This window comes from Motacilla alba, chromosome 1A, assembly GCF_015832195.1.
Source record: "Motacilla alba alba isolate MOTALB_02 chromosome 1A, Motacilla_alba_V1.0_pri, whole genome shotgun sequence".
NCBI classification, from domain to species: domain Eukaryota; kingdom Metazoa; phylum Chordata; class Aves; order Passeriformes; family Motacillidae; genus Motacilla; species Motacilla alba.
Window position 1 is genome coordinate 31,655,043 of NC_052031.1, and position 576,716 is coordinate 32,231,758.

Below are 576,716 nucleotides of genomic sequence, written 5' to 3' on the forward strand. Positions count from 1 at the left end.
CTCACCAGGACTTTTGACTTTTTAAATGAATGTAAGTAGGTAGAGTAGCAGATCTAGTGAAGGCAATTAGACACTCAAAGATTCCTTTTTTTTTTTTTTTTTTTTAATCAGGAAGGTATTTTGGTATATATAGACAAGTGTTTAGGTATATACAGACATCAATTTTTTCCTGCATCAACAACAACAAAAAAAAAAGTTTAAGCTCACTAGAAACTAGTTCTATTGACTTTGTGTAGCACACAGTATTCTACTTTCTCCTGCCACATTCCTGAAAAGAAATTGCACTTTCATACACATGCAAAATTCTTTTCACCACGTTTGAGTTCCATTTATTCTGCCTACACATCATACCTTTCTGAAAAATAGTACACTCACAGAGCACTTTATCAAGTAAGAGTATAGGCCCTTCAGCAGCTGAACAGGCCTGCCCACACAGCATTATAGAATTCAGCCAATGTTATCTCATCCTAACTGATTCAGCTCTTTCATCCATTTTATCCTTTAGCTAAAATTATCACAGGAGAAAAACAGAATTTACACATAGTACTGTGTCAAAGAAAAGACTGCAGATTTGGGGAGAACTGTTCATGATCTTCTAGGAACTTTAACTGGTGTAAGCACTAATGGAATCAGGAGTCTAAATAACAGCTTTTGAATTGACTTAGGAACACTTAATGGACAATCTCTTTCCTACAATAAATAACACAGAGACAAAAAGGCTTCACAAACATCAGAGGAAGCAAGGACTGGAAACATTCACTTACATCAAGAAAGATTGATTTTTATCATGTGACTTTATATACCTAATATGCACTCAGAAACATTAGGCATTAATATGTAAAGAGCACATTGAAATAAATGAGGGTACACAAACACTGAAAATTTCAAATCTTTCAAAAGGTTTGAAATCTTTTCTTACCTAGAATCAGAGAATGGTTTGAGTTGGAAGGGACCTTAATTATCATCTAGTTCCTACCCCCTGCCATGGGCAGGGACACCTTCCAATAGGCCAGGTTTGTCAAACTCCCATTCAAGCTACCTATTCAAAAAATTAACAAACAGGTCTTGGTATGACAGGAACCTGACTTGTCACTAAACTCCCCAAGCTACAGTATACCTTTTCCTCACCTTCCTTACATGTCTCCATACCTGGGCACTTCTTCCCCACACAGAGTCACACAGTGCTCCCAGCAGAGAGACAAGGAGTGCAGTGAGCACTGTGCAGAGGTAATGAGGATACAGACACCATTGCAATTCAATTCATGCCTAATTAAGTGTGAAGGACTGTATGGAGAACTAGGCTGTGTCACTTTATAGAAGCTGATGGATGCTTTTATTGACTTCTAAGGCTCTGACTCAGCACACAATCAGGTCCTGGATTTTTAACTCAAATGATGTACTCAAGAATATGTACTACTGCAGCAGGGCCTTTTCCCTTATGCCTGCACATCAGCATAACACTGAAGCTCTCCATAAATCTGTGGGTTTTTGATGTGCATGAAAAACCTGATATCATGAATGAGCAATTTTGGTGAATGGAAATATTAGCTTAATGATAGATCTCCATTACATGGTTTCATTATGTAGTAGGACTCAGTTTTTAAAGGGTATATGTTTCACTGATTTCAGTGTAGAAACACAGGCTTTAGTGCATCTGGGATTCTACAAGATTTGAGCAAATTAATTACAATCTCCTTTTATAGTCTCTTCTTTTAAGAACAATTACAAGTACAGCAAGCTACTGTCCATGCCTCCTTATAACTGTAATAGCAGGTGTATTTTGAAAGTCGACAATTTGCATTAATATTAGGTTTTGAGAAGCCAAGTATATTTAGATATTTTCATTATGAGTGTATTATAGCAAATATCAAGAAGGGACATACACAAGAAGTGCAGAGTGCTTGAAAATTTGTTCCTTTCATATGAATGTGCAGTATCAGGGCTCAGGTCTTGTAGCTGAATACATTATCATATATTACACTGCTCACATGCACACTCCTAGTTTATGGCAAATGCAACATAATTCAGTTCAGCCTTCTTTCATTGCAGACTCCTGTATTTATTGTGTTTTAAGATATGTGCACTCAGTCCTACTAAGGTCACTTGACTAGTTCTTTTGCCTCTAATGGTGAGTAAGAAACCCTGGCACAGGAATCTTTGCAGTAGCCCCTGCCTATGAAGGATCTCCATTTTCCTCTCCTCCCTCCCCTACTATGACCTCACTACAGCAAATGTCCTCCATATTCTCCTTTGGGGTCTCAGTAATCCAGATTTTATAGGAGTGTATTTAGAATTAGTCCATATTTTAAATTTCTTACAGAATGCTATACAAATCAATGAAAGGTGGCAACATGACTCATCAACAAGAATATAGATGAGTATGAGAGTTCTCTGCAATACTAGAGGTTAGATTTAAACTTCAGTTTGAAAACATCAGTTTATTACTAAAATCACTGAGTAGAATTCTTCAAGAAGTATTTGTATCGCTCTCAATATTAACCATTAAAAAAATTGTCACAGACTATGGGAATAGAAAAGACAAAAAGTGAAAGGAGAAAAGAGGAAAGAGAAAAGATAGCGGAACAGGATAATTTGAATCACTTCATACAGACAATGAGTCCTTTATCTGAAAAACAAAAAAAAATAATCAATGGATATCTCCAGTCATCTTATTTGGTACTTAAACAGAAAACCCAAACTTTTTCAGATTCTATTGCCATGCAGATTTTAAGAGCCTAAATAGCAACTTCAGATGGATTTCGAAAGGATTTTGAAATGTCAGTAAAAATTTTCTTGGACTGAAAAAACAAGACTACAAAAATCCCTGATGAGCACTTGTAAATTCAAATATTTATTTTGTTTTTAAAACACTAAAGACACTAAGAGAGACAGAATAACCTGGCAGCATTTTTCATGCAACTGCTTTACATTTAAACATATTAAGGAGGCCTCAAAAAAAGAAAGCATTATCAGCACTTTAGGGATTAAGTGCTAAGTGTCATTCACTAGGGAAACTGGCTTGAATTTTCCCCTCCCCATCCTCCTCCAATTCAAGATTTCTTTCACATGATCAGATTGAGATTGATCAAGGCAGAAGACAGAACTGCTTGCATGCACATCTGATCCCAAATTCCAGTGACTCACAAGAGTCTCACTCACAGTAAAATGAAATTCATTAAATACATTTAACATATCTTTTGCCTTTCTGACCAATCTTTATCCCACAGTATTCATGCATTTTAATATTAAGCAAAAGGTATGCAAGGAGGACACCAAAAAAATCCATTTCTGCAGCTGTCCAGTTACTTTCTATAGCCAGTCATTGAAGAGCTGCCATGGAAACTGATTATGAACAGTAATTTATTATTTATGAGCAGCAGTTCATTTCCCATGAGCTTTTCACAGGAGGGCATAGCTCTTGGTGGAACATAATAGTGCAGCTCATATAGATCTCTTCCACTAGCTTTGGGTACAATCCACAAGTGAGGGCAATTGTCTCATATTATCTCTTCCATCAAAACTCCATTCAAACATAAGTTAAGGTCTTGTTTATGTTGAGATCTCTGGCCTCTTCAGGTTTTTCAGTATAGCATATTTATTAATCCAAGAGTGAGTATGCTTTGATGACTGCATTGGCTCAATCACCTAGTTATAGTCTGAATTCAAACTCCTTTTTTAATTTAAGGCAGAAATTAAGTGTTGTATCGTAACTGTCTTGCCAAGCTGAGACAAAATCCATTTATAACAGCTGAATCAGCAGGGTCATTACAAAATCCAAAACTATGGCAAAGTTAAAGTGGAGTAATTAGCTTAATTTCTGCCTCCTGAGCTAACATTACCATCTTCATTGTCTCATACCTGCATCCATGCCACGTATTCACAGCAGGCGCAATCTGTCACCAATACAAACAGAAGTGCTAATGTTACTAGAAAGAATGTCCACACTTAGTCACAATCTATTGCACATTTTATATGCAAGAAAATCCCCAGCACCATCTTTTTTTACCCTCTTCCTTAAGTCAGAAATGCTTTTTCCTTCAATTACTTTTTGACACTTCATACACTATTTTATGGTAGGACAGACTATACATAGTCACCTGGAGTATTAATTCAGATGAATACTCTAGAGAAAATTCACTGCTAAAGAATTTTTATTGTGGTTACAAACTTAAATGATGGGGGGGGGGGGGGGAGGGAGGGGGAGGGCATGGAGGAGGGAGAAGGAATTTTTTCTATAGTTTAGTTACTTTTGAGAGTAAGAACTCATGGGTGACTTCCACTTTGTAATCTCTGTACACTAGAACAGACCTGCCACTGACTGGAAAGTTTTCTCCCTTGAAACAAGAATCCAGGCATACAAAGTAAATAATTTTTGTAGAACTAAAGAAAATTATGTTCTGTTTTTTACTCACCATACATTTTCCCTTATGAGATTTTCTCCTAGGTTACTAAAACACTACAAACATATACCTGATTTTTTAGAGAGATTAATCACAATTCACTTAGTTTTATTTTGAAAAATTCTCAGAATTCTTAGAATTTTTAATAAGAATAACAAAAATTAATTTTGGATATGACTATGTTTTAATATTTAGATGTGTCTAAGTCGAAAGTTAGTGAAAGACACTAATGGATATTCAAGAGTATCTTAACAGACATGTTGTTTAACTCAACACATCTTTCTAAACCCCTGTCTAAGCATAATAAATTGGAAGTTAATTTTAATATCATTCCATATCCTCAAGATTTTAGCCAAATATTAACTTTGAGGTTCTATTCTACATGCCCCAATTGCAACTGCATATAAACAGATGTTAGCAGGGGTTTTTTTTTACAAAAGAAAATTAGTTACAGATGGTTGGAGAGTTAAAAATGGCTATAAAATATTAAAATGCTAATGTGGGGAAAAAAAAAGTAGCATCAAATATCAAAATCTTACAAACTGACCAAAGAGACTACCATCATCCTACCATCAAGTAACCCTAGCTCAAAAATGAGGGGAAAATGCTTTTAACTTTCTGCTGAAAAGATATATTTATAATAATTTTCTGGAAGACTATTTACAATATGTTAAAAAATGACATGAATGCACCATTCAGACAGTATTCTTTCTTATCAGAGTCAAGTAAATCTTTGTACCAAGTGATACATATTTCCTCTATTCAATGAAGTTACCTACCCCAACAAAAATGAATGCTACTGTTGACAGATTAGTATTATTTCCACTAGGAAACATCCCACTATGACAAGACTGGTTTACAATTCATTTAAAGTTTCTTTGTTGGAAAATCTTGCCCAAAGAAGAAAAGATCAAAGAGTTTTTTTAAAAAAATTGTTTTCACCCAGAGGGTGGTTGGGCACTGGAACAGGCTCCCCAGAGAAGTGGTCACAGTGCTAGCCTGACAGAGTTCAGGAATTTTGACAATGCTCTCAGACACATAATGTCACTCTTGGTGCTCTCTGCACAGGGCCAGGAGTTGGTCTCTCTGATCCTTGTGGGTCCCTTCCAGCTCAGCATATCCTATGATTCTCTGATACACTTCCTCACCAAGTCTTGCATCTTTGTTCGTTCCTACTGGTGGCTTTAACTCATTTGAGCCTAAGGACATTGATTTTATGGCTGGCAAGCCATTTCTATGTAAAAGGTTTTTTCCATTTCTCTCGAAAAGAAGAAATAAACCTAGATTATGCTTCTATTAGGCTTCTACTCAAATAATATTTTATTTTCTCTTTTTTTTTTCCACATATATGCATGAGCTCTGCGACACAAGTTTTATCTTTCCAGAGAAGTGTTACAAACACTTTCTCAAATTGCTACCACTATAATGCTCTTGGTGCTTGAACTCCAGTGAAAGTTAAAGTTCCAGCTTCTAAACAATCTTACTGACTCTTAAAATTAAATAAACAAAAAAGGTTGTGCTTTTAGTGCAAATTTACCTGTGTTTTGAAAGTGCTGGTTAATGTGCTCTGGGAAGAGCTTGTATCATAGCTGCAGTAGAATGGGGTCCTCCATGGGCTGCAAGGGAAGCTCTGCTCTGACACCTGCAGCACCCCCTCCTTTTTCTCTGACCTTTCTGCCTACAAGGCTGTTTCTCTCACATTTCCTCTATAGCAGCCACTGCAAAGTAATTTTTACTCTTTCCTTTCCTAAATATTATCACAGATATGCAACCAGCATCACTGGTGGACTCAGCCCATGCCAACAATGAGTCCATTTTGGAACCAACCATAACTGGCTTTGCCCTACTTGGGGGCAGCTCCTAGCATCTTCCAACAGAAGGCAGAAACCCATAAAACTATCCTACTACCCCAAAGTACTTCACAAAAACAAAACACATTCAGTTTAGTAGTGATTATATTTGTCTTTTTTTAAGCAAATGGTCACCTGTTCCCTATAATTCCAAGGGGGATAGATGTACGTTTTTACAAGGGCATGTAGTGATAGGACAAGAGGGAACATTTTAAACTGAAAAAGGGCGGGTTTATATTAGGTATTCTGAAGAAATTCTTTACTGTGAGGATGGTGAGACACTGAAACAGGCTACCCAGAGTACCTGGGGATGCTCCACCCCTGGGAGTGTTCAAGGCCAGGTTGGATGGAGCTCTGAACAACTCTAGTGGAGGATGTCCCTGACCACTGCAGCAAGATTGAAACCAGGTAATCCTTAAGGTCCCTTCCAACCCAAACTGTTCTGTGATTCTGTGCTTGAAACAGTGTTTGAGAGTAGAAGCACATCACACATGGACTTCTGTTTAACACCTAGTCTGAATAACAGAAGTAATCATAATGCATTGTCTTTCTACATTTAAGATTATATACGCTTCAGTGACTAGCAAAAAGTTATTTTAATTTCCCATCTCTATACAGTGAGACAGCCGTAATAGTGTTTTCTCTACAAAATTACAGAAATTTCAAATTTGTATTAACTTTTCCAAATAGTACTGTATTCTATAGGCTGGGTCATCCTTGTCCTCTCAGAGGAACCTACTGAAGTTGTGTTTCAAGTACTGCAAATTTACGTGATGAAAGTACCACAAGGTCTAACCATTATTTGCTCAATACCAAGCAGATCTCTAACAGGTGTTTTCTTGTGCATAAGGATAGCGCAATTATCTCCTTACTTTTTATATAAATATATATCATTCTTGAATTTCCAATGCTTCATTTAAAACTCATAAAAGACACATGATATATTTTTCTGCAATCTTCCTGAGATTACTCTTTCCATATTTTAGATTTTGAGAACTAGAAATAAAAATAAAATCCATTCATTCAGAACTAGAATTTTTGCATTTATTTTATTATAGTTGTCACTCATAGAATCATATTTTAGAAAACCTTCCATACTTGTAAGTCCTTGCAGCCTTGAAAACCACCTTTACAGCATACTAGCAAAAAAAGTGCAGAAACTACAATCTCTGCCCCTAAACAGCTTATAACCTGAAGTACTGTCAACATTAACAAAAAGGATTCAAAAGCACGGCAGAAGAAGAGAGAGGATAGCAAGCTTCTAACAAGAGAAATAATGATGTAGGGTGGATTTTAACAAGAACAGGGTCTTAATTAGGGAGGGATTTGGGGAGAGAGAGAAAGAAAAAAAAAATTCTTGTAATAAGATAATTAGTGGCGGTAGTGTACATCAGCACAAATTAGGACAGGCAGTTGGCAATTAGAAAATACTGCTTCCTTGGTGGTGTCAGTCAAGTGGCACATAGCAGCAAACATTTCTAAACCAAATAAAGTGCCAGATATCAGCTGGAAACACAATCATCTTCTTTATTTTTGTCACCATAGTTTTGAAACCTTGTTGTAGTCCTTTATTTAAGTACTTTGAAAATTAAATTGAATATTTGAAAACAAAATACTAGATACTGCCTAAAACAAAGACAAAAGTACGAATAGGCAGAGAGGAGGGTAAAAGGAATCTGCCATATTTTCATTTTGGACATCATATGTGAACACATCATATGTGTTCAGATAAGAACAATTTTATGCCCAGGAAGGGGTTAAGTCAGAAATAAGACAGTTGAAAACTGATTAGTTAGATTATGCATAAAAGGCTTGCTATCTTTGATCTTAGAAGAATTTAGGCAGCTCCTGCATTTTTCTCTTACTGAGACATATACTAACATATTTGCCAAAGAAATGAAAATATAATTTACAACCAGCTAAGCATACCCTGCCTGTCCTCTGGCTCTGTTCTAAAATGGCTTTAGAGACTCGGAAGCTACAGCAAAGCAACCTCTTTTCTAACCTGTCAGAGGAAGCAGAAATATTCACTATGGACTGTACTGTTTACTCTCTATTCTTGGCACTTGTTAAATATAATTTTCTTTAAATTTTTTTTCAACATGTGCCTGTGTTTTTTCTCTGACACAGTGACTATCTTGCATCACAGTGATTCTATTTTGGATGAGTGGTCTGGTTGCTCTGAGGTGTGTGCTGACTGACATACAGCACTTTGGCAGACCTTTCTAGAAGGCAGTGCCCCGAGCATCTTGTGGTACATCCCACACCAGCCCTACAAATGTTGTTACCAGTATTGTGTTTAGTTGCAAAAGAAGCATTTACAATTTCTTGCTCCTGATGAAAACCATGCATTAGTTCTAAGCTGGTGGAGGAAATCTCCAAGTATTAAACCAACAGCTTCAATTGCTCCAGCCCTCCGTTACCTGATTGCATTTCTCTGATATGTCCCTTTCACCACCATATCCTTTTCCTCTTTCCTCTCTCTGCTGGGACCTCTCCAGAGAAATTCCAAAGTGACCTTTCTCACTACCACTCGTATATCCGTCCCACCTGCAGCCATGTACTTCTACAGACCACGAATCTTGTCTGAGCAGGAAGAACTCAAGCAGGGCCCGTGTGGAACTGTTGGGCCAAGTTTGCTAGTGAGGACCTTCATCTGCATGGTGCCAGTTACAGCTCTCGGGTCTAAGGAAGAACTGGCATAAATACTGTCAAATATTGTCATACTCCTAGTCAGGCATCTGCACAGAGTGTGCTTTACTGATTGGCACTACATATTTTGGGGCTTTTCAAATGCTGGGACATTACAGCTGTTGAGGACGAATGAGGACAAAAATGGCAGAGAAATCATTCCTACATTTACAGTAATGGGCTAATATAGAAAAGAAATAATCAGTGGCATAGTTTGTGTTTCTAAGTGGTTAAATGGGATAGTTCAAGGGCAAAGGGACAACCAAAGATTATAAACATCAGGGAATTTCTTGAACATTGTGTTAATTGCATCCCTCAGTGATTTTGTTGCTCAGTTGTCTGGTTTTGTTGTATAGTGATCCTGAGGCAGAAAACATACTCCAAAAAAAGGGCATCTAAAACTCCTGCTCCCAGAAGAGTTCCATTTAAAAGGAATTCCATGTTAGTGAAAGCCAATATCACACACTGAAGGGAAGGAAGGTACTCTTACAGAAAAACACCCTGTTCTGGGTAGTAGCAGTTGTTCCCCTGAAAGTAAATCATCAATTTCCTAATAACTTCTGAAATTTAGGCCACTGCCTTTAAATTACTCTTCAAAGGCAGCCAAAGATTCTGGGAGCAGCAGAAAGAATAACAAAAGAAATTTGTTTTAATCTGAAAATGGCACAAGGGTTTTATCTTAAAACCATTTCTGTTTGCAGTTTCTATTCACAAGGGGATCTGCTGCAGTGTTTAGCATATTTGATACCAGTGGCACTGATGATTCCAGGAGCTGAGTCAAAGGACGTGGTGAACTGCCACCACAGCACCTTGCTGGAATGAGGAAAGCTTCTGAGGCTCAGATATCTGATGAGCCTTACTTATGACAACAGTAAGACTTTACTGTGCATTAATGTTTCAAATACTCAGTCTACTAAGCTTTTGAAAGCTAAAGGCACACAGAAAATCATTTATTCTGGCCTAGCAAGAAAATCTTTGAGACACATAAATCCTCACACTCTCTTCCATTCTTGTCTCCTGTCTTTCTCTTGAACTATGCCAAGCTTACACAAGAGGGGAAAAAAAAGGCAAAAATTTATTTAGAACTATTTTTTCCAGTAGGCAGGAAGAAGCAACACTCACCTGCAAAGTCTGCATACGTGCATGAAAGTAGTGTAAAACAAATGAGATGTTACATGTCTGTTAAAATTTCCTTTCACTGTAATGACTGTTTTCAACTGTAATAACCAAAAGTTAGATTTTTTTCTTAAAATTACAGCCAACTGACTGTATTAGAATAGAGAAAATTTGTCTTACTGTGGAAATAGAGGTGCCTGGGAACTTCAAAGGAGAATAATTTTATATAAATATTGTGTCCATCAAGCCCAAAATTTCGTTTCATAAATGTCTCTGCAACAAGTAATTTTCATTGCACTGAAGGCAAGGTTTCAAGGCAACATGGTCTCTATTTACCATCCATGTGCTTCCACAAGCAATGTGGAAGTGGTGGCTTTCTGACCCTGTAATAAAAAAAGTAATAGTATAGAAAGAGCCTCAAAACTTTAGCTTAGTGAATACATGCTCTGTTCCAAGCCAGAAGGCTCTAATACCTCCCATATTACTTTGACAAAAAATCAAAAAATTTCAAAATATGCAGAGTACACCAGTGGCTCCTCAGACCACCAAACCTTCCTGGGAAAACAGCATGACATTGGCCTTGATACTGAATAATCACTCTACTTTCCCAGAAGACAAGAGAACTTAAAAGATTTGGAGGAGTTTGAAAATTTTTCTTATTTGCTCTAATTCAGAGTGAATACAAAACAAAAAGAACAAAAGAAAATTCCGTTGAAAACTAAATGTTACTTACTGACTAACTGCGTAGGGAAAAAGACATATAGGATAGTGTAGCAGGCAGTGGACATGGGGACAATGACGGAGGTGTGCAGAGGCTTTGGTCACCTTGGGCCATTTCTAATGACTTTATATCTAGGCAACATATCTATATGCTGAAATAACTCCAAATTAAAAGATATACATGTTAATCTCTACAAATTTAATGTCTAAACTCCCACTTCAATGGATACAAGTTGAACACTTCAGCTTATCATAAAGTTCTTTTTTAGCATATGGTGACCTAATTATCTCTCTAGACTCCACTGGTTGGCTTGACTGGATACTTGTTTGCCATGGCAGAACTTTGGACCTCACTGGCCTGTGTACCCATGATTTTAAGTGTCTTAATCTCTAATTTTAATCTCACACTGCTGATTAACCCCTGGTCCCTTCAGAGAAGCAATTCCAATTCTTCCAGTTGAAAGCACCTGTTCACACAGATGCAGGTCTCTCCTACTACTTTAAAAGTTAGGGACCCACAGGATCCATACCAAAGGTTGACCAGAACCTGATTTATTTCTCAGTCCTGTTGAGAACATGTGGATTCGACATCCTCGGTTTATTAGGATGGAAAAAATTGCAGGAAATTAAAATAATCAGGGTCAGTTAGAAACAGTTTGTATAAAGCAGAAAAAAAAAAGCAGATTAAGGTTCAGGAGACATCTCAGAAACCACAGGGAAGTTTGCAAAATTAACTCAGGAGCAAAGGCAGTCTGCATATTTCAAGGTGAGCTTGTACATAACAATTTGGTGTTCAGAGAAAGATATGTCTACATGGTGGTGACAAAGATTCATGTTGAAGGGCACACTAGTCCTCTGTTACAGCAAGACTATGTTTCATATTAAAGGTCAGCACTTTCAAATGTTCCACTTACTTTGTTACACAAACCTCATTCTGAGAAAGCTGAGAAACACTATCTTTAGAGCTTTTCATATATAGATTATACCTGTTTGTCTATTAAAAAAAAAGGCACACAGTCTAGTAAATAAATATAGTAAATCTAGTAAATAAAATCTCTCTTGCAGCATGGAAGGAACTACCATGAGAACTCAGCTCACAATGAAGGCCTGTACCTCAAGCAGGCCAACAAACATCAAGTAGAGTGCCCAGCACTTTTCAAGGTGAGCAAAAAAATTAGAATTTGAGCTACAGGAGTGGGAAAGAGTAGAAATAGACAGAGGGAAAGAAAGAAACAGAAATCACATATTTGAAAGCACTTTACCTGCACCTGTATCAGATTCTATGCACCTGAAAACGCTGAAATAAATCCTTTCTCAAAAAGCACCTAAGAATAATAAATCCACATTTTAATGGGGCATATGAGTGACTCTGCTAATGAAAACTAGTGTTAAATTTAAAAAATAAAATTTACTTTTTGGTATGCACCACTTGCAATGAAAAATCCATCTTTGGAAGTCTAAATGCAAATCCCTAAAAGAGTGAAAGTAAACAAGCAAAGTCCTCATGTAACAGGTCTATAAATAACTCTTCAGACCAATCTTTGGACAGGGGAACATCACAGTTGGGCATGTGCTTTATAATTTGATTTTTAAAAAAGTTTCCCACATGAATAATGCATATCTGGTTTACCTTTTCCTCCTCTACACTCCCTTTAACATCAGGTAGCTCTTGTGGTAGTTTGACCCTGGCTGGATGCCAGGTACCCACCAAAGCTACTCTATCATTCCCCTCCTCAACTGAGCAGGGGCGGGAAAATATCACAAAAGCTTCATGAATTAGGGGCAGGGAGAGAACACTCACTGATTACCATCGGGGCAAAATAGTCTCCACTTAGGGAAACTGGTTGAGTTTATTACTAATTAAGATCAGAGCAGGAGAGCAAGAAGCGAAACAAATCCTAAAAACACCTTTGCCATGCCTCTCCCTCCTTCCCAGGGCTAATTTTATTCCCAACTCCCTACCTTCTTCACCCCACTGGTGCAGGGAGATATGGAATAGGCATTGCAGTTAGTTCATCACACATTGTTTCTATACCTGTTTTCCTTTCAGAGAGAGGAGTCCTTCTCCTGCTCCAGCATGGCGCTTCTCCCTCAGGAGACAGTCCTCCACACACTTCTCGAATAAGTCACTCCCACAGGCTGCAGTTCTTTCAGAGTGGCTCCCTTTCCATTCCTTCAGGAACAGGATGCCCCAGTGTGGCTCCCCCACAGGGTCACAAATCCTATCAACCAATTTGCTGCAGTGTGGGCTCCTCTGTCCCTGGGTCCACAGGTCCCTTGGAGGAGCCTGCTTCGCTGTGGGCTCCCCACAGTGTCACAGGGGCCTGTCAGGCAACCACCTGCTCCAGAATGAGTCTCCTCCACAGCCAGCAGGTGAATGTCTACTCCCCCATGGCCCTCAAGGGGCTGCACAGGCACAGCTGCCTCACCATGGTCTGCACCATGGGCTACAGGGGAATCTCAGCTCCAGTATATGGAGCACCTCCTCCCCCTCCTTCTTCACTTGGTGTCTGCAGAGCTGTTTCTCTCACAAATTCTCACTCCTCTCTTCTCTGGCTGCAAATGTGTATGCAAAATAATTTGGGTTAGCTGGGGTTTTCCTCCCTTTTCTCAAATATTTTATCACAAATGCATTTGGGTGATCTGGCTATCCAGTTTCTGCTCAGTTTTCATCAGCAGCCACCTGTGGGACTCATTATAGTGATCTGCCCCAGTCTGACTTTGCTGACTTCAGGGTTTAGTGTTTATTTTTTGTGTCTTAGAGCTGTTGGTCTGTTAAGTTTGCAAAGACATCAGAGAGCTATCTAAGGTTAACCTACAATTATTTTGCTGCTATCTCTATATTTGAAGTGCTGTGACTGTAGTTTTATACAGTCATAGAAACAGTATTTCCTATTTGAGGACAATGAAAACTGCCCAGAAACAAGTTAAAAACAATTTAGACAGTGAAATTGGAAAATACACCAGACACATATGCTGCAATTACCCAATTGCCAAGAGGAGATAGTAATAATTGACTTATCCAATGGAGATTGAATAAATACATCCTTACACTTCACAGCTTCCCCAAGAGGTTACTGTAGCAGAGAAGAGTAGCATGGGCTGGAATAAAATGGGCTTTTTAAGAAGCCACAGAAGACTCTTGGTGTTATACAACAGTAGATACTGGTTACTTAGCTAGTATTGTTTTGGTAGACATGGAATTACTTGCAAAACACAGGAAGTTCTATTATAAAAGAAAGCTGAGAATTTGTTTTTTTCTTTTGTGCTCATTACATCCTCTTGTTTTGACATTGACAGAACAACAAAGACAACCTGTGCCTTCTTTGCACAACTGAGTTCATAAAGGTATTTCTTGCATGCTCTAAGAATAAAATTGGTTATATCTTTGAGTTCATACATGACTTTAGACTTAGGCCATTTGAAACGAGATCCCCTTATCATTGCTCCTATCTAAATATCTTTATCAGATGTCTCAATTCTCTCTGTGTTACCACCCATCCCCTCCGTGTCTGTTCTTCTCCTAAAAACAAAATGAAAACCCACCCACAATGCAGAGGCACCAGGCTGTGCTTCAAGATAATGGTTTTTTAGACCATGTAAAGTAACATGCCCTTCAGTCCTGAACCTGCCACCTGTGTTTGATCTCTGAGGTGAAAATGTGTTTCACTTGCTCAATACAGACTAGTGACACCAGGAGAGTAAAAGACAAATTTTCCTGTGCTGAGACCAACAGGGACCATTCACAAGCCTGATTGTCTGTTCTCACCAACAGCAAAGGAAATGCATGAAAATATCTAAATTCCAGATCAGTATTTTTACACAGATTGATTTTAACAGAGCTCAGACAAATGAAATGAATCAGTTGCAGTTTTCAGAACTAGATCTGTGCTGAAAAACAGTAGAGACAAAGTGCATGATGGAATAGTTTGAGACCTGTTGGTGAGGCAGGAGGAACCCTAGCATGTTTCTTTAGCCATTTGCTATTTACAAGCATTATTAGGAACTAAGTCAGAATGACATTTTCAATGTTATTGCAGCTTGCTCTCTGTTATGATTTGACCCCAGGTAGCAGCTAAGCATGCATTCAGCTATTCATGCCCCCAGCAAGACCAGGAGTAAACAGGAAGGACAAGAGCAACAAAACGTATTAGTTGAGACAAAGATAGTTTAATAAGTGAAGAAAGGAGGAGAAAAAGCAAGTGATGCAAAGGCGACTCTCGACAACCCACGAGCAGATCAATGTCCAGACAGTTTCTGAGCAACAATTGTAAGATAAATCCCACGATTTTTCTTCCTACCCATTTTACTGCTGAGCCTGAAATCTTATGGAAAGGAGTATCTATTCAGTAGTTGGGACCCTCTGTTCCAGCTGCGTCTCCTCCCAATTTCTTGCCCACCCCCAGCTACTCACTGGGATAGGAGGGAACCAAGAGGAAAAAAGAAAAACCCCCAATGCTCTGCCGGTACTGTTCAGCAGCAGCCAAACACCAGGTGGTTTAATGACAAATCCAAACCAGCACTGTATGAAGAAATTTGACTCCATCACAGACAGGCACAGTGCACGATCTGTGTGGATTAGAGATGAAGGACAGAAATGTGTGTTCCCCCTCCCCTGTGTGGGGAGGGGACTTCCACACTGGAGAAGGAGTGATTTGCTCTTCACTCTCTCATTTCTTTCACTGTTCACCAGCTACACTCTGTTTTTAGACTACTCTACACCAGTGTGTGATTAACCATCAAACTGGCACAATCCTTCCAAGGTTTCAGCCCAGGAGAGGACAACTAGTCTTTACTTTCTCTAATGTTGGATTATTAAAGTACATATAACTTCTGGTCCCACATTCAGTTGCAATTCATCCAGTTCACTCTTTAGTATCTATGATCAATTGGAAGGCTTCTCAAAATAAAAAATAAATTACTTTACAGTTCTTAACTTCGTTACGCCATTTGCAAATGAAGTGGCTAAAAGTAACTCTAAAAAATCCCGCTGAAGTGCAAGGGACAGGAAGAAAAATATTTTTCTTCTATATCTTTTTATGAGTTTTTTTACTATTCTTACAATACTTATATTCTTTCCTTACAATTTGAAATGACTGAACAAACTTTGAAAAGGTAATTGCATTCCATGTTTTAATCTGAACCTGTGTGCAGAGAAGGGCAAATTATAGCTCTCATCTTCATATAATTCCAAAACTTTTTGAAAACTGAGGTATTCCTTTGGTTACCTATTGAAAGTAGTGAATGTAAGGTTAGATATTGTGTAGGACAATACTGTGGGGAAACCTTAAAAATGAGTTCTGAATGTTTCACTGTGTGGACCCTTTTACTGCAACACACTTTTAGGATTCTATGAACTGCACTGGACTTTGAATGAATTTGCAGTCAGTGAATCTCTGCTAATTTACAACAACTGGGAAGCTGGACCATTGCTTTCTGTTGCTGAATACCAGAGTAACTGCTTCTGTAGGAAGAAGTGTTCAGCAGCAGAAGTGAATGTGAAATCACCCCACCTCATACTATTAATTGTATTTTTTTATCTCTTGAAATAGAGAATAAGCTACCACACTATGTGATCCTTTGTGGAAAAGCTTTGTGATGGATCCTCCCAAGCATGCCACTAAATCTTAGGAAAACCATTTCAATGAATTGAATTGGGAATATTTTACAAGTGCTGACAAACACTTTTAAGCTGAAACATTTATTAGCATATCCAAGTCTGTTCAAAAGGAATATCTTGTGAGATGTTTGAAGGGGAAGCTTTAACAGAACAGTCAGGCATGTAGTTTCAGTGGCACTTGATAGTGCCTCAAAATGACCTAATTTCTTTTAATTGACTATCAGATTGTGTTTTCAATCCCACTTTAGCATTTGGAAAAATCTGTTCTTAATCCTTACCCACTATTCCAAACAGAAATGTAATTGACATTTCTCTAATATACAAGTAATCCCTGCTTTTCATATTCTATTAAATGCTTCTATGCTTGCAAAAACTGATGTTGAGGATGCTTTTGGAAAATAGATGGTGCATCTGCTAAATCATCTAAATAGATACATACATTTTGAAAATTAAAGCTGCCGTAACTTTACTCCCTAATCTCTGCAACATTGCAGGTGAATTAAAGAACAAGACTTGAAAATGATCCAGCATCCTCCTACTATAGAATGCCGTTTTTTCCACTTAGGTTCAGAATCATCTGCAGGACTGTTATCCTTATATGTGTCTTGGGTGTTAATGAACCAAGCTTCACTTCCAAAACCTAATAAGTCATAAACCTCAGACAACAGATACTGTTCTCACTGAATGGCACTGTTTAACTTCCCATAGTCCATCTAAAATTTCACCAGACCAAAGGTACTAATAAGAGTGGAGATGCCCAAGAACAACCTGCAGCAGACGCAATGTCCTCTTTTAATATTTGATTCCACTGATCTTCTATGACTTTTATCCTCATAAATGAAGCTCTGTAAGGCATTTCAATAACAATCTTTATTGCCAGCATCAATGTGACATTTGATTAAACCAGTCCTTCTGGGCTTTATCTTTGAAGTTACTGGATTTTCCAGTGTTAAGAACTTAATCACTTTGTTTCTAATGAGAATCCATTTGTAGATTCAACTATCATTTTCTGTTCTCTGGACTACTTTAACTGAAAGCCTTCCCACAGCTACTTAATGCTCATACTTTTTCATAAGCTGAACCTGCTTATGACACTGAATCTGAGAGCTCATCTTATATTGCACTTTTTAAATCTCATTAATTTATTGTGAGCCTAGGTATATTGTAAAATCCAGTGTTTGCTAGAGGTATAGTGCAATTTATACACTATTTACTATAGCTGCTAGACTTTGTACCCATTATTTTTTAAAAAATGGGCTTTTTAAAGATAGCATCTTAGATAGGATCCAGTTTTGAATAGCACTGTGAAAAACCTTCTTGATTTTCTGTGCTAAGACTAAAAGTGCCTTGGGTAGACACAGAAACCTAGAAAATATATGTAATGACCTGTATCCCTTCACAATAACAAAAACAAGAACAAGAGGCATTCAGCTCAGGAACCTTGACTGGTAAGTATCTGCAGGAAATGGCCATGATCTCAAATCTCAGAGTGGGCCAGATGAATTTGGAAAAGCATTCAAAGCATTTTTTTATCAGCTTCTCTTTTCTCAGATTGTCAGAAAGACAGCAAACTCTTTACATTTATCCTTCCTCTCTAGGTTTACTGTGTGCAGCAGGCTGCTTAGGAAGAGAGTCTTCTAATTTCTCATATTCTATGTCCAACAGAGAGCTTAGGCTAGCAGTTCCTCATATTTTTTGGCACATATAATTAGTACACTGGTTTTCTTGTGAAAGAAATCTTCAAGGGGGAAGCTTCACAGGAGAGAGGATAAAGATGTAAAGGAAACACTCCAGAGCAGTGGTTTGTTACTGCAAGAGAACTCACAGTGCCATGGACTGACATCACCAAAATACTATAAAGGCATGTCATGGTGAGGGAATCAAAAACTGAGCTTCGGAACAGAAAAGCTGAACTTCCTTCTAAGCATCCTCCTTGACTTATTAAGAGAAAACTGACAATGGCAAAATAACTATTTAGACAAATAAGGAACAGGAATATAAGATAATAGGAAGGTGGTCAATCAGCAAATCCATGAGTTACCCAGTTAGCAAATGAATACTCTCTCCTACTAGCAGGTATTGGGGGACATATGTAGAAAACTACAGGTGCTGCAAAATCTGAGAACCAGTGTTCAAAAATATACATATGAACCCAACAGTAACTGCCTAGCAAACTTCACAGCAGGTTGAGAAAATGAAGTAGGTAACCTAAAAAATGCCTGTGTTCCAGATATTAATTGAACTTAATAAACTCCTGCTTTATTAAAAGTCTATCATATTGGATTAAAATAGTATTTTATGGGAATACAAACACATGGAGGCAATTTTCAATTTTAAAAAAAGGTTTGCAAGTATTTTGGGGCTATCTGTTGATGTTCAACCAATCTGTCCGGTAAATAAACAGGTCATCATCAGAAAATCAAATGAAGAAAACACAAGCAATAAAGTAATAATATATCAATAAATAGCAGTAAAATGAACTAGGGGTTTTTTTGCAAGATCTGTAAGTGTCGGATTTGTACTCTTTTAACATACCATTTTTCACCAGCATTGAAAATGGAAAAAATATCACACATTCATCTTCATTAGCAACCAAGAAGAGGTTAAACAGCACAATAATTAAATTAGCAGATGATAATAAATTGGGAAGTGTAGTAAATGACCTTTCTACAGCAAAGGCATAGAAATGCAGTATAGAATTTCTTTAGGTTCTACTAAATATGTAGAAGATGAAGAAACTAGATGAAGTTGTTTTTCATACATGAGAAAAGAAACTGAACCACCAATGCTACTTCAGTACAGTAAAGAGTGAATTACACAATAGCATATTGCCCATAAAGGACAGTGTGACTTTGAACAGCCCGTACAGAACTACCTTTAATTATAGGAAAGAAAAAAATACCTCATTCTACAAAGTTAGTAGAATTTAGACTAATGTATTCAATTCTAAGCACAGCCCAATAGACATTGAAAAGCTGAGGGAACCAAAAGCATGAAGGCAATAAGAGTGTGTGGAGAGAACAATTTAAGAGAAAATACTTAGAGCATGAAATATCTATAGATTGATTAAGGGAAAATGCCTAAATAAGTTAAATTAGTTGAGAACTTATTGAGGTCAAACTAAGCAAAATAAGTAGGTTGACTTGCAAGTGTTTAAGGGAATTTTTGGAAGAAATGAGACCTTTCAAGTTGGGTTTTGTTGGAAACCCTTTCTGAAGTTTTGAAAATCAATTGTTGGAGACCATCTTACCTTTGCCAAGATGTTAATTGCTTGTTACCTCATACCTAAATCCACCTGCACTGAGCATTTTCTCCATAGCCTTCAAAAAAACCCAAGGAAAGGCAGACAAGCAGAAAACCCTGAGGGAAAGAAGTGGAAGTAACTGAATGTCTAGCTAAAGTACTAGATTTGCAAAGATCTAGTAATGCCCATTGAGTTCAAAGGCCTTTAGCTTACTTGCTATAAAAAGTAATTTAAGTAGCCTCTTTGGGTCCTTATATGTATCTTGAAAAGTATTACCATAAAAAGCTGCATTGGTTTGGTTTTCTTTAAATATGAAACTTCACCTCTTTTATCACTTTTTTGTAACACTATTTGACATCAAAGTGCAGACGCCCATACTACAGACTTATAGACTGACTTGACAAAAAGACCACAAACTCATCATGCTGATCCAAGATTGATCTTCCAGCAGTAGCAATGAAAACCTTCTTAATTATCCATGAGCTAGTCTATGGGGCCAATTCCAGAAATTCCCTATTCTTTCAATTTTCCATAATATCTTGCAATTTTAAAACTTACAGAACATGTTTTTGTTAGATTGTTTCTGTTTCTCATACTATGTCAGAAATGGTACTTTGACCAATAAACCTATGGCATGTCTACTGCAATAAGCAAGAGTTTCAGATAGGAACATAATATATAGGTACATTAAAATTATAAAATATGCATCTTATTATGTTTTAAGAGAATTATTAATATCGTGCAATTAGTACATTTGAAGCTCAATGTAAATTAAGATATTTTATGTTTAGAAACAAGCAAAACCACATTTTTCTGAAAACATTCAAGATAAAGCTAAGACATTTACACCCATTACATTGCATGGTTAAGCCCCTCAAAATTTTCATTGCAGTTTAGGATGCAAACAAAGTTAGCAGGAGTTCATTATACTATAACAACTAAACATTCATACTCTAAATAAGGAAATATTCAACGAAAATACACACAGTAAAATGCCAAAGTCAAACAAATTTCTAAAAAGTTAAGCACATTTCAATCCTTCCTTTTCTTCTGGTCTTAATCATGTCCACCAAAAAGATGTCTGAACTTAGCAGGTTTTATTTTACGAGCCCAGCAGGTGCCTGTAACAACAGGCTCACCATCAGCTCCATGGGCTCAGCTGACTCACTAAGCCACACTAATTCAATCACCTTCAGTCATGGTCAGCCTCGTTCAGACGAGGGCTCAGAAACAAGCACAGTGATTTTCATATCTGTACAAAGAGGCACAAGAGAGCACAATTAAAGGAGGTTCATTATATGGTATTTTTAGGGTAAAGTCTCCGTAATTTTGAAAAGATATTTAGTTTATTTGATTTAAACTAAAGTGTATGGGGGGTTTTCCAATGGAGAATCAATTGAAATTCACATTCCTTTTTTAAATTTATTTCTATGTTTCCTCTGCTTTGTATTGCTTAAGAGCCACCTTTGAGAAGAACAGCCTCACCCAGCCTACCCTGCTGGCCAGGCTGAGGCATTCTGGCTTTTGTTGCCCTCCATACAGGAAGGACTGGCATGTTGGAGTGCTCCTGTCTGTTTCCAACTACCAAGCCTTCATTAAATATGTTCACAATGAGGTTGGCTGGAATGATTTGATCTCCAATTGGTGTCTTTATTTCTTTCCAGTGATCCATCAAAGGTAAGGGAATTACCATTGCCCAGGGCCACACACTTTTTGGCAAGAAGCCCCATAGTTACATAGGTCCTTTACCAATTGGGAGCCACATTCAACAGCTTATAGCCTTCCAAGATGGAGTTAGCTTGCTACAAAACCCTAATAGACCAGAGTCACTACAGGCTTTATTGACTTTTGTACAGCTGACAAGCAATACTCTCATAAATGTCTTTTCCCACCCAAAAAAAGGATGAATTTTTACATCATATCAACCTTAACAATACTAGGGTAAGAATTCCTCCCTTCTCCTACAACAAGGACCTTTTGCTGTACAATGAAAGATTTTATATTTGAGAAGAAAAGTTTCTGACCTTCATGCTCGCTGAGAAAACAGCAAACACACGGATGAACTGCCCCATTTTTTCCAGCTCTGAAATCTGAAGATGACAATTTAAAATGTCAGCATTGTTAGCTACTCTAGTGCACAAAGTTCTATAGATTCAAGGGTATTAAAGCCAACAGGCATTAATGGGCTAACATAATCTGACCCGCATAATATATGTCACTGAATTCCACCCGTCCTTCCCTGCATCAAATCAGAAACCCCAGGCAAGCTGGTTCCTGTACCTTTACAGCTGGTGTCTTTACCTTTGGAAAGATGTTGAATTTTGATCCGAAAATTTTCCACAATAAACAAGCCATCCAGAAAAAGTTGACCTTACCACTAAATAAAAATAAGCCCTTTTGTGTTTCTATTATTTTCCTGCCTCTATCCCTTAATTAGTACTTTATTTTCTGACAGATTTAAATTACTTTCTCTATAAAGATTTTTCGCCACCCAGCAAGCTACAGGATGTGTGTGCACCACACAGCAGAACTCAGTACAAATATTCCCAAGTTAATGGATGGTCAGCAAATCCACCAGGTTCAGCTTCTCAGTAGGGCTTTTAAAATGCAGATGAAGAGCCATATGAACACAGCATAAAGGCCAGAAACATTCTCTTGCCTCACACATATTTCATGAGTCTTTGGATCTGTCAAGTCACCCTACAGCTACAGAATTCCAGTGAAAAAAAGCCACTGTCTCAGTTATTACATCAATTTCCTCTATTCTTTATGAAGTTGCTGCAACACTGGGAGAATAAAATTAAAGCGAGTTTATATCCCATTATCCTGGCAATAGCATTCCTCTTTGCTCCTTTCATGAAAAACTGCAGTAATAACATTATCCCAGTCTTTCCCTGCTCTGATTCCAAGGTTTCTTTCAAGAGATCCAGGGATCTCCACTCCTGGCTATCATTGCCCTAATCCTTTCACCGAGCAGTTCAAAAATCTACTTGGAGTCAGTTCCTCAGGTTTAGCTGAACACCTTTATGTAGTTTTCCACAAGTGAGCCTCTTTCTAATTAGAGAATTACAGAGTAGGAGGTTTCAGAGCAGTTAGAGAGTCCTTAGTTCTCTAATGCATTCATTCATTATTCTACTTCCCGGTTTCAGATTAAAATAAATGAAAATCAAAGTAACCTCCCTTTCTCTCCAGTCTCATTCCAATACACACACACTGCTATCAGCCTTTCCCACAGCAACAGCATTGTCTCTGCCTAAATAATTTGCTATTTCTTCTCCTTTATTTTCAATGGTCAGTTCTGAAAATTGATGGGTTTTGCTTCCATCGTTTTAATAATTTATGTGGGACTTTCTGTCCAGAAATCTGTCTTTTCCAAAGTATTATTCCTCCATTGATGCAGGCTTGTTCTGTTTGTAGCTGCTGTTTTCTCTCACACCTCTCTCTCCTCTGCTATGAGTCTCCTTTGACTGACTGTTGCTCCATTTCATACACATGCAGACTAATCAAGGAAAAGGTCTCCTAATCTAAACTGACTCCCTAGTATGAGAATGATTTGCTGTAATTGCAGACAGTATTCAACCTGTGCATGAACATACTAGCTTTATCTTCCTTTTCCAAAATCTACCTTCTAGAGATATTTTTCCTGCTTTAAGTCACCATTAAGTACAAAAGAGATTTATTTCTAGTCCCACTCTTGCTAGAAATTAAGACTACAAAGGCAAAAATAAAGTGGGTTTTGTCTCCAAAGAAATGTTATGTTAGAATTTACGTACCAAGCTGAGCTAAATGATATTATGCCACCACCAAGAGCCTGTCATTCATAGTTTAAGAGTAATGCATCTTGAACAGTCATTTACTATAAAAAGATAGTGCTGTGAATGAAACTCAAGCCAGTGGAAAGGAAAATTAGATCAGACAACAGCAGTTTTAATAAATCTCATATTCACTGTGGTCTAAGTCTCCTTCTTTCAGCAAATCTTTTTTATAATATCCAAATGACATTGGACCATGTGACAGGACTCCAATGGAGCCAAAGCTTCAAGATGAATTTCCTACATGTTATTGTAAAAACACTTCGGTCTCACAAATCTCAGTCTTAAAAGATGCATTTTACTTAAACTCATATTATAAAAATCTGACATTTAAAGTAGAAAAACTGATCTGTTAATTGAAAAAAAAAAAAGAAAGAAAAAAAAAACTAAATCCCTTTAGTTTTGTGTACTTCCTAGATCAGTTTTGTTCTCAGTTCAGCTTGCAAAAGCTTTCTACAACACATTGTCCTATCCCCAGTAACATTCAAGGCCAGTCTGGAGAGGGCTCTGAGCAACCTGTTTTAGCTGAAGATGTCTCTGTTCACTGCAGAGGTTTGGACTAGGTGACCCTTAGAGATCCATTCCTACCCAAAACATCCCATCATTCTAGGATCTTTCTCTGGTCTATGTGAACAAGCTACTTTCCATCACAGCTTTGGCTGTGCTTCAGTCTACTTTGCTTTTCAGTAACCTTCCAGTCTGGCTGTCACTGGAGCATCCTGCAGATTATGCCTTTCTCTCTGCCAGCTCCCTCTGCTCTCCTTCATACCCGTCTGCCCAGATAAAGGCTCTCATCTTCTATCTTGAAAGGACTCCACCTGTCAAAGCAAAAAGGCAGCCTTCCTCTCTTCTCCTAAATCACTGCCTTTAAAGCAATGTATTCAATATTATATACAGCAAATGGTGAAGGAGGATGTTTAAACATAGGATGTCACAAGCCAGGTAAACATTATCCCCTCACAAAAGACCTGGAGGACACATCTGTTTCCAGTGTTGGAGGACTGTATTTGAAGATTTTATTTCAGGGCAAATCAAGATTAATGCTCAGTCCTTTGTAACATAAGGGCATAAAAATTGCCAAACTAGGTCAGTCCTGCTTCCAATAGTAGTTTTCTTATAGATGCTTTGGGAAAGATTATATCAGGAAGAGTAGGAATAGTATCCAAGCATAGCCTTACAGCTTCCAGCAATGTGTGTTTAGGGATTTCATGAGCTGGACATTGTATCTGTCCATCACATTTAATAGCTACCAGGAGAACTGCCTTCCATGAGTTTATCTTACCTGTCTTTGAATCCGTTTTTACTCCTGGCCTTCACAGATTCTTGTGACAACAAATACAATAATTTCATCATGAATTATATGACAGAAGTCAAGACAGACACCTGTCTTCACCAAGCTTCTTGTTTCTGTGATGAAGGTATCAGCTCCCATTCACCTTCTCTAAACCATGCATGGGTTTATAATCCTCCACAATATACCTTTTCCAAGCTGGAATGCTCCTATATTTTTCTCTTATTTAGAAGCTTTTTTGGTGGTTCTTATTAAGGAATATTAGGAGCAACTACTCTCTCCAGAAACTGCGGACCAGGACTCTTCCTGCTTGACCACTGGACCCCAGCCTGGTATGTCTGCGGACCCAGGATTTCCACTTTGGTTTTCAGGTTCAACAGGTAGTGAAGGTGAGCACATACCCCAGGCACACCCACCCACCCACCCACACACATACACATGAAGGCACACACAGGGCACTCACTGGAGTTACACACACACACAAACACACACACACACACACACACAGATTGGAGCAAAAAATGTCCTACATGTTATAGTAAACACAATTAGGTCTCAAAACTCTCAGTCTCAAAAGATGCATTGTACTTGTATTTTCTAATATGAGTACATATGTGCTCATATTATAAAAATCTGACATTTAAAGTAGAAAAACTGATCTATTAATTGAAAAAAAAAAGGGAAAAAAAAACTAAATCCCTTTAGTTTTGTGTACTTCCTAGATCAGTTTTGTTCTCAGTTCAGCTTGCAAAAGCTTTCTACAATACATTGCCCCATCCCCATCTCCTGAATACATGCAGAGACCCCCCAGCAGCCTGATCCCCTGCCTAACCCCAGGCCCCCATGATTGCTGGCTGCTCCAGCCTGAGGTTTGCTGGCAAATGACACAGTCACACCACACCCATCCCAGGCTGGGGATGATGCAGACACTGGCTCCCCTAAAACTGGCATGAGGCACATGGGCTGTCCCACTCCAGCTGCCAGCACTGAGCCCCTCAGTGACCTCATATATAGTGGTGACCCCAGTAGCTGGGTTTTTTTGGAACACATAATGGAGAGAGGCAGAGATTCCCCACCCACTGAGGCAGCTGATGCTGAGCTCCTACTTGCTCCAGTAGTTGACACCACAGACTGTGGAGTATCCAGCCACAGTCTGGCTCCTGCTGGCACCAAATCTGGTCACAGTGACTGCCCCAATAATTGGCACCGAGTATTTGCAGAACACGTGGGGTAGAGAGTGAGATGACTCAGAGAGATAGTTAAGAAAGGATTAATAATGTGTCGATCAATATGTGTCTGAAGAGGTGTGTTCTGCTCCTTGCCTCCTTTATTTTCATCTCTCAGGTTTGTGTCTTTTTTATGGCTTATTCCTTTTCCTATTAGTCCTTTTTTATTGAAAAAGTCCTTGACCAGATACCCTTAAGGGAGCATCTACTCTCTCACAAAAGAAGAGAAAATGAAATTTATATATTATTTTTAAGTTTTAAATGGCATTGTTTGAGAGACCCATATATGACTGCCTAAATTAGGCAACATGATGGCATTTCCAGTTACACTATTTCTACCAATTTGTGTTTGTTTTAATTTGATGCTTGCGGGTAGAAGTCTTGTCTATCCTTTTTGTGACTTGAGAAGAGCCATATATTGATGAATGAGATACTGAGGAATTTCAGTCACATGGGCTCGTCTTACAAAAATTTTTGGAGTCTGGCAAAGGAGAGATTGCTGCAGTATTAAAATTTAGTTTCTTTTCCATATTTTCAATGGTGAAATTTCAAGATAACTATTTAAGCAGCATGATGGCAAACAACTAGACCAAGAAAGAGGTCAGAGGTAGTTTTGGTCATGCATGACAGAATTAGGAAGCAAAGGCATTATGAGATCAATTCAGGGCAGTCAGAAACATCGGTGTTATTTCTACATTAATATTAATATTATTAACTTTTATCATTAGAGAACGATGATATTAGGTCAAAGATTTTTACAAACAAAGATCACGTGAAGTCCTCCCTGAAAGATCTTCTGGTTCATGCAAAACACGGTGCTTCAGAGAATGGAAGGTGTGGGAAAACAAATAAGCACAGAGGCCAATGTGTTGATTTGCAAACACCACAAGTATTTTCTGCACTGGTTTCGGGAGTGTGTTACAGACATATCAAGTCTCACACTTCCTGTGATAAGTGCAGTTGTTCACACTTGCATTCTCCTATTACACACTGATATTCCGTGTTTGGTACTAAGGCACAACAATGCTTCACTCAGCATCTGTAGCTTGTAGAACAGTAGAGAAGATTTGGTGCTATACAGCATTTGGGAAAATTTCCTAGCAGGGCTACCAATCTGAGAAAAGCTCTGATGAAAGATGCATTACCCATCAGCGGTTTTGGTTTTTGTGGGTTTTTTTGTCATGAGAAATGAAGAGCATAGACTGGTGCCTGTACAATCTGACAAGTAGTGTTCCCTACACTGGGAATCAGAGATCTAGATGCTAAAAAAAGAGAGAAAGGGTGAAGGAAACATCCCAAAGGGGGATGTTTTGTGGATGGAGTGAGAGGGAAATACCCCTGCTCTTTCTTAAGCAGAAGCAGGACAAAATTAAAACCAGTAGAAAAGGCTGTTAAAGGAAATTCTAGTTTAATGCAATCTGGAAAGCACTTCACCAGTCTCATCATCTGTCATCAATGTAACCAAATACACATTTTTGGAAGCTATATAAAATGCTAACTATTTTTAAAAATCAGAATTCGCAAGCATAAATCATTTGGCCAGTTTGAACAAAATGCTTTTATAGAGCAGCTTTAGCATAAAAAATAAAGTGAAAATAGTAAATTATTCTAAAGGCAAAATGACTAAAAGGCACAACAAACTTACATGCATAATAGCAAAGTACATTCTAATTAAAGTTGTCATATTTTCATTCAACATTATGTGAAGATTATTATTCATAGAATCAGAATCCCAGGTTTGAAGGGACCTCAAACATTTTCTGGTCAAATTTTTTTCGGTAAATTTGTATTCTAGATAACATTAAATTGTGCCCATTACTCTTGCTCTTTTCCATGTGACTCTACTTCAGTCTCTATTTTCTTTATAGTCATCCTTTAAACACTGGAATATGGTGATAAGGTCTCCCTTAAGCCTTCGTTTCTCAAGCTGAACAAATCCTTTTTTCTCAGCCTTTCCTCATATGGCAGGATTTCTAGTCCATTGATCATATTTGTATCCTATGCCTGGACCCTCTCCAGCCAGTCCACACCTTTTTAGCATAGCAAAAACCAAAACTAAACATTGTGTGGCCTGATAGTTGCTGAATGGGGCAACATCTTTATCTCTTGGTGATATCCTTATTAATGCAACCTGTCATCCCATTGGGTTCTGTGCTGCAGAGCACACTGTGCACTCATACCTTGAAGCTTGTCATCCACAAAGTTCCCTAGGTCCCTTCCCACAGAGCTGCACCTCAGCCAGGTAGATCCCAGTCTATGCTTCACTCCTGGATTATGGTTCCTGTATTGAAAGCCTTGGGGAAATCCAGGTAGATATTGTCCATCCTCACCCAACATCAACTGAGCAGGTTATTTGTCCTAGAAGATGATCATGTTTGTCAAGCATGATTTGCCCTTGATGAATCCATGCTGGCTTTTCCCAGTCGTGCTCTTCATCTGAACTGTGATAGCCCTTAGGAAGGTTCATCCCACAACTTAATTCAGTGTTAGGTAACATAAAACTAACAGGCCAGTAATGAATGTAACTGAAAAACCAGCAGTCTGGAAAAGCTGGTATTAATATTGACTGTAAAAGCTTTGTTTCCTTCTAGAAGAGTGTCTTATTTACAGTACACTTTCCTGATATTGATACTTACACAGGTGCACCTATAAAGTTGTAATATTTGTTTTCATTGTAGTAAACACAAAGAGAAGAGCAAGAATGAAAAAAACTGTTTAGTAATATATTAAAGGAGAAAATTGCTTCCTCTTAATAATTAGTGTTTTCCATTTCAAATAGAAATATATTTTTTTTGTTAGAACAAATAGTTACAGAATTTCATTCTTTCTTGTAATTTAGTTAAGTTATTCTATTTACATTTTTAGAACAGCACAGGAGAATGACAGCATGATATCTTCCCATGACATTTTTGAGCTTAGCAACATGTAATATGGTCTGTTCACTTACACAAACTGACAAAGTTTAAGCTTCATTCAAACAAGAATGTTTTTTTCCACATAAAGGCAGAAAAAAACATTAAAGTGTCTGATGTGGATTGAAGTAACAAAAACCTGCTACCTGAGTTTGTAACTATTTAAGCGACATAAAATGTTGACATTCACAGAGAAATATACTCAAACAAATGATAGGTATACACCAAACAATCATTTCATTACTGTCCTTTAGGGAACAGCTTTAAATAGTTTATTAATATGTCAGTCATTGGAAAACAGCAGACTGCTGTAGACAGGCAGCAGAGGGAGTTCAGGTTTATGCTGCTTCTCAAAAGAACAGTACTTGGAGTTTCATAAGGGAGGGGGAACGCAAACAGGCAGTTTCTAAATAAATTGCACTTTTAAAAAATGTTACAGCTGACTTTCAGGATTTACACTTACAATATTCCAGATTCTTAGCTTCTTGTGCAGGAAGATTTCCTACATGATGGTAATGCTGAAGCTGTAATGCCACCTATTTTGCTCTCCTGAGGGAGCACGTGGTGGACATGTGGCTAACCAGTTTCGGTAGCAGAAGTCCTTCTGTCCTGGCCCACCTCCTCTTCCTTTTGTTAGTCCCCTTCCCATGGTGGTAACTGTTTCACTCACAAGCCTTTAGAAATGGCCACAACTTTCACAGCGCAACTTTGGGGCAAAAAAAAAAACAACAACAAAACAAAGGTTCACAGTCTCTAATAAGTTTCTATCTTTGATCCTGGTTTAGTAAAAAACATGCTAAGTCATTTTAAAAAACACAATATGAATAGTAAGCTCAGAGCAAACTTACCTTCACCCTGTTAAACATGGGGGGGTTTTTGCCAACTATGTCCATATTATATCCATTTGCTGAACACAGAGGCTTTCCCACAGCCTTTTTGAGTTTAATGACTTTTCTGGAGATACTGCTGTGTGTCAATTTGAAAAGCCCTCTGCTATGTTACCATTTTAGCTTTTTGACTAGCTGTGTGGCTTTGTTTCCACCAGAAGATAGAATAGTTAATTTGAGTTCTACATCACCCCGTTCATTGTCTCCTTGGGTAAGCTTGGTTTCAGTTTTGACCAGCTGAGGGTAGGCCCTTTGAGCCATAATCCAGGAGACACTTCAATTAACTCAATTAATTTGTCTGAAGCTATGTTGGTCCTTATCTCTATATCATGTGGTTACACCTGCAGTGAAAAAAAACAAACAGGGAGAGCAATAGGCATCATTCCTCCAGCATTTCTGAAAAGTTGAAAGGTTTCCCCTTTCTTCTTCTTGTAGGAAACAACATCATCTGCATCTGTATAATCTAAATTTCCCTTCTCCATTTTTATTCTTCAGTTTCAGAAATTTGAGAGGAAAAGCAGAGTGAAACACAATTTCTTTCAAACTTAAAAGAGGGAATGTGGGCCTTCTAGTCCATTTGGGCAGCTTTGTCATGTTCCAGCAACCAGTCTAGGGAGCCACAGAGTAATGGCATTTATAAACTAGAGTCTTCTAAAAGCAAGAAAAGGAAAGAATATGTGGGGGAAAAGGCTCTTTCTGGAAAATTATTTCATGAGAAGAAACCAGCAGAAATTACTTTACCTGGACTGTGACTTGAGTACAAAGGCTAGTGACAACAATGAAACATGAAAGAGAGCAGTTAATACATACACAATTTATCAAGAAACTTAACGAGATGGCTTCTTTCACCAGTTGTTATGCAGTGATTTCCAGTTTTCAAAAACTTGAGTCTCAATTCTTCAAGGACTGAGGCTCTTTCTTGGAGCTCTGAAGGAGAAGGAAGAAATTTTCTTACCTACTTTTTCACTGAAATCAGGCCTCTGCACTGGGAAGTGACAAGACATGCGCATTGCTGAATGATGAAATATGAAGCATTTCATCAGTCATTCAGCACAGGGAGGAACAACACAGGCTGGTGGATCACAATCCTTTCCAAAGATGCAGGCACTGTCACAATTGTTTTGAGGCCAGTGGAGGAATATTTTTCAGACAAGACGCTGTTAGTGACTGACTCAGATTAACTTCGTCAATATCAGTTCAAGTGCTGCATTTATTGTCTCCCAGTGCCCTTGCACACCATCAGGCACTTACTGAGCACATGACTTAGTTCAACAGAGACCACACACTGCAAGACACACATTCATATCCAATGAATTTCTCTTTTATGAATTCATAATATTCCAGCAAAACCCACATGCAAGGGTGGACATCCAACCCAGCAAAGCCCAAACACAAGGTGGGCACAAGGGGGAACACCATCAGCTGAGAGTTTGAAAATTTTGAGGCTATGTAAAAGAAGGAAAGGAAAATTACTTTCCCCCCACTTCTTTTCCTTCCTGTCTTTCTTCAACACTATTTAGTCCAGTCAGTTTGTCTAAAATAATGAAGATTACTCTCCACTATATAATAAAAACTTCTGCTGTTCTCCTTTTAGCAGAGGACTTCTTGCTATTTCAAACCACATTCTTCTGCTTTTTCTCATTCTTTCCTACAATATCAATCTTGGTGATTCTGAAATAATGTAGCAAAGGTACCTTTTATTTTTTTATTGATTTGTCAATTCTTCAAAGCATACACTGTGCTACTTCTACATCTAAGGAGGCAACTTTCAGAGAAAATTGTTTTAAAAGGATCAAAAATCACTAAACACAGATCTTGATATTGCATTACAAAGAAAATATATCTCCTGGGATGGTTTTCTCACTTCTGGAGATAGTATAATGGTCAACGAGTTTCTCAGTGTACCACTTATCTTCCAAGAATTTTTCAAATGGTTTTTTGCTCCCATTTTTCAGAAAAAACCTTCTTTACAGATATTCGATTTCAAATAATAGAGGATAGTAATTTATTTATTTGGTTTAAATGACTCAGAGTTGTCATAACCACTGTAGTTGTATGTTCTGCGAATTCACCTGCTCAGAAGGGAAGATAGTATTAGACTAATTGCATATGAGGAAGAGGCATAGGTCTTCCTTCTTTACCTTTTCCCCATAAACAAATAAAGCAATCTTGGCTGCTTCTTATCCTATGGGACTCATTTCACTAAAAAGTCTTCATCTAGATTTCATCGTAACTCTCTCCCAATTAGTCAGGACTAAGAGAGAATCTCCCCTATTCTATTCTAGGTACAAAGGCAGAATTCACAGAGGACATGAAGAAAGCATATGAAGTGTAGGAATTAAGGATGAATGTTATATTTTATGTTACAAAACCAGATCCAAGATGTTGTCTAATAGCTGGTAGTAAAAATTCCAAGTGAGGAAACGCAGAAAAGTAAATTAGCATAACATACAACATAATAACATATAAACTTTTGGGGGTATTTATTTATATATATATATATATGTATATATATATATATAGTGTATCTATACCATATATATCTATATATATTATGGAAAGAGAGACATGTGACTCTACTGTTAAGTGTTCTCAAGTTCACTGTTCATAAGAACAAGCACTTTTCTGGGCCTAACCCCATCATGTCTATAACACAGTTGTCCAGCTCCCTTTTTCCTCATTTAAACAGTCATTGTCCATCCCAGACAAGGTTTAGAATATAAATTTATTCATAACAAGAGTTTCGTCTTCATTTCACCACTCAGCTATGTCACCATGGTGCAATAAAATTACAGCAAATATTACCAAAAGACACCATCCTAGTTTAGGTCAGAAAAAGTCAAATGTTTTTATCCCACAGTGTGAGTATGATGTGATAGAAAGCACAGTTTTGATTTAAGCCATTAAGCCATAAGTTAACACCATTCCAAAACATGGGGCTCCTCTTTTTTCATCTGCAATTTCCAAGTTTCAAGGTATATAACGTTATTAAAAAATAAAGATTTCCCTTTTTTATCCAGAAGACAATATATTTAAAAACAAAAATCTTTATTAATGAGGTAGATTTATCAGTTATATAAATATTTCAATAGACACAGCAACTTAGAGTATCAGGAGCTAAGGGCCATTGAGTACTTAAGCTGACACCATTTTGAGATATCACAGAGCAAATTCTTGGAGCTTCCTGAAGAAAATATCTCTAAGATCTGTTGCTCAGGCTGCATTATCTAAATTTTTGAGGACTCCAAATTATTACCTGGTAGAAGATTAGATCTATTGAGCCAGTTAAACTTTAATTAGGGAAACTAAATTAAAATAGAAATCTGGATTCTCAGTATAATTGTAATCAGTCATGCTTAAGAAAAATACTCTCAAACTAGAACTGTTGCAGAGCATGATACTATGATGATGAGAGGAAAGGAGACTTGTTTAGCCCAACAAAGTTTATATTGATATTCATTAGCAGAACAGAGGGACAACAAATTAGCACAAAGCGACTGAGACAAAATTTAGGGTGGAAAGAAAAAATAGAAAAAGTCTGTCAAAAAGTACAGGGCTATGGCAGAAAACTCTAGAGTTAATTAAATCTATTACATGATGGATCACACTAGCAGTAACTTCTGAATTAATTTGCCTACATCCAGATACAAATCCTCCTTTTCTTTTTCTAAAGCAAAATTCACCTGGCACTCGAAAGGAACTCTTAAACTTTCAAATCTTCACTGACTGGATTACATGAATGCAAAGGGCTTTTTTGGTCATACATATTCAGATTTTTTCTGTATTCACAGGACTAGGAAATGCATTCAACATAATTGTTTGTGATGCAATTTGGTATCATTCCTGAACCCTTTGGACGATTTTGATTATGTAGGTGAATTCATATAATCCTGAGATTGAGATGCATTCCTTGGTCAAAAGAGGCAGTTGTGGGGAGTCATGGAAAAATCATGGGAAAAAATCATTTAATTAAGCCTAATTTAGTTTCTGCTTCAAAACTCTTAATACTGAGCTTCCTTTATGACTCCTCTGTTACTTAAATATATTGCTTGTTACTATAAATATGACAACATTTCAAAAAGCATTCTTTTATGGCTGACTGCTTTAGTGGCTTAGTGAAAGTCAAGTGGATTATTTTTGCAATATGTTCCCCACAATTAAAACTTCTGTCCCAACCTGACAAGAACCAAGAGTGTCCCAGAAGAACTCTAAACTGTCATTTGGGGAAACCAGTAATGCTGCTGCGCTTGTTTTTATTAACCATCTTCACTAGATAGTAACATTGGCAAAGAACTAGATTTTTGTTCTTGGCTGCAATTGTGACAATTGTTTCCAGTCTAGGGCATTAATTTTTGACCTGTTAAACCACAAGGTTTCCCCGGTGGCAAAAGGGCAAATTCAGCCTGCCATTTGTGAAGTTTCATTTAGTTCTCTCCTAAATGTTGTCCAGAAAGGAGGTGGAAAGGTCAAGAGAAACCCAGAAAACAAAGTGTGTTCTTCCCTCAATTAAAATGTGTATGGTGAGTTTAAAAAGCAGCAGTAGTCCTTCCTCTGCACTCTGGTTTTAATCAAGGGTTGTCAGTGATCCTGGTTTTAGTGTAGTCCAGGGTGTAACTGGTAGCTGTTAAGGAGTGAATCTACCACCTGTGACCATCTGCTTTAGTCTTCAGGCTAACATGGATAAATATGGTGGTAACTCTGACTTTTGCTAGAAATCATCCTGGCACCTGCAGATACCACAGAGCTCGCTAAGGTATTGCAGCCCCATGAGAGTTAACTCCCTGTGCACCGAATTAGTGCTTCTTATTAACTCTGTGCTGATTGATAGGAGCTTTGCATGACCTGGCATGGGATACAATTCATTTGTAAAAGAATTATAGTAGAAATATATAGAATTGGAAATGGCAAAGTAGCTATCTTATTCATGGATGATTTTCATGGCCAAAGGCAAAATGAGAAGTCATGAGAAACTCCTCAGTAAATTAGGATTCAGGGTTTCTCATCATATTCTCTTTAGTGAATATTTCAGAAATGTATTTTGCTGCCACAAAAACTGCAGCATGAGCTAAAATTTTCAGCTTTATTGCTGCAGCAAGTAGAGAATAAAATAGAAAATATGCTTAAAAATTGCCCATGACATGACACAATATTTACTTCTCACCCTGAGTCAGCATGTGTAGGTATATGGCAAGCAGTCAGACTTTTGGGGGGGTTTCCATATCCATGCATATAGCTGCTAATAACATTCTAACCTCTGACTTTTTAATTATTACCTTCTACTTACATCATTCAGCAACTCGGTGTTAAGATCCTGTTAACATATTATAGGACACTAATAGATTTTTTTTTATTACCAATTATATTTCAGGATAGCTTTTCGTATAAATGCCCCCCTGCTAAGTGCATGTTATCCCCTTGATTCTACTCTGATGTACTGATGCTGTAGTTAAAAATGGCAAATAACTCACTTCGTGACATTACAGGTACATTTGGTACCTTTCTCTCCTCTGATTATAGACATATCAGCTCATTAAACACCAGTATAAGAACACTAGCTGAGCCCTTCCTTTTAACAAACTTCCATTGTGAAACTAAAAGCAAAGCCCTTCTCTTTTAATGAATAAGTAGCACTACCTCCATAACGGGGGGGCTAGGAAGTGGTGCAAGGAGACCACATCATGTTTCAGCCAGCATTTATTGCTACAGAGGTGGTATTTTTTTCATGTCTCATTTCAAGCATATTTTTAAAGGTCTTCATGTGCCCTTTTCAGGTTGCTTCTTTTATTAAAAATGTTGATGTTCACTGTCAGAAAGGTTACTGTACTTTTGTGTGGGTGACACTGAAGAGGATTGTTCCATGCAACCATTTAGAAGCTGTATAGTACTGCATGTACAATGAAAAACTAGTATAACTCATAAACATATGTATACTAAATAACGTAAGTATGTACAACAATATATATTGAAACACTAAGTCAGACTCTAATTTGGAACCTTTAGAAGTACCCAACAAAAAAAACCTCATTTGTTTCTACAGAGAATATGAAAGTATTTCGTGTGATTGCTTTAATAAATAAAATCAGTCATTTTTTGCTCCCAGTCCAATTGCATACTAACTGTAAATTGTATCATGGCTCTCACTGGTTTCCTCTCCTGAAAATTTAAAAGCATAAAAAGGCTTTACCTTCATCCAGAATTGAGTCTGTAGCCTCAGGAAGGTCCTCTACCCTTACCATTGGAAACAGCTTTCTAGCTATTGACATGGAAGTCCTTCCTTTCTGGGTTTGTCAGTGATCAGAAGGAAAAACAGATGCAGAAATAAACACAAAGGGAAACACTCTTCCCTTAGAAATTTTTGTTTTAGATATTACAAGGACATGCAGTGATAGGACGAGGAGGAATAGCTTAAAACAAAAGGAGGGAAGGTTAGATTAGATATTAGGAAGAAGGTGAGGGTGGTGAGACATTGGGATAGGTTGACCAGAGAAATTGTGGACATGCCATCCCTGGAAGTGTTCAAGGCCAGGCTGGATGGGGCTTTGAACAAACTGGTCTAGTGGAAGCTGTCCTTGCCCATGGCAGAGGGATTAGAAACAGATGATATTTAAGGTCCCTTCAAACCCAAATTATTCTATAATTTTGTGATATTTGCTGGTGAAACATTCCACCCAAGACATGGATCAGGTCACAGAGCCTCTCCTCTATCTGCAGGAGCTCACAAGAAAAGAGTCACCGCACACACAGTTGTACACAGTCCTCCCTAGGCACAGCAAACTCTCCCAACAGCCTATGCCCTCCCATTTTACACTTGCTCATGATTTCTGTGTTCCTTTTCCTTCCTTCAAGTCTGATTTTCATACTGGTATGTTGAGGTAGAACTCAGTGATCTCAGCACAGCCCGTGAACCCCTTTTTGGCAGTAGCATGCGTGCATAACGGTTCAAATGGTACCATTGGAAGGTATAAAAGACATTTCATCAGAAATATATGCTGCAGCAATATAACAGTGCCCATTGAACTCTTGGCTCATTTTCATGGCCAAAGGCAAGATGAGAAGCAGTAACTAATTCTACAGAAGATGAGGATTTAACGTTTCTCATCTTTTCTTTGCTGAATATTTAGATAAAACACATTTTATAGCTGCCAAAAAATTAGAGCACAAACCACAATTTGTAGTTCCATTACCCAAGATAAATTAATACAGTATGACAAAGTGATTCAACAGACTTGCTCTGTTATTATTACCTGTTTCAGAACTCCCAAATAAAATCAGTCGTTTGCAATGTATGCTGTGATTCCCAGAGCTAGTAGTTAGTAGCTAGTAGTAAAATTAGTAGTTTTGTACTTTAAACATGAGTAGCTGCTGGAAAGGAAAAGGTTATATTAATGCCTCTAAATACTGTACCAAATAATTAAGTGGTCAAAAACAGAGGTAACAAACTTATTTTAGGACTTTCCCTATACTAAAAATTTGGTAATATTAGTAGTTAATGAGACGCACATCCTCAAGGGCTATTAAATTACTTTACAAATGACAGTCCAGGAAATAACATTATTTGCATTTTAAACTGAGGAACAAAAATGCTATTTGACAAAACATAAATGGTGAATCACATTGAATCCATAAAAAAAAAAAAAAAAAAAAAAAAAAAAAAAAAAAACAGAAATGGTGACACAAATTCATTTATCTGCATTTAACCGGGTCAAGTTAGGAGTATAGTCACACCACTCTCCCTTTGTTGAGATAGAGGGTGCCCAGAAAATACATTTTTGCTGTTATTAACAAAAGGCTTCATATTGCCCTTACAGTGCAAGGGCCTGAGTACTTACCAGTGATTGTCTTGGCATGGCTTAGCCATGATATCAATTGTCTAGAAAGGAGGCAACTATTGTCATAAGTTTCTTCATCTTAGTTTTATTTTATATTTGTATTTTTACTTTTATTTTTAACAAGTGAGTTAAATAATCTAGAACTCTAGAGCAAAAATTGAAAAGTTTATCAGAGGTACCAGACTGCAAATGCCAATGGCAATGAACAAGAATCCAACAGGTGGTCACTACACAAGTTCAGCCTCATTAGTAATGTGGCACTAGTTGTAAAGGAAAAAGCAAACAAAAAAGCTGAATAAGCTGAAAACTATTAAAATAAGCAGCATATAATAAGTCAGTGTGAAGAAAACATATAAAAGTAAATACAAGCAGATGCAAGACTGAAAGGGTGAGGACAACACCACTGAACAAAGGGAGAAATATTAGGAAGGTTTAGTATAAATATGTTAATACTATTGATGAAGATGCTCTGTGTTAGTTTGCATTATTAGCCTGTTAAAACATTAACTGGGCTAGCAACAAATTCTTATCTCCATATATATGACAGCATTTGCTCATAAGTGTATTTTGAGCATAGTGAGACACAAGGCCTGGTCAGATCCTAAGGCACACAGACTAACATAAGGTACACAGGCCTTTCCTTCCCAGAGTGAAGCACTGTAAGTTCTCCAGGAGCTCATACATTCCTATCCAGCAATAATACCCTATTTATAGACTCAGCAATGAATTCTTCTATATTTAGAGGAAGTGACACTACTTTCAACATATAATAATTATGGAAGATACCAATGCAAAACTAGTTTTCTGATATGAATTATAAGTAAACAATATCCATTTTCAGAAGGAACAACTGAACTCCTGGCCAGTTTCAAAGATAGTAATCTGTGAATTTCAAATAATGCTTTTTCTCAAAAAGGATTTCATTCTTCCTGATAATGGCTCCACTCCTTTCAGTCTTATAATATGTGATATTGTTGTATTCTGCCTGCACTGGAATGGTTGCATTTCAATAGGAGTTGAAATAACATTCTTCCTAATTCATATGCCAAAAAAACCCTAGCATATAAATAAAATGTCATTTTTATTATTAGTTCTTTTCCAGTCCATTCTTTATGATGCAAAATTAGTACTTTTCAGCAGACTATCACATTGTGAAATATCTTCTCTATCTCTTATATTTGGTATCACAAAATACCATGGCAGATTTGTCCTATTCAGCAACATGATGCCCCAGCAGGAACATAGGAAAAAAGATATCCCATCTTTTTCAAAACCAGAGTTCCTGCAACAGGACCTTTAGCTTTCATTTCTTTAGAATTCCTGATTTCTCAGTGGACAAGAATAAGAGTAGGAAATTATTGCTGATGAGCCTAGAACAAAAACAAACAAATAAAATCAGTATTTGATAAAATCCTGGGCAAGGGAATAATGGGGAAATTTTTGGTACTGCAACCAATGAAAAAACAAATATCGAAGTTAAACAATTCTGCATGTGGAATGTGAAATGTGGTAAGACTAATTTGGGCTTGCGTGGAGCTTTCTGAGTATTTCAGAATCAAATAAGGATTGCCCAAAAGTATAAATGGGGGAAAATTACTTAGGATGATTGAGAAAGCAGTGCAGAAGTACACAGAGACAAAACAAGGAGTGATAAGCATAAATATGCAAAATCTACCAATGGGTAATAAGCTTGTGAATGATAGCCCCCCTCAAAAAAAATAGACACAGTATATAAAAGATTTAGAGGGCATGGCAAAATGAAGTAATGTCTTGAGCCTCATGGAGGAGATGAGATTTTAACAGATAACATATCAGAGGCAGAAATGTGCCAGGGTTTTACACTTCCTTTTTCCCAAAAGGTTAATAGTGATCAGATGATTCATAAGATTGCTGTCAACAACAAAGAGATGTGAATATAAAATAGAATAAAATAAATCAAAGAATATTTATGTATTCAGGAAAGTTATCTACATTCAAGTCACAAGGCTTGAGAAAATTTATTGTAGAACAAATCCATCTTTGACTTTTTAGTGATTATCTTCTAGGCTTCATGGAGAATAGATGAAATCTGAAAGGGATGGAGAAGGATAAATATTGATCTTAACTTTAGGAAAAGGAAAAATAAACACCTGGGGAATTAGAAATCAGTAAACATAACTTTATCTCTGCAGAATGATGCTAAAGTAAATGATTAAATAATCAATTTATAAGCTCCTAAAAGCAATGAAGTAGCTTTAAGCATCCACTACCCATTTCTTGAAATAAAACCTTTTCAATGACCAACCTGTTTGTCTTTACTGGCTGTCTCTCCCTCAGTAAACAGAGTAGAAGCACAGGTCAAACTGTGATGAAACTGGGAAATCTCTTTGGCACAGTCACTCTCAGGAGAAAAATCTGTGTCTGGTATTTTGGTACTGGCTGAACACAGCTGCCTTACGGGTAACAGAGCCAGTTTTAACATGATTATCACTGGGTTGCATCACACTGAAAGATCATACTTGGTGGGAACAAGGTAAGGCTGCACTACACATTATTCTAGTCAGTGTTTTCATGAACAATATCAATAGCAGAAAAGCTCCTCATATTTGTAGATAATAGAGCTGAGGGGAGCTGCAAGCACTTTGGAGTGTAGGTTTAGAATTCAAAATAATTTTGATAAATTGGTGAAATGGGCTCAGATCAGTACAACAAAATTCAATAACTGCACCTATGAAGTACTGCAGGAAACTCATGTGCATACACATAACAAGGCAAACAAGTTTCTAGATAGCTACCCTGCAAAAAAAGGGTCTGAGTTATATGAAGGCTTTAAAACTGGATATAAGTCAACAGTGTGCTGTCCTTGCAAAGAAGGGTTATATTATTAAGAGTTTAGCATACAAGAAATAGAAGGCAACCATCCTGCTGTCCAAGGCACTAGAGTGGCAGGCACTTGAGTCCAGTATTCAGCAGCAAACTTTCAGGAAGATATAAGTAAATAAAAGAACAGGGTATTTTGAGGTGGAAAAAATCAAAAGGAAAGTCAAGATCCAATCTGTCATTGCTACTCCATGGTCTGTCACAATCTTCATGCCTCAGCTGACTCGTCCTGAGTAGATATTTTCCTTGACAGTTGGTTAAATATAAAAAAAATTAGACTAAGTTCTTTCATATTAACAGCAAAATAATAGCTGGGGCAATTAAAACTGTAACAGCCTACTTCTCCACCTAAATCCTGATTTCTTACAGTGTTTCTTAATAATTCTGTGACTGTAGTATGTAAATTAATCTGCCTTTGAAAAAGTGCAACTAGACATTACTGACTAGATTTAGTTCAGTGCATGACTTATTCACTGATACATTTATGAGCATAAATTGATCTGCCACTTTTAGGACCTGATACTTGATAATATGCATAATCCTTAAAATATGCAAGATACAGATAAAAATGCAGTCTGTTATAATGAAGCTATTCTAAATCAGCTCTAAAATCATATCAGTTTAAATCATACTCCTCAGCTGATTTCTGCTTTTTTTGCTACTTCACTCCCAGAGTACCATAAACAAGGGATGCATTCTCGCAGAAGAAACTTAGCTCATTTGTGGCACTTGAGTAGAGTGAAGTTTCTTACAAGACTTCAGGTAGATGGCAATAACAGATTTTATCAGCTGGCTCAGTCTGTAAAGAATTTCAGCTGGAAGATCATACACCCTTGTTTACATTGGAAGATGAAGCTGGAGGGATGGTATCCATCACATCACCCTGTATGCCACATGCTACATGAAGCACTGAACTTTATTTGAGTGCAGAGAATGTCAAAAGAATGTCAATTTCTTTTTCAGGTGAGAATCAAATAAATGTTGAACATTTTTCAGCCCAAACACCACCAGATACAGACAACCTGCTAAGCTGACTGTTCAGTCAAATAAAAGAGTGTATTTTCAGAGACTCTAAGGTAAGCTTGTACTTCCTCCTCTATTTCAGTTTTCCATTGCTGCTGGAGACAGTATTTCCACATTTCATAGCATATTTCTGTTTCAGAAAAGCATTACATAGCATATCTCTGTTTCAGAAAAGCATTATTTCTACTTTTAATTTTATATATATATATATATACATATATATATATTCTCTCCAAACATCTGACCAAGACAGAGTGATGATCCACTAAAACTCATTACTAAGAACTAGAATGTTTCTTAGGAGTTTTAGCAGTGAATTTACCTTTTCTACTGTTTTTTTTTTTTCTCCTTTGGGCTGCAGTCTGACATGACATAACAAGGTCTTAATTACTTGCTAAGGATTCACAGATAGATGGATAGATAAATAGAGAGAGAAAAGCAGTAAGGTAATTGCCTCTAATGGAGGGGGTGGGAGTGGTGGCAGAGAAGGCAGAGATTACAAATGCTCCTAAATCAGACAGTTTCTTTCCATATATCAGGGCCTGTTCTATTTATAGTTACCAATGGATAACAACCCACATTTTAAAGAATTTTAAACACATCATCACAATGAAGGAATGAGAAAGATCTCAGAGAAATACACAGTTATCAGCTCCCAAGTTAAGCCCAGAGTAAAAGGCAGTATGTCAGGAGAAATCAGGCCAGATTCAGCAGACCAAGGACTGTAAGGATGCTGCATGAGCAAAACCCAGGTTCAGCCAGTAACAAGGCTGAGCGTGGGTTCTTAGCAGGCATTAACAGAGCACACGTGCGCATTGAGCGTATTGTGGGATGCATGCAACATACACAAACACATGCAGCACAACAGCCTTGTCCTGCTCCCACCTCCGACTGAGCAGAATGGAATACCAAGAGTGAAAGTGTTCATATACCTCTCTATCTCAGACAGAAGAGGGGAGAGAGAGAGAGAGAGAGAGAGAGAGAGAAAGAGAGAGATTCATGCCTCCCATCATCTTCAACTGCACAGTTTAGCAAGGACAAGGCAGTCAGTGACTGTATATTACATTCAGAGATGGGAAGGAGGTAGTTAATTAGGCAGGAGAGAAGCCCATTCAGGATTGTAAGAGGGGAAATCTACAGAAAACTGAGGCAAATCCTGAAATTGTGGGAGAGGGTTCTTCAATAACACCGTAAGACAACAAATGAACATGTAGGGACTTGGTTTGGTTCTGAAATATGTATCTCACTGAGAACAGTTATAGAATCATAGAAAAGAATGTTTAGTGTTAAAAAGGACCTAAAAGGTCACCTAATTCCAACTCCACTGCCATAAGCAGAGATATGTTCCAGCAGTAGACCAGATTGTTCTAAGCCCATTCCAACAGAAAGGGAATCCTGGAAGTCAAAGGCCTTGAACCTTTCCAGGAATGGAACATCCACAGACTCTCTGGAAAATCTGTTCCCGTGTCTCACCACCCTCATAGTAAAAATTGTCATCCTCATATCTAAAAGAATATCTAATAGAACATTGACAAAACACAGAGTGGGCAGAAGCTCAAACTAGTGTTTAGAAGTGTCACTTACTCATCACATATTTGATTTGGATTGGCAAAACAACTTTAGGTAAAATAAAATTTTTCAACCTTGCAAAGAAACCAAAAGGCTGTGATATCTGTACAACAAGGGAGATGTCCTACAGTTCATAACAAAGAAAGCCTGTCAGATGTTTGCCACTATATGCATGTCTCATGCCAGGGCCCTTCACAGAATTTCGTATGTAATAGAAGAGAAGGAATGCACAAGAGGAAGACAAACAAAAGGAAGGAGTAATAGAAATGGACATTTTGAGCAACAGAATAGGGAAAAGATGTCAAGTCCATTTTGTCAAACACTTTCCCAATACTAATCTTCCCTGCACTAAGATACCCCTTTTTTTTCTAATTAGATTCCTTATGAAAACATCACTGAAAGATTTATTTAAACAATTGTGCAGTCTCCATCCTTTGAGATTTTTTAAACTAATCTGGATGAAGCCCTGAATAACCTGGTCTGATCTGAGAAACAGCCTTGCTTTGCGCCAGAGGTTGCACTAGAGACCTCCTGAAGTTTCTTTCAGCCTGAATTTTTCTGTGATTCTGCAATCCTAAGAAACTTTGTACATCAAAAAGTTCATTTGCATATCTGAAAGCAGTCAAGGCAGTGGGCATGTTCTGATGAGTTTGTAAACATGTCATATCTGCAGATGTCTCTTTCTGCAGGCTATCAGTTTCAAGTGCAGATAAATGCATGGCATAGAAGTTTGAGATGGTTTTACCTCAAAAACTTTGGAGTTCAAACCAAGCATTCCATTGAGCTTGAGCCCAAATCATCTTAGAATGTCATTTTGTGACAGCTGCCAGCATAAATATCATCAAACTATGACACAAGAAGAGGGTGAGTTTCAGGGAGGAGTCATCCACTCAGAGGAGCTGTCAGCCTCTTTAGCCTGCAGGGATGAGACAACAGATCTTGGAATTGTACCAGTAACTCCTTTCTTGACAATTGTCTCTAAGCAGACTCTTGATGTGCTTGGTTTTTATAGGTAGCCATAACAGAGTTGCTGCAGGATGATGCTCGCATTATTCTTTTTTAAATTCATTGTGACTTTCTGAGATGGATTTTTCTGTCAGCAAAACCCACTTTCCCATTTGCTCGCTGCATGAAGGGTATAACTGATAACTGATGAGAATTATGCCTCTGCCAAGGAGTTTTACATTGGCAGAAAGATGTGAAGATGGAACTATCACCCCTCACGGTGCCCTGTTTCATTTAATGGATAGAAAGGAAGGTTCACAATAATGGTTCTCAAACAGTGCATAAAGTCAGCTGATAAATACCAACTGGACATGTGCTTGGAAGCACAGAACCAAGCCAGCAATAGAACACAAAAATTAAATGTTGTAAACATCTCATTTCACCTGAATAAAGCTCAAATATAGTTTAAACTCTCTTCCCACTGTCCCTGTTTAATTTGGTTAACTGCCTGTGAGAGGTTCATATTCTCATTCCAAGTTCCTTCACCCCTCCCTTAAAATTTTCTGTAAATATGCAACAGAATGCAAAAGGTACAAAATAATGCAAGAATTGGGAGAAAACAAAATAATTACTAAAAAAATGTCACTTTCATAAATTGAGTGTTAAAGATGTTGACATGAAGAACAAGAAAGCTTAACTCTGAACAATATTTTGATTTCCATTCAGGCGAGTAACTGGTGCCCTTTAGAAGTGGTCATTCATAACACTGGGGGAAATTCTTACTATGCTGAGCATGCAGCAACTGGTGGGATGTTCAAATGTCATGCTTGCTCTGTGAAGGCAGGAAACTATTGAAGAGTAAACACGTTCAAAGTGAAATAGTGTTAAGCAGGGTTTTATGGGTGTGGGAGATTTGTCTTTAGAACAAGGTTGTTCTTTCCATTTAAGTTATGCCCATGGCAATCAAGAACTATGAAACATTTTTTACTGTATGGCAGACATGCATGAACCAAGAAAAGCTAAAAATACTACCTTACTTGAAAAGTCATATGAAAATTTGTATAAACTCTTCTGTGTAATCTTAGTCGCCATCTCAGCACGGTGGTTATAGTAGTAAAGAATTTTCTCATTATGGTATGGAATGTTATTGTGGTATTAACACTCATGTTTTTATATCAATGATTCTTATTTCTCTTCCTCTGAGCATATTATATATTTATACACATCATATATTACTACAGTTTTGTTTTCAAAAACAACTACAGACTAGAGATCTAAAAATATTAGAACACACACATTGAACACTAAATACAGGGGGATGTTGATCATGAGCCTATTTTCTGCACTGTTTTCTGGACTTTGTATGCTAATATCCAATCACAATGCACATATCTCAAATACTGTGAAATTAAACAACTTCTCACCTTTCTGGAAGTTAATCTTCAGCTAATGTAAAATTTGTATTTATTAAAAGTGGATAAAATAATGGCACTTTTTTTTTTCTCAGATGTGCTAATTGTTAATATCTTTCACTAGTATTTTCCATTTCTAGCATATATTAGATTACATTGGTTAATTCCCTTTTGTAGACTGAGGAGACTAAATATTGCAGGGGCAAATGAACCTACTTTGAGCCTCATTTCTCATGGTTCCATGAAGAATAGATTTACCATCACCATGTGAGGATGTAACAAAAAAAAAAAGACAATTTTTTAATGAACATTTTAAGCAATTCTGCCTTCATACTTTTATTTACACAGCTGATTATTAACAGTTCTGGAATCTAAAAAGGTCTACCAATTCACTAAGGAGCTAAGTGAAATTAATTGCTTGAAAGATAGTGTCCACAGATTATGCATACTCCTCTCCTACAATAAAGGGCCATCTTGAAAGTAAGGATTGAATACCTTGTGATCATTCTACCCTTATCCTTTTTGATAAAGCTGCCTACACAGCTTGTTGAATGATGATGACTTTGAAATACAAATATTCATCCAATAGAAATGAGTGAAAGGCTGAATCGATTTGTAAGATCCACTGGGGGAAAAAATCCCCATGAAAAGGAAACTCTTCCTGATTCAGTGCCAAACTAAAAAGAATTAGTCTAATTTGTATTGGTGACTAGCTCTATGGTAGTAGAGCTCTACTAGCTCTAGGATTTTCTCTGGCCCAGGAAAGGCTTACTGGAACTACATCCAGTGCACAGACAGTGAGCAAAATACTTCTATCGCCTCCTCATAAATTTGTCTAAAAAAACCATAGCGCTGGGTACCTGCATCCAAATATCCCTCCTGATTCTCACCAGAGTCTTGTGCAGGAATGCCTTCAGAACCATCTCAGATTTGCCAACAATTTATAGAACTGTGCAAAAAATAGTTACATAATGCACAGTGGGGAAGGACTCCTGTTAGTGTGATAGGGATTTTATGTTGGCTAACCACACCCATCAATTCTGTGTGTCTGCTGTCAAAAGCAGGATCCGAAGCAGGAGGAGCTTTCTGTAAGCTCCAGTGTTAATCCTGTCCAAACACCTTTCAGAGGATCTGCACCTGTTCTTAGGCACCAAAGAAGCACCTGCATCACCAAGGACAGCAATTTTTCTTGTGGAGGGGGCTTCACATAATTCAGTGTACTCCACAGCAAATTCACAGCCCCTACAATGAATCCTGGAAGCAGTACAGACCCAGAATGAATGCAGGCAAGAAAACTCTGGCACTCTTCCGAACGCTGATATCTATGGCACACATGGTGCAATCATTGATTGCAAATGTATATGTTTTAATGGAAATAAATTAAAACCTGTAGTATTGATATCAAGTCTTTAAAGAATTGTGGGTTTAATTTTTTTTATTGCTGTGATAAAAGGACTGCTAATCTGCACTTAGTATATTGCATCTGATAAATTTTATGGGTTTGACTCTATAAGGGTTGATTTCTTTGTCAAAGAAAGTATTAATTTAAGTGCAAGCATCTATGCCTTCTACTTTAGGGACATAGAGTGCTACTTAATTGGCTTGTGTATATTGCTTGCTGATTTTTGATAGTTTAATAAAACCCCTTGGCATTGCTGTGGTTTCTCATTTCCTTACAATTAAGCAGAAAACAAGTTCTTAATAAAAATGCAGAACTTTATTAGACTTAGATTTACATACAATAAAAAAATTCCAGAAAAGTGCAGTCCAACTTGTGACTGCTAACAAAGTATGAAAATCCTTTTTTTAATATCAAACAATTCTTAATCTAAAAATAAATAAGAAAAAATAAAATAAAATAAAATAAAATAAAATAAAATAAAATAAAATAAAATAAAATAAAATAAAATAAAACTAAAGCACCAAACCACCGCCTGTAAATAACATTGTAAAACATTCTACAGGCAAATTGAATGGCACTAATCTCTATTCTTCCCTACACCTACCTTTTCTGTTATGCATGGTAGAGCTGCAGCACAGCTGAACAAGTAGGGAGTATTTGTTCTGTTCTTCCTACAATTACTCCAGCTGTGCATCCCCTAAAATCTGTGAATGTAGCTAGTAAGTCTCACATTTGGGTACTTGCTTGTTCCCTACCTGATGGATTGCCAATATCATGTTTCCTGCTTCTCTCAGCTCTTATTTTGAAATTGTGAGGAGCCCAGATCTGCGGAACATCCAATGGGTCTGCATTTCGTGATGTCACGAGGAGAAAAAGACCATAGCAGAATCTCAGTGTGAAGCAGAAATTAACTGCATTTTGTTGCACATTTCAGCTGCAGCAAACAGTGTTGGTGCACAGGTTTTAATCCTGAGTAGCCAGAGGAGAGGAGGCGATTGTGTGGTCTGTGGTGCTCGTGGCCCCATGCAAGCTTTGTGTGCTTCAGTGCCAGTCTCTCACCTGTGATCGTCTGGTTTGCATTGTGTGTACATCTACATCTTCGAAGTACATGCCCAGCCTTACTATAGCCTGGACCTTAGATTGAGACCATTAGTGGCCGTGTCCGGCAGAGTAGGAGCACCTTTTGTGTGTTATAGCCCTCAGGATCCAGCTTCCCTTGTTCTTACTAGAGGCTCAGCTTCAACATGCAAGTTCATCCAGAGGCCAGCTTTTTATGTATACACCAGTGTGACGCCGTGGTAAGGAGAAACCTGGTACAGCTGGGAATGCTTTAGCATGAACTTGATAAGAGAAGTTCCCAATCCATGGGAAAGCTATTGTGTACTGGCTTGTCTGTGTGTGGTGAGAAATGTTCTTCACTGACAGCTGGTCACCTATTCCTGTAGTGATTGGCTCATAATAAGGAACATCCATGCTGCTGCAATTCAACCCCAGCCAGCAGCTGAGCACCATGCAGCTGCTCACTTGCCTCCCTGTGAATTGGGATGAGAGTCAATAAAAGGTGGGTTAAGATAAGAACAGTTGAATATTTGAAACAAATATAGATTATTGTAATGATGATAATGAGAATAATTTCAACAATATTAATTAAAAATAAATTTAAAAAAAAAGAGAGAGAGGGAAATAAAGACCAAGAGAAATCAGTGGCCCAAAATACAATTGCTCACCACCCACTTGCCAATGCTCATCCTGGTGATCATCCCTGCCAACCAACTTCCCCTAGTTTATATACTGAGCTTGATGTTCTGTGGTATGGAATAAACCCTTTGCCCAGTTAGGGTCTGCTGTCCTGGCCATGCTCCCTCCCAGCTCCGCACTGGCAGAGCATGGGGCACTGACAAGTCTTTGACTTACAAACCACTCATACACAAGCGAAGTACCAGTGCATTTTCCATATTATTCTCATACTAAATACAAAACACAGCACCGTACCAGCTACCCAGAGGAAAATGAACTCTATCCCAGGACAGATGTGAACAGATGTCCTTTAAATTCTGCTAGTAACATCAGGTCTCCTTTCCTTTCTCACAGAAGAAAAAGCAGCAGAGTCTAGATTTATTAAAACTGCAAAGCATTCATAAGTCAGTGAAAGTTTTACTGAAATGAAAATATGATTCTTCTGTTAAAAAAAAATAAAAACCCAAAACAAAACACAACAAAAACAATCAAAAGTGGATGAAAAACTAAGCATAGAGGCAGATCTCAGGCTGGATTTCAAAGAAAGTGGGCTTGCACATTACTGTATTGTTGATAGAAGTAGAGCATCACATGGCACTGCAGCTCCCCATCCTGCAGTCTGGACCACAAACCCCATTACACTTATTCCAGTTCAAATCTCTGAAAAGTGAGTCAGCTCATGCTGCTGGGCAGATTATTGCTCCTGCTCACACCAGCTCACTAGGAGCTGGCTCAGGCACCTCTTCAGTCTGCCATGTGGATGCCCCACAGTGCCACAGATCAGCACACTCTGCACCATTACACTCCTCAGATCAGACACTTAGGCATTCACACAGCATTTTTTGTTGTAACTGTGAATGAAGCATGTTGAAATTCTAAGCAAGCACCATTCTACAAGCACCGATATTTCAACCAAACCCATTTGTGCACTTACTGGTTGATCCACAGCCCACTAGAGACAATGGGAAGACTGCCATTAACTTCACATCAGGCTCATAAAAAATGAGGCAGATAACTTCCATTAATGTTAATGAGAGTCACGTATATAAATCACCTAACCACTGACGGAAAAAGAAACCATCTTCTGTTCTGCTTTTTACACAGCTCCCACAGTCTGTGATGTTCATCCTGCTCCATTAGCATTGTGAAGACAAAAGGTTTTTCAACAGCCAAATCTTTCTGATGATTTTGCTTTCTGTCAACAACAGTCAAGCTTCATGTAGACAGAATGCATCTAATCATAAAGTCATGAAACAATTACATTTTAACATTGTAATGGACAGATTTTTACTATTGTTACTATTTTTTTCTAGTTACTTCTATTTGTATAAATATGTATATAAAAATTTTAAAACAAACAAAAATTAATTTTGTCCTTTTAAAATAGAAGGTAATAATATGGAATGGCATTTATCTCATTAATATTTAAATTTGAGCAGAGTTTTAAAAGCAATCCAGAAGCTGTATTTTTCATATACATTTCAACAGTGGATGGTTGAGATGCCAGCATCAAAAACTAGGATTCTAGAAAGCATTGCAAATGAATTTTTAGTTTTCAAGACTAGACTGCAGCTGCTTTGCTCAACGAGGTTTAGTCTTTCTTCGGCTGCTTATCCTTAACTCCTTAATGTGGCACATTAATTACAGCCTCTCAATGGCTCCATTCCTTCAGGTCTTCATGTCTAGAAATTTTGCCACTCAAATAGCAAAGTGCAAGCTTTCCATCATTCTAATAGTTAAATAATGGTGAGGCTATGCAATTGAAACAGCATGAAAGGTCACCTTGACAGTATTCTGACTAGTTAAAAGTAGCTTAAGGCATCACATTTCTTTATTGTGAATGAGTTGACTGAGTTTATTACTGTTTGTGATATTTGAATCATTTACAAGTTTTAAATAAAGTAAGAAATACCATTTTGGAATTGCTGCAAATTATCAGATACATCAAATTCAAAGACTATTTATAAAGCATTTTACTATATTGATCAACAAAAAAAGTGGGAAGACACAGGAGTGTGAACCAATGACACAGCTTTTGGAACAGCTTGCATAGGTAGTCACTATGAAATGTAAACCTCAGCAGAAGTCCATAAGAAGATTTAGTCATTAGCAAAGTTCCCAGAAAGCTCTATTTTCAGGATGCAAGGTGCACAGGCATGGAACAGAGACCTCACACTGAGGTTTTGAGAAAAAACTTTTGTGCCAAATGACACTCATAAACTGCCTTTGGTATGTATTTATGGCAGGAATAAGACCAGGACTGAATTTCACATATTTCTCTGTTGGAGGTGGGACCAGAACCATAATTCCCACAATTATATAACAATATGATAACTGGTGAAGCAGTAAAAGAAACCTAAATTTTCTGTCATCTTTATTTTGTTCTTACCCGAGCCCTTGAAGTTTCATGTTCCCTTTAATGTAGATCTTCAAAGTAACTGCAGCTTAATTTTCTGAACTATTATTTATCTAGAAAGTTAAGATTAGATTTAACTATAGAATAACTTCAGTAAAGACAGTGGAGTTAAGCCAGGCATAAACAGCCTTGAACTTGCTTTTGTGTTTCCTTTCAGAACTGCTAATTGCAGAAATTGATCAGTTTAAGGTCCTTATGTTACATGCTTTAACAAAAGGTGAGGTAAGAGCCAAGCTATATGGACTTGAGCAACAAATACATCATTAACTGAAGTACTGTGAGCACTTCTGCTGCCAGTCCTCTGGTATGTCTGCATTTCCTTCCAAGGACATAAAAATGTGAAAAATACCTGCTACTTTCCTTATCCATTAGGAGCATTAGGTAAAGCCCAGGATTTAAAATGTGCTTGATACTTGATCGCATACATCAATACTTAAGGATTCATCTTTCAAGTTGCTATTAATCTTTTATATTGATACTACTGCTGCCCAAATTTCTTATAATCAAATTTGAATCAAAGCAGAGGGCTGGATATTCTGAATGATGGAACACAATCTTACACAGAGGAGCTATAACTTTCTTCACTAATCAAGGTCTATTTGCCTGAAATTAATTAAATCAGTACGTCCTCAAGGCCCTTTCACTACTTCATCATCTAGTTTCTCATGCACATACTGAGAGAATGGAAAAACCACAAAATGTTGATGAAAGACTTACCACCCAATGACCATTTTTCTGCATTGATTAAAAAAATCAGAAATGGATGACACTATTTCAAAAGGTGCCACCAGTAGCTGACAGAGAGACTAATACATATATGGCACAAATTAATAAATCATAATAGGATATATTAGAAACTGCAAAATATACCTTTTAAGTGTGATGTTCAGACTGGTACAAAATAAAAAAATTACATTTTTGCCTAATAATAAACATTTTTCCTGTAGTTGTCAGGAAAAACATTCAAAATTAGAGAACAATCAAGGTTGTCAGTATAAGACAAAGCATTTGTGGTAATGCATGTTTTGCTTCCTACTGAGGCTTGTCAGAGTAACTGTTTTGCTCTGAAAGGTGCAGGGCACTTGCCAGCAGTGTACTGTGTACTAAGTGTACTGTGTGACTCCGGTTTAGAAGAACAGTATAATAACACAGTCCATTTCCAGCAGCAAAGGAGGAGGTGTGTTGTGATGCACTGTATAGGTATTTAGATGTTCTGCACTGGGTGTTATGTTATACAAATGTTTCCCCCCTTTTCTCAGATGGCGTATCCCTCAGATACACCTGAGGTCTTGTACCTGTGGTCTTGTCCCTTGAAGCCCCTCCCTTTGCCCCTCCCCACTGGTGTGGCCTTCCGCCCCCGCCTCCCATTCTGCGGGTATAAATGTCCCTTGAGTTGGGCTTCGTCCTCTCTTCTTCACCTGGAAACCCTACGATGCAGATGTCCCCTTCCAGCTAATAAACAGGACATCAGAACCACGTGGAGAAAGAGCGCTTCTCGTCCTTTACTTCGTCCATGTAGGATCCGTGCGGGCTTAAATCCCAAGCTAGCCGGGGGGATTTACAGCCCGAAACCCACGGGTTCCTTCAGAGGTGTGGATCTGAACTTCTGTCTCTCATAACATGACACCAAATCTTGGCTTTAGGAAGGTGCATTGGCCAGCAAATACACGCACAACTCTACTGCAGATAAAATTAGATCTAAATCTACTATTTAGATACTGCAGATACTATTTAAAGAGCTATGTTCTGTTTTCTTTTAAAGAGGCAGTGACCTAAATGGACATCCTGTGGACATATCAGACATTTTTAAGGCCTATAGAGCCACAGATGCCCTACAGTTTCCCTGTGTCCTTCTCTATTGATTTAGGTATAATATTTGATTCGGTTCCTTGTAATGAGAGATGCCCTGTCAGAATTGTTCCTTTAGGAGCTGGGCAGATGTGTTTCTCTAGAAACACTTTCTACACTTTCTCTTGGTGATAGGCCATATTTTACCAGCCACTGCAGCAAGGTCATAGACATCAGTCTGTCCTCCTCCCACCTGTCTAAAAAGTAGCTCCTGCTAGTGCCCACCTCTACTACAGGGAGGGACACTTTATAGTATCCCAAGTGCTCCCTATTGAAATCAGTTTCATGGTCAGTCTTGAGTAAAAAATAACAGAAAATAAATTACCTGAAAACAGGAAAGAGTCCTAAGTGTAACCAAAAAAGCATCACAAAAAACTATGTATAATACTTTGAATAAATATATGATTAGTTTATTTTTTGCTGTATTTAACTGCTATAGAGGATAAATAATTATCTAATAGTAATCATTAAAACATCTCTGCACTGGATACAATCCCCATCCATTAGTCAGCTGAACTGGATGAAAGAAATATTAACAACTTTTTTGTGAAGCAGAAACATGGTATTCATCAAAGATATTATGTTGACACTGAAATCATAAACTCACAGCCAAAGGCATGATCCTGCCAACAGATTTGTATGGGTGAATATTCTGGTCATTCCTATTAGTGAAAAGATCTTAATTGTAGTTTAAGTAAATATTTGGAAAAATGTAGGAATTACAGAGCTGGCCTCAAATTAGCAGCAAAATTACCACTATCACCCATAAAGCCAGGTTTTAACTCACCATCTTGAAGTGGATTTGAATGCACTAACAGCTCCATAAATGTCAATTTCCTTATGAAGTGAAAAGAAAGAGTTTGAACTTTCTCTGCTAAGTTTGCCTGTGCACAGAGGTCTTTTATAATATAAATTTAAATACACAATCTGTTTTATAATGTTTTCCATCAACTCTCTTCTCCATATGTTCTCCCACTAGGAATCTAATGAGTTCTACATATGAGGAATGACAAGGGGATATGCCTGAGAAATAATTCCAGCAATTATGGCATATGGAGGCATTGTTTTTGAGTCACTTTTGCCATGAACATTAGGCAGAGCATCTGGGACCAAATTATGTCTACCTGCCCATGGACATTAGCAAAATCATCATCTTCCATTTGTAAATTCTGCTGAGGTAATCTGACATACAGAGAGGACCATTTCATCAGCTTTATGATCAGAGAGCATATTGAAACACAGTCCATTTATAGTTAGAAAAAATGCTTCCCTTCAGAAAGAATAGTTCAAACTGGAAGCTAAGATAAAATTATACAAACACATCATCTCTCTCTCTTCTCTCCTGTGTTCAGTTCCAGGCCATTATTTACTAAAAACTTTTCTCATCATTACTGGAGTTTTGAAAGAGCCGACTGGATTGCAGGACATGAGAAAATTACCAATGAAAAATAAAAGTAACACAAAGATGCACAAACTCTAAATCAGTAATAGTAGGGATTATATTCTCTGGGCCCAAATACGACAAGGCATCAGTAATTAATCATAAGGAGGACAGAGACCAAAAAAAAAACTACTTTACGTGTAGACATAGTCACTAAAGTACTGTGCCTTTTGCAATGTCTGATTTAAATACTAAGACATAAGGCTAAAGTACAGTTTTCAAGTACAGTTTCTGTCATGTTTGTTATGGCAGTAAGAAGAAAAGGGTTCAAGACATTCAATCACTATGCTTATATGGAGTAAACTTGCAACTCTACATATTCCTCATACTCAAGAAAAATGTCTCAGCAATGTGAGTAACGTAAGTACTTTTACGTGTTGTTTTCCCAGTTGTGCAGTTGAAGCAGTGAAAGCCATAAATAAGCCATAAATCCCAAACTGCAGTGTCCTTAGGTTACCTCAGTGTTTTATCAGAAAAAAAAGAATGTCCCTGCTGTTATAGAGGATCTAAACCAAATTTTACATTTCACAGTTATGAACATAAATATAATTTGAAGAGCTGATATAGAAGCTTTACTGTTAGGGTAACGTACCTGAATAATATTTCTGTTACACAGACTATTTAGTTGGACAATAAACTGGTTTTCAGAACTGAAAGCCAGATATATTTCAAGTCTTTCAGTCACAGCTAATATTGAAGTGATTAGGGACATTTAATCAAGAGAATCTATTATCGAGGAATAACTGGATTTCACGTCCAATTGCTACCTGTATACTTGCAAGAAAAGAGTGAAAATAGAGGGTAGTTTCTTTAACCATTAACCTGAATGGAGAGAGATAGGTGAACTTAAGGAATTTGCTCAATCAGAATTTTCTAAATAAAATGCTAAACATTCATCTGCATCTGACGGCCTTATACAAACCACACTGAAATCACCAAGGTGACCTGTCATTTCCATCATCTGGCTGTGGAGAAAATCCCAGAGACAAGAGTCAGACCTTTCCTACAGCCCAGAGAACAGGTCTAAGGTCCTAGTGCCACTCCCACAGCCACAGTTCAGGATGCTGACTGTAGCCCTGTGCTCACATGCTGGATCCACTTCCCCAGACCCTGCATCTCTGGTGATGAAACCATACTTCAATTGTGTGACTCTCCCAGCATCCTATTCACAGCAGTCTGAGAAAGAACTGTCACTCCCTTACACAAGAGTTTCCAGTGTCACCATCAGTGGCCCTCCTGCCAGATCATCTTAAATTAGTTTTGGATAACGAGACATTGACAACACTTGTAATCTCAACTGTTAAAGACAAGTTGTAGGAAATTCAACTTTTTCATGTACTACCTCTGCTGTAGTACAGAAGAACACAGAACATACAAAAAACCCAGTCATATTTTTGCTAAAATATTTGCAATGACTGTCTGTGAAGTAGTGTCCAAAAGTTAAATAAACTTACAGAAACAAGACCAAAGATTTTATCTGGAAATATTCACTCATTCTGTGAAAGAATAAACAGAACCATTTTTCAGGATACAAACTGTGTTATAAAGACAAAGTGATTAGGAAATTCTTATTTTCAATTTAAGACCACTGAATTAGTGAGAGATCATTTAATGGCATCAGATTGTTCAGGTGTGACTGGTTTGATGCAGAGCTATCTAACTTTTGGCAAAAAACCCTAGAAATTAGGGCAACGGTTATCTTGCAAGTCAAAACTGTGCTCCTTTTCTTTGCCAATAGATTGGTTAACAACAGATGTTAAAATTTGAGGCATGAAGGAGGAGGCAGTAAATCAAGAGAAAAGGATGCCAATCACATATTTGTGTTTTGTTGTTACAGACTTTCATGCATTACCTAGAAATTATAAAAGCCAGCTGTACAATTATAATGAGCAAAAAAATCCCTGCATGTATTTTTATGAAAACTAACAAATTAAAATACTTTATATCAGATTCTTTACCTTCAAAATAAATGCATCTGATGCACTCCTAAAGCATATAGACTCTTAACAAAGCAGAACTGCATTGGTTTGGTGAAGTATTGAAATGCTACACCAGTAAGATTTTTAGGCAGAGCTGAAGGAGTCAAGATCTAAAAGATAAAGGATGAATACAGGAACTGAAAATATATAGCACAATAGGTGTATTTATAGGTAGTAACAGTGTTATCTGCAGCAGTGCTCTTTCAAAAGGTTAACATTCTTTATGACCAATAAACCACATACAACCAAGATCTAGACTTGAATGGTTTTTTTAAGCTTTATTTTAGATTTGATCCTATATGAATTTTTTTCATTAAGATTCATATCAGGACTTCCTTTTGTGCTTTGCTGAACTGATCCAATACATCTAACTGTGGAGGTATCTCAAAGCAGTGATTTTTCTTCCACTCTCAATGCACTGCTACTTGGAACTGCAGAACTTCATATTCTTAAGCAGTTCTTGATTACTTAATTCAAAGAGTAACATGGAATTCCCTCTGATCCTAATGCCTGATCATTTTTGCAATCAGACAAAACAATCTAGAAAATAGCATATAAATTAATAAATTATTAATTGAAGCAATTCACATTCTTATATGAATGCACATAGCTGACCATGTCACCTGTACTTCATTTTTAAAGAAGCATTAAACCTGCACTATGGACACCTGAACTGTGGCTCCCGGCCTGCTTCAAGGTGCACAAGCAGATCTGAGTAACTGGCTTTCTGTTTTTCTTTTCTTTTAAACAGTTCCACAAATTAACCTGAAACATTACTTTTTCACGATTGTCTACCGTGTCTCGTTGCTACTTAAAGTATCTAAATGATAATTTTTCAGGATTCACATTTTGTGAAGAAAAAAAATTATTCAATCTGAACTGAAAACAGCAGTAGACCCACCAGAATTTCCCACAGGTATCAGTTCCTTTCAAAAAGGACATTTCAAAGTGGTAGAAAATATAAAGTTAATAAAACTTTTGAGATTCTTATTCACCAAAAAATTATTTTGTTCCATGAGTAAACAGATCTCAAATGCACACATCCATACAAGCAACTCAATTTTATATTACAATTTTATTCACTTGCTATGAATAGTCACAACATTAATCTGCTGCAGAGAATCTATTCAGTATATTTGAAAATCCATTTATTTTCATTTATTGGTATGCATGTGTTACACTTGTATATAATACATTATTTTCAGCGCTGTTTAAGAACAAGGAAACAAAGAAAACAAGTATTGAGAAGCATGATGTAGATTTCCGACCAAATAGAGGTCATATTTAAATTTTACAAAACAGCACATTTACGCTTTGCACTGTCCCAGACAACCTCTTTAAGATGCTACCTTCCGTCCCGAACCTCTTAGCACAAATCCATATAATACTAATCCATCCCAAAATACCAAGAGACTTAGTTTCTGCTACAAATGGTTTATTCTAATCAAATTTTAATCAGAAAATAAGATGTTTTTTTGTCAACATATTTCTTATTATTTCCCAGCAAAATGATAGAATGTACTTCTCAGTTTTATTCCTAACAGTCATTTATTTTATTTAAGCTCTCCTGTGCAATAATACAGCAGAGGTAATGAAATGGTTTTGGAACAGCAGGGGCTACAGTGACAGGCAGAGCTCACCAGGATGTTCATCCATCACAGAACTTCATATATACCTAAACTAGCCATATCAATGGCTTGTAAGGATTAAATCATTTCTTTCTATTATTTTTTTTTTCTTTTGGGGAGTTTTTATTGTTTTGCTTTGTTTTTTTTTTAGTTCTGGGGTTTTTTTGCTGAGTTTGGTAGCCACACAGGACTTAAACAAGCTTACCTCTATGTATTTTTGACTACCATTAGGGGCGTGTGGCTTTCATTTCAATTCAACAAAGCATACAGTCAGAACTCCCTCTAGTCAGTGTGTTTATGCAGTGACACTAAAAGGAATTGCCAAATTTATTTTGTATCAACATTACAGATGGTCCAATATACATTAAATGGAGTATAAAATTATACATTCTGTAATAACTTAGAAAAAAGCTCAAAGATGCTTAAGGCCTTCAAATATTGAGGATTTTTTTCATGTAACAACGCATTGCAAAGTTCAAAAATTTCTAACAAAACAAATCAGATCTGAATTGGATGACTGTACACAAGCAAAATACCCATGAAATGTAAAACTGGGAGAGCGCTAGGACTTTTTTCCTTTATGGCAAACAGACTGAGCAGACATCTACATAAGCATCCATCAGTATTTAGGTTCAAGCAAGATATTTCATTTTTTAATAAAAAGACAAAAATTCTGAATGATTACCATCCAAGATCATAACTGCAAAACTCATTTACATCCCTGCCTACCTTTGTAAAAAAGGGATGAAATAGTGTAAATGACTGCTTACCATCAATTTAAATGAATTAAAGTTTAGGGAAGTAAAGTACATATTGGGAACACCCATTTCCTTCAAACTAAATGGAAATGCATATATTAAAGATATAAAATGCCTAATGATGGAAGTGGTAATTGAGTTTTGACCACTACTTTCTTTAACTGTTAAGCTGCAGTAGTTGGTTAGCCTTAGGGAAACATGTCAACCTGACTATACATTCTAATATGACTGATGTATTCAGATAACTATTACTTGTCAACAATAATTATTAACAATGGATATATAATTCCATTCCTATAACAAAGCAACTTCAAGATGTTGAAATATGTACCTTTGAGAGCTGCAAGATTAGAACACAAATAAAAATGTCTAAAACTGCGCCATGCTTGAGGACAATTTCTGCAACAGAAATTTAATTAAAGCAGTGTGCAGTCCCACCAGCAATCTGAACAGTGGACCAAGGACTGTTTAAGAGTGAAGGATCCAATACATTTCAGAGTTTGACTTCAAGATGAAAAGCCACTGATCTGCAACGGAGAACCCAAAAGTTTGCTGCTTTTCTGCACCTTTAGAATATTAGCTCATGATTACAGCTACAAATTCCTCAGCAAGTGCAATTTTACAAGTGTACACAGTTCAATCAGCTGAAATATTTGTGACACAGAAGTTCAAAATAACTTTCCAGTAGTTTTGATCTCAAGGCTGTTGCTGATTGCAAGCCAGGTTCTCATTGAAACAATTGATTCTGAAGGATACACCCCAGCACTATAAAATTTCACTTCAAGGATTGCCTGGAGGAATGAAATTCCTATGTGTTGTATTTAATGTTATCAGCCTTGAGACTGGCTTGATTTGTCTTTAGCTACCGGGTTACCTGTAAAGAAAAAGAAAATGAGAAAATCAAAAATTTGGCATAGTCAATCTGCTTCCAAAGTACTGGAAACTGAGACTGAAGTGTAAGATCTCTGTCCAGCAAATGTCTTTCAATTGTTTTTAAATAAAGGAATAAACCCCAATGATATTAAAGGGCATTGCTCCCCAACTTAAATTGTGTTTTTAAGTGCTTAGTGAGAATAGAATTTGACAAGGAGAAATTGAAATGTGACCATGCTTAAAAATATAATAAAATCGCCAACCCACAAATTTCTGTTTTCTGTTATTCTTTGTTTGTTGTTAAAATTCTGTATGGTAACAACTGTGCTTTTTTAATGTTAGCTATTGAGTGTACAGTGACTGATACTGGAGCTGTATTCTTCCATTTTTTGCATATGTCTTTACAAAGCAATCATAACATCATAAAATCATTTAGTTTGGAAAAGACAACGTCCTTTTAAAGGCTTTGTGTATCTTAGCAAGCAATAATCACTTAGTGGAGAAACAGGACAAAATTCATGCAGAAGTTAACTAGAGATAGAGATCCTGTTATTCACAAAGTGAAAAATTACAGAGGATTTAATTTAGAGTGGTTTCACCCAGCCTAACATGAAACAAGAAGGAAACAGAAGGACTATAGAGAAAGAGTGGGGGACAAAGTGTTTCACAATAATTGGACTTTCCCCTCTAAGTGATTTGGATTTTAAACTTTAAAAGAAAAAAAATTGTGATATCAAAGAAACATAACATTGAGGAATATTTCTGCAGTGTCAGTGGATACAATTAATCATCACGTAATCTTTTAATATCAAACTGTGTCAGGGGGAAACATCCCAAGGCTTGAGGAACAACTCATTGGAATGGTCACAACACTTTATGACATCAAGGGGCATATGCTTTTCATTTTGATCACAGAGAGAAGGGTCATGCTTCTTAATGATGAAACATTCTTTTGCCCTCAGCAAAACTGTTTGCGCACAGCTCTTGTCAGCTCTGCAGAGCATAAACGTAGAACAAACAGAATATTAAACAGACTGTTCAAGGAGTTCATTACTTCAGTTTGCTTCTCCACAGAGTTGTTTCTAGGAACTGCACTTGAGGCAATAATAAAATTGTGCTTTGTGATTTTTATGATACACGGGTTTATTTATTACACTGCTTTTATTTTGCTTTGGTCTTGCTGTTGGAAACTGGCTCATGTGGTCCCTTCTAAAGTGGAAGATTGCCCGAAAAAATAATAAAGAATTAATTTAACTGTCAGGCAACATATTTCTGTGCCCTGCACCAAAGCTCAAAAAGCTGATGCACCATCGTATTGTTATTTATTATTTTGCTTTATTGTAGCAAGCTGGAATTCTACTCATGGAACCAGGTGCCACTGAGCTACACAATGTAAAATGCACATCTTCTGAAACTATCCGCAGGTGGAATTTTATTGGCTTCATTTGTGATACATGTCTCTATAACTATATCTATGTCTACCTATCTGTCTATCCAGTAAAGAGCCAGTAAGGCAAATAAGACACAGGAGCATCTCATATGAGGAAAGGGTGAGAGCACTGGAACTGTTCAACCTGAAAAAGAGAAGGCTCAGGGGGAAACACATCAATGTGTGCAAATATGTGAAGAAAGGGTGGCAAGAAAATGGAGCCAGAAAGTGATGCCCAGCAGCAAGACAAGAAACTGAGAACAAGAAAACACAGGCAGTTCCCTCTCAGGAAAAAGTTTTTAGTGTGAGGGTGACTGAGCACTAGAACATATTGCCCAGGGAGATTGTGGGCTCCATTCTTGAAGATATTCAAAAGCTATCTTGTTCTTACTGGCTTTAGATGTCTCTGCTTGAGCCAGGGGGTGGCACTTCCAGAGTTGTCTTCCAACCTCAGCTATCCTGTGATGTCTTACACCCAGATCTATGGGTGGGCTAAGGTGATAAACTTCAGGGAAGAAAAATGGTGTTTTTGCACATACATGAACTCATGCACATACACTGCTCAGTTACATGGCTATTTTGAAGTGCAAATGTACTTTCAGTCACAAGAAAAGTCAGTAAAATCATAAACTGCAGGCCTATCTTCTCCCCCCACCTAGCGCTACAACCCTTTGGTGAAAATATCCCCATGAAAGCAACATACACAATCATGTGGATTAGATAGGTGATAAAAATAAGAAAAAAAAAAAGCAGATAGCCACTCAAATTTCTGCTCTATATCAGGTCACTCACCTACATCACACACACACACACACACACACACACATATATATATATATATATATACACATTAGTGGTCCATATTTGCCTCTACATATGATGTTAATACTTCTTATGTTCAAGCATAGTTTGCACTTCAACATTAATGGAATAAATATATCCATACACCATACACATCAGGGAGTGAATAAACCTCTTGGTTATTAAAGGCAATGAAATTTTAGCTAATACCTTGCTACAGACATATTTTATAAAAATCCTTTTGCCAGGATTTTCTTCTCCTGAGAAGCTGAGGAGTTTCAAGAATAAAATTTAAACAATGACTATCTGCTGCTGTGGAAGCAACAAGTAGTCTGTGATTGGTCTCATGTAGTTGTTTTTAGTTAATAACCAATCACAGTCCGGCTGTCCAGACTGTCTCAATCAGTCACAAGCCTTTATTGTTCATTCCATTCTATTCCTGTCTCATCTTCTGATGATTCCTTTCTCTCTATTCTTTTAGTATAGTTTTAGTTTAGCATTTTTAATATAATATATATCATAATATAATAAACCAAACTTCTGAAAAATGGAGTCAAATTTCTCATCTCTTCCCTCATCCTGGCTACCCTGAAAAGCTACAATACCTAGTGATGGTAATCCCAGAAATGTTTAATTTTGGATATAGTAAATGCTATTTGATTCAAGTGTCTGGGAGGTAAGGTATTAAGGTATTGTGCCAAAGACCTCCATAGGAAAAGAGGGACCAATAACAATATGTGCCTGATCTTTAAAATCCTTAGAGAACAGTAACACCCTGAAGCATGCAAATCAAATTTTCAGCTAATAATTAATATGTATGGAAACTAACAATACAAATTTTAAAAGTACATGAAACCTTTAGCAACCTAGGTGTTGATTTGAATTAATTTGTTCATTCTTGGAATGCAATTATTCTCTTTTTACTAATAAATTTTCTCACATCGTTGTTATATCATAAATACACTACATTAGATTATCTTCATTTTTTTGTCCTAAATATGCAATTAAAGCATAATTACTCTGCAGTTGCAGACTTTTAAATTTAAATTAGTGAGTGACTGCTGTAGATTTGCTGTAATTTTATGTGGACTCACTTGTTTTATTTTAACACAACAATATATAATTAAATTCACCTGAAGATTTCCACGTTATTCTGCTTACTAAATGTTCAGAACAAACTCAGTCTTTGGGTAAAATCTTTTTGCCAGTATAATGCAGAATGGATCAGAGATTAAAAGATCTCATGACATCACTTTAGAAAAGCTACCAGCCTCAAGAGATTTTTCTGGACAACCACAAGGGGTGAAAAATATTCTTATTTGTGAAACCCACAAAGTGGATGAATAGAGCAGATAATATTGCTTATTTCATTAGAATAGATTTTCTATAAAAAATAAGTCTGATCCTTTTACTCAGGACTTTCTTCTGCCTTAGAAGAGAAAGGAAGAAACATCAATACTTTAAGATGTAAAGAATGGCTGAGAGAATATTCCCTGAATAGTAAAGCACTTCTCCCTAAATTCAAGCACCTGAGCATCAAAGTTACAGAACCCCAATTAAGTATAGTAAAAGTCTTGTGTTTCTTCAGAGAAACAAATATATCACAAATCATTAGCTTGCTACAGAAGAGCTACATCCAAAATTAGGCACATAATTAATTACTATATAATAATGTTAGAATAAAATAGATAAAAATATATAGTATGTTGAAATTAGGTGTGTGCTGAAAAGTTTGGATTTTTTTCTGTGTTTATCATAAACCATACACAAACTCTATACTGAAAACTGACTCTAAAGTTTGCAAAGTCAAGCACTTGAAAGTTAGCAACTTGCCTTTTTATACGTCCCCTTGCAATTTAATTCTCTGTCTTTTCCTTCATGCACAGTAAAGAAGAGACTTTAGTGCATGGGGAGAGCTGGAGGGAAGACAGGACTCTGCATCAATGCAAATGCAGAAAAGGTAAATTTTTTAATCCAATGTTTTTTGCCTTGACAGATGATACCATATGGAATGGATGGACACTCTGTTCTGGGTTTTCTCCAAAGAAACAGAAAGTACATAATAGATTTTTTCTTTTTAATTAGAACTGTTCCATCAACCATGTAGGATTGTGTGTGATCATAGGTCATGTCATCTAAGCATACTCAGGCTGTCTTTTTCTTTCCTTTTCTCTTCTTTTTTTTCTTGAGATACATAAGACACAGAAAGGAAATTATTTTTTGTGAAAGCAATTAATAGCTCACCCTGAGCTAAGCATAATTTCATGAGACAAAGTTGACTTGGCACCCCTTCAATTTTTCTCTAAAATATTAAAAGCCTCTGAGAAACAAAAATGGAATGGGGATTTCCAGCAAAAAATAAAAGGGGTCTCACAAATTTATTTAATAAGCAACATGAGATATGTTAAATACAGGGAATGAAAAATGGCTTGAATAAATGCCTACAATGGATTGTCCTCCAAGTCCTGGAGAAAAGACAGAGATCCCATACCAAAACAGCCCTTGTTTTTATGCAGTATATTCCTGTCCCTTTTGTGTCATTATTGTGGTACCCTTTCTCATACCATATGCAAAACACCACAAAAAATTAATAAAGTTATGAACAAAGTGATTCTTTAGCAAACCTTTTCTAAAAAGTAATGAACTCAGGAGGGCTATATGTCTTTTTTTTTTTTTCTATAACATAAATAATTTTGTTGTGGTAGTAAGAACTTAATATAAATACTACACTGTAGACACAGAAGGGTCCATATAACCAGAAACAAACACCTGCCAATGCATTTTCTCTACTCATGCCCTCTGAGAATGAGGCTGAGGTTGGAAATGGATCTTTTGAACAGATGGAAGCACACTATTTCCTGGAACTTTAAAATCCATACAGTGTGTTTGCCATGCACTATCATTCATACATCGCTTGTCAAAGCAAATGACAGCTTGCATTGCCACTTGTGCCTGTTCATTCACTGAAACAGCTCCACTTGTAAGCTTGGAAAATGCTTCTGTTCTAGTACTACTACCTAGTACCAGTGATAATCCAAAGTACTTCAGAAATGTTAACAAAAGACAGGTTTACAATTTCCTCACGGATAATCATGTCGCTTATGTTCCAGTGAATTGGGGATAGTGGACAAAATGATGTTAAGGACCTTTCTGGAATAGGGCTCATATATGTATTGACCCTTTACAGTAGGTAGATGTGGATTTGGGTCTTCATTGCTAGATAACTGGGTTTCTGGAGGCAGGAGGAACCATTTCAAAAGCCTGAGAAATGAAGGTGACTCAAGCACATTTCAAGGAAACTGCAAGAGAAAACCATTTAAGAGGACACAGGCCCTTATTTTAGTATTACAGATAGCCCTTTGACTGCGATAATGACAAAAGGCAAAATTTGAGTTACTTTTGAGCAGTCTGGAAAACAGATATTTAATGATAACTACACAGATTCACTTACTTTCAGAGAAGGTTATGTACTGGAAGACACTTTTTCAAGTCTTCAAATTTTTCATTCCTGTTTATAAATTTTGATCCTACCTAACTTTTTATTTAAGGACTCAAGAGCTTCAAATTGTTCCCATAGTTTTATTTTAGGCACTGCAGTATGAAAAGTATTAATCTAAACATGTTCCCAAGACTATTGAGTGATTTACAATTCTAGATCCTCACGCTTGTCCTTCAGGAGCTGTGAGTAGCTCCTTTTATTAATTAAAAAGAGTATTTCTCAGGACATGACAGAAAAGGCTCCCAGTTCTTGGATAACCATGAGACTCTAAAACCTTATCATTCTTTTATATTTTTATTGCATAGTGACTAATCAGAACTGCACTTTTGATAGTTCCTGTGCTTAGGACTTCCATTATAGAGAGAGAAATATTCTGAAAATTCATTTCATGCAATGCCATTTGAAATATATCTGTACTTCTTTATTTCCCACTGCTCTTAAGGATTACAGCAGGAAATTTTTTGGTGTTAAAGTGAAGATCTAGACAACCAGTGTTAAAAATTTAAATTGAAACTAAAAGTCTTTGGAAATCTTTCCCATGTAAAGTGATCTTTCCACTTGCTTCAAATAGTCTGAAAGGTAGGACTAGCAAAGTGGGTAATGGAAAAATACTTCAGAGCATGGCATATGTTCCTGTAAATGATCAAGGTCTTCATCTTTAACACAGTTTTAAGATAGATAAATAACTTCTAGCCTGTCTTAGGAATATAATGGAAATACCCAATTCTTATTTTTTAATGAGATTTAAGTAATTCAGTATGTGATACTGAGCTTTCAACTACAGATGCCACAGCTGACTGGATGTATTAAGATGGACTTCTCTTCCAAGTGCTGTTCTCCAGAGCATCTGCTGTTTTCCCATGAGAGCGAGTAACTTAAGCTTACCAACTGGGTCCATCTTTGAAAGTCAAGATTGTGAAGATATTTGAGGGCTCCCAGAAGCATCCAAGTAACACTCTGAGGCTGCTTAGTAGCACAGTCAGAATCTCTCCAACCACCCTCCAGAAACTCTGCCCAAATGAGCCACAAGTCTTGATGTCTACAGTAAACTAAGCAACTGCAATGAGGAGTAAGATACAACAATTCCTGTTAATATTGTGTAAACCTGTATTTGTACACACCTGCTGCTCTGTGAGTAATAAACCGGGGCTGGAACACATTTTCTGGAGTGGTTTGACTCTTTATTCCTCAACGAACGTTCTGGCCCTTCCTTAGAATCCGACCAAGACTAGGATTCATCACAACTAGAGCTCCAACGTGGAGCCAGAATATTTTTTGTGTGTGGAAAAAACAAAAATTGTCATCAGGCACAGCAGAAACCTCCTTTCTCTACTTCTCCATTCGGACTTGAGGAGTTTTACACGTTTGCCTAAGAAACAAACACATGTCAAGTACTACACTGTTATGAAATTAGTTACAGAGAACAAAACTGGGATAGTTGGAATATTTTAAACTTACAAGGAAAAATACAAAATGACAGGTTAAAATATTACAGAATCAGAGAAAATTCTCTTAGGAAAAGTGCATGGTCTTTAAAACACCCAAACATACTCAAATTCAAACCAAAAAGCAATAGAAACTGATTGATTACACTCATTTCTGGAAGCATATCAGCAAAATTTAAGAATGACAAAACAGTAATTGAAAAGTTCTTTGAGAATAAGTTCATACATAGACCTGTGTACAGAAAGGAGTCATGAAGTCAGAAGACAGTTCCTTCAAAATGAAAGATTTGAGTGCGTTCTCCTCATATATGTTTAAAGTAGAAAAAAAATAAATTAGAATGTTACAGGAAACACTATAAAATAACAGAGGACACATTACATATTTCAAAAGACAAAATTCAGACAGATAGTTCTTTATCTAGATATTTGAGATCGATTTTAAACCTGCCAATAATAATTGCTTCTGAAGTGATACACAGCATCTCAAAAGATCAAAATTTCTTTACGTTTTCTTCTTTTATTTTCTTAACCCTTTTAACTTAAATATCATATTGCAGATCATTGAAAATATACAAGATTAAACCCAAAGCTTCAAAAATAAATGTCTTGCTTAAATACAATCTCTACATATTTGAATAATATGGAACCAATTAATATGGTCCTGTGTTCATATTTCCTTGAACTGGATAGTTTACAAAATAAAATTAATTGGTACAACTCACTAGGACAATTATGATAGTGAACAGCTGATGAAGATATATGAGTTACATCAAGGCTAAATCCAATTCATTAGTCCTTTCTATGTACTTGTTATTACTGTCTTCCAAAAGGTTATGCCACTGTATTGAACATACCCTAATTTTCTCAATGTTTCCGTAACTTGGTAGAGAGCAGAGTTTATGGTAGAATTATTTTAACGTAACACAATGTTTCATTCACAGACAACAATTTTAAATTAAAAGAAAACTTAAACAAAAAATTTATTTTACTTTCTGTATCAGATAATAACTGCAGCAATTCAGACAAGGATATATCGTCTTGAGGTTTTTATGGCACTCACAACTCCATAGTGGGACTGCAGCATAGCGGCATAAAAGACTGCAAGACAATTAATTACATAAATGTAATTTTTTTTCTCTTCTACACCACTTATCCTGCCTAATCATCCCAACTGGGAGATAAAAACAACCTCTTTCCTTTCAACATATGAGGAAACTGAAGCATAATAAACAGTCATGTTACTCTGTCAGGAAGTAAGTGGAATGGAGAGATGGACACAGAGTCCTTCTGTCTTTGGCTTTATCTGACTTCACTTACCTATAGAAAAGGCTACACTTGTTTTTTACTGGAAAAAAAACCTATAACAAGCAGTTTCCTGTGTTTACATTCTAAATATAAAAAAGAAAAAAAAAAAAGTTAAAATCCCAAATTCAGCCTTATTTTAAAACTAGACTGAAGTTCTAAACCGTCTAATAGGCATAAAGGATTTTCGTCTCTTAAAATATTTTTCCAGAAATGGGGTCAGACTGAACTTCCAATTATCCTCACTAAAAAATCAGATAGTCTAAGTTTAAAAATTTGAGATCTATTTCTTCTTCAAATTCTATGCTGTAGGGTGTTCCTGGTATTTTGAATGGAGAGTAACAAGCCATTTGGACAAGTTCAAAATAGAAATGTAAATTATTTCCTTACCTGTAATTTTATCTTCTCTATAAGAGTACCTGCTGTTCTGTTAGTGCAGTACTGATGTGTTTTCTGCCTTTGTTCAGAGATTCCTCTGGTGATTTTTCCCCACTTGCTTACCAGCTTCCACTGCTGGCATTTTGAGGAAGTGCACTCACATTTGGCTCCAGGAATACTGCCATAGCTGAGGGAATATAAGATAACTAAAAAACAAGTTAGAAAACAACAAAACCAATATCCAGGAAGGAAAAATTATTTAAAAACAATGAATCAGTCATCAACTTGAATCCCTTCGATCTTTTTCCTTTCTATTTTCATCCATTTAGAATTTCCACATGAAGAAAAGACTTTTCTGTGCTTGGAGAAATTTTGGCTTTAAAAAATTGGTAGTGACAGAGTAGTGGGTACCCTTTCAGAGAATATAAAATTAATTTCAGGAAATCTAATTTTAATCTTCTCCCGTATGAGTACCCATCATGCCACCACTCCAATACAGATAAGAAAGAGAAGAAAGAGAAGAAAGGTGGCAGATTTGGAGGATTTCAGAAAAATCTCTGATATCTTTTCTCAAGTCCTAATAGAATTGTGAAAAAGGAAGACTTGGCTTTTCACTCAGAGGCTGAACAACAAGAAGGATTTCTCATTGCCCAGAAAAACAATACATAAAGTCTGTTTCATTAAGACATAGTCAAGATCATGGTTTCTGATAGTTTCTTTCCCAATAGTTGTAGTCATCTTGGTCAAAGATGAAAAGAATAACTACTGTCAGTTTAATAAGTAAATGTTTTCTTGCTTGAGCATTATGGAGACATCCAGGTGAAAGTTACAACACCTTATAACATCTCTGTATTCAGGACAATCTGGATACTATTTTTGAACTTCACAGGACACAGAAAAGAAGTATTCTGTCAAAGCTAAAAATGAATGCTAGGAGTTTCAGCTAAGAACCTACTGTGGTATCCAATTTAAATTGTCTTTCTTATAGAACCCATCCAGTTGTCTTCATATATGCATTTTCTCATTATCTTATGTAAATAGAATGTGACCTAAGACAAAGTATGAATGAATCAAAGTAGCTAATTGCAATTAGACTCTGGAATTCTAAAATCTCATGTAATGAAGACCAAAAGGCTTGGAAGAGATTGTTGCCTTCAAATTTCAGGAATGTAATTACCAAGGATGTGCTTTAAGGTTCCAAGAAAGAAAAAGGATTCTGGAAATTTCCTGATTGACCTTCAAGAAAGTAATTGTCTTTCCAAGAAATAAGCTTCAAATTTGTCAAGTTGCATTCTAGAAGAAAGTCTCCTGCTCCTTTTTTGTTTTTTGTGGATGAGGAATAATAATTATTAGCAAGTGGAATTGGAATGATGCCTTGAAGATGAGAAATTTGCATTTTCCAAGGTGACTCTGAAAAGGTGACAAGGAATCAGGACAGACATATATCAAATTTCTAGAACAACTAATCTGATTTTGGAGTGCATTTGCCTGAATTAGAAACAGCATGAGCAGAGATACAGTCCTTTGGTCTTCCTTTGGCAGGAACATGTTCCTAAACCACAAAGTTTGAATTAAGGTGAAGTAACAAGTTCTTCTAGCTGGCATCAGTAATTTATCCTCTGACATTCTTCAATGTGAAGAGACAAAACTGCAGCTCTATTAAAATTCTCAGATCTATTACTACTGAATTTGTAGATACATGTTGATTACACACAATGCATTGTTTCCTTGGGAACCCATTGATCTTCATACACTGGAGACAAACTTTTGTCTGGTCTTGCCACATAGTTTTACAGATTTCATCATACAAATAAGCCCTAGTGGACTGGGTATTTTGTAGCTTCACCCAGAATCTGCACTTCAGAGTTCTATGGCATTTATCACTGCAGATATGGAAGGAGATTAATGATAACGAGGACTGTAAGATCTAAGAAGGGATCATCTGTATATTCTAATAATGCAGTAGAAGAAAGCTGCAAGTCTGTTTTATAGAACACGGAAAGTCCTTTGGAGTCTTTTCTCTATACACAGCAGTAGTGTCTTTCCTGAAATTGACTTGGTGTTCACCAGGGGGGTAGAAGAGTAAACTAAAAGTCATGAAAAAAGTGAGCAATTTTGAAATTCTCATGGAAGTTAACTCTGTATTGGTTGTTTTCTTTATTAATTTAGTCATAGGCAGCAATCTTCCATTTATTCCTGCCTGAAACTTTTCTTCTTTTAGAAGTTTTCACCAAGGATAGGACTATCTTCACTATTCTTAGGGAGAAATAGTTAAGATTTACAACCATGCTCACTTTGCTGTGCAATGGAATAATGTCTGAGTAATCTGATTTCAATTGGTTTGAGAGTTGTTTGCTCCGCCAGCTCTGTGACTGTAGGCTCAGAATGCTCTGTATGTCTGATTCTCCACTTCATAGTGATTATTGTTTCCTTCCCTATAAGGAGGCAGAAAAGCAGAGCTGCACCAAGGGGGTGTTTCTGATGTTTTCTATAATTACTCTTAATGAGCAAAGAAATACCCCAAGAAAACTATGTTATTTTGAAGAAATGAAAGCATTACCTTTTGAACAATTGAGGGCCAGCCTCATACATTTCTGAAACTAAGCAGTGATGCAAAGTTTCTGAAGCCTGTGCCAAATACCCAGAGGAAGAGAATAAAATTCTGCCTGCAGCTATTTAGGCAGCAGATCGTATGAGGTTTCAGAATATCCCGGTCTCTCTGACCAGAAATTTATCATTTCTGACTTGCAGAAATGATCCAAAGAAGCCCCTGAAGACTAAAAAGGAGGGCGAGACAAAAAAGAAGCACTAGTTTTAGAGCATGCCAGCATGACTCACATGATACTGGCATTTGAATATCATCTTGTTCAATAATTTCTGAGATATTAAAAGCTGACAAAAATTTTTCAAGAAAATTTTAAAGGACTACTAGATATTCAAAGAGCCCTTTTTGCACAGCTGTGAATGGCAAAGAGACTGGCAGAAATGAAGCTGCAAATGGAAGTGGAAACACCTTTGATTTTGGTGTCAGGACATTGGAAAAGTGGAAATTCATGGGGTGAATGAATTTAACAAGACCAGTCATTAACAAACAGCCTTAAGAACTTGTTCTTATTTTCCATCACAGAGGCAGAAAATTATTTTTCAGACATGAGGTCAATATCTCAAACATGCCAGCAAAGGACAAGGCAGAAGAATAAAAAAAAGTAAATCACAAGTTGAATCTTTTGGGACAAAGGCAGAAAACATCTTGGCTGGACAGATGAATTGGAGGATTTGCACATGGAAGAAAGTAATGGTTGCAAAAATCACTGATTAGTAATTAATGACACGCAATTGAAATCTATTAGCATTTTTTTCTTTAAATATTAAATAGTTTGTTTTGATTGCAGCATAATTCTGTCAATGTTCAGGTTCTGGAGAAGCTAAAATGGTGCCTTACAATGCATCCTACCTGCAGGCTTACCTCAGAAAAACTATTCCCTGACAAAAATGCATAAACTACAGCATATACTACTGTAGTATATGCTGTGAGTGTGATGAAGGGATCGCAAAACATTTCATTTCTCATTATTTCTACACTGTGTCTACTCACAAAAAAAATTATATTGCCCCTTCTGAATAGCTTGAGACCATACTCAGTGTATTCACAGGGAGATATAGCAAGGTAATGTACAATCAGGTTCCTTCTTTTCAAAAGATCTGTACCTGTGAATATTGCCTTTAATCCATTTTCTTTTTTGATGTTACTCACTTTCATTCTTCGTTTCAGTATTCATAGGACTCAAACTCAGAACAGAACTAAACAAAATCTGAAACTGAAAATGTCTTGGGATTCAAATGCTTGGATTATCCTCACCTGCCCAACAAGTTTTACTGACCTTTCAGTCTATTACTTTGCCTATAGCATTTCACACCACAACAGTTCTTCCTTTAATCCTTTATTCCATAATTGCTCTTTTGCAGATATTTCAGAGTACATTTGCTTCTGGAGAAAGGACCACGACATGTCTAGATTTCTGTGACCACAAAGGAACATCAGCAAGCTGTAGGCCTAGACTCCTGCCAAATGGAGACTCACAACTTTACTTAGGGTAGAACTAGGCACACCAACTTCACATTAAAGAAGCAAATTTGGTATATAAAAGCGATTTTTAGGAAAATCAGTAAATTGCATAGCCCTGAATACTGACGGCTCCTTTTAACATGTGTTGGCTGGCATGCTAACTATTTCCATCAAAATGTCCAAGTGTCCCAAAAGATTAGTGTTTAGGTGTCATACAAAAACCACAAAGCTTTAAAATTAAAGAACTGTGGTGCTAGATCAAAACAATAATCACTGATTAATACAAAAGTCCAGCTTGACCCTAGGAAATGTCATCCTATTTCCATTACCAGCTTATTTGTCCCCTAAAACTTGTATTTATTCTTAGAAAATATGTGCATGCCACTTACTGCTATTTTAATGACAGATTAGATACAGTGGCCTCTGAGTTAGCAATGAGAAACATGCTGAGACAGCTGCAAATTTCTCCTAGTGACAGATTAGCCAAAGGCATGGAAAGAGATACCATAGCAACAAAGAGGCTGTCACAAGTGCAATCACTCTTTTCCATGGGTAATATTTTGCTACAGTTTGTGCACTCACTTATATTGTAATCACATCAGTTTTATGAACCTCCAGGTATTGCTGGTCACTGTATATATTTACATTATTCCAATAAATCTTCATTTTAAATTAAAGTAGGAGCTGAGGAGCCTATACAGAGGCTCTGAAGTGAGGCAGAGGAACAAAGTAGTTTTACAGTGAGGTGGTTTCTTCAATTATAAAACCCCTTACATAATAGTTGGAAAAGTACTTCCTGTACCTGACTCATGGCAGATCATTGATCCATCCTACAATTATTTCACATTTCTCAGTGGTCAATTTTTTTTTATGTCATGTAAGTTAGTAGCAGTTTTACACTGTAAAACATGTTATGTGAGATATACACTGCTTTCTTAGCACTCACTGACCACAACTACTATACATTCTGCCTATCAGAAACATCCTGGAACAGCCTATGCATTGTATTTAGATGATGAATTTCTGCTTTTTCTAATTCCATATCATAACTACTGCTGTTTCTGAAAAGCCTGGAGGAGGAAGAGGAACAAAGACATGAAGAAGCTACCACATATTTAACTCTGGCAGAAAAAACAGTAACACTTAAAGAACCTGTGGATATATTGCTTCTGTGAAGTACAGACCAACAACTAATGTTGCTGCTGCATTGCTAACTCTAGGTAAGGCTCAGTTACAAGAAAAATGCCATTCTCCTTTCATATCCAGGGACACATTTTAGCTCTCTTGTATTATTATTATTATTATTATTATTATTATTATTGTTGTTGTTGTTGTTGTTGTTGTTGTTGTTGTTGTTGTTGTTATTGTTGTTGTTGTTATTATTGGGTTGTCTTACTCAAGCAGCGGTTATGACAGCACTGGTAGCAGTTGAGTCGCCACTTTATGCTGCCTCTTGATACTGGGTATCTGAGTAGATCACCAAAATGTAAAGGTACCAAACAAGGGTCCTTCCATTCCTTATGCTGAAAGGGTTATGAACAGCATATTTTATAAATTGAAACATAAATAAAATTACTGTCTCTCCTTCCACCAGCTGTAAGTCAGCATCTGCAAGTGAGAAAGAGGACATAGAGTAAAAATGTAAGCAGTATTTACAGATAGCCACAAAACTGCATTGATTGAGAGCAGTGGGATGCACATAGTGAACACAATTTGGCTTCAAATGAACCCAGTTGGTATGTTCAGACAGTACATATTCTATTTTTCCAAGGATCTTATTCAATTTTGAGTTTCCTTTAAATTCTGGAAACCATAATGTGTAATTAGATAAATGGGAATATTTCAAATAACTGAGTTCAGGCTCTCTCCTATATTGTTTTGGAAGGTATAGATGCCCTCAGTATGAGTATGGATTTCTCACCATCCTGGCAATATTTCTGTTCTTTTCACACTAGTCATCTGTCTCTGGTATTGATTTGGAATGTAGATTTGGATTTGGAATGTAGATAAATATACTCACTATGGATTTATTTTTGGCTCTGTAATAATTCTCTTTTATTTCTCTCTACCCTTGTAATATTTATTTTATTTTATTGCAGTACTCTATTTCTGCTATTGGTTTGGCATATAGTTACATAGTAATGTAGTAGGTATTGATTTCCTTCTGTTCTGCAGTTTGCTTTCCTCCACATTGCAGTTTCTTCAGCCTTTCTTGAAAGTGTAGGTGCTCAGCTATTCCAGAAGCTGAATGCTCATTTCCAAACCATAGCCCTTTATAACCTGGCTGAAAATACTTCTTTCTCTTGTTTATAGGAAAACATTACTCACTTTCAATTTCTAGAGATTTTCAGGGGTTAATAATCAATATCTACTATGTATCTGATTTTTCTGTTGTTGTTAATTTATATTATTAATATTAGTATTACACCAACAATTCTAAAACATGCACTGTTGCCAATTTTTAGTAAATAGTAGATACTGGACATGTTGCTCATCATAGTATGAGTCACTAATTTAGCTCATAGCTGTGTACCTTCAAAATATGAGCACTTTTTAAAGTTTTATTATATTATATTGCATTTGATAGGGGTCAAAGTCCAAAGCTTCCCAAACTGACAAAGAATGAATGAGCCTTTATGGTCATTTTCCTGCTGAAGACCACATCAAAGTGACTAAATTATCTAAGCTAGCTGCTTTCTATTCAACATTAAATATCTAAACATTAGGGGCTAAGTTAGTCATGGTAGTTTTCCTCTCGATTATTTGAGAAACATAAGCATCTCCAGAAGACAATTCATCAGACTTACCTTAGAACAAAATCATTTGTCCTCTGGAACTGAACTCTATCTAAAAGTAAAAAGACAGTCTAGAGCTTGGGTTAGTTATCTCACTCTGGAGGGTCCTGCCCAAGCAAAGTCCAATAAATTCTACCCCACATAATTTAACCCCAATTTAGTGTTAAACTATGCCTCATTTCACAGGCAGTTCTACCAAATAAAACTAAAAGACTGAGGACAAGGTACCATTTAATTACTGTGCAATGATTCAACGCTGCACCAGGGAGGGTTTAGACTGAACACTAGGAAGCTTTCCTTGACCAAGATGGTGGTCAAACTTTGGAACAGGCTTCCTAGAGAGGTGTCCAAGCCTGTCAGTGTTTAAGAGACATTTAGACAATGCTGTTATTTACATGTTTTAATTTGATCAGCCCTGAATTGGTCTGGTCGCCAGATGTGATGATCATTGTATGTCCCTTTCAACTGAAATAGCCTTTTTTTTTTCCTTTACTTTTTTCTCATTAAAAATACCAGTACATATTTCTCTACATGTTCATAAAATATCAGCCCAGGAACACTCTCTCACTGCTTGGAGCAAGTACACACTTCTTCAGTCATGTTCCACTTCCAGAATCTCAAGATGAGACCCAGGATACACCACTTTACCTTGTTCTTTTTCTCTAAATTCTGCAGGAAAGGCACTCAATTTTATGAGCTGCCCAGGAGGCATGACATGTTCCAAGCTAGTCCCAGGGTGGATGCCTGGAAACCTGGGACTCCAGGAGGCACTGGGGCACTTTAGGTAAAGCCTGCCTGTATCACAAAGATAGCAGGCAATGTACTCTTTTTTAAAATACAAATAAAGCCTGGCATCTAGATCTGCCCAGGGAAAAGCCCTACCCAGAAAGAGACCTCTGATGAGGAATATACCCCATGACTAAGAGAAATATTTAATTCTTTCTCTTCAGCTTTTATCTGACTGCAAAACATTAGTTTTCAGTGTTTGTAAAGGGCTTGTCTGCTTGATATAAAGTCCGAGAATTTTTTAAATGTCATTCTCAGTTTTTTACGTAATAACAATATATTTTTCAACTGATGGGAAAATTACTTTTTTAAATACAGACCCTTTCCTATATTGGAAGAAGAGAAAGGAAACACAAAATAAAATAAAAGAAAGAAAACAAGAAGGAGAACTTCTGGAAATAGAATAATTATATTAGAAAGAGGTTGTAGAAGAAAGAGTATTTCAAATATATAAAAAAGGGGGATTTTTCCCTTTTTTTAAACACTTTTATCATCATTTAAAGAGGACAATGTGACAAAATTTTTGTGTTTACGTATCAAAAATTGAGACTAGCCATGTGGGGAAAAAATACAATTGTTTCCTTCCACAACAGTTTCTTAGCCTGGAGGAGAATGCCCAAGCGTGCCTGGTAAAATTGCAGCTATGCTCATAATCCTCTCATAATTCTCCTAATGTATTCATGAACATCCTCTTTTGTTCTGGTATTATGACTGGGAACACAAGCCCATATTTCTTTATATGGAGTCAAAAAATTTACTGATTTACCTAAGTTGTCAGTGGCTTTTCTCCCTTCCTCTCCTGCAGGCTACATAGACCCAAAATAGTCAGTACTCATCTTATTCATACACATTTTTCCCCCATATTCATATCCCCCCATATGGTTAATTCTTAATATCAGCCTTTTCCCACCAATATGCAAACAAATTAGGAAAATAATACTTGGTTTTGTATTCTAAAGGTAAATAATTTCCAAGTTAGATTTCTTAACATTTGAATTCTGAATACTTCTAATTCATTATTCATGTATGGCCTTATTAAATCTATATAAATGAACAAAATACAAAACCTCAAGTAGACCACATTTTAAAAAATCAATTAGTTTTCTGCCATTTTTTATCTGGCCTTTTTTTGCTTAGTGACTAATAGTGACCATAACTATTAGGAAGTCAGTATCATAATTTTTTACAATAGTGAGATTATATATGCAAACGAAGGTGGACAAGCAAAAGACCTCCTTCCTCCACTGTTTTTATTTCTAACATAGAGCTTAATTATTAACAGCTCAAGATGTGTAAATGTAAGTGCTACTTTTCAACTGAGTATCCTGTAGAAGACAGTACTTCAACAGGTAATTGGGTTAGGATTTTGGCACATGAAGAAGGCAAACTTACAGAAAATGCTTGGAGGTAAAAACAAACTTTTTTTTGGCCTTTCAGGAAAGCCTTGAGAAGGTTTTTCTGTAATCTACTTAAATCAACCAAGATGTTTTGTTCACTTTGTTTCTTCTCACTTTTACATAATACATGATAATCACATATGGGTTATTTAATTTGACAATCAAAAAATTATTATTAATAACTTCTTAATACTGGCTCTCTGTACAGTTATTTTTTACTTTTCTCCAAAAAAAGGGGGTGAATTTTGGGAAAAAAGAGCAATTTAGAATTTTTTCCTTCTATTTATATAGACCTTGGGGAGCAGAAAGAGGAGCTACAAAAATATGGTAGTGACTACATATAGGGAAAAGCAATGCCCTTTGATAATAAGCTACTCTGTTAACACAAAGAACCACACATATTTCCAATAGCCATATGTATTTTACTGGCCATGATGTCTCTTAAAATCACAGGTCATTGATCCTGAAAGAGAGACCTTCATTCACCTGCCACTGACCTGGTTTCAATGACTTAGGTCAACTTGCAGTCAGAATTTGAATTGAAGTTTGCTATTGCCTCAGAATAGCCTTGCATCTCTGTGGGAAATGAAAGGAGGAAAACATACAGCATCTGGACAAGCTGGAAGGCAGAACAAATAGTGGGGATTTAAGGTGAGTAGTATTTCCCTTTCAGTGGTGCTAGGTCTGTGAGCAGGTTATGGTAGCCATTGTACTGAATCAGTATTTATGACAGCAAATATAGTAATGGACTGGCTTTTCAAAGCATCATTATGGAAGAGGTATGAAATGAGTCCTGAGGATTTCCCCCACCATGGAGAACAAGAAAACTCCAGCTGCTGCAAAGAGACAAACCTAAAAGTCTAACAACAAAGGCATAAGCTCCTGGGGACAGGAGCCTTGGGCTTCTATAGATCCCTAACAGCGGAAAAAAAAACTTCATCGATCCCTAACAGCGGAAAAAAAACTTCATCACCTCAACCAATGCAGAGAAACCTATATTCTGACAAACTTTGAAGAAGAAATCTCATCAAAGCAATCATAATTGATTTTCCCCTTTTTGTGACATCTTTTTAACCAGCAGAAATATAATCCAGGTCCATATTTTCACTTGCAGTTTGTTAAACTCTCTCAATACATATGAAACGGCAAGTATTATGTAACACTAATAGTGTCATCTAATAGTAACCAGGAAAAATTTCAAAACACACACAATTCTATTTCTATTTCTATTTCTATTTCTATTTCTATTTCTATTTCTATTTCTATTTCTACTTCTATTATTATTAAACATTTATCTGGTTTCTTTTGATTATATTCTATATGCACATACATTTTACATGCATGTAATCAGATTTGCATTGGCATGTATAAAGCTACGTGTGGGCATTCCAGCAAGATTGTCTTCAGAAGAAACCATCTAAAAGTGGATTCAGGAAGGGAACTTTAAAGCAAACATTTAGGAAGCATCCTTCCTTCAAAGAATGTCAAAATGTTTTGGAGACTTATGAATAAAGAAACTGAGACATACAGAGCTCTCTGCGGAACAGCAGAAATATAATTCAGTCAGTGCATGCTGTGTTTCACGACAACCAATGTGTACCAGAAATTTAGTGTCTATGAAAGGAATATTTCAGTAAAATTACATGGATGCTCAAACACCTGTTAGAGTAAACACCAGTCTAGCATATTATGGCCTGACACTACAAACTATTAAATACACAAAAGAAAAATCAGTCATGAGTACATGTCCTGGGGTGCAGAGGGGAAGGTGTTTATACTTAAACACATGCACATGTGTTTTCAGAGTACATTTTCATTTTTTGTATGTTGATGAAGAATTGTGTTGACTCTGACAAGACATAATGTCATAATTTTAGGAAGTTTGTGGGTTTAATGCTTATCTGAAGAATTTGCTTTTCTTCTGTTTCTGTTAGCCACTAAAATGCAAAGTCGACAGCATGTTTACTTTTTTGTCAGGCATTGTATATGATGACCTTTAAATATATCTCTGTTAATATAAATGTTAACCAATAATATGAAAAGTGTCAAGTGGAGGAAAGGAACTCCCTGAAACTCTGTCAAATTTTTTTTAATAAATCACAGTTATACACGATGGAAAGAACCAGATCATCCTGTAATGACACATCAAATGCTTACCATGCTCAGTGGTTTCTATGTAGAAATGTGGTAATTGCATGCAACGGAAAAAAATGCTGGTTTGCTATCCTTTGAATGAAGAGGTTAGCAAAGTGTACAGAAATAGTGCAACTGATTTCAGAGAGAAATACATATTAGATTATAATCCATTTGATCATTACTGTTACTTGAAGGGATCAACTCTACTATCCCCAGTGCTTACCTGAGAAGGTCTGGCACACAGCTTACTACGTTCAAACAATTGAAAAGTATGCTGAGAAAAGTGTGAGGGACCAGGAAGTCCAATCCCAGTATAACTCTCTTCCCATGCTTCTTTAGTCTTCTCAACTTAGATCTTCTTTGTGCACCCAGTTTCCTGTGCACCTTTCTTTTTTTTTACTTGTTGGTAACATGTCAGGTTGGTATCATACCTACCCTAGTTGTTTTCACTTTATTCCCAGAGGAACAGCTCCATCCCTTACGATCTGGAAGAACTTTACATTCCTCCCCTTCAAGACATGGTTGCATGTGGCACCACCATTTCTGCTCCACTATCGAAGCTACAAAAGAAAACAAATGCATTTGTATTTTGTTGAAATGGGACACTTTAAGATGTCATTACGCTGCAACATTTCTTTTATTTTCCAGGAAAATATAGGAAACATGTTGACTGACAGCTAGTCTGTGATTTTCAGCCACCTCAGAACCTTCAGAAGAAATTAGGTTTCCAATTTGCAAAAGGTGCTATGTGGTTCAAAGTCAATCTCTTCACAACACTTCTTCCCAACTTCATTTTTATCTTGCTCAGCCAGATTTCAAAGTTTTAAGTAGAATTTCTTCTTTTGCTCGGTCTATAATATAGCCTAGCATAGCTTAATTAAATTTATTCCCCAATGATGACATATTTACAGCTTCTCTGACAGCCAACAACACATCAACATTAAAAAGATCATGTAAAGGGTGAATCCTGCCACTCTTTCAGAGAAAGAGGTGTGAAAAATCAGCCAGTATTTTCCCAAATAAAACATATGAGCCTATACCAGAATTGCTAAGTAAGACACTAATATTGCACCATGAATAGGAATAATAGTGTAGGTCTAAAAAGATTAAAAACCAGACAGAACTGTGTTCTGTTTGTTTGGTTGTTTCTTTCCAGTGAGATAAATATATAAATAAGATGTAAGACTGTAGCACATGAAAATTATATGCTTATGTAGGTTTTGCATAAATACTTTTAATTAAGTGAATTTCATACAAGTCCAAGAGTCCTCTTTTTAGTTAGATCAAATTTAGCCTCCCAAGAGGCCTCTTTCGCTGGCATCTAATAATTTTGTTTAGCATTTCCACAGAGCAATAGCAAATAATTAATTTTTCCATGTTTCTCCCATTCACCTTGGACACCCCCTTCAAAATGCAGAAGCTTTCCTACTGTTATTTTAAATAGTTAACTTTAATGGAGTGGGTCTCATTAATAACCTTAAGCCAGCAAAACCTCCCAGGAACACAAAGAAAGGAAGCAATAGAAGGAGTCGCACCATCAACACAAGAAGGAGCTGCCCGGGTGGTACCTGCTACCTGCCCAGGGAAGCAGGAACACTTCACTGTCTGTGATCTTTCTTCTATCTTATTCTTATTGCAGCATCTGTGAAGCGCCACCACTTCACAGGTCCCAGTTTTAACATGGTGAGCTGTGAAAATAAGATGAACAATTTGATATCTTTGAGAAGTAACATCATACTGTTTCGTTTGGATTTTTTTTTAATTAGAAATGCATTAAACTTGGCTCTGTAAGGCAATCTGCCACACATGAAATGAGAGTTGCAATGATATTAACACTAGAATGGAGAGTTGATCTCTTTTCCAAACGTAGCATAACTATCTCAGGCAGAAAACACTGACTAAAGAAGAACACTTGGGCAAGGCTGCATATGGGCCTGTATCAATGAAGTGGGAAGCAGAAACATAAAACTAACCTAGAAACTACATTAATTTCTGGACTCCCATAAACAGCTGTGTACCTCTACCAATATTTTTTTTCTTTTTCCCTGTGGTAGAAAATTTGAAATGAAAGTATATCAATGCTAAAATACCCATACATGCGTATGTTTTCACAATCCATGTCTCCAGACTTTATGCCCAGAAGAGACTTTGACAAGGTATTCCAAAACCTTCCAACAGGCAGACAGAGAACAACTGGCAGGATACAGGGAAAACACTCAAACGAAATCCAGAAATAAAATCTACTAAGGAATCACACTTTAAATTTTTCTGCCTGGAACTGCTAAGTTAGTTTGGGAACATGGGGACCCAAATCTTTCAAACAAGGGAGGCAACAGGACAATCCTCATTATTCCATATCTATACCTATCACTTCCATTCATGCTGCTCCAACTGATTACCAGAATCACACTGCTAGAGTCCAATGAGAGGACCAATTTGGTAAGAGGAGAGCTACCAAAATACCCTTTCTGGTTCAGCAGCCAGTTACCAAAGGATCTGGAGTTTAAAAAAATGTTTTAACTGAACTTTTAGCAGTTGCTTATACAAGACCAGATATTCCTGGGGGTAGCTCATTACCATCAGAAGAAAGAGAGAAAAAAATCTGAACTTTAGCTGATATTGACCTACAACCTTGTATGGGCAGGAATGCTAATTATGTGAAGCAATATGTGCCCCTTAGTTATCCTGCTATTTAATTTTTTGTGTGCTTTATGCAAAAGTTGTGTACTGAATACTTCAGCTATCTTTAATATCACTAATGTCAAACAATAAACAAGAGCTTCTACAAGGAAAAAGCCCTAGGTACAGGAGCACAACACTGATGTCTGGATTCACTCCATTGTTCTTTCACAGTATCAGCTCCTAAAAGACCTGAGGAAGGAACAAAACTTGATGTAGGCTATGGACCCCATGAATTTCCTAGAGGCAAAACCCACAGATAGCAATTACACTCTGGGTCTTCATCAACAAAACATAAACTGCTAAACATTTCATTGGGGAATTATGTATTTTTCAGTATAACAAATTCCAGTGAACAGTCTGTGGTCTTTATCACTCAATGTATTGTACCATGTCAGGTTTGATTATACTGGACCACATCATGCTGTGCTACAGCTGAAATTATATAACACAATGCAAGCAATTAACCCATGATCCATAATATTTTGATATGCTGAAATGTTACATTTAAATCAAAAAATCTAGGAGGAAAAAAAATCTCTTTATGCACAAATACTGATTTTCGTCACTTTATAACTGTAATTTTTAATTCAATAGAGGATGAGGAAAGTAATTCATACTATCTGCTTGAAATTTGCAATTGCTATTATTTTATACCTTTAATGACATTGAGCAAATATTTTTACAGCTACTAGCACAAGCTGCCCCAAAAATTACTTTTAATTCTTTTCCAAACAATTCCGCTGGTATACATGCCAATGAAGCAATTTAAATAAATACATTCATTTTTTTTCTTAATGAAACACTTGTAAAGTTCTTTATTTGTGAATAGGAAAAAAAAATTATCCTAGGTTATATTGGGTATGTATAATACATAGTAAAACAAACACTTCCTGCTCTTGCAGGTTCACATTAACTTTAATTTTGATAGGAATTACATACCTTATATCCACTTAACCTAACACAAATTCACTAAATTTCATTTTATGAAAGGTACATAAAAACCCTACACACTGAATCTACAAAAGAAAGTAAATTTAGTGGTAGAATAAGAACTTCAAACCACTTACTTTTCCACTATATTAGTTTTAATTTGTACTCTTTATATCCTGATCCTGAAATTTTGTGTCTGAACTCTCTTATCATATAACTTTATATTGCTTTACTGTGTCTACACAAATGCCATAATACAACCACTAAGGGAAAAAAAAGTACAATGTACAAAAGTAGCCATCAGGAATGGAAGCCAGTTAAAAGAACTATTGTAAAATTCTGTGGGGGGAAACTTTCACACTGAGACAAAAATTTTGAATGCCTCCTTTGTAGTAAATAGGAGGAGAAAATCAGGCATTGTAAGAATTACGTAAAAAAGAGTGCAATGAAATGAAACAATCATATTCATGTACAACACAGAAAAGCATTTCAAAGGGTTAAAATACATATTAAAAATGGAAGAGAACAAAAAATAACCACATACTATCCATAGGATTTGGGGAATCTTTACTAAAGATGCTTTGAAATTTTCTGGGTATAAAGCAAAAACACCTTAGAAAAATATACAAAGATATTTCGAACATTGAGAAATCTAGGCTAACCATCCTCTATTTTCCATTTGCCATCTAGAAAATTCCTTGAGAGGAAAAGTAGGGATTTCAGGTCCTTATGCTATCAAATAATTAAGTTCCAGTGCAGCAAGTACAGGATCTGTCACATTTGTGTGAAATTAAAGCTTCTATACAGTATATAAAGAATTCCCCACAACCTAAAACAAATTAACCTCATTAAGCCACTGGATCATTCCACAAGAGGAGGATAATACTTTGGGAGATTCACAGTTTGGTTTGTTTCTTTTCATCCTAGCACAGATTTCAAAGTAGGCTGCTTACTTTGCAGAAATTGTTTGAAGAACCGAATGTCATTTCTGTAATCCCACAGAAATTAGTTATTCAAAACCACTGCAAACAGTATTTCATTTGCTGCTAATGTAAGCAGTCCTTCCTGCAGTGTGGAGAAGGACTGAAGAAAGAGACTCAGAGATTTCTATGTGTACAGGTTGCAAATTTTTCCTGATGATTGTACATAACATAATATACATATAAATTATGTTCCAGAAGATCTAACACTGTATCATGAGAGTGGAGCTTGGAAAACAGGAATAACCCTATCTCACCTATTAATGGCATATGCTGTAATTAACCTGCCACTTTTACAAATTTTTTTCATGTAGCGAAATCATCAATACCTATCTTATAAATCAGAACTGGAAACTTCAGTGATCAGTATCACGTTCCTGAAAAAAATAAAACTATACAATTACTAATCTTCATTTTAGATAAAACTTTTCTTGTTCCTTCATGGTAGCTTTATACTTCTTTCCTTCAGGTGAAAAAAATTTCAGTTACATTGGCAAAGTGCATGTGGCCTTAAGTTGTGACCCTTACTCCTCTACTTCTGTGGGAAGATTACTCCAGAGAAGAATGGAAGTTATTACTCAAGATTGTTATTTTGTAATTCAAATCAAAGATATGAATATAAGGTATTTAGCGTAGGAATGCAAACTTTGCATTAAATCAAGAAAATCTTCCGAATAGCATCGTTCATCATGATCACCTTTCCCAGCCTCTACACTGAAACATTGATGTTCATTTCTGTCACCCAACTGCTCAGTCATTTGGATCTTTTCTTCCATGAAAGTTGCACAGGTCATGCATCAACACATACACTGGCCATTAACAAAGAAGAATAAATCATGTTGCCAAGAACCAAAAAAATAAAGTTACAGTTTTATTATGTTTCTATCTTCAGGATCCCCATCATTGCAGTAGGCACATATAAATAGCAGGTGAAAAAATAAAAAAGGCTCTATTATACGCTATCTGACAAGACACTGGCACAGCTGGGTGATACAGTTAAATCCATCTAATGACAAAGAGCTACTGGAAGCAAAATATCCCTTGCCTCTTGTCCAGCATTCTTTCATCCCCTGCTTCACGAACACTGTCATTTGATAATGAAGACGGTGAGCCAGGGATTTGGACTGGAAGAAAAATTTCCCTTCTTTTAGGGTTAGTTCTCTACCAGTTCAACTCCCACAACTGGGCGCAGAGACCAGTGAGAAGCATTTTCAGCCTAAGGGAAGAGGAAGGAGATGGCAACCACAGATATCTGATTAACTCCTGCAGAAACCAGTTCCTGTATCAGCTTGCAAGAACTGCAGCTCTGGAATCTTACATGAAATAAATTTATCTTATTTTATTCTATTTCAGGTAATTTTTCTGAAGTCACAGAGACTAAAATCTGCAAAGCTTTGTTTGTTTGAGTCTATGCTATTTGTAAGAAAAGAAATACCAACAATAAATAGAAAAATGGAAATTCCACTTAGCCATGAGTCTCAATCCACATTGCATCTAATATTTTATATGCTTTAGACTTTTTATCATCTTGGATATGATCAGGAAGATTTCCCATATGAAGAACTACAGTAACCCAGTCTTTCAAAGGAGGTACATATACTTTTTATTCATGTATAGCATATCCACATTAATGATTATAATGGAATGACTCTTTTAAATTTTCATCTGTAAGGAAAAATAGACAGTATTTCAGGATATTGTCAACTTACTTCATCCATTTTCCTAAGTGATTAGTCATTATTTTATACCACAATATTCAAATAAATGTGTGATTGGATGTTATCGGTAAAATAAATAAAATTAGTGGTTATAATATACCATTTTTCCAGAACGGGCTCTAGATCACTGCCCTACCCTTAAATGAACAGAGAAAAGAAAGAAGATTTTCTTGTTCAGGTAGTTTATTTGCTTTGTTTATACTGATTGACAAGGAAAACAAATGTAGGTTATTTTTCTGCTACACTTCAGCAATTTCAGTATGTCATATCAGTCTCAATGTGTCACTGTAGAGAGGAAGGATACAAACAAACTTCCAAAATCTCCTTCACACACACAAAACACTCTCACACAATATTGTTGCTTTTTTACAATATTTTAATAAGTATTGGTAGCTGCCATTTCTAAGCAATCAAAATCTTATATAACCACTGCCAAGTCAGGATTTCCATCTAACTTGCTCTTTAAATGTCAGAATAAGATATATGAAAGCAAATACACTATCTAATTTCTTCATTCAATTAATTTTAACATTCTGCAATATTTTCTATAATATCCGTGCAACAGCTGTTAGGGAAAAACTTGAATGTAGTTTATTTCTACTCTACTAGCAATGGTTCTGATATTACTGGAGTTCTGTGAGGACACAAGCAATGTGACACTTTGTTAGGGATGAAATCTTTGATTTGACCAGCCATTAGTGCAGTTTGGAAAAAAGGCAGCCAAGATTTTGGGAACACAAGCTTCAGCTTGCTTTTCTGAACACAAAACAAAGCACAACTCCATTTCAGCTTCATGGGCTGAAGAGAGACCTGGCAGCACAGACATTGGGAAAAGACACATAACTCCAAAGCAGCACAGGTAGATGTACATCAACAGCAACCTTAGTGAACATTACTTTTAAAGATCAAGTTCAAAACCCTTTGAACTCAATGTTTTTGGTTTGATAGGTGGTTTTTGGATCAGAATGTCAATTAAAGAGTAATTTTTTTTTTTTTACCAATACAGGTGGCATCTGGATTTGCAACTAAGATATTTATTCTGATGATTGAATATGCAGCACCTCTTGCAATGATTGAACAAATGATGATATAAAGTCTGGTGAAAATTATGGTGAATTAAGATTACTAAATAAAACAAAATCAACGAGAAATGTATCCACAAGGGTTTTTTTTTAATTTTATTTTGCACATTTTTAATGGATTTGAAAATCTTATGATATTTTTTAAATTGGGAAAATTATCAAAAACAAAGCTTTTTTATTTTTTAAAAACTTACTTGGTGTTCTTCTTTTTCTTTGCTGTTTTTTTTTTTTCCTTGTTTGGCCAGTGAACAGAAAAATCAATTACAGACACAGCAGTAATTCCTGTGTCCTCAGTGGTGACAATGAGGCATGACACAGTTGTGGCACATCTCAGGAAAGGCACTCATGTTGCTTTATTTTCAGATGACATGTGGGGTTGTGCTATAGTAACAGCAGGACAAAAATGCTAATTTTGTGCTATCCTATTCTACACTATCACAGAATCATGGAATGGGTAAGGTTGGAAGGGACCGCAGTGGGGCTCTGTCCTTTTGACAACCTCCCTCCAGATACTTATATACATTGTGTATATACAAGCTGTCAGGAGCCAGCTGTGTTTCCTTGTGGCCAGGAAGGCCAATGGTATCCTGGGGTGCATTGCCAGGCCTCTCTACTCCACCCTAGTGAGGCACATCTAGGGTGCTATGTCCATTTCTGGGCTCCTCAGTGCAAGAGCTCCTGGAGTGGGTCATACAGCTGGAGGGATTAAGGGACTGGAGCATCTCTCTTACAAGGAAAAGCTGGAGGAGCTGAGCCTGTTCAGCTTGAGAAGAGCAACTGAGAGGCAGCCCTCATCGGTGTATATATTATATATTCCCATAAATATATCATGTATTATATAATTCCATTATAGATTCCCATAAATATTCCCATATATTCCCATAAAATTATTTCTGAAAACCCTCCAAACACACGTTATTGACAGGTCCTATTTACTGTATTCACATTTCCATGCTTTGTACCTCAGCTACAGTTATTAAAATCACTTGTTCACTTTGGGCACTGAAAATTCCAGACAGAGTATGCTCTACTTACACCAGTGGAAAATCAATTTTAGGTTAAAAGTACAGCATTGTTTTTCATTTTTCTTTTCCTCTGATATCTCTTGAGTCTTGGGATAGGTTCTCAGGTGAATTGCTAAAAAACCATAGCTGATTGCTTGGAATATTTTGCAGTGCCACTTGTAGGCAACACACACAGAAAATACTGCTAACTGCAGCTCCTCGCAGGCTTCTTGGATTCAACATGATTTTTTCTCTCCTGAGAGAATCATTTTAAAACAACAAGAGTCATTCTTGATAAGTGCTTATTCTGCAGATGCTGGCCCAGCTCCTCTACCCCTCAATTAACCCAATTAGTCCACTTGGGTGAAGGATGATGAGCAGAGTTCATATGACAAGGCTATGCGCACAGCAGCTCCAGTAGCCTTTAAAGCCTGAACTAATGAATGGTTTGCCACGGTCACATTGCCAAGCATAATCTTCTGCATGGTGCCAAAGAAAAATCTCATCCATCAGTTTGTCTGCCAGCCGTCATTTACAGCCATCTGTATGGGAAGACATTTTTCCTTTTGGAAAAACATCAAGGAAAAACTACAATATAAGCATTCCCCTGAGAAGAGCTCACTAATGAATCTGTGAGATTTAGCCTCAGATATTCCCACAGCAAAATCTATGCACTGAAATGGACTGCTGAGATATCTCCACTACGAGAGGAAAAGACTTACTGGAATAAAGTAGCAAGCTGGCATAGTCCCAGCTGTTCTCACAAACAAAAACTACAGATGGAGCACCTCATGTAGGATCTCTTGGACCTGGAGAGCCCACACCCATCTCCCAGCCTTTCTGAGGCTAATTGTATTCAATCAGTCCTCTGGCAGGAGTGAGCCAGTCTTAAATAATCTTACCTCTTCTCTCTCAGAAAAGTCAGTGCCTTTTTATGGCAATGGCCACAAATTATTACTTCCTACCAAACTTTTAGCCAAAGAAATAGGAATTCAAAACAGAACCGATTTTCAGGTAGCCTGAAGGATAATTTCCTCTTCTCCATATGACCCCCCCTCAGCCTAGAGTGTTGCCCTCCCTAGGTCCAACTTTTTAATTTTGAAATTGGGTAATCTCTAGGTTCACAAAACTGCAAAGCATTCAGAGACAAGATCACAAGCAGCAATCATTTTGGGGGTTTCTAGCTCTGGACATGTCCACCCACTAGAAGAGGAGCAGAAGAAGCTTCTGCACATTACTCCAGTCTTCCCCTCAAGATGGGCTCCCTGAGTGCAGCCTGCCACTGCAGATCCCCAGAGAGGAGCTGCTCCACCACAGCCACCCCATTTGCCAGGCAGTGGATGAGAAGATGATGACAGCAGCAAAGGCTGCATGTTTCCTTATGGGACAGAAATGGAGCCACTTTGCTTTTTGCAGATGAGATGCTTCCCACATTTCCTCTCTAGCAGCTGTGAGATGACACAATCCGTGAGAAAGTTTTGTAGAACCAGTAGCAAAACACTCAGGGTGAGGTGCAGTTTATAAATACTACAAGTCAAAAGCCCCAGTATCTCTGAGGTTGTTATCAAACATGTTAAGCAAACGATATATTAAATTGTGCAGACATTTTGCAAATTACCAGGCTGATGCTTGAGATTACTAATTATATGATTTCACAGAGAAAAAAGACTAATCCAGCTCTCAGGCACTCAAAAGAACATTTGGCATAAAGACTTTTTATTCTCTCATACTCTCTCTTTGGGCCTTCTGCCAAATACCTCGACTCAGCAAGAAGCAGTAGCACATGTCTCAGTGCAGCCTTCAGCCTTTGGCAGAATAAAAAAAAAAAACACATTTTCTCCTCAGTCTCAGAGAGTCAGAAGCCTGTCATTTACACAGTTATGGGGAAAACATTTCCTGTTCCCCTAGATGACTCTCATTATTGAATTTCTTTTCTTTCTAGCTGACCCAAATGGTCATATCATATAGATGAAAAATTAACATGTTCCCAGGGACACATCAGAAGAAAAAAAAAAAAAAAAAAAAAAAGGTGTTTCTACCTCCCCGTATTTGCATGACCCTCTGGCACAACACCTTTGCCCTAAGTAGTGCCTTAAGAGAAATATTGTGTGTGGAAGTTTCTATGGAATAGGATTTGTGCAACAAGGTGGAGAGGTATATTCAGAGGTATATTCAGCTTTTGAACTGCCTGCTTGCAGCTTTCTCATGCTTATTAAAAGTATCTCAAGCACTTAGAGGTGCCTCTGTGGAGACAGCAGCCAAAGCCCAGGGAAGATGAACCGTGATTTCCCCAAAGAAAGGTGCAGCTGTGTCCCTGCATTATAGTTCCATTACAACACACATCCAACTGCTTATGTGTGATCTTTCTTCTGCAATTAAGACCTTCATATATTAAGGTCCAGAAGCTACTTTCACAGAATCTTAAAATGGCCTGGGTTGAAAGGGACCTTAAAGATCATTTAGTTCCAACCTCTCTGCTGTGGACAGAGACAACTTCTACTAGACCAGGCTGCTCAGAGATCCATCCAAACTGGCCTTAAACACTTCCAGAGATGGGGCACCCACAGCTTCTCTGGACAACCCCTTCCAGTGCCTCATCACCCTCACGGTAAAGAATATATCTAAATCTATTCTCTTTCAGTTTGAAGCTATCCTCCCCTTGTCACTACATCCTCTTGTAAAAAGACCCTCCCCACTTTTCTTGTAGGTAAAAGACCTCAGTTATACGATGGTCAATTCATATTTAAGCATGTCAACAAGAATTTCATTATCAAATTATTAATGTTTTATTTCACTTTTCAAAAAATTATGCTTAGCACCCCTTACTCAGCCCATGCTAAGATTTTTCAAGCTTTGCAAAGCAACAGCCCCCCAAATTTATGTTGAAAATCTAATAAATCCCATCAAATAAAGAAGAGTAAAGAGAAAGCCATGATTTCCAAACTAAGGAGCCCAAATTTTTTTCCCAGAAGGCAAATATGAACATCACTTTTTTAATATCTATATTGAAGATCTATTAATCTGATGAAACTTGCTATAACAGAAGCACTCCAGGATTTCAGTGATGACCCGATGGACCCAGTCAGTGAAGTCAAGATGAAAATTCTGAAATGTAAAGATTCCAATTGTGCAAAATCTTTACAAAGACAATAATCAGAATACTGAGTCCCTCACTATCCCTCTTCTATACAGAAGGTGTTTACGTAAAGCTCTGCACTCACTATTTGCATGAAAACATACCACAAGGTACTGAAAATACCTTTTAACACTTATATGTGTGTATACAGTCATCACATAAATATGTGATGAGATTTAACACAGTATCTATAAAAAGCATTTAATTTTTGAAATTCCACCTTTTAAAAGCTCTGAAAGATTTTTGCTAGCTTGCTTGCCTGCCTTCTTGCCTGCCTTGATCATTGTCTGGTTGGCTCATTTTATTTTACACATAGTTTTAGATGGTGTGTTAATTTTTTTTTTTTGTTGTTGGTTTGGTTTTGTTTTTCATCACCTTATCTATTTTTGTGACTGGACAGAATGCACTAATTTAAAGTTTCTTTAATTCTCTAATGTATTTTTATGATATATTGCATTCCACTTTGCAGCTCTGTAATGCATTTTTACTTAATCAGTCAGCTAAAGAAAATTATCAAATACACTTTGAAAACTCCTCCCACAAACCATAGGCACATGTATGCCCATTCACCTTCCTGACAACTATATAACTGCTTCTTTATTTTTTCATTTTTCCTTTTTACACCCCTGCCTTCTAGGACTTCACCACCGTCCTTCAGACTCCTCCATATGTGTTAAGAGAAACTCCATAGGATGTCCCAGTACACAGTTCACTGTCTGAAAGAAATATCTTAATTTTAAGTTTCAGCTTGCTTCTTTACAGCCCCAGGCAAGCTCTTTGAAGTGTAGAGTCAAGAGGGAAACTTAACTCAGGCCTTTAGAAAAAAACTGCTAACAAGGCACATGTCTAGTACTGTGAAATGCCTTCCTTTGGAGTGATCTCCCCTGCTACAACCTTCCCTCTACATTGTTGATTCCATATAAATAGCAAGTCTCTGAGCCATGGGTATGATTAATCAATAAGGATCTAGACAGAGTCTATGAACTGAAACGGGATGGCCTGGGAAGAGGCTGGCTATTCTTCAAGACAGAGGAAAAGAAAGCACATTCCAACAAGCCAAGTAAAAGAGGAGAAACTGCCAGGAGAGCCATTCAGAGTAGTGCAATGAAGAATATTTTTGCCCAAGGATTGCCAGTAGATAATACTTTCAGATATGCCTTCTTGCTGAAAACATACCTTTTAAGATGCTCCTTGCAGACTCCCTGGCATTTGTTTCTGAAGGAACTCTGGTTAACGATGCTGTTGATAGGAAACATACACACCACCCTCATAGCTGCCCAAAGTCAGAAGCTGCAAAAATATCACAGAATCCAGAACTCCAGAAGTGTGTTTTTTAACTACCGTGTAACAAAAGCAGCTGAAATAATTCACACCTTAAAGAAAAACTATTCAAAACAACAATATGGACCAAAAAAAATCATAATCATTCAGGGACATTTTCAGACGATGAAGATTTGGCTTCATGTTTGGCATCTTAATCCTGTATCTTTATGGAAGCTCATTCATTGCACATAGGGATGTAAGAGGCCACACCAGGCCAGCTCAGGATCCTTTTTCCTGCCTATCCACAAAATGAGCCAGGCACCTTGTGGAGCTAGACCACTGCTGGGACACAAGTACAAAGCACAGCAGAGCTTGCTGGGCAGCTCTTGGACACGAGTTTTTTTGGGACTGCACACCAGGAACAAACTAAAAGCAAATTATTAGTAAACTAATTTTCTATTACCCCAGAGAAGTCAAGCCTCCTGCATTGAATATGAGATTCACAGACCAGCCAAGCAACTCTGTCTCCAGCCGTGGAGCAGAGAGAAGCCCATGGTGCTGTGCTGCTCCTGCTGAAAGGGCTGGTGAAGGGGCTGCTGCTCAAGGCAATCTTCCAAAAAGGTCCAGCTCCCACAGTTCCTCCTTCCCCATGTTACCCAACACATTCTCCCACAAGAGCCAGAGCATTGCTTCTGCAGGGGCCAGGAATGAGGCCCTGTCCAAGATGTTATGTCAGTGCCAGAGACTGCTCATGCCAAAAGGAGAGTCCAAAGAAGCATCCATAGCATTCACATTTTTCTCACCATAGTGAAAGTGCAAAGGGGGAAAAGGAGAGTGGTTGTCTCTCAGGGAGATATGAAATCTTAAAAAAATCAAAATTAATGCTTGAATTTTAATGCAACTCTTGCCAATAGGAACTTGCAAGGAAGACAAACAGACAAATTACCTACTGCACATAAAATTATAGCATCAGCTTCTGGCTTCATACATTTTTATGACTGCATATTCTTTTATCCTTTTGCTACTTTAATGTAGGATTTTCCTCACAGAGGTCAACATTAGAACCTCTAACCTCATTAGAACCCACAACCTGAAGTGTGGTTTTTAGTCAAATAACTGAGAGATTGGGTAGCAGTTGTTATCCGTGGGCTGGTTTGAGTCTTTAAAAGTCCCAAGTGCAAAGCTGAATGCCACATACAATACATTGTAGTGCAGTGTATTTGTCTGCCAGGGTCTAAAAATGTGTCAGAAATGACAGCAGACTGTTTATAAATATCCATAGGGCTGTGCCTCTTTCCAAGGTTAGATGAAATTGTAATGGGGAAATAACCAACTACCCACAATTCCTTAAAAATATCTACACAGCCTCACAACAGCCTCACAAAATATTTTTACTGCTTTAGTTCTAAAATGCACATCAGAAAAAAATACACGACTGTTAAATAACTGTCCAGGTCCACATCACTGATATGCTGTGAAGGGAGCCAAGTGTAATCTTCTTTAGCCTGTGGAACACTGTCACAAAACTCGAAAAAATTGCCTTCCCCTTCAATTCACCACCTTAAAAGCTGAACAGCAAGGGGATACACCAGAGGATTTGACAAAATGCCATTCATGAGACACCTTGTCTGATCACATACACAAATCTAGCAGGAGTTTTATCTTTACAGGGCTCACAAGTCAGGGAAATCTTCAGAATAATCCTAGCACATATCCTTCAGGTGCAGCTGTAGTAAGCAGATCCTTGTAAAACAAAATAAAAATATGAAGAAATCAGAAACTGAAGATGCAGCAGAATGAGCCAGCATTTCCCAACTCCAGTGGGACAGCCTTGCTTTAACACTTAATTCTTAATTTACATGGAAGTGGTGACTTGTCTAGGAATTCTATGTTGACTGGGCACCTATAATTTCTAAGGAACAACAAAAAAGTAAACATGGGTACTGTGAATCTTTTATTTCACACACAACCACTCTGATATTTGTTTTGCTCTTCACGTGGATTCTTACTTTAATGAACATGCTGCATAACACAGATGTAATCTGGTTATTTCTGATCCTCTGCCTCATCTCTACAAGGGAGCCACATGTTCTCATCCACCTTTCCTTTCTCATGCAGTTGTTTCTAGAGTCCAGCAGCAGCACTCCTACTTCTATTACATTAATATATTGTCATCTGAGAGAACAGAAACCAAATTTCTGCAGTTCATGCATGGTTCAGAGTCCCAAAAGCAGTGCACAGCAGTGTCCAAAGCTGCAAACTGGAAAGATTTGCTGGAATTTTGTCCCTGATTATTTTTTCTCAAGTACTATACATAAGCATACTGACATGAACTCACATACAATCCAGGACATACCAGGGTCTCCAGGTAGAAGCATCCAATGTTTTAGTGCAGCAATGTATCTTGACATTTTAATTCACTTGCTGAATCTTTATAGCATCATTTACTAAATTATTATTATTACAATAATGACAGTGGGGTTTCAACTGTTCTCTACAAAACCAATACATCACCATACACTAGATGTCTACAGTGCCTAATCTAAGCTGGACATCCCTGTATAATCAATGCAGCTGGAGAAAGAAGCACCTTCAGAAGGTATCACCCAAATCTTAAGAGTGCAAGATTAGATCCCTCCTTAAGGGAAACAGCTACATCAGGAAAGATATTACTTGATCCCTGGTTAGTCATTTCATATGTGAGACTGCCTTCATTGGAATCTGACATTGCCACAATACTGAAACAGGCCTAGAAGAGCTCAGTAATGACCATGTCTGCTCTATCATAATATATATATATATTATATAACTAAACCAAGCCAAAATATACCCACTGATTTATCCATTGTCCTCTGTAAAGTTGGGTTTTAAGATCTATGATATTTGCCAGGATGCAGCAGAGGAGTCACGTGCAGATCAAAACAGAACACTTGAGTCAGAGGAAGAAACATGCTCCCTAGTTTTTATTTTAGGAGCTTTTAAAACTTTAATAGTTATGGTAGTAGCAAATCAAAACTGATTTTCAAAGTTCTGTTTAAAGAGCGAACTTTCTCCTTCCAAGGAAAAAAAAAAGAGAGATAAACTTAGAGGACTCAGACATCCTGGACTTTAAAACACATCACTGATTTATTTCTTCATTGCATTAATAAAGGGACACAAAAAGACATAAAATCTAGAGCTTTTAAATCCCAGCTCTAAAGTAACATTTCTGCATTTTTCTCCAGGTTGTCTATAAGAAAGAAATCTCATTTTTCCATCTATCTTCCCTTTAATTATTCATAATTTCTAGGAGATTTTTCAATAAAATAAAGTAAAAAATAAATGCCAAAAAAAGCATAAAAACTCCATTAAAAATATTGAAACTGTTACTCCCTAATGACCATTGTTATGAAAAATTGAGTGATATTTTATAGTTTAACACCTCTCACTTACAATGACTCTATTAGGATAAGGCATAATTTGGCATTTTCCTACATTTTTAGTGTGGGTCATAATGCTGCTTAATGTAGACTGTTGTATTCCTAGCACCCAGCAGAAAAGCAAATTAGTTTATAATCACTCCTACAGATCTGTTCTAAAGATAGACTTTTAGGAGAGCTTTTCTGGCAGGCAAAAATAGTCTGATTAGTGGGACCTTTTTTTTTTTTTTTCCATACACCATTTTTTAGCATGACAGTTTTAAATGGGTGCTCTTGACAGCATTTATTGCATATCTAGGTTAAAAATGTTCATTAAGCTAATTCATATTTGAAAATAAAAACAAAAATTACATCAGAAAAATACATTTCCTTCAGCAAAATCATTATTTTTAAAAATACTTGCAGTAATTATTGTCAATAGCGTCCTATTGTCTAAACAGAGCAGCACTGGTTATTTCACAAAGATGAAGAAATAATGAGGGTAAAATATTGCCTGTGATGAAATAAATCACATGTATGCAAAAGTAAGAGTATGATTTTCATAGGCCATTCAGAGTATTTTAATTTAGTTTTGCTCTCACTTTCAGAAAAAATAGAAAGCATTTAAGTTCTAAAGGCCTTTAACACAAACAAAAATTGTTTATATTCTATCAGAGCCAAAATATGTTTCTGCTTTGCTGTTTCCAATAATAGCTGACTTATTCTGAACATTTTTTGATACTTCTACAACTAAGAAACAGCTGTTCTAGAGAATGGCATTTTTATAGTCAACAATATGCAGTGATCCTTTTAGTTTGCCTTTTTGATATTTTTTTGAAAGAAAATTTAAAATTACATCAGTTTAAAAATTATTTCTTTTTCTCTTTTACTTGGAGAAAAGTACTAAAAAATTTACTATATTGCACACTTGTCAAAGAGAATATACAAACCCCCCTACCCTGCCCAGTGGCTGTGCTCTTTTCTTCAGTCATGTTCCTCTTTACAAGCTGTTTTTCAGAGCAAACCCAGGAAAATCTAACCACAAAATAAAATCTAGTGATGTTGTGACAGAAGAAGGATGGAAAATGTGTGTTCTGTCCTTAAATCTGTTTGAAAAAAAATGCATCTTGCAATTTGCAGGGCAAAAACTGAAAAGTCATGAAAGTCATGAGCTAAGACCACTGAGCCCTGTGTAATGGGTTCATCCTATTTCCCCACTTTTTATGTTTGTATCAGATCTCATCTTCTTCCCTAACATTAGGCAGAGGGCCTGAGTGCACTTCATTCCTGCAATCCCCCAGGAGACACTCCCAGGATGGCGATCATCTAAACTATACTATGAACAGGAGTGGCCTAAGGAGGATTAATTAAATGGTTAATTCTTTTCTCAGATGCTTCCAGGGCACAACCTCTGCAGGATGCCCTTTGTCTTCTGCAACACACCTTTCTAACATACAATGTTTTGTTACAATAAAGGAGAAAATATGCATCATTTACTTTTCATAACTGAGATTTTCTGGATTTTCACAGGTTTTTAAAACATAAACACAGACAGAGGAAACAGTATTTCAACTCTCCTAAGACTATTTTAAACCAAAACTAGTAGGAAAAAAAAATATATTTAAACAGCTTTCATATGCACAGTGTGCAGCAGTGTAACAAGATGGCACAAAATTTCTCTTCCTCCTTCCTTATTTAAACTTTTATCTTCTCTCAGATATAGTCATTTTTGCTCTTAATATCTCTGGCAGATGTTCTGGGGTGAATGAGGCAATTAAGAATCTTAAATTCCCATTTCTTCCAGATGCTTCTTCTCTCAATATTCACTCACTGGATATATATTTACTTTCCACTCTGCGGTGTGTAGCAGTTAGCACACCTTCTGGGTTCCTTTTCACAAAATTTCCACAGTTAATCCAACACATGCCAATGCATCTTAGATGAAAGTTTAGCACTAGTAATATTTTTTCTATCAGTAGCATATTTACATAATAGAACAAAATTGAACAAAGTTTTAAATACATTGTTTACTTAAGAAATATCTTCCTTGTGTTTTTCACAGGTAGAATACTTTCTGCTATCTGTCTGATTTTTAAAACTTAGGTTTTTCCTCAGTCTTTCAGCTCACTGAAGGAATCTAATGAGGGTTTTGGTCTTTCTATGATCAGTTCTATTCACTGAGATAGAACTACAGGGTGAAGTGGTTCATGCTTGTTCCCCACTCATCAGACACATACATAGCCTTAGGCTCAAAACCTGGATCCAGAACAATTCTGACCTTCTCAGTAATTCAGACAGCTCTCCTCTCACACAGCGCCAGATAGACTCAGCTGAAGCAAGTCTAATGACTTGCACCTAAAAATACAATGGCACAATGCACCCAAGATTTGTGTTGGTCTTAACACAATACTTTTATTGTGTATATCCTTTCTGCAGCTCTACATTCACCCAAAATAACACACACATTCAGGTTTATACTTTAGTCATTCAAGGGCAATTGATATTGAAGCCAGAAGTATTTTGCAAAAAGGAATTCTAAGACTACTGCATTTACTTGAGAACAATTTGAGTACAAGAGTTATACAAATCTAGGGGGAAAAAAGAACAAGACAGACTTGGCAGCTCCTGCCTCAGCCTCCTCATCATTACAGACAGAATTCTTGCTCAGCCTGGTAAAAGAGAGCTGCACAAGGAAGACTGCCCTTTTATGATTTTCCTGCTTTCTGTCATCTGAACCCCCAAGCCAGCCTCCATCCCTCAGTAAGCATGTCATGGTTTTGCTTCCATCTAAGTAGAGAAGTGGGTTTTTCTTGGCCACAGTTAAATGGTACTTTCACACTCCCAAAGGGATGGTCAGAATTTCACTACTATTTCTTTGCAAATTTAACAGTTCTTCCAGACTTTCTCTGCATGCACACAAATATCTTAAGGGCTGCTGTCAAGAGGATGGGGCCAGACTGTTCCGTGGTGCCCAGTGACAAGACAAGAGACAACAAACAGAAACTGAAACAGGAAATTCAGTGAGAGACTGAAATGTTTCAGTTAATGGCTCTAAACATTGTTATAAAGGAATTTTTTTGCACCAGGGGTCTACATATGATCAAAGTGGCCCAACAGATCCAGAGTCTGTTGCAGGAGACAGTGGCAAACTTGTCTCCCCCAGGAGAGTCATCTGGGGGTTCCCACTTCACCTGAACATGTATTAATCCACTAAACTCTGTTTTAGAGGACCCAAGAAAACCAAAGAGGATTAATGAGAAATCATCAGGTAACATGGAATGGTGACATTTTCTATTTAATCTGTCCCTCTGTCACTATTTTTCTCTCCAACCCCTCTCACCCTCCCACCTTTTTCTATTTCCTTCTATCTCTCTGTCTCTACCTCATATTTACTGTTAAATAAAATCCATAGTATTGACTTCAATGTATGATCTCATTTGCACCTTAAATCAGGCAGAAGCATCTCTCTAAAAGTTTTAATTGAATCAGATCATAGCAGGGTAACAGACCCTTGGCTGTGCAGAGGAATTGTGGAGCCTCCTTCTCTGGAGGTATTCAAGACCTGCCTGAACATGATCCTGTGCAACCTGTTCCAGGTGAACCTAGATGATCTCCAGAGGTCCCTTCCCACATCAACAATTCTCTGATTCTGTGTATTTTTGCTCAACAAGGAGAAATTTAACAATAATAAAATCCAGGTTTAAGAGCTAAAACTTTTTTTTAAACGACAGAATGACATTGGCAGAATGACACACAGATACTAATAAATCTGTCACAGACCAGATTACACTGGTTTCGGAACTGCAAAAGGAGACTCTACTTGAAAATTAGAAATAAAATAAGACCTTTACAATTTTATTCAGACATTATGAGCCTGATACTGGAGAAGAGCTTTTAGGAAGATGAAGAAACAACATCCAAACTGAGTCCTCCTGCTAAGAGAATTTCCAAAAGTTCCAGAAGCTGTCCAACAGTTTGTAAATTATTTCATATAGGAATTCAGGGAAGAATTCACACTTACACTTAAAGCTCAAGTTTTCACTTTTTGAAAGGAATGAGCTCTGAAGGCTGTTTCAGAGAATCTAGATGAAATGTCTAAAACTAGATGTTGTGGAGAATTCCCTGAGTTTTCAGTTAGTTTTGAAAATCACCACTGTTTTGTGAAATTCCCATAAATAAATTATAAGCACTTAAAAAAACATGTAAGCTATTTCAGCAGTGATGACCTTGCATTTTCCTCTTTCCTCCAAGTCTCTCATACCTCTTACTCACATATGCGTACATATATATATATTGCCTTCTAAAATGATTACAAATGTTACAAATTTGCATTGAGTCTTTTATGGCTGGACTCACAACCTCAAAGGCCTTTTCCCACCTAAAAAATTCTATCTTTCTATGATTCTAACTCTATTGCAGAGGAAGACTGCCCCAGTGAGCCTTAAAACAGTAAATTCCCTCAGCCCCGCCAGTGAACACAACTCAATTTTTTGTTCAGAAAGAAACTTTATAAACCACAAACCAAAACAAGGAAAATATTTTTATACGGATACTTCCCAGAACAACTGACTGCTTCTGAATGTTTCTTTGGCACCTGTATGACTGAAGAACAGCTGTTCTAAAATATGACATTGTACAAGCAATTACTAACACTGTTGTTGAGTAAATTCAGTGAAGAGTGTCAAGAGAGAAGGGCACAGTCTTCATACATCGGCAGCAGAAAATTAATACAGATGAAAATCAGATTAACATATGCCCTGAATGTTATAGAAATAATCTCTACATGGGATGTGCTTTTTCAGGCACAAACCAAACAATTTGAGTATGGGAAGTCCTTTGAGTTGGATTATGGGTATGCAGTAGGCACCAGCACACATTTGGGACAGTCATTGTTGATTGTATGGAATGTATATTGGAAAGTCTAAGGGACAATGCAGAAAACTTAATACTGGCATTACAACATAGATGTCCTCCACACAGGAAAGCAGATGTTGACTTTAAAGATAGAATTGCTTCCAATTCTGCCATTACAGTAATTTTACAGATGTGGTTTGTGGTGTAAGGGACACTAAAGATCATCTAGTTCCACACACATACTGTTAAAGATCAGACTGTAATTATAGCATGATATTGACTCATTATATCTGATTTATAAAAATTATATGATCTTAAAATGTTAAATTTCAAGAAAATATAATGCAAAGGAATATAATGTAATCTAATCAGATTTTCTTTTCAATTATATTCTTGTTGGATAGTCCCAGATGTATTTCTTCAAGGAAAAAAGACAGGAAAAAATTTAATTGTCATACTAGTGGAGAAAAATCTGCTTGATTTCTCTACCACAAAAAGCTGATTTCAGGGTTTTGGATATAAACTTGTCATGACCATCCAATACATCTTAAGATAATCCAACCATTGGCTCCAAAGCCATCAGAAGATCCAAACACTGCCTTTTCTACATTTCATGTCCAATTCCAAGGCTGGAAACTTCAACCATAAGTACATGCAGAGCTTTCCTGCACATAAGATCCACATTCTCAGAGTAACTCAGTAGACTTTTGTTACCAGAATTAAGTATTTATATAGAGACAGAAAATGACATTTCTTTAAAAGATTTACTTGAGCAAACTCATATTTAAAATTTTGTAACAATTGTCCTGTTCACACCTCCTATATTACATATCTGTATTGGAAGGACGCTCTTAAAAGACAGCGTAGCCAGTACGCTCAATGAGTAAAATTGTTTTCAGAAAGAGTGGGCACAGGCAACTGCAGCAATTCCATGGTTTGCTGTGCCACAGCATCCTGCTCCATGATGTATGATAGGTGTCTCCAGGTCACTAAACAGTCCTTCTCTTTCTTCCTGATCACAGCTGCATCTAACATCTTTATTTAAGACATTCTCTATCACATGATATACATTAAGTCAAATGAAAAATTCAGAATATAACTGCAAGCCCAGAAAATAGTATTTTAAATATGGAAAGGCTAACAAAAATATACATTACTATGTGCTACATTAATTGAGCACTTAAAAAGTTAACATAAAAATAAAAATTTTGACAAACAGATCCAAGAGACTACACAGCGTAACAATTTATTTCATACTATTTTTATGATTTTAGTAAAAACTGTGGCATGCAAATGTAATCACTCTGTTTTCCTAAGTATAAGAATAAAGAAATCTAGCAGAATGTGTTACTCGGTACACATAACAACTCTTCTGGAGGAATTTGAGACCAAGAATATAAAACTGGAAAAGTGGGTCTGATTCCAGTATTAGGGAAATGCCAACATTTACTCATGATAGGAACAATTAACAGAAGAATAAGCCTATTATCAGTGTTTTTTTCAGTCCTAAGACCTTACAATATTTTCCTAACAAAGAAGTATAGGAAAGTTTAATCTTCTGAAACAGAAACTGGCTAAAGAAACATTTGATCTGTAGGACAGTTATCTAAAGGAAGACAGTATTACTATAAATGAAAATATAAAAGTTTGGAATTTGAAACTATAAAATCAACTATATAACTTTTACAAGAATATAACGTTTTTTGCAATCATCTTCTTTACTCCACAATATAAAAATCTGAATGTATTTAAGAAAATTACCCTGGGTACTTACTTGTGGCATGTTAATAAAAATTTGGCATAGGGATTACAAGACTAGGCCCAAAAAAAACCCTGTCCTTTTCTTTTTCTCAGAAAAACCTCAAGAAGCCATACTACTTGCCAAATATAAATAGAAATATTTTTAAGTGATCAGTATAAGGGAAAATGCATGATGCATCATTGCAATGCTGGAACTTGTCCCTCCACGGCTGCTTCAAGGACAGACAAAATTCACAGCCAAGGTGATGGTGGGAATGGGGTAAAAATGAAGGCAGACATTTGCTGTGATGGACTTGGCAGCATGGGGAAGAAATAGGCACAACTCTGCTATTGCAATGATTTCTGCACCCATGTCCTAGTGAAACATCAGAACTACTAGCACCTTAGCAATAAGAGATTCTTTTTCCCTTTAGATCCTGGCAGAAGGCCAAGGAATGTTATCTCCTGAATTCTAACAGATATGGTATTAACATTTTAGATTGCAGTGACAGATACTGATACAAAAGTTTTTGACTGTTCTATTTTATCTTCGAGGAAATGGCAATTTTTGGATAAGGTTCTGATCCTAATGACGGAAACTTTCAAATCAGGCTCAAGCTAGATAAGAACATCTAATATCTTTCTTCCCTATGCCTGCTAACATAACTATCATCTTCCTTTGTTTCTATATTTAAACATTAATTACCCTTAGAATTAGGTTAGTGAAAGCTGCACACAAAGAACTCTCATTTCAAAAAACTTATCTCTGGGCCAAACTTCTACAAGAGATAAGATGGTCTATGTTTGAGACAGCAAATATGACAAAAGAGTTTTTGAATGAAGTAGGACTGACAGAAAAATAATACATGAGTGAGTGTGTCCATCTAATATTTTGACAGGCCCTATCCACCAGTTTCCAGCCTCACCTGGCAGCTCCTAAGGCATCCACACACATTCCTCTTCATGCCTGCAACTTCCCTCATTTAAATATTGGACATTTTATTTTCTAATTCCAGTAAAGAACCTGGGAATATGCAGAACAACTCTTCTGTCCTTTGACAGGTCCACACAACCAGAAAGTGAATTTATCAGCAGGGTCAGATCCCTCAACAAATGTTACAGTACAGGTACTTCAAAAGAGTGCGAACTGAGGAAAAAACAGTACTGCATCTGCTTACCCCTTATATTAGAGCCCCCAGAGTAGAACTGGGAGACCTGAATTTGGTGCCCTCTGTAGCTCAAACCACATATCTTATGTCCCCAAAGAATGGCATCACCTCCAATAGGGTTCACAGAGCCCACTCGAAGGAAAACAAGAGGGAGCATGCAGCTCTCTAGTGGTTACTTAGGTGGAAGAAGAAATGTCTTATATCTGGCTTCTGTACTCTGCACTGAGGCTGCTTTCTGTTTTTAAATTGAATACAAATGCCCTCTATTTCTATGTTATGAATGCTGTCTTCTACACAGTGGAAAATCCTCAACAGAAAGGACAAATGTAAACCCATACTAAACCACTATAACCTCATGATGAAAGTATTTCTACAGAAAGTTTGAATACTTCAGAGGTTTCCTATGTAAACATTAGGCTTATTCTCTAGTCTTACCTAGACAGAGTCTCAAAACATTAGCAATGTAGTTTCTTGGTTCTCATAGTCATACCCATTCCCAAACTGCAGGCACGAGTGGCACAAGCTACATCACAACACCGGAGCCAGCAGTGTTCCTGCCTCAGCAAGGCAGCTGAGAAAGGCAGACCCACCCAAGAAGGGTGACCCAACCACCAGCTTTAGGGTCTCCTTCATTCAGCTGGATTTTGGAACAGCTCCTCCTCTGCAAGGAGAAACCAAAATTCATTATCTCCTTGTGAATAGAAAGACATTCCCTCAGACAACTAGGAGCAGCAATTCTGCATCTTGTATGATAGTTTAGTTTGTCTATATAATAAGCATCAGATGAATAAGTTCAGCTTCTGAGTGACTTTTTTAAAATGAAAATAAATTATCATAACTTTTCATGATAAGTCAAAAAATACTTAATTACTTATCTAGAGTGTTTTCCGGTTCTGTAACAAATTCCTTCTGGCACGTAAGCATTCATCATTATCCATATTTTTAAGTTACTTATTATTTTTTTCCAGGAATTAAAACTAATGTTAAACTTATTGTTTTGCATTTTGAGAAATATTAAACTATACTTAGATTCAAATGTGCTCTTCATTTAATTAGAATATTTTATTGCATTATCAATTTAAAAAACCCTTAGCGATCAAAAAGTTCACAGATTTACGAATTTTGAAAGAGTTTTTAATTTTAGGGTAAAAATTTTATGCCACAGTAGTCTCTTCTCTAGAAAGGAGTGCTCATAAGTGGGTATCAGTACATTTTTTTTCTCAAAAGGACCAGTTTATCACTCGACACCTTAAACACAGGCTGTGATACAATGGTCATCAAATCAATTCATGCTCCCTATGATAGAAATAGCAAAAAGGCTATTTCTGCTGAACTGATGCCGGCCTGCCGTATCTGCCAGCAAACACTGTATGTTTGTACAGGTTTGTTTGTTTTCCAAGGGCTAGCAACATGTAGGAGGATCAGGATTAGTCTTTATCAGTTTTTCGACTCATACACTTGACAACATCCTTTTGGAGATTGATATGCCTCTGTCCTCACATGTAGCTACTGCAGCACAAATGCTTCTGGTACTGCAAGCTGATTCTCAGGTGCATGTGCTTGGGTAAGGCACCGTCACCATGGTATCAGGTTCCACAGCAAAATGAAAAAAAAAGCAAAGTTACTGGGTTTTTTTTACAGAAGACAGGATAAATGGAATACAAGCATGTGCACAGCCAGGAATCACGCTGAAGAACTTGTAATCCTGTGTGCAGTAAAAAAAAGGAGAGCAAGATTTGTGTTGTTTTAAACACTGTTTAACATTTTTAGCTCTTGGACTTTCTGTCCAGAATGATGAAACTCCAACCATCAGTCAAGATAATGGGAGCAGAAGCGTCTTCAAACCAGACTTCTCAAGAGAAAGAGGGGTGGATTTGGCACCCACACACATCACACTGAAAAGATGTAATCTGAAATCCCAGCTTGTAACCCTGTTGCTCAATTGGTCCTCAGAGCCTTGTTTCCCATGCCCTGCCTTGGCCTCTATTTTTCTTGCAGCTGACTTGGGAGTTTTCATTTGAGCCATATCCCAGAAATAAGTACAACAAGCCTACTCATAACCTGTCAGAGTCATCTGTTTATATTCCTCCTGAAGTCTGCCTGGAGAGCAGAATGCTCATTAAACAATTTTTCACACACTGATGATCCTTTTCTTCTTGTACTTTTTCTTTTCTTTAACAATAGCTTTCTGAAAAAGAGATGGGTTTGAAAGTTAGTGCAACTAGTGAATAATATAAGTCAATAGGAAAATAAAGATTTTTTTTAAATGCAGATTATTGATTTTTGGAATTGTAGGGGCTCCTTCAAAGTCATTAAGGTTTTGTCATGTCAATATGTTAGTAAGGACTTCTATAAATGAAGATTAATGATGCTAGGGATAATTAGTGCTGAAAAAACTCACATGTTTCTCAGTATTTGGAAACTCCATGCAAAGGTGAACAGCATCAAGTTCTCCTTCAATGTACCTCAGCTCCATTTTTGCCATGAGAGCAGGTGGAAGATTTTCTACGACACAATGGGAATTCAAACTCCCAGTACCTTTGGAAATCAATGGTAATTGAGCTGCATAACTCTGAGTTTTGCTTTTTTTAAAAATCCCCAATATAGTGAGTGCAGCTGATTTACTCAATCCACAAGCCAAAATATTTCTGAATATTTTTTCTTTCCAAAAGAAATCGAACAGGTAAAGTATCTGCTTTTCCAAATTAAATACTCAAGTCATGCTTCTTGTTATTATTTTTTCCTGCAAAACTTCATATATTTTGTTAAAGGCATGAAAAAATACAAATTAAAGAAAAAGGAGCTTTTTGATAGCTTGCAGGAATATAAAGACCCTACAGCTAATAATCTCATTTTTAAGACGGGGGCATGCATTTTTTTATCTAAAAAAATTAAATTAAATATTCCTTCAGTTATTTATGCTCTAAGGCTGAGGTTTAAACAACAAACACTCTTCAGAAAATCAATGTATAGCTCTGCTGGGATTCCCCTCACACAGCTAAGCTACAATTGGTGGTGGATGTTTTTTTTCTCAATTATGAAGCACTAAATCCCAAAATAGTCCTTCTGGTTATAATTTGTTTCTATGAAATACATGGTGATAGGTTTTAGTCATCAGTTTTCCAAAAAGTACAGCAAGCATATTTTGTCAAAGTCTGAATTCCACAGAAGCAAACACAGCTTGGCCAGCCCTTGTGCATGGAATCAAAATGGTCTGGACATCAGTTTTTTGGATGGTTAAAGAGTAAAAATCAAAGCAAAAGAACTCTGAATGCAAGCTAGGATATCTTGGCTCTTTTCCAATAGACAACTAAACTGGGAAGCCACGGCAGAAATCTGTGTTCTGGTTTGGAGGGAGAACAAGGCTGAGAAAAGGGGATCAGCACACTTCTTCTCTGGCATGACAGCCGCCTCGTGGCCTGCTGGACCACATCAGATTCTGTTTTGTCTGCAGTCAAATTGCAACTTGTATAAGACTTTGCATAAGTGTCTCTGCATCCTGAAGTCCTTAATCAGAGGGTCATTTTAAAGAACGGTATCTTCACACAACAGAAAAATATCTAGCAGCTTGATATATAAAAATACCTACTCATAAAATCCTATCATCAGACTGAACATTGTAAAATGTACATGGAACCAGAGAAATGAACTAACTGGGGTTTTTTTTTGGAATCCTTCCTCTGGGTTTAACTCCTTAGCTTGTGGTAATGTTCATGGCCCACCCTTGCTTTATCCAGGTTGTTAGAGTTTATTCTGATCTTGTATAAGCAGATAAACAGCCAACAGACACTATATGATGATGAGAAATGAAGTTCAAAATCCTGTTATACTGGAGATCACATTTGAAGTCCTATTAGCCTATAAGAAGGCATTTGTTTGTGCATCTGGACAGCTTGTTCCTTGTGTTAGGGTTAACAGAAACACACATGCAAAAGAAAGACCTTTTTACAATATTAAATAATCCGTCACAGCTTGTGCTAGTATGTATACGTATATATTAAGGGCTGGAATGACCAAGAGGAAACAAATCTCACATTGTCACAAAAAGCTCCTGCTCGGGTGTTAGGAGTAAAGCATAGAAATCAGATTATACTGCAAAGTGGCAGTCTTTTTTTGATGATGAAACAATCTCATTCAATACACATTATCCATGAAGTTAATCTTGGTAGAAAAGTGCACACAGAAGCATCATATAAGCTACTAAAAATTGTTTCTTTCTAGGGTTCATTCCAGGAATTAACTTGCACCATATATATCTGCTGATAACTATTTTTATGCGACAAAATGTACTCCCTTTTTAAAATTTTATTTCATTAGCCGTTTTTAGCATTTAGTGAAATGCTAATTTACTGATTAGTAAACCAGTATCAAGAGACAAAAATATGCATGAGGAGAAAAGGTTGCATAGACCAGACCCTTCTGAATTTGTTGATGGAGGCCACAGACACAACAGTATGATAGAACAGAACAGAATTTCTTACCTTTATGATGATTTGCCCCAGATGCTAATTTCCCCCACAGTGTTACAACAAATATTATTATTAGCAGTTTTCCTTTTGTTGCTTTCTGTAAGTATCTCTTATTCATCCTGAAAACAAAAATACACAAAATTAAATATTTATCTTAAGATTTCTTAAAAAATACTTCTTTTTTTTATAATTTAAGGAGAATTGACTAAGTTTTTTATAAGTGTCCAGCTCACAATCTCAAAAGTCTTAAATTCTGCTGAGCTCTAAATGAGGTACAAAGTAGTAACATAACCTCCCACCCTGGTCTGACAGGGTACTGTACTCCTCCACCCTAGTCAGTACTACACCATCATCAAGGGCACAAATAGTGTTCATAACCACAGCAGACTCCAAAGCTGGCAAGAAGGATGAACCTGTGCATCTCTGAGCAGGTTTTGATAAACTGAGCAGTTCCACTACTGTGTCTGCAGCCAGTCATGGTCGTGCAATTGTCTCAGATCATACAGTGGTGTTTTTAACTTTTGGGATTGCAGCTCTTTTTGGATTGTGCTCATGAGTCCTAAGGCAACAACAGATCTGAACAGACCTTCAGTTCATGTCTCAATCCTCCTGCAGAGAAATCCTTTAGGAAGACTTGAGGAGTTTGGAAACATGAAGTAGAGCAGGGCAGATTCACTACCCTCTCCCTCACTACCTCTGGGTAATGAAAAGATCTGATTTACTGCACCAAGGGAAATTGCACAGAGCTCCTGTCATCTTCTCAGTGATGTTTTCACTGTGACAGCAAGCCACCAGAGTGGTTCAAGAACAAGATAGCACATGACTTATTTCCCAGTAACCTCCTCCAAAGACAAAGTACCCCTCCACCTGCCAAAAAGACAAGTTCAGGCATGTAGGCTCTAGTGCTTAAGGATTGCTGTTGTGCAGAGAGTGGCAAGAGGTACAGTAATGAGTCCTTCTCTCACTTCTTCCCTGATGAAGAACCCTAGGGAGCTGGCTATGAAACAGCTCTACAAAATGGTCATGTTTCTGCTGATAGGTCAAGAGAACAATGATAACTATTTCAAACCATTTACACTAGAAAAGCTGAAATTTTGATCACTTGAACAAAATTGTTACTGTATTGTAATGCCTGGAACTAGATTGTTTTTTATGAGCAGACGAAAATGCATTACTTCATTATGGTTGCCCATTTGTCTCCTATTGTGTTCATAAGAAACCCAAAGGAATTCAAGTGCATGTCTTCTCCTCTGCTTGTGTACAGTGCTATCTTGGGAAACCACAACTCCGAAATGCAGACGGCTCTAATACAGATTTAACCAGTAATATGTTGAAAGTCCTAAATAATTTTCCACTTCTTCAAAACAATTCCTCTCTTTTCAGCGTATTTGTTTCCAATATAACAACACAGGCTGAAAAGGCAACACACACCTCACAACTCCACTTATGACTTCCAGACTTGAAACCAGACCACTTCCCCCAGAACTGCTAATCTTGCTCTCCAGGAGATTGATGAACAGGCTGTGTGTAGGAAAACAAGACTGAAACTAACAACCCACTGAAGAGTGCACCATGCCCTTTTAAACATGAATTCATAGCAAACAGCACTCAGCATTCTTTTACAGAAGTCACACATTTATTATGTGTTTCCCAGAGGTTTAGATATCACGTTTATCAAGCAAAAGGAGAGAGGAGTAAGCAAGTGCTGTAGCCAGGATGGTGCATGTGCCCCTGAAAGCCAGACTGATTAATAATCACAGCAGAGATCCCAGTGTGCTGTGAACCACTCTAAGGTCTGCCTTCTTGCACTGATTCCAGTGCCTTTGGAGTGCAAACTGCATATTCATCATCAGCTCCAGGTTTATGAAGCACTCAAAGCTAAAGGGAAATACATTATTTGTCACTGTAAATAAGAACCAAAAAAATGAGACTAGAATGCACATTCAGCATATGTTCTTTCACAGCTATCTCTGTGAAAAGAATATGAATTAACTCTTTCACTCTGGATTCTCATACTGCACCTGTTATACTGCTGGTGCCAAGTCATCTCTCATTAAAATCAAATCTTTCTTCCTCACCTACATAACATTGCTCAAAACCCAGTGGGACTTGCACCATTAAAGCAAGGTTGAATCTAATACAGTTTCTTCCTGTATTCTGCTGATGCCAGATTCCCTCACTGTGCTGTGAGACTGGCAGCAAATGCACATCAGAAAATGCAAATGCCTCAGGAAAAACAGTAGTGGCAAGGGAAAGGAAGAAAACCAACCTCTCTGCCTGAGAACAGCAGCCCTCAGGATGCATGGCAGAGTGAAGATGCAAACCCCTGCACACAGCTGAGCACACCAAAAAGGAGTAAGCTAGCACTGAGACTGTTTTCTGCAAAGTCAGGGAAGGATTTCAGCTTTGACACAGAAAATCTGGGCTCATTGCCATTGCTAGGTTTCCCAATCATGAGAAAAACTATTCACCACTTTCTGCACCACAAGCCTATCACATTTTTCTGCACTACTTATTAGTGGTATTCACCTTTATAAGGACAAAAATCTGAACTGCGTCTAATAATAGTCTCATAATAAACATAATTAACAGAAAAATCAGCGCAAGGAACAGAGGCCACCAGAAGAACTACAGAAAAAGCCCTGATGAGTTAAAACATTCATAACATACAGCTGTTCAAATAGAAAAAGCTGGAAGATGATGTTAACCTTCAAAGTAATTACACTATACAACCTTAGACCCAGACCTGTGATTGTGTGCACTGTCACTCCCAGTGGTCAGTCCAAGGACAGACAAGAGGCTGCATAAGCACAAACAAGATGTGAAGTTCTCTGCTAGGACAAGTCCTGCTACACACAAGGACCACATTGTAGCAACACAGCCCTAGAAACAAAAAGTGAAGGGCTTGTAGTCCAAGAAGCTGAGGTTGGGATGGATGCACATTGTTGACAAAGTGAGTCAGGAGCCAGAAAAGAAGGAGAGGACAGAGAGGCCATGAGAGAGGCCAGTATCTTACTGCATGCATTATCACCTGGACTCAGAAAGCCTGATGCTGGTTATTTTGTTATAGATTTGCAAAACAGCCCATGGTAGGGCACTGAGAAGACACTGGGACTAGGTAGCATTTGACCTCAGCTCTGAAATAACCATTAGCCTTGCAACCCTGATCTATGTTGGGTAAGCGCATCCAGGAAATAAAATTGACTCCATTTCAGTACTGTTATTACACTAACATAACTGGCTGTGATAAGTAGGACAAATAAACTCTGAAATGATGTCTGCTTTTACTAGAGGTGATGCAGAGCTCCAAAGACAAACTATCGATGTTAACCGGAATAGTCTCTTTTTGAGACATTTATTCTTTTATTTACTTTCTTTTCATCAGAACCTCTCCCTCACTGTGATCCATCCAGCCTCCAATAACGCCACATAAGCCAAAGCTGATCAAAACAGAGAATAGCCATGCTATAGGAAACACCTACATGTGAAAATCAATTTTACACATGAGCTTTTTGTGTAACAAAGAATTTCCTTCAGTTTCTAACCTAACATATTGGAAATAAATCCAAGGAATTCTCTGCATTTTCACACAAAAGAGGACATGAAAGTCTGCCATGTTTGAGTTCATTTTTCAATGTGCTTTGAAGCAAGAAAAAAGAAAGATAGCTCCTTTTGTGGTTAAGGAACGCATTCAAAATATAACAAAAAAATGTGACCCATATAATTCAAACAGGCAGTGGCTGAGTATGAGATGGCTCTGTTGTGCCCAGCTCTTCACTGACACCATAACACAAGGATTCATTCATAGGATTTGTTACTTTTGCTCCCTAATATTTCTTTTGCCTGAAGCACACTCCACGAGAGCAACACTAGTCTGGTATCATGAACTCAAGAATAGACTGTTTTAGTGATTAGTGACAAAAAACTGCAGGACTTTTTTTTTTTTCCTCAGGGAGAAACCATATCTGATGCTGCAGAGGAGTTTCACAAGCTGCCACGTCAGCAGAAATCCCTCCCCCTGCCCTCTGTGGCTCAACAACAGCAAACTGTGACCACACTCCAGTGTTGCACAGGCTCTCTCCTTGTCACTGCTCCACCTCGCTGTCAGCCCACTTTCAACAACAGATGGGGTCCCACCATTCAGCTGTACTGAAAATGCAATGCACAGATGTGTATTTTCAATGTAGCATCCATAAGCTTTTGTGTTTCTACTTTCTTCCTTCTTTGTTTCTGGACTTGAGATCAGCCACCTTGCCAACAGTTCAGAATTAGAGAATCATAAGGGAATTACCTTATATTGTATGATCAGTGGTAAACTGCCTTGCTTTCTGATTTTAGGTGAAGTTTTTACTCCTCTGTTGTTGAGGAGTAAAAACTGAAAGGAAAAAATAGCTTTTATTATTCCTTTAAAAGCTCATACTCAAATAAAATTTTCATGTTTCCTATGAGTAACAGCATTCTTCTCTGTTTCTCCTTATTTTTCTTTTCTTTACATAAAACAGATTCTCTGAAGTTGTTCAAAATTTATTTGTTCCTGCTTTATATATGTGGGAAGTTTCACTGTCAGTAAGGTCCATTTGCCTTCTGCAAATACACAGACCCTGTGAATTCAAGTGTTCACAAAGAGATGCATAAACCTATTTCTCTACTGAATCCTGACAAAATGCTTAAGAGACAAAAATCTGGTAGAAAATTAGTCCCACAACCTCTTAGTTTTCTTTTTATGACAAATATTTTATTTGCTACTTCAGAAAAAGCCTAAATGAGTTGTAGAAATCACTTGAGACCCCAAGTCTCTTGTACAGAAATAATGCAGCTATTTAAGTTATCTTCTCTACTGTTGAATCGTACATTATTTATTAGTTGTGTTAGTTGCTACATCCCACACAATGCAGGTATCAGCAGTTTTATTCAGCCTTTCCAGTGTAGACTAATTCAGATTTAAGAATGCCCCGATGGTGAATAAGGTCACTTTGTAAAAATAACACCAATGCGACCCCTGTGCATTTGCATATATAAAAATTCCCTCTATGACATTCCTGTCATGTTTGCTCAGGGAACAAGTAATTTGGCACTTTCATTACTTCAGGTACAACGTAGCTTGTGAAAATCAATCTTCCTTCTGCTTCACACAACACAGCCTGTAACAGACACAAAGTGCACTCTGATTCCAAAAGGAAGCTGGGGACAGACACAGACACGTTCTCACAAGCTACTTTCTCTGATCCAGGAGGGCAATGAAAGAAAAGGAAGAGGCATTTAGCCCAGCAATGCACACTAGTATCACACAGGAGATGTGAGAAATCCCTGCATACAAAGCAAAAGGGGTGGGTTTGTTGGGTTTTTTCTAAAAAATGTTGTTTAACAGCACGGATATTTCAATAGCCAGAATAAGTAATCATAGAGAGCTTAGCCCCTCTACTAAGAAACATTCAGAAATAGTTAAAGCACTCTAGGCAGATGGATATACCAGTCTTGTCACTGTTACTTTGTTAAGTGTTGCAGTGGAAGCAGACTAAAGATTTTATGGCTTTAATGCCATAAAGAGGGCTTTTGAAAGGCTATTGTGCTAAAACTTAGGACTCGGAGGCAAATGAAATCTTGACAAAAGTCCTTTAACATATGATTGACATGTATGCTCATATTTTTCTTTTATTTAAATCAATGTAACTTAAGCACATACTTAAATCTGAGCACATGCAGAAATGTATGTACACAACATGAGTTCTTCGAAACAGATCAGCAAGTGAGCTTTTATAAGAGACAGTTTCAGGAAAAGAAAATATCTCAAATATCTGAAAAATAAAAAGTTATGGAATATATGAAAACATGCAATAAACAAAAAAAATTATTCTTTGCATACTTCAATTAGTTTCCCAGCAGAGGGAAACTGTAGACAGATGCACATACAGGTAATTACATTTGCCAACAGTCTCATAGCACTTGGATGAGAAATTTACATATATATTATTGTTTCCAAAATCTGATAAGCATGAATGCTCAAATTGCCAGAGGTATAAAATGCTTTAGGCACATAGCTGCATTCCATCTCCCCGTTAGAAACACTGAGAGATGATGGAAAGAACTTATTTCTTCCAAAAGCTTGTGTATGGTTGTGATAATGGTCTCCCTTCTGAACTGCTATCAATGATAATGTCCCCTGATTCCAGATTAACCCCAGTTCTCTGTACACACAGTTGATAGTAATTTTCATCCTCATTAATTTTCCAATACAACACCTAATTGAAAGCAATAAGGAAAGCTAAGAAATTGTAATCAAGAAATGCATGGCCTTTCTAGCCAGCTTCAACTCAAATACAGATGTATTTAACTGACTAATTTTTTTTCTTGGTTATTTCATGAGAACCAGCAAAAGAATGTTCACCTGACAAATGTTAATGCTGACATGTTACTCAGTATGGAGAAACAAAATTCCATGCATTTTTGGGAGGTTAGGTTCTATACTTCTCCATATTTACAAAAATATAAAACTTAAAGTAATAATCTATCATTAAACCTACACATTCTATTCACTGTCTTTTTAAGTACTAGAATAAACATTATGGAATATTTAAACATCCAAAGTATTAAAATATCTTTAAGCTGCCCAATGATGTCCAGCAGCTTTGTGAAATAATCTCCAACCATGAAATGTTCAGTATTAGAGGGTACTTAGGCTCCAGTTCTCATCATTTTCTCTGATATTATCATGGCACTTTAAACTATTTCTCTCCCAGTTTCTATGCTTAAGGGAGCTTTAAGTTGCAGGAGGTACAAGCTATTCACTTAATCATCAAGGCACCAGTATTTGCTTATATCTTACATGTGATGCTCCTGCAGATGGTTATTTAAATTTTCTTTATTCGTATCTCACTAACCAATCAAAAGCTTAACTGTGAAAAAAAAAAAGATAACTGTGCAATGAGCTTTGAATCAAATGTCTCACTAAGATCTGAATCACTAGGTGTACTGTGATTTCATAAAGGCCATTGCAGTGGCAGAGATAAGCCTCCAAATCTAAGGCAAAGAAAGCATCAAATGTTAGTGAAGAATGGGAACTGAAGTGCCCATATTTAAAAGCAAGGACAAAAATGATCTGGGCAAGTGTAAGCCTATTAGTCTGACCTCTTCAGTTTGCAAGAGCTTTGAAAGCTTTGAAGAAAAAGATAAATTAAAGACAGGGAAGTAAATAGCACATAGGATAAAATGAAGCTGTGTTACCAAAGGTAGCTCATACCAGAATAATTTGACAGCTCTTTTTGATAACTCATTTTCCAGACAAAGAAATGAGGTAGATATAATTTGTCTGGTTTTAGATAAAGCATTTTCTACAGTGTCACTACAGAACTACTACATTAAGCAGAAGATGCTGTGGATTACAAGGATTGAAAGGTGGATTGAATCCAGGTGCAGTACCAGCATGTAGTACTGAAAGGGAATATCAGGGATTAATAGCATTAGTGCTACTAGTTGGGAACTTATCATCTGAAACAACATGTGTAAAACCAATTTGTTTCTTTAAGCTGATCATCAAGGGCAGATCAGTATTAATATGACACAAGATGGCTGTGAAAAAGGCAAATACTATAAATTACTAAATGATATATTTCTAATAAAGACACAGAAGGATAAGAAGGGTAAGTATGAAGTTTCTTAAACTATCATTCAGAATTATCTATACAATTCTGGCCAGTCATCTTTATGAAAGTCAAACTGAACCCACAAAAAATATGGGGACAGTCTTCCAGCCAGAAGAATAAAGTCTCTACCACAGGAGGAGTTTTAAAGAGCTTGGCTTGCAAAGCAAAGGAAAGGCTGAAGGGAAACAGAGAAATCAAAAGGAAATAAACACATTGCAGGCAAGAAAAACATATCCATGAGAAGTGCATCAGATGGTATCTTGCCAGCAGGCAGGATCAGGAGACTTAGCTCAGTGATTCCAGGGTCTTGTCTCTATATCAATACCACGATTCCTTTCTTGTACTCTAGTACAGGAACACAAGAACTAACTTTTTTTCATGTAGAAAACTATAAGAAAGTTCTTTGCAAGTTCATTAGTGAAGCAATTTCTTCCATGTCATTTCATTCTCCTCAGAAAAACTCCTTAAGTAACAGCATTTCACAGTAAAAAAACCTGCGAATCTTCTCACTAATTTCCTGAACCCACATTATGCTCCACTCAAAAACTAACCATACTGATGAATATTTGATTAAGACAAATATTCCTTTTTATTGTTTTACGCATAATTGCCATCTCGGTGTCATAACATTTAGGTGACCCAAAAAGTCACAGTACTATACAGGTGGATTATTCAGTACCAAAACTGCTTTTTTACTAACTTCAGTGAGTGAAAGTCAAACTGTTGAGCATGAGTGAGTATTCCATAATTAAGGCTTCCTCACATTATTTAAAACTCACTCTCTTTTCTATCACTTATGTTTTAAATTTAAAATCTTTGTATTGTCATCCTGTTTTTAACAATGAACATGGAAATGTAAAACAATTTAAATTTAAATGTAAAACAATGTAAAACAAAGCAAGCATAACAATGGTCGAGATATGAAGTCTTGTTTCCCGCAAAAGCAGAAACAAAGAAAATATAGAAAATATGTAGAAAATGTAGAGATGTAGAACCTAAAAAATTATCTACTTTCAAGTGCAAATATTTTTAGTTACAGAAAAAACTATACTATATATATATATTAGAAGTATTTTGAAAGTGTGGATACAGGAATTTAAAAATCTCTGTTGTTATGAGATCTATTTAAAGTGACTACTGTCTTAAACATAATATCTTTCAATCAATCGTGGAGGACTAATTCTGGGATTCTTACATGGATATGAGTATGGATGAAGGCCATCATTATATTACACGATCTTGTCAGACCTGAAATTTTTATGTTCCGGTTCTATTGCATGAATATCCAAGTTTTTTTTGTTTTGTTTTGTTTTTTTTTTCTGAAGAACTCTTCTGGCAAATAACACTATGAGAGACCTCTGCGGATGAACAGGGAAGCAGGACTCAGACGAAGCTCTACCCTGCTATTTTCATGACAATTATATCTGTCAATAGGCATAGTAGCACTTCTGACAAATAATTGCAGGTCTAAGCCTAATCTATGTTTTATACCTGACTCCTACACATTTTGGGCCACACTTGAAAGTAAGGGTTCAAGTGTAAAATAAAATGACAGGCTGCCCAAATCACAGAAAAATATGAAGCTTGCTTGTGCAATGACCAAAAATAGCTCTAACAGCAAACATAACACACTAAGAAGACAGGAGAGCTGTCAACTGGGAGTAAACCTAGTTGAAACACAGCTGGAACATGTTCCTCCACTCTTTTAATGTCAAGTCCTAACCCATGCTCATTTGTCACAGCCACCACAGGCACAACCTTCAGAGAAAAAAAGTGATATCAAAGTTAGACCAGACTTTTCCAAAATATGGATCTGTTACATAATGCAAATCTCTGTTCCTGAGGATATGCATAGAAAAAGACTTTTTTCACTCTGACTGATGTTAAAGGAAGGCATCCAGGCTGCACAAACAACCTTCAGCCACCAGCTGGGAAGTAGAACATGAAGTCCAGCAGGTAATCCAGATACAGTGTCTTGTACTCAGCAGAGGTATGCCTGCATAGAAGAAAATATGAATTTTCTACTCATACAAATGAAAAATGGCTTTTTTTTTCTTTCCACACAGGGCTTTATCAAATATTAGTGGGGTTTTGGCCCTGGCATTTCATCTAATCTGCTTCACAGACTATAATAATTAATGTTATCTTTAGAATCACCTAATATGCCAGACAATTTTGACTCTTGGTCTCTACTTTCTTGTCAATATTCTAAAACAATAAGATATTATTAATACCAGCTCATACTGAAAACAGGAATTTCAGGGTATTCTTGTGATGAGGTGCTAGGAATTAATTCAAGCTAGGTCATTGCTTAATCACAGCTGAGGTATCTAAATGGCACCCAGTTTTCCTTGAAAAATAAAATCTATTTCCCACTCCCTTTTCAAATATCCCCTTTTGAAGGGTAACAGCAGTTATGTAAGAGTCATATGGAGCTTCAACCCTGATTTTCATCCAAGTGAGTCTACCTCAAGAAATAATGCACTCTCTTTGGCATGTACTATGCCTGCCTTGCAATGGCATTTCAATATGGCCAGGAGCTCATTAAGTAATCAGTCATTATGAGCACCTCTTAAAAGTTCTATACCCAGCTTCCTGCTGCATGATATGTAGTTTGAGACTTGTAGGTAATGTACAACAGGTGAATTACTGACAAAACAGATCAATAAATAGTGCTTTGTTCCTCTAGTTCCTTGGACTCTTACAAGGTGCACTTATATCTGCATTTCAATTTGGAGCTGGACTTCAATTTTCAAACAAATTTTCAAATTTTCTCAATTTACTATGGTCAGTATCATATCATGGAATGATTCTGAAATGTTTCACAGCAAATTAATCCATTTTAGATGAAAATTAAGCAAAAAATTAGCCCGAGAGTGCATCTAATGCATTTCTACAGTTTAGGGGTGTTCCCTTCAGGACACAAGGGCTTGTCAAAAAAAACCTCCTCCACTAAATTAATATAATGTGGACATCATGCCCACAGCAACAACAGTTTGGGTCTAAAAAATCAGTTCTGCAGGGATAAGCTGTTTGCTAATGTAGATGCAACCCTATAATCTCATGAGGAAGGAGATAATTATTATAATTATTTTATACTTGTACGAGATGCCCTTTAGGTTGTGATTAATCTGAAAAGCTTTTTCAGATCCTCAGAAAACTGCAATGGCATGTTGAAAGGGATCTGTCACTCAGGAGGCCCTCAGACAAGTTCTGATCTGCATTTTAGGGCCATTATTCCTACTGTGACACCATAGCATAGGGAAAAGACAGCTTGTGTACCAAAGTCAGGGAACAGTTACCTGCAGTACATCCCCCTAATTCAGAGCATAGAATACAGAATAAATTACTTCAAATTACCCAGTGAATTGTTCCCTTTTGTGAAACAGTAAAACCCTTATCTTTTAATGCAATTAACAACAAGAGCCTTTCTGTCTTTTTTTTTTCCACAGGGAGTATTCTACAAGCAGCTCTACTGTTAGAGAAAAGCACAACTCATTGTAAAACTGCCAAACTGGATGCTTTACTGGCTCCGTACCTGCCATTTTCAGCCATCAGAATATTGACAGTTTCTCCCTGAGTCTGGTAGCCAAGCTACCAGGAGTGACACTGCTGAGTATGTTGACACTTTTAGGTAAATAACATACAGAAAATGACATGCTAAAATGGAAAGCCTAAGAAATTACTGACTGGCAGTGGGACAGACACTGGCCAGCAATGACCTGCCCTGCTCACCACCTACATCTTCCAGCCCAGAGGGAAGGCACTGGCTTCATGTTGCCCTGGAAGACAGGACCAGAGTAAAGAACCGAGCCTAAGAACACTTCAGTTGACTTCATCAATAAAATATAAAGGTCATTATTCATAATTAGATCAAAATCCTTTTATTCCAGCCTAGCAAGGTGAAATGTCCTTGAATTAGAAGTTTATAAGAATGAACTAAATTGCAATAAAGATGATTTTTCTTCCTAATACAGACTTGGCTCAGAAAATACTCTGATATTACCATATTTACAGCAGGCTTAAATGTTTCTAACAAATTCTGCATTTGCATTCTTATGCATGCTTAGTGAACAACAAAAAATTATTTACTTTTATTTGCATATTATTATTAAAGAGAGCTCTGTCATTATACTTTCATAACAACTACATTAGCAGCCCCAGTATTAGAGACAAGGATATGCAGAATTTCATGCAACTTGTTCCAAAACAAGAGGTTACAGTCAGTGTTTGTAGTATTCATGATTAAAGAGAGAGTTAGTTTTTTCCTTTTCATTCTTCATTTTATAATAATTAGTTGGAACTGTATAGTAACTCAACCAAGTAATGTCTAATTTGCTGCCAGTAATAATCTAAATTTGGTAACATACAAGAGCAGTACAGTCAACTAGGATTCTTTTAGTGCTGTCTTAGAAAGGCATTTTACGTGAGTCCATTAATAAGAGAGTCTTACTCTCTAAATGTGCAAGACCAGAAAAGGGTCTTTAGGTAAGAAATAGAATTAGCTAGTGCGACGTAGGTATGGCCATAAATGAAAGATGTCAGAAAATTACCAAAACTTCTAAAGATAAATGGTGAGCTAGAAAGATTTAGAATGCTGTTTCAATGAAATGATGACTGAATTTTAATAAGGGAATGTTATATTTTGAAAAAGCACAGTTATAATACTGTTCATACATTACTTACTAAGAAAAATGGTATAATAATATTTCCATATCATTTCAGTCACAAATATAGCTCTTGCAGTGCCATCACCATTAAAGGAAATGATTATGAGTTTGCCAGACTTGCAGGAGACTATATGTACAATACTGAGATCAGCAGTTCATAATATATTCTTTTAATTTTGGAAAATCACCACAGCTTTCAAAATGTAAAGAGAAACAAAATACAATCTATACCAAAGTGTATTTCCTTCTGCATCAGTTAATTTTACTTCATTTTAACAACTATCTGCCTTGCTCTTCCCAAAATCCTTGCCAGTTAAAGGTGAAAGCTCTTACAGCACTGACTCAAGAAAGGACATTCTCTGGTTTTGTGTTGCTCCTTGAATAATTTGCAGTTGCAGCTGCTAAAAATGGGCCTCCATTTCAGCTGCACAGTGAAGGAAACACAGTTTCCTCAGTGTTTCTCTGGAGTCTTTGATATTTAGTGTTTCTCTGAAAGCCCCCAAAGTTCAAAAATTAGACAAGAACTTCAGTTGTAATTATTCTTTGCAGTTTCACAAAAAATGGAATTTCTAAAGGCAATGAAACAAAAGGATCCATTTTCATGTCTTAAAACCTTAAGAACTTGAAAAAGATGAACCTAAATTTCCAGACAATCAGATTTGGCAAGTATTGCTGAATTTTTGGTTTGGAAATAATCAGTAGAGTCACATGCTTTTTATGCTTCTTTTTCCAAATTATCTACAGATGCTGTATGGAAATTTATTCTGGATAGCTATATTAAGTATAATAATTTCACTTATATCACTATTGTTCATGTTTCATTAATATAAGTGCTGAGCCAGGAATATAAACAATTTGCATAAAATAAGTCACAAATTCTGGAAAGGGGAATTTTCCCATCATTTCCTTATGTAAGCTTTGAAATTTCAGAGAAAAATGAAATTGAAATTTCAAGGTCAAGATGTGTTAGCAGTTTAAAAAATGCTACCTAAATGATGAAAATTACTTACCACAGAAATGCATATATTTAATAAAAAGCTACTAAGTTAAGTGGAAGTAAAAGTCTGATTAAACTGATCCTTCTGTTTTTGATTTTTTTTTCTGTGTCTTATAATAGTTAATAGTATGTGCACCTTCCTCTTTTACTGGTATCACAGCAATGCACATTTGGTTTTCACTGGCTAACCCAAATACTGCTAAATCTCCTGGGAATGGCAGGAATGAGGATGAATTCACATCTTAAAAATAAATCTGGAAACGGGCCATGAATGTGTAAAGATATTGTCTTCAGGTATTTCCAGACTTTCTCCTGAATGTCCAGTCTAATATATTTTATTTGATGGTGGCAATTCATGTTTCTTCAACAGAAAAGGGAGGATTAAAATCCAGGTGGAAGAAAGCATCTAGAGGACCCTTCTCTGCACACTGAGAGCAGTGTCCTTTTCCAATCCTATGTTCCCATTGTATTTTACCTAAGATAGCATAGAGCTGATGATCCTAAACTGTATGCTATGACCTCAAAGTCCAGCAGTCATCTCAAACTATTTGTCATCTCATTAACTGCAAGATGTGCAAAGTATTTACATGAGCAAACAATGGAATGAAGTGAGAAAGCAATTCCCCAATATGTATTGTTCCCATAAATATAAACCACTATATATTTCCAGTGCACTGTCAACCAGATTAAGCTCATCAAATACCAATTCTTTGCTCAGCTATAATGAAAATCTTTTACGTGAGGTAAAAGATAAATGGGACATTTGTCATGATGGCTGTAATTCAGAAATACTCATCTACAGGCAGTATAAGAAAAAAAAAGTTAGTCTTTGAGCCTCACCATAATTTTTCTATTGTGGCCTGTAATTTAAAGTGTCAAACACTAATTAAAAATGAAAATGCTATGTTTTATAATTGCTTGAGTGATGCCAGTAGGTATATATGAACTAATAATTTGAAAAGCAGGGATGGATGACATGAAGCCCTCTCAATGGAGTCTTTTACTTATCCAGCAAGAATATATTAAACTGCTGCAATTTCCTCTTTTAACACAGTTATGACAACTATCTCGTCCTGGTAGGAGCAGCACCAATTGCACACTTATGCCAGATACTGAAGTATGCTTGTTTGAGAGCATTTTGTTCACTCTAATCTTCTGTCATGCAGAGTTCTCCAGTTATTGTTTCATAGAATACTCCAGGGCACTCATCCTGGAAACTGAACACCCAAACAAGATTTAGAAACAGGCTTATTCTTCAACAAAATTTTCCAGGATATCTGAAGTCCTGACATACACTTAAAAGGTATCCTGTGTTTGTTAGCTTTCTTTATTACTGAAAAGAGCAGAAATTATATTTCACCCAGAAAAAGCTGTGATTTCATTATTTCAGATAATGGAACAGTAGTCTAATATGTTCTTCCGCTGGTCTTAATCTCTCTAATATTAGAGAACTGATAAAATTTCTGCATTTTTTGCTGTCCTCTAAAAATAATTTTAAAAAAACTGAAAGCAAAATTCAGAAAAATAATCTGAATATAAGACCCCATAATTTATAGACTTATATGCTTACAGCTTTTTAAACCCTTGAAATAAGAACTCTGCTTTTCTAATCAGAATTTCACTCCTGTTGCTTTAAAATTAATCACTAAAAGTGTATTTCAATTGAGAGTGTTTGATGAGTATCAAGAGTTTTGATTAACCTGGTAGCCAGATGGCGACTCTTGGTCTGAGGTTTGGTGTTACTTAGCTGGATTTTAGCTTTTGTTCTTAATAGGTATGGCAAATACTGTATTCTGCCACTACTATATTTTAGCATATTTAATTGCCAAGTTCACAAGAAACCAACCCACTGCTTTTCCCAAACAGATGGTGGAAGTTGATTTTAACACTGTAGTGAGACTTGTTTTCCAAAATGCTTGCATAGCTTTATGAAGTCTAATTGCTGTTTGGTATGCACATGGAATATCAGCTCATGAGCGTGTCCGCAGTTAGAGGCCAAGTATGCAAGGTGTTGAGCTCTCTAGCCTGGAACTCTGCACTGGGAAAAGTTTTTGTATTTACAACTCAGCACATGTTCCAGTTTCTGTGGAGCTGGGGCTACACCTTCAGTTCCTGGGAGACACAAGATCTTAATTAACACAGGTGTTCATTCTGGACATTATTTACCCTTTCATTATATATCTACTCTTTTATGAGTTTTAAATGTGGGTAATTTACAGCTGTACAAGTCAAAGAGGCATATAGTAAAAACTAATTTTTAAATAACTTCTACTTTAACTTCCAAGCTAAATCTGTGGGTGCTGCAAAATCAAAAGTGATCTAGAACAATGGTCTAACAACGAAGAGTTTACATTCGTTCTTCTTGGCAAATAGAAAGTATTAGAATAGTAATAGAAAAACAACAGTAGATAACATGAGTCAGAAATGTCGGTCCTAATATCTCCCAGCAGCCTTTGAAGTTCAAATCTGGATCTGAACCCAAAGCCTATGCCTCCCCAGTTATAAGAACAGTAATCTTTGAGAATAACTCATGTGCAAATAAGAAAAAAAAGAAACTAGAGAACAGTAAAACCACCTCTTGACATCGCCCACAAAGCACAGGAATACAGCTAGGGACATGATTTGGAGCAGCCTGTCTGCCTCGGTGAGACCTCAGAGCTCTGTCCTGCATCAAGGGGTGCTCGTGTCCCCACCCAGTCATGGCAGCCCTCGGCCACAGCAACAGAGGCAGCCACAGCCCGAGAACTGCACTCTGCTGGAAAACAACTGTCAGAAGCAAAGAGCACTGCAACAGCCCCCTGAACCTCCCTTGCCTCAAGGGACCTGGCCCATATATTTTATAAGAGAAAGTATTAAATACAATTGTTTCACATAAGTACAGTCCTATTCACGCTGAAGCCACATATAAATGGCCGCAGCTCTCACACCACGCGCAGCCCAGTACTAACTCCAGCAGCAGATGTCCAGAAAAATAAGAGCTACAACAAATAATGTCCAACTAACACAAAATCCTACCAACAAGTGAACCATCAAATTAGCAGGTCACTGATATTAATTGGGATCTTTGAATACTGCAAAATATTATTCATTTGTACAGTGAAAGTCTGATTCCTTACATTGTTACACAAAGACTGGGATAGAATAAATATAATGGATTAATGAATAATAGGAGAGAATGAATAGTATGCATTATGCTGCGGGAAGATAATGATGTGGCATTAAATAGATCAGCTATTATGCTTCCTAGATTTCAATAATGTAGTTAAGGAAGAGCAAATAGGGCAAAAAGAAAGAATGAAAGAAATGCAATGTTGTTATTAAAAATGTGTGCCTAAGGACCTTACGTGTATATTCCCTCACAATTTAATCTGATTAACAAAATGTAATAATTTTCAGCTCAGTACTACTTAAGGGGAAAACAAGTTTTCATCTTATATAAGATTTTTGTATAAAATACTTCTCAGCTCAAGATAGCTAACAAGTTAGCTATTAGAGATCCTGCATAATTTTATGATACAAAGTAGGGCTTATCACACATTTCACATCTAGACTGTAATGTAAAAAATTGGATCCAGTCATTGCAGGGTTTGACTGACTGGAACTAAACATGGTGGGAATAAAATGTACATTCTTTTCCAAATGCAAGAAGAAAGGATGTTCTCATTAAAATGATTTGCTGATATGACTTAAAACAATTTATTTAATCTTCACCTTTTTATGTAAATATCCTTCAACTGAGAATTTAAAAAGTATAATTTAAAATAGATTTTGTAAGTATAATGAGATGCTCTGTCAGATGGGAAGACAAATTAAAAGTGCAATTCACACTGTTATAGCAGCACAGCCACCACAGAGCTACTAATCTTTTGCACAATGCTCACAGTAGAATGTACTCCAGTCTCTGTGGGGCACGTGATTATAGACTCGCAGGGAGACAGGGATTTAAATTATTCATCAATGCGGATTTCCTTTTGCAGAAAAATTAGTGTGCCACATAAATAGCAAAACTGTTAATTCTTGGCCTTTTGCAAATTAACTGCCTGGTAACAGCATCTGCTATTACGGGCTAGCTTCCCTTGCAGTTACAATAGCAATATTCTTTCAAACTGAAAGCTGTATACAAAATAATGTAGAATATCCTCACAGCCAATTACATGTCCAGAATGCATTAGGTCCTTTAAGTGCAAATAGCCATGCATAAGCCTGTCAAAGACCTGATGACTGCCAGAATATGGCCACAATCTCTATGTCCAGAGAACAATTCCATCATAGCTATGGCATGCCTTTAGATATGAACATCCAGAGGGAATAGGATATCAAAATAATTTGCCTGAGAAAGACTAGCAGTTTTCAAAACCAATGGGTATGGATTTCCAGTGAAGTGATATGTACTTCCATCCATCTATTAACCTCAAGAACAGTATAAGTTCATTATCTACAATGTCAAACTTCATCAACATCTAGTATTTATTAAACTTTCACAAACTGGTACTTGCTCCATTTGGGCAGCAGAGTTTGGCAACGTTTGTGACATGTCAAATCCATCGGCATTTCAGTGGAGCAATACCAGAAGTTGGCTTCTTCTACATTTGAGGGAACTGTCATAAAACTTTCAACCTATGAGATAGATTTAAATAACTTATTCCTAACAGCTTCACTGAAAGTATTCATTGGGCACAAAGATAAGCAGATGCATAAAGTTTGGCCATTATAAAAAAAAGGCATAACAAATTAGTGAAAGGAGTTTCTTGTCTCCTTTCTTCATGCCTAGAATGGTACTTTGGACTTGTGGTTGAAAAATTGTAACCAACTAGAAGTTATAAAAAATGAAAGATTTCACAGAAAAACACTTTTGACAGTTACTTCAAAAAAAGCAAATATCCTTGATTTTAATACATAATTTAATTCACTGCTTCTGCTTTAGGAATGATACAGTCAAAAGTGAGAACTAGTATCAAAAAGGAAAGTACCAAACTCAGTAAAATCTGGGTGAAATGGCAACATCAAAATTACAGGAAAGAAATAATCAAAGACACTACCTACATAAGTGGAAAGAAATGCATACAGGTTGATACTGGCCCAAAGCACACCATCTCCAGTTCAAAATGTGAAATGTTTACCTTTGAAGCCTGAAAAGTAAACAAAAATATAACTTCTGCCTAGACTTCAGTTACACAGAAATCAAAGCTGTCCATAATGAGACACAACATGGAAATTTCTCCATTATGTCAGATTTCAGTTTACAGTTCTGAGAACTCTTATGACAATATTTTGGTCTTACAGGACAAATTGCACTCTCATTTTAACGTAGTTTTTTAGGTACCACAGTAACCCCGCAATGGAACTTTAATGGATGTGGACCAGTCCTAGGTCTGGCCAGTAAATCCAATCACTTCAGTTATTCTTGACCATTCTTGCCCGGAAGGCCAAAACCACTACATACAAAAAACATTGGGAACACAATCCAGTACCCCCAGAAATGCAGTTATATCTAGTCAGTCTCCTCTCCTGCTATCTGAAGGACACTCAGAGAATATGCAGACCAGCCAAGACTCTTATCTTCCTCTCATGGCTATCAATGGAGGCAACCTGGCACATAATACTGTATTTCCCACAATAATGATCCCAATGCAAATGCTCACAGTTCAAGGAGATCTGTCTACAGAAGCTGAAAATATAATTTGGGACATAAAGCAGACATTTCTAGAGGAAGACTTTGCTGACTTGCTCATTGCTTTTCTTAAATGCTGACTTTTTAATTTTTGCAAATGTGTTCAGGATAATGAAAAAGGATGTATTTTTCTCTGTAAGAACATAGTCGATCTTAATCCCTAAACTAGTAACTATTACTGATTCTTCTGTGACAAAGTCCATGAGGAGTAAATTGCCACCACCAGTAAGTTCTAGAGACTGAGACACTCCACCCGGGAATATACACCTGAACCTAACCCAATTGGAAAAATGCACTGTAATACTCTTCCCAGTTTTTAGTTCAGATAACACTATAACTTAAAAATACATCCGGTTTCATTATCTAGAAGAGGCTTATTTGTTACTATGAACACTTCTGTTTTTTTCAAGAACAGTATTCCATTAATTGACCTTCCCTCTCACTCCACGACAAAAGCAAAGCAAAATAGCACCCATGTGGAAATCAGTCCTGGTTCCTGGTTATTCTATAACAGTTTGTAACACCGACAGATGCAGATGCAGTTATTATTTCAGTTAGCTTTCAGATACTAAGCATCTTTTTTCACCAATGTGTATGAATTAAAAAATTGATTCTGAAATTATTATTAGGAAAATACAATCCACAGAAACATAGAATGGTCTGGATCGGAAGGGACCTTCAAGATCATCTAGTTCCAATCCCCTGACCTGGGCATAGACAACTTCCATACATCAGTTTGCTCCAAGCCCCATCCAACCTGACCTTGAACACTTATAGGAAGGAACACTAAAAGCACTTCTCTGGACACCTATTGCATAGTCTCATCACCTTCAGAGTAAAGGATTTCTCTCTAATATCCAATCTAAACCTATTCTCTATCAGTTTAAAGCCATTCCTCCTTGTTCTATCACTATATGCCCTCATATAAAAAGTACCTGCAGTGACAGGACAAAAATAGTCACTCTAAATAATATTCAGGGAAGTCTTTTTCACACAATCTTCCTTACAAAATTTCTATTCAAATTATTCTAACTACCTGCACATAGATACATACAGCATATTTGACTTCTAATGGACAGAACACCACATAGTGGTGATGACCTGAAGCATTTCTCCTGCAAATTTAGATATCTTTCCAGGAGAGCTCCAGAATGCCAATACTTTAGTCACATGTAAGGACAAAAGAAGTACATCCTTTCATTTGAATACAATTGGTTTTAAACATAATCTTTCCTTTTTAAATGCCATTTATTTTCAAATATGTACTTCAGTCTTCATTCCTCTAATTAAAAAGGAACATAGTGAAAGCCTGGCACTGCTGAAGGAGCACTCAGGAAAAGATAATTACCTTTCCTACTGTCTTACTGATATAACTGAAACTAAAAATCCCAGTACTTGTGATAGACCTGAACATTTTTGGTAATGGAGCAGCCAGCCTAAATACAGCTCCATGACACTGCAGCTGGATTATTTCTGTTACTCCATTTAGTTCATTTACCAGGAGATTAAAAACCTCAGCATTGCACAAAGAAGACTGAAGGCCAAGTCCCTTGGTAACTTTAAAGAATGTCCAAGCACGGAGGAAATTCCTTGTAGATAAAGTACAGCCTATAAACTTTTCAATTTTTCTATTCCATTCCTTTCCTCAAAGGGAGAAGAGGGCTGAGCCTGGATAATAACATTGTCCTTTCAGCATAATTACCCAGCTTTGTCACTGCTTCACACATAATTAAGTATTAATATTACCCTATAAGTAAACAATACGTACATGATATCTCTGCAATGGGCAAGAAAGCATTGCCTTGTACACATGCTGTTCACTAGAGTAAAATTACAAATTGCATGCTGAATCAGGAGCCATACTATACTGTCAGATATTTTTTATTAAAATGAATTTGTTCACTCTTCAGTACAATGAACCATTAAAAAATAATTTGCACAATGCTAGAAGTTTTCATTATTGCAGGGATTCCTATACCATGATCAGTGTGTGTAAATACATGAATCATCACATAAAAGAAGAAACTGGACACAAGACTGCTGTTAGTGATGGCTTAACCCCAGCCAGCAGCTCAGCACCACCCAGGTCACTCTCTCCCTCCAGAAGGATGGATAAGAGAATCAGGTGGCTAAAAGGGAGAAAACTCATGGGCTGAGATTAAAAAAAAAAAAAAAATTAATAGGTAAAGTCATGCATTCAAGCAAATAAAACAAGGAACTAATTCCAGTACTTCCCTTGGTCAGGCACGTGTTCAGCCATCTTCAGGCAAGCAGAGCTCCATCACATAATGGTGACTTAGGAAGAGTCACCTGCTTAGGAAAGCAGTCACCTGCTTTCACTCTGAATGTTCCCCCTTGTTCTCTCTTTCCCCCAGCTTTTATTGTTGAACAAAATGCTGGTCTGCATTATCCCTTTGGTCAGTTGGAGTAGGCTGTCTGTGTCCCCTCCCAGCTTCCTGTGCATCCCAGCCAACTCACTGACAGAGCAGCAGCAGGAGAGGCCCAAAGCCTTGATGCTGTGACAGTGCTGTTCAGCAGTACCTAAAATATCCCTGTTTCCAGCACAAAGAAAAAAACCTTTCCAAGGAATAGGGGCTCTATATTGGATGTTCTTTGCCTAAGTGCTAATGACTGGAATGGGGAAGGATGCGCAAAAGGCTGTTTAGAATGAGATCTTCCATGTTCATTTGCAAACTTTGAGCCAAGTCAACTTTAGAACTGTTCAGTCTGACATCTGCGCTATATTTTAAAATCACCAACCCAGGACAGAGTTCAAACAGCATGACTCCTCATACAGCGCATGGACTCATGGGTCTTATGCTGTACAAAGACCATGGAAATAATAACAATGAATGCTTTATTTTCCATAATTTGGTTTCATCACTTTCAGAAACTCTCTGTGTTTGCCTTTCAAAATATCCTATAGTGATAAATTTTAGACATTACTATTCAGTTGTAGGAAAAAGCACTTCCATTTATTTGTTTTAGACTGCTTAAGATGCTGCTCCTTAGTTATAGTGTAACCAGAAAGAATGAGCATTATGATTTTGTACATTTTTTCACATTTCATCACAGCTGTTTTTCAAAGGAAAGAGTCCTAGATTACATTGTCTTTTCTAATAGCATAGGTGCTCTATGCCTCTGGTTCATATCCAGTTAAATTTCCTGTACTCTTCCTAGTTCTTCTACACCTTTCTGTGATAGAATGAGTTAATCTTGCATGTAGTATTCAAAAATGGAATATGGAATGTATTGTATGGAATTGTATTAGTTTAATCAAGTTCCAGTGTTTGTTCTCAAAGCTTTACTTTTACATTTTCAACACCCACTTCTCCTTTTCAGACTTTACCATTGAAGCGACATTCTGTATTAAATATATGCCATGATTCTAATATTGCTAAATGATAATAACAATGGAAATTTTGAGGTCATTATTCTGTATGTGCAGTTAAGACCATCTCCTCTGCATGCATCACTTGGTATTTATTGACATTGAGTTTCATTTGCCACTTTATTACCCAGTAACCCAGTATTGTACCATCAGAATCTCATCACAGACTGTTTTAAATACTAGGCATTGCTTTGTTTTGTCTGCAAACTTTGTTGCTATAATGCTCATCTCATTTTCTGAATAATTTATGAATCTGTGATATTCAAATTTATGGACATGTAGAGCAGCCCACACTCAGCACAGACTTCTGCAGGATTTTTTTGTAACTACACTACATTATGAGAACAAACCATTGATTTCTATCTAGCAGTCTTTTAATAAGGTGGCAATATGGGTCTTTTTTACAGGAATTTGATATAATCTCTTTCTCAGCACTAACTAGATTATATCATCTGCATCATCTTTAGCCAATATTTACTGGCACATTCAAAGAACTCTAGATTTTTGAATCATGACATCCTTCTAGTTTCCAAGCCACATTAGTGCTGACTGCATCTATCTATCTATGCATCCACCAATTTTACTCTTTATAATAATGCCTATCAAATTGTTTAATGCAAACTTCAAATTTACTGGCATGTAATTCTCATCCTGAGAATCCCCATTTTAAACACAAGTATCATATTTTCCACCTCCTACTCATTCAAAATTGTAGGTTGCTTATTGCTATTAGCAGGCCACCAGCTATATATTTAAATTCCTTAGAACATCTGGATGAAAACTAGCAGATAATGGTGAACTGACTATTAATTTTATTGACCTGTTAGAAAATGCCTTTTATTGACACATTAATTTGAGAAAGTCCCTCAGATATATCATCCATAAACAATGACTTTGAAGAAGGTATTTTCCTAGCCTTCTCTGCATAATACATAAATGCACACAACTAATCAGATTTTCTGCAGAATGGCCTTATTACACTCAATAGCTTTGATTATCTCCCTGTTTCAGTATTTTCTTGCAAATTTCCCATTTCTGTTGGGGGGGTGAGGAGAGGTGTCTTTTAATTGTAGGTTTCCCTTAGCAAGTTGTCCATCAAAACATTTTTCTCTCATTTCATTGCAATTTTACATTTGAGCTACCAAGTTTACATTTATTTCCTCTTTTGAATGCTAGTCTGTGAGTTCTAACAGCTTCTCTCTGATTCTTATTTAACATGATTTCAGTATTTTGAAAGTATTGTACAATTAGCCCTTAAGTTTATAGTTTATTTAAATGTATCAAATTTACCTGCAAGCATTTTTATCTATGTTGCTGCTTCCTTCAATTAGTTTCTTTAGGTTTCATCTTTCTCACAATCCACTTTTTTAGTGTTAAAAGGTACACTGGAGCTTTTTAGATTTCTTTTGTACAACATATTTGCAGGCAATGGAAATATCTAAACATTATGTGTTTTCTTCTTTAGTCTCTGATTATCCATCTGGGGAATCTTCATTTACTATCTCTTTCAGTAAAGGAATTACAGATATCTATGTGAAGTTTTAAAATAGAAACTTGACAACAAGCAACGGAAAGGACACTTTTCATCCAGTATTTCTTCAGACTATGGAATTCATTGCCAGATTTAGGCCAGGTGTTCAACAAAACAGTATCATAAATATTTCCCTACTTAGGCATTCCATGGCAACCTCCAAAAAAATCTGTGATTTATTTTAACAGATACCATATAAGAATTAATACTCCCACTAATCTCCATTTCGTCTTACCGTGTAATTTCTATTTACTTTCCATTCCACCAATGCATGTCTCCCTCATCTTCTCTCCATATTATTCCAGAGATGCCTTTTATACCAATAAAATTTAAAACTCTCCATTCTCATTTCTAAATTTGGGGTTTAGACTTAAAATGCTGAGATGGAGCTGGACATGGAAGACATACACATCAAATTAAGTGCAGGATTATTTAACAGTTACTCCAAAAGCTAGAAACAAACATTAACTAGGAAAATGTGTTTATTTACAAGATACTAACTATGTCATACTAATTCCATGTGTGGATCTTCTCATTGTAAAACAAGAAAGATTTATTACAAAACAGTTTATTTCCAAAAAGGTATGTACATATATATAACATTAATCAGAAGACTCTACTGCAAACAACTTTTCAGAAATCTCTCATCAACGAAATTGTTCATTTTCCTAAGTCTTATTCAGTGACAGGTGGTCTTACTTTTCTCTAAAAATTTATACAAAATAAACACAATGTTGTTCATGTCATATGACTCTCTGCCAACACTAAAATAGACCGCTGTGTGCTTTCAAAAAAATTAAGTCTGACTTCTCTTCCCAAGTCAAATTCTACAATAATATTTTATTTTTAATTTTCCAATTGAATGGAAATCTCAAATGTAAATTGCAATGATAACTGTGAAGTGGTCAAACCAAAACTAATGATACAAAACAGTGAAATGGAAGGCAAATAAAATGGAAGGGCAGATGTGGCACTTAGGGATGTGGTTGAGTGGAGGACTTTGTAGTGCTGGGTTAATGTTAGACTTGGTGATCCTAGATGTCTTTTCCAACCTAAACAATCTATTATTTCAAACTGTCTTCCGGAAGTTGAATAAAATATAAAATTATATACGCACTTCACTGGCTTTCAGTTTCTAGTATGTGATACTACCACGTCATACTTGTGCAGACATGTAAGACAGACAGACAGAAAGGCCTAGAACCTTTCTTCAGTCCCAAAATTCTAGTCTACCATTAGTTAACAAGTGAACATGAAATCACAAGAAAATATTTCATCTTCTTTCTCTCCATAGGAAAAAGGCAGAATAAAAGGATGTCAGATCAAACATTTGTATAACTCAATATCCTGTCCTTGGCAATAGTGAATTAAGACACCCAAGGAATGAAACAAAATAAAGCACATAGTGGCAATAGCATTATGCACTCTGCTTTACCCATAGAATACTCCAAGACAGAGTGGGTCAAAGCCTCTTTTTCAGGTTGAAGTACACTGGCACAGAAAGTCACTCTTCATTTAAAGAAGCCATTACAGATCTTTCAAGAGTCACATCCTCCTTATCTTTTCTAATTCCACTATATATGCTTTATCGTTTTCAGGACTAGAACCCTAAAGTGTGCGAATTCTCAAGGATGAAGACAGGTACAACACAGGCACAGCAAGTGATAAGAACTGTGTTTTTCTTTCTCTGATGTTCAGAGAACGTGAGTCCCAGCTATATTCCTGGGAAAAGCTGTGCCTTGCTTTTCTCCATGAGGAGAAATGTGGTAACAGTGGATGTTGCTAGAAGTCAAGCCTGGTAAAGTTTAAATATACCTATTATCTGCTAAAAATGGCAATTTTGCTATACTGGAAATCTGTCATTAACTATTATTGGCTTATGGGTCACTTAGCTGTTGAAAACATATAATTTATAGGTCTCTCTTCCCTGTCCCAAAATGTCATGTGTACTTCTTGTGTTAGATATTTAGAATGTTATCAAGGTGCTACCAGTCAGTTTCCAAATCACCTCTCCATAATGAGATTATCATCTTCTTCAATACTCATCCAAAAGACTATTTACTATCTATCTTAACATTTCAGATTCTCACAGCAGCGGTACTCAATTTTTTTCTTCTTGTTTGAAATGAGCTGAAGTAAGCCTTAACAATAGATAAATTGTTTCTGAAATGCAAGAAATCTGCTTAATGAAATCTTCTTAAAGAAATCTGTTCAGTAATCTGCTGAAACAATCTGAAGCACAGGTTAATGTTAGTTTCCATGACTTATCTTCAGCATGTTCTATGCTGATTTGACTTTAATTTAGTGCAGTTTTTATAGGAGTATGCTGGCACAATATGAACATGCATGCCACAACACTGAAGAATTTATATCAAAAGATTTAGCTGAACTTTCTATGACCATTATTCTTCTAGAGTTTTTTTTAATTGTTTAGTTCTTCCATTTTGTACTAGTCAGATGATTTCTACGTCTTGTGCTTTTATATTAACCACCTCAAAATTGCCAAGCAGATACCAAACATGGATGATCTGTGAATGTTATACTTCTTTGTGCTTTTTTACTTTTCAGATAAAGCACTGAAGAAGGCTGGAAATTGTAATGCTACATTTCATTAACAAGGTATCAATATTATTTGTAAAACAAGAGGCAGAGATTTCTCTTGTTTCAGTCACTGAAGCACCAGAAAAGAAGGACAAATTGGAAGTACAACTTTATATCTCTGCTTGGTCACAGCCTTTATAATCCCAATCAATAAACAAATTGAGCTCAGTCAGCTTGCTCTCTTGCCCTCTTCATGATGAGGCAAATATCTCACTTCAGCGCTTCTTACAAGACTCTTCCTTCATAGTAAATTCAGGAGTTTTAGCAATAGAAATTATTCTGTAGTGCTCAAACAACTACAGGGCAAACTAACCCTGTCACTCAGTCTGGAACAGATAGTCTTTCCAACTAAAAAGGGAATCTGGAAGAACTGTTTGGTTTAACAGCAACAATGCCCAAGCTTCCTTTTGCTTTCCTATGGTTGTGCCTTCTTTGCTGCTTTCAGACCACAGGAGCTACACATTGTCCAAAATATAAACCAAACCCTTCAAATCAGCAATTACTTTGACTGTTCCATTTCCTCAATATAAAAATGAAACATGCACCCCAGGGTACTTTTGTTCAGAAAGAAATAGTAGTAACTCACATGAGCTACATCCAAATTTATGTAAACAGTGGAGACTGGGGGCGTATACTCAAATAAAAATAAAAAAAAAGAAGGGGGAAATATTTTTTATGACATGGAACAGAACAGGGAGGAGACTTGTTTCCTTTCTGTTTCTCTTTTTTTCCACAAGTACTGCAGCAAAGTTAGCCAGAACTCCCAGTATCTGGGCAATTTTAGGAAAGAAAGAGAAAAATAAGGAATGAAAATAGGAGAACTCCTCAAATACCCAGATAAACAAGGCTAGACTACATTGAAGCACAGAGAGGCAAGCGTGAGGGGGACAGGGTCTCAAGGATGAGGAAGCAAAAGCAGGTAATGAAGTAAGGAAAATTCAGAAAGTTTCGTCATGGATTGAAGGAAACTGTATGACTATATTTCAATGTTCTGCTTTGTCCCAGTACTGCTTTCAGATCCTGCACTGCTGAATGCAGGGAACTTTCCAAAATGTAGTCAGTAACCTGAGCAGACCCCTCCAAGCAACAAGCCCCAGCATAAGCAACAGCTCAACTTAAATGCGTTTTGGACATTCCCTTTCTCCAGGGGCAGTCAAGCATGGAGCATGTGACAGCACCTTGCTGTTAGCTGAAAGTCTTCAGCCCTGTACTTTCAATTCTGCCTCTGAGTGTCCAACTGCTAATTTCAAACTTTTTAGTAGGTATTTGTTGTTTAAGTTGTAATTCTTACCACAATTTTTTTTCTTTATATTCTAAGGCATAGGTTTCTAAGGCAATAAAGTATTTTCAATTTTGCTTTTGGTTTAAATCTGAATTTAAAGAATAAAAACCTGGTAAAGTTTTCATAAAATCTGTTAAAAGTGCCGTAAAAAATCCCCAGGAAAGAAAATAAAATCCCACGTAAAATAATTTTCATTTAAAATTATTTAAAGGTATGTGAAATCTCCCCTGATTATTTTCATTTAATATTCATGATTAAAGTAATAAAATTATACAAAACGTTCTAAAAATAAGCAGAGTTGCAAGTAGAAAGATTATCTCTTATCCCAAACTGTGCAACATGGCGTGATCATCTTTGGCTCTTTCTCAACTCCTGTAAAGGGTGAAGAGAATTGTATGAATAGAGCCAAGTGTCAACTACGCCATCTCTCATTCTATCATTGCGCTGTAACTTAAATATTTCACTGAAAATTGAACATTTTCAAAAAACCATAGCATCCTTTATGTTGGAAAAGACATTTAAGATCACAGAGTCCAGTCACAGAATGGACAAATTCCAATACGCATGATGAGGAGGGAATTACTGTGTAACATTTTAAAAGTGGTAAGATTCAATGAGACTAGATGTATATTGAGTTTAAAAACCAAGTAGGCATAATTAGTCTTTTTTAAAAAAGAAAGGTAAGGTGATGATTCTCATCTACTTGCAGATCAGTATAGTGGAATGGCAAAAAGGACTAAAAAGACACTTGCATTCCTGAAAAAGCATTTAGAAGTTCAAATAAAAAGCAAGATGAAAAGTTTTATATTTAAATATATTTCCATCATACAAATTTGAATAGGTGATTTAGGGAGAAAATCCTTCAGGCTTTAAATTATCACATTGTGCATAACAGCAGAAGAAACTTTGAATTCCCCTTTACAAAGAAAAAAAATTATTTTGAGTTTCCCTTAAGAATTTTGTGGGTTTATTTTGCCCTAAAGCACATTCAAATATTTAACACAGCTTTATATCTCTCAAATTACAAAATATTTCCTTCAGTTGATTTCAAGATGTAATTTTAAAAATAGTAATTATTTTCACTGTTATTGTTGTTGTTACCCTGCCCTGCAGACTCTCTTTCATTTATGACCTAGTCTTCACTGTATTAATATTGGGACTAAAAGTGATAGTCAATAAAAGGAAAGAAAATAAATATTCAGATTTGTAGCATATTGCAATCTTATTTGGGTGACATTAAGGAATGGCCTCTAGTGATTACATAAGACAACTGCATCTATTTATGTGCGTTATAAGTTTATGATGGAGTCCAGGACTACACTTATAAACTCATGGACTCATTCATTAATCTTTCAATAATCTGAAATATAAATGAAATAAATTTTACTTAATTTTTTAATCATCTTATTTTTTCCAAAACAAGAATACAAAATATGTATGATGAGATATCCCTGGAGACTGTAATTTTGGATCAGTATCTCATTGGCCATTTGTAAATGTGTAAATTTGGAAAGTCTCCAAATACAATTTTTTGAAAATGCAGTTAGGCTTTCTCTGCAAACTGTTTGCTTTCAGCAATCATCAGACACCTATAATTCCAAGAAATATTGTTCAATAAATTCCTTCTTTGTCAAGAGAGAGCACCACTTCCTTGCAGTCTCCAAAGTGTACAGCTGCCCCCAACACAGGTAGTAGCTACATGACTCTGCCCCAATCAACTGTGTAACAATAAAGCCACTCATTAAGATAGTGAAAGATCAACTGAGTTTCCCAGGACAGCAGCAATAATCACACAACTTCAATATCCACAAAGCAAAGAACTGAATTCCTTAAAAAACAAAACAAAACAAAAAAAAAAAACCCCAAAAAAAAAGGAAGAAAAAAAATCAGACTGCTCAGTCTTCTGCTGTGATCAGCTGGACTTTGTAGTCCAATGGAAAATTATTTCTTTGTGTTAACAAACTCAGACATCTAGGGAAGAAGCAAAAATAAGTATTAATTTTGTCAGCACCTTTATAATTCTGCACTCCCACATTATCAGATCTCCAAATTCCTGAGCCAGAGGCTGATTACTAGGTTCTCTATCAGTATACAAATATCCATTCCAGGAGATTAAAGTCTATCTACCTGTACTTTAGCAGCTATCTAGAGATGGGAGCAATTCCAGACAGTGTTAGAACATACTGCTAAGTATTGTAAGGATGCTCATAGTGGAATCTCACTTCATGATGAGATCCATAAACCTCAGAGTAGACTTTATAGACTGCTAATCATTCCAGATCTAGACCATTATTGTAAATCATCAGTCTGGGCTTGCCTCCATACGTTTCTGTCATGAGTAAAAGTCATGTAACAGACAGTATTTCAGATATTGTTCTGTGTGCTCCTCTTCTTCATGCCGTCCATGCTCTCCAACACTCTCGTGCTGCTTCACTCACTACAAGCAGCTGCCAAAACTACTGGAAAATCTGTTCAATACTGGCAGCAGACATTGTACTTGAAGCATTTGCAGATGAACAGCAAATGCATCACACAGATAGTTTCAAAGTTGCAATAGACATTTTTCCATGCTGAACAGATACAAGCAATGTTTGCTAGAAAAAATACATACCCGGAATAGCAATGATAAAAAATTATAAAATGTGTAATTTAGCCCCAAATTGCAGAATTTTTACAGATCCTTGCAGATTTCCAGTTTTGCTAAGCCTCTACCATAGCAGAGTGTCTGTGGCAGGGCAAAGAGACTGAGATCTGGTTTTTTGTTTTCAGTATACAAACTTATGTAATTATGGAAATTGCATAGCAAATTATGAATAATCTATAGAATGAAAACTGTTCACCTAAAAAGGCTGTGCAACATCAAATGAATTCATTTAGGGAAATAAATTATTCTAAGTCATAAGTAATTTGCCAAATAAATTATTCACTGTGAATTGTTCACCCCCCAGTAATCAAGGGCTAATCTGCTGTTCCTCCAAAGACCAAGTCAGTGGAAGCATGCAAATAAATCTGGAAATCATCATAACCATTGATCCATCATCTCATATATAACAATGCAACTTGGTATTTCCTATTTCTTTATAAAGCCTATAATAATTCATTGTACAAAGATCAAATCTAGAAAGCTGAAATACTCAAAAGAAAATAAAAAGCAGAAAGAATAAAAAGTTTTTCTCTTGCAACAGAGAGTAATATTCTGCTGGAGCAGAAACCATTCTAAACAGTTTAGGTGCCTACACTTACACTGTTTTATTATAATCCTCTTTGCTCTCTCAGTTATTTGCTCAGATCACATACACAGCTTAAATTCTCCAGGTACTACATTGAACAAGTATTTTTTTCTCAAGATTTTCAGTAAAGGAATTTGATATCTCTTTGATTTAATTTCACTTTCACTTGGAGAGATAATTTAGGAGGCTGCTGCAAGACAAGCAAAAGCCAGTGTCTGAAGGTAGTTTTTTTCATGCTTCCTCAAGGAGAAAAATCCCTGAGGCAATAGCATACTTGCTAAAATGATGCTAAATGATTCTCATGAAAACCTACCAGAAATAAAGTAGCGTAAATGATTTAAGTATGCATGGTTAAGTAGTGACCTTTTCACTGGAGCTGCGGTTTGGATTAGAAGGCTTCTTTTGGTTCTTATTTTCAGTTACTATGTAATTAAGTAAGTAGAGGCCTCTACACTACCTACAATACCTGTATTTCTCATTTCTCATCTCTCTTCACAACTACAGTGTCTTCATCTCCTCTACGTTCCTTACTTTTATATGCAATACATTTGTCTCCTGGCATATCCTCTAGCTTACTCCACTTGATGATTCCTAACTTTCTGCATTTCTGTCCCTTCCTATCTCACTAACTACATCGATTTATCACAAGTTCATATTTTGTTTTCCTCTCTACTATCAGAGTACTTTTTATTCCCTAGAAGGGCCAGCCTGTGGTCAAACCACTTCCCACAGTACGCCAGGTCACATGGAGCAAATCTTCTGAAGGCAGTGGGCAGAGACATGTTATTTGTGACACAGTTCATTGATCCCTGATTCATGTGCCTTCACTAGTGAAAGCAACATATGTACCCAAGAGCTCCAGGTCACCATTCCCTTTTCAGATCCTCCAGGTTCTCTTGCTGATACTCTGGATACATAGTTTTCCTCATCTCTTCCATATGTGTTCTTTTTGAGGCCCCACAATCTCATTATACCACCTTGTCCTCCTGGATCTGGCTTCCATCAACACAAGCAGAACGAAGAAAATAATGATAAGGATCCTGTTTCGGCACCCTTCTCTGAGCAAATTACCGGCAGATGTTTCAGAAAGCAGTGGGCTATCTCAGACATGCTCTGCTCCATGCCTTTTTCCTCAACTCACTCAAACCATTTCTGAGCCCTTGACCCTCTAAACCTTTCTTTTTATTTTTCTTTTTCTTTCCTTGGTTGTTACCCATCATCAGTTGACTATTCCCTCTATGCTTGCTCAAGAGATAAGTTAGAAACATTAACAAAGGAAGGCTCAAGCAGGGTGGGAAGGCCATCTCCCTTGACAGATATTCCTCAAGCTCTACTCTTGTGTCCTCAGAAGATTCCTTAGGGTAGATACAGCCTATTCCTTTCCATATGCTGGAACAGATCTCAACAGGACAGTAACTTCCCAGCACAAAAAAATATTCAACCACTTCGCTTTCCCACTGAGAGGAAAACAAGGATCAAATCTGCCAAACTTTTGCAGCCTGAAAATGTCAACAGAAGACATTTAGTTTAAAATTCCCACTCCATTGCTAATGTTACCATAAAACAAATACATGTTTCAAAGCAATTGTTTCAATTAAGAAAAACTAAAATCTTCATTTGGAAAATAGCAAAGTGGGTTGTTTCCACAACTTTAAACCTTTTCAAAACTAATTTAAGCCAGGAAACTAATCAAAAAGGATATCCCACAAGCAGTTAAAGTTCAGTTCTGTCAATGTTTTCCAACTAAAAATGGTTTAATCAAAAGTTACTTTGATCTACTCTATCTTGTACATTATTGATGTTGTATTCATAATTAATTTTTCCTAAGTATTTTTTTAGTTTGGTTGTTCTAAAAACTTTATTATTTATTTATTAAATTTTTATTATTATTTATTAAAACTTCATATTAAAAATGCATTATTAAACAATATGGATCTTATATTAGGTTTTTCATTGCATCATTCCACCAAGATCAGGTGATGTTCAAATAGCTCCAACATTTTCAAACCTTACCTCTTACATAAAAACTGTGAGCTCTATACTTAAAAAATTCTGAGAAAGAGTTGGTTCATTCTTTATTATAGTTCACATCCCAAGTTTGGTGAAAGCTTGACAGGTTAACACTGGTACTTTGGAGAACTAAGACATAAATTAAAATGTAGCTTTTTAACCTCTGTTCTTCTGAAAATCAAATCCGACAAAGGAATCAACTTCAAATACAGACAATTCAGAAAGGCAGGACCATTCCATATCACATCTTCAGATTGTAAAATCTTTCAAGGAGAGTCTGACAGAATATATGAACTGTGTATGTGTGAACATGTGAAAATCTTTCTGACTAAGCAAGCAGCAATTCCAACAAACCCTTTCATTGCTGAAATTTCATTTAATTAAAAATAGCACTTTTGCTGAGATAAGGGAATATGGTTGTTGATTTAATAATGAATCCTAGGTTTTCTCACATTAAGAACAGACTAATTTATCTTTGATTGGGGAGATTAAAAATTCACCAACATATAATAATTTACAATAATTTACAAAATTATGCAATCTTTAATATAAATAAAATTTACTTAAATTCAGTAAAAAAATTGTAAGTATGCAGAACCAGTTGCACTTAACATGATGTCTATTGAGAAAACATTTTTCAAATTAAGTTAATTTCAAACAGTGTGAAAGCAATCTGAAGGAAATACAGCTACAGTACATAGCTAGATATTGCTGGTTGCTTATGAGTTAATCTGGTCAATTGATCTCTAAAAAATTGCATCAGTCTCTACACTAGGTTCAATGAACATTGAGATGCAATCTTAACATTTTAACTGGTTTTCTCCTCTGCTCTGTACGTGGAGCATTAAAATTAGAGAATACTATCTACGGGCTAGACATCTGGAACACGAGCAAATAAACTCAGTATCCTCTAGTGCAAATCCATGTGACGGCATAACCTGTTTCCTAAGATTGTTGAAAAACATTACTAAATTAAACCCCCCCCAAATAAATTTAACCTATCACTTTGTTTTCTGAATTTCAGAACTGCAATCTACACGTGATGAGATTTCCTTTTATTAAAACCAAAAGGCTCCTGAACAGACAAATTATATGTAATAAAAAATAAAGCCACCTCCTCTGCTAGCCTCTTGGTTTTCATCCTGGCCTTTAGCAACAGCAGCTGAGGTTTCATAAGGATACAGGTGCCAAAGCCTTGTACTTACATCTCCCTGCAGAAAGAGCTGCAGTTGTTCACATAGTCCATAACACCTGTGACACAGCTGCAAGGATCTCCTCAAGTGCCCTACTGATGTCTTTAAGCAGCAAAAACCAGTGCCCATTGTGCTATATTGTTTTCCTTCTTTTATGACAGTGATAAGTGAGGTCTTGCAGGAGGAGGACTGTTCATTCTGCACTATTAGATACAGCCCTTATTTGGTGCCTAATGTTCCATGACCCATAAGCATTAAAGGAACTGCTAAGAAGTATTTGATCAGGTAAAAGGAGGCATGCAAAAGAACATACGGGAGAATAAAAATGTTTCTTATTATTAATAGAATACAAGACATTCAGGTTCTCCCTTCAATGACAAAGCAAAAGCATAGTCTGAGTTGGAGGTGAATTCTTGCACAGAAAAGCTGCCACATTCTTTGGTGGTTTCAAAGCTGCAGAGACTGTCATTGTCAGGCATGAGAACAACAGCCTCTGCCAGACATGTTGTTTGACCTGAGTGCTGCAACACACGCTGATAAAGATACAAGAAAAAAAATCACGTCATGTTTTATATTAGTCCATTAGTGCCTGGTTTCCTCTGGATTGTCAATAATCCTCTGAGAAATGGACTTTCACAAAACCAGCCACAGGGTTAATCCCTCAGGAATGCATTGGTCTGGCAGACTACAGGATAGGACAAGCCAGAAGCAATAGCAATACTATGTCAAAGCCCTACTTGGTGGTCTGCACAAAAAAATGGGATATACAAGGACAGTTTCTCTCTTCATCTTCCTTTGTTCACTTCTTTTCCACCAGCAAAGGAAAGGTTATTTTAGTCAGGCAAGGCTGGAAGCAGCATCAGGGGGCAGGAGGTCTCTACTGCAGCCACCTGCTCAAGCAGGGTCACCTTTGAGCTCTGACCAGGCTGCTCAGGGCTTTTTCCTGTTGAGTCTTATAAACCCCCAAGGACAGAGAGCACAACTGTCCTAGACAGTCTTATGGTTAAAAAAAAAAAAAAAAAAAAGTTTTCCTTCTGTTCAGTCTGTACCTCTCCTCTTTCAGCTTACAGTCATTGCTGCTCTGTCTCCCAAAAAACACATCTCCATCTCCTCATTAACCACAACATAAGCATCAATAAACTGTAGTTAGGACCCCAGGAGGCAGTAAGTCCTTCAGATTCCCCTCGTTGGGCAAATGCTCAAATCTTCAGCCCTTGCTGCGCATGCTCCAGTTTGTGTCTTTCTTTTGGGGGACCACAACTGAGCTCAGTGAGACAAGGTGTAATGACTGCTGAGCAGGGGAGAATGATCCCTTCTTTCAATCTACCCCTAGTGCCTCTATTAGTGCAGAAGCCCACTGGCCATCCTTGGGGCCAGGGCACGGGGCTGCCCATGCTCAGCTGCCCAGCAGAACCCCAGAGTGCTGCTCCCCAGCCAGCAACAATCCCACAGCCTGGGCTGCTGCAGGGGACCTCCCTCCTAGGGCCAGTGATGGCATTTCTCCTCCTTGAATTAAAACATTTCTAAACACTTTATTGAAATGGATAACTGACACTACCAGCAAGAGAAGGAACTGAAGCTCTTACAGTAGCTGTCTGCCTAACAAAACCACTCCTTTTCAGCCTGAGCAGGGCCAGAGCAGCACGAGCAGCCACGGTGCCTGTCAGAGTATCACTGGCTCTGCTGCAGGCATAGCAGCAGCTGCCACAGAATCAGGTCCGATTGCCACCCCTATGCCTGCTGGCCCAGGAAACCGAAGATGACTACAGACAGCAACTCAAAGGCTTGCTTAAGGATATCAAATGAAGTGGCAGTCACAGTCTCAATGAGCCAACTCCAATGAGCTGCTAAGGGAAAAAGCAATCTTCTTGTTAGCCCTTAATCTGACAAAAGCAGTACAGAGCTCATCCTGAGAGCTGAACATGATTACCAGTTATTCTAAGGTACCCCTGTGTAATCAGGAAGTGCTCTGACAACAACTCCAGAAGGAGATTAAGGTCTTTTCTCTACCTGAAAAATAGGTAAGTCTCCCTTCAATAAGCTCAGTAAAGAAAACACCTGTTTTGCAAAGAGGCAAGAGCTGGCCCTGCTTATGCTCTGTACTGGCTCTGCAGCCAGAAGCTGTGCTTGGAGTTGTTCTAGTGATAAATCTCCCAACTTGCCCTATGAAGAAATGAACATGCTGGTTCAGATCTAGTGCTACACCCATCACATACCCACACAGAACAGCTCGTGTCTGCTCAGCAAGCAACAGGTAGGCAGCTGATAGGCAGCTTTTATTTAGCCATAGGTCTGCCACCCTGAGCCTTCCCTTCCTCCACTGCTCCCTCCCAGCACATTCCAGGGCAGCCCAGACCATGGGTGGAAAAAAGGACACAGCCCCATAAGGAGGCACCTGCACAAGAGCGCAGCAGCACGAGTGTGCAGCAGCACTGAGCCCAAGGAGCTGCCTCCCACCTCTGCAAACCAGAGCCCTGGGGAGCTCACCCAGCCCAGCTGCCTCTGAAACACAATTTTACAGCAGCTTCAGGTGCCTGGCCAAATTGATTTTGTTGCTGCAGCAACCATTTTTTCTGGCCCCACTTGGCCTTGCCACCTCCTCCATTGGCTCTAAAAAGAGATTTCTTGGTAGGGGAGAATGGGAAGAGAAAAGCTCCTACAGAAAAGGAAATCTGTGGGGGGAAAATCCATTTAGATCTATACAAACTGTATAGCCAAAAAGATCATAAAGACATTTTTCAATGAACAACCGCTTCAGCATTCCACATTGAACCTGGAAGAAACCAGAAAGAAAAAGAAAACCAAGGGTTTTTTCACAAACCATAGAACATTCCCCCCTTTCAGCTTTTTTTTTCCCCAGAAGATAATGCCATGTACTTTATCACTGCACTATTCCAAAAGAATTAGTTTCTTTTCTTTCTATATATTGCTGTTCCAGCTGACAAAGCTAGTAACAGATTTCAGTAGAAAAATTTTGCATGTGTTTTACTCACTAAAGGTTTAAACTACACTGCATAACTCTCTACAACTGCAGTAATGATTTAATGTCTTTTATTTAATGATACCAACAAACCAGTCTATGCTAAAAACTGGCTTTCATAAAAATTAGGCAATTGGTTGACTTGGCAAATTAAAAACATGAAGAAAAAGTACACAAATGAGGTAATAAACAATTGCTTTCAAAGAACTAATCATGAATTTAGTAGCTTACATAATAAAGAGATGGTGACACGAATATTGTGTAGATGCATCAAGAAATTTGATTTAATTGGTAGAATGAATCAACTAGAGAAATGACTGTAAAAAATTCAGGATTTTGTAAGTTTGTGGAGAAGGTCTCCTTACTGGTTTAATGCAAAATATTGTTGCTCTTCTGCTTCCATTCTCGTGACAAAATGTCAGCAATGTGTACTGAAAGTCAAGTCCCAAATATGTAATCAATTCACCTTGCAGAGCGCTAAGTTTTTTGATCCAGACATGTACTCAGTAAATGCTCACTATTCATAGTTAAGAATTCCTCTCCACATACAACAGGCTCATAAAAAATTTCAAGTTAGACCTATCAAAACTGCATTTTCCAATCTTTTCCTCTATTTTCCCTTCTTGCCTGACAAAACTGATATGCCCTGAACTGAAATATTATATTGAAGATGCCTTCTAATGCAAAACATTCTGTGATTCTATGAATTAAATCATTGCTTGGAATAAACCTATTTTCTTTTTCCATGGGATCTCACACTGAGTCTTACTAATTTTCCACTAACAGAAAAGGGGACCGTGCAGCTACATGGCTGCAGGCTGGCATCTAATTTACTAGAAAGTATTAAGGAAGGACTTGAGCAACCATGCTTTAGTCCTTAAAAAAGAAATAAAATAAAATAAAATAAAATAAAATAAAATAAAATAAAATAAAATAAAATAAAATAAAATAAAATAAAATAAAATAAAATAAAATAAAATAATTGGCCTTTAATTATCTAGAGTGTTCTGGGTTTGTTAGATGATGCTTTAGGAATCCAAAGTCAAGGGGTCTCCTCTCTGATTTAATGTATTTCAAAGGATCTTCCTGACTTACTCTTGCTCCTGAAAGAGATGTTTGTCATTCCTAAGCCCTCAAATACAAGATCTGAACTATGTTCTCCCATGGAGACATTCCCTTTTGGATATCCTCAGGCTGCACATCCTGGGGACCTGGATGCTTCCTACTCTTATAGCAGCTGGGCTTTAAGAGTCATACATATAAGGATCATATACATAAGGATCCTTTTGTTTGAGAATGCCCTGGCATTTGAAATCACCCATTGCTCAGGTACCTGTTGCACTGTTTGACCATACTTCTGGGGAAAAAAATACAACAAAATAAATCTCCTATCAAGTCAAATTTCTCCCCAACCTTGTTCATCCACAGCAAATCTAGAAAAAAGTTTCAATATTCCTTCCACTAAATTAGGTCCTAGGTAGCATAGGACTCACACACTTATTCAGCAGGCAGGTACTGTTCTTGTATTTAATACCATGCTTGGCCAATTAGGAGTAGAACTTTCCCCATTTCAGCATGAATTGCTTCTATTCAGTGAAAATACTATTCTGCATCAGTCTGTAGTGCAGTAGATATAAAAATAAAAATGGCATTCATGCATGCAGCTTTTCCCTGTTTCTTCACAGAAATTAGACACATGATAATCAACCATTTCAGATGACTGAGAGTTTGAGATTGCTAGACTCCAAGTCTTTGAGAAATAAGAGTTTTCTAAACAGTAGAAATTCTCATTCTGAACATTTTCTATGGCTTTTTAAGGTAGTGTTGGAGTTTTTCTGTTCTTGAAGGTTTTTACATTACTGATTAAATGGGTATTTGGCATGGTGACAGCAGCACCTGACTGTCAAGGATAACCTGACAAAGTGCCTTAACAAAGATTACTCACCAGGGATATGAGGGAAGTTTTAATGTCTACTTAATCCTTGTCTCTTTATTGAAACGTGAAAGGCCGTAATTAGTACAAAAACAAGAGGGTAATTTCATGATTTGGATCTATCCACTATGAATTTAAGCTTTTCATTTCACATAAGCCAAACAAAAGCTCTCAAGTGACAACTACACTCAGTCAGTGCCAACCTAGCCTGGGACATAAATCAATGTCCTAGAGGTGAAACACTTCAAATCCTGTTAGTGCGTTACTAAACAATCTATTCTCCCACCTTAAGGACCCTGGGGAGTTGTATAAACCAAGGCAATAACACAACCTAGACCGAAGAACACATTTTCACACATCCCTTAGTATCCTGTACTGGTCAGCTTATTAAGATGGTTCGCACGTGTTGAGACAGAAATAAATATTTGGCCATTCAACCAGAAAAAGAGTTCACAAAAATTAATGGCAGCTATAAAACCTCATCACTTTATTTAGACTGAGTCTATCCTTACCATGAGCTTTGGAATGTGACAGCTATATGCACTGTACAGAGGATAAAAAATGTGTTGTAGCAGAGCTGCAGCTCCGTGAAACTTCACAGGAATGTTGTTTGGGGTTTTTTTGCAGAGAAATCAATAAGCAAAAACCCAACCAATTAATGAATTCACCTCGAATAAATCAAAATATTTTAAATAAATACCTCCTTCAAAACCCAATTTTTTAAGACTTTTGATTCAAAAGCCTTCTTAAGTTTAAAACATTCAAAATCAACTTATTTCCTTTTGATTCAAAACATAGTAGTTTCTAATTTTTAGTTAAAACCCACATCTTCCAACATATTTTATATTTTCAGTAGCCCTGGACAATCAAGAACACACCTCATGCAAGCATTGCCCATTCTCTGCATAGTACAAATTAGGCACCACCTCCTTACTTGTTAAAAAACTTCTGCTTTGATAAGCTCAAGGAACCATAGCCATCCAATCAAAGGCAGGGAACACTGAATAATTTGTATGCCTTTAAAAAAAATTCAAGTTATTCTTTCTCTTTACAGTTTGTGCATAGTATTTTAAAATATAGTTAATTTTTTAAAAAAAGAAATGTTAAAGTGTTGCAAAATAAATCCAGAATTAGAATGTCATACCAAATTGAATGTGTCACAGCTAGGCCCTTTTACTTATCAATATAAACAATTATTACAGATTGCACTTCAGATAATTTGCATTTTCAAACCTCAGCTGTGCCAATAGACACTTGTGTGCTGCTGGCAGGGCATGGTCATATAAGAGCTCAGAACTGACCAACAGCCTTTCCAGCTTCCAGTTTGTTCCTCCCTGGTTCTCAGGTCATGTCAAAAGCAAACTGCTCTGCAGGGTCATGGAAGCAGCAGCCAGGTGGTGCCACCACTGTGCTTGCAGGAGCTGCACTTTCCAATTTTACTCCACAACTTTTAATACTGCTTGGAGAGATAGCAGTGTTCTCGAACCAGTTAATCAAAATTTACATATAAATAAATGGCTTTTATATATAAATAACTCCCTTGAATATTTAGATGTTTATTAGGATAATGTCCTGGAAGACATTAAGATAGATAGGGTAGGATACATATTAGCATAAATTGATACCATTTTAAAAGGGAGGATGAAGAAGCCCTAGAGAAAACAAGTGAATTTCAGTGGTATCTACGTGCACTTGTGAATGTGATACTACTGCTATCACATTACCTTTATATTGTGAATGCAGAAATATATTTTTAACAACAAATGCCTCTTCCTTGATCAGTTTGAAGTGTGATACAAATATTTTTAACAACAGAATGTCGACATAACAAAAGAAAAATAAAAAATCCCTGGTTCTAGATATGAAGCTCAGATCTGAAAATCTCTTACTTTGTTTAGAATTTTATCACAAAGCAGGCAATTTCCATACTTTTTTTTTCCAGATTAATACCACCCAAGTATTTTCAAACAACAGGAAACAAAAAAAGTTGCAGTACCCTGGATATTTTTTTTCAAATACTTCATTTTGACAGCCATCCATTTAAACCCCATATTAAACAGCACAGAAGATATGGATTTGGGAAAATTACATGAAAATAATATTACTAGGTAACTGTGCTTCTGCAGTAATCTTATCCCTGATGTTATCCTTTCCAAGTCATACAACCTCATTTTATAAATTGTTTCCAGCATAATGCTATTCCAAGTATTTTAACTAAGTATATTACAAAAATTTGAATTGTGTTCTTCATAGTCCTCAGAATTTGTTACCATGGCTCTGTATACTGCTGTCAGTTGACTTGTCCCAGATGGGGAACTTTTTCTTGCCACTGTTTTTGTCAAACAAAAACATTTGAGGACCAAAAGATCAGGAGATCTTTGGAGGGTATCTTTCCAATCCATTTGTGGCAATATGTTCCTCTTCATCAGAGCACTGGCATGTCCCATTAGCGTGACAGTCCCAGAGATGGATCAAGCAGCAATCTCTAGTGCATTCTTGAGCATGGCTTTATGAAACTGACTAATAGAAGTTGTCTTTTATTTTTTAAGTGTGGAAAAGCTAAGTCAGCATTAACATTTCTTCTTTTACATAGGAGAAAAGAGAAAAAGCAGCAAAAGGGCAACTAAATGTAGCCCTCATTATTTTGGGATCACGTTTTGGGACCAATCTCCTCTGGCACTGACTAGCTGAACTCTGCTGAATGAATTAATTTAAAAGTACTTTTTGTTAGATAGGCATGAAAAACTTTTATGCTGCAATAAAACAGAATCATAGAAAAAGGTGTGGTTTATACACCTAAAAAAACCCCTGAGATGCTACCATTAGTCTACATTCACAGATTTTCAAACATCTACATAAATATATACCCATGTATACCTGCCTATATATATCTATCTAGATAGATAGATAGATAAATATTCTGTCTATTTGATGCCTTCAGGAAATTCAGAATCAGTTAAAATTAGGGCAGTTGATATGGTGTTTCCGGCTTTATAGATATGGGAAAAAAACCCAAAATTTAAAGAAATAAGCTTTAATTTATTCCTTACCCTTTAAACTGCTTTGCTGTGTAGACCCATCAAGATGATTCATTTGGATAGCTCTCAAACCAGTGACTACAGCTTTTTCTGGACCAAAATCAATGACAGCCTTGTTTTTATTTTTCCTTTCCAAAACACTGCTGATATATTCTTGTCTAAACACCAAAGAAGTCAAAACCTCAAGCATTACAAACACAAATCTTGACCCAGATCCCATTGGGAAATGTTCAATTTTTCACAGAAAAGACCAGAACAGAAAGTCACTATATGTTCTCCCTGCCCAAAGCAGAAACCAGCTGAATTTATGTCTTTCTTCAATGGCTCTACATCAGCCCCTTATTTTTCAGCCTCCCTTTGATTAAATGTCTTACCACGGACCATGAGAGATCCCCCAAACAGTGAAAAATAAACACCCTGAGTTCTGTTTTAGAAAGATATTTTAAAAATTTCTCTTCATCACCTCCTGGAGAGTCTGAAAAAAATTTCAAATCTTTCAGATCTGTACTCTGAGGAGAGGACTGCACCTTCACTGCAGAATGCATCTGCAAGTATACTGCTGCAGACAGACACTGCAGTAAAAATTTCCCAGTTAACAAAAGAGCTGCATAGCCTTGACACACACACACACACACACACAGACAGAGGTGCTTTTTTGTTCCAATGTTGCAAATTAATCCTTTGCCCAAGAGGCTTTCGTGGCCCTGCCATTAAAGTTCTGCATATTGTGAAAGGAAATGTATAGATTATCTGAAGATCCTGTCAAATAAATTAAGGCTATTGTTGGATGTTTACACGTCCATGTCAGACACCAATCTTCTTCACTTGGACTATCTGCTACAAACAGCAACGAAAACGCAGGACAGTAAATTATCCAAAATCACAATTTATAAGAAAATACTGAATAAATTTAAATGTTTAAAACTTGAGAAAGACACATTGATCTCTGAATGCACTGAAAGAAATCAAAATCCATACTTCCACACATCTTTAATTATATCCTCGCAGGTCAGCTTAGTAGTGGAATAAGAAATTTTTGTGTCAAGGCTATAATAGTGGAATAAGAAATTTTCATGGTAAAACATTTCTTAAGATATAATTTAAATAAATATAAAGACTTAAGATTAAAAAAAAATTAAAGACATACCACACCACTTTAATGCACAAGAATAGTAAAGTTAATGAAGAAAAAGTCAAGTCTCTTAATTTTTCAGGCAAGGAACTACAGGTTGACATTTATCTGAGAGAGGTATCATCCCAAGAAGATCACAGTCTGTTATACCTTATGGTTTTAAAAAAAGTTATGACCCTCAATTTTATCTCAGTTCAGATAAGACCATCTCCTTTCACACCATCAATTTTAAAATAGAACAGAGCAAAGGAATCAGTAAGGAGTCTACTTAATAATTAATATGGCCAACCAAAATTCAAGCACTAGCCATTATAGAGCAGTTCTAAGACATGCAATAAATGGTGACTATTATCAATCACATTAATTAGATTTCTGCGGCAAAACCATACATTGAGCTGTATAAAAAACCCTATTTGGTGTGTATTGTGACTTGTTTTAGAGAATTTTCACGACATATCCATAGTAAGCACAACAGAAGACACAGCTTCTGCTATTTGTTTTCATTAGTACTACAAGAGAACATGCAATTTATTTCAGTCTTTAGTGCAAAATAACTACATGTGTTAGTAAAATATGATGATTATAGATATTTCATTTTCCTTAAATAGCTAAAAGTTGGTATCTCTGCTAATTCAACATGGAGTAGATTTTAAAGATGAAATTGAGAGTTTTATTCATATGTTCACTTTGGAAAAGTTGTTCATGAGAAGATAGGTGACACAGAGGGTTAAGTGCAAAAGCTCTTTGGCACTGAGTTTAAGTCAGGACTGGAAATGAGATTTACTGTTCTCATACACCTAATCCAAAGGAAGTCAGTGAGCTTCAGAAGAAAACATCAATTTGTCACAACTGATAGCCTGTTCTACAGATATATCTTAGTGAAATAAAAGGTTATTCCAGGGAAAAACTGTCAGTTACATGGTGAAACTTCTACAGAAAAACACCTCTCAAATGCCAGTAGGGTCTGTTAATGAGTTACAAAAGGAAGTAAAACATGTTTTAAGGAACCTAGGATCAACTGAACATGTCTAACACTTTTTACATATTCCTTTTAAAATGTGACAAAAATTAAGATGTTTCTGTCCCTTCTATATTTAGATCCTGTCATTATATAAAAGCAAAGCTTATTAACATGGATATTGAATTTTTTTAGTTCAAGATATAAGTCTTGATTATTCTTCAAAAGCAAATTGTTTGATAAGAAAGCACAGGAATTTCAAGGATCATTTTTTTCACATTGGACTACATTTTTAAATCAGCGCAACTGGTTCCTAATCAAATTTAAAAAATAATTTGATCAAATAAAAGAAAAATATAGTTAAACAATGCTAGTGCATACTATAGGGAGAGAAGGAGTAGCACAAATACTTTTCTGCAACTTACTGTCATACCACAAAACCGTGAGATTAAACAGAAAACTACTAAAAAATTTTGAATCATTTTGATATTTATTGAAGCTAGTTTAATTTCAGGTATGTATTTGGGACTTTTTCAATATGCCACCAGCTTTACCAAGTGGAATATAATGTTTATTGTCTGCCAGTGCCAACTGGCAGGGTGTTATCCAGAAATTTTTTTGTCCTCTGCTAAACCAGTAACTGATTTCCCGTTTTGGAATTTTTTAGGTTTTTATATTTCATTTCATGAACTACAACATCATGTTTACGGAAAGCAAGGAGTGATCTGTTGTGCAATGGTCTTGCTTCTCAATAACTGCATTGAGCTGGCTGATATTTTACACATACCTTCATGCATAAACACAAACATCAAGCTGAAATAAAATCTCAAGACAGTAAACATTCATCAAAGCTATAAGAAAGTGAAAATGGGGCCCTATGACAGGACTTATTAGGGATTCTGACAATAGGCAGGAGTAGTAATCCCTTTAATAAAATATACACATACACATTGTATGACACATTCATTGTTTATGATGACTAAAACGAGTTCATGGCAGCAGAGAATCAAGCTTTGCAACTTGAAGAGCACTTTTCTGTATTCTTCCTTTAGCCTTCATAGAAATGTACAACTCTGCATGAGATACGATGTGAAATTGCACAGGTAATGGCTTGTTTTGGGGATAAGTGGTTGATGGGAGTTGTAGATCAGGCTTGTAATGGAAGCAAACTTCAACCTTAACTGTACAATAGCTATAACTGTTCCATAATAAGAAAAAAGATTAAGTCTAGGGACATTGTTTTGTCACTCTGGCACCCTGGAGTTGGTAAGAACCATTTGCACAATCCACTCAGGACGAGGCATGCTAAGAAAACTGAACAAATACATGTTTCTAACCTTTCTCGGGGAAAGATTTGTTAGATGCCTCCTTTTCCAGTTTTGTTCTGGAAAAGGTGTTTCAAACAACTGGGGTGCAAAAGCATATACAGTATTGCAAAAGTGTCTAGCAACCTCCACAGACAACAGACAGCCATTTATTTACACAGAGGTCACGGTGCAGAGTTAACTCGAAGAAACACTGAATATTGAATTACACTGCATATTAAGTAGAAGAAATACTGAATATTGAATTACACTGCATATTCACCAAATGGATTATGATACATCTATATCTTAGTCATACTTCAGCAATGATTAAAAACTATTTTGTTAGATATTTGATATTTTGAAGGAATTCTAACTTGAATATGCTTCTGTGTAATAAAAATAAAGTCAACAGAAATAAACAACTCGAGACATGCAGTGTTTAATGTATAATTATACACTGTATAATTATGCACTCTGCATAAATATTGCTTCTGAGCAATTATTTTTCAGAAGCAATTCCTTTTTCAGCAGACCAAAGCATTAATCCCACTCTACTACCAAGGGCATTTTTTTAAAGTTTGCTTCAGTGGGATGACACGATACCAAATTGCCAGCTATCGCTACTACACCTCCAGAAGAATGAGAGAAACAATTAACTGCTCTGAGAACTGCTCTCAAATCACAGAATATGCTGAGCTGGAAGGGACCCACAAGGATCATCAAGTCCAAATCCCTGGCCCTGCACAGGACTTGTTCACATGCTTCTTGAACTCTGTCAGGCTCGGGGCTGTTCCAGTGCCCAACCATCCTCTGGGTGAAGAATTGCTTCCTAATATCCAACCTCAACCGCCCCTGACACAGCTTCAAAATGTGCAGGAAGGCACTATTAACATGCAAGAATTACCATTTTACTGATAAAAAACTACCCTTACTAAGGGTCTTCAAAGTATTCTGGTCATATAAATTTTACATGTGCATAGCACAAGTCATCATGCTTTAGATCTCTTCCTCTTGAGTCGTGCCTAATGTCCTGTCAAAGTCATTTCAAGATCCTGAAAAAAGTCCTACATAGTCTTACAGCAACAGTAAAAATATTTTTAGGAACAGCTTCTGCTATAATTATTTTTACGTGGCATAAAATGAATAAGTAACTCAGAAATTAGGGAGATGGTTTATATTCATCAGTAAAAGCTAGGCTGTTACCAGCTCACAGAGTTTACAAAACATTTGGCTTTTGTAGCATTTCAAACCAAGTGTGACAAATGTGGCCTTTATTTTTTGGTTGCAGAAAGAAATCTGAATACAAACTGGATTTCTCATGTCTCTAACTGCTAGGTTACATCCTTTTCATTTCTGACTAGTTTTCTTGTGCCATAAGAATTAGGAGACCAGATAGTTCATTATCTCCTTTGCATGTCTTAAGCACACTTAAAAAGCAATCAGAAGTAGAGCTGCTTTTAGATTTGGCAAAACTGTTTCTGACTATAAATAAACGAGTCTACACAAAAATTACTTTCTTCATTTCACAAAATACTAATGTTTCCAGAAATTCTTTTGACACATTTTACTCAGTTGTGATTTTAAAAAATTAATCTTATTTACAGTACTTTATAAACAACAACCCCAGAAAAGTTCATAAGGAGCTTATTTTAGTAATTCAAATGAGTTCAATAAAAATGAACAGCTAAAAGATGGAGTAGCAAAATTCAATTTTGAGTGAAAATAAAGATTTTGAGTGAAGTGTTTTGCTTTGGAGTTAGGAGTTACAATACTGACCTCAACAAGTATAAAGGTGCCCTGGGTACTTTGAAAGACATTTTTGTAAGCACCATATAATTTATTTCCAGAAATGCAGGCTGGCTGACCTTGAGATGTCATGTCTGGACACACGGTCCTCCTGTTCTAAGACCAAGTCAATGATTAGATGATAGAATTGCAACTTTTATTGTACCAGTCAGAAAGTATTTGTAGAAAAATAGGTACATGTAGCTTAATCTTGTTTTAGAAAATGTCTTTTGAATATACATCCACAACCGGATCAGAAAAAGATGTATCATATCACACACTAAATTCCTTATGAATTGTAACATAGGCACATAAGATTTGAGAAGATTAATCACCTACAAATGCAGACAGCTTGCAGAAAATGCCTGTTTGAATCTCCCAGCAAGGCTGGTAGCTATGTCAATGATAGGACTTAGGCACCATTTAATCAACTCAGAAAAAATAGGCCACTTACAAAATGTCTACATCCAAAGTCCTGCCCAGCCCTTAGTGAACAAATGATCAGCAGGTAAAAATTCCATGTTCCAGTGTCAGCTTCCAGTGCATATTATTCAGCAGTAGTTGTAGGTGTAAACTTTATTAGTGGACTGGATCTGACAGTACCTTTCCTCTACTCCGGTGGGCTTCATTGTTGGGCTACTCCCTGAATCCTTGTCCCTGGAAAAGAAGACTTAGATCATGTAAAATACCTAAAAGACTGGACAGAGGAAAAGGTCAGTAATGGACAGCAGATGTAATCAAAATACAACTGACTAATCCAGTTAATGGAGAAAAATAGCCAAGTCAAGAGAAAAAATACTTTTAAAAAAGGACCAGATGACTAATCATTCTCTGGGGATGCCTGTTGTCAGTTTCACCACTGACTAAAGGTAGGCTGGGATTACTGGCTTAGACTAGCTTTAAAACCCAAAAGCTGGACTCTCCCAAGCCCAGGGCTGCAGAACAGCAAGATGCTTGCTCAGCAAGGCAGCAGCCACCCCACTACAGAAGAGGATGGGGCAGAACTTTTGCATATTCCTCAGTGGAGGATTCACTTTATCCTTTGGAGGTTCACAAGACAATATTTGTTAATTTCCTTTTTCCCTCTAGGAAATAAAACGCTAGTTGTACAAGCCTGTTTAATTTGGTATGTAGGGAAGTATTTGGCACCTAACAGAGTTTTCCCGGGTCTCAGCATAGATCCAGTGCCTTGCACTGTAGAGAGGAAGGCAGTGCAAAGCTTTAACAACCCCTTGAATCTGGTCTTTGCTATGGCATATCAGAACCTAGCAAAGCCATCATATAAATAAATATGATAACAGTGTTAAGTTTATCAATTGTGCTGGGCATTTCATTTCATATAGTTTCTTACAACTTCTGGGATTATCAAACAGCAAACCATAACAGAATAGTGGCATTAATTGGTCAAACACTACTTAGCCCAAATTTTTCTTCAGGGAAGCTGGTTGGTGCAATACTTCTAGGTATCACACGTCTACCATATCAGTACTGATGTTTGTTTTGAAGGGACCAAAATTTTCCGCCATAAACAGTAAAAAGCTGAGCTCTCTCCCATTAGTCTCCAAATTATCTCTAGTATTACAGAAAGAAGGAATTTATTAAGGATTTACCACTAAACCTACTCTGTTTCATCAAAGTCCCTGCAGACAAAAGAACTTCAATGAAACCATGTCAATAAGCACTATAATTATTAGAGGTTCAGAAACATCATAAATATCAACAAAATAAGAAAGAATATCTTAAAACCTTTGTAGCTTTGGTGGCAAAAATATTTACACAGTAATTTTTTTTAAAGAAAGAAAGTAGAATGCGCTAGAGTCATCTATCTACCTACTGCTACTTGGAAAATCAAACAAAAATAAAATTATTTCTAAAATTCTTTATGCATTCTGTTGAACAGAATATTATAGAAACTTCAAGCATTTCAGTAAGAAAACAGCACTACCCTAGGGACACCATAAATTCAGACAGAAGAATGAATCTCCATTGCTAAAAGTTAAGTGTTTATTTGAGTTTAGACTTAAAATAACAAGTAACCTGCCTTTTAACACATTTTACTTTTTTTTTACATTTTTTTACATATAATTATCTCTGGTGATCTTATTAAAACACTTTATTCTTTGCTGTGATTTTCACATTTTATCATTTTATCTCCAATACATTTTTAAAAAATCTTATTTCCAGAGAGATCCAGCATATAGATATCCTTGTATAACCTCTTTCAAATTCACCATCCACTGTTTGCACTCTACTAACACTACCCTCATAAAATCCCTAATGATTTACTCAAAGCCTATGCTTAAAACCCATTGAATCCCCATCCTCCTTGATTTATCCAACAACTTCAAAGCATATTCTTCTTTTTAAAACACTTAATTAAAAATTTGACTGAGGAAAAGGTTGGCACTTGCATCAGAGAGATGAAGACCAAAAGTTGGCCCTTTTATTTTTAATCTTTTTCTCTGTGACTTGACAGAAGCTTGATACTGCACAGCTCAAGTGGATCCACTTACTTGGGATGCCCTTACTCCTTTGTAAGACAGTGAAATCAAAGAATGATTAAAATAGTGAAAGTTCTGAACTCTTCAGACTAAATTATTGTATTTGCAGGGACCCCCATGGCAGGAAGGAATGATGAATCTGACTCCGTGTTCTCAGAAAGCTAATTTATTACTTTATGATACTATATTAAAGAATACTAAATTAAACTATACTAAAGAATACAGAAAGGATACTTACAGAATGCTAAAAAAGATAATCATGAAAACCCATGACTGTTTCCAGAGTCTGGACACAGCTTGGCTCTGATTGGCCAATGGGTCAAACAACTCACACCAGAATCCAATGAAACAATCACCCATGGGTAAACAATTTCCAAACACATTCCACATGAGAAAAACAGAGGAGAAGCAAATGAGATAAGGATTGTTTTCCTTTTTCTCTGAGGCTTCTCAGCTTCCCAGGAGAAAAATCCTGGGTGAAGAGATTTTTTTTCAGAGAATGTGAATGCTACACTAAATAATAAGAAACAGTTTTGACAAACAAGATACACAGTATTTCCTTGATATCCCTTTGAAAAACACAGAGGGAAAGGATAAAAATCGAACAACCTACAGAGAAGTCCTCTCCCAAAAGACTTGTTGTTCAGGGGGGATATGACCAAAGTCAAAACCACTGCAGTGACAGCATATCAACACTGTTTGTAAAGGGCCTCGAAACCGGGAGCCCTGCTGTGCCCTCCACTGAAGGCCTCTCCCCTTCACAGCCCCAAGTCTGAAGAGAATGGAGTTAGAAACTGCTCCTTAGGCTGACAGGACAAGGACAAGTCAACATCTAGGTTTCTCACATGCCCTGCTTACTGTTAACTCATTCAAGCTGGGCCTTTTCTTTGGATGATTAAAGAATTGTATATGGATTATGCCTTTTTAAATTGAGTTTCTCTACACTAGTAGAACTTGAGGGCACATCAAACGTGTTTGAAAGCACCGATTACTTTGTTTGTGGACTGAGGGAGCAAGGAAAAAGCTAGACTTTAGTAATTAAATATATATAAATATATATAAATAAATATATAGTACCTCTGAGGGGACGTGGTCAAAGGATGTATCTCTGTATTTCAAGCATATCCATTTTTCTTTTGTCAGTCTTCCATTATTACTAAAGACTGTGAAAACTATAAGAGGATATTTAAAATCTGAAGTGAAAAGCCAGAAATAGGACAGAAACTGCTCAGTATTTTCCTCTTCATAACAAAGAGATAAAATTCATAAATACCCACACAAGTCGGGGAGGCTGTGTGATTTACAGAAAGAACCACTGACCATTGCTGGTTGATCAATATTCCTAGAGAACAAAGCATTACTGTGTTCATAGCAGGCAGGACAGAAACACTGTGCCCATCCATGCCATCCAAATCAGGTTTCTGTACTCCTTAACAGAGTTTTGTAACCAAAATCAATGGTTGGCTCTTTATAGTCCTTGGCAGCAAGGGATGAAGCCTGAGACCAAAGAATGAAGCCTGAGGGCGGCCAGCATCAGTGCTTTCCACTCACCTCATAAACTGCTCAACTCTGCTCACCCTCTATACATGAAGCCTGACATGTCAAAAGCACAGCAACACAAATGAATTACTTTTTAACCTCATTCAACCCAATCTCCTTCATACAGTCAGGTACAAAGGCTATATGTGCAGGACACAGAAGAGGGCTATGCAGACTAGTTACTCTATTTATAAAGCTGCTGTTCCAGTCAAAGTGTGAACAGTCAGTCACCATCTCATTGCTAGAAATTTCTTATTTACTTATGAGCCAATGACCAAAATTGATAAATGGTAATTTATGATACTACCTATTGACACTAATGAGAATATGTCAGTCAACTTCTGCTAAGGAATGTTATTTTTGAGTCTGTTCTCTAAAAGCCAGGCTGATGTAGTTTCATGCTGTGGTATCTCCCTCCATACATACTCTGCAAGGAATTATGTTTTACACAAAATCACTTCTCCCTCGAGCCATCAGAATCCCCATAATACAATCCAGCATCTGTTTTCTTTTGAAGTGCAGCCAAAACCACTGAAAATCCAGTGCATCCAGCCTGGACCATTAATGGAAGGAAATTTTCCACAGACACTCTTAGAGGGAGTAGGAAGCAGTGGGGTTTAATGCTGTACAGGTTTTAGCTCCAGACAGTTCTAATGTCTCTCTGCATCTAAGGAAGCTGTCTTTACTAACCAAACACATCTGTGCAGCTGTGAGCAGCCCCATATAGAGATGCTCAGATCAGTGTGGACAAAACTAGCCTAATTACTAGAAGGGACATAACTCTCTTGGCACGGTACTCCATGAGTAGTTATACCAAATTTCTCAGTAAAGCTGGCTGGATGGGCAGTGAAATGCACTCACTGTATGTCTGCTGGCACCTCTTGGGCAGTGATCACCTTTACAGACATGTCTTTACAATTTGCTAGCTTGGAGAATTAGTATTTTTTCTCTGAACAGCACTAACATTTTTTTCCCATTTTTAGACCCCTGCTAGAGTTTCAGAAGACTCTTCATACGTCAGGGTTGAAAACACCGCTATTTATCTTATGTCCAGAAAATGAATCAACAGATCTTCAGTATAAATGCTTGCATCTTCCCCTATTAAATCCTTTAAGATGACCTTGCAAGGTTCTCTCCAGTTGTTTTAAATCATAAGCTGTTAGATGGAAGATACAAACCCATGCTGTGATTCCTTCAAAAAGAAACCTCTCTGTTTCTGTCAGCATCAATGTTTCCTTCAAAAGCAAGACAAACCTTCACTTTCTTTGTCTTCTGACAGGACGTAGAAGCTCCATGAAAAAAATTTTCCATAGACCAGAAAAAGAAAGGCTCCTTTTCAAAAGTGTTAAAAATTTATATTTAATTTTTTTTAATCAAAGATCAATCAGGACACTGATGTTATCAACAAAAATGGTATGACTTCAATATTTAAAAAAACCAACCAAGACCATTTATAAAATTCAAGAAACAGAAGAATGACAAGCTAGAAGAGTAAATTTCAACGGGCTTCTGGAAGAAACAGGCCAGTTCATGGAAAGAGAGAAAAACTAAATGTATATTTTTTTCCTTTAATCCAATAAGAACAACAAAAAACATTAATAACTTCCTAGTTATTTCCTCTGACTTTTGACGAGACTCTCAACTCCTACAGCAGAACTCCATAGAAAAATTGTCATGAGGATTGTTTATTTTATTTAGCACTAAATAGAGCATTACCACACTATGGTGATAGAATTATTTATTTAGGGCTTTTAAAATTCCTATATATCTCTTTTTACAAAATTAGTTATACACAGTAAATAACCTTGCAATTTCTCAGGGTTAGGTTGTTTTTGGTTTTTTTTAATAAGCTAGAATTTAAATATATGGAAACATAAAACTTTGAGGAAAAAAAATAGTCAATTCTAAAAAAATTTGAATTTAAATGCTCAGCCTGGCTTCACTTTTGAGACAATCTCTAGCAGCAGGAGATAAATCAGAGCACAGCAGTAAATTATAGTCTTAATTCATCTGATTATGTAATTTTATTCTTCTCTTTCTCTCTCTTTTTAAATCAGTGCTTGAAGGAATGAATTTATTGCTGAAGCTTCTCTTCCTGTTCCGAATGATGGATTCTGCATTATTCTTGGAATTACATATATACGTAATTTAGTACTTCAAGAATAATTTTCTTTATTTTATAACTTAGCTAAAAATATCTGCCTCATACTTATTACTGAAATATTAGAAAATTGGAGAACTGAGAGAATAATATAAAATATGTAAATGTTCTGCAAAAATGAGTTTTCATCATATTTTTTCATTTTTTCTTATCAGATCTTATTTATTGAATGAAACTTTTCCAAAAATCTCTGACGTGAAAATCTGAAAGTATAGAATAGCCCAGTTACTTTATTATGATGAAAGACTCAATTGAGCTAAAAGTGAAAAGTTTAGAGTAAACAGATCCCCAGATAATAAAATTACCCAAGAGCTGAAGTCTATAACACACTGGTATTAGATTAAACCACTGCAGACACAACCTAATTGCGGCATTGGTGGGAAGCAGGTAAATGTAAAGCGTGTGACAAGTGGACACAGCTCAGGGAAAGAAGCAGGTGGGTGAAACCTTGCTGGGAGCATTCTTCCCTTTACTCTTTCCAGAAAAGAGTAGCAAGGCTTTCTTTGTGCCCACCCTTTTTGAAGATGATGCACAACAAAAATGCTGTTGAAGGACTTAGAACCAAGTCCTGCCAAGAGGCAGGCACTCAGCACTAGCAGGACCTGCAGACTGGTGAGCTTGGCAGGCTGCCCTTCTTACCAAAGGGGCTTTTAAATCCCTCTCTTTGGATTAACAAACTCTGGGGTTAAAATCTCCAGCCACTTTGCCCTACTCATTTTCTCTAGCTTTGTCTTGCTGGTTTTTTTAGATAGATCATTGCCTCTTTCCTTCACTAACTCCCAATACAACATCATTCAACCAAAAAAAAACCTTTCTATTTTAACTAGGTTTGAGAGGTACTTCTTGTATAAGAGAATAATGGGGAAGCAGCCAATTCCTGTAAAATATTTGCTGTTTGTCCTCACAGTTTACACATTAGGAGAGGCTGAAATAATTTGTGTAATAACCAGCTGGATCTCAATATTTTTCCCTCAAGCTGTTGATTCGTTCAGTTCTCTCCCTCTTTTCAATACAGCAGTTTCCCCACTGAACTTGCTGTTCCTTAAATTCCATCTGCACTTTCAAACTATTACCCATCTGTGCAGCATGAACTGCAAATAAACCTCCAACCATGTGCTGAGCGAGCTTATTCTGGTTTTGTTATACTCTGTAGCCTCTTTCATGAGCTAGTGAATAATCATTAAACAAGACCAACATTAGTTCAAATCACACAACATGACTACTTCTCTGTTGTAAGAAAAGGGAAAACTAATTTTTATTCCTATTTAAAAATAGTGGTATTTTTTAATGGAAAAATAAGATTTCATCCTAACCACACTAAAGCCCTTGCTACTGTGTCCTCTGTGTAGCTGGCTGTCATTTTGAGAAGATAGTTATCGCCACTGTGCTGGGTTTGCATGCAGCAGAGTTGATTTTCTTCATAGTAGCCAGCATGGGGCTATGAACTGTATCAGTGCCCAGGAGTAGCAGCCAAAGGGACTCTCAGAACTTCCTTTCCTTGGCACCAAGCTCAGCTCTGCAGTGCCTCCCACCCCACTTCAAGCTGAGCTTCAGGCTCAGCTCTGCAGTGCCTACCACACTTGCTACTCCAGCCCCGTTGCACACCATGAAGCCGCAGTAAACGTCTGCCCACGGGATGTGGGACTTGGCACATCTCAGCTTCTGGTTTGTCACTAGCAAACAAGACCAACAGCTGCACTTCTCAGCAATGCAGTGCGAGGGTTTAAGGCAGCTTTTAAACACCAAGCAATGCAGTGATATCTCCACTCTACAGATGTTTTCTTTCTGATAACACAGTTTCCCTTTCGAGTAGAAATGAAAAATAAAAAAAAAATAAAATAAAAAAAAAAACCAGCAGAGATTACATATTTGACCTACATGTATCAAGAACTTTTGCATTTAACATATATAGCTAAAATCACAGTGAATGACAGCACCACCCTTAAAGATACAATCTTGCAGTCAGGTCATGTGTCAGCCCAGGCTTTCACAGAACAGTATAAAAGAAAGCTACAACAAAGAACAGTCACTTGGATCACAGAACACGACAAACATGTTTTGCAGGATTATATAGGATTTGATTTCTACTGCTTCCTTAACAGGCCTACTCTACTAGCTGCAGTGACGATTCCTCAGCAAAAATGGGATATGATATTTGCAAGTGCAAAGCTATTAACAAAGCAAATGGGTTATAATACTAATTAAGAAACCACTAAGCAACCATGCATGACCTATTCTTGATTTGTGCCATGAGACTCTGCACTGAAAGCAAATGATAAAACTCAGCAAAGAGGATGACCATGCTGAGTTAAATGAATTCGTCATTCTTTATTAAATTAGCATTTATATTCTAAAGTGTTGTTAATAACATTTGGTTCAATTAATACTGACTCTGAATTACAGCTAATTATGTCAATAAAGTAGAGCTCTGCAAATCCATACTATGAATTCTGTGAACTTCTACATTAAAAATTGTAATTATATATTCCACTCATCTCTACAACCACTGTATTCAGAATTCTATTTAAAACTGTTTATCAGTGTTTGAATTTAAAGTACATCTTTACACAAATATAGACTGATTCCTTTTAAATTTTTGATTTTAAAAAGCATGCTTATGTCTAAAATCACATACTATGTAATTTTTCTTTTCTTTTATTTATCCTTCTTCTGAATTTGTAAAGAAAAGATCTTGTAGTATTTCTAATATCTCAAAATAGCACAAAAATTGCTAAGGTTTAGGAATGAATCCTTTGGGAGCAGACTGGAGACTTTTGTCCAATTATGTTGTAAGACATAGAATTTTTTATGTACTACTAAAAAATACTATTCTAGTATTCTCTGAATGCACAAGTGTCACATCCACTGTGTGCACTTCATCTTGTGTCCCTTCACAAAAGTTCCTACCTCCCTAAGAGTAACAGCTGCAACACCAGAAATACAAGCTGGTGTCTGGAAGGGCCAAACATTTGGTGAGAAGTATTTTTCAACCATCCCTCCCATACATACCTGAAAATTAAAGTATCCCGAGTACTTTCCAGAGGTTTGAAAGAGATGAAAGATACTTCTCTTGAACTAATTTTCATACATGTGGTATATTCATATGGGGTGGTATATTCATATGGGGAGGTATATTAACCAGGTGCAAGATAGGTTTTCCCTTAAAATCCTTCACACTGAAATTCAATCTTTAATTTCTATGATTTACGTATGCAAGTCCTTAATTATACTAAAGATTCTGAGATGAACCACCATTCAAAGAACAGGCTGTTCTATACAAATACGTAACATAACTTTATTAGGGACTTGCAATCTAAATTAAATCCATCTAGGAAATATTTTACCATTCAATATTCATGCAAGCTGTGTTTAGCCAGTGGCTATTTGAATTCATACAATTCTACATACAATTCTAATTTGGTTCATACATATGCACTGGGATTTGATCTACTTGTTTTCCCCACAGAATTTTTTTTGTCAATAATAGTTATGGAAAGTGTGGAACAGGTGAGAGGTTGACAAGTTCTCAAATAACTGGGAGCAGTTAAGATAAAGGCAGCAGTAGTGCACATGTGGCCTGCTAACAGCACCTTTATCACCAGGCATAAAAAATAGCTGGCTACACTGTAAAATGTCTGTTATTAAGTAGTGCAAAGCAAGTTCTACATTACAAATCTCCTTCAAGAACCCAAAGAAGTACACAGAGATATTGTCTAAGGATAAGTCTTTTGGGATATGTGAAAAATTATTTCTTTAAGCAACAATGAAAACTTTAGTTTAAAAAGTCAATGTTTGAAAAATAAATGTGCATCTTCCATTGAAAGCAAAAAGGCTCTTTGGGAATTCTCATGATGTCACAGCTTGGCTGTGAGGGAGGTTGATTAACAACAAAACAGTTTGCATGTCACTGGAACTTTAGTAGACAGCTCTACTGAGAATTGCAAAAGTTCCTTTGAAAGTTATAAATAAATAGAGAAAAAAAGACTACTGACATTACAGCAGGACTTACATTAACTGAAACTGTTACATATCAATGCAAATGTAGGTAACCTTTCTTATAAAAAGAAACCAATATTTCAGAACATAGAGCATATATACTCTACGGACTTGATAAAGTTTCCTGCCACCACCAGGAATTTTACTATGGGCCAGTGGAATTCACATTACACACATTATTTATTATACATTAAATTCATTTGCAGTTAGGAAGAATGAAACTATGATAGTGATACTTCACACTGAAGGTGAAAGAGATTAGTAGCCATTCTGTATTTTTATGCAGTGTCTACCTCCAATGCATTTCTAAAAGATCTAAATGCGTGAGGTCAAATCAAAGTACTACACACTGAACAACCAACTCATGCTCCAGTAGTGCACTGGAACTGCAACAACTTGTCTGGGAAATGCATACAAACAGCAAGTTTTCTTCCTAGCGAAAAATAACCTACCTTATTTGAAAAGTTCTCTGTCTGTTTTTGCCTGTGATCCAAGTCCTATACTCATTGAATCACTGTAGACACACATCGGACAAACCTTTTATCCTGGAAGCCTTCTCTGCTAGCGATGATGGCTACCAACCAAGTCACAAGTTTTCATAACATTTTTTAATACATCGGTACTACAATATTTTTCTAATTCTTTTGACTATTATATCAAATCAATAGCTTTTATGTCTAGCTTTAGGTTTCAACTACTGTATTTAAGCTCTCTGTTGTCACTGTTAAATATGCTAAACATTTTAAAAGTCATAGTGAAAGTACAAGGATTTTATCACAAATAAAACTGTCATGGGAAGTTTAAATAAAGTAGAATAAACACAAATAAGAGGCTAACAGGGAACTGGTAGCTAGTATTAGCATGGTCCATCCAGGATTTATTACTAATCCTGATAAAAATAATATTAATATTCTAAAAACAGTTATAAATTACTTTGGAAAATAGTAAGAAAAAAGAGAAGCATAGAAGTTGATCCCTTTTGTTGGAATAATGCTACTACAATCATTTTGTTAATCCACCATCCTAGCAGTATAAAATCCAATGAGTAGTATGTTACTCATATGCAAAGTATTATGCAAATTATATTCAAATCACAATTACTGATAGCAGGTCAAAGCAGTGTGCATTAATATTCTCCTAGTTGTACTACAATTACTGTAAAGTACTGCCTGCACACCACCAAGACAATTTTCTACACATTAAACTACATTAAATTTTTTCTTAATGTTTTTTATTTCAGTCCCAACGAAAAGAAACCTTCTCACTACTTCAGCATTTTCCCTTTCAGCAGGACATACAGAATATTTCCAGCTAATAAGCACTAACCCTTCTAGCATACAAGTTTCCAAATGCCACTATCACATTACCCAGAGGATATACATTTTGATCCCACTCTTAACCTGTCTCCATCCCAGAGAGCCAGAATTTCACAGCAGGCTAACTAAGCAGGAGTGTAACTTTTTGTTTCATTTTCCCTTTCAAACCACATTACCTGTGATAAAATTAAGATATCATTACATGTAACAATGCACAGTCATCTGTGAAGAGTAACACAAGAACCAAGTATTTAGCAAAGTGTGGCAAAGACCACATTCTCCAAGCAGAGTCACTGCTCTTTAACAACCACCTCACACCACTTTGGGAGAGCATTTATACATAAAAACTGACATTTTGAATGGAAAACTCATATTAAGCCAGGAAATCAGCATCATGTGACAAAAACAGCACAGAGAAAAAAAAATTATGCCTAATAATAGAGGACTGGGCACAACTTTGAGGAAATCTCAAATATTTTCCCAATGTAGCATGAAGTTATATATATTGGCACTAAGGCAGCACTGCTGTTCACTAAGCAGAGATGTCCAAGTTCCAATGCTATAAACCAGACACCTTTCACAAGTCACTTTTCTCTTCTTATCCTGTTCCAATTCATGTAATTATCATCCATTTTCTTCCTCAAATAGAAGGGTAAAAAGAGAAATCATTCCTTACTTCTTTCAGCCACAACCTAGGTCAATCATCAGCTACAATCCCTTCCTTCAGATTACTCCCTTTCATGTTATTTTTAAGAATCTGCACAGGTTCAATATCATATCATTTGGAGTCAGATTACTGTATTTTTAATAGATCCTGTTTTGGAAGGATTTAATATTTTGGGAAGTGTTCAATAGTTCACTTTTTCTGGTAAGAAAACTCTTGGTACAGAACAAAAGCCATCTTTGAAATCCCAACATAATGTGGCACAGACAATGTTACACAATGACTACTTTTTTATTTAAAATAAATCCATGTTCTACTTAAAATTTCTATATCCTATTTTCTAGAAGTGCAAAAATCCAGGAAAGATATTATTTTACTTGGTTTTAATATAATAACTTTTTTTAAAGTTGGGGTTACTCCTGCAAGTTATCTCCTCCAGCATATGCCAAGAGAATTGATTTGATATCAGTTGCTACTAAAAATCACACCAGCCAGAGTCAAGCTACTCAGCTGCAGATTATGTCTGGTTTATGATGATCCCAGTAGTCTTGTAGCAAATCAGTCTCCTAAGTGCGTGTTCTCTCTATTCTACCATAACTTCAGTAGTTTTACAATCCAATTCACAGCTTTAAAAGGTTGCAATGCTGCTCCTGGGTCTTCTGCACATACATGCACTAAACATATTCTTTGGCCATTCCCAACATTAATATTGGCTTCAACAGGGTAACAAGACTCAGCAGAATGAGTTAATATTCGCACAACCCTTAAGCTTATATTTTTAACGTCTGCACTACGGTTAAGTACATATGGAAGTTCTGTGTGCTGTTACCACAGGTGGTTTCTCCAGGTGAGCTGAAGCAGACAGACAACAGAACTCACTGGACTGTTGGCAAAAGGAGCTGCCCTTCACTGTGTTCTCTCTGCTTCTGGCCTCTCTCTGTCCAGCTGTGCATACTAACTCCATCATAGCTTTGTTTTCCAATTAAAATTCCATGGAGAATGAAGAAAATATAACTAAAGAAAAATATCTGCATGGAGAGCATTGGATGTCATTTACCTCAACTTTAGGAAGGCCTTCAACATTGTTTGCCACAGTGTTCCTTTATAAACATTAGGACATTACGTTCTGGAGGGGTGGACGTCCAGACGTGTAAAAGATTGCTGAGATGATAGGCCTCTGACAGGAATGGCTCATGGGTCATACTTTGTCTGCAGGCCAGTAAGAAGTGATGTTGGACTTGTCTTGCTGAACGCCTTTATTAGGAACTTGGAGGATGTACTGGCATGCACTCTCTTCAAGTCTGCAGATGCCACCAAGATGCAGGGCCAGCTGATACGCTGGGGGTAGGCCTGCCCTGCAGTAAGACCCAGGTGTGACTGTGTTCAAGGGGTCCCAGGATGAGGGAAGAGATGAGAATCTTGAGTCCATATTTCAGAGGGCTGGTTTATTATATTATTATATATATTATATTAAAAATGCTATATTAAAATTTTACTTAAAAAATAGAGAGAAAGGATTCATCAGAAGGCTGGACAAGAATAGAAAGGAATTAATAACAAATGCTCGTGACTCTTAGAGAGTCTGACTCAGCTGCATCCTTGATTGGTCATTAATTAGAAACAACCAGCGTGGACCAATCAAAGATGCACCTGTCGCATTCCACAGCAGCAGATAGTTATTGTTTACATTTCTTTCCTGAGGCTCTTCAGTTTCTCAGGAGAAAAATATTAGCAAAGGATTTTCATAAAAATATCATGGTGACACCCAGGTGGGCTGGAGAAATTGGCTGACAGGAGTTTCAAGGATCTTCTTCACATTCAATGAGGAGAAATGCAAAGCACTCTCCTGGGAAAGAAGAACCTTTGCAGCCACCCAGGCTGGAGAGGCTGATGACTTCAGGACTCTTCCAACCTGAATTACCTGTGACTCTATGATCCTAAGAGCCATAAACTTTCTTCAAAATAGGTATTATATAATTTAGTCATATCTGACAGAGCAGCTGTGATGTTTTATTTAAGTGTACTGCTGCACCTAACAATCTGTCTCTCTCTATCACACATTACTGCACACACACTTTTCTCAGCCTCTCCATCTTTGCTGTGAAAGCCTGAAGGGCACTACCCCCTTCTAATCACTAGTCTTCACAGAAATACAGATCTTTCAAAGAATTTCCATTTCCTCTATCCAAGGATTGCTTAGTAACCCTTCAGCAAGAGATTTCTGAAATCCAGTTCCAGTCACTTGGATTCTAAGCTTATGAGATGTCCTATTCCTTCGGATAATGCCCTATTTGAGTATTTTCAGAAGTACTGGATACCTGATATTAGTTTGCATGCTTGAAAAGAAGCAGTTCTGTATTTTTGTCTCTGAAATTTTTTATCAAAAGCAAAAATATTTGCATCCTTGTGAACAAGAGATATAGAAATCTTTTGTGTCACATATTATGAATCCTTCCCTGTAAGTTAATTTCAGTACAGCAGAGTAGTCTGGAACAGCTACATTTCCTTTGTCTTGAGCATCAAAGATGTCAGACAGTAAGAAATGGGAGTCCAGTAAATGGACTAGAAAAGTCTGCCTCTGTTCTCCGAACTTCTAAAGGTTTCCTACAGGACTTTAGTGGACCCAGTCAATCTTCTTAGATGGAGACCACGTCCATAAAACTGGAAGGCATAGCAAGACAAGTAATCACCTTACAGTATAAAGTAAAATGTTTAAACACTCAATATGATGTCAACAAAGGTGGATTATATACCTACCATCAATACCTAATCTTCCAATTGTGTTATGATACAAATGTGATGCACTGTAAATTTATTGAGAAACCAAGTAAAGAAAATCAAACCCATTTATAGGGCAAAATTAAGTCTGCTGCAAAGAGATTTCTATGACATTAAAAATTGTGTATGTGCTTGTTTTCAACATTAGAAATATCAGACGCTGGCTTCCCTGCAGTACTTGTGTTCAGAGAGGTTTCCTGACGGAGTAGTGGTGTCTAAAGAACTCAAGAAAACAAGGACAGCATACTGGGCGGTACCTTGCTTAGAGCTTGTCTATGCTTGACACTGTACAAAAACTTCTCACCATTTTCATCAGCCACATCCTAGAGATGTGAAGTAACATTTAGCGGCAAAAACCAGGCAGGTGCCAACAAAATAATGATTATGTAATGGACATGGCATCTTAGTTAAATCCTAGAGATTTTAGCTAAACTTTGGGTGACCATGTCCTTGTACTATTTAAAAGAGACTACCACTCAAATATCACACTTATACTGGTAGTACCATTCTTACACACCCCTGGTGGGTACCTACCTGAAAGCAAAACAAAACCTGTGCTATTTTCCCAACAGCACTTTCTTAACACTCATGATTATTTCTCCAGCAGTTATTTCCTGTTTGGAGTTTAGAAGCGGTAGGGCATGAATTTGTTGGCTGCTAGGCTGTGAAGTCTTCTGCGTGACCATATTTCAAGGATGCTTCTCACAAGTTCCATACAGAATATCAGATCCTTTAAAGAGATCTGTCCATCCCCACATCTTACTTTTGTTTTTACAGAGGTGTTCCCAGAGGATTAGAAAGTCATTCAGCATAGTTCTCCATCTAGAGGATAAATATAAATATAATCTCAAATCAAAGACTGCAATCATCTCCCAGCTATTTTAATAACAAGTATTTCTTTTTCATAAAAGAACTTTCAAGTATCTGTCCTATTTATTTTAGTAAAGAAGAGCTCATTATTTGAGCACTTCACTGTCTGTGAAAGGAAGAACAAATGTCCATCAACGGTTAAGTGCCAGAAACAATGTGATTGGGATGGGGATTTACTTGATTCCCTCTTTACCATGACCTGCAGCCAAATGACGAGAAGATTTTTAAGATTATTTACAGAAAACAGCTGCTCTTCACAAAAAGGCATGTCTTCTCAGCATGAGTAACTGGGAAGACAGGAAGCCACTTAAGTGTCCCCTCAGAGCCTACTAGGAAGGTTCTACGCAGGCCATGATCTCCACAGCAAGGAAGACCTCATCCAGGGCCTCAGTGAGCAGCAGGCAGATTTCAGTACCTCTGTTCCTCTCTCATGAATTGCAGAATACTTAGCCTCAACATTTTCAAGGCAGGCTATTTTCTCGTGTTCTTACAGCACGCAGAACAATTATACCTGAGCAGAGCTGTGTCTATAAGATGGAATCCAGCTGAACACTTTCATTCCTTCTTTGTACCTCAGGCGTGTGTAACAGTAAGTCCATTGCTTGCACTCTACAGATAACCATTCTTTATTGGGGCACAGAAAAAGGTAGTACTCTTTTGTAGTACTCTTTTCTTCATTACACAACCATGTCATGTAAATACAAATTTTGACAAATACAAAAGTTCTGTTTCCTGAATTCTACTCCCTTCTTCTAAAAAAAAAAAAAACCTTCCCACTAATCTATTTTAATTTCCTACAAAGAGTGAATAAATGAATATAAAAACACAGTACTGATTACCAGCATCTGTTAGATAGCCTCTGTTATGGTCCTTTGCTCTACAAGATGTTCTTTAAAAATCATCAATCATTCTTTCAGCTGAGTCCTTTCACCAAAAGGACTCTCTTATTTTCTCATGAGGGCTTATAACTGGAGTTTTTAACAGCCATCCTTGCAACCCCAAAAAGTCATTTTATTTTATAAAGGAATCCACATCAAAGATTTCATGCACTGTCAACACATTCTCATCATTGTTTGCCTACACTCTTTGAACTACCTCCTTTCAGCTACTGAAATATTAAAATTGCATTTTCCTCTGTTCTGTCAAAAAGTTGTGCAGCAGTATTCTATAGTTCTTGAAAATTCTGTTCTCTCTTGAGAAACTGAAATTGGGAATTAAATGCATTATTTTATGAAAAATAATCATCAGAATATAAGAATTATGAGCTTGCAGTAGCATGGAAAAGTGAGGAAGAAATCATTATCCATTGGTTTTTCATAATAAAAAATGAATGCTCCTTATACTAAGTATAAGATGAAATCAGACAAAGTTAGAAACAAATACAAATAGAAATGTTTGGACAGATAATTTAGCAATCAATGTTGCAGGATACATTGGTATCTAAAGTTTATATGGGTTCAGTTAGATGAGCTCATGTGAGAAAATTATTACTGTCTATCCAACACAAAGATGCAACCTCTGATTCAAAAGGTTCCCTGATGCAGAGAAGCTGAAGGGGTGCTACCAAGCAGGTAGGACCTCTGAAATTCTGTCTTGTTTCTGCAGTTCCACATTAAACTACACCAAGGAAGCCCAGGCTGAACTGACCCAGTGCAGCTGATCCTCTATAAAGCAGTGCTCATGGATGAATTTTAAATGACCACCCAAATCCAATAGCTCAATCCAATGCACAGAGAGCAGAGCTGTGACAGTCACACACGGGATTACGCATTTCAAATGTTTGACTATAGCTTTAATGAATAGGTCTTACTAATGTGCTGATTAGTATGATTACATCACTTTTTTGTTAAGCATTATGCTGCAATTAATAATGATGTGCTCTCACATCCCTTCTTCTGACAAGGAAGGAAAATGTTCCTGTTTTACAGCTGAGTAGTCAAAGAACAGGGAAATCAGGCATTGCCCCATTGGTCCAATTTCAAGGATATATTTGGCCAAAGATTTAAGTGTTCCAAGACAAGTATTAAGAACTCTAAATTACTAAAGATCAGTCAGAACTGTATTTGGAACACAATTATTATTCTATACAAGAAAGCTAAATATAAGATAACCACTTAGTAAATACCACCAACACACTGTGACTATTCCTATACCCTCTGCTCAGATGACAACTTTGCTAATAAGTCAAAACTTCTTCCACATGAGCCTCATACTCTCACAGAAAGATAAGGCAAATGAAGGATTTCAGGGGTTACAAAGACTCCAAACATAGGATTCAGATTTTTAAATGAGTAGTACATGAGTTCCTTAGAAAATAAAATCACAAATAAATAATGCAATCCTGAAATTTTCTCACACCACGTGTATTTCATGCATATTTTAGTATATGCTTGGAAAATTTATTTTATCCATTGGATTACAGTTATTTGCTTCACAAAGTGCAGTAAGTACTTAGAAGATAACAATTTTCATGGAATCTTCCAAACAAATATTTTGAACAGGTGTCTTTTTTTGATAGTAGAACTTTTCTAATCATTAGATCTCTAGACTTTTATGAGGCATCAGACATTTAATGACATAAGATTTAAGAATTATGCACAAGTTATAGCCGCAATCCCAAAAATATTTCAAACAAAATAAAGTCACTGGATGCTGCTGGTCCCAGGAGAGTCAATGAAAAGCTGGAAGTGATTTCACACTCACAATATGATTTAGAGTGATTTCTACAGAAACAACTTCAGAGCTCTCATTGGGTTTGAGCCAAAGTCTTATTAAGTTAGTGGTAAGGCTTATCTGTCTTCCTTGTCTTGGATTTTTCATCTGTTCAAACAGCAGTATGCTATATTGCTCTGTTTAAAACCTGTTTCTTTGAATTCCCTTTATTCATTTTAAGGTATTTATAGAAACATCATCACAAATTATTGTACAACTGCTAATAATGGACAAATAACTCAGAAACTCTTTGCCCTCCTAATGTTTCCCACATTGCAGTTTTGATATCTGTTATATGACTAATCAATGAATTACTGAACAGTTAGAAGAGCTGATGCACAAGTCACTTTTTAGAAGTGTTTATTTTAAAAAATAGAGTACTAGTGAACCCAAGAAAATTGATAGAATTAACCCTCCTGTGTTCCAAAATGCTTTCTTGTAGATAAACAGAGACACAAGTATTCATCAAAGTCTTTTCTAGAAAGAAAACCTAGTAGGAGGTTCTGACATTATGTCTGATCTAAACCCCAAAATATTAGTTTATAATTATTAGCTTATAATTAGCTTACTAGTTAATTAGCTTATAATTAGCTTTTAATTTTCCCCAGGAACACTCTGAGACACTCCTGTATACATCTTCTAAAATAAACCTTAAAAATAGATAAATACAGATCTGATAGCACTGGGATCATCTTAGAAAAGGTATGTGAGAAATTTTGAAGCTCTGGTCCTATGCATTGCTTCAAGGACACTGACGTACAAGTGATAGTTTTGTACAGTACAAAACACTACAAAGTTTTTCAACACTTTAGTAGCTTTTATTTCATACTTCAATAGCAATGAAATGTTATGTTTAACTTTGAAGACATTTCAAAACTGTATATTCTTGATACAGGAATATTTGAAAAGCATTAAAAAAACAATAAGTTTATTTACTATAAAAAGGTGTTTTATATCAATTAAAATATAATATTGCAATAAACAGAACAGTACAGCATTATTATCCCAAATCCAAGACAAAAATAAATAAAATAAACCATGCTGTCATAGAAACAGGGACTGCTTCTGTCATGTTTTACCCTTAATATACCTGCAAAAGCAGCTGTACTACCTGCATACCCCAACATTCAACAGTTTCAAGTGAAGTGGAAAACATCAGATCTCCTCCTTGAAGAATGGTGTTCCAACACTGGAAGGAGGAGAGATCCAGCTTGTCTGCTTTTGCCAGTCCCTAAGAGGTGACCTACTTTTTCACAAGGATTAAAAACCAATTATTTTAGAATAAAATGCTGTCTCACACAGAGAACTAAGAGCTGAATATTGTCAATCTCATATAGCATATGTGGGAAGTGCCTCTGTTTAAGAAGCCCACTGCTGCATGTTGCATATTTCTAGATGTCTGAATATGCTCTAAATTAATTTAAACACAACAGTGTGAGTGAAAAAACCAAACTCCTATCAGATCTACAAAGGCACCAATGACTACACAACAATTACTCTGTATTAAGAGGATGAAAGAACGATCTCTTAGTGAAACAGAGGACTGTGGAAAAGAAAACAGGCCCCACTTGCTCCTTCAGCTTAGAGAACCAGCCCTCATCAACTGGGTTCTCCACAAGAAGGGACAGTTACACGTTATCTACTATACTGACTCTTTTTCCCACTGGGAAACATCATCTTTATCAGTACAGAACTGACTTCTCAGCATCACTGATGCTGTGGAAACTGAAGAGGGATTTTATAGAAGTTATGCATAGCATACCTCTTTTGTGACTGTAATTCCCTACGTGTTTTTTCCAATATTTAGAGCAGTGAGATTCAGCATATCAAAGCAAAGTCCCATCTCCTTCATTCAACACTATAAGCTGCAGCACAGGAGCTCTACCAGGACTAAACAGTATAAAGTTAGATCTGCTCCAGGATGGTTAATGGCCACAATCCTCTGCAGCTGCCTCGCTTACGCAAGCAGCGACAGCGGCACGTCCTGATCCGCCACCGCTGTCAGCAGGAGTCAAGCCCACAGCTTTTGGCACTGCAAACACACATTGCTGCCTAATGAACTGAAGTGCAGCTTAAGAAGCTTAGCAAGTCAGCCAGTAGAGAAAAATATCACTTGAAAGAAGAGTTTATTTAAACAGACCGTCAAATTGTCTGTTTAAGGAGACAAGTTTCAACTAGTTCAATTATTGTCTTGTATATATCCATACAGCAATTTATTATCCTAAAGTGCTTAAACTTTTCTTGTGGGGGAAATTCCCCAAACCTTCTCACAAAGAATCACCACAGTACTCCAGCTAAGAAGTTACCTTTCTTACATTACATTTATAGAATGAAGGAAGAAAATTAAGAAATATTTAATTATGAATAAAATATATCAGACATTTGGAATAATATCAAATTTTCCAAAATTTTCATAGAGCATTAACAGATTTCAGCAATATAAATTATTTAAAATCTGACAGGTTTACTGAGGCTGTTGCTTTCCAAGCTTATAATGTAAAGCAAAATAACTTTGTTGTGCAGAAACTCCTTTCATTTCAATTCTGCCCTTTTTAACAGTTGTTTAAATGGGAAAAAAAAAGGCGGGGGGGGGGGGGGGGTTCCAAGATGCTGGCAGGTAGGAACTTGTTTGTTTCAATTCTCATGATTTCTAATGCTATTAAATTAGAAAATATAAAACAAGCACATTAAAAGGCACTAACCTCCCAAAAGAGGTAATGACAAAGGCGGATCTGAAATCAATAATGCATATTATAAATCCATAATAATGAATCTTGACATTCACTAAAAACATGATGTCCTCAGCTCAAATCCCACCACTCTTATATAATAGGCCAAACTCCACATTAACTTGGCTGAAAGATAGGTTGTTTTCCTAGTGAAGAGAAGATTTCTTACAAATATGATTAAACTCCAGGAAAAGCACACAGCACTCAACTCTATGTAAATAATATGATGTCCACCCTAAAGAATTTACAGCACAGAAAGATAAACGCAGGCTGTCACTGAAGTACCAAACACCCAGGCAAAGGGCCCTCCAAGGAGCGTTTTTGCTTTCTGCAGTAAGTTTTATATAAATCACACAGAAAAAGAAGAAAATCCCTCTATTGTGTTGAGAGGATTATCCGGTTTGAAGTAAGTTATTTTGACTTTCTCACTGCAGTGTTTCAGGGTTTGTCTCCGCTGCCAGCATCTCACAGGACAAACAGCAAGAGAGCTCTGCCCTGCAGCCAGGCTCAGCTACCCCAGCCTCACAGCCCCATGGTGTTCAGCAAGGGGATGATTCCCACCTCCAAGCTCCTTGCAGAATATACCCAGATGAAAAAGCCTATATATTCTGCTCATTTATAGTAATTACTCCTGGAGAGGGAATATATCCCATCTCACCAAACTAACAAAGACTCTTACTGCACTTTGCAAAGTAGACCGTGTTTATTTTAACAAGGCAATTCACTACAAGGTTAGAAATCAGACTGCAAAAAGGAAATATTCTAAAGTCCTTCTTGGCTACTTTGGCATCTCATGTAGAAAATCCTTTAGCTGGTCTCAGAGCTTTAACCCAGAGAGAAGCCTGTACGGCACACTCACCTGAGTGTGGATCTGAGTCTGGGCCCTTTCTCTGGGTCTCATTTTATGATACGCCCAGCTCCTACATTGTTCCTTCTCTCTTCAGCAGACAACAGACTTGAAAAAGAGCTAACATTTTCTGTTAGTTCCTCGTTTTATGCAGTCTGGGGCTGGTGAATAAAAGGCTAGATAATAGTTATTCAACACAAACCAAGTCTCAGCTCCCATGTTCTGCAGACCATCTACCTGTGCATTCTTCTCTTTGTTCAAGAATATCACGTTTCAAATAGCAAAAGAATGCATTGGAAAGATGCTTTCTGTAGGCATAGTAGACTGAAATTAAATACTACATCCCAGGCTAAAATCTGAACTCTCAGAAATATGTTTGATCCCATGGATTCACTGGAGTGAATTTTTTGAGCCTTTCCAAAGTCTGTATGTTGTTGTAGACCAAAAAATAGGTACCCAAGAGTCTATTAGAATGGAAAGCTTTCCTTTAGGCTTTGCAATATAAGGCATAAGCTGCTTTTCCTTTGAAACCAACCTTTCAAAATTACTTTTCAGAAGTTCAAGCTTCCTCTTAGAGGGAAAAAGACTTTATTAACATAAGGTTGCTAATGAGACAGAACTGACTGGCATGCATAAACACATTAGCGCTATTACCTATATTGATAAAATCACTCTGATTATTCTGCTTAGGAAAATTAAAAACTTTTTTTTTTACCTATATAATACTGAAAAAGAGATGCGCTAAATAGAAAGAGAATTATTTCTCTTCTCCCTGTCAAAATTTAAAATAGCTATGAAAAATAGTAAAAACAACAGTTCTTACATTTTCTATGTGCTAATATCAAAACTATCATGAAATCTGGACTGTCATTTGGTCAAGTTCAATATCTGTGATTAATTGGCTTTCAAGAATACTCATCCAAGCCCATGTTATACATTTGCAAATTAAAAATAGGAGTAGAAAAACCTGCAATTCAGATGTTCAAGTAAACACAAAGCATTTCCATGTTGATTGAAAAACAATGCAAATTCAGCTTGGGGAATATCCATGAATAATTCACTGTCTTGATGATGTACAAATCTTAATAGACTTCCTCAAGACAGCTCAGTAAATTGGATGCTACATACAAACTATAAAATTATTACTCACATGACAGGCTTATAATAATAACAGTCTAAGATCGCCCAAATACATAGAATCATAGACTCATTTAGATTGGAAATGACCTTTAAGATCATTATGTCCAACCATTAACCCAATACTGCCAACTCCACAACTAAACTACATCCCTAAGTGCCACATCTACATCTTTTAAATGCCTCCAGGGATGGTGACTCACACGCTTCCCTGGGTAGCCTGTTTCAATGTAATATAATAATTAATATGAATTTTTCTATAAACGATATTTTTTTAAATTTAATAATACATTCATATAATCTCATTTTGAAGAGAATCCTCATGGCAGCATAATGAGTCAGCTGCAATTTCCTAACAGTATGGGCTGAAAGTCCCTAAAAGAGTGAATTACAGTAATCAGCCCTTGAGATGACAAAAGCATTAATTGGCATTTCTGCAGCTTTCTGCTGATCAAGGTCTCAGCTTGGCAATGATATAGAGACTGCAAAAAAGAGCCTTTGAACCAGATGCAAATACTTACCAAATGGTAAAACTAAGAGCAATGTGACACTTTATGATCAGATCTATCAAATGATGCTAAAAGCATAACAGAATGTAATAGCAAAAGGGAAATATTAGAGAGAAAAAAATTATTTTAAATATTCTGCAACATAATTTGTGCTCTGTGAAGCATTAGCACTGTTATTTTTCTGAATAGATTACACTTCTATAAATGAAAACATAATTAAGAATAAATGGAATAACTTCCAAATGACTTAAACACTTGGTCACCAAAAATGGATTATTGTTGTTGGCAGACTTCTCCATTCTTCTAATTAAAGTCAGCCATTTAAAACACTTTCTTCCTATTAATGTGACACATGTGATGAAGGAACTATAAAATTTAACACCCTCTAATGAAACCATTTCCACCTTGCACTTCTTCTCGTTAAATGGTGACATTCAGTTCCCCAAGCAAAAGAAAGGGCCCTATGGATTTCTTAGGGAGTGAAGCCACGGGCAGTGTTTGACAGGTGAAAAACCAAACCACAGACTGCTTTTCAGTGACTTTGTTGGGAGCAAAGAAGGATGAATACTGGATGGCTGTCCAGGCGACCTGCTTCACTGCCTGATGGTTCTCACAGGAACAGCCCTTCCTCAAATCCAACCTCAACGCTGCCTCTTGTTGCAACTTTCCTTTCCTTTTCCTCCCACCATGCAACACTGTGAAATGCCTGTCTCAAGCTGACATCCTCCTAGGTGTGGGGTGGGGGGGACTTCTGTGAAGTCCCCCTGAAGTCATCTTTTTTTCCAGGCTGAACATCCCCAGCTCCCCCATCTTCTTACAGGCAAACTCACTGCAGTTCATAGGTGTCTTCTCCCACTGGGTGACCCAAAACCAAGTGCAGTATCTAGATGCAGTCCTGAAACGAGGCAGATATCCTGTTCCCTTAATGTGCTGGCTGTACCCCTGCTCACACAGCCCAGGAGGCTCCTGGCTGTCCCTGTTCACAGGGCACACGGCTGCTCCATGCCTACCTGCCCACCAGGGCCCCAGGTTGCACGAGGCTGTGTGACTCATCACACAAACAGGAACCAGGAGCACTTCTCTCTCATGCTGACAGATGAAACAGTGGCACCTGGGGCCATCTTTCCTGCAACAGCCTTAGTATGACTGATGGGTTAGTTGTAGAATCTTTAAGAGGGAAAGACAAAGAAAATCCCCCCTCCCTTCCTAAAAATCCAGAAGGAAACATTTTCCTAAGTAATTTTTTAGTACACTCGACAACACTATTTCTTTGGGGACCATAAAATCACTGAGGCATGAGACTCCCTCTGAAACAGGACAATAGTAAGGACTCTGTAAATTCAGCAATAACTGTCCTTAAAGCTTTTGTGTACTCCTATGCACCTTAGGTCAGACTTCTAAATACATCAGAATAATTCTTCATGGACACTTTAAATGTAGCATCAACTGAGATGAGAGTAAAAATATACTACATAAAGATTCAGAACTGGGAAATCCCATAGACAGCTCTAGATAAAATCCTCTGCTAAAATTGATTAACCACCCAAGCCTCTGCTTCTCCTACTTTAAATTATGCACTAATTAATGTTTGCTTCCTACTAAAGAGTGGCATTAATATGACAAGAAACAAGATCACAAACACTAAAAAACACACACAAAACACCTGATTAGCTCCCACTACTGAAAAAGGAACTGAACAGCTAATTAATTAGTCTTACTAATTATAGCTGTTCCTAAATCCTATAAGAGACCTTACATCAGTGTAACTCCTATTCCTATACCAGAATATCATCTGAGGACATGAACAAACACTTGCCTTTAATTTTTAATCATCTCAGCTGTCATTTCTAGGTACAGCACAGGAAGAAGTTGCCATCTCACTACAGCATGATCCCCCCTCATCGGCACTGGTGAGGCCACACCTCAAGTGCTGCATCCAGTTCTGGACTCCTCACTTCACGGAAGACATTGAGGTGCGGGAGCGTGTTCAAAGAAGGCAGCAAGGCTGGTGAAGGGTCTAGAGAGGGAGTCCTATGAAAAGTGGCTGGGATTGTTTATATTGGGAAAAGGGAGGTCCAGGGAAGACCTTATTGCTTTTGACAACTACCTGAAAGGAAGTTGTAGCAAGGTGGGGCTGGGCCTCTTCTCCCAGGCAACTAGCAATGGGGCAGGAGGAAATGGCCTTAGGGGAGGTTCAGATTGGACATCAGGAAGAATTTCTCCATGGAATGGATTGTTAAGCATTGGAATGGACTGCCCCAGGAGGTGCTGGGCTCACCGTCCCCGGTAGTGTTCAAGAAATGACTGGACATAGCACTTAGTGCTATGATCTGTTTGGCAAGGTGCTGATGGGGAAAAGATGGACTCAATCCTGGGAGTTTTTTCCAACCTTGATAATTCTATTCTATGGTTCTATGATTTGCTGTTAACATGGAAACTTTATTTTCTTAACTTGACAAACAGAAATAAATCCTAGATTCTGAATACATGTTTAGGATTTATTAGTTTTTATTAAGATTACAGAATTCTACAGAGGCCTGCATCTGGTCATAGAACTGCCTATTTTAATTTTAAATATGCTCCCCAGTATATGTTTTACAAGAAATCATTCTCAATGTGTTTAATTTTTCAGGATCTTAATGGATAAAATAGGACTGTCTTTTAATATATTATTTTCTCTCCAAGTATCCTGGTTCGGGCCAGGAATGAGTTAACTTTTGCAGTCGCCAGAAGGGGGTATGGCTAGGACCCAGAGGTTATTCTAGACCACTTTGCCACTGCCAGTGGTAGGGGGAAGGGAGTCTCTTCCATGGAGAAGGGCTCTTTTGGGTCCGCATAGCATGGCAGAGGGCACAGTCAGCTATTGTCTGTTCCTGGGGGGGTTTCTGTGTGAATTGTTCAGTTCTTTCTTGCACCCTCTGTCATTAGTACTGTTGCTGTTGCTGTTTGGTTTTTTACCTCATTGCTGTTTCCAGTAAATTGTTCTTACCCCAACACCTGATGTTCATCTTTGGTGCCTCCAACTCTCCTCTCCAGCCCAACAGGAAAAGGGAGAGAGGAAACAAGCAGGAGGGACATGTTTTGGAGAGCCTCAGTGAGAGCACCAAACTGGGGAAATACCATTGCTAAACTATGACACCACGCAAAAGAAAAATTGGATACTGAATCAAGAATTATGTCAAATCACCTGCAATGCATGGAATTATATGTCGGCAGTAGTGTCCCATCTCATCAGGCCAAGAAATGAGGGTAGATGGGACTCTTCCCTTCAAAATATTCTTCTAGGTCATTTCTTGAAAATACATTTCTACAAGCAGAATTTAGTGCACATAGCTTCACAAGCTTCAGGAAAAAATGCAAACAATTTATAAGCAAACTGAAGTGCTGACCTTACCAACAAGTTTTCTCATTTCATTAACAAAGATGTAGACTTGGAACAACAGTATGAAGAGTTGATACTAGTAATTTCTCAAATGAAATTGTGCTGCTAGGTAATTCTGACAGCTTTCAACCACAGATAGCTCACACTAATGAAGATGGATGCTATATTAGCAGAGAGATGGTGGTAAGTTAAAACCCTGCACATCAGAGGAGCTGGGTCCCTCTCTTGCGTGACTACAGCTTCAGATTCCTTTTAACAGACAGCTTAATTTACGTCCTTACGTAAATTGGAATTTACCCCCTTACTGGTAAAGCAAGAAAGAGAGGATCCAGTACCATGGATGCTACCGTCACACTGGAACTTCAAATGACTCTCCATTTTCACATCAGAATGAACTTCAACTTCTCCTTCAGAAGAATCAAATCCAGTGGGGATCACTGGACTATTGATTGCCTCTTGAGATTGAGTTGTAGCTGGATAAATCCTTGACATCTCAGAGATATAGGACATGCACATGTCCCTCAATCTCTCTTATTTGCTTTACTGTGACATTGTAGTTGTCTCTTTTTGTCCTTTCACTACTTTTGTCTTGTCTTAGCATTTGTCACAGAGCAGTAGGAATTACTTTGTTGTGAATGATATGTGACTATCTGTGCAGCAGATGTTCTCTAAACATCAGATTCTATGAGGGAGCTCTTGTGTGAACCCCTGAACAAGACATCTGTTGTAATAATTGTAATAATTCACAGTGATTACAGGGGATTAAACTTAATGACAGAGTTAGTTTATACCTGCCCTATCTCACGTCTATATAACAAATTCCTTCTTTACAACTGATAAATATTTTTCCCCCCACTCTTAAAAACTATTTCTAGACAATTCTTTAAACAGAACATATTCTGAAATCCTCAGGTCTGAGAAGGAAAGAAGTCAGTTAGCCTAAACTCTAAAAGTGCATAAAAAACCTGTGAGTAACAAGTTACTGTTCTAGAATCTCCCCCTTGCTTCCCCTATGCAGAACACAGCCCCCACCACCTGCTGGTGGAGGACCAGATGACTTCTTTAAAACAAAGAACAACATCCAGAGGCTCTAAGTTTTCTCCTATTTCTCCCAAGCCCCAACAACACATCTTTTCAGAACAATGGATCTGCAGCTTGCCTTACAGCAAGGCAGATAACTGAAAGATCACAGAAGAAGCAAACATAAGAATTTCAAAGCCTCAGAATTGTTTTCCCAAAGCAGTCAGCACTAGCTATAACTAAGTACATAGGAAGTACATTACTATTTTCCACCAGGATGGAGTTTTGCTGCATTAGTGGCTTTTTTGCGGGGGGTTTCTTTTCTTTACAAGATATTTTTGCCCATTACAGAGAAGCTGTATGATAAACACTTCAGAAAAAAGCATCCCATTCAAAGCAAACAAGACTTTTTGGTCCCATTCTCCATGCTGGCACCACAATGGAAAAGAGCATCCTTTCCACAAAAGAACACAGAGAAGCAGTGAATTCCTGTCACAGCAGCACAGTCCAAGCTTCTCTTGACTACTCTTCTTGTGCGGACGGCAAAAAAATCCAGACAGAATGTAAGAGGCAGGGATAAGGCTACTTCTCAATAAAATGCACTTAACATTACCAAAAGAAGTATCTACTCTAAGTCCACCTCCAGTGTCACAACTATAGTGAAAGAGCCAGTGCTAGTAGCAGCCTGTTCTGTCATCAGAAAAGGTTTGGACCTCTTTCAAAGAGCAGCATCAATTCCCACAAGGCTGACATTGCTATTATATTTAATATATATCTCTTTGCTATTATATTTTGCTCAAGGGTCTCAGTTCCAGGAAACCGGCCTCAAGCAAAGTAGGATTGTCAAAAGAGGGATGAAGAGGTTAAGTTATTGTTACCAATACTATGATAAATAAGGAATAATGTTATTTAATTCTCAGAAAAGTAACACTATCAACAAATTCTTCAGTGACCTAATTCTATATTTTACTGCTGAATGACTTCAACTGAGAGGACTCAGAAAGTGTTACCAATCAGAAAAGACATCAAAGAGAAAGCAGAAAGTTCAGAATATCAATATTGATGTTTTAGTACTTAAGAGGCAAAGTGATTGATGGATGGCTCAAGACTGTCAAAATCGAAATTCTGTAAACAAAAGGGGGATTTTTTTATTGTTTAAAAAAAATAATTACTGTGGGAGTACCAGCCTTGGTAAGAAACAAGTGAGACTGCCTCTTGCCCTGCTCACTACTAAGCTAGCTATCTTCATCTCCTTGTTGTGAGGTGAAATAGTTGTCAAAATTATTTTTAGTCTATTTAGTATTTTTAGTCTGAATGACCAGAGTATTTCTTATCTACTTCCACTGTGCAGCCTGGACAGGGACGGGATAGACATGACAATAGAATGGCTGCATACAGTGGGATTCTACTCATCAGCGATACTCCTGAGAGATAAAATAATTCCAGAAGAGGATAGTTGTTTTCACTATTATACAACAACCCTTTTTTCAATAACTACTTTGCTGTATTCAGAAGTCTGAAAAATATATGCTGAATTTACGTAGCACCTCAATTCTTTGGGATTGATCCTGACAAAACCTTTTGAAATGGATCAGTTCTCTAACAAGAACATCACCACACTAGACTACTATATTTATTATCTAACTAGAAGAAAATACAATTTACTCCTGCTTAGACGTTTATAGGCACCATATTCTCTTCCTCTGCTCTTAGGAATTTTTTTTAATGCTATTCCTGAAGAAACACACTGGCACTTTAAGTCTCACATATTCAGCATTTGATTGATGATGTGGTATTTCACTTCATGTGCTTCCACCATGAAAGAAACTCATGCACTTGTGTAGACCAGTAAGAGGATCTCCCCTTCAGCAGCCTGCAGATGCACACAGAGCTTCTCCCCAGATGCTATTTACCTGTTACACTTTCCAAGACATACCAAAAAACTGTAAGTAATGACACCACGTTGCGCTTTCCAGTAGTTTCTTTGTAGAACATCTTGCTCAAAGAAATTTAGCACCATTACTACTGTCCATTTCATGACCCAAGAGAGTACTGTCTCATTTAATGAGGGAACAGCTTTGAAAGTCAGAGCATACAGAAGCCATTAGGGTCAGCCCTTATTCATCAAGGTGTTACAAAAACCTGTGTAAATAGCAGATATTGTCCCATGTAAGAAAAAAGCCATATATGAGATGCACAGATAAACATGGAAAATCATCTCTGCTTATCTTAGTAGCTTAATAAATCTGCAACTTCAGACATGTAGACCAGCCATGAGAAAATTCACAGAGTGATTCAGGTTTATTTCATTAACAGAGTTTACGTGATCATTAATTCCTTGGACATGGGACACTTTTATACGAATGCAGTTAGCAAAATTGCCTAACCAATATTCAAAAGGTAAAAAACAAGCAAGCCAGTAAAGACTAGAAAGCCACAGTACTTCAGTAAACATGATATTGTTATCAACAAATTGATAAACAGCAGATGACCATAAATTCTGTCTATCTTTCTCTCATATGCAATCACTGTCAATAATTTTTGTTTCTGTGTAATCTCTCAGGCCAAAAAGCTTACAAATTTCTTATCATAGGACCACAAGGTGTGTCACAGGCAATTAGGGCTTTTTTCCTTTACTCCTAAACACATTACCACTTTGTGCTTAAGACGTGATAATTGTGTACTGCAAGACTGCTTTCCTTTACTAGATGGCATGCAGAAGTCCATGTTTCCTATGAAGCCCATCAAAATTAATAGGGTTTTTTTTGCCTTTGGAGAATGATTAATGCTTAACATTTACTTTAATTCCCTTTTGGCTATATTTCTATTTTCCTAAGGTGTCATCCTTCTCCTGTGTACTGACAAGCAATGAGAAAAAAAATGCTTAACAAAAAAAAAAAAAAAAAAAAAACCTGACTGGAATTAGGAGGAGTAAACAGTGTGCTCGCTGGGAAGTAATTAAAAGCCATAAAGCAGGAAGAAGTCTGGAGGTGCCTAAAAGGCATTATAATCAAAACTGATGTGTGTTAACTGTGAGTGAAGCATTGAAGTCATTGACATGAATGACAAAACTCCCACTGAATTCAATTGGGGCAGGATTTATTCTATAAGAGCTCAAGAAGGCCAGTTTGGCTTCAGAGAGATTGATTGGAGGTTTGTGGATTAAAAAAAACCTTGCTGAAAATGAGAACTGGTGATTTATATACAATGATTTGCACCATTGTGAAATAGCCACAAAAGAAATGAACACAGAGAATTAAAATCAAATTAGTTAATCCTTAAGAAAGGGAATTTTTTTTAATATGATTAGGGGGAAAAAAACAAAGACAACTACAAAGGAGACAGAATCAAGAAAAATCCTGAACATGCAACAACTTTATCCAAACTAATAACCAGCAAGAAATAGATGAAGCAGTTAAAAAGCAGTGATAACTTTATAGAGCATAGCTATTGATAAAAAGCAAACTGGGAATACTTAGACAATCTGAATTCATTCAATAGCACATAGTCTATTTAACCATGAAACAGAAATGAATTAAGAAAGAAAAAGAAAGAGAATTTGCCATTCAGTATATCTAATCTCCAGAGCCCAGTTAAGTAATGGAACCACTCTTCAGAAACAGTCAATCCAGTTTCAGTGGTTTTAGCACCATGCTGTCAAAAAGTGGCAACACAATGTAAGTTTGCCTAGATGTAGTTAATGGATTTACAAAAAAAAACCACCAAAAATTAAAAAACATCTCACCACTAATCTATGACAAATATTCCACCCAAAGTACAACTTTGCACAGGGAATCTAGCAGGCTAACAAACTAGTGTTTAATATGACAAAATGGAAGAAATGCCATACTAGATACAATGCATGTAAAAAGCAAAAAAAAAAAAAAAACAGCAGAAAACTAGGTACAGAAAACTAGCTAACAACTTGGAGGGAACTGTGGCAAGAAGGGAATTGTGTTAATTTGGCTAGTATATACAAAAATCTAAGATAAACAATTCACAAGCAGTGGAAATACTACCCGCCTCTGAGCCCAAGGAGGGCTGAAGAACACTTACAAAGTCACTCCCCTCCAGACCAGCAAATCTTCTTTGCAATATAATCTTAACACTGAGTATTAATTCACAAAAAAATTATGAGTTGGAATTGTGAGCATACAACTTCTAGAAGGGATGTGAGAAGCCCTGAAAAACCGCTGGAAAACAAGTATTTTTAACAATATCAGCAAGTAGACGATCTCCTAAAACAATGTGCAACCTTTCATGGTCTGATCCTGCAAGTCAGCAACTAAAAATATGCACTTAATTACTTATTTAATTTATCTGTGTGGGATTAAAAAAAAAGACACAGAGCCAACTGAGGAAGCTAGAGAGCTGTGCGGCCTTAAACAATGTCTCTAGAGTCCTAGTTGGAGCTTTCCGTTCTGGTAAGATTTCAAAGCCACAAGAGAAAGGGCAGAAGATGGTGCTTCTGGGGCATCATGAGCTCTGTCTCCACATCTTTTACTCAGCTGGGCTGCCTAAGAGGTAGTGGGTCTTCTGCAGAGTTTTGCAGACCTCATTATACTTCCTATGCAACTGTACCTTCCCTCAAAAGGGCTGGCAGATGGCTACTCTAATGCGGGGAGCACAGGCACTTCCAACTGCTCTCGTCTGTACAGTATCCTCATGAGACGCTCCTGGAATTTCTGTGCTGCACTGAAAAGGCTTAGTAAGAAAATATTCCCCTCAGATATGAGTCACAGTCCCTCTTCAGAATGCACAGTTTGTTCGTACAGCCGTGCAAACACTCCCTGGAGACCTGACGCATATCCTCATGCACATTCTGTAGGAAACTCTATTTTTCTCTCTTCCCAAAATCCACATACAGTATAAAAAGTGCAAATAGGGCAGTCTAAAACTTCCAAAAAGCACACACTACTTGCTTATTCCAGCTGACTGTAGTTCCACAAGAATGTAAGAAAAAGACAACGCAACCAGCAAGCGTCCCATTTTCTTTGTCCTACATCATGTACTCATGCCTTTATATTTACATTTACAGCCATTTTTAGAACAGTACATTTATTTTTATGTACCAGGTCAGGTCATTCTAGACATACAATTGGTACTCTTATCTGCAAATTTTGGAAGGAAAAGGTTTCTTCAAACACTATGAAGAGCTGAGAAAATGTTGACAAGACTTAGATTATCAACAAGAAAATCACCTTAATAGCTTTTCACATCCCTTACTAGTGAAGAAATAATGAGCTTCTTTTAAGTAAGAAGTCACTTGTTTCTGTTCCTCTACAGAAGTGATATTCAAAGCTAAGACTAGAATATAAGAATAATTTTGCTCGTGAGTTGCATCATATACACTGTGTAACATTATGCACTATATTTAGAGCTGTGAAAATCAGACATAAATCATTCCTGCTTCACAAGTCACCTGTAAGGAAGTATTTAATTTTTTTTTTACTCTACTGTGACTACCTAATTGAAAAGTATGTACTAAAAATGTTTAAACATGAGATTCAATGGCTTAAAATGAATACTGACACAGTAAAAATAGATTCCTTGAGAGAATTAACTAATCATTAATAACTTGAATTGACAAAGGTAAGACTAATCAAATTCTGGCTTCATAGTAATTCTTATAAAAATGGATGTAAGGGGAGAGCAAGCTAATGAAGTGAGAATAGCTTCTGCAAAAATAGTAAGGAATCTACAGCACATTAACTCTTTATAGAATTTTATTGTCATTTCAGTATTTCCTTTGTAGGTCAAGAAAATCACAGGTCACTTAGGGCAGGCTAAAAAGGGAAAAGATAATGCTTTTTATTGCCAAAAAAGAAAGGTTAGTTTTATGTTAGGAAAGGGGATCAAGTGTCTGAAAGGTGCTGACCAGAAAGAAGGATTCAGTTACAGACATAAATGTACAAGCTATGTTGAATATAATTTATTTGAAAACTCCACTGTTAACCAGAGTGCCCAGCTAGCAGGATTGCTATGCCCCACTAAGTTAAAGACAAAACTGAAAAAAATCACGGTTTTATTCCTGAAAAGTACAATACTTGAATATGACCCTCAAACTTGACAACAAAGTCTGAGGTCTCCATGGGAACCAAATCAACCTCCATGTACAGAATTTACCAGGCTGAACTGTGTGTGCACTGTAAAGCACATGCTTTTGTGCACAGAGTGATCAGAACCCTTGTACACGCATAAACAGCATGGAGAGCAGAGACACGGAGGACCTTTCAGAAGTGTCAAACTTATAATGCGTGGCTCTACAACACAGCACACATGTTCAGAAACTTCAAGTAACATCATTCCTATGTCCACAGTCCCAGATGAGACTACTATGAAATGCTGATGTGCAGCAGCTGGAGCAGGGGCACCTGGACTATGTTCATCAGGTATCCCTAAATCCCAGGCACATTTACAAAGAATTCAAAATGTGCCAAAATTTCTAGAGAATACAGCTGAGAAAATGCACACATGCACATGTGTGCTGGATTTGGCTGGGATAGAGTTACTTTTCTCCACAGTAGCTAGTATAGGTCTGTGTTTTGGATTTGTGCTGAAAACAGTGTTGTACCACAGGGATGTTTTAGGCGCTGCTGAGCAGCACTGACACAGCATCAAATCTTTGGGCCTCTCCTGCTGCCTGTCAGTGAGGTGGCTGGTGGTGCACAAGTTGTTGTTAGGGACACAGCTGGAACAACTGACCCAAAATGCCTAAAGGGATATCCCATACCGTATGGTGCCCAGTTCAGCAATAAAAGCTGGGGCAAGACGGAGGAAGCTGAAGGACATTTGGAGTGATGGCATTTGTCATTCCAAGCAACTGTAATGCTTGATAAAGCCCTGCTGTCCTGGAGATGGCTGAACACCTGCATGCCCAAGGGAAATGGCAGATGAATTCCTTCTTTTGCTTTGCTTGCTTGTGTGGCTTTTTCTTTACCGATTAAACTGTCTTTACTTTAACCCACTAGTTTTCTCACTTCTACCCTTCTGATTCTCTCTTCTATCCCACCATGGGATGGAACAAGCAGCTGGGTAGTGCTGAGCTGCCAGCTGGGGTTACACCACAACTGTCCTTTTTTGGCATCCAACATGGGGCTCAGAAGGTTCAAGATAACAACAGATTTGAATGGAATATGCCAGATTGGATTTATGGCTGTTATTGCTGTTTATCTATTAATTGCAGATTCCTGTGCTTGCAAGGGGGCTTGCTTGCTTCTTGTAAATTAGAGTCTAGTGCTTATTAGTGGCTGCTTTTTTTGTAGTGCTGTACTGCTTATGACCTTACTGTACGGTGCCTGGGAACATTTCCACCCTAGCAGTGCCCATGCACTGACAGACCATGAAGGCATCACTGCTGTGTCTGTACTGCTGCACTGGACAGGGTGAAACTCCACTGAGTGCTTGAGATGAAGGGAGCTAAGCCCTCATGGGAGTGGGTGTCTCAAAGAGTGTGGCTGTGGACAAGCCCATACGAGGTACCTCTTGTGCCCATGGCTGTGTCTGTGCCACAGCAGGTGTCCATGTGTCTGTGCCACAGCAGGTGTCCATGTGTCTATGCCACAATAGGTGTCCTCCCTTGGTCCAAGGGGGAGTCCGTGTTGGAGAACGTACATCTTGAAGCATCTGTGGCTGTGCGTGACGACATGCACACATCATGACAACATGAGCACGCCAAAGTGTGTGGCTGTAGATAAGCCCATGACAGAGCAGGCACACCCCTGGAGGGACTACAGCTATGGGTCAGTCATGTTTGAGCAGGTTTATTTCTGAAGGGATTGTAGCCCATGTGCAAGGCCACTCTGGAACAAGATGCACCTCAAAGTGGTTGTGGCTGTGGATAAGTTTGTGTCACAACAGGTATACCCCTGTATCGACCCTGGCTCGTAGACAGACTCTGGCTGATAATGGGGAAAATACTTTTACCTGTGTTCTACACATGCACACACTGAGAGTTCAAATTACTTCATGAACCTCCTAGCCAGCTTCAGTTTAAAATGTTCACCTAAAAACTTCATTTAGCCTCTGCAACTGCTTCAATCACTGAGAGTTTTTCACTGGCTTGAAGCTGGTCAAGCAAGAAAGTAAAGCAAGCAAGGAGCTTCTTTTCTTTTTTTTTAAAACCTTTAATTTTGTGTGAGTAAAGGCAGTTGCATTTATATTCCTTGAAATAAATCTTATTTGACACAGTTATTCTGTCTGACTCTGCAAGGCAGACTGAGTTTTGCCAGGGATAACAGCTGTGATCATTATAAAACTGTGAGAAAAATCAATGTTATATAAAAGGAATGGTTATTTTATATATGCACACAAACACTGCAAACATACATACTTTGAGACCTTATCCTCTGTTCACACAAACAAGGAAACAAACTGGTTACATTTACTGAGGATGCCTTCTAACACCACTACTAGATTATTTTCTGGAGGTGGGGCTGAGAGAAAGTACAAACAGTTTAATCAGAGCTTGCCATTTTTTCTTATTAACATCAGGACTGATAATACAGTTTATGGAAGCCTATGGATAATTTAAAAAATCACCATAATGCCAGTTATGCTAATGATTTTCCCTTTCTGATTTCAATAGATCAGGATATTTCCCCTCAGTTTTTTGTTCTGCCTTGCACAATACTGATTTTAACTTAACGTTATTATCTCTTTTGCATTTTAAAAAACAAATTCTTCTTCTAGGGAAATAATGTCTGCCTCTGGTAGTATTGTACTTAGATTTTCTTACTAAAATACCAAGCTCATCTACTTTCAATGTTTTTTAGTTTTCTTACTGAATTCCACTTTAACTTGACTATGTATTACCTTCTGTCACAGCACTTCTCTGCAGAGAATCTGAAATAAACATAAAGAAATGCCATAATTTTCAAGTCTCTTGAGAAACAAAGTATGTGTACTCTTATGCAGTCCTACTTTAGACTGAAAATATTTCAAAATCTCAGATTTTTACTTAGTACATTACAACACATTTCAAAATCTCGGGTAGCATTTGACATTGCAGATTGACTTCATTATGTACAAACATCCCTCCTTGTTTGAAGATTTTCCAGTCAGACAGTTCTGGCTGCTTTTTGCATTTCATCTGTATTATTTCAAGTACTAAGGAATGCTCTCTGTTGCACTGTGGCTTGCTGTAATTCTTAAGCATCTTGTTTTTACTCAGCCCTTGTACACCCGCAGAAGGGCTGCACACTGTAAGACATCACTTCTACAATTGCCAGTTTGCAGAAACTCCCTGATCAGCCTCATGTTGTCGGTGAGAAGGAACCACACACTGCTCTTTGGTGGCCAGGGGATGTCACAATGTCATATTAACATTTTGCTCTGCCTGCCTCCCCAGCAGCCCCTGATGCTGCCTCCAGTCCAGGCTGTCAGGTGGAGGGGGAGGGTGCCACCACATGTGCCAAGGAACATGTCAAACACCCTAATGGCTGGGTGAGCTTTTCTCTAGCTGCCTTCTGGGGAAAAAAAATCAATCTGCTCTTGCAAAGACCATACCTGAAAAAAAACTAGGAAGGAACTGCTAGTTGAAATGTTTCTGTCTCTTAACTGACACATTGGTCTTGTACATTGCCAAACAAAGGGAATTCTGACTAAGTATTTGTCTCCCACTTTCTCCCTCTATGAAAAATTAACATGCACAGGATTGCTCTGATGAAGAACAGCATGTAAGGGGCTAAAAATGAAAGAGTAGTATGAAGAGACAAAACATTCATTAAGAATTAAAAAAAAGAAGGATTAAAACACACTGCCAAAAGTTTTAATTAAACAGGCTATTCCATCTTGCCCCCACTATACAGAACCAAACAAGGCTGACACTAGAATAAATCTCAACTCTATAAAAAATTTACTGACAACAGAGACTACAAGAGAAGAGCTTATTTACCCTCATCCTCCAGCTCCTGCCTTCCTGAAATATTCAACAATTTAGTGCAGCATAAATCTGTGTAACACTTCATGGGACTTCCCCATCCAGCTAACAACTTTGGAGACACAGACACCACTGGCACTTCAAGGAAAGGTGGGCAATCCCTCACTTGCTGTGCTATAGGACCCCACCGCCCCCCGCAAGACACCTAGAGAAGCAGAGCAGACAGAAGGGCAAGAGGAAGGCAGTATAACACAGCTATATCATTTCAATTTTCTAAAATTGGGGCTGGTGGGAAAGAAGGGCAGGTCTACAGAGAAAGAGCAAGCTCCACACCACCACCTGAATAGGCTGGAGTGGTAGCAGTGCCATGTTAGGTCAGGGATCATACTGATGTGCTTCATTCCCAATGGGCCTTGCTGGGCCATGGCATGCAGGAACCAGGGGAATCCCACTGCTTTTCTGACTGCCACAACCCAGATATTCTCATACTGATTTAACTACAGCCACAACCAGGGCTCCTCCGGGCTTCTGTTCATAATAAAAGGATCATTTTTCAATCAAGCAACTCAGTACTAATCTCATGCCTGAAAGTTTGAGATTGCAGTCTAAACTACCCAATGCCACCCTGCTGTTTGCCTTCCCCTTTCTGTTGGCATGAGGAACATTCTCTGTAATACAGGCTAGTGAAACCCTAAGAAAGACACCCAAACCAAATATAGCAAGTTTTTGTGAACAGAGAGGCTTTACAGACATGGCCCAGGATTCTTTAGGTTCAGTTAATTGCATCTTGGGCCAGGCTAGGTAACATGACTCGAGACCTTGAGAAAACCTCTCTACCTGATTCTCTTGTTTGCTAAATGTTATCAACTGCCTTCTCCCCTTGCCTTTCCACCATATAACACAGTATCTTCAAATCTGGTTTAAAAATGAAGTTTATGCTCTGCAAGTGCAAGAGAGAGTTTAAGCAGGCATCTTTTTTATGACAAAGGAGTCATCCAGTGGAAAACATGCTAATGCTGAACTACTGTTGACATGAGGCAAAAAAATAGAATTCATCACAGATTTGCTGGCATGTCTACCTCCACAATCCCTGAAGTCCTGTCCATGAGGTCCTATGACACCAGAGAGTGACACACGGGAGATTAAACTGGGCAGTGGAACAATAAACAGAATGGACAGTGTCTATCTGATGCCCAGCACAAACTGGCAACATTGAATTACAGTAATGTGGCACTGGGCACTGCCCACATTCTGTCAACACTCCCACTGAGGATTGATGAAAGCAGCTCTCCCCAAGGGGTGATCTGGCAGATGATCTAAAGGGAACAATGAAGCCCATGGTGGGAGAATACAAACATGGCAAAGGGGCCCAGCCTGTGACTGGCCTTCCATGCTGGAAACATGAGATTCAATTTGCAGGCAGCTCCCTTCAATGTCCTTGCCATCTCCCTGGGAAGGGATGTGAAAGATTCTCCACCTTTATATCAGGTTTCCACGGTCAGGTTTTGCTAGTGGGGGAGCTACAGGGGTAGATTCTGTGAGAAGTTGCCAGAAGTTTCTTTCATGTCCAGCAGAGGCAACCTTGGGCAGCTCCAAGATGGATGTGCCACTGGCCAAGGCTGGGCCATTTAGAAATAGAGGTAATGCCTCTGTGATCACAGATTTAAGAATTTTGAAAAAAGGCTATTGCACACACACTTGCAGCCAGAGAAGAGCGGGGTGAGATGAACAGCTCTGAGGACACCAAGGTCAGTGGAGAAGGAGGGGCAGGAGGTGCTCCAGGTGCTGGAGCTGAAATTGCCCTGCAGGGCTTGGTTCAGCCCACAATGAAGCAGCTGTTCCCCTGCAGCCCATGGAGGTCCGTGGGGATGCAGAGATCCACCTGCAGCCTGCAGAGGAGCACCAGGCCAGAGCAAGAGGATGCCTGAGAGGAGGCTGTGACCCCATGGGAAGCCTGGGCTGGAGCAGGCTCTTGGCAGAGACCTGCAGATCCATGGAGAGCAGAGCCCACTCTGGAGCAGATTTCCTGGTAGGACTTTTGACCCCGTGGGGGACCCATGCTGGAGCAGGCTGTGCTTGAAGAACTGCACCCCATCAAAAAGTGACCCTTACTGGAGCAGCTTGTGGAGGACTGTAGCCCACTGCATGGACTCACATTGAAACACTTCGTAGAGACCCGTCTCCCGTGGGAGGGACCCCACAGCGGAGCAGAGGAACAATTCCTTTCCCTGAGCAACAGGAGAAACAATGTGTAATGAACTGAATATAAACCCCATTCCCTGTCTCCCAATGCTGCTGGAGCTGAGAAGAAGGGAAGGGTGGGGAGAAGGTGCTTTTAAGGTCTTCTTTTACTTCTCGCTATCTTGCTCTGATATTGTTAGTAATAAATTCAATTAATACCTCAAATTTGAGCCTTTTTTGCCTGTGACTGTATTTGGTGAGTGGTCTTTCTGTGTCCTTATTTTGACTCATGAGGCCTTTGTTATATTTTCTCTCCCCAGTACAGCTGCAGAGGGGAGTGATAGAGAGGCTTTTGTCCTGGTCTGGCATCCAGCCAGGGTCAACTCACTCCACCCTTCCACGTGTCTGCCTAGAAAAGGATGTTCTAGGCCACGCCAAAAATACCAGCATGGCGTGTTTCCACACCACTGGCTTCATGGTTTGATCACTGCTCTGACTGTTCTGACAGGGTGAAAAAAGAGGCTGAGAAAAAAAAATGTCAGTTACATTTTATCTGGAGAATCATTTGACAAAAGTTTGATGGAACAGTGTGAAGCTTTCCCTGGTACTGGATTAGGAGATGCACTGAACTGGAAGGAGGCCAAAGGGCAGAAATCAGAAGGGCTGTAAAAGATTCAAGTGGAAATATCTTTTAGCAAGAGACCTTTCATAGTTTCTACCCATTCTTGTTCTTGAGTGTTTAAAGTACATTCCCAGAAACTAGGGTTAATTATTACCTCACCCTTAATGTTGGACATGTCATTCCATAAACATTTTTAAGCTTATATTAAGAAAGATAACACTCCCAAACAGTGAGAAATGAACCTTCATTTTTTGCATTTCTCTTTAGCCTTGCTCTGACAGTAAGAACTGCATCCACAAAGCAAGCTTTAGAGAACCCTAGCAAGCACTGATATCTCCTCAGACAATCAGAGGTGTTCAGCTCCCTCATCTATTGGCTTCTGCCTCCCACTCTGCTACAATACCCCCAAAACTTCAATGTTTGGCAGAAGAGCGGTGGTGCCAGGGCTGGTGTAGTCACAGACTTTTGGCTCAGTGTGGGCCAGGTGTCCCCAGAAGTGGGAGAGATCCTGGGCACAGCACAAGGACATGAGTGCTATCCTTGAGAGGATTTTGCAAGGACCAGAGAATCCAGTGCCTCACAGTTGGAGCAGTCACAGCATCTCTCTGCCAGGAAACTTAACATGCTTCAAATGATGCATCAAAAGAAACCCCCAGCAAATGTTCAGTTTTTTTACCAAGTCCATTCACTCCTCAGAATTGAAGAAATGTTAAACATTTTTCAGGATTTCAGTCCTTTAGGAAGGGACAAACACTTAGTGTTGAATTAGGATCAAAGACTTATACCTGAGATGTGGTTTTCTCAAGACAAGACTTGGACAATCTACTGGACAAAGTGCCCATTTGCATCCAGAAGGTTCTATTAGTTTTAAGGGTTTTGGTCAAATTTTGGACATAAACAGGTTAACAAGAATATAGGAAAAAGATGCTGCAAAAGTCAGAAATGTGTCCTTGAATGCCTTATTCTCTCCTGCCTTTAATTTTTTTTCCTTTTTCTCCTGCTAAAAGACCCAAACCAGAGTGTTAAATGGGAAGATTTCAAAGTCTGTAAGTGTTATTAGATGAGGAGCCACAACATATCATATGGAAACTGCAATTGAAGAGGAAAAGATTTCTATCATTAAAGACCCTGGTCTTGCCAAAAGCAAATGTAGATGAATGCAGACTGACAAGCCCTGAAAGAAAGAACCAAACTGGCAGACTATCAGCTAAAAGAAAGATTCTGCAGCATAAAAAGAGATTGGAAGTTATTACAGAAAAATCCTTTAAAGCCTTTAGCCAAGTATCCCATTGTAGCAAAGAAAGTAAACAAGAAGTTAGGTAGTATTGCTAAAGGAATATAAATCAAGGCTGTTGATATCACTATAATGACACAGTAGCTAAACTTGCAGAGGAAATACATAGTACCCTTTCAGTGTACATGCACTAGAGGAAAATATAACCTCCTTTTTGACAAAAGGTTGAGCAAAAGAGCTATGAAATACTAGCAGCAAATGCAAGGTTTGAATCAAGCTAGTAGTCAAAGGAAGTATCTGTGGTCCTTCCATCAGACAATGTGATCTTTTAGATGAAGGATTATTTCAATCATTATTAATAGTTTTAATTTAAATTTAGGAGATGCACACCTTACCACCACCATCAGAGTGTCGTAAAGCAGAAATCTGATATTGAGAGTACCCAAGAACTCAGTGTGAGTGTATAACTGCTTCTGTAGGACAGACTGGCTACAAGTGAGTTTTCCCTTCCACAAAACAGTATCTTTTGTAACAATTGCTGTCCTGCTTGATATTTTTCTCCATCATTTGCCAACATGTATTGAAAAATAAGGAAGAGATGCTTTCCTTCTCTTCAGTTACAATGTGCTTTCCAGTCTCATCTAATAAGGGCAACCAGAAAGTCACTGAAATTGCTGGATTTTCTCTTCTTGCCTTTGTTAGACTCCCTACAGGTCACTGAAGGTCTAATTAATTATTACCAGGACTGCATATGACTGCATATCTCTTAAAAATAATATTGCCGATATGCAAGTTACCCAGTTGCCTAACTTACTGGAAACAGCAATGGAACCCCCTTCTTCTCATAAGCTGGAGAGTCCCTTTCCCCCTACCCCTGGCAATGATGCTATCAGTGATGGTATTGAATAACAATAGGGTCTTGGCCATGCCCACACGGCTTCAGGCTCCCTCGCAGCTACTTCAAAAAATTAACCCTGTCTTTGACCAAAATCAGGACACTAACTTAATTTAGAAGGGGAAAAGAAAGAAAGATTTGTCCAAGAGGGGTTTTTTAAATTGTATTTTGTTTTGGGTCTTTTGGTAATACAATGACAATAACTATTCCTGAAAGTCCTTCCATAGAACTCAATAGCAACATATTTATGACAAGCGAGACTACTTACTATATTAGCTGTTATTTTGATTAAAATTTACTGTTTATGTTTCTTGTCAGAGATGCAAAATTTAAAAATTAAAAAAGTCATTCCAAAAGTCTTTTATTTAAAGAAATTTAAACAAATACATATTCCTAAAGAGCTACAGGCTTTGATCAAGCACTCCTCCCCAAATACAATCTACCATCAGTAAAAGAAAATCTCTAATAGTAGATTCCCTCACTGAAAAAGAATCTTCTTCACCAGTTTCCAAATGCTCATACAAGAAAACTGTAGCAGAACACACACAGCAGCTAATTTCAGAAGCTGGCAAAACAGAGAAGAAAAAAACAAAGAATGTAGATTTCATTTTTCCTCTCAAATGTTTTTAAACAGTATCATGAAGATAACAGAAACAAAAAGGAAAATGAAATCCAGGGAAAAAGAAGCAGCAACACGCATTCAATGGAAGACTGTACAAGAAAGAAAATGCAAGAAGAAATTAATATAGGAAATTATTATGATGACAGTTTAAAAGTCCAGTAGCTTTCATGTTCCTTTAAAATATTTATAACTTTTAATATGAAATACATTTCTCTGTTAAAGGTTGGTTGGCAACATTGCATGATGCAACATTTGTTTTGGACTTTGCTGTCTGCAGGCCATCTTAGCCTTGTAATCACTCTGAGTTCGATATAAAATTTCTTCTGCCAGGCCTTCCAGTGGGATGAGAGCTGGAGTGGTGTATACCTGCTGGGAACCCAGTCATTTAAAACATTGTTTACTTTGCTTGTAACACATGAGGTGATTTTGCATCCCTGAGCATCCTGGAGGCCCTTCTCCAGCCCAGACCTGGCTGTCGAGCAGGGAAGCCTGCAGAGTCCCATCAGCAGGGCTGGCGTGACACAGACAAGTGCCAGGGGCTTGCCTGCCTGACCCGGTGGCAGATGCTCGCTGCAGAGAGCATCTTCAAGGCAGCACCACACGCCAGAAAGGGAGAAAGACCAACAGCCTGCGCGGATGGCTGCTCCCCAGCCTGCTGCCAGGCACCCAGAACAGCCAGGCTTCGGTTTTGTATACACTGTAAACATGCTACACCTTCAAGTCTAATAAGAACAGAGAGTCAGGGAGAAGCAAGCACCGGGAGCTCCACCTTATCTGTACAGCACTGAATTCTGTGTTTGTGTCTCCCCAAAGATTAGTGTGAACTGCTGGGGACTGGGCAGGACTCTGGGAAAGCTCAGCACGACTGAAAAATATGTACTTCACTGCCACTTTTCTGTATAGCAAGCTACATCTAAATACACGAACTAATATGAACTGTGGGGCAGATACCTTATTTTGTTGTGGATTCATACAATTCCCAAGAAAATAGGGGTTGATCTAAGACTGCAGCAGCGTAGCACTGCCACAGCAACACGAGAACAGTGTAAATGTCAGTCACAGCGCTGAGATCCTGCAATACATCTGCCTATGATTCAAACAGGGAATCAGCAGATTCTCAAACAAAGCCTGCCATGAAAAAGCAATTTAAACTCCAAATCAGCTGAACTATAAAATACTTTCTCTCAAAAATTTTAAGCAAACAAAGCTGTAAGGAAGTGTCAAAGCCATTATAAAAAAATACAAAATGTTTCTCCGTTTTTATTATCTGTCGAGTTTTTCAAATGAAAGCAGTAGCCTGCTTTGCTGTGTTCAGAGGTGCTTCCCTATGCAGAGTTAAGTGAATAATACCTTTCACACAACAGCAAGATAAATGAGTTCATGCAGACTTTCTTGGCACTTCACAGAACAAAGCATCCTAAGAACACAAACAATTAGCAGCTGTTAATTCTTGTTATCTTTTTCTTTAAGGAATAAGGTGCATAATAATTTGGCTAAGCGATTGAATACATCTCATGTTACTTCCTCCCTGGATTTTTAAGAAGTAGATGTGTAAGCACATGAGCATCACTGCTTCGCTCAGGCTCAAAGTCGTGTCTTCTCATGTTCCTGATCATATAGGTATCTTCACCTTCCTTTTCAGTACTTCCTGAAAAAACACTCTTTGTCAAGCAGATACGTGTTTAATGAAAATCAAATCCTTAGTGGAGACAAGATGTAAAATATCATGGAAAACTATGAAAGCAACTGAAGACATTCCACAATTTCCAGTGTTCTGTCAGCATACACATTGAGCTTACTCGCTTACAAAGACTTGCATTATTCACACAAGCCTACAAGCTATAGGGTGAAAAAAAATCCTAAACTATAGTTTAATTAACTGCTAAACTGTATTCCTGAGGCCATCTGCCCTTCACTCAGAAGTCACCATTGGCACCCTCCCACATGACTAACAGCCATTAGAAGTCCTCTTGCCTTCAGCATCCCCTGGCACAAAGCAAATACTTAATCTCATATAACAATACCATCTAGTGGTAAAATATATTCATTACACTGGGAATCTCGTATTTTCCTACAGCACCCCCGGACAGACACAAGAGCAGAAAACGTCTCTGTACACAAATAACTCTGCCCAGCACCAAAACAAATTAATAACTATTAATTTCATCTAAACATATTCTTAGCTTTAAGCATATTGCTTAAAGCAAATGAGCAGTGGAGCAGATGAGCTTGTACTCCTCCAAAGGATATTAATTTATCAATGCCATAAACCATCACCTAAGGAGCAAAGACACCAAACCAGGCCAGGAGTCATTGCAAGGCACAGCACTACCTGTTACAAGTGTGCTGCCACACGTGTGGAACAACATATGTGTGTCCACAGCTCCTCTATGACCTGTAACAATACAAGAAATAGAAATTTCTCCTGTTTTGAGCAGAGTAAATAGAGAAAAATAGTGCTTGCTCCTTTCTACATAAAGACAGAAATTGTATTCAGCTGGCATCCTGAACCAGCTTCCCCTGTATGACTCCACTTATCCATGATAGCAAAAAGAGAGTGAAAACTGAACATAAAGGCAAATTGATACATTCAGCTGCAAAATCTTTAGGAGAATGTCAATAGTTTGAGAGATCAGAAAAAAAGCTGGAGTGAGTCAGCAAGGCAGAAAGATGACTAATGGGAAACAGCAACAACTTGTTTTGCAAAACAACAAATGCTAGTTATATTGATGCTGCAGAGCTAAAAAGCTATTTGACATGAAATAAAATTATTCAAAGACAGAATCCTGTACTAATGCAATGGGACAATTTGCTCTACTTCAGTGGGCTTTGTGGGAACATTAGCACATTGTAAACAGCATATTAACAAAGAGTGCATATTTGTGAAGGGCAAATTTAGTCAATATTCAACCTGTAGGAACAATTTAGCTCATAAAGCAGTGTCATGAACAAGTCTGGCTTGTTATCAACTTGACTTCTTGAATGTTTCTCTCTCAAAAAAGAACAAAAGCCCAAAAGCCGAAGCTCCCTCATACCCAGGAAAAAACCAAACATTAAACTTGCACCCCATCGACTTACATAGAGATTCATTTGTGGCAAGCTACAAAGTTCTGCCTAAACTGAAACAGAAAATATTACAAAAACCACTTCACTGTTTGAAATATGTTCTTATAAAATCAAGTCAATTGCTTTTACAAAACATCATGGTATAGAAATCTTCTACAGCCTTTAACTGCAGCTGTTGTTTTCCTGCAATATATTCACCCTAGAATCTTGAAAACTATTAAATGCTTGTGCCCCTAATTATCTAATTTAGCTAGACTAAAAATGTAACTATCACCCCATGAAAAACTGATGCTCTTCAGAACCTCCTTCAAGCAGCCTTTCACTTAATGAAAAGATCAGCATAAAAAGCAGATCTCCAAACATGAAACATTTATTAGCCATCAATAACAACTTCCTATTAAAATTAGGAAGAGCAGTGAATCCAACAGTTATTCAGAATGTTATTAAGTGTTAAGATGTTAACAAGGGAATATAGTGACTACCTATTACAAATAACAAATGATGGCCAATACTATGTTTTAAGAATAGAAATGTCATTGGGATCATACCATTTCTCTCCAATGTATATAACTGCCACCCTCAAATATACAATTACATTATCACAAGCTTCAATTAATTACTTTAAATGTTAGTTATCAGCTCTAATACATTTTGGATTTTTAAATCCTTTCATAAAGCTCTTCTTATGAACTACTAAAATTAATTTGAAATCCATTCTTTACAGAATCAATATTTGGTTGGTATCTGTAATTTATCAAGACTGTTTACATAGGGTAAACATTAGTTTCACTGCTAAATTTGAGGCAGGAATTGATGCATTCTATTCTCCAAGGTTTCAAAAATGGAGTGAATTAGGATCTCAAGCTACTTGCTGGATACTTGTTGGAACAAGATTCCTGAAGCAGCATACCTGTTCTGCTCAGTCCACCTGCACTCTGTTTGTCATACCAAAAATCCATAACCAGGTCTCTACAGAATATCAATCCATCAATACTGACCATGGACTAACATAATTTCATTCCATGAAATAAAAAACTGAAATAAACTGAAATTCCTTTTCGTTTTTCATTTTCATAGAAAAGTTATGTTCATAAATTATTTGCTATTCCTTGCTTTACTTGCATTTAAATGAATAACTTGTGAAATAAATTTCTTTACACAGAACATCAGACTGTCATAATTGTTATAATTATATTATTTTAAAAAAACCTTCTTGCATATTGTAGAAGCACTAGTAGTAGCACTCAGTCATGGAAAACAGTTTTCCATCATTTCCACCTTCATGATTCTTAAGACAAAAATTTCAAGGGGTTGATCATCAAACAGCATACAAAAGCAAATATTGAACAGGAAAACATTAATCTCTTGGGAGATTTATTACAGAATTATAAATAAAATTTCATTTATGTCCTTAATATCTTCCTGTCTTAAAAACTGACAAATGAACTTCCTAAAATGTTTCAGTATTTTCAGTTTCATTCAAAAGATTTGATTGAAAATTTTCATTATACAATTGTCAAGGTTCCCCGATGTGTGCTGAAACGGCATCGTGGCAGGACACAAGCAGTCAAGTTCACTGAAGGTGTCAGGAAGAACTTTGTGCTAGAGGTGGCCCTGTGTGTGGGCCAGGCAGGGGGATGGTTGCCAGCATCTGCTGTTCACTGACAGGGCAGAGCCACCTGGGATGGGATAATGGGTGGCAGCCATGGCTGTACTGACCATGCAATAGTGGGGTGCAAGATTCTGGCATGCAACAAATAGAGAACTGCGGAGTTCAGCCTGGGACCTGTCCTGCTCAATGTTTTTATCACTAGCTCGGCAAGAGACAGTGGAGTGCACACTCATGTAGTTTGCAGATAAACAATTAAGAGAGAGGGGCCAGTTGATATGCTAGATGGCAGAGCTGTCTTCCAGAGAGGTGAAGGCAGGCCAGAGAAATGTGCTGAAAAGAACCGTGAGCAATTCAGAGAGGAGAAAAGCCAAGTGCTGCCCTGCAAAAGGAAGCCTCCCGCTGCTACAGCCCAGGATGGGGAGGGATAAGCAGGGAAGAAGTTCTGCAGAAACTGCTCTGGTGGGAAGCTGAGCATGGGCCAGATCTGTGCCCTAGATAGAGGCTAGGAGCCTCTTGGGCTGTATTAGTAGGCGCACAGCCGCAGATCAAGAGAAGAAATCATCCTCCCTTAATCCCCCACTCAGCATTCACTAGACTTCATCTAACTGTGCCCAATACTAGAAAGATGTGAACAAACTGGAGGGAGTTCAGCAGAGAGCCCCCACGATGCCTGAGGCTAAAGCACTTTCTCTACTGAGACTGAGAGAACCAGGGCTTGCTTTAGCTAAAAAAACTTTGGGGATATTTAACAGCAGCCTGCCAATGCTTACAGGGTGATTAACAAGAAGATGGAGCCAAGATCTCCATGGGATGAAGACAAAAGACAATGGATGTAACCTGAAACAAAAGGTTCAGAATGGATTTAAGGATACAATTTCACCCTTAAGGGCAGTCGGGCAGGGGAGCAGGTTGCTCAGAGAGGCTGTGCAGCACTTCCTTTTGGATGTTTTCAAGACAGTACTAGATAAAGCTCTGTACAATTCAGTCTGACTTCAGATCTGACCATGTTTTGCACTGAAGTGCACTTCGAAGTCCCTTCTCCTGAGTTACCCTGTGATCTTATGGCCCTAAAACTGAGTGATAACCTATCTCTTTCTTACCTTTCTATAGGATGCAGCATACATGCTGGTAAATAGACTAGAAGCAAATAGCTTCCATTAGTTTGAAAGCAGAGTGATGTCTACCCATGTTAAAATTAGCATTAATAAATAGAAATAAGGTTTTACTGTCAGTGTTCAAATACTTCCATTTCAGCACTTCATGCATTTCCAAATATTACTTATGAAGATTTGCTGCTGTTTTGAAAACAATCTTGCAGGTAATGGATTATTCTCTTTTCAGCTCTACAGTAATAATAACCCTCAAAACCATCTGGATATTTCAGAGTTTGAGGATTCATTGACCACAAAGAAACTGATGCCCTTATCTGCTGACATTAGTTATTTGCTCAACTAAGAGAAGAGGAAGAATCCGCATGGAAATTTGCACTACCTAGATGCACATCTGTTCCGCTGCAAGATCAGACCAAAACTATTCTCTAATTATTTACATAAAAATGAGTCACCACAGATTTTACTTCATTAATCATCTTGGGCTTTTCCTTATTATGACATTTATTGGCAACCAAAAATTTCAAGAATTCTTGGAACACATGTTCGTATTATATGCCCCACTACACATCTTATATATGAGCAATTAAGAAACTGCTTCTACATAAACTGCAGTAAGCTTTATGGCAATCTTCACTAATTCCTGGAGAAAAAAGTTCACTCATCCTGGAAACCTCAAATCTTATTCTCACTCTCTGGAGCACTCCGACATTTTAACACAGGCCACAATCACCACCATAATCACAACCTGGAAATAAATTTAACCAAGTAAATGTTGTAATGTTCAACTCAACATTACAGCATACTCACTCTGTTACTTTTGAAATCTTGTGTCTAAGCCTATAGACTGAAGATAAGTTTTCTCTGCGTAACATTTATCCCCATAGCAAATGCAAATAATAAAATTATGTTTGAACATAAAATATGTAAGTACAAACATAATCCAACTTGAAGTACTTTTATGTGAACCATATGTATTCTGGGAATACAGTTCAAACCTCATCTTTTTCCATTTCTCTCATCATGGTACACTGTTTAAAGGTGAGGTCCTCTCACATTCCTGAACAGGTTATACGTACAAGATAGCTGTTCATGCTTCAAATCAAGTACACAGGACTGCTCTGGTGCTGCCATGAAGAGGTCCCATATGAGAAGGTGATTATTTATAATATTTCTCTTAGTCTTTCTTAAGTTGCTAGCAAGGTCCATTAACCTAATCATAGGATCTGAGAGATTGTCTACTTCAATTCTCTTTTTGCTGAAACTCTCTGAATCCTTGTCCTTAGTGAAAAAGTATCCAATCTCTCTCCCTTGTTCTACCTGTGCCCTTGAAACATCCCTGTAACAGTCATTTCAGCAGTTCAGAGCACAAGATAGACACTGCCGTGAAGATGAACAGGGAATGAGGTCAGCTTCTTTTTATGGGTTGCAGAAATCAAATGGAAATACCAGTGGCTCTGTTAAGGCCACTAAATATGAATTTCCATGTTCCATCAGAAGAAGATGGCCTGCTGTATTCCATCCTGCACAAAATATCCAGAGAATACTTGAAATAAAGCTTACAAATTGCTATATGCAACAAAATTTTTCTTTTTACAGAATTAAAAGAAATACTTGCTAGGTAGCAAGTGTAAAAAAACAAAACAAACAAACAAAACCAAAACCAAAGTAAAACAAAACAAACTAAAGCAAAAACAAGCCCCAGATGCCTGGTGTAATATCAAGTTCTAACAAGAAAGATCTGAAATACCAAGCTGCCACCATAACTTCTATTCTCTGCTTGCAACTTCTACATCTTACAAGGATACAAAGAGATGTTTCAATTGGATGTATTTTTAAAACCTTAACCACAAAGCTCAAAAATACAGAGTTTATTTTATTATTTAATACAAAGTTAGGTTGATTCTAAAAGAGAATTACAGAAAAACACTGAATCCACAGTTACATTGTTTGGAGTTGTTCTGCAGAAGTTTGGCTATTTGGTTCAGATTTCCTCTTACATGTGCAAAAGAAAACAAAACATGGAGCATACCCTTAGAGAGAGAGAAGTGATCTTTATGGTAGAGGGGCACAAACCTGACCCAAAAAATCCTCTTCAAATCTTAAGACATTCTCAGCAGAACCCTTTAATAGAAAGATTTGTTTTTGAAAACTAACAAGGATAAGGTACAGATCATCTGCAGGATGTCCCAGAGCACCTAAGGTGGATGCTCTGAACTGCACATCCTCTGGATGTGTCTGATGGTCCTTATCAACACAGGAAAAGCCACGGGAAGATTATGATAGCTGTCCAGAGCAAAAGAATAGTATTAACTTTTTTTAAAACAATAATGATTTTGGATTTCTGATTAGTCAGTAACAATTCATTGTCTGCTGCACTGACATACTCTCTCACTGTGGTTCTGAGTAACTGTGATACACCACTGAAGTTTTGTTCCTGTCAAGAAGCATTTTAGAAGCACAACATATACAGAGGTGTTTCAGCACACAGGAGCTTAGATCTGCCATACCCTCCTCTGTGAAAAGCTCACTCAGACCTAGCTTTATCATCACACAGTGCCTAAGAAAAATGAGCAGCTTTTCTGGGAAACAGACACAGAACCAAATCACAAAATCACTAAAGTAACTAAATGTTATTAAGATTATATTTCAGAATAAAGATTTGTTTTCCTCATCTTCTTAGCTACCGTCTATCTCTCCTTTTCCTAGTTTAGCTGAAATTAAAATGGAGTTTCTTGTCTAAGAGGAGAGCTGCTCATGGAGGAGGAAAGGAACCAAGAACCAAGACTCTCCTCTGCAGCCTTGCAAGCCTCAGCACTGCTTAATTCCTTTGCACTGGGACGTGACACTACGTGTGAGGATTATTTAGGGAGAATTTACCATCGAGAGAAATACTAAATGCACAAACTGCTTATTTCATTCATAGCTATTATTTTGCTATGAATACCACACAAAGACTGCACACAGTATTATTAGAAGCCCTAAAATTTGGAGTGAGATAGTTCAACACACCAGCGCATCTTTTCTGCCTGCTTTTGGTGCTTCAGGGTGCACTGAGGGACACTGTCACTCAGGTTCCTGCTCCTCTGAACCTACAATAAGCAAACACCAGCAGAAGCATGTACATCACATCAGCTTGGGCTTCCTGAGTCTGCACACAAGCTGAAACCATGACTCAATGACAGGGACAATCTCACTGCTCCCTCTGAAGTGTCACACAGGCACAGCCTGTAATACTTTCACAACCTAATCCACAAAAAGCGTGTAGAAACAACACCAAAGGTGTGCAAAATGGGAGTCTTAGCACAGAGGAAAGCAAGCAAAAGGCAGGAAGGCTGGCAAGATGCAAAGAATCCAAGTGGCAATGCATACAAATGAATTTAGGGACAAATTCTTTATTCTCCCCATGACCTCCTCATGAGTCCCCGTGACACTACAGTAAACTGTGGAGGCTGGCCTCAGCCTGTACTCCATCTGACAGATTATCAAATAAGGGCAGAATCTTGCCTTTTCCTCTTCATGAATTTGCCATGCCAGATCAAAGAAGCGGGAATTTGGGACCAGTGCAGTACTGATGCAGCTGGCAGAATTGTTTATTTGAGAGGCTACATTCAACCTTCGCTTGGTCGAATAACTTAATTGTGCTCACTGAGAGTCTGCTTTTTAAAAGGTTCAATTCTTTCTGCTGCCAAGAATCAGAGTTTGCTTTCAGCATGAAATTATCTCAGGGGAAGGCTTTTCTGAGCCAAACCAGTCCAAAAGCATTCTTAATTGCTTTCCATGCTCTTGTGAAACATGAGATTATGCAGCAAATCCACATTCTAAACCAGAAAAATTTAGGAGAGAGAAAGGTGAAAAAACACCCTGACAGAGAAAAATAAATATCTTAACCACATACCCTAAATAACAAAAGCCACTTCAGATGTTAAGAGTTTTTAACAATCACTGTGCCCCTCATGGAAAACTACAGTCATGTTACATTAACAATGGAACATGGACAATGCAGACCTATTTTAAATAAGAACACTATTTGAAAAGTCTTTGACCGGTCTATACAGATGTGCACTGTATTTTATTTGCAAACTGTCTCATAAATTTAACTGAACTTATAAGAAAGAGAGAGCCTTTTGGAAGGTAAATAAATTTTCCTTTGTCTTGATTTGCTTTCACTAATACACGAGAAGTTTCAGGAAAGACGAGGGTATCTTTCATGCTAGAATAGCAAAGCTGACACAACAATATTGTAAGTATCATTGAAAAACATAGGTCTACAGATAGTTTTCATCTATTGTACTGAAAACAAACATATTTCTTCAGGGTTTGGCAGCAATGCTTCAATATGAAGGTAGACAAAAGGAGCAGTGGAACACAGCTTCTGTAATCAACAGCTTTATACTCTTCAAAATGTCTAGGATTATGTCAGGAAAATTCAGATAATTTCTCAAGTTTAGATAACAAGGAACTAGAAAGCTTTGAAGACAGATTAGTTAGAAACAGAATGCCCATAAGTAATATGAATCATTTAATATAGATATGGGTGCAGATGGGTCAAGCAGATACCAGTCTAAATCATATAGGATGTGACAAGTTTTGTCTCTTCTGTGATCCTTCTGTCAGCTTGAATAATTTGCAGAGGAATTTATCTGGTTTCCCCTCTCATCTACAAAGCCATCTCATTCTGTCATTCAGTAAATATAAGTATCCAAGCGGAAGCCTTTTCAAAATCTATTCACAAATACACTCATTTGTATGTCTGAAAATAATTGTACAGGAAGCTCTAAGCACTGAGGTAACTTAAATACTTAGTTTAAAAAGGGATAATTTAGAATTGTTCCCTGATCATGTTCTCTGTAAACAGAACACAAGAGCAATCCATAATTAGTGGCAGCTCAGCTTAAAGCCAGGGGATGTCAATATACTAAGAAAATAAGGAGTCTGACATAAAATTTTCCAGGCTCAAAGCAATCTTAGGTGAGACACTTGCTAAAACAGGCAGATGACAGGAACATGCAACACAGGTTGGCCAATGCACACCATATGAAATACTCCCGCCTACAGCCGTGTTTAAAATTAGCATGCCACTCACCAAAAATAATAACTGTTTTTCAGTGCATTATGCCATTTCATATTAAGTTGGAATAAGTTGGGCTGAAGCAATGCACATAGAAAAGTAAAAGATCGATAGTCTCTCCACTATTCTGCATAAAATATATGATATCTACAGGACTCATAAGCTTCCATGATAAGGTGTGTCTGCTTGGAAGTGGTTTAGAGATATTTGACCAAGTCTTCAATCTCATTAAATAACCTAATATTACATTTCTTTTAGCTTAGACATATCTGCTCAGAAGCTGGCTATTTTCAAATTCAGATGATGTAACACCCTATAAGTAAGTTACATATCCAACATCTATCAGCACTGGGCCTGTCTGACTTCAGTAAGCGCTTCCACAATGCTCTCAGGCACATGGTGAGATTCTTGGGGTATCCTTCACAAAGCCAGGAGTTGGACTTGATCATCCTGATGGGGTCCTTCCAACTCAACGTGATCTGTGAGACCTTAGATGCAGCACTGTCTGAAATACTAATGAAAATACATTACACAAAATCATTTTAGCACATCTGAAATGATTTTAAAAATAATTCTTTTCCAATGGTGCTGTTTCTAATGGAATCACAGACACTATTGATCACAGATAAAAATATTACTATATAAAATTATTTTTCATATGATTTTCAGAACACTTCTCAATCCAAAACAATGTTAAGAAAAATCTAGATTATACAAAGTTATTTGATATGGTAAATCAGGCTTATTTGAATTAGGGGTACTTTTAATAGAACTCCAAGGATCACGGTTGAACTATTCACATTACTCTTACTGTATGAGTAACCTTAAAGAATTAGAAGGTAAGATGATTGATTGATTGATTGATTGATCATAGGTGTGCAGCATGGGACAGTGTCATGACATATATTCACTTTTAATAACTTTTGACTGGGACATTGATGGAAATGCTGTAGTGTGCACTGTAAGGTACTACATATTACAAACCCATCTGCAGAGTGAATGAAAAAGGACAAGGAGGGAAGTTCCCCAAATCTCTTTTTTCACCCCCCAGTTCTTTGGGAAGACAACTCCTATAGAAAGTAACGCCAGGGTATACAAGCTAGATCCCAAGCAACCGCTTCACTACCAACAAGTACAAAAAACCAATTTTTTTATGATTTTCACATATGTGGGAAAAGAACCCCATTGTATTCACTTAAATTAGTATAAAAAGTCCAGGCCCCACATTATTTGCCTTCAGCAGATCTGTGCAAACATTGGAGTTCATAGATGAGGCAATAAAGAGGGGGAAAAACAGAATGAAACAGAAAATGGGTTTCTCTTCAGCAAACAAGAATTACAAAATTTCTATTTAAATTTTTAATTGTGTCTGACTCAAAAGGGCATTTTTATGGTTTTGGTGTCACACTTTTCAATCATTTTATAATTCAGGTTACTTCAAAATAAAAATGTCTTTTGAAAGTAAAATTCAAGTCATTTCATTTCTATAACACTGTGTAGGCTTGAATATATGGATGTTTCCCTTAAAACCTAAGAACATTTTTATGTTTTCAAAAATCTCTTTTTATCCCCAACCAAATCTGTTTCCCAGAGTGCAACCCATTTCACCATTTCACATTTCAGCCTCTCCTTACCACATCACTGAACCTGTAAATCAAGTAAAAATGTATCTCAGAACATGTAAAATACAAAGGTTACCCTGTGTAAATTACAATCTCCAAATGTCGATGCTGCATTATTTCATACTGTTGTTCAGTGATCTTTTCTATCATTCCCTTTCCAAAGGACTGTGTATAAAGGCTGTGGAAGAAGTAATGCAAACACTAAACAGTAGTATTTTCCTCTTTTGCAATAATTATACAGAGAGGAAGTCAAAACAAGTTTAATTGTTAATAAAAAATTAGCAAAATGCTCACATGTAAGTAGAACTCTTGTGATGACATCTATAGAGGAACCTCACTGGTAATCTTATGTTTGACAGACCAAAACCATGAGAGAAGACTGGACAAAACTCTCAGCTCTGAAGGGAACTCACAGTTGGCAGACTGAGATGGGAACAAGTTGTTCCACCCCAGTAAGACTGTCATAGTATGCATTAATAAAAAATACATATCGGCACACCTTGATGCTCTGGTCATTCCTGAGGTATTGATTTCCAAAGTCCCTTGGAAAATTTCCATAAGAGCTGTATGGCTAATCCCAGAGACAACAATAAAAATCTCAAGCATCTATTCAAAGTATTTAAAGACTGCTTACTTTTGAGTCTTATTAGGCTTAATGAAATCTTAGATCTGTACTTAGACAAACTATATGCAATGCAAAAATAAGAGGTTTTGACACAATGAAAAAAATTTAAAAAAAAGAACAAAACTTTTTCCAAAGTTTAAAATCCTTCTCACTAAAAGTAAGCATTTTGAAAAGTTGGTGCCATCCATGTTTCACTGAGCAGAACAGAAGCTTAGGTGTAAGCTTGTAAATCCTTTCTTGAGACTGATAACCTTTTATTATCTAAACTCTCTGTTAAAAATTGGTTTCTTCCTTGTATTTTCAAGTGGGGCTTCTGTCTAGAGTGTGAGATTTTCCCACCATTGTCACTGATGATTTCTAATTTCAGCTGGTTTTCATGTCAGTTACAGAACCATGAAAAATAGATCAATGCAAAGTCTTGAAAATATTGTAAACAAAATTAATCACATTTACAGTCAAGAAACAGCAAGGTTTTGTCAGTCTAAATGAGCATCTTAAATTGTGATTAAAATTCAGCATTTTAGAGAAGCATTTGTTATGATTCTTTTGAAATAATTCAAAATTAACTTCTAGTAGAAGAGAAAATCACCAACTGAAAAACCAGTACAGTGGTATAATGCTTTTTATCCTAGTATTTTCCCAAATAGCAAGCTTACAATGCCTTTAATAAGAGTTCCTACAGAATTCAAATATTTTCTGAGGACTTTTACTTTACTTCAAGATTCACAGAAAGCTGACACAAGAGAGTCCTTTCCCCTCCCAGAGGGCAGTCTCACTCTCAAAATCCAGTCTGCCTGCTCATGAGAACAGTCGTACAGGATGAGACTGAAAGTACATCTCCTCCTAGAAATGGTTTCTAACAGTCATCAAAAGCAGGAGCCTCCTAAGAAGTTTATACAGAGCTTGTAAGAGCTGAAATATGCAGTGATCATTTCCTCACGCCCACAAATTCTAACAATTTGCATCTCAGTTAATTCTTGAGGCAGAGATGGCATTTTTTATTTTTTGTAAGAACTTTGTGGAATTTTCTTCATGAAAGTGACCATTCCTGGAGTCAAGTACATTTTTAGAGCCCACAAAGAGTTCTGCACCTCCACCACAAACTATGCCAAGAACGCCCTCTGCCTCTCTACAAGACCCATCATTGTTCTCCTCTTTCTCCTCCGTCCATCCATACTTCAGTATTTCTTTCATATTCTTCCATCACTCTGTCCAACCTAGGGCACTTTAAAATTTCCAGATCCCTAGCTGATTACTCCTGCATTGACAACAGCTAATCTACCACAAAGCTTGAACCCTCCAAACATTATGAATTGCATATGCCCCTTGCTTGTCATACTCTTCTTGAGACCAAGAAAATTGCAGGGCTCTTCCCAAGAGAGACCTCCATCTTTTTAATTAATATTCTTGTTCTCTAGTTTTGTTATATGAGGAAACAGCAGGTCACAGTACCACCTTATGTGGGTTGAGTATTTACAGTCTGGTGCACCTGTTGTCTTACTGGTTTCCTAGATAGTTAAGATGCAAGCTCAGATAAACGGCGATAGATAGCACCACCTTGAATCAAAATCTCTTATCAATTACACTCACAAAAATCTAAAGAATCCTGGAAGCGTGTTGGATATATTCCCTTCAACCCACATTGGTAAGCGTATGAGACAAATACCTAGGAGTCATGACATTATTTTCAATTATCAGAGTCTGAGTGAGATCCCCAGCTAAGAGAACATGCTCTGCCAAGTGCCTGAAGAAAACCATAACCTCCACAGGGCATCACCTTGGAAGGTACAGGATCTGTTGAGAGCCTGAAGGAATAATTAACTAGAGATGGTCACAACACTGCAGACAGATGGCAAGGAACTAGCCAGGGAATGCAGAAATTCTCCTACAATGCCTTTTTGACAATATTATGCAGCCTCCCCTTCTAGAGGAACTGCTTACACTGAACCCAAAACTAAGCACTTTCCACAACCAGAAGTCCACCTTAGTCACCATACCTGTTCTCTCAAAAATGTCAGGTTGAATTCCAAAACAGATTTCTGACTTCGGAGAAAAACTCAAAGGAAAATGTTTCTAATCAGTTCCCTATCAGAATAATGACATTTTCCAAGAGCATGAAAATGAAGAAGAGTTGATACTTTGTAGTGGCAGTTAATTTCTTTTTTCCACTTTCAACTTTCATTGGGAATCTTAGTCAATTTATATCACAGAGGAATCTGCCTCTTACCTACAATGGACAATTTGTCTTTTTCTGTTTGAAAAATACTCTCAAGAATGTGTCCCTACACAGTGGAAACAAAATTGCATTAGAAGTCCTCAGTACAGGTAATTCCTTCAACCAGATATCTTCTGGTATGCATTGAATGAGATACTCAAAATGCCCATCAAAATCATATGCTCATCCAAGCAAAATGGTTCTCTTTACTGTCCATTTACAAAGATTTTTTTTTCCTCAGAATAATGCAAGTAAGCAGAGAAAGATGTTTACATGAGGTTTTGTCAAGATCCTTGCTAACTCTAAAAATATTAAGGAAAATTTTTAATTGAAAATAAAAACAGATATAAACAACATTGGCCCAGCTTTGTATTTGTACAAAAATCTCAAAGTTTTGTCACTCTGCAAGCAGCACATTTAGAAATACTTTTATTGAGGTTTTGAACCCTGAGTATTCAAATAGGTCTGAGGTCTTTCAGACTATCCCAAGTTTCCAGAAAGCAGTTTTAAAATCTGAGCTGTATAGAGTATAAATCTCTGCAGATATGACAGTTTTCCCTGAGACATTCCAGGGTGTTTTCCAACCTTTTTCAGCAGCTAAACAGCCATGTGTATTTCTGCTCACTCACTGATTCAAGCCACTGTCCTAAAAGAGGTATCAGCACCTGGTTTGGTGCCCACTTTCTGCTAAAGCAGCAAGAATTCTCATGCAATAGCAAGTGCAGCAAGTATATATTCTCAAACATTTTTACCAAAGCTGGTAGAGATAGAGACATTGTTTGCTGCACTCTTTTGACAAAGCTATTATTTGACTTCTCAGCAGGTCTTGTGGGTGATACCATCTCAAACCTGACTTCGGTCTCCCTTACACATTAAACAAACATTATCCCTCTCACAGTAATAATCTTGTCATAAACTGTGTGAAAACTTCTATAAAGTTAAGCTGCTGGAAAGCAGCCTAACTTATCTGCAGTTTCCAGGAGAAAACCTTCTTGTATAATGCACCAGGAGAGATCCTGGTTCTAAAATAAAAGGCTACAATGTCTTACGTAAATCTGGGGGTTGAGTGAAGAAAGGCCAGCGATCTGCAGGTCATAAATATTCTGGCTATGCTCACTCCATATGCTCTGAAGTTCAACTATAAATAGCCTTCAAATTGCTACACACTTCAAGAAAGTTGAGTAACCCAGCTTTCACTTTGTAATGTGAGGGTAAAAGTCTAATAAAGCCACAGAAGGGCAGAGGAGAAGAGCTGCAGAAGCCATGTAGACATCTGCTGAAAAGGTCCTGGCTGTGAATTTCCACAGAGAGAACCAGCTGGCTTTAACACAGACAAAGAAATGAGAAAGTACAAGGCCAGCCAGAACAAGGTCAGCTCTGTGTGGGGAGCAAACAAAGCAGGTAACACTGACGTGAGTGATCTATGGGAGGGAGAAAGGAACAGTCACACACACCTTTGCCTCCACACATCTAATTCCCAACAAGTTCTACAGCCAGTTATGACTTTAGACTATTTTCTTTTTACATATCAGTAATTTTTTAACATATTTTATATGTTTGAGATCAAAAGTACTGAAAACAGAAGCTGGGTCATTTGCCACCCCTTTCCTGCCAATTTATTAGTAAATTTTATTGTCTTCGAAACACATTTCCAAGTAAAAACTACTGATGTGCTGGACCCTACCTGTAGCCTTCTGGTTCCCTCTTTTGAAAATTTTTGTGCTCCCTCCAGCTGCTGGCACTGCCTACACAAACCATTAGTCCTGGGCGTCCCAGGTAGCAGCAGCTGAATTTGGACACAACCAGCAGCCCTTACTGCGCCAGAGCTGCTTCTGTCATACTGCCCTTGCAACAGCTCTCACTGAGTTCTCAATGTGGCAATGAAAAGGACTCTGAAATCTGTTTGGCTTCACGCATAAATGCCATCCATCACTTTGGAAATCATTTTTCCCACACCCTAAAATTACAATTTTGGATAGAGACTGAATTGTAAATAAATATCCTAAGAACACTCAAAAGAGAAGCTGACTTTCCCCCCTTCCATAATATCAGAGAGGTGAGCCACAGTAATAAGCAAGAAAAAAAATCTAATCAACATTAGCTTCTTATTGATCATTCATATTAGAATGCTACTTTTCTTCTGACAATTACATTCAAGAGTTCTCAAAATAGCCAAACCAAAAAAAAGCACAAAAAACCCCAAAAAAACCACCCCACTGTATCTTACTTCTTCTTCAAGAATATTACCAAAAAAATCTCAATTTCAATAATCTCCCTAGCAATCACAGTCCATTTACTTTGAAAATAAAACTTTTTTTTAATGAACATTCTTCAATGACAATCAAAGAAAAGCACATGATGAAATCTAGTATTTGATACATTTTGCACAGGCATGGTTCAGAAAACATCTATGCTTAGGCCACAGATCCATACATACACCACTTCCTCTCAGAAGTCTAGATGAGGTAAATTCATTGATTTTGTGGATTTAAAGTTTTTGAAGGGCAGCCAAAACTTTCACATCATTTTTCTGCTCTTTCCAGAAGTTGAGATCTTGCTTCTTTTTCCTAAAATACTTAAATGTATTTACATTGTAAACAACATTATGCTGAGAAGTGGGAAAGGTCAAAAGAAGAAAAGCATCCTAAACATTTTCACAGAATCACAACGCTGGAAGAGACCTTCAAGATCGAGTCCAACCCAGCCCTAACACCTCAACTAAACCATGACACCGAGTGCCATATCCAGTCTTTTTTTAAACACATCCAAGGATGGTGACTCCGCCACCTCCCCAGACAGACAATTCCAGTACTTTATCATTCTTTCCATAAAAAACTTTTTCCTAATATTCAACCTATTTTTCCCTTGATGCAGCTTGAGACTGTGTGCTCTGGTTCTGTCAGTTGCTGCTTGGAGAAAGAGACCAACCCCCAGCTGACTACAACCACCATCAGGGAGTTGTAGAGGGTGATAAGGTCACCCCTGAGTCTCCTTTTCTCCAGGCTGAGCCACCCCAGCTTCCTCAGTCGTTCCTCACAGGGCTTGTGTTCCAAGCCCCTCACCCGCCTCGTTGTCCTCCTCTGGACGTGCTCAAGCGTCTCAACGTCCTTCCCAAACTGAGGAGCCAGAACTGGACACAGCACTCAAGGTGTGGCCTCACCAGTGCCGAGTACAGGGGAAGGATGACCTCCCTGCTCCTGCTGGCCACACTATTCCTGACACAGGCCAGGATGCCGTTGGCCTTCTTGGCCACCAGGGCACAATGCTGGCTTATGTTCAGCTGCTGTTGACCAGCACCCCCAGGTCCCTTTCTGCCTGGGCACTGTCCAGCCACACCATCCCCAGTCTATAACGTTGCAGGGAGTTATTGTGGCCAAAATGCAGGACTCGGCACTTGGACTTATTAAACTGCATCTTACTGGACTCTGCCCATCCATCCAACTGTTCCAGGTATCTCTGCAGAGCCCTCCTACCTTCCAACAGATCAACACACAATCCCAGCCTAGTGTCATCTGCAAACTTAGTAATGAAAGACTCAACACCCTCATCCATGTCATCAATAAAGATATTGAACAGAACTGGCCCCAGCACAGACCCCTGGGGGACACCACTGGTGACTGGCTGCCAGCTGGGTGCAGCACCGTCCACCACCACTCTCCAGGCCTGGCCATCCAGCCAGTTCCTAACCCAGCACAGAGTGCTCCTGTCCAAGCCGTGGGCTGCCAGCTTTTCCAGGAGTGTGCTGTGGGAGACAGTGTCAAAGGCCTTGCTGAAGTCCAGGTACACAATATCCACAACCTTGCCTGCATCCACCAGGCAGGTCACCTGGTCAGAAAAGGAGACCAGGTTGGTCAAACATGACCTACCCCTCCTGCTGGCTGGGTCTGATACCCTGGCCATCCTGCATGTGCTGCGTGATGACACTCAATATAAACTGTTCCATTGCGTTACTGAGGTCAGGGTAACTGGTCTATAATTACCAGCATTTTGATTTGTATTTCAAGTTAACCACGGAGAGCAGATTTTTTTCTAAAAATAAATCTTGAGCTCTGTACTGAAAAACAATGCGGGTTCATTATGTTTGTTTGTTGGGTTTTTTAAATGTTGTCACATTCCTCTATTTGGCACTCTTTGGAGATGCTCAAGTCCAATTGCTTGGCCCCTATGCTTACTACAAACAACCTTCTGATAATATGAGGATGACCTTTCTCCATAGAACTGCCATCTCATGAACACCGTCCCTCCCTAAGCCCTTTGAAGGACACATCATAACTGAAGTGGGTAATCTAACTGACTACATAAAGATTCTGAAAGCAGTTACTCTGCTTCAGCCAGAGCACAAGAGTTGCACACTGTGCTGGACTACTCATCAGTGCTAGGTGTTTACTAAAACTTCAAAGCCTTTTTCCAAGAGTTGGCTACCTCCAAGCAGATTTCAAATAATGGATATTGTCACCCATGGAGTATGTTTTTCTTCAACCTTAATTAGTACCATGTCAAAGAACACATTTCATACCCAACTTCTTGGTTTCTAGAGAAACTTCAGTCCTCAAAACTGAAGGGTTGAAAATCAGTACCTACAGTCCAGACCTATAAAAAATAGAAAGCCTGATTTGCAAACCATCTGCCTACAAGATGAGGGGTTCCAACTTGCATAAGTCACCAGTGGCACTCAATAATGCTTTACTGCACCTGCTTTGAGAAACACAGTATATATCCCCAAAAGAGGGCAGTAAATTTCCAGTATACAGAGGCATCAACAATACAGCAAGGTGATAAGATCAAACAGAATGTGTAGAAGGTACAGATTCAAGTAAAGAAAAGATTTATAAAGGGAGATACTTTTTCCTTTAAAATTAAAGCGGGTCAATACAAATTGTCCAGGTCACCATAGATAACTGCATGGCTATGCAAGTTCTCATATTCCATAACTTTGAAAATTGCTGTCCAAACTATAATGTCAAAATACAACATTTTCAATAATTACAAGCAAGGACACAAAAGCATTCCTATGTAGAATTTTTTAAAATTCAACACTTGTGAAGGATGGATCAAAATCCATCAGTCCAAAACCACAGAAAAATCCCAAAGTTTGATAATCTGGTTCCAGAACTGGACAAATTTTTGCTATAGCCAGGAAGGGGCATGGCTAGGACCCAGAGTTTATTTTTGGGAGGGAGTGGGGGAAGGGGCAGGGAAGTGCCACCTTCAGGGTTGGCACAAAGGGAGTGGCCAGGTATTGCTTATTGTCAGGGGGTTTCTGTGTGAATCGTTCATTTCTTGTACCACCCAATCCATCCCCCCGCTTCCATTAGCGTTGTTACTGTTGCTGCTTGTTTTCTTATCTCACTCCTGTTTCCAGTAAACATTCTTATCTCAACACGTAATCTTCACATTTTGTGCCTCCAATTTTCCTCTCCATCCCACCACTGGAGCAGGACAGAGAAGCAAATGAGTAGCACATGGTTTGGAGAGTCCCAGTAAGAGCACTAAACTGGGGAGTACCATTCCTAAACTAAGACATTTGATCAGCTGATTTTATTTTTTCTGTTTGCAGACCAAGTTCAGATACATTCATGAACCAATAAAAAACACCTGCAGAAAACTCAGATTTGGTCCTCAGGGTAACATGCAGCTATCCTGATAGCCTGGTCTCCCACGAGCAGGAAAAGTGATTCAGAGTCTGCCTGGATTAGCAAAGGTGAATATTGCTTCAAGGTTGTTTCACTGGCAATTGAAACAGTGAATGTCACAACTCAAAATGCATTGAATTTTAGTCCTTGCACTTAAGAGCCACATCTCTCCATCTCAAGGCTGTAACAGCTCTCTCAAGCATCAGAAGTCCACAGCAATTCCAACCTTGTAGCTGACACCACAGCATCCCCCGGCTAACTAAGCTTTCTAACTAATGCACAAAGGCAAAGGACCTTCTTGTCACCTGTGCTGCATAACAGCTACACTCACTGAACTAAATAAGCTGAACTAGAAATGCTGACCCATCCTCTGTGCAATGAGGATGCAGTTCTTACAACAATTTGTTTAGTGGTCAAGATCTAAAAATGTTTTAAATCACATTTGGCTAGAAGCCAAAAATTTCAATTGAATGAAATGTGAAAAAAGAAATCATACACTCTACTAGCAATCAGCAAATTTCTCTCTCTTGGGAATGTTTTGCACAAGTCTTTGGAAAAAAAACCCACTGTCGATAACATTAGGGTAAATGCATGCAAAAATATTATTTAGGCAAAGATTGTTTGAAGATGGCGATTAGCTTCTCTGAGTAGACTACTTGATTACAAACCTTACTAATGGTAATCTTCTTTTTCCAGGATTTCATGACAGTCTTTAAAGCAAGCTGTAGGTCCAGAAAATTTTCAAATTTTGACTTGCTCAGTCTACAGAAGAGTTTCATACTCATCTGAGACAGGACTCTTCTCAGCAGATAGATTAGCAAGTCATTTAAATTTGATTTAACTAAGGAACTTGATTAAAATACAGCATTGTTTTTTCAGCATATGGCCTGAATTGTATGCACATAATCGTTTTACATGTGCAAATGACAGTAAGTTATGCAGGCTGTCTCACAGTTTGCACATGCGATCTTAATTTGTGCTCACAGAAAGTTCCCACATGGAGTCGCAGAACTGCAAATTATAACTGAGGTCAATGGAAGCTCTAAGAACTTCAAATCCCTAACATAAAGTACCATGGACAGGCGTCAGCTGAAAACGCTGGACCTGCTGTCCAAAAAGTGCCTTGATTGGGGATGATTTGGTTTATTGGCTCTGAGAAAGACACCTGCATCACCCAAAGTAAAATCTGAGTAAAGTCTCCCCATGTTGAAATTTTATTCCCATGGACTCTAAGCAGTGCTGCTGAGGTAGCCCAGCAGGTCAGATGGACACTACAAAAAACAAGTGAGCTTCCCAGAAAGCAGAATTCCTGGTCTACATTTAGAGTAAAAGCAGAATGAAAGTCAAGATTTTAGTGAGTTTTTCTGATGGTCTCTTCTGTGCTGCTGTGAAAAGGAAATAAAATGGCATGTACAATTAAATAATGGTAGAAAAATTTCTTCTGACAAATGATGCTGATGTACTTGTTTGGGGACACTTGTGAGGAAATGAAAGGTGAAAGTGTTCACAAGAACTTGCAAAGTTCTGTTATCTCCTACCTATTTTATTATAGGAATGGAGACTGATTTTAAGTTTATGTACATAGTAAGCAAAATAAAACCTGCCAAAAAGTAACTATGGTAAAGAGTATAATTTAATGTAAATAGTGACCCAAACTTAATAATGCTATCTGCTTATTATGGAGAAAGAACTTACTGCCTCTTGACATATATTCACTACAAACACAATATATACATATCCTCATTAATGTGGGTCCTACAAAAGCCACCATGCAAATAGCCTAAAAATAGGCTAACCATCAGATAGCTTGTTATAAAACTGTTCTCACACAGCTCATGGGAATTATAGCCATATGCAGGCTCATGGCTCAGTCAAAACCTAGTCCAATATGTAATGGTGCTTTGAACCAGGGCTGAACAAAGTTCATCCCTCATTCATTTTTACCCAAATAGCACTCACCATCAGTTCAGCAGCACAAAATGCTGATGCTCATTCTTTCTGTTATAGGCAGGCCCTGGGGTTTTAAACTGCATCCATCAATATATGTACATCTATCCACTCTAACATTTTAAGACAGATTAGGTCCTTGGTTTTGAAGTTTGCAATTACAGTTGCCATACAATACCACAAATAATGTACAACTTTTTTTTCATTTGTATAAGCATTCTAAAGGATAATTTTAAAAAACTTTTTTTTGAAGGGACATTTATAAAGGATGGCCGCTGAGTACATAAGAAAGATAATGTTTGTTCACTGAGAGAATTCTAATCCTCAAATTCCTTCAGGAGCTTAAAATGTTACCTACCGTAAAACATTTTATGACTGTATTACAGGTAGCATGAGAAATCTTTTTTTTTTTCCCCAGTGTTATATATTTGGTTATTTGCATAATTTCTTGCAATTAAATGGTAAAAAATGGCAAAATGGTATTTAGGATCTTTCCAACCATAATTAACATTTTCTCCTGTTTTGCAATTAATTAGAAAGCCAGAAAACTGCATTACTAAATACTGCTTGGACATTTCATCTCTAATTAGGCAGATATTGATGTTCTGTTAATAGAAGTGTCCTGCAAAAAATACTTCACAAATACAGCTATTGGAGGAATCAAGGGAAGTTCTTCATAAGGGCCATGAAGATCCTCAGCAAACAAAAATACAGTCAAAAATTACTTTGCATTTATTGAGAAAAGAGTAATTCTGGGGAAGACAAAAAAAGGGCAATATGGGGAGAGAAGGTACATGGCCTAATCATGTCAGAATTGGGGCCCAAGCATTTTATTTACTAAGTGAATTCAGCTATTGCTGTCTACACTAAGAATCACTATCATACAAATGATAAGCAAAAATACTTCTGTATAAAATTCTCAGTAATTCTGTAGTATAGAGTTTAAGAATCAAAGAAGTAGCAAAGCAGGTGTGCTTCTTAAATTACTCACTCCCATTAGACAAAGGAAGGAGAGTTCTTTGTTTTATGATGGTTGTTTTTTTCAGTTCCATAGATTGACACTGTCCAGTGCCAATGAGCAGAGTGGGAGTTTGGGGACTGATGCCAGTAGACCTATATATTTACAAAGAGCCAAAACTAGAAGAGCTTAATTAATCATAGTCAAGTTGCTCATTAGAGAATCAAAACCCCAGAAGAAATCCTTATAACATCCTCAGTATTTTGATAAAACACTAGTAGATGTCAGAAATTATATATTTCCCACTCCTCAAAGGCCAGGACACATGGACCACTGCCACAGCTATGACAATGTTATGACTTAGAGCTGTACACTTAATGACAGGCGGATGCAGTGAAGACTAAGGATTGAAAGATTCTCTTGCAGGCATCTGTCTTGCAAGTGAACCAAAGCAAAGGACAGAAAAATGTTTGTTTTATCATTGTTCAGCATCTCAGTCCTGAAAGGTCATGCTAAGTGTCACTGTCACAAAAACACTTCACACAGAGTATGCCTCTTTCAGGACTTTGCATTTGGTTTATTGCTCTGAAATTCTGCAAGTACATTTCTACACACATTCAATATACAGTTATTCATTCTAGTGGAAACTTCTTCTCTCATTTCCCCGTTACATCACAGTCCAATAAATGCTTGTTCTGAAATTAACTATCCTTCTGGATCATGGTCTCAGCAACAAAACCTGATCTGAGAAATAAAATTTAGTTAATGTCATGCTCCTTATGAACTAGAAGGAAAGATGGAAGCACCCTTTCCAGACGTTTAAAAGCTGATTATTTCTTTCTTATTAACATATATAATGTGTATATGTGTAACATATTATATATTTTTTATTATTAAAAATCTCTGATTATTTATTTCTCTTGGAATTATCGGAAACATTAAATCTTTCATAAAGAGTTTGATTAACAGGCTCGTAACTTGTGACATATTTCAGACTTTCAAGGGGCAGCAGAGGATTTTTTCACACATTAGGATTTTGTATTAGACTACATCATTAAACAATAGACCAAAAGAAAAAAAAAAAAGAAAGAAAAGAAAAGTTTTAGCAGAAATTTCCTCCAGCGTTTATTAGTTTTGTTATTCTTGTATATGATGCTACTATTCTTTCTGTTATCTATCAGTAACATAGGTACCAATATGTTCAAGATTATGGCACCTACATTTAGGCACTGAAATATAAGTACTCAGTTCAGTTAACTAAATCATAGGTTTGAAAAGACCTCCCAGATCAAGTCCAGCCTTTGCCTGATCACCCCCTTGTCCACTAAACCACAGCTCTTAGTGCCAAGTCCAGTCATTTTTTGAACACCTCCAGAGGTGGTGATTTCACCACCTTACTGGGCAGCCTGTTCAAATGCTTAACCACCCTTTCCACAAACAAATTTTTCCTCATGTCCAACCTGAACCTCCCCCAACACAGCTTGAAGCTCTGTGCTCTTGTCCTGTCACAAGTTGCCTGTGAAAAGAAGCTGACCCCCACCAAGGTTCAGGCTCCTGTCAGGCAGTTGTAAAGAGTTATAAGGTCTCCCCTGAACCTCCTCATCTCCAGCTTAAACACCTCCAGCTCCCTCAGCTATTCCTCATACAACTTGTGCTCCAGAACTTCACCAGTTTCACTGCCTATCACACCAATATACTTCTTGCTGGGAGGGGTCCAGAACTGAACACAGTCCTCAAGGTGCAGCTCCACCAGTGATGAGTGCAGAGGGAAACATAATGTTTGACATGTTATTGATCTGGTACATTGCTATAGAGTCCATCCAAATATCTTAAATATTTTGCCACATTTCAAATGTTCACTACAAATGGTTAAAGGCTACCTTTAAGATAAGTTATTCTACTTAACCAACTTGATGTGATTTGAAGTATAATTTGTTGATCCAAACTAGATAGGCGTTTTAAAGCAAGCAGAATCACTTTCTATGTCTATTGATAAGTGACAGGATTCAAGTGCCCAAACATAACCATCTAGAGCCATCTGAAACGCCCAAGAGAAGGGATCAGCAGATGTCATGCAAGCCATTTTGCATCTGATTCAGATAGGGTTCTGCAACCATCTGAAGCAGCACTTGGAGGGCAGACAATATGCTTTAGAGAGCTTTAAATTATGTTATACACCTGACTCCTACCCTGGATCTCCCTTGCTTTAGGAAGCTAAAGCGCCCACCTCCAATTGCAATTGGATGCTTATTTTAGGGGTCAGTCTCAAGCTGAATTCTGCCTTTAATGCCCTTTTTGGTAGGTTATGACCAAATTTCCAACACCTAAAGCCAAGCAGCACTGGACTCTTCTTTAAACATCACAAAGCAGTAACAAGGTGACTTACATAGTGTTTTACTTTTTGCAGAACACTGAAGTCTCTAAAGAAGGTGTTTCTTTTACCATTAAAATAAGATATTGTTGTTTCAAATTTAGCTTTGCAAAAGTATATTATCTGGCAACAAAATAAATCACAATTGAAGGTGTATTTACTTTTACTGTATTTACTTTTAATCTTGCATACCTTGTGGTTTTTAGGGGTCTTTGAAAAAGAGACGGAGATGTCTAAAAAGGTGTTCTTTTCAGGTCCTGTATGCTGGCTCAGGAATTTTATTTGATGATGCAGCATTATTACTCTTCTCCAAATACCAGGAGGTTTAATAAATTTTTGAGCAGAGGCTTCAAGATTAAAAAGAATAACTTCAAAAAATAAAATTACTACCATATGTTTGAACAGGCAAGAAAACATAATACTATGAGACCTGTGAGACTGCTACATCTAGCTGTATCATTCCAAGTCACAAAATTTAATTGCTGGAAAAAGATATTCAGGCCAATCAAATAACACAAGGGGGTGGTAAAACACAATTGTAGCTGTTATCCAGCTTCTGGATATGATAATATCAGTGAAAAGGTAAATTCCAACCACAACTTTATTAGTGCTAAAAATGCTGAGAGGTGGCTTCACCTTCACCCTTTCAGTCAAAATCAGCCACCCAAAGAGCTTTTGTTATAAGAGATTCTCAGAGTGAATTTCAGAGTATCTGCAATGGTTATGTGAAGGGCTCGACTCTCTTTTCTCTGACAGATCTAGGCCATCTGAGCAGGTTTTAAACCTCCTTCGTCACCTCTGAGACTGAAATTAAAAAGGAGGTATGCAGTACTCAGTCAGAAAGCTTTATAGTATTGTAGGCTAGCAGAAAAACTGAACACACAAAGCTAACCATGAAGGGATAAGATGCTATTTTAAAAACCGGTTTTAATGATTGTAGTGTCTGTTGCTCAAGCCCTTTAGCTTTTTCTGAAAAAGCAACTGTGTTACACAGATCTCTGAGCAACTGCAGAAGTCAAACCAACTCAGGGTACCAAATGGAAGAGGTAAGCTGAAGCACAAGATAGAAAGAACAGACTGTATTTTCAAATCCACTTTATGTTTGATTTTTAATATTAAAAATAGCTTTGGATTTTAAATGTTTCTGTCTGTTTTATTGAGCCCGGACCACAAATCAGTTAGACTCACCAAGGAAGCCTGGCATTGAAAGTCAGTGGAATGGCAAAATGTTAGCTATGCTCAAAGACAGATAAAGGGCTAGAGGCTTGAAAGCACTCAAAGGTATGAGGAAGTGCCCTCAAATGGCAAAGAAACTGAAAAAATTAGACCTAGTTCAGAAACCATTACAAGTTCACTGCATATTACACTGGAAAATTAAAACTCTCACAGAAAATTACTACTATAACTTATTACGCTGATAAAAGCAAAACCAAGGAATTTTCCTCCTTTATTACACCACTGTGCTCCTTTATTACACCACTACTTAATGTAATTGGCATTCATTCATTGGAGTGAGGGATATTTAACTCAGAGATCAAGTTTTTGTAGAAAAAAATGTATTTACAGGTAAATAAAAGTTTCTAATTGTTAGCATGTTGCTACTAATCAAAGACATTATTTCATTCAATAACAATTCTTTTAAAAAGAAGAAAAACCACCAAAAATGTGGTAGAACAATAAATTCGGGTTCATTTTTCAAAGGAAGTATTTCTTGGGCAGAAGCCTAAGTTAAAAAGTGTGTAAATTAAAAAAAGAAAGGACATGGGCATTTTCCTGTTCCCCAATTACGTTTTTTTCTTCAATGCTAGAAAGCATTTACAATAGTTAAAAATGAAAATAGTTAAAAATGAAAAGGCATTACAAACCAGGCTTCCATAGAAAGTCATAGGCAGACATTCTTTTCTACAATGCATGGTTAGACATTTCTGGGAAACTCTAATGAAATGTCTTCCAAAAATATGAAAAGAGCATAAAACAAAAATAGAACAGAAGGCAGAGGCCGGTACAGTTTCTTTCCTCCAAAGTGGAAACAACTACTCAGTGCCTGGACAAATTTCCATTTGTCCTGTAACAGTGCTATGTGAAACACTGTCTGCCACTAAAAAGCAGAGAATTTGACAAAGTATTCATCAAAGCACAAAGAAGTACTTCTCTTGCATTCTCAGTTCCTTCTTTTGTTAGATGGTAGTCCCATTTGTTCTCTGACTCTGGCCATTACTGAAGTACCTTAACAAAGAAACTTTTCTTCCTCTTCACAAAAGAGATCTAATGGATAAAAACTGAAAGTCTTTGCTAAGATCAGACTCACTGGAGAACCTCAGCAACAGCTGATAAAAACAAAACAGAGAAATTGTTTGTCTGCTATTCTATTTCCTTTTCCAGTGGGCTCCAATAAACTTCTTTCATGATAATGAATTAAGTTCAAGAATTCTCCTGATCTGTGGGGAAAGGAGAAACTAAAGCAAACGATGATTTTCAAGCACTACTATGGTTTTCAGTAACTTCTACCAGAAACAATCATATTGTGGGAACCGACTTATCATTATATAGACAGTTCCATCATCCATTTCCCTCTGCCTCCAAGACTACCTGTAGTCCAATACCTAAAAACATTACAGTATGTCTGATTCACTTTTTGGTAAAGCCCAATTAAAAAATGTTAATTAGCCAACAAATAACAACCCCAAAAGTGGAAGAACAGAGAAAGAGGTACCTTTAAATCTTTCCAATGTCGCATTACTATTATGATCACCACTGTGGGTCTGAACTCCACAGCCCACTCCTGATCTAGGAATACATTGTATATACAGCAAAACTATGCATGTTTATCTTATGGTTTCAGTTGATAATGTAGACTGTCACATAGCTATTCATACATGGTCGGTGCATAATGTTTTAAGGATTGTTATGCTTACAGGGTTGTAAATGTATTTTTTATGCAAAGCCAAGAACCAGCTGCAAATAAAAAGAAGAAGAATTGTATCTATGGAGGGACAATAATTTAAAGTCATAATGGCTTGGTCAGTAAATGGAAAAATGTTATTTTACATTATCTATCAGGTGTTAGATAAAAGTTATACAGATCTTCTGATCAAGACCAGAATACACACAGAAATTAGAAGAACCAGACAGCTATAAATTGTCTCTTCAGGAAGGAGACCATGAATTACCAACAATTGCTTAGGACACTAAAAAGACACAGAGACTGAAATGTGCAGCTCATAGAATAGCTGTGGACAAAGCACAAAATCATAGCTTCTTACTTTTTCCAGTAAAACACTAAAGCTTAGGAAGGTTTTGGTATATGCAGACTATTTTACCTCTTTGTTTAATGGGTAGGAATTTTAGGAGACTAAAAAATATTTTGCTTTAAAATTCTGGCTTTGAATCACCTGAATCATTCACTAGTGAGAAATGTTTTATTATTTCAGCTGACAGAACTAGACCTGTCATGATACTATGACAAGAAACCAGAAAAGATTGCAACTGAACTGAAGCAGTGTTGAACCAAAAAGTTCCAGAGAAATGACGGGAGATGTAAAGCGTGCTTGACTAATTACTCATCTGCACACTTAGCTATTTTCTCAAACAGGGGTGCAAAGGTGCATAAGGCACAGGTAAATTGTGACCTTACAGTACCCAAGACAGAAGGGAATACAAAACATACCCTTCAGCTACAAAGGCAACAAGGATTCTACATAATTATATGTATCTTGTATTCATTTTGAATCTACATTTAACATGTAAAGATTCAAAAAAAGGAAATTTTCTCACAAGAACATTTTCAATATTGTTCCCATAAAGTAGCTGCAAGAATGAGGTGTGAGCTCCGACATGCAACCAGTGAAGGGAGTCTATCAGAGTCTGTTTTACATCAGCTGGGACATTTCTACCAACTTCCATGGCAGAGTCATGGATAAGTTTTCCTTCCATTAATCATTTCCCCATTTTGCTTAAGTGGAACTCAAAGTAGCAAAACCCAAAAATATTAGCATTCGTGGAAATATTATTAGGATTTACCACAAGGTGATCCTTTGGCAGGTTGCATTTACATTTAGTTTGTATCTATTAACTAGGTATAATCAACCACAATGGCAAAACCAGGATTATATAGCCTGCATTAGTACATATTAATAGATTTAATAAATACATGGACGTAAGGGAACCTTACATGTGAGCCACAAACGCTGAACTCACTCCTTCATTGTAACTGAGTCAGCTGCAATTTTTGCCAGCTTGTTATTAGACAGCCACTTGATTTGAAGAATTATCCTAACAAACAGAATATTATCCTTACCAAAAGAATATATGAGAATAACATACCGATTCAAATATGTTCAAATCTTTGCAATACATATAGAATATTATTTGTGTTTTTGCTCAGGTTTACTCAAAGCACTCTCATGGGTGAAGAAAATGTATATACTAATTATTTTTCATTTAGACAAAGCAAAAACCAACTACCCAGTCAGCCACGTATCCACCTTCATTTTAAGTTTTATTAAAATAGCATATGCAGTAGCCTTGTCTATGTTATTGATGACACCATGGTGGCTATTGGACTGATATAGTAGTCTCCAGGAGTTTCCAAATATAAATAAATCCTAATGAGATAATCCCTCGTGCATGTAGATGGAGGAATGCTATCTAAATAATGCCACTTCTGTTGCAGAATTGGTTTCAAATTAATTGTTTCTTTCGAAAGCCATAATTATCAGGAGGAAAGCAGTTAGTCAGAAAAAATGAAGTTAAAAAGTGCATAATGTCTAATAGCTCATTAAATAGAAAATACATTGTAAATTTGGGAATCAGAATGGCTTGCAGTTAACTGTGAGATGATGGGTCATGCACATGAAAAGAGACTTTTCTGGCAGGAAAGCAATTTGGTAATGCTGACTGCAGTCTGCATTTACTTGACATTCGGAAAGATCATATGACTATGACACCAATGCAGATGAGGTGAACAGTGAAGAGAAAAGGAAGGGCAAGGAGAACCAGAGGAGAAAAAGTTAGGTTATGAGCAGCTGAGACATGATGAGGAAGGAGAGAATATGAGTGTCATTATTGGGTGTTCAATTTTTCAAGTTGAAAATGTTGGAAATGGGAACAAGGTGTCATATTAAAGAGATTTGGAGTATTCAAGCAGCTATAGCAATACCTGAGTCAACATTTTTCTTACAGAGGGGTTTTATGAAGAATTTCTTTGATGAAGAATTAGCAATTTTAAAATTTTTCTTCCAATGAAAAAACGTACCAAGTGTGTATTTACTCAGTGTCAAATTATCTTCATAATAATGCAACAAAACAAAGTACAAAGACTATTTGAAATACTTAAGAATAATTAAGCTGTAAAAAAAAATCCTCAAAACTAAAGAATTATACCACAGCCTCAAAGGGAGAGAAGCTCAGAACAGATGATTTAGAGTTAAACTTTCTCCTAGTACATTTTCCATAAGCAGTGACCCCAACAATTACACAAGGGGATGCAGACATGAGCAGAATAGGAGAAGGCAGCTATGCAGTTGTGTGCACACAAACAGGTGCTTGGCGCATCAGCCTGCACAAACAGGAGGGCTAAAGCTGCCTAAAACCTCACAGAGTCATCTAAAGGCCCAAAGTAATGTACAAAGAGCTGCAAGCTGTGGGCTCAGAATCGCATCTGATGCAAAAGCAGTGTACAAGGGGAAGACAGTTACCCAGAGTTACATTCTTTTATGTTGTTAGGCTTTGGTCACAAGCTGATCTATGTGGTAAAACAAAATCTGGAATAGAATCACCAAAAATACTTCTATCAATGTACTGGTTTTAGCTGGCATAGAGTTACCTTTCTAAATAGTAGCTCATTTTGTTTCAGATTTGTGACCCGGCCATGGATAAGGCCACAACACAGCAGGTACACCCCTGAAGGGGCTGGGTTCAAGGATAAGGCCACACCAGAGCAGTGGAGCACACCTGAGAGTGACCACAGCTGTGGATTAGTCCACACTGCAGCAGATACACCCCTGAACAGGCTGTGGTCTGTGGATAGACCCATGCTGCAGCAGTGGAAGTCAGAGAAGTTCACTGCTATGTAAAACCCTATGGCCTGGTCCAAAGGGACCAGGGATGGAATCTGCAATATATATACATTTAAATTGCCATAAGCCATGATTTCAGTTGCATTTTACAGTAAGTACTACAGCAAGAACCACCCAAACCAATTGAGGACAAGTCTTACAACAACCAGTGCCAAGTGCAACAGTGACCCAACCTGAGCTGGCTTTTGTGCCAGGTAACTCCACAAAACAACAACCTCTCCTCTCCTGAGTGACCACCATAACAAACAGAATCCAAGTCAAGGACTAGATGAACTAAATTGACATTTTATGGACATTATACACATGATGGGCCACAGACTAAAGGAATAATACCTGCATATATTAGGGAGTGAGAAGGGAAAGGGGGTGGTTAATGAGAGGGTATTGAACAATATGGGACTGAAGCGTGATGCAAATTGTAAGAATAAGTGGTAGAGATTGTACTGGATTTGGCTGGAATAGAGTTAATATTCTTATAGTAGCTTTTGGGTTGCTGTGTTTTAGATTTGTGACCAAAACAGTGTTGATAAAAGAGATGTATTTAGTTACTGCTACACAGTGCTTAAACAGCATCAAGGCCTTTTTCCTCTTCCTCACATTGCTCCACCAGTGAAAAGATTGGAGGGGCAGGACTGCTGACCCCAAATAGCCGAAGTGATATTTCATATCGTGTGAGGTCATGCTCAAAGGCACAGGAAGAGAAGAAGCAGGAATTGTCATACATTTCACAAGTCACCGCTACGTGTGATGGAGCCCCGCTTTCCTGGAGATGGCTGCACCCCTGCCTGCCAGCACAAAGTGCTGAATTAATTCCTTGTTTTGCTTTGCTGGTGTGTGCAGCTTTTGCTTTACCTATTAAACTGTCTTAACCTACAAGTTTTCTCACTGTTACTGTTCCAATTCTCTTCCCCATCTCACTGTGAGGGAGTGAGCAAGTGGCTGAGTGGGCTGAGCTGCCTACTGGGGCTAAACCAGAGCAATCACAATGACAATGTTTATTACCAGAATAATAAAATATCATTGCCATAAAGGAAAAATGAATCTGCATTAGGGAAAAAAAAAAAAACTCCAACATTTCCTAAATCAGAAGCTCAACCAGGATTCACGGGCACTTCTTTATTTGAACATCCATTGCACAAAAAGCAGCATAATGCCTTCCTTATGAAGGTTTGGACACTTTGCCAGTAATGCATTTTAAATATTACCTTAATTCCAATGCAAGGTTTATCCCTCGTGAATCTAGACTGAACAGAAAAAAGCAGGATCATAATAATCAGAAATGTCAGTGTACTGGCTGATAACACCATATCTAAATTTATGGCATGTTATGTTTGCATAGAAATACAATATTTCTTGTGTCTTGATTCCAGTGAGCCCATAGAACTGAACTTATCTCTCTGTATTTGCCACTGTTACCAGATCTTAAGATAAAACTTCCCATCTTGTTTAATAATAGCTTATTTGTTGCAATGCATAGATTGATGTTTTTTTACCCTAAATTCACACAGGTAACAGAGTCTGAAGAGAGGATATACCCCAGTGAGGGTATTCTTCTCTTTTAATGGTGCTGAAACAGATCTTTTTTTCTGCAATTAGGCTCTAAACATGACCTAATTTCCTGCACAAATACCAGAGCCTGATATGCTTAGTCAGAAAATGATATTTTATTTTGGTGCCACACCAGTAACACCATATTTGAAAATTGATATTATTCTAATAATAGCCTCTAACTTTATAATGCAGAGTACCCTGTACACCTGTAGATTCTTTCTGAAATTTGCTTGCTGTTATAGAGTCTCTCTTCTGAATACAATGGGACTGAAGCTTCATAAAAGGTGTAGGGGTGGTAAACCACTGAAATAAAGCTCAAGTCTTAAATTTATACCCATAATACAGACACAAACATAGTTATCAAAATAGCATCTCACCTACATGCCTTCAGCACAGATCAGCCTAAGCAGTTAGAAATATTTATTCAGGCTCACTTCAGAAAAGACTTAAATCACATAACTAATTTGATTGGTCCCATTGAAGCCACACCAGCTGAAATGTCTCACATAATCGGACCTCAAGTTTTGCCTCTCTGCACACAGCAGGAACACATCCTAATTTTTCCCAGTGATGACTCTTGGGACTTGGACACTTCTACTGTTCCAACTGAACTAAGACTACTAATTCATCTTAGATAAACCATGAGGCAAGCTTCAGATGGTACCCACTTTCATCCTTTAGTGGAAAAGATACACATTTCAAACAGTTTACAACATACAGATAGCACAGAAAGACATTAGCTTTCCTCAGAGCCATCAAGCCATTCTGTGTGACTTTGCAGTGTCATTAAATGCAGTAGCACAATACCCAGTGACAAAGTATCATTGAGCCTAGAAACTGAAAGGCCAAACAGGTATCTTAAATGGGAACAAACACTGAAAGTCCCGACTGAAAGGGGATCTAGAGTGCATGGTTTGGATGCAGTGCTCACAGCTCTCCCAAATGCACAGTCACAAGGCCGAAGGCAGCACCTATCCTAAGAGTGCATATCAAAGGCTTTGGTACAGGTTCTCTCATACATAGTTTCACATGGTGAGGAGTAAGGCAGGGACAACCTGTAACCAGGAAGACTGTTCTGTATAAAGACACTTGTATGAGCATGAAAATCCACTGGGTGACCCAAGGGCTGAGCCACATCCTCTACCCTGTCCATGACACAACCTGTCAGGCAGAGATGAGGGAGAGCACCCGCTACATAACTGACTGCTTTGTGGCAGGATGGATCAGAGGCCACAGCTCTGCCTTATCAATATGTGATGCAGAAAATGCAGTGAGGGAGTAGAAGCAATCCAATATGAGAGTATCACTGCAAATGTGAGAGACTAGTCAGGTCTGTGCTCCTGTCTCTAAAAGAGCTGGTGTGAGACTGCATGTAACTGACAGATTTATTTTAGAAATGTTTTATATCCTGCTTTTAAAACTGAAAAAAACTAAAAGCAGTACACTAAGCAATTGCAGTTTGGTTCTTGCACTTCGGTTCTTGTAAGTAAAATAAATATTGCAGTATGCAATACTGCCTCCTTGCATTTCTAGAAAGAAATTGCTTTATTGAATCAAGACAGTGGTCCATCTAGTCCAGTACCTCATTTTCAAATATTAGACCTTAATATAGCAACAGAGCAGGTAAGAAATATTCCAGAGAGAGAGAGGCCAGCATACAATCAAGACTAAAAATTTATCTATTTTAAAAATGGTTTATATTTACTGACTCATTTATTAATATTTTGCTATTTATACAACCAGCTAGGTTTGTTGAACTGTGATTGCTTATTACTTACTTGTGAAGTTTGCCAATGTAAGCACCTTCTGCCACATTAGCTTCGATTTGTGATACAGACATAGAAGATTACCAAACACCCAGGAGCCAAAAAAAGCTATGTGTGCTTTCACCTGAGCTACCCTGTACCATGGCTTTCCCCTTGGCATTGTTAAAGGGATGCACACGGCTGAGGCAGCTGTATACAACACTGTCCTGGTGCCAAGAGACCTGTGTTCAAGTTTCCTATTACAAGATCAGCAAGATGTGAAGTGAGGCAACTAGAAAATGCAAGCTATGAACACAGCACAGATTAGGAGGTTTGATAAACTTCAAAGATGAGGGGGGAAAGCATTTTCTAACTTTTTACAATTATATAAATGAGTCCTCCACACCACAAAACATATAGGAGCTTCTCCTATGAGTCTTTAGTTAAGGACTAAGGATCAAATCCATACAAAGCATTTTTCCAGTGTTACTTCAAGCAACAGCTTGAAGCACATTCTACAGATCGCTGTACCAATGTATTCAGACTGAAGAAAAAGCTTAGAAAGCTTTTTTAGGGAATCATCCCATTTTACCTAACTATGTAGTGTCATGCCATACCTGGTAGTTATGTTAACTACTTTAACTAGTAAAGCATAAGATCTTTGCTTTCTCTTTTCTATCTCCAAAGTGTTTTTCAAAACACATGACATGAAAGAAGCTATATGAAGATGTTTATCTTAAAAATGTGACTGTTCTGCACTAGTAATATGAAAAGGTACATTAGTTGGCCATTATTATTTTGTAATCTCTTTTGATAAATAACTCATTGTTTATCTTAAAAATGTGACTGTTCTGCACTAGAAATATGAAAAGGTACATTAGTTGGCCATTATTATTTTGTAATCTCTTTTGATAAATAACTCACGACATATGGCAAACAAGAGTGGCTGGCTTGGGTTTATAAAGAAACAAAGCATAAACTCCACTATCTTCCCAAGTTCTACAAGAGCAAAAGGAGATAGCTCTGTAGCTGTCAGCAGGAAAAATGAACAACATTACTGTTGATGTTTCTACATTCATTCCTATGTCTGGTGAATGCTATATGTCTGAATTTAGTCAGAGGAGACGTGTTGAGGAGAAGTGTTTCAAAGTAAATATTAACAGTTTATAAAACCAAATCAATGAACCAAATTTCCTGTTGAAATAGCCCTAAGAGTGAACTTCTGTTTTCAAAAAATATTTCAAATGTGAAAGTGTGTGCTTACAATGGACTATGTGAAGCTTAGTATACTGTGTAATTGTTTTATCATGCTAAAAAAAAATAAAACAAAGCACAAGCAAAATCCTTCTAAGTAGTACGCTCTTAAATTCAGTGATCTAAGGATAATGGAGCAAATACTCCAGCTGATTTAAAATGTCAGAGCTGCAACTACTCCAAGGGAGCAATGAAGTCTACATCAGTTGGGGATAACCCTCAACACAAAAATGGTCATGAACAGGGACAGGTCAGTATTCAGTTCTGCTGGCATAGGACCCTTCTGTTGCACTCATCCTTACATAAATTTTGCCTCAATGCCTTCAAAATTCAGCATTTCAAAAGGTAAATGAAAAATATATTTTCCAATAAAAATCTATTGCTACCTGAATTACTTAGACATGCAATAGAAAAAATGATGAAAGACATTTAAATGAGATGTTTAAATACAGAATGGAAATATGAAACTGAGCATTAATTAATTAGATTGTAGGGTCTTCTGTTGTTTTAGCCTCTGTATTACCATGCAGTCTTTGTTTACTGCCATTTATCTTCTTTGTTTGATGACATTTGACTAATAAATACATTGATGAATTGCATCTGTAAATGCCATCCATACATCACAAAAATAGGATGTACTCAGTGCTTCTGGCACACTGAAGCTAAAGGATTTTGTTTTATTTGAACTTTCAGTACTTAACAAAGGAAATATTACTGCTCTGCTGAATAAATTTCCTGATTTTTATTTTAATTTTCAGTGAGCAAACAGCTGCAGAGTAATGTGACTTAATGAAGCATTTCTAATAAAATCCTGCAGAAGATAAAACAGAGGCATAGAACCACTTGCTCACTGATAGTTGAATCATTCAGAATAATTTTTCAAGATGGTGATCACATTTCTGTGTAGATGAGTATTAGGTATTGTGATTTTCTGTCTTCCAAGTCAATGATTTCCTTTAGTGAGATAACTAGTTAGCACTGTTGCATTACTTATTTATAGTAAGCAAAACATACAACATAATAAATGTAACATCTTTCTAGTGTATTATTTAGGCTTTACCCTGGTTGGTAAGTAGCAACACAGACAGCAAAATATTTTGGTGTGAAGATGCTCAGATCTGAAAAACTTCATGGTTATATTTTGCTTACCAAAAACATACTGCCTGTATTTGTAAAGATGTCCTTTATCAAGTCTGTCATCACTTGTGATGAAATCATGAAACTTCTTGGCTGCTACATTTTTCTCAGCCATAACAATTCAGTATAAAGTATTATTTGCTTTATGTAAATCTAGACAGGGCTCAATGAATCATCACTTTGCAACCTGCCAGTAAAACAATCTCCAATATCCATCTGTACACACATCTATTTACTTTCATTCAGAATAAGTTTTTCATGTATTCCCCACCAGAATAATCAAGTGCACTACAGGCATCTACACATACAGCTGAGATCCCTCAGATCATGAGACAGGTAAAAAAGTTACCCTGTGTGTCCAGTATGATTAAAGGTACTGGCAGCTTAGTCATCTTTTTCTGCTTAAAACCGCAAGACAGAATCAAGATTTTATCTCAGTCACCCACTACCATCAATGTATCTAAAGTTAATACCACATTTTTGGGGGACCTTCTATGTACAAAAAAAATACGCAGAACCAGTGAGTAGTATATCTGATTTGCTGTATTAACTGAGCAAAGCTTTCCACTAAAATTATGGTACTGAGGTAGTTTACATTTATAAGAATAACTACTGGAAATTGGAACCATGTGAAACAAAACCCACATGGGTTTTCAATACTGCCTCAGCAGCATCAGCTTTCTGAAATAAAATATTAACAGTGAAATTTATAAGAATTACTTTACTACTGTTAATTATACACTCACAAAACAATTTAGGTATCAGTATGAGATGACAGCCCAATTAATGTGAAAAAGTATAATGAAACTTGCAACCTTTGCCACCTCTGACAAAAATATCTTAGTATGCTCTTTTCCAACTTCAGTTAAGCTGTCCTCCTAGCATCACTGAACTACTATGTTTCAAGTGTGTACCCAACACTACAGGAAAGAATCCTAATTTCTCAATTTGACTTAAATTAGCCCATAAAGTAGCTTTAAAGTGTTAAGCATATCGTAGGCTGAATGCTAAAGTCTGAAACTAGCTGGTAAGACAGAGAAACCAGATAACAATTATCATTTAGTCAATAGTAATTTAAATGTATCCACTGTGGCACAAAGACCCTATGACCTGGAATCCTTTATGGGGTTTTCAGAGAAAGGAGTTGAGTATGTTTATTATTTAAATTGACAGTTCTGCAGGAGTCAAAGCACAGTTCTTTAAATACTGAGCCAGTGTCTACTGGGGGAAGGGTGGTAGAACTGAGGTACTTTAAAAAAAAAAAAAAGTGATAAGCTCCAAGAAAAGCTGGAAAGAGAGAACTGTAGCTACACATATAATTTAAAATGCTTGAAGCAATCATTTTAACTCCCGTAGGAATGAAACATACAGAAGAGCCATGCGTGGCAGCCCCTAACAGGGCAGTGCAAGCTCTTGCTCTTTATTCTTTGCATTGATAACCTGGTGTCTGATCCCATAGCTCCACAGGAATAAAGCAGGTTATTTTAAAACTTTCTCTGCAAAAGCAACGTGGATAGACAAGGTATGTTTCATACTATATACGCACAACTTGAAGAGCTCTACACAGAGAAAGAAACGGAGCCATGAATCTTCCCTTTATCGCATTTTTTTTTTTTTTTGCTTGTTTGTTTTGTTTTTAGAGGACGCATAAAGCGACTACCCGCTCTTCCAGCCGTTCTCTTGAAGGCGGCTGATAAAGCGACCGGGCACAGTAACTCCCAAGTGCCCGAAGGTCCTGCGAGTTAGCGGCCACCCGTTGCATAAAAGTTGAAAACTGGGTGGGTTCCCCTGCTCCCCCTCACCTCTGTTGAACTAATTTTTAAGTAAAATCAAAGAAAAATAAAAGGAAAAACAAAAGCCTTGAGAGTCGCCCGGCGAAAGGCTGTAGCCGGCTGCTCCAGGTGCCCAGCAGAAGGACGGCACAGCAGCTCTTCTTCACATCCGGCTCCGTCCAACTTTAGGGCAGCGGGAGGGCGCAGCCCGCGGCAGCCGCTCCGCGCACCTCACACCTGGCCCCGCCGCCCGCGGGGTCTCCGCCAGCCGCGAAGGGTATCACCCGGCGGCCCCACCAGCGCCCAGACAGACACACCGACAGACACACGACCCTGGAGCTCTCCGCTCACCTACCTGCAGTCCCGGTTCTTGCTAGAAATGCCTAGCGATCGGCCGCCTCCCGTCCGGGGGGAGCTCCAGCCTTACCGCCCGGGCATCGCCGGCACACGCCCCGCGCCCCGCCAGCGCTCGGGGGCATGGAGCGGCGCCGTGCCGCGCTCCGCCCGGCTCCCCTCGGCTCGGCCGGGCTGGGGCAGCAGCCGTCCGCGGGACCCGGCTCTCTCACCCCGCCTCTCAGGGAATAACACCAGGAATCCGGCTAAGAGATGCTAGAGGAAGGGTGAAGTAACTGGGAATGGAGAGAAGACTTGAAGTGTTTCTTGTGCGCGATTTCAGAGTATTAAAAATAGGAAAAAATAGAGAGGACGAAGTATGGTCGAGGTATTGGAAAAGCGGAGATGGGTAAGTCCTGCAGCCCAGTACGGCTCCGGCCCCTACGCCAGCTGCGCGTGGTCCCGATTCAGCCCCGCCGAAAGAGGAAGGAGGAGAAGCCGGCGCGTCCTGCAGCAGTCCCTCCGTTAGAGCATCTCTGATTGGTGTGCCTTCCACACACAGCACGACTTCCCCTCCTGCTGCCTCCTTCTCTCTCTTGGGAAAAGTAATTGGAGAGCGAGAGCTTCACCTTCAGCAGCAGCAGCCTCCCGCGCCCAGCCTGCGCGCACCGCACCGCGGAAGGGCGCGGAGACGCCTCGGGCGCCAGGACAGACAGAGGCAGTTCCAAGCGCGCCCTCCGCTGCGGGGGGGAGGGAGGAGGTGGAGGGAGGTGGGGAGAGGGAGAGACGCCCTTCTCCTCCCCCGTATTTATCCGGCCACTCTCGGCTCTCCTCCCCAGCCCTTACGAGGGAGCAGGTCCCAGCGGCCGCCGCTCTGTCTGACCGAGCAGCGGGGCTCAGCCGGCAGCGCCCGCCGCCCCCGCACACCGGGGCTTGGGCCGCCTCCCTCCGCCGCCCGCTCCGCAGCGCAGCTCTCCCTTCTCTCCTCTCCGCTCCGCTCCGAGCGGCGGGGCGGGGGTGCGAAGTTTACGCCCAGGCGCGTGTGGCCGGGAAGATCCCCGCGGACCCCCGGCGGCCCCGCCGCGCTCCCCCGGGACCCCTCTGCCCCTGCGATGGGAGGCTGGGGCACCGGGCGGGGAGGGAGCGGCCGGGCCAGACAGAGCAGGGCAGCTGCCCCTGAGAAGCGGGGCCGCGGCTGCCGGAGCAGGGGCAGGAGGGACGCGGCGGCGCCGGCGGCAGCCAAAAACTGGACTGTGTCTCCCTCCAGAGGGAGAAGGGAGACACGCACGGCAGCTCCGGCGGCGGGAGAGCCGAGGACTCGGCCGGGCCCCTCTTCCCTGGGCGGTGGGGTGGCGAGTTTGGTCCGTCTACCTGCGCTCGAGAGGTAGTGAGTAAAGATAGTACGGGTCAAGTCCTAAAGACCTCTTGTTTCTCTTAAGACAGCTTGAAAGGCGGGTGGCGGGTCGTGGTCGTCTGCCACGACTATTGATTAATAAGGGGAAATGTTGCTGAGCAAGGATAATTAAAAGCAGAGTATTGTAATTAATTTTGCTGTGTTCTGTGCTGTTCAAAAGGTGGTGCAGAGAAGTGGAAGGGAGAGAGCTAAAAAAGGTGAGAAAGAAACCTTGTTTGTTACAGTGATATCAGAATCACGTTCTCAGTTTTGTCCTGTAATTCTGGTCTATTCCTAGATTAAATGGGGATGAATGCATGCAGCATTGAGAAGTACTGATATACCTGATCATCTGTTAGGGGTTTTTTTCAATTCTACAAGCTAGTGTAATGGCCAGTTTTCAGAAAAGAACCTTTTGCTCAGTCCTTAACTGTTGCCACATCTTACCTGATGTTCATATCAACTGTCAGAAACAGAGGAGGGAAGGGAAACAGTTCTCTTCTTGTTATTAATCATGCTAGAGTTCTTCCATGCAAGCAAGCATCTGTAGAATGTTTGAATTTTTTTTTCCAAAGCAGACCTAAAGATCCATACAGTCAAAAAAAAAAAAAAAGGGGGGGGGGGGGGGAGGGGGGCAAAATGAAGATTTAATGTGGACTACTCTGCATGCAGTGATGCAGCTGTAGGATGAAATACAAAGAGGCTGGTATTGAAAGGGCAAGTTAAAAGTAGCCTGGAATGTGACTGTCACAAGTGCTGTTGCAGAAAGCACTGCAGTACACACACATGCCGGATGCTGACTGCAGCTGAATTAAAAGGCTGCTCATTCTAAAGACAAATATGGTCTTGTCTCATTCATTGGAAGCGGATACAATAACTTCAGAATTTCCCTATTTGGTAACCATGTTTCTAGATTTACAGACAGCTAAAAAATAATTTAGAGGGAACTGGAAAAAGCCAAAATTGTGCTGCTATCGGCACCACAATTTCAGGAAAAGAGATAGATCCAGACTCAAGTCGATCCACAGGGGTTGAATGCTCCTGCCCCACCAATTCCAAATGACATGGGGTCCTGAATACATAGTGAAAAGGGTAATCTTTCCAGGAGCTCCCTGCCTCAATGTAGGACCATAGGTATTGCCACTCCATTAAAAGCAGTGGAAGCACACCAAAAATACAACTAGAGCAACTAAAATGCAACTACAGCAGCTGTTGCCGTGTAGATGCGGCAAGCACTCTGTTGCAATAGGAGCCCATGTGTGTATTTTTCCTGCATGTACCATTACACTCCAGTTGACTGCATGCTGTAAGACCAGAGGATATTTGGTAGTTTCATGCTGGTATCCTGCTGTTGCAGAAATCTGGCAAACACATCTGAAGACACAGAATTCTTATCATCACGTTGAATCAACAAGTCCTATGCAAACAACCAAAGAAAAAGTAGCAGACAAAGCAGCAAGTAAGCTGACCTGTTTTGAAACCCTAGAATTTTGTCAGTGAAAATACTGAAAAATGTAGTCTTTGTTTGTGTCATGATGCTGCTGCGCATGAGCAGTTCCAAATCTCTTCGTACAACATCTGAAAATCTGAAAAAATCTGCAGTACTCACGCATAGCTTGTGTGACACCATGCATATGAAAGCATGTCCTGAAAGACATGTTTCAGAGAGCTTCTCTGCTTGCTTTCACAGTATGGTCAACACTCCCAGGAAGAACTGAAACGATCTGTTGCACCTATAGAGTGCAGCTGGTTTTACAGATGCTTACTTGGTAAGTCTGACTCATCTCCAAAGGTGCCTTTGTACATGCTGCACATGCATGATGTGATAAATTTACCCTATTCTGGAAACACCAGATTGGCAGTCTTTGTCTTACACAGCCTGTATTTATATCTTTCTGATTGAAAAATCCCCAGCTGAATACTGTGGCCTTAGAGCACAATGTAGTTATGAACCACAATTATTACATGAATGTTCTCTTTATTCCTTCAGCTAGTTTCATTTTTGAGTTAATGTCACTGTTTCTTACTTTTCATCAATTTGTAGGTGTCTTCCACATGCTAAAAGGCAAGCATAAAACACAAAAATGGGCATTGGCATTTGCAACAGGCGTAGTATTTGGAACAACCTCAGCATTTCCATTTCAAGGTGAATAGCACAGCATAAAAATCAGGAAAGTAAAAACTTGTTTCTGACTAAGTTGTGTGTGGATCTGGTGTGTATATCTTTTAAATGCTAACTTTACTCAGAAGCATGCATGTTCTGAGCTGCTTAATAGAAAAAATGGGAAATTTATATTTTGATAGCCACATGTAGATTGATCTCTTAAGAATTGACACCAATGTCAGTACTGTTAATTATATAGTTTTGCTCCTTTATCTTTCTGAAGAGACTCCTCCCCTCCCACCACTCACCATGCTACTAATCTAAACTAGCTAAAAGTGCCAGTTTTGGCACTGCTTTTCATTTTAGCAGTTAGGTTCTTGGTTTCTCATTTTATACACAAAGATTAGTATTTTGGTTGGGTTTTCCAACTATATTAATATCGAGCTTCACATACTAAATAAGCAGCAGCTCAGACCACAGCATTCACCAGGAATACCTCAGTGTAAGGAGATACAGCAGCATCCTACAGCATTCCTTTATTGCCATCCCATAAAGCTGGGGAAGAGGAAGCAAGGATCTCCAATATCAGCTGCTGTAAACTATTTGTGGTTATCGTCCTGACACTGTGTGAGCTGAGGCAGTCCAACAGTGCCTACAAGTCCCCTTTACAATGTGTGTACAGATACACAAACACACAATCATATTTTTATCACAGGTGAGAATCCAGTCCACCAAATTTAAGTTCTTTATAAGCTCTGCAACATTCCAGATGTTCACATACAAAAATAAAATAATTGACTCCTGAAAATCCGTTGGAAATGAAAAGATGATGGAGCAAAGTTATTCTAGGGTTCCTTAATAAGTCTCCCACAGGCATTTACTAAAATCATGCTGGGTATTGCATTTTGAAGAAAAAGAGGTTTTTAACTAGCATGCTGGAATGATCATTGAAAGCTTCCACATAGAATGGAAAAACTGATTGCAAAACAATAATAGAAGGTAACCAGTCTTTTTTTTTTTTTCTACAACATTTAAGTTATACAGATAAAGACTATGGTTTGGGGGGTTTTTACCGTTTAAAACCATTCTTCTAAGATATAACTGACATGTATGCTTGTGCATGCTAACATAAATCCTCCTTGTAGAGTAATGACATCTTCCAGGATGGGGAAAAATGAAAACAATAACAACAAAAACAAAGAAAAAGGAAAGAAAAACAACCCACAGATATATGTATATTCAAGGTAATTTTGGAAGCGAGACTTCATTGCTTTCATTCAAGAGGAGAGAAGACTGGGAATCAGGGAGAAAATGGGTTGAAAGGGATTCCTGGAAGTCTGATTTGGCTGAAGATCCCAATCTCAGTCATGCATGGGCTGACTTCAAAGTTAAATCAGGTTGCTTAGGGCTGTGTCCAGTGGTTTCAGATACCTCCAAGGAGGAATTGTGCCTACTACTCTCTTTGTCCTTTTTCAAGCCTTTGACCTCCCCTACTGGAAAGGTTTTCCTTCCTTACATCCAAATAAATTTCTCTGAATTTCTCTTTCTGCCTTTTGTGTCAGTTGCCTCAGCCCTTTGCTATGTATTTCCGAGAAGTTTCTGGCTCCATTTTCCCTGTAACCATCCATATGCAGTTGAGTACAGCAGTTATTTCTCCTTTTTTTTTTTCTTTAAAGGGCCTGAGCAAACACAGCTATCAGTTTTCTCATATGTCATGCCTTCACCACTGCTAGGACACATGGCTGACTCCTGTTCATCTTGTTCACCAGCATCTTCAGGCATTTTTCTGCCAGAATGTTTGCTAGATAGTGCTAGAAGCTTGTACTGTTGCATGTGGTTATTCTGTCCCAGGTGCTGGACTTGCATTTGTCTTTGAACATCATGAGGTTTCTGTGAGCTCAATTCTCCAGCCTGTTTTCAGTCTTCTGAGCAGCAGCCTTGCCCTCCAGTATATTGACAGCTCCCAGCATCTCAGTATCACTTACTGGGAGAGTTTGCCACTGTCATGCAGGTTGTTGGTGAGGACTGTCAGCAGTTCAGCTCCAGTACTGAACTTGGGGAAATGCCCCTAGTGACCAGCCACTGCTCTTCAAGCCTTGCAGTTCCATCAATCTGCACCCATTTTTTAAACTACCCATCCAGCTAGGTCTGCCCAGTTTGGCTATAAGGATGTTGTGGTACACCATGTCAAAAGCCTAACTAGTCAGGATAAACACCCACTGCTCTTCCCCAGACAGACAGCCATTTCATTGTAGAAGGCAATTATGTTGGTCAGGCAGAATTTTTCTCTACTAAATCCATACTGGCTATTCCAAGTCACCTCCTTGCCCTTCATGCATGTGGAAATTACTTCCAGGAAAATTTTCTCTATAAACTTCCTGCAAAATAACCTGTTGTTCCCCACATCCTCCTTCTTGACTTATTGAAATTGGTCATATTTACTGTTTTTCCAATTATTTGGGATCTTCTCTTGTCACCATGATCATTTGCAAATGTTAGAGCATGGTCTCATAATGACATCAGCCCACTCCCTCAGGGCATTTGGACACATCTGGTCCCACAGACAGTCCCACAGTATGTCGACTTTGCTTAGATAGTCCCTACTGATCGTCCCATCAGGTGTGATGCTTTACTCCCCCAAACTCACAAAGAAACCCTCAGATGAATGCTGTTTGTCTGATTAAAATATCATTCCCATGGAGTTCTTATGCTATTTCATCAAAAAGAGTAAAATCCCCCGGACTCTGAGAACTGTAGCTGTTTTGAAATGTAAAGATGCTTCTTCCTTATACTTTGTAAAGCACCTTAGCTCCCTAAAGGAGAAAGATTTAAAAACCTGCTCTCCTAATTTCTCATTTGCTACCTCCTGACAAGTCACTGCTCAGCTTTTTAGATCTTTTATCATCATAAGGCACCTTACTTTCTCTATGCATTTGAGACCCTGTGCTGCCAGGCACAGCTTCTGAATCTTGCTCTGGGTGAAGCACATACAAAATGTTAGGTGTTGCAGTATTTTATGCCATGGCTTCTACATTTCTTTTTGAATCTAGACTGTAATCCCTGTGAAAAGCAGAAAAAAAAAAAAAACACCAGAAGAATTCAGATCAAAAGTAGAACAATATTTGGCCTCTTCACATTTTGCATTTAGTCTTAAATTTTCTTTTTAGCCAATTATTGACTTGGCTATATTACATATTTCATAAGTAACAGGTTTGAGCTTTTTTGCACCAAAAGGAGGAGTCCATGGACCAAATACTTGGGGGTGCCTATGGAGCTTTATTGCACAGCAAAGTTGTAAATGACAAGAATATTAAGTGTAGTACCATCTTCTTATTTGAGATAGAGTAAGTATTATTCACGTGTTTGGGGAAAGCCTCAAACTATTCCAGAGGGCAATATCAGCCATTTTTCCTTCTTTTTTCTTTAAAGAATACCAACAAGTTTTCTTCTAAAACATCCCTCCACCTGCATCTGTGGGACTGGAAACAGGAAATAGAAACAATCACTACATTAGGCATCCAGAGAAAGGAAAACAAACAAGCAAACAAATAAAATCAGGACCAAAAGTGTTCAAGTACATTTAAATTGGGTTACTATATTACAGAGGTCATTAGTGCACACATTTTTCTTAATCTGATACTATATGAGAGTTCCTATTTTCCTGTATATCAAAAAGCACCAACTCTTGCAGTTATGTTACAAAGAACTCCAAAATTAATTTATGTTTTATCCTTGGTTGTAAGTAGATTTTTTACAATTTTACATTAAAGATTACATTATAGACAAAATAGGAAACAAAGCAGACCTTCTTACCTAATGATTTTTAAAATTCAATTTTAAAATGAATATAATTATTTTCAAAACCATGTATTGAATATATTTTCATCAAGGAGACCTTGTGAAAACAGGAGGTTAGGCAGACCAATAGTACTAAGTAGGTAAGTAAGATCAATGTGATTTAACAAAACAAATCATACTTACTTACTGAAACCTCTTTACCAAGGGCAACATGTCTTGGCAGACTTGTGAACTCATCTACAAAAAGGATTAGGCTTCACTGTAAACATTCAGGGTGCCATTTATTATCTCATGATGCAGCATTTTCTAATCTGTGCAGTGCTGTTCTAAAAACAGGCATTGCACTTTCTGGTAAAAAAGGTGTCAAAACTTACTAGCCCAGTAACTCAGTTCCTTCCAGGCTGGAGATAAACCAAGGCATTGTCAGATTGTTTGCTGAAAAACAAGAGGCCACCCCGATTATTTTTCCCCTGTTTAATAGTTACAATATCATCCATATTTCAGAAAGTGCGTTTAGTGAAAGGTAAAGTATGTTGAATAATTAAATGGGAATAAGTTGTTGTGTTCCCCAGTGTTTCTTTCTGATTCTAAATCTTTCTTCCTCTAAGTTTTAACCATCTATGTTTTAATAAAGGAAGGGGGAAAAAAATTGCACTCAGACTTGTGTATGTGCATTTAAAAACCTTACAAGATGGCCTAAAGGTTGTTGAAGACTTTGCATTTTATGATGTTTTAATAGTAAGGCAGAAAGATGTATTTTTATATCATCTTTCTGCATACTGAGTACAGGCAAAGTAGAGCTTTTCAAAAGTCAAGGGCAGAAGAAGTAGTATTATTTAGAATATTCCATATTTATTCCAAAACAACCTAAGGGGGGGAAGTGGGCAGTGGAGAACAGGATGGGACCAAAACATGAATAGAATATTATCATTTTTAAATGTCCTGAATTGCAAATTTCAAGATATTTTCAAATGCCTGACCAAAAGGAAACACTTCTTTTTTTCTGAGGAGAGAGAGAGCTAAAGAGCATTTCAGCTTGGCTGAAGAGAATCAACTATCAATTCAGCATGAAAAAATGTCTCTGATTAATACAGAATCAAATAAACCCAGTCCCTATATATAAAAGATTACATTATCTATTTAGAGTTTCTATACCTTTCAATCAGATTACAAATGCGGAATTAATGGATTATATAGTTAATAGTCCGAAGATAAGTAATTTCTCTTGTGTAAATATGGCAGAAAATTATATATACCTAGAGAGAATTATGACCCCTTAGATCTTAGGATGTGCAGGGCAGGGCTAAGAGGTCAGGCTGACTGAGCTTTACCTTCTGTCTCAAGCTGTTCCTCCTTCATCACAAACATGGCAGGAAAAGTTAAAGGATGTGTGCCTTTGAATTTTTCTGCTTGTATGGCTCTCATTGACAGATTCCTTTGAAGAAAGTAGTAGACAGCCTTTTCAGAGCTTGGACTGCATGAGGGCAGAGCACTATGATGCTGTGATGGTGTTCAGAAGTCTTCATGTGTGCCTCTCTCCAGTTTTAGAATTAAGTCCACCCTCACCTGACCAAAGTGAAATTAGTTTCTTGTTACCCATGCTAAACAGTCACTTGTGGATGGACATAAATGACACCACCTGACTCCTGTACATGCGTGCCCTGCCTGGCATTCATCATCCTGCCAAAACATTTACCCTGGGGACTGGGTGCCTCACTTCTGGCCAAGTTGCAGAACTCCACCACCTGCCAGATTGTCTCACATAGCAAGTCAGTTCAAATTTCCATTTCTTTCTCACCCACAGGGCATGGTAAACATAGCATAAGTATCTTGGATTGATCTTGGATGTGTGTAATTCTCATTTTCCAAAATGCAGCCCAAATATAATGTAAGGATGATAAGCAGTGAGGGAGTTATAGATCCTTGGGCATGTATCTTGTATGGTCATGAGAATAATTTTGACATTTTCATTCTGACCAATGACTAATCATGTATAGTTTTCTCCTAAAAACATATTTTCAGACCAGTTGTTTCTGTATGCACTGTGGTCCTGAAATTCAGTATTCACAATGAGCATAATTAGCATTTTTACTTGTGGTTGGGGGACACAGATCCCTAGTAGCTGCAGTGTCAGGCAGGTGCGCTGGCACTTGGCAGCTGGAAGCAAGTTCAGTGCTTAGACCTTGGTGTGGAAACATTTGCTTATCCAAGCAGTTCAGAGGTACTCAGATGTCTGCTCTCCACAGAAGGGATAGCCCAAGATGCAGAGATGCAGCTGCTAGAGTGATACACCCACTATATAAATATTTTTGTTTTCCTCCCACTTTAAGCTTCATGGCATATCTGTTGCTCCTGACAGCCACCAGAGTTACCTCCTTATCCATAAGTGCCCTAGTTTTCACTGCCTTCAAACACCCACAAATGCCAGAGAAGCCCAAAGAGTTCTGGGGGAGGGATTTCCAAAAAATTCAGAGCAAGCATTGCAATGGAGAGGTTTTGCCAGCAGATGTCAGAAGGCAGAATGTAGATAACACACCACCTCACCAAATCCTCAAAATGACATTTCAGTCTTTTTATGCTTCCCTTGCCTGCCTTCTCCACTCCTTCTCTCCTGGCACATACATGCATGACCATACAGAAAGAAAATCATTGAGGGAACACTGGATTGGGGTATTTTTGTCTTTACTGGAGCCCAGCACACATACAGAAGATTCAATAACCTGTTAATCTTCATGTCACATAGGCAAGGAAAAAGTTCTCTAAAATTTGAAGTTGCTAAACAAGCTGAATGATAACCAGTTCTGTGAGTTCTGAAACTAATAAAGTCTTGTTTTTATGGATTTTATCTCATGGTTTATTGAAGCTTTTCCTATGCTGTGAAACTTCAAATCTCTGCTTTTTTGTGTAATGGTGATCCCAAGGGACAGTTTTTCAGAGAGATGCTGAAACGTCTTTCTGTGGCTTTTTAGTTTCCTCCCAGGCATCTTTTCCTAATGGAATTGAATAAATTTAAGACTACTACCAATCTCTCAAATTTTGTTGAAATCACATGGGGCTCCAAAATGCACAAGGCTTTTGCCTATAGGAAACCTAGCAAAAGAAAATGCAAGGACAGCTTAATCTATTACAGACTTAGATTAATGAGGCCATTTATTTCATGGTATAACTCTGCTAGAATTACTTAAACACCTGAAATTTCACTGGCAATTTAAATGTTCCATTAAGTATTCTGATGATTCCTCATTTTCCTACCAGATTATGAATTTATGGAATATACATAAATGTGTCTGATTGACCATCAATCTTTGCTTTAAAACCCCGTTCCTGTGACTGCACATTAGTAGGTTACCTCCCTTCTTTCCAGAACAGAGAGTAGGCAGCATGAAATGCCATCCTCTACATGATTCCCACTTCCCTCCAGCACATCCAAGCAGGCATCATTGATAACAGTGAGAGAGCAGACTTGCCTTCTACTGGTGTCCTGTGACTTCCAGCTGAAGTTTCTCTGAGTTTCTATAAAGATCTCAACGAGAATAAACGCTTGGTGCTTTTCTCTTAATGCAAGCTTGTGCTTATTCCAGCTCTTTTGATTATATGTGTTTTTACTATGCCAAATTAACAAGCTTTGTTTTCTTAAACTATCATGTTTTTAAGCTTTGATTAGTCTAGCTCTTAATATGTACATAAAATTAGTTTGATTTTATTAGCTATTGTTTAAATTAACACCCTTAAATTAATATTTTGTGAAGCTGTTTTTTGTTGCATTGTAATGGTTACTTATCCTTCCTGCCCTGAGATTATAAAAAAACATAATCATAAACATATAGCATCAGATTTTAAAAATTAAATAGAATTTTTATGAAGCACGAATCAAAGTCTTCTGGACTGATCTATGTTCATCTATAATGATGATCCCTTTTGAGCTATTTTTACAGAAATGGGTGAGTTCTGTGAAAATTTAGGATGTAGCTAAACACACTTTGACAAGACTGAAAAGTTAAATTTTATCATATTCACATTTAAAATATCATCCTCGGCAGACAGATTAAGAGCTGTTTCAGTGTCTGGTAACACAATTGTACAATTACTGTACAATTACTACCACAGTTGTGGTAGTCATAGCGAGCAAAATTTCTTAATGGTACACCTGGAAATTGCACATATTGATAAGTGCAAGCCAATTTGCTCTTAGTGTGAACAAGTTTGAGAATGATGATGACAATTGCTCAAAACAAAAGTCCATACACCTTATTAATTTCCAAGAGTTAGTTTTGGTTGTGCATTTCGGTGACTTTTTAAAAATAATGTAATATCAACACCGTTGATATTAAAAAGCACCATATAACAATAATAACAATATCAATGTAATATTAATACCAGTTGATATTAAAAACCATATCAAAACCAAAATCCATATACCTTATTAATTTTCCAGAGTCAGTTTTAGGTGTGTTGGTTGCGCATTTTGGTGACTTTTTAAAAATCATGTAATAGCAACACAGTACAAGCCAATACAGGCCTTCTCTTCACCCCTCTCCATGCTGTCACAGCTTATGCTTACTCAGCTCACCTCCTCTCTGACATCATTGTCCCAGTTCAAGTTCTGTCTGTGATGGTAAGCTTGTTCTTCATTTTTACTCCTCTCCTGTATTATCAAGGGCAACACATACTCTCATTACACCTTTATAGGCCAATGAGTCAATTTATGGAGACACCTGAATCAACAGAAGCACAGACAGAATATATGAAATTTTAATGTCATAGTTTTATCATGAGACAATATTTTTAAAGTACTTACACTAGTCTTCAAATGCACATCCTGCTTATTCTAAAGTAAACTCAAACCAGCTTACTTGAATTGTCTCTAGAGTGTAAAAGCAGCTTTCCCACTTGCCCTCAAAGAGGCCCTCAAAGAGACAAAGAGGTGGACAAGAAATGATGGAAAGAGGCTTTCCTGCACAAACTGAAGCTGAAGGCTCTTGGGCTGTCACAGATCAGGAGGGAAGAGCAAATGATCAAGAAAAATGGTTTTGCTCCTAGGAGTGTAAAAAGTTAAGCTATCTCATCCAGTCCAAACTAAAAGTAGACAAGTACAGTGGTTTTCTAGTATACGGAAATCCAGACCTTCAGATGTTTTCTTGAATAAAAGCAACACTAAGTTATGCCAAGCAAATTACTGTAATAGGCTGTTGGATCCAGCTAAATCTAAATGAAGTTTGTGTGTATGTCCTGGGCACATCCTGGAGGATCATATTCCAGTATTCCTGCTTGAATCAACAAAATATGCAAATGGCTGAGGAGATGGAAATTCACAATTTTCTCAGAAAAAAATAATGCCGGATCCTACCAAATACCAAATAATACAGGATCCTCCCAAAAGGACCAAGATGCAGAAGTGTGGATGACAACAGGTTGGACACATTTAGTTTAAAGAAACCACAGCCTCATCCTCAGTTTAATTGCTTCTAGCCTCAAGCACCTTTTCACACCGGATATTTTTCTATATATTCGGCCCAAGTGAAAGGTGAGGAGAGTTTCTATGAGGCCTACAAGGATAATGCACTGAAAATGACATCTCAAGGGGTAAAAATGTATGCAGCAAAACTTTGCCATAGCGGTCTCTCTCCTGTCACACTGCTGGGTCCTGTGGTCTGCGAGAACAGCACACCTTCCTTGTGCACGGCCAAGCCCTTCAGCCAAAGTACTCTGGCACTGCAATACAGTCAAGGGAAGCTCTCTAAAAGGTAGAAAACTGTGTCCCTTCATATGCAAATATTAACTGTAAAATAAAAAACATAAGTATGAGCACAAAAGCTGCAGGACAGTGATAGCAGTGCGTTGTGACTCTGACTTTCGTCCACTTCAAAGACCAGGTCCCACTGCTGGTGCAAAGGCCAGGCCTCTCCAGCAGCTGTGCTCCAGGACAGGGAGGCTTGGGATAAAGGGGGGCAACACCAGGGCCTGGTGGATGTGGCAGCTCTGACCCAGAGCTCTTTGAAACCACTTCTGCTCAATCATCACCTCAGGAAAAAAAAAAAAAAAAGAGAAAAAGAAAAAAAATTGCAAAATGTTTTATGCATTTGTTTGGAGATCCTTGCAAATTCAGAAGGAAATAATTTAATTTTACAGAGTTCACTGTCAATCAGTGATTTTTTTATTACATTATAGGTTTAAGATTATTCCAAATGTCAACAGTGAAATAATTTTGTCAATATCTGAACAAGGCATGAGTCTGACCTATACTGACTGATCATCCCCTGAAGTACTTCACTGGAAATCACTTTCCCATGTACTATTACAAGAAGCACTTTGATCCCATTCCAGAAGGTGAAAGAGGCTTTTTGTGCAACAGGTTCCAGGATGACTGGATTGTATGTAGGCACCACAATTTGCCATTGTTTCACTATACTCCTGCATGCACACAGCAAGGGACAACACTGACATTCATAAAAACAAATGTACTTTTTTTACTCTGTGAAAAATTCTCTAATCACCAAAAGCTCCTGCAGCTTCTGATGGAATGCCAAAGCAGCAATTCAAGAATTTTTCAATTTCTAAAACTTCTCTGTGTCTGAGATATTTTGATCAAAATTTTTATTTCTCAGTCAAAATGTTTTATTTTTCCTTTTACAAATGCACTGACACTCTACTTTGAAAGTTCTTTGCTTTACAAGATTGTGTGAATATATTTTCAGGTTACAATAAGTCTAAGCAGATTCCATAGTAACAGAAATGTTGTATTCTAAAGGAGATTTAGAAAAGGAAAGCAGAAACCACATATATAAAATGTACAGTATTAAAATACGCCTTTATGTCATTTTGTGTGCCATGTATAAAAAAATATACCTTCAATGAGATATTTCCTTAATGGTCGTCATTCCTACACTTATATGTTTGTGCATGTAAAATGTGAAGTTGTTCTAATGCATTTGGCATATTGCTGCATTTTCTGCTGGAATGCAGTGATACTTAGTTAATGAATTGAATGTGAATTTATTCATAGTTTAGATAGCCAAACAGTAAAAATATGCTGAAACAATTTTACTTGTGCCAACAACATTTAGCTCTGCAACTTGCCTGTTGGCTGTATTAGGTCCTGCTATAAATCTCACCATTGTCTCCTTCTACTTAAGCACCAATTATTTTCCTTGAATAGCAGTCTATTTTTAGCACAAAATGTGCAAATCTCACAAATTCTAACTTCTACATAGTGTTTAGATTTCATGTATCTCCCACACCTAGTGCTTAAAGCCTCTATTATGAATCACCCTTTTAAAACCATGGCTCTTGAATTACATTGTTGATATGCTTTGTGCACAATTAATGCACTTAATTTTATCTCTTGCCTTCAAAACCAAACAGTCCTTTTAGCAACCACACAGGAGAAAATTTGGATTCATTCTGATGTGCAAATCAAATACAGGAATTGGTAACAGTTTTGACATATCAGACAACCACGGCTAAAACCATCATACCTTTGAAATTAGTTTCTGTGTTTAAAATTCCTAAAGGAAGAACATTTTTGAAGACACATACAAATGCTAACTAATTCACAGCAATCTAAAATAGGATGGGGTTTTGTGTAGAAAAAAAGCCTTGAATTAAGGAAAAGGAAAATAATTTTATCTTGTGGAAAATGGGTAATTATTGCTTACATTAATAACTGATCAGATCATTAAAAAGCTTATTTTTCAGACATTCTTATTTCAAGTCCTAAGCCATTAGAATTTAACATATATTTAAGCATATGTTAAACACATGATTAATCAATAAGATTACAATTTATTAAAATTATTATGTTTTACATTAACATTACATTTGTTAATGTAAAAGATAATTTTAATATTTCTATATAAATATGTGAATATTGCTATATAAATATTGTAAATATATTCTATTTACAATATATTTTTTAATTCTTTCATATGTTATTTGAAGTCATTCCTCAGAAAATTAAAAACAAAAAGGAATGATCTCCAATATTTAAAAAATTCAAAATTGGAGAAAATGGAAGACACTGGCTTTTCTCCACTGTCATTAAATTAGGAATACTCCTGGGACACCCTTTGTTAATCTCACTGAACTTTTTTATCATCATTCCCTTATATTTACATCTATCATCTTTCTGACTTAATCTGTCCAGGATGCCTGATTGTAGATGTAGTACATGAAGGGGAGAAGGTAAAAGAAAAACTGTGCAGGTAGTTTTATACACATTGAAAAAGTATCCATTCCTTTTTCAAGAGTCTTTTTCTCTCATACGAAAGATAATTTTGGTTAAACTAATTACTAAAATTGTAGAAAAAAAATGTAACAGTCTGATTAAATTTACTGAATAAAAAACCCACACATTTTTAAACATTGGCTATTTTTTTATCACAATAAAATGTGTCATTGCAATAATAGCTAGTAATGTCAATTCCATCTAGCTGAAACAAGAGTTTACCTTGACTATGTTCAGCATCTGTGAATGAGGTAGGTGAGGCACAGACTGGATTAGGAACAGGATTCAAACCCACCGTGCAGTCATAGTTTTATATCTGGGACAGAAATGGGTATCTTAATCACACACTATGTCTCTCAGTCTGTAAAATTTATCCTGCATTTTCTTTCTGTCTTTAAAAAAATGTATATTCTTATCTGCTTCTGTCCATCATTCAACTCATGCTTTCTTGGGCTCCCCCAATTTTGGTCCCTACTGAATTTTTGTTCCTGTATCTTTCCCTCATGTTTACCTTACAGAGGCCCTGCTTTGTCTTGTTTAACTTTAGTCTACAGTTATTTTTGCTCCCTTGGATGTCTTACTGAAATGTTTAAAAGAGGCTTGAAATGACCAACTTCCATACAGTAAAAAAAAAAAAAGGATAGGGAAAAAAATCAGCAGCGCAAGCACTAGTAATAGTGGTAGCACTTTTGCTCCACTTTGACTTCACAAAAAGCATATTCAGCTAGTTAAATTAGCTCTACTAGGGTTTCCATCAGATTTCTCAACCAAAAGTGAAATTATCTATGTTTTCGTAACAGTATGTGTGAACACTACATAGAAAATGCACTCATTGTTTCCATTCTAGTATGTCAAACTCTGTGTCTAGTGCAGCTTCAAACTGAAAAGGAAGCTCACGCAGCCACCAGTGGCTGTAAACTCACCACAGACCACTGGACAGGGGAATCTGAAGCCCTCTTTTCCCTCTCCACAAATTCCCAAATGTGGTGCAGGTGGTTGTCCCAGTTCTGACCATGACTGGGTTCATTGTACAGTATGTGGGAGGGGGCATGGCCAGGACCCGGGGCTTCTCCTGTGCCACCTCGTGTCCCTGCCGGTGATGGGGGAAGGGGAGCCTCTCCCTGGGACAGAAGGACAACCTTCTGGCTAGCTAAGGGAGGCAGAGAGAGCAGTGGTGTGGTGCTGGTTCTGAGCTGGAAGGAGTGGTAGTGGTGGTGTGGCTGTGGCCAGGTGGAGCTCGGTGAGCAGTTTTGCATGTGAATCACTCTCTTTTGAGCACTTCTGTTATTAACATTGTTGCTGTTACTGTCCATTTTCTCAGCTCATTGCTGTTTTCAGTAAATTCTTCTTATCTCAACCATGATCTTCACCTTTTGGGCTTCCAGTTCTTCTCTCCAGCCATGCTGCAGGAGAGGTGGGGGCTTGGAAGGGAGAACAAGTGAGCAGCATCTAGTTTGTGTTGTGGTGCATTACTGTTCTATATATTAATTAAGTTTATGTTTGGTATGTTCTGTACACTCCCTGTTACTTGGTTCTGTCCTGGTTCTCCCTTCTCACCCATGACATGTCAATCCCCCTGTCTCCGCCCCTGTTGTTGGGTGTTCTTGCTGAGTCACTCCCCTGATCCCTCCCTGGCCCTTTGTCTGTCACTCAGTGGCCCCACCTCTTCTTCTGGAAGCTTCTGCCTTAGCTCTTGAGTGATTGGTTCAGAGCTCAGGATCCCTCCCCCAAATCAATCCCATTGGTCCTTCCCAATGTCATTCCCTCATCTTTCCACGCCCCCCCGTTTCCCATTGGTCACAGAATTGGCTCCGCCTCACTTCCTCCACCCTTATAAGCCCTTCCACACTCGCTTTCTGGGCTTTGCCCCGTTGGCTTCCTTGGAGCTGTGTGCGTCTGGACTGAGCGCCTGGACAGAGTCGGCTCTCATTTTCTCTTGCCGTTGCTGCTGCTTGCCATTCCAGCTAGGTGCCATCCAGATCCTCCAAGGTTTGGGAGAGTGCCCCCCGGTGCTGGCTGTGTCAGGGCTAGGAAACTCACGCAGCCACCAGTGGCTGTAAGCTCACCACAGACCACTGGACAGGGGAATCTGAAGCCCTCTTTTCCCTCTCCACAAATTCCCAAATGCGGTGCAGGTGGTGGTGTGGTCCAGTTCTGACCATGACTGGGTTCATTGTACAGTATGTGGGAGGGGGCATGGCCAGGACCCGGGGCTTCTCCTGTGCCACCTCGTGTCCCTGCCGGTGATGGGGGAAGGGGAGCCTCTCCCTGGGACAGAAGGACAACCTTCTGGCTAGCTAAGGGAGGCAGAGAGAGCAGTGGTGTGGTGCTGGTTCTGAGCTGGAAGGAGTGGTAGTGGTGGTGTGGCTGTGGCCAGGTGGAGCTCGGTGAGCAGTTTTGCATGTGAATCACTCTCTTTTGAGCACTTCTGTTATTAACATTGTTGCTGTTACTGTCCATTTTCTTAGCTCATTGCTGTTTTCAGTAAATTCTTCTTATCTCAACCATGATCTTCACCTTTTGGGCTTCCAGTTCTTCTCTCCAGCCATGCTGCAGGAGTGATGGGGTTGTAGAAGGGAGAGCAAGTGAGCAGCATGGGGTTTGGAGTCTCAGTGAGAGCACTGAATTTGGAAGTACCACTCTTAAACTGTGGCGGCGGTCTTGAAATAAAATAAAAAGTGGTGGAGTGAATTATTCTGTATTACCTATGAGTGAGACTTGTAGCTGTCTGTTATTTTTACAGAATTTATTGTGTACAGAAGTTTCTACTACTGAGACACAGAGCTTCTCACATCCCCAAAAAGCAAGATACATTTTAGGATTTGTAAGCCAAGTCTACTAATTTACTTGAAAACAACTGAGAGCTTAAGCTTTATGTTCTATGGGGAATCAATAGAATAATCAGTTTACACAGTTTGTTATCTGCAGCCCCCTTGCTCAATCTGTGCTGCTATACACTCTATTAATTGCGTCCTTTTTTAAGATCAACAAAAAACATGTTTACAAAAATTAATCCATTAGCAATGACGTCAGCAAGGTGGAAGGCCCACTGATAGCTGAAAGTCGTGCCACCTCAGCTAGCTTTACAATATCTTGCATTCACTTACATCACAAGCAGTAAGATATAAATCTGTATTACAAATGCTTGGGTTTTATTACAGAAGGTAGGTCATTCATCACTACCCCCAGTGCTCTTTCTGTTTACCAGATGGTTTAAAATGTAAAGATTCTCAGGCACTCTCTAGAACTTTGAAATAATTCCTTGCCTGCTGATAAAGCTTGGGGAAAAAAAACCCAGATTTAACACTAACGTGCATTTTCCAAGAATATGAGTTAAGTTTCAGATAGTGTTTCATTACGAAAAACAATTGTTTCATGTCAAGCACTGGTAGTCCTAGAATGAGTCATACTCTTGTCCCTCCTTGGCAATTCTTAAAGCTCTGCTTCAAATGGCACATTGTATGCTTTGCTGTCTTTATTTGTAGCACCTAATACCTGTCTAGTATCCGTTTCTGTACCACAAATAAACTGAGCTCAGGAATAGGAGATCTTTCATTGAGTAACTGCAGTTATGCAACACAAACTGGCATGGGTGGCTCCTGGCAAAGTAAGCTGTTGATGGTCCTGCTACAGCCTGATGAAAAATTAATGCAGTTTTCCAGCACCATGGATTGAGAAATATTTTCCCAAAAATTTTCATGAAAATATAATTTCTGTATCAATTCAATTTTGGAACAGAGATAACTTTCAGATGGTAAAACACTGTTCTTATCTGTTAAGCCCTGGTGTGTGTGGAGTGGGAACTTGTCAAAGTTCTTTCTAAACTTGGAGATTCTAACCAAGAAATTTACTCCTGAAGCGGCTGGAAACCTTCTTCTTGTTGTTCAGTTAAGTTTTCTCTCATTAAATGTAGCCATTAGATCCACAGCTCCTACTAACATTTATGTTTTACTTACTTCCCTCTCCTCCTGGAATTTCACATTCCAACTCCTAGAGAAGCCATAAATGTCATCACAGTCACTCTGAGCTCCTGGGTGTTCTTTCATATTCAATATGATTTTTGTATTATAATTTTGCTTTTATTTCAATATCATTCTCACTGATAATCCTGACAAAATACTTAGCTTTGCACTACCATGTCTCCATAACAGCCTTCCTTCTATTTTTTTTTTTTTGCAGCGCACATATCTAAATAGCACTTTTTAGTGCTGTTTGTAACAGCTACATGCTAGTAGATTCTATGTGCTAATTAGCTAATAATGCCTAATAGCTTATAATAGCTTATAACTTAACCGGCAGCCTAAGATATGCTGCTGGCGTTAGTCACACAGTGTGGCTGGGTGGAATGACTAGGGCACAGGCAGGGGGCCAAGGTACGCAATTGCAGGCGTTACACTTATACCGGCTAGATCCGCAAGAACAAACTCTTGTTTTCAAGTGTTTGTAACCAGCACCCCAGCCCTAAATTCCCACACTATTTTGATCCTTTGAAATCTCCATACAGACATGAATGAAGACACAGAGATACCTGGTCATGTAATGCAATATGTGGCCTTCTTTTTTTTTTTTTTTTTTTTTTTTTTTTTTTTTTTTTTTTTTGGTGTGTGTGAAATGCCAAGCAACAGGTTGCACTGTTTGTACAGGGTCAGGCAAGAGCGACTGAAACAAACACAACAAGCCATCCGTTGGTTTCTGCGAAGGCCTGGAAAAGCTAATGCGAGTCACACAGACTATTTGAACCCGCCACGGTATTTGCACAACACCACAGACGGTATCATCATAGGAATTACGGTGACCCAAACCACTCATCCGGCAGCGAGGCGTGAGGGATGTAATTATGCAGGCGCTCCAATGAAGGCACTGAGGGAAATGTCGCCTGCCCGCCTCCCCCGGGCCGGGGTGGGGGGAACCCGACGAGCCGGAGGACCTCCCGGCCGCGAGGGGCCGCTGTCCCGCCCGGGCCCGCTCCGGCCCCCGCCCCGCGGCCTCTGGGAAGGGTGGGGCCGCGGCCGCCCCCTGCAGGCGTCACTCCCAGCATGCAGCGCGGCGCGCTCCTGCCCCTGCCGCCGCTGCCGCTGCCGGGCGGAGAAGATGGCGGAGGGAGGCGCGGCGGATCTGGAGACCCAGCGCACGGACGTCGCGGCGCTGCTCAAAACCGCCCTCCGCAAGGGCGACACCTGGTGAGGGAGGAGCGGGGGGGCTCGGGTGGACCGGCGCGGGCGGCGTCCTCCCGCCCCCGGGGCCGCTTAGCTGCCGGAGGGACCGACCTCCTTCCCCTCGGCCCCCCCCCACCCGCTCCCGGGGGCGGCTCGACGTCTCTCCCGCTGCCGCGAAGGTGGAGGCGGGTGACAAGGGCAGGGAGGCAGTGCCGTACCACCCGCTTCCCGCCGCTCGGTTCCCGCAGCTCCTGGCAGGCGGGGAGCGGCCGCCTGGGTGCGGCGGGGCCTCGGCCTGGCCCGGGCGGCGGGGAGGCACCGAGGTCAGCGCCCTGAGGGGAGGGCAGGCAGGCAGCGGCGCCGCTGCTGGGGCAGGCTGCCGGGTGGCAGCTCCGGATGGCGGGCCTGGAGCCCGCGCGGGGCTTGTTTTGGCCGCGCGAGGAGTGTTGAGGTGGGGGAGAAGAGCTCTGTTAGCAGGCTTTTCTTCCATTATCTAGGCTGAAATGGCCCCGGCGTTACCTTCACGTTACCAGAAATTATATCTGTACTCTGGCCTAGGTGCCCTGATACCCGTCCGTGGCTGTGACAAGCCTTGAGTTTAAATTTTGTTGTCACTGTAAACGTGTTCGTTTCTTAAGAAAGAGTCCCTGAAGGTGCGAACGGACCCCTGTGATACCTTTTCGACAACGAACGTTTGAAAAATATGTTGTCAGTTGTAAAATATTCCTTAGTATGTCATGCAGATAGTCAACAGAATAATCCATGGTTGAATAAGCACCTCTTTTTGCATGTATTTGGTAATTGAGCTTCTATAGTTGTAGTTCTGTGAGGCTGGGAAATGGAACCTTTTTTTAGGAGGAGAAAAAATAAGGAACTGACACTTTTTCCCCGACTCAACCTCTTCATCTCTTCCTGTGTGAAACTGTAACCCAAAGACAAAGGCTGAAGCATTAACTTACAGAAAATTAACTATGAATACACAGAAGTAGAACTAGCCCACCTCATTTCAGCTGTCATCACTCACTGTTCCAGTTCTATAAAAGACTATATTTAACAGTGTTGATACTGCAGCATGTGTCAGAAGCATACATTCTAATGCATTATTCAAATACTGCTGAGTGTATGTTCAGTTTTGGCATACGAGCAGACTGCTCTTGAAACTGGAAAAGTGTAAAAAAATAGAAAAAGGAAATGAATTCAGATGGTAGTGTTGAAAATGACCAGCAGTAGTAAAAGCGTGCTCAGGCTTGATGTCTTTCAAGACTGTTTTTTATGGTTCTGTTGGGTAAGTCCCAGTTACTAAAACAATGTTTCAGGCAGTTAATATTGTTCAAAGTGATAGTACTTTTATGACTAGTTGACAGCATGACCGAAACAGCAAGTTTACTGTGCTGTTTACTTTTTTTAGTACATTCGATATTTTAATACAGAAGAATCAGTTTTGTGGGAAAAGCTTCTAAATGCTCTCTGAAAATATATCTAGCTGTGACTGACACTGATATAAGTCAAGTGTTTTAAAACTGAATAAGCTACAGCAAAGTCCCATTAAGTTTTACTCGTGAACTGTTAAATCAAGCTACGCAAATGTTTATGCTTGTGCATTCATAGGATTTATAGTTTGACTGTGCAGCTATCTTCACAAATTAAATGGCACCTTTTTGGTCCAAATGATTTTGTAGAGGTATTTTGTAAATGGCTTTTTGATCTTCTGGGACATCAGTAAGGAAACAACAGTTAAGGTGCTGTAAGCCATGATTCAAAATTGCATTGATTCAGCAGTAAATACTGCTGAAAAAAATTTCAGGAGTGCCATACCAGCCTGTTCTGTTTGAGCTTTAAAACACTCAAATGCAGTCCTTTTAAAAATACTGGCTTGTACATCAAAAGTCTTTTTCATGCTCTTCAGAATATAGAATTGAGAGAACAATAAGCTACAGATGGAAAGTATAAAGCTTTGGGGGTTTTCTCTAAGAAAAAAGTAACTAAAGAATAGAGCAAAGAGGGGCAAATCTTAGAAGCATCTATGAAGTGGCTGATGGTTTGTTCTTCATGTACACTGCAGAGAGAAAAATAAAATTCACTTGAAATGCAACGGTTTTAGAGTTAGGTATTGGAAGAGAAATTGCTAGAACTAGAAACTGGTTTAACAGGTGGTTTAGTAAGCTGTAGAGTTCGTTCCATTAGATGTTTTTAAAGGTAGCTTGGGTAGCTTGGTATGCATGAAGCTATATTGCTTCAGTGGACATACAAGGTTAGTGTCTTTTAACTGCTTCAGCTGCAAGGACAAGATATTGGGCTAGTTTTTCCCAGTGAGCTTTTTTACATTCTTTATGGCCAGTTAATAAATTATTAAACTCTGAGAGATTGAGGATTCTTCGTCTCTCCATTTATCCTATTTTTCCAAACATACATTTAATAAAAATCAGATTTTTCCAAGAATGAACTTCCTTTGTTTATCAGTTCATTTGAATAATGTTGTTATTTTTTATGTCTACTTTTTTGTCTAATTTGTTGTTATTTATATGTCTACTTTTGTTAGTAAAGTCATTATAAAAACTACACTTCTGTTCCACAGAACTTGAATTAATGTAAGTTTTACTTCTTGCAGTATTGTCCAAAGGATCTTCAAGTTCTGTGGTTCTTAATCTCTAGAGGAAAAGAAAAATGCTGCATTTCATTCTATGTCTCACAGTTTTAGCATCCGATACAATTACATGTCAGTATTTTGAAATTCGACTGGTACTTGACAAGTGAGGAGAATTTATTGCGTGAGGAGATTTTACCCTCTCATTTAGAGTGACAAAAATTACTGGTTGTTTCAGCTGCAGACAAATCTGAACTCACTCAGTGTCTTCTACTCTCAAATTGAAGAGCTGCTGATGTTCATCAGATTTTTGGGCACAGTGTAATTTGTGTGACCAACTGGTCTTGATGATGTCATTTTATGTTTTTGTAGCTGCAGTGATATTCTTGAGAACCTTGCCAAGTTTTTCTGGTTTTACAATATCACGGAAGTACAGTTGTCAATACTGAAAGTTATTGATCTTGCAACAGTTTTGTCATAGAGGGGAAGACTGTCAGTTTTTCTATGTGACTTCTTGGATGATTTCTCTGTAATTTCTTCCCCATGTTAAAGTGTGATTTCTTGATTTTACCTTTAAAATCACCTTCTGCCCTTATTTCCCTGTAGTTCCTGTTCTTTTGTGGCTTAGTCAGAAATGTTGTCTCAGTAGCTAGGATATGACATTACAAATGCTTTCACACTCTTCCACATATTGTCCCTCCATGGTCTAGGATATGTAATCACATTTCTCACCTTTAGGTATCACCTGCCAGTAAATGTTTTACTTTAAGTGCATGATAGTGACTTAAAAATAGCTAACAGCTCAGCAATCAGTTTTACCACATTTTCTCTGTCTGCCTTCCAGAGTTTCTCTACTGTCCTTCTTTCATCTGTTGCTTGCCATAACAATTTGTGAGCTGATGAGAATATAGAAGTTACTTGGATAAGAATTAGGCAGTTACAGTGGACAAAAACTATCACACAGAGTTTATTTAGTGGCTAAGGGATGCAAATCAAATGCAGTCATTAGATGTTTGAATAAGGAATCCCAAGTAGCAGTACAAATACGTACTGTATACAGAATATATTAGTGAAACCATTCTACTGTCCAGTATGACAGAAGGTCACTCATTCATTTAGAATGAATTCATACATCTCAAAATCTAATAGGGAAAGCAGAAGCCTTGTCTTGCAGAGAAGAGCTTGGAGAACCTTTGTCTGTTTTGCTAGAATTTTGAGTTGTGAAATAGTTACATAAGAGGAAAATGTCTTCTAGGATAAGGATTTCTAGACAAGCAGATAAAGATTTAAGACACTATGTAAACTGAAGCTAGTCAGGTTTAGGCCAGAAGGAAGATGTTGATTTTCAGCCCTGTTAGCCAGTGAATTTTGGTGCCAGTCATCACTTCACAAGAGTGATGATATAGATTCTTAATCTCTTCTTGGTTTTTAAGACTTGCAAATTAGTAAAACCTCAGAAGTATAGTATTTTTATTTTTCAGATGTGTCTGATACACATCACTTCTGAAATTCTGCTGAGTCTAGGTAGAGTACTGTTATGCGGTACGTTTCTTGGATGATGAAAAAAATGTTCTTTTCTTAATCTGTGGGAATTTCATTGCCTTTCCAATTGTAATACTTGGTCACTGAAGAGAGTAAGTAAAAATGAGGTGGGTAAAAATTCTTCCCAATGAGTGATCAATAGATATGATAAGTTCAGCCTTAAGGGATTTTTCCTCCAGAAAGTGAACATTACGTTCTCCACTGAACATAAAAGCATTTTAATTCTGGCTGCAGTGAAAACTCAGGAATCTTGATGAACAGGGCTACGTCTGTAGCCCTGCTTAATAATCCTGTGCCCATCATTGATGATAGCCTTGATGCTGAAGTGCTAGGCTTTAGCACTGTGGTCTTCAAAGAACATGCTGAGCTGGAAGGGACTCACAAAGATCCTCAGCCCTGCCCAGGACGTCCCCAAGAGTCAGGCCATGTACCTTTTTCTCAGTACTGTCCTCTCAGTGTTTTCCACATTTCATCATCCATCATTATTGCTTTGTACATGAACAGAACCTAGATTGAATGTTAATGGAAGATTTTACTTGATTTCACTGAGGGCATGATGAGATCCCTAGATATGGACCTGCACTTCAGTAATATTTGGAATGATATTCTAAATTATTTTGATAACTTCATAAAATGAGAAACAAGGAACACTATGTCAGTGTTCCAAGGATAGATTAAGAGTTGGATGGGTTTTTATTTTTAAATGAGGTTTAAGTTGCTGATTTTGACTTTTAAGCCTTGTGGTTGAAGTTGGGTGTTAGGTTTCTCTCACTGCATAAGGAATGGTGCTGCATGTGACCAGTAGTTTACAAAGATTTTAATTTTTCTGGACAATATTTAGAGTGGGGATGAGTAGATGTGTTTTTCTTCTGTTAATTGACTAGATGAGGTGAGAGCATGTTAAAATCATGTTTATTCCAGGATTTTGCCTGAAAATTGATTTGTTAGATTATTTTTTAATGAAAAGTCTTTACTTTAATGGAAAATTTCTAAGGGTATACAAAGCACTTACGTGGTTCTTAATGTAATGTTCACACTGAAATTTTAACATAAAATTGCACTCCACTAATTTTGGCTGAATCATACTTTTCCATTGGCCTCATGGTTGGAGAGGCCTCTTCAGCCTGTGGATGAAGAATGTGCTGCTTAGGCTACTGTAGCACATTATGGCAGTGGAGCATATTGTGAGCTGTAGTGAGAATTTGATTCGTTGATATGAAATCTTGGTGCATTTTGTTGAGCTAAACACTTATTTCTAAAGAGGAATGTGGAATACTTGGATGGATTTCTTAAAAGTGGGAGGTAAGACTTTTTTAAGTCTTTGACGTCTGCACTTTTTTCTTGTGGATTTACCTATATTTTGAATAAAAAGATGCTATGGTTTGTGTAATAGGGTAGAATAATTATCACCATTTTGAACTTTAAGAACTCATTAATTCTGGAAGAAAATTCAATTTAAAGACATCTGTTAGTTTTGAGTGTATTTGGTCAAGCAATTTTATCACCTTTATCAAAGTAGAAATACAGATACAAACCCTTTCTTATGTTTTTATTTTTATAGTTGCAGTTGTGCAAGAACAAAAATCAGATGCTGTGCCTTTAAGCAGGAGTCCTAATTTGCTTTCTGCAAAACAGTTGTTCCACTTTGTCCTCTGTATTGCTTAATCTGTACTCATGCACAGTGAGGAGAGTAAAAAAAAAAATCCTCACCTATCTCTCTGGACAGTTTGCACAGTTTTACTGTTAAAAGTGAAATAGCTTCTGTTCAGAAGATATGATGTCCCTGCAGAAAACAGAGCAGAATGAGTGTCTCTCTGTGAAATGTCTTTATTGCATATTAAAGTTTTCTGGTTTGATTTTGAATTCAAAAACCTGAAGTATTAGTCATTATAAATAAATCTAGGTTACATGTTGTTTAATTCTGTCTGTATATAATGGTCACAAGAATTCAGAAACTTTTGACAGCAGTGGGAAGTACCAAGATCTTAGTCATACTTTTCAGATATTTTTCTGTCAACTTGGATGTTAAGGTAAGGAATTAATGTTGTTGTACTTGTGTAATGTTTCTATTATGTTAATTAGGTTTATTGAGTCAAAATATGTAGTAAATCACAGGTGAACTTGAATTACATCAAAAGTTTCAAACCATGTGAGAATTTTAGGAATCAGTAAGCTTCCTGCTAGTACTTTCTTTTGTTCAGTGAACAGTATCCATGTAGTCATGCAGCTGCGAGATTTTAAAACTTCCATAAACTTAAAATTGATTTTTATTATTTGTTGAGTTTTTAAGAAATAAAGGTGTATTTCAAGTGTATTTCAAATAGCTTCAGATTTTTGTACTTGTAAGTTAATGTGCAAAGGCTGTAAGTAATCCTGTTTTGGGCTGCCTTGAGTCTCTGCAGTTGATCATTTGAACATAAATAAGGATGAGACCCACTTTTATTGGGTTTGCATGGCAAGTGTTGGTGGTGGGTTTGCTACAGGGGTGGCTTTTAGGAGAAGCTGCCAGAAGCTTCCCCTGTGTCTTACAGAGCCAGTGCCAGCCGGCTCCAGATGGACTGACCACTGGCCAAGGCCAAATATCCCAAATTGAAGGGGACCCATAGGGGACATTGAATCCAACTTCCTGCTCTTTGCAGGACTGCCTAAAGCTAAACCATATGGCTAAGAGTGTCTTCCAGGTGATCCTTGAACTGACCAGCTTGGTCTGTGACCACTTCCCTGGGGAGCCTATTCCAGTGACCAGGCACCCTCTCAGGCTTTTCATGATGTGGAGTATGAACTTCCCGTGTTGCAGCTTCATTCCATTATCTGACATTCCAGAGGACTCTAGAGTATAAATTTTCCCTTGTATATGATAATCCACTTCAGACAGGCAAGAAACATTTTATAGAAGAGAACAGATATATCTTATAAAGCAATCTGGAGCTCTACTCAGAAGTAAATACTGGGTAATGAAGACTTGAACTGAGAATATTTCACACGTTCTGTAGTTTTTAATTCTACTTGCACAGAGAAAATTTTAAGTATACATAATATAACTAAGAAAACACTCCTAAAGCTAAATAAACTGTACAGATACTTCTGATATGGAATTTTCAGTATTAACAATATTTGAGTGTAATTTTCAGCAAATGGTACATGCATGGTTTTGCTTTTTTTAGGTAAAGGTTTGGGTCTATTCCAGTGTTCTATGTTATCAACCTGTTGACTCTAAGTGACTTGGTTGTACTATTTTCTTCAAACAGTTACTGATTTATTTGAAATACCTATAATTGTCAGGTATCTGCTGTTTTAGAGTTAATCAGTTCATTTGGCTGTGCAGTTGTTTTAGTTTCTAAGGTTTGCCCCCCAAAGCAGAATATCTAGAAATTTGTGACTGTTCTTGAATTCAATCTTTAGTCAGATCCTCCAGATTTCTTTTACCTCAGAAGATGGGTTGGTTATCCTGCCCACTAGCTAAACTGATGTCATGCCAGAGAGCAAAATTTCTGTTTCTTGAAATCTTGATTCCATCAGATAACAAACATTTCTTAATCATAATTCTAAAAAACAGATAGGCCATACATTTTAACTTTGGTGGGGAGTTCTGGGGTAGCCTTCTTGGTCAGGTCCACAGTTCAAAAAACTACTGTAGCGTTAGACTCATTTGGAGCTCCTTCCTGCATTAGGCAATAGTAACAAAAATAAAGGCAAAACATTTTCAGCAGTACCAAGCTGAATATACATTTGGTCTGTATTTTAGTAATGCATGGTGTTCTATTTTTGTATCTGGGACAGCACACATTACAGGGTAGGGTATCTGGTCCGAGTGCATACCCCAAGTTTTTAATATTTTTTTCTTTAAAAAGGGATCAAATATCATTTAACAAATGAAGATTTAGCAGAGGTAGTTCTGATTACTTGAGCTTCCTCTTAAATTACTGGACGTCCCTCATAGGTAATACTTAGTTTTCAGGTGGTTGATTGTGTCACGGATATTATAACACTGATGAAAAGCTAAGTTGCCTTCCAGTGGTTTGCTTTCTCTTGTGCAGATGAGTAGTCTTGTTGATCTTGATGAGAATGCTATATTGAATGTGTTTTTAGAGTCAAAAGCTGTAAGTTATAAATCTCTGATTATTACTTTCCCCATTAATGCTAAGAAGTCTGGATTTTAGCTACAGAAGTGCTTTAGCAGGTTGATTGATTTGCCTTAAACTGAGCAGGGTGTAATTGTGCTCCTTTTTTTTTTTTCCCCTTGCCTGGCATAATCTTTAGTGTGGCATATCCTTCGTGCATAAAATGAGGATAGTGTATGGCATTTGTATGCAAATTTCTGGTTTCCCTAATCTTACTGGAAAAGTAGAATTCCATCTCTTGATTAAGGGCAAGTTCTTGTAGTGGGGTGTTCTGGTTTTGGCCTGGATAGAGTTAGTTTTTCCACGAACTGGTGAGGTAATAGAGCCTGGAGCCCAGCCCTGGGCATGTCCAGGTTATTGTGCTCTACCACCCCCAGGGGTGGCAGTCAAAGGCTTCTGCTTGGGAGAAGAGAGGAGTTGCTTCAGGATGAGAAAAGGCATGGCAGGAGGGGGAAAACCATCCACCACTGTTCATTGTCCCCCAGGATGAGGATTTTTCGTGTAAATCACCCTCTTTTTACTCTTTATACAATTCTGTTATTAATATTGCTGTTGTTACTGTTTCTTTTTCTTATCTCATTTCTGTTTCCAGTAAATTGTTATTATCTCAGCCTGTAATCTCTGCTTTTTGTGGGGTGAGGGAAGGGGAGCAGTTTATGGTTTTGGTTTTTTTAATTCAGAGTGCTAAATTGGGGAATACCATTCTTAAACCAGGATAAGAGAGAAGATTACAGCTACTGTGACTGTGTTCAATAGTAACTCAAAATAGCTTTTCTCACCTGTACCAGATTTCTGTGGAAGCGAAAGAGGCAGAATGTTCATTAAAACACCTAATATGTATAAAAACATAAATATACATGTAACATGCACATACATGCCTATAGCCGGTAATTTGCTGTAGGAATTCACATCTATAGTGTCTGCTAGCATTTTTCAAAATATCTATGTGCATTTTTTTTTTTTCTTGGCAAAATAAATTTACTGAACTTTTCCATTTAATGAATGTTACCTCTACTTTGTGGTAAAGGAACTTGACTGTGCTGTTTAGTTGTTGTCATACTTACATACTTGCATGATTTATAAGTGGCCTTTCAGCTTCCTTTATACAAGAAATATTAAGCTCTTATTTGAGCCTGAAAAGATTGCTAAATGCAAAATTCCTAAATGTGAAGGGAAATGATGAAAGATTTTTTGCACTTCGTATTAGGAAACAGCAATGTTACAACATTTCTGTTAAGGAGGACCCTAAAGAGATACCGCACTGAAAATTTTGCTTGATGGCAAAACTAATTGGATATGGAAGAAGAAAACTGATGAAGTGTTGAAAGAGATAATGCGGAATATTTAAAATCTAGAACAGTGGACCCCAAGCTTTCTCACACTGTTAAATTTTAATATCAAAAATTTGTATTAATCACTCCGTTACTGGGGTGTGATAAGACATTTAACACAAAGCATTTGAAAAGTAAAATGATTCTCCAGGAGCAGTAATTTCTTAAGCATTAATTAAAGGCAGTTTGCCTGTATGATAGTTTATCTTCTGTGTAAAATTATACCTTTTTTTCTTAAGATTGATAGTTCATTCAAATTTAGGTCATGAAAGTAGAGGCCAATGGGACAAGGCTAGCAGTTTTGTCGGTGACTGCATTCATAACCACACACAGTTACAGCTCTTATGGAATAGAGCTGGATGGCCACAGCAGAAGAGAAAGGGGAGAATGCTGTTGGCCTATGTTCTTGACAATGAAAACTTAGTGTATAAAGGCAAGGGCATGTCAGATTAATCAAATTCAGTTTCATCCTACCATAGTAGCAAAAGATTTGGAACAGACAAGGCAGCAGATTATGAATATTTTTAGGAAGGAGAAGTATTGCATATGGTATCTTAAAAAATAAATACAAATTTGAGTGTCACTGATAAAATTTGGTATCTTGATCTTAAAGAAATTCTGGACAAAAAGGTACAAAATGTAGGTATCACTGGACTTTGTAGAAGCCAGACTGTGACAACAGTTTAATCTGGATAAGAATACTGTAGAGCTGAGATTCGAGATATAATCTCTTTATATAAAGTGTGATGTTGATAATTATTTGTAGGAGGAACATCTAGTGCTCTGTCAAAAGCAGAGCATTTACTGTTTGTGTTGATATTAACTCAGAGGAAGAAACACGCTCTCTGGTTCTTGACAAGGCATCAGAGTCCTGAAGTTTGCACTTGAATATTATAAATAAAACTCCAGCAGTAGACAGTTCTTTACTGAAAGTTCTCTCTCACTTTTTTAAAGGGCTGTCTGATTATAGAGATTTAACTTGAATCTCCTGAATTTGAAAATCAGAACAGGAATTAAAGGTGACAGTCGTTCATGCTAAAAAGGGAAATGGTTTTTTTCCAACTTGTCATTTTTCAGCCTCTGATACAGGTTTTTGGCAGTCTGGTAAAACTGTACCTGGCACTGTTAGTGAGATCTTTAATTGACCCCAGGTAAATCATCACTGGTAGGAGATGCTGATAATGGTTTGCAGAACAGAGAGAAAAGCATGGTCATTTTACAAGGCTGATGAATGCTGATGCATTATCATGAATGAGTTAGGAAGTAGTAGAATGCCAGTAATTAATATTATTTATCTTCTTCCTTTTAAGGTATCTAGTGGATAGTCGCTGGTTCAAACAGTGGAAAAAATATGTTGGTTTTGACAGCTGGGACAAATACCAGATGGGAGATCAGAATGTGTACCCTGGTCCTATTGATAACTCTGGACTTCTCAAAGGTAACTGCCTCTCACTGTGAAATAAGCCTATAGTACATCAAGTGTGAAATTGTCACAGGTAGTTCATTTTTTGAAGTTGGCAGTGTAAAGGAACCTCAGCATAACATAAAGGGAAAAATTTTGGTTTCTTTTCTGACCATGACAAGGGAACTGGAATAGATTTCCTTAATAAATCACAATTTTATAAATGCAGTTATTGGAACTTCCTTGTAATAGTAACAAAATATGTAATAATATAGAAGTTCCTGGCTTATGATGAAATTTTGGGCTGTCTTGAGAAGTGAAAATTAGTCAAGTTGACAAAAAGGTGGCTTGAGTTTGCTATGATTTCCCTTTTTTTGATAGCTTAACCAAATTGGTTGATTTAAAATAAGATTTTTAAGTTGAACTCTAAAACTTACTTCTGTAAATAAGCCAGAAAACCCTTACTTTAGTTCTGGAACAATTGAAGAAGTGCTATTATTCGGTTCAGTGACTTAAGTTGTATGAAATGATAGAGGATAATTTCCTATTTTCTTTATGGTCTTGTAAAGACATTGAACTCTGTCACTGCTTTGATTACTCAGGTCCAACTGACTTCTGCTGAACTGTAGCCAGATTTGTGAACAGAGGTCTCGGAATACTTTTCCACATATTTTAATCTTCACATCAAATTCTGTATTTAATGTCCAGTATCAAAATACCATTAAATATGTTAATATTTAATCTAGCAGATACAAAATTGAGCAGATAATCGGTTTTCTTCTTTGCAATTACAAGTAATGTAATAATACTGCTTGTTCTGTTGGCACATAGGGTAATACTAGTTTTGCCAACTTCACAGGGTTGATGATGAACTCTTGGCTTTCTTAATTCAAAACTTCTGTAATTAGTATCTCATTATTTTACAAATTGAATGTCACAGATGATTGTGCCTTTTATAAAACTTGTTGTTCCATGTTCTATTAATCGTCATTGTGAATGATTATGTCTGACACTGATCAGTACCTTTGTAGAAGGTACTGTATTGTCATATACATCTGTATGTTCTCTTCCATTCAGAAGCTTTAAGGTCTTTTTTCTCCAGGTGAGTGTTGTGTTTTGTTTTCTGAAATGTGAGGATTTAGTTATTGAAGTAAATCTTGCCGTGAGGCAGGCATGTTCAGGTGATACGTCTCAGCTGACATCAGATGTAGCAACACCTTTTTATCCTCAGCAAGGTAGCATCAGCTTGTTCTCTCTCTTGTGTCTTCCCCTTCAAAAATAGTTTTGATTTCTAGTTGTGCCAAACACTGTTAGTTCATCTGTACCATTTATAACTTAATCTACATACCTGTTCAGCTTAAAATTACTGTTGTTATGGAGGCTTATTTAGGGTTAGCAGTCCAAGTTAGAAGTCATTTTAGCCATTTTCCTAAAAGCTTCTGAAAACCTATATTCTGTTGTTTTGACACTACCAGTGCACCTTTCAAAATAAACAGCATCAGGGTTCTGAACTTCACTTTTTGCTCATTCATGGTTCTAAACTATGGCTCCACAGTGGCAGTGATTCCATGCATCCAGTTACTCTCTGACATCTACTGTTCCTGTGTAAACATAGTTTTAAAATTAAGGGCATTAATGCCCAGCAAATAATAGTTTTCTCTTTCACCCACTGCAAAGCAACAATACTCTATACTAGGTTTTCTATGTAGCATAAACTGACCCTGAAAATTATTGGGTTTTAATTTTGTCTTTGGCACATCTCTAGTTGCTGTCATTCTGCTCTCCTTAAAAATGTGCATCTGATATAAAGAATAAAATAATCTAAAATGGGCATGCTTTCTCAGATATTCTGCAGTGTAATGCAGTGATAAGGAAAACTGTAATTGACTTCACGAAAGACTGATTCCAGGAAACTGAAGCAGTATGTTGTGCTTATATTACTTAAATGCTTCTCCCTTGTTTCCAGAACATTTGGATGAAGTGAGAGCAATGAAAAGTAACAGGTAGAGATTTCAGTTAATCTCAACATGTGCAAAAAAGATCGAATATGATGTAATGCACGTGTCATGTTCAAAAGAAGAGATACATCGTCAAAGCGGGCACAAGGAAGTAGGTATTTAGAGTAGCTGATTGTTTATCATAGAAAACAGTGTTGTATATGAGGGACTGAATTGTCAGAATCAGGCTATCTGTTTGATGGTTCTGGAAAAAATTATGTTAGAAGAAATGTTGTTATTTTAGGAGATAATAGAATCCAAATTACACCTTCTCACTGTATAAGATCAGTGCAGAAATACCATGGGAATCTTGTGAAGAGTTACGTAGACCTGAAGAAGTGCTCATGGATTTCTCCCATCACTCTGCTTCCAGCTACAGTGTGATGCTTCCACATGGAAGACAGGTGCCCTAAATGATTGAAGCTCACAGTAGCTCACATCTGGAATCACCTCTTAGACCTAAAAAGATAGCTGGTAATAATAAGGACTAAATGAAAACTAAAAGCATGCTGCTTACCTTAAGAGATTCCAAGTTGTGCTTCCTCAAGTGCAGCATCTCCCCTTCTCTGCAAAAATTTTGTAGTGACTGTTAACAGAGCACATAAGATCCTTGAAATAGGAGGTTGCACTTTGCTACTTTCCTAGTCTGACTTAGGGTGAATTACTTCAAACTTTGGTTTGAATCTACATTTAACTACTCATTCTCATTTTCAGCTGTGGAAGTATCCATGATGATGTGGGAATATGTGTGAAGGGAGTGGGAGAAATGAATTGGTTTCTCTGAAAGCTAGGGTGGTGTATGATAACAAACTAGGTGCTTATAATTGCGTGGGAATATAAAGTTGTCACTCATACAGTAAAGAATACCACCTGTAACAGGTGTGCTAAGCATAAACTGGATAGTTTACCTACATGGTTTCAGAAGACCTGCTTTGAACACCATAATACTGGTAACATAATTGTAACATAATTGACTCAAAACATTTTGTCTGCTGTTTATGTGAAAAATGTTACATCAAAAACTCAAGTACAGAATTACAGTATTCAAATGAAAATAATCTTTCTCTTATAGATGGTGATTCTCAGTCTCTCAAGGAACATCTCATTGATGAGCTGGACTACATCCTTTTGCCAACTGAAGGCTGGAATAGGCTAGTGAGCTGGTACACACTGATGGAAGGTCAAGAGCCAATTGCACGCAAGGTACTCTTTAACTACCTGCTGGGATTAGTATGATTCAGATGTACTCCTGCAAATATGCAGGAGTTGCACAGGAATTTATTAGCAGACTTTTAAGTCCTGGCCTATGACAATCATATAAAGAGCTCCTGCTTTAGTTGCTTATTGATATCCATTTTTATTCAAAATTTTGAGGCTTAAATGTGTAACACTGAGGCAGGGGGATGCAAAGGACATAATACTTTCTTTTTCTGGAAGTAAATTCTCTTAATAAATATCTCAAGAATAATTTACTTTAGAAGTTGTATGGCTATTAATGCAAATGATTTTGTAATTAGGTAAATAACTCTAAAACTGAAAACTGTTTTGACTATGTAAGTGAAAAGTCAAGCTCTAATAATGTTAACATTGGTGGAGTAATTGGTAGTTTCTTTCTGATAAACACTCTGCTCAGCTGCTCGCTAAGGGAGTTTTATTTCTTTAAGCAAAAAGCTTACCTCAGCGCAAGTAGTAGGCCATGGTATGGTGGATAGTGTGGCCCTCCATTGATGTGAGATACTGAAAATTAGCATCTTTAAATTTTTTTTGTTTGCTCCAAGCTCATAACACCCATATTATTAAACGTGAGAGGACATTTCACCCGTTTATTGATCATACAATCTTTTTTTGTTTGTGTTATTTCTTAAGATTTTCGAATTAGTGGTTACAGTTGCATCCTCACTGGACTGAATTACTTAGTTTTTAAAATATATTTTGGTATATTTATCCTTTTTGTACTGGCTGCTGGGGTGCAGTTTTTCAGTTACAGGGATCTTTATTTTAATTCTTTTTAAATGACTGAAAAAATACTAGGCGTAGAATTTAGTTTTATGATTTCTGGCGTGATACGTCTTCTGTTTCCTTCTTATGACATAAGTATGGTCTAACTGCATGCATGCTGGCTGCTTACTTAAGGTCCACTCTTGAAATAAATGGTAGATATAGCTGTAGGAGAAGTTCTGGGTCTTCAAAATTAATTTGGTCAGTAACAGAAGTTTGTTTTATAATATTTTCACTAATATGATAGAATAGTTGTTTGGTTTTTGGTTTTGTTTTAAAGAGACATCCCTGAAATGTCTGTCATTTTGTCTTGTTCTGTTAGAGCTGAAATCCATTAAAATAACTCTCCTTCTTTAAAGATATATCTGTTACAACTTGGTATTGTTTCTTCTGAGGATGGATTTCAGTAAACTGCATACTCTTCCATCATGGTAAAGTAAAAAGTCTGTAATTTTTTCAGTTTGGGAGGAAAATGGAAGGAGAGAGCAGTGAAATTAGAGTAACTTCCATTCCACTTAGAAGTAGCTAACTGGAAAAATACATGGAGTATGAGTGGCCAGGTAAACTGGCATAGCTTTGTTATTTTCTGCCAGTATGAACAATAGGTATGCTCTTGAGAAGCATATTCCAGTTCAGAATTTTGTTTCTGATGCTTTTGTCATTCATCATTATTTTTTCTGTCCGCCATTATGAGGTGCTTTTTTTTAATAAATGTGGTATTTTACTTTATTTCATCCCATTGTTACATCAGCTATTTTTGAAATGTGGATCCAGATTTTAAATTGATAAAATTTTGTATTTGATCTACATCAAATAATGTTACGACTTCTTGTAATAGGTTGTACTACCACTAGGGTATCAGTTTTTAGTCTTAGAAATGTGTTAGCCACACTGCATTGTTTTGTTTACTGCCACTATTTTGTTGTGACTCTAGTAGCTGAAAACTATTAAGCTGCTCAGATTAAGATGCATTTTTGTTTAAAGGCCATGATTGACAGCCATTAAAGCTAAGGCGAGAAATGAAATAATTCACTAATTTCTTCATTCTTTTCCTGTGGCACATACATGTAAGTTACATTTGTAGAGCAGATAGCAGATCTCTCCTAGCAATTAGCTGGTGGCTTTATTTTAACCGTATTTGTCAGGTGTATCACATATCAGGCTGACGGTTATTTTTGGAGCAGTCTACATGACTATGCAGTTACACTTTGGAAGATCAAAGGGAAAAACATTGAAGAGGTGACCCTGAATATTTTTTTCTACATTTTACTTTTATTAAAAAACATGTCCTGTATATTTAACTATTCCATGATCTATATTTAATAAATGAACATAGAATAAACAACTGTAATGAGTAGGTAAAATTTCAAATGAATGTATTCATTATCAGAATGTAAGTGGAAGATTTGTAGGTTTTGTTTAAAAATGTGATATCCAGATTTTATTAGTGTGTATTATATTTTTGATAAGTACTCTTTAACTGTGGAAACTAGTTCTTGATGTTCTGAGGGAGTAATATACAATGAATATATTTAGAAATAAAAGTACCTTTTGAGTTTTTTTACCTTTTGGTCACGTATCTTTGGATTAAGGTTACATATTTGTGATTTCTGCTTTCTACACTTTGAAAGTCATGGTGTTATACACAGGTAAGACAGTCATCATCATGGAAAAAAATTACTTTCTAGTTTAGTGTATTTCTAAAAAGTTATAGGAGAATTTTAATTCTCTTTTTTTTGCATTTATTAAGTGTCTTATATTACATGAATTTCAGTTTCTTGAAGAGTTCTCAAAAATATCTTGATCCGTGTGTATACAAAAACATATTCAGACTGATATGTGATCCCTTTCTGTTTTTCAGGTCGTTGAACAGGGTATGTTTGTAAAGCACTGCAAAGTAGAAGTATATCTAACAGAATTAAAACTGTGTGAAAATGGAAATATGAACAACGTTGTCACACGAAGATTTAGTAAAGCTGATACAATAGGTATGCACAACTAAAAATATGTGATTAGTACTTATATGTGGTAACAAATTCTGAATAAATGTCTAGATAAAATGATAGATGGCTATTTTGACCATTAAAAAAATGGGAGTAGTTTTGTTTGGGTCAAAATTAAAAGTTAACAAATTGGAATATTGAGGGGGTTTAATACAACTGTAACAATGTAATTGCATGTTTTATTATTTAAGCATCTGTATTAACTTTAGAGGTTTGAGCTTTTAAGAAAGTGAATACTGTGGTGTTGTTTATTGGATTTCATAGTACTTTTTCTTGATTTTTGATGTGTAAGAAGTGTATTTTTTATGTGTTTCATTAACCAACACATTCTAATCATATATATGAAGAGAAGGATATATTACAAAACACTGAAAAGAATTTAATTAAATTAATGCCTAAAGGTGACCTACAAAGGCAGTATTCTTCATGTTGTGAAGTGGCAGGCCAGGCACAATCTTTTACAGTAATTGAATTCTCTATTAAACCTTTAAGTTACCTTTATTTGTATTTTTTTTGACTGCTCATTGAGCATTCTGTCATTGTTTGAAACAGTATTTTGATAAGATACTTGACTTTGAAAATAACAATCAGAACATTTTCAAAGATACTGCTCCTCATTTTTGGTGTATTTTTGCGTGTATATCTGAGATAAGAGTCTTTCAGTTGTCTGTATTTGTGCTTCATGCAGAATTGTATTTTATGCCCTTGGCAGTGTATGTCCAGCCATCACTTTGTTTACATTTGTTGACAGCAGTGTATGTTTTTTAGCTTTTGCTTCTCTTCACATTATGAGCAGTGACTTACCAGCTTTTAATTCTTTGCAGATTGCTTGCTTTAGAAGTAGTCATTTTACTTTGTTGAATTTCAGTATTATAAGTTAGAAAAAGAATCGCCTCTTGTATTAGAATAAAAACTTTAAAGTTGTGAAAATCCTCCTCAAAACAAGATTTGTTGTTAATTTGGCTTTTTGAGATCTGTTTTTACTTGGGAAGTTATACTTCATTATTTTCTGAGGAAACCAGAAGCTTGAAAAAAGCAATTTAACATTGTCCTTCCCTTAGGACCAAATGCAGCTATACTGAATTTAATTGTATCACTGAAATTATAGATAATGGATGAATTTTCTTTCTCTAATCACAAGCAGGACATTTTGGAATGACAGTTACTTGAAGATATATTAATTTTTTCTTAGCAAAGAAAGAATTAAAATTATGAATAAATTGTTGTAAAAGGTAATGAGAAGCAGTCAGAGTTCACTGCCAATCCCTTTCCAGACACTGGCCTTGTTTGCTTTCCTGAAATGTGCATGATATGCTCCTGAAAGCCTTTAAAAACATGCCCTTCCTGAAGCTGAAGCTTCTTGTGCAGAGTACAAAGCAGAGCCATCCTAGCCAAGGCATCCAGAAGAGTTTGTACCTTAGAAGAAGAGCTAGAAATATTCAACCCACTTTAAGAATGAAATAGTAACTGATCCCTCTTATCCATCACTAAGATTGTGATTTATTTTTTTCCTCCCCTGCTTCTTACCTCAAGTATATTTAAGGTAGTTCTGGAGTTCATCAAATATACAGCAGAAATGCTTATTATCAATAAATAATATGCAAGAGGGATCTTTCAGGATCTTGATTATTTTTCACGCTTCCTTGTATATTCCAGTAAGGGATGCATTTTTATTATAGTTGCAGAAGGTTTGTAGTACAAAAGAGTCAGTAACAGCCCCATATAACTGAATAGACACAGAGTGATGTGGTCTTTTCAAGAAATTTTAATTTTTCTATCCAACATCATTGATTGTATTATTTACTGCACTCAGAAATAGGTACAAGACCTTTCTTAATTCAAAAAACCAGAGAAATATCCTAAGTATAATATAATACTCACCTATCAGTCTTCAGATATGTGTTATTCCTGGAATACCTTTGCTTTTCCACTCCAACAGCTGCTAAGCTAAGCTGTGTCAATAAATTAGTACAAAGTCAGTTCAGACTGACATCTTAATGTTAACATCTGAGAGTTTCCTGTAGCCAGCATTTGTGATTGCACTAGCTTTAGGAGCCAGTGTCCTGTAATAGGATTTCCTGGACTTTTTCAGCATCTCAACAAGACTGTTCCAGGTAGTCTTTCAAAATAGTACTTCAGGCATGCAGTTGTTTTTATGAATAAGCTGTATGATTTTTAACAGTATAGGTTATTATCTGTATGGGAGCTGTAACTTTTAACTCTCTAATTGAACTATCTCGAATTGTGGGTATACAGCTGATGGAGTGAGAGGCATCTTTAAATGGCAGTTCTTCCTGTCCCTCTTAGACATCATGCTAGTACTGATCATGTCATACATTGGATGTATATAACTAAAACTCCCCAGGGAAGTGTTGGAGTCACCATCCCTGGAGGTTTTTTAGAACTGACTGCATGTGGCACTTAATGCTGTGATTTAGTTGATATGCTGGTGTTTGGTGAAAGGTTGAGCTCATCTTGGATGTCTTTTCCAACTTGAATGAATCTGTGATTCTACTAGGGGAGAACCCCATAAACAGTGTGACTCAGACGGTATCTGTTTGATAAGTTTTCATTCATACTGGAACAGGCATTTCCACTTTACTTCATAAGCCAGCACTCCAGTAATAATTGGTGGGGATGGGAGGAAGAATTATGACGTGAGCATTGGTTATGTTTTCATGGGAGTGCATAAAAGAATCTTATTTTCACAGTCTCAAAATTGGCATAGTAGTCAAGTGGAACATGCTCTTCCCAGAGTCTTGGGCATAATGTGTAGTCATCCAATGGGATTGATCCTTCCTGTCTTGTAATAGTTCTGTTAGCAAAGCTGGAATATGTTAAAAACTAACTTAATAAATGTTAGCTTAGTGCTTGTGAAGAAAACAACCTGCAATACTCAGATAATTATTGCCATGGTATTAATACCATGAAAAATTATATTTTGTAAATTCTTCTTTTAGTGAAGGCCATTGATAAATCTAGATTTTCTGCTTTTTTTACAAGATTGTTGCTGACTAGTTTTATTCCTATATTCAGATATAATTGTTTGAATTTATTGGTTGAGAATTGATTCAGACAGTACATGATTTTTATTTTTGAAACCCAACAAATCAAATAAGTCTGTTGGCTTTGTTGATACCACCTTCCTTGCCTGCGTATCGTTCCTGTTACAAAAACAGATGATCCAGTCTAACACTTTCTTTCAGACTAAAATGTGTGACAACTAGTATAGAAACAAACCGTATTCGGTTGCCTACAATATCTACAAATATTGTATCGGCCCATTGTCTTACATTTCACAAGCCAATGCCTGGCCTTTTGCAAGGTACTCTTAAGTTTTGGGTCTCAGTTTGGCTTTTCCTGTTTAACCTGGTGGAAGAGAAAAAATCTTGAGTAAAAGGGAGCAAGAGAAGCTGACACACTAGTGTTTTGTGTAGTGTTTTATCCTTAGATTTTGGAGGAATGTCTTCCAAAGAGCTTACAGGGCCTGTATTTATAATTGCGCTTTCAGTCATCATCAGGGATAAAGTGTATGTTTTTTGGCTCCTGTTTTGTGTTAGCTGTTATGAGATATAGCTTCTATGGGCGTTTGTGAATCTACCAATTTAAAAAAGCAGCTAAGTAGAATTGCTGTGATACAGCATTGAACATACTCGTTTAAAAACCCAACTCTTTAGTAAGCTCTGCTTTTGTGTAAGGAGAATAGTGTTAATTAAAAACTTCACTTAAATTTCAGTTGTAGATAAGCTATGCTACCTTAAAATTATGTAACACTGGTTATATTTCTGTTAGGGTAGAGTAGGAGCTGGTAGACCTTTCTTCCTTGAATCTTTCAGGGATGTAAAATCTTTCACCTTCCTTTTAGAATAAATTTATGTGCTTCAGTTTTACAGAGCAGTCTTTTTTTTTCTGTGGACACGTGAATTTAACTTCACACATATATGCTGTGGTCAGTGCTAATTGCACTCGGGTATGGGTAGAAGCATAAAACCCAAAAAGGGTTGATTTAGGGAACAGAATGACTTCCTGCACTTGATTTTGCTATCAGTCTCACTTCTGATAATTTGCTGCCTCCCCACACTCTTCTGTTTGTACACTCAGAAATTAGTAGATGGCTCCTGTCATCTGTTACTTAGCAACTTCTCTTTATTTGGCCTGCCTTGCTAAGGAATTCAGTCCTCTTTTTTGATTTTAAAGGCAAGCTAACTAGCAACTTCTGCTTGTCCTATGAAATTATGTAGTTGCATGGCAATTTATACAGTTTCATTCATATTGTGAATATGAGGAGATAATTCTGATGCTTTATTTGACTTTATACTGTTTGTGTATTGAAATGTTAAATTTGTGTTCTTTCCTTCACAAAATAGACACAATTGAAAAGGAGATAAGAAAAATCTTCAATATTCCGGGTGAAAAAGAGACCAGATTGTGGAACAAGTATATGAGTAATACTTTTGAACCTTTGAATAAACCAGACAGCACCATACAGGATGCTGGTTTATACCAGGGACAGGTACAGTGCAATATTATTTCTTTTCTTGAATACATTTATCTTTTTGCTCATTAAAATGTAGCTCTACCCAATGATTTTTGCTTTTTTTTAAATGAAAATCACTTTCTAATAGATTATGCTAGGGATAGGGGATTTTGTGAACAAATTTATTGAAATTAAAGTAGTCTTTGTGTGTTTTTTCAGGATTAAAGACTGAAAAGAGAGATGGAGAGAATTTACCTCTCCTGATAAATTAAAAATAAATTTTTTAATATACATCTAAATTTTAAATTTTATGTTTACCAAATTTTATTAAATTACTGACATGAATTTGGTAAACTCTGAAGTAAATAATTATTCCTAGGATCTTGGATATGTTCCTATAATGAAACCCAAAATTTGAAGAATAAAAGAATAATGTCTTCTATGAAGATTCCACTGTCTAGATTTCACAAACAAAATAACAAAAAAATGAAAATACTTTGCTAAGAACAACAGAGACAACAAAGGTTTGTAAACCTGCTTTAACATGAGACAGTGTCATAACTTCAAAATCATCCTTGACACAGGAATTCCTCACAAGATAACTTTTTTACCTTTCCAGATGGATATAAAGAACAAGCATTAAACTTGTTAAACTACAAAATATAAATGTAAACAAATTGCGCAATTGCATTGATAGAATAACTTTTCAGATTATTACAGATTCTTTAGTCTTCAAGTAGAGTTGAATGTTTTTTCAACAGCTGTAGTTCACGCAGTCACGCTACAAATGTGATGGATGAAATTTGATGGCAGTAACTTTATGCGAGATTGTATTAAAGTATTTCCTTTTGCTTTGAAATATTTGACTATAACCTACTTTCCTGCATTATTTAGGCTGTCTTTCAGTTTTTTTAACAGTGTGGAAGATAGGAAATCAGTGCACCAAAATTGCTGCTTGAACTATTGTGTCCTGTAGCTTCATGCTACATGCACTTAAACCCTCACACACGTAATTTTAACAATGCAGAAGTCCTACTGGAAGAGCCCACATCTCCTATAAAAGAGTCACATCAAAGATGTAACTTGCAAATTACCTCTATCTCAGTGAAACATTAACTATGAAGCAATCATGGTCTAATAAAGCCATGATGAGATCTCTAGGTGACATCTGTACTTTGAGCAAAACAAATACTGTTTAAAACAGAGTTTAACCATGGTTTCTGAAAATGCTAAATGTCATGGTAGGCCATATGTGTTTGGTCAGTTGCACTTGCTGACACACACATGGTTATTTTTCTTGCTGAGTTTCCTAATCTAATAATAGTTATTCTGACTATTACAGTCTGTCTAACCTAATAGTTATAATAGTGTACACAATTGAGTAAAGTAACATTTTGAATTTATCCGTTGATTTCTGAAGCACGCCTTCAGAAATTCCATTGAACTCTTCAGTCTAAATTTACTTTCTATTTAGTAAGCTCTGAGTAAGTCAAGGAAATATGGCAGAACCAGTCTTTCAGCATCAATGACCGAGGACAGCGGACTACTCTGTTCCTGATAGAAAGCTGGTCATGATAGAAGGCTTGTTTTCAGTCTCATGCTCAAGTGTGTTCAGACTGAAAATGGGATTACACCTTCAAGTGGCTTATACACAAGGTTTTGAGTGTTAGTACTTACCTGAATTTATGTCACAGTGTAGATGCATACAGGCACAGCATGGCAGTGAATGAGTGTCCTGAAACATCAGTGTACAGTTGTGCAGAATTAGTTGCATTGGAAGTGGGGAGTTGGATTCAGTTTAAGCATTGGAGTCTAGTTGCCATTTCAAAGGATCCAGCTATCTCAGCTGTTAATCCAGAAAAAGGCATGAGCTGTTTGTAGGTCCTGTGTCATATCTGCCAGCGTAGGGGAGCTATCTCAAATACCCAAAGGAGTTTCAAATGACATCTGATGCCTGTGTTTGGGACTGAGTGTTCTGTACTCCTTTCCGTACCAATAACAAGTAGAATGAAATTAATTTCATTAGCCAACTGTCCTGTTGAAAAAATACTATTAGATAAATGCTTTGGTAAAATATACAGGAGTAACCATACAGGTATGGTTTTAAGGCTGTTGAGGCAGAAAATAGTTTTGTTTAGGTGTTTTGGGTTTTTTTCTTATCCATCTGTGTGAGGCAAAATTCTTTCAGGAATTATCCCTTCCTTAACAAGGCTGTTGCATAACACGTGATTTCTGTAGATTCACAGGTGCTGGTTAAACATTGCAGGTCATCTTCTGAGCTCTTTGACAGATAAGTGGCTCGCCATCCATGGAGGGTAGAGGAATAGAACTATTAAGTGACTTGCCCAAATTAAGATGATGGGTGAAAAAAGGAGAGGAAGGAGCGGTGTAATGGATGGAATACAGAGTGTAATGGAATATTCTTGAATTTCAGTGAATAGTAACTTAAATATCAGTCTTTTCTCGATCACGTGTCAGCAAATCCATTAAAAAGATGGAACAGAAAGCAATCTACTGATATTTTTATTTCAGTTTTCTTACTACACTTTTTGTGGTAGGTCCTGGTGATAGAACAGAAGAATGAGGATGGAACATGGCCAAGAGGTCCTTCAACTCCTAAGTAAGTTATTAATTCCAGTCACATGATTAGTTTGCATATTATTTTGCTTTATGAAGAGATTTTTTTTAAAGTGGCATTTTATTTTGAAAATCAGCTTTCAGATACTTAATTGAAGGTACACCTGAATATATTTGCTGTAAGTGTCATGCATTGTAGAACATAGCATAATAATGGTGAATTCCTGCATATAAAATGCTTAACTTTGTTGATTTCAACCAATGGTATACATTATCCTGCTTTAAAATGGGAAAAAATTCCGTAGTAGAAAAATGTAAAACTCAGCATATTTTATTTAGATTTCTGTTTCAAAGCACAGAGTATCTGTTAGGTCAACACAGATTTTATCAGTATTTTTCTTACATGTAAATATTTTCATGGACAGCTTGTTCCTTTTGTCTCCAGAGCATAATATTTACCCACAAAGTTTATTTGAATTGCAGCCTACATTACCATCATGTGGCTTTTATTCTTTGTTGGGCTGTCATCAGTTAATGCAGAATGATGTTAGTTTTGTTTTCTATTTTGCCTACTGCTGTTATGAACAGCACCTTGATAATGCTAAGTGAATAGAAAGACTTGTGTGTTTTTGTTCATTTAACTATTTTTAATGTTATTTCCAGTATCTAAATAATTTTCTCTTGATTTTGAAGAACAGTTGCAACCATTTAATTAATATGATGTCAGGATTACAAGTTTCTTGCCTTTGTTGGCTGGTTCTTGATCATATCTTTCATTAAAAAGTTTAAGTTCTTTTAAGTTCTCTTTATTCCTTTTGAGGTTATGTATGCATGTAGTTAAATGTCACTGTTCTAAAGCATTATTATGGTGTCATTGCTTATCATTTGAAGGACAGTGTTTCTTTATCTTTGATGTTTTATCTCAAGCAGTTATATTTGGAACGCTATTTTCTATTAAGCTATTTAATGAAGTCTGAGTTCAATTTAAGATTAGTATGAAGAGTATAATCTTGCTTATCAAGATGCTATAACACAAGGCTTTAAAGAATGTGGAGCAATAGAAAGAATGGGATGCTAAGAACTTGAAGTTTAATCTCTGACCTCAAAAAACATCTAGTAGAAATTTAAATTCTTAGTCAAATTCTAGATGCATCTTTGAAAGGTTATAAGAACTTACGTAACTCCATGTCATGGATTATTTTGGAAATTTTTGGTTGGAAGATACTCTGGTGATGGTATCTGCTTTTCGTCTGCCAAACTTCTTTTCCATTTTATGGAAAGCATTCAGGAGCAGTATATAAATTAAAGAATGTCTCCTGAAAAATGTTTGATCTGGGGACAAGTGAAATGCTAATTAAGAATGGTGGTGTTGGAGAAGGCTGTAAGTAAACCAGCAAATGAGGATGAATAGTATTACTGTGAGGTTGGGTTTTGAGATCTGGCAGCTATCAGAAAGTTGGGAATTTGATATTCAAATACACTGTAATAATGGAAAGTTTGCAAAATTTAGTGAATTCAAATAGCAGCTATCAACAGGCCAGGATAGGTAATAGGACAGTTTTTACATCTGTTTAAAACTTCATGAACAACCTAATAAATGTTTAAAGGGATAGGAATATTAAACTCACTTTGGAGTTTTCTGTGTGAGATCCATTAGGAGTATTAGTTTGTCAACACAAATGGTGTATATATCCACATACCTTCTTACAGCTCTGTCATTGGTCACACACTGGCTCAGTTCTGAAATTACCTCTTGGTAGTGCTTCTCTTTGAAGAGCACAAATTGTAAACAAATTCTGATGTCAAGGTATAAAAGGCCATATTTAGAAATGTTAAAATATAGGATATTGGAAAGCATGAAGGATGATAAAGCTTAAAAAGGCAGGATCATTTCAGAACATGAGCTGAACTTTTCTACAGATTCACAGAATAGTTGATGTTGGAAGGCATCTGTCTGCAGATTCTCTGGTCCAGCCCACTTGCTCAAAGACAGGTGACCTAGAGCACGTTGCTTGGGACATTGTCCACATAGGTTCTGAGCATGTCCAAGGGTGGAGGCTCTGCTCCCTTCCGGGAAGACCTGTTCCACTGTTTGGTAACTCCTATTTTGAAAGAAAGTCCTTCTATTTACAAAGAATTGCCAGTGCTTCAGTTTTATACCTATTGCCTCTTCTCCTTCAGTGGACATGACTGAGAAGGGTCTTCCTCCATCTTCTTCATTCCCTCCCACTGGTTATTTATACATGTTGATAAAATTGCTTTGGAATGTTCTCTTCTTCAGGCTGAACGGTCCTGGCTTTCAGCCTTTCCATAGAGGTCAGATGCTGCAATCCTTGATCACCTTTGTGGTGTCTCACTTGACTTGGTCCAGGATATCTCTGTCTCTCTGATACTGGGGAGCCCAGCACTCCGAGTGTCTGTAGCCAGTTCTGAGTGGAGGAGAAGGATCACTTCCCTTGACCTGCTGACAGTGCTTTTCCCTGTGTGGTACACTGGGCCAAGGTGGTTGGCCCAAGGACACACTTCAGGCTCATGTCCAGCTTTTTGTCCAGCAGGACCCCAGATGGTTCCCTGCCAAGCTGCTTTCCATTTGTAACCTGCCCACACACCGACTTCTTCCCAGTGTATTGGTTCCCGGCATTGTTCCTCCCCAGGTGCAGGCCTTTGCATTTCCCTTGACTGGACTTCAGGAGGTTCCTGTTTGCTCATTTTTCCTGCCTTTTGAGGTCTGTCAGAATGACAGCAGAATCTTTATTGTGATGATTGAAAATGAGAAACAGTAAGATGGAAGGATGTTCTGCACATTTTCCCTGCCTCTTTCTTGCAGAAGCATAACAGCAATTTTTTTATTGCTTCTTTTGGCAATTTTTCTGTATTCCTTGTGCTACAGATGATGATTGCTGTCAGTTTTTCATGAGAAGTATATTAAATGTGTGAGCATTTCTTCTTCTGCAAGAAAAGAACATACTTTGAAAGTGGCCAGGTTGGGACCTCAGTTCAGTACAGGAAGAAACACTTTTGAAAATGATAATTCTGTTTTTCTTGAGAGTATAATGAATTCAAGAAAAAAAGATTGATTATCATCATAATTGTCTCTTTATTTGAAATTAGAAAAGAGTGATTTTGAGATCCATTTCATGTAGGAGCAGAGACCATGCTATGCAACTTAAGTTCTGCACTGTGTTTAAGTTTGCCAGTGTTTGCATTTGTTTGTGTACTGTTCTTCTAACTTCTGAATTTACTTAATTTTGGAAGTAATTGAAACACCCACTGTAAAAACCCTGCATGATTTAATGATATTTGCTATCGTGCCAAATTTTAATGCTGCTTAAAATGTGTGTGAGTCTTGGGGTTTTTGTCTGAAAGTATCTGAATGTGGTATACATTCTTCAAATGTTCACAAGGTTAGTTAGGTTTAGGAATAGCTGGGTTTTTTGCTTTCTGAGAGGTTGACTTCTGTTAAACTTTCTGTTTATTCTGTAATGTTGTAAACGTCACCTGCTCCCAAAAGAGGTATTACGTAGCAGTAATGATCATTTTTGGAGAAAATTTTGTTATACTAACATGTCTGTAAGTAGCTCTCTCTCAGTGTCATACACATGACAAATTTATACAAACGTACAGATCCCAGTTCTTTTTGTAGCTTAGTTGCTGCTGATCCCAGTATTTAATGAAGTTTTGAGATCTCCGTGCAGTCTTCTTTCTTTTTAATTTGTGTCCTTATACGGGACATTATTCCACATGCAGAAAAAACAGCTAATCCTGTTTGAATAGTTTCTTATTGTCAAGATGCTTTTTTAAACTAAAAAATAATTATAAATTTTTAAAGATCTAAAATTAGGGTTCAAGTTACTTGAAGAACTATACTACAAAATCAAGTTACTTATGTTCAGGAAAAACTGTACATCACTTAAAACCTTTCAACCAATTTGTGATTTTAAAACTTAAGATGAGGAGAAGCAAGGAACTCAGGTTTTCACATTCCATGGGTTACTGACTGAATAGCCAGGGCAGGGTTTCTGTTAGTTTTCTGCTAAGAAGTTGTTACTTGTTTATATGCAAATATAAAAACACGTTAGGGAAGCATACAAAAAAGCTATAAACTGGTAGGTTATTTCCTTCTAATCTGAAAAAAGTGTTGTAGCTAGGTTTTTTTAAAAAACATAAAAACAAGTTTTAAATCTACTGATCCATCCTATTCTTTAAAAGTGCTTTCTATATAGTAAAAAACTAAGAATTTTTAATTACCTATCAATCTGTATCTCTCTGTTTGTTTTAAAAGTAATGGATTTCATTCTGATACTTCTTTTATTTAGATGTCACTGTGGAATAAGTCATCCTAATCTAATAGCTGGCTACTTTGTATAATTTACTGATGGCCTTCTGTTAACTTTAAAACAATTCTCATGTGTGAAAGGGAATATATTGTTGGTATTTGGCACATTTTTTGACCTACAGAAAGGTGAGACTGCACACATTCATAGCTTAGTTCTTTTTCTCCTTGTAATAATGAACGTTTTCTTACAATTTTTTTTTGGTTCAAACTATAGGCCTTTTTATCTTGGAAAAGCTTTAAAGGCCCTTTCTCAATTATTTTATTTTACTAGGTTGATCCCTATAATGTTTGTTAAGAGGAGGGAACATGAGGATAAAGGATGTTTAGAAGTCCTTTTTAAAATAATGTAATGCCCATTTATCCAAGTTCTTTAGGAAAATATATCCATCAGTCTTCAAAGGAAAGAAGTGTATTTGTTTTTTTTTTCTCTGAGCAGTTGTTATGCAGAGAGATGTGCCTTTCTCCTGACTTTTCTGTAAGAAAGAATTGTGGTGTATAGAGCTAATTGGGGACTTACTGTGATGAACTGGATTGTATGACCAAGAGCTGTCAGCTTGTTTGTCAGCCAAGAGCTGGACTGCCATTTACTGATAAATAATAATTGAGATAACCATGTGTCTGAGCATCTAAGGGTAAACACCAAACATTGGTGATGTTCGACAGACATTTTCAAGTTAGTTTCACAAACATGTTCGTTAATACAAATTAATGGAGGTTCGAAAAACTCTTAACAAATGCATGTCCTTAACATTAATTTTTTTTTGATTGATGAATGTTAAAATATCAACCTTTTTTACTGCAAATTTCCCAAAGAAGTGTGATTAGCTGAATTAGTTAGGGTTTGTAAGAAGAGCACAGTCTAACTAAAGCTTGCTATAAAATTGTATGGTAGCCCAATCAGAGCTACAGCTTTAGGGAAGAGAGTCCTTGGTAATGGAAGGACCTCTTGAGAAAGTATCACCTAGTTCCCCTACTCAAAGCATGGGAAGCTGTAGCAGATTGACTAGGACCATACCCAGGCATATTCCCTGTTCAGATGGAATTTTATTTATTTTGTTTTATACCCACAGACTTTTGTCCTTTCAGTGGGCACCGCTGAGAAGGTTTTTGCTTCATCATCTTCGTTCCCTCCCATTGGGTATTTATACAAGTAAGATCGTTCTGGAGCCTTCTCTTCTTCAGGCTGAGAGATCTTGGCTCTCTCAGCTTTTTCACATAGGTTAAATGCTGCACCTCTGTGATGTCTCATAAGTCTTGCTCCAGAATACCCGTCTTTCTGGTACTAGGGAGCCCAGAAGTGAACCCAGCACTCCAGGTGTCTGCAGCCAGTTCTGAGTGGAGGAGAAGGATCACCTCCCTTGACCTGCTGACAGTGCTTTTCCCAATGTTGCACACTGGGCCAAGGTGGTTGGCCCAAGGACACACTTCAGGCTCATGTCCAGCTTTTTGTCCAGCAGGACCCCAGATGGTTCCCTGCCAAGCTGCTTTCCATTTGTCACCTGCCCCTCCAGGGGTAGGATTGAATGGTTTTCAGTCCGTCTCACCGTACATTTATGTAACCCATGTTTCATCTGCTTGTCTGTGAGGGTGTTGCAGGAGACACTGTCCAAACACTTAAGGAGGTTGAAATAAACCACACCCATTGCTTCCCCCTCATCTGCCAAGATAGCCTTCTATGAAGAGATTACTATCAGGCTGGTTAAGCAAGATATCTACTACTGCTTTTACTGAGACACTTTTTCTTCACGTCCGCCTTGGGTCAGAAGCTCCTTGTTCATCCAGTCAGGCTTCCTGCTGCCTCTGCTTAATTTTTTACTTCTCTGGATGGACCATTATTGAGTGTAGGGAACTTAATGATCTTAGGGGTCTTTTCCAGCGTAAATGATTCTGTGAATATCATCCAGTTCTCTTGGGGGCCCCTTTTCTCTCCAGGGCTGTATCCCACGGCACTTGTCCAAGCAGATCCCTATAAAGGCTAAAGTCTGCTCTGCAGTAATCCAGGGCTGTGTTCCTGTTTTCTGCCATGCTCTCCCTCAGGATCTCAAATTTCACCATCTTAAGGACATTTTGGCCAAGGCCCCAGCCTTCACATTCCCAACTAGTTCTTCCTCCTTGGTTTTAAGTATCAGATACAGTTGAGAAGCTCTCCTTATTACCTCCTCAGTTGCCTGCATCAGATAGTTGTCCTCATAGCATCCCAGAACCTTCCTGCATTTTTTTTGTGCCCTGCTATGTTGTCCCATCAGCAGAGGTCCCCTGTAAGGACTAGGGCCTGAGAATGGCGTATCCAGAAAAGTCTTACCTGCCTTCCTTTATCCTGATCTAGTCAGTCTGGGTGCCCCTAGAGGAAAAAAGACTGTTCTAGCTGCAGGTGTTTTTGCTGATATCCATATTTATCTCCTTGCTGTTGGTCCCTAGGGGAGTTCTAGTGCAGTTTAACCACAGTGTTAATGAAGTATGTGGGCAAGTGAGTATCTAATGTGAGTTAGCATTTATTTTGGCATACTACAGTAAAGTGGGTTTTATTAACCTATCTTTTGCTGTTAAAATGCTAAATTATAATAAATAATTTTGGGGGGTTGGTTGTTACATCATTAAAAAGTTACTTTTCAAAATTACCTGTTGGTTTCTGCTGCTGCTGTAGCTGTGTTGAGAATTTAGTTTACTCTTCTCCTGCATTTGAGAAGCAAGCCATTTGCTGATTTAGTAGACCTTAACTGCTTTCCTCTGGTTTCATTTAGTTTTTATATACACAGCAATTATACATTGAGTTTTAAAATTTAAAACTAGATTGCATTTGAATTTGGTTTAAATTATATAAAAACTTCAAATGTGTTTTGAGAAGTTCAATTTCAGTTCAAAATTATTCAAATGAAATAGCTTCTTCTAAAATAAATACATGTATGAATGTCATAATTTAACTACTGTTCTGGATTTAAATGGGATTAAACTGATGTCAGTTTGGTATCTTTTGTGGACAGTCCATATTTTACTTCTTTGAAGACAATATTCAAAGAGAAAGATTTAGATTGATAAAGGAAATTACAGGAAAGCTTTGTGAACGCTGATCAAAAATACTTGAAAAATTAACTAACATGTTCTTCATATGGTGATACATATTTGCCAGTAATGGCAATAGATCATACCCCTCACAGCATATGCACATCTTCAGCTCCTCTTGTGTTTTGCCCATTCTTGTGCGTTTACATGGAGGCATTTAAGCGGGATCCTCAACAAAGCTGAGGTGCTGCTTGCAGTGGCTGGAATTCTTTTGTGCTGTACTTCAGGTTCATTACTCTGAACCTCTGAACCCTTTCCAGGCTGTGGGCAGCAACTCTTGCTAGCTCTGGCATCAAATTGCTGTGAGTGGTGTGGATTGAGGGTCCCCTTCCCTGGCAACTTTTCTTTTGGAAAAGGTTTATTAATAGAAAGTTGAGAATAAATGTAAAAATATACTTTGGAAAATTCCCAGTGTAAAATGTTTATTTCCTTATGGAGTTTAGTTCTTGAAAGGTGCTTAAAAAGTCCTGAGCATGCAGAAGTTCTTCTCTTAATACAGTGGTGTGTACTTCAAAGCTTTTCAATGACAGCCAGAACTCCAATTCAGTTGGAGTTACATAGGGCCCACAAAACCAGGAAGTTACATGAACTCCTTTGAGTATGCTGTCTTTTCCTTCTGCACCTGTAAGATTTGCTTGAGAAAAATACACTGCAAGATAGTTGTAACTATTGTATTTGTTATATTCCGAAGTCATTGTGATGAAAATAATCAGTATTCTTTTATTTTAAAGTAGTCCTAAACCATGGGGATAAGTGATAATGCTTCTATTTTTGGCAAAAAAAGGTTTTTAAAAATCCAGTGTTGTGCCTAATATCCTGAAGTTTTCTAACAATATTACTGAGACAGTTTTAACTAAGTGGTTCAGTGCTGCTATTAAATTAGCATGAAGTATTTGTCTTGATCATTTTCCTATCTCATCTCAACATCCATTTAGTTTGAAATGAAAAATTAATAAAACTCCCACATTAGAAACGTCACATTTTAAGTTTTAGAACATCAGAATATCTACAGTTGTACTGTAAGCTGAAAACAATTTTTTTTGCACAGTGGCCAGTGCTTTCTTTTGGTTTTTAATAGTTCTGTTTCTTCAACGAGTTATGGAAGTTTTAAGTACTGTGAAACATTTCAAGTGTTAAAAGGCAGATTCTGAGGGCTGCATGTCCGGGGTATTTTTAGTGCTTTGCCCACTTTTTAAAAAGTATTTCTTTTCCATGCTTGTTTATCTGCTTCATTCATTTGTTATCTTTCTTTCACAGTTTTTAATATCACAGCATTTTTGTCTAATTTATCATTTTCATATTTTTAAAGGTCCCCAGGTGCATCCAATTTTTCAACTTTACCAAAGATCTCTCCATCTCTATCAAATAATTATAACAACATGAACAACAGAAAGTAAGCAATATACCTTAAAACATTATTTAATTAATTACCCCAGTGTAATATAAATGAAGTTCAATGTTTTATAACTCCTAGCTTAAGGATTTTGAATTGCTTTGCAATATTTGGCTTGTGAATTGTTATTGGTTACTATTTCATAGTGTAGGTAATGCTGACACCAAGAAATAAAATAACATTAGAAATGTTTGTAACTCTTACTCTTCAGCAGGGAAGACACTAAAAAGAATTTTGGCTGTTGTAAGGAAAGGTATAGACTTCATTTAGAGCTTATAATTCTAAAAATACATTGTTGCTGTTATTATCCTGCCTGTATTTAAATGGTCAACGAGAAAGGTATAAAGTACTTATCCTTATGGTGATGGGGTTTTCCCTTGCTCATTGCTCCTAAGGTATTAGAGCAGCCTGTGTGACATAACGCTTTGATTTCAAATCGTGACAGCTGAACTGTGTTAGCTGTAATGTAGCCAGCAGCTTAACTTCTCTTTCTTAGGGCTACAAGTCTTGAGAGAGATCAGGCTGTGTGCTTGACTATGTGAACAAAGGCTTAGTAAGAGACTTGTCACTTTTACATGCTTTCTCCTTTATATTCCAAATTAGAAGGTTTCTAAAATAAACAATGTGATAAAACTCTAAAAGAAGAGATTTCCTATTGCATTGGCCAACTTTTTGTATAATTTTGTTGTTGTTGTTACTGTACACACAACTGTAAAAAAAGTTGGTGAATATAGAAAAACATGGAATAATTTCACTTTAATGAATAATTTTCAAATGCTTGAAACCAGAGAGCACTCGTCTTTAGTGCAAGTTGGGGGAAGTTGAAGAACCTTAGTCTTACAATTCTTTCAAATTTTTAGTATTTTTCTAAACATGCATTTTGAGATCACACTTGAAGATGTTAAATATTTAAAAGGTGACATAAGCGTTAAATATACAACATCTTCCAGTTAAATAGTGCACTTCTCAGAAGTGATTTTTCCTAAGGTGTGAGGTGTCACTTCTCCTTCTACCAATTGTGAGTTGCCCCAACTCTCACTGTTGAAAGTTGAAATCTGTGTAATTAACTGCAGTGTGTTGTACTTTGTGTGTGAATGTGTAGTAAATAAGAAGAGTTTTGTATATGTGATTGTGTAAAAAGTTACTTGATCAGAGCTGAACCTCCAGCTGAGAACTAATTTCTTCTTATAGTGTTTAAGCAAAAGGCAGTGGTATTGCCAAACGTGACACTTAACAGTAACTTTTTTTTTAGGGAGCTGTGATTTTTAAATCAAGCCATCAAGGCTTTCTTATTTTCTTTTTTTTTTTACGTTAGCTTCTTGCTGGTGATATAGTTATTTTTAGGAGGCACTTATGAAACTTGTTGCCAGCTATTGCAGCTTTTAAAGATAGTTTGTTCACATTATTTACCTGATTTTAATTTTATTTCTTGGTTTATTTTGGAGCCAAAATTTGAGCTTTTAGAACTTAAGAACAAATTTTGGTTTTGGAGGTGTGTATGGATTTGTTGTTATTTTACACGTTATAATTTTCAACAGAAATACATTTTTAAAAGGAAGTCCTATAAGTTTCAGATTTGGTAAGGAATTGCTCCTTTTAAGTGGTTTAACTATAACTTAAGCATTTGTAAATCAGTTAATAGGTACATGTTCTCTGAAGTATTATGAAATACTCTTGTATTTCATAATTTTCTCTTGTATATCAAAACACAGTACATCTGGATGTTATGTGAGACAGATATTCAGTGCAGAAGTATATGATTTTCCTTACAATGCAGTAATGCAATTATGATGACTTTAAAATATTTTATAAATCACAAATGAATAATTTAATACTAGATGTAATACAGATGAATCTTTAGCAGCACTTATCTCAGAGTCTGTGTTCTGTGATGAAGTCGTATCTATTATACACTTTGTACTTTAAAGTATGTACTTTTGCATTAAGGATTTTTGGCTTCAAATAGTAAATGGAACGATACATCTCTGTATTTAATTCTATTGTATAATTCTGCGTTCAGAGTGTTCAACTCTTCTTGCAAAAATTTCCTTGTCTAAGTACTTCTTTTTCATTAATTAATACTATCTTTGTTATTTTCTTAGTTAACTACTTAATGTCAGCTTTGTCTGGAATTTATTTCCATGCGTATGCTTCTGCCTTATTTATATTATATTGCACATTTGTCCTTAGTACATTAGTGAAATTACACATTTGTAGCTTTCTAGGATCTGTTGGCATCTCCATATGAGCATGAGATGCTGTGACTCTAAAAGAGATAACCAGCATTTGTTCTGAAGATAATTTTAGCTGACAAATACAATTTATAAGGCAGAAAAATCAAACAGCAGGTTGTGTGTATTAATGGTAATAAATCCTAGTCATTGCAAGCCTGCTTTTGCAATTACTAGAGCTCACCTATAGAGTACAAGTTATGTTAAAAACCTGAAAGTTTCATGGTTTTTTTGTATGGTACACATTTCTGTAGTGTTTTTCTAATCCAGGAGGTGTGCTGTGTAAGAGTAAGCCTCAGATTGGTAGATACTTAATTTTGTGTTGAGGTAGTTATACATTAGATATCAGAAATAGCTTGTGCAAATTTTATCCAGTCTGAAGCCTTTATTTCTGTAAATGTGAGTTTGCCTTTGGTGGAATGGAGGATTCCAAATAATTGATCATTGGTGTTCTTTTGCCTTTACTGGTGATCTTATTGAAAGAATAACACAGGAGGATTAGCATAATATGTGTTAGTGGATTCAGAAGAGCAGGGAGAGACACACATCTTTTAGGTCTTACTGGAATTTCTGTTTATTGTTGTTAATAAAGCAATACATATCATGTACAGTGTTTTTTAAATTATGTGAGGTGGAGATTAAAAACGTTTGAACAGGGATTTTGCTTGGGGAATTAAGTGAGAAGTTGTTCTGTTTCCTTCATTTGTAACCATTGCTTTAAGCTCCTAAAATGACTTGTTTGCATCATTCAGTAGTGTCAGCCTGTCAAGATGGATAGCTGGCAGCTTTGTTCATATGCTTGGTGTATTTCAATATGCTCATTCTAAGAAGTATCAGTGTTAATTACATTACATTATCTCTAGAAACAGTTTCTTCATGTTGTATCTGACACATAACCAAATATTATGACAAAGACAATTTAAATATATTATAATGTTATCTTTTGCTTTCTAGACAGTGATAATGAGCAAAAAATAAAGATACCAATCTTTATGTAGTGACATGGGCCTCTCTCCTGCTGCTTCAGGTATCTCTAAAATCTGATGAAACCTGATAATAGGTTTCTTAAAGGGACTGGTCACAAAAATACATTGGCAGTGCATTAAAATGGTTGAAATATTACAGAGCTCAGTAAGTCTTACAAACTTTTAATTTTCTGGGCTCATTATTGCAGCTCAAATTCCTTTATGTATGTACCTGTTTGTACATGGCATTCCACTGTCAAATTATGTCTTTTCCAAATCCAGTGGTGTTTTTCCAGTATTCTCTGTTCAGAATCCATGCTTCACAGAGCTCTAAGTGTACAGTGAGTGCTCTGGGTTTGTCATCACCATTTGAAAGCTGCTTTAATGTCTAAAGGCACATACAGAAGGTACAAACAAGTCATTTCAGATTTAGCACATGCAATTCAAAATTTATTGATCTACAGATAGTCAAATCTCATTTGGAAACCTCCTTTTACCATTTTTGCCATTTCAAGAGCTCTGTTCAAGGATCTGAAGATGTTTTCAAATCTGGCCTTACTTTTGTGAAGCTGTTTTTTTTAAGAACTATTAGTGTTTTCTTTCTGTTACTGCTCTTACTTGACTGCCTTATCCTAATACTAGCCCTCTGCTTTTCCCTGCATTGTTCCTTCATTAAAGGTAGGGAAGTTTTGCAGGAAAAGCAGCTGGAGGCTTGGGGACACAGAGTTATCACAAGTTACTTTTTCTAGGATATTTCTGTTTGAATTAAATTAATGTAGACTTACCTTGCGTCTTGACTTGCTTTCCATTGTTAGCTACTTATTATTGACTGTTAATAATAATTTCTTTTTCATCCAGCTCAAAAGCATAAAAAGCAAGGCAACAATGTAATTTATATTAAAGTAATTTTTCCACAACAAAACAGTTTGCAGATTGATGGAGCTGTAAAGAGACATCTCCTAGTATCCTGCAAACAGGAGTGTTTTGTAGGATATGTTTTGATAAAATATCATACAACCATGAAATAAAAATATATTAATAGACCTGACTCACAGGATGAGTGGTAACCTTAATCTCTAAACCCCTCAAATATATTTCTGTGGGCCAGTACAGAAGATAAAAGAGCTCTGAAATGTCTTTCCCTTTTGACAAGTAAACTGACGGTTTGTCCCATACTGCATCTATCTGCACTGCAGTTATCTTGAACTAAATTATCATCGTGGTACTCACCTAATTTGAGAAAGTCTTTTACATGAGTAAGCTACAGCCACAAAATACCAGTTGCATTTCCTTAGCTTTCTGGTGTCCCTCCAAAGTTGGCAATTTGTGAAAGGAGAAAAAGCTGCAGAGAAGGAAATAAAAATTAAAATCCCCAGAAGAATTACATTTGATTTGTTCATTAACCCTACATCTAAATTTCAAAGAGATTTCTTTTTTGTTCAGCATGTGAAAAGTGTTATCTGTAAGTCAGGTCAGGACAGCAGTAGGAAGGCAGCAAGGCTGAAAGTAGAAGCTAGTTGTGTACCCAGTGCGTGTGCATTGCTGTTACTGCTGTGCACTGTTGGGTTGGTTATATTGTGGGAGTTGCATTAGCACCAGTGGCAAGCTTGTGGTTTTGGTTCCTGGGGGAACTAAGGCTTACCAGCCTGAGGGAATTGGAGTTCACTGCAGTAACTGGGCTGCAACTGGGAGATTGAAGGTAATTTTTCCTGGGGATCTCTCATACATCGGTGAACACTAACTTTATCGGGTGTTTTTCATCAAGAATGACCAGTGAACACAATATCTCTTAGCTAGTTTGGGGGCAAGCCAGAGAGCAGAGAAAATGCATATGTATAGAAAAGGCAAGGACTAATGGGAAAGTCAGCTATTAAAAAGAAATGAGCAGATGGAAAAGTGTGGTAACAGCAGCTTTGTGGACACTGGAGCTATAAACTACACAAATTTCTAAGACCATTGAAAGAGTGAGAAATTTTCATCCCCTTCTGTTTGAAATTTTTGATAACTTAATTAAAAAGCAATAGTTATTTATGAGAAGTGAGTAATTGTGCACTGAGGAGACAGTTGGAATTCAGTAAAGAGCATTATAGTGTTCAGGAGTAATGGCTGGAGTGTAACCTTTGGGCACTTGCATCCTCAGACTTTTGCAATTACAAATCTCAGGTTTCTATCAGAATTGATTCTTTGCACTGCATATTTTTCCTTCATTCTTAGCATCTGACATTCAAATTTTTGTTCATGTTCATGCTCTAATGTGAATGATGCTTAGTAGCTGCAGAAATACTCCTGAACTTTGTCCAAAGCTGCTGTCACACAGATTTCGTTATGATCAGTGCCTGAAACTATTAAAGTGGTTGTGGTTGCTTGGTTTTTTCTAACATATTGCAAAACATTCTCTTAAAAGATTTCTTTGCCTTCCTAGTGTTCTCAGATATTCTCACTTTACTGTTCTGAGGGTTAGTTTATATTTGATATTTTTGCATTTCATCAAACAAATTGTTTTAAATATCATCATTTTACCTATTTCAGTCTTCTACAGTTCCTTCTATCTGCAAACAGATGCAGCATGGATTTATACTGAAGTTGTTGCAAGGCATTTTGCGCATTCCTCTACCTCTCAAGGCTTTTCTGCATTTGCATGCTGGATTGTGCTGTCCTAGCAGGGAAGCTATAAATAGACTGTCTGATGCAGTGAGGCAGCTATGCCACAGTGGCCTTGGAAATCTCAGCTTTCACCTGTAACTCTGCATTCCCATTCCCACCGACCTCACTCTTGCAGTAGCAGGATGCAAAAGGAACGTAAATGATTGATTGCTGCTGGTGGTGTCTAAAGTCTGAGTGTTTTAAATATGATAGAACAATGAAGAATAGAGTAAGCTGTGAAGCTGCTCCTATAAAAAAGGGGTAGGGATGTAATAATTTCAGTTACTGCAGTACGTTTGATTTTGGTTTTTTGCACAGGCGACTTTTAAATTGACATTAATGTTATTACATTAAAGTGTTAAGTGTTTTAAATCTTTACTTGTTTGCAGAAGTTAGTTTAAGATTTTTAATCATTTAAGTCTATAAAGTAGTTGTATGCTTTAAAGTACTATAGAGTACATGTTTACATTGTGAAAGATGTCTTGTTTTCTTACAGTGTGAAAAATTCAAACTATTGTCTCCCATCATATACTGCTTATAAGAATTATGATTATTCAGAGCCAGGAAGACACAATGAGCAGCCAGGCCTGTGTGGCCTGAGTAACTTGGGGAATACATGTTTCATGAATTCAGCAATTCAGGTATGTACTTTAAAATAAAATCAGCTAGCATTATAACTTGAAAATAGTATCTTGTTTTATTTTGTCATTTTCAAAACTGATATTAAGAGATCTGATTAGTAGATAAGCAGTATAAGATTAAAAGTGAAGAAATAATACATCTTTATTAGTATACTTTAAAAGTTGATTTACATAGCTGCATTCATAGTTATCAACGTCAGAAAGAGGTTTGGCCAGTGTTCTTACATGAGTGAACTCTTGAAGTGGGATTCTTTGCTTTTTGTAGTAATTGCCGTTCATATACGTTACAAAAACTGCCTTTTCCTTTTGAAATGCACTTGAGTACCAATTGCAGTACTGAAAAAAGCGTCAAAAAGTAGAGGACTGATAGGTTACTGGACCTTTATTTCTGACTCATTATGTACTTCTAGTGCACAGGTTAACATGCAGGAACCTTGGAAAATATTTTCCTTTGACCTTTCCTCTCAGTATAGCTATTTCATGGATGAGATATTTTACAGGAATGTGTTAACTTGCTCTCTGCTATGAATGCAAGAGAAGTACTAGTATATCTTCTATTGCTCTACCAAGATGAAGGAACCTTAGTGTTCTGATTTTAAATGGAAGCTGCAATTGTTGAATAATTAACAGTCAGAACTAGGAGTTTTGTTTGGTTATGTTTAGTTCTCGAATTCGCCTTTTGTCATTGGAGCAGTCTTCTGCCACAAAACTGTTATGTGTATTTAAGTTCTTGTTCACATATTTTCCTGCTGAGTATGAAAATAATAGATCTTAACCAAGCGTGCTGCGGTGTTGTTATCCTCCTTTCCTCCTTGGTCATTACAAGAGTTCTTGGCTTATGTTAGTGATTTCTTTGGGCAAAATGAAAGAAAACCCAAAAGTTGCAGTCATTATTTAGCTTGTTGGAGTAAAAAAGATACTTCAGATACATTTGTATGAAGTTGTTGAAATTTTTTCAAAAGAAAAAATGTTCGAAAGTGTCATAGTGTGTGTAGATACTTCTGTCCCTTTGTGATGACAAACCAGTGAATCATTTGGCCTTTTCTGTAGCTTCTTGTTAAGTAGCTGCAGAGAGCCAAAAGCTCTCCCCTTAGTCTTGTCTTCTTCAGATTGAACTAATGCATACAGCTCTGCCTTTCCTAGTATATTGTTGTTCAACCCCTTGACCATGTTGGTGTCCTTTCCCTGCTCTTTCTTACACTGTGGAGCCCTAAACAGGACGGTGCTCCTGCAGCAGTCTCACAAGTTCCCAATAGAGGGGAAGATTTGCTCCCCTTTGCCTCTGACTGCAGTTGCTAATACAGTCCAGTTTGCAGCTGGATACCTTCCCCATGGGGGTGAACAGCAGGATCACATTTCCACACAAAAGGACTGCCGAGTCATTTAATGCAAAATTGCTTTCTAGCCAGTCAGCCCCCGCCTGTTAGTGGTGTATAGGGTAATTCCATGCTTGTTCCATACTTACTGATATAAGGAATCCATAAAATTAAACTAGTTTCTGAAAATGTTTCCATGAAGATACTTGAGGAGCAGTTGAACAGTGCAGAAAGTAATTAAATATTTTTTAGCATGCTACACGAAAGATGGCTAAACTGAAAGGGGGAAGGACACGCATTTTGCCGTGTCCATTCTAACTAAAAATGCTACACATAACCTCTCCTGATTACTGAATTGCGTCATTATGCTGCTGGAAAGAAAAGCGTGTGCTTTTGTGTAGTGTGTCAACCAGAATTATGTTTAGGTTTGAATTCAAAGAATATTCTTGCTAAGGTTTTTTTTTATGATTCTGCCTTGTTCATCAAGCTGTATTGATAAAATTACTCATTCAAACCTTAATTGAGCTGGTACACGTGATTTTTATGTATGTAATTCAAAAGTAACCTTTAAGTTAGAATTTGAAGCATGGGTTGTTGCCTTTAGGAGCCTTGTGCAGCATAGCAAACTTGGTACACGTCACATCATTATCCCATTATGTTAAACGGATTTCATTCTGAGGTCTGCATAAGAAATTACATCAGCTTTGACTTTATTGCTTTTCAGTTACATCTAGAGAATTAAGTTTTCAAATAATTCTGAGAAACTGTAGTGTAAATTAATAAATATAGGTTTGCTGATTACCAAGACAGTGCTCTAGGTAAGAAGCTGAGATGTTTATTGAGCAGTGTAGCTTTTAGTTTGGCATGGTACCTTTAGTATGTCCTTGAAGGTGTGTTTTTTCAAATGCATTATTTAGTGGCTTTCTTAGCAAGGAAGTGTATCTTTCAGTTTATCCTACTGTATATCTCAAGGAAAGTACTGTTCAGAGTTTAATGTCATCTAAGAAACCCATGGAAGTGCATTTTAGTGAAAGTATGTGTTCTTAACACACTGAGGTGTCACCGGCTGCAGTCTTCCTCTTGCCACGACTTGCATCTTTTCTCAGTTATACAGAAAGCATGCATTCCACTTTGCCATTTTGCTGTTAATTTCACATTTTATCAAAGTAACATAGGATTATTCTGGCTGTAATGCCTGTAGCTAGAGCATTCTGAACATGTTTTGATCTGTCTTAGTCTTGGAAGCAACAAAAAGATGGGCTCAAATAGTACGTGAATGGCAAAATCGGGAACTCTGCTTGGGAATATTGGCTGCTCTAGGCATTTACCTGGGTGATGGAGTACACTCTCAGCAAGATGAGAGATCACACAAATCTGCAATGAGGAATTGCTGTACCAGATGGCTGTGCTGCCATTCGAGGGACCTCAGCGAGCCAGAACCTCAGAGTTGAATCACAGGAAATGCAAAGCCCTGTGCCTGGGGGGAACAACCCCAGGAACCAGTACACACTGCAGCAGGGGGTCAGCAACTGGATGGAAGACAGGTTGGCACAGAAGCACCCAGGATCCTGCTGGACAAAAAGCTGAACAAAAAGCAGTGTGTTCCTGTGGCCAAGGCAGACAACAGCATCCTGGGCTGCACAAAGAAGAGTTTTGCCAGTAGGCTGAAAGAGGTGATCCTTTCCTTCCACTCAGCACTGGAGAGACACCTCCCAAGTTCTGAGTTCACTTCTGGGCTCCCCAGAGAGTTTAGGGAGCCAGTCTGGTGAGAGACCACGCAGGTGATCAAGGATTGCAGCATCTGACCTGTGTGGAAAGCCAGAGAGCTGAGGCTGTTCAGCCTGGAGAAGACTCCAGAGTGATTTTACTGTTTTTTGGAAATACCTGGTGGAGAAAAGTAAAGAAAACTAAGCTGAACTCTCCTCAGTGGTGCCCACTGAAAGAAAAAGAGGCAATGGGCACAAACTGAAGCATGTGCAATTTCTAAGTATAGGAAACTTTGTTCTAAAATGGGGTTTATCAAACAGTAGAATATGGTTCTCAGGGAAACTGTGAAGCCTCCATCCTTGAAGGTACTTAAAACCTAACTGAACAAAGTCCCAAGTAACCTGCTCTGGGTGATCTGTCTTTGAGCAGGTGGGTTGGACCAGAGAATCTGCAGAGATGCCTTCTAATCTCCACTATTCTGTGATTCTCCGATCTGCTCTGGTCACCTGCTTTATCTTACCTATCCTCCTCAGGTGTGTTCCTTCACAATTGCGCTAACACAAGGGCTGGTTTTCAGGATAAATCTGTTTTCTTTAAACAAAATAGTTTACTGTGGAGTACTAGACTCTGAAATAGTTTCAATTCCAATAATGTACCGAAAGCTCTGTTTCGATCCCTTCCATTCCATTCGTGCTGGGTGTGATCAGTGTAGCTTCTTTCAACTGAAGCAGAATTTGGTTGATCCATTTTCCAGCTGATTGCCGCTTCTCTCAGATCTGTACTTTCCAGGGAACACTGAGGCCCTTGAGTGTTCACATAGGAGCCATTTCTACTTCAGAAACCACTGCATTTCTCACACAGCTTCTCTTTGGTCTTGTCTCATGTACAGTGAAGAAAGTTTGCATCAGAGCTGTTATCAATGTTCCTTGGCAAAGAGGGACAATTCCTTCACACAGCTTCGTCTCCTGAGTCTGACATATTTGTGTGAAGGTTCTTGCCCTGTAAACATACTAGGTAGAAATGTGAAAATCCTGGCAATGTCTTAAATTTTGTTGCAAGTTCTTTAGTAGTTCTTCAATCTATAGGTTATGCTTGCCCCTTTATCTTTCGAAGTGATTGTTGTGGAGACCTTTGCCCTTCCAGGTAGGGGTTTTCAGTGTTAAGAAGATCAGGACAGCTGGAGGACAGATGATGGAGAGATAGGGAACATCCTCTGTGGGATTACAGATGCTGCAAGCTGTAAGGCCAAGAAGGTTAAAATACCATTGTACATCTCCCAGGTGCTGTTCTCTTACCACTGTTCCTTAATTTTAAAAAAGCAGTGATTCAGTATTCTTATTTTGGTTGTACTGGAACTTTTGTACAGTTTTTTTTTAAGGTTCTTTTGAAGGGAGTATTCCATGTATTTATTTTATTTCAGTATAAACACCTAAGGTTTGATTTTTTTTTTTCTATTAGGCCTAAATGTCTGCTTTTGCAGATCTGAGCATGAAGTAAAACAGGAAAGACAAATAGGAGTGTGTAGATTTTATGAAATAGATATTATTATGAATACTTGAACCCATATTTTAAAAAGTATTTGACAAGCAGATGTTTCATTCACTTAGGTACATAGCTTTATTGTAAGCTGAAAATAAATTAGAAAAAAAGAGTTTCATTAAGCATTGCTGTGCTGCCACCTGTGGATGTTTCCCAAGTATTACTTTCCTATTTCGATGGGACATTACGGATTAGAGCTCTGTGGAAATGTTTGGGTTGTTTTGGTTTTTTTTTTCTTTTACAGTGAAAATGTGAGAGTTCCAAAATTTTCATTTTGTGATTAAAAATATGAGAAGAAAATTTTTTTCCAAGATTTTTATTTTGATGTGTTTTTTCCATCAGTGTGATTATATACACCTGACTTCTGAACAAGCTTTGAAATGGGTATTTCAGAAGTATTTTTTCCTTCAGAAAGCTGAATAATATTCCTTCTGAAGTACTTATGGCTGTGAGTTTATCTAGACAAAAGATTGCATATTTCACCAATACCTGGAATTCCTAAGTTTTTATTGTTCTGTTTCAGTTGCTATAGGCATGTGGAGTTTGGATTAAGGAGCGTATAACTAAGCACTTTTTGCCATGTTTGATAGCATACAGATAAAAGTAGGATAGACACAAGTAGGTGTAAAGTAAATCACTTTTTCTCCTATGCCTTGGGATCTTCTTTTCAGCCTGGCAGTTCTTGGTCTTTTGTTAGAAAGCTGAAATACGAAATTTCAATGTCACTTGCATTAAATTCTTAATAAGTAGCACCTGAAGCTGAAGAACCAGGACACTTAGAGCAATGTTCAATTTTCAGTATGTCAGTTCATGATCCTTCTGTCTCCTCCTCATTTCCACAGTTCACTGGCATGATAGGAAGTGATGTTTTCTTTAGTTTGAAAGTTTATTTTTATGATTATTTTTGTGCAATATTCCATATGGTATGTGAAGAAATGTTTCCTTGTTCCCTTAGGATTATAGAATGATTTGTGGAACTTCAGGAGGCTTCTGGTGCAACCTCCTGCTCAAAGGAAGGTTGGCTCTGAGGTCAGAGCAGGTTGCCCAGGGCTTTATCCAGTTGGATCTTGAAAACCTCCCAAAAAAACAAAAAAACACAAATGACTAAGTTGAACAGGACACATAAATCTGGTAACTTTACTATCCCGTAGATTGTCTTTGTTTTAATAGACACTTTCCATAAGGCTTCCTTGATAACCCACAACATATGACATGAGTAAATAAGAATATAGGATTCCCTTCAAATTGGCTTCTGGATGCTTCTTTTCCTCTGACTTTAATCATGATCTTAAATAATTCTCCATTGTCAGCCTTTTCAAAGAATGAACATGTTTGTAATCATTTAGCTTTGTCAGTTACATTGAAAAGATCAATGCATATATGGCCAACTTTATTAGCTCCTCTAGAAGCTACTTTTTTAAAAATTTTGGTATCTGGTATTTTAGAAAAATACGTCAGCTCTGTAACTCAAAACTTCCTGTGTTGATGTAGACATTTGTGCATTCCAGTACTACCATCCGTGTCATCTTATGTTGTAATGTGGACATTGTTAAAGGAAAAAGGAAAATTATCTGTAGTAATCTTCCTGATTTGCACTACAAATATTAATTAATATTCTGTGAAAGTGACAAAATCAGTTTATCAGGTGAAAGCTAGAAATTGGTGAACTATTTTTTTGATGGACTCCACATTGTCAGGACATTGTATAATTCTTGACTAACAGAAAGACCTGTAGAAAAATATACTGGTTTTGCATTATTTAGTTCCTTGTGTTGGACATTCCTCACACTAAACTGAACAGTTGAACTGATTTCATGTCCTAAACCCGCCCAAAAATAATCCAGAAGACAACACATCTGCGAGGTAGGGGGAGTTGGGACCACCACTACTGGAAGTAAAAGCTCTTTGCCATATAGCAAGAGAAAAATGAGATTTCTTCAACCCTGAGTGTCCAAAAGTGTCTGTAATACCAGGAATTTTTTTTTGCAGTGTTGACAGATCCTGAAAGCTTTAGGTGAGGAGGAAGAGAAAGGAAGGAGTTTGATATAGGCATGAAACTCAGCTCTCTACAGCATGTGACTGGTTTTGCTTTGTAATATTGCACAGGTATGATAGGCAGACATAGGAATAACTTTTTTTGCCCTGCTCAATAAAGTTGCAATTCTTCCAGTCTAATTCTTGTATCTTATGCAATAGCATAAGTGGAACTCTTCCCCTTGTTTACAGAGAGGCAGACGAGACTGGTGAAATACTTGACCTTTCCTCAAATCTTTTAATAAAGGAAGAAATACAGAAAAGCTTACAATATAATTGAATGAACAAACTTTTAAGAATATATGCCAAGGCATGGCATGGGGATTATTCCTGAGTAATGGAAATGTTTATGTTTAAAGGAGTATGAAGAGAAGCACACAAAAATTAAAAGCTAAGTTGTAAATCATACTGCAGTGATTATGTCCTGCTGTCTCCAAATGCTGAGAGAAGAGACAAACTGGTACAGTTTGTCTGTAAATCTAAAACAAAGTCCTTGCTTTCCTTGGACTAATTTCAGCTCTAAACAGCATCACAAGATTTAAAAGAACATAGCAGGGACTACAGCACTGTGATTCGAAGTCTAGTCCCTCTAGCATAGGTTGCTGCCTCCAACAGCGCTCATAAGCTGATATTAACAAAGAGAAGGAAAAGGCCAAGCATCCTCGCCTTCCCTCACCTGCCAAAATAAAAGAAATCTTTTTTCAAATGTTGCTCTGAATATGTTATAATTTGAAGTAATAAGCCCTGTTGCCTCTCTCTTCCAAACGTGTGCATTCTCCACTTTGTGCATCTATTACAACCTCCAGCAGTGGGTTTCATATAGCCATTCGCGTCTCAAGAAACACCTTGTTTTGTTTGTTTTAAATTTTAATACAAATTATGTTGTCATGCTGTGGGTTGTTTGGACTACTCTGTTTTATAAATTTTGAGGTAAAGCTCTTGACAAATATTATCTGTGCATAACTTGTAACAACAGCTGTAGCCTGTCTTGGTTTAAAGTCATTATTTGTTTCTGGAAAAGATTGTTTAGGGTTTTTTCTCTTTTCCTTCCAGGCACTAGACGTTACAATTCATATCTGCTTTAACAAAATTAAAACATTCTTTGTTTAGAAGTGGTTCAAATCACTGTTCTAAAAAGTCTGTATTATTTTTTGCAGTGTCTGAGCAACACACCTCCTCTTACAGAGTACTTCCTCAATGATAAATACCAAGAAGAGCTGAATTTTGACAATCCTTTAGGAATGCGAGGTGAAATAGCAAAATCTTACGCTGAGCTTATCAAGCAGATGTGGTCAGGAAAATACAGCTATGTTACCCCAAGAGCATTTAAGGTCAGTAAGAAAATTACATGTAATGTGCATGTCAGCTTTGGTTTTGTACTTTTACGTGTATAAAGCTTGGAGAAATGGGCAAAAAAAAATTGAAGTAGTATTTATGAGTATGCAGTTCGTTCATTGAACTGGTAAAACACTTGGATGTGTATTTCAGTTGGTGTCACCTGTCCTTGTGCTTTGGTCTTGGAGAATTAGTTTTGACTTCCTGTCTCCATTGAAAAGCTTATCTTTTATAACAAGTTTTACCTTTTCAATATGCTGCTCTAGCATCTCAGAAGTATCTACTCTTTCTAGCAGTTAAGGTATCAGGAGTGTTTTGCATTTATTTTTTTTAGACACAAGTGGGACGATTTGCACCACAATTTTCTGGTTATCAGCAACAAGATTGTCAAGAGCTACTGGCTTTTCTCTTGGATGGTTTACATGAGGATTTGAATAGAATTAGGAAAAAGCCTTATATTCAATTAAAGGATGCAGATGGGAGACCAGACAAGGTAGGGGTTTTCGAGCTGATCATCTTCATTTTAGTCAAAGTTGTATGCTGTTAGATACTTCTACATGATTATGTACTGGAAGGTTGGGAAACTGATTATGTGGGGCTTTTTTCTGTAGGATATTTCAGAAAATAGGACAAAACTTTAAAATTGGCATCTTGTGTAAATTTCTGCTTTATTTTTAAGATAATGGAGGGGGATGGGAGGATGGTAAGTTCTTTTCTAAGACTTCATTAAGATCATCTTGTTCAATTCAATGCAGAGTTCAGTTGAAAAAACAATTCCCATTCTGTTGTTCTTTTATTTTTATATCTACAGTATGCAGCATTCTGTCTCTCTCCAGTACTCTTACTTTAGGGAAACTCTTCTTTTGGTATGAGTATGAATTAATTCAGATGGAATTTTTAGGTTTATCTGCTTCTTGTCTTCCCCCAAGCTACTTGAAAGTCACTCTCAGACTGTGTAATACCACTGACAAACAAGATCTCTGTCCTGTGAAAACCACACATCTTTTAACCAGCAAACCTGATAGTAGAACATTCCTTACGGGTCCTTTGGAGTGACATTTCTGTGTTTAGGTGGTTACTGAAAATGTTCTGTCAAAGACTTTTACTAATAATTCTCACTATTCATTTCCTACTACTTTGTCATAACCCAGATCATGCTTTGCTTACAGGTGGTTGCTGAAGAAGCCTGGGAAAACCATTTAAAGAGAAATGATTCCATCATTGTGGATATATTTCATGGCCTTTTTAAATCTACCCTAGTTTGTCCTGAATGTGCTAAGATATCTGTAACCTTTGATCCCTTTTGTTACTTGACACTTCCATTACCCATGAAAAAAGAACGCACTTTGGAAGTTTATTTAGTTAGAATGGATCCACTTGCAAAGCCTATGCAGGTAAGCGGCTTAATTTACATACAAACACTTTGATTCATGAGGCATTAACAATGAACCCAAGTTCCTTTACACAGTGCAAATTTATAAGCAAATCCAACAAGCTTTATTTTTCTGGTATGTGTTCTGAAGTCTCACTTAGGAAAGTGGGGAAGACTGTGCATGCCTGAGGAAGACTGCACATTTATTCTTTAAAATGTATGCTGACATAATTTTTTGAGAGCTGCTGTGATGAATTTTTATGTTTATAAAAATACTCATACTTAATCTGTAAGACTTAATTTCTTGGTTTCTTAATCACAAAATGCAAATATTTGCAATAAGTGGTGCAAAAAACCCCCATGACTAAATATATTGGGTAGTCTCGAATGTGCTCTCACCTCATAATCAGAAAATTTCAGATGGGGTTTCCTTGTGAAGAGTATCCCTTTTGCCGTTGTTTAGGAAGGGGATGATATTACACCCCTTAGAATGTCATGAAAAAATGTACATAAGGTTATCATAACCAAGTCTCGATTAAATGGTTCTAGCTGTACCTTATACAGTAAGTGAGGATAGGTGAAAAAAATACAACACAGGCAGTTATGCAGGCATTCAAAAAGGCTCTGACACCTGAAATCAGTACTATAAGAAGGAAAGTGAGAGAAGAGAGGCAATATGAGTTGAGGAATTTGAAGGTGAAGGGAGATGTATTAACTGATGGGAGATGAGCCTGGTAAAAATTTAATTGTGAAAATACGGGACACAGTTGTTGCACAGGGGACAAGAAGTAGTTGAAAACTACCGAAGTAGTTGAACATGACTCATTGTGTGAGATGGTGTGCTGGAATTAATAGTTTGGAATTTATGTTATTTGAGCTACATACTTTACACCTTAAGTTTCAAAAATATGAAAGAAATACGTGTTTGGGTTTTTTCCTCGTGTATATTTGTTCTCTTAAGAAATTTAATTTATATTTTCCTTTTTAGTACAAAGTAGTTGTTCCCAAAATTGGAAATATATTGGATCTTTGCACAGCATTGTCAGCTTTGTCAGGTGTTGCTGCAGATAAGGTAAGAGTTATCTCTTACATAAAGCACAACAAACAGCATTTTAATGTGTATTAACCTGGTTTAACAATGTATATACTCAATTTTCTTTTCAGATGATTGTTACTGATATATACAATCACAGGTTCCACAGGATATTTGGCATGGATGAAAATCTAAGTAGTATTATGGAACGTGATGACATTTATGTGTAAGTGTAGACAACGTGCTTCATGTCTCTTTGCAGTTTGTTTAGTTATTTGCACAAGATTAAAACCTAGACACCAGATAAAGATCAAACTGGGAGGGGATATTTTTTATTTTTCCCCTTTGTAGCCTTTTCCATGACGGTTGTTCTTTATATTTCTGATTGTTTTTCTTCTAGATTCGAAATTGCTATCAATAGAACAGAAGATACAGAACAAGTCATAATTCCTGTTTGTTTAAGGGAAAAGTGCAGGCACACTAGCTACAGCCATAGTGGTTCTTTACTATTTGGTCAACCTTTCCTCATAGCAGTGCCTAGAAACAATACTGAAGATAAACTGTATAACCTGCTGCTGCTAAGAATGTGGTAAGTTTATTGTTAAAAGAAAAATTAGTTTATTAGAGAATGATGCTAATAGTTGGGGTCAGTAGGCATGTACTTTCATGTGCATTTCTAACATACTGATTAGATTTGAGTACTTGCATTTGCTTTCTGTTGAATATTAAATATAAAATTTTAGCCACTAATGTGGATTTTAATTTGATTTTTTGTTAGCATGACCTCATCCAAAAACTATTTGAGAAGGCAGTAGAGAGTCAATCTGTATTGTTAAATAATTCTCTTGTATGCTTAGCTGTTTGTTAGGTCTTAGTAAAGTGGAAATGTTTTCCAGTTGTTATGCTATGATTATACTTCCTGTATCTACTGTTCAAGTTAATATACTAATTTATGTTGTAAAAGTACATGGTAGACACCTTCTAAAACTAGACTAGAATTAGTGCCATTGTATAGAAGAAATTAAAATCACATAACCTCCAATTTAAATTTATGCTTCTTTCTCTGTTTATATAACTTTCTCTGTAATATGGTTAATGAGCAGTTTAAAAAACTGAATACTGGTCAAACAGAGAGTGAGACTAAGAATCAAGTTGTCTCAGACCAAGTAGCTGCCAAAAATATACAGTCACATACGAGCAGGTTTTCCTATTTGCTTGTAACACTGGACACGTTTGGCAATAAAACTGATAGTCTGAGTAAATCAGAAAGGAGTGCAGAAATACAGTACAGTAGCAAGGACTTGTGATAGCAATTTCATTACCAGTTTGAACAATGAAAATTGTTTACCAATCCATTGCTTTTAACTGTTACTTTCACTTGTTACATTTAGCCGATATGTAAAAACATGTACTGAAAGTGAAGACACTGAAGGTTCCCTGCATTGCTGTAAGGACCATGGTATCAATGGTAATGGCCCAAATGGAATACATGAAGAAGGATCTCCAAGTAAGACCGGAATATCTAAACTTGTTTAGTATTTGGTGTTGAATTTGAAATGGAAGTTAACTCTCTCTGGTGTTTTTCAGTTACTGTCATTCTGTCTCATTTCTTCCTCGTTAATCTTCCAATTGCTTAAGGTGAAATGGAAACAGATGAGCAAGATGATGAATCCAGCCAGGATCAGGAACTTCCCTCAGAGAATGAAAACAGCCAATCAGAAGACTCAGTTGGGGGTGACAATGACTCTGAAAATGGATTGTGTACTGAGGATACTTGCAAAGGTCAACCACTCACGGGACACAAAAAGCGATTGTTTACATTCCAGTTCAATAATTTAGGCAGTACTGACATAAACTACATCAAAGATGATACCAGGCATATTAGATTTGATGATAGGCAACCTAGGCTTGATGGTAAGTCACAGGGAACAGAGTGGGCAATACTTGGTTCTGAGACTCTTTTCTGACTCTCAAGTTTCATTTTCTTTGTGTGCTGTTTGATGTATTTTTCTTTCAAATAGTAAATTCTGTATAAATAATTTTTTATTGCAATTGACTTTTTGAAATACAGAATTTTTATGTCCTTCAGTTTTTTGTAATTAATTAATTATAGCATTGTTTAATTTATTTTGAAGAGTGTTTGCCCAAGTTAATACAATTTCATGTAAAGCTGAAAATAATATTAAGAGAAAAACATTTTTTTTAATCTTAGAAAGATCTTTCCTTGCTTTGGATTGGGATCCTGAACTGAAGAAGAGATACTTTGATGATAGTGCAGCAGAGGTAAGCTGTTTATGTTGCTCCCTTTCCCAGCACAAATAAAAACGAAGCATAAAAAATACACCTTAAGTAGTGTGACATACGAGAGTGTAAATCTTGGCAAGAAGAAGCAGCTGTATCTTTTTTCATTATATTCTTAGTAAATATGTTGCCATAAATAAACTTCATATATACATCCATGTAATTAGCAAATCTGAGGCTTATGAACTGGAAAGTAAATCTGAAGCTGTGGAAACTTTTTACTTGAATGGTTTCTGATCAGTTTTTCCATATATAGGAGCTTTGTAGTTACTGTTTATAGTAAAACGACATCACTAAAATGAGTTTTGTTTCATTTGTTCTCTTAACTCAAGAAATACTTCTCTTTAGGATTTTGAAAAACATGAAAGTGTGGAATATAAGCCTCCCAAAAAGCCTTTTGTGAAATTAAAAGACTGCATTGAGCTGTTCACAACAAAGGAAAAACTAGGTGCTGAAGACCCATGGTAAGCACAAAAAATTAAAATTATGTTCTATGGTCTATTTCTCAAAAGTAATCAAAACCACACTTGAACGTAGAGATCAGTAGCTGATTTATTAATGGTATTTTGAATCTTGTTATTTCAAACAGAGTTGAAAATTCTCAAAATGCTTTTTGTTTTGATCCATTACTTAACTAAAATTTTTACCATGTACAGAAGGTTTTATTTTTAATGAAGACATTTAATGCATTCACAATTAGGAGGAAGGGTTGATACTTAGAGTGCTGTAGTCTATGAACTTTGATGGACAGTGGATGAATAATATTGTGACAAATTCAATGTGGTGGTTTAAACAAATACTCCTTTCTGAGATGAGAGAGGTTGGTGCATACTGTAGTTTCTTTATGCAAATACATAACTTGCCTTGCATTGATATATGAAATAGGGATGTGCGTAAAGAGCAAGTTTATGGGATGGGGGATGTCTGTAATCAATAATCCCCTCAAATTCATGTTCTAGCCATTAGGTTTTTGCAGAGACTTTTATGCTATGCATGGTTCTTCCAAATTATAATTTGGAATCACATCTGAATATTCATAATTACAGTATGTTCCCATAAGATCCTTTTTTTCCAGGAGTTTTCTAGCAGATAATCTGTCATCTACACCTTTAAGCTCAGAATTAAGTTTGAAAAGAGAGTCTGCTAATTTTTCTTCTGTGGATACCCTAAAGTTTTGAAGCTCTCCAAACATTCACTTGAGTTTCTCCTATATTTGTGCAGGGTAGCGAGCTAACTTACAAAAATCTCTTTTTTTTTTTTTTCTGGGTTTGCTGGATTGTACAATACTGGATAGACTGTTTGAGATGCCATATAACTCAGGTGTGGTGTGAAGCACTTCCATTTTGGCAGCGCATTTTAAGCAGAGTATTTTAACTACTAAATACAACTGCAGAAGTCAAGCAGCTGCTACTAGATGCATCTCACCAGAGGTCATTAATCACATTTCTCTTTATTTGTTAGGTCATCACAAGTCTAATCTACAAGAGTTCATCATCCCTAGTCCAGCACTGTTTGTGTTCTACCTATTCTAAGCCAACTGGGAAAACAGATTTTCAATTCCAGCCTGCCCTTACAGTTCTCCTAATTTTTGTCTTTATCTGATGTTGCTATTTAAAGACACTTGTGCAGTCTTTTCATTAGGGTTCATCTCTTTTCTTTTTTTTTCCCTCTAGATTTTTACTTGTTAGATGCCAAGTGTAGAATATACATAGACTACTTCACAGAAGAGTTTCTTCCATTCATTCTTACTTATCTTCCTCTCTGAGCGTTAGTTGCTGAATGATTCGAGTACGCATTTCAGGGAACAGAAATTTCTAAGTCACAGCCTGCTCAATACTTGCCTACTAAGGGAAGTTTCTAGTAATGAGTTTTTCCAGGTTCCAGGAATCACTGTAATCTGGTTTTAGATGGTAGATGGGATAGGGTCATGGATGGATGAATTTGGAAATTGAAACTTGAAGGAATCACAGTTGTTTGTTATTTTTAGCTTTTTTTTTAATGGTGAGTTTCTTAACACTTTATCTCTTTTTCATAAAATACAAGAATGCCGTGTTTTAACTAAGGATACAGGGATCTGATCAGGCATGTAGGAGATGAGAATCCAATATTGGGCGATGCTGCTTCTGTGTTAATGATGTTGAGCTTCACTGGGATCACACTTGCATGTTGTAAACTGGAAGGGACATCTATGGCATTAGTAATAGATCATGAAGAGTGTCTGTTTTTTGCTCATTCAGTTCCTCCCATGAATGTGACTTACTCTTTGGTAATGTGTTTTAATGTTCATATGGACTACAGTTACTTAAAATCAATGTTTTTTTCTTTTAGGTATTGTCCAAACTGTAAAGAACATCAGCAAGCTACTAAGAAGTTAGACTTGTGGTCACTGCCCCCCGTACTGGTAGTTCATCTGAAGCGCTTTTCCTACAGCAGATACATGAGGGACAAGTTGGATACATTGGTTGATTTTCCAATAAAGTAAGAAATTCAAGTATTTTGATGCTAGAAGTATAAAATCCTGACTAGGGCATGTGTTTAATACAGCAGTTACATAAAATGGGTCTGTTCTCAGCTTCCATGAGAGGATCCAGTAAACTAATGACAAAATGCTTCTGGATTAAAAGTATAAACTTGGAAAAATAATTATAATGTAAAAATATGGAAGATTGCTTGTTCCTGTTCCATTTCTCACAGAGTGAAAGAGATGCACTGGCAGAGTAGTCCGGTGTATTTTTCTAGGACGTATGAAGTAAAGGGCTCTGAGACCACCAAACTGTGGTTAAAAATGCTGTTAACATGACTGAATTTTGGTTGGGTTTTGTTGTTTGTTTTATTTTGTTTTGTTTTGTTTTGTTTTTTAACAGTGACTTGGACATGTCAGAGTTCCTTATTAATCCCAATGCAGGGCCTTGCCGCTACAACTTGATTGCTGTCTCCAACCACTATGGAGGAATGGGAGGAGGGCACTGTAAGTTGATTTCGAGTGTCATCATTCTAGATGTCAGCTTCTCTCTCCATGTTGATTTTGACTGAAGTACTGATCACTTTGAATCAATGGTGCTTTTTAATGGTTGAGGGACAATTTTTTTCCATTACCTTGAAATGCTTTCAAAAGTATTTTAAACACAAAGATCGGTATGCAATGAGCTTTCACGGGTAGGTTCTTTTATACTTCTAGCTATGCATATTGTGAAAAGAGAAAACATAAGAGCTGCTGTACTCTTAAAACTGATTTTGTCTTCCTTGTCTGTACTTTTATTCATTGTGCTTCTCCTTGAAAACAGAGAGAAAAAATGACTGAGGGATTGTATTTTAACTGTCCTTTTCAGTATACATTGTCTTTAGAAGGGAAATGTTAGTGATTAAACTCTTTGCTAAAAATAAAGATGTTTAATAATGATAATGGGGTTAAGTATGAAGTATTTGACAGTAACACACTGTGGTAACCTATTGTATTACATCTATGAAAATACAAAGTCCTGAGACATTGTGCTTTTTTTGTCCTAGATACTGCTTTTGCAAAAAATAAGGATGATGGAAAATGGTACTACTTTGATGACAGTAGTGTGTCCACTGCGAGTGAGGACCAGATAGTGGCAAGTATCTTTTATGTTTCCAAATTTGGGACTGTTGATGTTTCTGTGTCAGGGCAGGAAAAGTGAAGAGTAAACCATGAAACTTGTGTTAAATGTGTAGGCAGTAGTTTGTGTTCTTCCAAAGGACAGTACAAACCAAAAATGCTTTGCTACAATGTGCAAAAATAACTGTAACATAAACAGTCTGGATTTCTTTGTAATTTTACCTTGTATACTTGGAAGCAAAGAAAGAGTTAGTAGTCTGGATTGTAAATGTTTTGTTTGAAACCTCATGAACATAATGTACTGCCCTCTTTTACAGTCCAAAGCAGCATATGTGCTCTTCTACCAGAGGCAGGACACAATCAGTGGAACTGGCTTTTTCCCACTTGACCGGGAAACTAAACAAGGTGCTTCAGCTGCCACAGGCATCCCACTAGAAAGTGATGAAGACAGCAATGAAAATGATAATGATATAGAAAATGAAAATTGTATGCACACTAACTGATGGGAAGAACTAGAAGCCATAAAAGAGACTCTCTTACTGGGGATACGGATTGAAAGAGTGAAAATGCCCACCAAATTAAGAATAAAAATCTGAGATGGGGAGTTTCAGATAATAGAATGTAAATCTTTATTACATTTTAACATGTGCGGAACTTGAAGTGAAACAATAAAAACTTAAACAGAAATTGTCTCTAATGCATTTACAGTCTCATATTCACAAGGTATATATAGGAAATCACAAATAAACCCCTTTTAAGTTTTCTGCTGCTGTTCTGATGGATTATGTTTTCTTTTGTTTTGGATGTGGATTAATAACTAAAGTATTAAATCTGTGGACTTCTGACATTTACTTTCCTAGTATTGCAAGAATACTACTGCCAAGTCTAGTTTCTGGATAAATATATACATGTTCCTTAGGCTGCCAACAGAGTACAAGTAAAAATGTCATAAATACCTAAAGTAGTTTTCTTGAAACAACAAGGTTTTGTTTCTCCCTTTTTTTTTTTTTTTTCCAATTCGGTCAGAATAGAAGAAATAGCTTGAAAAAGGTGTTTTAACCTTTTGTGACCTAGTGGAATATCCAGAATATTATGTTTATCTTACTTCTGCTGTGGAACAGGTTCTGGATTTCATGCTGCATTAACAAAAAGGGTTTTCAATTAAATGTAAGTATCCATTGTTGCTTGTTGGAATCTACTCTGCAGACATAATTCCTGTTATCTTGCTTCTAAGACATGCATAATTTTTTATCTGATAACAGTCCAAAATTTAAATTGCGCTATAGGTTCTCTCTCCCCAGTTTTTGTAGTTTGACAGCTTGCAAACTACTCTGTATTAAGGTCAGAGTTAATAGTATTCTGTATCCATAGTAATGACTGTGTATCAGGCTTAGTTGAGAATTTTTTCAATATGACCTGCCTTTAAATTGTCAATTAACGAAATCACTTTAAAGGTAGGCCTGTTAATTTTCTTTGTGTGTTCCGGATGGAATTCACCATAGCCTTACAGTGTATCTGAAAAGTTAACTCATAAAAGAATTGGCATTTGCATGTTCAAGTCAGAACCTGTACAGTATATAAGGCATACAAACTCCAAGTTGGATTTCAGTTAACTGTGTTCAGGGGTCCAGGATGCCAAAATAAGTGTGAAATATTTTTGATTTGCTGCTTTCCCTTTGGTCTAGTTGGAAGAATGTATTGTTGATTTGCATACAATACTGCCTTTAAGAGGGGCTCTTAAATGTGGGGGCACACGTCACATATCTACTACCTGGAGAATTGCTTTGTGTCCCACTGTTTAAAATTTAAAAAAGAAAAAAGCAAAAAGTATGATGTTCTTCACTTGAACTAATCAAATACAATAGGTTATAAATTGTGTATTGTAAATAAAAGTTCACTCTGTGAGTGCACATTTTGGTAAATTATTTATTTATGTTAGCATTAAAAAGTTTAAAAAATTGCATTTGACCAGGATATAAATGAGATATGTTGGACATGGCTTTGCTTTATACCTTGATATTAAACTGGTGTTTCATCCTGGTATTTTAAAGCTGCTTTGAGGTTTTTTTTTTTTAAATGTAAACTAACCTCCTGCATGACAGAGGTTAAAATTTTGTCTGCACTTGAGTTCACTTGGGTTTACATTTGAAATGCGCATGTTTATTTATACAGATTTCAATAAAGCTATTCAAGGCCTTATTTAGTGTTCCATTTTGTTACAAATTCTTTTCCCACGGTGTTTGTGTCATGGGTAGTCTTTGTCTGAAACTGATATTCTCAGTTACAAACTGGTTATGTAATGACCAACATAGAACAAGATTAATAGTATTTAAAGTAGATAGTATATATAAAAAGGTTTCTCTGTTGTCATTGGCCCTAAAACATTTATAAAACTGTAAAAACAGTAATGTCATAATGTTGTTTGTTTGTGAAAGTAATACTGGAACAATAATCAAATGCAAATATACTAATTGTGAGATGGCTGGCAAATGAGAGAATATATTTAAGATTATACCTATGAGGTTGGTGGGGGGAGGAAATGATACAAGCTTTTGGAAGCAATCCTAGAGAAGAATAACACATACAAAGAGCACCCATATATTCATGCTCCCATTTTTTCCATATCTTGTTAGCCTAAAACTTGTTTGGAAAAACCACACAGCAAAGGATCTGATTTGACTTACCAAAGTACTTTAAGAGTTTGTAGATTGGAGCTTTAATATCTGATAATTCAGAGTCCTAATGTACTTCATTCTCCCTTTGAAAATGCAAATAAATATACACATATGGAATGTTATATTTGAAGGAATGTACTTACCTACTAATAATTGGATCATCCAACTAGAATTTAAAAGGGTATTGATCAAAGTAACATTTAATTAGGAAAAAAAGTACATAGACGGATTCTTTTTTTTTTTTTTGTTATTGTTAACATGGCTTCCAAGATTACAAACATACAGTTTGTATAATCAGAGCTATAAATCAGTAATATCTTTATCCAAGTGCCTCAAAGGTTTCTGAGAATTCAGTCATTTTGTAAAACACATATTCTTGTGTAAGATACGGTTATTCCAGTGTGGACATGCTTTAAAGTACAGAAAGTATATTATTCTTTACAGTGTTTATCAAAAGTTATTCTCAACTCATCATTTATATGAAGAAGTGGATCCTAACACCTATTTAAGAATCATGTCAGATGAAAATCTAGCATGCTTTTTTTCATCTAAAGGTTTGCTGTCAGTAAGTATCAGCATAAACTAAAATTACAAGATTCAGTTACCTTTGTTAATGTGATGGTCACAGAAACAAAACAGAGTAGGAAGCCAGACAATTTGCAATTCCCACTTTGTGGATTTTGTGACAGCAATATGTCATTTAAAGCCAGGCTGGGAGGGAAGAAGAGATAAAGAAACGCTGTCCAGGACCTCTTGTTTTAGTTGCCTTCAGACAGCGTTCTGCATGTTTTGGTGCAGATAGCTCCATGCTTCATCCACCTAAAGTCCCACCTGCCTTCGTGGCACACTGAGGTGAAGTGTGCTTCCTTTAGAGCTGATGAGATGAGAAAACTGTCAGATGTTCCGCAATTAGATGATGTGGAAACATCTGCGGCATCTACAGCTACTTGCTATGGGAAGGCCACAACCCCTTCTAGGTTTCCCAGGAACTTAGCCCTGTGTTATGGAGTGTAACTTATTTTTTCAAGATATTTTAAATCTTTAGAGGGAAATCTGTACAACAGACAAAAGAAATTAATTGGCAAACCCACTAGTTTTTGGGGTTTTTTTAATTAGGCTGCTTTCTTTATGTCAGAATTGTAGTTGCAGGGTATGGGTTTTCATTGTTTCTAAGTACTAGTTACTTTGACAAAATCACCATAAATGTAGTGAAACAATAGGAAAACTATATCTGATAGAATAAGCATAATCTTAGTCTGCAGGCAAATTGCTCTCTTCAGATTTTTTTTAGTTCTCTTTCCCTGGGGGGTAAACATTGTGAAAACAGTTCCAGTTCTCTAGTTCTAAGATTGCATGCTTTACTGGCATCATGTTCTCCTGCGGCAAGCAGAGAGACCTGTCGTACTGAAATTACATCTTGGAATAACATGGAAAGCCAGAATAGTCTAAATGTGACAAATTTATTTAGGGAATGAACTGAGGTGCTATATGCCAGGTTGTATTAACAGTCATCCTGGGCCAAATTATGCAACAGTTAATACAGGACTGTCTATTGATAAAGAGTTCACATCAGTCTATATTATTTAATAAAATGTAAATTTTGTTATTTGTCAGGGCAGTAACTGAAAAAGACAGTTGATAATACAGATGCACCTAAATTATTATGGTACTTGGCAGTTAATTGTCACTTCAAGTATCACAACACTCTCATCAAACATCAAAACATGAATGTTACGCAGTATGATCCAACACAAAGTTTAGGAAACTACCAACAACCTCAAAATAATTTCCATTAGGAAGTCGTTGTGGAATAGAGATGTTTTTGAAGAAGTTGGTGGCACTTGGTCTTAAATTAATGTTTTTATTCAGTGTGCAAAATATTCAGATCATATCTACAGAATGTAGAAAGTAGTAAATACCCCTATAGCCTCTGTAGCCCTGGTGAACAAGCAATTCAGCACTGAAACAGTGGCACAAGGACTAGTCCTTGGATACATAAACAGAAATGAGAAATTGGCTTAAATCTTTCTGCATCTCCAGTAAGGAGCCTGCCTCAGCTTTGAGATCTTTGAATCCATAAACATGCTGTTCTTTTCAGAGGAATGTTCCTCCCTCTTTAGACCTAACTGTACCCATTAAAAATTACTTAGAAGTTTTGAGTGGAGGCCTGAATATATACATATTTGCTCCCAGCTCACCAGCGTTTGAGGGAAGGCCTTTACTGACTAATGTTATAATTCATAAATAGGGGAATAAAACCCATGCTCTTGTTCAGCATAGCTAATAGTATGACTTTTCTTCCCTTCTTTCACCATGGCTTCCAACTTAAACTCATGAAACCACTCCAGACTCTCTCTGTTAGACTGTCCTGGTTCTGGCAAGGACATGAGGGATGGAGCCTGGAGCCATGTGTGCATGGCCAAGTCATTGTGCTATTCCATATTATCTTACATCATGGCCAGGGGCAGGGAAAGGGCTCTCACTTCCCTACATCATCAGGGGCAGGGAAAGGGCTCTCGCTTCCCGGGACAGGGCAGGTGTTCCTTTTTCCAGGGAGAAGTGGGGTAACAATTGTCCTGACCAGAGGGTTTCTCTACCATTGTTTTCCATAGCTTTGGGCTTGGAGGAAACAGGGTGCAAGGAGGGGCAGAGGGACATTTTTTTCTTTAGAGCTGCACAGCACCAGGCTGGGTTGTTTAGTTATGCATTTTTTGTATGTAAATGACCCTCCTTTTTGTATACTTTTGTTATTAACAGTGTTGCTGATATTGTTCATTTTCTTATCTCATTGCTGTTTCCACTATGTTGTTCTTAGCTCAGGATCTCTCTTTTAAATTCTCTCTCACTAGAAGGGTGAGGAAGAGGAGCGCCTGTGTGGGGCTTAGTTTCCAGCTGGGCTTAAACCATGAAAAAGATCTTTGATTTATTATCATTTCCTCCAAGTAACACTTTCCCCCCATTACAGCCTATACCAAAATATACATCTCCCTTTTCCTTCTTTCTTTTCCATTCTGGAGAGCATCCTTGCCTCTCCAGGACAATTTCTGTTAAAACACAATGACCCATTCAGACATGCCCCTGTTGAAAAATTAATAATTCCTTAAAAACGAGAATTAAAACCTACGTATCGTGCAATTGGTAAGAGATCTGCAACCAGCTCTGGAGGCATGAAGGCATTTTCCAGAACACAATGAATGCTGTCTGGAAAGACTTCAGATGAGCTATGCTTGTTTTCAACATCTGTCAACGTTCTAAAATACATATTATGCTCTGGATATTGTGTAAATGTATTTACTTTTGCCTGAGAAGAAAGTCTGCAAACACAAGGGACAGTAATTATGGACTCTGTATCATCCATACCTATTAAAAGCAAATACAAATAACATATTGATTTTAGGTATAGGAAATAATGTCTTAGCAGATGTCTTCAGAAAATTTAACCTTAGCTATTTATATAATATTTTTGAGATAAGGTAGAGCAGATTAAAAGATAAATCAAAGAAGGCTGTAGTACTACTTAATATGGGAAGTATTAGGTTATCCTCTATGTAATCTTTGAAATTCTGTTTGGTTGATGTCACAGTCAGTCAGAAATTGTAATTTAGGAAGCTCATTTTTATGATGCACATTGTTTCTCTAATATCAGAGAGGAAGAAATAGTGCAGAACTGTGAATGTATGTAAAAATTATGTGAAAAATCACACTAAGACAAGCCAAGGGTATGGAGAAACCTATACTGCATGAATAGAAAAGATGAATGTAATGAGAATGTAGCTGCAGGATACTACTAAGGAGGTGGTAAAGGATTTCAAAAAGGAGCAGTGTCCTATGATTAAAGAAAGCAACTACTGCAAAAGTCATTAACAGGAAACCAGAAATTAAAATCTTTGATGGTGGTTTGTCTTGCAGAGATAAAACAAAAAAGAAATGTTGTTTCTAGTAAAGAATTTAACTTCTTAGTGAAAGATAATGGTAAACCAGTAGAAAGGAAATAGTCTAGAGGTGATTCCAGCACATTATAAGGATTGGGAATTGAGTTCCTAATAATTTTTAGGAACTAGTTTACAAAGGAAGGTTTGAAATGTCCTGAAGGGGGAAAAAAAAGAATCACTGAATCAATTAGATTGGAAAAGACCTCTAATTAAACAGCACCATATCAACTACATCATGGCATTAAATGCCATGTCCAGTTTTTCCCTAAACACTTCCAGGGACAGTGACTGCATCACCTCTCTGGGCAGTCCATTCCAATGTCTAATCACCCTTTCTGTGAAGAAATTCTTCCTGATGTCCAACCTAAACCTCCCCAGCACAGCTTAAGACTATGTCTTCTTATCCTATCACAAGCTGCCTGGGAGAAGAGGCTGACCCCCACCTGGCTAAAACCTTCCTTCAGGTAATTGTAGGGAGTGAGTGACCCCTGAGTCTCCTCCAGGCTAAAGAACCCCAGCTCCCTCAGCTGCTCATCACAGGACAATAAAGTGTCAATTTCTTTGAAATTCTGCTGTTGGTAAGGCTGGTTCTGGCTTTCTGCGATCTTGCCTTCAACAAACTAAGACATTCAACCCCACCAGACATTAGTATCACCCGTAACAAAGTGTGGCTGAGTGGGTCAGGAGTAGAGCCATTTGGTAAAGAATCTATCAATACTTAGTACATGTTAACTTCTAACTTTATAATTCAATCGTTTATCAAATGTTCTTGGATCATGGCATGGTTTAGTTAGTTATGACTAACTAAACTATGAAGCAGGGAAGCAAGGCCCTTAGAAATAAACAGCCACAGGAATCCACTGATGACCATGCTGTCAAAGGGAAATAAGGTTCAGACTGGCTGAACAAGTTTTACATCCCACTTAATGATCTGTTCAGTAGCTCTAGGGCTTGGCTCTCAGGTGGAACAGTGAGTATTCAGACTTGGAATTTCCTATGCTCTAGCCAGCAGGTAGCCAAGAGCGCATCCATGCACTGATGAGGAGACAGATTGTTAAGGTGGAAAGGATGGTCAGGGTTGGGTTTTAATACGTAAGTCAAGGAGCATCTCCACCTCTGTTTCTCTTTTCTATACTTGACAGAAAAAAAAAGGTATCCTGAATGGGCTGCATTACACATCATGCAGGGAAAAATCACAGATGAACAGATATTAATTCTGTTATTTGTGCAAGGGAATGAAAGACAAATTTAGTTTACAGCACAGACTAATGTTTGTTTCCCAGGCCAGCCACATACTTTCTGTGTAAGCTGGAAAGTATGAAGGGCATGAGAGATGCTGATAAAATTTTGTGATTATCATGTCTCTATTGGTCTGTTGTTTCATTGCCATCTCTAACACAGCAATAAATTAATTCAAGCATTGGACAGCAGTTCTTTCTCACAAAAGGTGTTACCAGGTTCAGCTGATTCAATTACCAGCACGCAAAAGGCCAATAAAAAAAACCAAAAAAAAAACCAACAAACCAACAACCAAAAAATCCCCACTGCTTTGAGAATCTATTTGGACAAAATTCAAGCAGGAAAAAATGGAAAAGCAGCTTTGCTGGCTGGTTACATGAGAGTCTTGGAAGCAGCTAAGCCTCTGGTTGAGAGATTTGTGTGTAGGCCCTGGAGTTCTGCACTCAACAGGAAATCACTGCCGAGTACCTAGTACACATCATAGGTCTGACATTTTGGGCATTGCTGCTTAACACTGTTGTGAGTGACCTTAAACAAAATGTGACACAATTACCAATCATTTGCTAATGGCAAAGAGGGTGATCCCAAAGAGCAACTGGGATTGCTTTTTTCATTGACCAAATGAATAAATAATAAAATGTATAATAACTGTAAGCATACAAACAAAATCGGTACTAGCATGTAAACATATGCTCATACCTATGCATAAAGGAACACAGGCTAAATTAAGGAGGAGTTTGCACTGGAAAATGTACTTCAGTCTGCTGGTAGATCTAACTTCCTTGCACAGCCACATCCTAAAGGAACAAGGACGTCGTTTCTATTCCATATAAAACCCTTAAGAATACCATATACTAGGGGGAAGTTTATTACTTCTTTTAACCCATTTGTGTCACAACAAGTACTCTCTTGGCCCACTTCTTTGGTCTGTAATTTAAGGAGCTACTGAAGTGTTCACATAGTAAAGAGCTTCTTTGTGCTTACACAGACCAATACAATGCATAGTTTTTATAAAAGGCTACAGGACGTACTTGGTATTAATCTGTCTCTCACTGTCTTTTAATTTAAAATTTAACTTTTTCTTTTGATATCAGTATCTATATTCAATTTGAGATAAAATTTTCTTCATTGTGACTCTTAACTCTACAGTACAAAAATCACCAGAGCCATCTGCAAATGCCTTTACTTTTCCACACAATTGTTTTTTCATATCCTGAAGTTTGTTTAGTACTGTCACTACTTACAGATTCATATCACTTACAGAAGCATACAGGACGGTAGGTCAAGTGAACTCAGAGGAAAATCACAACTCTTCCCATAACGATGAAACCAATTCATTGCCACAGTGAATGAAATTTGACAGTTTTGCCTCTGTACAGCATGATGACAGAACGCTGTTCTCATGTACAAAGCCTGCACCAGCATGCATCTACCAGGATGGACTGTAACTAGGACTAAACACCTGAAATTAATACAGCCAAATGCTATCCCATGTTTAATCCAATTAAAAGGACTGATGCGCATCATTTGGAATGAACATGAGGTAACTTAATGAGTCACAATAGGTCTCATGAGCATTTTTATTGGTAATTAGGGCCATAAAGCTACAGGGAATTATTTCAATCACCCACTGCCCATCACAAAATAACATATAATTTAATAACAAAGCAAAGCACAACATAATAATTGCAGAGCAATACAAAGTTAGCTTAAAAGCTGAGAGATGTGCCTGAGATGCAGGCAAATGTACTATTCCCAATTAAGTCAGCCTAACAGCTAACTAGCTTTCTTAACTTGCTGGTCAAAAATGTGCCCACAGAGATGTCCATGCTGCGCCACCTTCTGAATCAAAAGTGACTTGAATTGTAACCAGGGTATTTAAGTGTACAAAACACTGGCAAGCACTTCTGCTGAGGGACAGGACTGCATGCAATAGAATCTATTGCAATGTCACATTTACAATCAAACCAGTGTATCTTAAAAGGATCCTGGCTAGTTTAAACAGTTTAACCGCACTGATTTAGATTAACTGATAAATCTCTGCATTTACAAAAGGCATACATCAAAATGGTGAGAAAGATGACCTTGTTGTTTAAGAGACAAGTCTGAGATTCAGGCACATGTTCCCAGTTCTTGTATTCAGCAGATCCAGAAGAGTTTTCAACTCCACAACTGTAAGCGTTCTACAAACTGTAAGATTAATTTCCAAACTCATGAACAATCTGGCAGTATTTGGCTGGCAATGCTGAGCAGACTGAATGTCTAAGCTGGTAGTTGAAAAGATATATATGATCAATGTAAGTCATATCAAGTGTGCAAACAAGCAGACAAGTAGATTCAGGGAATATTAATGTGTCCATGGCTTACTATACAGTAAATCTGTGGAAAAATCCGAACAAAAAGGAAGTAAAGCATTAAAGCTTACCTAAGAAATACATGTCCATAGTCAATAATTAATTAATTAATTAATTCTCCTAGCTAATCATCCATGTTTCTTATTAAGGTATTCGGACTGGTCTGTGAATTGCACCAGGCCTGAAGCCAGATATACTAAGATGGGAAAATCCTTAGGGAAATGCTTATTAGTTAAGCACATAAATCATTCTTCTGAAGACAACAGTCTTGTTCTTTTGTTGCTGGGTTGTTTTTTGTTTTTTTTTCCCAAGTAAGCATAGAAAAATCAAAGCTTTTGAGAATAAACAGATGAATGCACTTTGAAAGTATAACAGTGTTATAGAATCATGATTGCTTTTACTGGACACAGGGATGAAACCTTAATTCCTTGTCCGAAGGCACATAAAGCTTGACTATCTAATTCAATTGCAGCAGCATAACACACAGTTTTAAAAACTCACATCCATGTATTCAGTTCTGCCAAGCTAACAGCCAGTATATGGAAAAGAATACAAAAACAAAGTTCTTAAAATAACAAATTACTTATAAAACAGGCCTGCACTCTTTGCTTCAGAAAGCACCTCAAAAGATTTTTGTATACAGGTACAGTCAATGCTGTGCCAGTGGGAGCCTGTTTACTATATCATTTGCAATGGTTCTCACAGTAAATGAACTCAACATACAAGCAGGAATGCTCAAATTTATTAAACATTTTTACTTTTTCATTACAAGACAAAAACCCCAAAATATTAGAACATTGTCTGAGTAAGACTGAAGACCTTCGGGAAAGTCTGAAGAAAATCTGTTACTTAAATTTCTTTAAATTGTATGGCAGTTAAAATTTGTCCTTCATTTGGCTTCTTCATAATTTTTCTTTCAAGATTCTCAGGTTGGAAAACTGTAGCATGTCAAAACTCATGGATGTTTCCCAGCTCCCTGAGTTCATAGATGGAGAACAGAACCACGCTGCATAACATGTAGGCAGCCAGCACAGTACAGCATTTGCAGTACCAAGAATATGGAAAAATTATTATTGCAGAGACCAAAATCTTTGTGAAATGTTAATTGTTATGGTGAATGATGAATGGTATCCTCCAGAAGAAAACTCCCAAGGCAACCATCAGGCCTAAGCTCCCCTGCATTTCTGCAAGTAGCAGATACTGAAGAGCATGAGCTAGTTGCTCAGGAGTCAGCTTTGGAAAGGAGTTAAAAATTGCTGGTACGGAATTCTGAGGGACACTGCTGGTGGCATGGAAGGTACCTGGGACCCAACTATTTCACATGCCCTCGTTTTTTCCCTGCGTGTATTTATCTTAAAGCTCCTCAATGAAGGGTTCACCCTCACTTTGCTTAGAGGACAACACGGAGCGCTGCGTACGCACACGGGCCGAGGAGGGCACAAAGCTTTACTCCTGCTGAAGAACCACAGAAAAACGGGCAAGGCTGGAAGGGACCACTTTGGGTCATCTCGTCCAACCTCCGTGCTCAAGCAGGGTCACCCCGAGCACATTGCACAGAATTGTATCCAGACGGTTCTTGAATCTCCGGGCAGTTTGTTTCAGTGCACACTCACTCGCATTGGAAAGAAAGCAAGAACTTCAGGATTCAAAAGAAAAACAGTATACCTCGCTTCTTGCTTTTTTAAATCGAACACTCCGGAGAGCCTTTGGAGTTGGCCAGAGGGGACCGCCCCCTCTCGGCGGGGCTGGCGGCTGCCGAAGCGCAAAGAGCTTCGCCACCTCCTTCCTCAGTGACCCTTCGCCAACGCCGCAGTTTGTCCCCTCCCCACGGCAGCTCTCCCCGCCTCGGCCCAGGTCCCAGCGCCTCTCCCGCCCCTTCGGGCCGACCCAGTGACACCGCGGAGAAAGCGCCCCGAGTTAAGAGCGCCGCTCCCCGGGCAGGACGGGTCCGGGCGCCGCCTCCCTCCCAGCTTCCCTCCCTCTCGGCGGCCGCCGCTCTCCCCGCCCCCGGCCGTGTGTGCGGAAGCTGCCGACGCCCGGGATTGTGGGAGCGGGGGGAACGCGGTGCGGGGAGGGGACGCGGCCGGGGCCGGAGGGTTCCGGTGTGGGGCGCAGACGTGTCGGCCGGGGCCGCGGAGCGACAGGCGCTGCCCCTGCCCGCTCGGAACAGCGCCCGGCCCGGGGCCGGCCCGGCGGCGCCATGGCCGGGACCAGCAGCCCCGAAGCCGTGAAGAAGCTGCTGGAAAACATGCAGGGGGACCTGCGGGGCCTGAGCCTGGAGTGCCGGAAAAAATTCCCCCCCGTCAAGGAGGTGAGTGACGCTGAGCCGAATCAAGCCCGGCCGTGTTGGGCTGAGCCGGGCGGCGGACGCCGTTCCGGAGGGGCCTCTATGGCCCCGGGGCCGGGCCGGAGCGGAGCTGCCGGCGAGCCCGTGCTCCGGTACCCAGCCCGGTGTCGTTCCCGGTGAGCTCCGACCTCCACGGCCGCGGGCTGTGCCCAGATGTGGCTGTGCCCAGGTGTGGCTGTGCCCAGCCGTGGCTGTGCCTGTCGCGTGTTCTGTGGCTGTTGTTTTCGGTGCGCTGCCGAGGCGGGGGCCGTGGGCCGGGCTGTGCCCCTCGGGGCGCGGGGCTGGCGGACAGACTGTCTGTTGACGGGCGAAGCGGGGGCGGCCCCGCTGCGCCCTCGGCACCCTTAGGGGAAAACACAAAGTTCGGCTTGGCTGTCTCGGCAGCACCGAGCGAGCGAAACTCGCCGGAGGCGAGCTCGGCGCTGGGGCTTGGCCGCCCCGGGCGAGCGGGGAGCCCGACGGGCCGGCTGCGGCCGAGGAGGGCCGTGCTCAGCCCCGGCCGGCCCTGCGGCTGCGGTGGGAGCCAGGGCCCCCGCAGGTCTCCCCTCGGGTCTGTGCCTTGCCCCTGTCTCGAAGGCTGTGGTGCCCGGGCCGGCGTGCCTTATTCCTCACCATTGCACACCCGTGACTGCCGGTGTGAGCCGTGGCCCTCGCTCGTCATCGCTACCGCGTCGTTTTGGGGCTGTGTGGCTTTCCAGCGGTGCGGGCACAACCGAGGAAGCTTGGGAGACACAGAAGTTTGGGTTACTTTTTTATCTCTCTTCTTAAGAAATCCTTTAATATACTCATTACAGTAGGACTGTGTGTTTTGTTTTTGAAACCTGAGTTTATGCTGTGCAGCCTGAGACCTCAGTAATCTCGGTGAGCAGGATTATTTTAATTGAAGAGTAGTCCGAATTTTTCTTGCTAACCTAAAATATACTTTTTAACCATATGCTTTTCCGTTGTTTTTATACAGTCAGTTTAACTTTTTCCCTATCAGCAGTTTGCTGCTTACCGTTTAAAAAAGTTTTCTATGAAATAGAAAGGAGGAGGAAAAATATTAAACGATGGAATCAGATTAAGATGCAGACCCAGAAGCATATAAGAAAGGCATTGCATGTGTTATGTGTCTTAAGTTCTAATTAAGTGGTAGCATATTTAATGTTGGACGAAGTAATATACACTTTAACAGCTGAATTGAAGCTAATGACTGTGCTTGTTTTGAAAGACATGAAGTGACACACTGTAGCAGAGCATGTTGTGTACTATTTTAGTTTGCAGAGGAATGCTGCTATGTTTGTGAAATTTTGTGTGGTCACAGAAAAAGGAGAGAAAGTTGTGATCAGTCGTGACGAATTGTGTGTGTTCACATGTAAATATGAAAAAGCTGTGGTCAGTAGAACAGAAATTTCTGTGCGTTTGGAGGGAGATGAGACTGCTGCTTGCACTCCCTGTGTGTGTTACTGTGTGACTCTTGTTTAGTCTGTGAACAAGTTTCCCCATGTGTTAATATTTATTTTCCTTGAGATCTCCTTTTAAAGGAGTTGGGCAGTGTCGTTCATAAGCTAGTATTTTTAGTAATGCTTCATTAAGTTTGCCATGACTGAATATTATAGTAACTACTGTATGTACTTCATACTTGTTCAGCACATTTATCATATTCTTCTGTAAGCTCAACCTTTGTGTTGTTCACTTTAAATTGACAACAATTTGTATAGCTTTCTTCATTAAAAGCACTTAAACTTTTTCACAATTGTTTGGGATTTGGATAGGTTTATTGGAATAGTACTGGAAGATGTTAATGAGGAGGTGGGACTTTCTGCTGGGAGTTGTGTGCTCTTACAAAGAGTCTGAGGTGAAAGCAGTCTTAGGGTAGGATGTATGATACAGTTGCAGGAAACGATCTTCCTCACTTCTGGAAGCCCTTTTTTGTTCTAGTTTTAAAGAAAACGGGTGTCCTTTTTTTTGTCAAATCTCAGCTGCTTAAAGAGATATTTTAATTGCATGCTTTTGGTCTGATAGCTATCAGATTTGGCTAGACTGATCAGAAGAATGGCATATTCTTCTTACTGATTTGAAACAGCACCAGTTTTTTAAACCATGTTTAAATACTGGCTTGTAAAAACAAATTCATGCTACTTACGAGCTCACTGTTTAACTTGCAGTGTAACTAAACTCTCCCACACGCACTGTAATTTATGAGTTTGTATTGCAGTTGATATGTATGCTTTCATGTCACTTAATGAGCTTACCATACTGGGATAAAACTATTGAAGAACTCCTAGTCCCAATTTAATAGTTATGGGATGTGTATCATAGTTATTAGATTTGATAGGTACTTTGTAAAGGTAAACTGCTTCTCATAATCTTTCTAGTGTCTGACATAGTCAAAGATTTTGCTCACAGTTGTTATCTTCAGCCACTTCTAAAATGAATTGTCTGTTCTGGTTTTGTTGTTTTGTTTTTATATCAATAGTATTAAAATCCTACAAAGTGAATTTAGCTGATGGGTTTGCTGTGATAAAAGTAGTAATGTACTTCTCAGTTCTGCTTGTTGCTAGGATGATTAAACCGAGTAAATTCTTTAATCAGTACTGTAAGGATTTAGACTAGTTATATGATCAGAAAAACAGAACCTTTTTTTTTTTTTAAAGGGGTTTAGTTTTCACTCTTTAAACACCTTTCTAAGGCATATGTTGTTACAAAATTATGCAGTATCTCTTAGGTTCAGAGACACCAAAATAATGTTAAATGATTCTTTGAACAGGCATGTATATGACACAGCTGAAGAAGTTTAGTGGAGTTCTTCTGGAGGAGGAGGGTGAGGGTGGGGTTTGGATGCAGAAGAGGAGGGGACAGCCAACCATGGGATCTAGATCTTATCCTCAATTAGGAAGTAGAAGTGAGTTCTTAATGAAACCTTATTAAAAATGGAACTTGAACTCTTCGATGTTTTGAGGACTTTATTGTCATTTTTTTCTGTTACTCTGAGTCTGTAAAGTTTTCTTAGTAGGTCATGTTTATGTGACAATCATGTAGTTGTAAGTCCAGTTGTAACTTACAGTAGTTGTAGCTTACAGCTAGTAACTTACAGCTGTAGAGTCTGAGGTTTTTGCTGTCTTCAATAATCTGTTAAAAAACGTTGAAATTAGTGAGTTACTCCCAGTGTTAGACTTGGGACACAAATATGACCAACTTCCTTCCCCTTAGAGCTTTTAACTGAGAAATAACAGGATGTTGGCTCCAAAGTATCTGTATGTTGTCTATGCTCTATGTTAACAAATAATACCCAAGTAGAATTTTCCTAGGTTATGCCATTTAAGGCTTTAAAATAGGAGCTGCAGAAAGAACCTGAAATTGTATTGCTGAAAATGTTTGGGGTTTAAATAACATAACAGACTTATTTTTCTTAAGGGTGTGGAGAATAGCAGTTCCTATTACACTTGAAGCCCATTTCTCTTTGTTGCTAGATGTTTTTTATGTTCGATAGTTCCTCAGATCAGCGCTGACTACAGAAGTGTACTAGGCATGAATGCTATACGCTGTGACCAAGAAGTGATATGGTGATTATGTCTCTGATATGCCAAACCTGTTTATACTGGCAGACATGCAAGTAATGACATTGCTGGAAAATGTGTTTGTATTTTTATGATGTATTCCTGTTGCCCAGTTAGAAAAGTAGATGCCAGCCATGGATGGGATAGAAGCTCTCAGGAAGTGTAAATTAAACACTGTCTTTTGGAGCTTCAAATTACAGAGGTTGAAACAGTCTTTGGTACAGGCATCAGTCCTGTTGATGTTATCTCAGATAATCTGGTGTTTCTCCTAGAAAACAATACTAATTGATCATTTACACATACTTTTTAATACAGTGGCCTCTGAGATTTGCTCTGTACTAGAGAGTGTTGCAATGCTGCTTACGCTGCACTGAATGGCATACTGCACACACAGAGCTTTATAAATTGTTTCGACCTGCTAGTGACTGGAGTTTTGGTATTGTGTGCTGCACTTGTGGAAAGCTGGTGGTGGTCTCCTCAGTGAACTGGAGTAAGAATTTGCTCTTATCACAGAATTGAAAATGGTTTAGTGTCCTAAATAGGCTACCTGCTGTTTCTTATTACAGAATGAAAATACTGCTCAGTAAACTGCATCTGATTTAGTTAGATAATTCCACTGCATTAAAAATCTTAGAAATACAAGGGGGAAATATTTATAATTGGCAGAAGTAATGGAGTTAAAATGAAAAATAAGCATACCCAAAAGTTTCTTGCAGCCTGAATTCCAGTTGTATGTAAGTCCTTGTTGTTTACACAGATCTGATCAAGCAGTCACAGCTTTCTTGTAGGCTTGTAGTCTCTGTGTTGCCTCAGGTTTTTTCTTTGCTTTTACTGCTATTTAAAAGTCAAGGGAGTTTAAAAAAAATACCACCAAAAATAGCTGTTATCCAGCTCTCTGCACAGTTTCAGGCACATCTGTTCTGGTAGGAGAAGGGAAGGCAGAGGGCTGGCAGTGTTGGGGCAGACAGGGACTACTGCATCATCCCTTGGCAGGATCAGCTTGGCCTGGGCCAGGGCATCAGCTTGGCCTGGGCCAGTTGTGTAATGGGTTGCAGGTGCCTGTTTTAGGGTGTTTGTTGCTGTAATAGGGCTGGAAAAGAAGTTGTGTTCGACTTGCCTCCACTGGAAGAGCATCACAGAATTAGCTTTGAAAATTTTGGTCAGTAGAAGTGCTCTCCTGAGTGTCTTGGAAGAATGCTTTTGGTAGCCTCACTGTGCTGTTTCTTTACCTCATCCTTGTTTGAAGGAGCAGCATTGCTTTTACTTAGCTACTTATTGAGTTGTGCACCTTTGGCACATAGACATCTTTTTGAAACTGTATTGTAATTTGCTGTATCTAGGAAAAATAATAGAATCCAATTTTGAAAACTTGTTTTTTCTTCTTTTATAAGTAACTTCTTGCAGGCAAGTAGCCTTACAAAGCCATAGGGTGAAAGTTAAAAAGGTAGGATTTGAGTGACCTCTGGACAAAACAAACTTTAAATTATTTGATTACAGTAGATGTGGTGTGGACTAGCCTGAGGCAGGAGATAGGATTTGCTCTTACTGGGAGGCTGTGTGTTGTGTTGTGTGAAGACGAGCATTATTCTACATTTGGAGTCCAGTCTTGTTTGCATTGACTGATATACATGACAGTTCAGTCCCCTGGGTTAAATCATTCTTGTTTCAGAATGATATGCTAAACACATTTTAAAGCTAATGTAATTGGGAAGCTTGTCCTTTTTAGAGAACCTCTGATGTCATTGGGTAGCTGTGTGAAACTAAACATGAGGATATATTGCAAAAGGTAAACACTAATTAAAAAGATGCAGACCAGTTAATTTAGTATATAATGTCAAAGTGATCATTAGGACTCCTAATGCAACTGGAAGGAACAGTTAAAACGTGTGTGAATATTTGTTAGCTGTTTGTTCTGTAATGGTAATAATATTTCAGAAATTTTGTTGAACATAGTACAGTAGACATATTGCAGAAGGCTAAGAAAGAAAATTACATGCTGAGATGTCTTGTGATATGAGCATCTGAGTCACTTGATGTACTTCTAGCATTGAATAGTTTCTGAGTGCTCTGCATTCATGCTACTTTAGTGGTAAAAGGATGAGCCGAATGAACCTAGGAAAGAAGACATAGACCATTTTCTGTAGGAGTAACCAAGTTTTTGGGTTTCCTGCTTTATTTTTTGAATAAAATGGTTTAAGTAATTCTGACACTATAGCCCACAGGGAATTCAACCTACACTGAACTTTCCAGGTTATTTTTTTTTCAGGTCTTCACAACATTAAAAGGATGAAAACTAGAGGGGTTTTTTTGTTGTTGTTGTTTGGTTTTTGGGGTTTTTTAATGGGTATTCACTTAAATAATATTTTAAGTGTTCTTTTGAAATAGAGAAACAGTGCTCTGTAAAATATATGTTGTCATACTCAGGCAGCTTGCACTAAAGCATGTGTTTTGTGCATGTGACTGGAGATTACTCTGTAGCATTCTTGAGTTGCCAGCCCATAGCTGAGCTGGTAACTTGAAACCAGTAATCCCTAATATCTCTTTTAGTTTCTTTTATAATTTCTGATGTTTACCATTTGCTGTTTCTGCTGGCTTCATGTTTGGAGTCCATTAATTTTGCCGTGATTTTTATTTAATACTGACCTTAACACAGTAATATTTTTTCAAAATTGTTTTTAAAAGTAAATTCTTACATTTATAGGGGAAGACATCTATTCAGTTGTGTTCTAAGCTTTGTGGTCCATTGTAAATCGTAGGTTTCATGTGATCATTTTAGTCTATGAATAGAAATGTCACGTGTTCTGAAGTGATTCACATGAGGCACACAGGTCAAGTTTCTTCATCATGTAATGCCGTGAAATTTAATGAATGAAGAAAATTATTAGAAGTTTGAATATATCAGTCTGTCTTTCTGCTTTCCAAATTACACTTTTCAGTGCAGGATAAAGTTGCCTGATGTTGGGTATCTGAGCTTCATTGATTGTGCAGAACACCTACACACTAGGTGTTCCACATTGCCACTTGAGATACAATGATGTTTCTTCCTTGGCTTCCAGCCTCTGGTCCAGAAAAGCTTGGGTCTTCTGGTGTCTGCGTGTAGTTGTCTTGGATACAGAGGCCTAAGCTTAGACCTCTGCATTGAGCCCCTGCTAGTGGATCAGCTGAATTAGCTTAAGGAGAGGCTTTAAGCATTAAGGGGCATTCAGGAAAGACAATCTCCATTGTAATGGGAGTCCAAATATTTAAATTTGTGCATCTTAATCTCTGATTTAATTCCCATCTGCCTCCAATGGCTTCATGTATATTACATAGGAAACTTGTAGCAGAAGTTGGAAGTCCTTGGTGACTCCAGTTCTCAACTAGTGCCTAAACTGTGAACTGTTGTTTCTCTTCACCAGGTGTCTGGCAAATGGACATTGCTGACTGAATATAGCACTTGTGGCAAATCCTTAAAAGTTGCCTGGTCCCATCTGTTGTGATCGACAAGCTGAAGGCAACATTAGTTTGAACTTCAAGTGTATGTCTCCTAAAGCTCTGAAATAGGGTATTGTTTTATTTTTAACATAGAATGATAATTGTTGTGTCCAAAGTACGTAACTACATTTCAAGTGCAAGTGCTCTGTTTCAGTGGTTTAAAATCAGTTGTCTGGTACTTGAATAGATCACTCAGAACTCTCTTAATGCTAGACATGAGCTCTCTCAAAATAACCTTATGCTCATAGGTATCTAATGTATTATATACATTAGATATATACATGTATATAATGTATTATATACATTGGATACCTGTGTAGTGTAAGGATATCCTGAGAGATAGCCTTATCCTGAGAGATATTATGTATAATGTATTATACATACTATTTAGGTATCCATAGAATTTATATAGAATACAGTACAACATATGAGGGATATCCTTGTTCTCTCTGAAGAGAGAAGAAGAACTTAAAAATTTGTTGCTAAGTGGCTTGTGTTTCTTCTCTTTCAGGTGTTAGCTTTTTTACCTTTCTGTCTTCATTAGTGCTGTTCAGTAATGAGTTGTTTTATGTTATGCCTTGTGATTTGATCTGTTAGTTTATATGTGATGCTCTTTCCAGCTGAGGTGTAGTATTTTGACTGTGGAAACTTGTGGTAGTAAGTATTTGTATTTGAATATCTCTATGTTCACGTCAAGTGAGGCAGCTCCAGAGGCAGCAGCTCTGAAGCACTTCGGATAACTCTGGCAATTCTCCTGGCACTAGTAATGGTTAACCTTCAGGATTCTGAATTGGCTACTGGTACTGCAAACTGACAATTTCTGAAGATGAATGGGCCAGAGGAGTAGTCATTCCTGTGAAGTGTGAAAGAGCCACTCTGAATATGAGAGCAACTAATATAGTTCCAGCACTCAAGCTGGAAGTGAACAAGGTTGTGTGATTTTGAAAAACAAAAACCATAAACTGCAATATCTTAAATCTTCAGCTGGCGAAGAAAGCGTATGATAAAATCTGTTAAAGCTTTTTTTTTCTAATTTATGATAATTTTGTAACAAAATGATAAATTGTTCAGTGTAGTAAATCCCTGTGAGTACACAGCAATGTCAGATCAAGACTGGCATTTTGCCAGTTTAAATTACATGTAAAATAAGTATGTATAAAAAAGAAGGGTCAGAGTAGGGATTGTACTCAGGGGAAGGAAGATAAAAATACAGGAGGTAAGTACAGTGCTTTTTCACACAAATGTGGTACACTTAAGTGCTTTCATGAGACTGATTTAGTGAGGAGTTTTTTGTGTGTTCTTTTCAAGTAATAGTTTAGCAGTACAGTAATGGTCCAGAATGTGCTTTTGCACAGCAAGCCAGAATAACAATGAAGTGAAATTCTACTTTAGACAGGAGGACCTCTTATCTAAAGCGTTGGATATAGGGTTAGTGTTCCAGTTGGAACGGCAGACAGTCATGGATAGAAAAAAATTGCTCTTTTTATTTCATGTAATAGATATGGAATGTAATAGATATTTTATTTCATGCAATAGCTTTGACTATATTTATATGGAATATATTATTTCATGTAATAGATATTACTATAGGTAACATATTACTCTCATCCAGCCTAAATAAAAGGTTTGTAAATAATATAATGTAAATACCAATGCAAATCATCATTCCTGAATGCTTGTCTTCTGAGAATAGAGAAATCAATAACTTGTGTGGTAAAGACTGTAAACGTTACAACAATTTCAGTATCTCTGGAGATAGCAATTTGCTCTAATGTACAATGAAAACACAAATGGCCATTTAAAAGCACTAGCAGTGAAAATTCTTGGTTTTATTAACTTTTGGTAACAATGCTATCACATTTAGAAATTCATACAAAAAGATTCTTAATGTTAGATCAATCCTTAGGAGAAATTAGCACATGCTTGGTTGTTGCATTAAATATCCTTGTGGGAATAGATATTTCTTTGGTTAATAAAGTCAAAAAGGTGTTGACTTCTGTTCCTAATTGTTAGATACAAATTTCTTTTGAAGATCAGCATGTTTATCCTTTAAAAATTTTTTTAAAAAAAATCCAGGTTTGAAACTTTTAAAGAAACGACTGCTTTGGCAGAGATAACAATTGCTTTTTCTCACTTTAGATTCAAATTTTGTGTTATCTTTCCCTAGGAAAAGTTGTTAACTATGTTATTATTTTTCAGTAAAAGAAGGGTAACGCTTTCATGTTTACCCCAGAGTAATGACAAATCCATAGAGATTGCTGCAGAGCACCTGATGTACTGTCAGATCACGTCCCAGCTGACTCCTCTGGTCCTTTACTTGCCTGTCTATATGCATTGCAATAGCGGTCCAAGATGTCCAAGAGAGTTAAATGTTCAAGCATATGCCATGCCATTATTCTTTGTACTGGCAAGACAAGTCCTGTTCTTGGGCTGCTGGGTAATGTTACGAGGATCATGGAGTTAGCTCTAGTGGTATCTTTAGGTAATGTAGATTGCCTACTGCAGCTGGATTTAAGAGCTTCCACGATTTCCCAGAAGACAGATTTGAAGAACTGGTGCTTTCTAGATCCACTTACCACTCATGGTGTGGATGGCTTGCCTTTACGTCATGTTGAATTCATGTAGAATTGAATATCCCAGTTATCCTAATACCTTCTATGTGATTTATGAGTTACAGATTTTTAAATATACGTACACAGACTGCAACGTGGAAAAATTTAGCTCATGAGTGTTACCTGGATGTTGGTAAATGTTGGTTCTGCTTGAGGATGTGTTAAATCTTTCCTTCCTGATTGCCTGAGCAGATATTACCGGCCTCTTGTTTCCTGATAAGTGCTTTAGATCCTAAACAAAGTAAAAATTTCCAAAAACAGGAAGATGTTCTCAGCATATCTAATGATAGAAAGGCTGAAATTCTTCCCGTTTCAACTGAAGACTGAGAAGTCTGTTAGGAGGGGAAGAGTTTTGGATCTGAGAAGTTCCTGAAGCTGTGTTTGGAAGTCTCTATGCATCTCCACATTGTGGTCTCTCATATGCAGAGAACCTCTGTCTGTAAGGCAGCTGTGAATGTTGTTGTCAGATTGTACATTCAGAGAGGAACTTTGAGGCCAGGAGATAGATATTATGCACAGAATTCTTTTCAGTCTACTTGAAACCACACTGTCCTGATTTTTTAAATATTTTTTTTTTTTTTTTTTTTTTTTTTTTTTTTTTTTTGGTACGTAGATTGCCTATTTGCCTTACTTTGATTTCTGTGAAGGGTGATTTCCACGTAATCAGCAAATACTTAGTAATTTCCATAGAAGCAGAAAGATGATGGGGCAAGTGTTTGAGCCTAGAGACTCTTGTTGAATTTTGCTGTGGGGTTATTGATTGTTTGATTAAAAGCAGATCAAAGTACTGGGAGAGATTGACTTGAATATGTGCTATCACTGAGAGTCAATTTCTCTTCTTAGACAATATTTCACCTTCCCAGACTGAATGCTGCAGTTGCTTCAGGAGAAACATGAACCAAAACTCAATAATGGCAGGTGTGTGTTTGAGACATTTTATATCAGTTCATTTCACAGTTATTAAAGCAGCAGAATTGGAAATCTAATTGGCTGAAGGTTTTAAATACATTTAAGCTTTGTTATATTTCAGGAATTACATGTATTTTCTTTTCAAAATAAAGAGAGAACTGACTTGCTTGTTAGACTACTATGAGTTGTGGTGCTAAGGGAAGCTGGTAATGTGTCATCTAAAATTGGTGATTGATTTAGAAACATTGTGTCTTACATTTATGAAAAAATAAATTATCATATTTGTACCCATAAATACACACACTATAATGCTGTCTCTCTCCTTGATTAGTGCTCTATAAGATCCTGTTCTCTTGTGACAGTGTCCTGCAAACTGCTATAGTAGTTGATGTAAATTTGTAAACTTAAAAGCTATGAATATATCTTTTAATTTGCCACTTAAACTGATGAATCCCAGCACACTTTTACATTCATGTATACAGATTAGAACTGTTTACAGTTATCATGTTTTCTGTTGGGTATTTGTGATCAACTGAAGTATTTTTAATAGTGTTAATATGTTGTCTCTTTTACATACACAGTAGAGTATTTTTCTTTTGTCGGGTGCATGTGGTGTAATTAGTTTTTAACTGTAAACATTTTTAACTGGGATTCAGAATAGAAACCATAGCATAATGCAGATGATCATACAAATTTCTGTATCTCATGGAGAAGAATGCTTATATTCAGCAGTTGTTTTGTTTTACCTTTTTTTAAATGTATATTGTTTTATATAAAGCCAGCATGGAAACAACTGAGAGCCATTATGTTGGAAATTTTTTTGTGTGAAATGCATGGTATTTGTGAATGCCACTAATATGAGCAGGTTTAATATTTCGTTGAATCAGAATGAGTTTGTCACTACTGGCAAGACAGAAATCAATTGCCATTAGTAATTGTGATTAGTTTTCTTTTAAAGATGATTGAATTTGGCCTGTGACAAATCCTTCATATTAATGAATAGGAACAAAGTGTTGTGACAAGAACTTCAGCACATTAAGTTTATATAATTAAAATAAATAAGAGCTGCATTTGGCATGCCTTATTTTAGTCTGGCAAAATATATATGTTCATGTTGCTTTGTGTTTATTTAAGCATGTTGTATTGTTAATCAGGCACTGTAAATATGATTACCTTTATTTTTAAAGTAGAAAACTGTGTTCAGAAAAATTTAAATATATCGCCAGGATTTTAAGGCAATGTTTAGTCTTCCTATATTATTTTGGGAAATAATTTTTTTTAAAAAACACCCAAACAAAAAGCCCTCAGCTTTGCATTTCTCCTTTAGCTATTTTGAGAAATATATATGTCAACTCTTAATTTAAATATTTAATTGTGAATTTATACAGTCACCTTAACCTGACTTTCTGTGAAACCTTGTTGAAATAATGTTTTGATGGAGAAGGAAGATTAACACCTGGTAAAACTTCATGTACTATCATTTTCATATTTCTGATGACACAGTTTCTTTGCTTCTCTAATCTGTTTTATGTGGTGATAGTGCACATCTTTACATAGTAGTATCACAGGAAAAATAGAAATATGTAGTGTGGAAAGTGCACAGAAATACAAAGCTGAAATAAAAGGGGAAGTGTGCTTTTAAATTTACAGAACAGTATTTTCCAGCCATTTGCATCCAGTCATTTGGGGAAATCTGTTGCATTTATTTTGATTTATTTAATTTTTTCCAGAGGTTTACAGTGTATTAATGAAATAAAAAAAAAAACCAGAAAGGCACAATGTGTAATATATTTTTTGTGTTTTGTACACAAAGCTTTCACAAGTCATAGTCTTGAAATGCCAAGCTTCACTGTTACATTTCCAGTTTGGCTTGATTTCCATTAGAGAGTGTGACTTGAGTGATTTCTGCAGGGAGGTGTTTGTGGGCACTGGGGAGGGAGTTGCTGTTCCCTTGGGGCCGTGTGTGATGCCCTGGCTGAGCTGGGCTGGGCAGCCCTGGCCCTGCTGAAGGAGTGGGAGAGGGAGAGGACCATGCTGCTGCTCTGCCAGGTCATATCTGTGGGGACAGGGGAGGAGCTGGTGCTGTGCTCTGTATGGCATGCTGGGAAGAGCAGAAAGTATTGTTAGAAAGTCACCTTTGCGGCATTGCCCTGGGGTCACTTGGATAGGACATTTGGGAGCCAAAATCCAGGGGGAAGATGGGTTTCAATTTATACTTGTAGTTTGAAACTGCATAGAGACTATGTAACAGTGTTTATGCTTACTAGTGATTTTTTTTTTTCATTCATAAGACTGGAAAGTAATACAATGAGAATCATTATTTCTAAAAATTCTGACTATAACCCTGCCTGTGGAATTCTAGAAAGGAATTCCAGCAACTACAAAAATTTCACTTCTGCATTAGCTCTGCTGGCAGAAACCACTGCAAACACATTTCTTTATCTGAGACTATACCTTTTTATTTATCTACAGTATGTTTTATTTCTTTGCAGATATTGATGGATGATATAGCATCTAAACTACTTGTTTTCTTTTCTTCCAGGCTGCTGAATCAGGAATAATAAAAGTGAAAACAATAGCTGCACGAAACACAGATATTTTGGCAGGTAATTATTTGCTGTGCAATAGGAAGAATAAAGCTGAATTACAGATGAAAATGTTAAAAAGATGTCTTGAATATATCTAATAATGCTGCACATCTTTTAGTGTGCACTGTACTGTTGATGCTTTACTTTTGGGCACCAAGCAAAAAATCCAGTATAGAAAGTATACAAGTATAGAAATTTTTTAACACTACTTGTTTCTTGTTAGTGCTATTAGGATGCTGAGGAAGGGCTCCATTTTGAGTTGATGCTCTGCGAAAGTAATCATCCATTTAGAAAAGTAACATGAAATACTTAGGCCCTACATTCTCAGTGTTTTAGCTGTTGTGGTTGAGTGTTCTTTGTGGAGCTCTGCAGTATGATTCACATCTATGTATTAGTCCAGCCTTTGGGGACTTGTAACTGGCAGGCAAAAATCCATCTTTATCTGAGACAAGGTCATTCAATTTAAGATGTTCCAATGCCTTGAGGGACGGGACATATCTTGTGAGCTGCAGTGCTTTGTAAGTGCTTAAAACAATATCTCCGGACTGTCTTCAGCTTTATAAAGTTGGCTTCTTGCCAGTTGCTGGTAAAAACCTTGGCCATATTTGAATGTCCCTGCATCAATACTTGAGTGTCTACCCCAGATGTAGTCAAAATCCTTGAAATGCTAGATTGTTTGGCAAGTCCAATGAAATAGCTGCAAAACCTTATCTACTTTTGAGATATGCGAATCAGATATTGTTAAGGAGGCATTTTCTGGGATTATTTGAATTAACAGACCCACTCCTCATTATTTCACTTTAATGCCTCTTTTTTATTTGTTTATTTTCTTTGTTTTTACTGCTGTCATGTATGCTGACATAAGTGGGAAAAGTATGCCAGGTAATGTCAGCTATATCAAAATACACAAAAAGGGAAAGCAGTAGCTAGCCATTTTGGAAGCTGTCAACATATTACTGCATAAATAAGTTTGTATTTTAGAAAACTAGTTTCTAATCCTGCAAAGTTCTCCGTTTTTTAGTTTTCAAAGGGAAGAGATAGGAAAGATCATTAAATTTAGTCATGGATGGGCAGTCTTTGCTGTCATCTTTTTGAGGGAACACTTTCTCTTAGTTGGTAAAATTTTTAAAATAATTTTCTCTTGGAAAGTTTAAACTGGAATGTACTTAGTACTTATTTCATTCAAAAAACATGCACAGATTTGTTGTTAAGGGGTTTGGGAAACCAGCAGGTCCTAGAAGGTGTTTTGATTAGTTAATCTTTGCTAATAGGATAATAGCTTTTTCTTCCTCTGTTCCACAGTTTTGTACTGGGAAAATGTACTTAATGTACTTTGCCTGCACATTATCATAACATTCCACAGTTAAAGCATAATGTCACTAAACAGATACAATTCTTTACGAACTTTTGTATGTTTTGAGATATCAATTATAAGGTAGTGTCAAAAGATTGTCTATCTAATATTTAAAATCTTCTGAAGAAAAATTATATATATCGCTTTGTAATAATAAAGCTGCAAAATGCTACAATGTAGTTGTGAAATCTAGTGGATACTTTTTAACTGCTAGATGATTTAGGAGTGTCTACAAGACATTCTAGTAATACAAATAAATATTTTGATCAGGATATGATTTTTTAAATATTTTGATGTAAACTGTCATTTCACTAACATAGATAAGAACAAATGTATCAGATTGTTTTGAATAAGCTGATCTGGTGCTTTCTTAAAGCGTTTCATTGTGTAGGATTGTAATTTTTAGGAAAATAAATGCAGGCTTAAAATCTTTGTTATTTTTGGTGGGATATAGTTTAACCTGCCAGAACTTTGAGGTCATTGATCTAACTTCTCTCTTTCTCTTTGAAAAGTTAAGTTGAGCTGTTTCAAAGTCTTCATTCTTGGCAGTGTGTACATACTTTATTATTTATTTATAAGAATTTGAGAAATTCCAGAGGAGGAGAAAGCCTTAAATCACAGGAGATAAATTTGAGAAATTATTTCCATGTGGCTTTGAGATGTGCAAAAACTTATGGTTTAGGAGTTCTTCTAAAAAGTCAGAATTATAATCTTGCTGATGAAATGACCAGGTAAGTTATACTTTCCAAAAACTTCTCTTTTGTTATGGTTCAGTAAGGTAGATTTCTTTTTTTAATATATACTGCCATAAATTGGTAGCAAAATGGAGGCAGACCTGGCAATAATAAATTTATTGTGCATTTTAAGACTGAAGCTAATAAAGCCACAGAAGCACGTGATCACAGACTATTCTGAGTTGGAAGGGCTCAAAGTTTAGCTCCAGACCCTCTGAACAGGAAAGCCCCAAGAATCACCCTATGTGCCTGGTTGCTATAAAACCAGATAGGTACCAAAGCAGATCTACAAAGCATTAATTTTTCAGATTCATTAATTTATAGTAGCCTATCCTGTTCATAGAAACTTCTGAGTCAGTTAGTGTTTCAGTTAGAAAATATCACTAAAGTATTTTTTGTAGTGTTAACCTGTTTCATTTTTTTTCCTAATTAGTTGTAGTGATGCTTAGTAGTATAGCTCATGTTTGCATTTTTATGTGAGAATGTATTTTTTGTTTGTGGTAACTGCTGTCCTCTGAAAAGCGTGTGAAACTTTTCATGAACACATTTCTTCTACTACACATAGACTAAAACACAGTGTATGACATTAAGTGTAAGAACAGACATTGAACTTTCAACTGTGAGGAAATTTTTAGTATCTGAAATGGTGATGAACGGCTAAAATCGTAGAAGTTTGCATGAATCAGCAAACATACCTGCAAATGGAAAACCACTCATCAGTCAGAGCCATGCTTTGCTTTCATATTTTTAGTATTTTCATATTTTAAAATTTTATTATGTCAGATTTCTTGAATTATTTTTATGGGGGAAAAAACTGTTTTATGTGCCAATGTAGAACATTGTATTCATTATGAAGCTTTTTCTCCTTAACAAAAAAAAAAACCAAAAACCCAAACCAAAATAAAACAAACACTAAACCAAACAAAAAGAAAAACAGAAAGAGAGAAGTGTATGGAAACTGTTTTCTCCTGGTGAAATTCCATTTTAAGAAGCCACCCTTTATCACTAAAACAGCATTTGACAAATTCACAGCCAGGTGAATGTACCCAGGATACAGTCTAGTCTCTCCTCCTGTTTTGTCAGTGCCAGTTTCCTCTTCCCCTTCCTGCGCTGTGCTTTGGGATGTCGCTCAGTGCCAGACTGTGTTGCTCCTGCATTAGGTGCTGAGGTAAAGCAGAGCAGGACAGTGCCACTGTCTGAGCCTGGTTCCTGTGGCAAGGCCAGGGAAAGCTCTGGGGTTGGCAAAACCTTACACCTTCTTGCTAACCACATGGGCTCTTAAGTGGATGTTTTGGATTTGGAAAGTCACTTGAGTGTGTAAGGGAGAAGGTGCTTGGAATTTGAGCCTTGGCCAGGGTAGTTGTGGAAGTGAGCTGTGTCAGCCTAGGTCTGTCTTCACTTGGCTTTTCCCTGTGGTAAAACCCAAATCTCCAAGACTAGAGATTGCTTTTGTTAACAGATGTGATTAACAATTTTTACATTGTATTTTTCAAAGTATTAAATATTGACTGCTTCTATATTTCTCTTTGAAAGCATTGAAAGAGAACAGTTCAGAGGTGGTTCAGCCTTTTCTGATGGGTTGTGGAACAAAAGAACCAAAGATCACTCAGCTGTGTCTAGCAGCCATACAGAGGCTCATGTCTCATGAAGTTGTTTCAGAGGTAAGATCGATCTTTATACAAAACCAGAAATATTTCAGAGTGAAAAATATAGACCTCAAATGGAAGGTGAATGAGTTGTTTTAGGAGGCTCTTTATATTATAATGAACATTGTCCACAAAATATTTTACTTATATCTGTTTTTCAGTGATTTAAAAGAAAACCTTTTACACTACTAAAAAAAAGTGAGACAATATTAGTAACCTCTAGAAGGAAATTAATGAAAATTGAAATTAGCTCATTTAGTTCACATTCTTACACTGCAGTAACTGAACATGTAATGAACCTTGTGCATCCACAAAGTATACTCTGTGCACTAACATTATTGTGCTTTTGTTACATTTTATTTTTAAAAATAAGGTAAAATGGATGCACATTTCCTGCAGCAGTAAATGTCATGATAGTGTGTTAGGAAGCAGATGAAAATAATGCTGTTAAAATACACCTTCAATTGTGCTTGCATAATGTAAAATTATTTTTCTCTCTGAGTGAATTCTGAGGGTAAAATATATTTTTACTGTGTCTTCCATATTTCCAAGTAAAAAATTAAGTACAGGCTTTAATTTATACTGCATATTAAGACATTTCTGTTGTCAATTCTTTAAAAATACTTTGGGAAACTTATGACAATGAAATTGGCTTTATATTCTTAATTTAGTCCTATGGTAGAGACAAACAGGCACATTCAGTTGTGATATGCCTTTATGACAGTGATAGTCTTACATATGTACACAATATACCAGTACATAAATATTGTAATAGGTGACAAAAAAATATTTCTTTGTAGGCTGCAGCCGGAAACATTATCAATATGCTTTGGCAATTGATGGAGAACAGTCTTGAAGAACTTAAATTGCTCCAGACAGTTCTTGTACTTTTAACAACCAATACAGTTGTGCATGATGAAGCACTATCCAAGGTAAGAATTTGTTGGTGTCAGCTATTGAATTTGAAATATCCAAGAGGAAAGATGGGGAAATTTCACATATGAGCTGCGTGAAAACAATGAACAAGGAGGGGACTTTCTTGATTATATTGTGTCCCTGTTGTTTTTATGGCTAGACTCTGAAAACAGGAGTTCTTTTAGCTTCCTTTTCCAGATGTTTTGTAATTCCTTCACAATCATGCATTTTGGACTTAATAGGAACTTGAAATAAAAACACTGAGCTAATGCCCATCCTTCTCATGTGTTGAATTTGTTGTGTTTTTAAATTGGAATCAGAGCACATAGCACATTGTACACTCTCATTAACAGAGAAAATGTTAAAAGAAGCTGCTTTCCACCCTGCCTTAAATCTCTTTTGGAAACAGTCCAGTTATTGCTCTTTAATAACTTTGGGTCGTAGTTTTAAACATGAAACATTTTGGATATTATGTTTCAACTAAAACATAAAATAAGGCCCCAGTCCATTTTAATGTAAATTATTAGATACTTGTCTTTGAAGAAGCAACATTGTTTACTCTCTGTGAATTGTGAAACTCTGCTTTGTAAGTTTCTCTTCTAGATTACATTGTAGAAAATTTGTTTCAGCCAGATATTTATTGCATGTTCATGTTTCAGTCAAGTTGTTGTAAGATTTTAAACTAATGTGGCGAGATACCATCAGAGTGGAGTCCCCAAATCATAGGCATGAAAAAGAGGCAAAAGAATATTCTGAATCTTGCATGGCTCACAGCATGTAGTACTATGGTGGGATGTGGTTGAGGTTCTTGAAAGTGCCAGAACACAGTATATGGACAGAAGAACAAGAAACACAAGTTGCATTACATATACAGATGTTAATTTTCAAAATTCATTATAAACCAGGTAAGTATTAAACTATGAGTTAGAGGTAATAACAAAATCCAGTGGGAAAAAGTATTCAGGTCATTGCCAGCGCAATGACACATTGAAATGCACGTCTTAGGAATAATAGCAGTCAGGGCAACATGATTGTGAAACTGTTGTGATTCAGTGTAGGAGGGAAATGACATTTTAGCTCTGGAGTTGACTGACCTTTCTGTGATTATTCTTACAGTCCTAATGTTCTTTTGACATAATAGTCATACAAGTTGTTCTGTGTGATGATTACTGTGTATTCTCTGTATGATGACTGCAATTTTATTGGCACATTGTAATGTGTTCAGTTAAATACCACTTTCTGATTGCTTTTAGACAGGATTACTTAAGAGTTTTTTGGCCAGGGTAATCCATAAAACGTATTCTGGTTCTTCAAATTTAATTTTTTTTTTTTGGACAGCTGTTTGACAAACTGTAGCAGAAACCATTCCTCAATCCATCAACCTTCTTGACTCTTAGCAAAAAGACAAAATGTGTTGTTGTAATGTGATGTTTTTCCTGGCTTTTTTTTTTCCTTTCAGGCTATTGTACTTTGCTTTCGGTTGCACTTCACAAAAGATAATATCACAAATAACACTGCAGCAGCTACAGTGCGGCAGGTGGTAACTGTCGTGTTTGAGAGAGTGGTTGCTGAAGATGAACGATGCAAAGGTGGGCATGCTGCTTACTCAGCTTGCTTTTATTTACGTGCTTTTTTGACACATATCAGGTGTTTCTCTTTCAGGTAACAAAGTAGTAAAATGTCTATAGATGCTATAAAAAAGTCACAGACATTAATTTTAACTGTCTTTTATACGCTTATTTGTCTTTAAAGGAGATGAAATCCTTCACTGATTTGTCAGTCCAATTCAGTGCAGCAATATATAAAACCTAGATTTTTTTTTTTCAAGCTGTGGGAACTGATCTTCAGGTTAGTACTGTAAAGGGATTTGAGGTGAGGGCATCATTTATGGTGCAGGTACCATAGATTACTGAATGGGAAATATATGGCAGTAGTAGTTTTGAAGAGAGCATTGGAAAGCAGTGCTTGGTGTTGATGGTCTTTGATAGTCAATTTAATGTTTGTTTCTATAGACATGATAAGTTGGAGAAGTATTGCCTGGCCATTCTCACAGAATATTCCTGTAAGAACACTTAATGCGTACTTGGTTTTAGCAGCTTCTTTATTCACAAAACTTTGTTTTGTTTTATTTGCACAGATGCTATTGACCAGCCAGCTGCAGTTCAAGGGAATAGTAATAGAAGATCTGTCAGTACACTGAAGCCATGTGCTAAGGATGCATATATGCTTTTTCAGGTAGTTTGGGAGCTTATATTTATGTATTTGCAGATAAGATTGGGTGCTTTTTCATCTCTTTTAAGAAATTTCAAGAATTTGCTGTTGGCATATTGGCAATGTCCTTAACCAGAGCCTTTGGCTTTCTTATGCTGTTTATTCTAATTGGTGATGATATGCTCTATCACTGGGGAATGATGGGAAAATTATTCCAAGTGGCCTTGGAAAATGTTCTACTATAAATCTTAAATAGTAGCTAAGCATACGTGTCTGCATTAAATCAAGATTCGTATTTCTCTGAGCCTGTGGTGGGTTTACCCTGGCTGGACTTTCAAGTGCCCACCAAGCTGCTCTACCACTCCCTGTCCCAGCTGGATGGGCATAGAAAATAAAGTGGAAAACAATTCATGGGTTGAGATAAGGTAGTTTACTAAAGCAAAAGTGAAAATTTGCATGTGTATGAGCAAAGTGCATCAGCAAGCAATGTTCAGCTACTTCCTGGGAAGCAGAGCTTCAGAATGCGTGGCAGTTGCTCCCAAAAGCATACACTGTAAATAACGAATGCCTCCCTTCCACTCCCATTTTTTAGGTTCTGTAACTGAGGTATGGAATATCTCTTTGGTTAATTTGGGATGACATTTTTTGTGTCTTCTCCCAGGATCTTGCTCAGCCCCTTGGTGGCAGTGGGGGGAAGTCTTGAGAGACAGCACTGTGTGTGGCTGTGCCATTGCTATTCAGATGTAGCCAAAACAGTGATGTGTTATCAGCACCTTTCTAACTACCAATGTGAAGCTCAGTACTGTAAGGGCTGCTGTGGGGAAAAATAACTCCCTCTCAGCCAGGTCCAATACAGAGCAAAATGCTACAACTGTAGTTCAGTCCTGTTTCTTGTGGTTGGTATTGGACATTAAAGGCGAGTATGTAATGAAAAGGAGTAGTTGCATTCATCACACCAATAAAAATCTTCTTGACTTAGCAAAGTCACTGGTCTTGGGATATTTTTGAGGGTAGGAATGAACACACATGCTGCAAGGATACCAGCAAAGTTTAAAATGTCTTTTCTATGCTTTATAATTTATGTTAAAAAAGTATTTAAAAATATGTTGAAATTAGAAAATTACCTGCAGAAGAGGAGTGTGTGTAGATTTCATTATGAACTCGGGAAACTTTCTTGGTATGGGACTGTACAGAGAATGCCAATGTTATTGTGTTTCTTCCTAAGGATCTTTGTCAGTTAGTTAATGCTGATGCTCCCTACTGGCTCGTGGGTATGACAGAAATGACGCGGACATTTGGCCTTGAACTTCTTGAGTCAGTCCTCAATGACTTTCCCCAAGTGTTTTTACAAGTGAGTAGTTCTTGGACAGAAAACACGAAGACTTTTACTCACAAAGGTAGTAAAATTTACACTTCATTAAATCCTCTTTAATTTAACAAGAATATGGTTTTCCTGAAGGACTTGTAGCTTTTACATATTTGGGGAGGGTGATTTAACAGAAAAATTCCCTGTGCTTTTTGAATATTTTTCTATTCCCAAACACTTTATTTATGTTTATGTTTTATTTAAGTTTATACATTTTGTAGAGCTGCTTGTTTTACTCTATTTCACTTTTGGTTTTGCTGTTTATATCTCCTCTGAAAATGCATTTTCTTATCTTGCCTGATTTATGACAGCTCTGTAACTAAATTTGTGGAATTGTTATTTCTACAAAAACATTTACTTCACCCCACTTGTAAAGTAAGAATCCAGACTGTGAATTGCATCTATCTACTGCATATAAATGCACCATGATCCCGCAGTAATGTGTTTTACTCGCTGACAGTAGGTAAATTAAAGAAACTTACCTATTTGTAAGTGATACATTAGCAGCCTATTTCAACCTGCAAAATACAAGAAGGGTGCATGGCATGAACCTGACCATTGTAATTTCATGGTTTTTAATAGCTTTACAATGGTGTCTGCAGGTCTGCCTTTTCTTTTCCTGATTGTCATTTATACCAAGATTTGTATGATTTCAGACTGCTTGATCATAACTACAAATGTAAATAAGATGCATAATCAGAGCTACTGGCAGCAATTAAGGAATATCTGCATATAGCTTTTTCTGTTTTCTTTTTCAGCATCAGGAATTCAGTTTTCTTCTTAAAGAAAGGGTATGCCCTCTTGTTATAAAGCTCTTCTCCCCAAATATCAAATTCAGGCAAGGTTCCACCACCTCATCTTCCCCAGCACCAGTGGAAAAACCATACTTTCCCATCTGTATGCGTTTGCTGCGAGTAGTTTCTGTTTTGATTAAACAGTTTTACAGCTTGCTGGTAAGAATATGCTCAAATTTTCTTCATGCAATTCTGTTTTTCTATGTATATGCCAGTGCTGGGATCAGTAGTAGTATTGATTAGTTCTTGGGAACTGTACCGGGGGAAGAAGAGGCTAAATACTCTTTTCCTCTTACATTTATGTTTACATGTATTCTAAATGTACAGTTTTGTTAAACATGGACTTGTATGAATTTCATAGTAGATTAGCTGTTGTGTTTTCTCTATTTATCTGCCTTTCACGTTCTGGGAGCCTTTCGATCTTCTGTTGTTTGCCTCACTTTAGATAATTATGATTACTGTGCCTTGTTAATACTTTCTAGGAGGCTTTTGACGTGAGTTGCTAAAGCTGTTGGCAGAATGTGGATAAAAACACATGTTCGGCTCTTCTTATGTCCCGAGTTTTGGATAGTTGCTAAAAAGATATTTTTCATTTGTCTACTCTAGCATATGTATGACCTTTATTGCAATGTCTGTGAGGAATTTAACTCCTTCAGTATGATTGCATATGTGATTTTAGCTTGTCAAAAATGTTATGTTTTTATATAATTATGAGTAAGTACTCATTCCAGAGATTTTTTAAAATTCTGTACAAAACTTGCTGTGATAGGACTCCTGATATGGAAGTTTTTTTAGAAAATAAATTGTAGGAGGCTTTTTATTAATTATTATGAACTATATATTTTAGGTAACAGAATGTGAAATCTTTCTGTCATTGCTGGTTAAGTTTCTGGATGCAGACAAACCACAGTGGCTACGAGCAGTTGCAGTAGAATCTATTCACAGGCTCTGTGTGCAGCCTCAGCTATTAAGGTATTAAATATATTGGCTTTTGCTTTTACATAACCTTCAAGATATATTTTTATTATTTTTCTCTAATGGAAAATGCTTCCTAAAACATTGCAAATGTATAGAAATTTAAATGCGATAAGCTCTTAATGATAATTTTGTGTAATGCATTAGGGCAGTGCTTATTATCCAGGAAGGGCTGAATTATAGTTATTTGAGTATGTCTGTGTCTTAGCAGTGTCAAAGGAACATTGACCTAAAATTAAATATTATTGTTTACCTAAATATTTGCTGTTAAAATGTGCTTTTAGTCTACAGCTTGGAGTGTGTATGGAGGTGAAGTTGCTGTTAAAATATTCTTTTAGTCCCCAATTTGTCAAATATTTTCTGTTTTATAAAACACCTTCCAGGTCTTTTTGTCAGTCATATGATATGAAGCAACATTCCACTAAAGTTTTCCGTGATATTGTGAATGCACTGGGGTCCTTTATCCAGTCTTTATTTCTTGTACCAAGCACGGGGAACACATCAGCAACACCAAACCAAGCTGGTAAGTCTTTATTATAATTTTATTTTCCCATCATTTTCTTGTAATAATGAAATCTGTTTCAATTCAGCTTTGGTACAGCTCTGTGCTTCTGTCTTTATTTTGGTGAAAAGCTAGCTTGAGACAAACTAGTGTTCTTAGCTCTGGTACAACAGGGGATTTTATCTACCTGTATTGTGGGGAAGGCATAGACCCCAGACAGGAGAGCAGTGCTCCTGCCTTGATTCCGGTTTCTGCGGTGACCAAGCTCCTTGTTTCACAACTTTTCAGAGGGAGATTCCAAAGGAGTTATTTCTAATTTCTGACTATAAAAAATGTGTTTGGTTTCTGTCTCCGTGTGCAGGTATGTCATTTATGGCAGTGCACAATTTAAGTAGTAGGAAGGTGTGTGTTTGTGGGAGGCAATCACTAATTCTTCTGGATGTGCAAGGCCAAAACTGGAGTGAGGGAGCCAAGAGGCAGAATGAAAGATGTGTATTTTACAAATTATCTCTGTCTTTTTTTGTAAGCTGTAGTCATACACACGTTGAAAAGACTTCATTGTCTTGCAGACAGGGTTTTGGCATTTCACTAAGTATATTTGTATTTTAATAAGAAGAAATGATCATCCTGTTAATGCCTTTGCAGGTGTTTATGTCCCAAGTTAAGGCTCTCTGCTTCTTCCTATAGCTCTGGAAGCAGTCCTCACCAACAAACAACATAAAATTTCATAAGGGTGTCTTTTGATATACCTTCTTAAAGGAGATAAAAGGCAGATAATAAATGCAATTATTGTTTATCGTATCTGCTATTAAATTAAGAAACATGGAAAAGTTTGGGTTTAGACTCACACCTTCCAGTATTCACTCATGAAATTGGAATCCCATGCTCGAGTTAGCAGTGATAGCATGAGAAAATTTGTGTCTATGTCTATTGTTCAGTAGCTGTCTCTACAGCAGCTGATAGAACATTTCTATTAGTATTATTTCTAGGTTAGCTTAATTATCTTCAAGTAAATCAGAAGAACGCTTTTTACCATGTAACATGCACATATGAGAAGCCATTCTGTAATACTCATTCTGAAAACCTAAATTTTGTCTCAAGTGAAACAGCACTGCAGTAGGGTCCTACCTCTAGTGCTGTTGCTATTTCTCTGGATGATTATTTCAGTTTGTTTTCTCTTTTCCTTTTCACTTCTTCTTTCTGTTTGAGTGCTTTTCATGTCACTTTCTCATTCATTTCTTTTCTACTTTTTTTCCTCCTGTGGCCATATTTGACATGCAAAGAGCAAATCAATGCAATGTAATTCTCTAACTGAATTTTCTGATTATAACAGCAGTGCTCTCATAGCAGGCTGTGTTTTGGAATCGTAGAATGGCTTGTGTTGGAAGAGACCTTCAGCGTTTTCTAGTTCCAGCCCCCTGGCCATGGGCAGGGACACCTTCCAACAGACTAGGTTGCTCTAAGCCTTATCCAACCTGGCTTTGGACATTTACACTACTTATACACTTGATTTTTGAGCCTCAGTCTTGCAACAGGCTACCTTTTTTCATAGGAATTGGAAGCTGCATCTGCTGAAGTTCTGTGTCTGTTTTACTATACTGGGCAATGTTTACCACCCACTTTAATGAGCTAGACTAATAAAAAATAGTTGCATGTGTCTGACTACACAGTGGAATTATAGAAAATGACTTCCAGTGTAACTGTGTTAGTGTCAGTGTTTGGTTTACCATGTGTTTACCAGCATGAATTTTTTTTGTTTCAGTTTGTTAAGTGTTACTGTGTTAAAGTGTTTGCATAAGCTTCTATGTATTCACATTGCCTAAGTTAGGAGTTTATTGCCTAAATTAGTAGCTTACTCTGCACATATTAAAAGCAAGCACACCAAAATGGCAGTTAAACTGTGAGTTGCTGTCCTGGGGATTCTGCTATCTCTCCCCATTGTCTCTTCAGAGAGAATTGGAATCTATGGGCCTATTCTTAGTAAGTAGAGATGTCCTTCTCTATGAAGGAAGTGTGTATATATACAGACTTCCTTGTTCTTTTAGCTACTTTTTTTTGCTTCCTCAGTTGGAACCAAAATTGGTCTCTTCCTAGCTGTTGGTTGGCACATTGTCGCCTCTTCCCTGATGAGGTTTGTTTTATTCTGCCTTGGCATGGAACAGATTCAAATGTTGCCATTCTCTTTGATTTTCTTCTTGTGGTTTTTGCATTTCTGAAATCTTGCAAGTTTGTTATTGAAGTAATTAAACTTTTTAGCTACTGGGTTCTTGATACAACTGTGTAAATAATCCTTAACTTTCAAGTATCTGTCTGACTCTTCACTAAAACATACATTCTTTCATCAGGACTGTGTAAGTTTAATTCATTCACAGAATGTTATCAATGTTGCTGTACCTTTCACAGAAACATTACATTCTGACTGGACATTAGGCAGTTGCCATCAATGAACTAAACAAAAGATAATGTTTTAGACAGCAGAGGGAGCTCAGAAATAGTTTTTTATGTTATTGTTGATTTTTGTTATTGAACTAGGTGTCTTCAGAATAATCCTGGTGTCTCAAAATTTAAATGTAGAAAAAGGAAAAGCATGTTTGTTGATCACAAATACGAGATTGGTTGATTTTATCACTTGGTTTTTGTGAACAGGAAGCAATGCATCAGGGAATACTGGCTCAGCACAAACGAACCCAGGAGTGCTTGGAATGGGTGGAGGTGCAACTGTATTACCTGCCTTTGAGTACAGAGGCACTTGGATCCCCATCCTGAATGTAACAGTACAAGGCAGTGCTAAAGCTACATAGTGAGTACCTCTAGTTTTGAAAATGTATGTAACAAGTATTTTTATTTTGAATCTGATGATGTAAGGATTTTTTTTTTACTAGTGAATATTGAGGCTTTTGTTTCACTGGTGTTGATGTCTATTAGGAATTTTCTCTTTGTTGGTGCCATGAGGTGTTCTGATCTTTTTGCTTGTTTTTTTTCTGAGTGCGCTGGATTCTGGTTGGAATGTCCCCTATGGTTTTAGCATCAGTTGGATTTTGTTTTCCTATCATATTACCTGTATTAACTCTTCACTTTTAGACCTCCCTGTAGTATAGAACAATTTTGGAAAACCTGTTGCTGCATTTTGTAATGGCAAACATGAAGGGCATTAAGCAAGCAGGACATCAGTGGGAATGAAAAATAGCTTTCTCAAAACAGCTGTACTGTATTTACAGTTTTTATTGAGCAGGATATTGTGGTAGATACTGGTCTGGTTGTCATTTCAAACAATATATTGACCTGTATACCAAGGCTGGATTCTCAATGCTCCTTAGAATGGCAAATTATTTTGTCATGCCTTAGTACAATGGAGATGGTGTTCTCAGTTTAAAGCTGCAAATACTATGTTACTTTTTAAGTGGTGCAATTTTTTTCATATTAGTCATGACCATTGAGGGGCAAGCGCTTCCAAACTTGAAGTTATTTGTACCACCATAAAATTTTGACATACTAAAATTCAGTGAAATCTGCAAATAGCCTGGATCTCAATATTTTTAGGGTAGGAACTCCTTTATCTGCCTTTGAGATGCAGAAGAAAAAAAAAATCATCCTCAGATTTCAATAGTTAATGTGTATGTGTTGACTTTTTATTCCAGCACTGAACACAAATGTTGTTTTAGTTTACCTGTCTGTACTCAGAGAATACAAATTAATTTGGTCAGCTACTACAACTTCCACTTTTCTTCCTTTTCTTTCTTCTTGCTATCTATTCTTAACTGGATCAAGAACCTTGCAGCCACCATCATAGTCTATTTTGCTCTAAACTTGCTTGTGTTTTACCTTTGGATACCTCAAGTGACTCTATGATTTTCTCTGCATAATTTTTGAATTTTTTCTTTTGTATAAGATTTAGAGTTGTCATAAGCATTTCACAGCAGTTTTTTTCTGCTATCTTGTACTTTTGTCTGTAGTCCCTGTATGTAAGGAGATGATTTGCTGTAACGTGTCATATTCTATCACCAATTCTCTTCTGCTGCCATTAGATTTTCAAACAATGGCCACATCTCATACTTTTGAACAAGTTTCTCCACAGACCATTATGCCTTCTCTTTCCCTTTACTTAAGGAACTAAATGTTTTTAAGAGGAATAGACACACTATTCAAGACTTTTCACTACCATTGCTGTGTAACAATAACAACTCATACAATTTATTCAATAGTTAGCATTTTCTATCTTCAGAAGTAAAAGGATGTGACCTCTACCTCACAAAAAATATTGTTACTATAAAACCCACTAATAATTTTCATTAGACCTGTATATATATTCACAGTTACTTTTATATAGAGAATGAAATGCTGACCATTTGATTTAGCTGTAGTTCCTGCTCCCCCAGATATCTGAGGCAGCTATCTTCAGGAAATTAGAGATGGTCACTGAAGTGTGGCATGTTTGGGAGAAGGAAAAAATCTTTGTGCACACAGGAATGGTGACACTAGACTATAAAAGTACCTTTGGTATGTAGCTGGAATATATAGCTTTTTAAAAAGTAGTTTGTGGAGTAAAAAATGATGAAATAATGATTGTTTGGGTAGCAGGTAGTTTTTGTAACAGACTGTCTCTACTTGTATAGATGCTGCTGTGTCAGCTACAATTTCTGTTGGATTTTTAACTCAGCAGTTCTTCATGTGCTTTTAAAGAAAAAGATGGAGAAAAGTGGCAGTGAGACTGCTGTTCCAGCATAGTGATGTTTTAATTGCATGCTTTTCAGCAGTGAATCATGTAGATTTATCCTCTTTGTACAAATAACTTCCATTGTTTACCTGGGCATATAGTTGATGAGTATTTGGCCATGTAATATCTGGCTATGGACAGGCTTTTCTAGTCATGTGGACTCAAAGATAATGATAATAGAATGGCTGGCTTGTCCTCAAGTTGTTATAACTATGTTCACTCTGTCACGATTTCCTGATGTATTTCCTCTGTTGCTCCTAGATACTAGTATTCTTCTGAATAAGTGCTGTTGCAGTGGCTTTAAGTAAAATAATAATACAAGTAGAATTATCTGTGATGCTTACTTATATGTCTTAGTGTATTTTTAGAAATGTTTTTTGCAGATCTGTACTCAGGGTTTGTCCCCTTTTGTTTACTGTCTTATTTAGTCATTAATTTATTCTTTTACTTAATGACTTGAAGGTTTTTTTTCTTGAGTTGCAATAAATCTTGAAGTATTGTATTTGAGACCTGTTTGTACTTATCATTCATTTGGAATCTTATTTTTTATTATTTTTTTTAAAACAGTGGTATTGCTACACACTTGTCATTTTTTCAATTTTTTTAGTTTGGAGATGCTGGACAAAGTTGAGCCACCTACAATTCCTGAGGGCTATGCAATGTCAGTGGCATTTCACTGTTTGCTGGATCTTGTCCGTGGTATCACTACCATGATCGAAGGAGAGTTGGGAGAGGCAGAAACTGTCATTCAAACCACAGCAGAGGCAACTTCATTACCAGCACAGTCTTCAGAGCAAGATTTGCAGTCTGTTTCTGACCAATCAGAGAAAGAACTAGGTATTTGAAAATGCAAACACTATATGAAATACCACAGTTTTATGGAAAGCAGATTTTTAAATTTCATGCTTTTTTGCTTAAATTTATCATTTCTTATTTATATAGAAAAACTTTCAGTGAAGTGTTTTGTTGTTTGTTTTTTGTTTTTTTTCTTTTAATGGAACAGCATTTCCATTTAAAAAAGTTCTTGACTTAGTGTTAAGCCAAAAGCAGAACACTGAGATCTAAGGCCACAAGAGACAACCTGACTGGGAGAAATAGAGTTATGACCACATTAAAAGAAAAATATATTTCTAGTAACAACATAAAAGGAATGTTTTAATGGAGAAATTTTTAGTAAGAATGCAGTATATATATAGAGAAGGACTTCTTTAAAAGCAGAACTGCTGCGAAGTGAGGATTGTCTTTGTGGAACATGTGATGAGTCTGTATAGGGGGGTCTGTATGTACAGAAAGACTTGTGTTTGAGCAGTGAGTTTGGCTCATGCTCCAGGAGCAGTACAGCTGAAGTTTGAGCCAAGGCCCCGGGGGTGCCAAAAGGACGGGGAGGAGCAGAGGGGCTTCATCCCAAGCACTGCCTCGGGAGCGGGGCGCTCTCCGTGGTGCTGCGGGGCAGAGAGGGAGGGGTGCAGATGGGCTGGGCAGGTGCCCATTTGCTAGACCAGTATCTTTTTCCCTATTAAATGAAAGAAACAAAAACAAAAACAAACCCACACACACCCCCAAAAAAAAACAACAACAACAAAAAAAAAAAAAAAAAAGAGAACTATAGATACCACAGGAGAGTATTTTTACTTCATGCAAAATTTCAGTGAATTTCTTATCCCATATTTTTGCACTTCTGAATGGTTTTTTTTATAGACAAAGATTTAAAATAGTTGGATTTTGGTGGGGTTTTTTGATGCTATTAGAAAAAGCATTGCCTGGTGATTTATTTTTTTTTTACCTCAGAATTGTTACTTTAAATGCAAGCTGTTTAAATAATACTGGTGTGTGTTTCCATGTTCACATATATCTGGCTGTGTAAACATACATACAAAAACATACTTCCAGAAAAGCCATAAGTAAGCATTTTGTTTGTGACACAATTGAAAGTTATTAAGGGAACCACTGTGTTTCTGCTATAAAAAAGTTTATATATTTCTTTTAAGTTAGCAGAGCTGTCTGGGAAGAAATGGTGAACGCTTGTTGGTGTGGTCTTCTGGCTGCTCTATCCCTTCTACTTGATGCAAGGTATCTAGTCTTTCATTTCTCTTGATTTTTCGAAGTTGGTATTCCAAGCTATATTTTGAGCTGACTTTTGATACTAGTCAAATTGACAGTTGTGAACATACCACATTCATGGCATCTGAGCAGTCAGGTTTGTGGCTTAGACTGAGTAAATGACACAGAAGTCTCCAGAAGTCCAATGTCAACCTTTAATGTATTTCAATACAGAGCAATTAACTGCATTTTCAAAGGGTTGCATGTAAACTATTTAAAGTATCTTTATTTCTGTTTACTTTGCTTGCATGTTTCAACATACTGAAGTGATTCCAGGTCCTGATTACTGCAAGTAAAAGACTAAGTAATGTCTTTGTACTTGTTAGTACTATCTAATCTTTAAAGTGGAAAAGCTTTTTACTGGGAAATGACTGTGGTAAATTAATTGACTCCTTCAAAGAGCCTTTTGTAATCAAACCATTTTCTGAAATTAGTTTAAAATGTCTTCTCATTGTATCATTACCAAGTCACTGAGAAGTAAAGTTCAATTTTGTAGGAAGTGGTTCTGAAGAATTTTGTTGATTGGTTATGCTTGTTCTTCAATATTTATAGTGTTAATGGATTTAAAGTATATGTTCTTATGGATTTCAGTTTTGGTTAGCTGCCTGTCTCTGTGCTCTGTATTAATTCTTGCTGAACAATTTGTACTCTTTCAGCACTGATGAAGCTGCTACTGAAAATATTCTAAAAGCAGAATTGACCATGGCTGCACTTTGTGGAAGACTGGGTCTTGTAACATCAAGAGATGCCTTTATCACTGCCATTTGCAAAGGATCCTTGCCTCCTCACTATGCCCTTACTGTATTAAACAGCACAACTGCAGCTCTGTCCAGCAAATGTAAATATATACATTTTTCTTAATTGTGTTTCTTAGTATTGTCATGTAAACCAAATTTTTTCAGGATGTGATTCCAAAGACATGCAGCTGTAGTATTTGGCTGTTTTAAAGTAAGTTAGAATCCTCAGACAGCACCTAGATCACCTGCTTCCCAGAGCTGGTTAGTCTTGTAACATTTGCTTACTATCATTCTGATCAACCTAAATTTTCCTGAAAGATTCACATATATCAAAAGTTCAAATTCTGAGATCTCTCTACCATTGTAAAGATCTGTTGGGGTATGTAATCAAGGCATTCAAAATCTGAAAAGGTCTCTGGGCAACTTGGATTCTAAAGCTTTGGCTAGGACATCCTGCATTTGTGATGTACTACAGTCTTATCTACGATTGTCTAGTGATGGTAATACTTATGCATAAGTGGAAGACCTAAGTTCTGTTCTCTCTACAGCCTACAAAAAGCTGAATTGATGTGTCCGACATCTTGAGAGAATGTTGCAATTCATAATATATGCTGGTTTAGGATGTACTCCATTTCTAACTTTGAAAGTGAATTACTACTTACTAAGAAAAGCAACTACCTGAAAAATACACAGATGCATCTAACATTAGAGCTCTTAATATAAAACAAAAATACCTTACTCTAGGAACAAGGACCAGCACCTTTACTTCAGTCCAGTGTACCAGCTAAGTGTATTATTAGCTTGTAAGTCTGTTAAGAAGTACACATGACTGAACTACTCAGATATCTATAAAAACAAAGCAGGGAACCTCAGTTATTTTGTACAGGTTGCTCTTCTTGTTACGATTGAGTTATAAAATTGGTGTCTTGGAGTCCCATATTGGAAAAATATCATGATACACCATCGATGACGCAGTCGTTTTCTGAGTGCACTGGAGTGCACTCAGAATGGGAGTGCACAGTGATACCATTTACATACAATTTCTATCAAAAACTGGGTTGAGACATTCTAATGCTCATATCTTAAGCATAAATATTTCAGTCTTGACATAAAATATATAAATGTATCACAAGCAATGTCTAGTAGTTAGAAACAGGGAGTAATTGCTAGATCTTTAACTTTCTAGGGCAATGACACTCTAATCTAAATATAACCAAAGGTCTCAAAGTGAGGTATGTTAAAGCTAACACTGTAAAAAAATTTTGTGGAGTCTGTTTGCCAGAAGGTAGTTATTACTACAAGTCAATACTGGATTTTAAATTTAGGGGTGTTTTTTTTTTCTTCTCTTTTCAATTTTCATCCAGCATATTCCATTCAGGGACAGAATGTTCAAATGATTAGTCCCTCAAGTGAGTCTCACCAGCAAGTTGTTGCAGTAGGGCAACCCTTAGCTCTTCAGCCACAGGGAACAGTTATGGTAAGTACACCTTGTAAGTGATCTTACTTTGCTTAACTATTTCTTCCTGCATCTCAGTGTGTCTCAAAACCAGGCTACAGATGCACAGCATTCTTACAAATAATGGTGAGCTGATCTATTGTCCTAAGTCTTTAATTTGGAACAGCCCTGGACAGTAAAGCTATCTAATTGCAAAGAATTCTTATTCTTGTTTTTTTCTGACTTCTAGCTCAGAAGTTCTTATCTATTCCATTTGGAAACTCTAGATCTCAGCCATGTTATGTGCCTGTGTGTGAAGGCTCATTTAAGATAGACCGATTTTAGTGGAGATGATGCAATTAAGCTGGAATACTTCAATTTGTGTCTGATAATAATGTGAAACTGGGAGGCGAGGGCAGTGATCAAATCATAGAATCACAGGATGGTTGGGGATGGAAAGAATCTTAAAGATCATCTCATTCCAACCCACTTGCCATGTGCAGGGACACCTTCCACTAGACCAGCTTGCTCAGAGCCCCATCCAACCTGAAAGGGATAGGGCATTGACTACTTCCCTAGGCAACCTGTTCCAGTGACTCACCAGCCTCAAAGATTTCTTTCCTAATACTGAAACCTGTTCTCTTTCAATTTGAACCCATTCCCTCTTGTCCTGTCACTACATGCTCTTGTAAATAGTCTTGCCCTGTTTTTCCTGGAAGTTGTTCCTTTCAGGTACTGGAAGGCTGCAATTAGGTCATCCCTAAGCCTTCTCTTTTCCAGGCTGAACAATTCTGATTCTCCCAGCCTTTCCTCATAGGAGGGGTGTTTTACCCCTCTAAACATCTTGGTGGCCCTCCAACAGATTGATGTCCTTCCAGTATTGGAGACTGCAGAGCTGGATGCAGCACTCAAGTACTCATATCCAGCTTTACCATGATAAGCCTGAGAGAAGGAGAAATACTGAACTACTTCTCTAAAAAAATATATTTCAGTAATGCAAAAAAAAAAGTAATTTTAAAGCACTTCAGCAAAAATTGGAAGTTTGCTAGAAACACTATCATTATGGATGATAAAAACTGGATGGCTGTTTGGTTGCTGTTTTTATTTTCGTAGCTGACATCAAAAAATATCCAGTGTATGAGGACATTACTCAACCTAGCTCACTTCCATGGAGCTGTTCTGGGTACATCGTGGCAACTTGTCCTGGCTACCCTTCAGGTAATATTTCCCTCACAGGAAATATTTATGCCTTGCTGTTATGCCTTGGTGTTTTGCTATAATTTGTTTTTCAATTGCTCAGTGAGCAATAGAAGAAGCTTTGAGTCTTCTCAAGGTGTACTGTGAATTGCCCTGAATAAGCACTGTGGCATTTCTCTTGAGTTGTGTTTGGCGGAAGGTTGGTGGCTAGCTTGAGTACAATGCTAATTTCTTCTCTGCCTGAAAAATGATCCTTTTGTATTTTTCAGCATCTTGTGTGGATTCTGGGACTGAAGCCTAGTGTTGGGGGTGCATTAAAACCTGGAAGAGCTGTGGAAGGGCCAAGCACAGTAAGCATGATTGTTTGTTTTTCAATTAATGGTTATATAGTATTTTCTTTTACAATCTGTAAGACGTATTTCTGCCTTTTATTCAAGGTTCTTACTACAGCGGTTATGACTGATCTGCCATCTATATCCAGCATGATTTCAAAGCTTTTTGAAAACTCACAGTAAGAAACCTTATCTTGTAATTAAAGTAATATATGTATATCAAACTTGACAGTGTTTTGATAGCAGTTATTTTTCAGGTACCTTGACGATGTGTCTTTACATCACCTAATAAATGCCCTTTGCTCCTTGTCTCTGGAAGCCATGGATATGGCCTATGGAAACAATAAGGTATAGAAAGAGTTGTGTATTTTTTCAGATATTTTTATGAAACAGGCAGAAGACTTGTACATTTATTCTTTAATTAACTATTTCTAATACTAAAACCAGTAATACCTTTGATGCTCTAGATTAAAAAATAAAATATGAGCCAGAGAATGTCTTGTTTTTAATAGTTTATACTGTTACTAGATTCTCTGAACATCCTCACTGCATTCCTGTGCTTTTTAAGGAATGTCATGTGTTTCCATTAATAAGGTTGTGGGTGGATGAAACTTTTAAAAGCCTATGTAATTTCAGAGGTTAGGGATGCTGAGTAGCACAGTATGTTCTGTGAGATGCTAATTTTCATTTCAGTTTTCTCTTTAATGTACGTCAGAGAAAGCCTGACAATTAGGTCTTTAAAAACCTGGTAAGTCATATTTACTTGGGGAAACCATAGTTAGTAATCATGTCAGCTTCAGCCCAGAAAGGTTGAGGACCCTGTGATTGGGTAAGATTGAATATATAGTCTCCTAGTCATAATCTTATCCCAGAGGAGAGTTTCTGAAACTTTGTCCTTAATCTGTTACACTAGAGAGAATTAAGACAGAGAACATGTTTTTTAATAGTTTGCTATTACAGCAACAGAGAATGAATTTAATAAGCAAAGTTTGTGTTTAAAAGCAGTTGAAAACTAGAGTAAGAAATCAGCAGAAATGGGAAGAGAGAATGATTTCAGTGCAACAGTCATTTTGACTCTATGTTTATTTAAAAAAAAAATAAAATTTAATGAAGCTTATCACAAATATTTACAGATACATTTGATGAATGGGAAATGTATCATATTCCTGCAGAGAATTTATGGAGCAAATGAAAGATAAAAAATTAGTGTATTAAGAAATGAAATATTCCATATTTTTGCCGTATAATTTGAAGAGTCGCCGTGGGGAGAAGGCTGCTTAGCTCGGTGTTACAGAGGCGCTCGGAGGGAGGGCTGTGCGGGGCCAGTGCGTCTCTGGTTTGTGTCAGCCTGCCGCCCCCCTGTGGCCGCTCTGCGGCACTGCGCTTGCCGCGGGAGCTGCGCAGCCTCCGCCGCCTGCGGAACGAGCTGCGCTTCGGCTTAGAGATTATCCCTAGCAAAACGCTCCCGCCTTATCGCAGCTACCTCACAGTCATGTGCTCCAATTCCATTTTATTAAGGAACCGTCACTTTTTGCTGTTGCTAAATTACTGGAAACGGGACTAGTTAACATGCGCAGGATCGAGATTCTTTGGAGACCTCTGACCGGTCATCTTCTGGAGGTAACTAATGGCTTTTATCACTTGTACTAGAATTTAGTTTGTATTAATGAAAATCTCGTGGAAATACGTTGTTAATGTGTAATTTAAGAAATTTCTAAATTATAATGATATATTTTGGTTTAGGCACTTTGTTGTTGCAACTCGAGTGCGTTATTACGGTGCTGTCAGTCTTTATATGTTTTTGACACAGCAGTGTTTAAAAGGGTCAAGTAATTATACCTTATATATTTTTCTAATTAAGGTAGTGCAAATTTGCTGTCTCACACAATAAAAATTGAATTGAAGCCAGAAGATTTACTAGGAAATGGTTATTTGTTTATTTTTTAATATTTAAGCTTACTTCTAAATGCTTTCTTTAAGAGAATACTGTTCAAGTATAAAAATGTCACAATCCTGTTGCAATTTTTTTAGTATTTTAACTTCAATATGAAAAATATACTTTATGAAGGAAAAAAAACCTTACATCTTGAATTGAAAACTCAAAACAGGTGATTGAATATAACTGTAGTTTTAATTCTCCACACAAGTATATAGGAGAATAAAATGTAAGAACAGGGTTTGTTTTAGAATGGGTAAAGGAGAAGGCTTTTCTTCCTCATAACTCAGAATGTATCAGATACTTCCTTAGCACCAGTGCATTGTTGCAACCAGTATCAAGGATTGGTCATATCTTTTTATGGAAGCCACATTTTGCTTTATCTAGAAAAAAATTAGGTTCTTCTGGGTTTAAAGACTTAAAGCACAGGCATCTCTTTCTCTTGTTTATTTTTTGCCCTACGAAACAGTAAGGTTCATCGTCCACATCTTGAGACTGTTTTCATCTAGGGAGCAGTCTGTTTCAGTCTGTTACCCATGCAGTGCAGATAATCTGCCACTGTTTTGTAGGAAATACAGAGTCTTTCATTTTCTTGCAAAGTGTACTGCCTTATTTCCTTTTAAACCTAAGTTGTTGAACTACAATAAGGAAGGAGGAAACATCAGCTATGATTCAATTAAACACAACCTGAGGGAATAGCTTGTTCCCTGGTTCTGGAACTGGTCATCTGGACAGAATCAGAGCATGAAGTACTTCAGATTCCCTCTTTTGATTTTATATAAAATTTTAAAATTGTAATTAAATCAGGAGAGTGGCTATTTCTTGTCTACATTTTTAAATCTCTTTTACATTGTTCACCTTTTCAGTTTGGCTAGTGGTTGATAGGAGAATGGTCCACCAATAAAAGGTATCACCCTTCTTTATGATACTGCCTTGGACCTGACTCTGTTCTCACATCATCACAGCTAGGGCTGGAAGGGAGGGTGGGAATAATTATGGAGTGGTCAGTGAAACTGTACACTTCCCATATTAGTGTGAGGGTAATGTATTAGATACAGCACAGTTCATACTAGCTATCTAAGAAATGAATATGCACAGTGTTTGTAATTTTTATATTCTAAAAAAGCAATTACAAAGGTTGTTAGCTTTAGAAAATTTAGAGACAAATGAAGGTATGCATTTGAAACTCGAGTTTAAAGATGCTCACTATTGCTTTCTCAAGCTTTTAAAATCATGGAGAGCGAGGTTTATTTTGTCTTCAATATATAGTTACTTTTTGTGTTTGCGAGTATAGAAGACTCTGGCTACTGTTACGTTCCTCACTTGATTATGTTAAGCAGTGTGTGAAACTTCCAATTTTGTAACTTTAGGTTAAGTTAAACCTGAGAATCTTAGCATTTATTGAAGGGTTGTTTGGTGCTTTTTAATCAATCATTATCAGAATTAGCAGTTAGTTTATTCATTTTGGAAAATTTATTTACTTGAATTATATGTGTAATTTTCATTGTGTTTCCTTCTGTGTCTTTCACTGCTTCCTATTGCTTCCTTATTCAGAAGGTATGTCTATCCAAAAGATAAATTTTTTTTTTACTCTGAAGCTAAATTTTACCATTTAGAGATTTATTGTATTATTCTTATACTATTGTATGCACATTCTAATTTAACTAAAACACCAGTTTTTAATGTATTATAAATGTTGGTTAAATAAAAGTGACTTTAAACAAAACATTGTTGTGTTTTCAGGTCTGTCAGCATCCCAACTCCAGAATGAGAGAATGGGGAGCAGAAGCTTTAACTTCTCTCATTAAAGCAGGACTGACATTCAGACATGATCCTCCATTATCTCAAAACCAGGTAAAGTAAGTTTAAAAGCAGATGCTTTCCTCCTTTATTCTTAAAGCAGCTTTGCTATTGTAGCTGTAACACTCAGATGTAATTATTGTGAGCCACCACATGCATTCTAAAGAACTATCCTCTTTCATTTTTCAAATACCTATCTAAGAATGATACTTGCATATTATGTCAATTTCGTAGAACAAATTAGGGGTCATCCCCATGAGTGCAAAACGATTACAGAATGTTTAGTAGTATATATGTTATTGATTCTGTGGCAGGTAGAAAATGTGTTGCCTAACCTTCTAAATTACAGCTGTTCAATCCATGATTAATAAAACATTCTAATATTTTTACTGATACTCATTGGATATTTATTGCATGATCTCTTGAGGAGGAAGCTGAGTGTAGCCCTGCTGAGTGAGCATAAAGTCGCATGACACTTTTTATGCAGCTGTAGTAGCATCTGTAGCTGCTTCCTGAGGAACATGGAGAACAGGGGCCAGGAAGGTAGATTTCCTGCAAAGACCCTTTATGGTCTGAATTTGAGCATTTAGTGAGCGAGCTACTGAATTAATTCAATGAATCTTTAATTTGTACTGTATGTTTTCACTCATACATAAAAATACTTATTAGTTAAATGTAAGCATCCTTAATACGCTTTACTGTTTAATTTTAGAGACTGCAGTTGCTTTTATTGAATCCACTAAAGGAGCTGTCAAACATTAGTCATCCTGATATCAGGATCAAGCAGTTGGAGTGTGTGCTACAGATTTTACAGAGTCAAGGTGACAGCTTAGGACCTGGTTGGCCATTGGTGCTTGGAGTCATGGGGGCAATCCAAAGTGATCAGGGGTAAGTAGTGGAAATAAAATTTTAAACTCATGTAAGATAAGAACAATAGAAAAAAATTCTGCTAATATTTTTACTTTAATAGCCACTTCAATAATCATAGTCTCATTGTAATTTTTGGCTTGTGAAAAATTTTACTCAACAAGAATACACTTTTCAGTTCTTCTTGAAGCACACTTTATTTTACTGAATTAATCTTCAAAAAGACCAGAATAATATTCCACTCTACGTTCTCCTGTAGTCAGCATGCAGTATACATTCAATGTGCTGTTTCATTTGATCTTGGCCATCCGGTGGACTCATCTCTGGTGCTTGCCAGTATTTCTGTGGGAATCAGTTCTTGCTCAGTTTATCTATTGTTTCTTTTTCTTCTTAAATCTTCTAGTAGACTCTAGTGTGTGTTTTCTTCTGATAGCTCTCTCTTTTTCTTGAAGCCTTCCTACCTAAATGGTTGCTGGTAGCAGAAGGATGGAAGATTATTTACTGGCTGTGGGTGAATCCCTTGTCTTACACAATTGACTCTGTTGCCAGCAGAGGTGGACTTGTTCTCTGCCCACAAGGGAAAGTGAGAGATGAAATTGAAATGAGTATTTTTGAAATGAGCAATGAATTGAACATCTGCCTTTGTATCTGTAAGCACCAAGAATTATACCCACACGCTCAAACCATATTTATTGGTTTTTAGGTGCTAGTCAAGACTAGCAGCAGGATAGGTCATCATATAACTCTAGTGTCAGTAGAATTCTCTTTGGCATAGCTCTCCTTTTGTCTCACCTTAGCTTTAGTCTTCTGGTCATATAAAAACCTAAAACCCCTTCAAATGCTTGAAGGATTTTGCTCTTGGACCAGTATTGTTTGCACTGTCAGTAGTACCTACCAAAATTCCCAACGATTTTGGCATTCTGGTTGTGAGCATCCTCTCTTTTGTAATTAAGTTTCCTTTGGTAGTTGTTGTTTCCACACTTGGTGCAATATGTTCCTGCATGCCTTTTGATTTTCACTGTTGTTAGTGATGATGAGAACCACCACAAATCCTTCTCAAGACAGTCTTCAGATCCCATTAAATCTCAAACCCATATCTCACTGGCCGATATCTCAAGATGTTACTAACATCTTGTGTTATATCTTAGTCTCCTCCCCAAAGTATATGGAATAATCTACTTCAACTACATGTGTTTGTCCACATCATATTAAGTAGAGTAGGAAAAATAAAGCATGCCTCCTTTTCCTTGAGAAGGAACTTTTAATTTCTTACCTAAGTTACAGCTGTGAATACAAGAGGCAGATGCTATTATTGTACTTTAAATATTAACTTACTGACCACAAGACTTTATTCACAAGTGTCTTCCCTCTGATCAGTGAACATCCTGGATTCCAGGACACAAGTCCATTTACCTTCCTGGAGAACTGCTTTCCAGGCTTTTATAAATACAGAAAATGCCGTTTTGATAACCAAAAACCATACTTTGGTCACTTCTGGATTGTACAGTACTATCCTGCCAAACAAAAGGAAGCCTGTCTTTGAAGACTTTTTCAGTGGAAAGCCTCTGTTTATTTTAAGCACAGATAAAGCCCTATCTTTAGATTTCTCACTGAGTTTAAGTTTCTTCTATTTATAGTTACCTTTTCATGGTCACCTGTAACACCAAGGACAGTTCCACAATTTGAAGAGTTGTATCACTGTTACTACTTGCATGAGGGACTTTAAAACCTTTCTTCAGGCACATAGCAGTGTGGGGCCTTAATTTGGAAAAACTGTTCTGGATTTGTTCTTGTAGCCTTGTGTTTGAAATCTAGAAAGACAGGTTACTTTCGCATTAACTCAGTACTTCAAAATGAGTAGTGGAACTATACTTTGATTTCCTGCTTCCTTCTCTTTTCTCTTAGAGTCCTTGAAGGTCACATACCTCTGAAACTGTGTACTGGAGGGGGAACTGCAGCAGTTTGGGTCTGTTTCACTTTATAGACTCCTCTAAATGAGTATGGGGGAAAGTATTGTGTGAGTCTATCCTCCATCAGTATAGCAATGATAAATCCTTTGATCTTACATGGTAGGATGGATGTTTCTCTGCAGTATTCATCATATTAGAGAATTATTAGTTAAACCATTACTGTCCATGTGAAATTTCTTGGGTATTCCTCTGGTTTCTATATCATGTTGGCTGTTACGATACAGTGGAAATGACCCACCTCTGATTTTGATTTTGGATTAATAAAAAAAAATTAACTTGTAATTCTGGAATAGGTAACTGACATGTCTGTAGTCTGAAATTTTTTCCCAGGATGTATATCCTGAAGGACACCAAGTTTCTGTATTACAAAGCTTTGAAGTTATTTCTGTTGTACATTAAACATTGAAAAAACCCTGCAGTGAAATTTAAATGCATCTTCCCTATTTTGTGTTACCTACACTCCACCACTCCTTTTGATTCCTTCATTTTGTCTCTCACTGAACAAGATTTTAGTTGTAAATGGCCTTGCTGCTTCTGAGAACTCCTTCTTGCAAACCTTTTCTGTACTATATTTTTATGTTTGTATTGAGAATCTAATTCTGAAAGCAAAGTAGTAATTAAGGATGTGTTTAAGGGTGGATATTTTGAAAAGTTTTTGTCTGATATAATGTAGTATTGAAGCAAGTAAGACTACAATTATATTAGAGTGCATCTTTCCTAATAAATAGAAAAAAAATTTTGCCCACCTATTTGGCATACTTGAAGTAATTTGTAACTGCTGATATGAGAAAATCTTCAGAACAGCTTGTTCTTTGGAGGATTATCATGCTTAAGTTAAGCTTGGTTTGGTGGGTTTTTTTTTCCATTGTGGCTTTTTTTATGTTCTGGCTAACACATTTGAACTAACAAGCCTTAGAACTCTAAAACAGATAAATGGACTTCACTATGTAAAATCAGTTAAGGACCACTGGAGAGTCTAAACTTCCAACTCCACTAGGTAGTTAACATGGACTAAACAACTTCATCAGAATTTTAAGCTTCAGCTTAAAATTTTATCTCAAAAAACCCATTAAAGTGGTGCAAATTCTTCTCAAAAACAATAATTTCATTTTTTTCCTTTTGTATTTAATAATGCTATCTCCTGAGGTATTGTATTCAAAATATTTCCATGCTCTTGAAGAAATGTGAAATGAGTGTGTGTGTGTGGTTTGTTTTTATTTTGTTTTTTTAAGAGAGTCCTTAATACGGACTGCATTCCAGTGTCTTCAGCTAGTTGTGACCGACTTCCTTCCTACAATGCCATGTACTTGTCTGCAGATAGTTGTTGAAGTTGCAGGAAGCTTTGGACTTCACAATCAAGAGCTAAATATTAGCTTAACTTCAATTGGTTTGCTGGTGAGTTTTGTATTAACCTACAGTGATACTGCTTCTAGCTCTCATTTTTGCTTTTTTTTTTTTAATGAAAACTTGTCTATAGCCAGTTATACAAATGAAAGCCACAATGTAGCTTTTTGGGTTCTAACTGAACTCCCATGGCGTCATTTGGAATCATAGGTAAATTGAGTGAGCACATTTTATCTTTAATCTCCATGATTCCTGCCTTACTAAAAGAAATACTATTGCATTGTAAGCATCAGTTCATCAGTATTTTATTTTTATTACATTTTTTTTACAATAAATGTATTAAAATGATGAATTCATTCTTCATAATGGGAACCTAAAAGCTGAGAAAGAAGAGTAATTTTTGGGCCTTGCAGTATTTATGTGCTTATCTTATTTCACCAATGTAGGGAAATTAATATCTTAATGTACTTTGCGAAATGCTTTGTGAAAATAAGAGGCAATTTATTTCATGATCATTAAAGCATTACCCTATTTTTATTGTACAACACAATGTATTTTATTTATTTTGCAGTGGAATATTTCAGATTATTTTTTCCAAAGAGGTGAAATAATTGAAAAGGAGCTAAACAAAGAAGAAGCAGTGTTGCAGAAACAGGCAGAAGAAAAGGGAGTATTGCTGAACAGACCTTTTCATCCTGCATCACCATTTGACTGTCTTTGGTTATGCCTGTATGCCAAACTTGGAGAACTGTGTGTGGATCCCAGACCTGCAGTTAGAAAGAGTGCTGGGCAGACATTGTTTTCTACTATTGGTGCTCATGGAACTTTACTGCAACATTCAACGTGGCACACAGTAATATGGAAGGTATGACGTGTAAGCTTCCTCTGAAGGCTCTGTAAAGAGCATTTACATTCTATTAAGCATTGACCATTTAATAACCATTATCACTTAGATGATTTATTAGGACTTTCTAAAGATAACATAAGGTGGCATAAATCCGATCTCTTGGGTTTTGGGAATGTTTTTTACACTTTGTCTTCTCTAGCCTTTAAAGCCTCTTTTAAAATACAATTTTAATATCCTAATTATTTATTTTTTACTCAAGAGTTTGATAAAAAGATTATTTTCTTCCTACGAAAATGAATGACTTATCTTTTATGTGAAAATGAAGATGTTTGAGGGTCATGTGACTGGGCTGATCTGGTATTAGATGGAGCCTTGCTTTGCATTCTGTTTTGGATCTATCAGATGCTGTGTTCTAAGTCACAGTCATGTTTGTTGTGCTTTAGGCTATATTTGAGCCTGCCTGTTGTACCTGTGAAGTGTCTGAGATCCACTGGTTTTAGCGTTCTCTTGGTGCTGACACTGTTCTTGGTGGGTTTGAGTGTCCTATTTCCAACCCTTCTCAAGTGGCCATCAGTGGGCTGATTGTTAATCTTGACTGCTGTGGAGACTATTTAGAACAAGGGAATTTTCAGGGTGACATAGTGGCAGAAAGGATAATGAAATTACTGGGTTTTCGTTGGTTTACTATGAATGCAGCCATGTTATTTGAAAAGTTGCATTTTTCCTTTTTTTTCCTGGCTATTACAGGTTTTATTTCACCTGTTGGATAGGGTTCGAGAATCTTCTACAACAGCTGACAAAGAGAAGATTGAATCAGGAGGAGGCAACATTCTCATTCATCATTCAAGGGATACAGCTGAGAAACAGTGGGCTGAGACATGGGTATTAACACTGGCTGGAGTTGCAAGAATATTTAACACTAGGAGATACTTACTGCAGCCTCTAGGTAAAATGTATAGATATTAAAAGAGACAGTGATAAACTTTCTGCTTTTGTATGTTCTTTCCAGTTAATGTACTGGGCAAGAAGCTTAATCTTAGCTCAAAAATGTTTTTTGTTGTGTCACCTCAAATGTTATGAAAATTACAGTGTTATTGATTCATGCTCCATAGAGCCAAAAATTCTAACTACAGATTTCTTCTTCTGTGTCACAGTACTTGAGATTAAATCTCAGTAGTCACAATTCAGTCCCAGTTCTGGGTGTTAAATAGCTTTAAATTATAGTAGACTGATAACAATAATAGTTTGTCTTTTCTTTGTTCTTGTCAGAACATGCTTTTCCTTTTATCTGTCTAAGGGAATGCAACACTTCCCTGGAACTCTTCTGTGGCATCAGTGTGTCAAATCTAACAGTACTCTGAGAACATAAAGAGAACTTACCTGTAAAGTCAGTGAAGTATTTAACATTTACATTATTCAGCTGTATGTAGTAATATTTTACAGTAGCTTGGTAATTTCTACAAGGAAAAAGTGTAAAAGGAATAAAGAAAGGAATAAAGAATGTATAGCTTATAAAGAAAAGTTCTCATTAGATTAATCTACCTTCAGCATCCTATAGAATGCAATTAATGTATATTAACTGGATATAAGTTAAATTTCATTTTGGTCATTTGTGATACAAGTATCAACATACTAACAGCTATTAAGTGTATCAGTCATTTGCAGAAATGTGGTAGAATTTACGCTATATTAAACTTGAGTTAAAACTGAATCAAAAAATTAGAACTACTTTAATTATTCAAACCCTGTAATTAGTAATATAGAAAATTGAAGGTTAAGGCTAAATTTAATGAAAAACTCAAATGACTCAAATGAAATCTTTCCACAGTACAATTATCAGAGCATTTTAAAATAAATTCTTTATAAATGCATTGCATGAGTAATTGCATTAATTTGACCCTTAATTCCTTATGTGGGCTTAACCCTTCTTGAAATCAACAGGCATCTGGTATGTTTAAGAATAAATCTGGTTTACTATACTGAATGAGTAAAATGTATTTTACTGGTATGGGATGTGGTATGTGATATTTTGCTAGCAAATTTAGCACGAACATATGTATATTGTTTCATTCTTCATATTTATGTGTTTTTTGTCGCGTTCATTCTTTCAGCTTATGGTTGAACTGATATAAAAGTCATTCAAGTGCCCACCTAATCTCTTGAAATTTCTGTATATTAGACTAACAAGTACATGAGCAGCCTTTTAGAGAGGCAGGGTGGGTGGGAATGGGAATAGGAAGCAAGTTCCAAATTGATTTTTTTCCTTCCTCTCTCCTTTTTTAAATAGGAGACTTTTCCCAAGCCTGGGATGTTCTTCTTGATCACATCCAGTCAGCAGCACTTAGCAAAAATAATGAAGTTTCCTTGGCTGCTCTGAAAAGCTTCCAGGAAATCCTACAAATTGTTTCCCCTGTTCGAGACTCTGAGAAGCCTGAGACACCACCTGCCATCAATGTTTCTGTGCCTTTGGTGGTAGGGACAACTACTGCCACTAGTCTTGGCAGATCATTCATGAGAACTGACTCCATAGGAGAAAGAATAGGAAGATATAATGGATCTGAACCTCCTGTAATAACAGATGAGATTGAAGATTTGAATCTTTGGTGGGCAGCCTGGAACAGCTGGTATAGGATTGGATCAGAAAGTACAAGGCCTCCAATTACTTGTGATAAATTGACTTTCATTCCCAGCCAGCCTTTTCTCACAGCTTTAATTCAAATATTCCCAGCTCTTTACCAACACATCAAAACTGGTTTCAGCATGGATGATCTCCAAAAGCTGGGTGTCATTTTGCATGGTGCTGTTTCAGTTCCAATCAGTTCAGATGCTTCCCCTTTCATCCTTCCATCTTACACTGAAGCAGTTCTGACAAGTTTACAGGAAGCAGTGCTTACAGCTTTAGATGTTTTACAAAAGGTAATCAGGCAACTTCTGTTTTGTGGAAAGTAAACTACACTCTGTAGAACTATAATGGGGTGATTTAAACATGATTTAAAAAATTATTTATAATTGCACAATGTGTTGTATTTTAACAATCAGATCTCCATTCCTGCTGCAAAATAGATGCTCTGCATTGAAAGGAATGGTGTAATGTTTATGAAATGTGCTTTTGCTTGATTGCAGAAGTATCTTAAGTGTTGTGCTGTGTTTGTAGCCATTCACGTGTCCATCTAATATTGAAGTCCTGTTGATGTTGATACTGAAGGTCTGTTCATGGGGATGGAGGAACAGTCCCACAAACAGTGTTCCATATGATGTCCAGGTGCTGCCATGAACAGTTTAGAAAGGACAACGATTATGAGAACTTATAGTTTACACAAAGCATAAAATATAAGGTTCTCTGGCAGATTACCTATATTCTGGACTCTTTTTAGTCAGTTATTAAGGAAAATGCTGCAGCAGTGCTTAAGAAATTCTTACTATAGAACTCATGCTCAAAGAGCGCCTTCATGCAAGTAAATCTATAAACACCAAATGAGGGTGCTCTTTCTCTGAAAGCCAAAAAAAAAGAAAATAGTACTACTTGCTTCTTTCTTTTTGCAGTTGTAAAATATCTCCTTGCAAAATTCAGTGCTCATTCACAAAACTTATTTATTCATAAGAAACAGAGTTGATAATGAATTAAATAATGCATTTATATTAAGCACTACTTTTAAAAAAAATACCCCTCAAAAAAAACCTCCCACAAACTCACTTGGGAAATGCCAGAATTCAAATATCCACATGACCTGACTTCATTCCCTTTGGGCTTTCATGATAGGACTACTTTGCTTAACTATGTGGCCATATATCCCCCTTTGCTGCTGTCGGGATCCTGCCCTATTTATTCATGGAACACATGGTGGCTGCCGAATGAGCAGCAATTCAGTGTCTTGTTTTCTCTTTTGCTTAGTGTGAGCTGATTAATCGCAAATATATGCCAGCAAGGTAGAATAATTGCCTTGCAGCCATTCCTTTAGCTGATGGTTTTAACAAATATTCATTCATGTATTTTGAAAACAGAGGTATAAGAATAGCATCATAAAAAGGCTTGGCTTGGAAGGAACCTTGAAGATTATCTAGTTCCAACCACCCCTGCCATGGAAATGCTATGGAGTGAATTATTTTCTTTAAATTCCAATTCAGTTTGCTTGGATAGAAGTTGGTATTGAATCTCAGTTTTGTATGTGGGTGTATAAATAACATGAAGTTTTAAAATCAGTCATGTCTACATTTTCATCCCTTTCCAGTCAGGCTTGACCTTTTTTATCCTCCCTTTTCCAGCAGGTCAGTCTAACCCAAATCTTGTTTTTCCCATTTGATCAGTCCATTTATTTATCTCAGATTTTTTTGGTTTTTAGTCTTCTTACCCAGATGATCGTAGTTTCCAAAGGCTGCAGGCATTAGGGCTTTTCAAAGAAGGTGTCACCAAACTTTAACATGAGGAAAAACTGCACATTGTTATACTCTTGTTCTTGTCAAGATGTTTTAGCTGAAGTTTTCTAAACAATAACAAAAGTAATAACTCTACATGAGAAAGTGAGACATCTCCCCTTCCCCACTCCCAGTTTCAATGGGTTACCATGGCAGTTACAAGCCTTTGCAAATACAGACTTCCATAAGATGGTACCTCAAACCTCCTATCCCACCTATAGTTAAGTTACTAACACAACAGCACTGAAGTTCCTAAAAACCTTAAAGTATTTTTGGACATCAGTAAGTTCTGTGAAGTTGTGTGATTGCTTCTCTTGGCTGTATAAACCCAGTACAGTTCACATAGCAAGGCAGCCAGCCAGGGCTGATGTGAAGCAAAGGCCATGAGTCAGATGGTTTTGCTTTAGGCCAGAGTACCTTCTTCCTCTCTTGAAATCAATTGATACTCTCAGAAGTACACACAGAAAGCATTCAAGCAGGAGTACATAATGGAAGCATTAAAGAAGAGTATGTAAATATTTGCAAATTTTGAAACAAAACATTTCTCTGTGTTTGCATGTAGGATCAGGTTCTTTACTGATACAGGAAGACTCGGGTCAGTTCTGATTTTCTCTGAAGTTGTGGAACAACTTTGCAGTTTGAATAGCATGGAAAAAACCTAACATTTTTCAGACTGAACCCTGACTAGTTTAATAAATATATTTTATTATGTGATTCCACTAACAAAGGACACCATTGCAGCTCAAGAACATGGGAATGGAGGGGAGCTTTGCATCTCTTTTCAGGCTTCCGTATGTTGAGCCCATTTTGCACCCTTTGGTTTGTTCTTTGTTCTTTTTATTTCTCATTAGAACTCATCTTCTTATCTTTTACTGCTGTAGTATAGAGGGGTTTGAGGTTTTTTGGTAGTGTAAGTACACTGTTCCTGAAATATTTTCCATTTTAAAGCAAGATTGAGTTTTAGCTATGCCAAACCATACAATTCCCATTTTATTTCTATTCTTCTCTGTAAGATGCTCTTTTAACTATTTTTGAAGCTTTCCATCATTTACTTCTGAGATTTAAATGTTTAATGAAGTAGAACTTAGAGAAGATGTGGTTGAAATCTATATACAAGACTTATATAAGACTTTATTTTACTGACAAGTCAAAGCAGAGTTTGTGAAGAACAGTTATCTTTTATTGCATGAGATAGCTGTATTTACTGAACTATATGTGTCCAGGTATCTTGCAACTTTATTTACTTCAATAAAGCAACAAAATGTAATTTCCTTAAACTATTGGAACTATACACGATCTTTCTTTCATACAGCATGACTCTTGCATAGCCTTATATGGGGAGTTTACTGTAGGAGTTCCTTGTATGATGCAGGTGTTAGAGCAAAAACTCAAGAATTATGTATTAAACTTCTTTATTTTCTTTTGATGAAGGCTATATGTGTGGGCTCAGAAGGTATGCAGATAATGTATCCTGCAATCTTTGACCAACTACTGGCCTTTGTAGAATTTTCCTGCAAGCCTCCACAGTATGGACAGCTGGAAACAAAGCACATTGCAAATGCAAAGTATAATCAGGTAATTAATTAGAAATCTTACTTGTTTCACTTGGCTGGTTAATCCAATTCAGCTTCAGATATAGGTTGTCCAGCAAGATGCATTTGTTCAATCTGTAAAAACTTAACTGCATGTTGCGTAATAAGTTTTTTTTTTACATGCTTTTATTATCTTCTTTTACTCCCTTTGCATTTTTCTTTGCTTTTACACTTCGTATTCCTTCATGAAGGAAAGGTCTGGCTTGGACACCAGACAAATGTGTCTGAATTTGTACATTAATTAATCTAAAATAATTTGTCCTACAAGAGATACTAAATTTAACACAGAGTCATGATAATTTTGAATGGAGAAAATTCCCTCAAGCTGCAGATTTTTGAATTGCACGTCCTGTAAAGAAATGGAACATGTTCAGTAATTCTTTTTATCGTGTACACTGCTGTTCACTAAGCATGAGCATCTGATTCAGTGTAATCAAAGAGGTAACTATTATGTATGTATTAATTCTTCTTATTCTGTTTGTCCTGCAACACAATGGAATCACACTAGATACAACTATTTGCACCGGTGAGTTAAATTTCCTTAAAGATTGTCCTAATGTAGTTGTCTTGCTTAGACTGCAACATTTCTCCTACTTAAATGTACTTTACTTCAATGTAGAGTACATTTTCATAGCCAGACTATGTTGTATTTGCAGTTTTGTGGCTTGGACCATATTCTTATCAAACCTTGCATGCATTAAACTGAGAGTTCAATGCAAAACATACACTTTCTGTTCCTTAATTAATATGTTTTCACGCATAATTTAGTAATTTACTAATTCCTTTTCCTAGGCGGAATGGGTGGCATTGAATTACGTACCATTTGCAGAGAGATCATTGGAAGTTGTGGTGGACTTATACCAAAAGACAGCTTGCCACAAAGCTGTGGTAACAGAGAAGGTTCTTCAGAACATTATTAAGGTAAAAGTTTGACCTGCATGTGCTCTGAATTTAATGAACTTATATTGAAAATCTTGAATTTTATTTTTAGCTAGTGTCGATAAACACTTCCTGGGAAGCTTCAAGCTGTAGTAAACAGATTGATATTTTATGAAGATGAGCAGCAGGGAATACTTTTGAAGCTGAAAGGCTATTTATTAGTCTGTTTGTACTGTTCTTAGCTGGGTAATGTCAGCATCAGTATTTCAGTGTTATGATAAAATTAACAAACGTGTTAGGCCACAAAATGTTCATCTTTGAAAGTGTTATGCACCTGAGTGTGGTAAGTAGATGCCTTAGTAGATATGGCATTGAAGGCTGTCTTGGTTTGGAAAGACAGGTGTCTACTAAGGAAGACAGGAGCCTCCCCTGAAATGGAAAATGTAACCCCCCTCCCTCTGAATTGCTATAAATTTTAAATTAAGGGGCTCTTAGGCAAAAATATAGAAGCAGGAATAACAGTTCTTTATTAGGGAAGAAAATAAAAAGATAAAATAAACAATGCAGTAAACCAAAACCACACTGACAGAGTCAGAACACAACCTGACACCCTGCTGGTCAGGGTGTTGGTAGCAGTCCAATTGGATTTGTGGCTGCAGTCCTCCTGAAGTGCCGGTGTGGTTCTGTTGGAGCAGGGATCCTGTAGAAAGGGTGCAGTCTTCCTCTGAAGATCCAGGGGAAGAGGGTGCTGTTCCTCTGGGAAATCCAGTGGAGAAGCCATGCTGGTATTCCAGAATCTCCAGATTATATCTAGGTAGGAATGCTTGTCTCTTCCCTCTGGGCAGAGCATCGCACAATGGGATGCTATAGTTCTTACCAGTGACATTTAATAGCCTGTTATCAGCAGATTTCCCCCTGGAGGGAGGACTGGTTGTGGAAGAGATAAGGAAAGCTGCCCACTTAACAGAAGACAACTGCCAAGTAAATAATAGAAGTAACATTTTCCGGAAGTCTATAAAATAAGGATGTGTCTGACCTGGCTTGTTTGCAATGACTTGGCTGACATCAGGATTTTCCTGTACAGAAATATATATTTCCTAGTTAGAAACCTGAATGCATTTGAAACAGGTGATATTATTTGAAATTTGTTATGAATTAAATATTTGTATTTCAAAGTTAATGCAGTTGTTTTCCACTTCTGTCTTAATGGGATTGGTGAAATTGATAGAAATACCACTTTTTTGTAACATTTGCAGTTGATAACAATAGGATCTATTGTGAGATATGAAAATGCTTTTAAATTTATTTTTCATGTCTCTAAAGCCCGTAATGATTTTGGAATTACATTTGACACATATGACCAAAAGCATCAGAAAAAAAAGTTCTGTTTATCTCTAGGGTTAGATTCTAGCTGTCATACTTTTTTGCCATAGAGAATTAATTACAATTGACTGCCTTGTGGGAGTCAGAGTGAGTCTTTCCTCCTTTTGCTTTCCTCCAATCAGAGACTGCACTAAAGGCATGGGGGGCTTACATACAGTATCTGAATTTAGTCACTATGTATTTGAAATGTCAAGTAAATAATTGGTTTTCCAAGATAATGTACTATCAGGTTCTAAAGTTTGACTAACAGTACTAAAAAGAATGCATATAAGTGTAAATAGCTCATATGCCTAATGTTTAAAAATTTATTAATGACTTTGTTTTGTAGATACTGAAGATGACTTTCTATCAAAAAGACTTAAAATTTGCTGTGCTTTCATCTGCTTTACATTTGAGTTGTTTGTAGCCTTTATCTTAGAAATTCACTAACTGTTCTTTCAAATTTCATGTGGTTTAATAATGACCATATTTCTTCCAGTGTTCCTGTTCCATTGTTTAAAGTTCAACTTTACTAGGAAAAATTCAAATGCAATGAGGCTTTTTTTCTTTACTGTGGAAGCACTTGAGATAGCTTTATAGTGACTGAATTCTCCAGAATACACTTGTGATAACAGACTGCCTGCAGTCTTTTATGTGTTAGGAAAGCCCATTTGTCAGACTTAGCAGAAATGGTGGATGGCAATACCAAAAAAGAAAATTAATATGAGGTTTCATGGTGTAAATGATAATGGATCAATTCTGACTTCTAACCTTGTACTTGGCTACAGATCTGTGCTTTAGCCAGCTGGTATATGATAAATCATCTTCAGAATTGCATTTGTAAAAGGCCATCTTATATACTAGCAAAAAAGGTAGGGATTGTGTATTGCCATCTATGACAGTGTTCTCCAAGATCTTATGCAGAAACTTGCTGTAATCTTAGATTTATCTGAGCAACTATAAATTTTGTTTTGACTTTCATTTTGCAGACACTTAGAATACCTCTTAGTCTGAAGTACTCGTGTCCTTCTGAAAGCACATGGAAGCTAGCTGTGTCCTCTCTTCTCAAAGTTCTCTCCATTGGACTACCTGTTGCAAGGCAGCATGCATCTTCTGGAAAATTTGACAGTATGTGGCCAGAGCTAGCAAATACTTTTGAAGACTTTTTGTTCACAAAAAGGTAAACATAATTTCCTTTTTTTTATTTTTTAAGGAAAATATTCATAAGTAATTTGTTCACTATATGTGTCAGTAGAGCTATTTGATATATAAAAATTATTTTAATGAATGATGGAGAAGAGGTAACCAATCTGCCTACTTCAAAAAGCTCTACTTTTAGAAAGTAGTACAAAAAGCTTCAATCAAAAGGTGAAGTGTAAGAGCAAGAAAGAGCTCAGCTGAACTCTCAATATATGGCATAGTCTTTCTGAACAGGACAGGGAGCTCTGTATGGACTCCCAAGAGCGTTTATTCTAGATTTGATGAAGAGTTGCTGATATGTATACAATGTGTTCCTTTCTTCACTTTAAACAGAGTTGCAATGGTATTTTTTCTAATTAACAGCATTAACAATATGTATTTGTCCAGAGTTCCATCTTGAAATACTCCACTTACTGTGAATTTTTGAAAATTTAGGACACTGCTGTTACTTAGACGCCCATAGTTATGTTGTATTTGTTTCTAAATAAGATAAATTGACTGCATTTTAATAATTAACCACACTTTATATGTGATACTCTTTGAAAAGTGTAGCTAAATAGTCATATTTATGACTATAAAGATGGATAGATTCCTCTCAAGAATGGAACACATTCTCAATCTCCAATGGGCAGGCTGAGAAAGTCCAGAAGTGGAAAAATAGTAATGATCAGAGACAGACAGTTTAATCATAGAATCATAGAATGGTTTGAGTTGGAAAGGCTCTTAAAGATCGTCTAGTTCCAAACAGCCTGCCATGGGCAGGACACCCTCCACTAGACCAGGTTGCTCAGATCTCTATCCAGCCTGGCTTTGGATCTATTTGTTTGAACAAAAGACTATAACATTAGCAAAACATTGTAAATTTTCAGAATATAATAAAAGCTTGCTTCAGAGAATAATTTTTTCTGTCCCTTGGCAATGGGTAAAAACTTGTTTCAGTACAGCAAAGATTTTCTAGGTTAGACACTAAGGGAACCTTTTACTCTAAGGAAGGTTAGGGATTTTAGGTAATTGCTTAGAAGTGGTATACAATTTCCATCTTCTGTAAACACCTGTGGGTAAGGATCTTTTAGGAGTAGTTGAAGTATATCTAATAAAATGTTTTAGAATAAAGAACAAGGTGGAACATGATTTTCAGTAACAAATAAATCTTTCTTTTTAACAGAAAAGAGTAAGGTTCTTCAGTGCCTTACAGTAATATGCTGTGTGTTAAGTTTTGAAATACACAAAAATCAGCAACCAAACACAGCTGTATTTGCTAATGATGGATAAATACCAGCTTGCCCCAAACAAACAAGCAAACAAAAAAAAAACCAATGAAAATTTATTTTAGAGACACATGCATTCGTGGAAATGTATAATAATGAATGGGTTTGGAATATCATCAATAGGATGGCAATCAGGTGAAAAACATTCCTATTGTTTTTGCATTTACTTGAAAGAAAATTCTGTTAAGTAGGAAGACCTTAAAATAAAAAATGTCATCCATGATGGCATAAAAGGCACTCCAATCATCCAAGTTTTTATTTTACACTTCACTGTTTCTTTAATGTAAAATAATCTTTGCAGTATCTTGCTTGGTTTTCTTTTCAGCTGCAGTTAGTATTCTTGCTTCCATTTTAAGACAGGCAGTCCACATCAGTTAACACCCTATAATCTATATAATTGTTGGGTGATCAAAATTCAAATGAAGGTTTTTTAGGTTATTGTAGAAGAATGTATGTTCACTTAAAAGTTGCTTTGGAAATACATATTATTTGTTGTAATTTAATTATTCCTAAATATTTACAAAGCAAATTAAACATTTAGGTTTTGCATGTCCTTAGCTGAACGAGACTAGTACTGCTACAGTTTCCTGGTATTAATTGTTTATAAATTCAGGGAAGCAAAATTGTCTCAGCTCTTAAGTGTAATTCAGGATAATCCACTATCATCTGCATGACTTTTTGGCCAAATCTGTTTGTCTATAACAAATACATTTAATTTACAGTGAGCGATTTATACTTTACTTGAATAATATTTCAAACATAGAAATTTCATCTTAATGTGTTGCTTGCTAGAAACTATTACTCTTTATGTTAATTCTAATACCTTTTGACATTTGTCATGTATGGACAAATACTCTCTGGAGTTAGAAGAAAAAATAGTACTTATGTGAATATTTATGATGCCTTATGATGTCTGTCTTGACTTAAGTCTGGTTTTGCCTCTTTAGCAACCAGAGTGTGTACTATAATTTAAAATACAAAATGTGTTTTAGAGAATTTTTTTTCATCCTAATTAAAGGTGTCTTTAGGAAAGTGCAGGAAACTTTTTTTTCACTTGGAAACTTTAAAGTTTAAATTAATTTAAAGCACTAAAAATAGGCCGGTATATTGTAGAACCACATGGCTACAGCAAGATAATTTGACCTGTTAAGTATAATTAATGGCCACTATCATTATGTTTTCCAGGCTTGTGAGTAGATTAATTTTGCTTATGTAGTTGTATTTTGTGTGGCTACAGAATGTCTGGGGTTGTTTGGTTGGTTTTTTTTACCTCCCTAATGCTCATCTTTTTCTAAATAGCAGTTTGCCTTCCAAGTGTATGGTTGTCCTACATACAGTTAGAGCCTTGTCCCTTGGTATCTTTAGGATAGATAGACTTTCTGTTCTCTTTATCAGCCTGAGCCTTGTGCTCCTAAAAACATTAAGCTGAAAAGGGAATACATCTTCCTCATGCCACTAGTCAGGACAATTAGTAATAGCAGTCATTTCTCCTTTTCTTCATCCTCCTCGTTCTTCTCCTCCCCATATTGCTTCTGAAGCGTATCTCTCTCACTGTGATGCAAGGAGGGCTCTAGAGATAGCTGTGGAAGTTCCCCACATTGAGGTAATTCTCTTCTGATTTCCTTTGCTAAAATCTTTCTGCACTCTGTGCATGATGCTATGAGAGTACCCTTGGCAAGTAAGGCAACCTGTCCTTTTTGGTTTGAAATTTGCTAAATTGTTTCTTCTAGTGGTTTATAATTACAGTTTACTTAGTCTCTTAAATTTGTAGTTGTTCCACTTGTAAGGAAATTTAATTCAGAATTTTCAAATTTAGTGTGTTCTTTCAAAATTTTTTGTAATTCTCATAGGAAACCTGCAGTCATAGTGGTGCCTTATTCCAGGTTAATTTGAGAGAATCTATTCACTGTTTTGAAAATCACAGCTAAAATTTATTGCTGAGTTGATATGCATGTCATCCTTCAGGTTGCAGGGGAAGGCAGTGAGAATGTACTCTCCAACTATTCATATTACTCCTTTATTTAAGGACAGCCAGGTGGTAGTGGTATGTTTCCTGATATATTTATATTAACAATGAGTTGTGTTTTCAAAATTTTGGAACTACTTGGATTTTTGTCCATAATACCAAATCAATTAACCAAGTCACAGTGAAGAAGAGGAGAGTGATTTTAGTTAGATTTGTGACTTGTAAACTTGAATTGGTTTTAGTAACCCTGCTGAACCTGTCCAAGTGGCTTTACTGCAGCTGTGAGTCAGGTCATCTCTGGTGGCTTTCCAACTTGCAAATGTCACGCAGGACAGGGAGGTTACTAAGTTAGGTGCAGGAGTGTAGAAATCTTACTAAGGCCAGCACGGATTGAAAAGGTTCTGAAGCACAAAGAATTTGGGAAATGCAATTCAGTTGACCCCCCAAGAGGCTGACAGTGAGACAGAGTAACCCCATTACTGCATTATCTGGATTTTTAGCATTCATTTTAACATGTTACCCCTTGTGACAGGAATAGTTAGATATATACAGTTAGACCTGAATATCCACTTAGAACTGAAAATCCACTTTCTTATGCTGATGTTCTGTAATTTTTCCTAAGCTCTTTGTTTCAATGAAACTGGAATATTATGTCACAAAACCCCCTTCCTTTTCTATCTTCAGTCTTGATACATTTTCATACTCCACACTTTCCACTACTAAATGTTCTGTGCTGTGGTCTGTCCAGGCTATATGCAAAGCTAGGTAAATGGTTGTCTTTTGTACCTCCTCTTCAAACTTTTATTCTCCAAGCCTGCCTTAGCACTGCTGGGATGGTTCTAAATAGGAAACATCTGCACCTCTGTAAGACTCACAAAGCCTTCATGCAGTCAGTCTTCCTAGCAGCACTGCATAGCAGATTTGATTAGGTTTTTTTTCTTTAGCTTTCATTAAAATATGCCAGTGCATATTGCCTTATTTTTGTATGCATGTTCTCTAAGTTTCTACCTGGCTGAGCATTTGGTAGAAAAATGAAATTATTTCACTGATATTCTAAATTTTTAACCAATATTTCAAACATTTTTCCAGTCTAACTCATAACTCTTCAGGTCACCATGTTCCTGGAAATTGTATGTGTAGATAGCCTAATATTTCTTCTGGCATTGAAATTGAGTTGGCATTGATTAGACAAGAGGCCACTGTAGTTTAAACCCTTAAAGTAAAGCTCTGTGAATAGCTGTATTTAAAGTAGTGTCCCACCTCTGTCAAACCAGCTATGGGGCTAAATGAGAGGAGATACTCAATGATGTTTAAAAAGTACAAAGCACAGCAGAAATTGTCTCTGCAGCTTTGTACAACAAAATTTCAAATATAGCCAGGAGAGCCCAGGTAAAGGAAAAAGGAAAATGTTACTGTCAGAGCATTAGTGCCTTCCAAGACAAAAGTTTCAGCTTTGAAAAAAAAAATAATTAGAGCAAACTACAGCTGAGGCAACTCAATAATCTTGATTTTTGTCATAAATCAAGACGACATTTAAAATTAATACATTTCATATAACTTAATTTACACAAAATTGTCTTCCAGTAAGAAGCTGGCGTGTTTATTATTTCATATTGTTCTTCTTTCCCAGAGGCTTTCATAGAAGCATGTCAAGCCATTATATACAATAAAATTCACCAAATATGTGTGTGTGTATATATATAATTTATTAGAGCAGAAGTCTATGCTCACATGAGGGAATTAAATCAATACTTTCCCAAAAGATGCTTCTGAGCAGAGTGCTGTGCACAGCAGGGCTCCAGGTGCTTGTTAGGTCTTTGCTTTTGCTCTGAAGCCCTCCCTGTTCAGTGGGCAGGGGCTGGGAGCTCTGTACTGAGGAAAGTTGCTGCATCACACTCTTACCTTTCCTGGCTCCTGACCCTCCAGTACGGTTTGGACATATTGTGCCAGAACAGCAAAGCATTTGGGCCCCAGATAGATATATTCACATAGACAAAAATCTATTTACTTGGGAATAATTTGCTACATGAACAAATACATACTATAATCTTTAGCAGGTAGGGTAGATCAGGTATGGATGACTGGGCAGAAAAGCCTGAACGCCTCTTTAAATGAACCTCAGCTCAGAAAGTATCAGACTGAAATCTTCCCATGTATTTCAACATGACCTGCATTTCTGTGCATCATAACAGCTTAAATTATTGTTGAAATGTTTTGCATACTTAGCAACTCTGCGTGTTAGAAAAGGTACTGATTGAACAGCTACTTAATATTTTATTTTATTCTATGTTTTCAACATAAAATTCCAAACTTCCTGACTCCTTAATACACAACCCAATAATAAATACAATAATTTAATATTTTATTCTTTGTGTTTTTTCTAGTCACATATGTAACACATGTCCGTTTCATAGATAAAGTGATCTAGACTTTATCTGCATACAGTCTCTTTGAGGAACAGAGATATATTTATTTTTCAAGCAGAAACATTGATACATACATAAAACCTTCCTAATTGTCAAAACTGAAAATTAGCTGTAGATGTGAAGACTGATCTAAGTATTCAGTAGATAAGGGGGAAAGAAGTCTATCTCATAAAAATCTTAGTCGTCTTTGTCAGCAACATACAGGAGCATTGTAAGAAAAAAATCATGCAAAACAAAACGTCTGTCAGCTAAACTAATCAGATTTGAATGAGATTTCAAAACGTTCAAGGTTCTTAGACTTTCATTAAAATCGGCAATGGGACAGAGGAGGCAGGCCCAGATGAGTACCCTTATGAGGACAGGATTGGCACAGGTCCACAGTCCTGTCCTGGGCAGCTGCCTTGCCTGTGCCTGAACTACCCAACACAGGGTCTGTTGAATCACTTCTGGACATTTCACCTGAAAACAAATTCATATATATGTATCTAATGGAAGAAGTCCAAAACGTTCTAAATTTCTTCAAAACTATTGTTTATAAAATGGATTTTTCTTTTAATAAAATTAATTAAGAATGAGAACAAATGCATCATTTCAGTTAGAAGGGGAAAATGACATGGTAATACCCCAGTAATGAAAAATGTTTCATTAATGCAGAAGAAAATGTAAAGTTAAAAAAAAAATTAAGATGTACCATTGAACTCAAAAGTGGTTTTCTGGCATAGTGAGTGAAAAGACTAGGTTGCTCAAAGCCCCCATCCAACCTTACCTTGTGATCATTAATCATTACCATATAATAGTACCAACTTGATGCATGTAATACCTGTAAATGTAATGCATTTTCCCATACTTATCTCCTTATGTTGTAAATTTAAAGTATAACGTAGTATGTTTATTTTTAGTACACCTCCTGATAATCTCTCAATTCAAGAATTTCAGAAGAATGAGAGTATTGATGTTGAGGTAAGGAGCCTAAAACAAATAATACTATTAAAATTAACGAGTTAGTGGCATTCACAAGTTGCATTTTGTTCTGAAATAATTTCTTCAAAAGTTACTCTTTCATTACTTTTTCTGCGATACTGTTTTCATTTTTGAAAACAAGACAGGAAATTCGTAAGTCCAGAATTCAACTGATTCAGGGTGATGCAAAAAGTAAGAAGTGGGATGCCAAAAATTACTTCTTATCATCTCAACTTCTAACAGTATAGACTGGCTAAAACAGAATGCATTTCTGCCTCTAACTCATTATGTATCCTTATTTATTATGTTATTGCTGAGCATTTACACTGGTAATTGTAGACCACAGAGAAAGCTGGCAATTAAACCTTAAATAAATGCCTTCTGTGTTGAGGGGACGGTCAGCAAAAAGACATTTTTTCTTAGACATTGTTGCTCTTAAGATGTGTTCTTTATACGGAGAAGCTTTGGCATAAATGAAGAAGTTATGTGTAGTTTGTGCAGCACAAAAATCGCTGTATATTTGGTTGTATAAGGCCAAAGAAAATTAGGAAAAGATTATACCTGAAGTAAGGAGGGACTTCTTTCACTCCAGGACAAAAAAATGTGTCAGAACAGAGATTAGGGGTACAAAGCAGAAGGAGTTGCAGAGAAGACATGGCAGTATCTGTGGTTTCATCACTTGTCATCTTTCCAGAGGGGCGGCTGTGGCACAAAAATATCTGGATGAAAAGTGAGAGTAGTTCTGCCTGCAGTGAACAGAATGCTCAAATCTAGTGCATTAATTTATGGAGATCTAAACCCATTTTGTTCCTGAATGGGAGCATCAAGACAAGGATAGAGAGCATTTCTGTTAATGTGTATTGCCATAAGCTCGTTTAGATAATTAACACACTTGTTCTGCTTTGCAGATATCACATTGTTAGGGATGGGTATGTGAGTTAATGTCGTAGAGAGGATATTGAGTTGGGGTGGAGGGATGAGGAGAGAGATTCCTAATATTAGATCTTCTCTTTTCAAAACCATAAATTCAACCTGAAGAATATACTTCAAATGTTATTATGAAATCTGATCAGAAACTCTGGCAAAAGTGGTAGGGGAAAGGATTTTATTTCAAGTTTAATGTCCCATGCAAGACCACACTTTTAGGCATATCTGCAAATTTTAAATGCTAGCAGTAGAAGATTTTGTCTAATTAGGCCTTTCTCTCTTGTTAAATGTTTCTTCATACTAAATTTCAGTTTTTGTATTTAGAAAACCAATATAAATATATGTAATTTATTTTAGGTGGTGCAGCTAATCAGCACAGAGATACTGCCATATGCTAATTTTATTCCTAAGGAATTTGTTGGTCAGATAATGACTATGCTCAATAAAGGCTCAATACATTCTCAGTCATCCTCCTTTACAGGTATGGTACCTCAATGACAAAAATTACAGTGTTTAAATCTACTAGAAAATAATTAATATGTTGAGTGTACTTATTATGATAGAGACTTGGAGTTCCCTGGAACGTATTCAGTACAGACTGTTTGATATCCAGCTTTTTTTATAAATTATATTTTGTGGAAGTTGCCAAGCTTTCCTTGCAATTTTTAAAAAATTACTTCCTTAGTGCTTGGACAGTATCATATATAATATTGTGCTTGTGTTCCTTTCTACATAGTTTATTTTCCTTTGTGCCAGTTCTAATAATAATTTCAGAAAATTGTAAGACAGACATCCTGTTCCTAAAACCTAAGTGACCTTAGTGTAACTATATGGTGTACCTAGCCAGATACCTTCTCTCCCTTTAAGAAAAAACATTTGTAGGGGTTTTTGGAAAGATGAAAAAAATGAACATAAGCTATTACATAGAAAAATACTTAAATTGTACAGTTCCAAATATGAGTATTTATGATGTAGGATTGTTTGCTGGTTTAAAATTATTTCATGTATTTTATAATTAATGTCAGGTATGTGATGTGTTACTGAGAACGTGTCATAATTAATTTCTCATGTTTGGAACTATTGTGATTTTTGCACAGTCATTTTTTCTTGGAATGTATTCTTAATATTTGTTCTTATCACTGTTAATATTTTTTAATACTAGAGGAGTGATAACCTTTTCTCAGCATATAATAAGAGGATTGAAATGCAGCATCATGCACACTGCACAATTGAAATGCATCATTTTACTTTGACAGAAGCCGAAATAGACATTCGAATGAGAGAAGAGTTTTCTAAGGTGTGTTTTGAAACACTGCTCCAGTTTTCATTCAGTAATAAAGTCACAACTCCTCAAGAAGGCTACATCTCTAGAATGGCACTTTCTGTGCTCTTGAAAAGGTCACAGGATGTATTGCATCGCTACATAGAAGATGAGCGATTGAGTGGCAAATGTCCTCTTCCACGGTATGTGCGTTGTCTTTAGAAAATAGAGGTATTACCAGGACTTTATGAGAAGAAGTTTGCATTCAAAATATCACTTAGTCATGAAAAAAATGAAGGGGGTAGGAGAGAATGAAATTTAAAAGGCAGGGAAATGTTTATGGGGAAGATATTTCAAAGAAAATGCTGGTACTCAATTTTTTTTTTTAAACCTCTAAGTAACAATGGTCATATTCTGGGCTGTTAAAGCAGTTTTCAGTTACTGAAACAATATTTCTGCTATCTCTAGCATTATATTTCTGAAATCTGATTTCCTTTTATTCCCATTAGAGCTATGTGTAGTTTCTAAATTGAGAGGTGAGTAGAATCTCCTCAGAAATATCCAAAAAGCAATACAGCAATATTGGGAATCATTACTCAAGTAATTGTTCTTGAAATGGAAAAATCAGATCAGAAAACTATGAAATTCCTTAAAATTGAAACTTACTTGAAATTCATTTCATTTCTGAAGGTTTTGATCACAAATGTGGAAATTGATTATCTTTGTTAGCCTTATCACATACTTTAATATGAGTGTTTTCAGACTGAGATTTGTATGATTTACTGTTTCCAGTATTGAAGTTAAAGCTGTCCTAGATGAGACAACAGCAGTGATAGTGGGAAACCTTTTCTATAAAACTTACATTCTTGAAACAAAAATGAGAAGTTGACTGTTTGCATTTTTTCATTTGTAGGCAGCAAGTAACAGAAATCATATTTGTTTTAAAAGCTGTCAGTACTCTCATAGATTCACTTAAAAAGACTCAACCTGAAAATGGTAAGTTATTGTTAAATAACTTTGTTCCAAACAAGGTAACATTATATCTGCCCCAAAGATGTATTTATTATTTCCGTTAGTACTTTTCACAGAAATTTGAAAGAAAAGTGTACTCTGTAAGAGTCAGTATTCTGTAATTTTTTGTATATGTAGGTGACAGGTAGATGACCAGAAACCCCACAAAGTTTTTCCAATGTGACTAAAAGTATAAGGACCTACAATATGTTTAATAAAAGAGAAAACTTCAATTTATGGTGTCCTGTACTAGATAAAGCTTAGTGTCTTCTGAAAACAAAGAAAAAACCCTGTTCCATAAAATATTAATGGAATTCTTAAAAATATGAAGCCTGGCTAGATCCTTTTTTCCTTATCATGATACCTTTTTTAGGTTGCTATGGATCATGTTCACATGGGTGCACTCTGCAGTTAAAGGGGTGTACAAGTTAAATGCATGGACAGGCTGGTAAATACTTACACTCATGGTCTTGCTTTCCCTCTCTTCCTGCACTATTATTTTCTGTCCCCTGGACTGAGCTTAGGTCATTGATGCCTGAGTAAATGGTTGACAGATTTATTTAAAGGGCTGAATCAAATGGAAGACCTCAATTTCATTTATAATGACCTATCCTGTTCCTCCCATAAGCTGTACCTCTGGTATACGTGGAGAATTCTTGGAAGGAAACTTAATCATGAGTCTTGGTTAAGTCCATTGTATTGGACTCTGAAATTCTGACAGAAGGGTGTATACAACATTTCCCTCTACCTCCTTGCTTTTGATATTAGGAGGAACAGAAAAAAACCCAACCTTTTTAATCCTGAAACAAACAAACAAACCAGCCTTTCCAGAAAAACACAGGCAGGTGGGTTTCTGGAAAGAGGCAATGACTCATTTGCATCATCACTGAGCAGCCAGAGGTATGATGATGCGGTTTCCAAGATTTCGTGGCCAAAGTGTGCAGGTATAACTATGCCAGGATGCATAAAGCCTTTTGGCTAACCCTAAAGCTAACTGAAGTGCTACTCTGGTGGGTCTTCCTCTTAGAGGAGCAGAGAAGCTGACTCAGCTGGACTGTTCCCCACGTCCCTCTTCCTGCAATGAGAGACATTCTTCCCCTGGTCCATATGCAGTAGTGCTTGCCAAACCTCCCACACACTTTCTTAGACAGAGAACTACTGGACAAATTGCAGAATCATTTCACTCCCACTTCTTCTACCTTTTAATAATTTTATTTATTTAAGATAATTAATAATGTCTGAAGCCAGGGGTTTGTTCTCTTTTAAAAGAAGAGCTAAAACAGAAATAACCAAGGAGGTGACATTTTAATAAGAATCATGCTATAATGCTTAATTTTACTTGTTGGATGAACAAAACTTTACCTTGGATATTTTTAGTCTTTGTCCAGTGTTTTTGCCTTTGCTTTCTATAGCTCTTGTAATCTGAAATAATCTGAAGTCAGTTGAAAGTCTCTTTGCTGACAGTTTTCCAAAAGCGAAACGTGCATTCAGTTCAATTTTCTGTCAATAGCTGAGAAAAGCAGACAGAAAACACATGTAGTACAGATTGAAGTATTATCTTACATTTGTCAGTTCTTCATCCCAAAGACACAGTGAATGACTCATATGTAGAAACACAGGTGTGTAGCACTGCTTTAAGAATATTATCCCATATGGCCTCTGGCTGCAGCTGGAAAAACAAATGGTTCTTCTGAAGAAATCCTGGCCCGTATCTGAGTGCCCTGCGTGGATGCCATAAGTATTAAGTACCTATGCTTAGGCACACTGTAGATCTGCCATTACTTAGAGGTATTGGAAAAAATCTGTTGTCAGTATTTGGACAGCGGTAAGTGATTCAGTCTGTTCTTTTCTTCCCTGCAGTGGATTCTAGCACATGGGCACAAGTTATTGCCTTGTACCCGACTTTAGTAGAATGTATCACCTGCTCATCCTCAGAAGTGTGCTCTGCTTTGAAGGAGGCACTGGTTCCCTTTAAGGACTTCATGCATCCACCAGCAGCCAAGGTACAGAATGGAGAGTCTTGACCCCATAAAACTTCTTTTTTATTCTTGAAGGGAATATCCAAAAATGTTTGCTCCTGGGTGAAGTTTCTCTGAGGAAATCTCTTGTGACTAGTACTTTGGCAACCAGTGCTGACTGCCTCTTAACTGTACTAACAAGAGCTCAGTAAGTTATGAATACAGGCTTTATCTCAAAGGTTCCAGAGTGGGTAGCAGTGCAAACCTTTAATAAATTTAATTGACTAGTTGGAATCATTTATAATCTAATGTACTTGCTACAGTATCTTGAAGTGGTGATTGAAAAGTGGGCTTATGTACAGCTTGTTGTGTATGTGTTAATGATGTAATTAAAAATATTTCAATTCAGTCAGATTTATTAGGCTGGTGTTTTGCACCCTTTTTTGAAGTACGAATTGTACTAAAATTTTATGCAAGATGGTACTGTAACATTCCATATATCTGTAACCAGCCTTTGTAAACAAAGGGAACTGATATACTTGTGTGTATAATAAATGGTACAGTTATGTATAAAATAGTTGCATTTATTATTTAAATTCTTTTAAAAATATTGATAATGTCAAATGCTTGAAAATGTATTTATTATGAATAAGTTGTATGCTTGCATTTTTACTTACAGTTTGCCTTCTAAATTGCCAGATATGCTCATTCATATCTGATCATGTTAGTTTTTTGCTTAACTGAATGTATCTTCTTTGTGGCCATTGGACATCTGCAAAGGGTCATATAACAAAAGATTGAAGCAAGCAGTCACAGTCTGCTTATCTCAAATTTCAGAGTAGTTGACCTGAAATAAGTTTGAATATGCACAAATCCACTGTAGCACTTCAACACTACCATACCTCACTTCATAATAAATTTGTTTCAAGATTTTTGTTCTACTTAACTCTATCCATTTTTGCAGTTGCAGCCTTGCTTTAAAAATAAAACAAACCTATTTGAGGGTTGTTAGCCTTTTTTGACCTTCTTGGCAAGTATCAGAGTCTTTGAATCATGACCCAGGAAAGGCAAGTTCAAATATCTAAAATACTTGGCTGTGATATTTTGTTCAATAATTTTAAGTGGGTTTTTTTTATGTCTTTTCAACCCAAACAAATTGTTCTAATCTTTTAATTATAAACTGTGTCTGATAAAAACCATGAGAAGTGTATTTTTGAAGATAGATACTCAGTTAGAAATGCAGTAAAATTTGTCATTAAATAAATGTGAATTTGTTTCATTTTAACATACTACACAATTGAAGCAAACCACTTTTAATGGTATTGTTTTTAAAGTTTGTGATCTAGCATTTAATCTCTTATTTAATGAATTTTGATTTCAATAATGTTTCACCTGTATTCACATTTTTAATCTGTGATGTGAAAGCACAAAGGCCAAATGTAAAAAAAAAAAAAAAAAAAAAGACAGGTGCCTTTCTATGGATTTCAGAGCTTACCTTTAGGGTTTTGTTTCTTTAAGTCTTTTGTAGATATTAAAAAATTGTCATGCATAAGAAATGGTATCACATCTGTTTGCTTTGCACTTTCCTCGCTCAAGGAACACTGATTTGTACATGTGAATAGGTGTAAAAGCTGTAGAAGCTTCAAGCTGAAGGTGTGATGAACTGGTCAGGGTTACTCTGCATTAATAATGTTCTCCAGGCAGTTCTTTGGACAGTTTGCTCCCACAAGTCTCCAGTTTATGGTCCTTTTTAAAAGCTTCCTGTTTCAAAGTATGATAAATATTAAAGAGGCCTCAAGACCTTGCACATTTCTGTGATCAAAGTTGCATGGGACATAATTGCCAAACCTGAATAGTTTTAAGAGAATACACAGTTTACATTAAGGAAACAAATGTTTCTTGTTAATAGAATTTATGTCAAAATACCTTCTCTAGAGGAGCAGTTCCAGTATACTGCAGAACTGGATCTTACATAACAGTAGCAACATCATCCATACTCTGAAAGTCAAACCTGACAACTTCTCTCCTAATTAGTGGAAGATAAGTCGAGGTCATTAAAGAAACAAACTGTAGGACAGGAAAGAAGGGAATTAATTTGTTTTACAATATATAGGTGTGCAGTCCAAGCTATGGGTGAATGTTTCTAATTAGTTTTGAATGGATTTTTCAGTGATAATACAGATGCATTTGTCCATTGAGGCAAATCTTCATCTTTATCTGTAATTCAAAAAGGGATGTATGAATCCTTCTTGACTCCAGACTTTAGACTGCTTTACACCTATGAATATAATCTTCAAAAGATTTTGAAGTAAACTACCAGTCAGCTAACTTACCATCCTTTCCTCTTAATTACAAAATGACTAATATCTGTGCTATTTGAGGCATGTTTTGGACATGCAGCCTGAGGCTGACCATATTACTGCTTTTTTGTATTTTGTATAAATAGTTTGAAAACTAAAAACAAAGCTCCTTAGCTTAGAAAATGTTTTCATTGACTAATTTTGTCTGTGAACAAAAATTATTCCCTTTACTGTGCCTTCTTGTCCAACACTCAAATATTTCTTCCAACTTGAAATATCAATTTCTTTTTTCTATTTGCACTTTTTGCTGAGCATTCTTAGGGCCTCTTTAAGGTAAGCAGCATTTTTGAATATTTAAATTTCACATTTTACATGTTTCTAGCAAGGTAAATCTTGTTCCAGAAGAAACTGAATTAATTTAACATCACCTGTTGAGTAGACCTGTGTCCAAGTTCATTTCAAGTCTGCAGGGTTGCTTAGTCATGGGAATTAAAACTTGTGGACATTTTCAGGATGGGGTCTGCAGTGTGCCACTGAAGTCAGCTAGAAAAGTGCTACAGCTGACTGTATAGAAATGTGTCAGCTGGAAGTTAGAAGATAAGAATTAATTGCTTATTAAATGTAACCACAACCTCACCTTTTTCCTTCTTGTTCACAACTTTAAGAAAGACATGGATGGGAATCCAAAGAGAAAATTATTAGATTATTAGCGTGTTCATATCAAGGCTTTGGATTACTTGGGAACGCTTGTATGTCTCAGTGCTATGACCACTGCTTTAATGTACATGAGGATTTAAGATTGCATAGTAACTCGTTATGAAAAAAGAACAAATGTCTCAAGGAAATTCTTAGAGAAAGTCTTATTCCCTGAAGCAACCTACAGTAGTTATTTGCTTATCATCAGAGATGATTATCTAACTGGACAACAGCTTTGTTCCTTTGTACATGAGCCTGCTTCTCCACCTGCTTTATTGGTGAACTGTGGAATGTTACTGAATGTTAAACCACATGAAACACATGGTCACTTATTTATTTACACAAGTAAATAAGAATATGTCTGTGAAACTTGAGTAGTTTATCACTGTACTCTGCAGATGGAGTTCTTTTTTTACCCAGGTTGAGTTGTTTCTTCTTGCCAAAAAGCAAATCTTCTCATAGCTGGCCTTGAACTCTTCAGGAAAGACACTTTTAGTGAGGCTAATGCCTTTCTTTTCCTCACAATAGCAAACACAAGTACTAGTCATCAGTGTATTTTGCAGAAACTCATTTAGAAGCTCAAGATGCAAGTGTTCTTGGGGGGAGGGAGGAGGAAAACACATTTTCTACTTGTCTGTTTCTGTACAGCTCAGTTCTGTGTCTCTTCACTAGCTGTTCACCTCACATTTGCAGCTAGCTGCTCATTTTCTATATGCAATTTGTGTGTTGGTTTGTTACGGTGATGGCTAATCACAAACAGCAGAAATCTACTGCCAGTCTATTGCTTGTGCAATTGATATGAGTAACAAAGAAAGAAGCTTGACTAGAAAAAGGGAAACAGGAGAGAAAATGGTTACATTTTGTCAGATTGACTGAGCCTGAAGAATTTCTCCCTGGTATTCAAAGAACTGATCTGAGTAACCTCAGCATTTTTAAGATCATCTTTGTGGTGTCCTTGTGTCTGTCAGAGAGTAACATGCTAAAAATTGATCCTTCTTTTTCTAAGCTCCTTATTTAAGAATTTATGCCTTGATTATGAAACAGCTGATAAAATGGATAAGATTTGCCTATGTGTTTACTGTGCTAACTACAGGATTTCATTAGCAAGAGATGAGACTATTCATTGCTTGAATTTACTTTATTATCTATGTTTAGAGGAACTCTCAGATAAGCTTGTTTTTATGATCAGTTTGATAAGCTTTTTCTTCTCCATGTTAACACATATATTTCCACTGGTGATCCAGAGGCCTGCCGTAAGAACTTAATTCGTAAATAATCTCATTTATCAGCAGTGTAGTTCTCTTTTCACCTAAAATACATTCCTTATGGAAAGAATGAGTTAAGTACAGCTACCTTATTTTTCTTTAATCAAAAATATTGTGATGTTGAAACATACTCGAAGGCATCGGCCCCTTTGTCTGTTTTGTTTTCAGAAGAGATTATCAATAATTAAATAAGAAAGGAAAGCCCTTGGAAGTCAGGTATCTGGCACTTTCACAGTTTTGTTACTGAAGACCCTGATCTTCAAACTGGAGTCATTCCTGCTGCTCTCTGTACACAAAATGTCTGCCTTAGACTTGACATGAGTCTCCAGTGGTATCTCTGAAGCTGAAGCTGCTTGAAGACTGCAGAAGTTCATGAGGCTGTGGTGGCTGGAAACTTGAAGCCTGATATCGCTCAGTCTGATGTTTTTAATGTTAACGACTTAGAACAATTAAAGTTGCCAAGGAATTGCTCACATTTCTGGCTTCCTTGCCAGAAGACTCACACTTCTGTCCCGCATCACATCAAACACCAGTGCCTGGTTGTGAGGGGTGGGGCTGAGAGGTTCCATGGAAAAATAGCAGCCAAAACTGGATTGCCACCAATTCAGAGAGAGCACAGAGAGCAGTCTGGTTTTGATCGTCTGTCATGAGAAAACATGGAAGGGGACAGGAATATTAAGTGCATAGTGCTGCTGAGATGTACATGTACCAAAAACTGGTTTCTGGAGTACATCACAACTATTACTTGCAGATCTACTTACTGAACATCTGTTCATGCCTCTGGGCTTGGTGAAGCATTATACGGTACTACCTTACCACTAAAATGAGCTCCAGAGTCTACACAAAGTACTGCCCTAGAACAAATGAGGAAAGATAAACATTTATCTTAGAACAGACTTATTTAAATTAAATATTTTCTCTCAAAATACAAAATTAATAATGCCTATTACAGCTGTATGCACTGTACTCTTAAAATTTTAAGCAGTTTTGTTGCCATAGTCTCAAAGAGAATGCACTGAACTGATGGAGTAGCATGGGCCCTTCCCTCTTCATAGAGTGGAAAGCAAATTTTTGAAGTACTAAACTTCAGTCTGATAGTAGTAGCTCTTTCTTGCAGTTTAGTATCACTTTAACCATTCAATTCAAACAACTAGGTCAAACTTGGAAATGGGTTAGGAATTGAAAAAAAATCTGCCTTTTTTTCACTCTTCTATACACAGGATAGACCTGTGAAAGTAAAATCTGTTCTCTCTAAAAGCTGAATGCAGTGGCAACCAGAAACAATTAGTTCTGTACTCTTTGTTAACAAAATGTATTTTATGGATGTATTCAATACTTTTAAAAGAGATCAATCTAAGAATTATTTTGAATGCCATTTTTCATATTGTACTTTGAATCCAAACAGAGCTCTTGTCAAACTAATGAAGTGTTAAATTATCAAAAAATGTACTCAGATGTTTTCAAATAAAATGTAACCATTTAGCATCTAACAAGTGAAATAATCTTAGCTATGTAAAATGAATTCCCTAGTTTTAAAAAGCTACCAGACTTAGTGGGACTATATTTAATTGTAAACAAACATCTAAATAATTGCTAATGAAATAATAATATTTTAGAGGAGATGAATGTAGGTGCAAAATCAGGCTGAAAATGTAGTTTCTTGTTAATGTAAGTCATTATTAAATAGAAGCTACTTTTGAGAGAAATCATTCCTCCTGTAATAAACTTAGGAGAGGCTGTATGGAATATCTGCTTTTGAGGTGCACAAGTTAGATTTCTCTTCTGAGATTTAGGTAACTAAAATGCTGAGGTTTACCACAAGATTAACCAACCTGGCTTTCATTTGCAGTCAGGGAAGACAAAATAGGCAGGCCTGGCAGTAGAGTCATTCCATCCTAAAGGGTCATCTAAGTTGCTATGTGGAAGTGACAGTTCTTGCTACCAGAGCATAGGAGAACTTGCTTAGGCATCTGGTGTTTCATGGTGTTTTTTTTAGTTTACATTAGATATCTCAAAATGGAGAAGATGAGAGCCACAGTAAAAGCCACAGTTGACTTTGCTGTTGCAATGTGTTGATGGTGCTGCAGGTTTTTTGAGTTCCCCTAAGAGCATCTTCTTTGTGGCTTTTGTTTGTTTGCCTTTTGGGTTTTTACATATCCTTTGCAAGGGCTTGCTCTAAGGGTTGTCTGTTTTTTCCCTGGGTGAACATAATATTCAAATATTTATCTGTTGTACCCTGTGTCTGCAAGGGACAACATGCTGTGACTTCTTGTAGTCATGGCATTAGTCTAAATAATTACATGAAGAGTTAGGAGATCTGCAGTTACTGTTAGTGTACAAAGCTGAGCTCTTTTTGAGCCTTAAATTCTCCCCACCACTGATCCATCTTGGTTTTCCATTGGTTTCCCAATTTGGATGAGTACGTGATGTTACTGTCTTCATAAACTCAGTAAACAGAACTAACCATTTCCATTAGTGCTACACTTTTGTACACTTGTCAGATTTTTCTGTTTTATATATTACATTTAACTGCTGCTTTTTTCACAAGTGTTTCAAATCAGCAAGGTTACAGTTACTTCTGATACCATCCACTTGGGTGCCTGAATTCTTATTTTTGGCATTTGAATTTCTCATCTCTTCGGAAAATGAGAAAATACTTGGCAGTAAACGTGAGTTCTTTGAAAGTCCCTGCACATTTACACTCTTGGTAAACAAAACTTGAATTACTGAAAGTAACTAGGGCTCCCATCCTCAAAATCTTTCAGAGCTTTGCATTATGGAATGAAGCAGCAAGGTGGGTGTTTCCAACAAACATTAGGGATTGAAAGCTTGCAGACTGGTGCCTGTATCCAGCTGCAGCCTTGCATATTTCCTATCCTATTAGGTAATTTTTCATTGCTTTTCAGGATCTACTGTAATAGATCTTGGACTTTTACTTTTTAGATAAATGCAAGTAAGAAAACATCTGTAGGTCTTCTGATTTGCCGTATAATAAACTGTGATGTATGCTGAGTATCTGCCAGTAGTTTGTACTGATATCCAGTTACAATTTTAAAAACAATTTCTGTTTAGACATGATAAATATTTCAATTATTTAACTTACCAAACTCCAGAAAGAAACAATATTCTACAGTTATCTCCCATTCTTATAATGAATTTATCCAAATGATGTGGTTTGAATTTACATTTTACTTTCGCCCAGAAGTGCTGATTTTCTTCAAATAGAAATTGCTTGCTAACTCCTTATCTAAGAAACTTGGTAAATATTCTCCTTACATTAAAATGAATTTCAGTCTGTTAATTAAGAAATATAAAAGATACCTTAATTTAGGAAAATAAGTCATTGAGATGTGAAATACTAATAGTCTTGTGTAAAAGTTGCATTACATTATAGTTGAGGTGGCCTTAGAATAGAAGGGAGCACATTAAAGAAAAATGGTAAAAATTAACCCAGAATTAAATAAAAACTTTATTATTCTAAATTTGCAGGATTTTTCCTCTGCTAGTATATTTTGTAATATACTTAAAAATAAATCTGATTATTTAATAGGAAAAATAGTATGAAAATATCTAGCTTTTGCTTTTTCTTTTTAATAAACACTTCAGTGTCCCAATTTTAAATTGTATTTCTTTTTCACAACTGAGGTTTTATGTGTACAACTTAACTGAGTAGGAATGGAGCGTACATTTCCTTAGTGCATCCTCCATATTTGTAATGCTTTGCCTCTCCTTAGCTGACCTCAAAAAATACAGCAGTTAAGTCTCACTGTCTCTGTGAGAAATACGGATTTACGGAGGAAAACGGGAATTGAGAGAAAGTGGTCTGGAGGAGATCAAACAGTCTCTTTCAGAACCAGAAGTAAAGGACCCGGAGTTACTGGATGCTTCTGTTTTCTCAGCTGTAGAATGTTCTTTAACGTGCCATGGGCTATCAAAAACACATGAACTTCAGGATCACCTCATCATGCACAATCTCTTAGCATGTTATCTCCAACCAGAATGGCACTGGTTTAAATGTGTTTTAAACAAGTGATCAGTGATCTGATTGTGCCTGATGCTTCATGTGTGTAGCAACTTCAAAAAGAGGGAACTACCTAATTGTGATGTGTTTTATCTTTGTCTCTAAGGTGTCACTGTGTTATAAATGAGAAGCTTGACTAGGCCAATATTCAAGCAGCAATCAATTTATTAATTAATGTGGTAAAGTATGAGCAAAACAGCGCTGGGTACAGTGGGGGAAGTTTTCCCTCCAGCTGCACACCGATGGTTGGGGCGTACAGATATTTATAGGGGTACACATAAGCTTTTCTCAGCGGTTTCTATTCCCGATTTTTACGTCACAATTCTATACACTATTGTGAGTTAGTTTTTCTCAGGATGTACCCCAGAAAGGAGTATCCCCAGATGGTGGGGTCCGACTTCCGAAAGAAGAAAGAGGCCTCCCAGCTGGTGCGGTCCAGACTCCAGATGTAGGCCCACCTTTTAATTGCAAAGACTATAAATCTTGTAACAGTGATGTCCAGCTTCCCTTGGTTGAAACTATCAATCCTTGGGCTGATGTTCATCTTCCTTTCTCAAGCTGCTTTTTACTGTTTTGCTAAGGTGTTGAGATAAGCATGTTTCCTTTACATATATTCTAAACTTATATTTTCAAAGCTCCTTACTACAAGTAATATTCTAAAATTATACTTCAGAAGGTTATTATTGCAAAGCTGTTTAATGCTTAGTTACGTGCAAAAACTTCCTGTCCAGCAGCAACATCCTTAAAGCTTTAATTCAGATGCTATAAAAGTTAATTGCAAACAAAGGATAAGTTCAAAGGCCTTCTTCCATGCTTTACTCCCTCAGTTATTTTTTTGGAATTCATCCTTTAATTGTCCCATGATCAGTTTCCATACATACCACAATCACAAGCACACATGCTGCCTGTATGTACCTGACACGAAACACAGCTTTGTATCTCACAACTGTTTTGGCTCCTTTCCAGTGTGACTTTTCAACTGCAAACTTGTTGCAAGTTGTCATAAAAGGCATTGCATTTCCTTCTTAACCCATGTTGTAGATAGATTTTTGCATTAGAAACTTTAAGACTTATCCGTATTCCTATTTCCATATTCTGCACCACTGATGTTAATGCAGTTTTTGTAAACACAGTAACACATTTTAATTTTTAAACTCTTCCAGTCTGTTCCCTCTGGTGTGCCGGTAGCTGTTTTTTCAATAGATTTGTTCACACATGTGTTGGTGGTAAAGGACAGATAGAACAATAAGAACGTTAGTGTTCGTAACTTTCGTGAATCTGTGATGAGGTGCACAGTGGGTTTCTTTGAGGTCAGTTTCTGTGGAGTAATCGTCATGAAGTCTGTTTACATTTAGAAAGAAAAGAGCTTCCAAATTGAAAGTCCAGAGCCAAGGAAGGTACTGTGTGTACCCTGAGTGCCCGTGCCCGCTGTGCCTCTCGGGCTGAGGAGCTGGAGATGCCCGCCCCGAAGCGGCCCGTGCGGTCACAGCGCGGTGGCAGCGCGTCTCCTGCCCCGCCGGCCGGTGCCGGTAGCGCGCCGCTCCCGGACCTGGCCGACTCCGCTGCTCCCGCCCGCCCCTTCCGTGGGCCGCGTTTCGGGAGCGGGAGGTGCGGCCGTGCCCGGGGCCCCGGCGGAGCGCAGCGCCCTCCTCGGTGAGCGGCGGCCCCGCGCCGCCCGCGCCATCTTGGGCACTGGTCGGGGGCAGCGCTCCCCCCCCTCCGCAAGATGGCGGCGGCCGGGTGAGTGACATGCCCGGTCACGTGGCGCGGACCGGCCCGCGCTCCCCCCGCGCCGCGCGGTCTCTATGGCTCAGCCGGACACACGGGCGGCGGCGGCGAGGGACGGGCGGGCGGACGGAGCCGCGGCGCTCGCACGGCGCCTCCTTTGTCTGCGGCCTCGGCAAGGCGAGCGCTTTCCCCTCCCCGGCCCTCCGGCGCCCTCGCCAGAGGGCTCGGCTTCCTCCTTCCCGCCGGCGGCGGCGACGGGGGCTCCCCGCTGAGGCGGCCGGGGCGGGCGTCTCTCTGCGGCCCCTTCGCCCCGGTCGGCGACACGGCGCGTCCTCGGGCGAGCGGGGCTGGCTCCGGAGCGCCGCGGCCCATCGCCGCCTCTGCGGGGAGCGGGCGGGCAGGCCCGGCGGGGGTGGCGGGAGGTCAGGGCGGGCTGGCGGCCGCTTCTCCGCCCCGCACCCCGTTCCTCGGCGGGCTGCCCGGGGCCGGCGGGCGGCCGCGCTGCCGGGAGGGGCGGCGGGCAGGTCCCGTGCCGCCGCCGATCCCGCGGCGGGGCCGAGGAGGGCGGCTGGAGGGGCGGGTGGGGGGGGGTGCCTTTCGACTGTGTTTCTCTCCCCCCCTTCTGCTCCCCCGGCTCCTCGCCTTTCTTCCTTCCCTCCCTGCTTCCCCTCCCCGCCCCATCTGTTACAGGCTTGCGGAACTGTGGCTGTTTGAAATTAAACGTGATCTTTACTGTACCAGCTGGGGTCTGTAATGTATCTGATAAATGAAGCTCTTCCCGTCGGTTTCAGGTCATGCAAGGAAAAGGGCAAATCTGGGGAGGGAGCTGGGCGGGGTTTCCCTTTGCTTTTCACAGTCAGGCGAGAGGAGTCTGGTTGATGTCTGCAGCAGATAAAGGAGAAGAGGATCATCAAAAGACCTCAGAACCCTTTTATCTTTCTTCTGTTTTTCCCTCTAATTTCATTTGTCGCTGCTGTGTTGTCTGCCTGCTTGTTTCCCCCTTCAGAAGGGGTCGGGAGCACCAGGGCCCTGGCTGAGGTAGTAGTTTGTGCTGTTGGTCGGGTTGTGACATTGCCCGCTGTGGAGATAACTGCGCAAGCTACTGCCTTGCTAGTGCTGGTGATGATCAGCTGCAGATGAAGACAATGACAATGGGAATCCCCTTTGTATTCCCGGGATTGCATGCTGCTGAGGTGGCAACAATTCCTTCTCCTAATTCTGCAGGAGGAATCTAGCCTTGGCCACCGAGACAAGTAGTGGGGTTCGACCCCATCAGTAGGATGCTCCTTCTTTCGCAGAGCTGGACGAAAAATCACTCGTTTTCTGCTGTTCGGGGGGTGCCTGAATTTGGGCTGAAGAGCAAGTGCCTGCATTTCTTCTCATGTTTAGACCTTATTATTCACCTGGCGTCCTTGAAAGAGGTGGATTTTCTGTTTTGTGAAGATGGAGATCAGTGACAGACTTGTATTTTGTGTGTTCTGAATATGCAAAACTTGTATGTGTGCTATTAAGTGCTTTTGTCTGAATGATAAAAAGTCTTCAGCAAAAATATGTAATTACCACTTAATATAGATAAGAGAGTCTTTTTACAGCATAGTTGACCAATTGTACTGCTTGGTGCTCACAATTTTAGGTGAACTTCTGAGATATCTTTCTTGTATATTTTAACTTATCGTGAAAAGCAAAGTCATTAATTTGCTGTTGTGAATTAATTAAAATCGCTGGTATATTTATAGTGATGGCTAAGGGTATCTTTTTTGATACAAATTTTAGTGTGTTGATTGCTTATTACAATGGCTTAAACTTGTAATATATTAAAACCTTTACAATAAATGTGCATAACTGTCTCATGTTTTTAAAAATGAACTAATTTTTCAGTCAGAATTTTTGTAAGATTTAACTATGAGTCTGTTAAGTTTATAGTGAAAATTAAAGCTGTAGCTAAACACTTGAAATTAAGTCGATGCCTTAGTAGTGTTTCTGGTTCATAGTTCTAATGTATTTATAATATTGAGAAGAAACTTTAAGATATTTAACTCAGCCTCTATTTTTGAATTGTTTGAACTCATTATGTGTTTAGAAGACATGCAAAGGTTGCTCTTGCACCTCTGCTGAATGTAAAGTGTCTTGCAGAACATAGAGGAAAAGTTTAATCTGATGATACTTCATTTTGACCCTGTGCACTGCATTATTCTGGTAATTCAGCCTTTGTCATGAACTAAACTTTTCAAAAGCTAGGTATTCTCATGCTCACTAATAAACCAACACATTAAGTGTTGTTACTACTAGCTTTTCTCTGAAAAGAGAAAAGTCCTAGCTGTTGACTGCTTCCAAATTTAAAACACCCTTGGGTATTTTTCCTAAATTAGTTGAAGGGTCAAAAAAGATGCTATAGCTGCCTGGTTTTCACATCCTAACAAACAGCACATACTAAGTAGAGCTTGTTTGATCTGGAAGTTAGGATGGTATTTTCACCATCTACCTTTAAGCATCTTGTTTTAACTGGCTAATCCATCAGTACCTTTCTCCTCAGTGGAAAAGACAGAGAAAAATCCCTGATAAAACCATGCTGGCAACTGCCTTAGTGTTACTTGATCTGCATTAGCCTTTCACGGAGCTTGTCTCTGTATGTTGATTGTAAAGGAGGTGAAGGTGCTTCAGCTAATCTAAGTGCCTGTAGGTGGGTTGTGTGAAATTGTCCTCCCTGTTGCTTTGCCTTATGCTCAGGCAACTTGGGTGGGACGGATCTTGGCTCCCGTTGTAGCTTTTTGGGTTTGAGGGAAAGAATCAATGAGAGAAAATATGATTGACCATGCTGCCATTAAGCACTTAGTTGTTTTATCTCTTGTGTAAAGTATCTCTCTTAAGCTTCACTTGCCATCTGAGGAGTAGTGCTTTGTACTGTGGATGTCTTAAGGACAATGTTAAGAACCTGTACTAAAATAAGACAATTCTACTGAAATCATGCAGTGTACTACTGAGATACTCTGTAATGCCTGAGGGGGTTTGTCCCCATGTCCACATGGGTCTTGGTTGTGTATTACTCAGTAGGTTTTAAGTAAGTACATGTGAATTGTTTCTTTGAGGAGTTGCATACAAGATGCTTAGCTTTTCTTTAGGGCTATCCATACATTTCTTGGTTCAGAACAGAAGTTAATCCAGTCAGATTTCATCCTTAGTTTTGTCCTAGTCTTAGCCACTGATTAACTGTCTGCCTTCCCAGTATACTTGTATGATGAAGGTTGCAACATAAACCTTCGAAGCAAAAAGATTATTTCTTGGTGGAATGAAGAGCCTTACCTTAGAGATGTTGTAAAAGTCAAGGCTCTGAAAACACTGTGAAAACATGCAATGGCAGGAGTAGCTCATATCTTGTAAATTTAGTAATTCTGCGTTGTGATTTGATGAATTAGTTTGGAGTGAAAAATTTCATCATGCCAATTAAAAAGCAGTACTGCTGGCACATTATTGTCATGGCATCGTCTTTTTCTGAGACTTTTCCCCCTTTATTCTTCGGAGATTTCACTCAATCAAACTTTGTGTTTGAATTTTTTTATAGAAACATTAAAATAGACACATAGCTGAGTTGATGGAATTTCTCTGTGAAGTTATTTAGTTTATAGTGTCCCTATTGTGTATTGTTTGCTGTGCTGGGTGAGAAAGTACTGCAAGAAATGTTTGTCTGTAGCTTTTCTGAGCACTTCTTTTGACTCATGGAATAATGAAAATGCAGAGATTCACGGCATAGTCGATTAAGCTTTGGATGCTCTTATTCCCTGGTTTGATGTCTTTTTGTGCTATTGTTTTACCTATTTTGTGAAGAGCAGTCACCAGCTGCTCACCCCTCCAGCTACTGTCTGTCAATTCTGCTTCTAAAGATACTGGCATGCATCAACCTAAAATCTTAGATCCAAGATCGTTGCTTCCCTGCAGGGTCCAGTTGCCCTCTCTGTCACCAAGGAGAGTGTTGTTTTCCCATGCTGGCAAAATTTATATTTGAGAACTTTTCTTCACTGGGGGCTGGCTTGGGCCTTTTACTTTATTAGGTTCTGGACCATGCACATAATAATGACTGAGACCTCCTGCTTTACACTGGACAGCAGCTTGAGACAGTAAGAGGAAATGGCAGTTTCTAGAGAATTGCACCTCTAAATACATAGGCACTTACTTAAAATGCTTCAGTGCATTAGATAAATTATGTGTGGCTTTTCATTTGATACTTCCCCATAAGAATGTGTACTAAATTAACATAAGGAAATGTTTACTCTAGTAATTACAAATGAAAGTGGACCACATTCTTTGTGTTTAAATAGTTTATGTGCATCTTCCACTATCCTGTGCTTAATTGTTACTCAGTGAAATCAGAGAAATTAGTGCTAGAACACTGCCTCTGGAGGAGGTTTTATATCTGTTATACACATGTACATATATACATATACATATATATATATATATATCCACACATGGTATATGCCTCTAGAGAGATTCTGTAGCAGAAATGGAAGTGTCACTCAAAAGAAGTGTGAATGTTTGGGAAACTGGTCTTATATATGCATTACATTTCTCTAGAATGTCTTGAATATTGGTCTTCTAATACACTTTGGGTCAATTTTTACAAAGGTATGGATTTATTTTTAAGATAGTAGTCAACCTTTTCACCTGAGAAGAGTCTTTTAGCCTCTCAGCTACATTCATGTCCAAAATGAACACATCCTGCCACTGAAGGTGTTAGACATGAGGAGAAATATAACAGCAAAAGTTACCTGCACTGGGATCTACTGGAATCCCTGAAATGAAAGGCTTGCATTTAATGGAAAGGGGCAGGAGTGTTTCCTTTACATGGAAAGTGCTACCTCACAGTGAAAGCTGCCATGTTTGCAGTGAGAAGCAAGCCAGAAGACTGAAAGTGAGCTTCTCTTTCTTTTCCTTTCTTTTCCTTTCTCTTTTCTTTCCTTTACCAGCAGACTTTACCTGAGCTTAGTTTTCTCCTTACCAAGTTTGGTTACTTCTTCTGTTATTCTGTTTTCTTTGTACCTAAAGTTCTTGCTCTTGCTTTACTAGTTCGTGTAGCCTGCTTGTCTCTGCAAAGTCTCAAGCAAAACTGCCTGTATTTTCTTGGGTAATAGCATTTGAAGTTTGCCTGCCTGTTGTAGGCTTCTGGTGAAGGTTTGCAGTGGCTACAACAAAGAACTGTGTTGACGCATGAGATTAACTACATCCAGAACTTTGTGATGACAATGTGTCGATACACATGTGGCAAAGAAATCTAGTCTTGGACATTCATAAATGCTGGAAGTCTCTTATTCTAGGCCAGCTAAGAAAATAGCATCCCTGACACCTAGTTATCAGATCCTTTCCTGATCCCTGATCACTTTATCCCTATTTTCTACACTCTCCACAGTAACTTCAGCTCTTTTCAGCCACTTGAAAGAAGGTTGATGTTTTAAAAGAAAATTATGTACTTCTGACTTCACTGAAAATAGGCTTAAACATCTTGTTAAATTAGTGTGATATAGCCAAATTCCTCCTTTCACATTAGGAGAATTCGGAGTATGCATCATCCCATTCTGAAGGATGCTTTGCCATCCATTTCATTCTTTGCAAGAAGAGAGAATTTTGTCTTAAGATAACCAGTCTTGTTCCACAAAAATGAGAAGAAGGAATTGGTAGGAAAATGCTGGCAGTGAATGAGACAAGGTCCTATTTATCCTGTCTTCTCTGTGGAGGTTGATGCGTATTGGAAGAGAAGAGGAGATAGTTTTGCTATAAACTTTTGAAGTACCACTTTAGGAGGAACTCTCCAAGGGATATCCTGGTGACCTCATATTACCTGAGGTGTATGTTCCTAGAAAGAAGATTACTGTGATGCCAAGGCTTTTGACCAGAAATGCAAGAGCATCTGTTGTGTGCCACCTGCAAAGAAAAATAGGAGGTGTGAAGGCAAGTAAAAAAATAAAAGGCAACAGATTTTCAGCTGCTTTGAAATCTACTTTTTAAAAAAATCTGGCTTCTAGTTGATCTGGTAAAAATCAGTGTGGTTTGTGTGTGTGGTTTTTGCTGAGGTGTTGTGTTTCAGGCTGAAGCTTAGTTTTCAGTCTAAAAACTTTTCAGTCTAAAAACTTTTCTTGTTCACCCCCAGAGTTTCTGCACCATGTTCTTAAAGGGGAGGTTAGTCCAATTAAGGTTCCAGAACAAAGCTTCTGCAAGATTAAAATAAACCTAAAAATACTAAGTTTTAATTACTACAAGCTTTGCTTATGATAGTGAATTACATTTCAGTATTTGAAATATGAAGTGATGCCTTTTTTCCTTAGGTAGGTGTAAGTGAAAGCTGTAGCAGTCTTGTCCAGAAAAATGAAAAACCACATACACTGTGGTTTTGTACATTGGGTTGGGTATCAGTAAAAGGTTTTTCATGCAGAGGGTGGTTGGGCACTGGAGGAGGCTGCCCAGGGCAGTGATCACAGCACCAGCCTGACAGAGTTCAAGAAGCATTCGGACAATGGCACATGGTGCCATTCTTGAGGTGTCCTGTGCAAGCCCAGGAGTTGGGCTCAGTGATCCTAATAGGCTCCTTCCATCTCAGGATATCCTATGATTCTATGAGCCTTGCTGCACCCAGTTCTGGTCAGCTGATGGAGTGGACAATTACTTTAGAATGGGTAAATCTGATGCCTGAATCTGTGGCTGGGACGATGATGCAAAAACCTACTCCATGCTGTTTTCTCAACACTTCTCAGGCTAAGTAGAAAATAAATCGCTTCCTTACCTCCACTTACCCACCTGCTTACTTCATTAGGAACCAGCATCTACACAGGCAGTGGGCTGTACTGAATATGTGGTATCTGTGCTTTCTGAGGTCTTCTTTCCCAAGGTGATAATTGTAAGTGCCATCAGGATGCACACATGGATTGTCATAGTCCAGATTTGTTTTGTGCTGCTCTGTGTCATGTAATCCTATCTGATTTTTGCAGTGATTTCAGTCGTGCTGAAATTTGGCAGCCAAGAGATACAGTATGGTGGTGAAATAGTAATAATTTGAGCTAGGCCCATTGCTGGTGCCATCAGCGTCATGGTGGTCCTTCATGCTGCAAAACCTGCATATGGACTCAAGAAGTGCTTCTGTCAGCAAGAATGCAGTAGGTTATTCTTGTGTAATCTCATGTAGGTTTGGAGTGGTATCAAGTGAGAGCTAGCAGGTCTTCCAGCTAAGAGGCCATTATTTTCCAGGTCGCTTAGGTTTCTTCCCTCTCTTGTGATTGACTTTTTCACTACTCCCCAGCCTCATGAATGCCTTTCTTCTTTCCAGCACCTGAAAGATTGCTTTCTCATCATGTTAGTCCCTGATGTCATACATGTTCTGTCATGCATCTTGTACCCAGCTGCTGCCTTTGCTACATTAGTACATGGTTATAGGCTAGAGTAGAAAATAGTGAAGGGTGGCAGAGGAAGCAAGTGCTTAAGTTTACCTTTTTGACAGTTGAAAAGTAAAAATGGTCTAATAACACAAGTGCAGAAAAAGAAAGCAGATAAATAGTAGTGATGCTAATCAAAGCACAAAATTATCAGTTGCAAGTCTAGTGGGGGCAGAGGTGCCTAAATATTTATGCAGTAAGTTCTCCCCTCCTTTTCCCAGTCTTGTACTACCTATGGCCCTGCTGTTGCCGATGGTTGAGCAGCATGATGGTCGAGTTCTTAGGATATCTTGTGGTTCCTGACAACCTCCAGCAGCCACCACATGAGCTGCAGCTAGCTGAAGCTGAATCTGAAAGTGTTGTGTGAACAGTTCAGGTGCCATTAGGACCTTTGGTGTCAGAAAGCCTTAATGCAGGTGGCTCAGCTGGTCATGATGATCACATGTAATGCTGCCCAGATGGCTGTGGTCAGTTCATGCCAAGGATGGACTTGGCATTTGCCCAGAAAATCCTTTATGGTAATTCTGAGGTCTTTGTGGTACCCCCCACAAAGTCACCCCTACTGACTGGAGTGGCAGGAGGGGTGGCAGGCAGCTGTGGAGCAGCAGGAGCCATCATCAACACCCAGCCGAGACTGAACCGCTGGAGCTGAGCTGTGCACAGGGCTGCTTCCCAAGGCCCGTCTACTCTGGCACTCTTAGTCTGGCACAGCTTACTCAAGGCTAAAATTTGCAGTTCTCTATATGGATGCCAGTGTTGTTCATTCCAGTTACCAATGCTCACGAAGGCAAAATACCATCCACAATGACAGCTGCAGAGGACAGAGTGATTGATGGGACAGTACACGTGGAGCATTTACTGTTACAAAGCAATCCCAATTGTTTCTTTAGTCACAGTCCAACATATTTAACACTGTCAACCATGAAATACCATATACACTAGCAAAAAAAGTAGGCTACATCTGCAGGATGTGTTGTATAGAGACCTAAAAGTAGTTTAAGGTAACAGATGGCAATTCTCGATCTGTTATATAAAATTATTTGTAAACGTCAGGAAAAAGATAAAAATAGAATTAATTCAGTCAAAAATTCCTGCAGGTTTAAAGAACATATTGAGATTATATCTGATGGATAATAGGAGTGTTAGACAGGAAAATTATTGCAGTGGACCCAGTGTTTTGAAATTAAGCCTAAATGGTAGAAGAGGAGGGCTTCCCCTCTCTTCATGTCCTTTAGAATTCGTTGATTGGGTAAAAAGATGCGCAGCTTTTACCTTCAAAGTCAACACCAGTGTGGGTCACCACACTTCAGGTTTCAATCATGATGTTTGAAATCCCACAGTTCTCAGACTAAGCCAAGGTAGCAAGGACCGAGGTGATTTTTCTATCATCTTTACTGACTGAGCTAGTCCCAGCCATTATTCAAAACACCAAAGACTTCACTTATTTTTCCCTTTTGCGCATTTGTTTCTCCCTCTTTCTTTTCTCATCTTCTGATTTTTTCCTATATGCTAATCAAGTTTCATTTAATTAGCCAAAAACTTGCCTTCTGCAACCTTGCAGTGAGGTACAAAGCAGTGTCTGATGTTACAATAAGTTTTGGTAGAGCTTTAAGTGACTGAAAGATGACACCTTTTCATTAGTAGTGGCTGGTATGGGAGAACCTTGTAAGACCAAATGGCACTTTCTTACTTTTTTAGTATTCAGGGTTTTTTCCTCCCTCTCTCTCTAGCTGTGTTTATACATCCCTTTTGGCTTCATGCTGTGAGTCTCTAAGCTATTTCAATGTGGTTTCCCATCCCTAAAAATACCATGAACACTATTACCAACATTTTGGTTTGTCAAGACTGTGAAAACAGGAGTGTTATTTCTGTTCTATATTTTGTATATCTAACATAATGGGAAAGGGATACAACTGAAGATTTAGGTTACCCTTCAAATACTTTAACTGGGTAGGACTTAGTACTGCCTCCCCCACATTCTTTATAAAGTGCTTGCATATTTCTAGTATGGTTGTCTGCAATGGAAGTAAGCAGAATGAAAGTGCTGAGTGCATAACTTTGACATTTCATACAAGGCAAGGCAGCAGTTTGTTAACTCCTTTGCGCTGATTTTGGCACTATACAAGGACCAAGGTAGTCACCACTGGGACTCTATCTCATTAGGCAAAGATTTAGGAAAGAGGCTGGCGTGGTCCTCTTGAAGTGGACTTACATAACACAACGTCACTGTACAGAAAGAAAGCTATTTAGCTGAACAAAGTGATCTTCCTGGTATGCAACACTTGATTATTGTATATTGATAAACTGATCATCTTAATTCAGAAAGAAAATGGATCTGTTGGAGAGAATTCAAAAAAATTAAGTGTTTGGGGAAAACTGTCAAGATACATGCAATATATGTAGTAAGCAGATCAAATAACAGGATGGAAAGTAATATATCACTTACATATGCCAAAGACTGTGGGCAGCTTTTAATAATATATAGAGTCACAGAAGATACAGCTGTATCTTAGCCATTAATTTCTACAGTTTGAATTGTAGGAGTGATTAAACCTTTGAACAGTTGACTGGGAAAAGTGGTGGACTCGAAGCATGCTGTAGCTCTTCACAACTGTGTCTTTAATCAACACACACTGACCCATGTTTGATATTTGACATTTGAGAAAGATATATGGCTGTTGTATGGAGCAAGTGATAACAGTGGTACTGCTAGGCCAAAACATTACCTGAGACTGTCTGCAGCACCAGACTCCATGTCTGCTTAATGGATAAGCTTCTCAATGATTTCAAAGTCTGGTCTTTAAAACAGTCAGCTCCTTCTACCTTGGCAGTCTGGGCCCTGGACTTCTCTTTTTTAGGAGATGGTAATCCTACCAACCTTACTTTACTTAAAGTTCTCAGCTCCATTGAGTCCAAAAGAGACAGTGACTATGGTAATGGTTCTTCTCTTCTTCCTGTAGTATAAAAATCTGCAGAATGCCTATGGCTATTGATTGAATATTCAAAAAGTCAGTGATTTCTTTTCTCTTTTCCTCCAGGGGGGATTGGAGGGGCAGGAGGTTATATGTGGAGTGTGAACAGACCCAAGAAGTGTTATGCTGTTGCCTGACAGGAAAAGGGCTAATCAGAAAATCTCCACAAGTCACAGTATGCACTGCTGATCTGAATGTAGGAGGAAACTTCTTGTTGATGATTTTGTTAGTTTGGTTGATTGGTTTTGTTGCTATTTGTTTTGTTTGTTTGTTTGTTTGTTTTTGGGGGGGAGGGGTCTTTAGCAATCAATGGCAAATACCTAGTAAATACTTTCAGGTGTTACAATTGAAAAAATGCTGCTTATAAATGGAGACTTTCTATGCTAGGAGATAAAGCTTGTCAGTGGGACTGCGTTGGCAAGCAGGTTACAATCATTTTAGTGTCTTGGTGTGTCTGTAACAGAATGCTTCCTTTGCTTCCACTGGAGCTTCTGTTCCTTTCCTGTCATCATTGGCTCTGGTTGTGAATAGACATTGCTTCTCTTGGGGTGCTTATTCAAGTACAGCTGCAAAAAAAAAACCCTCAAACAAACTCTGCTTGAGGAATGTTAGTCTTCTCAAACACTTCCCTTTTCTTTGGTCTCATCCTAATTCAAGCAGGTTTTGTTTTCCATATTATTAAATATGGATCTTCATTCAGCAGTAGTTCTTCCACTTACATCTTTTTTTGCTATAGGAGGCAACAGGGGAATTGATGGATCCACTGCTGGTATGGTCAGTATTCCTTTGAAGTAATATGGGTCCTATGCTCTATTTATGGAAGCATCTGAGCAGTGGTTGCAGCAAGAAACTATCACTTAATGTGGGCCATTAGATAATCTACATTATGGTCTGCTTGTCAATAAAAAAAATCAGAAAAGCTGTGATAAAAGCTAATTTCCTTAGGTTCCTCTTTCTTTTGTACAGGAATGATACATTTAATTTTAAGTGTCTGTGTTTGTGCCAACAGATTTTTCTCATAAGCAAGTGCTGAGAAATTGCTCTTCCTCTCCAAGGACACTCCTATGTGTTCTGCTACAGGATAACCAGCTAAACCTAATTTCAGCCTTTTTCAATACTTGAAAGGAGCCATTTACAGAATTTTTCAGGAAACAGATTGAGATTTTTTTCAGCTGCCCAAAGTGAACTTGAGGGACCAGTGAGAGAACAGGGACTCAAACACAGTGCTACAGAGATGGGTGTGATGGTTTGGAAGTAGTCTGAAGCTATGCCAAAAATGACTAATCTTTTCTGGGAAACCTGGATGTACTCATACAAGGAGTCTGCAGCCACCTGCCGTGGTATTGTCACCTAAACCCCAGAGTGGCACATTCGCTGCATTGTTAGGCGGTATTCTGAAACCTGATATTGAACCTGACCCAAAACATAATTTCCTGTTTGTAGTTCAGGTGTGTTGCTGTGTAATACAACTTGTTCTGTTGCCTTTGTATTTCTAGTAAGAGCCTGCAAAGCTCAGCTTGTCTTAAAAGCTACAGGAAAAAGGTGAAGGAGCAAACAATCTTCTCTATCTCACTGTCATGCTGAAGTTATCAGAAACGCCTGGTCGTGGTATCTACAAAAGAAAAGAAGGAACTGCTTGAAAAGCAACACATGTATTTATATTTTCTCCCACCCTCACCTCCCTTTTTAAATCTACTCTAACCTGAATTTGGCAAACTGCAGAATGGGTGAATTATTGTATTTATGTCAATATTTGCAAATGACGGAAAGAAACTGGAGTTCTTACGCTCTTTGGCTTCATAGTGACTGCTGCTTCATCTGCTTCATAAGAACATGCTTTTTTATCAAGAAGTATGCAAATAAGCAGATCCTTAAGAGCTGCACAAATTTAAGATGAAAGTATGATCATTTTTTCCAGCAATAACTGCACTTCTTTATTGAGTTTCCATTTTGGCTGGTTTTTTTCTTTCTGCATTTAAAAATAAACTTCCATTCTCCCTCAAGTGATTTAGCAGTTTGGAAAAAAGGACAGCTCTTTACATACACATGGAAAATAATTTTCTTAAAATGAATGCATCTATTGAGGCACTTTTTCACACCTTTGCTTGACAGACCTTATTTTCCTTTTTTTAAAAAATTATTTTGACCATTCCCATGTGACCATTTTCATTAGCTTTTCCCAAAAATACACTGTACTAGAGAGAATCCTAGGCCTGTGACTGAAATCAAACCAGTTTGAAACATAAACTAATGACCTCATTTGTCTTGCATAAAATTTATGGTGTTTATTTTTGTTGGAACAGTATATAACCTTACCATGTAATGAACATAAAATGTATCTGCTGATTCAATGTTCTTATAATTTAACCCCTTCCTCCTTTTCTGAATTTGTTTACTTCTTCCTATCAGAAGACTTCACATCCTCTGATGTTTTGTTTACTTATGGTGACTTATTTTGTTAAGATGAGCCACAAGGCAGTGCTACAGGCTGGGGGCAGAGTGGCTGGAAAGCTGCTCAGTGTAAAAGGACCTTGGGATGCTGGTCAACAGCACCTGAACATGAACTAACGTGTGCTCAGGCCTGACTGAGTCACCATACCTGGAAGTGTTCAAGAAATAGCTGGACAGGGCACTGGGTGCCATGGTTTAGTTGACAGGGTGGTGATCTCTCAAAGGTTGGATTTTTTGATGTTATAGGTCTCTTCCTACCTAGATAATTCTGTGATTTTTTATCAACATGGTAATGAGTCTATAGTGATTAGACTTTTACTCTTTTATGTTTCAAATAATGCTGGTAAAAATCTCATTTTCCCTACACCAACCCCCAATTATTAATGACTACATAGAGAAGTGTGTTGCAGGAATGGGTTCTAATAGAATCCCCATGTCACTTGAAACAGAGGGGTAAAAGAAATCCATAGCCACATGCTTCTTTGTTGTTCTTTCTTATTCAAAAGCTTGTTATGCTTTATAATGTAATTTCACTTGCTTTTTTTTACCAATTGCTTTGCTATGGCTGAACACTTTTAACCTGCCTTTTAAGAAAATAAGTTTGATGTGATTGTGCTAATATCTACTTATTTAATAATCTTTCCTTATGAACCTTGAATTCATTGGCCTATTTCATCCAGATTTGACCAACAGGAAGAAAAACTAGAAATGTTAAATTTCTGAAAAAATTATGCCTTTAGCTAAACAACTTCACAAGGAAGAGAGCCTGCTAATGGAGACTGTAAGAGCTCAGTCTCATCAGTTACATTAAAAATCCACATGAGGAAATCATCCTATAGGCCTAACTCCAGAGTAAATGGCAGTGTAAGAGAAACACAGGAAACTCCATAACTTTGTTAAAGTAGTGGCATACACACATGAATAATTCTTGGTCCCAGTTTTAAAGGACTACTGATCATCCCCAGCTAAGTATCTACAGAAAGTGTGCTAAAAATTAGCATAAGGTTTCTCAGCAGTGGCACAGGATCAACATTTTTTCAAACAGTCTCTTTTAAAAATAAAAATTCTGCTGTTAGGAGAAAAGAGAATGTATCGAGAACAAGACTGTTTCATGGGGGTTCTTTTATGAAATGCAATTTTTAAGAATACAGGGTAATTACTTTGAAGTTATGACTTTGCAAATTTTATTCTTCTGAGCAATTTCTTGAAAGCCTGCTTGTCTACCTGTGCCCATAAGTGAAGATGACAGAAGGTGATGCAACACCAGCCACAAGAAATGACTATGAATGCAATGATGCTAGCAATAGTAACAGTACAGATGAAACATGTTTCCAGTAAAGGCTGAAATTTAAGTTAAATAACTTTGACTGTATTTACCACTGATGATAATGAGCAATTTAGTTACTTTCCATAGGAAAGCAGCTGAAAGCAGGAAATACAGCATTCAGCATTTTTTCTGTTACACAAATACATTCCATTTCCTTCTTCTCATCTACAAGACTGTTTTTATGCGTAACTCCCACATATATTCTGTACCACTTTGACACCTGTCAGTAATGGTTGTAATACAACAGATAGTTCTTTGAATATGAGGTGGAGTCAGCACCTTTAACCTAAAGATTAGCAAGGCTGATCATACATCTTTGATCTCACAAACCCTCACTTGCTGATCCCCAGCCAGTTGTGTACTGCAGCGTCATGCATTTGCGCACAAGCAACTGATGATTTATATTCTCTCTAGCAAAACTCCTGGCGACCCCTCCTCTCATGGGTCTATGGATGGCAACAAAGTTGCCAGTGTGGGAGCGGAAATGGAGCTTTACAAAGGATTTTCCTCATGGTCTTGGAGCTTTAAAACTCTACTCCTCTACTTGGAGGCTTTCTCTTACCTCTGCATTTATGAGCAATATGCTGTACACCTGACTGATAATTAAGAGCTTTTTTTTTTTGAAGACCAAATCAGGATGGAAGTTTCTGGGCCTGATCCTTTCTCCAGGATATCTCAAGCCACGTTAAAACTTCTGCAGTGGTAAACAACCCCCCACCCCACTGCTGCCTGAATTCAGTTCCATGAGCTTCTTTCCAGCAATTTTCTTAGCATGGAAGGGAATATGAGCACAATGTTCACTTTAGCTTCCAGAGTAAGCTCTAGTCCTTTGTGCGCAGAGCAGTGTAGCCTGCTGTCCCAGGCAGATTTGTTTTGGGTGTCTGTGGCTCCTCTGCTGCCAGGCTCTGCCTGCTGTGGTGGTGGCTGGTGTCCCACAGTGGCATTTGCCTGTGCCCGTGTCCCTGCAGCGCTGGCTGGGCTCAGGCCAGGCCCGTGTGCCCACAGTGGAGGCTGTCACTGAGCACGCACGCCGCTCGCTCGCGCCAAACGCTTCCTCGCGCCCATGGCCCTCCGCACGTCACCACGTGCAGTGCAGTGCTTTTAGCTCATGGTTTTAATTCTCACGTGTAGGTTATGCATTTCTGTGGGCAGAATACTTAGCTGTAAGGTGTGTGGTGTTCTGACTGGAGGATTGCAGAGAGGTGCCCCTGATACCTGTTCTGTTTATGCTGTGCACTCCTTAGGCAGAACCAGGCTTTTCCTGGTCATGCCACATAATCAAAGCACACCAAACCCCCAAGCAATGTCCGTTCTTAACCTGTGGGTACTTGCAAGAGACTTGCAGCACCAGTTTTTGTTGTGTTTTGTATACAACTATATAAGAGTGGCTTTAATCACAGCCTTGGGCAGTCAGTGATTTCCTTCTAGTGTTTTCCAAGAGAGGTCTGCTTCTGGTTTTTGTTGTTGGGATCATAAGCAGGAGTGGGAGTGGGTTGATCCAGAGCTGGGGAGGTCAAGTAGCATCAAAAGAAGGGAATGTCTCATTCCATGTCTTAATGGTAAACACGTTGGCACTTGAGCACATTTGTCTGCAGATCACTCTTGCAGTAATTAAAGACACCTTTTCATGAAAACAGTTTTTAAAAGTTCAGAGGAATGAAGGAGGGCAATGTGCAAAAGAGCACCTTGTAGGGCTCATTAGTTATTAGCATTATTTTCAAAGGCTCTGTCCTCTCACAGTGTCTGTCTCTTGTTAAGAAGAAACATTTTTGTGAATGCGGTAACTGAGATTTTTTTCCTAACCAAAAAAAAAAACCAACAACCCAAGCGAATCTGTATATTCTGGATTCTAGTCCTGTGCTGCTAGTGCTTCAGCAGTAAACAAGTCACATCATAGTTTCGATCCTGAGATGCCAATTAAGCCTTCCTTAAGAATATTAAACAAGAGAAGTCCGAGATGATCAGTACTCCAAAATATCTTGTGGACTCTAGCCCCTAAGAGAGAATGTCTTTTAGGTTGTTGTTTTTATGATGAAAAATAATTGTGCTTTTAAACTAACCTGTAACATTCATTCACTTACATTTGTGTGCCATTGTGTCAAGGGTTGGAATAAGTCCGTGGTAAATTAAGGGATAGGAAAAAAAAAGACTAACCATTTGCTAAGCATAAGCAGTCATTTCTTCCAAAGTGTTTGTGACATCTGTGCTGTTGAGGATGGTTATTTGTGATTTTCCAGAAACAAATTTGAACTCATCCAGAGTGGGATTTAAATGGGAAGAAATACATAGCATTATTTTGGGATGAACACAGATGCAGGTCAGTACTCTGAAGGTTTTTTTTTTTTTAGAAGACTTTTGTCATGGATAAAAAAAGTGTGAGGAAACATTTTAGTGTGCTACTCATTGATTTTTTCCCTGCAGATTTGAATTTAGGCGAAATAATAATGCACATAATTTATGAAATTCTCCAGAAGTATTTATAGTGTGCTATAGGGAACAGCACAAGATTGATGGCAACACAAGAAGATGGGAAGAAGATGCTCAGGCTGACATAAAACTTTCTATATTCTTCAAACATGGGCTTCAGCTTTGTTTTATTTGTATGGGATTTGAGGGTTGTTTTTATGGGTACCATTGGTCCCTCAAACCTTTTAGTGAGATTTATAGCTGTTTGTGCATATATTCTTAATCTCTTGACAATGTGTCTAAGATTTTTGTGGAAGCTTTACATAGATCATAATTTATTCTATTGTCCTAGTCTTTTCACTTCTTAAAATTACTGTTATTATTTTATATTTTGAAGGTCTGAAATACTGTTTTCTGATTTTTCCCCTGTTGTATGGAGATTAAGTGGACTGTCTTAGTTTCAAGTCAGATAGCATGTCACTGGGACAGCAAAATGAGTATAAGCATTTATCACCCATGGATGAAATCCAAACCTGCAGCATTTCTGTCTCTCACCTTGGAAAGACGATTACTGAGATCTTTGTAGATGGGCTTTAAAGCTGGGCATAATCCAGTGGTGAGTGAAATGCAGAGCCACACAAATCGGTGACATTTAACCCCACCACACGTCAGTCCAGGTGGTAAGAGAAATTGGTAAGAACTGTTTCCAGCCCATTTTCCAGGTTAGTGCTCCTAATCACACACCTCCTGTGTGATCTCTGTGCAGGTGCACACACTTGTGCAAACACACTTTATTCTGTATTCAAATTTTCTAGTTCAGGTAAACTTTCAAAGCACTTGAATTTCATTTCACGCTCCTCTTAAAAACAGTTGTTATTTCTGGAGAGAGAGCAGTCACCTTTCCCTTTGCCTTTCATCCTTTCTCCTCTTATTTGTAGGAAGAAATTCTATCACTCAGTTGTGACATTTCGGTAGTGGATGCTACACCCATTTTAACCGAAAGCATATTCTTCTGAAATAAAACCTAGATATATTTACTTGTCAACAGATACGCTCTGTAACTTCCATAAAGAGGACTGAATTATAAAAATAGTAAAATATGTGAAGCATTTAGGTGTTTTTGAAATCTACCCTTAAAAAGAGCAAGAGCCAGCAATGCCTTGTGCCAACCTCTTTTATCTCTTGCAAAGCTATTTCTCATTTACTGTTATGCTTAACAATTCCATTTCACAGTGTGCTTGAGATTCCCAACAACAGAAAAAAAATTACTTAAGAAAAAACAACTTGCAAATCCAAGACCAGGCGTCTGTTTCTGCACAGTTCTAAACAAGGCCTTACCATTTTTTAACTAATGAGAATCTTTTCCATGTGGAATAAATCCTTAGTTCTTAGCAGCATTAGTAATGCTTTAAAAAAAAAAGTCTTTAAAATGGTTCAGTTGCCAACTGCCTTTGACTGTCTCAATAAGACATTGAAACAGACCTTCTGCTCTAAATTAATAAAGCCAATCACAGCCACACAAAGCCCAGAATGACCGATCATTCTTCCGGTGTCCTCACTATCTTTATTGAGGTCAGATAAATCACTTTCGAGCTGTTAAATCAATGATCATAAATTAGGGCTCTGTTTTTACAGCACCTTGTGGGAAATTCTCTTGGTTAAATTAATCTAACAGCTGCAGCAATGAGCACCTCCCACAAGATCATGTCAAAAGTTCTCCCCACATACACCACATTTTTTCAAAAAGGGGGAAAAGGACCAAATTATTTGTTTTTACCTAGCACACAAAATGGAATCCCTCCGTCTATCCCTGCTAATTCGTGTTTCAATTGTACCCAGCTGTTTAAATTGCACTGTGCAGAGATTGCCTTGATCCCCAGGTGCTGGTACTCCATCTGTGCTGTTCTGAGAGACTATTTACAGCCGAGGTTAGGCCAGTGATTGCTGGGATGGAAAACTCATTTCTCAGCCTGGCTTTTATTTACACTCTTATTAAAGATCCTTTCACTCATGTTGGAATGGCAGCTAGTGGCTGCACTAAGCGCTTGGCGTTGAGCCAAGCAGCGAAATTACCATGTCGATGAAAGATAGCCTGCTTCCATTTTAACCTTTCACTGTTCCCCTCTTTCCATCTATATTTGCATGAAGAAGGATGATTATTGAAAGAGATAGGGGGACAAAGGGATGAGAGAATCCTTGTCAACTAAGCTTTTCAAGGGATAAACCAATGGTTTGTGACCAATTTTGAAAAATCTTTACTGCCTTATTAATTTCCTACTCCTTTGTCTTAATTGCTATTAGAGTTTATTTTCACATGAAGCAACAGAGCTGCTCATGCTCTGCTCACATCCTTCCCCCATTGCTACCCCTGTGAACATGACCCTGGGTATGTCTGCAATGTTGAGGTTTCTACTTCATCCCCAATGCAGGTCACACAGAGCCACAGCAACACCCTCAGAGCTTTTTTCTCCTACAAATATGCCTCCTGGAAATGAATCACCTCCTTGGGAGCAAGCAGCTCATTGCACACAGCACGTATGTTACTGGGGAGGGCAAGGGGAAAGTGTCTGGGGAAGGCTGGCAGGCAATCATCGCACTATGGCCCTAGATGCATTTAAAAATAAAAAAACAAACCAATAACTGCTTCTCCAGAAACCTCAGCACATTTGTTTTTAAGAGCAACACTGGACTGGTGAAAAGCAACACAATCCACCTCAGCTGTTGCAAGACAATAAGCAATATTGTTAAGTGCCAACTGTAGCCCAGTACAACACAGAGGAGACCCCCCCAAAACCTTGAGTCTCTCTACCAAGCTCTATTTGTGAGGCAGCCCCTGACCTGAAGTGCAGAAGCTGTGCTAGTTCTTGACTGCAAGTAAAACCATGCTTTTGTCTCTTTGCCTGTTTCCAGAGCAGAAAGAGTCCTTCTGTTTTCCATTTTCCTGAGTCGAGGAGCAGTGACTGTACTGAGAGGTTTACAAGGGCTGATGTTCATGCTCTTGAGCCTTGTTTTGGGTGGTGTGCAAATAGAAGCATTCATCTCCTAGCTCAAAGGAAAAGGAAAAGGAAAAAGAAAAGGAAAAGAAAAAGAAAAGGAAAAGGAAGGAGGCTATATCCTGAGGGATTTATCCCTTTACTTATCTGCTCAAGTCATCTGTTGTTTAGCCATTGCTTAAGCTTGCAGATCCTCATGAGGTGTAGCCTCAACTCATCACCTGGTAGGCTCACTCTACCAGGATATATTAAAAAGACAAAATTTCAGACCTTGGTTTTACAAAAACTGTACAAAATACGATAAATTACCAGGAGCCTGCTGGCTGTCAGGTGCAGGTGCTTCACTGGCCCAAGCAGTCTGACAGCCATAGTCTGCTGCATTCCCAGTAGGTGTGGAGAGATGCAGCTTTTCAGTACAAGGTAGCTGTGGAATCCTCCAAAGGATAAACAAAATTGAGTTGTTCAATTTTTAAAACTCAATTTTGTCTTCATTGAGTATGAGATACCTGGAGAAATGGGTGTCTTATTAGTTGCTGCTTAGTTATTAATTTTTCCTATATGTACATATATGTGTGTGTGTATGTGTATAACTACATATAAATAATTATGTATGTTCAGTTTTTATATTCTACAAAAGCTTACTTATTAGAACTCAGTCTGTGGCATATAGGTCTGGACTCCAGGTTTGCTGGGTGTTTTTTCCCATTCTCTAATTGACTGATTACCCAAGTCCCCATCTAACAGCTTTCCTAACAAAGCCAGCACCAGGGAAACCTTGCAGGAGCAGTAGCAGAAAGGATGACTGGGAAATATAACAATAAATATTTTCCTTTTTTTTTTTGGCATTAAACAAACATTCCCTAAAACAGCCTTCTTAAAAAAATGTAACCACAGTAGGATTTACCGTCTCAGCATTGTGTTTTATATTTTTCCCATTCACAGAATACTTATATGTCTGGACACGAAACTGAGTTTGAAAGTTGTGTTTTGATTCTTGTCTGGTTCATTTAAACTGCTTCTATGCTGGGGCTCGAGCAGAGAAGGAGTAAGAATGATGTTCCAGATCTTTTAACATATTCTAAATTCCCAGATGTAAAATTCAATTGCATGAGTCCTGGAAAAAAACAAGCTCTAAAAAGGAGCGCAAAGACCAAAAAAGTAAATTTATTTTTTTTTAATTGGGGGCATAGCGAACACAATCCTCAGAAAATGCAGCTTAAGAATTTTGTATTAGGAGCTTGTTCATGGAGTACCTTGATCTCAGCTAGATGAGATGCAGTTGACATTTGGCAGACAAAGCTCTAGGGAAAGCTGGCGGATGCTAAGAAATAAGACATTTGGTGCAATTAGCTGTGGTACCAACCCAGGAATGAAAGTAAACAGGCACAACATGGGGACAAGAGGATTTTTCAGAATTAAGGCCTGAAGAGCTCGTGGCTTCAGGAATCCCCTGCTCTTTGTACATTCCTTGGCAATTCCCTCTTTAAATAATTGGTTTGTCTGCTTCTAGATCCTGGATAACTGCAACTGAGTTTGGCTTCTCCCTGTCTCCTCTTGCCTGTCCCAGAATGTACTGTGATACTGCACTGTAAACAGCTGCCTCAGCCCACATCTGCCACAAAGGGCTGCAGGATTAAAAATCAAACTAGTACACATCTAAGAGATCTGGATGGGCAGGGTCAGTCTAAATTCTGAACAGACTGAAATGACTGCAGGGCTGTCAGCTGCTTTTACATCCTTGAGCTTTATTGAATATTATACTGAGCAGAGAAATGGTCTCTATTTAGGAACAATTTGTGCTATTTCATAAGGTGACTGCCTAGTCATTTGTCTTCCACAGTAACTCTCATGGGAAAGCAGGATCTTTCCTTGTAGTTTCACTCACGGACATCTTGCAGATTTTCCATATTCTTAAGTCTTACCCTTTTAAAGCAAAAATAGCAAAATTTCAGGTTTCTTTGCTTAGTCCCCAGAGAGCTGTAGCAATTACAGAAATGCACAATGACTATCATATGAGAAGCTAAATGCTCTACCTGAGCTTGCATGACAGCCTTTGGATTTTCCAAACAGCCGTTAATTTGCCAAGGAGGAGTAGTTTTCCTGGAGAATAACTGAGCCAAAGAACTGGGGTAACAATGGTCCAAAAAGTTGAGCCTTCTAAAACCAACTTAAAGACCATTAAAGTTTCTTTCCCATTTCAAACTGGAGAATTAAAATATTACAGGCATGTAAGTTTTAATTTAGAGGTAATGAGCAACGTTAGAATAATGAAGAAACCATTTCCCCTTCTATGAGTCTTCCCTTTAGGTGCCAGCATTCCTGCATTGCTCCTGATGCTCTCACTGTCAGCACCTGCAGGAAGCACGTGCCGGGAGGAGGTGGATGGCACTGATGAGCAGTGGCTCATCTCAAACAGCAGTCAACTACTCCAAAATGTTTTAAACCTGAGAGGGGCACAGTAAGGAGAGGAAAGGAAGGAAAAATACCACCCCACAGCATAAACAAACCCAGAAGATGCTCTGTTGGAGTCCACTCTGTTGGGAAAGACCTTGAATTACCACAGACGAGCTGAACACCCAACCAACAGACTTGTAAATCCAGGGATGACTGAGAAGGTCACTGAAAACACCAGACCATTCCAGCGGGTTGTGTGCCATCTTGACAGAGGAACACTATGATGAATTGATTTCTGTCGCTTAAGGGAATATGGTCAAGATGAGGGATACTTTTACTCTTTAGAGGCTGAGAAGTTATGCACTGAAACACATAAGAAAAAGAACATAATTCTAGTATTGGGTGGCCTCAAATTCATGAAGGTTGAGAGACCTTATCTATCTACACATCTAAATAATCAGTCTTAAATTAGCTACAGTAAAGATCTAATTATTTCTTCTGCTGCATCTACCTCCCTCTCCCCTTAACATTTTGTGACAGTGTTGTGGACTATTGCTAAAGCTTCAAATTTATGATTAATTATTCTTAAATTATTGAGTCTCCAACTAATGTGTCATTATCTACCTGTAGACACATTTTGTCTACCTTCATCAAACTCCTTTGTAACAATCTCACCCTCAAAGCACCATTTCCCCTGAAATTATTTTAACATCCCCATAAAATTATGGCATCCTTTGTTTTGCAAAGTGGAGGATTTTTTAAAACAACCTTCATCCTTCCTCCTAACAAGAACAGGATGTGAAAAAACCTTGACTGATATAAGCCTTCCTGGAAAGCATGAGAGAAACTCTGGAATCAGTAAAAGCCACTGTGTAAAAGCATAAAGAAGTCAACTTTCTGTGAAAGTACATTGCTCTACCAGGATGCATTAAGAAGAAACTGGTTCTGTACAAAATACAATAAATTACTGGGATTGTTCCCTTATGTCACTTTAGTTAACTGGGCACATTCGGTAGAATACATGAATGGATTATTTGGCAAAGCACTGACTTAGTGACTACATGAATTACAGAAACTCATGTCCAAATTTTAAGAGTTGTATGAATCACATAAAAATTTTTAAATAAGAAGCCTTACTTGATCTACACACGTATAGAATTTATGGCACAGGAAATGCAAAAGGATGATGTGGAATAAGGTCCTTTAGGTTCAGTTGGTGTGCAACAGTTCCCTGTCACTGCATGCCACCAGCACTTATTATTCAGCTGACACCAGCAAGCCAGGCAAAGCTGTGCTGAAGTTTTATTTGCACAGCAATTTTAAACTTGACACTGAGGTCGGACTGCAGTAATAAACTGTAGGACTTAGGGGAAGAGTAGTGAAGCAAGAGTGAAAGAAAGTAACACATTGCCTCTCGGCACTCTCCACTGTGCTCAGTGGATAATACAACGGGCACGTGCAGCACTTTAAAACCACAGTAGCACTAGAACAGATGTTTTCAGTGCTCTTCTACTAAGCATGAGGTGAAATAGGAAGCAGGAGAACCACTTGTGCTACAACGCAATATTTCAAAGAATAATGAATTTACATTCATGTACATGCCCAGCTCTCACTCTCTTGCTGGCAACCCAGGTGGGCATTGCCCGTGGCTGTGCTGGCACAGGGCAAGGTCGGTGTCAGTTCTGGCATCTTCAGAACCTGCAAAAGCACCTATGGTTACTAAATAACCATGAAAGCTTGCTTCAGTGTAATCCATGAATTCACCCTTACTCGAACATAAACTCAGAGTAGAGTTTAAGACAGTGATTCCTAAGGAACTGAGGATGAGGGAAAACTTACTCCAACTATGTTGTCATTTCCAAAATTACATCCAATGCCTCAGAGAGCTGGTACTGGATCACTTTGCACGGCTCTTCACTGAGTCAGAACATGGCAACTGGCAGTCTGAGTGATGAATCGTGATCTGATGGCAGCACAAAGCTCTCACAGCGACCCTACAGCTGAACTCTTCCAGATCAACCCATCCACTAATCCACCTCAAAGGAATTTACTTCACTAACTCAAGAGTCAGACCTTTTGTCAGTGAGTCATCAATTCCCTTGTAAAGCAGTGTGCTACTTGTCCGCATTGCACAATTAGTAATTCACATAAAGAGACTCAGGGAATGTTCATGACAAAGGCAGAACAAAAATGACTATACAGCTAGATGGATTATATAATATATAATTTAAAATTTTATTTTAAAACTTTGCACATACACTTCTTCAGTATCCTCCTCTTTTGTTCATTGCACTGAAAAGTTTCAAAAAACACAAAATATATCCCTTTACTAAACATTTTTTGTTCTTAGGTTACAAAAAGATTAACATTTCACAGTCACAAAGCAGAAGTACATTGGTCCAAAACATCTTCCTCCAGCAGGTCCTCCTTTCTTCAGGACATATAAACCCTAGACAGTTGTACAGTTCTCAAGATATTAAGATGAAGTGCCCATTGAAGGAAAGATAAATGTGGCAGGTATTAAAAAAAAATCAAAATTAGACACCTATGAAAGAACATCAACAGCAATGGATTAAAAAAAAAGAAGAAAACAGAATGAGCATGGAGGTGGAGAAGGGCATCCTCCTTCAAGTACATCATAGGTAGAAATACAGCAGCACAGTCACAGCATCATTTAGTCACTCTCTCTATGACAGCCACATCACTGAGTCTTCATCTAGGACACATGGAGGAAAACTACTTACATACCTAAAATGTCTGAGAGGAACAACAGTTTCACACAGTTTGCCATTCATGTTTGACAGAAAAATGCTGAAAGTATTAGTACATAAAATGTAAAATAAAAGGAAAACACCAAGGCTGGAAGAAACACAGCAGATTTGCTCGAAGCATGTAGTGTTCTTAAAAAACCGAGCAGAAGTTCAGAGCCAAAATCTGCCCAAACATCAAGAGCAGTTCTTCAGAAACATCCTGGAGGGACAGACCTGACTACCTCACAAAACTTCTTGTCATATTTCTACACAGAAGTAACTGCAAATGGAAATCCACTATTAACAGCAGATTCTGACCACTTTTCATTTAGTCCTTGTTTCTTAAAATTTATTAAAGAAAAATCTCCAGCATGAGGCTACTGAACAGCAGCCCTCTCAGACAATACACTTTTGTGTTCATGAAGGAAGCATTATCGTCTTAATGCACCAAAAGATGGCTGTGTGTTACATAATCTGGAGTAAATTAAATTTCTAACCACCTTCTTCATAAAATTAAAGAAAGAAAATTTTAGGCTGTAGTGCAAGAGAAAAATATCTGAAATGGCTGTTCTACTTTCTGCAACAGTATTTCAGGGAGAATGGTAAAAGCTTCTTGGTTTTGAGTTTCTACAAATGGGACTGGACCCGGCAGCAGAAGACAGTGCTACACTGCAGCTAACTGGAACTCCTTTACTGGCACCTTTCCTTGCCATTATCCAAGGAAGGACAAGAAGTTGCCCAACTTTCTAAGCAGTGCCTATGCACAGGCAAGGCAGAGCATTGTGTGCAACAGGAACATGAATGCAGATGTAACTGAGACTGAGGTTCTTGCTGCTGAGGCTGTAGCAGTTTTGGATACTGAGGGAACTTGACTGGCAAAAAGCCAAAGCACTGCTGGCATCAGGCAGTAACTACAATGACATGCCAGAGATCTAAAATTTGGACTTGGTGCCTAACTTGCTCCAGTTTGAGGACACAAGCTGTCTGCTCCATCTTAGGAGCTTCACTGAGCCCTAGAGCAGCGGCAAGTCTGAACATGGCAGTACCCATCCTGCATCTGAAAAATGGCATTGTGCACCAGGAATCCTCCCTGCCACCAGTGTTTTCTAATGCTGTGCAATGCAAAGTAATTCAGCCTTTAAAAGGAATTGGAGGAGCTTTTAATTATTCTTACTTCTCACATAATACCTCCCCAATAAATGACTTCTGCCTGCTGTTTCTGTGAGCCTTAGGTGCCTTGAAGCAAAGCACCAGACCCCAGCTCAGGTATGCAAGAACCTCCTACTGAGAGCAGCAAAAGTGAAAGCCCAAGTACTAATGCACGGATCAGAGATGTGCCAGACACTTCAGGGAGGCAAGCACCTAATGTGTAATGGATACTCTGCAAAAAAAGCAAAACAAAAAGTGTCACAGCATAGTTTCAGTCATATACATCTGAGTATAAAAACTTTTACTAAAGTTCTCAGAATCATTAATTGATACTAATTTTGATAGTGTATTTCTGTCCTTTCTGGGACTGGGGCTGACAATGAACGTAACTCAACCTGGGCCCAGTTGCTGCAGAGAAGCTCCTGACTGATGGCGATGCCTCAGATGAACAACAAACACTGTGCAGGCTGATTCACCAGCCCAGAGAGGTCACCTGCCAGTTTGCTCCCACCAAGACATGCAGTCTGCTAACCCATCTCTTCAGGGGTACATTTAAAAACACCCCTGAATGAGAAGGTGCCTTTTCCATCGCCATTGAAATTTCACTTTCAAATTTTGGCAAATGCTACTCTGGAAATCTACTTCCACCACATTGGTGGAACTCAGTGGTTTTACAGCAACTGGTATGTGTGTTGACACCATGTTACCAAACGAAGACCAAGTGCATGAGCACTGAAATATTTGACCTGGGCTTGTAGTTGGTACCAGCAAGCACCAGCATCTTTGCTGTTTGCTTTGTCAGTACTAATTTCTTTGTCAAAGAGGATCTGAGTTGCTAGAGGACTACACAACTGCATTTGTGAGGAGACAACAGGAGTTACACAGAGCCTGAAAAGCATGTTTATATGTTTATTAGGCCAAAAAAAAAAAAGTGCAAGAGAAGATCTCTTGCTTAAACTTTGAAACATATGAGGGGCCATGTGAAAAATATTCTAGACTCCAAGCCTCTCTTTTCACCCAGATGCACAAAGAAAAAGAAGTAAAGAGAAAAAAATCAGGAAAAAAAGCATGAAAACACATAATCAGATATGCCATTGATTTATACTGAAGCTCTAGAATGTAAAACATCCATGTTCTGTACAGCTTTATCACATGAGGCACTGGAGAACTCTTAGAACAGTTTTCAGGCCAGAATCACGCAGCTTGCTGCAATGTTTGAGCTGTTCCACTCTCCACATTGCCTGCTTTCATCCTGAAACTCTTCTGGGTCTAGAGATTTGGAGAAAGAGTAGTTTAAATCCACCAAACTGTACTTCTAGATGCAGTCAAATAAAGCATATGTGCAGCTGCACCACACTCGGGCTGCACCGTGTTTGCACAGCACATCATAAATTACAGAACTGGCAAGCTCTGGGCCACGTCTGTTCAGGAGAAAGCCTGCAAAGGGCACAGCATCTCCTTCTCCTTTGGAAAGGACACTACCTTTGTGAGCTCCTTAGTCAGTGCCCTACAAGGATGTCAGCTCCCTGTCTTTCTTCTTGTCGAAGAAGTTCAAACCAGATGAACAGCTCCACATCAATGTGGTCTGGGCACAAATCAGGTGGAAGTTGGTTCCCCAGCTGATATACCTGCCTGTATGCTAGAACTTTCTGATTTTGTTTTCTCTTAATTCCTGCCAATGAAGTAAGAGAGCTGCCTGTGTGGACTAGGCAGCCAGGTCACACTGCAGACTTGCTCACTTCTCTCCTGGACTACTGCTTTCATGTCAAAAATGTTTTACACAGATTTTCTTTATTTAAATTATCACTGCTAAGGAAAGTGCTGAAGCAAGTCAAGGGCTTGTATCTATCTCAGTCATCTAGTGATGCTTGAGTACAATTCTCAATGCCAAGAGGACAGAAAGTCCTCTGATCCTTTCTGATCACTGCAGTCACACAGGCAAGGTATACTGAATAATAACTGAGGCAGGAAGAACTGAAACACCTTTGAAACAGATCACTATCCGTGTATCCAAATTGCTAATGAGATCAATACCACTACTTCAAGTAGAAGTCCAACTGAAAAGACACTCAGGAGCCCAAACAAATTTACTAAATCTCAGCTCATGGAAAATTTTTATGGTCAGGGATCCTTTCAACAGGATAAAGCAGGCAGAACCATTCAATGAATGTAAATCTCTGATCCCAAAGAAACCACAGCCTCCAGGTAAACATCACATAAAGCAGAGTTTGCATGCTCTGTAATATCATGGTATACACACAACAAGAAATCTTGACAAGTAACTCCTCACCCCAGAATAAATTCTGCCATACGGGACTGTGACCTATTTCTCCTGGAAAACTTTGCAGGTGACTGTTTTTAGCTGCAGTAAACAGGCATAGTTACACTGAAACCAATTTCAGTTTTCCTACTAAAATACAGGAGGTATAGTCTACTGAAGAAGAGACAGGAGAAGAAAATGGGGGCTCAAATGATTACACAAGTTTGAAGTTGTCCATAGATAAGTTATGAATACAACTTTCTGAAAGAAAACTTTTGAGTCTCATATATGTATATCTATATTCTTAAATGAGATGGGACCCAAGCCCCCTTCTGAATATTTGGGGGTAGATTTCAGGAGCCTCCTTGGCTTCTGGTACCCACTTCTACTTTCACAACTGAAATGGCTCTTCCAAGCTACATGGTAAACTGAGAAAAGAAAATTAATTCCCCACCCCACCTAGAGGGATGACAGAATTCATAATATGCTAGCAGCATTTAAATCCCATTCCTGTTAAGCACCAAAACCATTTCTGTAGGGAAATTGGAATCTTAAGGGTTATCATTAATCATATACAGTATATGTGCAGAACCCTACCTTCTGGGCAGAAAAAACACATCTCCAGCATTAGTTTTGACTAGATTACATCAACTGGAAGTGTCCTGGTCAGACCACCAAAAACCTATTGTCTCTTGCAAGCCCTTCCCAAAAAGCTCCCCACCCTATAACCACTCTTGGTGCTCCTTTCACGACTGTTTGTTGCCGTGGATCAAAGGGATGACGTAGACAGAGATGTCATCTCCGGAGCCCAGCCTGTCGTTGGATATCCGCCAGCCCCGGTCCTTCAGCACTCCCCTGGCTCGCATCACCAGGTCCTGCGCCGCCAGCGTGTACCTGCGGAAAGGGCACAGTACAGACAGGGAGGGTCATCTCCATGAGCAAAGTGGGTTTGCACAGCCTGCTGCCTGCCAGATTTAATGTTGTGACCTACCAAGACATGCTTCCCAGTGTTTTAGGAGCAGGCAGGAGAAACACAAACCATGGCATATGCACAAAGCAACTCCTCCAGTTCAGCGACAGTTCCGGAATAAGAATGTAAAGCTATTTGACAGGCACCACTTGATCAAAAGTCGCTGGCCATTCTAAGTGTCTGGCTTCACCAATCTTCAGAAAAATATTAAACATGCTTGCCTTAGCAAATTGGCTTTCTAGTAGCAGTCTGAAAAATTGGGGACCCCCAAATAACACTACTTGTTGAAAACTACACACTTGGTTCACTGACACACCTGAAGGTAAACATGGCTCAACTATTTCAGAAATGAGCTATAACAAAGAAAGTAATTTGACAGCAAGTAATAGAGCATAAAAATAAAATCCAAATTTTACTTTAAGACTAACTTGTCTGTTGTCTTGACCCTAGGAATGACTTTTAAATCTCTTTTATTCTGAAACTGGAAAAGGAAACTTACAGTTAATATGATCAGACTAACAGAGTTCCACAGTTCTTTCACATTTATGAGTTCAGTGAAAACTGCATGAATGTGAGAGGTCAAGTGCTTAATTAGTGAAGCACCAAGTTTCACATTGCTTCAAAACTTCCAGCCTGTGCTGGGCTGCGTGGCATTGGATTTATGGGAGTTACTTTTCTGTCCTGAAAAACTACCACATGCTGCTTGGGGGCAGAAGGGTGTCAGAGTCCAAAAGGTGCATAGACAGTGCTCTCATGCTCTCCCTTACTGCTTTACCTGCTGTTACTACATCAACACATCTGTGTACTCACTTAGAAGTTTCCTCTGAAAGAAATCTCATTATGGGTGAGCAGCTACTGTCATGTGTTTTACTTCATCAGCCCAACACCTGGCCAAGAGGTTTTGAATTTGATTGGGTGGAGGCAAGCTTTTCTGTGATTTGATAATTAAAATTAACTGAATAGTTTAAAGAGTGACAAGGAAAAAAACCCAGTCTGCATGGTTTTTATTAAAAGTGTAAGTATCAACCTCCAGCATGGTGCAGGGCTCTATGAAGCCAGACACACAGCCTCCAGAATTAAAGCACACCTCCGTGTTTCCAAAACCAGAAAGAACAAGAAGGGTTTGCATTTCAATACCCTCATTTCTAGGTAGGACTCTTGACCAGAAATTATCTGCCCAGATCTCGTGTGTAGAAAGGGAAAGAGCAATACCTCAGTTGATCAGAAGCACTATGTGTGTGTTTAGGTTTATCAATTACCCAGGACTCTTCTAACCTTAGAATGTTTCACCACAGAATTCCTTATTAAGCTGTAATTTCTATCATAGAGACTTTCCTCAGTGTCTGGGAATAAAAGAAGGAAAAAACCAAAACAGTTATGTTTTGTGCTTATAGCTTTGATGCCTTGACCTCAGAGGACTCCTTTGAATCAAGAGTAGATATATTTGCTCTACTAGAAAGATTTCTTCAGTGCAAACGAACCAATGCTTGACTACTCAAATGGTTTGATGCCAAATTCAAGTAATGTTGTACAGCTGCAATACACCCACTCTTCCTAATGGTATTGAGGGATAAAATTTCCAGGCCTCACTAGTTTTGACAAATTATTTACTTCAGCACTAAAAGAAGGGCCCAAAGACATGGAATCTAACACACATGCTTGCACACACACATGCACAGCCCGCATGTTCTGAGATCAGCCTGTGCCACAACCTTGAGCTAGAACATCAGGATGTAACAAGAAGCACTGCCCGTACTGTCCTAATGCAACATGGAATTGTGTTTTCTAAGGGAAAAAACCCAAACATACATACTTGCACTCCTCAGTTCTCAAATCAGATGCAGGGCTAAGGAACAAAAGGACTCCACGTGGCAAGCAAGAAACTGAAATATTTATTCACAGCATGTCTGATGCTGAGTGAATTTTGGCAAGAACATATTTCCCAAAGATTTCCCAGCTATTGTCAGAATTTAAGAAAGAAACACCCATCATTCTGCAAGAGAACTTTGCCTTCCTGCTTTTTCTAATTAACAAGGACTCTCCACATCTAAGGAATAAGAAGGAATGAGTATTGCTTTTGATTGTATTTGGCTTTTGCTGCTGAATGTTTGGAGAGGGGAAGATAGAAAAAAGGAATTTTAATAAACAAGAAATTCTCTTGCAGACAAACTGTGAAATACTCAAGAAAACCAGCACAATGAAGCAAAGAAAAAGGAACAGGGGAAGGCAGTAGTGGAGTAAAGTATTCCTCTCCTGTGTAGAGCTGAATTGAAGCAAAGCTGTCCAACTTGGCACTAGAAGAGATAGGGTGAGTGTCTAGTACCTGGAGATGAATAGTAGCAGCAGTCCATTACTGAATGTTTTATTCTCCAGTGCTATGAAATTGGGATTCAGCTGTTGAGACAGCATTAGAGAACTGCTGAAGTAGTTTTAAAGTATCCACTTCCTCCTAATGAATAGCCTTGCTGGAACACAACTTTTGTGTTTTAAGAATAAATATATGGAGGTTTTCTCCTTATGCCAAAGCTTTCTGTATTGATCAGTGAAAGTACTGAAGGAGAATGATGACAGTGGGGGAATCGTGCTGCTGTCTGAGCAGCTTCTTATCTCCTCACACCCAGCAGAGGTAGAGGAGCTCCTCGGCATCCTCATAAATCTCTAGTGAGTGTGAGAGAGAAAATGAGGGGACGAGAAATGACAAAAGGAAGGATGAGAAATAAAAGAATCCCAAGGTCAGGGGTAAATGTGCATAAATGCAGCTGAAGGAAGTTGGCAAAGAGTCACAGTTCTCCATCTTCATACCTCTTCAGAGAGCTGATGTATGGACAGCAGCAGTGGCACTGCCACCTGTCCTTCGCTAGGAACCCTGTAATGCTCATCTGCCACAAGACCCAGAAGAAATGAGCTGGCTAAGAAAGCCAGCTCCACCCCAGCCTCTTCACTCCATCACAGCCCTCACACAGGAACTGTTCTCTAAACAAATGTGTGCCCAAATCCCCTGAGGCTTTGTCTGCATGGCTGGATGAAGAGAGACCTGAGGACTCTGCTCTCGCTGCACTTGGAGACGTCCAGGCACACGCCATGTTTGACAGAATTCAGAAATGTTTTTTATGTGGGCAACAAATACTCACAGTAAGTACCACCAGGAGAGTCCCAAGAGCATTGCTGAGGGCTGTAAGCTCTTACCCATCAGGCTATAAAGTGACTTCTAATTCAAATGGGAGGGATATTGGTCCTGCAAGGAGCTAATTATGTAACAGATAAGTACTCTGCAGCTCTAAAATCCTCTCTAGGCTTTTTTTTTTCTCTTTTCTTTTCTAATATGCTGCTGTCAGGAAATAAGTAGGCTATTGGGTCAGGTGGATCCAGAGGCTGCTCCACAGGTTGGTTCTCCTGAGGACCATAACATTGCCAAACCCAGGGTGCAAGTCTCTTACATTCTGACAAGTTTTCTACATCCCTAGAGATATTACATTTTCAGCTGATCACCTCACCACAGATTATGTCACTGCACCCATCACAGAACCTGACATTTTCTGGTTTAACATTTCCTTTAAACATAACATTTGTAATACAGCAAAGGAGATTTTTCTGTCACTGACTAGTGAGAGGAATGAATGCAGCTCCACAGCTTGAGCTGGAATGCTACAGTAAATTCATTAGTTATACCTCATTTAGACCACTGTGAAATAATTACATAGAACCTCTCACACAGTACTTAAAACCTTTAAATATTCTTTACAACCAAGCAGCAAGAGCAATTCCACAATGGTAATTTTCATAAATATCATTGCAAACTATATGAGGGACTGCTCTAATTACCTTCTGCATGCTGCTATGAGAAATGTCTTGCCATCACTATCTGTAAGCCTCTAAACGATCTGGCACAAAGTTGCTTAAAAGAACAAATTTATTTACAATTCAGATGTCCATTCAAAGACCAATAGGTCAAACACCAATGTGTTTGTTCAGAGTTATAAACAGCAGGCTTAGCTGTGGAATGTGTGGTACTCATGCTGGCACAAACAGTGACTAATCCCCCACAATTATTAAACCAGTAGGAGAAAACCTAAATCAAAACAAAGAAAATACAGTTTTCCTTTAGTGTCTCTCATTGCTCTGAGTGTTCTATAATGGATGAAATAACTCACCTAACAAGTCAAAAAGATTGAAGAATCCTGCTTCCTACTGCAGCAATCATGGTGGCCATCACCATCAGCTTAGTAAAGACCAAAAGGAACAAGACAGACACAATACACCCTGACTGTATTCTCAATAGATGGGAGTGGTGAGGATGGAAGGCAGCGCCAACCTTTCCCAAATACTAGATGAGAATGGAGAGAGCAGGACAGAGGTATTGTATGTTACCAGGTGCCTTTGCAAGAATCTCAAGGGTGAAGGAATGAGAATAAAAGCACCATAGCTTTTCTGAATGGTGTTAGGGAATAACTGAAAGTTTATGGGATAGGTCATCTCCTCCTACCTTAAATTAACGGCACATCTGCCTAGCACACTACCAGATGCCCTGGAAGTGCCCTTAGCTGATCCTGTCTCATCAGCTCCCAGAGAGAGGGCAGACACAGCTGCATGTCTTGCTGAAGTAGAGATGGCCTGGGGGCTGTCATTCATACCACACCTCATCTTTGGCATAAGGAGATGTGCAAAGTCAAAATATTGTAGTTGCAGCTTCATGATAATCATCAATCATCCATTCTCCCAATGACTGCAACAAAACTTCTTTTTGCATTCCATATTTTAAAGTGTCAGGGCAAGAAAATACTGCTGCCGAGTCATTTTGAAGGTGTTCTCCCTTTAAAACCCAAGTCACTGTCAAGGTGTCCATACCCAGTTATCTTGTTTGTGGATGAACAGGGCTGACCCTGGGAAGATGACCACTTAGAAATATGAGAAACAGCAAGCATTTTGAGATGGGTCTTAGCTATTTCTGAAACTCCACTTTCCACAGAACAACTGTGTAAAATGTGTACATTTTACACAGGGGATGTGTAAAATCTCTCTTCCCCACTCTCAGTCAGGGGTGAGGGCAGAACACAGTAGTAGACAGCCCTAAATTCACTAGCAACACACACTTCCCTTCCTGAACAGTCCCTCAGAGCAAATAAAGCTCTTTCCACTTTCGCGGTCTCATTTACAAGCAAGAGACTTCTGATCTCTGACATAAGGATTTAATTCCCAGTGACACTGAACTCAGTAGCAGACAAACCTATGGACTCACTCAAGGCAGACAGCCTCTAGACGGTTGTTTGGGAACTTGTTTGTTTGCATGATTTTTTTAAGGACAGAAACTGATAATCTAAGATGTGATAAAGATAGAAAAATTAAGAGCATGAGGTAGATTAAAATGATGACATGAAGCAGGATCTAATTAAATGAATTACAAGTCAGACTTTCCACCTGTTTTGTCACCACACCACTGTCCTGCAGCTGGTAGCACTGAGCATCCTTTATGGAAGGTGGGTTTAAAGGTCACACCATGACTAGGAATGAGTGGGAACCACAGTGTGCAGTATTTACATACATACACAGTGAGAGAAAGGGAGATGTTGAGGATGTCCTTCTGAGAAACAATCTTTAGTGTTACGGGATTTTCCAGATGAGAGACTTGTTGCCATGTTCTTCCAAGATCCCAGCCTCCTACAGTTTTCACAGGACCTCATACAGCAAACAAAATGAATCCCATGCCATCATACTGCGATCCCACACCTACTCCTTTGAAGGCAGGCATTTCTGAGTTATAATAGAGCCCCATCTCCAACTGCTCACATTTGCTGTTAAGGTTCCGTCCAACCTATAAAAATGTCTTCCTGTAAGTGTTGCATATTTCCCAAATGTTATTCATATCATACTTTCTACATGAATATGTTACCAGAAAGTGCTCTTCTATGGAGAAGCTAGAAAATCAGGGATGAGCACAAACCTGTGGGGATCATCAGGGTCACAGTTTGGTAGAAAGTTAGTGACAGCTTCTGCCACTTCTTCATTTAACAGCACATCCCAGAGTCCATCAGTAGCTAGGATCAGGACATCATCTGGCCCATGCTCGTACTGCAGGAGGTCATAGACTCGCACCTAAAAGAAAAAAACCCAAGGCACATTCATGAAGGAGGCAACTGTCAGACCTGTTTGTGAAACATGGCCGAGTTTGGCTGTGAGTTCATCAGGTTCAGCCGGGGCACTGACATAACCTCCCACGGCACTGGCGGAGTCTGTCTGCAGTTCAGCCCTCCACACAGCAACCCTTCCTGCTGCAGCTCAGCGTGGCTCAGGTGCTGACCCAGACGGGATGGATGCAAGTGCTCCAAAGCCAGGCTCTAAGGCGCTGCGCTGCCTGATGCCAGAAACACTTGAAGCCTCCCCCACCCGGCAGCCTGGCTTCAGTGCATGAGGCTCCTCCCTATCATTGGCAGGATTAGTCATATGGAAGCTGAATAATTTATTTGATGAATTTTTGATATTTTCTAATAAAATATTCACAAATAATTGTTTTCACTATTTGTCCTGATCCATTTAAGCCTGCCAGATTGCATGTTTGGCAATGCCTGTGTGACAGCCAGCATTGCATTCACTTTTCTAAACCTGAGGCAGCTGCTGCACTCGAGTTTTGCCTGAGCGAGTGGTTCCATGAAATGCAGAAAAACTGCTCAGTCACATGTATCTGTAAGGATTTCAGTAGCTACAGACCGATTCAGGATCTGCACAAAAGTGAAGCTTATTCACACTATTAAAATACACGCTGACTTCAATTGGTCTGTCTGCAGCCCTAGTCAGGCTGATCACTGCTGGCACCTCCTCACAGCCTGCTTTTTAAAACAACTTCCACCATCCTCTTCCCAGAGAGGCTGAGAGTGGTGGAGGCAGTCACAGTGGGGGTTGCTGCAGGGCCATCAGCTGAGCCAGAATGCAAGCAAAGGCCATAGAAAGTGTTGTTTTAAAACAAGCCTTTAGCTTGGTGTAACTCCCCTTCCAGCACATGCTGTACTCCAGCTGAGAAATGCCTGCAATTCCCAGGTTGTGATGGGGAGCCATTAGGAAGCACCCACAGAACACTTTAATCACCACAGCAACAACCACAGTTTGAGAGAGCTGTAACAACCACGGCAAGGCAGACAGGAGGGAAGGATCACCTGCACTGAAATTCAGAAATGGTGCACCTCATCACACACCCTGCTCCAGTCCTGGACTCCACTAACAGCAGTTAGTCAGGAAAAGCACTGGGCATAACAAGAAAATATGAGCTGTTTTATTCTCCCTCATGGTGCACTCTCCCCTTAGGAGCCATGGAGCAGGCAATGCATATAAAATGCCTGGACCTTTTAATGTAATTACGCTTTTATGGGACTTCAACCAGTACCAGAGGAAAAAAAAAAATTAAAAATCACCTAGATCTGACTGCTAATCCTTACCAGTTCGCCTTTCATTCAAAAGCACAAGAAGGTCATTTGTAAAATGTAACCTTCACTTCATTATCTAAGGTAGCAGCTGAATAAGGACTTTGGAGAGGATTAAATTCAAGGCAAGATACTCTCTTCATTAGAGCATATCTGCTTATTCAGACTTGAGTAGGAATATAGAAAAGACCCCTATATGCAGCACAGCCCTCATCTCAAGCTTATTGTACAGAAATCAGTAGCTGTCATGGTCCCTGTCTCCCAGAATTTATTTCAGCCTTAACAGCCCACAGTTGCAACTCAGAAATCACTGGGGTGTGGAGGCTGAGTTGGCCAACACAACCATCAATATACAGCACATGGTCTGGTCAGATCTCTTGGGGACCAGCAAATACTTGAGAAAGCATCACAGCTAATGCTCAGGGATGCACTCAGCACCAAGCCCCTGGTACGGCTAACCAAGCTTCAAACATCTGTGCTGGGAAAAGCACATCCCAGCCGAGGCAAAAGACACATTACATCACAGGAGCCATTTTTGCAGATAAGGTGGGGAAGAAGGTGGAAAGCAAAACCATGCATCACTGATTGGAATCCTCCGGAAATAAACCATTTTGTCTGACTGAGGAGTGGCACTGGGATGGATAAGAAACTTTTCAAAGCTACCTGCAGCTAGTCCATGAGCAACATCAAGAAGAGATCATTTTACCAAGAATATGTTTTGTTTTAGGGGAACAAGAGAAAAAAATATCATTCACTGATTTATTGTATAATCTAGGAAGAAGATATGGTACTTCCTAAAAGGAAAAGCTTTGTGAACAGGGCACCTCAGCAGAAAGGCATGTGTTGAGAAGAAACCAGATGTCAGAAGAGACACAGAGGACAGGGAGGTGTTAGGCTCACCCCTCACCCCAGGCTAAGGAAAAGAGAGTGCCAAGGTTACAGGAGACAAGCTTGGGGCAATTGATGTAAAATTGTTGCATATAAGGACCAGTTGGGCATGCAACAAAACATTCAATGAAATGCAGTTTTGTCTGCCTTTCAGTTACCTTAAGTCCTTTCTTTGTGTCTTGCCTTGGATTTCTTAAATATAGCTATAGATGTCCCTCGTAAGTTGCTGACAAAAAAGAGTTAGAGCTGCCCAGTCTATTGCAGGGTCAGGTTATGTTTGCAGACTGCCTTGTCCAGGTGCAGAAAGTAATCAGCTCCTAACCCTTCATTCTTCTGCCAGGACCCTTGTTCTAGTTCTTTCTTGGGTCAATGAGGGTCCCTTGCAGTAGCGCCCTGTGCCTTCAGCTGGCTTGGAGCAGTGTGACAGCAGAGCTCCTGGAGGCACACAGGCTGGGCAGCACCACTAGGGCATGTGGAATGGAAGCTCAGCCCAGCAGGGCTCACTGAACACCCACTCCACACACATCCCATTCTGTGCAGCACCCACAGCACACTCCACACTGTACAAAAAAGGTGAGAGTATGATATGCCACAGTTTTGAAGTATGAGGAGACATCCAGGGAATTACCTGAGTGCCTGCAACAGCAATGAACCCACAGCCTTTTAAATCTTATGTGAACAAAAGTGGTTCAATGATTGCAATGAAAATGACGATTTAATTTTTTAAGATTCCAGAGTAAACATTCCTAATGACTGCCTCCTTCCTGTAGCTGTATTTCAGGGAAGTAAAGAGTGAGGTTTAAGGAAAGTTCTGTCTGTAACACAAGTTTGCACAAGGCTGCTCACACTTTGCAGAAAGCAGCATTGTAGAACCCTGCTCCTTCAGGTGACAGCTGGCTGGACAATAGCTGGCAGTGCAGATGTTTCCTTAACTGGTGCAGCACCCTTGACAAATTTCTAACAATGCCATCTTGAATCGTCAGTCTTTTCCTTGTGAATCGCTGCTTCTGCAGCCAGACATCACTCCTGAAAGCGCCCCATAGAATTTGTGTCCTTGGCCTCCCATGATGTCCTGAGAGCCTCTCAGCTACTCCCTTCAGTCCTTCTGTGTGAAGAATGAGTTTCTCACTTATTTAAATTAATTTCTCTGGAATATCAGGGCAGCCCTGGAAGGAGCCAAGTTTGGTCACCATACTTCTCCCATCTGCTGATGTCTTATTGATGTTAAGTAGCTGACCTGTTAACTAGCTGAACTTGACATCAGCAACCAGAAAATGTAAAAGCTATAAGGAACAAGCAAAAGAACCTCAGCAGCACAGCCAGCCATGAAGCCACAGCAATAAGCACTGGGTTACCCTTACATCCTACAGATAGAATACTACTACTTAACCTGACTAGTATTTACAGATCTGCTGACAGGTAACAGTGTACACACCACCAGAGCCCACAGTCATACACATCTTTCTGAACATGCATTATGCAGTTTGTCAAATAATGTCCTTCTTCAATCCAGGTATTTGTTTCTCATATTACATATTAACTACATGCAGTCAAGAACACTGAGAAAACTGCTCTGGGCAAGCAATGAACAAACAGGTGGGCTGTTTTTCATTTACATTTCAAACAGATCTACCCACCCAGACAAACCCTGCCTTTGGCTGCTGCAAAGGACCACGGCAGCCCTGCGAAGGCGCTGTGCCTTGCTGGCCAGGTTTGCTTTTAAGAGGCAGCCAACGCAAGTCCCTGCGGCTGGAAAACTGCTCACAACAGAGTGACATGCGAGCCTGCAGCCACCTGAGGTGCTCCTCAGCAGCCAGCCCCCAGGGAATTCCAGCTAAACAACAGCCTGCATTCACTCGCCTGCACTATTGATCAACCCAGCTACTACAATAAATTAAGCCCTTTCTTAATTGTATCGTCCCTTTTATATGCAGTGTTATCCAGTGCAGCTTTCCTGGCAAATGATGAGATCTTTCAATACCACTCTCCATGTAATTTATATGTAAATAATAAAAAGTGGGTCCCAACACTGCTCCCTGCAGCATTCAATTAATCTCCTTTTAGCTTTTTACTGCCACCCTTTGTTTCCTGCCCGTTAGCCAATTTCCAGCAGACTGTGCCAACTTTCCACTTTGTCTGTAGCTTTGTATCTTTCATATTAATAACCTGTGATGCACAACACTTTCTCAAATGTTCTGAGTAATCAAAGTGCTCACGCGAGAGCATCAACTGTATTTATTATTATTATTATTATTATTATTATTATTATTATTATTATTTTAATTCTCTTGTCAACATAACCTGGAGTACCTGAAGCCACTTAAGTGTGGTGTTTGCTTCCTGAATCCACTTTGACTCCCTTTGATCATACTGTGCTTCTCTATATATTTGCCTTACTTGTTCCTTTGGATGGCGTAATTCCTGAGGATTTCTCCAGAAGGCAGATATGAATCTAAAATGGTCTCCTTGGACATATTTGTGGAGTTATCAGAAAGATTTTACGAACACTGGACTAACAAAAATTTTTCTTCATTACCTTCTTATCATTTACTCTGATGGCTGGCTTTGGGTTCCTTGCTGGCAAGGGCCAAATGCTGCCATCAGAGCCACATCTTTCCCCACCAAATAGCTGAGCTGCCATTCAAAAAAATTCAGGATGAAATTCTGCCTTTCATCTGCAACAAGGTCACTCTAAGTTTTGAAAAGCAGAATTTCCTGCTGAAAGCTTTCAAATTAACTGTTCCATTATGAAAAATAAATATTTAATTCCATGCCAGAGAGCCTCAGCCATGGCTTGCCTGCTTTGTGCTACTCCAGTTCATTATAAAAGGTTCAAATCTCTAGAGCTCACCAACCTGCAGAAGTCCTCCAAATCTGGTCTCATAACAGCTGAGCCAGTGAATACTGATTACATTTGTCAGTCTTGGCTGCATGACTTTTCCTCCCATAGCCTGGCACTCTGTCAAAGTATCATTTCACACCACCCTCAAATTACTATTATATGCCTATTTCTGGATGTAGTCTCAGGGATGTTTACCCTTCCTTGAGCTAAATGTTGGTGGATATGGCATACCAGAACTTTGTCACGCTGGAAGTAAAGTGTTCAGAAAACTCACCACACTGCCCCTTACTCAAGAAAGAACACTGCAATTATGGCACAGAAACAGATGCCAGAGGACTTGGATCTTCCCTCTGTCACGACTCACTCTGTGCCTTAATTTCCTGTGCCTCCCTTTTTCCAGGTCTGGAAACCACACATTGCACTTCCCTACCTCTATACAAACAATTCAAATCCAGTGCTCCACAGGGACCAAATATGACTGCTGCTTGACACCACTGCCTTTACTTCCAAGTGCCAAGCCTCCCAGATGGCAGAATAAAGACGTTGTTTCTTAATGTCAGTTTCTGTGCAAGGTGTGCTGCCCATGTTTGGACAGAACAAGTCAGGGAAAAACATGAGGAGTTAAAGCACTGGGGCTCTCTCTGGGAAGAGAGGCAAGAGATCATTAAGAGGAGGAGATGCAAAAGAAAGCAAGTTGGAGCATATGCTACTTCCTAATAATACTCAGGGTTTTTTTGCCAATATCTCTAAATTAAGGTGGCTGGTGCTCTGTCTTTCCTCCTCCTGCCCTCATACATTTCTGCTGAATTTAGCTGTGAAGAGGATGTGGAAACAAAGCCAATTTTGCTTCCCTTTTGCAAAGCAGTTAAGAGATCCTGAAATGTGGCTAGCATACGAACTGGATGCCACATTCCAGAATTTGAACATGTACAGACACATTCCCCACAAATCAGAAAAGCCCATGAGAAGCTTTGGTTTATAGACACACACAAACACTGCGGCAGCAGTTGGCAGAGATGATATTGCTGGGATGCTGTGCTGCAGCCATTATGTACCCCAGAAACACTGGATCTCAGCAAGCCAGAAAGAAAAATAAATAGGTGGAATTGCATCATTTTTCTGGCATTAAATCCATCACAGTGATGAGGGCAGACTCCTGCTTGCCTGGCTGAGGAGAACAGGAGCAGGTCTCAAGTGAGGGACACCATACATTCAAAGGGGGAAAGCATACAATTGACAGCAAGGAAACATGAAGAAGATCTGTAGATCTCCCTCTTTTCTTCAGGTCTGGGTTCTCTCAGCACTTTAAATTTTTTTTATTTTTATAATTGGACTTTTACTACATAAATTATATATAACAAATATAAATATATATATAAATTTTATATCTCTGTTTATAGGCACAGAGGCGACAGGGGACCACATGCCACTCTGTGGAGTAAGCCAGATCGCCTTTAGTTGTGGGGTGGATTGTGATGGTGCATCCTTCCTCCCTGCCTCTCCTCAGGCCACACTATGATCTCAGAAATGCTGTCGGGCCTTGGCCTTGATGAACAGCACCTGGGCTGAGCTTCTCTCAAGCTTATCAGAAACACTGTCTGCTCCCAGGAACTTGTGCTGTCTAACAAGCTATTTTTCAAACAGCCTTGGAAACTTATTCTAACCTGAATAATAACCCAAATGGAACAACATCATAACAAAGTTATCAAACTTTCAGAGAAAGTTACCACCCAAATTGCAGGCAGAATGGAAAACTAATATGGCTAAAGCCAATTTTTGTGCAACCCTATCAACAGTGGGTCTAAGTGACACTCCTTGAGCTCTCCTGGACCACAGCAGGCTGTGTACACACTCTTTTAGGTCTGTGTACCTGTGAGTGTGAATATGCTATAGCAAAGGTACTAGGAATGTGGCTAGGAATGTGGCTTTGTTAGATTCTTAAATATGTTAGATTTGTAAGTTAAGCCTACAAGTCAGTTACTGTTGTGCTTACAGTAAGTTTTATAGAATCTTCTGTTAAATTGTTTAAATTCAGCCATTGATTAAGTGTTGTAAAAACCTTTAGGCCTAAACCGGTGGTCAAGTCTGGGGAAAAGTTTGGCAAGGGGGTCACTCTGAACGTTGTGACTCAACAGGAGGGTCTCCCTTATTCCTTTTTATCCTTAAACTTTCCCTTATCCTTCTTCCTTACCATTAAGCTTTTTTGTCCCCAGCTCCCACATATATAACTTTTGGCTAACTTTGGTTTTAAATTGATTGATTTGAGATTTCAGTCCAGTTTTTTCTCTGTGTACTCCAACAATCTAGTAAGTAGTAGAGTGAACCCTGCCAACAAACTTTGTCATGCTTTCATTTTAATACTGAACCTGCTTTTGTTGATACTTTTGTTGGTGATTCTCTGAGCAGCCTGAAACATTCATGACAAATTTGCCTTGGAGATGTTATAAGCAAGGTTTATTTAATAATTTGGTTCCTTCCTAGCAGTTTGATGCTATTTGTGTGATTTCATTCTCTCATACTGCTATAGCAAGCAACAAATTCAAGGTCAAATACTGGGTATGGTTAAAACTTTGGCAATCCAGTTGACAATGGACAGTTTTGAGCATTTGGGCCATGGAAGCAAAGCCGTCTCTTTCTGTGCTGCCATCAGATGGTTTGCCCTTGCTTAATATTTTATGAAAAATATGTGACATCTGTTCCTTGATGTAGGAGGAATGCAGTTACAATGGGAGAAAAAAAAAAAAAAAGCAAGCCTTGCATGTTCCTTGTTAACAAATACATTTAAATCCCTTTGGAAGGCTTGATATCCTTCACTGAAAGGTCTCCAGTGGTCAAAAAGTGGGTGGAATTGCTTGTGATGAGGCCATTCAAAATGAAGGAGGCATTTAAAACTACCTGTAACACAAATACCACATAGTCTCCTCATAACACTATCATTTGGCAATGCACTGTGTCATTATTTGGTGTTAGCACAAAACTATCAAAAGAACTGAAGGTTAAGGGGCAGACAGAAGCATGAAGTACCCTTCCTATGACTCTTGGCATTTTCCTGCCTAAGAGTTGATCTGGTATCCTCTGTGTAAAGCAGGATACTACACTGCTGTGGAAGACATCCCTTCTGCATTTACATCTTCTGTGAAGGCAGCATGATCTAGGCCTCTATGGGTGCTGGAGCACATGAATGTGGAAGGAGAGATGGGCATCTGTCACACTGAATGGCAAGGCTTTGGGATAACCATAGCACAGGGAGTGAGAAGGAATCATCAGTGCTCTGCAGGATGTGGAGCAATCAGCACACACCTGGGGAACTTAGAATCTACTATGAACGTAGTTTCTACTATGTGGATGTTACTATCATGCTGCACCTTTGGAAAGGACAGCATGTTACCTGGACTGGATCACAGTCAGAATGGATGATTTGAGAAGAACAAATAAGCACACTAAGTAAATTTATTTCCCTCTCAGATATCAGATATCCTTGGCTGTTTTACCTCTGGAGATGAGGATAGGAAAGGTTTGATGTATATGTTGGAGTCGTGCACTTTCAGGTCATGGTCTCCCAGTCCTCGGGTCACTCCAATTGTTGCCATAACCCGAGCCTGGAAATAAAGAAAAGCAGTGGGATTAAATCTTGTTACATGGACTGTGTCAATAAGGAATGAGATAACATTCCTACTCTGTAACTGCTACAGTTAGGGATGAATTCCCTTTTCTCTCCCAGAAACTCTAGACTTAACATAGCCAATCAATGTCAAAGCTTTTCACACTCATGCCATCTCCATTTTTCTCCTTATTCCAAGCTTTGTTTTCATCCACATCCCACTCACCATCTCTAAGGTACTTGGTCTAGAGAAACCTAACCCAGTCACCTCACTGCCTACACCAGTCTATGAGAGCATTCCTTCAGCAAATTATACTGTGTTTGATAAAGAGGACAAGGAGCTTAACTACTCACATAATGAATCCATGGTATCTTCCTACTGACATACTGCTGTATATTCCCATTACCAGGGAAAAGTGCCAAAGGCCACCCTAAGTTGCTGAACACACATGTGACAGCAGCACTGACCACAGTGCTCTTTTCTAGGGACAGTCACTCTACAGAAAGTCTGCAGTTCCCTCGCATCTACCAGTTCCTTCCCCCAGCACCCTCCTCTGTGACATGAGTGGTGTCCCAAGAGGTTCTGGGCTCTCCTTCATTAAAGCTGCTCCAAAGACTGACCAGCTATTCAGTCTCCCAGGGAACCCTGCTCTCTGTGCTTTGCAGATCACTTCCCCCAAACTCAAGTTTAGCCTCAGCAACTTCTGAGCAAGAGAGCTCAACATCACTAACAGCAAGCAACTGACTCAGAACCATTCTGCCTCAGTGACTCCTGGCTCCACAGGGCCATAAGAAAGTAAATTAAAAAGATGTGCATGAAACATTTTGCAAATAATTAAAAACCTAACGAAATTCAGAGATAAGCTGCAGGTCTGAACCTTCAAAAACATGGACTAATTTTGAACAGTGTCTATTTTGAAGAGCGTCTATTTTTACATTGAGTTAAGAACCTAATGCAGCAGAGGAGCACTTTTAGCAACACAGCAAGCATACCAATATCAGCAAACTGACTGCACTGCATCCTTATATTGATCCTACTGCTGCATCCAGCTAAGCTTGCTGGGACTAACACTAATGATCTCACTGTTCTTAATCACAGAGCTGAAAGCAAAGCATAACAAACAGAACAGTGTTTCTCCCTTTCAACTATCAGCCTTCACACATCAGAAAAATTCAACAGTGAGTTCACATAACCTTATCTTCTTCAGCTAGTGTCAAAGGTGTTATACTTCACAAATCCTGCCCTGATCCCTCCTCTTCCTAAATTAGAGTTTTGCATCTCAGAGCACTATTAAATATCTTCCTGCTTTCTTCTAGTTATATTTTACAATGAAACAGAAACATTTAAAGTCAATTACTTATGACAGTCTCATTGTAGCCTATTTACAATGAAAGAAAAACAAAAGCAAACTAAACAACAAATGACTGCTGTAAAATGCTTATTACTATGTTGAGCTCTCCCCACCACCCCCCAGACATGAGACTGATTTATGACAGAACTAAGATATTCTTTCAAGCTGTCAAAACGATAAAATAAAGAGATATTGAGTGGAAAACACTGGACTGCCATGGGCTAAACTGAATGATAAACAGCACAGAATTCCTTCTTCCTTTGGTCTGAGGAAAGCAAATGTGCCCACCTTCTTGCCTTCTCCATATATAAGGGGAAACTTCAAGTCATCTTCCTCAATGGTTTTGTATGCCCTGTGTGGGGAGGACAAACGACATTTATGAAGCTTGTAGTCAATTAGTGACCCAGTGCCCTGAAACAAGCAGCTGTGATTTCAAAAATGGGGGGAGGAAAAAAAATCATTATTTTTCCTAGGGACTCAGTCTTTGAACCAAGATTTAAATTTCTTTTTCTGCAGGAAGGTTTTCTGCAAATAGTTATCCATTTCACCAACAGGAAAGGTGAAGATGGAAAAATATTACCATGCCAGGCTGCTCCTACTGATTGCAAAGAAAGAGGTGAGCTGGAATAACATCCTAATCAGGTGAGATATTGTCAGATATGGTACCAGTTATACCATAATACAGTTTCATAAAAAAACCCAAATCCAACCAAATAAAAAAACCCAAACAAACCAACTCCAAACCCAAGAAACTAACCAATGCCTAGACTGACACTGTTAATGTGAAACATGAGCAATGACAGGACATGTACACATGGTGTGAAACAGCTGTCTGATCCTGTTCTCACCCTTCAGAACCACAGAAACCAAGACAAGCTTCACGTGCTGAAATCTTAGGATATTTAGTGCTCATTTGACCTTGACTGCAACAGTCAAGGTTGTCAGAGGTTTCACATTTCACAGCAGCTTTCCCATGGACAAGAGACAAGAGAAGTAAATGCTCATGCTCTGATTCTGTTTACTGCATGCCTGCGTACTCTACCTTTTACACATCCAGCTGTTGACACTGATGAGGTGAGAAGATTAGCAATTTTGCCAGTGAGAAATAAAAAAAATACAACAGAAGATGACAGTCATTCTTATAAGCTGTAGAGTCCTGTGGTTTGCATGATACATGCTTGAGCTCAGGTGCTGGTACCTTTCTGGCTAAGGTGCATTGTCCCAGAGGGGCACGCTTCCCTTCATACCACAAAGTCATCCCTCCTCAGCCTTTCCCCGCATGTTCTGCTTCCCTCCTGGCCTATCCATGCCCAAAGCTCTCAGGGTGACACCAAAAGCACCGTGAGTGCACAAACCAGAGGGGAAGGGGAGGTGCTGGGCAGATCCCCTGCCAGCCACTGCCAACCCCCGCTGTGCAGCTCTCCAGGATGGCTGCCTGAGCTCCAGGGAGTCACATGGGATCAGATTTATGCAATGTTAAGGCTGTCACATAAACCAGCAGGAAATTAAAAATTAAGAGTGAAATCCTATATTGTTCTCAAACTGCCCTCTGCTTCACCAAAATATGGCACAGGCCTGGGATCAATAAATGGTGCTCTACATGCTGCATCACCCAGGCAAGACTCAGACTTACTGAGAATTGCATAGACATTTAAGCCCTCACCTTTAAATTTCCCAGTAATCACAGGAGCGGATGATATTAGAGTTCTGGAGGTGAGGAAGGACCAAGAAGGAAGAGAAAAGCAATCAAAATTCATAGAAGAAACAGTAGTGGAGGGCTCCCCTCACATACTAAAAAATATTACTATATATAAAATCCCAAAATGAATCTAGGTGAGGCTTGCAAAATACAGTGGGTCCTTCATGTAGTCAACAATATCTTAGAATATACAACCATAATATTTGGCCATCTCTGTAAGACACAATACAGTGAAGGCATTCAAATGGAATTCTGCACTGGTGAGGGCAAATAAATTAGCTCTTAAACCAAACAAAGAGGCACAAATTGCTACATGTAGCCAACATGATAATACTTCCCGGATGTTTAAAACCCAGACCAACATTTAGCTGGGAAGGAGGAGTCAGTCATGGATTTTGCTCTTGTTCCTTCCTTTATTCCCCACAAATATCTCTGCCTCACTCACTAACTTGGATATCCTGGTTTGAATGTAGAGCAAAAAATTTTCTATTTCTGACTACTCATGAACATATTTCACAGCTTCCAACTGGACCTACAGTACTGGAAGCCCTAGGAAAACATCCTTGAGGAGTCTGAACTATGCCTTCCATAGAGCCAGTTGTGCTCTACCACCAAGAAAATGGGTATCAGCTGAGTCCATTGTGGGCATCAGTCAAATGACTAATCAAGCCACAAGCCTGAGAAGACAACCATTCCTACTGGATGTTCACATTGTTGTGCATATTTGTTAAAACAGCAAACAAAACTAAGATGATGTGGCTTAGCTACTTGCAGCCCCCTTTTTAAAAGAAAAAAACAAGCCCATTCTTTACACACAGACTATGTTATCTGCAAGGTAACCACAAATATTTGAAACCAAAGCCCTCACTTTACACTGCCCTGTAAGTTGACAAAAGCAGGGACCAAGCTTTTTTCCCCTCTCTCCTCCTCCTTATATTCTCCTGCACAACACCTCACAGTGACTGTGCCTTAGGAAGAAGGGAAAAAAGTGTCATTTAGGCCAGTGTCCTTCAAAAGAATGCTCCCCACTGCTGAGTGCAGCATCTTTCAGGGAACCATTAAAAAACCACTGTCCCTCAGGTCTTCAACTGTGACACCTCGGTGTAAGGACACTGGGGGAGGCCGTGTTCCAAGGGCTGCAGCTAACTTGTTCCATCAGCAGATTAGGGAGAGCAGCTGGCTAGCCTGTGACCTCCTGAAGCTGTGCAACTGAGTGAGAGAGGCTCTGAGAGCTACAGTGATTTATTTTGTGGTTACTCATAGCCTGACACCTCTTGGGCTTAGAACTTGGGTGTCAAACTCATCTCAAATGTGCTTTTTCTGTTGATGTTGCTATTGCCTGAAAAATTACCATCACTTAAAAAACAATGCTCAGAACTGCAGCCACAGCAGTGGAGGTAGCACAGACACACCGAAAAGCAACCTGGGACACTCTAGAAAAGTACCTGTGTCCTGCATTATCAGAGAAACAGAATTAAAAATATACTAATGTGTGTTTTGCTGCAAGAGAAGCATGAAGCACAGCTTTTCAGCTAACAACTCAGCAACTGTGCTGGGGAGACAGAAAGAAGATATGAAGTTCATTTTCATTTATGCTTTGTGAAACCTCCTGTATTTTGCATGTGGGTTTATTTCTCATAGGCTACAATCTTCTGGACTATGTCTCTTGATTTTATGTAATAAAGTTGCATTTATACTGTTGTTTACTATATATAAAGATATAATACAGCAATAGGTATATCAAACACAGACACACAGAGAACCTGAGAGGGTGGTTTGGCTCTTTTAGTGCCAGCATGGCCTTAGTCAGCCTTCTGTGTAATTCAGCTCAGCACACTGCTTTAACAACACATTGTTGCAACTCTCCCCTCTCCTTCTCTCTGTCTTCCTTGTCCACATCCCAGGAGGTTTTGGTGGCCACCAGGGCATGTCAAGAAAGGTTATAAAGACAAGGCAATGCTATTGCTTCCAGCTCTGAATGAGCCTAAAGCTTGTTAAGTGCTTCTGCCACGTAAGCCTCTATTTTTCCAAATGGAAAAACAGGGGGAGCAGTGGGGAGTAGAAAAGGCAAGCTCGTGCCCAGCTAGATCTAGCTGCATTTTTTTCAGTTAACTTTGTTTCTTCTTTTCATTTCAAAAGAATTATGAAACGCTACTGCTGTCCAAAAATACTGAACTAGGCCTTGACATATGTACCACCCACAAAGTTACATTTGGACTCAGGATCAACATTTTGGAAAACCGGGCCAAATCGCACCAGGAGCCAAAAGAGATGTCAGAACAAAAGAACTAGGACTGACATGATGTTACTCATATGCTAACTGGAATCTGCTCCAAATGCACGGTGAAAAAATAACCAGGAGCTACTAAATGCACAACACAATCTACAGAAGTTTCTTAGAGTGCTGGGGTCATTAGTGCTTTTACACTCTCAAAATAAAAGATTATCGAAGTTACCTGCATATTTCTGGGTCAGAACTTGAAAAACCAGTCATCTCCTACATGCAAATTTCAGAGCCAAAATCCAAAATAATGTCTTACATGTGTTATAAGTTCTCCTGCCATATAAGTTGTTCTTAAAATTGGCCTTTTGAAAGCACATACAAATTCACGTAAGAGTAGAAGTTGATGACTAAAACCAAAATCCACATTCCACTTTCTTTCATGGCAAACTGTGTAAGGTTACTGGTCACAAAAAGTGTTGCATTGGCATCCCCAGGCACAACAGATGGTGTTGAAAACACAACCCACCCTGACCTGGAAGGTTCAGTTCTGTGCACGACAGGGGAATCCAGACTCTGTGCTCTGCTTTTTCATGGCACTTGGCTTTAGAAGGTTTGTCTGTGCTTCACATCTCTGCTTGTGACACCTAATAGTAAACTGAGAATTAAACCTAAGGAAGAGCAAAGAAAATCATCATCAAAGGGCTTTAGCTTGAAGCATACATCCACTTGCGGCAAGTGGCCAAGAGAAAGTGCTACTGCATCATAAAAGTCCTAGTTCACACTGAGTACAAGGCTAAAGGCATCTCTGAGACAGGTTTGTAGATTTTGTGTATTTCTAGCACTGATTTGCTACCACTCTAAAAACCAACAAACCTAGGGCCATCCATACACCTTCCACCGGCCCCAACTCTTCTCCTCACCCAAAATAACCCAACTCACAACAAAACTACTCCAGCTATTCAAACAACCTCCTTCTCAAGCTCAACTTTCCTTAGTCACACCAACAGATAATCATGTTTTAATCTTTAAGCAACACAAAACTTGACAGAAAGCCTTTCCTTCTTTTCTCCTCCCACACAAGTAATCAGTGGAATGGAGCTCACCCTTTGGGCAACAGAGCTTAAACCACCAGTCCAAAAGGAACTGTTAATCTGTACTTTCTGTTGAACTACAGGCATCTAACCAGTGTAAGTGCACGCTTACTATCAAGAAGAAAAGATGTGTAGTACAGGTTTGGCACAGAGCCACTGAAAATTGTACCATTTATGTCTCAACTCAGCCATAATCTTTAAAAATGTCCTTACACTTCTGCTTCTGCAGAGTCAGGATCTCTAAGTCCAGACAGCACTGTCTGATACTAAGTACCCTCTAGATAGGTTAGCTCTAATGTTCACTGTCTCAGTATTTTTCCCCTGCTGCTGGTCTGACACATAGTTTAATGAAACAAAATTACAATAAACAAAGATAATTAAGGCACACGAACTATAGCAATGTTTGTTAAGAGAAAAGATGATGGCAAAGCCAAATCAAAGACCAACGCACATGGGCACAAAACAGTTTTTAGAGGAAGATCTACCTTAACCAAGATACTCTCATAGGCCTTCTTTCAAGTAAAGAGGAAGTTTTAAAACACTCATTATTCACAGAAAATTCAGAAACACCTTCTTATGAACCTGAAAGTGTATAATTTTGCAAATCTCAGCTCTGTCTACCAATCCACAAATTTAGAAAAAAAAAAAAAAAAGTCTCTCAGCACGACTTGTACACATCTGTGGTCTCTGGCTTGGTCAAATCAGACTAATACATGAGCCTTGGACCTCGAGGGAGCCTCCAAGGCTGTGTACAGTCATAAGACAGAGTCTGCACTTTGGAGAGCACCAGCACCACATATTCCTGTGGAAGTAATTCCTAAGCAAAACAAACTATCCATTTTGGCCAGCCCAGTTTTAAGACTCAAGCACTTCCTGGAATGTGGCTGACTTTTTAGTCCATTCACCTCTACTGGAGCATTAAAAGAAAATGGTAGAAGAAAAGTCAGGGACAGGATTTTCAAGCATCTCAAGCATTTAGAGAGGTCCTTGCCCAAAAAAAGATAAATCAGGAAAAAAACGAAATTAAGGTATTTAAGAGCAGAGACTGGAAGGGACAGAGCAGGAATATTGCAATCACTTTCATTCACTACTTGTGACGTTTTGACCTTTCACTACTAAGTGACAAAACTACTGTGCAGATACTGCAGCTGCACATCAAGCAGGTTCACCTTCTCCAACAGCCTCAGCAGGCCAAGCCTTTCTTTTTTGCACCCAGTGAACTTGCTGCCTTGAGCACTTATTAAAATTTATTTAATTTCGTCTCCTCTTAAAAGACAAACAGGAAGGTCTGTCAGCAATTTACTCTGGAGATAGATGGGTAAGGGAAGTGGGCTGTTAACACTCTATGGGCTGAGTGCACTGGGGTGCACTGTGATGGACAGGAAAACTATTTGTAAATTGGTATTTTGCTGTATTTCTTGTTAAAAAGTTGTTGTGAGGCAGATGAGAGAAAGGCTGCATAGTAAACTCACAGTGCCTGCTCCACACTTGCTAGCTGGGATCCTCTGGAAGCAAAGGAGCTTGAGGAAGAACCACAAAGTAAATTCATCTGGGAAAGATGTCTGTAGTGCAGGAGAGAGGAGGCAGTGAGACACAGCAAGGAGAGACCTCACCATTCCACAGCATGGTGAAACTCCTCCAAGGAGCAAGGGGCTTCCTCTCAGCCAGAAGCAGAGCCATAAATCAATCTTTGGTAACAAAGGAAAGAAAGAGAACTTCTATGGACCCAGCTGAGGTCATGTGAAATTTGTCCAGATGGGGAAGCCAGAGAAAGCATGAGTGTGGAAAGAGACTTCACCTTATCAAGAGGAAAGGGTGTTTTTGCTTGGATTTTCAGATTGAAGATTCCAGTTTGGTTTCCTTCTGACAAAGCAGACGGGATTCTTTTGTTTGCCCTTGCATATGCAGCACTTGATTCCACACCAAGGCAAAGCCCAAGTGGAGATGCACAGCCATGCAGGGACAGGTCTTAGATGCACGGCTTCCAGAAGGAGATGCTCTTGCAGGACATGACTTAGACCAACCTCATTCTTATCACTCTCCTTTAGCCCCAGAGAGGCCATTTACATGGAGCTTTACTCCAGACTTAAGCTTTCTCTTTTGTTGCAGCAGCATTACTTTCCTGTTTCTGCTTTCTCCTGTCCCAAAGACCCTGGCTCAGCTCGTGTGGCATGTGCACACTTGGGGGAAAGAGCCATTCATCACCGTCAGGAGACGTGCTGTACGCAGCAGGTCAGCTCTCACCTCCTGCTGCTCCTGCAGTGAGGGCTGCAAATCCTGAAAAGATGCATAACATGCACATTGCAACAGCCATTCATCATCGCAGAGCTGTGCCCCAGACACCCAGGCACAGCCCAGCAAGCTGCTCTAGCTGTGTGCACCAACGAGGCACGTCCCCTCCTGCTCCCTGCCACCTTGCAGCGAGAGACAAAAGCACAGACACAGAAAGCTAGGCAAGTGACTGCGCATGACGGTTTCTGCTGCAAAAATGATATCCTCTCTCTCCCCTCCAGAACGGCCCAGTGCTGCAAAGGTGCCCCATAATCATTAAATTATGAAAATGTAAGTTGCTGGAAGGAAATTAATACCAGGCATGACTGGGGAAAAGGTTGCTTTCTCGTGAAGTAATTATGAAATTAAAATTTGATCTCTCCCTAGCGATTGTACAAAGGATACGGCTGAGGTCTCAAACACAACAATAAAGCCAGGTTTTCAGCAGAAGAAACGTAGAATGTTTCACTAGACAAAAAAGCTCAATTAAAAAAATATGGGGGAAAGGATGACTTTTTGTAAATTACATGATTTTTGGCTAAAAGGCGCAATCAAGCAGGTTAGAGCACAAGGTTTGCAGACTTCCAATTACTTCTTACAAGTTGGAATCAAGCTGTTAGGAAATGCAGCTTATCTGAATAAGACTAATAATGCTAAGCTAATTAGACCCACAGGCATTAGCCAGCAGATAAATTCAGGCCAAAAAGAGGGACACTGTCACTTTAAATACTGCCTTGGGATCGGTGGAAAAGCTAATGAGGAGTGTCAGTTGGGGCTGTTTTATTAGGTGGTTCTCTAGAGACTATAGCCTGAGGTTTCTGTAGCAGGGCTTCTGTGCTTGATTCAATAAATCAATTTATATTAAAGGAGGGTGCAGCACAGGTGCCAGCTCCATAAAGCATTTTTGTGGCATTTATCAATCTGTTCAGGCACTCCTTGGGCAGGCTACCTGAATGTGCTGTCAAAGGACATTGAGCCCAGCAATAAAGAGTAAGATAGCGGCCACATTGGCAATATTTGTTCAAATCAGCTCACACATTACCAAGCAAAACATGTACATTGGCTCTCACCGGGGTATTCTGGATCCCCAGTAAGTGATTAATGAGAGCCTGGTTTTTGTGAGCTGGAGTCTGAACCGCAGACGGCAAGGCGAGCTGCACAATGAAAGCGAAAGGCATCCATCCCAAACAAAATAAAACGGCTTGAAAAGTGAAGTTGCTTTTTTAATCAGATGCTTAGAGGCTGAAAGACATTCCCTGTTGGAAAGAAAAGGGCGAGCGCAGAGCAGGCTGGCAGCTTTCCAGGCACTGGACAATATTGACTCTAGAATAAAATGGGTTTTGCTTAGTGCTTGCCTCAGGGCACCAGCCTCCCTGCTTTGGAATAAATCATGCAGGCAGGCGATTCCCCAGCTCGGTCTGACCCTCGGGCGCTGACCCCATGTGCCACAGCACTCCCTCAACCAGACACATGGACACGGAGCTGGCAAGGGCTCCACTGCTGCTGTGAAGACAGTGCGCTCAGAGACTGTGCCCAATTCCCCTGCTTGCTGCCACCTTGGGCTTCAGCCCATGGTGCGTGGTGGGCACTACACTGCCTCAAACCATTTCTGATGGGTTGTAGCTCAACTTTGCTGCTTAGCTCTGCCTCTCCTGGAGGGCAAAGGAAGCAACCAACAAATAGGTCAAAAACCATACTCGTTATCTAGGTCTCTTCTGCCATCCTAAAATCAAGTCAAAAAGCTGAAGTTGTGATCTGGATACAAGCCTTTAAAGAACTGCACTTCAATGCAAGCAGCAGTAAAGCCACTGTTTCTGTTCCAAGGAGGAGCAAAAAATTAATTTTGAAACCACTGAAGTTGATGCCAACTGGTAGTGCATTCTGGATGCCTTTGGTTAAGCACGGTGCTGTATGGCTCCTCCAGCCCCACAGAAGGCTGGGAGAGGAACTCTGGAAGGAGCCACAGTGAAGGACACAGCCAGTCAGAAATCCAAGTTTCAGAAGGTTCTAGGATATAGTCAAAGCAAAATACCTCAAAATTGTTCACACTGGATGTACATGTGAAGGAAATCTGACCAACTGCGTCTTAGCTTTAAATAAAAGCCAGAGATAGAGAGCACTACTTCTGTGCAGGCCTTTAAAGGAGCAGCTGTCACCAGGCCTGCTGTTTCCACCCCCCCCACCTATTTCCACTTCAGGTTACTCACCCCACTTTATAGCACTGACCAGTCTCTGCTTACATGGCCTCTGAGTCTTTCCTGTTGCTTCTGTTGCCAGGACTTATGAAAGCCACCAGGACACCTCTCTCCAATACAAGTCTAACCTCTGCAAGGCATGGGCTTGGAAATTCCACCCCAGAGATCCAGCTGTGAAAGACTGTCAGTAATACAGATATCTGCCAGCAAACTACGGCTCGAGACAGCCCAAAAGCTTGTTCAGCAGGACACACTGCTCTTAAGATGCCTTGCCAGCTACACTACACGTTTTGCAATTGTTGTTCAACCACAACGCACATGGGGCAAGTGTGCAGGAAGGGCAGCTCATGGGCAGCTCCCAGCAGTGTGGGATTTATTTTACGTTTATTTAATACAGCATGATTTCTCATTGCAATTGCCACCGAACAGAAAGAAGCAAGGGTAGGCGAGCTGGAGCGAGAAGGGAAAGGCTGGTCTCAAAGCAGTCACAGGCAGCCTGGGCTAGTGATGCGGTACACATTGCTGGATCAGTGGTTGTCCTAATGCTGTGGGGAAACTTGGCAGCTGTGCTACCACTGTGGGCTGTGGAGACAAAGCCAGTGTGGAAACTTCACATAAAAAAAAAAAAAAAAAAAAAAGAAAGAAAGAAAAAATAAAGGGCCAAATACATTATAACAGACCCAAAGACAATAATCTTTTGTAATCCAAACAAGCTGGGCAAGCCAAGCCATTGTTGAGAATCTGAAAAGCTCTGGAGCAAAGGAGGAGGATAAAAATGAAGGAAAAAAAAGGTCATACAGCTTCTAATAGAAAACACAAAAATTATACTGAATTGTAAAATAAACCAGTTTAGTTTCCTGAGGAAACATCAAAGCAGAGAGTGTTCTAAATTCTCTCACTAAAGGATTAAGTAATTAAGTGTAAGAGTGGCTGTTTCTTCCTAATATCAACTGCACCTCTCTACATGTATGTGCAAATATCAACACACAGTGAGGTTAGGGACCAAAAAACAATTCAGACAATTGATCATCTGCATTGTATGTGATAAAAGTTCAGCAGCATTTTAGTGTATCAAGCTCTGGCTGGCCAAAACACCATCTGACATTTTCTAGAAAAGGAATATATATGCTAATTTATTCTCCATGATAGATAGTGTCCTTAGAAACAAATGCAAAACAGACATGTCCTCGGCCACTGTATCCTGATGCATCAGTTGAATCCAGGAATAAGAAAGGGAAGAAAAGTGAAGCAAAATCGTTGAAGTGGAAAAGAGCTGCTAAGAAACCTCTGCTACCTCAAACCATCACTTGTGAGGGCCCACCAAACTGGAAATCTAATGTCCTGTCCACAATCACAACCATTAAAATTGACCCAGACTTTTACATAAACACAAATAGATCGCTTCTCCTCTGCCCAGGGGATCACTGCATAGAATCCAACGGATAACAAACACCTTGGGTGAAACTTTGCAAAAAGAAATGGATCCTTATTTAGAAGGGCTCTGTTTTACACAAATGTATGGCAGTAGAGCTATTTCCTCATAATTTTATTGTCCCGAGGCAACCAAACAAAGAGGTAATTGATGCACTAGTTGTGCAATATGGAGCAGCTGAAAGATTCCAATTCTTTTATTAGGACAAAAATGTAGGCCCCATTTTTCACTTCCATCCAGAAGTCAAAAGGAACAGCAGGGAGAGGTAGCCTCACCACAGTCTCCACATGCTTCTGCTTGGCACAGGCCACCTTTTTCTGGGACAATACTGTGGTGAATTCAGACTTGAATTTTCAAGTCACAGTTCAAGCATTTATTTCAGAATAACTGCTTACAGCTAAGCATATTTGTACTGAACTGGTAACAATTTTTGCATTGACCATATTAGAATCTCTAACTGGATCAGTGTGTGTCCTAGATTTCAGGAAATTCAGAAAAATCAAACGGAAAATAACTTTCTTCTCCTCTAGCTATATGCTAGAGCTAAGAGAGTTCACAAACCAGTACTGAAAAGCAACACATTGGATCAAATCTGCCAGTTTGACTTACCAAAGCTATTCTACCTTACTCATTATTCTACATTTAGAATTTCTGTTCCTTTTTCTAATGCCAAACAGTATTGACTATATAATAACCATTTTGGATAAGGTAAAGAGCTATGCATACATTCACAAGTGAGGTAGAAATATACAGAATTATCTCTTCACTTAACTTTTAAACTGTCTATTGCTGTACAAATCTCAACATTCTGCTGGTGATTTGGACTGGAAAAAATACTGTAGTTAGCAACGCTTCCACTGAGTTTTTTGATTTTTCAATTTGGAACCTCTAGTGTGCATAAACAGTTATTTTTTCCTCTTCATGCTTTACTTTGTATTTATCAATACCGAATTTGATCACTGTGATGACCATTTGTGTTAATCACTCAATTCTTTGCAGTACCTCATGGTCATTCTTGTTTAATAGGAAAAGAGCTGTGGTGTCACCTGCCAATGCTGCAATTTCAGCCTTTCCAACCTAACTTCCTTTCCAGACCACTAACCAACCAGGGAAATGCAAAACAACTCCCATGAACCTGAAGAAACCCTCTTTGTGTTCCAGCCATGATGACAGAAATCTGTTCTTGCCCTCCTCTCAGGAAGTTCCCTGGCCTATGATACTTCTGTAGCTCTCCCCCACATGTTTTTCCTCCCAACTGGCATGTCACATCTTGAAAAAGAGCTTTTGGAAGTCTACATGAAACCATTCTTTATTGGTGCCTCCAGAGACATCTGGGAGCTTAACAAAAAAAACCCTCCTTCTGCAGAAATTGGGAGAGTGTCTCATGATCTTCCAAATGTTTTGCTGTCTAAGTCCTCAGTTGATCCAATGTTCTCATTCTGTTCCTATTCTTCTGCTCATGCCTGTAGCCTTTTTAAAATGTGAAGTCATCATTCTCAGGGTGAAACTGCATATTCTACTAGCAGCTGTTCAAGATGACAGACAGTGATGGTTATTCTCAGATTTACATGTTCTGCACAAACACTTCAGATTACATTAAACTTAGATCATTATTCTGCCATTAAAACATAATTATATCTATGGTCCATAAAGCATGGAACAAAGCAAAAGTTATGTAGAGCTGTACTAGTATGTGAGCTTCCAAACCTAAAACAGGCTTTCTTTTTAACCTCTCTGTCCTTTTTCTTCCTGAAAGGACATTTACTACAGACACTAAAACACAAATGTCATGGAAATGAAGACCATTTGCATATATTGGGCTTTTACCTTTATAGGTCATGCACAGAACTCACAACAGCAAAGATTAGGGCTTCTCCAAGGAGCCTCTTGAACCAAGAAAAAACAATGAAGACATTTAGCCAGAAACAAAAAAACCCACATCATTCTTTCTGTCTTCACTTCTTTAAGTCCAAGCTGTTCATTCAAGCCTTTTCATTTTAGGCTGGTTGTGTTCAGATAGGCCCATGTCTAAAACAATTCCTCAAGGGATATCCAAACCAAGGGCCAGCTGCAGTGGAGTAGGGGAAGCAGCTCCTCCCTTCTGCAAGCTTTCCTCAGCATGTAAGGCATGATGGCCCAACGTCGTGGTTTAAAAGGTGAATGTCTGACCTACTGATCCAGAATTTATAAAAAAAACTACATCCAATATAGGAAAATTGTTTTGTTTTCAGAAAGATCCCCTGGCACATCTTTGCCTTTATATGCTTTCTCTGCTTTGAGTGCTCGCACATTACAATGAACTCTCTTGGAGGGAGGTCCACTTATTTAAATTATTATCTTCTAGAAGGAAGATACACCTGAAAGAAGGAAATGTCTTTTCTTTTAGTATGCAGGGGTATACCACCATGTTTGATGCAGTGTACACTAATGAAAGAGAGGTACAAAGCAGGCATTGGCAGGGAAGAAGGCTGACCCCATGCTGAGAAGGACACATTCTTACCAGCCAGTCATGTTGAAGTCACGGTACAGCATCCGCTTTCCAACTTCCTTGCGCTGCACCCTCCGTGGAAACTCTAGATGTGTGAATTCATTTCCCAGCAAGTGAGGCTGCATGTAAGCCTGTGGGCAGAAATCAAACCACAGATACCACATAAAACAAGACATCATCTATTTTTAATGAGCTAGTATTACCATCCCTTCCTGGTCCCTTCCCACACAAATTCCACCCACTCCTCTACCCTTCTTTTTAAATAAGGACAATGATGTGTTCCATTTCAGCAAACAATGCACAAACACCATTTCTGCCCCTGTCTGATATCCAGTAGCAGCCTTATGCAGCCTTAAAAGTCCTCTTGCCCTCAAAATCCTTTATTTCTTCTCCCTGCTCCTCAAGATGATCTCTAAACTACACTTCATCCAAAGACCCTGAAGGAGTCTTCAGAGCTTTGTAAAACAGAACACGTGCCCTTTTGTAAGTCAGCAAGAGAGAAAGGAATGATCAAATACAAAGCCATGGAGAGACTTGAAGGAGTGATTGTGCAGTGAAGCTCAAACTTTTTGACTCCCAGTTCAGCTATGCCAACAACACAGAAAACCTAACATTGCTACCACATTTTAATTGTCACCACCTTGAGAAAAATGCACCCCTTCACACAACACCACAAAGAAACACAAGCTACAAAGCAATTTATTTTCTTGTTTTTGACAAACTACATTCTTCATCCAAAACAGACTTTAAGCAGCAGCAGTTTTGTGTCACAACTGCAACTAAGGCCTTTGATGGTTTTAATGCTCAAATGCTGCTCATGTCCTTTGTGTTGCACTGCTCTGCAGATGCTGGGAGGCCTCTTTCCCAGAGCTGTGCCTTTGACTCATGCTCTCCAAAGCTGACCATAGTTGAGAGCATCACGAGGCTCTTTGTCCACTGTGTAAATTTTTGGATTGGATTTATACACAGATCACTTGACATGATAGGTTAATCCTAAACATACTATTTCTTCTTTCTGAAACAAATCTCACTCCTTTTTCTTTAGTACTCAAATAAACAAGCCTTTCTCTCTTCCTCCGCAAAGCTGCATTGTGAGAGAGTTGTTGTGAAAGACACAGTCAAATTGGCTAGGGAACTGAAAAAAAGTTGCATTTCTTAACCTTTTTGCAGATAACTCTTTTTCCTTATCCAGCCAGTTAAGGTAATAAAGCCTGTCTTATCTTCAGCTGCAGCTTCCATCAAGGGAGATGAAATGAGCTGGGGTGTAGTTTGTGTATATGTCATAAATCTAGTGCTCATCAAAGGTAAGCAGCAGGAAGCACTGGAAGCCCTTATTGATCTACCTGGCATCTGCCAGGCAGATAGTTCACAATAAAATATTTCCTGCATTTAAGAGTTGAGCCTGCTCCCACTCAATTTAATAGGAGCTCTATCAGGCTCAGCACATCACAGCACTAACTTTCTATCCACTTGTCCCTGTTCCCATCACCAGACATCCTTCCAGAAAATAGCTCAAGCTTGGTTGGAATACGACTGAGGAAGGTTGCTGTGTGTAGCCAACAAGATTGGATTCTGCTTTCAAGAGGTGGCTTTCAAACACACAAGTGATCTTGACATCACGATCCCTTCCTGGAACAGGAACTCCATCAAATTCTCTCTGTGTACAGTTAAGGGAATTACATTTTTTTCCTTCAGTCTACAGTCAGCCAAGGTCCCCTTCTCCACCCAAACATTGTTGTCAAGGGCCCTCTAATTGGATCCCTCTCCTCATTACAGAAATAGTTGAGAAGCACTAGTGACTTTTGAGAGGTTCAGCAGTATTAGTCCACATGAGACTTTTCATACTTCCTGAACTCTGGAAATATGAAAAATGAACTTCATTTAAAAGTACATGTAAGCTTTTATTTTATTTATTTTCATTCCAGTTGCAAAAAAGATGGAAAATTCCTAATGGTTTGATGCATCGCATAATATGAACGATATTTGTTCTTTGTATGATACAAAGAGCTGGATTGCTTTTGGTATTTTTAACATTTCTTCTGGTGTATGATATTGTAAACAATGAAGTCAGTCTGTGTTGAAAGTGAAATTTGGTTTGCTTTTAAAAATGCACAGCCTATCTTGATTAAAACATTACAAACCACTACCAGCTAAATACTGTCACCTACCTACAAAACAAGGTCATACTTAAAAAACCAATCGCACCTGATATCAAAATGAAGTTATCTAACCTTCAGATTGTCAGATTACTAGCCCAAATAAGAGGTTCAGAAGAAAAACATTACAGGCTTTTAGCTTTTTTTCACTTAAAACCAAGAATTTTGTTTAATGAAAAGGTAAAGCAACCAGGAGAGACTGAATTGCATAAAGATTTACTCAGATGGAAAGTCTGAGGTCATAACTGAAATAAGATTAATAAAGCTGGCACAGTTACCAGTGGACTGCTAATGTTCAAATAAGACTTCTCTTCCGTAGCCAAGCCTCAATGCTTGATTTACAATCCAGGGATCTTAACTTGATTCTAATATTTTTGGCGTCAGTGAAACAGAGGGAAAAGAGCAATCTGGAAGTTTCTGGTGTCTGTGATCTGAATTCTTATGTGAAGAAATGGGGATTTTTGTTGTGCTTTGCTTTATTTATTTAATTTTCCACCATTTTTAAACTGTTAATTTTGATGCTTTTCTGGTAATTCTACAGAGAGAAGAATGTTCTACTACAAAACTCAGTTGCAACTTCCAGTTGCATTTTTTGAGAACTGTTCTCCATGTACAAGGCAGGACTCTGCTCCTCACCTCAACAAAACCATGCTGGGCAGCAGAACCAGAAAATAACCAAAAAGCAACACTTAAAAAATCTACAGATCTTTCAAAAAGATATACAACCTGAACCATGAAATCCTCTCAAGTGATCAAACAACAAAAGCAAAAAAAAGATAAGTGAACTAACTACCAGAATTTCACCTGTGATGACACAAAGTATTTTCCATTTTTTAATTTGTTTAGTCTCAATTTGCAAGAACCTCAGATCAGAAACACCACTTGGAGAACCGGAAATTTAACAAACAGTGTGGCTACCAAACACTTTCTATATCCTTATGAGCTATTTTCAGACAACATTGTTATTCTGTGTTATGGAACTGGAACATTTGTCATATTTTCTCTTTCAGAAGCTGTTAGAACTTTTTGGCATAAATCTGGCATAGTCTGCATTGTGTGTTTTTGGTACTCTGCCAGTTTATGGTGTATTTTGTGCCTGGATGTATTGCGTTCAAAATTAGGTGTTTAAAATGAAGTTCAGTCAAAGAAATATTAGTCATGGTTGTTTAAAAAGGGCATTTACTTCCTGCTGTGCTCCCTGGTGATTAGAAAAGCAAACATGAAATTAAGATAAACCTAGACTTACACACTAGCATGCCAGTTAATTAGGTGGCAGGAAACACTGCATGTATCTTATCTGCAACTCAGTAAGGCCTGCCACTGCCTTTTCCACTCCTTCAGTAGGCACTGCACTGGAAAGTTGCTGGCATGAGTGGCTTCACTGCATTCTGTGCTATTTTCAGATTTGCTGCTTTCCCCTACACAAGCTATTATCTTACAACTTAATATTTTTATTATATTGTGCCCTTTTCACCAAAAGAATATTCTACTATATGGGACTACTGCTCACAACAGCATGCATAGCCCAATGCACCCAGAAGTTTTGCAAATAAGTCAGCTACTATCACAGGGACACATTTAAACCAAAGGGAGATTAAAATTAAAGGATGTGGTGGTAAAAGGAAGGAGAAGATTAGAAGCCAAATCCATCTCTTGATTGGTCTCTCATCTTGTGAAAGGCCAGGACCCCTTCCATGGAACCACACATCTCTTTTACCACAGCACCATCCACTGTGTCAGATGGCTGAAGTAATCCTACACTGGGTGATAGAGGGAGCCAAAAACTGTAGGAGAATTACATCTTGGCTGACTTGTAATTAAAGTGCTGACTGGACATTTAGGAGATCTAGGTTAATTTCCTCTTCAGGCTCAGGTTCTGCAAGCATCCTTCAGCAGGTGAATATTAGTGTCACTTTTATCCTCACCTGAGCAACAAAACAGATCCCCTTTGAGCCCATGACTATCTGGGCCCATGAACCTTTGCTTGAATGGTGGCAAACACAAAGAGCACCATGGTCACTGTCACTGGTGGCCACCCAGTCTCTACTAGCAGTGACACCTGCACTGGTAGAAGTGGTGTACCATTCCTGGTGAACTTTAGAGGGGCTGTTTGGCTGCACACATGAAGGTGCTACAAACACCACACTGACCTCACATGACATTTGAAAGTGTAAACTTCCGTAACTAATAGAAATAGACCCATCTGCAGTACACTCAATTCACCATTCACTCAATTCATTTTAAACACATTTTCCAAGGGAATAAGTAACAAAATCTATGCTATTTACTGTTGCAATTTAGACTATCATGACTGAAATTCATAGTTTCCTCAGAAGATGAAAGAAACATTGCTCCTGGCTGTCACTGCCTGCCCAACTGCTAAATGTACCAGAGCAGTTGCCAGTAAATACTGGATTTTTTTTCCTTGAAGATACACTGATTTGGGAAGTCAGGACTTTTCCCAAGTAATGTGTGGAGGTCTCCTGCTACAGTGCTAAAAAGAAAAGAGGCATAAATTCAGAAGAAAAGGAGGCTTTTGAATGCCCACCAGTGGAAGGGAAGCAACATGGTACACTGAACCTCTACAGAAACTGAAGGATCAAGGGAATACTGGGTGCAAAGCTTTCACACTTTACATCTTAAGAAGTGCTCTCTGACTGAACGATTGATTGCCTTCTGCAATACTCTCACAAGCTGCCTGACATAGAAGTCTGTCTCTGCCATATAGCCAGCCTGAAGTCTGCAGCTGGATGCTCCCCCACCAGTGCCCTCCTATGGAGTGATGACCAGGCTCAGAGCTGCTTCCAAGTCAGAAGAAATAGATAGTCAACTTGTTCTTTTCAGGTGTCCATGCCAGAGGCCTACTGCCAAGCCATTCTTGGATGCATGGCAATAAACTTGCCAAGACAGGGAAAACATTTGCTTCCCTCCCCTCTCAGTTACTCAATCAGTATTAGCTGAAGCACAGTTTTGTCTAAGACTAGATTGGAGGACTTCATTTAAGATACTCACATGACCTGAACAACTCATTATCCCATGGATTTCTTTCCACACAGAAATTAAGGATCAGAAAAGAGGGACAAAAAGAACATCCTGTGTGACTGAAGGAATCAACAGGCACTAAATTTAGGCAGATGGAAGCTCCTTCATCCTGACTGCACCAAAAGTGTCTGCTGCACAGGGAACAGCCTGCAGGCTGTAAATCCATACCCTCCCCTTGCTTGTACAGTAATTTCCTCATAGCGAACAGTATCTCTGCATTTACCAAGTAAAATATTAATGCTAAAGTGATTAAGGGATTTTCTTCTTATTGTGCAGGAAGAACATATTTGAAGCACAACATATTTGAAACAAAGAAACTCAGCTTTAACTGCAAATAAGAAAATAGACTCAAAGTAAATAACTTTCAGACAGAACAAGAGATGAGAGATGCTGATGGTAGAATAACAGAATAACAGACTAATAGAACCTAGGGACAGACAAGTGATAAGAGGAATTATTTGGGATCTAATTAGCAAAACAGATGCAAACTTTGGAATGTAATGCTTACACTAACTTTGCAAGAAGTTTGGAGTCGTCTTTTTATTTTTCTTTTTTTTAAACACAAGAGTAAAAATCTTACTTAGGGAATGTTGTGTTTGAAATTATCTGTAATTTTGTTTCACGCTCTTGCTGTCTTGCATGTATTCTCTTTGAACATGATAGCCATAGACCTGGCATATTTGTTACATACAGAATTAAAATAGACAAACAAAGGTAAAGGAATTTTCCACAGGAAACAGCAGAAATGCTTTTCAGATCAGCTACTGGTTTCAAATTTAAGCCAGAAAGGACATCAAAAGAGAAAATAAAAACCCTTGTAGGCAATATTTTATCTCATATTTCCTACAGAAGTAGCAGACTCCCTAGATGCTAAAGATACCTTTTATTTTAGAGGCAAACAAATTATTTTAAATGTAACTGAACTGTAAATATTTATCAGGTGTCTTTTCCATTTGGTTCTCCGAATATGAATAGTCCCAAAGCAGTATTTCCTCTGAAATTTTTAGCTTCAAGCCACTGAATCTGACTAAGAAAATTGAAATGTGACAATTGAGGAAACACAATTTTTTCTTTAAAACCTTCCACCACCACCTTTCAAACACTGGCATTTTGTCTAGTTTCAAACCACGGTGAAAAACTAGGCTGAAAATAGAAAACACCTTAAGACCTGGGAACATCACTAACCTTGGCCTGTCCACCTTGAGTCAGGCAAGGCTGAGAATGACCCTGCCTTGGCTGAAGCTTAAATTTCTAAAAGAAACAGAAGAAACAAAAAAGAAATCTCTCAGCCATGTCAGGAATGACATTCTGACAACTAATCAATTCAACCAACTGATCTGTCCATCGAAGAAAACCTTAAAAAGTAACAGGATGGTTTGTATGAAAAATAACGCCATATATTTTGACTTATATTCCTCAGGCAGCTTATCAGCCAACACAGCTTGGTCTATAAAGCACCCCATGTGTCCCCAGCGAGTCGCCCTGTCTCAGCTTTATGGGTGCTGCTACAGTAAATAAAACTAATCTTTGATCACCCATCCTATCCTGCAGCTACTAATGTTCACTGAGATCACCTCTAAGTTGGATATCTTTCTCCTGATGGAGATACTACTGGCATACTGTTAGAGTAAATTAATCAAACTCTGCAATATCACTCACATACAAAGAGCAGTCTGTGGTATTTTATACTGTCACACAGCAAGCACTGGGATGGATTGAAATACATCTGTGGCTCATTAATGCTGTGTATGAGCTCTCAAAATCCAACACCAGTGTGCTGCTCAAGGGTCTGCAGCTGAACAATATACACAAGCACAGCCATGCTAATCGATGGCCTTTGCTAAAGAGGAAATACTCCTTTCATTGAGATTTTCACCACCAGGATTTTCTCCACATTTGCTGATGGCTTAAAGACATACACGATCAGTCACTGGTGTTCAGTGGACACATCATCCTGCTGTGACTGAGCCACAGCAAGTCAGCGGCATTTCTCTAAGCCTTTGATATTACTGGTCAATGCTGGTCATCAGCAGCACCTGATTTGGTCCTCAGGTCTCTTACCAGATACTGAAGTCGCTGGCGTTCAGTCTCTGGAGTGAATTCTGAAGACATTGGAATGACTTCACCATTTCGGATTATTATAGCTCTGTAAAAGTAATAAAACATCATCAGCACAGGAAAAAAAAGTAAAAAACCCCTAGAAAACCACAGGGTACAGTCACACTCTTCCTCTCTTCAGAATTACAGTCAAATAAAGCCATTTTTTTCTACTGAGGTTGTCAGCAGAACAGGATAATTCCTGCCATGCATCCTTTAGGCTGGGTAACAAAGTATACTTGTATAAGCCGAGTTCATTTTAAAGCTCACAAAAACATCCAAGCAACAAAGGCAAGAGTTATTTCAATTGATGTCTACAAGGTATCTTTTTTAAGTGAAATGCAGACACCCAGAGGAGATGCTGCAGAAACACTGATTGTAGAACAACTCTTTGCAGTTTTTAATACCAGTTGTGGCTGACACTGTCTAAACTACTGGCTTCAAATGACTCATCCAAGCAATTTCCAATCATTAATTGATCATATGTCATGTCAAAACACTTCTAGTCCAACATTAAATGGATATAGCAAAGCAAAACCTATTTAGCACAAATTTAACTAGTTACCTGCTGAAAGATGGCAGGTAATGGTATGACTGGAGATTAGACAGATTTCATACACAGTTCTGCAAATTGCAGAGAGAAAATTTTCTCTAACATCTGCCTGTTGCCTCTTAACAATCTGATATGCTGCACACAAAATATTGTCCAATCTTTCCCTGGTGTAATGACACTGGCTGGAAGACAAGCCACAGGAGGGAAGAATTTATCCAATATTTCTACTACATTCTGCATTCATGTATTCACTCACAGAACTAAGTTCCTTTATCTTTCCATTATTTAGGCAGCTCTGTAAGCAGAGCAATGCCTGGCACTTTTGATAAACTATGTATCATCCCAAAGACTTTAATGCCTGTTGTGGAACTGTTTCTCAGCCATCAGTGCATTAATTCAGTGTTTGGGTAACAGCTCTCCTCTTGAATTTAGACAGAATTAGGTGTAGCTAAAAGAAGTATTTGCCACTTGGATTCCAGTTTCTCTATGTTTTAAATGGTCCCATTTCTGTGATATTTTCACCCCACTGATGTCCTATGTATGAGTTAGCTTACTTCCCTTGATCATTTGATCAATTTGCTGTCATTGCCTCCATGCCAGGTGCTCTGATGCCACTGGAATGCAACCAACAAATATGGCAGGCACATAAAGACTGAAAACTTAAATTTCTGAATTCAAAACACAGGCATCTTGAGAAAACCAACTCAGGCACAAACCTGAATTTCTAAAATTAGTGGCATTGGATGGATTTCCAAGCCTTGTGGATTGGTCATTGGACTAAAATTGTCTCCAAATTGTCATCTACTACTGCTAGCATGCAAAAGGCAGCAGCATTATCTATGAGTAAATGAACTGTTCACATTCCTGAGATTCATGTGGCAAAGGGCAGCCAGGTTCAGGATGGCACGACAATGGCAGATGTGTGAAGAAGCTCTGGCAATGACGGGAAAATGGTTTTGCTTTGAAAGGTAACAAATTTACTGCTCTTGGACTTACTTCACAGCACTTCATTGCAAATAATCCTGTATAGAAATTAGTGGTGGCAAGAGCGCAGCCTACATACTGAAGGTTCCCACTTAATTAGAAACAATATTGTGTACTTGGGACAGACATGGTAGTTGCAACTCTTTACTTTCCTAAAGAAATTTGTGCATTATTTTTGACAGATTTTTTTCCTCCTTTAGGGAATCTAACTACAGACTTATAAAAATATATATACAATCAAAAATAATAAAAGTTTGCAGAAAATTATTTTTCTTTTGCATTTTGAGACAGTCATTTAAATATGAATTAAGAACTCTAACACCTCTCTTCTGCAACAACACTTTCGCTTTTATTTTTGCAGTTCCTGAGGTATTCAGCTTTGAACGAGATTAATTTACTCACACAGTGAACATTTTATATAACTCTTTATTATGTTATTTGATTCATTTGAGTAGGCCTCCACTTAAGGGGTCTGTGGGTTTAGTACAGAGTATGTACTCTGGCAATAGTCTAGACTAGACTGATGAAAGGAACTGATCAGACTCTAAACCAAATTTTACACACTAGTTTAGGCGAGTCATAAGGGATTTTCTGATCCTTTGCTTGTCTGAAAGAGCTAATATAAAACCACACATTGCTATAACTGCTAGTACATCAGGCTAATTTTCTAATTAGTCTTTGCTTCCCCTTTAATCACCATTTCACAGGAAATCCATATTTTAAAGACCACTCAGACCACTCTGGGGTTCACCTTTTTCTTTGTGCACATTGACATACTTCGTATATATTTTGATAGCTGTCATTCTCACTTCTATGGTAGAATTGGGCCCTGAGGGACTCACATCATATAAAAAGCAATTCAGAGGCGAGTGGGTCAACCTTTCATAGCTCAACTTATTTTCACCGGAATTGGCAGCCACCTGGGATGAAAAGCACAACCTAGCACACACACAAAAAAATCTTCAGAGGGGGAGGAATTAAAGCAATACTGTTGATACACGGTAAAAGAGAGTTTTATGTTTTTCATTAATGTTTTCAGCAGTTGGACTTTATTCAACTTGCAAGTTACAGCTGTTCCTAAGAGTTAAATGATTTGATCTGAGGAATGAGACAGCTCTAGATACAAGTAAAGGGAGGGACACAGACATATACGTACAAGGCACTGGTCCAAATTCAGCTGTGGTGAGCTTATAAGCCCATACTGGGCTCTTTACCTTTCTGCACTAACTGCTTAGCTGTTTCATGACAGCAAAGTGTACTTCTGATGGCTCAAGTGACAAAAAGGGACACATTTGTTGGCTGTCTCACTGAGGAGACTGGGTGCAAAAGCCTGGCCTCGGAGCCACCCTGCTCAGTGGGATTTTCCCCTGTGATTGAAAAGGTGCCGAATAAGGCCCTAATTGGGTCTGGAGACTGACGTGCCCTTTCCATGACCTTGCAGTGACAGAGCTGCCAAGCAGCAACTGAAGGCTTTTTCCACTGAGCAACCTCCAGAGCCCTGAATTCAATAGCCCAGAGTCAATAACTGCTCACGAGGAAGGAGCCTGGCTGATGCAGCAGCTGCAGACAGCTCCAGCAACTGCTTTTAGAGACCCACTCTAGATGGTCCTGCAGGACAATTAATTTTGACTTTACACTTCCTAATGGCCTAAGCTGCAACATGGTGTTACATGAGCATTACTGCTTCTGCCATGCATGAAACACTCATGCATGCAAGGAAATAGTGCTCTGAAAGCATTTAACTCCCCATGTATTGAGGATTTATGAACATATTGTTTTATGCCAGAATACAGCTGTCCTATTAAACTGTCAGAAATAACTACATAGGAAGCAAGAACTCCTTGAATAGACGCAGTGCCCAGACAGCATCTGATTTTGCCATGTTTAATAGTGACATTTTAATTTCCACCACACTGGTGAAACACATTACAGCAGAGCCACAGGGCGAGCCTGCCAAAGGCAGATGGATGATTCATGTTTGCAGAGAAACAAGTATGTCAACACTAACCAAATATTCTCTGATGACAAGGTTGCTTCAGACCCATACCAATCATTAATTTATATCACCCATGAAATAGTAATTAAAAAAACAAAAGCCTTTTTTGGCAGCATTGGAAATCGGGAGTCACAGATCTGCAGCCTCCTCAGTGCATTGCCCTCCATGCTCTGATGCCCTCTCCACACAGCATCGTCTACAGGAAGAAACTGCTCTGAAGTCTTGAGGCCACGGAGGCATGTAAGTCACTTATTCTGATCTCTTCTCAAAACAAACTAGATTTCCCCGAGTCCTTTACGCTCTTTTGAACCCTAACTCCCCACCCACAGGAACTACAGGATTGTACCTGCCATTGCATTTCATGTGCTCTGCATGACAATGAAAGTATGTTCAGTATTCCAGAGCTGGGATATTCACAGTAAACAGGAATATTTTGGAGAAAAATCTCCCCAAAACACAGCTGAAGTAGCTTAAAATGGAAGTAACAAGAATCTGATTTTGTATCTCTTCTGACCTCTCGAGTTCTTATGCTCCAGAGAGAAGCCACACTGTGAATAAGTAAATGGAGAGCAAGAGATGTGCCAGTGGCTAAATGCACAAGGCAGGACTGGCAGACATGGCAAATCCTACAGCTGTCTACGTCTGCCCAGTCACAGGCAAATGAAAAGAAACACCAGGAGCTTAAAAGGCTGCATGTGCATCTGCAGAAAACAGTGTATTTATCTTTCGGATTGACATGACTGTGTAGCCCATAACGATCACCTAAATTCCCATAGACCATTAAGTATATGGTTATTTTCTATACTCAGATTCAATACTTAGAAATTATATTTGATGCCTTAGTATACATTCGATTTAAAATACACGCAGAATGAAGCAACAACAGGATAAAAATCTGCCACTGTGCTGTACTGCTGCTGTGATGCTCAGGATGTAGCAACAACACTGGCTTAAGGAAAATATTGATCTATCAACTGCTTTTGCATTTTTAATATGGCTAACAACTACCACGTCTTCTTGAATCAAGCAGGACTTGGGGTTTGTTTGTTTTTTCTTTTGTTGAAAACACAATCAGCTGAAAATTGCACAGCATCCTTTCCATGTTTGTTTCTTATGAGAAACAAACATAGGAAAGTCATACATTTTAGAGGAAGCTCTTGTTGGTTACTCTCATTCCATCATACAGAGAAAGCAACACTTTAGTGAACAAGGTCAAGAGTGTAATTCCACTGCTGTCACAGGTCTATTGGGATTCCGCTGTTCAAAACAAAGAGACATCTCCAACTGTTAGGAGTATTCGGGGACACCCTGATTCCATTACACACTTTTTCAGGCAAAAATTATTTGAAACGCAACATTAAACTGCACATTTCTACAACACAGGATAAAAATCTGGTAAAGGTGACAGAGAAAGACCATTCAGAAAACCCTTTTTGACAGTGTATATCAATTCCAAGCCACAGGGAGGCCACATCCATTTTGTCAAAAGGTGTTAAGCATGTGGATTCAGTACAGATGAAGCAGAAGTGTCTGGCCTGTCTGCAAAGGTATTAGAAATGTGTCAATGAAAAAGAAAGAGGGATTAAACTGACAGAAAGAATAAGGCAAGGTTTGATTATATTCAGAGGGGAAGTAAGCAGTAGATTTTAATTAGGTGTGTCACAAGATAGCTGTGGAAAAAAGAAAGTAAATCCTGGAACTATGAAATCAGTCTACATGGGCACTTGTTTATTTTGGTAACTAAATGCATATATTTAAACAATCCAGGGAAGACCAATGCTAATGGTTGCTAAGCTTCAAACCAGTTGTGCATTTTTTATTTCTTTACCTGTTCTTAATTGCTAAGAAGTGAAAGACAACGACTAAAAAACAATTAAAATAAGAAATGTTTTTCTCTTCTGTAAATGACATACTGGAACTTACTGCCATTATGATTACTGATGACTTTTAATACATTCAGCACCGGCACCTTGGTTTTACTTCTTCAAACTGAATGACTCTTATTTAGTTCCACCCAGACCCATTTCTCAATGTTTCTTTAGAAACCAGATGTTCAAACACCTCACTGCACTGGCAATAACTGATCTCATATTCCATCCCATGTATTCACTAACAATGTAGAAGTATAGTGCAAAGCCTTTAAACTATTTCCTTAATTTTATAAATTAAGGCAGGCTGGGATAGTGGAACAAATTATTATATAACATTCAGCTGGCAATAAAACAGGTTCCAGTGATGACATATCCATCACCATAAAACTCAGGTGGAAGCAGCAACCCTCAGCAGTACCAATGGAAAAAACACCCTCCCTTGCCTCCCACCTGTAATACTTAAGATAATGCCCCAACTCTTACTTGGCATCACTATCAAGAAGAAAACAAACAACAAGCCAGGGAAGGAGTAGAGCCAGTGAACATGGTCTCTATCCTCCTTTTCTATTTACTGCCACTCAACAGTTGTGCCACCCTGATTTCTTCATATTTTTCAGCACAAACATGAACCTGTTCACAGAAACATTGTGACAGGATTGAAACACTGGATCATTTTTCTTTCAGCCAAACAAAGCCAACATTAAGTAGGAGTAGACTCTCCCTGCTTGTGGCTCTTCCTGTGACAATGTAGTTTCATGTTACGTTGTGGGTTATAGCAGGCTGCTCAGACACTTTCATACATCACTTGGGGGAACTTCAGCTCCCTCAAGCCAATAAAAGGTGTGAGAACTTGCCTCAGTGAAGTATTGCAAAAGCAATTTCCTACAGGAGCGTGCTCTGGCATTTCCTGCCAGAACAATGAAGATCCTCCCAAACTTCTGCTAAGGTTTTTTGCAGACTGCCAGCCACCCCAGCTGCTCCAAGGGTTAGTATCTCAGCAGCACAACTGCCAAGCGAAGCCCTTGCCCCACCAGGACACTGACTGGGCAGTCTCAAGAATTTCATTCAAGGTCTTTTCTTCATGTCTTTGCCACAGTATGGAGCCAAGCATGCCATACCTCTCCTGCAGCAAGATGAGAACCTCCTCCTGCCTTTGAAAAGCAGCAGAGAAAGAAATTATGTAATCCAGTCCCTGCAAACGCCCTGGAAAGTTGTATTTCAGAGGCACCTGTAAGCACATGAGCTGTTCCTGTACACACACATAAAGCTCCTGTATAGCTTTATGCTGGTTCCAATTACCTGGCTCATTCATATTTATATTTCTAGTGCTTACTTAGTGATTCCTTTGGAGAAGGCCTCTGGGCACAACAAGGCTGCTGAAATACTCTAAAGCCACTATTCTGGTGGTCTGATTTTACTGAATTAATTGTATTCTTTTTAATACAGCACCACAAATAGGCAAATAGAAACTGTTTCTGTAAGCAGAATAAAACAGATTTCCATGGAAGGGCTTACTTCTCATGTTCAAAAGCACCTGAGCCAGTCAGGATTTTCCTTACTGCCAGCAAAAATAAGAGAAATCAGAATTTTTAGAACTGATCTGGTATTCCACCTCATGTATTCATAACAACTTAGTAAGCAGCAGTCAAAAGGATTTTCTATTGCTGGCAGTCTGCCCTATATATTGCATCTAACAATGAGAAGCACCTGGCTGTCACCAACAACGGAACTGAATTTCTTCAGTTGTTTCTGCATCACTACGCTACAGTTTAAAATGAAATGTAATGCTGAGCTTGCAGGCTGTCTACAGAGGAGATCGCTTGGAGAAGACACGTTGCCCCATCATTTTTGACCCCTGGAGAGGTATGCTTCTAGTTGTCAGTGCCTCTTCAGTGGGCTGCAGCTTCATTCCCATGAGACTCTTTCATAAATGAATTCCCTGCTCTCGTTTAGGTCCTCAAGTGTGTTGCTTGGCTGATGAAATCTAAGCATGGAGCTATTATTAGCAGTTCACTTTATTAACTGTGTTTTATTTTAGGACTAATTATATATTTTTTTGTTATGCCCACCCTCTCACTAATGTGATGGCACTGGCTATCTGTATGCAATGTTCTTGTTTAATTAATAAAGAAAGTACCTTTTGCTATTGAACAAGTAGTGACTTCATAAGTTTACCTATATGCTTCTAGTAATGTCTACTCCAGCTCCAGTAGTACTAACCCAAATGTGAATGAACTAAACTAAAACAATGTGTAATAAATTACTTTCCTGATGGTTTACATCTCAACACATCAATCTTTCAGAAAGGGCTTCAGCTGGCAGCTAGAAAGTCATTATAAACAGTTTATAGTGACACTACTAGCACACAAAAACTGTCCACTGCTGGCTCCAATACCCTTAGGCTGGAGATTTACTGGTCTCTTAGGTTTCATTTGCCCCAATGATTTCAGTGTATTCTGCATCTGAACAGAGCTAAGTACAAGGCTGCACTGATGACAGACCGCCACATTTCTGTATCACAGCTGAACAGCATACTACCAATTACTCAGGCCATGCCAGGGAAATGAACAAAGAAATGCAGTCAAATCTCTGTGGCCAGCTCTGAGCCTCAGGACTGGTATCTGTGGAATCAAAGTCTTTTTCCCTGCTGTCCAGGATATCACATTCATCTCCAAGACAAGTTACTATGGCAACTAAACCTGGGCTTAGTGGATGAAGGTACTGCTGTGCAAGTCAGTGTTTATTCTGCCAGTAATATGGCTGGGATATGGCTGTCCATGTAAGATGGAAGCAACAAGGATTTTTTATCTCTCTGCTCTTCACTGTCTTACCATTAACAAAAAGAATGACTTTAGCACCTGAAGTCATATCTACTTTGATCTCAGCTTTTCTGCTTAACTCAGTACCAGTTGCAGGATATTGGAACAAGCTGGACTGAGATGTAAAAGCAAAGACTGCAACTCACGCTCTCTGCTCACTCTTCATGGGTGAATTTTTACCCAAACCTGGCTTCATTCACCCACACAGAAGTGACCAGAACCACCAATAAAAGTCTCAGGAGCAGGGCTCAAGCAGCACTGCATAGCTGCTGCTGAGACTGAACAGCCTGGGCTGCCTTCAGTTTCTTGAATTCAGGTGACTTGAAAAGCTTTTCAACATAGTGAGGACCACAGCAGACTTTGAGATATACACAAAGCAAGCCTCAGGTGCTCCCTCTGCTCCTCCTCCCGTAGTACAGAAGGGAGCTAGAGAACCAAGGTACCCAGTCTGCTTTCCATGCCTTGGCCCTGGCCCTGCAACACTGCAGTGAAGAACCTGCATGTCTCTGTGGTCAGCTACAAAGGCACAGATTTAAAAGATAATTTGTTTGGAGTTTGTTGGAGATTTTTTTCTTTTTCTTTTTTTTTTTTTTTTTTAAGGCTAAAAACCCATGAGAATTAGGTTAATAAAATTCTTTATTCCTGGAAACCAATACTAATGAACTGTGGCTTTACAGTTTACCAGTATTACTTGAATAGCCAAAAATCTTCTCTTTCCTCATCATCTGGAACATAAGATAATGCCTGTGTGATAAGGACCAAAGATTTAACTGAACGTACCCCTCACTGAAAATGTTTACAATGGCTTCAATATCCGCTAATTGCCACAGGTATTGCTAGGGCACATGCTCTCCCAGGAAAAACAAGAGCTTGGAAAAGAAGTTGGACATTTGTTTTGTCTTCAAAGCCTGCAAACATTTACTACTAAAGTAATAATATCTGCCAAGTCGGTGCTGGATATGACATGCCAGTAACGTGGAACTTGTCATTCACTGGATAATAGAAAATGCTCTTCCATAGCACAGCCCTTTGAGTGAAAGGACTTCTTCCTGATCCAACACTTTCTCTTTACACCTCACCTTAAGTGTTTCTTGAAGTGCCTTTAAAAGCTTTACCCAGCACAAAATCTTGCAGTATCTGAGGTTGCTGTTATTCCAATGAATCTTGTGCTCCTGCTGCTCCCTGGTAGGAGACCAGGCAGAAAAAAAAGGGGAGAAGGGCTTCCTGCAGGCCTGCAAATCATGCTTCTAACAAAAAGAGACAGGACAAACAGAGAGAGAGGACATGGCCATGTCTCCTGAACATGGCTAATCTTTTCCAACATTTTGGGCTGATCAGGATCAGACTTCTCCATCTATCAAAATGCAGTGAAGGAGAATGTACATGGCAGAGACTCTCCTTGCTTTGAATTCAATCTCTCCTCACTACACAGACCTGTGAACAAACCAAACTTAGGTTATCTGTTGCCCTGAAATGATCAAGCATTTTTCATTTTCAAGTGATTTTGTCAGAGAATTAATAATAACCTATAGGGGGATGTACCACAGATTGGGCAAACTACAATCCTTAAGTGTTGCTCTTGCCTCTGGGAGGGCATCTTCTGAGAATTTGGAGGAATGAGAACTTCAGAGAATGACGAGAAAGCCCTACCGATTGCATGGCCCCAGTGTGTTGTTCAGTTTTGCAACTTTCTTTGCCCCTTCTTTAGGAAAAGACAGGAAAAAGAATGCTTTTCCAAATACTGCCGACTGGAGAAGCTTAGTAATTAAGTTAGTCTTTCCTCTAGAGACCTGTAAGTCTCTAGTATGAAGCACAGTTATTGTTTATGCAGACACAGATATAAGGAGACAGACAAGGCTTAGGCCTGCGACTACTCACAGAAAACAGGGAAATACACACCATTTAGATTAGAAGAGGAGTAGTTATGAAAAACAGACAATTAAAGCCTCCTAGACAGTAAACCAAAGACTAAAGTAAGTTAACTTTACAAAAGTAATATATTAGAACATTTTTTAGTTTCCATCCTTACACAGCGTTAGCACTTCTAGCAAAAATGACCCTGCTAGACTGCCTCGAGGAAGAGGTCAGATACCATGAACCACAAAAATGGCTCAGAATCATCAATTTTGACTTCTCAGAAATTCTATTTAAGCTACACTGCCAGTCAGCAGATACACGGCTGTTTCCATGCCACTCTCATTTACTTCATAAAAGCAAATTAAACTCCAAATCTGACTTCCTAGAATGAGAACTAACCATAAGGGAAGCAGCTGACAAGCACCATGACAAAGAAGAGGAAGTATAAATGTAGTAAGCTTCAACACAAGCAGCAAATCCAAAAAGAACTGAAATGGTAAACAAATTCAATTTGCAATTCACTATTGTATTACACTGGGAGAAGACTCTTATGAACACACTCTCCCCCACCTGGTCTCTTGAAGTACCAATGAAGTTACTTCATCTGCACCCACACAAAACCATCACAAAAATATTCACTCAATGAGCTCCTACCATTTAATAAGCCAAAATGCCTTAGCAGTAATTTTACACTTGCAAAAAGGAGGAGAAAATCTATTCTGGACATGAGGAGGTATGTTCAAGTAGAGTGTGACTATGCCCTGAAAACATAAGTACTGGGGAGCAAAAGCAAGGAGGCAAAAAGATGATAAAAAAGAGCTGATGAAGCAAAGCAAAAAATTCAGTGACCCTGCAGATTTAGTGAGGGTTTCAGGGTATATGGAAAAGTCAAATCAACTTGCGATGTTCTGCTTCTTGTATAACGATAGAGGCACAGCTTCCCTACGTGGCTCCAAGCACAGCACAAAATGGAAGCCCCTGCAGTCTCCAAGCAGCTCCAGACAACACAAAAGCCAGAACAATGCCTGTGCCAAACAGGTTAATATGATCATATTGCATTACAGTCATTGCAGTGATACTGGACAAATGTTATGTTGCATGACGCTATACAATAATTGGGCAGTAATCAGTAAAAACATTAAGTCTCTGTTTTACAACTGCTTCATCAGTAGCTATAAAACAACATCCTTATAAAGAGCATAAAACTAAAAAGAACTGAGATTAACAAGGCGTGTCATGGCAGTTTAGACATAAAAGTCACTTAAGCAATATAGAATTGAACAACACTGTTTAAAACAATGACCAGAGAAGATTTACTATTCCATATTTAAAAAAGAAAACAAATAAAAAGCAGCTATTCCAATGGCCTAGTTTTCATAGCAAATATGTCATGCTGCTAAGCAAAACACAGCTCCTCGATGCTTACCAAAAAAAGCACTATATATTGGATAGCTGACTATAGCACTATCAGCCCCTAATCAAATAACCTTGCATGGACAATGCTAATCACTGAAAAGAAGAAAGAGAGTGAAAGAAACATTAGAAAAAGCTTTGGCCGATATTCAGATATGAATTTTGACTGTACAAGTAGGTATATTTATGGCAGAGTCCAAGAATGATCAGACAAGCCATTAGAGAATGAAAGCAGTTCCTTCCAAGTTGTTTTTATCAGGCTCTGAATACATCACCTCATTTTTAGTAGGGTTCTGGTATCATGTGCAGTTAACATATAATTATTACAGAACTGTGATTGCATCGTTAGCAGAAGTTTAATTATATCATTGACATTAGTGATGCCATAACATCAAGCTCAATAATAGTTCCTAACAAAACCTACAATTAGCACAATTTTTCCTCCCTTTTACACCAACCAAAAGTGTTCAGCTTGGAGAAGCCTAATAGTCCATACAGAAGTGAGCTAGGGCTGAACCTGAAAGGATTGCTGGCTGGTAATTTAGTAATATGGTAATTAAAGTCTTTTCATGATGTAATTACACATCAACTACAAAAGGACAGCTGCTATACAACACTGCCAGGGTACGTGGCATGAAATGATTAGATTTGAGAAGCTTTGGTGGATAAACTGAATACCACAGACATAAGTCTGAGGTATAGCTGGCAACACACAGTACATTATTATTCAAGTCTCACACTTAACGTTTCCTTAGTCTCACTGTGATAGTAACAGTTTGTTGCACATACCTTGGTCCTCTGACAGCAGAAGCTGTTCAAAACCCCACTTTAAAACCTTCTGCTGTTTTGAAGTTCCCTGAAATTATAAAGCCTAACCTTTGGTTAGGTTTGCATGAACCCAAAATGTTTATTTCCCACACAAAACCTTCTCTCACAGATTCCTATCTGTGGGAAACTTGATTTATTTGCAGGCTTTTTCCAGTGGGGTAGCAGAGAGGGAAGAAGGAGAATGAGGAGACGAGAGGCACAAATGAGTAGGTGAACTCAAAGAAACTAAGGGTTTCATCATCTAGTTCCAACAGCAACACGACAAAGTGCCCTGTTTGAGAGAGAAAACAAACCCACCCGTCTTCTTGAGAGCAGATAACCATTTCTTGAAGTAGTTTCCTTACTGTATTTCTCATTGCCTGCCCTTTTATCTGTAGAAACCACAAAGTTGACTAGACAAGGCATGAAACAGCAAAAACAAACTTATTTTTCCCAGCTAACACAACTAAAATGTATTGACTACATAACTGGGCTCTTCAAAATACAGGAATGCACTGTGCACTCTGGCAAGGGGCAGACAACCTCTGAGTGGCTTGTCTAGTCCTGAAATGTCATTTTTGTCATGACAACAACCCGGATGTTTTGCAACAGCTGTTTTTTTTCCCTGTACATGGGAAAGAGGGGATTTGGTGGGAGAGAAACCCAAACCAACTGAGCTACACTTTAAAGCTTTAAAATTTCTTTTGAGCTAGGAAAGTCTAGGAATGGACTTAGCTGAAAAGGAAAGATTTTGGACTAATTCCCCTCAGCATACTAGACACTTTCTGTGAAGTCCATTTGGGAAGCACAAAACCAAACTATTTCGAATCTGGAGGGACTTTATTACCAACAAGATGTTAGGAATGAGAATTTGAATCCTGGTTCGAGCAACACCCAGTCTTGCTCATGGGTTTCCTTTTTGTTTCCTGCCCTCCCTCTTCTTCTGAACAGATGTTCTGGGTAGACTTAATGAACATGTAAAACTTCTTGAAGACTTAGTATGTTTAACTACAGATACACCAATACTCTGGCACCAACTCCAGATCACTGCCAACAGCAGTGTCTTGCCCTTGGGTATCAGAGGCTGCAGTGGAACTGAGGCTGCTCTCAGGGAGCACAGAAGGAATCCTGAGGGAACTGGAAGCAGCCAGTTCCAGTCATTTAAGAACAAAGATCTTGGCTACTCGGATGTAAGTCCTGCATGCCCAGTTTTACACAGTACACTTTTAAGAGACAATAAAGCAAATTAGCCAATTCAGAGAAAGAGGCTCAACTGTACTTCAAGAGCAACAGCACAAGAAAACATGATTTTTTCTAATTTAATGGCAGAAGAGATAGAATGTAGTTCAGCTAGTAGCTCTGTTGACCAGACAGGTGATCACCTCAAGCAGGTTTGCAGCTACCATGTGAGGACTCACTTGACATTTGGTACAAAAAGGAGATTCAAATATGTCACTTGTCAATTGAAACTGGGTGAACAACTTGCAACACATACAGCAAACTTAGCACCTTAAAAACAATCACCAACATGAAATAAACAGGAATTTTATGCACAAAGGATTTATCTGACTTCCTACACAGTGTAAAGCAGCAAGAGGGAATAAAAATCTTGGGTTTAAACTACAAAACCCTTGAGTGTTGTCTCTGTAAGTATGTGGGTGTACACACTACAAACATGAACTGTGTATGCACAAACCTTAAACACAAACATAGCAATCTTCACCTAAAGATTGATGCCTTAAGTTTTAGATTTCATATTTTTCAGATTCTGAACTGCATTAGTATGTAATTCTGAATTTCATATAAAGTGTTAGCAAGTTCTCTTCACAGTTTAGTTAGACAAAACAATCCCTTTCCAGCCTGAGAACCAAGGATACCATTACAGTTTCAGCCCCAAAAAGTGTAAACAATAGTAAATTGAGGAGAGCAAACTGGGAGGATGTGACTTCATAACCTGAAGCTGCAACTGGACAATTAACCCCAATTTGTAAATGGACCAAAACTTAAGAAAGTGTAAAAACTTGTGACCGGTCATTCATCTTAGGTGCATCTTGGGTGGAGCCACGGCAGGGCTCTTGTCCTGCCCAGGGTGTATCCTTTAAAGGCTTTTTAATGAATACCTACTTTACTCCTTTAACACTGTCTACCCTCTGTTAGAGGTAGCGTCTTTAGGCATCAAGACAACATGGTTCAATACCCTTGCAGATGTTAATAACTCAGCTATTAATGAACAGATTACATGTGAACTCTTCTCCCTGCCCTGTTTATGCAGTACACTGCCAAAAGAAACATGTGAAGCCTGAAGTCTTGCAAGAAGAGCCTCATTATCTCTCTCCAATGGTGGTAAGGGCAGAGTTAGAGAGAGGAAAAGAATGCAAGTGAGAGATTTCCAGTATGCTCCTATCTTTAGCAACATCAGAAGACAAAGAAAATGCTTTTTATCATGAGTCTTCAAAAACCCAACTTCAAAATAAAACCAAGCAACAGCTCCTGAGCAACAGCATTCAGTTCTGAGAATTGGACAAGTACTTGAGCCAGAACAGGACAAGGCGAAAAACCTATACTGTGATAGCCTGTCTCACTCTCCTCCTCTCCTAAGGCAAGAGTAGCAGCTGTTTGCATACTTACTGATCACTACCTTCAATTACATAAAAATCTGGAAGCCAAATGGCCTATCAAGACTAAGCCTGGCAACAGGAACTGCAGGACTTCCTATGGAACAAATGTAGCCCTACCAGCTGCTCCACATACAGTCACCTTGGCAGTGTTCAACACACAATTCTACTACACACCCAACACCTCTTCTGTTTCAATGGCTTTTTAGCACCTTTCCACTTCTCTGCAAACATCAAGTCATTCAGAAACTGCAACAGGACCAGAAGTGCTACCAGTTTCCCTGACTGCAACCACTGCTCAAGATACTGGAACGCTATCCCTGGCACTTGCATTCATTTCTGTGAGAAGTGCTAAGTGTCCAGCCAAGAAACAGAATCTTCTTGTGATGCTGTCTGCATTTCAGGAACTCTGTAACACAAGGCCTGAGCAGTTTGGAGTGAAGGATTAGATGAGGAGACAACACACTTACCTGCTATCCCCAGCGTTTGCCACATAAAGCTTCCCCAATAAATACACCACCACCAGGGCTGTGCAGCCACCAGAAATGTTATACACGGTCCTCTCTCGCTCTATCTGCAAATCCTGGAGGAGAAGAGAACAAGGTTTATAAAGACAGCATTGCAATTAATGCTTGAGAAAATGAAGTCTCCTGTGGAAACCAAAAATACAATAGATTCTTTATTAAACTGTATGTCCCACTGTCTGCCCTTTCTTGCAGCTATGGCCACACGAGCTAGGAGAAGAACAGAAAGTTGAGGAGTACCTATTACTTATACAAAGATGTTTGGGAAAAATCAGGTCAGGAGCCTGTAAAACATCAGGTACTAAGGAATAAATAGCAACTCTTATGGATGCAAAAGAATTTGCTACGGCAAAAGCACAATGAAGGCAAAGATAAATGAAGCTTAGCAACAGGTACCTGGTGGTATAATTGGAGAGCGCTTTACATAGACAGCAGATAAATAATGAGACTCAGCTAGACCATGAATAACTACCTACTTCCCTAGAGGAATGCTAGGATTGTAGGGTATACATCTTAAAAACAACGGCAAGATGCAGTTGTGCCACAAGGCTACCCTTCAGAAATACAGGGAATGAGTGGACGTTAAACTGATTCTGAGAGCAAGAAACATTATATATTAAAAGAGTCTTTCCATTTAACAGAAGTGGAAAACACCAATTATACTTTTCACCAACAGTCAATAAAGTCCTGAAAATAAAAAAAACCAAACACATAAATAAACACACATACACACATATACATATATAAATACACATACAATGCCCCAAGAAAGCTTGCAGAACACACAGCAAATAAGTAAATTAGCTACTTTCATTCATACCTTTTAAACAAACACTGAAGTGTATGTGAATGAATGTAGTTTAGCTTCAGGTAATAACACACTACAAATTACCCATCTCTCCTGTGTCCATTTCAAACTGGTCTGTCCTTATTTTATTGGATTCAAACAGGGAGCATCATTTAACATCACTATTGCAAGTACTGGCAGATCTTTTCAAGCTAAACCTTGCCTACTTTTATGTGGTTTTTATTATGAATATATGTTGGCCTGATCTATACTTCAGCCATTTTCAGATCTGCACTGAGCAACAAACAGCTCAAGTTGTTCATGCCTTGGGGTATGAAATTTGGAGCTTTATTTTAGAGCTAAATTAGAGGTGTAATTTGATTGAAAATCTGCAGAGGTGGGAGGAGGTCCCTGTCCCACACTTTATCTCCTACAAATTTCAGGGGAGGGAGGTGGCCTGGTGCAGCAGCAGGGATGCTCAGCAGCACTTGGGCACTGACCTGAGCCAGTGGGCAGAGGTGTCTGTCACAAATAACTTGCTGACTCCTCACTGGCCAATGCACATACATCCCATTTGTGCCATGACAGTGCTGAGGTACTGTCTCAGCAGGCCATCCTCAGCTGTGTGTGCAAACTGCACGTGGCTGCCACCAACTTTTTTTTGGGGGGATGGGTAGTAAGGACCAGAAGGAAAACATCTCCAAGCTATAAATCATATCTTGCAGAACCTTTGGTTACAGACATGGGCCTGTTATAAATGCGTCTTTATCTAATCTTGCCATCGAGAAGCTGATTCTCCTCCCCATGGCTTCTGTGTATTTTTAAATCAAACTGAAAACAAGAGTTCAAAGGAATCTGACATTTCTAACCATCAAAATATTTTAAACTTACAAATACTACAGATTTTCCAAGCACTGCCAGGAATTTTAAGAAACCTTAATTTCCACAGCTCAGAATATCCTCCAAGACCTTCAAACAATGCGCAATTCCTCACCTGGTTTCAGCTCTGTCATACATATACTTTGCAATTGATGGAATGCCTAAATTAAAATTTATTTCTTCCAATAACAGATTTCAGAAGCATCTATTACAGGAGAGGACATGGATAATCCTTAGGGCCTCTTTTTCAGAATTTCCTTGACTTAAACTACATCTCTGTAGTGAGTTTTCTCAAATCATTGCTGTTGTTGGGTTCTGCCATCTAGAACTTCAATTTACTACCACGACTTGTCAGAGTACATTGAGCACCATGCATGTTTTGATATTGCATACTTTGCTTGATATTTTCTTTTTCAACAGCAAGGAAAGAAGACAAGGCTTTCCAACAGCTCAACAAGATTTGAGGGAGAAAAATAAAGCAAAATAAAACTAAGCTCACCAATGTCACCAGTTCGTTCTGATCTAGAGACATTGGCTTTTAATGAAATACTTTGTAACAGTGGTTCTGGGAAAGTAGTACTAACATGGGCAGAAGCCTCAAAATGCCTCTAAAGCCTTTATGAGTGTAAAGGGGCTCATTCTAGACAGAGTGTACAGAAAGCTTTCCTCATTTTCCAGCAGGAGAATAATTTCTGAGCTAGCGAATTTGTTGTCGTTATTGTTGGTTTGGGTGGGGTTTGTTTGTTTTGGTTTTGTTTGTTTGTTTTCCGGAGGAGCAGTTAATTTAGTCGGAGCTCTGCCGTCCGTGCCGGGACCCGTGCTGCAGCGCACGGCAGCCGCTCCCGAGAGTTGCCCCAGGCCTGGTCCCCCTTCCCTGGTGCGGGATGAGGGAGGGCGGAGCGCAGCCCGCAGAGGGCACCGCTAGGCACCGAGCAGGTGCGGGCGAGCAGGGCGGCTTTCCGCCCCGAGCCCGGCAGCGGCGAGGCAGCGGGAGAGCCGCGGGCCGGGGCGAGGCCGGGGCCGGGCTCCCCACAGGCGGGACCGCCTCCGCGGAGCCGCGGCGCGGGCCGCTCCTGCCACCTGGCGGAGGCTGCGCGCAGCGGCACCTGCGCCGATCGTGCCCTCGGGCCGCGGCCGAGGCAGGGCCGCCTACGGGCAGCAGGTGGGTGTGGAATGTCCGCAGAGAGGCAGAGCCCATGGCCTGCCTGGACAGCCTGTTCCAGTGCTCTGCCACCCTCAGTGGGAAGAAGTGCTTCCTCAGGTTGAGGTGAAACTGTGGTTTAGTTTACGGCCATTTCTCCTCATCCTGTAGCTGAAAAGAGGACAGCACCATCCTCTTGACAGCACTGGAAAGAGTCTGGCACCATCCTCTTGACACCAGCCTTTCAGATATTTATGCACATTAATGCCATCTCCTCTCAGTCTTCTCCAGACAAAACAGCCCAGCTGCCTCAAACTCTCCTCGTAGGAGAGATGTCTCAGTCCCTCAATCACCTTTGCTGCCCCGTGCTGGACCCTCTCCAGTCTGAGGAGCCCAGAACTGGACACAGCACTGCAGGTGTGGCCTCACTAGGGCCAAGCAGAGGGGGAGGATCACCTTCCTCAACCTGCTGGCCACACTCTTCCCACCCTCTTTTCATATATGATTATCCTCAGAGCAACAGCCTTTCCTCCAGGATCTCAACCTTGCTATGACAGCAGAAAGCAGCTTTACTATCTGGTTAAAAAAAAGTTTCAGAAGGCATAAACATAAAATTAACTCCTTAGCATGCTTTCCATCAAATGCCTGTAATTCTATTTAAACTCTCAATTCTACTGGCTATATAATGACAGGAAACTTTCAAAAAAAGTGAACTGCACAACACATGCCATTCTTTCAAGACTGTTCAATTAATTAAAATAGCACCAATCTAGAAAAAGCACCTGTCTAGATTTCATCTAAGTAAAAAAGAACTCAATAAAGAAGAAAGTAATGATACAATGAATACAGATGTACACCTCTCAATAAATCATACAGACTTATTCTGTGCCATTTCTTCACATCTAAAATTAAATGAGGTTCAGAGTAGAAAAGGTGCTCTCTCCTCTTAACCTTTCTTGCAAATACATACAACATCACACATGTATACAAGGTTAAATATGGGGAAAGGACAATAATTTGATGTATCTATCCAATATGGAACTGCGCTTGGAAGCATTCCTCCGGGCTCCTTTGAACTGAATCTATAAATGCACATCTTAAAACTCAACAGATGAAAATTAGAGGATTTGACTTATGACACCTTCAGAACTTGAGCTTATTTATTTCCTTTTAACTGGAACAATTGTGATACTGAAAATTACTGACATTTGCTGTTTTTTAGACAGGGCATTAAATTATCTGAAAACACAGCACAAACTTCCTAATCCCAGTTTCAAAAAATAAAGCATCATTTAGATGCACTTCAAAATGGAGACAATTTAATTGCTAAAAATCTAAGTTAGGCAATGATGATCTGTGTCAGCTTTCCACAGCGTTTTACTGCATGTAGCTGTTAGACAAGAACAAAAGTCCAAAAAAACCCACATCAAATAAAGGAAAAATAATTTTAAAAAGCCTTTTGCAAGCCATGAATTGCATTTAAATGAGACTTGAGGCAAAAACAGGGAGACCTTAACTAGAATTCAAAAGCAAGTTGGGGAAAAAAATAATGGAAATGGGGAAAAAAATGCTCCCAGGAAAAGGGGACAAAGTCATCATTAAACCTGTCAGGTCAGACTCTTTAAAAAACAGTATCCTTACCTACTCATTACTTTCACTCGATTCACAAGAATCCTTTGCAGCAATTGGTGTTTCAGGAAAAACCACCAAGAAGTCTGCCAATGTGTTCAGGAAACTTGAGCTTTCCCCAAGTGCCAGGTAAACTGATACACTCTGCTGGCACAAAACCCTTGTACACACTGCACATCTTGACTGCCCTGACCTAACTCAACAACATCCATAATGTTCCAGTACAAACAAGGGCTGATTAAACAATGTGCTGTGGAAGAGGCCCAAAGTCTTCAAGCATAGACTAGAAGGAGTATAAGCTAGCAGGAAGTTAAACAGAGGCAGGAGGAAGATGAAGCACTTCAAGCACAGATGAGACACAGAAACGTTGATTTTATGAATTGCTCCTTTACACAGATGAAAAAAACCACTCTTTTGCCTAAACCAAGTATCAGTGCAAAAGTCCCCTCAGAGCTTAAAGTAGATACAGTTTAATTATCTACTGCTTTCCTTAAGCTAACCATTTTTATGAGATTTCCTGTAAAACTCAATGCTGAAATTACATTGCATTGGAGTAGTCATTTGTTTATCAAAGACAATTATGAACTTCAGCCCTCTAATATAAAGCACGTGGGAATTAAGATACTTGATATGTAGCATATGATCAAAGATGCAGTGAGGAAAATGCTCTGTTTACAAACAGAGAGAACAGATTAGCATGAGCTATACAAGGAATACCTGAACACCATAACTGTAGTGAGTTATCCAGTGTTTCTGCATTTGTCATACTCTACTCACAAAACCCCTCACAATCAGATCTCTGAACATAAGCTGAGACGGTCTTCTATGTGAACACCTACCAGAGATGTGAAGCCAAAATAAAGCAGTGCTATAACAGCCCTGTTCACTCAGACACATTCAGGAAGGCAGCGATGGGTAACACACATGCTGCTCTCGTAAGAGAGGTAGAGAAACGGCCCTTCTATACTGTTACTTTCATTGTCCAGTCCACAAAACTCCACTTCTCACCTTGCCTGCACTTGAAGACAGTTTCAACAGGAGAGAATCACGTCATGCTCTCAGAGCCTGGCACTATTCTGGCCTCAAAATTACACCACCTGAAGCATTGAAATTGGTGTTCCTCCAATGCATGCTCTGAACCTACTAGGGTGCAGTAGATGGGCATGGTCATCTCCCTCTTTTCTCAACAAAGAAGGGAGCAATCTAGTCCTTCCTTTCTGAAAAGGTGTACTTAACTGACATATTTTCATGCATCCTCCTCTTTCTTTTCATCTAGCAGAAACTGAGCCCACTACCCACAGTGCATAATTCTGCCCGCACAACCCCCACTGAAGTATGCCTAAGCCCTGGCTGTGAATACTGCTCCTGGACCGACCCACCTGCCAGTCCAAACCCAGTTGGTGGGTCTGCTTTTCTTTGGGAAGAAAGAACAATCCAGAAAAAGATAATTGTTATTCAGAACTCAAAGTGAAGTACTACTTGTCATGACAATTGTAGTCTCTAATTAAATGCATGTACTGGACAAAATTCACATACATCAAGAAAAACAATGATCAGATATTTCTTTTCAGACAACAAATAAAACCACTGGGAAACACTGAATAGTTCACAGTCCTTCTTTTCAAATAAGAGGCTTTTCTGAAAACTACAGCAACAAAATAAAAAAACAAAACAAACCAACAGTATCAGACCTCCCAAAACCTGATCCACATGTGCTTCTTGGCAGGCCAGACCTTTGCTCTGCCTGACAAGAACGACTTTCAGTAATGTGGAGAAGTGAAGGGGGAAGTTGTGGAGGAACTACATCAACTACAGAAGAGGAAAAACCAGCTTCCATAGGGAAATGGATGGATATTCTGTTCCCATAGGGTCATGATTTCCTGACAGCTGTTCAGGCTGTACACAAGTCAGGAAGGTGGTAGGAATGAACTTCATGCCCCATTCACCCACAAAATCTGCCTCAGTGAAGAGCTGCAGACACTCTACAGACACTACTCCAACACCAATGTGAACTATGGGCCATTAGACCAAGCAGCCTTTGCTGCTGCTCTGGTAGGGCAATGAGGCTTTATCAAGTGCATGCCCACATACTCAGCCTGATAACAACTGCCAGTGGTGAAATCTGCACTGTTAAGGCAATAATGATCTATATCTTACAAAAGGAGGGGGAGAAGAAAATTAAAAAGAAGAGTATTATACATTGAAAATTCAAGTAATTTATAACCATTGCCACAGCGCCACCTGGGAGTTAAAATGCAGCTCCAGCCTCACAGGGGTGTACCTGGTAAGCTGTTGAGGCTCTTAAACAGTTCTGTTCACACTCGGATGTTGTTAAAGCAATGAAAGAAAAAGAAAAAAAAAATTTTAAATCTTCATGATCTCCAGATCATGTGACTCCATGTAAACAACAAGGCCTTCAGAGCCCTGAGACACACATACCATTTCCTTGAATGCACTTTCTATGGCCCCAATAACCAGGCACTCATGTGGGATCTTCTTCTCCGTGAAGAAGCGTGTTGGAGGCGTGCTGGGCGAGCCCGGAGCTCCCACACCACCGCGCAGGGAGGCTGCCCGCGTCAGTGTCCTGCTGTTGGTGGATGGGTTGTCAGGCTCCTCTCCCAGGCAGGTGGGTGGCAGGACAGCTGTGTTCCTCAGGATGTCCACGATCTCCTGCAGCTGTTCCAGGATGTGGTGCTGCAGCAATTTGGAAGCGACCACAGCTGCCCCTGACCCAGCGTGTCCATCAAACAGGGACCAGTAGTACAGGCTGATCCCATCTGTGTCCTGGAGAAGCAAGAGGGGAAGAAAGGAAAGGAAAAGAGATGGTCAGTGTTACGCAGTTGTGAGCGAGGTGACACAGAGGCAGCAGGTGAAACACAGATAACTTTCCCAGAGGTAACATTCTTTCTGAAATGAAGAAATACCCACAGTGTCAGTACAACTCTGGTTGAAAGAAGAGATGCTTATTTTTACCACACATCCCCAGCATGTTTTTTCTTTTCCTTAACCTCTAAATAAAAAAAAAAAGCCCAAGAAAAAAAAAATGGAATAAGAAAGGCTAAACTTACAATCTTTCTTACCTTACAGCCATCATAGGTTGTAGAAAAATAGCATTTGAATATATGATAGACCTACCACTATGAAAGACCAAAATTCTACACAAGACAGCACCTGATACTTTGTGACAGAACATTTTTTTTTTTCCTAGGAATGAGACAAAGGACCTCAGTTTGACATCCAGCAACAAATGTGAACTCCACTTCCACAGCTGGTAGATAAGGTCCATCCATGTTGGCAGATGGGACAACTCAAGATTTCTCTGCCTGTGCCAGCCCAGGAAACAGCACTAGCACAGAGGTCCTTGAGGATGACAGACCCAAGTGGGATCAGCTGCACTTCATCTGATCCAGCCTCCATGTTCCCTGCCTGGTTCTTCATAGTCTCCCAGAAAGTTTCCAGTATAGTACAGGAAATCATGGGGTACCCTATCGCTTAAACACGGCATTAACCCAGGGCTGGAGGCAGAGTAGCTCTGGGCATCACAAACTCCAAAATGCCTGGAAAATACCAAGGAGCCATACTCTTGATAAGCTCAACTTTTTCTGGGGAGAGAAATTCACCTAGCAATCCTCAGGTAACCATTCAAGGCATAATGATACCCATCTTTGCAGCATCTTTGCATGACAGCATATTTGGCAGCAGCATGGGGAAAGAGCCTTTCCTGTCTTTCCTTCCCCTGCATTTATTTTAATCCTGCACCTTCCCCCAGCTATGCAGAAACAGCAGTTAGTGGGGCTGCCTTGCAAGTCGGATGTGGGTGGACTAATACAGATTTAGAAAGAAACAATTTTGCAAAGGACAGGAATGAGGCTATACTGTTGTAAAATACCTCGTAATAAGAAAGCATAACCTAGATCTCACTGCAATCAAAGAACCTCAAAATTACATGTGGTCTAATTTAGGATGACAGATGTGATTTGTTTTTTTCACTTGAACACTGCTCCCTTACACTACAGATCAGCATAAAGTCTAGGCATCACCTGCCTCCCAGCACTTCATGTCCAAAGCACTGCCTATTTCAAATTTATGGACAGGGCTGTGAACTGCAGCTCCTTTTACTTTCTGCTGTTTCAGCCGCTCCACTAAGGTGCCATGATAATAAAAATCACATTAAAGTCGAGGTGTTTTTTGGTTTGTTTTTTTTTTTTTTCATGCAGTATTGCTGATGTGGTAAAGTTCAAATATATTCTTGTATTCTTAACCAAAGCATCAACATCATAGTCATCTACACAGCAGAGAGCTCCTCCAAGAGGAGGAATTCATCAGTCCCTCATGCATTCTTCACTACTGAAATGCTGTGATAAGGGGGTACTGTCCTCAAGTACTTTTTACTTACCACAGGATACATCCTAGAATGGTGGAAAAACCAATGTATGTCCACATTTCTGAACCATTTCTGAACATGGTTCCTTAGCCAGACACCACCCCCCTCTCCGTCCACACTTACCCAGCCTGGTAAATTCATCAAATAACCAGTTGTGAAACTTCCCACCTGATGGCAGGACTGGCAGATGTACTACCTTGCTCTGGGCTCAGAATCCTTCCAAGTTGGCTGTAAAATTCTGTGTAAGTAATTTTTAACGGCTAACAGGATTATCAATTTTAAAATCTGCTTGTAAAAATAGATTGCTAGTCATGTAAAATGTAAAGTATTTTAGCAATAGAAACCAGTTTTCCAAAGTGAAAGTATTTCAGCTGAAAACTGAAACTATTCAAAATGCCAACATTTTGCCTCCTGGGATTTGTATATCAAACCACTTCTGCTCCCATTCTTCTCTTAAGAGTTTGCTTCCCTGGCCAAAATTGATGTTATGATGCACCATGGATAATGCTTCCACAGTTTTTGTCCTCATGTCCTTTAAAGGCACTTCTCCTTTGGAAATGTGTTCTCTTTGTGGGGAGTGGGGGGGGAATCCCCAAGGCATTTCAACTCTGATTGAGATTGAAATATTTTATCTTCCACCAAAAAGAAGCCTATATTTTGTCATTGTTCTCCCCCTGCCCCCAAACTGAAACAGAAACTTACAATTAAGAACAAGTTTGATCCACACTCCATTTTCATGACTTCTCCAAAGCAAACCCCCCAGCAAAGTCCGTGTGACAGCTTTTCAGAAGAGAACAGTTATTAACACAATTTATTCTCATTACTATGATCTCAGCTCTGGATATGTCCTACACTGAACAAGCCTTATGTGAGTTTGGGAGTTAAAGATGACATTGGGACACTTTAAAACAGATGAAAATTGCCCCTGACAAAAAGGGAAAATGAAATATTATCATTTATTTCCTCTAAGCCAATGGGCAGCACAACTTTGGACAGAGAAGTTCACATGGACTTGAGCTGTATTCTCAGACTCTCACTAACACATGTCACTGTGGCATGGCCACATCAACAATGGTGGTCCACTGATCTTGTCCTTTTTGGAGTAGTAATTCTTGAACAAAGAAGATGTTGCTACCAGTTCAGCTAAGCTCAGACATCTACACTGCACACCTCCAAGACAGTTCTCTAAATTGCCCTGATGTTGGGCAGACAGAAAACCCCCTACATTTTCAGACTATGCTCATCTCATTCCAAAGTAGATTTATTTCTCCCTAGCAACAGCAGAAGCACCCTAGATAACTGTAAAGTCTGTATTCTAAGCACTCAGGGGAGGTGACTACCATAATGCTGCTCTCATACAGACATTCTGTGTGAGATGCTCCAGGGCCTTAGCTTCAGCTGGGATCTGCAGGCATTACTGTAACCTAAATATTAGTCTTGAAAAACTTCTGTGTATTCCTACAAAGCTTCATTTACTTTTGAACTAGCAAAGAGGAAAACCACAGATAATATATTAGCTGTCTAAAAAAGGACGAAAAAGCAGACTCTTTTTCCCCACCCTGAGAATAAAAACAGCTCTTCTATTTGAAAGAAATTAATTCCCCAAAACCACACCGATTCAATGGGAATTAAAAATATGATGCAATGAAGGCAGTGACTCAGTGAACAAACAAGGGCCACTAGTCAAGGCACACAGATGAGGCAAAATGCACAGAAAGGTCCTTGCTTTTCCTCACACAGCTGAACTGACCTCTGCAGACACCAAGCAATTACCTGCTTTGGTGTGCATATGCATTGCTGTTTGCTCTCTTTTACATCTGGGAGCTTGATCTTCTTCCCAAAAAGAACTGACATTCTGCAAACTCAGAGAACAAGACATCTATTTTTACTAGCACTGGCAGTATTCTGCCAGAAGTAGTCCTTCAAACACCAGTCTTCATTTCTTCTTTTATCTTGGCAGAATCCTCAAATAAGAGTGTGGTCAGTCACCACAGTGATTTATTTTAGATTTTCATTCAAAAGCTTCTGACCTAACAAACAGGCTGAATAACTACCAGAAACATGAGGAGAAAACAAATCCTTCACTGCACCGACCTTACAATTAATTTCCTAGTACAGAAGGTACTAGGAAATTTAATAAGCTTCAGGCTCCTCAACTGCTGACCTAGCTTTCAGGAAGGTTCAGCAGCCTTCTGGGCTTTGCAATTGTAAAATATAATTAAGACATGCAAAGTTTTGGGTCAAGCAATGGATGAGAAATCATAAGAGAAATTGCATATATATATTTATTTTTTTTTTTTTTTACACATAATTTGAGCTCAATGATATGAAGGAAAAAAACCTTACCAATAGCTAGTGATCATTTTGGGACACACTTTTCAGGTAAGCTAGACAGCAGTTTTACATTGCAAACCTTCAGATTGCTGTTATGGAGTTAATTCCAAACAGGCAAATAAATCATGTTGCCACTAAAGATTTATTATGGGAACTACAATCTACCCTGCCTATTATTATTCCAGATATGAACTACAGTCACAAAACACTTAAGAGAGCAACTTGAGCTCTCATAAAATCTGAACTGGGCCAGCAATTGCCACCCCAATCCTCAGAGAAAAACCTCCTCATGTCACCAGTATGTTCAGCTGCCAGTGGTAGGCTACCAGCCTTATGCCACACAAAACATACAACATCTCAGATTTGTTGCAAAGAAGACTGCAGAATTAGTAATTATGTATCCTCACATTACAATGACAATTAATAATGTATCACATTAAGTCCTGCAGCCTGATTGTCACTATGACAATATCCCGGCACATGATTTCCATTTTGCCTGCTGATGATTTTCAGCATTCATCATGAAGGTACTCTGCAGTTAAAGGCATTTTAAAATAGTACAAATGAAAAAGATGTGCAATTTAATGAGAATGTTCTTGAATGGGAACAGACAGGAGATACGATTAAGCACCAGTGGAGTGGGATGGAGAGAAGGGGAGAGAATTAACTTAGGGTTGAATTTGAAGAGTCTTTCCTTTCACTGCTCTGCTCATTTTATTACCCACCCTTTCAAGAAGAAAACCATGTTTATGCTATTTAATAGACTTCCCAGAATTTGTCTGTGTGTTTGCGTTAAAGAAATGTTTACTTCTCCATTTCTGCATTTCTGGCCTACCACCTCCTCCTTTCCACCCCTGGCAGTCCATGTGGAGAGTCAAGGCCATGGTAGTGGCATTCAACTTGTGTGGACAACACGTGGATCTCCAACTCCCTTATGCTGCTTTGTCAAAGGCACAGGGCTGGATTGATGGGGTTAGCATTAAACAACAATCACACAGTCCCAGATATAGCTGATGTTTCACAAACTTCCCAAAAAGCAGGAGAAAACAAAGATGGCATGTGCCATTCTCAGAGAGTCTGTGTAAAAAAAAGAAAAATCTGAAAATGATAAAAAGGACTTGTTACATAAAGTTTACATTTCAGTGCCTATTTCCCTTGTGCTCCACACTTGAAAAAAAATCTTTTCAATGACCTTCCCTCATTCCTTTTTCCTTCAGTATTTCTGCAAGGTGCTTCATGACATAGAAAGAATGTCAGATTGTGTGTTACAGTGCGATTTCCCTATGAGGCATTTACACTATTTAGCCTCTGGCTTTCTTACTAAGTATTTCCTGGGATGATATTCTATCATTCACTGTAGTGTTTAAAGCCACTATTTCTAAATCTCATTCATACAAATTAAGTTGTTCACTCATCACATTTAACATCAACCTCCTATACTCCTTAAAAAATATTTGCCAACAGTGCTTTGTGAGGGGTATTATACCTCACAGTATAAAAATATGAAAACAAAAATATGACACAACACAGAAATGTGCTTTTTTCCTCCCCCTTTTTAGACATATTCAACCAACAAAAGATGTAGTAAGGAAAAAGTCCTACCAAGTGCTAGTGTAAGACTGCCCTCTAGTAGAAAATGTTCACCAGGAATATGCTGCCTGTTTTGGGAAAATGTATTACTAATTTAAATACATAAGCTGTGATCTAATAACATGGTAGAATAGGTTTTCCACAACTAAATAATGAGTGTGACAGCACCTATATCAATGCCATGTAGAAAACAGAAGCAAATCCGTAGAGAAGAGAACATAGAAAGAACAAGATAAGAAGTAACTAGAAAACAGTACAATATATTATATGGATCAGCTGGCTCCTGAATTTAAATGTTATGTTCCTTTCTTGTCAAAATATGTCAGAAATAAAATCAAGAACAGAAGATTTGAAATAAAAGTGTTTCTCTCAAGAAACTTGAAAGGGAGTGGCTGTTTCTTCCAAAATCAAGATGAAAGATACAGACTCAAACTAGGAAATAGCGAAAAGAAAAATCAGAACATTCCGTAAGATACTTCTCATAAACTCTTAAACTCTGTGTAAGCAGATATTTACCGATAAGCATGAAATATCAAATGGATAAAAAGAACAGCTTTTAAAAACATGCAGTTTATTGACCCTATCATTACATTACCACAACGGTACATCAACTGTAACAATGGATAACATCAAGGTTGCCTTTCCAAAAACAAAACTATTTTATATCCCTGTATTTTTAATGCAATCTTATCTTATTAACTACGTAATGTTTGGAAAAAAGTTCCTTCTGAAGAAGGTGATTAGCCATGGCTTTTGCTCTTGAGAAGCTTTTGATACTGGAAGTTAATCGGGCTTTGTGAAACAATGCTACAAAGATTTTTATGTCCCATGCAAGCCCCTAAAATATGCAAAACCAGGCAAACTCAGCACAGTTACATTCACCCACATCCCAAATGCAGAGGACCCTGACCACGCATCTGACATGGTAGCTCTGGAACTTTAATGTGGTATGAGATCAAACCTTGCATGTCTGCACAGGATCAAGATGTGTGTACCCAGGCTGGTGTGTGCACAGGGGTCTTTGCAGTGTACCTGTGTGCATGGCACAGTGACACCCTTAGCATCAAACAAACCCATAACCTGGACCAGGGACACTGGCAGCTGTCTTGCTGTGTTTTCTATACACAAACAACTACTGTGGCAAAATGATTGCTTTGTTAAACATAATTAATGCATACAAAAGTTAAATACACTTCTGAAACCAAGCACCTTCCTGAACCAACAGCAGGCAGTTGCATGGACTTTCTAGGAAAGACTTTTAAATACACAGCTAATTAAAACAAATTCTTTTTTTTTGCTTTGCATGACTGTGTGTAGAACTCCAAGTCCCAGCAAGTTCTGGACACAATTCTTTATCCAAGAGTTTGCAAAAATGTACTTGAAAAAAGAAATCATGATGTCTGAATACCATGAGGAATATCAGCACACAGGAATTGAAACACAATTTAAAGAAAGATTTTTAAAGAGGAAAGAACAGGGTAATTTGCAAACCCTCAGGATCTGTCAGTTTGAAAACGTTGTGGCAATAATGAAGTATGAAACAGAACTGGAGGAGCAAGAGGTTGGCAGGGACACAGTACAAGAGGAATGCTTGTTTCTCAGGACCCCAATGAACCCTGCAGCCATCAGGTGTACCAAGCCCTGGAATTCTGAGACTAAAGCAGACTGCTAATCACTACCTGATTTAAAATAGACACACACACACACACACACCCCAACTAACAAAAAAAAAACCCCAAACAAACAAAACCCAAACATATAAACAAACCAAGCCCCAAAACCAAAACAAAAACCTCCAAGCTACCAAAAAAGGCTACTCAGAGTCCACTGAAAAACTAATTATCACTTAGGGACAACCTGTGTTCTCCAGCAGCAGGAATGCAGCATACCCACATTGTCTGACTGAAACATTAATACAGGGCATTTAGTATTACATGGTGAAATGTTGGAATTGAACACACACTATCAATCACTGCTGGAGGCTGAGCTCATGCTTAAAGAGCAGGTGAAGTAATTAGCCAGTCAGGAAACAAGACAGATGAAAAATTGCAGACAATTGCCAGTATGACATACACCACACTTCACACAAATGAGGGAAACTATAGTCTGCAAAAATCACTGAATTCCATGTGCTGGATGACCTTACCCTACCTGCATAAACCAGAAGAGTATCCTGCTTTAGTAGTTGATTAAATTAGAGAATGCAGTATCTTTCCAACATTGGCTGAAGATGTGGTTTAGTGGCTTAGATGTAAGACACATTTTAACAGCCTATATGTTCATATAGTTCTTTATCTGAGCCCTGTGTAGGCACAGTGAAAAAAGCTGCCAATGCAGTGTCCACAGAGATCCATGTAGTGCAAATGTGCCTACACAACAGTACAGAAACATAGAAAGAGCAGATGGAGGTAGATTTGCGTTTTTGTGGCACCATAGCATCTGTGTAAATTATGGAACCATAGAATGGTTCTGTAAAAATGGTTCTGTAAAAATGAAGAACCAACTCCTCTGCCATGGGCAGGAACACCTTCCCCTAGACCAGGCTGCTCAAAGTCTCATCCAACCTGGTCAAATGTCTCTGGGCAACCTGTTCCAGTGCCTCACCACCCTCACAGTAAAATTTTCCCCCTAATATCTAATTTCAACCCTCAATTAGTTTGAAGTCCTTGCTCCTTCTCCTGTCACTATAGGACTTTGTGAAAGCCCCTCTACAATTCCCTTTAGGTACTGGATGGCCAGCCTAAGGACTCCCTGGAGGCCTCCCTTCTTCAGGATGAACAGCCCAAACTCACAGCCTGTCTTCATAGAAGATGTGCTCCAGACCTTTCCTCATCTTCAGATTTCTCAACATTGTATTTCAGAAATGAAACAAAAAGAAATATCAGGAGCATCCCCTTGCCTATCTTTAAACTAAAATATCTTAGATGCAAGGAGCATTTTTCAACACAAAAAATTAAGTAGTAGAGCTAAGAAAAATATAGTGAAATGTTCTGCATTTAAGCAGAGATAACCAGTAAGAGGTAGCTGAAAAGATTTGAAATATTCGGAAAGTACCTTTTAGTGCCACATTCTTACATCCTTTTATATGATTTGTATTTTTTCCACTGAAAAGATACAGAAGTTTGCTTACTGAATTGTCTTTCAGCTGAAGACCTTCTCCATTGGGCAGCGATGACCTCCGTTTTGTTGAAGAGTTCTTGTTTGGTGTAGAATTACTGACTCCAGCTTTCTTCTTGACGAAGAGGACTTCACAGCTGGCTTGATCTTCATTGTGCGTGCTCTTCCCTGCATTTATTACCCTAAGGAAAAAAAAAACCAATCAAAAAAAGAAAACAGTGACCAGATTAGCAAAGCACAGAAGCCCCCATCTGTATCTCACAATGTGACTCGAGAGGTACGGAACCAGAGTCCAGCACTGCTGCAATTACTGACTGAATTAAAATACCTGACTGTCTTCCAGAGATACAAACATACACACAGGCATACATTTTATTTCTGTACACATACACATGACACAACAAGCATTTTCTGCAGAACTATGTGAATAAGAACCAATGGTGCCATCAGCATATTTCACCCCTAGGCATACCACACTGTTTTAAAAAAGCGACTACTTTATGGATGAAGTTGATAACACATATGCCTTCCAGTTGAAACATGAGACCCCCATTTCCTTTTCTACCTGCCAGCATCTCTGCTGTAAATAAAGAATCTCTGGCTAAGAGTGTGCACTCTGTCAAGTTCCAAGTCTTTGCAGAAACAAAATACCTGCTATAAATCTACAAAGCTGTTACTGCTACAGGCAGTCTGTTCAAACAGCATTTATTAGAAATGCTGTGACAGAAATACAAGGGAAAGACACGGTCTCTGACAGGCAAGTCAAGCTTGCTTGTACCACAGTGATAGAGAGATGCATACTAAATACATCCCTCTAGTACTGCACAACATAACCTCGTGCCCCTAGAAGCCTACCTCAAACCATCTGTCCCATGAGCCCTGTAGAAAACAGAAGATTTGCACTAGGAGCTGCAGGCATGCAAAACCCAGCACTAAGAGCTCAGTACAAGCTTTTAACAGCCAAAGGTATCCTGGGACTTGTACCACAGCTTGCTTCCTTTGATCAGTGATTAGGCTGAAATAAACAGCTATTCCACCAACAAGTCTGTGTCATCCAAAATACTGTGGTTACTACAGCTGAACTCAGAAGAGTCAAGCCCAAACATATTTCCCATTTTCTACATGAGAATCTCATCACAAACTGACCAATTTTGCATCAATTGACAGTCCTGGGTTCACACAGGGAAAACCCATGCAAGACAGGACAACGTCTTGTTCCAACCAAGCAAAGACACTGCGACGTTGATGGAAGCACATCTTCTTCCACAAACACTCTCCACCCACTCCTCTTCACTGCGAGGTTGGGATCAGCAAGACTGATACTCAGATAGTATTTCCACTACTGGATTAGCATAGAGTTTCACATCAGGCCCACCATGTCTTTAGAAATAACTGCTGCCTCCGCAGAAACTAAAACAGCTTGAAGGCACATCATGATCCTGATGGCAAGTTCAAGACATCCCTGACTGCTTGATCTCTAACGTTTTCATTGCAGTAAAACTTTATACAATAGGAAAGTACTTGCTAAAGGTTGTTGAAATGAAAAGAGAACAAAAACCAAAGGAAGGCTTGCAGGGAACCCCAGCTTGCTAGCTCTTGCTGAAATGTCAAGTCTGTATCAGCCTTGCTTAAAGGTAATACATTTTTTTCACTTTCAAGGAGCAGTACGATGCTGTGACACACAAATGAGTATTCATGCCTCTGAAAAGAAAAAACAGTCTTTTTAAAAAAAGAAAATGTATGTTCACCACAGTTAACTGCTTTCAGAAATGGGAAGTTTCCTTACAGTGCTAAATGCTACACATTGCAGTCTATCTGTATGCACAGTACCACCATTCGTTTGCATGTCTTGTAAATAAACACTAATTGTGGATAAAATTATTTTGCAAAACGCATAGAGAGCAGAGATGAAGGAGCAATTAGTTGCAAGGCACTTGTGAGCAGTTTAACCACTCATCCCGTGAAGTGCTTAACCTTTGGGCAATTGCAGATAAAATACTGAGATGCAGTAAGCTTCCAGTCTGAAAACTCTCATTTTTTTTGACATTAGGAAAAGTAGAAGCATATATTCAAAAATGGGGGAAAAGTGTCTGGGGGGGAGGACGCAACACACAACACACATGACAAAATCATAATCCCAAAGCATTTAAATCAGCTGATCAAGACCTGTTCAGTTTGAAATGCTACAAACATGATTAAAATACTGCACCAGCAGAGCAAGTGTAGTTTTACCACATCAGGAACTAAATACTTATTTTAGCTGACCGGTCTCCTTACCGATGCTGCTGTTTTCAATCCCATTTTAAAAAAAGAAGCAGAAGACAAGTAAGAGACAAAAGTTACTCCTTACAAACACCACTGCTTTCCTACTGCTTATTGTCATTGAACTCTTGGAGTTGCTCTGGTTTCTGAGCTTAGTGATGGACTTTAGGACTTGTATGGTGGAAGATGTTCTAATGTTTAATGACATGTCAAGTTATGCACAGTATTATCATTTTTAAGGCTCTTACAAAGAAAATTTTTCAATGCACTGAATACATTAGAAAGACTATGAGAACAAAGTGACCCCAGAGACTCAGCTACCACTAAACACCAGGAGTTGAAATCGTGTACCAAGCACCTTGCGAGAAAAGGGTATGATCAAAAGGAACCTGGCAAGACTGAATACTGAGTAGACATGGGAGTTGGGGTGTTAGTGTATTGTGGAGGCAGGAATGGGCTCCAAACAATAAATTTAATCCAAGAAATCAACTATATCTCTCAGAATTCCAGTTTTTCTTTCTTCATCAGAGGATTAAGTGTATTTTATTCCTTGTGAATGCCTGAATTTATCATAATGTCAAAATGGTGCTTATGGATCCTCCCAGGTAATACAGGGTCTAGATACCAAAAGCTGCTCCTCTCCTGACACAGTCACCCTTCTACTCTCACATCCCACCGCATACACAAATCCTGGAAAACTGTTGCAGTGAAGCCCCGTGATTTTTACTTTCAAATCTTGAGCTATGTGCTGGTGCCTGATGCCAAACACAGAAGCTGGTAACATCTACTCAGCATCAAACAGCTTCTACTCAACTTCAAACAGCTCTGTCTTTGCTGACTTTTGAAATCCTTTTCTTTCTGCAGTTTCCTAAATCCCTCCTCCAGGCGATTCTTTCAACCAGCTTTCCAATGCTGATTTCACTGTTGTCTTTCCTCCCTGCCCTCCCACACTGCAACTTATCAGAACAAAAATCACATCTAAGCTGCTTATACAAATAACAAAGCAGAACTAACAAGATATTCATATCACCAAAGGTAACTCATAATTAGACCTAGGAATTTTTTATGGAAAATCTGCCCCTCCTTCCACTGATTAAGTACCTCAGCTTCCAAAGATTGCCCCTCTGTATTTTTTTCTGCCTAACTCAAAATATAAGCTTTCCACCAGTAGAATGAACAAAATGAGATGAAACAGCTCCAATATTTTCAATTTCATTTTATCATTAATATTAATAATAATGCAGAGAAAAAAGTTTAAAAGGAATTAAAAGAAGAGTGAGGCCTACATAATTCTCTAGCTTACTTAAACACACGTTTTCAAGTGAATTCCTCTTTTTCTTCTCTCTCCAAATTTCTCAAGACACTGATTAGACCTACTGAGGATCAACTCCTTTCCATTCTTTCGCTCCTCTCCCCAATACTCATGTATCTCCTATCCAAACTTTTGCAACATTCAACCCAAATAATGTATCTAGATCAGAAGCCCCTCCTTTTACAGAATTAGTTGTCTGTACCGTGTCAAACACATTTCTCAGTAATAAATAAATAATCCCAAAGTTTAGTTTGAGGTATAGTGGTGCTAGTAAAACCTATCCCTAGGTTTTAAAACTAAAAGCTTTCCAAACAGGAGCTTCCTGAAGCCTGCAGAGTTGGGTGGTGGGCTTAGTCACAGTTGAAGTACCCGTATCAAATTTTGATGGACATTGCAGTGTTTCATGAGTCTTAATCTTAAAAACATCCTCAGCTAAAAGCAAATCCACCAGATAGAGGCCAGCTAGTTTGTTTGGCTCACAGCTAGGATTCTCTTGGTATCTCATGAGACCCCAAAGCCCATCGGACTAGATAGAAATGCAGGTCACACTGTGCTTCTATTCTTCTCTCAACAAGCAGAGCTCAAAGTTCTGTGCCATGATCACTGCAAAATCTGAAGTTTATCTTAAGAGAACCAAAACAAGCTTTGATAGTTTCAAAACCCCCCCCACTCAAAACAACCCAAACCAAACCAGAAGCAAACACAAACCAAAAATAAAGCAAACACAAACTAAAAATAAAAACTTCAGTCTTACGAAGCATTTCTATTCATCCCTCTTTTTTTTTTTTTTTCCCATCAATACCAGTACATACTCTTTGGGCGTTTTATTCCTTTCTATACCATGCTCTTAGATATTACATTAAATTGTGATCAGCCAAAATTCCAAGCTGTGCTGTAACAGTAAAGTTTTACCCACCAAAAAAAAAATCCCTAATGTAATTGCCTTACCCACTTGGAGCAAAATATAGCCTACAACAGAAGCTTCAAACAGTCTATGAGCTGCAGTGAAGGAACATTGCTTGTAACGTGCCCTGAAAGATGTTTTTACTTGGGGAACCTGAACTCATTTCTCCACAAATATGAATCCCATAGAAGTGCAAAAGCTCCTAGGGGTTAGCAAGAAAAAAAGAACTAGAAATAAAAGGATATATCCATAGGCAGCTTGTTGTACACTGCAATTTTCAATTCTACCCTCCTCTGGGGTTTCAGACTAGCAGTGGACACCTGTATTTGTTTTGACTCCGAAGGAATCAATTCAGCAGGAAGCACAAAGCCCTTCTCTCCCCTCCTCACAGGAGCTTCAGCCAGCCTCTCCTCTTTCCAGCTATGGCACACACACACACCACTCCACAACTGCATGATACCAGCTTGCATCCAACCCAACTAATAACATAGAAGTAACCCAGATGAATGAATACTATACATACAGACAAACAGACAATACATTCCTAACAGTTTTGTGTTACAATTTTAACAGTCTTAGAGTGACAATTAAAGATACCATAAAAAAGCAGCCTTCACAGCTGGCTTTACTTCCCCCTCCTACCTTTCTTTTTTTTTTTTCCCCCTTAATGGATAAGCATGTGAGTGGATGCCACTGCTTTTTTCTGTGACATCTCACTTACAGTCTTAGATTTCCAGGTAGGTGTCTGTTTCCTCCCTTTCACCCACATGAGATTTATTTCTGCACTGGGAATCAACTTGAAAGAGATTTCCTTCTAGCTGTTCACCTCCTCCCTCAGATGAAAGGCAGCTTTTCAAGCAGCCTAAACAGTTCCATTCATTCATTACTGTAACTGTCACATTGTGCACGTCAAAACCAAAGCACTGACTAGGTATTGTCCACGGCAGGCAGAAACTGAAGCCAGACCTGATTCAGGTCTCTAAATCCATGGGGCTAAATAAAACTATTATTTCATTAACCAAGGAAGAAGTGAACATTTAGCCATGAAATCTTGCAATGACGTGCTGTGAAAATATGGTTTCTCCTAGCAGCAAGTACACTGGTATACTAGGCCAAGTTCACTTAGAGGCCCAGCTAGAAGCTATGACACCCATCAAGCTAATAAGAACTAAAGATGGGATTAAAATAGGCAAAGTATGAAAGTAGAATAGCATTTATGCTGGAAATTTACCACAAGTTCAGTGTAAATGACCATCACCTGGTAACACAGCTTGTCTTTGGGCTGAAGTCAATGACATCTTGGAAGGGAAGTCCACTCTGATGTAATTTGTATGGACTTCTCAAAATGCTACAATGCGGCACACCATCCAGCTACCCTTTAAAAAAAAAATTAAATACTAAGTGACTACAAGGAACAAAACAGCTGTGGGTCACTGCAGGAATGTGCAAGCTCTATGCCCACGACACAGGGGGAGGCAGCTCTTTTTGATAATTAGCATGCAGGTATTGCAGAAGAAAACCAAGGGACAGTGAGCCCCGAGCAGATGCTGAGCCAGACCAGTAGGATGCAAAGGTGGTTAAGCATGATCTCACTTCAGAGCTGAGCAGTCTCAGGCACAGCTGGCAATACTACTGGCCAAATTCTTCCTCACTCCTTCTGTACTAGCTATACAATGGGGTAAGAAGAGGTTGCAAAAGATTAATTTGACACTGTAAGAGAACCACCATTTACTTCTCACAAAGGACAGTGAAATTGAAAAGAATGCCAGGCCAGACTGCTCATCATCCATATTTAAAGCAACTTTGCCTGGCTATTTAACACTTGCTGAAATAAAAGCAAATGACCCAGAAGACAATGAGAATAAACAACTTTGTGTTGACTAGTGTCCTTCTAGTCCAGTTCCCACTAACACACTTGGACATTTTTCTTCTTCTCTCCAACAGTTAAGTTCTCAAATCCAGCTAATCTGGGGAAAATGGGCCTGAACTTATTTCCATGATATTCAGGAGCAAGTTGTCTTGAAAGTTCTACAAGTTATGCTTCTTATATGAGTAGGGCACATTCAATGTAGTGAAGTCAGCCTCCAGATGAATATATCTGCACAAAAACTCTGAGATTTTTATGCATTATTAGATTTTTCTGGATTTTTGTTGCTGATAAAGCTTACCTTATGTTATTATGTTATAACATTACTATGTTGTTGATAATGCTCACTAGCTTTGGCTGGTGTGGTAAGTTTTCAGCTTCAAATTGATGCAGAAAGTATTAAAAAACCCCTAAATAGTAAGTGAAAAGAAATGGACCCTTTCTACAGGAATATCCTTTATCATGTCTCATTAGCCATGTATGAATAGTACCTGTGACTTGGCACTTTAGGACTGACAACTCTTGAAACTGAGGCACCTGGTTCAATCTAAAGAAATCACACCCTGATAGTATCTTTTTTTATTTTGTTCACAATGATTTTATCACATGTGATTTCACTGTCATAACCTTTAGAGGTGATCCTGGAAGTTCACTAATGAGCAGTACTTCATTTTTGACTGCACACCAAGACGCACATCATTGGATACTGGTTATGAGCTGCTTTTAGATGAGAAACATCTTTGCATCTATCCCAGAGTTCACATTCAAGATGGGAGCCGAAGTTCTGCCATTCCTTTCCCTCTAATGCAAAGGAAAAGCAGCCACTTCCATGTTAGTTCCCATGAACTGTACACCACCTTCTGCGTGTGAGGCTGAATAAAGTCTTGAACATGACATCCCCCGTAAGGATGGCACCACAGCTGAGACACAGTCTGATAGAATGGCTGCATGTGAGGTTCAGTTGTCCCCACAGAGTTATGTGACAAATACATAAATCATTCTAGTTAAAATTATTAAACGGTAAGGAAAAGCAACCTGCCCCTAATTGCTACAGCAAGGGGCATCTGGGTTTCAGAAATATTCACTCTGTCTACAAGCTCAGCACTACTATTACTACTACACCAAACCACAATCAAAAGTTCAATTTGAATTGACCTCATAGTTTTATTTTCTTTCAGATTTTTAAATGAGTGTATGCACATGACAAAGATGCATGAAGAAAACAAAAGACTACTTCCCCCTCCCCAGTTTCCTTCCCAAAGTTCTACTTTTGAAAGCACATCTAAAATAAACACTCTCTTCCTTACAGAAATGTCAATTATATGCAAATAAAAGTTCTCCTTATGCTTACAGTGAAGCAAATTATGTGCTTAAAGTAATGCAGTAAATCCCACATCTTTAGACTGATGCTGTAGACTGCAGTCTCAGCTTCAGGGTTAAGAGAAATCAAGATAAATGGCTTATGCAAAACTGGTCCAAGCTTTAAAAAAAATTATCTCTCATATTTAGCATGTGTGAAAGTTAACCCCAAGAGATGAGCAGTGACAGTATTAATCCCTTTTATACAGCTGTCAACTGAATTTAGCCCCAAGACAATCCCTGCAAGTGTGACAGAGAAGGTACACATTTCCACAGATACACAATAATGCCTTTTTCACAATATCCCTCTACTGCAGCAGGTACCTAAAGCCCCCACAACCTGAAAGAAAACAATCTGCTTATTTATTCTTAAAAGTCATTATAGAAATGTATATATATGGAAGCATACATGTGCAAGACAAGGGGGAGGAAAAAAGAGAGAAAACATTATGTACAGCTTTATTATCACAAGTAGGAAATTAATTCAGAGCCACTCATATGCTGGTAATTCTTAATAATTAAAGAAAAAATACACCCTGCTGCTGGAGTTTTACATCCATCACTTTTCCTCTGGGAGAGCATTAGCTGGTGGATGTGCAGGAAGGAGCCATGTGCAAAAAACACTCCAGTAACTCTTTGCCATAGAAATGTGCCTCAAAACCCAGTCTTTTACTTCTGTTACTAAAATTGCATTCCTAGACCTCATCTTTAAAGCTGTTAAAATAGAAGCTAAATGCAAACCAATGAAATGTCAGCAATCCTGAGCCTGAAATAAAAGATTACAGAAAAATGGCAGCTCCCTTAATCTTGATAGACCATGATTGATCAAAACATTTGTAGTGATCATTCATTTATTCCTCTTGGGGCTAACAATCAATTTCAAAATTAGCTTTCCTAAATTTAAAGTATAAAAAGTCACAGTAATTAAAGCAAAATAGGATTAAGAAAATTTTGCAGTACTTTAACATGTATTTTATATACACATATACACATGAACACATCTAAAGAAAAACCTGTGGTGATTCTCAGGCAACTTATACAAAATTCAGTTAAATATTATGTCATTAAAACACTTATTTTTCATGTAATACAATTCAAAGTGCTTAATATCTTTGCCTAGTTGCTCAGCCATCACAGATGAAAATTTCCAGGCGCAATGTTAATTTAGAGTGAAAGTCAACGTAGAAATCCTGTTAAAATCAGAGTCAATAAAAGAAAAATGACAGCCAAATGCAGAATTTCTACCCAAGAGGAGTCAAATAGCAGTGAGTAAATGAGTACCTGGCTCTGTGTGAGTGTGGGTGTGTGTGCATGCACACTGCTTGGAGACAAGGGTGTCCTTTCCAGCCCCATCTGCTCCCTTTATCCAGAGGGAAGGTATGGAAGCTCTGGGGTCTGCACAACTCCTGTTAACATGGTATGCCACCACCTCAGGTACTTTTCCCCCAAAGGCTCCTTCTGCCCTTGCAGGGGGTGGGATGAAGAGATGTGTTCCCACCCAGAAGCACAGGAGGCTTAACAAGGTTAAGAAGTTTCGGAAGGTGAAAAATCAGAGAATCGCAGAATAGCTGAGCTTGGAAGTGCCCTCTGGAGGTCATCTGGCCCAAATCCCCTGCTCAAGCAGGGTCACCTAGAACAGGTTGTCCAGGATCTTGTCCATATGGGAATGCAGAGGGAGCAAAGCAAGAGGCCTGTCTTACCTGTTGTGTGCATAGGAACTGGCCCTGAGCAGGAACACCTCACTGACACCCTGTGAAGTCCGAACAGTCATGCCTCTCCAGCACACCATTTCTTCTACTTGTGCTGTGCAATCTGCCTCCACTACAAACCTTACCCCTTCCAAAGTCAATAGCACAAGCACCTAAAAAGCCCCAATCAAAGTTTTCACTTGTACATGCAACAGGCACACTGGAAAGCCTACAGACTGGCAAATACTCAGCACAAACACAGTAAGCAGGGCCAACATTGAATATTTTAGAAAGCTCTGCAACTAAGGAGAATCACTTGTGCCCAAAGAGGCCTAGAGGAGATGGCATAGCCTGGCACAAACTTAAGCAGCCCTGATGGGGTAGATCTTGCACACAGTGTGACCAAAGGCACATGCAGTTCCATAGAGGTCTCAACAAGAACAAAGTCAACACCAGGACAAATTTACTACTGCAACTTCCTTAGACCACTGGGAAATTAAAATTGTGTGAAGATCTGTAAAAATATGTATCAGGAAATAATAAATATTAGAGTGTTCCTGCATCCTGCTACGCCAAGGAACAACTTGCTTCCAGAAATTAGAAGCTGCACAAATGTGAAATATGCACGAAAGCAAAGAGTGAAACTGGAAGTTTGAATATATACATCCCTAGGCAAGATTCTAAATAAATATTAAACAATGTGTTCAGACTGAAAAAAAACCCCACAGAATTCAGCAACTGAATAACCTGCAAAGTTAGCAATGGACAACTTCTCAGGCAAAGGGTGAAAGGCAAACTTCAAGTATCCCCTCTCTTGGCTTTCCCAATATAAGCAATCTCCACCTTCATATGCCAGTGTGCTACCCCACAGGGACACCTGTGTAATAAAAGGACTTTTTTTAAAGATCAAAATCAATGTATTTCCACAACAAGACTGAAGAGAAAACATGAGGGTAGAAATAGCAGATAATAGGGAGGAGATGTCCCGTCTAACATTTCTGAAAAAGAAAGCTATGAAGCTGTATCTTAGGAGCCTTGGAAGCACGTAATGCGAAAGAGATGGTGCACCCCAGTTCAGCAGTTTGTAACTGTGAACATCAAATACCGATACATCTCTTTTCTGGGAAAATCCACTCAAGTTTGTCATTGCTTTCAAGAAGATGAACCCAGAGCACCTTCACCTTGGCATTGGCTCTGCATCAAGAAGCCAAGTACTTTTAATCTTCTTACGTGTCTACATGTGTCTAGTCACCCACACGCGACTGTTGTGACAAGTGCGGTCCCCAGAGGTGAGATCTAGTCAGATGTCGACGGTGCAGACAGCTAAGTCTGCTTATTAAGTCTGGGTGATTAACTAAAGAGAAAGAAGACATCTGGGGGCATGATTCATCTGACCTATTTTAGTTGTTTACATAGCATGAAACGCGTCTTCCTCTTCGCGGGTGACAAAGCTGAGCCTAGACACTGACACAGCAGGTTGTCAGCATGCAGTCAGATGATTCCCACTTACATGCCTGAGCTTATGAAGGCGGAGGGAGCAAAGCAAACCTACAAACAAACAAAAACCCCCAAACAAACAAAAAACCAAGCAAACCCCCCGCAAAAACAAAAAAGGCCATCAACTTCTCTTTCAATAAGTTTTTTTGCTATTTGAAATGCATTTTCCTCAAAATGCATCTTTTATATGTATGTCCTCTGGTATTACTAATAATGCCACCCAAGGCAGAGAATTAGGGTTTAAAGTGAAACAGAAGAAACAGAAATAAATGCAGCAAAAATTACTTTAAAAATAAATGCCGAGGACATATTGACATTGTAGCTCCTGATGCAATATGTGAGTTTAGCATGGTGTAACTATTTAAATGCAGCTGAAACAGCTGGTGGGATTTTCAGACTCAAAAGGAGATAATTGTCAATCTTATTCACAGCAATTAAATCTGTATAGGCTAAAATAGGATCTATTGTTCCCCACAAATACTGGGACTGGAGCCAGAAGTAACTTCAGTGGAACAGAAAGTTGGCAGCTCGGAAAGGGGCTGAGAACTGCATATTCTCTAGCATAACTGGGAAAAAGCCCTACTCACAACCGAAGCCAAGCTCAGAGATTTTTTCATAAAAAGAATTTATCCTCTTCTGAAGGAGGGAGATGTCAGAAATTAATACTGAAAGGGACGTCAACATAGACTTATCTCAGGCCGTACTCCACACACATAGAAACGTATCCACCAATTTCTTCTGGTGACTGAAAAGAAGAAAGCTAGAGATTATTATTGCTATATTTAGACATTAAACCTACCTACATACCTACTGCACTACCACAATACCTTTGGAGTGATTGAGCACAGGATATTTAGATAGGCACAGAAAGCTGGATAGCTCTTAGAGGCCAACACTGCCAATAGAGAAACAATCATTAATCTGCTCTCAATTCAAAATGATCAACAAGTGGCAGCAAAGGATTTGCAAATCATTTGCCAAGGACAAAACACCTCCAGCAGCATTAAGTGATGGCTGTTAAACTGCCACCAAAAAAAAACAAAGAAAAGGGGAAAAGCCACAAAGAGTTGGTGCATGACCTTTAAAGCAGTGCACAGGCTGTCCCACACTTTTAACTGATATCAATATAATTTTCCTTCTCTTTACTCATCAACCACCTCAGAATACCAATATTTTCTCATCAGAGTGTGTTTCAAGGGTAGGGGTAATTCTTCACTTAAGAAAAAGGAGATTCTTTACTCCAAAGACTCAAATAGTCACAAAATACAATCACACCACCTACTGTACAAAATTAGTATTTCCTGAACCAGTTAAAGCACCATACTTCCTTTATGCTTTGGAGACTTGCATACACACACACACACACACACATATATATATCTCCCATCTATATATTTTAAACAGGGATAAACTTATTTGATTAGGACACATTTTATTTACTATGCAAAGATTAAGAAATGCAATCTCAGAAAATGCCCCACAGAATACAGGAGTAATCAGTACAGCAATTAGAAAAGAAATATTTGAAACACAGAGGAGTCTTCCCCTACTAGGAAGAGAAAGAAAAAAAAAGGCAAGCAAAAAGATTATAATTCCTCTGAAATGTTGACTATATCACTAGGCACAAAATTCAGTCTTACAGAGAAGTGATTTGGAGTAATGTGTTTCTGAACAGAAAAAATAGCTTCTTCCACAGAATGGAGAGTGGTTGCAGCAGGGGCAAAGGTGTCTCCTGACACATTACCTGCTGTTACACACCTCCCTCTGTTAACACCTAAACTAAACTAAAAATTGTGTGGCCTCCCAGGATGAAGCAAGGGAAAGAAGGGCAGCAGAGTGAAGACACACTGACTGACCTCCTCCAGAGCAGCATTACACACTCAGGGGTGAGCAAGTTGCCCATTTAGGTCTGCAAAGAAACCAGCCTGCAGGAGACAATAGCAGCAACTATGTCTTTCTGCTCCCCGACCCACTGGAGGATGGTGGTGCCAAAAGGAAAGAAAGATGCCAACCTGCCAACCTGCCAATCTGACAGCCTGTAGTCCTTATGATCTGGTCCCATTCATAATCTGGAACAAAACAAAAATCATTTTCTGAAGCATCTTCAGAATGGCCTTAGCCCAGCTGTTCTGTCCCTGATGTGTCAGAACTCCAAGGTAGAATTTTGGAGCAGACAGCAAGCAGAGCTATTTACATATTTTACTGAACATTTTTTAAAGGGACATTGCTGTCCTGCTGTAGTACTGGGACCAGACACCTCCAAGGAAATGCCAAAAGAATGGTCCACTCCCTGCTTCCTGGTCTTGTAGTGTATGTGGTGGCTGCTCCAACCTCAATGGCTGCTCCAGTCCCAGTTAATCACATTTTATTACTTGAGCTTAGATAAATATGTGTCTCTGTGTGTGATTCTTGTGAAAATTATTCTGCTTGGAACTTCTTTTCCCTTTTGCAAAGGGAAGAGGCTTTTACAGGAGGCTGGATGTTGAAGGAAAATTGCATGTTGTTTTTTTGTTGTTGTTGTCATTTTGCAAGCAGTATTTCTGCTTAAGAAGGCATGTTTTTTTTCAATTACAGAAAAAAACCCCCAAAACTAAAATTGCTTAATCTTCTTATTTCCACATGCATGAAACTTTGCCCAGTCTCCTGGATTTACTGTACTTTTTAGACCATAACTAGCCATTGAATATATAATGCTTTTCTGCCATAAAGACATCAATGGGAGGCCAGAGGATTGAGCAATAAGTATGCTATCCTTCCCATTTATATATGCATACAAAAACTTCACTGCACTCTATTTTCTTACCTCTATGACAACAGTACTTCCCCACCCCTGATTTATCTCCTGCCTGCCAACACAAACTTAAGTACACAGAAATGGAAAAAAAAATCTAAACACCTAATTATGATGGTTTTGATGGGGAAAGAGATAATTTTGGGGCTATGTTTGGGTTTGTGCTGAATACAGTACTGATAATAGAGATTTTTTTGTTGTTGTTATTGCTGAGACATGTTTACATGGAGCCAAGGCCTTTTCTGCTTTCTGTACTGTCATGATGGGGAAGAGACTTGGGCTGCCTGGGAGGCTGGGAGGAGACACAGCCAGGACAAGTGACCCAAACTGGCCAAACAGATGTTCCAGACCATGTGACATCATGCTCACCATATAAATTGAGGGAAAGTAGATGTCTGATGTCATTTGTCTTCCCCAGTAAGCATTACATGTGATGGGGCCCTGCTCTCCTGAAGATAGCTGAGCACCTGCCTGCCAATGGGAAGCAGTCCTTTAATTCCTTGTTTTGCTTTGCTTGCATGGGCAGTTTTTGCTCTCCTTGTTAAACTGTCGTTGTCTCAGGCTATGGGTTTCCTCACTTTTACTCCTCTGATTCTCTAGCTCGTAGTTGGCATCACTGCATACCTTCTTTTTATTTGCTCTTTCCTGCATCAGCCAACAGATAATGGTACAATGTGCTGTGAAGTATACCCCAACTAATATTTTCTTAGGATATGGTATGTTTTGAACACAACCCAAACATTCAGTAGAATTTTTTTCTTTAGTGATGAAACTCTGTGCCCAATTACATTTTGAATAGCCTCAATAATTAGTGCAAAGAGTACTAAAATAATTGCATCCATTATACTTCTGTGCTTCCAGCATTTTTATCTGTCTATGACTCCACAGTGGCCTTCAACTGGGCTTTAAATATCACAATAAGAAAAATTGAACAAAAGCACTGTTATACTTAGTCCTCAATAGTACACAGACTTTCAAAATTGTCTTGATTAAGGTAAGACTGATCATTTTTACTACATATTAACAAAGAAATACATTGTTTGGACATGGGAACAATACTCCCCAAACTGTTTGAATCATCTCAGGCTTTTTCCTTTACAAAGTGTCTTCAAAATACTAAAAGAACCGGTTACCTTCTGTAACAAATGCAGCATCACTTCATTAGGAGCCCAAGAAAGCAGGGAGAGAAGGAGATCACACCCAGCTTGTTTGCTCTAAGAATATTCCCTGCATCACCACCACTCCGTAGGTTTTTATAAGACTTAAGGGATAATACAGTCAAACTAACATTCAGTCTGTGGGGCTGTTTTGCATATCATTTAGGTGCATGCCATGAAGTGAACACTCCTCAACCCCATCTACATTAGCATGCAACTCTACTGAGCTTAGCTATCTGAAGAATTGCTCTTTCAAAAATAAGGAGACCACCTTTGCCTTCAATATATTTGATAATGCCTGTTTAATCAGAGAAAGATCTCTGTCACTATGTGAGGAAAGAGACTATCCATCTTGTCAAGTAAAGAGGTGGGCATGCTCTTAAGCACTGTCACTTCGGTCAGAAGTTAATGGAAACAAGCAAGAGCTCAGAGATAGGAACAGAGCTTGAGACATCCCTGTGTCGTGCTTATTCCTCACCCTTCAGTCATTCTGATACTTGTAGCTCTTTGTATCTTCAAAAGCAAGTAAAAAACTGCACAGAAGCCTGAAACAGCCTAATGGAACAAACAGCTTTTCTTTCCAGCTTTGGCAGATTACAAGAATAATGAAGTTTCCAAGCCTTTGGGAGCTGAATAAAAATAATAAAAATCCACAAATTAGCATGGACAATTCTGTAAATGAGCAGATGCGTAGAATACTATGTAAACAAAACCAGAAATGAAATGCTTCCCTTTGCCTACTGTAGCTTATTTGTAGCTACCTCCCAGCCATGCAGGCCTAGAGCCTACAATATATTCCTGGTGTGTTGATGAGTGCAGGATGCAGCGAAACAGGCAGAACTGCTGCTCATTAGAATATGACAATTTATTCCTGATTTCAGAATATATTTCAACTCTTCACATATAAACCTCTCACATATAAAAATCAGAGTGCAGCTTTGTTTCTGTTTGCTGTTGAGAGAAGATGGTGAACACCAGAGGACACAGGCAGCAAGCACAAACAACTCCAAGACTATCTGTCACAGTGTGAGGCTCCTGTAGGAGCTCATGTCACATCTTGGGGTCAGTCCCCCACCAGCTTTGTTCCTGCACCTCAGATGACCTTGACTGATGACACACATCTACAGGGATTTCCACTGGGAAGCGACGCTTCAGTGGGAATATGCACGGCAACAAAATCTTCCCAGTCAGATAAAATGCAGCACAGCTTACGTAAACCCATTTTGCTGAGGTAAAATCACCCTCTAAATAGAGCTTCCTGACATAATCCTAGCACAGTAAGGAGGACAAACAGCATGAGGAATGCTAGTTTGGGGATTGGAAAGTGACAGATGAATGGATCTGATAACACTTTACGGGTAAGGAGAGAAAGTTATATCATTTTTTTCCCCCTGCATGTTCTACAGTTGTCTTGAAGTGGAAACTAAGTTATATAAACTGGAACCATCTATCAGCACCCCAGCAATTAATAGCAATAGTCCTTCAAGTGTTTAATCACAGTTTTTGATTTAGAAGTACATCTCTAAATCTGAATTTTGTATTTGACAACAGGTATGCCTTCATTACTTTTCAAATACATATTATTAATCAGAATGTAATCCCTTTCTTCACATCTCTCAGATGAGACAAAACTGTAAAAATCCCATTTTTTTCAAACTAAGAAACAGCCTTGTTCACCTATACAAAGGTTACACATTCCAGGTCAAGAGACAGAAAAGTCTAAATGCCCTTATTCTAAACACAAACACCCCACTCTCCTCCATTCTGACTTCATATTAAGCTAGCTATAAAGGCTGCTTTATAACCCATGGAGTTTCCTTCACCTGTGCTAACACCTCCAGACAGGTAGTTTAGCAAATATACTCTTCTATATAGATGTACTTTCTGAGCTGGATGACCACTGGCTGCTCCTATTCCCAGTAAATTTGTTGGTGAAGTCAAGTCAGGAGAAGAGTTGGAGGGCAAAACTGGGGCTTTGCTCTCCAGTGGCTTAGGCACCCACATCCTCTGGTACCCTAAGTTGGTGTCCCCAGGCTGAGCAATGACATTGGTGCTGTGACAGTGACAGGGTGCTAATACTCAGTCAACAGCATTTTCCCAAATACCAAACACAGCGTTTGCTACTTTCAAGACCAGGAAAACCAGTTCCACAGCTCATCATGAAAGGATGATTCTGCAGCTGAAACTGCTGAGGACTGTGGGTTAAACTTTCAGTAGTCTCAAAAGCAGCAAAGAAGGGGACATGGGATACTTGGACCTACATTTGAAGCATCTTTCCCACAAGTAACCAAGAAAAATAATTTTTGTTTCTTCATATACAGTTACTTAGCCACGTACAAGTTTCCTTTCTCCCAACTGTAACTAAAAATAATTACGAGTTCAACATTAACAGCAGGTTCAAACAATCCCATTTTATAGGGACACCTCAGAAAAGATCACCCCCAGGCAAAGGAACAAGCAACTGCTTTTCCTGCCTACAGTTCCACAGCCCCAAATGTTAACTGAGTTAACGGTTTTCCCATCTCTCCCAACAGGAAGTTTGTACTCTGCACCCCAGGAATGACACAGGGCTGGTTTTATGCAGTTCTTCTTCTCACCCCCCTCACCTTCTTCACCTCTGAGTATTAGCTGTATGTAAGCCAAGGGAAGAAAGAATTACAGCAAACTTTTTCATTATCCAGCTCTACCTGCATACTGAGGACAGATTCTAATGCAGTAGAAGCCAATTATTAGCACTATTTTTAAAAAAGGAAAAACTCCCACTCGGTATCTCATTTATTAGGAGATGGCAAATGTTCTTAACAAACATTGGTGAAGGAGGATAAAATCAGCAAAATTAATATGTATTTGCAAGCAGCACTGCACTGAAAAAAGACAACACCATTTCTGTGTCGTATCAGTCAAGCCCACAGAGGTTTACCAATCACAACCTGCAATCACACTGAACATATTGGTTGCCTAAGGCAACTACATTTTTTGCCTCAGCAGAAGAGATAACTCAGGTATTGAATCAGATAAACTGTAATTTTTTTGGCCAATAAAAGCCCATATGTCAGTCTTTTATCCTTCTAGCATATCAAGAAGAAGCTATGTTGAATCAAAGGCTCACGATTCAGCTCAGGCAACAAGCCCTCATAAAGAGTCTTGTGAACCCAACTCATCAGCCAAGCAAACAGGCAGCTGAGGCTTGATCATCCTCCGGTGTCTTTGCCATCTTCCTCAATAGGATTTACTGTGCCTGTTGGCTCTCCACAAGCTGCCTCCAGCCCCCCCACCCACTCATAGCCAAACCACCCTCCAGTGACCAATGCCAAATCAACAGCCAACAGGTCTGAGCCACAGACACCACACTATCCTGAGGCATGTTACAGAAGAGTTCATCTGGTGGAGAACACAGGCAGGCAGCTCAAAGCAGGCAGTCTTAAAACAACATAAGCTGGCTAACACCAGTTTTTCCAGGGGAGAGAGATGCTTGAAAACTTCTCCCTCCCTCACCAAGGCACAAAGCATCAGTGCAAGTACAATGCTGCGTTGGGCTTAGAAATCTGCATCTGCTCCCCAGCTCCTCACACACAGGTTGTGAGGTTTTGAGAAAGTTGCTTCGACTTCAGATGAATTTCCAGTTTATAATCTTGGCAAAAATGGGCAAAAACTGCATCAGGAGCCTCCACATTAGCCAGTCACAAGAAGAGTCCTGTTCCCAGTATGGGCTCTTAAGACCTTTAAGTACAAGTGTCAGCAAATACAAAAGCCTCCTTTTCATTGCCTGAAAATTCATGCTAGGATAACATAACAGCTTGCCAGTTTGTTTTCTCTCTCTTTTTGTACAGTAATGTTTGCATGTACCACAGGAAGAGGGAATTAAGGAAGAAGTGGTTTTAAACTGTTGTTCCTCCTTGGAGTACTGCCCTAACCTGGTTTCAGGAGGCGAAACTACAACTTCCATGTATTGTCTGTAAAGTTCCTTCTCTACAGCTGCATTCAGTAAAAGAAAACACCTATGCTGTTCCAGTGAGGTCTCAGGATGTGAGAGGTAAACTAGACTATCAATAACATGAACTCAGTACTGATCAGACTCCAAGAGCAGAGAGAGGTGCAGGGAGAAACAGAAATTAAAGATGATACAAAAGAAAAGAAAGCTCCAGATTTGGGTCTGGTTATTCTTAATTTTTTTTTCAGGCTGAAGCTTAAGGATGAGATTTATTGCACCCTTGTCCCAAATGCTATCCCATGTCCTAGTTCACAATCCAGAAAAAATGGTGCACATACTAGTACCTCAGCCCAGTGTAGATGGTTTGTGCAAGTAAACAGCTTCATCCTGGCTTTGCAGGCAGGTTTTACAGCTTGCACTAGAGCTGCAGGTTGCCCTGGCCACAACACATTTACCAGGTTAGCCTTCTGCCAGCCACATTCTGCACGTGATTGATGTGTGCCTTGAAGTGGCTTCTCCACTCAGCAAAACACAGGTTGAAAGCTGAACTCTGCAGCAGCAGAGAAATCAGACATGCTTATAAGAGACCTATCTTATGCCATACAAGACTTCTTGTGCGCAACTCTCATATTGATTCTCAATTATTTTAAGGGAAAATTCTTCAACATCTGCAGGAAAAAGCAAATTTGATAGAGAAGACACTGAAGTGATTAGAAAGACTTTTTAGTTTCCTAGTCCTCACTTTGGGCAGCTACTTATTTCAGAGGGTACTTTTCAGTTTCCAGGAGAGGTGACTGAGGCAAGGGGGTGTGGCAAGTAGCTTGCCATTGAGCACACTAATGAATTTGAACAATTCATGAAACTAAACCCACATCTGCCTTTCATCAACAGAGCCAAAGCAACAATCTCTCCCCAAAAGGATGTACTGACAAAACCCTAAAACCTCAAGTGCCATGAAAATCCCAGAACTGAAAGACATGTGACATCTCCAGTATGTAATATCCACAGAGTATTAGACCAATAAGTACTCCCTACCGTCAGAATTTACACTAAAGAAGTAATAAATGTAAAACTTTGAAATTCATTGACTGTTTTCAGCCAAGTAAGGAGGTGTACACAGAACTCTTGCACTGATCTTGTTTCTGTAGAAAACACAGCATATAGTTGACCAGAATACTGAAAAAGATGAAATAAAAAAAAGAAGTGCCGTTATTATAGACCAGACCATAGAGATCAACAGGAACGGCAAGTTGGTTTCTTTGTGGTGAATTTTAGGAGCTCTGTTTGTTTGCTTTTAGGAACCAGGGGAAAACCATGAGGCTTTACCCAGCAGACAGCTACCGAAGGAGGAATCATATAAAATGGCACTGTAATTCCAGCACAACATAACAGACATAATGCCCAAAAAAACTAGGTTTCCATGCACTTTCAGCTTCACTTGAAGCCTACAAAGGTTTTAATCAGGATCTGATGTCCACACATAGCTACAATCAGTACTACCACAAATCCAGCATGATGTGACATACTTCTGAACAAGTACAAACTCTGTCTTGTACCTCAGTTAAATAGAAACACTGCCCAAGAGAAAACACGTTTGTACAACTCATGAAATAAAAGTGCCTGAGAGTTCTACACTTTTTTCACACTATCAATTTTTAAAAACACTCTTAAGAATGTCTTAGAATATCCTCTTCCTCTTTTTAAAACTACCACTGCACATGACAGGAAGATGAAATGTTACTCAATGCTAACCCTCAAATTCAGCTCTACAGTAACACATGTGGTTTTATATGATACTCACAAAGAGCCATAGACACTGAATTTCTAAGATGAATATATTCATTTTAGATTAAATACATAATCCTTTTCTACCTCTACTATACTGTTTTTCATTCCACACTATTAAAATATAATAGGTGATGACAACATGAATGCACAATGTGCCTTGTAAGCACCCAAGGGCCACAATGGGATGTGTGCAAGGTGAGATACTCAACAGAAACTTTAATCAACAGTCTAAAGACACAGAGAAATTGCTTCATCTCCCACAAGATAACAGACCAATGTCTAGTGAAAGAAATGAGGTTGGAAAAGTCAGGACATTCCTCATGTTTTAGGCAGGCAGAGGGAAATAACTCAGCAGCTGTTCTGACCAGCCTCCCACCTGTGCATTCAGAAGGACACATTACCTGAAAGGATACAAAAGGAAGATGTAGCTTTACCAACTCTTTGGGATATGTCAGCCCAACTGTGGGGCTCATTAGCCACTACTACAAGCTATTTAACAGGATTAAATAAGTAAGAAAGGATCTTGGGACTGAAAAACCCAAACAAACAATAAACAGAAAACCCAACTAAGATAACTCTGAAAATACATTTTGATGTGTCACCTTTTTACAACTTGGAAAACAAACTTTTCCTGTACTGAATGAAATAAATGTATTTTTAACCCTAAACCTTCACTTCAAACTCAACCTGAACTCAGGACACCTGGTACACAAAAGGTACTTCACCACCACGGACATGAAGAGTTCTTGTGATGCTCAACTCCAAGATGAGTTCAGGGGATCTCAAAGGATAATAGCACAGTCCTTTACTAAACTGTATGGGTCATGCAGGAATTGGGTGGGTTATTGCACAGATCCAGGTGAAGGAGTTTGTGTGACAAACCTTGGGCAGGCTACCTCCTTGGTACTCAGTTTATTCTAAGCACGTCCAAACCTTAAGAGTCCTCACAGTGAACATGAAGATGGCATATGAGTCATCAAAACACAGGGCAGGAGAAGTTTTTGAATTCAGCTACAGACTGATTTGAACTGACAGAGATGCCATTTTACTTTAGTGACCATAGTAAGTCATACTGTATTTTTGACCAAGATTTACATCTGGTTTACCATGAAGAGCTTTATGTTTCCAGTGGGTTACTGCCACAGACCAGGCATGATAGTCAGTTTAGAAAAAAGGAAAAAAAAAAAAGGCAAAAAGGGAAAAATTTTATTTCAAGGTAACATTTGGATTCTAGCAGAAAAATCATTCCAGGGCCTACTCAGAAACATGAATTTACATTAGTATACACTGATGATATAAACAGATATATCTTTGTCTAGTCATATTTAATCTTGTTTAACATCGCTTGCTAAGGGGAATGACATAGCAATTGCAACAGCAGAAAAAAATCAAAGGAAGACTTCCCACCCCTGCCTCCAAGTAGTTTTTTTACTGATCATTTGGATCAATGTTTGTCTTCAGCACCAAGTTCCTCTCTGGGGTACATAAACAAGGACATATAATTCTCCTCCCTATAATACCTAAAACACTTTCTAGAGGAATTTAACAGGTATTGGCATCAAATGTTCAAGGACCCTGTGTAGACTGGTTGAACACTGTGTACTGTTTAATCAGCCAGAAGAGGAAAATATCCAAATTATTCTGTTCTTGGTATTCATATCTCATGCCTGGCAAAGAGCAGACCCGTTAACACACTCACAACACGTGAGCACTGCTTGGTTTCCGACAGCAGATTCGCATTCCAGCTGGTGAGGAATGCCCCTCCCCTAGATGATTCCCTCACTGCTAGTCAAAACTCTCCTCTTGATGCAGGGAAAGATTTGTCCCAATGATCTTGAAAATGATTATAATTTGAAATTATAAAACCTGGAGTTAGAACAATACATGTTGGACAAAGTGCAGTGATCACAAAAAGAACACATTGCTCATCAAAAGAGACGGGTGAGAAGTTGACCATTTGCCATTCCTTTGGGAAAAAAAAAAGCACCCCACAACAGAAGCAAACAAAATCAATAGGGTCATCGCTGAAGCAAGCCCAGGGCAAAGATAAAGGCAGTTTTCAAGATTTCTGCAGTGTGTAGCAGAATGGGAAGAACCCAGCCTAACCCAGAAACCAGCCCAGTGCAAAGCAAGATCACTGAGACAATCAAAGTACCTGACTGCTACAAGTTCCCACACCATAGGTAACACCATAGGTAACACCATAAAGATGTACTTTAATTCTTATCAAAGGCCTTGTCTACAGAGTCCCACAAGCAATACTAAGGCACCTGAGACCAGACAGGTCATTTTTCACTAAGGAAAATATTCATAAGAGAAGGCACAGAGCACCCAAGGAAAGACAACAGATAAAACCTGTAATTTTTCTGGAGTATCTAATTGTTCTGCATTCATGGTTTTTTTTAAGTTCTGACTGAAAAACGTTTCATGCAAGTGTACAATCTTGCTTTGAGCTCTCCCTATTTCTTGGCTTGATTGCTCTATTCAACATAATTACTAATACACAAATTATGTAGAGTAACATACATAAATGGAGTAGCATTTAAAACTAGGGAGTAATCATAGAGCAAGATATGCATCTTTTAAACCAAGGTTTGTTTGGACAGTGATAGAACTTGACATAATGCTTCAGCCACCTATATCTGAAATCAGTCCTGTAAAAAAGGATGCTTCAAATCACTACAACAGTGCATGTTGCAGAATATAAACTAAAATTATTTTCACTCACTATGTGTGAAGCGATTGCTATTTATACTGCATTATAATTCCAAAGCATTCTCTCCACCTTAAAACCATTTACATATATTTGTCACTGGAATAAAAGGAAAAAAAAGGCTTCAGCATTCCAACTCCTTTAATAATACCAGTGAGATCACATTAAAACAAACAACCCCCTGCCAGACAGATAAGGGAAATTATTAACACTGTTAAATGAAGTATTGATGGATTACCTCTTTGAGAAGCTAAAAACCTCAGGACTTTTGGAGGTGATATGTAATCATCCACCCACCAAACGTTCAGAACAGCATCCTCCCAGGCAAGAATTCACAGCATTGGACTGACAGTGCTGAAACATGCTGTTATCCTGGATGCTATGTTTGCTTTTTCCTCATCTACAGCAAAGAATGCAAGAGGCAAAACTATCACTGTGATCCAAACATGAGAAAGACTTACTTTAAATATAACCCTTTTCAAACATGAGCTCTTGGAAACCCATTGCAACTAAGCCCAAATCCACAAGGGTGCCAGTTTAATTTACAACTGTTCCTTTGCCTTTTTCCTCACCCCATTCCCTATTTAAATCAAATAAAACAAACAGCCAGGGCTGGAAAACAACAAAGACATAAATTTGCACAAAAAACATCTCACTGCTAGCACCAAGTATAGCAGACATCTTTCATTGCATCCTACCTCAGACCCAGCCCAGGAGGACTAGCCAAGTAGCACATGCCAGCAGAGGATCATAAGAAACAGCATGGAGAGAAAGGCACCCCTGAACTTCTGATAAATCCAAATTTTAGGACTTTGGTTTGCACCTCTGTTCTCCATTGCAAGCTGTTTTAAAATAAATATACTTAATTTGTTATACAGCAGACTCAGATCAGTAGAGGGTTAACGTGGTCCATAGTGGGATGAAGCCCTTCCTGAAGAAACACAGAAAAGCCATCTCCACTTCCAGAGTGAGAAGACAGCTTTCTGCAGAGGGTGCAGATGAGACATACCCAAGCAGATTTATCATGAGTCACAGCCCAAATCTGGCATTTCAAGAAGTACAGTGTAGCTTCAAAATGTATAAGATTGATAAAGAGTAAATCAAACGCGAATTTAATGATAAGCAAAAGCACAAAATGACATTCTTGTTAGTAGGATATATCTACTTAAAAACAGTAAACAAATTGTATCAATATTCAATGCTCCCAGAAAGCAGGATCTGGTTCTACAACATATAGCAAAAATAATTTGACCAGCTTCCATGAAATCCAGTGTAAAACTGTATGTGTGACACTTTTGTCAGTAAAAGGGCTTTTTCATGGTAAAACATTAAGAGACAACCAAACACAAGCCCACTGACACTCCACTCTCTGGCCTGCAGATGACCAATACACAATACGTGAAGGCATGCAAGAAAACCTTTAAGTCTTCCAGTGAAATGGTTAGTCCTTTCCCCAATTTTATCTGCCCCTCAATGTCTCAAAGTTTATTTGTTGTTTTTTTTTTTTTTAAAGGGTGAAACATGTTTAGCATGTATTGCTTGAAAATGCAATGAAAGAGAGCAGAGCAACAAGCAAATAGCTTCCCAAAATAATCTCAGAGGGTTTGGCTGTAAAGCAAGAAAACTGAGGTCAAAAGAAAAGATCGGGGTTAGCTTGTTTACCATAGCAGAAAAGTGAAATGAAGAAATTCACCTTCTTTCGGAAGTCACTTTTCACACCTTTAGATTAGGTTTCTGTTTCAAACACTCAGCTCAGACCTATGCTGAATGAAAGAGCCAAATGCAAGCATTCTACCCCTGAAATAGTGAGAAGCCTCCACTCCTGTTTACCACACTTCAGCAGGTGAAGGAGCCTGCTCTGATCACCTAGATTAACTTTGTAAAGGTGTAAAATACCTAATGAGTATACTTCATGATTCAATGGTTGTCATTTTTGCTTTCTTTGTCCTAACTGCTGAGTTGTCTCATCTGATAACAGTTTGATTTTAAAGATTCAAAGTTATTGAAGCAAACATTTAAAAAGTTGTCAACTTCTCCTGCTTTCCATCATCAAATACATACTATCTCATAATTTCCATTTTTCTCCTCTCTTTACATTCAAAGAGTGAATAAAATTCAAGACAAAAGCCCTCTGACATTAAATCCAGATTTGTTAAAATCATGAGAAAAATCCTAAGAGTTACAGAAATTTAGAGAAGGCGAAAAGCTTCATCCTAAAATTCCAAACAAGCACAAAATTAAAATCACTCTTTGCTGGAACTAAGTGACCATGTAATAAGTTAGGAAGGAATACAATTCCAACAAAATCGAATACTGGATTATGCAATGTATGCTACTGCTTAATTATTAGCTTAAGTATATCACAGAATATTAAACATTCAGTAGAGACTGACACATCCTGGCAGTTCAATTGGCAGTGCTCATATCCAAGAACCAGCATCATTATCTTGCAGCTGGCTCTTTTTTCTTTGCACAGTCCCATACTACAGGGCATTTGGGTTTTATAGTCCCAGGGTTACTTCTGGAAAAATATTAGAGGGCTAGAAAGCAATATGAGGTTATACCAGCAGACTCACCTAACAGAGCAGTTATTTCACAAAGCCATCTGCTAATCAGTCTCATCCAAAACTAAAAGATATATTTTCCTGAAAAATTACAGCTTTACAAAGATTTTAAGTACAGGCACATCATTTTACCACTGCTGCATTTTATCTGGTATGCTATAAAGCCCCTTCCCACTTGTAAACACATCTGATGAAGAAGATGTCCCAGGTTTATGCAGTGTGAGAGTGAAAATCAGGCCTTCTACCACTGACTTTTAAAAGTCATCAAACATCAGTAAACGTGTTCCTTTGCAAAGTCCCACAGGATTCTGCTGCTGTTTAAATGTGACTAATTTTTTCACACATGAATCACTGTTTTATGATTTGCCTTAAAAAAAAAAAAAAAAAAAACAAACAAAAACCCAAAAGCCTGGAAGTCATTTGGGCTGTTAAAAATTAATGATCAGAGGCCTTTTAGCTGTTACTTTATACTCAAATATCAATAGGATCTCTGTGAACGATTGATTAACCTGAGCAGAATTGATGGAAGGTGCTCACACAGCCCCTTCTTACCATGTCTAAGTGTACCTCAGCAATTGTACAAACACCTGCTGCCTTCCACATGATGCACAAGCAATGCTTCCAGCACGAGCCTCTGAGCTCAGGTGGAGATGTACCTGAAGGCACATCCTTGTCAGGGAAGCACGCAAGGTTCTTCTTCCCTAATCCTCAACACACACCACACACTTACATGTAAATGCTTAGGTAATAAGTCATGAATAAGGACTTGAACTGGGAACTTTAGCTTTCATGTTATTCAAATAATGAAGCTAGGCAAGATGTTCCAAGAATTAAATTACACATGATAGGCTAAAAGCAATCAGGGTAGAAATACTACTCTGGAAAACAAAAATCGATGCACACACATACCCGTATCTGTCAGGGTATGGCAAATTCCTGGCAAAATATGGCAAACCAGGCAAATAATACACACTAGTCTTAATTTAAAAAGGGGATAATTTCTCAGCCCCTTGTTGCCATCTCTCCTAGCAACACCCACACAGTAGTTACATACAGCAAAGCAAAAAAATTTTAGGACTGTTTCAACCTGCAAAGAGACCAGGCAAATCAGAAGTAAAACCAAAGCATTAAAATAAATCAAATTTAATCAGAGCAGCACTCTTCCTTTCATTCCAATCCATGAACTTCAGTGCCAGGTTTTAGGGCCCCTTCTGTATCTGCTGGGGAAGAAGAACAAAGTAGCTGCAAGCTCCTGGGCCAGTCCAAGAGCTGTGCCTGGGAAGATGACACCAGCACAGTATTGCCTCTCCATCCCAAGCACAGACCTGGTGCAACTCAAGTGCAGTGCTGCCAAAAGCTTCCTTCATCATGATAGCTCCTTCCTGCTGGAATACATTCCAACTCTGAATGTGAAAAATTGTTTGGAAAATGCCCTTTGCAAATATATCTGCAGGGTAACAATTTTTGCTTGTGACACAAAGACACACTGGAGCAGCCAGCAGCTGACACTCAAGCACTTCACCTGTCACTACTGGCATTCCTGCAAAGAGACACACAACAAAAACTGAACCCTAGGATAAAAACACCAAATCCTACAAATTCACAGCTGCAGGCGAGCATGACCAGTAAGGGAGCCAACAGCATCAGCCACGTAAAAATGGAACTTACTCTTTCAAGTTTGGGCCATACAGAATTTATCTGTCCTCTCCATGTCCAGCCAAACAACTGAATTAACTTATTTTATTCACTCACTGGAGATGCCCAGCCACAAGATGTTAGTTCTGCCAACTGGACTCAAACACAGACTCAGGAGGACACGGCCCCAGGGCTGACATGATCTGTCACAATACCTCCTAATTCCCTTTGAATTTCACTCCAACTCAGGAAGCCTGATGCTGGCTATATGCAGGAGCTCATGCCAAACAGAAGAGGCAACCTTCATGATTTGCATGGGATGGCTTTAACATTAGAGAAGAGCTGGCCTGGAAGATATCTACAAATTTTCTACAGAAAGTGATGGTTTCTGTTTCTTTATCTCTCTTTTTTTTTTTTTTAATTTTTTTTTTCCTTTTTAATAGGTTTGTCTGTTCCTAAATTGATAGCATTAGGCTGGGAGAAGTGCTCAACTTCAAAGCTAAATTAGTATCATTGCTAGTGATCAACAAAGCAAACAAAAATGATGAAGACTATTAGACATCAGTTAGTCAAGAACAGCATTAACACTCAAACTAGCAGCAGCAAAATTTTGATTCCTGCAGAAAATCTGGGCAACAACCCTGAGTACAAGTGGCCCATGTTTCAGCCTGGCTGGTCCCAGCTCAGCATATTCCATCAGCCAGAGACACGTAGAATAAAGCTTTCAGATTCCTCTGATGGGTCCCTTACCAGGCAATTAAACAGACTGAAGCCAGTTAAAGATGTTAGTGAAAAATGCATTTGTATTAAAAATCCCCAAACTTGACCTGCCGGTGCCACCCCATAAAAAAAGCTACTATTTTAGCTACCTGCTAAAAAAGCAGATTAAACTAAATCTCTAGTGTTTCCCCATTTTTTTGAGCTGGTACCTGTCCATTACCTCCTAAGTGTTGTGATAGAACAAGGCAACTACGTCCAGGGCAAAGAGTGCAAATTAACTTCAGCAGCATCAGTGACAGTCTCAACTGGAACTTACAGCCTACTTTTTTCCAGAGATCACTTATTTAGACTTCACAACAAATGAGAGCAAAAGAGGAATGTCATTAGTCAAGTCAGTAGATAGCTGGCAGAGATGCAACTCTGTAGAATTAAACAAAACAAAATATTAAATAATCAGGTCAAACATCCAGTACTAAAGCTGGGTTACAGTGTATGTACTCAGTCAAACAGCTGTTGAGAAAAATTCCTGAGATAAAAATGTAAAGTTTCCTTTCATATTTCCTATTTTTAATTGACTTTTAAAATAGGAATTTCAAAAGTAGATATACATTTGTTTGCAGCAATTCCTTTTTCTTTTTTTTGCTTTGTTTTCTTAAATGACCTAGGGAATCTTAGTTAGGGCAACAGGATTCTCCCTAAAAAATGTTATCATTTCTAAAATAGTCTTATATGGTGGGGTATTCCCCAGAACACACAGAAAAGAAAGATCTACAGCCAGAGTCCTATGGTCAGTATTAACATCTGCTAGCATACAAATTCCACATAAAAATACATCTTTCTAAGAGTTTCAGAACCCTCAGACCAAGTTTGCTATCATCAGCATCCAACACTAAATGAGCAGGGAGGCCCACCAACAGTGCTATTGAGATGACTCTCTAGGATAGTGATTCTAGTAAAAGTAATATATACTGTCTAGAGATCTGAAGAAGCAGTGTAATTAAATATTACTATAAACTCCTAAGCAAAAGAGACCAACATCACACTACCCAGAATGGTATCTTGAGTACCATGAACACAGCCCAGGACAGCCCAGCAGAGCTCACTGGCTGTGACTTCCCAGACTGCAACCACCGGCTGCGGGGAAGGAGAGAGGGAACAGCACAAAAGAAAAAAAAGTGCATTACATAAGGTAATCATCTATCCACAAAAAGGGCTATGAAAATGGATGTTTCTCACACCTTTAAAAAATTTTCTGAAGCAAAAAGATGCACCCACTTTGAAGTAACATCCTTCTCTGTGATGCATTTGAATTCTCTGCACAAAACCTAAATCATGAACTCCTTACTCTGAAGGCAAGGATTTTATAAGGGAGATAACCTTATAAATAATGAAAAGCAATAAACAGGACTTTTCACAAAATACAAGCACTCAAAATCAAGCAAATTTCAGTTGTATCTGCACTGCCAGTTGTGACCAGAACATTTACAACATTCTCTCAAATCACAACATGAACTTAGAGAAGGGACTTGATTCATCCACCTGCTTCTCCAAAGAATGACAAGTGAATGAGAAAGTGCTTTTAATGCTGGGCTCCTTCTCTCCACATCTGCCATTCTTGAGAACAGGAAGGTCCAGGCTGGAGCAGATAGGAAAATCAGTGGCCCCAGTGTGAAAACAGCCGTGACTGGTACAACAGAAAGGTAGTCAGAATGACTCATCCTTGACAGAGAAAGCATCATTTCAGTTTTTTGTTAACTAATAATAGCTTGTCAAAACATAACATAAGGCTTTACTAAGTTCTTGGGCTGGAATGTAAATGTGTGTAGAAGCTACGGCCACCTGAAGCAGCTGAGACACTCCATCCATGCAAGGAAGTCTGGCTGCACAGGCAGCACACCCTGAGGAAAAGAAGGGAAGAAGAGAACCCCTGAGGATGAGTAAATAAAAAGAAAAATACTTTTAAATGAGACAAACTCCCTGTAAAGTCTTTAACAGGACTTAATTCTTGTAATTTCTGTGTATTTATCTGAGGCAATACATTACTATCCCATGCAGTGCCTCCACCTCATTGTGCATTCCATCAATAAAACTGAATTTTGACCATGCACCCACAATATATGTACATTTTTGAATAAAATATTTATCATTTTAAATTTTATAATTATTTATAAATTATATACTTTTTCTGCTACTTTCCCTCCTGTACCCCAAGGGATCACCTTGCACACCTTGTTTTGGAGACTATTGGTCCAGTAGAAGGAGCTTTACAAAGAAACATTTACTGAAGAGATTCCAAAATACAACACACATTAAGATGAAAATGTATCTAACAAGGCACCTGTTTCCCAGAGACATATCGGTTTTTCCACAATTTCTGCACAGAAACACTGATCCCACAAAGATTTTCCTAGGATGTACCCACAAGCAAAGACAATGTTCTCCAGATCACCAAAACTAAAGAACATTCATGTATCTCCTCTTCAATATTGTCTAAACATCTGGAAACAGAGTTCCTGTAAGGCCCTATACCCAGCGCCTCAAAGCACAGGTTTCTGGGGTTTGACTCCCTGCAATGCTACATTCTCAAACTGAAATACTGGACCAACATTTTTCCTGCAAAGGGACAGCACCTACAAGCCAGCCATTGCTATTTAGGGGAAAAAACCCACAACAACCAACGAAAAAACTAACAAAAAAACTGCACTGACAAAGAAAACCTCAACATTTATGCAGAGACCATGTTTGAAGTGCTGTATCATTGTACTCATCTTTTTCCAGAAAACCAAAATCCTCACTTAGCTCCTTTTTCTCTGGGTTTACAGATGATGAATCTGTTCTAAAATTGTGTGTTCCTTTCACATTGGATTTCACTAGCTACAGCTGTACTACACAGTTTCTCACTGAACCATATAATTAAGTTACATTTTCAGCTGACTACATCAATTGATCTTCAGATGCAATAAGTGCATGTGCAGACTGACATTCTGGACATGCACAGCTACTCTTGGCTGTACCCTGCTTCCACTGAAACAAATGGCAAAGCTCCCTTTAACTCCACAACTGAAAAACACTTCTTGGAGAAAAAGCACAAAAAACCCTAGCCAAAAAAACACAAACAAGCAGTACTAATTAAACACTTCCAGTAAACAGAAGTAAATTCAGTCAAAGCTGCTGGTGAACAGCAATTGATAACCCTGGGACAAGTCCCTGACTGTTGCAGAGAGCTGTGTGTATATGGCCAACACAAAGGGAAGAGCCTCGCAATGCAATAGACACACCCAAGAACGGGGTTCATCTAAGATTTTGATGTCTTTATCAGTGTTTACAATTTATTTTCATAACTATCTTGCTTCATGAGACTAAAAGACTGGTTTTAGTTCTTTCTTTCAGACTATTTACATTAACAACATTTTGAAGAAATAACCAACAAGAAATTAACATTTGGAAGGCATAATGATGACTTCTAAATTCTCCCACTGGAGAACAGACAGAAATGACCCTTTTGGACAAATGGAACGCTCAGATAAGGACTTAGTTTAGACTATAAGGATGTTTAAGTAGAATGTTTTTTCTTTTAAATAGCAATTACAGATATTTGCAAGTCAAGTAATCTAATAGAAGCCTCTCCATAATAAGCAGTCCTAACTCAAGAATTTACTTCCTGTGGCATACTGCAAGTCTATTCCTGCTTTCACAGACCAGGTACATTTTTGGGTTCTAGGAACAGACAGAAAAGTGTTCCGGTCACTTCACTAAAATATTTATTAAACTTACACAAAAACTAATTAAGTCACATCTTGATGAATGTTTCTCTGTGGCATGTATTTTTCTTAGAAAGAATTTGAAAATATTATTCCCAGTATCTTGAATGAGTAAAGACATTTTAAAAATTATTTCTAAACCAGACTGAGATCAAGTGACTGAATGCACTACATAAATCTGAAATTCCTGTCCCAAGTCTCTGCAATATCAAAGTGATAAATCCTAATCGGTCCTGGACTTCTAAGGTATGAAAGATACATTTCACCCCCTCTTCATGAGAGACCAGAAGAGACTTTTGGGTCTATTCACCGATTTTCCAGCACCACCCCAGTCATCTAGGAAAATGGTATTACAGCAGTTGTTCTGAGCTCAAAGCTTTCAGCATTTGTTGAGATCTCAAGGCAAGAACAAGGCATCATGTGAAGCCTTTCTAAACTAAACCCAGAATGGCAAATCTCAGAGCACGGCAGGATCAGCAGCTCTTGTAGCAATGTCCTGGAACAGCCTTGAAGAACTGCACCAAAGCATTGCCTGAGAGCACGGAACAGCATGGCTCAACCCCCAGTCAGTCTAAACAGCGGTGGCACTTGGCCTGAAGCCCGTGCCAAGGCACCACACACACTGCCTCCAGCAAGAGCCTTGTGCCTGCAAGGCATCACTGCTGACTTGCTTGTGCCAGTCACCAGGCTGCCTCCCCGTTTGGGTGCATCACCTTAAAGCTATTTTAATGCATACCACATGGCTACTCATTCTTTCCCTGTTCTGCATCCATTTGCTTCCTCTTCTCTCCCGTTTAACAACAGCAACCCCAGTCTCCTCCTCCTCCATCCAGCCTGCCTTGCAGGCTGGCAATAGCATTACCAGAATTCAGTTTTTAGCACTTAATCTCAGTCGGCTCATTTCTAATTTTGCTCCTATAGCTCTGCATTGTACTGTTTCTCTGTGTCTTTCCGTTTTTGCTATCACCACATATCTGTTGCCAGGCAAACTGCTTAACTTGAGCATTGCAATTTGAAGGACGAGACCTCCACCCTTAAAAGCGAGGTGGGATAAACAGATGCAACTCCTTTGCAGCAAAACAATTCCTTTCAGCTGGTGCAGCACCTGCAAGGTACTGCAGAGGAAGCCTTAACCAGCTCATTTGCCTTTAAAAATGACATTGCAACAGCTCTGGAAGAGTTTTCCAGCACAAACGGAACAAAGCCAGCAATTGGCAAATCAACCCAGCAATCAACCCAGCTTGTGGATCACCCCCTGCATAAGAGCTGCCTGCTACACTTGCGCCCTTCTGTCGGCAGCCACGGCATTAGTCTCACCTACCAGCCTTTCCTGGTCACCCGTGCCAACAGTTTTTTCCTCTCATGAGTTCTTCAATCAAGCAGAAGCAGAGCACAACATCTCGGCTGGCCAGGGCCTTCCACCTTCTCCAATCCCCAGGATAAACACTGACATCGGAGTAGCATTTTTTCCAGGGTTAAGGACAAAGCACTGAGAGGGAAAACCGCCATACACAACAGCACAGAAAACACACACATTACTGATATGGTTTCCGGCTGCCAATGACCACCAGTCAAGTCTTCAGCCAGCAATGTCACTCACACCCTCCCAAACACTGCCCAGCACCACTTTTCTTACCACTTCTCTTTTCAAGTTAGTTGTGGCTCTTCTGGTCACAACTCAAGACTCTTCCAATCACTTTTACTGAAATAAGATCCAATGACAAAACAAAAAAAGGGTGGGCTTTTTACTTTTTAAAGACAATTGTGATTGGTCCTCTAGCCCTACAACACACCTGGTGTTCACACACCAAATGGCACACTGTGCTACCAGACTATGAGTATACACAGCCAACCAGGTGCAAGCCCACACTGGAACATACAGCACCCCAAAAACAGGGAAGGTGCCCAAAGAACATGAGTTGCCTCACATGAGCCACACCAGTGAGAGCAGACAGAACAGCACTCACGGAACAGTCAACACAATACTCCACTGCACTAGCTTTGGGACTTTAACAGGAGGGCACATGCATCCTTTTCCAAACTCATGATTAAACACTGCATTAGGAGGAAAAAACCCAACAAAACCCCGCCCCTGAGGTTTAATGTACAGTGCCTAGAACAGATGGTATCACATGTGCAAAACACTCCTTTTTCCTGAGCTGATTTTTCAGCTAATTCTGGTACAAAATACTTATTTCCCAGGTTTCCCCATCTTAGTAAAATTTTTACTTGCACAGGTCAAAGTGATAAATATTTATCTGGAGAATTATTTTCTCCTACTTGAAAGTCAAACCACCTTTGTACTAGACTAATGATACATGCATAGAAGAGATTTATTTTTCAGAGCCTCCACCTCCAAGTCATATATATTTCCAAAGACTCACATTCTCAAACAATTAAATCCAAAGCGAAGCCACTTAGCTGACTTCAAGAGATGTAAAATTAAACCCTCAGGTAATAATTCATACAAGCAATCAATATTTCATGTGTATTGCAAGCTGAGAAACCTCAATAGTTTATCAGAAAAAAAGGCTAGTCCTCCAACTCCCATGAAGTCATATGCCTGCTCTTTTGTGTGAAGGCAAAGAATAGCAAGACAACATAGCAAAGTCCAGCAATATCTGTGTCTTAGATTGTATACACCAAACTCAATTGTACTGGTGTAAGTGAATTTTTAAGAGGCACGGTTAGACTTCTAGCTTTTCTGAAATTTAGTGGTCCCATGAATGTCAAATCCTCCTGACAAAGATCAGATTTAATCAAATATCCCCGATGTCCAGACTTCAAAGGAAGTTTGGCAGCATTAAACTTTCAGATCCTCACCATTACATTGTGTTAGATGATGGATGTCATCACCTTTGGCAAATTCTGATAAAAGGCCTAGCACAGACAGTATGGATTTTACTATGTATTTTGTCAGCTTATTTTTAAAATCTAAAGGTTCTGAGTGCTCCATGGAATATTTGTTTTCAAAACCGACTGAAACATCAGTGTTCAAATTTTTCTACATGCTCCACAAGAAATGAGCACTACAACTAAAAAACAAAAAACTCTTAGCAAAATTGTTTAGGCTTCTAGTTAGCTGATGTGAGAGTTCAGAAGAAAATGGTACAAATAGCATTTTGGAACATAAAGTATTTTAACAGATGTAATTATAAAAAATTATCACTAACTTTTTACTTCTGTACATTTACTTCTGTACTTCTGGGTTTTTTTTGGCTTTTCTTTCTTTTTTATAACTTAATTTCTAATTTTTTTACCCTGAAGAGAAGGGAGAGAACAATCTCTGCACCTCCTTAATGCCACAAACTGAGTTCTCTTTCCCCCTTATGTTGTGGCTTATAAAGCATCTTTTCACTTAAAACCACTAGTGCTATAATCAATATTTTTTAATACCCAGCCTAAGAAGTTATAAAAAGATTTCCATTAAGAACAGATGACACTTCAACATAATGCTAAAAAAACCCTACTTATTTCTGGTAAGTTTTATTTTTGATCTGTGGTATCAACTGGCCCTAGCTTTAGCACATTAATAATAAGGAACCAAGGCATTGATGCTCTCACGGAGGTCAAGAAAGAGCTTCATTGTCTCCTCTGCATTTCAGAAGACTGGAATGATAGCAGCAGAGCCAATGAAACTCGGTTTCTCTCATCCTTATGCCCCTTGAAACACCATAAAACCGTGCCTGTTTCTGTCCCAGATATCACCACAGTCTCTGTGTTCTCCCCTTTTCTGATGGAACAAATCTTCTAAGATTATTTCCAGCTCCTTCTGCACAACCTTTCTTTCAGGGGAAGAGTCAGCTTGTGTAATGCCCAATCCCCAGCTAAGCATCTGCTGACTCACTGACCAATAAACCCACTCTGACAGACAACCAGGCCTGGCCAAAGAGAACAGATAAATCGAGATATTTTCAAGAAGCCTGAGAGCACTCAGCTTGGAGCCCTACTCAGCCCTACTCCTTGGATAAGTTTGGCTTGGAAATTTTCCTCTGCAAACTTCAAGCTATGGATCTACCTCTGAGAGATGTGATAAACAAGTGTGCATTAGTCCTTCAATTTTGTCTTCACTTTTTCCACAGACTTGTGTGGGGGTTTTTGTTTGTTCTATAAAATCAGTTGCACTTGAATACATATTTTGAATCAGGCAAAGGATAATACACTTTTGATCTTTTCATCCTAATTATGGTATTTTCAACTCAAATAATCTAGACTAAGATAATGGAAAGAGAGACTGGTAATGAAAATACTACTCTTTATAATTACAGCACAAAGGTAAGACCAAGCAGAGCAGGCAAGTTAAAAATGGTTCATCCTTGCCTTCAACCAGCTGTCCTGAAAGTTTTCTGCACATGTGAGGTCTCAAATAGCTGATTCACATGGTCTGTCATATCTTGATGGAAACTTACTCTAAAACATATACACATATATGAATATTTACAATTATATAAATATATTCTAATACTTACACAGATATATTTAGAGAGGGAGACAGACACACAGAAATCCCTGCAGCGTTTCTGACAAGGAGGCATTACTTTCTGTATATATGAAATTTGCCAGGCTTTTCTTTTCACTGCTTGTGTTATGAAATGACGTATAAACATTAAACTCATACAAGGAACAATAAATTCCATTAATACAGTCACCTCACAATTAAGTATTTATGTAGATACTGAAGAAAGCTCATAGATATTTTATAACTCCTTGGGGGCTGAATAAAATTAAATCAAAGGGAAAAGGAAATGTGGTGACGCAAATGCTCCCCCCTTTAATTAATCAGAATTAATCAAAATAAAAGTAAGTAATCTTCTAGCAGTCAAAGCAGCACTAGGCTGAATATGATGATATAGTAAATAACCCAGCAGAAATACAAATGCTCAGCAGCAGGCACCCCCTAATTAAAATGAGGTTTTTTCAAGACTCTAAACTACCAAAGCTGGGCTTTCACAGAATCCTTTTTGGGTATTTTACAGAGCAACTGTGAGGAACGACCTTCCAGATCCACTCTTAGATTTCAGCCTTTCTAGTTTGAAACCGTGGGTTACTGCTCCTCTGAAGTGAGAAGCTGGCCCTTTGCAAAGGGCAACACTCCAAAGTCACTGTCACCACATCTCTCCCCAGCTGCTTCCCTGGGGCTGTCCTGCAATGTGGGCTGTCACAGCTCTGTCACCAGGAACCAACACCACCTAGCACACCTATTTTGTACGCACACAGATGGCACTGGGGAGTTCAGCCACTGCTCAGCTAATTGGCTACCTGCTTCATTACAACCCCAGCCAAGATAATGTTTTCTAAATGGATCAAAGTGCAGAGCATCTCCACAGCTACTAACAAGGCTGTCACAATCTCTGATTAGAGTGGTGTAAGCACCATCAAGTAGTAATATGTGAAAGCTGCAGCCAAGTGCTATAACCAATGTACTCAACTGCTATGAAGGTACAAGTGTTCTAAAAAGTATACTTGTAAGTTCTGAAGTCAGAGAAGTTAATTATCTAGTCAGACCACTGATGTACCCCAGATCCTTATGTGTGATTGAAATATGTCAGTATCAACACCAGCCATTTGTGTTTCTGCAAGTAATTTGGTGTCTCTGGTATGTTCACATGAACGTTCAGGGCACAAGATAGGAGCTTCACTCGTTTCCCTGATGGAGCACTGAATTACCCACCATTTCATGGAAGATGTGAGCTTCATTTTTCATTTGAATTAACAGTTTTACCTTCCAGGCCTCAGCTCTTTTTCTGCTTTTCTTCACTAGAGAAAAGAGTTCCTTTTTCCCATGCATATTTTCATAAATCTAGTAAATTCATTCATCAACTTTTTTTTTTTTTTTTTTCCAACCAGACAGGTTACATCCAAGTCTCCTGCTCTAAGAGGCTTTCTTAGCTTTGGAATAACTTCCACAGCCCCCTTCATCACCCTGCAGCTCTTCTAACATTCTTTAAAGGATACTGACACCAAAGCAACATCCATGCAATGTGATATGCAGAGGTAAAACCTATTCACCCTGCAGTTCTGGGGCATGTTAGAGAAACATCAGAGAGACATGGCCAGGTTGCCTGTAAAGCACAGTGAGTCTTTTCATGGACATCTCAGCTTAAAAGCAAGGCTCAAACTATCAAAACCCCAAAGCCTTCAGCTCTGCCTACTTATGCCAAGGAGTGATAAATCTCTAAAACCTTCTGCATTGTCTCCTCTCCTGCTCTCTCCTCTTTCAAAGCACACCAGCTTGTTAACTTCATGCTTTGAGAGAGTGGAAAGGTCTCCACTGGAAGTGACTTGCCCTGTTCCTGTGTCTACACCCATTGGGTGTGTCCCTGTAGTTTTCCCTTCTCATCCCAAGAAGTGTGATAGCCACCTCAGATTTTGTCAAGGTGACTTCAAAATGCAGTATAAAGTTGTAAGCACTGTGTCTGTGCTCTGCAGCCCGGAAATTGCAAAATTTGAGAGAAATCCTGTAAATCAAAAGTCTGTGTTATTTTAATAGACTTCCCGTGCTAGCTGCAGTCTCTGCAGATTTATAAAAGCATTTGGCAGCATGCTACACACCAATAATTACCAGAGCAGGAAACGCTCAATAATACAGAAATAACTCATAGTCATTACAGATACAAACGATGATGTGAAGATAGAGAGAATTCTTTTTACCTTTTTCTTTATATAACAAACAGAAAAACAAGGGAATCTTTACCCCAAACAAAAGAACTGCATGCAACTCTCCCCACAGCACACCTCACTGCTGACAAATGCCACCAGGGTGTCAGGGAGCCTGGGGGGGGGGGGCGGGGGTAGGGGGCAGCTATCAGACTCATCCAAGCTTTCAGCCCTAGAAAAATGGGCAATTCTGCAAAACAGATACCTTGCCTATGTGGACCAAAGAGATAAAAGGGCTAAATTCAGCCCTGTAACAAAGCAGCAGCAATGCTATTGCCTTCACAACACTGCAAGGGTTTATACTTAGTTTTTAAACAAAGCATTAGATATATTGCAACTTTCATATAAAATGATCACTTAACCACTCAATTATCACAACCACTTAATTATCACAACCACACAAGGGAATTCTGTAGTTTATGCAGCATTTTTAATTACTCAGTATAAAAAGGTCTCAATTTTGATCTAAGAAGTGACAGTTTGACAAAATCTCCTAAGAAACAAGACTTCTCAAGCTCTGAATTTTTTCAAGGTTTTCCCATCTGCAAGAACAGTGAAGAAATGAAAATACATAAAAAGGATTTTTACCAGGCCCAAACCACGGAGGCCGTGGAAGATGATACACTGTTTGTAGCAAGAAAATCATAATGTATCTCTATTTAGCATATGTATGTGTGCTTATTTGCTCTGGATGCATGTATAATCAGCCCTGGTATAAATTAGAAATCATATGAAGGATTAAACATCAATTGCCTGTCCTCCTACACTTCCCATCCCTCTGCCAGGTCCTGATTAAAACAGAAGGCAGAGTAGCAATGGTTGGAAACAGACTCTGAAATTGAAATAAGAGAGGAAAATAGCCCTTTTCTTTTTGTAGCAAAACCTATAAAAGACACATTAGTATTTGACTGTCAACAAATACCACCATATTCTGAAATTAGGAAATCCTGATGGTTTTAACAGGATCTAGAAGGCGCAGAAAAATGAGGATTATTAAAACTTGAAGATGTGACAACTATATTTCATGATGGAAGTCAGTGTTATGCAAATAACTGTTTTAATATTTCTCAGGCATCCCAGATATTATAACTATTTCTCAGTAACTAGGAGGGTTTCACACAATCTTTAAGTGTAATCTTTCGCTAGCTTTACCATCTGGGAGTTCACAGACAGCATTTAATCTTACTGGCTTTTTTCCAAGAGACTTACAGTAGGTCTGTGGCATGTGTTTCTTTTAACAATCAAATTTGGGGGTGATTTTGTTCTTGACTGTAGCTTAAAATAGCTCACTATCAAAATAATATTAGGGAGATCAGGTCTTCAGAGAGCAACAGCATCTTTTATGTCAACAGCTGACAGAGCTCTAACTTCACATGATGCTTTCCCCAAAGTATGCAGAAACTTCTTCAGAAATGAACAAATGCAGAAAACTTCTAACTACACGCAGATAAACCACAAAAAACCAAACTGCTGGTAGAACACAGGGCACCTCATCAGACAAGAAGAGCACTAGTCGGTGAGGTGATGCAAGAAAGGGCATACTAGCAATGAAGGGGGGCAAAGAAGGAGAGCAGAGTACAATTACAAGTCAGGCCATTCTACATATCTAGGGATATTCCTACCATTATGTATATGTGTATCTCTAGCTTTCTCCATTATGCATATCCACAGGAGTTATCGTAAGTTTGATTTCTCAGGTCCATTTTTTTCTTCATTTTGTTCTGGATTTTTCAGGGATTTGTTTTAAAATACCTCAGAAAAATCATGGCCAGGAAGATGATGGGAAGACATGAAAGATGTTCCAAACCTTCACCAATTGTCTGGAGCAAAGTTTCTGGGTGTAGAGTCACCCACACCATTCCTACAGCTCTTGACAGAGTCTGCTGTATTCAAAGCACATGAAAATTTCTAATTTCCTACAGCTCTGCCCTCCAAAGCATTTATTAGAAACAGTCCTGTTTCCACCCAAGGCAGGGGGTTGGAACTGGATGATCTTTAAGGTCTCTTCCAACATAAACCATTCCATGATTCTCTGAATCTATTCTGGCACAGCTCAGTTTCAGATTTTTTTGTATTGTTTTGTTTTGTTGTTGTTGTTGTTATGCAGGTGGGTTTTGTTGTTGTTTTTCTTTTGTCGGTTTTGGTTTTGTTTTAATGCATTGGGAGTTTGTTGCTTACAAAGATTTTGGTGAGACTGATGTTTATTTGAAAGCTCAAGAACTAAGGGCAAAAAAAGAATGTGAGTTTATGTGAGTTGCATATAACACGTTGCTGTTTCAGATGCCTGCTAGTTTTGGGGATAAGGACTTCTTGGTCTGTGGTCAAACCTCATTAGGTTTGACAAGATCTAAGAAATCAAAGCATGATTACAACTTCCTTGTCCCCTAACACTCCACAGGACAAATGGCCAGCACAGCCACACTGGGCATCACGGAATACAAGCTGGCTGAGGAAATAATATTGTCACTCTTTAGACAGAACTGTTATATTTCATGTTAATTTGCCACACAACTAATTCAAAGGAAAAATGATCAACACAGATCACAAAACATATCTGTCACACTGCAAGATTAGACCAGCTGAAAAATAGAGCAACGTGGCTTTTTTTATCTCATAGTACTCAAGTCAAGTGGCAGCACTCTTAGATATAATTAGAAGTTTTCCATTTTATTCAACTGTTACAAACAAACAGCATGAGACTTCACAGGAGCAATTTCATGGGAAGGGCCAAAGGAAAGTAATAAGCAAAAGAAAACAAAACACTTTAAAAACACAACTACTCACAGTATGGTAACCTGCTGGGCACACTGAATAAGGAGAGGCTTTGCTTCAGATAAAGGTCATGGGTTTGTTTTCTTTTAAAAGGCTGTCTAAAATGGCTTTTTTCAAAACGTCATCTAATAGGTCATTACCAACACATACAGATGAAATCTATACTGTCAGCTGTGGTGCATGTTCCTCAGCTGCTAACACCAGCTAAGGCAGCTGCTCACACAGGAAGCCCCTATATGCAACAAGGCAACACTAGTAATGGTCCTAGACTTCAGTAAGTTGTCAAATTATTATGTTCAGATTTCTAGACCAAATTCCTATTCACAGCTAGTTGAGTGGAAACATTTTTTTAGCTCCACTGTCAGACTAGTCTGCCATTCGATGGACATATCTCACTCTTTTGTAATAGGAAACTGCATCCTTGAAATGTGGAGGACAAGAGGGACAGAAGTCAGCTTTGCAGTCACATCACCCACTTCACCTCCTTCTTCAGAAGATCTGAAGATATCTAACACAGCACATGGAGAGACTGTGACAAGTCAAAGCTTTCTATAGCAAATCCTTCCCATCAGCTGCAGACCACCACAGACAGATCTAGCCCCCACTCCATAGCCATGCTACCACTGACTTCCTTGTCCACAAAAACTAACAGCACTGTTGCAAAATGAAAGCTTTTATAGCTCTGCATCTCTGGGCAGCAAAGCATAAGGTGAACAGATACAGGCAACAGGAAGGACCTTTCCTACAATCCATCCAAAGTTGATCAAGGGTACACACAACTTACACAGGTACCTGGAAGTATATTATTTTTAACACTTCAAGTAATTGTTTAGATTTCATGTTGTTTCCTAAAACAACAAGTTGGAACTCTTTCACCTTTGTTTTTAAGCCCCCAATCATACTTCCTCCCATAGCCCCACAGATGTACATTTTACGTAGCTAAATTGGCACAGTGGACCAAGTTTACTTTGCTGACAAATACTGGACAAACACTGATCTGCAGATACGCATAATGCATTCTTCCCTCTTTCAGACACAGGAGAATAATAGCTTATGGAGAAGTTCTAGCAGGAGCATTCCCAAACAAGCTTATTTTGTGCTTTATATATGGAAACTCTCATCTCTTTCCACAAATTCCAAACAACATGCTTTTAAGTTTGGTTAAGATAAGCTCTCTGGCAAAATGCTACCATAGCTCCATGTGTGACTTTGGTCCCTCACTGCACTATGACATGCTACCACGAGCACCAAGTGCTTTTGTACTGCAAGTGCCTTTCTCTGCACAGAAAACAAATCCCACCTGTTCTAATTCCTTCAGAGTAGAACTACTTCCTCACCAACACTTCCGCTCCTCCAGGTCTTGTTAAAGATCTCACTAGGAAAGAGTTTTCAGATTCCATTCTTATTTTCAAAGTGAACACCACCTTGCCATTCCCCCAGACTGAGCTATTTGTGCAATGATTCTTTAGGACTAATCCATTCACTAGTCACAGATCTTTGGTGCCTTCTAACCTGCCTGTAACAATGCTGGCTTGTTTACTGTAGTTGGATGTTCACTTGACTTCTGTGAAGTCTTTTTCAAACAGTAATCTTGCAACACTGGGGAAAGCAGTACAGAACCCCACGGGTCTGCAATGCTTCTGAGGAGCTGTGACTCTCAACAGGAGAAGGGGGGGGGAGGGTATCTGGATATATTTCTCCTGCCTTTTTTTTTCTGAAATGCGAGTTAAAATATTACACAAGAACTGAAAGACAAAGAAAAAGATGTTACATGATGTCAATAGCCAGCAGTAATTATTTTTCTTCTTGGTGAGGTAGCCTTCCTCAGTTCTTTTCTGGGGAAAAGTTTTTACTCTGGAATACCATCAAATAAGCCCATCCATCTTTAAACAAAAAAAGCCAAAAAAGCCTTCTCCAATGTTTAAATATACATTCCTAAAATGAAAATACTGCCCACCATTAAAAGAGTTGTTTTTTTTAAAGGAAGTTATCACCATGCAGAAAAACTACATACCACTCTTTGGTAGTTTGTGCTGCCACTTTTGTTTTCTATTGCAGTCTCCATGTAAGGGCCCTGTCCTATCTTTTGGTATTTCCTCTGTGTACTGGTTTTGTCTGGGATAGAGTTAAATTTCTTCACAGTAGCTTGTGTGTGGCTCTGTTTTGGATCTGTGCTGGAAACAGGGTCAGAAATATAGAGATGCTTTCATTATGGCTTACACAGCATCAAAGCAACCTTTCTGCTTTCCCACCCCATCCCACAAGTGAATGGCTTGGGGCTGCACAAGGAATTGTGAGGGAGCAGAACCAAGACAGCTGACTCCAACTGATCAAAGGGATATTCCATACCATATGGCATCATGCTGGCAATACAACTTGGGTGTAAGAAGAAGGAAGGGAGGGACATTTGGAGTGATGGCATTTGTCTTCCCAAGTCACCACAATGTGTGATAGGGCCCTGCTGTCCTGGAGATGGCTGAACACCTGCCTGCCCATGGGAAGTGGTGAACAGATTCCTTGTTTTGCTTGCATGTGCAGCTTTTGCCTTACCTATTAAACTGTCTTTATCTTAACCAATGTGTTTTCTCACGTCTACCCTTATGATTCTCTTCCCAGTCCTACTGTGAGGGAGTGACTGAACATCTGCTGTGCTTAATTGCTGACCAGAGTTAAGCCACAACACTCTGGATTATCATTCCAAGCAACAACATAAACAACTCTGGAAAAATTTTCTCAGGGGCTCAGTTTGTGCCCTACTAATTGCACTGCTTTCTGCTGCACAGGTGGGAGTGGGAGAAGTAAGAGGTTAATTCAGGAATGAACCTAACCATGGCACAGCCATCCCCTTAATGCCCAGTAGACACCTATCATGCACCAAACATGAAAAAGTTCTCTATTTCAAAGAAAAAAGAGGACTGGGGGAAGATTTTAGGTTTTCAAGGCACCGGTCTTTAAATACTTTTAAATCCAGGGTCTTGGGACTCCCTGAAACAGGAGACCCTGAACTACATCTTAACAAACTTTTCTGGTATGTCCTCATGCACTGAATTCTGCCTGTAACTCTAAGTTACACAGGGAAGTATTATCTTTATTGCTGTTTGCATCCTTTCATTTTCTGTCATAGGGACTTGTGCTCCTGTTAAATCTCTCTCCTGACACAAAAATACTTAGCCTGCCTTCAGTGGGGTCTCTCCTGGCTTTTTAGGCTTCATTTTTGTTCCCCTCTTTCAACTCTACGTCCCCTACTTGTTTTTTTTCCAATCATTACTCCTCTTTAGCTCTGCCCATAATTAAGGGTGAACACAGTCTTACTGTGTGTTAAATGTAGACTTTCCAGAGGCAACCCATTTTCCACTATCACATCCTACTTTGATCATATGGTGCTTTGCAAAACTATACTAGAGGGGTAACTGTATCTTCAAAACAGGTACCTGTGTAACATTACTTCATATTACCCCTGCCAAAGAACACTACATTTCTCCAAGATGAAATTTATCTACTCTTCCAGTGGTTTCGTGTTCTCCACAGAGTATGAAGCAATTTCAAAGGGAAAATACCAGAAATTCCCCCTTTATTTGATTGTGGGAGGAGCTTTGAGGATTTTTTATTGCTGTTGGGTGAAAGGTACTCAGTTATTTGATAGTTTAAAGAGGTTTTCTGGCCTTAGAGAAAGCTGTGATAGAGCACAGCAGTTAAATCACATACCAAACCATCCAGATTGTAAGTAAGTGCAAGAGAGGCACTGTACTTCATACCACATTCAAACAAAGTGAGAGTTTTTAGTCGTAAAAACAAGGCAGTTCCAAACAATTTCTCAAACACCAGGCTGACTGAACCTATAAGTTTACAGGATTAGTACTGCAACATTTTGTTGCTGCAGCATCATCTCTCCCAAGCATCTGAACTATTGTAACAGGATCAACACTTGAGGCAACTCAACACAGGAGACAGAAGTGACTAATACTCCTTTTCAGTGAATTTGCTCCCACCTTGCAATCCTTTAGGAATGGAACCAAGCAATTGTGTTATAGCTTGGCCAGGCACCCTTCCAGCAGTGCCTGCACACTCCCTCTCTTCCCTGGGATTCTGTGGGCAGCTGCCACCAGGACCTCCCTGGCCCAGTGTCACCACAGCCACATTGGCAAGAAAGGACACCAGAGCAGAGGGAACCTGATAGGAAGTCAAGGTAAAGCCTCAATTCACACAATTTCTCTAAATTCAAGAATCTCAAATTTGATACTTGAACAAAAAAAGCACTAAGTTGAGTCCTTTGACCTCATCCTTGCCAGAGCTCTTCACTAGAGGGTTCAGGCAGTATTTGACCCCAAGGCTAGGCATACTTATTTTGAATTCTCCAACAAACAGACAAGACATGAACAAGGTAATTTCCTGCCTTCTCGTTTCCCATGGAAATAGAAAGCAGGCTGAGCTGGTGAGTGCAACACTTCCTTCTCCCCAGATGACAGCCATAGGGAGCATGGAACCTTTGAGGGCAACTCATCTGCTCAGGTTGTGTTTTTTACCCTTCACAAGAGAGGCCACCACCTTCTGTCCCCAGAGCAGTGTGCTGTCCATGCCCACGCTGGCACAGGCTGTGGCACAGTGCCCCTCTTGTCCTGGGGGCTTCTGCCTCTGCCCCTCTCCAGCACCCAACAGCGTTTCCAACAGTTCACACTGGCGCTCCCACAGAAGTCCATCCTCTTGCTCCCTTAGCGCTAAAAAGATGTGCCTCAAAGGTGAAAAGAGATCTCCAGATCATTCACTTCAGGTAGCAGCCACAGCTTTTATTAGAGACAGCCCTATCCCTGGGCCAGCCACACCACCAGTCCCAGCAGCAGCTGTCACGTATCCGCTGATAACACAATCCCAGGGCAAACCCCTGGGCCGCAAAGCCCCAAAGAACCATGGGCAGTATGTGGTAAGATGTTCCATGCCCGTGTTTATACACACACACCTGAAAGGATTATGCTTTTTCTCTGTTTCCATTTACATGCTCTTAGTTTCAGATTTCTAAATTATGCTGTGCAGCAAGAACTAGAAACTTACTGCTGGCTATGAGAGTTTCTTCTTCTCTTGATTCCAGTGCTTTCTCAAAGACAGATGAGCTGAGCTACCAAAATAGTTCCTTCTCCCCTCTATGAAGGCACTTCACAGAACTAGCTTGTGATTCAGAAATCAGACACTTCTCTAAAACCAAGCAAGAATGGAATTACAGCTAATCACATTAGCCTGCAACTTTTTTTCCCCTGTAAAAGCAGGATTAAAGGCAGAGATGGGGAACTTCCCACATTCCCACACACCAGCTGCATTCTTCCAGACTCAGCTTGCTGAACAGCTAATAGAATTACCATCCACAGACCTAGGATTTTCAGGGATTACTCTGGAGAGGCTGCCAAAGGAACTAACCAGACTGTAATTCCCGGCTTTGCACCACCAGAAAGGGATAGAAAGACCTTAAAATGACATTGAGAAGTACCCCAGAGGGAAACACAGCCTGAGGAAGTTATCATCTCAGTTTTGTAAGGGCTGTGGAGACATTGATCCTAAAGTTTATTGAGAAGAACAAAATGAACTGAAAGCCCAGGTTTGGAGATGTGATTGATGAGAGGAGTGACAAGGTAAGGGAGAGGGGATTGCCCGCCATGACTGATGCTGGTACGTCTGTTTAAAGAGATCAGCGTACATTTTAATGCCTTATCAATTCCTGCATTATGGTTGAGAGCAACTCTGGCTAAGTTCTAATCTTCAGATTACTCATGAAAATAGCTGAAAAACATTTTTTTTTTGTTCAAAGGGGAAGACAAAGAAGGGGAGAAAATTTTCTATTTACATTCTTCAAAATGTAAGTCACTCATATCAAACTAAACATAGATAAAACTTTGACCTTTGTCATGACATAAGCAGCAATAACCACTGAGGCTAGCCTTATGATTATTATTTTTCATTTCCAAATACCAAAATCTAAAGTCATAATCCACCCCCTCCATGGCACCACAAATACCACACAGGTTTCACTGTACAGCTTTTAAACTTTCTAAATTATAAACGTTGCGAGTTTGAACATAGGAAATTAGAAGTTTTCTTTTTTCCCCATTTTTGGGGGAAATTTAATTTGATCTTTCTGAGTCAAGACACCTACAAATAAGGTCAGCAAAGAAAAACAAAAATTAGTCCAGATAAGTCTAGTTTCAGTTCCAAACTTTAGCATTCATTCATGAAACAAAGATTCTTAATGTAAATTCAGAAGAAAAAGCACCTTCTTCAAAATGAGGTTTGAAAACACACAAGCAGCAACTTAAGGACCCTAGCTTTACTGCACAGGCTTCTGCAAAGCATCACGTACTGCTGAGCAAATTAAAAACCCAAGACCCTCACTCAGCCTGCCAAGGCGCTTACACAGACTTGGAGCCATGGAATTAACAGTGGGAGGGGTGCAATGGCACAGAGGAAAAGGCACTAACCCCCCCTGCCCACGGCCACTGGAGCCAAGGGAGGTGCAACCCTTTGCACTCCGGGGTAGCAGCAGAGCTGTCCAGCTGCTTCATGAGCCTGGTCAGCAAGGCAGGGACAGGAGTGCCAACAGCAGGATCCTTGCCTTTGAAACTGATCATCCAGGGCAACCCTGAACCTGCTCTCATGTACCAAGGTTGGGCCTGAATCAATGTAAGGAGTGCTGTTCCCAACCAGAAAGAAAAAGGTTGCTGCCCATTATGAAGTTTCACAGCTTCCTGCCCTCTCCTCCCCAGACAGGCAGCAGAGATAATGAATCAAAAAGAAAAAAGTCCACAACCAACAATGAAATAACAACTTCCCTCAAAAGAGAAGGGGGAAAGAAAATAATAATAATAATAATAATAATAATAATAATAATAATAATAATAATAATAATAATAATAATAATTTTTAAATATTAGTGGCACTTAGCCAGAAGCGGGGAGGGGAAATGTTGCCCAAATCCACCTTTCACTCAACCTGTTTTGAAACCTAACAAAATCCATGAGCTCACGTGGTGATTTGCCACATCTGGAAAATACAGGGATCTCTTATGAACAGCAAGGTAGCTTATTTTGTCTCTTCACAAGATATCTGCACAAAATGGAGCACTGCTCAAGTTATAAGAGCTGGAGATGTGTCCTCAGTCCCACCTCTAATGTAAAACTCCACCAAGGAGCAGATTGTTAGTTATGACTGACAGGTATTTTACAGCATTACAAACATGCACTACGCATCATCTGTTTCTGAGGAGGTCTCTAACACATACCTAAAGATAGAAAAATCATGCCTGGCCTAAATGAATCAATGTTGGCAGGGAAAAAAAAAGTGATCTGCTGCAGAACTTGGCTTGAGATGGATCTTTTTTGCTCCTTGCAGGGAGTTTGGAAAGCAGAAATTATCATAACAGGACACAAAGGACAGAGAAACAAATCAGGGAAATCCAGAAGGGCTCACAGTGGGGAGCAGAAAAGAGGAAAGAACTCACCTCTTGTCTGTACCTTTATGCAATGGAATAGATACACAGACAGGACAGCACAAAAGACACTTAGATAAGGACCAGCAGATGAAATAAAAGAAGAAATTAACTGCAAAGACTTTGGAAACAGAGCTATCTCTATAAAGGGACAATCTCACTGACCTCTAATGCCAGTCCAAGGACATTTTGCCGCAGGATTTCTGGAGCGGTGGTATGCAGGACATCACATGCAATCAAAGCTCAGTGTATTTGTCCCCTTATTGCAGCAGAATACTACCACGGAAAGCATGAAGACATTGACACATGGTCTTCTACTCTTCCCTCCCCTCCCCCTTTCTCCCTGAAATGAGGCAAAAGCTGGCTATCTCAAATCAGTTTCATTGTCATTATTGTCACCTGCAAAAGAGCCTGAACAGCATCAAAACAGTCAGTCAAGATCAACTACACCTTAGGGTAGCACTTCAGAAAGAAGAAAGAGGGAGGGGGAAAACAGAAGATATTAGAAATGGTTATTCACCTTTAAGCCAAAGTCACCACCTGGACTCAGACCTGCTCTCTTAAGGGGGCAAGTGCAGAGCCTACAGGGTCTGACATCGTTCACAGAGTTGAAAACAAGCTGGCATTATGACAAGTGACAGTGATAGACAGACAGATCTCCTCACACCAGACGAGGGAGAGGCTGACATGATCTTGGGGGCCCAGACCCATTCAACTCCTACTTGTCTTGGAGATGGTGCATTTAGGTCCCCATTTGGGTCACACAAGATTTTCCATTCTATCAAGCTGGAGGTTCTCTGCAGACACAGCACTGCCCATACCCCTCTACCTCAAGCAGCTTGAGACTCCCTCAGCAGATTCTCTCCCCTCTAAGCCTCACTGTGTTGAATACAGATCCCAAACAATGAGCAAAGTTCTCAATTTGCCACCTTACTTCATGCCAGAAAGTTGCATGCTGGCCACAGCCCCCTAAAACCTCTTATTTGAGTTTCTTTCTTAAATCAGTGTGATTGCTAAGTTATGTACAGGGTCTATATTTTGGCATTCCCCAATTATGCACTGACCACATACCCTCCTGTACTATCTACTGCACTTGCTAATGTTGACTGCCTCAGCGTGGTATTATTTTTGTCCCTCCCCCACTCAGACTCCAGCAATTAAACCATGCTGTCATCAAGAACCACAGACATCCCTTTGGCTGGCTTTATGTTAGCACTGCTCCCCCCGACAAAATACTGTGTACAGTATTTATTTGGAGATGTTAATGTTAAACTCTTCAAACACTTGCCTTACATAGAGTAGTGGGAGGAGGAATCACACCTGCCTGCAGCCATTTTATGAGCTTCACCTACTGAACAGCTCATGCAGCATCAACCACTCAGCAACCATGGCACTTATAACCCCAAGTACAGCTGGCAGCATCTACTAGACAGCAAGTGTGCTGCAGGATGAGGGAGACAGTGGTGAAGAAGAAAAAAGGCTTCAATGGAGCTGCTGGCCATCTCTTACTTGCTGGACCCTCTCATTACCATTCAATAAAGCTTCCATCCTGTGTCAGTTGGATTTGAGTGGCGGAGCAGCTCGACACAAGCTGGGAGCTCTCTCAGCAGCTCTGCTCCCTGTTTTGTGCTCCGAGCACTTGAAACTGTGACCTACTCCACCTGACCTCTGATCAGGAAACCACTCTGGATAATATGCGTATTATACCTGGACATCCCAAACATATCCTACCAAGTAAATGTGACTGGCCAAATGGGAACCAATTCTTAGAAGTCACCTTTCTGTTTAAGAGGAAGAAAAAAAATCATTAGAGACAACTAAAGGCACAGCTAATACGAAGGTGCTGCTGTCCAATAGGACCTCTTGCATTTTACAGTTCAATCAAAACAGAAATCCAAGGGGGAGTGGTTAAAGATTCAGGTTAGATGTAGTTCATGAGCTTCTACCTTCCTTGCAAATGCTGGTCCATCACAGATATAGCACCTACTCCAGCCTCATGCCACAGCACAGCAGCTATGTTTGCTCTGCCTGAATTATCTCTCTGCACTCATTAACAGCACTCCCCCACTCCAAGTCTTATTTGGGATTCAGCTCACAAAGCTGACTTAACCCATCCTTAAACCCATAAACCATATTTCTTTCCCAAGTGGCACACAGATCCCATCAGAGAATGACCTGTGCTTTGCAGCACTGCCTCCTTTCAAGGTCAAACTGAGCATGTTTCATTTGATCACATCCACAGGCTCAAAGCGGCTCGGCCCGAGGGGCACAGCCCTGTCAGGTTACTTCATGCCATGATGATAACTGTGACAAGCCACTCCCACTTACACCTATCCCAAGTGATGCAGCTGCAACGGAGACAAATGAACAAAGCTGGAGTGTTTGCAGGTACCCTCTGCTGACTGCCACCTGTGCCAAGGCAGAAGGGTTCAAAGGAAGGCTACCTGGGAGGGCACAGTCAAGCTCTGCTGGCAGAAGCTAGGACCATGCTCAAGCAAGCCCTTCAGAAACATGTGAGACAACACTAGTCTTAAGCCTCTGAGGGATAAGAGAACTTAAAGGGATGAATTTCATACTTGTCCCATTAGGAATCATGTTTGTGCAACTTAGACAGTATTAAAACATCTGAGCACAATTTGCCTTTTTTATCCTCTTTCTATTTTTCTCCTTTTACCCCAGTAAGTTCTAAGAAATCAGAGGCCACATAGGAAAAGCCAAGTACACAACAGCAGGAAAAATAACTGTGTCATCAAAACATGGAACCTAAAACTTGAGATTCATTCTCCACAATCATGTCAAATCTCTTGCCAAAACTTACCCTCACGGCTGCCTTTTCTTCTCTCAGAAGAACCAGTACATTTACACATGTACATTCTTCTCCAAGGTTATTCTGAAATCATTACTTACTTGCAATGCACTTGGCAGATTAGAGGCATTACATAAATATTAGATGCTATAGCATAAGGTCTTATACAAGGAAAGGACTTGTGAAGCTCTTAAAATTATCACGAGGTTTCTGTAGGCAGTTTTACATGAACTCAGCCTTAAACAGGAGCCAGGCAATATACATTAAAGTTACATTACGATATGGATAGAAGAATAATTCATACAGAGGAAGACTGCTCAGTTGTCTCTAGCTACATGTATGGGACTTGAGTTTTCAGCTCATTCATCAGATCCTATTCAGTCTTGTGTTCTGAACTACAAAAAGAATAAAAAATATTTTTATCTAGACAAAGAGAATTGCAAACAATTTTTTAAAAAGTATAAAAAGGAAAGTAATTCATTATTTCTGTACATAACCTGACAACCAAACAGAGCAAGATAAAAAAAAGTATCCTTTCCCCACAAGTCTCATCCTTCTGAAATTTGTACCAAACAGAACACACACAAGAAATGTGTTTACAGATGGGGTATGAGTCATGCTCCCAGGTGAGGGTTAGAAAGACTATCACTTCCAATTCACAGGAGCAGGACTGTGGTGTTGTTATCTTCCATTAATAAGAAGCAATGGGGATTAGAATAGGTAGTTGCAAGCCCCATGCTATCCTCCAACATCAAAATATTTAACTCAGGACAAGCATTTTCTGTGTTTTGCCTTGCCTCAGCTCACAGATGTGTTGAGCTTTCACCTGCTTCATAACATTATTAAAATGTTTAGCGTTTGAATAAATAGCTTGGGTCTAGAGAGAACATGAAAGGTAGAAGAATACTTCTGTGTTAGCTTAACTCACCAAAATGTTTATGATCACTGAGAAATGCTGGAAAGCATTTTTACAAAAACCTCCAGTTAATTCTCATGTGCATTCATTTGCTACAAACTAAGTTACACAGCATGAGAAAACATGATGCAGTATTATCAGCCTTACAAAAAATCCAGTACTTTGAGAAGAAAGAAATTCCATAAACTGCTCCCCCTCTTCATTTTGAACTATAACAACTTGCCACTGTAATAATGCTGGAAGGACACGGTCACCATACCTCACCTACAACTCTGCATTCATTATGGGTCAGTAGCCACCAACACACACCAAGAGGAAATGTAATTTCTACTGCAGGCCTGCAGAGCAGAGGAATCACAGTACCGAAATGTAACATTAGGGAACAACAGCCCGGACTTTGTCTCATCAAACAAAAGGCACTGCAGGGATAATAAACTGACTTTTAAGCCAAGAAACACACATACCAGTAAAGTCAAGTTTCTAGAAACCTATATAACTCAGAACTGCAAAGGTATCTGAAGTGTCATTTAGAATTTTTCAAAAAGTAAATTAAAAAGGCGGGCAAAATTGTCTCTTGCTTGAGGACACAGACAACATACAATCGAATCTTTCCCCCGTCCCTTAAGTGTATTTGACAGTACATTTTGAAGTTCTCCAAAGAAATGGCAGAAAGGCAAGAGCAAAGATAGGAACACATGTGACACAGAAGCAACCAGCTATCGTCCCATCCCCAGGATTCATACAGTTTAGAAAAGCAATTATAGAACTGGATTCTGAACTGTAAGAATATACATTCAAAATGGTTGGAAAATGACTAAGCTTGTTTTTCTACCACAAAATGCTACTCAGTTGCAGTTTCTCTGCAACTCCACTGGCACAAGCAGCAGGCTAGTTCTTCGTCATTTGCAAATTTAGCATTTATTTTATGGTGCCATATGTAGTCAAGGAAATTCAACTAGGAGAGGTAGGCTCTGCTTCACCCTGTTCATCCTCTACTTTCACAGAGGGAGGAAGATAAAGCAAAAGAGGGAAAGGTGAAAAATAATGTTCTGGGTAGAGTTTAGATGCAGTGAATATCACCTGGGTCATTTCACGTTACACGCTCTCTGCTCCTGCCTTTACTTTGCCAGTTACTTTCAGAGTCGAACACTGGGGCTGCTTATCAGCAGTGCTGCAGGGAAGCAGCATAACACACTGAAAACAGCACAGGAAGGGACCGAAGAAGAAACTTCCCTGCCAGTAACGGGGCAATCCAAGCAGAAGCTTAAGAAACAGCTCGTGGCTCAGACAGGGAAAGCTCTAGAGGAGATCCCAGTGGCCTTGGGAGTGCAGCTGCTTGCAGACAAGAGGGAGGGACGAGCAAATAAAGTGTGAGGCAGGATCCCTCCCACCCTCCCTTATTCAAATAAATCACTTAACTTTTCAGAGAGCAGCAAATCTCCTTACTCCTGTGGATTAAAGGCAGACTTAAAAGAACGTTTGTTAACAGACTACCCTCTCCCAGGGTCATTCCTCATGCACGCCAGCTAACCACATGCAGAAAACTACGTTAAGGGAGCCTTTGATTAAAAATGAAAAGTTTATTTCTAAATAAAACAACACCTTTAAAGACAACTAAAAAGCTTACTGGATGTGGGATACAATTTTAATTTTGCTTCTATGGAGCTTGATGAACATTAGACAAGTGTCTGTGGTATAAGAATATCTTTTTGATACATGGCCTTTTGCCATCCTGTATGAGGTGAAATGAAATTCAAGGTCTCAGGGCTCCCATGCAAGGAAAAGACAGCAGGACAGTCATTTCAGCAGACAGCCTTTAGGCTGCTCACTGACTAAGGAGAGCTGAGTCTCTATGGGATTCCCATTAAAATGTCAAGAAGCAATGATATTTTATCTCAGTACCAAGTATGTTTCTAAAGATTTCATTTGCCTGCCTACATGTTTTTCGTAATGATCACTCCATTAAAAGAGGGAAAGTTAATAAAAAATAAAGGCTAATTTACGTTTCACTACATAATATCACAGAGCTAAGTAGGTAATTTTAAAAATAAGTTAAAATATATGACATGAATGAACAATATTGCAAAAATACCCATTACAAAAAAATGTTCAGTACAAGTGGAGAAAGAAAGTGAAGTGAAGGAGAAATGCTTGTTCCAGGGGAATAAGTCAGATGAACAGGCCCATACCACAGAGATTCTAGGGAAAAGAAGTAGTCAACAGGGTGAGCTACTTTGTCAATATGTTGTTTAGTAAGAAATGCCAATCCTCAGTAATCAAAGAAACAGGAGGAATCCCCTAAAAAATGCATATTTTGTAGCTACAAACTGCTTCAGTCTGGCATGGGAACCAGGTCTAACCCCAAAATGCCTTCTCCAGCTTGGATGAAACACCAACATGATGACATCAAGGAATGTAGCTATGATATTTTATGAAAATCCTTTTGCTAGGATTTTCTTCTCCTGAGAAGCTGAGAGGGCTTCAGGAATAAATGAAAACAATTGTTATCTGCTACTGTGGAATGCAGCAGGTGCTTCCTTGATTGGTCGATGTGAGATGTTTCTACTTACTGACCAATCAAGGAGGCAGCAGCTCTCAGACTCTCTGGGAGTCACAGGTCTTTGTTATTCATTTCTTTCTATTCTTGTTTCACCTTCTGATGAATCTTTCTCTCTGTTCTTTTTTGTATAGTCTTAGTATAGTCTTTTTAATATAATATATTTCCTAATATAATAAACCAACCTTCTGAAACATGGAGTCAAGATTTCTCTTTCCCTTCATCCTTGTCCTGACTGCCCTAAAAACCACATCAAAGGAACTCCAGTATCATCTGTAAACTGACATGTTTTACAACTAAAGAACACGAACACTACAAATGCTTTCCTGAAACTCAGCCTCCAGGTGACCTATTCTCAGAGCCAGAATTTCTTCCTAAAGATAGTGAGACAGATGCTGCTGCTGGGTGTGGAACATAAATCCACTGACTCAAACCCTGCTGTGCAATGGCTCACAACATCAGGGCAGATACAGTACAGGTGGCACACACTCCTTACACCTTCTGGGCGAAATCCCCGCCTTCTAAGTCAACAACAAACCTCTCATTAGCTTCAGGAAGTAAAAATCCCTGTGTCCATAGGCATCCCAAGCAACAAAACACTGCAATCACTTTTGCTGATTTGCTAAAACAAGAAAACACAGAAAAGGCTCAGGGAAGCTGCACCTTGGTACATACTGCAGGTATGGCATGTCTTCTCTCATGTCTTCATACCAAAGCAAACTAGCAAAATGTGAGTTAAATAGCTGACCTTTGTGTTACATCACAAGTGCTTGTGAGGACATCAAACTTCCTCCAAACATTCTTGCAAGTGCTCACTTGTATTGTAACAAAAGGCAAACATTGTTCTGATAGTTTCCTTGATACAGACACTAACAAAATGCTAAATAATAGCATGAAAGTGCTTTATTCCCTGCTTTCCCCAAGCCAACAAACTTCAGAATATGTATAATAGTAATTTCATCTTCCTGGTGCTTTTCCCATTTCTTTTCTTTATGTAACTCAAACCTGTTTCAAAAGAAAAAACATAGTTTCAACACATATCTCCCAGCAAGTCTTACAATTATTTTCAGAAAGCCTGGTAATAGCTCAGTATGAGCAAAACAAAAAAAAAAAAAAAAAGTTCGTATTTGGCAAAATCTGAGTTTGTCCATATTTTCTGCTTTTTCTTTATTCTTCAATGCTTTGCCTTTGGAAATCAATGCAATTTTGGTGGCACTGCTTTCCTCTCAGCTTCTCCACAGCAAGCATTTTGAGATCTCCAGGTTACAATGAGCCCCAATTTTGGAACATCATATACATACTACTGGAAAGAGGGTAGTAACACATTCACTAGTTCTCTCTAAAGTACCACCTTTCCCTTAGATCTGCTCCACCAGCACTAGAGCCAGTAACTGCAAGGGAAGGAGATGAGACAAAAAACTGAAACCAAACAAAAACAAACAAACAAGCTACCAGAGACAAAGCAAAAGGGTGACTTCTTTTCACATAGATAACAGGAACTGAAAAAGCTAGTGACTTTCTTATGCCTCCCAATTAGCCAAGCTGCTCAAAGCTCAAGAGGAAAGAGCAACGAGTATATGAAAACAATCCTGGTATGTTCTGCTTTCATGACCACCAGAGCCATTTACTTTATCTCCAAATACTCTCTCACATCAGGTTTCATCAAGAGGGTCAATGAAACCTTCACTTTCCAGCAGCCACATTTTTCTGCCCAGCAGTCTCAGGTGAAGCTCATGGGATGCACACACCTGGGAGCCAGAGAACCTCCCTTCCACTTTGTCACCAGCTTGCAATTACAGTTACGTGCTGAAAGCCACAGAACTTCACCGAAGCTGAAAATAGCAGCATGTAGTTATTTTGGTAAAGAAGGGCTTTTTAAGGGATCATTATAGTGGCAGAACAATTAGAGCTTACTTTTAAATATTTAAACTTACAGTTCATGGGGAATTTGCTCAGTAACCTATTCAATTCTTTATTAATCTGAGGAGAACAAACCAATTTAAAATTCCTTGAGTCTCTCATTAAAATCTCTCTTTAAATCTCCCATTTCAGCATCCCCAATGATGTAACAACCTTTTAAATAAAACTAGTGATTAACAATTTGAAGCCTTCACTGCAGTTTTTGCAACAGCTTTTTAGGGAATTCATATATGTCTGAAGAGACTATACAGAACAACTTGTGGTCTGAAAGGGCTAGCTTAGTAACTTCAGTAATCTCTGAGTTGGTAGCAACACGGATGGCCAGACATGCTCAAGACTTAGAAGCAGTAACAGAAAGAAACCAAATCCTGAATCCTGCACCCATAATCCTTAAGGAAAACAATGTGCCTACCGATAAAGGCATCAAGTGCAAGGACATGCCTTGCCTCTGCAGCTACTCCCACTGCCAGCTGGATGCATCCAAAGGAACACTGCCTTTCGCCTGGCTGGCCCAGGTCCTGATCAGACACCCTCTAAAGTAAATACCATTATATGAGTGAGTCAGGGCAACAAACCATTTGGAAAGCCCAGTCTGGGGGCTAGCCAATGGATTTATTTATTTTCTTTCAGTTTGGAGCCTGTCGTCCTCAAGCGTCTCCCCAAACTGAAAAGCATTTTGAGAGATATGTGACCAGTCTCCACCAGTGAGCACAACGGCTGTCAGGTCCACAGAAAGGTGTTCCAAACCCCACATAATTCACCATTCCTGGGCAGCGGGAACTATTTACACACGCACAAACCAAACCGCGTTTCCCACCAAAAGCCCTTTTTATTCCAGGGTCAAGGACCGAGACGGCTGTTCAGTACCCGGCGGGTATCCCATCCTTGGCCCCGGAGCCCCCGGAGCCGTCACCACGGGTAGGGGAGCCCGGTGCTGCCCCTGGCCATCCTTCGCCGACCCGGGTACCGGCCACTCCCGCGGGGACTTTCAAGGGCAGCTGACGGTCTGCATCCTCGGGCTCCCAGAACGGAGCCGCCCAGGTACAGAGCTGCGGCCAAGGCCGGACACACGGCGGCGGGGATGCCGCTCCCCTTCCCCGGGATCTTCCCCCCACCGCTCCCGCTGCGCCGCGCAGGCCCGGGGCTGCGCTCCCCCCGCCTCCGGCAGCGCGGCACCCGCCGGGGGCTCCCTCGGCACCGCCGCCTTTCGCCGCCGGTGCGCCCGGGAGCGCGGGCAGCGGGCTCGGCCGCGCTCCACCTGCTCGCCGCGGCGTACTCACTCCGCGTAGCCCGTGGTCCAGGGCAGGCGCCGGGTGTCCTTGCTGAGGATGAGGATGGGGCGGGCGATGTGGTCCGCGGAGCACTCCACCTCGTCCGGGGACAGTCCCAGGAACTCGGGTCTCCCGTAGGGGAAGCGGAGGGGCAAGTCCGCGCCGCTGCCGTGGTCGGCGCCCGCGCTGCCAGCCATGATGCCGCCCATGAAATTGGCCACGGCGGACTTCACCCGCGTGAGCATAGTACCCCCCGCCGGCGGCGGCAGCGCCGGGGCCGCCGCGCAGGGCGGGGAGCGGGGCGCGCCGGCGGGCAGCGCTGCGGAGGCGGCTCCGGCAGCCGCCGCCGCGCTCCCGCAATGGGGACGCCGGGCCGCGCGGAGCCGGGCGAGAGGACGGCGGGCTCAGGGGCAGCCGCGGGGCCGAGGCCTCATCGCAGGTTTCCCCCTCCCGGCGCGGCGCTGGGTGAACTCAGCCCGGCAGCAGCGGCTGCTGAGTCATGTGATAGCGCGGCTGGATTCGCCCGGGCGCTTCCTGCTCCTCCTGCGGCACCGGCGGGCTCCTGGCACACGCCGGGCACGGGCGGCCGCCGCCCCCGCCCGCCTACCCGCGCCGGGGGCCGGCCCGCGGCAGGTGCGCGGCGGGCGGAGCCTGGGCCCGGCGGGGCCGCCCCCGGCTGCCCGCAGCGATGCGGCCGGGACCCGCGGTCGTGCCGCGGCCGCCTCCGCGATGAGCTGCCCGGGGGCAGTGCTCTCGGAGTCGCTCGGGTTCCCCTACCGGGGGCTGGGGATCGCCGCCCGCAGCGCGCTGTCCCTGCTGCCCCTGGGCTGAGCCAGCGCCGTCCCAGCCCCGGCAGAGCCCGCTGATCCTGCGGGACAAGACTCCCGCTTGAAGGGTTTACTTGCCTTCTGCTCAAACACGCCAAGGGTATTTTCCCCAGGAAGCCATTTGTTAGAAGAAAGAACCTGGGTCAGTGGCGGAAAGCGAGCCCTGCTGCCCGCCTGCCGTGGGTTCCCCCTGGCTCCCCGGGGAGGCCGGGGCCATGCCCGTCCGCCGGTCAGCGCCGGCGGCAGCCCCCGCGCTCCTCCGCGCACCGCCAGGCGTTCAGGATGCTCTCATGGAGCAAAAGTGAAAGGACGGGGATAAAAATATTCAGATTTGTGGACATACATGTTTTAAACCCTTCTTCTCTTGTTGTGTTTTTTTGACCACGTCATAATCTTTCAAATTAAAATAAATAAATAAATGAATGAATGAATGAATGAATGAATGAATGAATGAATGAATTAGGAGGTCTCTTCAATGTGGTAGTCCCTCAAATGTGTGGAGGGGTTGCAGATTTGGGTGCACCAAGCTTTAAGAAATTGTAGGAATGGAGCAGGAGCATATAGGAAGTCTGTCCTTTGAAGCAAGGCTTTGTCTGAGCCCTGTGATTCTGCAGCCCTCCTGAGAGCTGTAAATCTCTCACTGAAAAGCAATGACCTGCGAAATGGAGCAGGTAGGTACAGCAAACCTTGAGAGCAGTGAAGTGCTGGAACTTAAACTTTGCAGTTTATTGGACCCAAAGATGTTGAAAAATATCATTGACTTAAACTCCAACCGAGAGAATGCAATGTTTGTTCTCTGACCCCATACTGCAGTCACTATTCCACACAACACGAGGGAGAAATGTGGAGTAATATGTTAGAGTTTAAATTATTATCTCTGCTAGATGACAAAGAAAAGCCCAGATAAGACATGTGGGGAGACAGCTTAGCCGCTCACCACTCAAAACAGATCTGTGCAGTTTGAAATGTGTGGATGCTTACCTCTGGTGCAAGAATGTTGTAAGGATACAGCAGCACAACAGGAGGGATATGGCCTCTTCATGCTTAAAAGTACAGAGATGTCTTGATTTCAGTTCTCTGGGAAAGAGGATCATGTTCACTTTTGAGTCAGAAGTGAAGCCTCACTTCTCAAAGGAAGTAATAATCAGTCCTTGCAGAGCTCAGTAAGTTCCCCATATCTCCCAGCCTGTGATCCACCTGGTCCAAGCCAGACATTTTTCTTGGTGGCAGGTGGACCTTTAAAGGTTTGGATATTGAGTTCCAATAAAATTTTGAGCCTGAATTCTCTATGCCAGTGTTTGAAAATCGACTCTCTGTCCTTCTGCAATCCCATGACTAATGCAAAAGAAAGATGTCAGGTTGGAGGTTTTTTTAACTGTTAACTTATATGTAACATTGGAGTAAATCTACATTTCTCTCTGAATGGGTAATTATGCCGGGGAGTGAAGCTGCGTGTGGGCCAGAAACACATTCATATGAGCTCTTTGAAGCATCTGAATTATGCCACCTTGCCATGCACCATATTCAGCATTCAACAAATTCAATAATTTAAATCACAATGAAAACAGATTGGAGATGACTTCTGAAGATCATGTCCTCCAGCTCCTTTTCAAAGCAGGGCCAACTTTAAAGTTATGTTATATTCTCCAGAAACTTGTCCAGTCAAATTTTCAATATTTCCAAGGATAGATTTTCAAGGATGGAGATACCACACCCTCTCTGGGCACCAGTTCCAATATTCAACCACCCATTCATTAATTTTTTCCCCTGCCATCTGTTTGGGATTTCTGTTGTTGCAGTTTGTGTTTGTTGCCTCTTATCACCCTCCACCTTTGAGAATACCTCTGAGATTCTTTTATCTCTGTACTGTCTTATTAGGTAGTTGAAGGCAGAACTAAGGTTTCTTCACCTTAGCCTTGCCCTCTAAAAGCTGAACAAATCCATTTATTTCAGCATCTTCTTGCAGAACCTTGGTGGCCCACTGCTGGACTCACTCCAGTAGGTCAGCTCGGGACCCCCAAACTGGACACAATTCTCTCACAAGTGCTATTGAGAGGGGTGTGATCACTTAATACACCCCAATATGTGCAAAGGCACATTGGTGACTGATGCTCACTTTATTGCCTGCCAGGATCCTCAGATTTTTCCCTGCAAAGACACCTTCTTGACCTGTGCAAAGGCACATTGGTGACTGAGGCTCACTTTATTGCCTGCCAGGATCCTCAGACTTTTCCCTGCAAAGATGCCTTCTTGACCATCAGCACTCTGCATGGGTTTTCCCCATCCCAGCTGCAGGACTTTGCCCATGTTCTTGGTGAACTCCAGCAGGTTCCTGTTAGCTCACTTCTCCAGGCTGCTGAGATCCCCCTGAGTTGGAGTCCTGCCCTCCAGCTATCAACTTATTCCACACAACCAAGAGGAAAGGAGACAAATACTTATGGTCAGAAAAAGATTCCTAGGGCTATCATAACGTCTCTGTAGGTATTGTTTTTATATAGAATATCCCAAATTGGAAAGAACCCATAAGGATCATGGAAGTCCAACTCCCTGCTCCTTGCAGTACTACCTAAAGCTAAACCATGTGGACAAGAACATTGTCCAGATGCTCCTTGACCTCTGCCAGGCTTGATGCCATGACCAGTTCCCTGGAGAGCCTGTTGCAGTGACCAAACACAGTGAGAACTTTTCCTAATGTCCAGTCTCACCTTACCTTGATGCAGCTTCATTCCATTTCCTTGTGTCTTATTTTTACCTTTGTAGCTACTTTTTTAGAGAACTATAAGAATATTCACTTTAAAGAAAGAAAAAGTTTGCAAAATGTAATATCCACTTGTCTGTAAAGATTCTGGTTCTAGCTTGTGAGTACTTGAGCAGAAAGTATGATATGTGGAGTAGTTGGAAGTGTATTCAATGAAAGTGCTTTGACTCAATGTGTTCAAATTTTTTCTGATAGTAAAAATAATAAAAATAGTTCTGATGCAAGCTCTTTTTTGTTTCTTTTGCATGATATGGCAATGCTTGGGGCTCTGCCTCAGAGGAATGTGGAATTTATTACAACAGTGTAACTCTCACTAGCTTGTACCTTGTTTATACCTTATGTTGCTTGCTTACTTTAAGTTTTGGGTTTTTTTTCCTGTGCTTTTCATGCTTTGAATAAAGGCAATAAAATCTCCCAAAGACTTTGGTGAGAGAAGAAGTAGGTCTGATGTGAGATGAATGCTCCATTTCTGCAGGTTTGAAGTTCTGGGTCATGTTATCACAGATGTAGTCAATGTCCACAGGTGTGGAACAAATTCAGAGAGCGTCTCAGAATAGGTGCCTGACATTATGGGATGAAGCTGTATATGTAGGAGGAGTAAAGCTTTGACAGAAGAATTGGTTGCACTTCTCTGTTAATTCCCCGTACAAAAAACACTGAAAGGCTTTTTTTTTGCATAAGATTCTACTCAGGAATATTACCACGTCATGTGGTGATCAATGAAATTATTCTTACCTTTTCAAAAGGACTGTGCAACCTTTAATTAGCACGAGGAAGCTCTTTATCTCTAGAGAAAAAGGCCCTTCAGAAGCACAGTGCCTGAAGCATCATAGTGATGTGGAGGACAAAATGCCTCTTATTAAGACATCAATCCTACTTCCCGCAATACCCGATCCCTGCCTGCCTGCAGCAACCCCCAGCATTTCTAGGCTTATCAGAGCTGATGAGATGGAAGCTGTTGGTGTTCTTGCCAGTTTGCATGCAGAAGCACCAATTAAGCTTAAAAACAAATAAATGTTAGCAATATTTGAACTGGTATATTTCCTCTGCTATACCTGATATCTACTGCACCATCCTCTAGTCAATATTAATTTCATACATGGATTTCCTTTTGAGAGACTTCTGCAACTGAAGCTCAGAGAGAGCATCTCCATCAGAACATGATTAGTGTGATGGTCCCAAGGCTTTGTGGTCCAATCCAGTCCCCCACAGAGCATGAGCTGTGTAGTCCACATGAAGGCTGCTATCCAAAGAGTCAAAATCCATAAAATGTTATCAGGGCAAAGCCCTCGTATATGAAATTTAGGGTCAAATATTCTTTTTCTGCTGCCATCCTAACCATAAAGTAACCAAAACCCAAAAGTATTTTTGCTTGTCAGGCTACAGGGACTATAGTTGGATTAGGCTTTCATGACCCTGTGCTCTTCATCTGCAGGTCATCCTCTAAGCATTGAATGTATCAGAGACCTGCTGAAGCACTGTGTGGCTTGGGGACATGGGAAGGGCAAGCAAATATACAAAGTTTCTTTTAGACTAGTGTGAAACTCGTTGTACGCATGGGTTTCCCGCTAATATGCACCATGGACACATCAGGAGAACTGGGGTGGCAGGCAGGAACAGGAGCTGGAAGTTGTCTGCCCCACTCCTATCTCCACACATGTGGAGAATTACCTTTGTTCCTGGTCATGCTGAGTGGCTAAAACCCTATACTTTTAGGGATTCAAAAACTAGAAATTCTCTCACCAGCAGGACTTCACTGAGAAGGTATTTTCCTAGCACAACTGTTGCACTGAATCAGGATGGCTTTAACAAAGCAGGGGCTGTGGCCCTGGTATCCCATTTCCCAACAGGGCCTCCCCCTCCTGCTTTTGCAGACTCATTCTTTCTGCACCTTCTCAGAAGTATTTTAGAGGTGATATGAAGAGAAGACCTATTGCAGCCCTGTCTTTACTCAAAAATATGTTGCCCAGCTGAGTGGGAAAAGTATTCATGCCAGAAAAGTAGGTACTTCTCACAGTGGAGGATTAATAAGTGCAACATTATGAGCTGCATGAAAGCCGCCTTCATTTACATACCAAGGCAAAAAAAAGGCTCTGAGAAGGGATCTTAATTGACTAGCAATCACAGCAGAAGACGTCACAAACTCATAACACTTCTCACAATCTATATAAATATAGATTCAACATAAGCTGCCCATAAGCCTGCGAGTGTCACATTTGCCAAAGGCTACAGAATGACTTTTTCTAAAAGAATCTACTTGCAAATATCCTGAAAATAATTTTCTAATTTCACAATAAGCATCATCATTATGATTTTGCTTCTACAGTCTCTTCTTACTCTCCATTATCTGTTCCTTTTGAATGCCTGTAGCTAAATCTGCTAATAATGGGATGGAATAGGGATTAGTTTGTTTATGTGCTTCTGTTGGCAGCTTTTCATAGGGGAGGTGGAGCAAGATGATTATATCCTCTCTGGGGCTCCTTTGCCCTGGCTCTTGTGAAAGAACATCTTGCCCTGATGATGTTGTGAGATGCTTCAAAATGTCAGCAGTAGCAACACTTTTGCTGTCAGTCTCAGCAAAAAAAAAGCTGAAAGTAATCAAATAGATTTCAATGCAGAGACAACAGGAAAATAAGCAGGTAAAAGGACATGTAGGTGTTTGTAGGGCTGGGGGACAGTACTAAAAGCTTGACTGAGTACAGACACATGTGCTTCAACTACCTCAACATTTCAGATCGAGTGGGAGCATGTTTCAGAATACAAGATAGTTTTGACTGGTGCCTGGTTAAACATGGGTTAAACACACAGGGAAGTGATTTGTATGAACCACGTGGAGGGGAATTTTTGAGTAACCTGCCAGCTGCCTTCACTGCAGACACTCCTTACATGGGGATGTCTCAAGATTAAGCAGGATGGGCGGATGAGGGGCTTCTTGTCTGCTGGTGGTGGCTTAGGAGCAGATGGTGAACAGGAATAAAGATTCTCTCCCTACATTTGAGCTGTGTCTTCTGCTGCACAAGCTTTCCTGAAGTTCAGGCCAGTCAGGCACTAGCTTTCAAATGCATATCAGCCATGGTCTTGTTGGCAGCATGGTCAAGCCTTAACCATCATGCTTAGAGTTAGGCAGTGCTTTTTAAAATATTTTTTTATTAATTAAATAAACAGTTCTGGCAGAACTTGAAGGTTTGAATATCAGCTTGGATATATGAAATCCCAGGTGCCTTATGTGGTACTCATTCTCAGATAATTTTGCCAAGGAAGGAAGTAGGATATTTGAGCAAGTTGTCTAATCTCCAGGGTACTAGACTTCAGGCTGAGTTTACCAGATGTGTTATGTTTTCATAAATCACAGTTGCTGCTGTGTGTGAATGATGGCAGAGAAAGTTAAATAAATTATATTACTTTTGCACTTAGCTCTTAGATTTCTGCACATTTCTGTAAGCAGGAGTATGAAAACTGTTTTTCTCATTCCTTTTTGTGATCTTTCCAGCATTGGTCTATGGTGTCTATGCCCCTGTACAGTCAGTCTGATTGTCTGCTTTCCCAAATACATGACATTCTGATCTTAATATACTGGCATTCAGACTGGTACAACTAATATATATGGAATGTTGTCAATAGACAACAACAACAACAACAGCAGTGAGGATTTAGAATTTGTTGGCACTTCAAAAAGTTTGATGAAGAGGTAAAAGTGAGTATATAAATATTTATTGAAATGTGGTAGAGCAAAAAAAAATAGCTCTTCTGGTTCAGTTGTGAAACAAGATACTAGAAATTTTATCCATTCTTCTACAGCATCCTTCAAAGGTCTCTTGTATCTGCTTCTTTTTCTGTAAAACCCTGTGTCAGTAGTGTGGGACATAAAGCATTTAAGCCTAGACAAGCATATGGCTCTCTTTCTTCCCTGCTCTTGTTTTATAATTTGAGTGGTCTCTTTTATTAATGCTCATGACAGTTTTATTTAAATTAATTCTTTCTCATCAGGTTTTATTTATGGAGGGGTTTTAGGACTAATTTGCCTTTGTTTTTTGCTTATTTTTAACAAATTAGAAGCTATGTCTTTAGAAAATCTCCTGCAGAGTGAGTTTTAAAAAAGTAGTAGTAGTAGTAGTAGCAGTAGTAGTAATAGTGGCAGTTGTAATAATAATAATAATAATAATAATGGAATAATTTTCTTCATGCTTCTTCCTAAAGGGACAAAAATGTAACTGTTATATCTGCTTCATTTCTCCCAATTTGAACTGATTTAGTGACAAAAACCCAGGGCTTAATTCAGCACTACAGTGCTGCCACTCAAGGGACAAACATGTGAGAGCATTAGCAATGTGCCAGTAATGGCCATCCTGAGTATAGCAACACTCAGGAGCTTCGTGGGTTGAGGACTGGACCCATTTGAGTTGTGCTGTAATGCAGCTCTCAGGCTAACTTGAAGAATCTTCCAAGTTCACAGAAACCAGGCTTCTTCAAACTCTCTCAAAAATGAAAAAAAAAAAAAAAAAACAAGCACTGAGCACTGAAAAGGTTGCATTGGGGGAAGTCAGTTCAGTTCTGGAATGAGCTGATGAGGAAAAAGTTCAAACAGGACTGTCTGAACATCTCTGCTTCCGCGACCAAGGCAGCCACGGGAAATGTCCTAAGCAAAAACAATGCCACAACAATAGGCAATCTGCACGACCTTCTGCTTACTCCAGCTGACATATCTGAAAATCAAATTAACCTCTGGCTTTTTTGGGTCACGGTCTTTCAACTATTGTGTGTAATAACCTAAGAAACCCAATAGAAAAGATGCTTTTTAACAGATTTAAAGCAATAAGGCAAGGATCATGATCTTCCACCAAATAACTGACATAGAATAAACATGCCGACCTTCTGCAAAAATAATAATTTGTGATTTCACATCTGTATCTACAGTGTTTTGTTTTAATTTTTTTTTAATCTTTAATTATTTCTATGGAGCTGGAGCCTCTTTTGAGAGTGATACATGCACCTCAAATACATTCAAGTAATGAGAATAAATAATCAACATGCCATAATCTAATGCTGGTTGCTGCCAATTGTTTTTCAGCTTAGACACTGAAAACAGTTCTCACTGTGCTGCAGGGCAGTTCCTTTTGTCCTGTGTTTTCACACTCCTTTACCCTCCACTCGAGTTGTTTCCTAAAGCCCTGCCTGAAGCAGGGAGGTGCCAAGGGCTCGCTGCCCATGGCTGGCACAATGCCTCAGACTGCGAGGATGCAGTGCAGTCATGGTGCCCCATGGCTAGTCCAAAATTTGTCACTAGCCTCAGGAAAACTGACTCTGGTCTCCCTGAATACAAGAGTAAAGCAATTCTGCTGTGGCTTGATGCCTTCTTCTGCCCAGCACAGTGTGGGACTGGCGGTGAATGTAATGGGGAAGTTTTGGGGGCTGCTCAGCCTGGGTTTAGAAGCTCTAGCCCTCACAAATCCATTCTGAGTCAAAAAATAGGAACCATGGTCACATCTATGCCCTTGGTCCTTTATGCCTGTGCTTTATTATCCCCAACCAAAAATGTATTTCCTCCATGGATTTCGTTATATCTCCATTTGCAATTTTATGAAAGGACTTAACTGAACTACAGTAATTTACAGTTCCAAAAAAAGACCCATGATTAACAAAAATCTGCAAAAAGTATAGTCTATATTTAGGCATTATTTATTTAACAATAAAGGGTTTATGTTGGTGAGGAGCACTGTGAGATACTTCCCTTGACAGTGCTCAAAATAACCCTGCTGGGCAGACCTCTGTTTCAGCAGCAGTCAGGGGGAGATGCGGGCCTGAAAGTCAGGGTGAAAGTCATGATAGCAGGGAGAGAGAGCCTGCAGCTCAAGAACAGACCAAAGAAAAGTGTTGACACCACAAACACAGCCATGATGTCCCATTAAATCTGATGAAGCCTGAAATTCAAAGCAGGTTGGAAAGGCTTGTATAAACTGCAAAGGAAGCATTTAAAAATGCTGGTAAGCAGGCATCTCTCCGACCCTGTTGGCAGCTACACTAATGTAGCAGGTTTTCAAGGGTGAAGTTCTTTGAGAGAAGTTCTTCAGGAAAGTTTGATCTCTTAGTGCTTTCAGTCAAACCCAGCCATGCCCTGAGTGAAAACAAACATGTTTAAGGAAAACAGTGGCAACACTGTTAAGTTTCCTGTGTTGTTCTCATATGCTACTCACAAGGGATTTTGTGTCACAGGACTGTAGCTCACACATACAATTATCGTTTTATTCGATGTCCAAAAGCCATCCAGCTAGAGTCCACATCCAGGTATTTTTTTTTCACAAGGGACTGAAGCTGGTGTTTGGCACTGCAGGATGCTGAGCTTGCTGTCCCTCTCCATGAGTGCTCAGGGGGCTCACCCAAGCAGAGCAGTGACCATGCCCCAGCATTTTTATGTGACGCCTCTTAATTCAGTAATACAGATTATTATAATTTTAGACTATTATCATAATACCATAATGCCTTTATTTGTTTCGTAATAAGGTTTCAGCAAAGACTGCAGTTCTTGGTGAAAAAGAAGTTTGGGAACTACTGATTTAATGAATAAAGGGTGATTTGCTAGGTTTTAGTAAATAATTATGATTTAAACAACATTGCCTGTAATTTTAGAGTTATGCAGATCTTGATGTAGGAAATTCATAGCCATTTAAGCCCCCTTGATGCTGTTATTCTGCAAAGCACAGCCATAAGAAACTAGAGGGTTAGAACCTGTTTCCAACTGCTTCTGAAGCCGCCAAGGAAAGTAAACATGATTTTTAGAATGTTCTTCCATTTGGCTTCAGCTACCTTTTAGCTTCAAAAAAATTGTGTGCTTAGCAGCTCTTGAAAAGCAGTGCATTTCCATCAGGTACCCATAGCCATCAGGTATTTTGGATCTGGAGTTAAGCATTTGTTACATCTTGAACACTAATTCAGAAAAATAAAGTTATTATATCAAAATAGTATTACTGCAAGAATTCACATGCCTAAATAAACTTTTATATGATAACTTGTCAGAATTTGCATGTCACCCATGCAAAATTAGTGATGTGCTAACATTGGCGATAAGCACATAACCATATTGTACCAACATTGGCAGGATTAGCACATAACCATATTTTCTGTCCTTTTTTTGGCAATAATCATTATACAAAAGATAGTAGTAAAGGGGAGGTGTCGTGCATGTGGTTTTAGTTTTGATAGCTTGGGTAACAGTGGTCACAGTGAAATGAAATAATGCAGGTGTTAGCACAACAGAGTTTCTAGAGGAAAAATCCAGCGTTAGTTTTGATAATCTCCTTACAACCTACGCTGAAGCCCTACGCTTCTCCCTAGGTAAACTGAAGTGCTCTCAGCCAGGGCTACTTCAATGAAGTCACAGAATCACAGAACGGGCAAAGTTGGAAGGGACCACAGTGGGTTATGTGGTCCAATCTCCCTGCTCAGGCAAGGTCATCCATTGCACAGGACTGCACTCAGACAATTCTTGAGTATCTCCAGTGAGGGAGGCTCCACAACATCTCTGGCCAGTCTGTTCCAGTGTGTGGTCACCCACACAGTAAAGAAGTTCTTCCTGATATTCAGGTGGAACTCTATGTGCATCAGTTTCTGCCGACTGTCTCTTGTCATATTGCTTGGCATCACCAAGAAGAGCCTGGTTTCATCCTTTTGACACCCTCCCTTCAGATACTGATAGAAATTGACAAGATCCCCTCTCAGTCATCTCTTCTTGAGGCTGAACAGCCCCAGTTCCCTCAGCCTGTCCTTGTAAGAGAGATGATCCTGTCTCTTAGTCATCCTTGTAGCCCTCCACTCGACCCACTCCAGGAGCTCCATGTCTCTCTTGTGATAAGGAGCCCAAAACTGGGCAGAATACTCCAGCTGTGGCCTCACTAGGCCTGGCACCTGCTGTTCAGCCAGTTCTCAATCCACCTCACTGTCCACTCATCCAGTCCACACTTCCTGAGTTTGCCTATAAGGATGTTTTGAGAGATGCTGTCAAAAGCCTTTGAAGTCGAGGTAGACAACACTCACTGCTCTCCTCTCATCCATTCAGAAGTTGTTTCATAGTAGAAGGTCACCAGGCTGGTCAAACATGATTTACCTTGAGTGAACCCGTGCTGACAACTCCTGATCACTTTCTTGTCATTCCGGTGAGTGGAGACGTCCTCCAGATTGAGGCACTCCATAACCTTTTCAGGGATTAAAGGTGGGGCTGACTGGCCAGTAGTTCCCTGGGTTCTCCTTCTTGCCCTTTTCGAAGACCAGGGTGACCTTTGCTTTCTTCCACACCACCCAGATGCAAAGCCATCATGGGGACTCTGTGAAAGAGAACATGAGATCACAGCAGCTTGTGCTTCTCAGGCTTTTAGACAGTTATCTTTTGTAGAAACACAATGCTCAATACATTTTTGTATGAGTCATATGTGTTCTTCTTCAGTCTCTTCCCAAACAAGTTCTCAGTGTTTCTGCATATCACTTCTAGCCATTATCACAGTAGTCACATATCTTGTATAATAAAAAGTGCATGTAAGCTCAGAATACTCTCAGTAAAATAGAGATTAATTATTTATTCCATAACAACAACAACAACAACAAAATCTACGCAGAAAACTGTTGCCTTTATAAAGAGAAACTTTATGTGAGAATCTCCTCCAGGGTGATTTTTTTAATATAAATCTCTTCAGAATACTTTTTCTTTTCCTTTTGAAGAAATAAAATTAAAATTTTAAAAATAGCCAGAAGGTAACATATTACCACACTTTAAATTTTGAAAAGTTCTTTTGATTTCTTTCATAAATGCCATTAAAGCCACAAGGGAATGCTGCACTTACATTTTGAAGCATCAACGTGATCTTGTGATTCACACTAGAATTCAATCTGAATAGCGATGTTTAATGTAGTATAAAGGAAAACAAAGCTACCCCAAGGTTTCTGCTTATTCTGTACAGGGAAAGAATTATCTCTGTAGGAAAGCTAAAAAGCATGTACATGCATATATGTGCCTGCTTACATAGTTAATATAAAACATCTCATGTTTTTGTGGATGGTATATGACACTATAAGACACCTGAATTCAAGTGGAAGAGGTTTCCAGTCTGGATGGGATGACTGAGTTTGTCCTGGTGTGCAGGGGTGATCCCTGTGAGTATCCACCTGCCCCTCCTGTCCACACGGCTCCCCAGGCTGCCTGCAGCCCCTGCTGCTCTGCACAGGGACTGGGCTGCACCCCTGGGAAGCCTCTTGCCAGATGGCACCGAGATGCCTGTTCAGTGTCCAAGTGGCCGAAGCAGCCCAGGCACTGTTGTGGGGTACACTTTGTCTGGGAGAGAGCTTGCTCTTTCATCTGCGTCCCAGTTCACTCTAACTGGATGTGGTTAACGTCCACCAGTGCAAAGGGGTTGCCGTGTGGGTGCACAAGCATAAGCAGGTCAGATTCAGGAACAGTTTTCTGTTTTCCCCTGGTGTTGTTGCCAGTGAGGCAGTGTGATTCATAGGGGAAACTACCATGAGTGTGCCTCTCACAAAAATCAGAGCTGTTGCATTGGGGAAAAGATTGGTTCCACTCCCAGTTCCTTGCAGTGCCTATCCATCTTCTTCCTTTGCAATTCAAAGTTACAGATACACTTGCATCCTTCCAGAGTGGAAAGGAGACAACTCAGCTGTAATTACAAAGAAGACTTTTGAGATCAAAAGGTGTCGACCATTCCTTGCAACTGTGTTTAGACTTCAAGCTAAGTCAGCCAACTGAATGCCAAACCATGTCCTGCTGAGATGCAAATAACTTGAAAGGTGAAGAGCAAAGGTCAGAATACTGCCTGGGGAGTTCTGGCCAAAATACAGTGAGCCATATCTCTCCTTTCTTATCCCTGGTGGGACAGGAATGAGAATCAGAAGAAGGTAAAATCTGTTAGTTGAGATAAGAGCACTTGAATAATTGAAGTAAAGTAAAATACAAAAACAATAATTCTAATAACAGCAGCAATGAAAAAGCGGATAAGAAAAGAGAATAATAAAAGCCAAGAGAAACAAGTGATGCCTAATCCAATTGCTCACCACCCACTGATGCTCAGCCCATCCCTTTACAGTGAGCACCTTTCCCAGCAAATTCCTCTCAGTTTATATACTGATCTTGATGTTCTGTGGTATGGAATAGCCCTTTGGTCAATCCTGGTCCTCCATCCTGGCCGTGCTCCCTCACAGCTTCATGCGCACCTGTTTGTTGGCAGAGCATGGAAAACTGAAAATCCTTAAGTAAGCACTACTTACCAACAAACTGTATCATCAACATTGTTCTCATACTACATCCAAAACACAGCACTGTAGCAGCTACTAGGAAAAAATTAACTCTATCCCAGGCAAAACCAAGGCAGCAGGGCAAAGCAGCTGCTGTTTCCCATTCTAGAAGCCTGAGCTGTGGATCCATTCCCTGCAGGGCTCGCTGAAGGCTCTCCCATGTGTGAGAATGCCAGCCCCCTCTGCTGAGTTTTTCAAGAGCATTGTTGACTCCATATGCGTCTTTTGGCTCTCTGCTTTTTATTTCTGTGTTTTATCTGCTGGCATCCTTAAAGTGTTAAAAGTTGCATCTAACCTTGTCAAGGGAGGACTGTTTATATTTTAAATTGAAGCATTTTTGTACACAAATCATATTTTTCTTGCAACATTTCCTTATGGTTAAATATTTGTGTTGGAATTCCTAAATTATAGTACAAAAACAGTCAAATGAGCTGAGGAAGAGCAACTTCTGTTACGGAAGGGAGCATAATGATATCCTCAATATCTTGTAAGTGAAACTACATTATTTCCAAGGCATTAGAAGGAATAGCAGCTATATATTTTGTGACAGATAAAGCCTTTCTGGGTTTTTCCCCCCAAATTTTATGAGCATATAATGATTTCCTCAAATCTGTTTAGTGAAATGTCTTGGATTGTTTTATTTTGCAAATTGACTTCTCCTAGATGTTGACTGATAAGAGTTCTCAGGTTGCAGCTTTATTTTCTCACACATGTAGCTGATCTTGCTGGGGCAAGTCACAGTCCTTTCTTGGACAAGTGTGTATTTAACCGGCTTGGGTTTCTTTAAAACCTAATTTTCCTTGAACATGCCAATGTGTGGCTTTAAGATTCACTTTCTTTTGGATATGATTAGGCATCTTCCCAGAAAAAGAGTTTTAACTATTAGTCCTACAAAATGACAAAACTTCCCAAAAAATATTAAATTTACAGACTTGTTGCACTACAGAAGGAAATTAGGTTGGCTTGGCTTTTCTTAATCTGACCTACAACCTCAGTGCTTCAAATCTTTAGAATAAATTTCCTTGTTACCTTGTCCCAGGACATTCCTTCTCCAGAGTTCTGTTACAAATCCTGATTGTTACTTGACTGCACACCCGGCAAACATTTCTGCATTTCTCAACCAAATTTTTTTTTGTGTTTTATTCCCATAAAAATCTGATTTAGTACAAATATGAAAATATCAGAAAGATGCCTAAATAAAGTGATAACAGAGGAAACTACAAATGTCTTTGATGCAAACTCTTTTTTTAATCCCTTTGAAATAAATAACAAAATCTCCCTTTTTAATAGAGATACTGAATGCATCCTCATTTTCTATTTTTCAATATATCTTCCAAGAGGGAAAATACATGACAGATAGTTAAAATACATGGGAGACAAATATTATTGTGTGGTTGCAATCCAGTACACTGAGGTCCTTACTTCAGCTGGAACTTGATAATGGAGATAAAATAAATGATAAAGAACACTACCTTTTTCTTTAATATCTCCATGAAAATATTCTTTATATTGACATAGAGATAGCAATAGAGCTGCATTATTTTGGTTCTGCAGAAAAAACTCTAGGTAACCTAAACAGCAGCCATTAATAAACAGATAATTTTCCCCAATACTGACAAAGATATTATGAGACCAAGATTGTTCAGCTGATGAGCCTGCTTCTGTAATGTGTTTTGGATAACAGTATTATAACAGCACAGAGAGTGTGCCTCTGTGAAAGATACTAATGATTTCTTCTGAAGCAAAAAGACAAAGTAAAAAACAGCTGTCTGAAAATAATGTTGATCTTGCGTTACACAGGAATTAAAGGTGGTGGTGTTAAAAACATTTTGTTACATTAAAATGAAAACTAAATTTTATGGGAAGAGTGGGCCTGAATTTTGTACTGAAAACAGCACGCATTTATCTATGTATTTAAACTGTGCTCTTTGGGTGCCTTTATTAGGTAAGTCTAAACCTTTCATATTACCTCACTTTCAATTGCTTTAAGAAACTTCAGTGATACTGTTGTACTTTCTATCTGATCTGTATCTTACAATGAATTTTAATGTCAAAACTAATTTCAAAAAGTTTCAATGATACTTCCAGTTAGCCTGGAGTTCTGTACTTATCCAAGCACTATTAGAAATGTGTCTGCTACATTTGGAATAAACCTAAATATTGCTGTACCTCATTCTGTCAATGCCTTAAGGCCTCAAAGCTGCTGGAGGCATGATGCTAAATGCCTCTCCAGGAGCCTGCACATACTGAGGAGCCATGGATGGAGATGAGGCTCCCAGTGGCAATATGGGAAAAAAAGTATATGTGCCTTGGCATTCTCAGTGACATCTGTTGGACATCTCTGTTGGATTGGTTCCCAGCATTAATTTGCAATGGTCACATTAATTTACATTCAAATCCTAATTAATGAAGTTCTGGTGTTTATAGGATGGGGGATCTTGAAAGGATAGGGTGTACTTTCTGTTCCATTTCTGCCATTTTTCATTCCAGTGAAACTCTTCTCATGACTCACTGCTCATTACCATCTCCTGGCAATGTATGAAGAGAGAAATGTACACCAGAACAAAATGTTTCTTACCCTGGTTATTTGCTTCTTTTCAACAGGCCTATACCCCCTTTATCACAAACTGGTAAATGGCTTCCTTATAAATTCAAATCTGCAAAAATCTTTTTGTCAGGAAACACTTAGAATATATGACTACCTCAAGGTTATTTGTATTTATCCCCTCTATGCTAAATGATCGGGGTAAGTGAAGAATGGTAAACCCCTTTCAGTGAGACATGCAGACAGGAAGCATTTAGGCTTGGAGCCTCCAGCAACCACACTGGACTGTCTCTGTGCCAAGCATCTGCTGATGACAGATGCTGAGGGAAGCAACTAACCAGAATGCTAGGAGGCAAAGATGAGACCTTTATATGGACAGCCACAGAATCATGGAATCACAGAATGCTTTGGGTTGCAAGGGACATCCTTCATCTCATTTCACCCTGCTGCCATGGGCAGGAACACCTTCCACTAGACCAGGTTGTTCAAAGCCCCATCCAACCCTATCCAAACGGTTCCAGCTATAGGACAGCCACAGCTTCTCTGGGTGACCTGTGCCAGTGTCTCACCATGCTTACAGTCAAGAGTTCCTTCCTTATATCTAATCTAAACCTACTTTTATGCAGTTTGAAGCCACTGCCCCTTGTCCCATCACCACAGGCCCTTGTAATAAGTCCCTCTCCAGCTGTCTTGCAGGGCCCCTTTAGGTACTGGAAGGCCACTCTAATTTCTGCCTGCAGCCTTCTCTTCTCCAGGCTGAAAACACCAACTCCCTTAGCCCTCATTCAGGTAATTGGTAAGTTTCTTAACTTACTTTTAGATTCTTAACTTCAGGTAATAGTAAGTTAATTAATTTATTAACCAGTATCCACGTTAAGCCCCACAGGGTTCGTGGTACTTTCTTTGGTGCCCAAGCTGGTTGCTGGAGCTCTTTGAATCTCTGACTTTGTAACTTCTAAAGCACACATTTATCTCTCCCTGCTTTCTTGTATGACTGCTGCTTCCAGATGATGGACAGGTAGATTGGCTTTGTCCCCTGCTGTACAGGGTGATCCTCAGTAACTTGCTGAGCTGCACACAGGGACAACACTGGGCCTGTATGGTGGCATTCTGCATTGGGGCACCACCCCGTAGTGCCCAGTGGTTGCTTTTGACAGAAGTCTGGTTGTACAAGCATGGAGACAGCCATGATGTGTGGCAGTAGATCCTCTGGTCCACATAGTGCAGACATGGCTATTAGGAATGAAGATCACCAAGATGTGACTTAAGTTTCTCTTCACCTGGAGGCATAACTCTTGCACGCTCTCTTCCCTTGGAAGAATCAACCATTTATCTTACAACCATGCAAAATGTTATAAAATTAATAACTACTGGTATTCGACAGGAAAAAAAAGTCAGGGATCTTTCTTGGGTTTTCTGCATTTGATGCTGTTCTGGTGAAACTACTTTAGGTGGAATCTCACTAGTCAAGGTAAAGTCCACTACAAAAATGATTTTTTATGCTTGGGAATGAAATGTAGATGTCAATTTACTTTATTTAAAGATTTGGAAGCAGAACCAGAGTCCTAAGGACTTCTAACTGTTTTGTGAGCTAGTCAAACAGCACAGAGCACTGATGGCATCTCAGCAAAACAGGCACAATGCAGGAATGGTGATCTGAGCATGGACCAGGACACTTCCTAGGGGAGAAGGACTGTCAAGACTAAGGATAAACCTCACATGGAAGGTGAACCAGATTAGGGGAGCAGCCTCTGGGAGATGAGTTTGATGCCACTGAAGTGTTGTAAGGAATGGGGGCAGCAGCCACCTCAACACTTCTCTACCCCACCCACCCCTCTCTAAGCAGTAGAAGCCAGATGAGCTTTACAGAGATGTAGTTTCACAAGACAGTGAAGAGAGGACAAGGCTCTTTGGCCAGCCCTAACACTCTGATCCCTTCTGCAAATACCTATTTTTCTGATGCATAAGGCCAGTGCAGGCAGGAGAGCTAGGTGTGTCTGGAAACTGGAATCTGAGTTGTAGAAATTATGTAGAAATCTGAAAAATAGAAACACACTGAAATTATACCAGGGCATATGCAGTAACTCATTAACAGATTGCACACATTTAATATCTGACAGCAAGGACAAAGCATTGTAAAAATACACTTAACAATGTGAATCTCTGCTCTGATACTTAAAAGGCAACATCTGATTACTGTCTGTGTTTTATTAACAAAAGACCAGGAGGATGAAAGCTTCTCAGATATAGCCTTTATTTCACCAGCTATTTTTTGTAGTATATTGTGGAAGAAAATGCCACATTTCATTCAAGTCTATCATTCACACTCAAGAAAGGATTTGGCAGCAGTTTATAAACTGCAATTTTTATGACAATTTTAAACTTTGCCAGTTTTTCAGTCTCTGAAGGCTCTTGAAAAAAAATGCCTTTGATGACCTCTGAATCAACTGGTGCTCACTGGTCTGTGTGGGGCTGTGAGCTGTTGTACACCAGCTGTGGGGCTGCCTTTGGTATAAGCAGCTCAGTTGTTGTGTCAGCACTTTTCACACTGTTTAATTTTCATAGACTTGGTTACACAACACAATTCTCAGACCTTCCAGCTGTGCCTAATGAAAATTCATACTGACGCTCATTCAGGTCTCAGCATCCCTCTTGCTCTGGTGTTACCTTATTATTTTTTTATTATTCTACTTAGAAAGAACTGCAGCAGTCCCAGTGTAGGAAATGTGATATATGTTGAAGATAATCTCCTGTCACTGCAAGGTTTCTCCTCTGTTAGTTCTCTCTCCGTGCTTCATTTCACCTGTTTGTCACCCATTAGGAAGGCTAGTGAAACATTTGGTTCTTAAAGGGTTGACTGCTTCATTTTATGTAATGTAACTGCATCAGCAGAGCAGTAATTTACGATGAATAACTTGTTTGACAGTCTTAGGCTTTTTTCATGGA

At 38.5% G+C, this 576,716-nt stretch overlaps 5 protein-coding genes and 2 long non-coding RNA genes across 16 annotated transcripts; 4 read left to right on the plus strand and 3 right to left on the minus strand.

Annotated features, from left to right (window-relative positions):
* Positions 1-57,758: 57,758 nt before the first annotated feature.
* TAFA2 (TAFA chemokine like family member 2) lies at positions 57,759-240,109 on the minus strand. 2 transcript variants are annotated; one of them, XR_005258891.1, is made up of 6 exons: positions 239,012-240,105; positions 107,960-108,066; positions 81,058-81,210; positions 79,958-80,082; positions 66,339-66,586; positions 57,759-59,489 (listed from the first exon to the last, which is right to left on the minus strand). XR_005258891.1 is itself a non-coding variant. In XM_038153302.1 (5 exons), exons 2-5 carry the CDS (start codon positions 108,063-108,065, stop codon positions 59,478-59,480), a joined length of 396 nt encoding a protein of 131 aa, XP_038009230.1. In that variant the 5' UTR covers position 108,066; positions 239,012-240,109; the 3' UTR covers positions 57,759-59,477. The 2 variants fall into 2 exon arrangements, 1 of the variants encoding a protein (XP_038009230.1); XM_038153302.1 differs by lacking the exon at positions 66,339-66,586 and having other exon boundaries at positions 239,012-240,109.
* On the plus strand, positions 235,978-243,456 carry LOC119708452 (translation initiation factor IF-2-like). Its single transcript, XM_038154915.1, has 7 exons — positions 235,978-235,997; positions 238,525-238,625; positions 238,846-239,022; positions 239,404-240,373; positions 240,564-240,600; positions 242,073-242,151; positions 242,427-243,456. The coding sequence occupies exons 1-7, from the start codon at positions 235,978-235,980 to the stop codon at positions 242,534-242,536; spliced, it is 1,494 nt and encodes a 497-aa protein (XP_038010843.1). The 3' UTR covers positions 242,537-243,456.
* Positions 243,457-245,733: 2,277 nt separating this feature from the next.
* On the minus strand, positions 245,734-248,285 carry LOC119708327. Its single transcript, XR_005259051.1, has 4 exons — positions 247,616-248,285; positions 246,659-246,719; positions 246,468-246,521; positions 245,734-245,965 (listed from the first exon to the last, which is right to left on the minus strand). It is a non-coding gene; the product is annotated as an uncharacterized LOC119708327 (long non-coding RNA).
* An 8,092-nt stretch (positions 248,286-256,377) lies between these two features.
* LOC119707850 lies at positions 256,378-257,194 on the plus strand. Its single transcript, XR_005258895.1, has 2 exons — positions 256,378-256,497; positions 256,977-257,194. It is a non-coding gene; the product is annotated as an uncharacterized LOC119707850 (long non-coding RNA).
* A 2,338-nt stretch (positions 257,195-259,532) lies between these two features.
* USP15 (ubiquitin specific peptidase 15) lies at positions 259,533-317,380 on the plus strand. 3 transcript variants are annotated; one of them, XM_038153395.1, is made up of 22 exons: positions 259,533-259,688; positions 270,553-270,680; positions 273,714-273,844; positions 276,501-276,627; positions 281,010-281,155; positions 283,678-283,739; positions 292,402-292,485; positions 298,821-298,965; positions 306,719-306,892; positions 307,231-307,389; positions 308,066-308,290; positions 309,257-309,340; positions 309,433-309,527; positions 309,702-309,890; positions 310,693-310,808; positions 310,940-311,215; positions 311,514-311,584; positions 311,951-312,066; positions 313,931-314,080; positions 314,467-314,570; positions 315,110-315,198; positions 315,500-317,380. In XM_038153395.1, exons 1-22 carry the CDS (start codon positions 259,600-259,602, stop codon positions 315,683-315,685), a joined length of 2,946 nt encoding a protein of 981 aa, XP_038009323.1. In that variant the 5' UTR covers positions 259,533-259,599; the 3' UTR covers positions 315,686-317,380. The 3 variants fall into 3 exon arrangements, with proteins under 3 accessions (XP_038009323.1, XP_038009324.1, XP_038009325.1); XM_038153396.1 differs by lacking the exon at positions 259,533-259,688 and adding an exon at positions 272,611-272,753; XM_038153397.1 differs by lacking the exons at positions 259,533-259,688; positions 270,553-270,680; positions 273,714-273,844 and adding an exon at positions 273,885-275,878.
* A 10,007-nt stretch (positions 317,381-327,387) lies between these two features.
* MON2 (MON2 homolog, regulator of endosome-to-Golgi trafficking) lies at positions 327,388-393,402 on the plus strand. 7 transcript variants are annotated; one of them, XM_038153399.1, is made up of 36 exons: positions 327,388-327,693; positions 340,806-340,869; positions 344,473-344,600; positions 345,386-345,517; positions 346,960-347,089; positions 347,638-347,735; positions 348,937-349,062; positions 349,836-350,030; positions 350,719-350,843; positions 351,230-351,369; positions 353,995-354,148; positions 356,670-356,899; positions 358,051-358,132; positions 358,819-359,000; positions 360,264-360,376; positions 361,448-361,552; positions 361,801-361,881; positions 361,969-362,042; positions 362,121-362,211; positions 363,382-363,483; positions 365,354-365,356; positions 365,543-365,653; positions 366,312-366,487; positions 369,669-369,831; positions 370,352-370,645; positions 371,375-371,573; positions 372,915-373,543; positions 376,472-376,615; positions 377,141-377,158; positions 377,425-377,553; positions 379,863-380,053; positions 386,618-386,693; positions 387,978-388,101; positions 388,877-389,084; positions 389,795-389,877; positions 391,753-393,402. In XM_038153399.1, exons 1-36 carry the CDS (start codon positions 327,583-327,585, stop codon positions 391,914-391,916), a joined length of 5,175 nt encoding a protein of 1,724 aa, XP_038009327.1. In that variant the 5' UTR covers positions 327,388-327,582; the 3' UTR covers positions 391,917-393,402. The 7 variants fall into 7 exon arrangements, with proteins under 7 accessions (XP_038009327.1, XP_038009330.1, XP_038009329.1 ...); XM_038153401.1 differs by having other exon boundaries at positions 327,499-327,693; positions 386,633-386,693; XM_038153402.1 differs by lacking the exon at positions 365,354-365,356 and having other exon boundaries at positions 327,493-327,693; positions 386,633-386,693; positions 391,753-393,139.
* A 32,623-nt stretch (positions 393,403-426,025) lies between these two features.
* PPM1H (protein phosphatase, Mg2+/Mn2+ dependent 1H) lies at positions 426,026-557,904 on the minus strand. The gene is made up of 10 exons (XM_038153174.1): positions 557,360-557,904; positions 499,048-499,216; positions 490,049-490,393; positions 483,120-483,232; positions 467,699-467,783; positions 460,452-460,570; positions 447,328-447,391; positions 445,578-445,685; positions 436,886-437,037; positions 426,026-430,871 (listed from the first exon to the last, which is right to left on the minus strand). The coding sequence occupies exons 1-10, from the start codon at positions 557,593-557,595 to the stop codon at positions 430,724-430,726; spliced, it is 1,539 nt and encodes a 512-aa protein (XP_038009102.1). The 5' UTR covers positions 557,596-557,904; the 3' UTR covers positions 426,026-430,723.
* Positions 557,905-576,716: the final 18,812 nt, after the last annotated feature.

Excerpts from the sequence above, each read along its gene's own strand:
- MON2 (XM_038153399.1), top strand. The coding sequence starts at position 327,583 with ATGGCCGGGACCAGCAGCCCCGAAGCCGTGAAGAAGCTGCTGGAAAAC. Across the intron at positions 327,694-340,805 it reads AATTCCCCCCCGTCAAGGAG|GCTGCTGAATCAGGAATAAT; the intron begins GTGAGTGACGCT and ends CTTTTCTTCCAG. Across the intron at positions 362,043-362,120 it reads AAGCTTTTTGAAAACTCACA|GTACCTTGACGATGTGTCTT; the intron begins GTAAGAAACCTT and ends GTTATTTTTCAG.
- PPM1H (XM_038153174.1), bottom strand. The coding sequence starts at position 557,595 with ATGCTCACGCGGGTGAAGTCCGCCGTGGCCAATTTCATGGGCGGCATC. Across the intron at positions 445,686-447,327 it reads TATATGGAGAAGGCAAGAAG|GCTCGGGTTATGGCAACAAT; the intron begins GTGGGCACATTT and ends CTTTATTTCCAG. Across the intron at positions 437,038-445,577 it reads TCCTATCCTCATCTCCAGAG|GTGCGAGTCTATGACCTCCT; the intron begins GTAAAACAGCCA and ends TTTTTCTTTTAG.
- TAFA2 (XM_038153302.1), bottom strand. The coding sequence starts at position 108,065 with ATGAATAAGAGATACTTACAGAAAGCAACAAAAGGAAAACTGCTAATA. Across the intron at positions 81,211-107,959 it reads TGGGGCAAATCATCATAAAG|CTCACCATGTTAAAACTGGG; the intron begins GTAAGAAATTCT and ends TTATTTTCACAG. Across the intron at positions 80,083-81,057 it reads AGCTCCTTCTTGTGTTGATG|CTTCGATAGTGGAGCAGAAA; the intron begins GTGCGACTCCTT and ends TTTCTTTTGTAG.
- USP15 (XM_038153395.1), top strand. The coding sequence starts at position 259,600 with ATGGCGGAGGGAGGCGCGGCGGATCTGGAGACCCAGCGCACGGACGTC. Across the intron at positions 270,681-273,713 it reads TAACTCTGGACTTCTCAAAG|ATGGTGATTCTCAGTCTCTC; the intron begins GTAACTGCCTCT and ends TTTCTCTTATAG. Across the intron at positions 311,216-311,513 it reads TAGGCAACCTAGGCTTGATG|AAAGATCTTTCCTTGCTTTG; the intron begins GTAAGTCACAGG and ends TTTTAATCTTAG.
- LOC119708452 (XM_038154915.1), top strand. The coding sequence starts at position 235,978 with ATGGTCATGAACAGGGACAG. Across the intron at positions 235,998-238,524 it reads ATGGTCATGAACAGGGACAG|AGGACGCATAAAGCGACTAC; the intron begins GTCAGTATTCAG and ends TTTTGTTTTTAG. Across the intron at positions 240,374-240,563 it reads CGTCTACCTGCGCTCGAGAG|GTGGTGCAGAGAAGTGGAAG; the intron begins GTAGTGAGTAAA and ends GCTGTTCAAAAG.